Source organism: Lissotriton helveticus, chromosome 5_1 (genome assembly GCF_964261635.1).
Source record: "Lissotriton helveticus chromosome 5_1, aLisHel1.1, whole genome shotgun sequence".
In the NCBI taxonomy this organism is placed as follows: domain Eukaryota; kingdom Metazoa; phylum Chordata; class Amphibia; order Caudata; family Salamandridae; genus Lissotriton; species Lissotriton helveticus.
The window spans coordinates 1,664,108,926-1,664,623,530 of record NC_136065.1 but is presented as its reverse complement, the minus strand read 5'-3'; the positions used below and the strand labels follow the sequence as shown (position 1 = coordinate 1,664,623,530).

At 46.3% G+C, this 514,605-nt stretch overlaps 1 protein-coding gene and 1 non-coding gene across 2 annotated transcripts; one reads left to right on the top strand and one right to left on the bottom strand.

Moving 5' to 3' along the window:
• The first annotated feature begins 32,015 nt into the window (after positions 1-32,015).
• HAUS4 (HAUS augmin like complex subunit 4) lies at positions 32,016-320,221 on the top strand. Its single transcript, XM_078644887.1, has 10 exons — positions 32,016-32,148; positions 46,223-46,298; positions 67,724-67,863; positions 90,567-90,716; positions 91,488-91,628; positions 112,607-112,703; positions 112,820-112,965; positions 149,868-149,998; positions 235,896-235,964; positions 318,509-320,221. The coding sequence occupies exons 2-10, from the start codon at positions 46,256-46,258 to the stop codon at positions 318,690-318,692; spliced, it is 1,101 nt and encodes a 366-aa protein (XP_078501013.1). The 5' UTR covers positions 32,016-32,148; positions 46,223-46,255; the 3' UTR covers positions 318,693-320,221.
• A 157,135-nt stretch (positions 320,222-477,356) lies between these two features.
• On the bottom strand, positions 477,357-477,429 carry TRNAR-ACG (transfer RNA arginine (anticodon ACG)). Its single transcript has one exon. It is a non-coding gene; the product is annotated as a tRNA-Arg (tRNA).
• Positions 477,430-514,605: the final 37,176 nt, after the last annotated feature.

The window sequence follows — 514,605 nt, the reverse complement described above, 5'->3', positions numbered from 1 at the left end:
AGACTCTCGCGGCAGGAGAGATTCCTTAAGACAGATGACAAAACGGAAAAACATCGTCGCTTGATAAACATGAAAGTCCACCAGATAGATAAAAAAATGTGTAACATATATTTTACTCTTTTTCTTCTTGGTGTACCTGACACTATAAACGCGCCAGGTAATGTTTTTGAGATGCACAATAAACAAGGTTTGAGTCACGGCGTTGGCTTACTATCACGTCTTTGATGGGCTAATTGATATGTGTAATCGATAACAGCTGTAGGTATTTAAATAAAAAAATAAACAGAATACTGTTTTACGTGTTTTAGGCAACGCAAATAAATGTTGCATACCCTCCTCCCACAGCAGCATTATGACGCGTCAAGCAGAACATCACAGATACAGAAGCCTTTTTAGGTCAAGCTATTTATAGCTCTGACATATTGTAGGGGAAACAACACTCTTGAACAAGCAGATTCCAAGCGGATTACGTCCAGTTCATGTGGTGCACTCGAGTGAGACGCGCGTGCACAAAACCCATCAGCCTCGCTCCCATTTGCTCCCCGAGCCAGCCATCTGAAGCTTCCTCAGCGCGCGCTCGGCCTCACTTCCCCTCCCACCCTTCCGACTTCAGGCATTCAAGCGTGAAGCTTCCCCAGCGCGCGCTTGGCCAGCTTTAATTACTACAACATTCCTTTCCTCCCTCGTGTTTCTTGTTCCCTTTCTCTCTCATCGACTGTCCTTCATTTACAGCCTCCATCGCACCCCAATTGTTTTTCTCCCGCCTTCATTGAGCTCTATTTTCTGTTTGTCTGTCATTTCTTTACCTATGTCTATCTCCATCTATATTTTTAAAAAATGGTCCTTCTGTGTTTTATGGTTGTATAGTGTGTCGTTTTTCTTGGTTGCTCTTTCCCCGTTTGTCCCTTCAGTCTATTTACAGCTTCTCTGACTGCGTCTCTTCATTCCTTAGCCCTTCTCTCAACACCTCCCCCTTTCATGTTCTCACCCATCCACCTTCTCTCCCGTGCGTCTTGTCACCCTTACTCTCCCCTATTCTTCCCTTCTTGCCTCTCGTCCTTGCACGTGAATTGTCCTTCAACCCCTTTTCCCCTTCTCTTCCCACGTTATTTTCGCGATTTCATACTACTCGACTGTCTACCTGCTTTCCCTCATCTGCAGGCTCACCGCCTTCGAACATCTCTCCTCCCACCACGCTTCTCCCTTACACCCACTTCGACCCCCGACAGTTCCCCTCCCCCTCGCTCATAGCTCCTCCATGATTCTGCTCCTTTGCTTGGGAGCATAAACGGCAAAAGACAAGCAGTATTAGCGTGGAGAGCGCCACAAGCCTGTCTGGAGCTGTACAAGTGGCCTCAATGACCCGGACGGACATCCGGTGGCGCCGGAAGAGACGTCACCCAGGAAGTAACATCACTTGCCTGTGCTGACATTTTTAGGAAGGAACACGGAGGATCGAAGGAGTTTTGGAATTCTATTGAGGTACACTTAAATAAGTACAAATAAAATATTCCACAGAAATCATTATTACAAACAACCATAAAACAAATATACACAAATATCAACAAACTAGCAAAGATTCTTTGGAGTTCATAACATTAAAGTGTATGGATACAATTTACAGTAGCAGACACGAGTACTACACATTTAGGGAATGTAGCTATCTCGTACCATGATCATCTTCTACCACAGCATTACCCCACGGTGTAGCATTTTCTAATAGGTTCTAATAGGTTAACAAACATTTGGCCCCTACATACTTTCCACGGGCCACACATATTCCCTCTAGCACTTATCCCTGCACAAGCAGCCATCTTAAAGCTAGCAGCAGTGATACAATAATAATCCTATAATGGAGCATTACCCCACAAGGTAGCGTACTACCCATTTGCTAATACGTTTCTGCACCTTTAATTTTACCCATAAAAAATATTTTCACCCTACATACTTTCCACGCCCCACACACTTGCCCTAAAGCACTCTTTGCACTATCTCACCTGTTAATTTCTTTTGCTTTAGCACACAGACTTCCGTTCACCCCTCGTTCGCTCCCTCCTTCCCCCTCATCCGGTCCCTCCACCCTCCATTCTGTGCCAGTGCTGGTCAGAGCCCAACGTTGCTATACACGGATGCGGTATGGGTTTCAAGCCGATACCAAAAACCAATACATTAATATACATAGCACGCGTTCAGTTACTGGGACTAGCCACAGTGCTGCCACAATCATCTTGCAACGCAGCATTATCCCATTGGGTAGCATACTACCCATTTACTAATAGGCTTGTGCACCTTGGATTTACCATTAATAAATAATTTTTCCTTACATACTTTTCAGGACCACACACATGCCCTAAAGCACTTTTTTTTTTACTATACCACAGTTTAATATGTAGAGCTTTGAGACACACATTTTCATTCCCCTCGCTTGCTCACTTCCTCCCCCTCTCCTCCCCGTCCAACCCCTCCTCCCTCCATTCTATACCGGTGCTAGTCACACTCTGGCGTGGCTATAAACAGTCGGGCCAGACACATGCCCTCCAGCCCTTTATAGGTCGAAGGCCTAAAAGGCTGCGCTTGCGCAGTCTTAGGCCGGAGATTTAATGACTCTTAGTAGCGCAGAAGGTCCCGCCTCCCTGCCCTGTCTCTCCTTCATTGGCTGGCTTCCTAAAAGGAGGCCAGCCATTGGAGGAGAGATGCGTCACTCCAAACAAGCCCCGTCTTTTTCGGATTCGGGGGCGTAAATTTTGCTGTTCTTTAGACAGTGACGTTGTCTGTCACTCAAATCAGCAAAACCACGCCCCCGAATCCGAAAGAAATCGGAACCTTGAGGCTGCCATTTTTGTTGTTGTCTGCAGTGAGGATCGATCTTTCATTTAGCCCTTCCTCTGCAATCCACAGACACCAGGTTATGCCGCCCTTACTTCTGCCCTCTTACTGCCCTGTGACAAGCCCTCCCCTGCCTGGGCACTCTCGGCTCTTCACTCGTTTGCAGCGCGGAGCGTGCGGCTTTGGGTGGAGCCTGCCGTGTGCGCTGTTCCCTGGGCCGAGTTCGGAGTGTCGTCACTGGCGGGAGGCCCTGCTGCGGCTGCATCCGTTGCTGGATCCCCGCGGTGAGTGTGAGTGGGTGTTGGGGGGGCAGGGGTACCCATTAACTTGCTTGCTTGAGTTATCTTGCATGCGGGTGCGGCAGTGTGCTGTGCCTGCAGCAGCCCGAGGCTGCCAAGCGCTGGGAAGGTGCCCAAGAGCGAGGAAGCGGCCCACCGACCCGCCATAGCCGGTGGCTGACGAGCTGTTTTAGGATGCCTACAGAAACAGCAAAATACATGTCGGACGGGTGGGGGGCTACTCGCAGATGTGTGGAAAAGTAAATTTTGCCATGTTCTGTGTCCCTACGTGTCATCCATCATATGTTATGTGTGCATGATTAATATGCATATGTTATTCCCCATGTTCGATTAAAGACGCAATTACAGTTGTGTCCATCTCTAGTATGGCAGTTTCCAGTTCTCGTGAATACCACGAATATCAGGCCTATGTAAAGCTACGTTGCCACGTTTCTCAGTGTGCACGTTATTCCATTGTAAAGTCCCCGTTTCTAGGCCTCAAAAGGGCCTGGACACCAGATTCAGCTCCTGTCTCCTGAAGCCTCGCTGAGGAGCGACACGGCCCCCACCTGTATCTTCGACCCTTCACTTACTTCCTGCCTCGCAGTGCCCGGTCCAGCCTGGCTCTGCCTCTGAGTCTGCCAAGAGTATGTTATGATTCGAGTTATCAGTACAGCCCTCCTTCCCTGCATTCCTAAGCTACTGAACTGCATCAATAGTTTCCGTCATTGTCTAGCCTTTACGGCCCCATGTTAGAGAAATACTGCATTTAATGGTCATTTAATATTCTTCATCACGCACTACATGTAGAATAATGCATGGTCCAGTCTTAGTGTCTGTTAGCCTTTCCCCTCCTGACTTCTAGTTTATATCAACATGTTCCCTAAACATCAGATACTAGATACTGTTTAGGTACATGTCGCCCTGACTCTCCAGACTTCAGTCTCTGCTCCTAGCACAGAGTTCGAAGCCCCCAGTTTCTCCTAGTGATACGTCATTGCCAGTTTGCGCGCACCATCAGGTTAGAGGTCCCGGCTCCTCAGGTAGCCCACTCCATGGTTTCCGCCCCATTCATGACATATTCTGTTACGTTTGCATCACATGTCTATGTATACGCCCTGTTACACCTCTTTTCACCCTTATCTTTCGCGACTGCTACGCGTCACGCCTATTGCTCCACCCACTGCTACGCCTATTGCAATGTAATGTTATGTGTTTGCGTTATGTATATATGCTCATGTACTGTTATTAAAAGTTATCCTTACGCCGTCATTCCCGATCCTGTCCCCGGCAGCTGCCATCCTATTCCCGTGCAGGTCGTCCTGTTCCTGTCCTTATGCTGTATTAAACCTGCAAAACTCCTACTACCTCGAATCTTGACTCTTATTTATTGAGCTATCTGTTATTCATTTATTCATTCAAAAATAGGGTATTATTTATTTATTTACCACATAATGGCGCCCGAACAGGAACTTGCCCTTTCCCCACGCGTCGGTGAAGCCACGCCGACCCCCTGACCCTCTGCAGTCGTGACGGAACTCTTCTGCGCACCGGCAGATATTTCTGCTTCAAGTATCCCTCAGGCCCACGGAGGAGACGGAGGTGGCGGTCCAGCATCCAGACGAGGCGGTGGAGGAACGCGGCGAGTCCCGACCAGAGCCCAAGCCGAGAGTCCAAGGTCCGAGGTATCCGGAGGTCCACCCGTAACTAAAGTCCGAAGTTCGTCGTCCGTCGTCGTAGCAGTCCAGTCCAGTCCGAGGCCTTCCGTTCTTGCTGCCCGGTGAGTACCGTTACTGGGGTGGTATCTAGACAGGGTCAATCTAATTGACTCTGGTCTGTGGGTTGGTGGTACACAGACTCACAAACGAAGTGTCCACTTCGGTGGATGCGGGTCCTGAACGTGTCTCTTTATGAGACCGGTAAGTTTCGTACTGTTTCAGCAGTGCATCTAGTCTCTGTTCTAGTCAGTTCTGTTCTCGAGAAAATTCATGTGTTCTGTTCTCAGTATTCCAGGTAGTATTCTGTTCGAACTGTTATTTTAAATGTTCTCCATGTATTTTAATGTCGTGGTATGAATGGGGAATAAGTATCGTGTTCATTGTGTATTGTATTGTGTCTAGATTACAGTCCAGTCATGCCCTTGTTTTCCAAGTTACGTCAGTTAAAAACTAGAAAGGGTCTGCTGGAAGCAGCAGTTCCAGTTCCGCCTAGGGACAGTCCAGGTCATTTTATGTATCAGAAGCATGGCATAAGCGCCATATTGTATCTAGATTTATGGGTAGAGTATACCAAACAGTTAGAAGAAAAGTATAGATGGCCCGTATCGGGCACATGGGATGCCGAGTGCATCATGCGAGTAGAAGAAGCATTATGGAAAAAGAAAGCCAGACAGTCACAGAAAGATGCCATCGAGTTATGGCGCAAAGAATCTCATAAAAGAACCGAAAAAGAAATCAGAAAGTCAGAATTAAGTAGAGAATCCTTGGAACGAGCCCAAGAAAGGGAATTAATCGAGATTGGTGAACGAGTTAAAACCGAACAGTCAGACAGACAGAGGCATGCTCTTATTAAGGGTATGTATCCTCTTCTTGCCGAGGGCTTGCCAAAAGCGACCTCAGAGTCATCCAGTAATTTCCCGCCACCATTAGTTCCGACTAAGCTACGTCACAAACCGACCGCAGCTGATATTTTTATTTCGTCCTATTTGGACGACACAGTCCCAGAATATGCAAATCCTGTTCGCGCTCCGCCAGTCCCTGTAAATCAGGCACTTCCCGCTCCTCCAGACACCGGAGTACCTGTTACGGTACCCCCGGTCCAGCCCGCCATACCAGTTCAGCCCGCATTTCAATTTCCTGCCACACTAGTACGAAGAGGATCAGTAGACGACTCTAGTTTAGGGGCCGCAGGAGGAGATCCTCCTCAGACCCCGCCGCCACACAAGCGTTTAACGACAGCCGAATTACATATGCAAGCGTCACAGCGTACGCCCAGACATCAGTCTGTAGCAGAAATAAGAAAAGCCCTTAATGAATGCGGCTATGATCCAGTCCCAGGCGAGGATAATATGGTTTTATATTCATTACGTGTAAGAAGGGTGGCCGAGTATCTAGTCACCCTACCGAATATGAAAGAAGACCTAGACAGAATATATCGTTTCATCCGTACAGGGGATGATCCAGAAAGCATTGGCGAGGCCATGTCTCAAAGGAAAGCTGAGACCCAGCTCATGATATTAAAGTTTCTGATCAATTGCCTAATAAGAGAACAAGATTACCCGTCCAAAGATCAAGCCGAAATGAGAACCCTGACAAAGTGGAGTGATAATATAGCCGAGGGTAAGCACAAGACCGTCGGTGCTATGGAAAGTATGTACAAGAAAATCCGTAAAGAAATAATAATAAAGTTACACGAACAGCGTAAAGCAGTACAAGTAAGCGAGAAAGAAAGTAACTCTGATACTGAAGAGGTAGAGGACGAGAATCCCGACAGAATAGCGTATGTAGGAAAATCTAGATTTCCAGATCGCCATTTACGCCTAGAACACAAGTCAACTTTCCATCATCCAGCACCAGAACAAGGTTCTCTAGAACAAGTATTCCAAGCTACCGATCACATTCTGAAATCACGAATCGGTTACAGTGAGTTGAGTACTATGCATGAACAAGAACTAGCCCGATCAGCAGTCCGATGGGTTACTGATTCTACCACTTTTCCAGACGAAATAGTGGCACAAATGTTTCTGAAACTGCCCCCAGCCGAGCAGCGACTGGTGGGTATGTATATGATCCAGCACCTCATTACATTGTATGAGGGTCAACACTCTGATCCAGGCCCGTTACATGATATCCTGAACGAGCTACTCCAGTATAGATGGAAAGGTTTAGGTACCGATTTAATTAGTGTCGTTCTAGAACAACGCCACAAATATAGAACGTTTCTGAACCCGCATTTTGTTCATGTCTCACCCCCAGAAAGAAAACCCTTTTACATAGAGAGACAGAATCCGTTACGAGAAGTCCACCCAGTTAGAGGAACGGGTGGCGAACTAGAACGAGTGTTTGTTTACACTCCGATTACAAAGATGGAACTCCTAGAGATGAAGAAATTAATTCCCTGTCATGATAAAGATCCAGCAGGGTTCCACCGAGAATTAAAAGACATGCTCCGTATGGGAGAATACACGTATCCAGATATAATTAAAATGTTAAAGGTTCTGCTGCCCGCAGGGGTGTATGAAAAGCTCAAGGAAAAAGAATGGGAGGTGGGAGAGAAAAAGATCGATTGGGCAGTTCTAGAAGCTGAAGATAAGGCACGAGTACCAGGTACCGGTCTTGGAGCGAAATGTAAAGAATTACCAGAATTATTAATACAAGTTTTACCCAGATTATTGACAACTAGAAAAGAAGACTGGGATGCAATCTCAGCCTGTAAACAGAAACAAGATGAAGACATTAGTGATTTTTATTCTAGATTTGAGAAATGTTTTAGCATCAACAGTGGCCTCAAGACAAGTAGTGAGTCATACCCTCATCTTTTTGTTACTAAATTAGTCGAGAATTCAAGTCCACAAATTAAAAATCGAGTTTTGAAAGTCGAAAGTACCTGGCAAGCTAATACCCCGTCCCAGATGTTACAGATGCTCCAATACCACCAGAATAGAATCAGAGAAGAGCAAGAACACGAGAGAAAACGTATGAAAGACACGAAAATGAAAGTACTAGTTGCACAATCTGTTCCTCAAGACAGTCAGAAGAGGGGTCCAAATCAAGCCAGTCATCCTGCAGCTCCCGTTAAAGGGAACTGCAATTATTGTAAACAGCCAGGTCATTTTATAAACGAGTGTGCAGTTCTGAAACATAACATAGCTACCGGTAAGACTAAAGAAAGACCACGTCCGCCTAGACAAGAACAAGTTTCACAGACTCTTCAGCCACAGAATACACCACAGACAGTTACAGCACCGCAGCCCATCGCTGCAACACAGCATGTTACACAGCAGATGTACCAGTATGCACAGTCTGAGTATCCAGAGTACCAGCAGTATTCATGAAACAGCCTAGAGAGGGAGGTAGGCTTGCCTCTCATCGAGATACCTGTAGATCAAGAAGGTCCCTATGTTCACAGTCAAGTACTAGGGAAAGATAGAAAGTTTTTGATTGATACAGGGGCAAGTAGGACCACAATTAGCCACGCCGAAGTTCCAGGGGCTCCGCTCTCAGGCTCTAGAAATGTTTCCCTTGGATTTTCAGGAAAACCTATCGTAAATGAAATTTCAAAGCCAGTTACTCTAGAAGTAGGTCCATTGTTCCGTACTACTGATCTGTTACTTACTAAGTCATGTCCAGAAAACCTATTAGGCATTAAAACACTGAAAGAATTAGGTGCAGTTATATGCTGTTCCCCAGAGGGAATACGTCTGTTCCTACGTGACTTTAAGGGTCACTATGTATTACGAGATTTTGATCCAAGATTGTCTAATGTTCCGCAGCATTTATGGGCGCAAGGTCCAACTGATGTAGGGTACATGCAAATCACACCACATCGTGTGACTCTCAAGCCAGGTGTAGTGTTACCACGAATCAGACAGTACAGATTGCCACCTGAGGCTGTAGCAGCCTTATCCAAAATTATTGACGAGCTCATCGCTCGAGGAGTAGTTGTAGAAACTGACTCCAATGTATGCAATTCTCCGATCATTCCAGTCATGAAACGTACTGATCCAAATGCACCTCCAGTATATCGATTAGTGATTGACCTACGGGAACTTAATAAATGTATTATTCCCCAGTACCCAGTTGTCCCAGATATATCTTCCCTATTGACAGCCATTGATTCCGAAGCCACATTTTTCACTGTCATAGACCTCAAGAATGCATTTTTCAGTGTCCCCATTCATCCAGACAGCCAGTTCCTTTTCGGATTCTGTTTAAATGGAAGGAGCTATATGTTCACACGAGCTCCTCAAGGTTTCACAGAAAGTCCTAGTATTTATAGTCAAGCACTTAAGAGACAACTTGATAATGTTCACATGCCAACTGACACTGCCCTGCTCCAGTATGTCGATGATCTACTGATCACAGCCCGTTCTGAACGTGATTGCGAGCGAGCATCCCTTACAGTCTTGTATTTCCTAGCCGAGATGGGGCACAAGGTGTCCCCTTCTAAGCTTCAATTCTGTGTCCAGCAAGTGGTCTACTTGGGACACTTACTGTCCAAGAGGGGTAGGCAGTTGACACCAGACCGTATCCAGTTAATAGCGAGTCTTCCTCAGCCCAAGACCCAGAAGGAGGTACGTGCTTTTATCGGCCTCACTTCTTATTGTAGACAATGGATTCCTCAGTATGCATTCCTAGCCAAACCACTGATACAGTTAACGACACAGGAGGCAGCCGTATCGTCTGTCCTCCCTTGGACGTCTGAACATACACTCAGTTTCAATGAGTTAAAGAAAGCCCTATGTCAAGCTCCAGTTCTAGCTACACCAAACTACAGTAAGCCTTTTACACTTTTCGTCACAGAACGTGAAGGTACAGCATTATCTGTTCTCACACAAGATCAAGCAGGACAATACAAGCCATGTGCTTATTTTTCGAGCACATTAGATCCAGTAGCCCAGGCTCTGCCTGCGTGCCTCAAGTCAGTTGCAGCCACAGCACTAGCTATCAGACAAAGTGATTCCATAGTATTAGGACATTCTTTGACAGTACAGGTTCCACACTCCGTGGAAGTTCTTTTAAACCGAACACAGACTCAGCACTTGACAATTGCACGTTTAACAGGTTATGAATTGACACTGTTCCAGCCACACATAGAAATCAGACGCTGCAACATCCTGAACCCTGCTACACTGTTACCATCAGTTAATTCAAATTCTGACACACACGACTGTGTGGAAGTAGTTAACATTACGACAAAGCCAAGACAAGATCTGACAGATATTCCGTTACCAGACCCCGACCTGACACTTTATGTGGATGGTTCATGTATGAGAACTAGTACAGGAGAACTAGTCGCCGCATATGCAGTGACTACTGACACCGAAGTCATTGAGACACACCGTATTGATACCCTGTCCGCTCAAGCAGCAGAGCTAGTTGCTCTGACACAAGCCTGCATACACGCCAAGAACCTGAAAGTTAATGTTTACACAGATTCACGCTATGCATTCGGAGTTGTACACGACTTTGGAGTGCTCTGGCAGGAGAGAGGTTTCATGACTTCTCATGGAACCAAGATTCAGCATGGTCTCCTTATTCAAGCTCTGTTAGATGCAATACATTTACCGACATCCATTGCTATCATGAAGTGCAAAGCACATACGAAAGTTACTGACATTATTTCCCAGGGTAACGATCTAGCAGATCGCACAGCCAAGCTTACAGCACAGACTCCAGACATTCCAGTTACCATGACACACACTCCAGATCCGACTACATGCATGACAGTTAAGGACCCTACTCAAGATGTCATAGATATCCAGCTACATGCTACTCCTGAAGAAATTAAGAAATGGTCCGAACAAGGAGGGGTCCAGACAGATCAAGGATGGTTGACGAAGGGTAGAGCCACATGGTTTCTCCCCGACTCTATGGTTCAAGTCATTATCAATACCGCACATAGTCCAGCACATTTAGGAGAAAAAGCTATGTTAGACAGTATCCAGAACATTTGGTTCAACAAGCATTTACGAGCTGCAGCCAAGCAGAAAGTCCGTACCTGTATGATATGTTGTCAGTTTAATCCAGGTAAAAGTGTCCCGGTGGAACAAGGGGGATTCCAGCCTCCTGACCACCCTTTTGAAGTCCTCCAGATGGATTATATTCAGATGGAGCGATGTCGAGGTTTCAAGTATGTCCTTGTAGTTGTATGCGCTTTGTCCAGGTGGACAGAAGCATATCCAGTCCCAGATTACACAGCTGCGACCACTGCCAAGCAGTTGGTTCGTGAGTTCTTCCCCCGTTATGGACTCCCTAGGGTCGTATATTCTGATAACGGCCAGCCATTCTCATCAGAGTTAATGAAACACGTTTCCCTATTGTTAGGGTACCAGTGGAAGTTCCATTGTGTACGCCATCCTGAAGCAGCCGGTCTCGTAGAGAGACATAACCAGACCCTGAAAATTCGCATCGCAAAAATTTGTAAAGAGAAAGGTGTGGACTGGCTAGTAGCTCTGCCAGTCGCCTTATTCTATATGCGCATGGTCGCACATTCCAGATCAGGTCTGTCCCCGTATGAGGTCGTTTTCGGCCGCCCCCCTAACATGTGGGGTACTCCTAGACCCCGAAGTATTACCGATGTTTCAAGTAATATGCTGACAGATTACCTAGCTTCCTTGATGTCTGCCCTCAACTCTTGTCGTTCACAGGTTGCCGCCGCATTTCCAGACAACACCGAGGTGGCACCGCATGAAATCGTTCCAGGATCCATGGTCCTTGTCCGGAATTTTGACCGCTCAAGTCCGCTGGAGCCACGCTGGAAGGAGCCCCGACAGGTCCTCCTCGCCACCCGTACGGCCGTGAAGTTGGAAGGTCGCAAAGGCTGGGTGCACCTTTCGCACGTGAAGAAGTTTTATGGACTGAAACCCGTCTCAAAGAACATTTCCCAGGATTTGAAGGATTGCCAAAATATTGTTCTCAAGGACTGTCCCGCAAAAGACATTGCTACAAACCCTCCCCTGTTAGAGAAAACTCCGCAGCAGGAGTATAAGTTGAAACTACGGTCTAGTAAAATAAGTCAGCCAGTTTGATTGTCTAAGTCCTCCCCTAGGTGAAACGGTTAGACTGTTTCTGACATGTATAAAATAGACCCCCATAGTGAGAGAGTTAGTCAAAACTCAATCCGATGTATCATTTTTCTATGTTTCATATTATTTCTCAGCATTATGATTTCCTGCACCAGTTATGCATTTTACCTGTGTTTCCCAGTTTCTCATGTAAATATGTCTGCTAATGCTACAGTAGAACACACGTTTAGTGATCTGCCTCCTCATGAACTCTCTTGCCACCTCGCTATGCGAAATAATTCTTTTATCCGCATGCTACATTACTCACACCAAACCAGCAATGCCACTAATTGTTGGGTGTGTGGTCGACTCCCCCCTTTCCAGACACCGAAGGGAGTTCTGCCACTCTTTCCTTATCCTTTTTCACATAATGGTTCGTGTGGAGCATGGTCCACGTTAACGTCATCCTCAACAGATATGTCTTTTCTTAACAGTACATGTTTTCCAGACAAGCAAGGTCTCCCCCACAGAATCGGGTTAGATCTAGAAAATGAAGTTTACAATTTAGGTAATTATTCTTCGAATTTCATGGTCCTGAATGTTCAGTCTGATACTACTCCAGATTTACCTGCAATTTCAGTACTACCAGTCAAAGGCGAATTATGTGTCCGAAATAATGGTTCCGTACACGTAGGACATAGTGATTGTACTACTATTGTCAAGTATAGTGACAGTGGGAAATCTATCTTCAAAGCTTCACGTCATTCTTATTTTATTTGTGGTCAAACTGCATATGTTCGTCTGCCCCTCGATTGGGAGGGAACCTGTTACATTGCCTTCCTACTGCCACCAGTTTTCCTAGCCCCATCTGATTATCATAGAAACACACATCTAGTACACATTAGATATAGAAGGGAGATCGAGTCCCCAATTGTCGATTATACTGAAACTGCTCTAGAACAGTATACAGATTTCAATAGAGGTTTCTTTTTCTTTATAGGACCTATCCAGAATAGTAAACTAATCCGCAGGTTAACCAGAACCCTTGAAGCTGTAGTCAATGAGACTGCCTCTGCTCTAGGTAACTTAACCGAAGAGCAATCTGCTATGAGATTTGTAGTTTTGCAGAATCGTCTCGTCCTTGACGTCATATTGGCCGATAGGGGCGGGGCCTGTAGAGTCATCGGATCTAGTTGCTGCATTTTCATTCCAAATAACGCGCCGTCTGTTTATTCAGCTATAACCAGACTCCATAAAATTGCCCATCTGTTACACCAAGATCCAGGCACCTGGACATGGTCCGGTTGGTTCTGGAATATAATTTCCGCCTGGGGATGGAAAGTCTTGTCCTTTCTAGGTATTGCAGTAGCGATTATATTCAGCTGCTGCCTCTGTATACAATGTGGCCCTGCGATTTGCGGCATTTGTGCTACCTCTTGTATTCCCAGTCCCAAGCCCCGTTCTAAATCCCGTTCAAAAAGAATTCGAGACGAGCAAATGATACTGTATGAAATGATAGATGGTATCATGAATATTGATGTTTCCTGATGGAAACGTAGTGACAAGGAGGGAATGTGGAAAAGTAAATTTTGCCATGTTCTGTGTCCCTACGTGTCATCCATCATATGTTATGTGTGCATGATTAATATGCATATGTTATTCCCCATGTTCGATTAAAGACGCAATTACAGTTGTGTCCATCTCTAGTATGGCAGTTTCCAGTTCTCGTGAATACCACGAATATCAGGCCTATGTAAAGCTACGTTGCCACGTTTCTCAGTGTGCACGTTATTCCATTGTAAAGTCCCCGTTTCTAGGCCTCAAAAGGGCCTGGACACCAGATTCAGCTCCTGTCTCCTGAAGCCTCGCTGAGGAGCGACACGGCCCCCACCTGTATCTTCGACCCTTCACTTACTTCCTGCCTCGCAGTGCCCGGTCCAGCCTGGCTCTGCCTCTGAGTCTGCCAAGAGTATGTTATGATTCGAGTTATCAGTACAGCCCTCCTTCCCTGCATTCCTAAGCTACTGAACTGCATCAATAGTTTCCGTCATTGTCTAGCCTTTACGGCCCCATGTTAGAGAAATACTGCATTTAATGGTCATTTAAAATTCTTCATCACGCACTACATGTAGAATAATGCATGGTCCAGTCTTAGTGTCTGTTAGCCTTTCCCCTCCTGACTTCTAGTTTATATCAACATGTTCCCTAAACATCAGATACTAGATACTGTTTAGGTACATGTCGCCCTGACTCTCCAGACTTCAGTCTCTGCTCCTAGCACAGAGTTCGAAGCCCCCAGTTTCTCCTAGTGATACGTCATTGCCAGTTTGCGCGCACCATCAGGTTAGAGGTCCCGGCTCCTCAGGTAGCCCCCTCCATGGTTTCCGCCCCATTCATGACATATTCTGTTACATTTGCATCACATGTCTATGTATACGCCCTGTTACACCTCTTTTCACCCTTATCTTTCGCGACTGCTACGCGTCACGCCTATTGCTCCACCCACTGCTACGCCTATTGCAATGTAATGTTATGTGTTTGCGTTATGTATATATGCTCATGTACTGTTATTAAAAGTTATCCTTACGCCGTCATTCCCGATCCTGTCCCCGGCAGCTGCCATCCTATTCCCGTGCAGGTCGTCCTGTTCCTGTCCTTATGCTGTATTAAACCTGCAAAACTCCTACTACCTCGAATCTTGACTCTTATTTATTGAGCTATCTGTTATTCATTTATTCATTCAAAAATAGGGTATTATTTATTTATTTACCACAGATGCAGTGACAGAAACAGCAAAATACATGTCAGACGGGTGGGGGGCTACTCGCAGATGCAGTGACAGAAACAGCAAAATACATGTCGGACGGCACACTATGCTTAGCACACATTTTTAGCGTTTGTGTTTTTAAGCCACACCCTTAATTAAATTGCCCACGGACGTTTGAGAGACTCACCACCTCCCCCACCCACCCTCTGGATGCAATAACAGAAACAGCAAAATACATGTCGGACGGCACACTATGCTTAGCACAGATTTTTAGCGTTTGTGTTTTTAAGCCACACCCTTAATTAAATTGCCAACGGACGTTTGAGAGACTCACCACCTCCCCCACCCACCCTCTGGATGCAATAACAGAAATAGCAAAATACATGTCAGACGGCACACTATGCTTAGCACAGATTTTGGCTTACTGTGCCTGCAGCAGCCCGAGGCTGCCAGGCACTGGGAAGGTGCCCGAGAGCGAGGAAGCGACCCGCCATAGCCGGGGGCTGGCGAGCTGTTTTAGTAAGCCTACAATGTAGAGTCACTGCTCGGGCTCACCTATGGGCCATGCTTAGAGAGACCCTCTCAACGATGTCCGTGTCTCCTTTCCCCCCCCACCCTCCCTCCCGCTGTCTCCTTTTCCGCCCCCCCCCCGTCCGTGTCTCGAACGAGGAAGCGGCCCACCGACCCGCCATAGCCGGGGGCTGGCGAGCTGTTTTAGTAAGCCTACAGAAACAGCAAAATACATGTCGGACGGGTGGGGGCTACTCGCAGATGCAGTGACAGAAACAACCCTCTACCTTATTTAAAAGTGCGGTGGGCTCATCCAGAATTAAATGTAAATTCACATTTGCGCAGATGGATTGTTTAATGTCCGTGGCTGCCACCCCTGGTGACACAGCTATTGAAATGATAGTGGTCTGGTGTAGGGCTGTAGGACGGCGCCTCAGTTACCTCAGTACCTTTCTTTCCATTCTTGGAAGGTGGATTTGTGGTTCAGGGCTTCTTTCCCTCACAGGTCTCCATGCACCTGGATCACCAGGGCGGGCAGGGATATGGGACTATGAGTGGGAGCTCTGTCGCAAAGCAGGCATCTTAGTCTCTGTCAGCCCACCTGCCAAATGCACTCTTTTAATGCATCAGCCATTTGTGCTAACCGCAGTTGTTACCAATCGGTCCGCATGGCTTGCAAACAGCATGTGGACTGCTGTGGACTAACTGAAGTAAAGGTATTAAGCCCCAGAGATTGAGGACACACGCTCACTAGGATATCATATCTCAGCTTTTACTGAAAAAGCATGTAATCTGGTAGCTCTTTTCCTGTAATACCCACTGTTGCTCCACTTCGCAATCCTGGGAAAGTGTCGGAATAGAAGCATTGTACTACTTTTTTAATTGGCAGGTCAATTATGCAAACCTTAGTTTATTTAATCTTTTTTAAGTTTGCGCAAAAAATCTATATACTTTTTTTTTTAAACCAGTGGTATTTATTTGATGTAATCCCACTTTATTTAAAATTGTGTATGAAAGGTTTCTTAGTCACCAAAACCTTATCCTCGGATAATGCAGGAGGAACAGTAGACTGTCTTATTGTGTCTCCCTCACTACCTCACTCTTTCACTACCTCACTCTCTCTGTCTCTCACTACCTCACTCTCTATCTACCTCACTCTCTCTCTCACTACATAACTCTCTTTAGCTCACTACTCCACTCTATCTATCTCACTACCTCACTATCTCACAACTTCTCTCTCTCAAAACATCACTACCTCACTCTCTCACTACCTCACTCTCTAGCTCACAAGCTCACAACTTCCCTCTCTCTCTAACTCACTACCTCAATCACTCTCTCACTACCTCACTTTCTATTTCACTAACTCACTTTCACTCTCTCTTTCACTACCTCTCTCTCTATCTCACTACATCACAACATCACTCTATGCTTATATCTCACTACCTCACAACATCCCTCTCCCTCACTACCTCACTCTTTCACTACCTCACTCTCTCTATCTCACTACCTCACTCTCTTTCTACCTCACTCTCTCTCTATTTCAATACCTCACTCTCTATTATTTCAAAACCTCACTCTCTCTCTATCTCACTACCTCACTCTCTCTCTGCTAATGCAATAGGTATCGCATATGCAAAAAAAAAAGCTAATGGCCATAGAAATGACAATGCCATTTATTTAGGGATACAAACAAGATAAAAAAATAATGAGCAATACCAATAGCTCTACCTATAATATTGCCGAGACCATTGCATTGTAAATGCTTGTTCTATTGTCTCAGAGGCTAATTTCGTAATCTTATCTATCACACCATCTATTGTGAACCCTCAATTAGCTGCTAAAAGCAACAAGTTGTAGTTTCTGAACCACATGCTGCGACTTTAACCGTGTCCGTGAAATCCTTCATTGAATTGCAACCAAGTAAAAGCATTTGCAATGCAATAGGTCTCGCATTGGGAAAGTTTGAGCTATTGGTCTTGTAAATGACAAATCCTTTATTTATGTGTTGGTTTTGAAAATAGTGAAATTAATAGCGTTGTCATTTACAATGCCAATACTTTTAACTTTTGCAAATGTGACACCTATAGCATTTGTAATGTAACATCTTTTGTATTTACGTGACTTAGATGTATTAATATTACAAATAACAATGGCTTTTATTTTTTTGAAATAATTAATACTGAAATAAAAGTTATTGTAATTTATAATGGCAATAGCTTAAACTTTAGTAAATAACTTTTGTGAAGATTATGTTCAGTGTATATTATTGTGGGGAAAATCCAAGAACAGAAGTGAAATATTAACATATTTTTATGACATTTGTAATAAAGCTTGAAACATTGAGAGAACATATTTGAACCAGTTGTTCACAGAAAGTGCTCTTCAGGACCTGCAGGTGTTTGGGAGGGGAAGAGAGAGGAGGGGTGGGGTGGGGTGGGGGGGCGCGTCCTCCGGGAACCAGCATCATGAGGCAGATCTCTCTGGTCTTTGCAGGCATGTCCGGCTAGCATTGAATGGTTAGTAAGTGGGATGGTACAGCCTGCATCTGTCCCCTCCATTTGGCAGCAAGGTTCCACATGGCCTTTCATACATTAAATGCTTGACTTTTTGGATAGCGAGAGACGGTAGTGAGTTGTTATACATCATATGGTGACAGAGATGCATTCCTTATTGGCACATCCAGGCAATTTGATTTCTTTAAACAGCTATTTTGTAAAATTCAAATCAGCCCTCTATTCTAGACAAGCCACACATGGTGGGTGCAGGCAATTGGCGACATTTTCCCGGCAGCGTTGGTGCTGGATAGAGGTGAATGAATCCACGGAAATGGCTGGAGAGTGTGGATTACCGTGAGGCGATCACTGTGGCAAGAGAGCAGGTGCGACAGGTATACCATAATGGCAGGCTCAAACTCACAGTCCGGCTCCCACTATCTACACAGAACCTACCTGATGCTGGACAAGTAGACACGAATATACCCAGATAGGTCGGTGACTTGCGCAGATGCCGGGTCCTCTGCCGGTTCCCTACACACGGCATGGTCCATGAAATACTGGCAGCTAGTACTGGCAATACTGACGTACTTGGTGGAGGGATCTTTGAAGCTGTGCTGGATGGGGGTGGTGCCTCGCAGGGAAAGCCTTGAGGTGAGAATGTTGGCACTTTGAGTGGTATTGGCAAGGAGACGGGGTGCAACAACCAGGAAGGTGGTCAGGCCCCCCTCTGGCAGCGTGAGGGGCAGCCCTGATGGAGTAGGCACTTACGGATGAACCGCATATTAAGCAGACCCGAAGGGATGATAAAGTGGGGGAAGATCTGGCGACCGGGGTGAAATTATCGGAAAGGTTCTGGACCCATTACCAGGCGGAATATAATGGCGGAGATTACAGACTGAGCCACCAGATGGACTAGCCCTACCTGTTTGAGGGGAGGAAGGGAAAGAATGTTGGGGAGTTCTGGATATAATGCATGTCACTTATATTGCTTGATTATAAAAATTACTAACGTTGTAATGCTGTACTTGTCACTGTTAAAAACCTTAGTAAAAACTTGTTTTTAAAAAAGGAATCTCGACCTCTCAGTCTGACCTGAAGTCTAGAACTCTCAAGTCCAGTTTCGTGCGCGAGTAGCTCATCGCTTGATGAAAAGAGCGCCCATGAACTTGAGTGATGTTGATGTCTAACATAAGTAGTCACCGGTTCACTGATCTCTAGCCAAGATAAGCCCAGTCACAGCTGTAATGTCTTCGACTGCTGCCCAACTAACAGCTCAACGGATAGCATGCGACTAAACAAGCCGTCCCTCTGAAAAGTAAACAGTGGACACGATCTCGTGCTTAGTCAAACCAGGCTCCCAAATAATATCCCTTTCCCGCGGTTTCTTACATTATACTAGTCTCCCAAGCCTGGTGTGTTACATCTTGCTTACGCAGAGCTGCTTTGGCTGGAGCGCCGTCTGGTCACTGGGAAGGCAACTGGTTGCTCGAAGTGCTGGACAGAGCCTTCTAAATCGAAAGCCCCGCGTGACGGATTCTGTAGCCCGGTGAGTGGGGCGGGTGGGGCTTAGTTGTAGGGGTGTGTGTGTGTGTATGTCTCCGATCAAATGAAGTCACACTTCAACCCACGGTACACCCTCCTTATCTTAGCATAGCCGTGATCGTCACTCTCTGCACACATATCCATCTACAATGCGTGCATGATGAACAGGTCACATGCAAAACAGTCAACCCATGTTAGAGCACATCTATATTTCACTCAAATGACATGACTTCTGATAACACCAAAAGGGAAGTGGTCTTACGAGTGGTGGGCTGAATAACAGCACATATATAATAAAACGATCCTTCCCCTCCAGACCATGAATAACTACACGAGGCTGTGGCCCATGATGGTTTTGCATGTTCTCGATTAACTGTGCTAAACGACATTAACAAAAAAAAAATGTTGTAGCATAATAAACAGTAAGGCAAATGGCATGTGTAGCAAAATGTGTGTATATGGGAAAAATGTGTTTCTAGTTTTTGCAATGCAAAAGCATGGAGTAATAATGAAGGTACGCTGCGGGCAAAGTATTTGGCAGGGAATGCGAAGGACTGCAGTAATAGTAATTTGGTGAGTAGGTAAATGAATTCTGGGCACGCGATGCTAGTAGATTGTTGTAAGGCGAAATATGTGGTAAGAATAGGGAAGTGGAAGTGCGAGTGTTTCTGAAAGTTGAGTTTTGGAAATGATGTAGTGATAATGGCATGCTAAAACGTAAGTGGTATATGTAGTATGGAAGGCATGTTTCTGCAAACAAATGTGATTTGATTAGTAGTAAAAGAGGAGCCAACAGGGTAAGGGGAAAGCAAAAAAATAGAGTGTTTTTGCGGTATAATGCGTAGTGGTAACTTCGAATGAAAGGGCTTGATATAGTACAAGAAACTGTATGAGAGCACACGTGCAGATCGAGCAGTACTTAAAGAATAACATCGAGTATGTCCAATTACCAAAAGAAGGCACAGTGAAAATGTCTTTGGATTGGTGCGTTACCTTGCCTAAAAAAAACGAGAAAGATCGAATGGAAAGGGAAAGACTATGAACGGAGTCAGGGAAGAGACAGAGGGAAGGGGAGGAGGGAGAGGGCATAGATTAGAGGGGGATGTATGATGTTACAACGCATACTTTTAGCACGCATACTTTTACAACGCATTTTTTACCACGCAAATACTATTACAACGCAGTATTTTACAACGAATACTATTACAACGCAATATACTGTATTTAATGAAAAAGTACCATTACCACAAAATCTTTTATAACGCGTACTATTACAACGCAATATATATATTTATTTATTTTTTTGTCAAATAAAACCTGGCACGGGATGCAGGGAAAATAGGGGTTTTGGGTGGGGAAGTGTTTTAAAATATAGTGAATAACTAAACGTAATTTAACGAAATATTACCGGTTTTTTAAAATTAATACTCGAGTATTAAAATTAGTACTCGCGTATTAAAATTAGTACTCACGTATTAAAATAAATATTGAAATCAGTAAAAAAGTTATATATTTCATGGAGTTGACGAATCAGTTAAATGATTTTTATAAATAAAACAACATTTTAAAAATATTTTCTGGATAAATTAAACACGATAGCAACACACAGCTGCCATTTTAAACCATTTCTATCTTTTCTGATTTTTTTAGTCCTTCAACTGTTTCCATGAAATCAAACCACAACAATACTCTCAAAATGTTTGCCAAAACGGAACGATATTCACTCAACATTACTAAACTACACTTTTTCACACGAAAAATAATTTTTTAGTTTCCACATTAATAAAATGGTATTTAAAATAGATTACTAACGATTTAATTTTTAATAAAAAACGATGTATCTGAGAAAAACTTATAAATACAAGCCAGAACACCATTTTAAAATCAGTTGCTTGCCAACTGCCAGAGTATTAAGACGTGAAACCCTGACCCTCTGACCTCTTAACTTGATAATAGCAGCAGACTACTTTGGAGCTTTTTTCACATATTTACAAGTAAGTTTGTGACACGAGTAACGCAAATATTAACAGAATTTATTTTTAAAGGTTTGCATTAAAATAAATTACATTTGGAACGAGAAACAAACATATATCAGTAATAATGCGAACGACTTTTCTAATCGATAAATATTTAATTAATTATTTAAAACAGTTAAAATAAAATCTGAACAATCTTTTTATTTTAATGTTCGTTAAAATACCGTAATTTTTTTTTTTTTTAAAGATTAACTCCTACAAAATCTGAGGAAAATACGTTTCCACATAAAAGATTTTGTTACAAGAACCACAGTCTTTTTCAACATTTTTCTACAGGTATTTTTTTAATTTTGTTAAATAATATTATGATATTATTTAAAACATCAAAAAATACATTATTATTACATTAAATTATTATGGCATGTTTTTCCTTCACAAATATTGTAATAAATAATGACATTATACATTTTGAAAAAAAATGTTCAGCCCTTTGTCAAAAAGATAAATTGCAACTGAGCTAACAACAAAGAAAGCCATCTACAAACCAGAAAATCGTCCTGAATCAAAACTAAAAAGAATACATCAACATTAAAAGGTAATTCAAAATAAGCAAAATCCTAAAAAGCATACCTTAGTAATCTGTTGCAAATGTGCATTTGATTTTAAATTATTTGCGAATATAAAGTTTTCTATTAGTTTTCCAAAACCAGAGAAAGCATCATTTTGGTTAAGTATTGGATAGTATGTAACTGTCAATGACTATTCTAACTAATCTCATTAACAAAACAGTAATCATATTCATTTATGTCCTTATCTAGATTTGCAAATTTATCCAGTACTAAACACACAAAGAAGACCAAGCAAAAATTCAAAAGAATCAAACTACAGCTAATTCAAAGGTGTTTTAAACATAAACACATTTTTTAAATCTTTAACAAATACAATTTTTTTTTTTTAAATTAAGCTCCATGGGGTCGATTCCGATCCGGTAAAATCCCCGTCCGTACGAATCGTATCTGGAGCCGTTTCCGTACGACTCGTACGGACGCCGTACGACCGGACGATTCCGATCCCGATCGGCCGACCCGGACGCGATTCGTACGGTACACGTCGATTCGTACGGAAAAGCGCACGATCACCTACACACCGTACGGCGCGTACCCCCCATGATCGCAGGGGTACGCGCCGTACCCCTGTGATCATGCGGGGTACGTGCCGTACACCCAGCGTACATGGGGTACGTGCCGTACACCCACCGTACATGGGGTACGGTGCGTACCCCATGTACGCTGGGTGTACGGCACGTACCGCGCATGATCACAGGGGTATGGCGCGTACCCCTGCGATCATGGGGGGTACGTGCCGTACCCGGGGGTGGCGTTCCGTACCTGTTTCGGCGCGAACTCTGCGTTTACGACTGTTTTCGGCTCCCGTAGGAAAAGGGTCGTACGGCGCGTACCCGACACGAATCGTACTTGCTGGGTCGTAAAAACCAGCCGCGAACCGTAGTGATGTCGCGTACAGCCGGTTCCGAGTGAAACTCGTACGGAGATTTGAGTCGTACGGAGTCCTGTACGACTCGTACGGAGTTTGGCACCTGGTACGGATCGTACTTCGTCGTACGTACGGGACGTCTACGGGTACGATTCGTATGGGGAAAAAACTCTCCGTACGACGATTCGGAGCGCATTTTACCGGATCGGAATCGACCCCCATGTGTCATATAATTTTGGAATACTTGATAGATATCCCTAACTACTCTTAGGGGTCCATTATGATGTCGGGCGGATTTCCACCGCCAGGCTGGCGGTGGCTACCACCAGCCTGGCGGAGGAAATCCGCCCGACATCATCAGCACAATTCCCCTCCGCCATATTAGGATGGCGGAGGGGACCGTGGCGGTGCGAAACACCGTCCGCTTGTTTTCCGCCCCGGTCGCCTAGCGGCCGAGGCGGAAAACCTGTAACATGGTGGTGGTGTCTTGTAGACACCGCCCGCCATATTACAATGTGCATTTCACTATGCATTTCCGTGGCGGCAATGCCGCCACGGAAAGGCATGCGGAGACTCCCTGTGGGGGCCCGTTGTGGGCCCCCTGGGAGTCCGTGGCTTGGGGGGTTGCACATTGGGGGTACCTATGGTACCCCCCCCGCATTTCAAAGTGCAACATGGCAGGCACCTGTCATGTTGCACTTTGAAAAGCGAAACGTGCACTTTTCACATAGCAGCGGGCGGAGATTTCTGCTCCGCCCGCCGCAATTGCAACCATACAGGATGCGCCCGCCTGTGTGGCGGGCGCATCCTAATGCCCTGATCGGGACCCCCGCCCTTATGGTGGGCGGTCCCGGGTCCCGATGTGATGGCGGGCGGACTAAGTCCGCCCGTCATCATAATGGACCCCTTAGTTTTAAAAAAATTGGAGAAATAATTTAAAAGAATCATTTACTATTCTAACTGCTGGTAAGTGCTGTGGAAGGGAAAGTTCTGTAAGTGCTGTATTAGGTAAAGTGCTGAATAGTGTATGGGTATTAATTACTATTCTAACTCCAGTTAAGTGCTGTATTAGTGAAAGTGTTGGATAGTGTAGGGGTATCAATATTTAATCTAACTCCAGATAACTGCTGCATTAGGGAAAGTGCTGGATAGTGTATGGGTATTAATTATTATTCTAACTCCAGGTAAGTGCTGCATTAGTGAAAGTGCTGGATAGTGTATGGGTATTAATTACTATTCTAACTCCAGTTAAGTGCTGCATTAGTAAAAGTGCTGGATAGTGTAGGGGTCTCAATTACTATTCTAACTCCTGGAAAGTGCTGTAGTAGTGAAAATGTGGGTTGGTGTAAATTCACAATTTTTGAAACATTAAACTTTTCAACTGAAATGTAGACATTTTCCACTTTTCACAAAACATTTAAAACCAAAAACATGCAAAATCATATTTTTTTCTGTTTATAGATTATCAAACAACTCCTCAAATACCAAAAGAAAATCAAATCCAAGCCAATCTTACAACCAAACAAGGAAAATACACCAAACTAATAAGGTAATTCAAGTAAAAAGTACAAGTACAGTGCTCACATTTTTTATTTTTACTCCAGGAAAGTGCTGCAGTAGAGAAAGTGCTGGATAGTGTATGGGTATTAATTACTATTCTAACTCCAGGTAAGTGCTGCATTAGTGAAAGTGCTGGATAGTGTAGGGGTATCAATTACTAATCTAACTCCAGGTAAGTACTGCAATAGGGAAAGTGCTGGATAGTGTAGGGGTTTCAATTACTGATCTAACTCCAGGAAAGTGCTGCATTAGGGAAAGTGCTGGATAGTGTAGGGGTTTCAATTACTAATCTAACTCCAGGTAAGTGCTGCATTAGGGAAAGTGCTGGATAGTGTAGAGGTTTCAATTACTAATCTAACTCCAGGTAAGTGCTGCATTAGGGAAAGTGCTGGATAGTGTAGGGGTTTCAATTACTAATCTAACTCCTGGTAAGTGCTGCATTAGGGAAAGTACTGGCTAGTGTAGGGGTATCAATTACTATTCTTACTCCAGGAAAGTGCTGCAGTAGGATAAGTGCTGGATAGTGTAGGCGTATCAGTTACTATTCTAACTCCTGGAAAGTGCTGTGGTAGTGAAAATGTGGGTTGGTGTAAAGGCACATTTTTTGAAACATTAAACTTTTCAACTGAAATGTAGACATTTTCCACTTTTCATAAAACATTTAAAACCAAAAACATGCAAAATCATATTTTTTTCTTTTTATAGATTATCAAACAACTCTTCAAATACCAAAAGAAAGTCAAATACAAGCCAATCGAACAACCAAACAAGGAAAATACACCAAACTAATAAGGTAAATCAAATAAAAAGTACAAGTACAGTGATCAAATTTTTTATTTTTACTCCAGGAAAGTGCTGCAGTATTGAAAGTGCTGGATAGTGTAGGGGTATCAATTACTATTCTTACTCCAGGAAAGTGCTGCCATAGGGAAAGTGCTGGATAGTGTAGGGGTATCAATTACTAATCTAACTCCAGGTAAGTGCTGCAATAGGGAAAGTGCTGGATAGTGTAGGGGTTTCAATTACTAATCTAACTCCAGGAAAGTGCTGCATTAGGGAAAGTGCTGGATACTGTAGGGGTATCAATTACTAATCTAACTTCAGGTAAGTGCTGCATTAGGGAAAGTGCTGGATAGTTTAGGGGTTTCAATTAATATTCTTACTCCAGGAAAGTGCTGCAGTAGGATAAGTGCTGGATAGTGTGTGGGTATTAACCCTTTAAGTGCTGCCGTCGGCCAACGGTCGTCACGGGCACTACCTCCCCAGTGCTGCGTGCGACCGCTGGACGTCCAGTTCAGCACTGGATAATGGACAGCGCAGCACTGGGGAGGTTTATTTACAAGCTCCTAAGGTGTTAATTACTATTTTAACTCCAGGTAAGTGCTGTATTAGGGAAAGTGCTGGATAGTGTAAAGGTATCAATTACTATTCTTACTCCAGGAAAGTGCTGCTGTAGGATAAGTGCTGGATAGTGTAGGATAATGAATTAGTAATATAAATGCAGATAGGTTCAAAATTAGTAAATGTGTTGAATTTTTTGTTAAAACTGAAAGTAAACACAAAACACAAACCTAATAACATTTTTTTTTACAGATAATGTCTACTCAACCCACAGCAAAGTACATTAAATCCAGAAAAGGAAACAATCTTTTAAATCATATGGGATACATATATTGTAAGGAAAGGATACGTTTTCCTAGAAATCATTGGAGGTGCGTGCAATACTTCTCAACCCGTTGCAGCGGCAGAGCGGTTACGGTTGATGATATCATTATAAAAACAACTGACCATAACCACTCTGCCTCTGCAATGGAGGTTGATGTCAGAGAAACTGTGAATGAAATGAAGGTACTAGCAAGCACCTCCAATGATTCCACAGGATCCATTTTACGAGAGGTTGCTCAGCATGTCCCTGATCATATAGCTAGTAATATGCCAACCATACATAATTTGAAAAGAATTATTCAACGTCAAAAGCAGGCAAGTAATACTCAAACAAATACACCTATTACTTTTTCAGATATAGTTATTCCTCACGAACTCACTATTTCTTTTTCTGATGAACCTTTTCTTCTGCATGATAATGAAAACCCTCAGAAACGTATATTAATTTTAAGTACACCGAGAAACCTTGTTAAACTTGAAAGTAGTGAAATTTGGATGATGGATGGGACGTTTAAAAGTACACCCCATCCATTCACCCAAATTTATACTATACATGCAAAAATTAATAATAATGTTATTCCCCTGGTATATAGTTTGCTGCCTGATAAGACTTCTGAAACCTACACTGAACTTTTATCAGTTATAAAATCAACCACAAACCAAAGCCCTAGGAAAATTATCATTGATTTTGAATTGAGCATGATTAATGTAATCACTAAAACGTACACGGATACCCAAATTCAGGGGTGTTTTTTCCATTTTTCCCAGGCATTCTGGCGTAAATTACAAAAAACACCCCTGGTTACAGAATACTCCTCAGACAGCAAACTACAAGTAGAATTAAAAAAACTAACTGCTCTTTGTTTTGTCCCTCCCGAAAGTGTAGATGAGTACTACACTGCCATTACAGAGTCTGATTATTACATTGCAAATGAAGAAAAATTGGCACCCATTCTAAATTATATGGAAGACACATGGATTGGACACCTAAGCAGATCGGGTCGCAGGAGGAAGCCACGTTTCCATGTGGAGTGGTGGAACTGTTATTCGACTTGCTTACAGGGAGAGGCCAAAACAAATAATGCCATAGAGGGATGGCATAACTCCTTCAATCATACAATTGGAAAATCCCCCCCCATATTTCTACTCTTTTTTGGAAACTTTGAAGAAGGAGCAAAGTTTTCAGGAAATGAGAATTTCACAAACTCTTACAGGTAGTCTAAACCCACGAATAACCCATAGAACAAAGGAAATGTCAGAGAGACTATTGGCACTTTTGCTACAGTTTTCGTTGTGTGTGGCTCTAGATTACCTGGAAAATATAGCTAACATTTTAATTTTTTTATTTATTTTTTCACATTACTTTCCTGCTTTGCTCACAAAATTTTTACTCTCTCAATTTAATTGGATTTTTCATTTTTGTAAATTTATACACAAAATTAAAAAATGTCGGGTCTTTTTACCTTTTTTTTAAATATTTTTTTTTAAATTAAATTTTTGTAGTTTCAAAAATCCTTACTACCAAACCAATCTAAAATTTATAAAAAGCTTACTATTTTTTTTCCTTTATATAAAAAATTCTTCAAATCTTCCACTTAAAATTTTTCATTTCGAAAAATATTGAAAAATGCATTATTGAAAATTTTGAAAATTAGATTTTTCTACTCTATTTTTTTAAATTGTGAAAAAAAGCTTCTTGAAAACATTAAAGATTTTATTTTAAAATATTTTCTTTAATGAAAATATATTTACCAAAAGTAAGTGAGCCATCATTTTTCTGATTGGTATCTTTTAAAATCACCCATCTCTTTTTATGTGTTTTAAAAACATACAACATATTTTTTGAATTGATAAATATTTTTTACAATATTTCACATTCTATTTCTATTTTTCAGAAAATAATTTCTTTTAAAAGTAAATGTAAACTGAAGCTGAGAAATAAAGAATCACAAATTGGTTTGAAATATAAATTCAAATACACAATTCCATATGCATCTTTCTTAATTGGACGACAATGTTATGTTGTCACAAATTATTTTTTTAAACACAAAAAACAATATTATTAAATGTCTTGTTCCAAAATCACCAAAGATAACACTCCAAAATATGTTCCGTAAAACTCCAACTCTATTTCTTTCCAAAGCATAACGTGAAGTAACCTACAAATCACTTTAAAACCACGTAATCAATTGGAATGTTTAACTACCAAACATTACTCCTACTAAAAAATTTCCATAACTAACAAACTTGGTAAAACACCTATGTACTTTCATTGAAGCTTTTTTCAACAATTTTCTAACCTCTTTTTCCTCTAAAGTAATGCTAAAACAATCGATATATTAAAAAATGCATTTCTTAAATTTTTTTCGTACCGATACAATAAATACAATTTATACACATCTTATGAGTATTTCATTTTACAAAACAACTTTTATAAAACAATATAAACATATCTATATTTTCCCCCCTCCGACCCGACAAAGGCATATTCTAGCTATACGATCGGCGACATACTTTTTTACATAATTTACATCATTTACGTATTAAGCAACCTCTCCTTATCCCTTCCTTACAATATATCTATACTTATTTTGATTTAAGTACGTTTAATAAAGTTTAAATTGTTTCCTACCTGGACGCAGATCAGCCTCCAGCTGCTTCCTCCTTGGATACTCTTCAAAATGGCCGCTTACGTTCACGTTTACGTCGTTACGTAATTGAAAGCTGCAACAATTAAAAAAGGACTATTTCATTTATTTTGATATAATAAATATATTTTGATTTATTTAAAAATGTTTCGTTTACATTAAAAATTTGTAAAAATATGGATTAAATTAATAAAAATAATATTTTTTGGGATATATTTCTTTTGAAAAATAAAAATATTTTTACAAACTTATATTTGGTTTATTTGAATCATTTTTTCATGCATTACTTCTAAATAATATTATTTATATGTTTAATTATTCTTTTTATTTCCTTACCTGTTTTCTAATTCCTTTTCCTTTTTTTCAATCTTCTTTCATCTTCTTTTTATCATCCTTTTTAAGTACCGCGGGACTCATAGCATATGTCATAAAAATAAAAGAAGGACAATGTTTGCCATTTGATTCAATGTAAAGCCGTGGGAACTAAATATTTTATTATTTTTATCTTATTAAATCATGACTTTAAAAACGTGTATTTAGTAATTTTTTACTTATTTGATCCTAATTCATGTATATCTATATATTTTTATTTTTGCAAACTAATATTTATATGAATTGTATTAAATGCAATATAACCAATTTACATAAAAATAAATCTTATCCTTGAAATATATTATAATAATGAATTACTATAAAAATAAATTATAATATTTAATTACTGTAAAAATAATAAATATAAATTTTAACACTTAATTTTATTTAATTATTATTTATATATTATAAAATGTTATATATTATATATATTTTCTTAACAAATACTTTAATTACATAAATTTCTTAATTCTCTATTTTTAAAAAACTACAAAAAATAAATATAATTTTTTTATAAACATTACTAATATTATTAAAAATATACAAATAATACTTTATTAATAACTTAAATAATTAATTAATATTTTTTCAAAATAATAAAAAAAACATTAATATCAAATACTACTCTGGTAAAAATAAATAGTAATTTTTTATTAAAAAACATTACTAATATTATGAAAAATATACAAATAATACTCTATTAATAATTTAAATAAATAGTTAATATTTTATCAAATTAATTATAAAAACATTATTATCAAATAATATTACAGTAAAAATAAATATTAATGTTTATTAATTAAAATTACTACTATTATTAAAAACTAAAAATAATACTCTAGTAATAATGTAAATAATTAATTATTAATGTAAATAATTATTTAATATTTTACCAAATTAATATAAATAAATATTCTTTTTTTATTAATAAACATTACTATTATTATTAAAAATATACAAATAATACTCTAGTAATTATTTAAATAAATAATTAATATTTTATCAAAATAAAAATAAAATCATTATCAAATAATACTATAGTAAAAATAAATATTACTTTTTTAATAATTAACATTACTACTAGTATTATAAATATACAAATAATACTCTAGTAATAATTTAAATAATTAATAAATAATTTAATTAATTAATTTATATTTTACCAAATTAATATAAATAAATATTAATTTTATATTAATAAACATTACTGTTATTATTAAAAATATACAAATACTACTCTAGTAATTATTTAAATAATTAATTAATATTTTATCAAATTAATAATAAAAAAATTAATATCAAGTAATACTCTAGTAAAAATAAATATTATTTTTTTATTAATTAACAATACTACTATTATTAAAAATATACAAATAATACTCTAGTAATAATTTAAATAATTAATTAATATTTTATCAAATTATTTAAAAAAAACATTAATAAGAAATAATACTCTAATATTATTTTTAAACCTAAAACAAAAGTTATATTAATTCCTTATGTTACATTTAACATACTTACATATATAATGCGTTGTAAAAGTATATGCGTTGTAAAAGTACTTGCGTGGTAAAAGTATGCGTGGTAAAAGTATGCGTGGTTAAAGTATTTACGTTGTAATAGATGCGTGGTAATGGTATTGCGTGGTAAAAAATGCGTGGTAAAGGTTGTATACCATTAGAGGGGCAGGGTGGGATATAGAACCAGGGAAGGGATGGAAAGAGGTGAGAGAAAAGGGGGAAAGGCAGGGGAAAGGAGGGTGACTGGGAACGAGTGAGAAAAAAGAGCAAAGGCAGGGAGTGCGAGGTACGGTGTGAAGAGTGAAGTGTGAGACGAGGTGGAGACAGTGGGGGAAGAGTATTAGGGTAGGGAAACAAGCTCTTGGCATTGCTGTGGCGGGGGGGCAGGGGAGCGGGAGCGCATTGCTTTGAAGTCTGATGCGGGAGGCGGGGGAGTGGCAGCCTTTGAAGTGTGATGCCAGGCACAGGCAAATGGTGGTTTGTGACGTGGCTGGTTTGTGCGCGCGCATTTCTCACATGAACTGTGGCTAATCCGCCCTTGGCAGACTTTTCGGACCGCTTACTAGAAATCTCGACAAAACAAGCATTGCTAAAGCAATGGTTTAAGTCGAGACCTGCAGGGTTGAAGGGAAGTGATATGCCCATTGCAAAGCTTCCTAACAGCCCTTAACTTGTCTTACTCACATCTTCCGCCAGTCCAAGCTTTATAGCCAATGCCACATTGCATTTTGGATTTTTTTGTGTGGCTGATTTACTGTGAGCGCTATTTCTAATATTTATCTCATTACATGGACATAACTGCTTTGTTATGCTCACAATATGTCGCTCAATGTGTCACTTTTAAGGCATTGAAATGTTACAACTGAGCACACCAAAAACATGGAAATGTCAACATAGTCAAACTCAAAACTTGACAGTTGTGCTTCAGAGCACAACTGGAACATGCACACACCACTTTTCCCTTGTAACACACGGTTTGCTACCTCTCACTTTTTGTTTGCCTTTGATACTTGCACAAGTGCCATCATTGCCTACGTAACGTTTGTTCTTGACCCTGAGTGTCTAGCATATATTGCAGTATTATACCTCTAATTGTACTTTGTTTTCTCTTGTAACCTGCACACTTGTCACTTTTTCCTCCTGTGCACTTTTTGCTACCTCATGTATGTTGTTTGCCCACAAATGTCACTTTTACCTCATGTAACTTAAAGTCTGCTTTTGTAATCTGTTCACGTGTAATTTTCTCCTCGTGTATCAGTTCTGTTCCTATTGTGAATCGCTCTGACGCCTTCGGGTAAAGTCCGCGCTATATAAAAACGCATAAATAAATAAATAAATAAAACAGAGAGAGAAACAATGTTGAATGACAAGGTTTTCACGAGCGACCAAAACAGAAACAATTATATGGACGTCATTCAGGACTCATTGCGATTCAAACTGTGAGCAAGAAGCTCGTTGTCAGCAAGCTCAGTGTCAGCAAAAGACGTCTCTTATAAAAAGCTATTATACGAATAATGGTGTTTGGAAGTGCCCTACAGTTTGTCAAAGATTTAGCATTTCCACTCTAAGATGGCCCCCTTGTTTGGCCATCTTTCTACGTAGGACCTGCCTCCGGGCCCCTTTTCTATTTCCACAATCCACAATTGGCCTATGTGCGCCTAGTATTTTGCCTTCCGCGGCAAATTCGGTCCTCTGGAGCTGTTGTGCAGAGACCTCGGCGGCTGGTGGAGCAGCGTTACTTTGCAGCAGTGCTGTGTTCACCGGAGTGAGGTAAGCGGACCCCGGCGGTATCATAGAGGGAGACCCCCCCTCACTACAGAGAACCGGAGGATAGACGCGAGGGGAGGGAGATATGGTTAATAGTATAAACAGTTGATGCATTGGAGCATGCTGTCAGTCAGGAAACAACTTTAGTAATGATAGCTTCGAGATCGGACCCAATCAACAGTGCTATGGAACGATTGACCCCTTGCGTTACAGACTGCCCTTTGCCGGACATGCCAATAGAGCCGATTCAAGCGGGCGGCTACCGATTTTTTTTAATGCCAATATGGCTATTTTATTTTAGATGGCTACGACTAAAATTGCCTCTGCTTCGATATACCTCAATGGGAAAAATACAGTCCTCTCCTAATAAAGGAGAATTGGTGTTCATGTTTCAAATTTAGATCCTAATAGTGCTGGGCTTGCACATTTGTTCATCCCTATGTTGTCAGTAATATAAGTACCACTGAGTTGTTATACCTGTTATCAGGGCACCTCTGGACAATTCCGTTTATTGTAATAATGTTACATACTGTAGACTCTCTGCAGCATATGGTGGCAGGCTAAACATTAAACTACTTCAACAATGCCATTTAGCAGAAGCTAAGGGTTTCGTTGCTCTATAGCTGCAGCATACGAGGCTCACTGAATTAGCTGGAATTTACCTTTAAAAAGGTTTCCATTAGCAGTTGTAACTACTGCCAACTCGCCCTTTCAGTTTAGAAAGATGTTGTGGATATGAAAGCATATAGCCATATAGTTATATTTAGTGTAGACAAAGAAATGCATACTGCTGTAACTAAAGAATTTGTTAGGGCAGTTTTTCCTGTAAAAACCAAGTGAATGACAAATGTGTACGGTGTTCCTTTACTCTCTGAGGGGAACATATGTTCGATATAGTCATTATTTATTGTGTTCATTCGTCAAAACATATCAATTTATGTGATCTGGAACTCTCTCACTGCCTCAAACTATGCCATTGGCTTGCCTTGCTGTGGCAACAGAACAGTTGCAGGAGGGCTTAACACTCAGTGAATGACGTTATACAGATTAACAAAACAAAGAGCTCTCGGAGATCTCAGAGTTTGCTAGGTCTAGGCCATTTTCTTTAAAACCATCTGATGTGCACTTCGGCTGCAATCAAACTTTCATATATAGCATCTCTCGCAACTGTACACATCAAGCTGTGGTTTGTTGGCGGTTTATGCTTGACAATGGGTCCGCCAGAGAGTGAAAATACATGTTTCAAATGCTGCAGCAGCCTCAGGCTGTATGATATTAGTGCGATCTCTCAGGGAGGCTAGTGCCTCAGATATAGGCCCATCAGCAGGTGCCCTCCTGCATGCCATTCCAATCCGATCCTGGGTAACAGGCATCCATGATCTGCTAAATGACTAACTCCAGAATGGTGTATCGACAAATGTGAATAGGCAAATTGGGTTAGCTTCAGACTTTCTGTGCTCCGCGCCATGAGGATGCTGCAAATATTCAGGTAGCCTGATCAAATAGTAGTGTAGTTATTTACTTCTTTCTGTTATGTTATACATATTGATAGAGTGCACGATCATCACATGGGTATCCTGGCGCTGAGTCTAGCCAGACCTTGGGCCTAGTAGAAATACTTGTAAAGCCAGGTCTTCAGCTTCTTGTCGAATTCAAGAAGAGAGAAGGAAGCTCTTATGTGTACCAGCAGGTCGGTCCACACTGTAGGAGCGATGTAGGAGATGGCTCAACTGCTGGATCTGGTTTTCTGTATGTGTGGAATGTGTACAAGTAGGAGTCTGGAAGGTTTGTGAAAGCAGATACAATTTTTGGGGTATGCTGGGCCAGTGTTATGTAGGCCCTTGAAATTGTGGGTCAAGAGTTTGATTTGTGCTTGTTGGTGTAGTGGTGCTCCTTCAGGTGTGGTGTTATGTCATTGCCGTGTGGGAGGTTGAGAGTGATTCTGGCTGCCAAGTTCTGAATATATCCTACAGCCTTCTGGTGAGTTTTTGTTTTTCCCAGCACAAAGGTTGTTCCCGAAGTCCAGCTTGCTTGTGAAGAGTGTCTGCATGATGGTTTTCTGGGTGCTGATTGGGATCCATTTGAAAATCTTCTGCTTTTTCAGGGTATGGAAGCATGAGGCAGTGACAGTGTTGACTTGGGCGGTAATGTCGAGTTTGCTGTCGATGACGAACCCAAGTTTCTTGGTGTGGGTGGATATCAGTCCTAGCTCTGTTGGCCACCAGGTAAAGTCCAACGGTGAAGTGCTGTTCCTGAAGATCACAATTGTGGTCATGTCGGTTTCCAGCTTCAGACGGTTGGTCTTCATCATGTGGACGATTTCTATTATGCAGGCATTGAACTTGATCCGGGTACTGGACGTCTTGTCTTTGAGGGAGAGAATGAGTTGTGTGTTGTTGGCGTAGGAGAGAATGTTGATGTGAGAGTAGATGATGTTGACGAGTGGGATCATGTATGCATTGAAGAGGATTGTGCTCAGGGAGGATCCTTGCGGACTCCGCAGATGAGGTCGAAGGTGTCCAAGGTGTATGGTTCCAAGCTGACTGACTGGGTCCTTCCAGTTATGATGGATCAAATCCATCGGAGTGCATAACTTTGAATTCCAGTGTCGTGTAGGCGGTGGAGGAAGATAGGTGGGAGACCATGTAAAACGCTGCAGGGAGGTCCAGGAGGATGAGGGTCGCTGTGTCTCCTCCATCCAGAGTCATTTGGATGTCCTCCATGGCAGCAATGAAGGCAGTTTCTGTGCTGTGGTTGGGCCTGAAACCGAGATTGAGCGGTTTTGGGGAGTTGGTGATCTGAGATATTCAGTGAAGAGTCTGTTGATGATTTTCTCTAAGACTTTGACCGGGAATGATGTGTAGTTGGCAAACGTTGAAGGATCAACAGTGAGTTTCTTCAGCAATGAGAGGGCAGTTGCGTTTTTCCATGTCTGGAAAGGTTGCGGAAGAGGTGGAGGCATTCAGAATGGATGTGAGCATGGCGCTGATGGGTTGCACTCCACTGGAGAAGTCATGGTGGGAGGACTGGCCCGATGGGGCCCCTGAGTGGATGGACTTCATGGTGGTGGCAACTTGTGTGATGATGACAGGCCATGTGGTTAGCATAGGTTCTGTGGAAAAGATCGGGATGCATTTGGCATGGTCTTTCGGGTTCGGTTGAGGGTGCTGTAAATGGTAGTGATTTTGTTGCTGAACAATTGAGAGAGGTTGTTGCATTGGTCCTGCAAGAGTAGTGATTTGAGTTGGAGGCGGCTGCTGGTAAGGTAGAATCCATCATGTTAGCAAAGATTTCTTTGTTTCTATTGATGCGGTCTGCCAGAGCAGCGCGTTTAGTGGCCCACCTGATTTGATGGTATTGTCTTGGTTGGATTTGAGCATGCTCCTGTGTGGATTGTCTCTCTAGATCATTCTCCATTTGAGCTCCTGTTATTTGCAGTTTCATTTCATCAGTCTGACTTTCTCTGTGTACCAACTGGGCTGGGGTCTAGATCTTGTAGTATTGCTGTATTTGAGGGGGCTAGGACCAGGGACGGACTGGAAACTTAAAACAGCCCTGGTAAAAATTAAAAATTCAGCCCGCAGACGTCCTAATGTGCGCTAGAAGGTAACCAACCTTTACAACGCAACTTTTACCACGCAGTGCCTTTACAACGCAACTTTTACAGCGCAAACCATTACAACGCATTGCGCTGAGGGGCGCTCTAGGATAGGGAATAGGTTTAATGTACTATCCAACACCTTCCCCACTATCCACAGGGACTGGAGTTGGAATAGTAAGTTAAACAATTCACTATCCAGCGCCTAAAAGCATTATGCGTTGTAAAAACCACGTTGTAAAGGCATGCGATGTAAAAGCATGCGTTGTAATATCATACATCCGCGCTAGAATAAAAGCAACTCTTTCAAGTTGCGGCCGGGATCGGTAATGAGCACCACCATTCGTAGAGGCTGAACCCAGCCTCCAAGTGTCAATACCGGCCTCCTGGGGCTCCAGCCTCCCGGTGAATTGCCCGCTTGCCCGGCAGTCCGGCCTTGGCTAGGAAGCTGGTGCAGAAGGTGATCATGTTGTTACAGTTCTTGATGGCTTTGAGGAGCCTGCTGCTGTGTTCGTGGATGTTGAGAGTAGTGTTGTAGTCCTTGGCAGGGATGCTGTTCCAGTTTCGGACGGCGTTCTGGCAGTGGTGCATATGCGTTATAACCAAAAGGGGGATGCTGACCTTGACAAGGAAGAAGTCTGCCCAGGAGACTGGTTTAGACGGGTTTAGACTCGTTGACTCAGATGTTTTTGAAGGTGGTGAATAAAAGGGTCCTGGAGGTGTCCGGCGATGTGGATAGCCCTCGTTCAGTGAGGTCTGTAAAGGGCTGTGTTGGGCCCTAGGCCCTCATGCTGGCAAGCAGACATACACTGACGCAGGACACACTGGAGGTCTGGTGCAACTGGCCCAGAGCACGTGGGCTCGGCCTCTTTTATTACTGCTGTGTCACCTGACCAGTGACATCAGTGGTGGGTGGGTGTTCAGTGTAGTTACAGGCTCAGCACTAGAATGCTGACTTGTGCTGGGCATTACATCCCTTCCCAAATTGGTTAAAAAATTAAACCAAAACAGAAAAAGTCCAAAACCTTTGGGGGAAAGAAAACACAGAAAATAACATTGGACTTGCGCTTTCAAAATGAGTCTCTTTGGCTGCTTGCAAGCCGCAGGCATTATAGTTCTTGTATTCTGGACTAACAGTTCTCGGTGGCACGGTTCGCAGTTGTTCGGCGGGTTCTTTCTTTGTCTGTGCTGTCTGTCCGCTGTTCTCAGCCCTGCCTTTGCTTCGCTCCGTTGGTGATAAGAGATAAATGGATGACACAGGTGTCAACAGTCTTCTGGTTTTGTTCTTTCTTTTGGCTTAGTGATGTTTTCCGGGCAGACCTTAGTGTTGACTCTTGGCAGGTGAATAGAGTAGGTGCACACATCCCTCTCACTAGGATGTCCCTCTCGCCGGTATTTTTCTCTCACCAGATGTCCGGGAGGACCTCTTTACCAGGCTTCCACTGGACTGGTGTTTTCGGTCGTGTTGCTCTACCATAGCCTTTGGGCCGTGAGCAGGGCGCTCCACGAGCCTCACCGTCGTGCCCTAGTTCCACCTGAAGGTTGAGTTGTCGACTCACTTCATTGCTCGCGAGGCTTTCATCCCCTTGGGTCCTGCAGACGCGCTTCTGTAGATCTGTCTCTCGTGCGTGACTTGCTGCCACCAGAGTCCCTTGAGGCCTCTGATTCTGGTTTGCCACGGGCTGGTGCGAGGTGGTCAGGTCCTCAACTTCCGGAGGCCTGAGTAGTCTCGCCATCCAATCTTCCGCTCAAACCCCAGCGGTAGATGTCGCCAACAGACTAGCTTGCTCTCTTCTGCGATCGCCATGTGGATGGATGGCTCGTAGGTGGTTGTCCTTGTTCAGCACTGCCGGTGCTCTTGCCAGGCTTGTCTTCCATTGCACTCAGGTGTTCCAGTGCCTGTCACCTTGCTTCTTTCCGCAGGGGCGGCTTCTTCTTGCAGTGGCAGCGTGCCATTCCGATTTCTCCCTTCTTCTTTTCTTCTTAGTGGCGGTGGCCACTCTGTTCTGTCTTCCTTCTTTTCTCCTCTTCTCGCGACGTACCCTGGTCCCCTTTCCTTCATCTTCTCTGGCCAGGCTTCCCATGCAGCGCGCGCACTCTGCACGTGTCATCCTGGTCTTGTCCTAGTCCTAGGACACTGTCTTCTGGTCACTCACTTCCCAGGGTTAGCGTCGCGACCTTTTCTACTGTTCCTTTTTCCATTTCTTTATGGCGTCACGCCCTTCTTCTTCCTGTTCCTTCTTGCGACGTGATCTGGTCATTGTACTGCCTTGGTCTTCCCAGCCAGTCTTCTCCAGGTAGCGTGCACTCCACCTGTTTCTCTCTGTTCTGGGCATGGCTCTCGGACATTGGTCTTATCTTCTAGTGACTGGACCGGTTGTCGCTATCTTCTCAGTTGCTTCTTTTCTTTCCTTGGCGACCAGACTAGGTGGTCGGCTTTCACCTTCGGCATGAGTCGTCATGCTGTGCTATCTTCTTCGTGGTCGCTATTCACCGTCCCGGTGTCTTGGCGTTGGCGCGTCGCTGTGTGGCGTCACTCTGGCGCGCCTGATTCCTGACTCCTGACTCTCCTGGCACGTTCCGGCGCAGTGCTGCGCGGTCCTGTCGTGCGGGATGTGGAATTCTTGCACTCTTGTCGCGTTCCTGCGCTTTTGTGGTGCAGTTCCGTGCTTCCTGGCGCGTTGCTGCGCTGTCTTCTGGCGTCTTCCTTGCGCTTTCTGGAGAGTACCTGCACTTCTGGCGTAGCAGTGCTGACCTTCGTTCCTCGCTCTCTACTTTGAGCACTTTGGGCACTCCTGGTGCTTTCTTGCGCTTGACCACTGTACTTGCGCAGCTCCTGGCCGTGTCGCACTCTAGATCCTCCTCTTACTCCTTTGGTACTCTAGATCCTCCTCTTACTCCTTTGGTACCGTGTGGCGTTGTGGCGCCAATTTTGCGTTGCTGCGTGGCGTTCCTGTGCCAGTCCTATACGCCCTGTCTTTTCTCTTGTGCAGCTCCTGGGGTGTTCTTTGCCTTTCTGTTTCTTCGGATGCTTGCTGCATACCTTTACTCAGTGTCTTCCTCCGTTCCATGCGCTGACATGTATTTTCCGCGTCCGGCGCGCTCCTGCGCCGTCTATTTTGACTTGCGTGCCTGCTTTCGCTTCAGGATCACAGACTGTGTTCCTTGTGAACTTCTGGCATGTCAGTTCTCTTGTGCACAGTTATTCTTTACTTGGCAGTCTTCACTGTGTCTTAGTGTTTCCCTTCTAAGATAGCCTGGGTCTCCTTTACTGTTGTCTCACATATAGAACTGTTGCTTTTCCTAGGTTGGGCCTCATCTCTGTGCTCTCAGCATTCTTGGCTATGTTCCCAGTTCTGCTGTACCGTGTTTTGCATCGCGGGTGCAGTACTGGTAAATTTCCACGAGGTGGCAGTGTTGCTTTATTCCCCTCAGCTTCGGAGCTTTTCCACCTGCTGCAGGCTTCGTGCACTTTTTCCTTCGGGCAGCCAGTGCAGACCGGGCTCGTTGGGGTCCAGGAAAAATGGAGGGCAACTCGTGGCGGGTGCTGCCCCACTTACAAAGTAATGGCCTCACCTTCCTGCTGGGACAGTGTGATAACCTCCAATCCCTTCAGACCCCTCACGCTCGCTCTCTGCAGGGGTGGGGCACCAACGTTAGAGGCTGCTCTTCGTCGACCCCGCACCTCGTCGGGATCCCTCGCTTATCGGGACGCCGCACCTCCCCAAGCTCACTCAGTAAGTAGGATCTTTATTTATTTAGTCCTGAGAGGGGAGGTGTAGTGAAGAGGTCCACAGGTGAAGTAGTTATATATATATATTTATTATAAGTTAATGTATGATAACAGGTGAGAGCCAGGGAAGCGATGTCTACATTAAACCGCTCTCCGTGGACATACAAACCACACATTTCTTTACGAACTCCTCTATCTCACTGTCCACACCCGGCCACCAAAACATCCCTTTAACAACAGATTTAGTTCTCACAATACCAAAATGTCCCTCATGACAAAGCTGCAAAATTTTCTTCCTCAATGACACAGGTGGAACGACTCTATCACCCCTAAAGAGTATATCATTTTCAGATGACAATTCCGTGCGGATTTGCCAAAAAACATCCAATCCAGGAACATCTCTCTTCTTGGGCCAGCCCTTGCAAATGTATTCTAGAACATTTTTCAAAATAAAATCTTTTTCTTGTTCCGCTAACCACTCAGTCTTACTAATGGCAGGCTCGCCACAATCCTGCACTAATGCCACACAATATTCACTCCAAGGATCATCCTCACATACTTCAAGAGGAGGTGGGAGTCTAGATAAGCAATCAGCAACACAGTTATCCCTCCCAGGTAAGTAAACCATCTTATAAATATACTCTTTCATCCGCATAGATAGTCTTGCTAGTCTTGCTGACGCACCTGAAATGCCTTCACATGATAATATGCGGATCAATGGTTTGTGATCTGTGCGAATGGTCACAGGTTTGCCCCATACAAATGCTCGAAAATGCTCCAATGCCCATGCACACGCAAGGGCCTCCCTCTCAATGATAGGATACCTACTCTCAGCAGGAGAAAGAGCCCTAGACGCAAACAGGATTATCTTTTCTTTACCCTCCCCATCCTGTTGTGACAACACTGCACCCAAACCTTTGTCACTTGCGTCAGTTGTTAATAAGCAGTCAACATTTGGGTCAAAACTGGCAAGTGCATTAACATTTTGTAATTCACGCTTGATCAATTTAAATTCCTTTTCACACAATTCACCCCATATGAACTTAGTGTTTTTTTTCAAGAGCATGCGCATATTGTAAACTTTAGCAGCAAAATTCTTTATAAACTTGGCGCAATACTCGGCCATGCCAAGAAACGCTCTCAACTCAACCTTCGACACTGGTGCAGGAAATTTGACAATATTTTCCACTAACATGGGTTTCGGTTCTACTCCTTCCTCACTTATAACGTGTCCCAAATATGAAACACTCCTTTGGCTGAACTTGCATTTGGACAACTCCACTGTCAGGCCAGCTGACTGTAAGGTTTCCAAAACTTGTTTTAATTTAAAATCATGGTCCTCTTTGTCTTTTGCTGCAACAAGTATATCATCTTGAAAAAAAGAGATATTTTCCATGTCACCAAAAAGCTTGTGCATCAACCGCTGAAAAACCGCAGCGGCCGATGCCAAACCAAAAGGCATACGCCTGAATTGGTAGCAACCAAATGGCGTAATGAACGCCGTGAGGTTCTTAGAGTCAGGATCTAACATCACTTGGTGGTAAGCGGCAGAGAGATCAACTGTCGAGAACCATGTAGCACCATTAAGGGAAGATACCATCTCGTTAATTCTAGGAAGCGGAAATTTGTCCACAACTATATTATTATTCAAATGGCGCAAATCTATGCACAAACGGATTTTTCCATTGGTTTTCCTGGCTACCACGATTGGAGAAATCCATTCAGACGCCTCAATTTCCTCTATAATACCTTTAGCCAGCAATCCCTGAATCTCCTTCTTAACCTCCTCCCTTATCAGTATCGGTATGGGTCTTACCTTGTGGACCTTAGGTTGTGCATCAGCCTTTAAAATAATTTTATGTTCAAATCCCTTTAGGACACCCAGTTCCTTTGTAAACACTCTAGGAAAACTTTCAGCTAATGTCTCCCCCATCCTGCTACAATCATCCAAAATCAGTACTTTTTCCTTAGAATTTGGATCTAAAATGATGTGCAATTTTTTCTGATCAAACCATCCTAACACCGATGGTCCAACATTTGCAACATATAATTTCGCTCTAGTCGACCTACCTTTAAACAAGAAAGTGAGCCACCTATAGCCTATTATCCCAATTCTGTTACCTGTGAAGCTGATTGGGCTAACATCTGATGGGTACAAATGCTCACCAATCTTACTTACAAATTTCCTTCTCCAAACTTCTTCATTTACTATAGTATATGGGGAACCGGAGTCCGCATACACACTTATCACTACTCCTCCGAGAGATACCTCACAAATCGGTTTTCCTTTGAGAGATTCCTCTGAAATGTTAATTACATAGTTCCCCCGAACACTCTTTATGCAACAAACATCCTCCGTTTCTACTTCATCCCTATACTCTTCATCATCCTCATACACATATTTCACATTACTGCGTCTACGACACATTTTGCTGAAGTGACCTAAAAGTCCACATATACCACACTTTTTCTTCAAAGCTGGACATAGTCTACTAAATGCCAGATGTTCTTTACTGTCACATCTATAGCATCTCCTATCTTCAAAATTCCTATTCTGAACCTTAGGTGTTTGACTGTTCCATTTTCCTTGTTGTTGTTGTTGACGAAAATTTTTGTTAGAAGCTTGAATTTTACATATAGTTCCCGAACTTTTGGACACATCTTTCTCAGTCTCTTTCACGACGGTAGCGCACCTTCCAGACATTTCAGATTTCCTCATGATAGCTATTACATCATCAAGAGGAGCATCCCCATTGACCCAAAGACGATCTTGTAATGCAGAGTTGTTGTTGTGCATCACAAGCTGATCACGTATTAGATCATCATGTAAATTATCAAATTTACAGTCAATTGCAAGTTTTTTCAGGTCATCCACCCATTCATCTACCGTTTCTTCTTGGGTTTGTTTTCTTTGAAAAAATTTGTGTCTTATCACCCCCATACATACTTTGGGTGCAAAGTACTTATCCATGTTTTTGATTGTATTTTCAAATTCATCAAGATTGGAATCATCAGATTTGCTCATCCTGGAAAAGGTTTTTAATCCTATTGGCCCTAAAGAATGTAATAAAAGCCTCTTCTTTTGTTCAGGTTTCATTTTCTTTGTTTCATCAACAGCTTCCAAATAATTAACAAAATATTCTTTCCATTCTACCCATTTAATATTAGGTTGGGCACCTTTAACCCAAAATGCCTCCGGAGGACTAATTGAAAAATTTTGTTGCGCCATTCCTTTGTCTTTATCAACAATGTTCGCACTGCTATCACCTTCTTCCATGCACTGTGGAATTTGAATGTACCAACTTTATACAACAAAAAAAAAAAAAACCTTCTCCCGACTTCTCACCTGTTATACTGTCACAATATATATAATATTTATTCACTTCACCTTAAAATGTTGACCGGACTATATACGTTGTCACCGCCTCCTTAGTGCTGTAAAAATACCCAATTTCTGAGTCTTTTTATTTATACGTCGATCTCCTTCGTATTGAGTATTCAATTTGTAAACAATAGTCCATCAAAATGGCCACGTTGGGGTCACGCTGCGTGACCTGCGTCCGACGTCAGTTCCTGAGATGTGCAAGTGTCACGTTGCTTAGTGACGCGCGTAGTCTTCCTCGAGACAGTCGGCGCATGCAGTGGAATGGCGATGCTGTTCAAACCATGCAGGTAACGGTCGCTCAGCGATTAACACGTCTCTTAAGTGAAGATTGATTTAATTTGAACGCGCAATTTGTAGTCGGCAAGGCGGCGATATTTAAACAGTTTTAATTCGCAGGCAAGCGACTTACTGAAATTTTCCTCTCCGGTCTTCTCCTCACAATAAAATGAATTCTCCAGACTTGAATTTTTTCTCGTGAAAGTCTTCTATGTGCTCCAGTTTCCCTCGTCGCCAATTTGTAGTGAAGAGGTCCACAGGTGAAGTAGTTATATATATATATTTATTATAAGTTAATGTATGATAACAGGTGAGAGCCAGGGAAGCGATGTCTACATTAAACCGCTCTCCGTGTACTCTGCTAGTTCCACATGGAACCATCAACACTAACGTTCTATGTTCCAATCACGAGCTATTTAAAGAGAAACATACAACATAATAGGAGGGTTGACCGCGTGGTGGCACCGGTCTACCTCTACTCGCGGCAATTTACATTCGGCTCCTCGGCCTCGCTGCCACATTCCTGCCGCACAGTATGCTTTGGGCAGTTCCCTCGTTCTCTTCTCACTTTGCGGCCGCTGCTCCAGTCAGCCGCAGGTTTCACTCCTCTGCCTGCTGCGCGGTGGGGGAGGGGTGTCCACGCTGGAGTCCGGGCCGCTCCTTTGCCGACTCTTCACCCCGCCGCAGCTTCACAGCACACACGCTGCGCGGCGGGGCTCAACGCAGGGCCCAGACCGGGTGCAGCGAGGTGGGCTCTCGCTGGCCTGGGCTTTCTTTGGGGGCACTTGCTGGCGGCCGCTGCGGCCTCAGTCCATTTTACAGCGGGTGGGCTCCGCTTGCATTTAGTTCTTTTCTCTGGCCGCCCGTCAGCTCCCCTCACGCTGCGGGCGCTTTCTTTTGAGATTCTTCGCCCCGCCGCCGCATTTCACACACGCTGTGCGGCGGGGGATGGGGGACGCCGCAGGCAGGCCGCGGGTGGGCTCCGCGAGCCTTGCTTAGTTAATTGTACACAGCTGGCGAGTTAGCGCTTATAGCCTATGGCGGGTGGGCTCCGCTTTTGGGTGCTTTACAGTCTGGGGCTTGACCTTTGGCCGACGGGCCTGTCCTTCCGCGGGTGGGCACCGCGATGGTTTCTTTGTCCTCTTAGGGCACCGCCACGGCAGGGCGGGCTACGGCTGGCTGGAGAGGTGCGGAGTGGGCTCCTGGTCACCTTCTCCTTTTCCTCCAGGCCCGAGGCTCTTCACACGCCTCATGGGCCTCTCGGCGGCCGGTTTCCTTCTCAGGGGGTGTGCCTTTGCAGCAGGCAGCTCTCTCTTCCCCTTTTTCCTCGACGTTTTCTTTTAGCTGTGGCACGCTGGGCACAGCTCCGCTCTCGTCGCCAGTGTAAAGGGCTGTGTTGGGCCCTAGACCCTCATGCTGGCAAGCAGACATACACTGACGCAGGACACACTGGAGGTCTGGTGCAACTGGCCCAGGGCACGTGGGCTCGGCCTCTTTTATTACTGCTGTGTCACCTGACCAGTGACATCAGTGGTGGGTGGGTGTTCAGTGTAGTTACAGGCTCAGCACTAGAATGCTGACTTGTGCTGGGCATTACAAGGTCCAGGCTTCCACGGTCTTCAATGAGTGCTTTTGCGTCAGGGTCAACATGATCTTCCAGGTGGAAGTTCAGGTCTCTGAGTAGAAAGTAGTTGCTATAATCGAAGGTGTGTGGTGATGGCCAGTTCTGGGATGGTATTTGTGAAGTTGGTGCAGGAAGTCTGTAGATAAGTGCCGCTTATGGCAAAGTTGGCTGTGACATGGAGCTTGAACAACAGGTGTTCCATGTTGGAAAATGAGTTGTCTGTGGAGGAGGTTAGCTGTTGATGCTCATGGGGGTGATAGTGATTCTTCCTCCGGGCTTGGGGAGTCTGTCTTGCCTGGCGATCTTGGAGCCAGGGAGCTATGGCTGTGGCAAAGGCAGGTTCAGATGCAGGGTTCAGCCAAGTTTCCATGAGGAAAAGTAGGGCCAGGGCATTGTTGTGCAGCTGGTCCCTATCTCGGTGATGTTTGCTGAGTGAGCATGTGTTGAAGACTATGCAAGTGTTGTGTAGGTGATTGCAGGACTGCATGAGAAAGTTGGGTGTCGGCTGCTGTTAGTGCGGAGAGTGTTGGGTTTGGGTATGTGCAAACTTTCTGGAAGCGCAGAAGAACAAACAACTTAACATTATTAAACATTTTTTTCTCCATGAAATGTGTGTTTCAGAAACTGGTTATTTGGCGTCTTCTCCAGGACTTCTGTTTTCCTCAGCCCTTATTTTAAATACAATCTATGTCTCTATAAAACATGATATATTTAATAAACTACAATAGACCTTCAATATCTGTTATTGTGCAGTGCCTAGTATCTTTGCTGCCTTCTCAGCTAATAAAAATGTTGGCCTCGATTGTGAGGTCTTCATTAAATTGTGATCACTGTGCAAACTGTTTACGCAGGGATCACAATTTCGAGTTGTATGAGATGTCATACCTTCTCAGTACTGGGTGGAGTACATGCTGCACCCTGAGGTTTCCAACCTCAATGAATTTCAATAGGTCAAACATCTTGGAGTCTAGCAGGTGAATAGGCCCCAGCCTGTTTACATCCAGTCCCCTGGAGTTTGTTCTTTAACAGGCAAGATAAATGGTATATATTACAAGTTATGCCTTCCAGAATGGGACGTAACCCACAAAAGATGGTGCTAGGCTTCCCAAAATGTTCATGTGCTGGTGTTTACCAGATCGTTTCCCCTGTTAAATTCCAGCAGTTTTGACCTGCCTAAAATATGAGGGAAAATCAGAGAATGTAGTCTTTAATGTACACCATATCCTCCAGGAGGCTTTTCAGTGTTTTCTTTCATGTCCCCACATGTCAATACAGCCTTTCGGTTGTAGACTCCGAGGTTTGGAACTCCAGTTGTTGGTACCATGTTGGAGAATAATGGGGGATGGGATTTAGGTGCAAATTTAAGGCCCTAGAGGAGGGCCAGCATGGGGGAAAGACGCCCACTAGTTGTCTGTTTATTTATTTCTCTTTTTTTACTTTCCTTTACGTATTCTACCCTAGATAAAGGCCTTTTGGTACTGAACAGGAGGCAACATGACATCTGCATCTGGGGAGTACTCAAAGATCCTGCAAGAAGGTGAGTACTACAGAACAGTGGGTCTACAGCAAAATGTTAAGCACTGAACAACGTGATTATAGGACTGTCCTTTTTACCTCGAAGTGGATGGCTTGGTTTGTAGCCCTCAGTCTGCTGTCCATAAATCGGTTTGTTTAGGTAGTACTTTTTTCTTTTGGCATTCTTTGTCTCTGTATCTCACTGTCTTTGTCTCGCTCTCCTCTACTGTGCCGATTGCTCATTTGGTGTTCTTTCACTCCCCACCACTTCTACCCCCTACTATGGTTAACTTAGTTTGCTGTATTTACTTGTCTACCTAGGTTTTGGTTTCTTCAGGGTTTGGGTCTCTTTTTCTCTTTCACTGTCATGTACTTTACATGTATTGCCTCATATGGAGAGTCCTTGAATATATCTCAAATTCTACTGGCTTGATCTCTCCTACCCCTAAGAATAATTTACACAACCGAACTCTCTCCTGCCTTATATTTCTTCAAGGGCATTAAGTTGAAAAAACCAGACTTATACATGGCCTCCTCCATTAGTACTTTGTTGGTCTTCCCTTCCTCCTTCTCCCAGTCCTCCTTTTGCACTTGCTTGGTTTTCTCCCCTTCTTTAAGATTTTCTAGCTAACACGTCTAGAATTTTCATTGCTATTGATGTCTCTGAGGCGAAGATTATGCTTCTCTTTCTTCGCTGTTTATTTGCAAACATATTAAACAAAAAAACATAATTTCCCAGTTTATTACAAATTGTATTGGAGCCTCCAAGGGAACCAGACTCCGTTCATTGCAACAACCCATCCATTTTTGCCAAGGTGACGAACATCATTTATGGGTTGACCGGAACCATTACTCTTTAATGAAGGACTCAAATCGCTGCAATAGTCCTGGCAATAGCCAGCGACTCCTGAAATTCGCCAAGCCATGAGACACAGCTGTCCCCGAGTTATCAATGAACATTGAAACCCCTGTGGGTCCAACATTAAGTCTAGAAATATAGGGAGTTCAACTGGAGATACGCAAGACATCCAGAGGGATTCACTAGGATCAACTCTGCACATTGATTCAAAACCTGAGCTGCTACTCAGGGAATCTTAACAAACTGGGGAAACGCATATTGCATTGGGACTATGCCAATCCTGGAGAAAGGGGTTCCATGGCCAGAGCCATTGGCTCTGGTCTCCAACTGAAAAGTTGCTATATTTGCATGTTCAGATAAGAGGCAAAGAGATCCTTATTGCACGGACCCCAACAATCTTGTAGGGTCTGGATTACTGGGTTCAACTTCCAATCGCTGGAATCTTGAAGGTAACTCAAGTTCCAATCAACCACTACATTGTTGAGACCTGTAAGGTATTGTGCTCTCGCCAAACGTTTGTGTCGCTATCTTCACTAGTACTCTGGGTTTGGTGACTCCTGTGTACTGGACTGATGACACGCCCATTTGGAGAATGATGCAGCAGTTCAATTTACGAGGAGACCATGTCTCCCGGCAGCAGTTTCCGATAGTTTATGTGGAGACTCAATTTGTCTGTTGAGCAACAGATACCTGTGGATGCCTCTCCGCAGCTGGCTCCCAAACCCACTGGCTGGCGTCCGTCTGGGAGAAATAATATAGATCTGCTGTTCCAGGGTGACGTGGTCTAGCCACCACTGCACCTATCCTGTGATTTCTGGAGTCAAATGGATTAGTTCTGAGTATGAGACTCCCCCTTTGTAGGTGTCGGATATCAAGTCTCTGAAGGGCTCTTCAGTGCAGAGGCCCAGGAATATGGCTTGACTGGACGAGGCTAGCAGTCCCACAGTTTGGCTAAGACTTGCAAGGACACTTTGTCTTTGCCTAGGGTCGCTTTCATTACTTCCTGCACTGTCTTCATTTTCTGAGCTGGAAGTGAGAATTGTGCTGTCACTGAATTGATCTGGAGCCCCTGGCATTCTATGCACTGTGTTGAGGTCAACGACAATTTCTTGTCATTCACTAAGAAACAGAGTTTCTGAAGGATATAGAAAGTCCAATTCAGATGGGTTGTCAGAAGGACTTTGCCTTGTTCATCAAAGGAATTCTGTTGAGATAAACGATCAGTCTCACTCCTGTGACCTGAGGCTTTTCTACTACAGGCCTGCCTCATCACCTTAGTGAAACACCAAGGAGCGGATCAGAGGCCGTATGGCAGAACTTTGAACTCTTACAAATACCCGTTCCAAGAGAATTGTTAAAATGTTCTGTGGGGCGGAAAAATCGGGATCATGAAATACACGTCTTTTAAATGGAGATGGACCATCTAGTCGTTCTCTCAGAGAAGATCGCTGTAGATCCCTTCCATTTTGAAGTGGCTTTAAAGGATTTGCCCACTGAATTCTCTCAAATTGACCACTGGGCTGGAGCCCCAGTCTCTCTTGGTTGTTGTGAAAATGTTGCTGCAAAACCCGCATGGTGGGATAGAGTCTTGCAAATTGGTCTTTCAATAGAAGTTGATTGATTCCTGTCTCTATAAAGTTCTGATCTTGGCGGGGAAAATGGAGTGGTTGAGGGCGCTTAGTTCAGTCTGGGAGAACCATAGAACTCTATTTTCAAACCTGGTGCTGTTTCCAATACTCATTCATTGTTTATCAACTTTTGCCAGTTGACCAGAAAGACTTTTTTTCCTATCCCCAAGGGTCACAGAAGAAGCTGGTACGGATCTTACCTTTTGAACTTGTCCTTGAGTAGAAGTTTCCTGAAGAGCGGTACCCTCCTCTTTCATATCTGCTTCAACAGCCCCCAAAGCCCCACGTGCTCTGGAGGGACAGACTGTCCCTCTTGCTGAGTCTGACCATCTTCAGCGTCTAAATTGAAAGCTCTGGTAGACCTTGCAATATTAATTAGCCGGGCGATTGCCTTCTGTGTCAGCCGGCCTGGCCAAAAAGCTGTGGTTGAAATACTTAAAAAAAATAAAATTCTTCATTAAATTTTCTCAGAGAAAAACAAACCGTCTAATATGCCCCCAAACCCCTCAACTGTCGAGGTGGTTAAAACACTTTTTATAGCCACATCTGCACCTTGTCTAAGACTATGAATGTGTGGTCAGACTTTCCTAGATCTTTAACAAACTAAACAGGAGAGTATTGGCTATTGGACCCACCCCTGTCGTAGCGAGTTCTAATAATTTTGGATGAATTCTGAGGAGAATAGATCTCCTGTGTTCCACTGAAAGATCACAATTTGCGTTTCCTATTTGGCAAATGGTGTGTAGCGCCTACCCCATTAAGACTTTAGGGTCAATAGCCATACCTGATTCTTTGGCTTGTACTGCCATCTCTAAAATTTTACAAAAGGGGCCTAAGAGAGCTATAACTTTGTCATGACAGATCTCCAATTCCCTTCTAAGAATCTTAGGAGGAACGTTTCAAGACAGTTGCCATGTTCAGATCCAGTTCTGGTGTTTCCGCCACCGTGCCTGAAAGGTCAGGCCTGGGGCACTCTTCATGTAGGCGATTATGGGCATCCCTGTCTTAGCCCTTACAGAGCCTCACATGAGTACAAACTGCCACTGGGGGGATTAGAGGCCAATCAGTGAACCGAGGATGGACTATGTCATCCAGATCAAGATCAACATTTTTATTTTGAGTCTCTAGATTCCTTTGAGGGTTCTGTGCTTTAAGGTAGGGAGGACCCTTGTTTCCAGCCTTTAGGGAGCCTAGGCAGGGCTCGACAAATCTGAAAAATTGTTCTAGTCCTGCAGGTCTAGTATCTTGGAAAATCCCCTCGACCCAACTGCAACCTACTTGACCTCTGTCTCTGAAAACGGAGCAAAAGTTACAAGTTAACAAGATTTAAAGGCATCTTTTTTGCACAGTCCCTTTGTGAGCAATAAAAATGCCTTTAAATCTTGTTATCTTGACACTTTTGCTCCATTTTCAAAGACAGAGGACAAAAGTGAGTTTGTCTTCCTACTCGCCAGAAATGGCGAATAGGACCTAAAAATAGCTCGTCCTCATCCATTCTCCCTCGCAAATGCGAGCGGGCGTGTGGATTTGTCGAGCCCTGCTAGCGTAGTTCTGTGAGTCTTCTGAGTAGGAAGAATGTGTGGAAGTTTTGTGTGAGTTATACTCCACCGTATGCTGTTGGGAGTGAGTCCCACTGGTGGAAGGTTCTAGAGCTGAGTAAGCATGATCAGGAATGAGGTTCCTGGAGAGCCAGTCCAGGGCGGCCGCATTAGCCATTTATTGAATGGTGCCATTGCCTTGCCTCTCCTAGGGTAGGTATCATTGGGAAGTACACTAGTTTCAGTGGAGGGAATACTCAGAGGCATATACATGGCGTACTTACGTAGCTGCCTTGTAAAGGGTTGCAATGCCACTGCAACTGCTCTGTTAAGTGACTGATGGAGAGAGTTGTCAATGTCCTCAGCAAGGCTGTCTTCCAAGAAATATAAATCATCTACATGCTCCTCGTATGTATCTTCAGTGAGCGGGTTAGACTCTGCCATTGTCTTTTGAGTGGAATTTGCAGTTGTGTTCAGGTGGAAAAACACAGGATTTCTCTGCAGTATTTGTACACAAGTTAAAGTACATACCGGTATCCAAGCTACTATGAGGGTGGGCGTCCCCTTGAATTTCAGGCCGCCTAGTCAAGAGGTAAGAACTTTCAGCCTCTTGTTCAAAACCTGTATATTTATTTTACTTGACCCAGATTTTCAGGGCGTAGGAAAGATTTCAGTGCCTCTGTGTGAGTGAAGAGAATTTCTCACCCTGGTGGCAGCAAAATAAGGATATTGTGAGGTGGCTCTATAACCTGCCGAGAGCTTGCAGCGGGATCTCTATGCCAGTGGCGCTCGGCACGCATCGGGGTTGGGCGTTTGTTGGGGGAGAGGGTTGTTAAAATAATGAAGAAAAACAACTTACCTCTTCGCTACGTCTCTTCTGCGTCTTCCCAACCAGGAACAGGAAGCACATCCAGGCTCCCCTCACCAATCACAATGCTGCACTACTGCGCTGTGATTGGTCTGAGCGCCGTGGCTCGGTGCTCAGCCGAGGAATGGGAGGCTGAGAATGTTGTCCACACAGGCTGTACTGCAGCCTGGGTGGAGAACATGCAAAGTACGCATGACTGTTTCGCCAGCCCAAGAGGGCCAGCCAGTCAGTCATTGCGCACTTACTGTGCACACCACTCCTCCCTTCTGCTCTGAGAGCAGAGCAGCCCGCCCTGCAAAGACACCCACTGCAGGAACAAATAAAATGATAACAGCTCGTTATTATCATTTTATTTTTCCTTTATTTCCACTGCTAAAAGCAGTGGGCCGACTTTCCTCGGCCTTAGCAGAGGAGCCGCCACTGCTGGATGCTCGATATAATTGAGCTGCCCTCCAGGCTCTGTTTTCCCTACTGGCTGCGAGACAAAGGACTATGCACCATGGCCGTTTGTAAGGCCGAGCGCGAACACCTTCCCTTGTCTTGACAACCCCCTCTGGGTGCAGGAAATTGGACAGAAGAGAACAATTATTGAAATAAATGTACTTCTCTCTAGATGGAGCAGGAAAAAATAAGACACTAATATGATGTTGAGGATATTTATGGCACTAGGTTCATGGTGATTGGTGTGTGGAATATGACGTCCTATAAAGGTCATGGGAAATGTAGTTTTCTATTGATTAAATATGCTATTGTTTGTTATCAATCTTTTATATAGGCATTTCCTCAGTTGATACATTCACTATGATGAGGTATTCTGTTATGATGTTGTTTACGCCGTGGCTCCGCTCCTTGCGCCATGGTGGAATGTTGGGGTTTGAAGATTCTACAGCGAGAGGCGCACGGCTAACCTGTCAGTGAGGAGTTGCTGGCTGAAGGCGGCGGGTGCGCTGGCGTTGTGTTGCTGTACTATAATAAATGCCTAACCCTACACTGTGTCTCCGCCTCATGTTGTAAGCTACAAAATGTTCTTGGCGACGAGCGTGGTCTTCGGTCAGCAGGCAACACGACGTACAGCGGAGAGTTGGCGTGCGAAGATCTAGGAATTCACGTGAGGCGAGTAAACCTCTCCGATGCGGTCGGGGAAGAAAATCTGTTTAGGATGATCGCAACGTATCGAGGGAGAGAGGTATGCCCACGCAGTCACAAACGATGAGTAAGAAAATAATTTTGTGAATGAGTGCTTGAAGGCTTAATGACAGGAGCGTCAGCTGACGAGCGGAGCCATAAATCTACCGTGAATGAGGTGTGCAACACCGAAGAAGTAGATGTAGGAGACTTGTGGAGGGCAGAGCGCATGCTGGATGTGACAGGACTGTCAACAGTGTTGAGCTGCGAGCGGAAACAAAAATATGCCGGGTATGTGATGAGCCACATCGAAGACTAATTGCAGTCCGGGTGTGAAATTTTGGTGGAGAGAGCAGGATCGCACATATGAAGGTGTCGATGTAGCGAAATAAGAGTAAAAATCGTCATTTGTCAGGATCTGTGGGACAATAGAGGAAAAGAAGGACCTAACAGGAAATTGCGATTCTCCTATTAACATGACCAGAGAATCTGGATTTCATTAAAGACACGGAGGCTGACATTATGCATTTATCCTTTAATAGCAACTCACACAGCCGCACTACATCACAAAGGATAAAGTTCTAGAGTTAACAACAAAGGATGTATCCAGGAGATGATCTGCCTCTTTTAAAAGAATCGCAGCAGGAAAGTACTTCAAAAACTGAGAGATCCGGGTAACAGGAAAGAACTTCATAGGCTGAGAGATCCAGGTGGAGCTTGAAAAACATCATGGAAGAAACTTCAGCAAGTCAAAGGCCAGCCGGTTAAACGGAATTGCCTGAAAGAAAGAAATGAATAAGAACCAAGAGCCTGAAAGAGCTATCTCATCACATAGGCATAATAATAGATTAAAAACAATTGAAGCAATCAATAAGATCATGAACAAATACAATATATCAAAAGATGTAATAAGTTCATAAAAGACATCCCTAAAATTGTAAAAGGGAGGAGGGAGGGATAATGTCAGCCTCCGTGTCTTTAATGAAATCCAGATTCTCTGGTCATGTTAATAGGAGAATCGCAATTTCATTACAAGACCGGAGGCTACATTATGCATGTTCGTAGCCCCGAAGGACCACCTCAGACATATGCTCGATAGGCTTGCAGTAATGACGAGCAAAGGTGTTAGCATTTGACCAGTCAGCAGCTTTCAGGATATCATCCAGCTTACCACCTGACCAGAAGGATTTACTGGCCATAGCTCCTCTAATAGAATGTGCTTGAAACTACCAGCAAGATTCATGGTAGATTTAACCCATCTAGCTATGGAGGTGGAAGAAACAAGTTTGAAAGGTTTCACAAAAGAAACTAAAAGTTGATTTGCATCATTAGGGCGTAGGAGAGACATCCTAGCGTCATATTCTTTCATACAAGCAACCACACAAAGTTTAGGCAAAGTGTCAAAACGAGGATAAAAGATAAAATCTGACATTGTTTTAGTTCTTCTTAGTAATTCAAACTTGACACCAAACATATCATAACATCTATTTGAAATGTCTAAGCTTCTGATGTCAGATACTCTCCTACAGGAGATTAAACATAAGAGTGTGGCGAGTTTAAAGGAGAGAATCTTTCTATTAAGGGAAGAATTATCTGGCCAAGAACAAAAAAAGTCTAAAATACATTTGACATCCCAAAGGGTCTGGTATTTAGGTCTAGGGGGTCTTCTTAGTCTTATACTCTTGACGACCCTACAAATGATAGGATTTTTACCTACCGATTTACCGTTGATAGGAGAATGACCAGCAGAGATTGCGGATCTAAAGCAATTATTAGAGCGATAGGAAAGGCCTCTGTCAAATTGTTCGACCAGAAAATTAACGATATTCACGACAGGAGTCTCCACGGGATCCAGACTCCTTTCCAGGCACCAATGAAACCATTTCTTCCAAATGTTGTTATATCTAAGGTGTGTTCCAGGTGCCCAAGATTCTCCGAGAAGAGATAGAGCTGTCGACGAAAGTCCAGACAGCTCGTTGGATTGCCTGACACTTTCCAGGCAAGAAGGTTCAAATTCCCCTCGAGAATAAGATGATGATCTTCCCCGTCTGCGTTTGAGACCAGGCCTGGAGAGGCTGGGATCAGAAAGGGAACGTCGCATGCTAGTTCCAGGGCTGTCGGGAACCAAGCTTGGGACGGCCAAAAAGGAGTTATTAGGATCAGGGGGCATTGATCCGATCTGACTTTCTGAAGGACCCTCTGAATCATGGCGAAAGGAGGAAAGGCATAACCCAGGAAGTGAGACCAAGGTTGGAGAAACGCGTTCACAGCAAGAGCGCCCGGGTCTGGCATCCAACTGAAGTAGTTGGGAAGTTGGAAGGTAAGTCTGCTGGCAAATAAATCCACGTCTATGGGACCCCAAAAGTGGAAGAGGGAATTGAAGACGTTCACATCGAGTTTCCAGTCCGAGAAGTCTATAAGGAATCTTGAATTCCAGTCTGCAGAAATGTTCGATTTCCCGGGAAGATATTCCGCCCTGAGGGAAATTTTGTGTTCCAGACAGAACATCCAAAGTTTCCTGGCAAGATTGGAGAGATCTGCAGATCTCGTCCCTCCAAGGCGATTGATATAGGCCACAGCGGAAACGTTTTCCATTTTCAGAACAACTGACCTCCCTTGGATGGAGTGTTTGAAGCTCATAAGAGCGTATAAACCAGCCGTCAATTCCAGAAAATTTATGTGTTGAGAGGATTCCGATAGGGTCCAGACCCCACCGGTGTCCTGGTCTTCCAAACGAGCACCCCAGCCATGAAGACTGGCATCTGATTCTAGGACAAAATCCGGGGATGAGCCGAAGATAGCTTTGCCGTTCCAGGCGTCTAAGTTCTCCAGCCACCAAAAGAGCTCTGCTCTCGCATCTGGATCCAGAGACACAAAGTCCCCATACCACAGACCTGAATTGAGGGCTCTTCTTTTTATTCTTTAGTGCGCGGTAGTTCAGAGGCCCCGGAAAAATAGCCTGGATGGAAGAAGAAAGGAGCCCAAGTAGTCTGGCTAGTTCGCAGAGAGTCAAAGACTCTTGTTTCAAGACAGACCTGATCTCCTTCCGGATCTTGGCAATCTTCTTGGCAGGAAGAAGGAGAAGGCATTTCAAGGTGTCTAGGGTGAAGCCGAGGAATTCTATAATTCTGCAGGGAGAGAGGATGGATTTCTCTCTGTTGATGATTAATCCTAGGCTCTCTAATAAGTTCATGGAGGTCTTTAGATCTCTTAGGAGGTCTGAATGGGATTGGGACATGATAAGGATATCGTCCAGGTAAATGATGAGGCGGATACCTCTTTCTCTTAGGATTGTAACGACACACTTCATGATCTTGGTAAAACACCAAGGGGCAGAAGAGAGGCCGAAGGGAAGAGCTTGGAACTGATAAAGACGTTCTTTCCAAGTAAATTGAAGGAAAGGTTGATGTTCCTTGTACATACGGATGGTGAAGTAGGTGTCCTTCAGGTCTAACTTGGCCATCCAGTCTCCTTCGAGAAGGAGATCCCTTAGGAGGTGGATACCCTCCATTTTGAAATGGCGATAAACTAGAAATGTGTTGACTTCTCGAAGGTTTATTACGGGTCTCCAACCCTTGTCCTTTTTCTGAACAAGAAACAGTGTGCTTATGAATCTTGCATCGTACCAGGGAACCTCCACTATTGCGTCTTTTTTGAGCATAGAAACAATTTCTTCCTCCACGATCTTTTCTTGATCTTCTGAGAGGACGAAGGGCTGGGGTAAGTGTGACTGGAGGGGAATCTGTAGGAAGTCTATCTTGAAGCCCATGACGGTTTCTAAAACCCATGGATCTTGGGTAATCGAATCCCAAACATGATAAAACTGTTTTAGCCTGCCCCCTACTATGGGAGGGATAGAAGAAGGAGGAGTAGTACTTACTTGTAGAGTTGGAGGTGTTGGGAGTACCTCGACCTCTTGAACCACGGTTTCTCGGGCCTCTTCCTCTTTGGGGAAAGAAGGGTTGTCTAGGGGGGTAGAAGCCCCTTCCTGTTCCTCTGAAGGATGAATAGGGTCGTTGGTTGCCTCGGCCGGAAGAGCGACCCCTTCTACCGGCCTGGCCAAAAAGGTTGGTGTTGAATACCCGTCTCAGGTTATTTTGAGCTCTATCAAGGGCAGTAAAGGTGGATACGTATTTACCAATCTCCTTGATTATGTCCTCTCCGAAAAGAAGGCCTTGGGGGTTCTGGGAGGGTTCCTTCTCCGCCATATCACCTAATTTGGGGTTGATTTTGTTTAGAATGGACCTCCTCCTTTCAACGATCATACTTGAATTGGTGTTGCCAAGGAGAACGATGGCCCTTTGGCTCCAACCTCGAATGAGATCAACGTTCAAGGGGGTAGAGGAGAGGTGGGATTGTTCAGCCATATCCAGGATTCTAACCAGGGGTCCTAAAACGTCTAAAAGGCGGTCTTGGCAGCCTTTAAGGGCTCTCTCCAATCCTTTTCTGGGATCACATCCTAATTTAAATAAGAATTTGATGAGGTTTGGATCCAGGTTTGGAGTTTGACAGACCATTTCATCAATGGTAGGTCTGGCGGATTCAGACCTCATTGTGTTTCTGGTGTTTCTATCCAGAAGGTTTCTCAACCAGCGTGTGACAAATTTGGAAACATGATCCTGTGGGAACCATTTTGAGCTGTTAGGGTGAGAGATGTTTAGGGGAGAAAACATCTCTTCTCCAATAGGGTTTAAAATAATATTTTTTGGGGTAGGTTCCGGATCAGATTGGGAGTTAAGATCATGTTGGACCTCATCCAGGTCAAAGACGAATTCGTCTGAAGGGTCTTTGGAGGAGTTGTCATCAAAGGAGGAGGAAGAGGAGTCAAGACCAACATTCTTATTTTTTTGGTTAGCACTATTCCAAAGTGTGCCACGAGGGACACTGTACATATTTGTGCCGCCATGGGCACCGGTCAAGGGAGTGTCCCGAGGGACATCCGGTTCAAGTGGGGCGCGGTGGCCTCCCATCCAAAGTGAGGTGCTAGGACCTCCTGTGCTATGAAAGGCGCTAGGGCCTGTAGTGCTTTCGCAATGTTTGGTCTTTTTGGGTCTCTTACAGTGTAAGGGGAGATCCTGGGGGTCACACGGTCTTTTAGAGAGCATGGCTTCTCTGAGAGAGGACATCATGCATGACTTAATTTCTTGTTGCAGAAATTTTTTAAGTGAATCGTCAATGGGGGCAGGTGAGCTAGCAGTGGCGTCATCAGAATCCATGTCAGACATGGTGTAGTAATGAAAGGATATAAACAGGTAAGGTAATAATAAACTTCTCCTCTTTTTTTTTTTTTTTTAAGTTTAAGTCTAAAGCTACCCCCCTTTTTTTTTTTTTTATATAGTAAGGGTGATTATTCTAACCTGAAAGGGTAAAGGGGTATAATTATTATGGTGAGTAATGGGTAATTAAATTATTAGGGTAAGTAATGGGTAATTAATAGGCTCATATAAGTCCTTAACAAAAATATTGGTAAACCTAAGCGGTGCTATTGTCAAAAAGCGTGTTTGAAATAAAAGGGTATGATTCTTAAATAAAGTCGGGAAATGAGCGCAGTAGTCGAGTGTCTCCGGCGGCTGAAGCAGAGCAACTGACAAACTATTTAGTCGTGCTCGAGCTCAGCCGCCGGAGGAAAGGAAAGTCGCTTGGAAGGGGAAGCACGCAACGCGGGTGTTGCGAGCGTGCTTTCCTCTAAGCCAAAAATGAGGAAATGGTGCGAGATCGTAAGCGCACCGCCGCTGATGGAAACGGAGATCCGACGCACGTCTCAAGCGGCGAAAGGCGAGAAAAAAGGGAAAGCCGAAATGACGGTAGAAAGGGGAGTGCGGTTGCGCGCTTTGCAGAAATAAAGGGGGTGGACAACCATAAATTGGAAGTCCATTGGGAAGGAGGGTGGGATGAGGGGGGGGAGCCTGTGCCACCCACGAAGGAAAACTGGTGCTAAAGCACAGAGTTAGGGGGGTGAAGGAAGGGAAAACAACCGCATAAGGTCACTGGATAACGATAAAACAGGCATTAAATCAGCACAGAGGTACAGGCTTATAAAGGCTGCATAATACATTAAAATCAACACGACATAGTGACATGGAATTTAAAAAATATAAGTCTAAGCTTAAAATGAAGGAGCAAGCTGGCGAGCCGCTTTTAAAAGAGGCAGATCATCTCCTGGATACATCCTTTGTTGTTAACTCTAGAACTTTATCCTTTGTGATGTAGTGCGGCTGTGTGAGTTGCTATTAAAGGATAAATGCATAATGTCAGCCTCCGGTCTTGTAATGAAATTGTGAGGTGAAAGAGCTGTCAACTGACTGTAATTGTGCCTGGCATGTATAACCGGAGTCTGCTGTAGTTTTAAGAGAAATACTGCCATCTTGTGGTATTAAGTGGTATATATGTGTTAATTAATATACTGCAAAAAGGCCTGCTGTGAAGTCTGCTGTGGGTATTACAAAAAGAAAAGTGAACTGCTATTCACCCAAGGATTACATCAGCTTATTTACAATTCTGACTTTGTTATGGATGCAATCATTATTTTCTTTTGGTAAAAATATTTCATCTAAATAAATAAAAATAGAGAGGAATAAGGAGACATTCCCTGCATTTTTACTAGTCAAATTAGTTTTGGAGTATACATTTAATTCAAAAATGGATGTAACAGCCCTTGATGTCTCAGCAGTGTCTACTCCTCCTCACTTAATCAACCAGAGAATCCAAGTATAGAATGGGATGAGTAGATTGAGATGTTTGATAATTATTTGGAAGCCTTGGATGCGTAGGACTACAGTAGCAATAGAAAAAAGCGATATTACTTACCAATTTAGGTAAAGGACAACACATTTTCAAGTACTTACCTGTTGCAAACAATGAACGTGGTCAACCCATTGAGAATGTTTTTGAAGAGGCACGAAAAAGATTGGAATTGAGATTTGCGAAAGAAACAAATATAGCGTTGAGAATATACAAATGTTATACCCAGCCACAGAAAGTAGGGGAGTCTATTGATGACTTAGTCACTAGACTTAGCGAACTCTCATTAAAATGTAAATTTGGTCCTATGACTGAGGAAATGATACGGGACCAACTGATTGTTCAATGTAGGAGCAGAAAAACACAGGAACGCTTATGGGTTTAGGGTGGAACATTGGGCCTGCCAGGATCAATACAACCGCAAAATATAATTATTTGGGAGTTTGGGTCAACGAGATGTCTAGACCTGCAGCTCACCTAGCTGCCTTGCAAAAGAGAGCAGGAGCAATCACATACTCCCTGACCCGGTTGAATCTGTCCATGAGCAGTCCCTCTGCAGAAGCCATCCTGAAGGTGATCAAAGCCACTCTTCTTCCTGCCTTAACCTATGGGCCAAAATAATTACAAAAAGGGGGTGGTGATGGACAGAGTATCCGAGTTAATCAGAACCCTCCTACCCAGTCAACAGATCAGGGCTTGATCCATCACCGTTTTTTAGCTCACTGCACCATCCCAGTTCAGTACCTGGCTATATGCAAATTAGTCTGTCCCTGGCCCAGTGCATCATGGGAACAGGGCAGACCAAACTACCAAGCCAATTCTTCACTGGAAAGGAAACAAGCTTCCGGGGACCGGTTTCTGGCATTACAGCCGTCTTCGGCCCGGCTTGCTTGAATCCTGATGGTGCAATGAGCAAGGGACTCATATCTGAGCATACCCTTCCACACTCATGGTGGCCAAAATAATTCCAGTAAAGAATTGGCTTGGTAGTTTGGTCTGCCCTGTTCCCATGATGCACTGGGCCAGGGACAGACTAATTTGGATGTAGCCAGGTTCTGAACTGGGATGGTGCAGTGAGCTAAAAAACTGTGATGGATCAAGCCCTGATCTTGTGACTGGGTAGGAGTGTTCTGCTTAATTCAGATACTCTGTCCATCACCACCCCCCTTTTTGAATCGTTTTGGCCACCACAAGTGTGGAAGGGTATGCTCAGATGTGAGTCCCTTGCTCACTGCACCATCAGGATTCAAGCAAGCCGGGCCGAAGACGGCTGTAATGCCAGAAACCGGTCCCCGGAAGCTTGTTTCCTTTCCAGTAAAGAATTGGCTTGGTAGTTTGGTCTGCCCTGTTCCCATGATGCATTTGCATGTAGCCAGGTTCTGAACTGGGATGGTGCAGTGAGCTAAAAAACGGTGATGGATCAAGCCCTGATCTTTTGACTGGGTAGGAGTGTTCTGCTTAATTCAGATATTCTGTCCATCACCACCACCCCCTTTTTGAATCATTTTAACCTATGGGCATCAGGCCTTTCCCGGCGCATGCTCTACTAGTCTTAATCTCGCCCAAATTTCCACCTATAAAAAAAATCTTCCATCTTCCAAGTTTTATTCAGCGGGCAAGACTATGCTTGGAGCTGGGCCTAGAAAGACAATTAATTTATTGCGAGGCCGATACCTTGAAATATTTTATAAGGACACTAAAAGCAGGCGACAACACTTTAAAATCCCAGCTAAAAGGAATTTTTTCCAGTCCTGGCAACCCTTGGAACACTCAGATGGCAAAGGCCATAAAAGTGCTAGAGATGGACAACGCATCTCTTTTTTCGGACACTATTCCTTACTCAGCCTGGAAAAATGCCATCAACAGGCAGGCCAAATTAATCTCCCATCGTATGGATCTGCACACTGTAAAAACATCTACCATTTTGCTCCCCTTGAACTCTTCGTATCTTCCCGGGAAACCGCAAGCTTATTTCCAGGAAAATTTAAACGCAGTGGCACGGAAGTATATAATGTTCATGCGTCTTCTTGGCCTGCGTTCGACGGCTTTCAATAGATGGGCTCCAACAAGCGAGGGGGGGCCTGCAGATTGTGCAATTACCACTCTGAATCATGGCTGCATCTTCTATGTTGTTGTCCGGCCTTAGCTGGCCCTAGAAAGTTTCTCTTGAAACCCTTGTATTTAAGTTGGGGCATTAGGTCATGCTGGGAGGCTTCGGCCCTCTGTTTTGCATCTACTGACACTCAAGTGCTTGCAAGGTCTGGAAAGTTTGTGAGACTCTTGGACAATCTTCTGTCACCTTCTACGGTCCCTGCTCTCCTACCCCTTCCCTCTCAAAAACTCATTACAGATTTTTTCTCTCCCGTGGTTTAGTATCCTTTGTTTTATTCATCTCTTATCTTTGGTCTAACGCAGCAAAATGTTTACATCGGCAACTATAAGACTGTTTTTATAAGCATAATGGACACTAAGGGGTCCATTATGATGATGGGCGGATTGCCTCCGCCAGGGTGGCGGTGGCATTCCGCCCTACAAGCACTCTCGTTTTCCCCTCCGCCAGATTAGGATGGCGGAGGGGACAGCGGCGGACGGAAAGACCGTCCGCCGCTTTACCGCCGCGGTTGCTTTGCGACCGCGGCGGTAATGGATTAATATGGTGGCGGTGTCCAATGGACACCGCCAGCCATATTACAATGGCACCAAGTAGAGGCCTTTCCGCGGCGGCAATGCCGCCACGGAAAGGCAGGCGGGAATTGCTGCGGGGGCCCCCTGCAGGGCCCCCACGTTGCCAACACTGTCGGGGGGCACATGGGGGGTACCTATGGTACCCCCCCACATTTGCATATGCAAAGCGGCAGGCACCGCGCGGTGCCTGCCGCTTTGCATATGCAAATGCAACAAAGCATTTTTAGCATTGTGGCGGGCGGTGCAGAGTGCACCGCCCGCCACAATGCTAAAACTACAGGATGTGCCCGCCACTGTGGCGGGCACTTCCTAATTCCCCCCACGGGACCCCCGCCCTTATGGCGGGCGGTCCCGTTCCCCACTATGGTGACGGGCGGACAAAGTCCGCCCGTCATCATAATGGACCCCTAAGCCTTGAGAGCCATTTCTCAGCTCTGTCTTTTAACATGACAAAAGTGTTAATGCTGATTTTTATAAAAGTGCTAATATTGTCTTTTTTATAAGCAATGGTTTTAAGTAACTGTGCTAAGTTAATAAAAACAAACAAACGAAAAAGATTGGAATTGAGATTTGCGAAAGAAAGAAATATAGCGTGGAGAAGACACAAATTTTATACCCAGCCACAGAAAGTAGGGGAGTCTATTGATGACTTAGTCACTAGACTTCGCGAACTCTCATTAAAATGTAAATTTGGTCCTATGACTGAGGAAATGATCCGGGACCAACTGATTGTTCAATGTAGGAGCAGAAAAACACAGGAACGCTTATGGGCTGCTAAAGACCCCTCTCTTAAGGATGCAATTGACATTGCTAAAATAATTGAAGAGTCGGATTCTTGCGTGAAAGAAATGGATCGTAGGGATTCCAAAATTAACATGTCTAATGAGAGTGAAACTTCTGTTGTGGATGGTTGGGAAGGGGAGGTAGCTGTATCTACTAGGTTCAAGGGTGTAAAGAATACTTTGGGGGGTAGAATGTATCCCAGCAGGTTTGGAAATAAGACTTGTGGAAAGTGCGGTAGTACTTATCACACGTCTGACTCAAAGCAGTGTTGGGCCATTGGGAAAGAATGTAGAAGGTGTGGCCGCAAGGGTCATTTTGCAAGAATGTGTAGAGATGTAAACAAAGGAAAGGTAGCAATGTTATCGGAAGAGCCTAATGTTTATGAATGTTCTTACAGACCTGATAGAATCCTGTGTGTTGAACCTTCTTTGTATGATGTTGTTGAGAATGGAGAAATCCTTCTCACTGAACCTCATAATTTAAATGACAGAAGGAAACACAGGCCCAAAGCAGAATTTATCATTGAAAAGAAGAGAGTTGATCTTATGGTTGACTCGGGGTCACTATATACAATCATACCTAAAAGAATTTTCAAGCAGGAGTGGCCTAACAAAAAATGACTACCCAAAGATATTAACCCTGGAGGGTATCTAGGTGAGCAGATAGACATACTAGGCTACATGGCAACTGATATTGTTTTTAAAAACAGATCTGTCAAAGGTAAGGTGTATAGCAGAATCGGGCCCCCCTATTTTGGGTTGGTAACACCAATATGACCTCCATATTAGAATTGACCCACACGCTGTTGAACAAGTCATGGTGGTGGACGACCTTTCAGTGGAAGACATCTTGGAGGGAGGTACAAATGTTTTCAGAGTTCAGCTCGGCAACTTAGAGGGATATGTTCACAAGATAAAGCTTAAAAGTAATGCTGTTCCTGTGCAACATAAGCTGAAAAAGGTTCCCATCATGGTAAGAGGGGAAGTAAAGAAAATGTTGGATGAAATGTTATCAAATGGTGTCATCGAGCCGATTGAGTGCTCATCTTGGATTTCTCCGGTTGTAATTTCACAGAAAGCAGATGGAAATTTACGTTTCTGTGTTGACCTTAGAAGTCTGAATCAGAACATCATTCCTGACACTTTTCCTCTACCTAACATAAACAAACTTATGGTGTTGCTTAGAGGGGCGAAATACTTTTAAAAGCTTGACCTTCGTCATGCTTATCAGATACGCTTGCATGAATCTTCAAAGCACTTGACAGCCTTCATCACCAATGAAGGGATATTTCAATTTACCAGAATGCCCTTCGGGTTATGTTCGGCCGCAAGTGTATTTCAGAGGATGGTCACAGAGATTTTCAAAGATCTAAAAAAGTCATCTATTTCCAGGATGATATCTTGGTATTTGGTAAGAGTGTGAGTGATCATAACTCTGCCTTGAAAGATGCTCTAGGCAGAATTCTTGAATCGGGTTTAACTTTACGCAGGTAAAAATGTTCCTTTTATGGCAACTGAGGAGGAATACCTGGGACATTCCATCTCATCTGATGGTGTTAAACCAAAGAGGGACTTACTGGCATCTATAAAATTGGCTCCTGTTCCTACCAATAGAGACCAATTGCGCTCATTCATTGGGTTAATTGAGTATTATTCAAAATTTGTCAGAACTATGCAAGTAAGACAGAACCCCTTAAGATACTCATGAGGTAAGGTGTCAAGTTTTGTTGGGGGGATGATCAGAAAAACTGTTTTGACAACATAAAGGTGGAAATATGCAGCGCAGGCATTTTGGTTCCTTTTGATGTAAATGGGAAAACTATTATCACTGTGGATGCAAGTGACACTGGCATAAGGGCAGTATTATCGCAGAATGATGGCACTAATGACAAAACTGTGGCATTCTCTTCTCGCACTTTGACTTCTACTGAGTGCAGTTACCCTGTTATAGAAAAAGAAACTCTGGCAGCTGCGTGGGGTGTGGAATATTTCAGGATGTATGTGTGGGGGCGCAGATTTAAGCTACGCACTGACCATAAACCTTTGTTGAAAATACTGTCACCAGGTGGAACAGGGAAGGGGTCAGCCAGACTGGCTAAGTTAGCCTCCAGACTACAGGAGTATAATTTTGATGTTGAATTCATTTCGTGCATGCGTAATGTCCAAGCCGATTGTATGTCGCGCCTATCCTTAAACTGGGAGGAAGTAGACAAGACAGGGGTGTCCAAAAGAGAGAGAGAAGGAGCTATCTCTAGTGTTGAGGACGTGGTCCAGTGGAGTTGCGGCGCTGTCAGTAAGAAAGAGTGGGCAGAAGCTATGTCTCAAGATGAAGTTCTAAAAAAATGTCATGAACCTCATCTCGAAGGGAAGACGCAGGGAAAGCACCTTGCCCATCAGCATTAGACCTTTTAATGCAGTCATTGACGAGTTGTCCACTGTTGCAGATCAAGTTATCATGTGCGGCGATAAGATAATTCCCCATTTAGCATTCATAAGAGACTTTGATTTAGCGCATGAACTTGGGCCAAACTATTACAAAGAAACGATTGAGAAATGAATTCTGGTGGCCAGGAATGGATGGGGATGTGGTTGATTGGGTTGAGAGATGCAGTGAGTGTCACAAAAGCGAGAAAAGACTTAAAGTGGGACCCCAATCTGTCCCTAGTTCCATCCATGACCCTGGCGTGGTGTGGCACAGCATATGCCTTGATTTTATCGGACCTATGCAGGGTGTCCACCCGAGTAAAAGATTTGGCTTAGTTGTAATGGATGTCAATACTCGGTGGCTCAATGTTTATCTTCTCCCTGAAATAACCACTAGAGTTACCATTAGAGTACTACGCATGATTTTCATTTTTTTTTTCTTTTTTTATTGATTCAGTTCAAAGCCATATATACCAGAAAATAAACATACGAGGGGATTATATCATAACCAAAACAACATGTTAAGATTTACATTTTCAGGATAAATAATATAGACATATAAGCAGTAAACATGATTTTAACATAAAATAGATAACTGCTATACGAATTATCTCCTTTTGATAGCAGGAATAATAATCACTGATATCCAAATATTCTATCAAAGTCTTCCAGATTTTGTACCCTCTACGCTTTTTCACAATCGATTTGATGCGATATAAATTAAATTCAAAATAAAAGATATTATAAAACTTTGCTCTCCACATTTCATATGTAGGTGCTTCAGGCTTTAGCCACATTGATGATATGCAAAGGCGAGCTACAGCCATGGCCATGAATATGATATATCTATTTTCTTGATAACCTAAAAACACTTCGTTATCATTTGATAAACCAAAAATAATCATCTCTCTTGAGATTCTTACATCGCATTTTGTGATATGTGCTAGTAAGATTTCTATGGATACAAAAAACGGTTTTAATATAGGGCAGTCTGAAAAAATATGCATAATATCTGCTAAATCACATTGGCATCTATAGCATTTCCCATTATTGCGACTACTCCATTTTGACATTTTAAGTGGTGTATGATAAAGATTAAATAAAGTTTTATAATGTTGTGAATATAGATTGGCAGATAAAATAATTTTATCGGCCATGCATATTGATTAGTGAAAAGGTACTACAGATGTGCCTAGGCTCGTACACCATTTTAATTCATGCATGCATGATTTTCAAAGAAGAAGGTTATCCAACAGTCCTTATTACGGACAACGGGACCCAGTTGACTTCCAGTGAAATGAAAGAATTCCTTAGTGAGTGTGGTATCAAACATTCGTTCACCACTTTGTACAACCCACAATCCAATGGAATAGTTGAAAGAGCCAATCGCATGATTAAAGGCGCAATATGTTTGGCTCACCAACAATCTTGAGATAGATGAAACTTTGAGCGAATTGGTGTGGGCTTATCGCACAACTGAGAATTCCACTACAGGAGTAGTTCCCTTCATTGCCATGCGAGTCAGAAAACCAGCTTCTAAACTGGTGCCTCCTTGGATTAGAGAATTGGTTGAAGGAAAGAATGTGAGTGGTAGTGACAAGAGTATTCCTATGCATGCTTCCAGGAAGGTACACACCAAGGGAGAAAACTTGACTAGTATTCTTGTAGGTGACTGGGTCAAAGTCCGTTCAGGACGCTGGGTCAGAGGTTTATGTAAGTTTCAAGGTCCCTTCAAAGTTAGGGAAGTGTACCCTTTCTATGTTGTGTTGGACAATGGAGAAAAATGGAACCTACGTAGAGTAGCAAAGTATTGCTCACAAGACCATCCTCCAAAAACCTTTGTTAGAAAGAATTCATGTTCAGGTTACATGTTGGCTCACGATCTTCAATTGCTTAACAGTGCTCGCACAGTTGCAGAGATGAGGGCACCAGGCCCCGGAGGGGACAACTTGAGCAGTGGTCAAAGGGCAATTACTGTAAATGAAGAGTCTCATGATATTCAAGGAACTCTACCTTACCAGAGACCCTTGCGGGTCAGGAGACGTCCTCAACATTTGCATGATTTCATGGTGGGATGACTCATTGTTTTCTGTTCTATGTCCCTGCCTTCAATCAACCCCACCTTATTCCTTTTCCCTTTTATCTATCTAATTCCCTACCTGCGTGTAGAGGAATGGGGGGTATGTTATGATGTTGTTTACGCCGTGGCTCCGCTCCTCGCGCCACGGTGGAATGTTGGGCTTTGAAGATTATACAGCGAGAGGCGCACCCTGACCTGTCAGTGAGGAGTTGCTAGCTAAAGTTGGTGGGTGCGCTGGCGTTGTGTTGCTGTACTATAATAAATGCCTGAACCTACACTGTGTCTCCGCCTCAAGTTGTAAGCTACAACATATTCTTTCCTAAATATGCACTGGTATTCATATAGCATTTACTGCCATAGATTTTGAGGTTCACTTAATAGATGACTTTCTTTTTATTAATTGAATATTTTCCATATTAATGAAGTGGCCCCTTTGTTGATACAGGTAATGCCTGTATCCACAAAGCATCTCTCTTTTGCCAGTGTCCATGAGCTATTGATTAAGTACTTCAGTGATAAACTATTTTGTCTATTGAAGCACTTCTCTTTTGCTAACAAAATGCCCTTTTTTCTGTTGATATAATTGCTCTGTTGACTTTTTAGCATTCCCTCTCTTTATTGGCTTAGCATGTCCACTCTCAATTGATGCGTATTTTCTCTCACATTCCATCTGTTGATGATGCATTTTCTCTAATGACTCAGTCCTATTTTCACCAGTGTGCAGCCGGATTCCTCTGTGCCATCTAATAGAAGATGACCTGACCCAGTACCCAGAGTTCACCAAACTGCTGCTGGAGGTTTCTCAGCAGTTTGATGAAAGCGGCCTCAGCCTTGACCTCAAGAAGGAGCTGGACTTGGTAAGATGAGTTTTTAAACAAGTGGTGATGGTTAAAGGAAAGTTGAGGAGAGGTAAGGAGAGCATGGAGGGTCAGATCCAGCGATACTGTAAGCTTAGTCTTTGTTGCTCTTGAGATCATTATTTTACTTTGCATGAGCCATTTGAGTATTTTCTATTATATGACCATTATTAATATCCAAAACCCTTAAAGGTGCCTGCCTTTATGCAGAATGCTAGCGCACATTTTTAAGGCATATTTGTTCCGGAAAACACATTTAAACCAACGCCTAACCAAAGGCAACATTTTGTGTTTTATTTGTCATAGGTCTATACTGATCCCAGCCTGTGAGTATCCTGCAGGTAGCAAGGCGATAAACTGCTTTTTTGAGTTAATTCACAACTTTGTTCAGCATGTATCCCTCATATGTCATTTTGTACACACAGCAACATTGCTATAATGGACCGGGCGCATGCCCTTACCCTTTTGTAACCTGTTGGTGTGGACTGGAACTTGGCTCTCTGTTAAATAGACGCACATTGGGAGTGCTTACCCACATTTTCTTACATTTTTAGCAATTGTTTCCTCTCTTACTGTTCATCTTAAGTAGTGTTTGCCTCGCATCTGGTTTCATGCAAAAGCAGTTTGCAGTAGCCCACCCACATACCAGTTGCATACCCTGTCTGGGGCAAACGCCATCCAGTGCCTCCCTGCTCTCTCCGTTTACAACTATCAGATGAGACATCTCTTGAACATTCTGACATTTATGAAAAGTAAATCTTGACCCTTCCACTGGGAGACAATGGGGTAGTTTCTCTCAGGGAAGTCATAGGTGCGTGTTGTTGCTTGGAAACTGGGTGCAATATTGACCACCTTTTCTGTCAAGTTAGGCACCCTGACCCCCTTTCCAGGAATCCTTGCTCTTCCCTGTGATGGTCTGCTTGCATTGGCGGGTTCGTAGTCACCAGTAAGGACATAAATCTCTCTCTCTACTACACAATGAGTTGTTCATTTGGATCCATGGGTTGTATATTTCCAGATTGCCTATGGAATATTTCTTCTCTGCACTAGTGATTGAACGATCGCTTCCACAGTTGCTTTGCCTATTTTAGACATTGGCAGCGTTTGGCTATAATACACTTATTGAACCTGAAGGAAGTGACCCGATTAGGCCACCCGGGTCACTCGCGACCACCTCTCATCCTTTTATATAAATGAAGAGTCGGTCAGCCAGTAGAGAATACAAACCAAGTATATTTAATCAGGTACGCTCGAGCGGAGTCCAGTCTGACCAGCCTCCTGTGATTGCTGCAGAGGTACTAACTTTAGCGAACATAGAGATACATTATCTACGTTTCTGAACCAAGAATGTCCCAACCATAATGGAAATTACTAGCAGGTGCAGCTAGAACAAAGAAGTACAGAAAGATGAGTTTCGACTCTGAGGCCGGGCACACATTATCTTTAAAAGACAGAAGTGAAAGTGCACACCATGTCATCGCCATTTCACAATTTTTTTATCATACTTAGGGCCAGATGTAGGTGGCCAAATACCGGTCGGTAACGGACGATTTCGGCCCTTACCGACCGGTATTTGGAGTTTCAGATGTAGGGGGCCTTAAAATTACAGATTCTGTAAATTTACAGATTCTGTAAATTACCGAATCGGTAAATTTACAGAATCTGTAATTTGTGATGTAGGCTGCACTGAAAACAGTGCCACAGGCCCTTAAGAATTCGTTATTTACCATCAAATATTATTTGATGGTAAATAACAAATTCCTGTGTACATGCACATCTGTGCATGTACACCTGTGCCATGTGGCACACATACATGTCCTAAAGGCATGTATGTGTGTCACATGGCACACAAGCCCGAATCAGGGGTGCAACAGGGTGTCAAAGTGACACCCTGTCCCCCTTGTCAATTCGGTAATTTTACCGAATCGGTATTTACCGATTCGGTAATTGACATTGGTTCCTATGGGCCTCAAGACCCATAGGAATCAATGGCAATTACTGAATCGGTAAATAACGATTCGGTGATTACCGAAAATTACCGATTCGTTAAATTATTCGGTATAAATACTTACATAGCATTTACCGATTTGTAAATACCGAATCAGTAAAATTCGGTATTTACGAATCGGTAAATGCCATTTACCTACATCTGGCCCTTAGTTGTTTAAGCGTGCAGCCCGGATACGCGGTCCGCCCTCGACCACGTGGGTAAGAATCCATCACAAAATTTCGGGAGCGTAACTGCACTCCCCAACCGGACGCACAGCTTGGCGCTACATTGCAATAAAGGTACTGCTATTTAGTCCGTTTGATCATTTTTAGGTTTTGCTTGGCAATGCGTACGAAGTACGCATGCGCTAGCAAAATCTAATGATATCTCTATGTGGGGTCGGGTATCCGCCCCCTCCTCCCATTGGCTAGCTCCATAAATGGAGGCTAGCCATTGGTAGAGGGCTCTGTCTGTCAATCCCAGACCAGATTCGGGGGCGTTCCCGAGAATTTTTCCCTTTTGGCTACGTCACGCTACGTCAGCCAAAAGCCGGGAACGCCCCCGAATCTGGTCCGGCATTGAGCCGGCACCCGCCTTCCTGCTTGTGTGAGTGCTTTGTCGAAATATCACAAACGCCGCCATTATAGCGCCTGCATACACCGTTGATGTCTATGGGGCAAAAATACTAACTACACTTGTGAAAGGGCGGAGGACACCGTTTCATAAAAAGATTGCAAACTCGTACAATACCGTCGGTCGGCGTGACTAGGCGTTTATGAGCGCAGGTGAAAGCGAGACAGGGTCACAACGTGTGACCGGCTGAGTGAACTTTGGAATGAAGGCGCCCCTGGTACACATAGCGTGAAAGTCGACGATTTGAAAGCGCTCGGAAGGCCATCTTGATGCGATCCAAGACCGGCAGGGAAAGATTGCACTTATATTGGGCCTCTCATCCCTCCGAGGTCGATAACACAAGCACCAGTTTCATCTGGTTAATAACGTGTCTATAATCATGTTCTGCCACAACAAAGTCGTGAGTACTGTTAACTCTGCAACCACAATATTTTACATTCTTTTGGGAAGTATTTTAACGGGGGTTGAGGGCGGGTTCGAGTTGCAACAAGATACAAAGGGCCCTATACACCGGAAGACGACGCGATTGGAGAGCGAAGACGGAACAGCAACGGGCAAGTTAGAAACACGCTACTTTTCCATTCCAGTGTCTCCTACGTGTCATAGAACAATTGGCATACACAGGGCACCCGCAACCGTGGTGCTGTGGAGGCGGCCGGAGACCCCTTCACGGTGGGCACAGGGTGGAGTAACCACTCCCCCCAGCTCAACAAGGCTTGCACCAAGTCGTGACCCTGATGCACTGTGTGGGTGGGGGCGGGTGTAAGAGTAGGCAGACAAGACATGCCACACGGTCCCTGGGAAGCTGTTGTGAATGCGCTTTGAAATCAGAGCTGGAGAAGGGGTTGGGAGGGGGGAGGGGGGGACATGGGGGCGGCGCAGCTCCAGCTGCCGATCAGATTTCTATGCAGCCGTGGCAGAGGCAATCCGAGCTCCAGGACAGGCTGAGTGGCCCGACAGGCCTCCCAGCCCCCACTCGCCGCCTCGCCTGCGCATATACCTCCACGCACCCCGTCCTCCATCAGAGAATCATTATGCATTTTAAAGTTAATCATTGAAGTTTTTGTCTGCATGCACCTCTTTATGTATGTCCTCTGCTTTTTGATAGGGAGTTGGGACCTGCTTTCCCTTATTCATATTTATTAGTGGAGGTGGGCGTGTGACACGGTTCAAGCATAACCTCAAGCTGCACTCTTTATTTTACACGCTATACTTACATGAAGTTGAATAAAATGCAAGAATACAAATAAGGATATGTTGCTGCTTTGTTGTGTAGATACATATAGTCGTCATTGTGGTGTAGCGGGCTCCCGTACACCTGGCACATATTGCCACTAATGATAGGTGCGCCCCTGTCGGCGTGCACAGATTTCCGGTGATCTTGGAGTTGGAGCAAGGTATTGCGAGTTCTAGTCATAAGGCATCTGATTAACGGAACTGCCGTAAAAAGGTGAGATCAGTTGAACTTTGACCACTGCAGTACCTGAGCACAGACCATGTGAGACAGGAACTGGGTGGTCTGTTACTGTCTAAATTGAGGTTATTATATTGCTAAAGCTCGACAAGGTTTGTTTGCTTATTCTACTTTTTCTTCATATTAACGGTGGGACAGGCCCTGTTAAAATTCAGGGGATTTCTTTGTTTTTGCCTACAGAAGCGATGTGAATAAATGCATGCGATTAAAAATCGCTATTCAAACTTGTTTAATTTCTCAGCATGTCATTGAAATGTGCTTGTCATCAAAAACAACAAAGCTTTGCTCATAAAACAATCCAAACATACACCAGAAAATGTAGCCTACTTCCGTAGGCCGGTCCTACCGAATTAATATGTGGTGTGTATACATATCTTTTTTGGGGGTGGGGAATTGGCCTGCTATTTACAAGTAAGGGTTCACCAATCCCACATAGACAGGTGTTTGTGCACTCTTTTACATATAGCCGGCGCTTTTACATAGAGCAGTTTGTTATTGAGTGTTTATGTAGATTGTTAGCCGTTGACTGTTTAAAGCGTGACAATATGTGGTGGCTTCTTTGGCGTGTCTGCTTACAGCTAAATAATTGGGATGTTTGAATCTTCCTTCCCTCTCAGTGGCAGTTAAAACAGCAAATGCCAGGGGCAACTTCTTGACTTATTGCATAGAATGCCTCCCAATTACCTATTGTGAATGTTTTGCTAATGTCCAATGGCTGAAAGACAGAGGTATTTTTGTTTTGATTCTTGCTATGGTGAGAAGTGTCACTTGATCTAGTTTTCTCCTCTGCATGGTGTGTGCCTGCTCCCTGGTTCACAGGCCAATTTCGAACGTTGTCATGTTTGCAATTCTTTCAGCCCTAAAGAGTTTCTGGTGTTGCATTTGCCCTTTATCCAGTGAGAAGGCGTTGTTTCCCTTTATTTACCGTACCCTTAGCTGTCCATGGAGTAGGCCCAGAATCAGCATACCCTCATACACCTAATCCAAACACACGATTTGAGGTAACTTCACACCGAACGTTGTTACTTTGCAAGCACACCTTTGGAGACCAAACGACACCTATCCCTCCCTCACCACACACCTTCCTGCTCCATGCATAGCGCATCCCCAAAGCGCAATGCCCGTCCATCCTCTGACACCAAGCAATGAACACACTTACATTCACCTAACATTCAAAATCAATAACATCGGAACACAAAATGTAACCTAGCAACCGACACATAACTCTTTACAGCACACCCTCACACATCCGGTCCTAGCAGACTACTCAGCAGCCGGTACACACATACCTCACTCTACTCAAGGTAGCTTCTTCGCGCGCGCACCCCAAGACATGGTGCACTCCGAGTCCCGTCACACTTTGCCAAACACATCACACAAACTATACCACGATGTGCGTGGCATGCCTCCACGCACACATCAGGATACCACTCCATGCACATCACACACACTCCCTGTTGTCGCCCTCTGCCAGCACGCACCGACTCCTAGAACTATATGTATGTGCGTGTGGGTATACGTAGAGTGTGAAACTACTCGCAGTGTGTGGGGGGGCTCGCAGTGTGTGGGGGGGCTCTGTGTGGGTGTGTGTTGGGGGGCTCTCTGTAGGATTTTGTGGGTGTCATTTGCGAAAGATAAAGCTAGTGGCATTGCAAATGACAATGCCATTTATTTATGTAAAAAAAAAAAACATAAATAAAAATAATGTCAAGAGCATTGCCAATAGCTCAAACTTTAACAAAGGCAAAACCATTGCATTGTAAATGCTTGTTATTCTAGGTATTCCAATGTTACATTAATTCATTCCATTTTTCTCTGTCGCATAAAAGCCAGTATATGTATAACATTTCTGATACTGCAGATATGTCCATCCGGACCTTTTTCTGGAGCAGGAAATATACATAAATCATCCTCTGTAGTATAATTTTCTCAATGCATTTTCGGGCACATTTCTTCGCCTTTCGTCAGGGGTTCACTACAAATGTTAAACATTAACGTTAGATTCTGTATCCAGCTACACATTGTGACACATGTTTAAACAATATGTTACTCAATTCATATTAGATCTTTAGTGCCATGATTGACGTTTTCCCTCTATTTACGTAATCGAATCCTGCGGGGCTTCCCAACTTTCTTCCCCCTCATTAATCGTGAATTCCACACTCCTATGATAATCTGCATACATAACCATTCTCTGCGCTTACTCTACTCATATGCATCCATCCCCATTAACAAAAAGCACTTGCAATGCAATAGGTCTCGCTTTAGGAAAGTTTGAGTTATTTGTCTTGTACATGACAAATTTGTTATTTATGTGTTATTTTTGAAAATTGTGAAATTAATAGCTTTGTCATTTACAATGCTAATACTTTTATTTTTTGACAATGTGACACCTATAGCATTTTTAATGCAACATGTTTTGTATTTACGTGACTTAGAAGTATTGATTTTACAAATAACAATGTTTTAAAAAAATAATTAATACTTAAATAAAAGTTATTGTAATTTATAATGTCAATAGCTTAACCTTTTGTAATTAACTTTTGTGAAGATTATGTTCAGTGTATTTTATTGTGACTAAAATATAAGAACAGAAGGGAAATATCAAAATTTTTTGTGACATTTGTAATAAAGCTTGAAACATTGAGAGAACATATTTGAATCAGTTGAATGTTTGCACAGATTGATACTGTGGTGGCGCTGAGTGATGTTGTGGTGGCGACAAGTGATGCTTTGGCGTTCAGTGATGCTGTGGTAGCGCATAGATAGAGTGAGGGCGATAGATAGAGGGAGGGCGATAGATAGAGGGAGGGCGATAGATAGAGGGAGGGCGATAGATAGAGGGAGGGCGATAGATAGAGGGAGGGCGATAGATAGAGGGAGGGCGATAGATAGAGGGAGGGCGATAGATAGAGGGAGGGCGATAGATAGAGGGAGGGCGATAGATAGAGGGAGGGCGATAGATAGAGGGAGGGCGATGGATAGAGGGCGGGCGATGGATAGAGGGAGGGCGATAGATAGAGGGAGGGCGATAGATAGAGGGAGGGCGATGGATAGAGGGCGGGCGATGGATAGAGGGCGATGGATAGAGGGCGATGGATAGAGGGCGATGGATAGAGGGCGATGGATAGAGGGCGATGGATAGAGGGCGATAGATAGAGGGCGATAGATAGAGGGCGATAGATAGAGGGCGATAGATAGAGGGCGATAGATAGAGGGCGATAGATAGAGGGCGATAGATAGAGGGCGATAGATAGAGGGCGATAGATAGAGGGCGATAGATAGAGGGCGATAGATAGAGGGCGATAGATAGAGGGCGATAGATAGAGGGCGATAAGAGGGAGGGCGATAAGAGGGAGGGCAATAGATAGATCAATAGAGGGAGGGCGACAGATGTATAGAGTGAGGGCGATAGGTGTGTGTGTGGTTGTATGTGTGTGCATGGTTGTGTGTGTGTGCGGTTACAGAAGGATATATGTGGAAGAGAGCAGCAGATCAGCATATTATAAGAGAACATGGAGCTAAAGAAGGATGCGTGTTGAAGAGATCAGCACAGGAGAAGAGAACAGGGAGTTAAAGAAGGAGGCGGGTTTTAGAGATCAGCAGATCAGCACAGGTGAAGAGAACAGGGAGTTCAAGAAGGAGATGGTGTTTGAAAGAGAGCAGCAGATCAGCACAGGAGAAGAGAACAGGGAGTTAAAGAAGGAGACGGGTGGAAGAGAACAGCAGATCGGCACAGGAGAAGAGAACAGGGAGTTACAGAATGAGGAGGTGTAATAGAGCAGTAGATTAGTACGGGAGAATAGAAGAGAACAGGGAATTTGAGGAGGTGGTGGGTGGAAGAGAGCATCAGATCAGCACAGCAAAAGAGAACAGGGAGTTAAAGAAGGAGGAGGGGTGGAAGAGAGCAGCAGATCAGCACAGGAAAAGAGAAGAGAACAGGGAGTTAGAGAAGGAGGTGAGGTGGAAGAGAGCAGCAGATTAGCACAGGAGAAGAGAAGAGAACAGCGAGTTAGAGAAGGTGAGGTGGAAGAGAGCAGCAGATTAGCACATCAGAAGAGAGCAGTGAATTAAAGAAGAAGGCGGGGTGGAATAGAATAGCAGATCAGCACAGGAGAAAAGAGCAGGGACTTACAGAAGGAGGCGGTGTAGAAAAACAGAAGATCAGTAGAGGAGAAGAGAACATGGAGTTAGAGAAGGAGGCGGGGTGAAAGAGAACAGCAGATCAGTACCGGAGAAGAGAAAAGGGAGTTAGAGAAGGAGGTGGATGGAAGAGAGCAAAAAGATTATCACAGGAGAAGGCAACAAGTAGTTAGAGAATGAGGCGGTTGGAAGAGAGCAGCATATCAGCACTTGAGAACAGAACATGGAGTTTAAGAAGGAGGCGGGTGGGAGAGAGCAGCAGATCAGCACAGGAGAAGAGATGAGAACAGGGAGTTTAAAGAAGGAGGTGGTTGGAAGAGAACAGCAGATTAGCACAGGAGAAAAGAACAGAGTTAAAGAAGGAGGCGGGTGTTTGAGAGCAGCAGATCAGCACAGGTGGAGAGAACATGGAGTTAAAGAAGGAGGTGGGGTGGAAGAGAACAGCAGATCAGCACGAGAGAAGAGAAAAGGGAGTTAGAGAAGGAGGCGGGTGAAAGAGAACAACATTAGCACAGGAGAAGAGAACAGTGAGTTAGAGAAGGGGGCGGGGTGAAAAAGAACAGCAGAGTAGCACAGGAGAAGAGAAAATGGAGTTAGAGGAGGAGGCGGGTGGAAGAGAGCAGCAGATCAGCACAGGAGAAGAGAAAAGGGAGTTAAAGAAGGAGGTGGGGTGGAAGAGAGCAGCAGATTAGTACAGGAGAATAGAACAGGGAGCTAGAGAAGAAGGCAGTTGGAAGAGAGCATCAGTTTAGTTCAGCTCGGGAGAAGAGAAGAGACTAGGGAGTTGGAGAAGGAGGTGGGTGGAAGAGAGCAGCATAACAGCACAGCAGAAGAGAAAAGGGAGTTAAAGAAGGAGGCGGGTGGAAGAGAACAGCAGATCAGCACAGGAGAAGAGAATAGAACAGGGAGTTAGAGAAGGAGGTAGCTGGAAGAGAGCAGCAGATCAGCACAGGAGAAGAGAAGAGAACAAGGAGTTAAAAAAGGAGGTGGGTGGAAGAGAGGAGCAGATCAGCACAGCAAAAGAGAACAGGGAGTTAAAGAAGGAGGAGGGGTGGAAGAGAGCAGCAGATCAGCACAGGAAAAGAGAAGAGAACAGGGAGTTAGAGAAGGAGGTGAGGTGGAAGAGAGCAGCAGATTAGCACAGGAGAAGAGAAGAGAACAGCGAGTTAGAGAAGGTGAGGTGGAAGAGAGCAGCAGATTAGCACATCAGAAGAGAGCAGTGAATTAAAGAAGAAGGCGGGGTGGAATAGAATAGCAGATCAGCACAGGAGAAAAGAGCAGGGACTTACAGAAGGAGGCGGTGTAGAAAAACAGAAGATCAGTAGAGGAGAAGAGAACATGGAGTTAGAGAAGGAGGCGGGGTGAAAGAGAACAGCAGATCAGTACCGGAGAAGAGAAAAGGGAGTTAGAGAAGGAGGTGGATGGAAGAGAGCAAAAAGATTATCACAGGAGAAGGCAACAAGTAGTTAGAGAATGAGGCGGTTGGAAGAGAGCAGCATATCAGCACTTGAGAACAGAACATGGAGTTTAAGAAGGAGGCGGGTGGGAGAGAGCAGCAGATCAGCACAGGAGAAGAGATGAGAACAGGGAGTTTAAAGAAGGAGGTGGTTGGAAGAGAACAGCAGATTAGCACAGGAGAAAAGAACAGAGTTAAAGAAGGAGGCGGGTGTTTGAGAGCAGCAGATCAGCACAGGTGGAGAGAACATGGAGTTAAAGAAGGAGGTGGGGTGGAAGAGAACAGCAGATCAGCACGAGAGAAGAGAAAAGGGAGTTAGAGAAGGAGGCGGGCGAAAGAGAACAACATTAGCACAGGAGAAGAGAACAGTGAGTTAGAGAAGGGGGCGGGGTGAAAAAGAACAGCAGAGTAGCACAGGAGAAGAGAAAATGGAGTTAGAGGAGGAGGCGGGTGGAAGAGAGCAGCAGATCAGCACAGGAGAAGAGAAAAGGGAGTTAAAGAAGGAGGTGGGGTGGAAGAGAGCAGCAGATTAGTACAGGAGAATAGAACAGGGAGCTAGAGAAGAAGGCAGTTGGAAGAGAGCATCAGTTTAGTTCAGCTCGGGAGAAGAGAAGAGACTAGGGAGTTGGAGAAGGAGGTGGGTGGAAGAGAGCAGCATAACAGCACAGCAGAAGAGAAAAGGGAGTTAAAGAAGGAGGCGGGTGGAAGAGAACAGCAGATCAGCACAGGAGAAGAGAATAGAACAGGGAGTTAGAGAAGGAGGTAGCTGGAAGAGAGCAGCAGATCAGCACAGGAGAAGAGAAGAGAACAAGGAGTTAAAAAAGGAGGTGGGTGGAAGAGAGGAGCAGATCAGCACAGCAGAAGAGAACAGGGAGTTAAAGAAGAAGGAGGTGGGGTGGAAGAGAGCAGCAGATTAGCACAGGAGAAGAGAACAGTGAGTTAGAGAAGGATGCGATGTGTAAGAGAGCAGCAGATCAGCATAAGAGAACAGGGAGTTAAGGAAGGAGGCGGGGTGGAAGAGAGCAGCAGAGAGAGAGAGAGTGTGTGTGAGAGTGAGTGTGTGTGTGTGTGAGAAAGTGTGAGAGAGAGAGTGTGTGTGTGTGTGTGAGAGAGTGAGTGTGAGGGAGTGTGTGTGTGTGTGTGAGAGAGTGTGTGTGTGTGTGTGAGAGTGTGTGTGTGTGTGTGAGTGTGTGTGTGTGTGTGTGAGAGAGAGTGTGTGTGTGTGTCTGTGAGAGAGAGAGAGTGTGTGTGTGAGAGAGAGAGTGTGTGTCTGTGAGTGCGAGAGTGTGTGTGTGACAGACAGACAGTCCGTCCTTTGAGACCTTATAAGTGTTTAGCCATGCAACAGACAATGTTGTTGCAGTAAGGATATTGTGCTACATAACTAAATACTTATAAGGTCCCAAAGGCGAGACCTTTTGGCTATGCCAATTTCTTTTTCTTGTCTCCTCTTTATTCCCATATGTCACCCGGTGTCCCCTTCGCTCTGGTAGCAGCAGATAGATGACCACAGCAGCTTATTCTTTGTGAGCCAAGAAAGCTTCACGCCTCCCTCTGGCCAGATGGCTGGGTCTGACTACCAAAGTAGCGCCAGGCTCAGCATCACAGGTCATGCCCTTTCCTTCCCTTTTAAATGACAAAACCTGTTAAACACAGTGTTTTTTCTTTGCAACCAATATACAAATCTGCATCTCATTGAAGACCTGTAATCTCTGTCAACGTTTATTGGGTGTCCAAATCCTCTGTTTTGCTAATCTTCTTTACTACAGTCATTGTTATTGCCTAGGCTCCTATTCCTAGGTGCTTTGTACACAACATTTTAGATTCTTTTAAAGTTTTCATGTTGTATGGATTATTTTAAGTTGCACCCCCGCACATTTATTGAATGTCAGTGTATTTGCATCCTTGCTGGACGAGAGGATGTTGGGGAGAGAGTGTGAGGGATGAGAGACAGGAGGAGAGAAAGCGACAGACAAGAGGGTGAAGGGAAGAGAGAGAGGGAGGGGCGACAGGAGGAGAGAAAGTGACAGACGAGAGGATCTAGGGGAGAGATAGTGAGGAGCGACAGACAGGAGGAGAGGAGATAAAAGTGACAGACGAGAGGAGAGAAAGTGACAGACGAAAGGGTGAAGGGAAGAGTGAGAGATGGAGGGGTGGCGAAAACGAGTGAGGTAGGGAGGCTGACCGGCAGGAGGCAGAGGACGGCAAGTCCCAGAGGAGAGGGTGGCCGCGCTGCATGCTGGGAGGACAAGCCCAGGTGAGGAGCCTGTGGTGTGGGCTCTGTGGGGCTGGGGGAACCCAGGGAGGAGGAGGAAATCTCCCGCCTCTGCTCCTCTATTTCCAGACACAATCACAGGGTAATTTGTGAAAACTGGCACGTGCGTGCAGAAGGAAGTACCACATCCGCTCCAGGGGGGGTTGGGGGTGTGTGTGTGTGGGTTGGGGCAGAGTGAGAGTTAAAGGGATAAACTAGGAGAGAACAAAGCGGGCAGACATAAGAAACAGGTATATATTTAAATAAATAAACAAGCATTTGCAATGCAATAGGTCTCGCATTAGGAAAGTTTGAGCTATTGGTATTGTAAATGACAATTTTTTTATTTATGTGTTGGATTTGAAAATAGCGAAATTAATAGCTTTGTCATTTACAATGCCAATAGTTATGTTTGCAAATGTGACGCCTATAGCATTTGTAATGCAATATGTGTTGTATTTACGTGACTTAGATGTATTGATATTACAAATAACAATGGCTTTTAATTTTTTCAAATAATTAATACTTAAATAAAAGTTATTGTAATTTTTAATGGCAATAGCTTAAACGTTTGTAAATAACTTTTGTGAATATTATGTTCAGTGTATTTTATTGTGACGAAAATCCAAGAACAGAAGTGAAATATTAACATCTTTTTGTGACATTTATAATAAAGCTTGAAACATTGAGATAACATATTTAAACCAGTTGTTGTTGAATGGTTGCACAGATTGATGCTGTGGTGGCGCTGAGTGATGTTGTGGTGACGAGTGATGCTGTGGCGTTCAGTGATGATGTGGTAGCGCATAGTGATGCTGTGGTGCCCCTGAGTGATGCTGTGGTGGTGCTGAGTGATGCTGTGGTGATGGGATAGAGTGAGTGCGATAGATAGAGTGAGGGCGATAGATAGAGTGAGGGCGATAGATAGATAGAGGGACGGCAATAGATCGAGTGAGGGCAATAGATCGAGTGAGGGCAATAGATCGAGTGAGGGCAATAGATCGAGTGAGGGCGATAGATCGAGTGAGGGCGATAGATCGAGTGAGGGCGATAGATCGAGTGAGGGCGATAGATCGAGTGAGGGCGATAGATAGAGAGAGGGCGATAGATAAATAGATAGGTAGAGTGAGGGCGATAGAGTGAGGGCGATAGATAGCGTGAGGCGATAGAGTGAGGGCAGTAGACAGATAGATAGATAGATAGATAGAGTGAGGCGATAGAGTGATGGCGATAGATAGAGTGAGGGCAATCGATAGATAGATAGAGTTTTGGCAATAGAATGAATGCGATAGACAGAGTGAGGGCGATAGATGGATAGATAGAACAGCACATGCGTGGTCTCAGACGAGACCTAAAAACTCCTTAACCCATTACTCACATGAATATTTTTGTTCCTTTTGGTAATGCAAATGGTACCTTTAACTTGCATTGTAACCGTCTGTTGGTTTAATGTGTGCGAGTTCACAAAGACACACACTGTACCCATTTGACGTGGTGTGCTATGTGAAATGCAGAAATTACAGCTACAAATGTGTTCCATAAACATAAAATATAGCCTTACAAAAGAGGCCTGTCAGAGTAAGCTACTTTTGGCATGTTTTAGTTCTATCTCGTTGCCAGGTGGCTACTGTTTAAGAAATGTGGCAAGGGTCAGAGCTGCCAAATTTGGAACTGGGGAACTAGGTTCGAGCCTAAGCCTGGGCTCAAAATCCTGTGCAAATCACTGAATCTCCAGTGACTACCAAAAAAAAAAATCCTTGTACAATTGAACTGGTGCTCATGTAAAGTTCCCCAATACGTTCGAGTCGAGTTATAGCTATATAAAAATGCAAACAAAAGAAGAGCAAATTAGGGAGGTTGTAAGCAATAAAAATATGAATAATGATACCACCAACGAATACCGCATCAATCCCAGACCGACAGGGGTCGGAGTTAAAATAATAGACGTTAATCCCTTACATTGGCAGTAGTGTAGGATGAAAGGTTAAATCGGTCTCAGGATTCAAACCTGCAGGAAACTAACACATGTATAACCCACTGAGCTATCTCATTTGCTTTTCTCTAGCTGTGTCCAGAGCTCACTAAGGAATGTTAAGGTAGAAATACCCACAGCAGCTGGACAGGCTGTGAAATGCGAAGGAGTGAATCTTTATTTTGGGAGGGCGGTTAGAGGTTTTTGGCGCCTGGTACATCCAGCTTCACAATGTGAATTGTGCACTTGGCTACACGTGGTTTTGTTTACCGCGTTATCGGTGACCTCTGACCCCATCGTTTTAGAGTATCCACCAGTGCCAGGAGCCCGGGCCAAGAATCTGCCGCACAGCAACAATAAATGTGATTTTTGGTTCACGAATCATGCTATTTTACCACAGTTCTTGGCGGGCTAAAGGCAGCAGCAAGGGCCGGACGGGGCTAGGGTAGGATGTGGCGCTGGAGGCTGATGTTGAAAAGGTCCCTGGAAAAAAATGAAATAAATAAAAGTCCACTGCGATTGCTGCTCGTTGCTGTTTGGGAGGTGGGAGGGGAGCTACGGCGGGCGATCGCTGCTCGAAGCTGTTTGCGAGGTGGGCGGGGTGTTCTTTCCAGGCTAGCATTACAGGCACTCTATTACATAAATAACAAGCTGTACAAATGATAACCCGATCCCGGCCACGGAGTCAGACCCTTAAAGGAAACTTATAAAACAAGTAGTTGTATTTATGGGGTGTATATAGTGTGTAAGAGAAGAATGCACTGGACGGGTACTGCCTGGGGAGGCCTGCATTGTGTTGTGAAAAGCTAGCTCCCCCGCCTCGTTGGATGGTGATGCACAGCACAGGTTAGGGCTGTATGTGTTTTGAAAAGCCTGTGCCCCTGCCACCTTTTGGATGGTGATGCAGTCACCTAGTCAGGGGCGCAAGGTTCGGTTCATGTCTGAGGGAAAACGCAGTCACGGAGGCGGCCAGTCTCTCCAGAGGATGTCGTCACTGGCTTGTAGGCTGCTCTGCAGGGTTGCAATGTTGCTGCAATGCAAATATGGTTCTAAAACCGGTTCTTTACCTTCAGACCCGAAGGCAGCTCCAGCCCGACCTCCGGTTTTAGGACATGACAAGGATGGCTGCTGAGGATGGCAAGGGGCTCCGAGCCTGGGCGGTCATGTTCTCACCTGAGGTGCCAACATGACCAGTATGGGCTCTGGAAGTCCCCGGCAGTGCAGTGTGTTGAAATGATGACCCCCCCCCCCCCGTGGGCCGACAGCCGCCCTCTGCTGAAACTGCATTCCCCAAATGCCTTTCCCAGAACCCAGAAGACAAATAGAGCATTTCTGTGCCTTGACAGACTGCGGAATGGAAGAGGCCGGGAGCTGACGGGAGAGCACAAGCTTGCACCAGCGGGCAGGGGTGCGAGGCTAAGCAGCTGGCAAGAGGCGGGGCTAAAAATACAAATGATGGACGGGGCAGGGAATGCCCAGGAGAGCTGGCAGTGCGGCCTGCAGAAGATAACAAGCTCTTGGCATTTCTGTGGGGACGGGGGAGGAGAAATGCAGGACACGGCCTTGCGGCCGTGAAGTGTGAAGCAGGGGCGGGGAGCTTATCCCTTTGAAGTGAAGCTCTCGGAGGCAGGCGGCTCGGGAGCAAATGGTAAGCTCGTGCATGAGCACATGCACTCGTCGAAATCCGCCACCTGGTTTAGCTTTCCTGATCCAACCATATAATTCTCGACATATTCATTCCTTGCTGAATGGAATAGTCGAGACCTAAAAAATTCCAGGATGTTTTATGGACTAAAAATAAATGTTATTGCTTCAGTAAAAACAGACTCACTTAAAGACCGTGGGAGAAAGGTAGGAAAGAAGAGACAAATGAAGGACAAAGAAAAGGGGGAAGAAAGCGACCTAAAAGGAGGAAAATGTAAAAAGACGAAGACATTTGGGACAGAGGAGTTAGTAGAAGATGGGGGCACGAGGGGTGAATGGAGAGTGGGTAGTGAAAAGCTGGAAAGGTCGAGGGATGGTACAGAGACGGAGGGAAAAAAGCACCGAAAGAGGCCACTAAAAGATACGCCGCAGAGGATCGGCAAGAGCCAAAAAAGGGAGATAAAGGGGCCACACCAGCAAGTTCAAACACACAACAGCTGATGTTTAAATGTAAATAAACGAGGGGCGAAACGAAGATGAAAGGGATAGTTTCAGAATGTGAAATGATTCAGAATGTAAAACGAAGAAAGGAGACTTCAAAAGGAGAGCGGAGGGACAGAGAAAGAAAAGATAGAGATGGAGGGAGAAGAAGGTACGAGGACAGACAACGTTAGCGGAGAGTGGGAGGCAGACACAGAGGGAGGTGGCGTGGGAGAAAGAGGGAGTGAGAAGGACAACCAGGGAGTGAGATAAAACTGCTGGAGTCTCTGCTAGTGATGGAGAAACAAAGACCTCCCCAAAGAAAATAAGCTCTCGGCATTGCTGTGGAGGGGGGGGTGAGTGGACGGGGGAGCTGAGCCTTTGATGTCTGATGCAAGGCACAAATGGTGGAATGGTGGTGTGCGAGCGGCTGTGGCTTGCTTTCAAGTCCGATGGGGTGGCGGGGAGCAGGGGAGCGAGCGAGTGGGAAGGAACGAGCATATGGGGTGTGAGTGAGAAGTGAGGCCAAGCGCGCACTGGCGAAGCTTCGTGCTTGAATGCTTCACATGCATTGGGGAGAATCCGCAATCCAAAACCTCTTGGTAGGATTTGCTTGTGACCCTCTATATGTCTCGACAGCAATGCGCATGCGCATTGGCAGATCGAGACCTAAAAATGTCCCTAGAGTTCTCCCGTACCTGAAATCGCCTCATTGGTAGGTTTAGCTCAGTGAATTGTAGTACTTAAATTATTATTGTCAGGTATATTTTTTGTGACTTGGTAGGCTTTTGTTCAGTCATTGACCCCTGGCTCCACTTTGGTCTACCCTAAAGATGTTACTGGTGTGCAATTCCAGAATCGTGTTCAATTAGACATTTTTTTGAGAGAAGCTTAGTAGCAGATCATTTAGCAGATTTTATGATTTGTCTTGCGGAAAATCCTAATGTACAAGAGGTTGCGGTAGCTTTCCAGAAAATAAGCGCACAAATCTGCAGCAAATTAACAGGAATTGCTCAGGTGGGGGATAGTCTTAAAGTAAAGGGTTGGTTTAACTCTGATTGTAGTAAGGCGCATGCCCTTATTAAAAGAACTTTAAAATCAGTGCCAAGAAACCCCCTAGAAATAAAGTCTGCTAGAGCAATTTATAAACTTGCCCTTCAGAAACGCAAAAAGGAATTGAAAGAGGTGGCGTGGGGAGATCTGCTTAAGGCGTGTGCACTAAGAGATAATACTGCTTTCTGGGAGCAGTAAACGCTCTCTTCTTTGTGGAAAGAACTTGCGATGTGATGGAGATTGCCATCGAGGAGACGGTTTGGGTTAGTTATTTTACCGAGCTCTATAAAATAGATGGCACTGTCCGATCAGGCAGGACTCATACAAATGAGCATGTAACCTTAGAGTCTATTCCCCATGAATCATTCCCTCTGGACATAGTTTTCTCCTTAGCAGAGGTGGAATTGGCTATCGTAGAATGTTCTAATAGCAAGGCCCCAGGACCAGATGGGATCCCCATTGATATTTATAAGGAAAACACCGCCTTATGGGCACCGCTCCTGACAAATGTGTTAAACAGTTATAATAAAGTTGGATTTCCGTCCACTTGGCAGGATGCGATAGTAGTGCCAATCTTCAAAAAAGGCGATCGTAATGATCCTAAATGCTACAGGCCCATTTCATTGCTTGACTCCCTTATGAAAGTAGCAGGTCGAGTTATACTAAACAGACTATAGGAATGGGCCAAGGATAAAGGCATTTTATCTAAATTTCAATATGGGTTCAAGTCTGGTCTGGGTACTGTTGAGCAAGGACTTAACCTGGCATTGCTGATAGGGAAATATAAGACTGCCAAAAAGGGAAACTTATTTATGACATTTGTTGATCTCAGCTCAGCATTTGACTGTCTAAGTGACGATGTTTTATGGGATACTCTGTTACGGCTGGGAGTGGATCCTAATATTCGAAATTTTTTAATGGAACTTTACAGAGGGGCAGGGGCGAAGGTGTGTCACGGCAAGAAAGGCGAATGCACAGAAAAGTTTTCAATAATGAAGGGTGTTCGCCAGGGATGTATCCTGGCGCCCTTTCTTTTTAACCTTTATATTAACAGTGTAGCAGACCACCTAACACAATTGGCTGTGGACTATCCTCAAATTGATGGCACTGCGGTGCCTATTTTACTCTACGCACATGATGCGGTTATTATGTCAAGAACCCAAGTAGGCCTCCAAAAGGCGTTAACTGGATTCTCAGTATATATGGGATCTAGGGGCCTAAAAATAAATACAGGGAAAACCTATACCATGTGCTGCTCATCAAAAAATAAGATTTCTTGCTATACATTTTTAGAACAGTCAAAGATAGAAATAACAAATACTTTCTCTTATTTGGGGGTTGTTTTTAATACAAAAAATGTTCATGGACACCCTGACCAGCGCCGAACACCTGCATTTCCAGATCCACACCAACCCGAACACCACCCTCAGAGGCACCCTGATCTACCGACCCCCGGGACCACGCACGCAATTCAGCGAGGACATCGCCGACTTCGTCAGCCCGCACGCCCTCCCCTCCGCCGACTACATCCTCCTCGGGGACCTCAACTTCCACCTGGAGAACAACAACGACCGCAACACCAGCACCCTGCTCGACAACCTCGCCAACCTGGGACTCAAGCAACTGGTGTCCACCCCCACCCATCTCGCCGGACACACACTCGACGCAGTCTTCTCGTCCAGCACAGACATTGACTTCAGCCACGCCACTGAGCTTCAATGGACGGACCACAGCTGCGTCCACTTCACCTTCAAGAGAACGACGACTCACCACCACCAGCAACAGGCGGCCCGCAGAAGCTGGAACAAGATCACAGCACACCAGCTCGCCACCTCCCTGAGCCAGCACCCTCCTGCCAGCTCAGCGAACCCCAGCCAGGCCGCCGACAACCTCACGACGTGGATCAGCAACTGCGCGGACGAACTCGCCCCACTGAGGACCCCGCCTAGCAGACCCGGCAGCAAGAAGGCCCCATGGTTCACCAATGAACTCAAGAGCTCCAAGAAGAACTGCCGAGCTCTGGAGAAAGTCTGGAAAAGGGAACCGACACCGGACAACAGGACCTCCTTCAAAACTGCCACCCGGAAACACCACCAGCTGATCCGCGCCGCCAAGAAAACAGCATTCAAGGACCGGTTGGACAACAACGCACACAACTGCAAGGAACTCTTCAACATCGTGAAAGAGCTATCCAACCCCAGCGCAGGAAACAACGACATCACCCCATCGCAAGACCTCTGCAACTCCCTCGCGTCATACTTCCACAACAAGATCGCGGACATACACAACAGCTTCAACAACCAACCAACGCACACCAAGACCGATCAACCACCCCCCACCACCACCCTCCACGCCTGGACCCCGATCAGCACCGAAGACACCATCCGCACGATGAACTCTATCCACTCCGGTTCACCGACCGACCCCTGCCCTCACCACGTCTTCAACAAGGCCGACGCCGTCATCGCACCCCACCTGCGAGACATCATCAACACATCCTTCGACACCACCATCTTCCCGGAGAGCTGGAAACACGCCGAACTCAGCGCTCTACTCAAGAAACCAACAGCGGACCCCACCGACCTCAAGAATTACCGCCCCATCTCGCTCCTCCCGTTTCCAGCCAAAGTCATCGAGAAGACCGTCAACAAACAGATGGCCGCCTTCCTCGAGACGAACGGATCCCTCGACCCCTCACAGTCCGGCTTCCGAGCCAACCACAGCACCGAGACCGCCCTCATCGCCGCCACCGATGACATCCGAGCCCTGATGGACAATGGAGAAACAGCGGCCCTCATCCTCCTAGACCTCTCCGCGGCATTCGACACGGTCTGCCACCGCACCCTAGTACGGCGCCTCGGCAACAGCGGAATCCAGGACAAGGCGCTGGAATGGATCATCTCCTTCCTCGACGGCAGAACACAGAGAGTCCGCCTACCACCGTACAAGTCAGAGGCCTCCGACGTCATCTGCGGCGTCCCCCAAGGATCATCTCTGAGCCCCACCCTCTTCAACGTCTACATGAGTCCCCTCGCGGCCATCGTACGCAAACACAACCTCAGCATAATCTCCTACGCCGACGACACCCAGCTGATCCTCTCCCTGACCCACGACCCCGCCGCCGCCAGAGCCAACCTGCACGAAGGGATGAAAGAGGTAGCCGAGTGGATGACGACCAGCCGCCTGAAGCTGAACTCGGACAAGACGGAGGTTCTCATCCTGGGCTCCTCACCCTCCGCCTGGGACGACTCCTGGTGGCCTCCCGCCCTGGGCACCGCACCCAAACCGACAGACCATGCACGAAACCTGGGCTTCATCCTGGACTCCTCCCTCTCCATGACCAGGCAAGTCAACGCCGTCTCCTCGTCGTGCTTCAACATCCTACGCATGCTACGGAAGATCTTCTGGTGGATCCCCACCGAGACCAGGAAGACCGTCACCCAGGCCCTCGTCACCAGCCGACTGGACTACGGCAACGCCCTCTACGCCGGTACCACCGCCAAGCTCCAGAAGAGACTCCAGAGGATCCAGAACGCCTCAGCCAGACTCATCCTCGACATCCCACGAACCAGCCACATCTCCGGACATCTGAGAGACCTTCACTGGCTCCCCGTCAACAAAAGAATCACCTTCCGCCTCCTCACCCACGCACACAAAGCCCTACACGACCAAGGCCCGAGCTACCTCAACAGCCGAGTCAACTTCTACGCTCCCAAACGCCACCTCCGATCAGCCAACCACGCCCTCGCCGCCGTCCCCCGCATCCGAAGAGCGACTACGGGAGGAAGGTCCTTCTCCTACCTGGCCGCCAAGACCTGGAACTCCCTCCCGACCGACCTGCGCCTGACCCAAGACCACCTCTCCTTCAGGAAGAAGCTGAAGACCTGGCTGTTCGAGCAGTAGCGGCACCCCCCCCCCAGCGCCTTGAGACCCTACGGGTATGTAGCGCGCTCTATAAGTGCCACTGATTGATTGATTGGACTACAGCCATTACTACCAGGTGCCTAGCCTTTTCGCGAGCTATTGGGGCATTAATGCAGTTCGCAAACAAGCTGGGTGGCAGGCCTGTTGGCATCTTTCTTGACATCTATAAAGCTAAGTGCGTATCGACTGCCATATACGGGGCCGGCATTTGGGGCATCTCATACTGTCAGGAAATCCAGGTGAAGGAAAATAGCTTTCTTAGATATTTGTTAGCCGTCCCTAGGTCTACCCCAACCTATGCCTGCCATAAGGAACTTGCTTTGGTCTATATCACTGATTTAATTAGGATCAGTCCAGTGCTGCTCTGGCGTAAGATCTGGACCTCCACTGAAACTGATCTTAATAGGGTGACCATCTCAGATTGCATGAGGCTCGAGGGGTCCAAAAATATACAGTGGCTTTCTTATGTTAAGGATTTTCTAACAAATATAGGGCACCTAGAATTTTACGATACGCCTTTACTAATAACTTTCATCTCCAAGAAAACGCTTAAAGAAAAATTTACCTCTTTCCTGGCTGATCAACGTTGGTCTATTGAGGGAAAGAAGGCTTCAGTTCTCCACCACCATTCACTACTGCAGGAGCCTGGTCTGCAGCTTTATTTGGGCCCCGAGCTGGGTAGTTATGATAGAATGTTATTAGCACGGCTGAGAATGGGTATTTTCTTTAGGATGGTTACTTTCCCAGACACAAATGATTGGTGTAAAAACCTAAGTAACTGCCCATGTGATGACCTTTCAGTACAGTCTACTATTCACTGTATTCTTTTTTGTAAATTTTATGGCTGGGGAAGGAGAAGATACTTAACTCCCTTGTTAAAGCGCTGGGGCCTAAGGCAGTGCAGACCGGCTCTTTTTAAGATTTTTCTACTTCAGGATGAAATAACTATTATTACGGTATCAAAGTTTTTAAAATTCATCATTAGATGTAGAACTTCTATGAGATAATGAATTTCTGAACTGTACTAGGCACTTTGTGTATATAGTCTGGAAAAGTATTGATGTAGTTGAAATGTTTTTGTTTGCCTTAAACCAAAATGTAAATTTAAATGTTTTAATGTTTTTATATGTGCTTTTATGGTTTTTTTATTGAATCGAATAAAGCTAACTTTGACTTGACTTGACTTGAGAGAAGAGAGAGCACATACATTTCGTACAGGTAGTAAACTGTCAATTTAATTCAAGCATCCTGGTTTTGATTAATAGGAAAGAGGTTGCAGTTGTTTATATAGCAATCCTTAATGTACTGATCCTGCATTCCTTCGCTCCCCTTCTGTCTATGGTCACCTGATGAACACCCATTTCTCCTGTGAAGGCAGGAGTGTGAAATCTGGAACTGAAAGGACCCCTGGCCCTAGAGCATGACCCCCCCCCCTCTCAGCTTTTCACACCTTGGCTACATGTTTGCAAGTGAACACAAACATTGCCAGGGTATGAAATGACGTGCATCTCTTTATAACCCCTCCCTCGCCAACCTTCAGCCACTCTTCTTTCACGAGAACTGTGACCTCAACCCTCAGTCTCTAGCCCTCTCCACCCCACCTCCATAAGCACCCTCTGTACACATCATTCCATGATTTATCCCTCTTCTCTATAAACACGGTTTCTTGCTTCTCTTAAGGCTCAAAATGAACTGATGGTGCAAAAAAAGGCCTGGCTGCAGTATGAGGTGGTGCACCGCTTGCTGCAGGAGATTCTTCAGGAATATTACTCGAAGAAAGACGAGAAGCATGAGGGTAAAAATATCCCCTACACGGAAGAGAAGATGCAGGTATGGATAAAGGAGGGGCAGGGGGGGCTTCAGAAAGGTGGCATCAGTGGGCTGCATAATGGGTAGCAAGGAGACCTGCAGGATAATGATCAACGAGCTAGAATCTGCAGATTACTAAGAAGGAAGGGTTGCAATCTGCAGGGTAGCTTGGCGGGAGAACGTCAGCGTAAGGAAGGTTGGTCTTGGTAGGAACATCAGTTCAAGTAAGTAAGGAATAAGGGCTGGTGCAGTAGGACAAATGTTTAGGAGGGATGAATATATGAACAGGAAGACCTGGATAAAACTACTGCTGAACAGCTAAGTAAGATGGGAGAAATGTATTGGAAAGAGCAGCCAAGATGAATGACTGCAGCACAATGAGGTCCAAAGGTAAAGATGGATTTGGTGGGGAGGGTGGGCTGCATGAAGTTAACAAGTGGTGGTTGCTGGAAATTAATGAGGAGAGGATGCATGATAACAAGGTAAAGAGATAGAACAGCTGGGCAGTGTGGAGACGACAGTGCAACTTGGTGAGACAGAAGGAACTTAGAGATTGAGGTTGCAGGGAAGGAAGCTAATGCGGGCTACAGGAGAGAAAGGTGAGGCGAGAGGGCTGCAGGACAGTAAAGACGGGAGCTTAGGAGCATTGTGAGGTTTTGAGGAAAGAGGAGGATACTGGAGGCTCCTTTCTACATCCTACTGGAATTTCCTATGTCATTGGGTTTGTTATTGTTCTGTCTCACCAGTATTTGGATGCCACACTAAGTTGATCACCTTTTGTGCTCCCATCAGCTCTATGAGACCCTCTCCCAGGTCCTGCTAGTGATGGAATGCACACGGATCCTGGACCCCAGCACAGATCCAAAACAGGTTATGTCTCCTCTGCTGGACCTTGAAAAGAAGGATCTCTTGGAATTTCTTCCCCCGAAACGGGTAAGTCCTGCCATGCTATTCGTCTCATGAGCACCAAATGTACCACAAAAACACAGACACACACACAATGGCAAATCTTAGTACTTCCAATGCTTCTCCAACATTTATGAGTTATTGCAGAATTTTGTAGGAAGGCATTCTAAAATTGTATGTATCAATGTATTCTTTGCCTATTATGGTAATGTGTGTAAACTGTTGGAGCTGTGTGTATTTTACTTCCTGAGGCAATGTGAATGTAAGCATTCAAGCAATAACTGCAATTTCAAAGATAACTGTACTTTCTGAAGCTTGAGCCTGAAAAATATTGGTCAGTATTTGTAGAGTAAGTGCTATTTTCTTAAGACCCTGATTGACAGCTCTTAACCCTATAGTACATGAGGATTGTTGGTATCTGTAAGCATCCATTATCACTCATGACAATCTGACACACTGAACAGAACTTTGATAAATGTGAGAAGCACCCTTGGCAGGGTGACATTGAGCAAAATATTAGCAACAACCCGGAACACTTGAACAATGCTTTCATACGAGGGACCACACCCTATAATATTTGATCAACACCTTGGTTTATCATTATTTCTCTAGAAATGTGATTTTAAATGGGGAAGATAATTTATTTCTACTCGGGCACGCTGTAGGAGAAAACCACCCCTGCTTTTCAGGCAACAAACAATCGCCTGCTGTGCATCCATTTTCTATACATCCGAGCACAATTTATTTAGAGACTTATCTTTGTTTTTGTGGAGAAAAATGTTGATCCAGTGGCTTGAAGCAAAGAACGGATTATTTCTTTAGTTCCTTTTTTTATTTAAGAAGTGTTGTAAACATTTGACTTTTCAGGAGATACATTTAGAACACTTTCCTCTACATAGCACATTTATCCGCATATTCTGCAGAGCAGTTTTAACTAAATTGCTCCCCTCTCCTTCCCACACACTACCAACCCTCCGGTTTCTAAAGTATTGCCATAATTTACTGCAATTGCTTCATACAATATGTGGTTGGTATAACCATTGTTTATGGACTTTCTAAGTTTACAAGTCCTTACACTGACATTTTCTCCTCACCCCCACTTAATATTAACAAAGCTCACTTCAACTTAACCCTCTTCTTTGTTCTCTATGCCAGAGAAACATACACAGCGTGCGTGTATATAAATTCCTACACTTACTAACAAGCTAGAAGCTGGGGATATTCTGAACCACCATAGTATGCCTCTAAGGTGGAACCTCAGTCTAGTCAATAAGTGCAAGTAGTGGGAGTGCAGGCTTGCTGTGGCAGCAAATTCCTTCACTCTGCTAGATGAGAAGGAGGCCATGAGTAGTGAACATAAATGAGTACAGGATACATGTAGCATCCGTGTTGTGGGAGGGAGAAAAAATATGAATGTTGATCATAAAAATATAGGTGTTTTGCTTTAGCCTTATAGGATTGCATTACATATTGCTGTATATTCAAATACGGCGTGAGGCAGTGGACCAAGCTGAAGACCAATGGGTAGACTGCATGGATGGGTGAAAATGCATTGAATAGATCAAAGAAGGGGTGGGTGCTGAGGCCTTATTTTAACAAAGGCTGTTTACAGACTACCTTAGAGCAATGCTGTGGCCTTCTTTGATCACCCTTAAAGTCTTAAATGTAATCTAGAGCAGGCTCTGTATGTATAGCGAGCTACAGAACCTGGCAACTGAAGAAACATAACTTGCTGTATTCAGTCCCAGCTACAACACCTGTACAATGCAGGAATGTGCAACAGCACAATATTGTAAGACTACAGAAGCAACACATTATTTTCCTCCAACACCAGCTGAAACACTTTGCCACTGAATTAGTATTCCCTGCCCCAAATACATCACCTATGCACTGCGAGAAAATGCACTGCCTTGAGTTGCTGTGTGGTACAAAAGGGGGTGGTGATGGACGGAGCATCTGAATCAATCAAACACTCACACCCAGTCAAAAGATCTGGGTTTAATCCATCACCGTTCTTTAGCCCACTCTGCCACCCCAGTTCAGACATGGCTATATGCAAATCAGTCTGACCCTGTGCCTCATGGGACCAGTCCAGCCCGAACTGCCAAGCCATGTCTTCCCTGGACCGGAAACAAGCTTCCGAGGACCGGTTTCTGGCATTCCAGCCGTCTTCAGCCCGGCTTGCTTGAATCCAGTGGCAAAGTGAGCAAGGGACTCACGTCTGAGCATACCCTGCCACACTTATGGCGGCCAAAAGCGGTACAAAAGGGGTGGTGATGGAAGGAGCATCTGAATCAATCAAACACTCACACCCAGTCAAAAGATCTGGGTTTAATCCATCACCGTTCTTTAGCCCACTCTGCCACCCCAGTTCAGACATGGCTATATGCAAATCAGTCTGACCCTGTGCCTCATGGGAACAGTCCAGCCCGAACTGCCAAGCCATGTCTTCCCTGGACCGGAAACAAGCTTCCGAGGACCGGTTTCTGGCATTCCAGCCGTCTTCAGCCCGGCTTGCTTGAATCCAGTGGCAAAGTGAGCAAGGGACTCACGTCTGAGCATACCCTGCCACACTTATGGCGGCCAAAAGCGGTACAAAAGGGGGTGGTGATGGACAGAGCATCTGAATCAATCAAACACTCACACCCAGTCAAAAGATCTGGGTTTAATCCATCACCGTTCTTTAGCCCACTCTGCCACCCCAGTTCAGACATGGCTATATGCAAATCAGTCTGACCCTGTGCCTCATGGGAACAGTCCAGCCCGAACTGCCAAGCCATGTCTTCCCTGGACTGGAAACAAGCTTCTGAGGACCGGTTTCTGGCATTCCAGCCGTCTTCAGCCCGGCTTGCTTGAATCCAGTGGCAAAGTGAGCAAGGGACTCACGTCTGAGCATACCCTGCCACACTTATGGCGGCCAAAAGCGGTACAAAAGGGGGTGGTGATGGACGGAGCATCTGAATCAATCAAACCCTCACACCCAGTCAAAAGATCTGGGTTTAATCCATCACCGTTGAGTTGCTGTGTAGCATTTAAGCTTTACACAAGCATGCCCTGCCTTTTTCGCAGCTGTAGTGCCTATGCGTTGCAGGATAATTCCCTGCATTCAGCTCCATCTGAGGCACATATGTGCTTCACGGGCTTGCTCTGCAGCAGCGGTGCATTTCATGGACATGCCCGAACAGTTTTCACTCTCCGAAGCTGCAGCACTCACTTTTATCCAAACTGCAACCCTACATGTGCTTCTGTAAGAGATGCATTGCCCTCCTTCCCCAGCTACATCACTTTTGTGTGCAGTGCAGGAGGAGAATTTCACACATTTAACCACATATGCTATAAGCCCTTGGGGTCACCATTTCAGTTATAACTATAGATTTTCTCCATGAGAAACCTGATTGCGCCTGCTCCAGGATGTGCATGCTGAGAAGTGAAAGGATAAGACGTCTAGAACTGCTTTGAGAAGAATCATCATACTTTCTAAAGCCAGTCACTGCATTCCCCACTCACTATTTTACCCTCTGTTTGTCTACCACTTTCTACTGAAGTCTCACCCCACTCTTTTCTCCTCTTGACTCTCTCCCCTCAAGTTTGACATTTTCTTTCTTTTTTTCTCAAGAATAGTTACTAACTTACCTTGTCACTCCCAGGCACTTCTAGACACTGAATCTTGCATCATATATGAATGTATGTAGATTCTTTAACCTGCTGTTAATGTTGGTGGAAACTATTCTGTGAGGGTAGTTGAAACTCCTGACATTCCTCTACTAGGAAGCAAGACCATGCATCAACTTAAACGTCTTTGTTGGTAAATGCTTATAGGAAGACCTCTGATTTAGTAGGAGATACAAAAATATGAACTGGTGAGGCCTCAGTAGGTAAGGATCTAGAGTTTTGAAGTTACCTTAAAATAGCTATCCATGAAAAGCCAAGACAGATATTGGAACTTTTATGTTTTGGAAGTGGAAACCCACTGGGGACGCGCTAACGACAATCTTGCCCGATCGCAATTTGCTCACCTAACTCTTTCCCTTTGGATTGCTTTGTGCCCTTGGACTGCTGTGGGGACTACCGTCTGCCCTGGGTCTGCTGCCCTGAAGCTCAGCCTCCTTCCAGCCCGCGGAACGCACGCTGCCCTGGACTCGACTCCCAGAGGGCAGCGCGGTCTCGCGAGAGGCGTGCAGCAGCTCTCCCGCCCCTGGGGCTTCAATACTGTGCGCGGGCTCCCACGGCGCAGGACGCGCGTGGGCTCACCCAGGCAAAGCCTGGGCTAAGGGCTGACCCGTCCTGACCCGTCCTGACCCGTCCTGACCCGTCCTGACCCGTCCTGACCCGTCCTGACCCGTCCTGACCCGTCCTGACCCGTCCTGACCCGTCCTGACCCGTCCTGACCCGTCCTGACCCGTCCTGACCCATCTGTGACCGGGCTGGGCATACATCCTTCGTTTTGTGTCCCCAAACAAATGTTAACCACTAAATGTTATTTGTAAGAAGTGTGTTAAATAATTACTATTCTGATCTGTAAAGAGACGGCCACCAGCATGGGAAAAAGGAAACTACTGAGTCCCAAACTGACCCGGGGTAACAAGCCAATTGCTGAATCTCAGCAAACTTTATTAAACTATCTTACCGGGGCGGTGGGAGTGTTAGACAAACAGATTTTATCAGTCGATGAGTCAATTGAAGTAACCTCTACTAGGCTAAGCCTTGACTCAGTCCAACAAGATGCAATTGTTCAATTGGATCAAGGGAAGTCAGTCGAAAATGTACCCAACGGTTGCATCCAATCGAGTCCGGACGAGATTTTATCTATCGTCAATGACTCCCCAACGCAACCTCCACCAAAAAAGTCTAAAAACCCACGCCCCACTGATACACAACACACTTCCAAGGACATCGGTGAAATCCACACTGCATGTGAAAAAACGGGCAGGGATGAATACAGGCCAACTTAGGCAAAAGGCTGAGTCAAACAGTAATCCTATAATACAATCGGATATTAGGAATTTGGTATCTTTAGTTGAAAGATTAGATCTCTATTTGAGGGTCAGGATGGATCAGTTATCTTCCAGACTGACCATCAGTGAAGATCTTATTACCAGCAGTCTAATCAAGGGGTAGTGGATACCCAAAGCTCGAATTGTTACGATAACACCAGCACGAATACTAATATTCCTGCAGGGAAACCAAATGTTCCACCAATTGGAGCTACTGTCAATCGGGGGGTGAAACAGGTTGCAAGCGGAAATCCTCTGAGCAACAATAGACCCGCACCAAACATCAGTAAACCGGTACAACATTCATCTACCATAGTGGCCAATGATTGTGATAGAACCCCAAAATGGTCTTTGGGAAAGATATGTCAGTTACAATCAATTCTCCCTCACCAACCACAACAACAAGCTCATTTAAAGCCACTCCCTTCTGGGGATTCCCTTGCCTCAGACACTCATCTCGATCTTCCACCGGATGCTACCCCCTACATTATTGTGTTGGGTAACGTCCCAAAAAAGAAGGTCGCTGAGGAGGAATCGTGGACATCTCTCAAAAGTAAATCATTCCACTGGCTGGGTAGCAGGGTAGGTTTGAACAGACAGTTATTCCATGAGATTAAGATGGCTAGAAGAGTACAGTGTGTGGGACCTTGTGAAAAAATGCTAACAGGCGACTGCATAGTTTTGACATTCGGTTCGCCGTTATTAGTTAACGAAATTCTAAGGAAAGGTGCAAGCCATATTGTAGATGCTGTTGGGATTAATATTTTACCATTAGGGTTATTTTACCCCCCGAATTGAAATCACCATACCATCCCTAATAGGAGAAACCCATTCCTTCATTATTCCCAAATGCAGTCTGTCCCTATCCACAATAGATTTAATATTCTTTCAGGTTTGGAAGACAATGATTGACTGAAAGTTATGGATATTCCAACATCGGGTTCATCACCTGTTGTTTCTAGCACGATCCCCCATCAAGTTGAAATGCAAATGTTATGTAATTGCCCTAGTATTTCTTTAGCAATTAACACGCCAACACTAAATTTGCAATCTCTAATATTGACCATAGTACCTGATGACGTGGGGTCTCGCCTGCATGTTGCGGAATGTGAAGTCCCGTTGACGGCCCCTACATTAAATTCAGAGTCAATTACCCACGATTCGATAGGTCAGACTAAATTAAGAGATTTAAAACTTGATATTAATTTTGGGAACGTGGCGGGTCTGCATTCTAAAATGACAAATGATATCCTGCTAGACTTGGTGAAGAAGCATAACATTGTGTGCTTACAAGAAACATGGTTAAGCACTCCAATCCATCTTGAGGGTTATAAAACCTATTTTTCAAATGCTCTGCCTTCTGCCTCGGGTAGGCCCAAGGGGGGGACTAACAGTGTTTATTTCAAATACCTTGGAACTTAAGGACATAGTCCCGCTGAGATCGGAGAGTAATTACCAGATTCTTATGTTTAGATTAAATAAGTCGTCCAACTATTTTTTGGTAAATTTTTATAATAATCTTAATCAGGCAGAACTTACTCCTGTTTTTTTTTTTTTAAACATTAAGCATTTCCATTTCTCACATTGCAATAGGTCACAGTTAAAACCATCAGTCAATATTACACATTCACAAAAACACACCATTGGTACATGTTTCAAATCGCCTGAGTCCCGATTCTCTTTCCATCTTCCTGAGTTCTCAATCTCCCTCTGAGTCACTTTCTTCTGAATCTGATGGGGGATTACAAATTTCTCCCCTGTACATATTCCACGCACCCCACACTTTTCCCCATTTTTTGGGGCACCTTCTGCTACGGTATACTGCCCTCTCAGCTACCATTGCTGCGTCCATATCCTTACTCCACTGCGCTAGCGTCGGTATCCCCGCGTCACCCCAGTTCTGCGCTATATTTCTCTTTGCTACCATCATACCCAATGTAGCCCAGCTTTGTCTCAGAAGTGTCAGATCATTAGGTTCCCAGATATTGAGGAGGCAGCTCTTGGGCTCTGGCAGTAGCGACACCACCTCTACCTGTGAAATCGTTCTTAACACCTGTGTCCAGTATTCCATGATTACGGGACAGTCCCATATAGTATGGAAAAAAAGTCCCTTCTTCCCCACAACCTCTCAGGCAATAGAGATGCGCAATTTTCCCTATCTTATGTAGTGTTAGCCTGGTATAATAGGAGCGGTGCAAAATACGTAGTTGTACCAGCTGGAGTCGTGAAGGGATAACCACCTCCCTCGGGGACGCCAATGCCTCCTGCCATTCTGAGTCATCGAGGTCTGTAAGGTCATGCACCCATTTTTCCCTCAGTGTTCCCGTTGGATCAGGGAGGTTATTTACAAGCTTACGATAGGTTAGGGAGGTAGCCTTCCTTGGCATATAATCTGTCAGTAACCTATCTTCCATGGGGGAAGCCTCCGGGATTTCAGAGCCAGCCGTCAATGCCCGCACTAGAGCTTGTCGTATCTGCGTGTATCTAAACAATTCCGAAGGGGCCAGTTCATACTGCCTTTGTAAGCTTTCAAAGGAAACCACCTCCCCTTTCTGCCACATATCTCCGACCGTTGATATCCCAATGTCATCCCAATGGTCAAAACCTTTACTGTGTCTGAGGTTCCTGTATGAAATGGGATCCCTGGCTGGCCAGGGCTTCTGCCAAAGTCAGTCAGAGACCACCACTTCCACGTCAGGGCAAGGGAGTTACACGCCAAGATAACCCCTGCTCAGCCCCTTGGTAACGTAGCACGAGCAGTAAGGCTAAACTCGGAGGCAATGTGAGTTAAGTGTTTGCGCATCCACCCCCAGCAACAACACCCAATGCCCACCACAAAGGAAACTCCACACAAGGTTATGTATAAAAATAGCCTTTGTATTACACCAAAACACATTGGATAAAAACACACACTTTACAATGTGCCAACAGGCACGGGCAGAATTTACAGGGGATATGTACAAGACCGGGCCACCTGGACCACTGTCAGGAATCGGCACTTTTAGAACTAGAAATACTGTTAGAAATAGCACTTAGAACATAGAATATAATCCCTTTAGCACACAACCCGTAACTACTGGTACCAGGTAAGTACCACCTACGCAACCCAACCACCTTAGGAGAATATTGCGGAGGGAACCAGGACCTCAGTAGTAACACCTGTACTAGGAGAAAAACAACCACCTAAGTATCACAATACCTGTAGGGGTATAAGCAAGAACACATTACACATGATGCATCACAACATTCAGAGGTGTAGGGAAGGAAAACACATGATGCATAAACATACATTCAGCGGTGTAAGAATAAGGCACATGACGCATCAAAACACATTCAGAGGTGCAGCACAGGAGAACACATGATGTATAACCAACACATTCAGAGGTGTAAGAACAAGGCACATGATGCATAAAAACACATTCAGAGGTGCAGGAAAACACAATAGCGCAGAAATCACCTTAGTCACCACCTGTGACTGCCCCTAGGCCAACAGGCCTTGTTGGGGCTAGGACGCCCGGTGTCACAATGTCAGGGGGGCCTAAACGTAGCAGCTGCCCACTAAGTGCTGGGCAGCTGTAAGAACTGAGCAGGGCACCAACGTGCCTCCTGGCTCTCTTCTGGGGCTCTAGAAACCATTAAGGGGCAAAGAACCACCTGTGAGCCTCGCAGGCTCGGTGGCCAAAAGAACTATTCCCCCGGGAGCCTCGTGGGCTCTCAAGCCATGCTGCCAACGTTGGAGCCTCTCAGGGCTCGAGAACAATGTGGGGCCTTCGTTGGAGTCCCTCCTCTGGGGACTCGACATACACAAACACAAAAGGAGCCAAGAGCCTCTCGTGGGCTCTCAAAACAATTGTGGCGCCTTGAGCCTCTCGGGGCTCTCAGAACAAATGGCCCGAACGTTGGAGTCCCTCCCGGGGGACTCGAGAACAACTGGGGCACTGGGGAGCCTCTCAGGCTCGTAAATCAAGTTAGGTGGTTGGCGGAGTCCCTCTCGTGGGACTCTGCGTCAAGTGAGGCCCCACGAGCCTCTTAGCACAAAGGCACTCGCACTGGAGGGGAGGGGCGGGCACCGGCAATGTGCCCCCCCTCCTTCAAGGAACTCACCGGGTCTCGCAGCGGCTGTCTGGATATCTCCCGCTCCTCGGGACTCTCGGGTGTCGCGGCCTCCTCTCGCTCTCCGGGGCTCTCCCTCGCTCTTGGGAGCCCCGGGGGGGGGTGGGAACGGCGACGGTCATCTTTAGGCAGGGCAGGAGAGCGGAGTAGGCTCCCGCCGCTGGGCCAATCCCAGTGCGGCCGGGTGGGGATGCCGGCGGCTGCCTTCTCTGGGGTCAGGGAGAGCTCGGGGCCGCGGCGGTGATTTCGGGGATATCACGAGGGGTCGGCTCCCTCACAATAGGAACCACAAACCAGCGGCAAGGTCCCTGGCGGGGTGGGCACCTGCCAGGGGACTCAAGTCCGCACATGTGAAAATAAAGCGCTAGGGGCTCGCTCAATGAAGCGCTTCCAGGCGCTAGGGGCTCAAAAGTTGAAGCGCTCCCAGCGCTAATGGCAAGATAATGCGCTCCCAAGCGCTAGGGCAAAGAACAAGCGCTTCCAGGTGCTTAGAGAAGGAATCAAGCGCCCCAGGCGCTAGAGGAACAAAAAGTCCAGCAACAAGAGTCCTTCAGGGGTCCAGGACATCAGCAGTCCAGGGGCTGGGCAGGATGCCCCTGGTAGATTCGAGTTGGAAACAAGAATATTTTGTAAGGAGACACAGCCCCTTTTTTTACAGTGAATTCCTTTGTATAAAGGTGCAGGGTGGGGGAAAAACCAGTCGCAGCTGGTTTTGGAGCACTCTTGATGTGCTCAGCCCCTCTCTCTATTCACTGGCAGGGCTAGGGACATTAGGCTGAGCACATCAAGAGTGCTCCAAAACCAGCTGCGACTGGTTTTTCCCCCACCCTGCACCTTTATACAAAGGAATTCACTGTAAAAAAAGGGGCTGTGTCTCCTTACAAAATATTCTTGTTTCCAACTCGAATCTACCAGGGGCATCCTGCCCAGCCCCTGGACTGCTGATGTCCTGGACCCCTGAAGGACTCTTGTTGCTGGACTTTTTGTTCCTCTAGCGCCTGGGGCGCTTGATTCCTTCTCTAAGCACCTGGAAGCGCTTGTTCTTTGCCCTAGCGCTTGGGAGCGCATTATCTTGCCATTAGCGCCTCTTCCCTTCCCTTTTAAAACGATAACTCCTCTTCCCTTTTAAAACGATGACTCCTGAGGTGCGGGACTCCTTCGCCCGAGGGATGAAGGAGGTGGCACGTTGGATGGCAGCTAACTTTTTGCAGTGCAACGTCTCCAAAACGGAGGTTATGCTTTTCGGAGAGGCCAAACGATTGTGGACCCCGTACTGGTGGCCTCAAGATCTTGGCCCGGTCCCTGTGCCCAAAACCGTGGTAAAAGACCTGGGAGTTAAACTGGACCATGAGCTTACCCTCACACAACAAACTAATCAAGTGGTGGGCTCATGCATCTATGTCATCGGGCTTCTCAGGAGAGTATTCCCCCTGCTACCAGATACCACCAGGAGAACGTTGGTCCAGTCGCTAGTTTTAAGCAGGCTGGACTACTGCAATGGATTAATGCTGGCTGCCAACGAGGGCATTTTTTTCTAGATTGCAGGTTGTGCAAAACACGGCTGCACGTCTAGTTCTGAATGTCCCGCCCCGTACTCCCTCGAAACCATTGTTGGCCAAACTGCACTGGCTTCCAGTTAGGCAGAGGGTGATGTTTAAGATCTGCTGCGTCATCCACAAATGCCTGATCGGAATGGGTCCTGGCTACCTCACTGAGAAATTTATCCCTTATGTGCCATCCAGATTCCTGAGATCAGGAGATCAGGAACTGTTATGTGTCCCCAGGGCCATGAAGGCAAGAAAGGGGGGAAGGGCCCTATCGGTAGCTGGTCCAAAGCTGTGGAACTCACTCCCGATGGAAATTAGAGTATGTAGGGAACATTTCCCTTTTAGGAAAAAACTCAAAACATTCCTCTTCAATCTCTAATTTGATCTCTTGCCTATTTCATTAAAATGATGACGAGTGTCTGTTCTCGGGTTGTGGCCTAAGGCGCGGAGATACTCCTTCGGGAGTCGATTCACAGCGCCATATAAACTTGTAAATAAATAAATAAATAAATAAATAGGCGCACCACAGGGGGCGGAGCCAGCATTGTGTGGGGAAAGCCCAGCCCTATTCAGGACCCAGGTGCACCACTCCCTCACATCACACACGCTAATCTCAACACTCACCACCGGGCAGACCCATCATGACTCATGGAGCCTGGCACCCCAGCCAGCTCCAGCCAATCACATGCCAGCACATTCACTGCACAGACAGGCACACTTCTAGAAGTGGCACTTTCATATTAGACAAAAACATGCTGCACGCATCATTGCGCAGCATTCAATCACACGAGTCCGCACATACCAGACTCAAGCCTGCACACCCCACGCATCAGGAACTACCAGGGACACATACATTCCCCATGCATTCCTATGGGAGGGCAGGTCTATCTCACCACATGCACTCAGTGCGCACGCACTTTCCACTGGGACACAGTGAAAGTGCGCAGAAACCAAGAATCACTAATACCATGTTACAATTAAAAGCAAAAAGTTCATGGGGTGAACCTGCCAGAAGGGCCAAGTCCAACAGTTTCCTAACCATTTCGTGTCCCACAATGGAGTAAGTCGGGTTATCACTCCCTGCCATCCTGATCTCGTCTGAGCCGCATGCCACAATTCCAGAGTATATCGCAGTGGGCCAAATTTAGTATGTGCAAATTTTTTATCATATAGGGGAGTCAGCATTTCTCTCACACCCAGCTGTGCCCTATCTGCCCGTAGCACCGGTTCTGACTGTGGGAGGTGTACCCATTGATTAACCACCTTCAATTGTGCGGCCCAATAGTAAAGGTGAACATCCGGAAGCGCTATCCCACCGTCATACCAACCACGCACCAGCTTGGCCTGTGCAATACGTGCCGGCTTGTTGCCCCATAGTAAATTGGAAACCTGGGCAGCAATGGCCTTAAAGTAGGAGGGTGTCACAAAATATGGCTTATTTCCAGAATATATAGGAATCGCGGTAGGGCCATCATTTTAAAAAGAGCTGCCCTCCCTAATCGGGTGAATGTCAATGCTCCCCAGTGCTGTATGTCCCTTTTGAGATGGTCCAGGGGAGGTTGTAAATTTTTATTGTAAAATTTCCCTGGGTCTGCTGTAATGTGGATTCCTAGATATTTGAACGTGCTGTCTACTACTTTAAGTGGGCAATTATCAGGAAGTCCTGCGGTGGGCCGTGCAGCACGTAGAGAAGAGACTTGGACCAGTTTAGGGTATAGCCAGACGCCCGACCATAAGCTGTGCATATGTCCAATAGACTAATTATAGAACGTCTGGGTTGAGACAAATATAACAAAATATCGTCGGCATAGAGGGAAATACGGTCCTCCCAAGTATCGGTCCGTCTAAGTCCTCTTATCATTGGGTCCCACCTTATCCATACTGCCAAGGGCTCCAGCACCAGCGCGAACAGTAGTGGCGACAGAGGACAACCTTGACGAGTACCTCTCGCCAGGGGGAAGTCCTCAGAGATGTGGCCATTTGCTGTGACGTGCGCTAGTGCTTTGGTATAAAGCAACTGAACCCAAACGCAAAACTTCTGGCCAAAACCAAAGTGACGGAGTACAGCAAAGAGAAATGGCCAATGTATCATGTCGAACGCTATATGCGCATCTAAAGACAATACCACTGCTGGTTCCTGTAAATATGCAGAATGCGCGAGTACCCCGTGCAACCGTCGTAGGTTAAGCGCTGTACTTCTGCCAGGCATGAAGCCCGATTGGTCCGGGTGCACGAGTTTTGTTAGGTGTGGTGTAAGCCTGATCTCTAGTATCTTTGCCAGTATTTTGGCCTCTGCATTTATGAGAGAAATAGGCCTCATCTTCCGGCTTCCCCGGCTTAAGGTTTGCTACTATGGTGGCTGTGCATTGGTCTGGTGGGAGTTCTCCCACCTGCAGACTCTGTGTACATCTGCAGCAGATGTGGCGCTATGGAGTCCGACATCTTTTTATAAAGTTCAACAGGGATGCCGTTGGGGCCCACCGCCTTGCCTGATTGAAGTGCCCTAATGTCCATCTTCACCTCCTCCTCTGAGAGATCATTCTCTAACCCCTGTGCCTCTTCGGGTGTCAGCGTGGGCATGGTCAGGTCTTTAATGTAGGTCAGCGCCTCCTCAACATCTATTGAGGAGTTTGACGTGTATACCGTCTGGAAGTGGTGTGCCAGTTCACTCACTATATCATGCGGGTCAGTCAGGGACTGTCCCTCCCTCGTGGTAATCTGCGCTATCCATCTGTCCTTTCTTTCCTTTTTGTCTAACCATGCCAATAATTTTCCTGCTTTGTCGCCAACATCATATATTTTGTGGCGCGTGTGGGACAATTGCTGTTTAGCGAGTTCTGTCAGGTGGGCTTTATGTCGTTGTTGTGCGATGTGTAACTGGTGCGTGGTTGCAGGGGTTGGGTGTATAGTATGTGTCAAATCCGCAGTCGCCAACTCTGTCTCCAATGTCTGCAATTCCAGCTGCCCGTCATGTTTGTGAGCAGTGATGGAAGCTATGGCCTGCCCCCTAAGAACCGTCTTAAACGCTTCCCAGGGGGTGACTGGCGAAGCAACAGAGCCCCCATTATCTTGAAAGTATTGTTTTGTAGTCCTGCAGAGTTTTCACCCGATCTTCCAGATTTGAAGATAGCCGGGGCGTATCTGGTATATTCTACGCCGCTTCTGCCGATGACAGGCATATCTGAGCAATATAGCAGAGTGGTCTGTGATACCTCTCGGTCTAATGTCTATTGTGTCAATCTGTTGGAGGCTGCCCATAGAACCTATGAAATAATCTATCCTTGTGAGTGTGTTATGCACATTAGACTGATACGTGTATTGACGTTCTACAGGGTGGCACTTCCTCCAGATATCGACCAATCCCATTGCATCCAAAAAACTGGCAAGGCGAGACGGGCCAGTAGTACCCGCCTTGTGCGGGAACCTATCTACAGAATCATGGACAATCGCATTAAAGTCTCCACCCAGGAGTAGTTCCCCCTCTGGGAGTTTAAGTAAAAACACGCTCAGATCTGGAAAGGCCACTGCATGTAGTGCTGGCGGGATATAAACTGAAATTATAAAGGGGTCTTCCCTCCCATTGCGCGTGTATGGCAGCAAATCGCCCTGAGCCGTCAACCTAACCCCTTTATCAGCGGGAATTGTTTCTTCACTAATATACCTACTCCCCTGGAGTTGGATGTAAATTTAGAATGTACTACCATCTTATAACCCCCTCTGTCCAGTGCTTTTGTGGATGTGCCTGTAAGATGTGTTTCCTGCAGTAGCATCACCGCCGGGTTCACCCTCCTTATACTCTGCAAGACTAGTACACGTTTGATTTTATCACCCAGTCCACGCACATTCCAGGTGAGTAGTGAGAGGAATGGTAGCGCAACGTCGAGTCCCCCATAGTCAGCCGTGAGTCGGTCCGCCATCGTCGTCATCTAGCAAGTTACCGATACATGTGGTGTGCTTTGAAATGCCATTGAAGTGTGCCTGCAAGCTTGTGAGTGTTACAGAAACAGCCCTGATTCGAACCATGAAACAATTGTAATACCAAAACCATACATAACAAAAAATTCCCTGGCCCTCATCCCCCCTCCCTGCCTCCCTGCCTAGCGGACCCCAAACTGCCCGCCTCCCCAACTTAGCAGAGTGCTTAGAACCCCAAAACGGTAACATTACTTGCATGCACCGGGGGTGGGAAGTCCGAGGAAGACCTGTCAATCCCCACGTGCCGGAGTCCTGAATTTACAACGATTCTCTTGCAATCAGAAAGTCAAGGTGGCTTTGTTGCTATTAGCATATAGCGTGGCCGTTGCCAGTGTTCGCAGTGGTCCCCCTTCCTGCGTAGCTTCAGATCTCACTCTCCAGCCTCCCTCTGTTGCTGCTCGCTTTCCGTCTCATCCTGTACAGTAATCTCTGGATCTTCAGTTCGCATGTGACGTCTTCTTTCCTTTGGCGCTCTTCCCGGTTTCCCCGTCGTGCGCCAGCCTTCTAGCCAGTCCGTAGCCTCCGTAGGTGGGTCGAAAAACCAGGTTTTTCCTTCTGCAACGACCCGAAGGCGTGCCGGGAAGAGTATGGCAATTCTCGGGCTCTCAATTCCTTCTTGACCTCTAGGATAGTTCTATGGCGCGCCGACACTGCTGCCGTGTAGTCAGGGAAGAAGGAAATAGTGGAGTTTTGTACGCGGACAGGAGGCACTACTCTGGCCGTCTGTGTAGGATGACGTCCCTATCTCGAAAATTAAAAATACGGGCCAACACTGGCCGTGGTGGGGCCCCAGGTTTCGGTCTGCCTCCTGGGACTCTGTGCGCCCTCTCCACTGAAAAGAAAGTTGAAAGTCCCTTTGACTGTAGGCGCGTTTTTATGAGCTCTTCAATATACAGGTCCATGGCGGGACCCCCTTCTGACTCCGGAATTCCCGTGATCCGAACATTGTTCCGTCTGTAGCGCCCTTCCTGATCGTCCAGCTTCTCTGATATACGCTTGTTTTCCGCCTCCAGCCGCGCCACTTTCTTAATCAGGAGTGCAGAGTCCTTGGAGAGGCTGGTCGTCATGTGTTCCACCTCAGTCACTCTGGCCGACATTTTTTGAAAGTCTGCTCTGGGGAATGTTACATCCGTTGAGATGGAACCCACCGTTGTTTGTACGTTATGAAGTGCCTCCATGATATCTTCTAGCGTTACTTTGGGACCACCCTCATATTCTTTGGACCTAGCCGCATGGTCTTTGCGTTCCGGCAATGGAGGGAAGTCTTTGGTGTAAGCAAAGTTGTCCAGCTTACGTTGGTGAGTCGCACAGGTTTCTCTGCCACTCCTAGTGTGTGCTCCTGGGTTCCCCAACCTCGTTGTGAGGAAATTTCAGAAGTGACCCCGGGTCCACTAGCCCACCGCACCGAGGAGATCCTGCACGTGGCCGCAGATCAATGTACTGATTTTCCGTAGTGTTGCACCGTCGCTGGGGATCCAGCTGCACGTTTACCTTCAACGGTGTCGATGCACCGACATCTGTCCAGTCAAGCTGGTGCCGAATATCACCCCATAGTCCCCAATTATCCGGCAGTTGGGCCAAAGTGGAGGCGCCAGTCTGTTGATCTCCGGGCTGCAGTGCCAATGTCTGTATTACGCTACTCCAGTTGGCTTTTGGCCTGAGCGTTGACCAGTATCATCCTCCCATAGTGCGAATCTGCGGTGTCAAGAGTCTCGCCCTGGCCCAGGCCATAGAAACGCTATGTCCAGCATGTAAGGCTTCTGAGGGAGCCCTTTAGTACCTCCACACGCTCTGTGCCCCAATCCCAGTCTCAAGTAGTAAATCAGGGGGACCGCCTCCTTCACTGCTTATTATTCTATCTCCTCTGCCACTGTGCACCTTTGCCCCGTCAGTGGGCCTCCAGACTTGGCCAGCCGGCAGCGCACCCTCGACTTGCCTGTTTTCGTCTCCTCTGCTGCCACACGGCTGTCGGTACTCGATTATCCCCCTCTGATCAAGTAGGCGCTCTTCTCCTGAATTCACCGCCGCCCGTGAGGGACCCCCCAATGCCCGCTTCTCGCTCCCGGGGTCTCCATATCACCGTCCCCTGATACTCTGCCACTGATCTCTGTAGAACCCCAGTCCGAACCTGCGGCCGGGGGGGGGGAAACGTCGCGTCCCGAACCTAAAAGTGCCCGCAGCACGTCAGCTGTTACTCCTGCACCGCCACAATGCTCAAGTCCGCCGGCATCCGAGGTCTTCCTGCGGCATTAACACCCACGGGAGCGAGCACGCAATCAGGCTCCCCCGCGTAGCTCGGGGGGCGGGTGGGATCTTCTGCTCCGTGTCACCACTCCCAGCTGCTCCAAGGATACATCGGCGACAAGGCGGCATACACCGGTATAGTTGCTGCGTCTTTAGGAGGTTTCCGATGGCCGCCTCCGTCACCGGCCGGCACTGCACTCAACACCGTCAGGGAAGGCTGCCAAAATTGAGTCCCCGGCGTCAGTCTGTCGTGTAGGCCGCAATGTTCGCAACAGCATAATATTGCCTGGGGCACTCCGATTTTTATCGTTGCGGGATTGACTTGCACTGCCTTACTACTGTTTTAAACAATATGTTTTCTTTTTTACAAGACCTGCGAGATAAGCATATGAACAAATCGTTCAGACTGATTTGGGGTGGAGATTTTAACCTATCACTTTGTAAAAATAGTAACAGTAAAAACTGTGGAATTCAGGACGAGTGCGAAAATAATAGAACACATTTTTCCCATACCCACATTGGTAATCGCATGAACGAAATTTTGTTTGCCTTGGAACTGGGTTTCGCTAATGAACTGGTGGTTCCTTTAGTCCCCTTTTCTCCTACATTCAGTGGTAGGGGGCTTTCTAGTATAATTGACATCATTTTTGTCTCCCATAATATTGAGCATACTATCCGTAAGTTTACCACTATTAACAACGCTATTAGCGACCATTTCCCCAATACCCTTTCAATATCTTTACTAACCTTCTTGGGGAAGCCGAACGCAATTAGTCTCTTGGAGCAACAATCCTTGAATCTAGATAGATTAAATGGTTTCTCCATAATATGGGCAAAAATCGACCCGGTTCAAACGACAGCCAAAGTAGTTAAGCAAGCACTGCCCTTTCTCGAAAAATGTCTTAACCCTGACAACTCTTATGAATAAATATTGTCCAGCTATACAAGTATCACTAGAATTGTACAAGATATCTTACGTCAAAAACACAAAAAAACAGGGAACTCTATTAAAGGGTGGTTTAACAAAGAGTGTACAAAAGCTTACTCTAGTCTAAAAATTGCACTCCATAAATCGCATTGGGACAAAGACGAAATTATCAAACTTAGAAAGGCCTATAATATGGCCCTAAAAACCCGCAAAATTGAATTAAAAAATGGTTTATGGGATCAACTCGTTAAGAATTGTTCCGTGAACGATAGTTCTAATTTTTGGAGAGTCGTTAAATCCCATTTCCTTTTAGATATGAAAGAGTCCCCCAAGATAGACGTAGCTGTGGACGATATAACATGGGTTAATCATTTTACTCAAATATTCAGATCAGCTTTGCATGAAAATTCTGAGCAATCTGAGAAGGATGGGAGAGAACCATCACCAAATCATTCAGTCTATCCGATTCCACTTATTTTTACTTACTAGGAAGTGGTCAATGCTTTATTGGCCAGTAAGGGTGGGAAAGCACCGGGCCCTGATGGGGTCCCGGTCGATCTTTTTAAATATAATTTGGAGTTATGGTCCCCCATCCTTACAAAAGTACTTGAAGCTGCCAACGCCGAAGGCATACTTGAATCGTGGTCAGCTTCAATTTTAGTACCTATTTTCAAAAAGGGTGACCGACTCAGCCCAATGTGCTACCGACCCATTTCTCTATTAGATTCCCTTGGTAAGGTCGCTGGCCGTATCCTTTTAGATCGTCTTCAGGATTGGGCCGATGATCGCAATATAGTCTCTGACCTACAGTACGGGTTTAGAGAGGGATTGGGTACTGTGGAGCAAGCCCTAAATCTCTCACTTCTATTGGGGAAATACGTCGGAGCCAAAGGGGGGTATCTACATATGGCCTATGTTGATTTGACCGCGGCCTTCGATTGTATCAATCATACTAAACTGTGTTCGATCCTCCTGGGGATGGGTGTAGATTTACCATTAGTAAATTTTCTTCGTGCGCTCTATTCGGGGGCTTCAGAAAGAGTTAGGTACGGACTGAGGGGAGAACTTACTGCTCCATTTGGGGTGGAGAAGGGGGTTAGGCAGGGCTGTGTCCTGGCTCCCTTCCTATTTACTCTTCATACCAACGGGCTAGAAGTAGCTATGTTGGAAGGGAGCCAGGACCTGCCCACCATTGGTCGTCGCCCAATACCGGCACTTTTATATGCCGACGACGCCGTGATTATGTCAAGAACCCCCCTGCAGCTCCAACGTGCCTTAGATAGATACCGCAGTTTTATGGCGAGTTTGGATCTTATAGTTAATATAAAAAAAACATATGTAATGCACGCAGGAACTAGGTCCAAAAAAATAAGACCTTTTTATCAATAACATTAAGTTGGAGTGTACTAACTCCTACCCCTATCTAGGGATTTTAATAGATAATAAGTCTTCATGGAAGCAGGCTATTAAAGCGAGAAAGTTATTATTTCTTAGGGCTACTACTTCCCTTGTAGCGTTTGCACAGAAGTTAGGGATGAGATCTCCGCCAGAAATGATCATGATATATCAAGCCAAATGCACTAACGTAGCCAGTTACGGCGCTGGAGTCTGGGGCCAAGCTAAGGTGGACGCTCTACAGAAGGTCGAGAATAGCTTTTTGAAATATTTACTTGCAGTTCCTCAAAGCTCCTCGACATATTGCTGCCACCTAGAACTAGGGTTGGTATATATATATGATACCATCAAAATTCAACCAATCTTTTTATTGCATCGTATCTGGACATCGGCACAGGGTGAACTGTCTTGATGCCTCATTCGCGATTGCCTTATGCTGGAAAAGATGCAAAAGATTAGTTGGCTTGTTTATGTGAAAACATTTCTTGATGATTTAGGCCTAGAAAGATATTTTCACCATCCTTTAACCATCTCTGAGCTATCTAAGAAAGAATTAAAAAAGTGACGTATTTCACACTTAGAGCAGTTATGACTCTCTAGTGAGATTGGAAAAAGCTCAGTGCAGCACATTTTAGCTATCCAGACTACCTTCACAGTGCAGCCATATTTAACTTCTAATCTGAACACCTACGAGAAATTCTTACTGACTCGTTTCAGGTTTAATATCTTTCACCGTCTGATAACTTTCCCGCAACCGAACGACTGGTCCAAGACCCTCTCTGTGTGTCCGTGTGACGATGTTTCTTTACAGTCTCTGATTCACGTAGTGCTATTCTGTAGATTTTATATAGACCCAAGAAAACGATGGATAGTACCAATACTTAGAATAATGGGTCTACGCTGTTGTCGCCCTGCATTTCTTGCGCGCCAATCTTTGGAACTGAAGCATATGCTAAAAATATAGCCTGTTTTCTGAAGTTTTGTGTCAAACATCGTCCAAATCTTGGCTAATTTTTGACTCCCTGATATTTTTATTTGTAGTATTTTTAGCATTTTAACTGCCCCGTTGTAAATATTTGTTGAATTCGCAATGTATCGAATGTATTTATTGCCTGTATATGTTTTTATGTGTACTTTTATGGTTTTCTATGGCATTTTGGAAACCGAATAAAGGAAATTGAATTGGATACCCAGAAAAATATTCTGAGATTCCCCCATTCCTGCAGTATTGTGTTAACTCAATGAAGTTGTTCATAATGGAGAACTAGGATTATTTTTCACCATTTTCTATTACAGCATGAGGGATTATTTTCTAGGATTCCTCAGTTTAGCTGCATTGTTACAAATACACCCATGAATGAGTTATCGAATGAAAACCTGACTGTGATGCTGTGTCCACCCGGGTACAAAATAAAAGCAACTGGTTAAAGTTTTGCTACTGGTCTATGGTAAAGGGCATCAAATCTCTTTTTTGGTCCTTGAATCTTCTTCCTGCTTTTATTTCTCAGCTAGCTAGGCGAGGATTTTGTTAAGTCTAGCTGTGATAGTTGCCTACAAGGACGGTATGTTTCTCTGCGCATTGCTTTTGAGCCGCCCTCTATCCCTTTCTCTCTCTCTTCATTTCTTTTTTCACCTCGCTAATCCATTTATTGTGTCTGCAATACCTCTCACCCTTTTTTTCCCCACCGTCCATGCGGTTGGTTTTTATTTTGTTGTCGGCCCCAATATTGTACTGTGATGCTTCAACTTCAGTCAGCCTCATATCTAATGCAATACTGTGTGTCCCCTTTGGTTTTTATCTCCCCACAGGATGTACAGCAAATGAGGGAGAAACTTCAGAAGGAACTGGAGGCTAGATTTGAGGAAAAGTGCATCTCTCTGCTGACCTTCCACCAACCAGAGACAGGTGAGTGCTTGTTATGAAGGAGTCTGCAGGCAAGGATAGCAATAATCCTACTCAACCATTCATGCTGAAGCCCAGGCTTGGCTACAGTCTGAACTCTTTCTCTCTCTCCCCATCAGATAAAAACGGTGATCTGCTGAAGTCCATGAAATCCCTACAGTTGGTGGTGAACCTGCAAGATGAGAAAAGAAAGCTGCAGAGCGAGTCTGAGAAGTGCAAAGCAAATGCAGTAACCCTTGAAAAGCACAAGATGGCTTTTCCTCCGGTAAGGGGGGTGGGCCTCCTTGTTCAGGATAATCAAAATGGATTTTATCAGTACCTGATTTGTGAGACGGGGACATCAGAGGTCATCTCTAGGAGTTTATTTCTTCATCCTACTTCTTACTGGAAGCAGTACCATTGGCATTGGTGAACCTATTCTTCCAGCCCTTTTGTGTTATTTCCAATGTAAAGGTCACTCAGGGGGATGAGGAGAGTCATACTGGATATGTTACTCAGATCTTTTTCCCTGTTGCCTTTTAGAGGTAAGTGGGTTGCTTTTGTAGTGTAACTATGATGAGAGGTAGTGAAGAATTTCTTGGCTTGTTGTGTCTTCTATACAGATCTTAAGCCCTATCTCCTTCAGAAAAATTGAGAAATGTGATTGTGTATACTTTACAAGCCCAAAACTTTTATCTTTGTATATTCATGATGCAAGGTTTATAAAAATGATGAGGAGAGTTGCTGGCTTGAATCCACTCGGGTTGTCGCAACCGTATACCAGGGCTACTGGCATTCTTATTGTGCGGCCGCTGTGATTTTCACATAATTATATATTTGCTGCACCTGTCACATAATCCATTAAAGGGCGCATAATTTGCAGATTTTAACAACAAAATTTGTTTCTAGCTCAAATGGTTCAAAAGTTTGTAAAAATGCAGCGACACGTGTTGCCGCACAGTAGCCTTTGGAAAGGTTGACTGATCACCTTTTTGTTGCTTATTCCTATATTTGGGTGTTAAACTGGTCCTAATGAGGTGGAACCAATGCCCAGACTGTAAAAACAAGTGTTATAGTGACAAAATAATGAAGTGATACTATCACAAAATGTGTTGTATTATGCAGCATAATTTGCCTTTTCATGCTGCATAATTTACCCAACCCTGCTGCATAATTTGGCCCTCCCCTGCAGCATAATTCCAGTGGCCCTGCCGTATATCAGTGTTATCATGGTTAGCCGTTCTTTTTAGGTCGCGCCTCTTCGAAACATTTAGTAAGTGGCTTTTAAAAGTGCCACCAGAGGCTTTTGCTGGCCTACAGCTTGCGTTCACGAGCTTGTGCACAGCTGTCATCTTTGTTTTGCCAACAAAGCAACAATGGCGGACTCCAGATGCCGCACTGACCTCAAACTGTTCCACAATAGTAACTTAAATATCAGTGGTTATACAGTGTGCACACAGCTCCTGCATCCGCCGTTGAAGGATGCAACCCTTGGCCGGGAAACAAAAACTGTGAAAACAATGGAGCGGTGCACTCCCAGGGTGCTATTAAGGAAGTAATGAAGCTTGATCAGTTTCTTCATGAAAAAGATCTTTATTTAGGTATATCCAAATGCATAGACACAAACATCAGCCAACGCATTTCGTTCATTAAATGAACTTCGTCAGGGCATGTATGGTGTGCAACGAAAGTGTCAACGTCAAATTTGTTCCAAAAGCAACCGTGAATCCGAGTTGCGTCGCTCAGTAGCGACACCGATATGATGTCAGGGCCTCCTTGATAAGGGCCGCAGTGCATAGTCCTGGACTAGTACCAACAGCGTACCGGAAAGTCAGGAAGTGCCATCTGTCCTTTTATTGCTGTAATCAGACTCCTCTGCTTGCACTACCCCCCTCCCTTTTCCCCCTCCCTCCTGGTCAGCTTCATTTGTGTCTTCTGGCTGTGAATCATGCTCCTCTGCTCGCACTCTCCCTCCCTTCTCCCCCTCCTCTTCGTCAGTTTCATTTCTTTCTTCTATCACTGTGAATGCTTCTGCTTCCACCAGGCACACACACCATCAGTCGTCAGTGCACACTTTCAATAGGCACACACACCACCAGTCGTCACAGACTACCAGCCATCGGTGCACCCTTCCACCAGGCACACACCACCAGCCGTCAGTGCACGCTTTCACCAGGCACACACACCATCAGCCGTCAGTGCACGTTTCCACCAGGCACACACACCACCGGCCGTCAGTGCACGCTTTCACCGGGCACACACACCACCAGCCGTCGGCGCACGCTTTCACCGGGTACACACACCACCAGCAGTCAGTGCACGCTTTCACCGGGCACACACACCACCAGCCGCCAGTGCACGCTTCCACCAGGCACACACACCACCAGCCGTCAGTGCACGCTTCCACTAGGCGCACACACACACCACCAGCCGTCAGTGCACGCTCCCACCAGGCACACACACCACAAGCCACCAGTGCATGTTTCCACCAGACACACACGCCACCAGTGCATGCTTCCACCAGGCACACACACCACCAGAAGTTGGTGCACGCTTCCACCAGGCACACACCACCAGCCGTCAGTGCACGCTTCCACCAGGAACACACACACACCACCAGCCGTCAGTGCACACTTTCACCAGGCACACACACTACCAGCCGTCACACGCTACCTGCCATCAGTGCACGCTTCCACCAGGCACACACCACCAGCCGTCAGTGCACGCTTCCACCAGGAACACACACACACCACCAGCCGTCAGTGCACACTTTCACCAGGCACACACACTACCAGCCGTCACACGCTACCTGCCATCAGTGCACGCTTCCACCAGGCACACACCACCAGCCACCAGTGCACGTTTTCACCAGGCACACACACACCACCAGCCGTCGGTGCACGCTTTCACCGGGCACACTCACCACCAGCCGCCAGTGCACGCTTTCACCAGGCACACACACCACCAACCGTCAGTGCACGCTTCCACCAGGCACACACACCACCAGCCGTCAGTGCATGCTTCCACCAGGCGCACACATCCCCAGCCGCCAATGCACGCTTTCACCAGGCACACACCCCATCAGCTGTCAGTGCTGCTAGGTGAAATCTGTCCTATATAATGGTGTCCTCATTCGTTATTCTTTATCGAAGTTCATGTAACTGGAGACTGTCATTTAAAAAATGAAACTTATGCAGACCTATATGAATATAGTCGAAGAAAAACTGCTTGTAGCTTTAAACATGGAAGCTGAGTTGCTATTAGCTAACGTGAAACTAAGTAGAACTTTAGTAACACAGAACTGTCCATCGATACATTCTATTGCACAGTGTCGGAAATCTGCAGCAAAATGGCACAATTTAAAACAAATTGATCAGCCCCTCAATTGTTTACTTCCTTACCAGTAGATTAAAGCTAAGTCAAGGAAAAGTAAGCTTGTAAGCGATCACCTTGAGCTAAAGAACAAAAAAAGAATTATCAATAACTGGTAATGATCATACCCTCGACCATGTTTGGACAGTGAATCTTTCATTAACAAATTTAACAGTCCTACCTTAAATTTGGTTGACCATTGTCTCATTAAATTTTATTTGGAAGGGATGCAATACAACCATAAATCCAGTTTAAACAAATATTTAGATAACTGGTCTAGAGTGAACATGGACAGTTTTCGTACCACTCTTCTGGCTTCAATGCCTGCTTCTGTCCTTTTAATAGAGCAGTAATTTATCCTTTTGGTTATGCCACATGCCTCTCTGCTTAATTCTAACACCTTCAGCTGTTCCGAGTCTGCCTCGTGGTTCACAAAGGATTTTAAACTCACTAAGTTAAAACTTTGCCAGCTAGAACAGAAATGGTGCAGAGATTATGCCCCGGCAAGATCCTCATTAAAAAGAGCTTGAAGCATTATAAATCCCTACTACTGTAAACAAAGTCTCTTGTTTTTTTCTCCACAAATAAAATATTGCGCTCTGCTAATCTGAGGACATTTAAAATAGTTTCAGAACGTTCTAAACCGAAGGGTCCATATTGATTACTCCTTCCATGGAATTTTGCAATGTGTTGAATGCATATATTATTGAAAAAATAAAAACATTCAAGGATACAATTCAACTAGGGATTAACGAGTAACCAACATGTCCACAGGACAGGAACCCAATTACTCCAACGTCTCGGACATTAGCTTGATAGAGAATTGGCAGGCCTCGACCTCCCAGACATTAGGCTCCAATACTTGGCATGGCTTCTGCAATACACCACCCAGTGGTGTGTGGGAGGCCGGAATATGGAGAAGGAACTGCTAGCTGATCAAAGCAATGGAATAGAACTTCCAAGGTACCTGTTGTGAATGAAGGAAAGTCCGTTCCAAGTGGTATCTTTAAGTAGTTTGTTCAAGTAGATGTAAGATGATAAAAATGAAGAAAGTAACAAACCCCAACAGGAGCAGTCTCCTTGCTGCTCAGCCCAACACAATAATAGGTGACAAATTAATATCAGCGTAAAATGCATGAACCCAAGGAAGTGCAAGTAGGCAATATATTTTGCATGAAAAATTATAGACATTTTAAACTTTGAGCAAGGTTATAAGAAAATAATAAGATAAAACAAATACAGTGTTCACTGTAGTCATGGTAGTATGCAGCTGACGAGTTAAAGCGAAATGAAACAGTACCTTGCGAGGTGACGGATGACGGCAGGAAAGTTCATGCAAGCTAAAACACTGGAGGAAGCATATTTAAAGTGTCTAAAACTTTATTTTCTTGTAGAGGTAGAGTCATGGTGGATGTCCGCTAGGTGACACTGTTAGATAGTCAATACAACTGCAAAAGCTGTACTCAGGGTCTTCGTGCTTTGAGGACAAAAATTGTATATCACCAATCGATTGAACAATAATTGAAATGGCGAAGGAAAACTTCAAAAAACGTGGTTGGCATGTTTGGCGGATGCGTGTTGATAGGAGAGGAGTTCGATCAGTGCAGAGTTCCAGTGGAAGCGCAAAATGACGGCCCGTAAAATGACGTAAGGAAGGGTGGCTCAAGTAGAAGGAAGCTCCAAGGATTGCCGAGCAGCGGCAGTGACGCTGAAGAGAATCGTTACAGAGACATGAAGGCAGGAGTCGCGAGGTAGCAGGAATGACAGACAGTAAGAGCGCGAGCGGACTTTGTGTGTGCTCGAGCGACTATTTGAAAGTGTGTCAGAGGCAGTTAAACTGCCATAGTGAGGCACATCCCAAACAATGTCAGAAGAAATTATTAAGTAAGTAAATAAATAACTCACTGCCAATATATGGAACTACGGAAAAAAAAGTGGTTGATAAATGCAAAAAGCAGAAGAATTGTTAAACAAATAAGTCTTACTGACGCTCTTGATTAAGCAAACGGACGGCAGGTTATAGCATGCACCAACGTAGGGGTCTTTACCATGAGGACCGGAGCAGGGTGAATGAAATTCTGGTGCAGTGGGTAGCGGGAGTTTGAAGCACTGGATACTCGCAGTGTAGACGATGTCCAAAGACAGCAAGGCAGTAGTAACAGGTTCCATGCACGCAAACAGGTGGAACACTCCCAGGCAGTTTACAGCAGGCAGATAAGACGAAGTGAAGCAGAGACTGAGAGGCAGCAAAGCAAGTAGGCAGTGAAGCGGCAAACTGGAGTTGTGGGCGAATACAGCAGGAACTGGCACGTAGGTGTTGTGGGCGACCGATGGTAGGTCACTGTTGGGCTTCACAGGGTTCCAGTAAACTTAAAATCCTTAATTTGTAGTTAGAAGAATCGTACCTTGGAGTTGTTTTAAAACTTTAGTAATCTTTAACAAACGCATGTAGGTTCTTTCTTGATTGTTGCCAGTGTGAATGAGAGAAAGTCCGGTCCAAGTGGTATCTTTAAGTAGTTTATTCAAGTAGGATGTAAGATGATAAGAATGAAGGAAGTAACAAACCCAAACAGGAGCAGCCTCCTTGCTGTTCAGCCCAACACTCAACTGAGACTCACCCAGGCATCCAACACTCTGACATCTTCACTCATACTAACATTCTACACGCATCCACTGGCTGAGCAGCAAGTTAGAAGCAGACACCACAGTACCTCATGATGGGTTGGAGTTGAATAACATCGGCTGCGGGACGTGAGTGGTGTCCGGTCTCCCGAAGTGGAGTATTACTTGTCCGTTTCGGATGGTGGATCGGTGGCAGTTTTATCTCGCAGCTAAGGCGGCGTGACGCATCGGTTGCTGTGGTCGGGGATCCGCTTGACGGGCTTGGTTCCTCACTGGCGGCGACGGTGTTGAGATGTTGAGATCGCGCTTTTGAGAGTGCCCACAGTTGTCATCGGATTTGCCTGTGCCTGGTGCCCCGGAGTAGTCGACCTCCGGGGTTCAGAGACCTGCTTGGTCGCTTTGCGAGGGGCGATGGAGCGGGTGGAATGTATACCGTCGCTGCATACTGTAATGGCCGCCATTGGGGAGCTCCATTCACAGGTCACCGCCATCATCCAGAGGATGGTCGTAGCGGCTGATATCATCTGCCGGAGACCGGACTCCGACCCTTTGTTGGTTCTAGAACACGCTGTTTTACCCGCGGAGCAGGAAGCGTCTGAGACGGAGGGCCCCGCGCTGAAGCCAGACTTTGTATCTTTTGTCGACCCCCGAACGACGGCTAGCAAGCCCCGGACTATCGAATCCACATCATGCTCTATGCCGATGCCGCCCCAGATGGACATGGATGATCTTATATTTCAGAATGAGTTCTCCAGTGACTGTAGGATTGTTACCTCACCCTTTTGCTCCTGGATGGTTCAAATACGCTCTAGCGATTTATCTCTGGTGGACAGCGGACATCGTTTGACTCTTAGACTTTGTGTACTATTATCCTGGCCTCAATCCTTCCATACTGACTTTGAACTTTCTCAACATATTGATATTTTTTATTGGGATGGCGGATCGAGCGGACAGGGCTTGCATGAAAAATCGCAGTGGCCAGGGTTGACTTTGACTGGATGGGTTTGCACAATGACTTCATTTGATACGGGATTTGTAACCTATACTAGCGCAGGAGTTGGGTGGTTCTTACAAGCTCCCCCCGTCTGACTTTTATCGCTGCATTGTATTATTCTGGATACGTGTAGGGGCGGGTTGCTACTGGTGGGGAGTAAGGGAGACCGGGGGCCTGTTTGATATTTCCTCCTCCACTCTTTCTTTTTCCTTCTTTTAGGTCTAGTTCCGGGGTGACAGGCACACTGTTAGTGGGGATGGGCCGTAGCCATTGCAGGGGTGCAGGGTGGGGGGGATCGGGGAGGGGTTTGTTATTTTGCCTTTGTTTAGTTCTATGGCCTTTTTTTTCTTTCCTTTTTTCTTTTACGAGAGACGGGTTGTTTATCCTGTATTGATTTCTTATGTAGTGGGGTGTCTGACTTGATCTTCATTATCCTGAACTATGGGTGGGTGAGCCCTGCTGGCTGCTACTTTGCTAGATTGTTGATCGTACTTCTCTTTATTGATGTACCAAACTTGGTTGACATTGCATACTCCTCTGAATTGAATTTTTCACATTGATTTCTTCGCTCACCTATCGCAAAATTGTAGTCTATGTATGACACCCGATATATGTAAATTTCTCGTTTTCTTTAATAAAACCCTTAAAAATTTTTTTTTTAAAAATGCAGCCATCATCTTATACCCACTGCAAACACAACAATGATGGACAGAATGTGGATCAATGTCACACATTCACCCCAGTCCAAAGATCTGGGCCCAAATCCATCGTTTTTCCACTCCACACCACCCTGGGTTAGACAATGGCGATATGCAAATCAGCGCTGACCCTGTGCCTTGTGGGAACAGTCCAGTCCGAACTACAAAAGCCATGTCCTTCCCAGAACGGAAACAAGCATCCGAGGACCGGCCCGGTTTCGAGGTAACACCTCTCTTCAGCCCGGCTAACTTGATTCCAGTGGTGTGGAGTGCCTGGGACTCACGTCTGAGCATCCCCAGTACACTTAGAGCGGTAACTGCAAACACAACAATGATGGACAGAATGTGGATCAATGTCACACATTCACCCCAGTCCAAAGATCTGGGCCCAAATCCATCGTTTTTCCACTCCACACCACCCTGGGTTAGACAATGGCGATATGCAAATCAGCGCTGACCCTGTGCCTTGTGGGAACAGTCCAGTCCGAACTACAAAAGCCATGTCCTTCCCAGAACGGAAACAAGCATCCGAGGACCGGCCCGGTTTCGAGGTAACACCTCTCTTCTCTCTGGGAAGGACATGGCTTTTGTAGTTCGGACTGGACTGTTCCCATGGGGCACAGGGTCAGCGCTGATTTGCATATCGCCATTGTCTAACCCAGGGTGGTGTGGAGTGGAAAAACGATGGATTTGGGCCCAGATCTTTGGACTGGGGTGAATGTGTGACATTGATCCACATTCTGTCCATCACTGTTGTGTTTGCAATTACCGCTCTAAGTGTACTGGGGATGCTCAGACGTGAGTCCCAGGCACTCCACACCACTGGAGTCAAGCTAGCCGGGCTGATGAGAGGTGTTACCTCGAAACCGGGCCGGTCCTCGGATGCTTGATTCCGTTCTGGGAAGGACATGGCTTTTGTAGTTCGGACTGGACTGTTCCCATGGGGCACAGGGTCAGCGCTGTTTTGCATATCGCCATTGTCTAACCCAGGGTGGTGTGGAGTGGAAAAACGATGGATTTGGGCCCAGATCTTTGGACTGGGGTGAATGTGTGACATTGATCCACATTCTGTCCATCACTGTTGTGTTTGCAATCATCTTATACCCAAGCTTATAATTGTACATCCAAACACCCAGCATCATTTATGCAGGTATCATTCACTATCGTATACAAAAACACACCATCATGCACCTACACAACCATCATTTAGCCTGCAGTGTCTTCAGGAAGTTAGTCATGCCATTATACATCTTTGACAAACTTAAACATGACCACTAATTCTCTCAAGCACATGTTGTTTTAAGCTTTTCCCAGTAATAGCAAGGGTGGGAGCTAACACTGACATGGTACTGCAAGGTTATGACACCAGATGACGGTAGCAACTTAATGTTTCCTGGCTTTTTTTGCAGCCTTTCTAAGCCCCACCTGCTCCTTGTAGCCGAGCTATGTGCTCCCTCAACCTTCTCCTTATATACTCCCTGTACCTGCAGCTTCTGTGTCCTTCTGCCCCCCTCATCAGCCACTGTTTACTGTCCTACACCCATCTCTGCACCTCCAGCTTTGGCAAAGGTACTAGGCCTGGTTGTAAGTAAGCCAGAGACCAAGGATAGGTGACATGATTTCTTTAACTCCCCTCTAATCACCGTACTTCTAATTGTAAAACTCTAATTTACAAGCCTTTAATCCCCTACCTTTCAGTTACAGAGGGGATTGACGTGTCAGAAAAGTTGGGGAAGATAAATGATTGGGCCCAGCTTCAAATAGACATATCCAGCCGTGTGTGTGTGTGTGTGTGTGTGTGTGTGTGTGTGTGTGTGTGTGTGTGTGTGTGTGTGTGTGTGTGTGTGTGTGTGGCGGGGGGTATTCTGGTAATTACATTACGTTTTCATAATTTTTGTGATAAGTAGGATTAGTGAAAGAGAAAAAAGCGAGATGTTAATGTTGTTGCTACAATTGTCATGGAAATATGCTGCATTATATTATGATGTCTCAATAAAAAAACATTTGGGGAAAAAACCAAAAAAAGAGCAGGCCAGCTGCCACCTGTTCCGCCACCATGCTTCCATTTTGGACTAGGGCGCCTGGCCCACTTGCACACAATCGCTTGCGGAATGCAGGGGAGGTTTCCACCCTTGGAATGAGGCCTGGGGACTAGACCAACTAGACTGGCCTATGGGCTCTCCGAGGGTTCAATGATTCCCAATTCCAGCATCTTGCTTACTTCAGCTTTGGTGCTCTCTTTGACTTGGTCAGACTGCCTGTATATTTTATTTTTGACCGGGAAGCTGTCCCCAGTGTGCACATCGTGTATACACCATTTTTTCCGACCAGTAGTCAAAAAAGGAGCTCAGTATGCTGATGCAGGACTTGCCTGCAGTCAACCTGCTGTTGGGCAGAGAGTGTGTCTGATAAGACATATCACTCTACTGACCCATCTTTAGGGTTGTTAGAAAAGAGGTCTGGAAGAAGTTCCCTCTTTTCTTCCTGATCCTCTTCTGTGACCATCAGCTTGCCTACATCAGCCCTGTAATGGTAGGAGTTAAGGAGGTTTACATGGATGACACTTTTGGGATCCCTGCAAGTGCCAAGATCCACCAGATAGGTGACCTCCCCTTTTCTTTCAAGGATGGGTTAGGGCCCACTCCTTTTGTCCTGGAGGTCCCTATGAGCTACAGGCTCCAAAACCCACACCTTCTGCCCTGGTTGAAAATCCACTAGTACAGCCTTTTGGTCATACCACAGCACCTGCAGCTCCTAGCTGGCCTCAAGATTTTTAGATGTTTTATTTTCCAAGTATTCAGCCATCCTATAACTTAGGCCAAGAACTTTGTCCACTATGCCTTGTTTAGGCTCTTTGAGAGGTCTCTCCAAGCTTAAAATAAAAATAAAATAGTGACAAAAGTAAAGCTGTGTTATGGTCACAATCCAATCATGAAAATGAAAGAAATACCTGAGTAAAATGCGTTCAAGCATTAGTAGCTCGCAGCTAAGTTAATATGAGCGAATTAAGACTCAAAAATTGACTTACAATGTGGCGACAGCCCCCTTGTTAGTGTTCATGGAAACCCTACATGAAAAGCAGTTATATAGATGTGTTACATATCAAAAGATGCCAAACTTGCTATGTCATTCTGCGTGTTTAGTTTCACATGTGCAATGAATCAGAAGAAAGATGTGTTACAAAAATACAGTTACATGCCAATATTTTCCTCATAAGAAACAAGTAAATTCAATTTTATCATTCAGTCCACAAGGAGTAAGCGTTTTAAAAGAATGTATCCAATATGTTTCTCTTAGTGCGAGATGTCTATTGGCATCAACATGTGGTGACACTAACACACTCTCTAGTATGGTAAAGGGTAACTGTGGTATGGTATGTTTCCCCCCCCCCGTGTGATGCTAGACATGACTTAATATTAGCCGTTCTAATCATACTTTTGTGTTCGGTTATTCGTACCTTAATCTTTCTAGTGGTACGTCCAACGTACACGAGCCCATATGGCATTTTATAGCATATATTACCATACTTGTATTACGGTCTAATGTGTGTTTTAACTTAATCCTTTGTCCTGTGTGTGGATGTGCAAAGTTATCTATCGCCTACTATTACATTCCCACAGTGACCGCAGTTGTGACACTTGCGCATTCCCTGGTTCCCAGTCTCCAATTATTTTATACTGCTTTTTTTTAGAAGTTCCTTTGTATTTTTTTACCTTGAATATGCGAAGATGGATGTGCCAAACATACTTGTTTGAAATCATTCTCCTGCTCAATAATTTCCCAACGTTTCTGAATGTTATGTTTTATTGCTGGTGCTGCAATATTTTAGAACACAGACTTCCCTTGTGGATGTTGATTTGACCGGTATTTTTAAAAGGTCTTTGCGATCTAGAACAGAGACTTTTTGTTTTCCTGTCTCGAACACCTTGTGTGGATAACCTCTCATACTATATTGATGTGATAAGTCCTCAATATCTGCTAGGCCCTGGTTCTCATCTGAACTTATCCTCTTTATTCTGATGAATTGTGACAATGGTAAATGGTTTTTGAGAGTGGGTGAGTGAAAACTGTTGAAGTGCAGTGCATTATTCTTATCCGTGGTTTTTTGTTTACTTTAGTAACCAGATTACTTCTTTTTCCTCAATCCAAATAATTGATGGTTGTGGTACTCATGGAATGTGTGCAGTTAGTTTGGGAATGACAGATATTCAAAGCTTCTAGATCCTTTTCCAATTGTTTCTGTGGGCCACTCCACAGGACCAAAATGTCATCAATGTACCGAAAGTACATTAGTAAATGGCTCGTCCACAAGTTGTTATGCAAAATATTTGTGTCCTCAAATTTGGCCATAAAGATATTTGCATATGTGGGTGCCCCCGTAAAACCCAGAGAGGTACCTGTCTTTTGCAAGAAGTATCGATCCTTCCATATAAAATAGCTGTGATAAAGGCTAAAATGTAAAAGTTCTAGCAAAAGACTGTTTAATGACTCTTCATAATCATGTTTTAACAGAATACACTCCACCGCGTCTATTCCCTCACTATGTGGGATTGACGAATATAGGGCCGATACACCAATGGTACTCAACCAGATCATATCATCTATTGGTATTTTCACATTTTGCAATTTGTTCGGACAGTCAGTGGTATCTTGAACATATGTTACCCAACTTTGTATCGAAGGTTATAAATCGTAATTTAAAAATGTTTCCCAGTGGCTCATGTATAGACCCACATCCCGTCACAATAGGGCGGAATGGGGGATCATGTGAGTTTTTATGCATTTTAGGTAGCATATATATATGCGGTCGTTCAGGGTAATCTGGCGTTAAAAAAAAGTATTGTCATCTATCCATCCTAGATCTTTAGCTTTGGTCAAAATATGTGATAAAATGGTCTGGGATGCATTTGTTGGAAGTGTTTCTAAGGCTATATAGGTGTTAGTGTCCAAAACATGTTGGTCCACTTTAGATTCATAATATGTTGTGTTCATTACAACCAAGGCTCCGCCCTTGTCGGAGGGTTGGAACGTGAGTTTCTCATTAGTTGCCAATTTTGGTAAAGTCGCCAACTCTTTTTGAGTTAAGTTCTTTCGCCTGTAATGTTTTTGGTGTATCGTTGTCAAATCTTTCGTGATCAGGAGTTAAAATAATTCAATAGACTTATGTGAGATTGGGGACATAAAAGTACTCTCGGGTTTAAAAATCTTTTTGGACTCCCGTGCAGAAGGGTGTGTCTTGAATTACATGGTGAACAAAACCACCGTAACCTCAGTTTACGCATACATTTAAATAGTGCCACCTCAGTTTCTAGTTCATTGGTATTGTATGTTGGGACAAAGGACATACCCTTGTTTAAAACAGCTCTTTCGATTGGTGTCAATTCTATACCTGAAATATTCATAATTAGTTCCTCTTTGGGTTCCGACGTGCACTGTTCTGTTTTTTTTTTTTGCGCCCTGGTCCCCTCCTTGTTCCTTTGAGTTTCCTGCCTGTTGATCTTCTGGTGGATGGTTGGATGTTTGGCCCGTCTCTAAAAATACTGTTTTGATGCACAACTACTACCTGCTGTACTCTCCACCGTCTCAACACCCCTAGGGGTAAACCCTATCGGTGGACGAGTGGGTAATGTGTCCTGCTCAGTAGCTATGCTCTCTTCGGATGTAGATGCATCCGGTTTCCTAAATGTGCGTCTTTGTGCATATGCATCAGCCCAAGTGTACACTTCATCTAGCTTGTAATCTATCATATCCCGTTTAAATTTGCGTAACTTACCCTCATGTACCTCTTTTGCGTGTTCGTCAAGCTTTACATTTAATCATTAAGAGTCTTCTCTAGCTCATCAGCACTCATCATTGTGGATGAGTCCGTTTTTAAATCCTGAATCTCTGTCTCAAGTTCTTTGAGAATGCTTGACAGCTCTTCTATAATCAACAATATAAGATCTAAAGAACACTTGTTGAGTATTGCATACCATCTAGTCATAAAAGGCTTATTGAATTTAAAAAGCATTGGTCGTAATGATATGCTTAGTCCTCTCGGTATGCACTTAACCTTATGGTACTGAATGAGTGTGGTGGCATGTAGCCTTTGGTTGACTTCCTTCCTGAGTGTGTGGTGGGAGCACGGATAGATAGTTAAAGTGAACTGTAAGTACAGATACCCAGCGGGTTCTCATATTGAAACAGACGCACGCATACAATTATGTACGTGGCTCATAACCCAGGTTTCATCTCTTTTTTCAGACTCCTGTTAAACATCTAAGCATTTTAGCTTCGGCGAAGGTGAGCGTTTTTGGTAGCACGGTCGCGTGTTCATAATTTGTCAAATTGGCACACCCTTTTGATCTATATTTCGTTGAGCAGGCACAGCTGCACTTATACTGGGTTATATTAAGTGCATACACTTTTATTTCATTCAACAAGTGATGCAACAATGTGCACAGTACGTGATTCTGATCACTGAGGGCAATGAATAGAATAAACATGTGCACTCATTTCCATGTGTATTTTCACTTTCACTCTTACTTATTACTTTTTTAGATCTCGCGCCTAGCATTGCAGTGCGCTGCACTGAGACCTTATGTAGGGGGTTTTGAAAGCTGACCACACGCTCGTGCATGTGGTCTTGCTTTTGCCGGCAGCCATTGGATTTCGCGTGTTTAAAAAAAAAAAAAGGCATGCAATTGGGCAAAGGCCGCCTTTGCTCTGCCCATTCCCATCCGTGTCTAACACGCGCTGTAGAGCGAGTTCGCCTCGCTGCCGCGCTCCCTCGCCCCGCTCCTCTGTGGTGCACGCGCACCACTGGTTTCCTTTTCGCTTTCGCACCGCGCGCCCGTGTCACTCTCACGGCCGCGCGGCCATTACTTGTTTAAATATGAATAGGACTACGTATTCTTCACAGAAATGATAGTGAATGTGTTAATTTGTTTTTATTATTTTGTTTTTTTTATTTTGTTTTCTAAATTCCAGAAAATTAGCTAGTTATAATAGGAGCCATGGTGGCTACCAAGTTGGGTGTATAGCTAGAGCTCCGCATGTTGAAACTACCTGTCTGTGCAGTACCACCTGCTGAACATGCTAGTGGGTTCTTGACCACCCACAGGCCTGTGTTTTCACACTCTTCTTGCTCAGAGCAAGGCACAAGAATATTTATTTTCCTCCAATAGTCAAGGCCTCAAGGCAAGTGGTGTTTCAAGTATATAAACATTAACAACACAGCCCCCTGGGCCCCAGTAGAGGAGCGCTGAGTGCAGCAGCCACTCACCTACCGACCGTGACTCCTCCCAGCTGTCTGATGCCTCCGGTGCTCTTGTGTCCTCCCCCCACAGACGGGTACACTTGCACAGGGTTGGATTGGCATCAGAAATAGGCTCTGGCACCCTAGAAACAAGAATTTGCAATGCAGTAGGTCTCGCATTTACCCAAGTTTGAGCTATCGACATTGCAAATAATAATGCCTGTTTCTTTTTAAACATAAATAAAAGGCATTGTTATTTACAATGCCAATAGCTGAAACTCTCGTAACTGCGAGACCTATTGCATTGCAAATGCTTGTTTTTTATTGATGTGACCACTGGTGGTGTCCTGAAAGCCTTGTGTTATACCTTATGCATGTATTTAAAGATAGAAGAGAGTTTTGTTTCTTAAAAATTGCACAGTTTCAATTGTAGTATTCCCCTGACGAAGGTGTTGCACCGAAATGCATTGGGAATTGTAAAAATGTTTTGCCTCAAGCAATGAAGATAACGATCAAATGAATAAAACAAGAGAAATAACGATTGTCATTTGAATATTCAAAAATTCTTTGTCTACATTTCAAAATGTTTTATTTATATTGAGAACATGGTGTGAATTTGCAACCATGCATCTGTATAAGGAATGTTATCGGGACTGAACAACAGAGATTGCAGGAGATTATTTTGAAATTATCTTTTTTGTGCCAGATATCTTGTTAATTTTTGTAGTCAATCTCAAACGGGGCTCCTTCTCATGTCTCCCTCCAACTTGCGTCTTCGCAAACCGTCTGAAGTTATCTTTTTTCAGTTTAATTTTGTGCTAATTTTGCACTAATAATGTATATAAGCAATACCGCACCGTAAGGGCATGTAAAAAGTGTGTCCTCATATGCAAGCAGTTTCTGGTTTATTTATTTATTTATTCAAAGTTTTATATAGCGCGAACAGGATCCTTACAGATATCAGAGCGCTTCACAAAGACAGGGTAGGGGCAGTAGGAGTGAACAGAGATAATGGGAGCAATATAGTAGTCACTAACATGGTCGGGTAGTAATAACATACATAAAACATATCAGTATACAATCAGCATACAATCAAGTAAACAAATTATATAAAACGGTACAAGTCATTGATCCCACTACCGAGTTGTTCAGGTACACCTTGGGTGTGTGGATGGCTTATATCAATGTCTTAGTGTAGAGTGAACACTGAGTGTGGGCATCGGGAGAGTGAATCAGAAAACCAACGTGTATCAAATATTGGTCGGTAGTAAGAGAATAGCGTAGTAGTGACACCATCATGTTGGAAGTAATAGTAGTGACACCATCATGTTGGAAGTATAGTGTCAGAGGAAAAGGTGAGCAGTCATACAAAGCAATGCAGAGTCCCTGAACCAGCACCAATACGGTTCAGAAGATCTTAGCCAGAAGGATTGTTTTCACCTCTTTCTTGAAGAGTGCAGTGGAGGAGATCAGCCTGGTTTCAGGAGGGAGCGCATTCCAGATCCTGGGTGCCATTCCTGAGAAGGAGCGCTTGTATGTTTTCTCTTTCCGGAATCTACGAGGTTTCAGGAGTAGATTTTTTGTACTTCTGTTGGATCTCGAACCTCCTGATATAGACAACTTTTGAGAGAGGTAGTTGGGTGCATTATGGTGCACGGCCGCGTGTGTCATAACTGCAATTTTTAGCTGTATTCTGGCTTCAAAAGGCAGCCATTTTAGGGACTTTAAGTCTGGGGATATGTGCGAATGTTTTCTTGAGCCAGTAATGAGTCTCGCTGCAGCGTTCAGGGAGGCTCTTAAGGGTGCAGTTGTGGATAGCGGGAGTCCGCTGAGGGCCACAATTCCGTAGTCTATTCGAGGGATGACTAAAGCTTGTACCGCAGTTTGGAAGTCTTCAGCAGGGAGGAAGGGTTTAATTTTCCTCAATGTGTTGATTTGGAAATTAGCTGCTTTTGTGGCTTTGCTCACGTGCTGCTGCATGTTGAGCTTGGCGTCGAGTGTGATGCCTAGGGATTTCGCCGAATCCACGAAGGTAGGTTGGACATTGAGTGCTGATAGGTTATTGAGCCAGGTTTGGGTGGTGGAGATTTTCGCCGGGGGTGAGATGAGTAGGAACTCGGTTTTCAGAGCATTTAGTTTGAGGTGATTATCGGCCAGCCAAGATTGAGTGTTAATAAGCGTGGAGTTCAGATGTTTGATATCTTCCGGGGATTGTAGCTTTAGGTAGAGTTGTGTGTCGTCGGCGTACATATGGAATTGGACATTGGAAGCTTGGAGCAAGGTGGCGAGCGGTTCCATGACGAGGTTGAACAGTGTGGGGGAGAGGGAGGATCCTTGTGGAACACCTAGATCTGCAGGCACAGGTGTAGATAGCACATTGTCGATCTTGAACTTCTGTGACCGGCTGTGAAGGAAGGACGAAAACCATTTGAGAACAGTTCCCGATAGACCCATTCTAGTGCTAAGCAGCTCCAGCAAGTTCTCATGTTTGACCGTGTCAAATGCTGACGAGAGGTCAAGAAGGATGAGGAGGCAGGACTCATTGCGATCAAGAATTTGGAGGGCGTCATCAATTATGTGTGTCATAGCTGTTTCTGTGCTATGTTTCGCTCGGAAGCCTGATTGATGAGGGTTGAGGAGGTCAAATTGGTCAATGTGTTTAGTTAGTTGTAGTTGGACACATTTTTCCAGCAGTTTGGCCAGGGTGGGGATATTGGTGATAGGACGGTAATTGTTCAGGTCAGACGGATCAGCTGTAGGTTTCTTGAGTATAGGCGTGACTTGCCCCACCTTGAGGGAGTCCGGAATGAGGCCTTGTTGCAAGGAGCTGTTGATGATTTTGGTCCAGAGAGGGAGGAGCAAGGGAATGAAGTCTTTTACAGCATTAGCAGGTAGAGGGTCTGTGAGGTGATTAGAGGGCTTCAAGGTGCAGAGCAGTTTGTGTATTGCTTCTTCCGAGTAGGTATCGAAGTACAGCCAGGATGCCTTGTTTTTGGGTTGAGTGTAAGACATTCTGGTGTGGTTGGGGAATCGACTTACATCCATGATTAGGTCATTTCTTATGTTGTCAGTCTTTAGCTTAAAGAAAGCAGAGAAGGCTTCACAGTGAGGAGTGTCGCTTGTTGTGCTGTTTGATTGCAGGGGTTGTGTCTTTGTTTGGGTCTTGATTAGTTCGAACAGCTTTCTTGGCCTGTTTTTTGCTTGGTCCAGCTGGCGGCTGAAGAAGTCCGCTTTTGTGCGCTTTATTTTCCTGAAGTAGGCATTTCTCTTGTTCTTAAGCCTTTTGAGGTGCAGTGCTGAAGGGTCCGATCTCCAGGTGCGCTCTGCCATTCGCATAGTACGCCTGTCATCATTGAGTCTATCATCATACCAGGGGTTAGAAGTTTTGGTGGAGACTCTCTTCAGTTGCAGTGGGGCGACTTCATTGACTATTGTATTCATAGAATCATGGTAGTGGTCCATCAGTGATTGAACATCCGAGGCACCTGCTGGGGGAAGGAGGAGATTGCCGATGTGGGGAGGGAGGGTAGAGGGGTTAAGATTCTTCATGTCCCTTTTCCATGTTTTGGATTTGATTGGTTGAGCTGGGTTAGGTTTAACTTTTTCATTGATAAAGAAGGTGATAATGTGGTGATCGGACCAGTCGCAGGGTTGAATCGCCTCCAATTGTGTAGAGTTCTCTTTGGCAATGATGAGATCGAGTATCGAGCCTTTGTCGTGTGTTGGTTTATCGCATATTTGGGTGAGGTCAAGCGCATTAAGGAACGTTTTGAGACTATTCACCACTGCGTCTTTCTGATCGTTCCAGTGGAGATTGAAATCACCCAGGTAGACTTGGGTGGTCTGCCGACCAGCACTGGAGTTGATCATGTCCATGAGTTGTTGGGTGAATATCAGATTGTCACCAGGCGGGTGATAGATGAGATGTAAAGCACAAACTTGTTTGCCCTCGCTGGTGATGTCGAGGCAAAGGAGTTCACAGGAGGAGAGGGAGGGGGAGGTGACTTTAGTAACGGAGAGGTTGCTCCTAAAAATGCATGCAATTCCCCCGCCCGTCTTGTCTGAGGACCTGTCTAGCCTAATGATGTGGTTGTTGTATTTTATACCTGACTGGGGCTAGTCAGGCTCTCAGGACTGCACCATTGTTTAACACTACGCACTGCAAATATTTGACACAAAGTGTATACTTTTTAGGAGTGCAGGCTATCACTATCATTAGTGAAATTACATATCCTAGCTCCACCCTAGATAACATCTAAGCAGTTTCTGGTTATTTGTTGAACTTATAGGTCACCCCACATTCAGCCCACATGGCTTTCAGGTAGCCAGATATTAAGTTACTACCTCTGTCTGACACCACCTCCTTAGGAAAATGCACTCTAGTAAAGATACTAATGCGGGCTCTGGCAACTGCAGGGGCAGTGACCGTCCTTAGTGGAATAGCTTCTGGGTACCTGGTGGCATGATCCACTACCACCAGTATAATTCTGTTCCCTGATGCTGTTGGAGGATCTAGGGGTCTGTCAGACGGTTTGCGAAGACGCAAGTTGGAGGGAGACATGAGAAGGAGCCCCGTTTGAGATTGACTCCAAAAATTAACAAGATATCCGGCACAACGCCCAAAACAAGAGATTCGGCACATCGTCCAAAGAAGAGCGACTTTCTAGGCTTTTCCCAGGACTAGCCTAAGGGACAGCTTTAACCTCCATTGCGACCAAACAGAGAACATTCAAAAAATATTTTCTAGTGAATGAATGTCACCATGGAAGTTATCATACACATGAGAATTAGCTAAGAACTATCTGAGGTCCTGAAGAGAGTTCCTTACACAGGGAACTTGAAACGCGTCAACCACCATTGTGTTAGGCCAATCATTGTTAATTCAGATTAAACCATCTGTGAAGTGTACCTAATGGGTCAGATGGCCTAGTGTGTAAAGTTTAAATTTCAAATGTTTCCCGTGATAATATGATTCTAATGACAATTTTTGTTTGAAATTTGCTTGCAGAGTTAAGCTATTGATTCTTTGAAATTTTCTTCCCCCCTTTTTTTCTTCTTTCCCAAAAACTACATCCATGTTGATTGGAATTTGTATACATGACTTTATATATATTTAGGCACCAGTATTCATACGATCAGGTGAGTACGTTTCAGTATAGAAATACTTCTAGTTTTCAAAAGTCGGCACTGTGCAATTTTCAGAGGCAGCAATATTATTAGGTATCAGTGGGCTACCTGGACATGGGCTAGAGACATTGGGTGCAGACTTGGCAGGAATTGTGGTTCTGGACAGCAGCAGATTCCTCTGTGTAGATTTCTTGGGGACAGGACCGCTGTCCTCTGAATTCCTGGTCCTAATCAAAGGTCAAGCTGTCTTCCTCTGATTCTGAAGGCCCCTGGCTGCAGGACAAGCGCAGTATTCTTTGCATGGTCTTTGAAGCTTGAGACAGGCCGGTAGGGCTTTGGCCAAGTCAGTAGGTGTCTTCAGGCTTTTCTGCATGGTGTCTTCTTTGTACTTCTTCTTAGGTCGGCAGGAACTAGTGTCAGCGTCTGAGGGATCCCCGTAAATACTAGATTTAGGGGCGGTATAGGGGAGTAGCAGGTACGGGCCAATGGGGTGACTACACCCAATATTATGCCACCCTACTGTGGGAAGGGGCATAGTCCTAGCTGCAATTGGAGTGGTCCACATCTTCAAGATGGAGGGGACTGAAGAGTATGCTCAACTCCACCTCCCACACCTGAGGGGTAGATTTGCAAAGGGGGGCCCACCTTCTATTCTTTCTTAGTTTCCCGTCGGTTCTCCCTTCCAAAGTAAGGACACTAAATCGGTGGAAGCCAGCTGCTGATAGCAGCAGAGGCTGGGGCTGTCTTACAAAGGCAGCAGGCCTTTGAAGCTTCCCTCTCGAGCAGTGTGCCCATCCTAGGGGAGGAGGTGTGACAACTCCACACAGGATGTGCTTTGTTTCTGGCCTCCTAGAGCAGAGGACTCCGGACCCAAGGGTCCAGAATGATGTGTGGTGGTAGCAGGCTGAATACAGCCAATCAGAGACCAAACGAGGGTTGGTAGGTTTTCAGGGGGCACCTCGAAGGTTCCTGTTAGACCTGGCACCTTGGCGTGAGGTTCCCTCCCACTTTTTGCTGTTGTGCCTCAAATGTTTTGATGGTGTCTGCTACTCAGGGCGCTGCGCCACGGCCAACCCGTGCCGCAGTGCAAGTGCTCCCTACTGTAAAGTGTACATATGATTGATGTCCATGATTGGTTCATTGGATTTACCGTTAGTCCCTAGTAAAGTGCACCAGGAGTGCCAGGGCTTGTGAATGCCAATACTGCTAGTGGGCCTGCAGCGCTGGTTGCGCCACCCACAGAAGCAGCCTTAGAATGTGTCTAGGGTCTGCCATTGCAGAACCTGCGTGCAGTCTGGTACTGTCACCCTGGCTGGGCAAGTGCACACACTTGCCAGCCCCTGAACCTTCCCTTAACTTCATATTAGTCACCCCTATAGTAGGCCTGAGGGCAGGGTGCATTGTAGTGTAAGGTAGAACATGCCCTGATGTGTGTGGCATGTTCTAATAGTGAATTACTACCAAATTCGTTTTTCACTATTGTAAGGCTACCTGTTCCCTTCTAGGCCAGATGAGCTGCTGGAATTATTACACTCTATAATCCCAGCAGGCTCAGGGAACATGGTAGAGATTCGTGTTTAGTATGCCTGAACTCAGAATGATAAAATACTTCTTTTAGTAAAGTTTATTTTAATATCCTGTGTTTGCAAATGCTACTTTTAGAAAGTTAGCATTTGCTTGCCTAACCATTTCAGCCCGCCTCTGCTTGGATGTGGATCTGACTGTCTGGTGTGTGTGAGTGACAGGGCTGGGAGTTGACAGGTAGTGATTAGCAGGAGGACCCCTTAATGGGTGGTGGGAGTTTCCCCTGAATGATGCATCAGGCTGTGCCCCTGCCACCACAATGCTGGCTCCGCCCTCCTGGGGAGCGACTGATGACTCAGCCTGCACCTGGCCCAGGAAGGACCGAAGCTTGTAAACAAAGTGCTCAGGCCACTCCTGCCCTCTCAATGCCGGCTCCGCCCCCCTGGGGAGCGGCTGATGTGCCTGCCCTCACACTGAATGCAGAAGTCATAAGTACCCACAACAAGTACTCAGAGACTGAAGCAGTTATGCAGAGGCCCCCCTGGCCAGTGAGAACAAAAGAAACTGTGTATAAAAGTAGGAGCCCTGCTCCTTGTAAATGAGATCCTGTTTGCGCTACAAGAGAAACTCTGCCCGAAGAGAAGGACCTGGAAGGACTACAAGGAGGAGTGCTGACTCTGGCCTGTGTCTGGTGCCTTGCTGCCAAAGGAGAGGAAGAGAAAAAGACTACAAGAGACTTTTACTTTATTTTGAACTTTGTGCCAAACTCTGCTAAAAGATCTCCAAGGGCTTGCTGCTGAACTTGCCCCCTGACCAGCGCTCCAGGAACAGTGAGCGCTAACCCCTGACCAACGCATCTGCTGTGTGTGCTGCTTATCGCTGCAGCGCTGTCTGAGGAAGACGAGAGCATCAAGCCCCCCTGCACACCGTGACCGTGGGTGAGCAGATCGCCATAGCAACGTGAAGCCCAGCCGCCGCTGGCCTGAACACCGTGACGGCATCTGCGCCTGGCCCCACGAGAGCAAAGTAACGGAGGACCCGTCCGGTCCAAGCACCGGAGTCTACTGGGCACAAGCGCCGTGGATTCCCCCGCAAAGACGGACTGCCGCCCTTGTCATCTCCCTCGCTATCAGCGTCTGGCCTGCTGCCCCGCTGAAGGGACATCACCGCGATCGGCACTTTGGCTGGGTACGTCCCGCACTTGGGGACCGTACTGCCACTGCGCCACACCCAGCCGCCGCCGTCAGGACGGACGAGAAGACTGAGTAAAAGGACCTGAGCCCCATCGAGCACCGCCGCCCTGGGTGACCCGTGACCTGCTGCCTCGAGCCGCAGCTCGCACCGCCCGTCAAGGAAGCAACGCGACGTGGGACAGCTCCCCCTTCAGCCGCCCTCTCCGAGGATCACCACAAGAAGTGAAAGGTACTGTCTTTGCCCCTCCGCGGCGCGAGCGTCCTGCAATCTGAGCTCGCACCGCGCGGTCTGACCTCAGGCACCCCGGGAGCCTCACCGCTGCTGTTTGCTTGGCAGCGCGAGCCGCCCCAGAGTCAGAGGCGCGCTCTGCTCTTGGCCCCCGAGGCCCCGCCTGACGCTCTCCGAGGCCCGCGGCCCCCTCTCCCCGAGTCGAGCCCCGAAGGGTGACTCATTTCGAGAGCGGAGACAGCGGGAAGCGCCTTGAAGCGCTCTAAGACACTGGAACCTTTCTAACGCTGGGCAGAAGGCCCAAAAGACCGCATTTATTCAAGAACTGTGCCTTTTTCATAAAGAGTAACTGGAACCTGCATTTGAAGTAACCAAGACTGTATTTACAAGCCTGCTTGAGATTTATATAAAGAACATATATTTTTACAAATACAGTTTGGTGTCATTGTGTGGTGGGTTGGTTGTGATGGTGTGATATTGCAAATGTTTAACCCTACATGCCCCAGAGATTAGCCTAAGACTGCTTAAGCCACACTACCTAGAGGGTAAGCAGAGGTTGTCTTGAAGGTAACCCTCAGCCCTGACGAGGAAGAGAGAGGCCCTGCTTGTCGCCAGTGTTGCACTGCGCCAACCAGAGACTCCCCCTTCCTACATTGGACGCAGCGGTGAGGATTCGCGAATTTACATTTGCAGTGTTTTACCTTAGCTACTGACCATTGCATAGTGATTACAGTCCAGTAACTTAGCCACAGACTTTTTGATTTTTAATTTTGCTAAAAAAAAAGAAGATCCCTAGTGTTGCAAGCATGCCTGGCACAAACAGCGTTGATGGGGCGGAATCCCTGACCTCTGAGGTGTTGGAGGTAGAATGGGACCCATCAAAGTTGGATGACTACAAGAGGAAAGAACTGTGGAGCTTTATAAAGAAGTTCAAGGTTCCCCATGCAGGGTGCAGGAACAAGGATGATTTCTACAGGGCCCTGAAAGCCTGGAGTGAATCAAGGGATGCGCCTGTGGATCCTGTGATACCTGAGCGACCAGACAGCGTCCACAGCTTTGGCAGAGGCCTGTCGCCAGAGGAGCTGGCAGACAGACAGGCAACCAGGGATCATGAGATCAAGATGGCAGAATTGAATTTGAAGGGCCAAATGGAGCTTGAAAGCAAAAAAATGGCTCTGGAAGAAAGAAAACTCCAGTTTGAGTTTGATGTGAAAATGAGGGAGATGAGTCTAAAAGAGAAAGCCTTGGATCGTCCTCCCTCTGGTGGCAGCACAACGCCGGTGCAGGTAGAGTCAAGAGTGCACATCCCCAAAGATGTAGTTAAAGAGTTCTTTAAGATGACATAGGACAGTGGTTTAGGGCATATGAGGTAGCCATGCTTTCCCACCGGGTCCCTGAGAAGGATTGGGGAGCGGGGTTATGGGGAAGGTTCCTTAGCGAAGGAAGGGACACCCTGCTAGATTTGCCCACTGAAGACCAGAGATCCTATCCCCATATGAAAGAAGCTTTAATGACCAGGTATGGGCTTACCCCTGAAATGTATAGGCAGAAGTTTAGGGGGTGTAATAAGCGGCCTGGGAATACGTATGTGGAGTTTGTGACTTTTTTTTGCAGAGCACTGGATGGTTGGGTGAAGGGTAACAAAGTGAATGATTTTCAAGGTCTCTTTGATTTAATTGCATGGGAGCACTTGTCTGATCAATGTTTTCCTGAGTTACGCCAGCACCTGATTGATAGCAAGTTGTCCAACCCGAGGAAACTTGCTGAGGAGGCGGACCGCTGGCTCAGCACCAGGGTCCACAAGGGTCCAGTGGGAGACTCCGCCAAGGGTGGGCAGGGTCCCCAGCAGAAGAGTGGGGGGGACAAGGGAAAACAGAAAGGGTTCCAAAAAGGCCCCCAAAGTAATCCCCAAGGGGACCAGCAGAAAGGTTCTCAGCCTCCCCCACCCCCTAAGCAGAATGGGGCCCCGACAGGTCGACCTGTTCCAAAGGGGCCCTTCAATTGTTACAAATGTGGTGACCCGGGGCACATAGCCAGTGACCCCAAGTGTCGCCTGTTTGGAAAACCAGCACCCACTGGTGCTCCGCCCCGACAAGTGACCAGTGTTCACTTAGGAGAAGAAGTGATGGTCCCGGGGGGTGGGGATCCTGTTCAGATGACCCTAGTCTCACTAGGAGACAGTGAGATGGTCCCTGCAAGCTACCTGCCCTCTAACACTAAAAAATATGGGCAGGTGGTTACCATCAATGGTAAGAAAGCTGAGGCTCTTAGGGACACAGGAGCCAGTGTGACTGCAGTGAGGCATCACCTGGTGTCTCAAGAGCAGGTTGTACCCCATGCCTACTGTAGGGTTGTCAACGCTGACAATTCAGAGAGTCAGTGTCCGATGGCTCAAGTTCCCTTCGAGTGGGGGGGGGTCTCTGGTACTCTGCAGGTCTGTGTGAGGAAAGCCATGCCTGTTGACTGTTTGCTAGGGAACGACTTGGAGGACTCCCCTTGGGAAAAGGTGGAGAAAACGACTCACCTGAAGATGGTGGGTCTACCTGACTGGGCGTGCGTGACCACCCGGTCAATGGCAGCCAGTAGGGGTGATCAAGAGGTCCTGGGGCCTGACGGAGAGGCCCAGGAACCGGCCTTAGGGAGAAGGCGCAGGGCGCGCGGGAAACCGGCCCCTGAAGTTCCCACGGTCCAGGAGGAAGCAGACCTTGAGGGGGATGCCCTGGAGCCTACTGGGGAACAGATTGCCGAACTGGGGGACCTGCCTGAGCTGACCCATTGGCAGCAAGAAGGAGGCCCCTCCAGGGAGGAATTCCGCAGGGAGCAGAAAGAATGCCCTTCTCTCGTGGGTATGCGGCAGCAGGCTGCAGACCAGGCCAATGGTGTTCAGGCCAAAACACATTATGTGTACTGGGAGAATGACCTCCTGTACTCAGAGCCTAAGGCTGCTGAACCTGGGTCAGCCCGTGTGCTGGTGGTACCCCAGAAGTTCAGAGCCTTCCTACTGGGACTGGCTCATGATGTGCCTTTAGCAGGACATTTGGGGATGGACAAGACCTATGACAGGCTTGTCACCCACTTCTACTGGCCCCAAATGCACAAGAGCTCAGATGCTCATTGTAGGACCTGTCCAACTTGCCAGGCAAGCGGGAAGAGCGGAGGGAAGAACAAGGCTCCCCTCCAACCCTTCCCTGTGGTCAGTACGCCATTCCAACGAGTGGGTATTGATATTGTTGGGCCTCTGGACCCCAAGACAGCCATGGGCAACAGGTTCATCCTGGTCTTGGTGGATCATGCCACCCGGTACCCTGAAGCCATCCCTCTGAGGACAGTGACGGCCCCCGTGGTGGGGCGTGCACTAATGGGAATTTTCTCCAGAGTGGGGTTCCCTCTAGAGGTGGTGAGCGACAGGGGGACCAACTTTATATCCAAGTATATGAAGTCCCTTTGGCAAGAGTGTGGTGTAACCTACAAGTTCACCACACCTTACCATCCCCAAGGAAATGGGTTGGTTGAAAGATTCAACCGAACCCTGAAGGGCATGATCATGGGCCTGGAAGGTCCAATGAGGCGTAAGTGGGACGTCCTCTTACCATGCCTGCTCTTTGCATACCGCGAGGTGCCACAGAAGTCTCTAGGGTTCAGCCCCTTTGAGCTGCTGTATGGCCACCCCGTGAGAGGACCACTGAGTTTGGTAAAGGAAGGCTGGGAGCAATCTCCCAGGAAACCTCCCCAGAATGTATATAGCTACATGCTGGCCTTCAGAAACCAAACCAGGCGCTTCAGACAACTTGCTGAGGCAAATCTGGAAGCAAGCCAGGAGGAGATGAAGCGGTGGTACGACCAGAATGCCACTCTGGTAGAGCTTCAGCCTGGACAGGAGGTGTATGTCTTGGCCCCAGTGGAACCCTGTGCACTTCAGGATAAGTGGACAGGCCCATTTGAGGTTGTGGAGCGCAAGAGCTCAGTGACATACTTGGTGGACATGAAGACGCCCAGGAATCCTTTAAGGGTCTTACATGTCAACCGCCTCAAGCCCCACTTGAAAAGGTCCGAAGTGGGCATGCTGTTGGCCACTGATGATGGAATGGAAGAGGAGTCGGAGCCTCTTCCTGACCTCTTAGTGGCCTGTGAGAAAGATGGGTCAGTGGATGGAGTTAACCTCTCACCCACCCTGACCCCTGAGCAACAGGAAGACTGCCGCCAGTTGCTGGGGCAGTTTCCAGACCTGTTCTCCCTGGTTCCTAGTGTCACAGATTGGTGCGTCCATGATGTGGACACAGGGGACAGCTTACCTGTGAAGCACAAGGCTTACAGGGTAACTGACAGGGTACGGGCCTGCATCAAGGAGGAGGTCTCCAAGATGCTTGCTCTTAGGGTGGTTGAGTCTTCCAGCAGTCCTTGGTCCAGCCCCGTGGTCTTGGTCCCAAAGGCTGCTGCGCCGGGAGCCACACCTGAACTCCGGTTCTGTGTGGACTACAGAGGACTCAATTCAGTCACCAAGACTGACGCGCACCCTATCCCCAGAGCTGATGAGCTCATTGATCGGCTAGGGGCTGCCCGGTACCTCAGCACGTTTGATTTAACGTCTGGGTACTGGCAGATCGCCTTGACCGATGGGGCAAAGGAGAGGTCAGCATTCTCCACACCAGATGGGCATTTCCAGTTCCGGGTTATGCCATTTGGGATGAAGAATGCCCCTGCCACCTTTCAGAGGTTGGTCAACCAGGTGTTGGTCGGGCTGGATGAGTTCAGTGCCGCCTACCTGGATGACATCGCAGTGTTCAGTGGCACCTGGCCAGAACACCTGCGGCACCTCTGGGAAGTGTTGATGGCGCTGCGCAAGGCAGGCCTCACAATCAAGGCAAGCAAGTGCCAGATTGGGCAGGGTTCCGTGGTGTACTTGGGACACCAAGTGGGGAGTGGCAAGGTGGCACCCTTGCAACCCAAAATTGAGACCATCCTGGCTTGGGAACCCCCCAAGACCCAGACTGCAGTGAGAGCCTTCCTGGGGCTCACTGGGTATTACAGGAGGTTTGTCAAGGGCTATGGCACTATTGTGACCCCCTTGACAGAACTGACTTCTAAGAAGCAGCCCAGGAATGTGATTTGGACTGACACCTGTCAGAAGGCTTTTGACACCCTGAAGACTGCCATGTGCACGGCGCCCGTGCTCCTGGCTCCTGATTTCTCCAAGGAATTCATAGTGCAAACAGACGCTTCAGAGCATGGTGTAGGGGCTGTTCTCTCACAGATGACTGAGGAGGGCTGGGACCAACCCGTAGCCTTCATCAGTAGGAGGTTACTTCCACGGGAAAGTAGGTGGAGTGCAATAGAGCGAGAAGCATTTGCTGTGGTCTGGGCGCTGAAGAAGCTAAGACCCTACTTGTTTGGGTCTCACTTCCGGGTTCAGACGGACCACAGGCCCCTCAGATGGTTGATGCAAATGAGGGGTGAGAACCCAAAACTGTTGAGGTGGTCCATCTCCCTACAGGGTATGGACTTCACGGTGGAACACCGCCCTGGCACAGATCACGCCAACGCTGATGGTCTGTCCAGATTTTTCCGCCTTAGTGATGAGGAACTCCCTGGGGAAGGGTAGTTCTCCCCACATTTCAGCTGGAGGGGACACGTGTTAGACCTGGCACCTTGGCGTGAGGTTCCCTCCCACTTTTTGCTGTTGTGCCTCAAATGTTTTGATGGTGTCTGCTACTCAGGGCGCTGCGCCACGGCCAACCCGTGCCGCAGTGCAAGTGCTCCCTACTGTAAAGTGTACATATGATTGATGTCCATGATTGGTTCATTGGATTTACCGTTAGTCCCTAGTAAAGTGCACCAGGAGTGCCAGGGCTTGTGAATGCCAATACTGCTAGTGGGCCTGCAGCGCTGGTTGCGCCACCCACAGAAGCAGCCTTAGAATGTGTCTAGGGTCTGCCATTGCAGAACCTGCGTGCAGTCTGGTACTGTCACCCTGGCTGGGCAAGTGCACACACTTGCCAGCCCCTGAACCTTCCCTTAACTTCATATTAGTCACCCCTATAGTAGGCCTGAGGGCAGGGTGCATTGTAGTGTAAGGTAGAACATGCCCTGATGTGTGTGGCATGTTCTAATAGTGAATTACTACCAAATTCGTTTTTCACTATTGTAAGGCTACCTGTTCCCTTCTAGGCCAGATGAGCTGCTGGAATTATTACACTCTATAATCCCAGCAGGCTCAGGGAACATGGTAGAGATTCGTGTTTAGTATGCCTGAACTCAGAATGATAAAATACTTCTTTTAGTAAAGTTTATTTTAATATCCTGTGTTTGCAAATGCTACTTTTAGAAAGTTAGCATTTGCTTGCCTAACCATTTCAGCCCGCCTCTGCTTGGATGTGGATCTGACTGTCTGGTGTGTGTGAGTGACAGGGCTGGGAGTTGACAGGTAGTGATTAGCAGGAGGACCCCTTAATGGGTGGTGGGAGTTTCCCCTGAATGATGCATCAGGCTGTGCCCCTGCCACCACAATGCTGGCTCCGCCCTCCTGGGGAGCGACTGATGACTCAGCCTGCACCTGGCCCAGGAAGGACCGAAGCTTGTAAACAAAGTGCTCAGGCCACTCCTGCCCTCTCAATGCCGGCTCCGCCCCCCTGGGGAGCGGCTGATGTGCCTGCCCTCACACTGAATGCAGAAGTCATAAGTACCCACAACAAGTACTCAGAGACTGAAGCAGTTATGCAGAGGCCCCCCTGGCCAGTGAGAACAAAAGAAACTGTGTATAAAAGTAGGAGCCCTGCTCCTTGTAAATGAGATCCTGTTTGCGCTACAAGAGAAACTCTGCCCGAAGAGAAGGACCTGGGAGGACTACAAGGAGGAGTGCTGACTCTGGCCTGTGTCTGGTGCCTTGCTGCCAAAGGAGAGGAAGAGAAAAAGACTACAAGAGACTTTTACTTTATTTTGAACTTTGTGCCAAACTCTGCTAAAAGATCTCCAAGGGCTTGCTGCTGAACTTGCCCCCTGACCAGCGCTCCAGGAACAGTGAGCGCTAACCCCTGACCAACGCATCTGCTGTGTGTGCTGCTTATCGCTGCAGCGCTGTCTGAGGAAGACGAGAGCATCAAGCCCCCCTGCACACCGTGACCGTGGGTGAGCAGATCGCCATAGCAACGTGAAGCCCAGCCGCCGCTGGCCTGAACACCGTGACGGCATCTGCGCCTGGCCCCACGAGAGCAAAGTAACGGAGGACCCGTCCGGTCCAAGCACCGGAGTCTACTGGGCACAAGCGCCGTGGATTCCCCCGCAAAGACGGACTGCCGCCCTTGTCATCTCCCTCGCTATCAGCGTCTGGCCTGCTGCCCCGCTGAAGGGACATCACCGCGATCGGCACTTTGGCTGGGTACGTCCCGCACTTGGGGACCGTACTGCCACTGCGCCACACCCAGCCGCCGCCGTCAGGACGGACGAGAAGACTGAGTAAAAGGACCTGAGCCCCATCGAGCACCGCCGCCCTGGGTGACCCGTGACCTGCTGCCTCGAGCCGCAGCTCGCACCGCCCGTCAAGGAAGCAACGCGACGTGGGACAGCTCCCCCTTCAGCCGCCCTCTCCGAGGATCACCACAAGAAGTGAAAGGTACTGTCTTTGCCCCTCCGCGGCGCGAGCGTCCTGCAATCTGAGCTCGCACCGCGCGGTCTGACCTCAGGCACCCCGGGAGCCTCACCGCTGCTGTTTGCTTGGCAGCGCGAGCCGCCCCAGAGTCAGAGGCGCGCTCTGCTCTTGGCCCCCGAGGCCCCGCCTGACGCTCTCCGAGGCCCGCGGCCCCCTCTCCCCGAGTCGAGCCCCGAAGGGTGACTCATTTCGAGAGCGGAGACAGCGGGAAGCGCCTTGAAGCGCTCTAAGACACTGGAACCTTTCTAACGCTGGGCAGAAGGCCCAAAAGACCGCATTTATTCAAGAACTGTGCCTTTTTCATAAAGAGTAACTGGAACCTGCATTTGAAGTAACCAAGACTGTATTTACAAGCCTGCTTGAGATTTATATAAAGAACATATATTTTTACAAATACAGTTTGGTGTCATTGTGTGGTGGGTTGGTTGTGATGGTGTGATATTGCAAATGTTTAACCCTACATGCCCCAGAGATTAGCCTAAGACTGCTTAAGCCACACTACCTAGAGGGTAAGCAGAGGTTGTCTTGAAGGTAACCCTCAGCCCTGACGAGGAAGAGAGAGGCCCTGCTTGTCGCCAGTGTTGCACTGCGCCAACCAGAGACTCCCCCTTCCTACAGTTCCCTCTGAGCACATGGTTTAATAAATCTTACACTTTCATCAGTATGGGTGTGAGAGACGGGCGGAAGAAGAAACGAGGAGGCCGAAGTCTGGGCTTAACGATGTCAAGATTTTATTAGGGATAACAAAAAAAAAACAGAGTCACTATATGCAGAGAATAAGTTCTCCTCTCCTCCCCGTGGCTGTGCCTGATGTCTTCCTCCACTCTAGTTTGCTTTTTTTTCAGTGGGTATCCCAGGAGGCTCACGAAGGAGAGAGAGAAACAAAAGGGGGGTAAGTTATTCCAATCCTTTATATGAATATCAGGATCAAACCCGTCACCATTCCCAATGGTGCGTTAGTTGTGCAGACTCTAAAAAGAAAAGGAAAGAAAAAATAAGGTCCTGGGACCATTCTACAAGATGTCCAAACTCTTGAACACTCTTTCCACGTTTTTGGGGAGGTCTATTCTCCCAATTCCTTAACTTCAGGTGGGGGTTTAACAAAGCGGACAGGTGCCGGGTCCACCCCGTACCTTCAACATTAGGAAGAAATAGAGGTGGGAGAAGGCGTCCGGAGTGCTTCATACGGGCTTTAGTAGAGGTGCTTTAGTGCTGAGGTGGGGTTTGTGACAAGGCGTGAGGGGTCGGGCGCTGTACCGGAACGTGGTGACGATACAGAGTATTTACAGTGAATATGCAGTGAGTCAACTCTTTACAAGGTTCCCTCCCCCCTCCCGAGTCATGTACCGTGACAGCTGCAACTCTGGAGAGTTGCAGCGGCTCTCCAGCGTCCTCCAAGGGTGTCACCCACTCCTTCAAACAGGCTTGTGGACCTCCGTCTTCATCCGGGTCTCGACGGTCGAGGCTTTCTTTGGTCCCTTTCTCATCGGTCGAGGTGCTCTGCTCCCAAACAGGATCCCAAAGCACGGCGTCTTAGTTCTTCTTCTCCGCCAGGCTCAGCGCATCTTCCGGGTTCTCAGGGGCCTCCTTTTGGGGTAGAGGCCCGCCTCTCTTTGTCCCCATTGGCCGGGGCCTCCCAGCTGGGCAAAACCTCGCTGTGCGCAAGACGTAGCAGGCATAATTAACTCTTGCTTTATCCGCCTAATCGAACTATTGTCTGCTTGCACAGCGTTCGGAGGACCAGAAGGTAGGGGTTGTATACTAAAGACCCTGTCGGCCCTCTCACACTGGGTTTAGTAAAAGAAGTCGTTTGGCACCAAGCACTCCTGGTTTCAGTGAAGCCAACATGGTGCTGGGGAACTTGAGGTGTGTAGTTTCCAGCTCAAGAAAATTCTATGGCTTTCTTGGCACTTACAATATTTAAAACTGGATGTAAGTATTGTAGGGGCATAACTGCTCATGCAGATATGCCCGCGCCTGTTAAATAGTGCACCCTGCCTTAGGGCTGTAAGGCCTGTTAGAGAGGTGACTTACCTATATCTTAAGCGGTGCATACCAGCTTTGTTGTTTTTCACTCCACCCAGGCATGCTGAGGAGTGGCATGGCCTTGGTGAGGGGCCCCTAGGGGACCATCTTCAGCTCCTGTTGCCCTGGGTACTCAGGGTACCATTCATTAGGGACTTGTAGGGTGCTGAAGTGTACCAATTGCGGATTAAGCTTTATGGAAGAAGCACTGGCACTGGGGACCAGGTTGGTAGGTGCCCTGTGCACTACAATCCAAACCACATCAATTAGCAGGCAAAAAGTGGGGGGCTAACCATTTCAAAAGAAGCACTTTCTCACAGAGATTTTCTTCAGTCACAGCATGGTTTGAAACCTGTAGAGATAGGAGGTGACATTGTTCCCCAGCACACTAGATTTTTTTGAGCTTCTGGAGTTTCTCCCTACAGAGGTGTCTGGAATTTCCTGCCTCACTGCTCTGGTCCTAGTCTATCTGGGGACCCAATAGGCTAGTGTGAAGTCCTTGTGCAGGAGTTGTCAGAGGCCAAATTAGGGAGCAGTGCTGTGGATCCACATCAGAAGGCACAGAAAGAAAGTGACTTAGCTCAGCACTCGGGGTGGTGCTTGTACGTGGCTTCCAGGGTGGTACAGAACCAGCGCAGAGACTCACAGTGCCACCTAGCGGCGCACTAGAGCATGCTGGTAAACGTTTCCAGATGTAGTCTGGCACCTGGGGAGTATTCTAAGGTAGAGAATCATCTGAGGTTAAAAGTAGCCATCAGAAATTGATGAATGTGACCTGACAATTAAATCTCAGTCTCTTAAAAGCATGGATTTGCTACATACAATTAGTGTTCCACAGCTACGTTGTTCTATTAATCCCTGAAAAGTTAGTCCTTCAACATATTGAAACTAATTGCAAATGCAGACTACATCCGTCGCTAACTTCAGATAAAGATTCAGATGTTGCGGTACTGTGGGTGCGCCTTCACCTCTTTTTCTCTGTATTTGTCTCTCTATTACCACCATCGATGAGTTCAGTTCCCATCTTTCATCAGCATTTTTATGTGGTGGTTGATAGTGTTTTGTAACCTATACAGAGTTGTTACAGAAGTTGGTAAGGTTTGTTCAGGAGTGTATTCTAATGAAGTCAAGCTGCTTGTTTTCTCTAAATATGAATTGCTATCCATGCATAAGGTAGCATATTGAGCGATTGGGGATGTCCCCTACCCACCTTGCAGGCATTCCAACCTATTTGAATGGATTTGGAAGGTAGGGAGGAGGTCAATTGTCAGATTTTGTATTGTACGAGAGCTTCCCATCCCCATTGTTAAAATTTGTATCAAGCACTATCTCCTAAAAGGCGAGTCAACAGGTCTAAGTATGGTGGGAATTGATGTATGGATCTTTATGGTATCTAAGGACTTTTCCATTGATTGCCCCCATACACACCGCAGATTAGCAGTTAGAGACCCAATAGTTATTTCCATCATCCTTCTTGTTCTCGGTTTGCCCTTTACCTCAGCCAATGATATCCGTGAATAGCAGGGTTTTTCACGGATCGGATAGACCATGGATAAAACGTTTTTTGTAAGGTCCTTATTTAATTATTTAGGTGAAATTATAATATTACCTTTGGAATTTAAACATTTCACACAAAATGTTCAACTGGTCCTATATTGACCATTGTAAGGGGTATTTGTAAACTTTCTACTTGTAAAGGCGAACGTTTTCTTGTACAAAAAAATCCAATTAATTTGTTACTCGAGATGGTTGTTCTCCTGGCAGCATAGCTTCAAACGCAACTAGCACCAGATGCATATCGCTCAAACACCGCCCCCACGCCTCCAGTGTTGGGAGAGGTGGAATGCAATCAGATTGCCGACTTCTTCATCTCCAAAGTTGAAACCATTTACAACACTCTGTCTTCTGTTCCCCCCCCCAAGCCTCCTCCCGGCTCCCCCACCATGGACTCTTTATGCCCAGCATCCCAGCAAGCTCAGATCTCAAACTGGCCCATGTTAGATCCCAACTCACTACTGGCTCACATGATGAAGGTCAACTCGGGCTCCCCCTGGACCCAATCCCAATGAATATTCTCCGCCAGCTCTCTCCTGAGGCTCTACTAGTCATCCAAGAGCTCTTGAACTCCTCACTACGGGAATCTATAGTCCCGGAGGAATGGAAAAGAGCACTGGTGGTACCGCTTCTGAAAAAACCTGGGGCTGACCCAAAGATACTCGCTAATTTTCGGCCTATTTCGCTGCTCCCCATGTTCTCTAAAATATTGGAGAGACATATTAACATCCACCTCTCTTCACATGTGGAGAACATAGGTTTTCTACATCCATCCCAGTCTGGATTTCGCCCCCACCACTCCACTGAAACCACCCTTCTGGGGGTGACAGAGAACCTACGAGCCCGCCTTGCCCAGGGTGAGACTGCGGCGCTTGTTCTTTTAGACCTAAGTGCCGCATTTGACACGGTCTCGCACCCCATTCTTCTGCGAGCCCTGAGAATGGCTGGTGTGACCGGCCCTGCACTTGCCTGGCTGGTTTCGTTTTTGAACAAACGCACTTTTCAGGTGGTCTCTTTTGATTCCTCTTCCTCTGTCCGTTCATCTGCGTATGGCGTCCCGCAGGGGTCTTCACTGAGCCCTTTGCTCTTTAATATCTACGTAAGACCCCTAGCTACCATTGTGGAAGATGCAGGGCTATCCCTTTACTCATACGCAGATGATACCCAGATACTTTTCTCCCTCTCCTCATCCGCCGCAAATGCCCCATCCGCTCTTAAACTTGGTCTTAGTAGAGTGGCCGAATGGATGCAGACGAACCTTCTGAAGCTGAACGGAGATAAAACGGAGGTGCTCATTCTGGGCAAGCAGAAACATCTCTGGAGCCCTTTGCACTGGCCTCCAGTAATGGGCCCTCCACCTCTCCCAGCGACTCAGGTTCGCAACCTTGGATTTGTTCTGGATGACTCGCTCTCGATGTGATACCAAGTGGTTAAGGTGGCCGCCACGTGCTTTTCTATTCTGGGCTGGCTTAGAAAAATACTGTGGATGTTACCGGCAGGATCCAGACGATCAGTAGTCCACGCCTTAATCACCTCCCGCCTGGACTACGGCAATGTACTGTACCTCGGAGTCACACTGGAGCTTCAGAGAAAGCTTCAGTTAGTTCAGAATTCAGCGGCCCGACTTCTATGCAAGGTCCAGTGGAGATCTCCAATCTCCCCTGCTCTTAACGACCTGCACTGGCTCCGCATTGCCAATCGCGTCAAATTCAAGGCCCTTTGCTTCATGCACAAAATCGAGCAAGGGTCAGCCCCAGTCTATCTCCAGGCCCTGGTTCAACAATACATTCCTCCCCGCCACCTTAGATCATCTGGCCTAGGTAATTTTCAAACTCCACGCTTCAAACTAATGAGAATGGGTGGGCGTGCCTTTTCCTGCGTTGCCCCAAGGCTCTGGAACTCCCTCCCGGCGTCACTGAAACTTGAACCATCTTTGCTGAAATTCCGCAGAGAACTTAAGACCTGGCTCTTCTCTCAATAACATCTGCGATGCATCAATCACTGCTTCTCTGGCGCCGGGAGACCCCTTGTGGGTAGCTGCGCGCCCTACAAATTCAACTACAACTACAAATACAAATCTATTGCATATTATTTTTTGTGTGAACTTTGTTGCTTTGCGCCTACCAATCAAACCTTTGAGCATAGCTAAAACTGCATCAGTGGCTTTTTGGAGACACATTTGAATCTCTAAAATATATAGGACACCTTGTCGGCTATCCTCTTGCTTTGCAGGCATTACCCTCAGGACGTTTGTTCCAGTAGTTATGCCTCCATTGGCAAGAAGATATTGCATCATCGTATTGCTGAAATCTGGCTCAGCTTATTCAGTTATATTCAACTAATATGATATGTCTCTGAAATCTATTCCGGTCCTGTTTGAAAAGGGGTGTGAACAGCCAGAAAATAAACGATAATAAAAAATCTTCAGTTACATTAGTTCTTGCCCTTCAGTTATCACACCTCACCACTCGCATACCTTCCCTCATTGGTTGTGGGTTAATGCTGATAATTATTTCGGGGAGGGCTGGTTTTGGTTCTTGAAGTACATTCAAGCTTGACAGGCTTCAGAAGCAATATTGTTTTGCCCCACATACTGTGCTGTGTATATAAAATATATCTCGCTGTTGGAACGTAGCAATATTTCAGAGCAACTTTTTTTCGTGGAAAATGTGGCTATTTAATGTTGGATACAGACTTCTAGAAGAAGCAGCTGTGCAGTTAGGACATCTTACTCCTCTTGGTGCATGTATGCTGTTCTGTGTAATCTTCAAGTGACTAGAATAAAGAATTGTTCATACACTGGGCCGCAAACTGACCTATCTAAGCCATGATGTGTGTTTCATTACTAATTTTAATAGCTTTGCTTTCTGCAGAGACGCTATAATCGGTTTCATTTTATAAAGGTGGTACAGGAGCTGATGAATCTCATACATGGATTTTGATCTCTTATTTCGTCCATTATCTTGCTCAGGTTATGCTTCGATGCCTGTCCTTGCTGCAGACGATGGCAACAAAGTTTCGACTCTCAGCCCAAGCTGACACCAACCGCTTTAACGTTGATTATTGGGAGAAGAAATGTGAGGCTTTTTCCATTAAGATCCGGTAAGTTGGTCTGGCAAAGTAACTGCTTTTTTAGTACGGCAGTTTAACCACTCAAAAATGAGATGCTAAGCTGGTAAAAGCAGTGTAAACTGGGCTGTAGCGGTTTCTCCAACTGTGATTGTTTCTCAGAATGGAAGAATATTAAATTTAAACATTGTCTGCAGTTCAGGGAGCCTTAACACTTTTTATAATTTGTGTGTAGTTATTCCACTTTACCAAATGCCGTTAACTAACAGCAACCGGTCATATCAGTTTTCCTCATATACAAATTTCTGAGAAATCTGTGAGTAGTGAACTAAGACTAACTTCATGACGCCATAACTCTTGTGATAACCGCCAGACGCTTGTGGCAGTCTGGCAGCTTGACAGCTTTCAGGAGAGTTCAGTGAATCAATCAGTTTAAAAGTGTTTTACACCACAGATTGCTAGAATACACCCAGCACATACTTCCCTTATACTGTGAATAGAATGACCCAACACAAAGAGCATAATGAATAGAGCTGTACGCTTCTTTAGTGGGTCTACGTAAAGTACTCTTGGAATTGTGCACACATATAGTTCTTGTTGACTGCTACACACCTCCTGTATGCAAAGGTCTACCTACCTGCTCATTAACTCTCAAGCTCAAAACATTCTCAATCACATATGCACCAACACTTACTAAAACTGCCATCAATTTGCACAACATCCGAGTGCCACTGTTGAACTTAACTGCTTCCTTATTGTCAGCTAAACAATCCTCAATGACTTCATCCCTCATGAACAATTTATCTAAAGCCATCAAGATATTGACCAAGTACTCCACCCATGTGGACTTGTCAGATTTTTCTTTCTAGTTCGCACACATTCCTTCTAAATTCCTATGTCACAGACATTCACTTTTTCACCAAACTCGAGCTATTGAGCTTTACATAGTAACCGTATCAAAACTCTTATCTGAAGCATTTTGCTTACTGCCATGAGCCAAATAAATATCATCTGTCCTTCATACATCATCATATTCATGCGGGACCACCAACCCCTTTTTTACATCTGACCAGGTATGTCGTCGGGCATGACACCTGCACTCCTGCAGGTCAACCCTCCCCCCATCAGTGCAAACAGTGGCGCAACTGTAGTGAATGAGGAGTATAATAGCTTTTTTTCATTCAGCTTTTGGTAATCCAGACAACCTCAAGCTATTCCACCAACTGTTGATTAGTGAAGTTCTACAGTGATTGATCGCGCAGCGTTTTAGTAACCGATACAGTGGTTTCCAATGGGTGTTCACCCTGAGCATATGGTTTGAGCCTAAAATTACTCCGGATCTGCTGTAGTTTTCGGTTTCGCCTGCACAATGCTTGTGCTGTAATTGTGAAACCTCTTGTAAAGAAAAAAAATCTTTAGAGGGTCTTAGAACCTGCCCATTACTTACCTTTACTTACCATTGATTGGCTCCCAAGTCACTCTCGTTTCCTTGCTTACTATTGGTCAGCGTCTCCTGCTGGCATTAGGCTTCCTCCTGTGCTTCAGTCTTTTGTCCCTGCTGTGAGCATTGACCAGGTACACAGATATAGATTCCTGGGGCTAGTGGAAGGTAGTGTCCTTTCCCTGGCCCCAGGCATCTGCAGGTACTACAGTATTACTTTTTTGTAATCTTTCGTTGAATCCCATGTTTCCTCTTCCTCTGCTCTGCAAGCTACCTTCAGAAGGGTCGTGAAATACCGACTGATGGCCTTGTTGATTCTCATCCCCCCTCTCGCTCTCTCTCGCTCTCTCTCTCTCGCTCTCTCTCTCTCGCTCTCTCTCTCTCGCTCTCTCTCTCGCTCTCTCTCGCTCTTTCTCTCTCTCTCGCTCTCTCTCGCTCTCTCTCGCTCTCGCTCGCTCTCTCGCTCTCTCTCGCTCTCTCTCGCGCTCTCTCGCAATCTTTAAGAAGGTTTTAGCTGAGGTTCGTAGAGTTCGAGGCATGTGGGCTGCTAAATTCATATCTATTGCATAGATCGCCGCCTAGTGTTGGGTCCGGATGATTGCACATTGTTGTCCTGGAAGAGTCTTCGAAGTATCACGAGATAGGTGGCTCCTCCCCTGGACTACAGTGCGCATGGGCATCGGCTCCATCCCCAGATTGTTTTTTTCCGCCATTGGGTTCGGATGTGATTTCGACGTCTCCTTGTCGGAATCGAAAAACTTACTTCTTTAAGGCCAAAAGGCCTTCTCTATTGGCGTCGGTATTGTATGCGATCGGTCCCGAGCATCGTCCGACTCTTCGTGTCGGAATTCTGCGGAGTACTTTACTCTTCGGACATCAAGGCCCTGTACTCGCAGCAAGACCCCGACGACCTGATCATGGAACGGAGTCCGTTCAAGTGCTGCCCCGTCTGTGGATCCAAATATCCACACATCGACGTGCACCCAGTCTGTAATAAATGCCTCTCGCCGGACCACGACGAGGACAACTGCATGGCCTGTTCGAAATTCAGGTCCAAGAAAACACTCAAGCATCGGCGCGCGGCGCGCCTCGAGGCCCAGCGAGCGGCTCCGGCCCCCGATGACATCTTCTACGACCCCGCAGAGGAAGGCAGAAGCCATCCTCTTGAAATCTCACCGCCGTCGACGGAGGTCGAGCCCGATCCAGGTGAATACATCGAAGAACAGGGCCAAAACCTTCAATACATCGAGGAGGTAGGGGACGACGAAGAAGTCTATGGGGCCGCGGAAGATAGCTCAGAGGAAGAGCTATGCCCCGAACATTACATGCCTCAGGCTCAGGTCACGGGATCGCCACTCGGCCTTACCCACGACCCTGCACCGCTATCCCCAGCCCCGCCTTCTGGCCCGGCCACGGATACACCGGTGGAGCCGCCATTGCGCGTATCGAAAACGAAACCGCAACCGTTGCAGGCGACATCGTCAAACATGGCCGACGTCCCAACGAAACCGAAACCATCGGTCTCGGCAACACCTAAAATGGCCGACGTCCCGGCGAAAACGTAACCGAAACCTACGGCTTCGACTACATCTAAAATGGTCGAAGTCCCAGCCAAATTGACAAAGCCTGCTCCATCTTCGGCTCCGTCGCCCTCAGGCCCTCCGAAGTCGAAGAAGGCTGTCGAGTCACCAGCGCCACAAACGGTGGCCACGGACACGTCCTCCAAGAAGGTAGTCCATCACGTCTCGACGGCGGCAGCGTCGACCACCAAACGCTCGGTCGAAGCAAAGTCCACTACGGCCCACGTCCCAAAGGCCGGAGGCACTGCGCATCGGCACAAAGATGCCGGATCTGTATCAACGGCGTCGGCGCCTCAGTCTACCACAGGGCCGCGAACCGTAGGATTCGAGGATTCATCGGTGGCCCCATCAACCATGCCGAAGTCCTCCGAAGCGGACGACCTTGAAGCATCGGCTGCCAAACCCTCGGCTTCATTTACGAAACAGGTCACCGACTCACTCCAACGTATTCGGGAGAAATCTCTGCCGTCGGCGTCTACCGCGCCTTCGGATCCGAGACCGGTGGACACACCTGCAAAGACGTCCTCCAAGCTACTCTACACTCTACCACCGAAGGTGGCGCCGAAGGCGTTTGCACCCAGACCGGTGCCGAAAAACACAGAAATGTCGGAATATTAGACGGCCAGTGGGCATTTGGCTCGACAACCAGCGTCAGAGGACCAATCAGAGCAGTACATCGATGCCCACACAGGGAAATTGACACTTTACAAAAGAAAGATCACTTCCCAGCCATTGGAGTCATATGTTATTCCACTAAAGAAGAAAAAGGCACCACAGGACATACCTGCCTCTGTTGTACCTCTTCAGCCACCTCCGAGGAGGAGTCCATCACCTTCCCCCAACCAATCAGGGGGTGACGATGATGACCAAGATGACCAATACAACTTCCCTGCTGGCAATGACCCTGATGTACAACAGGACCTATATGACGACGCTGGGGACCAGGGAAGTCATCAAGTGATACAGGACCCACAGGGTTTTGGGACACGTACATCACCTACTGAGGATTCGGCAGCATTCAATGCTTTGATAGAGCGAGCAGCTGCAAATCATAATGTAGACATGCATGCTGACCCGGTGGAGGAAGATTTCCTGTTTGACACTTTCTCTGTCTCCGAAAGAACAGTCAAAACACTTCCTATGTTAAAAGGGGTCCTTAAACATGCACCAGAGATCTTTAAAGAACCTACAAGGGCAAGAGTGGTGAACCCACGTATTGAGAAAAAATACAGGCCAGCACCTGGGGACCCTGCCTATATTCGGGGACAGTTGCCTCTAGACTCCTTGGTGGTCGCAAATGCCCGCAAAAGGGCCAACTCTCAAACGACGGGTGAAGCTCCTCCCCCCGACAAGGAGTCGAAAGTGCTTGAGGTATCCGGCAAGAGGGTGGCTGCGCAGGCTGCCAATGTCTGGCATATAGCAAACATACAGGCACTATTGGCACGTTACGATAGGGCGCATTACGACACCCTAGAACAGCTCCTTCAACACCTACCTGATCAGTTTAAGGAAGGGGCCGAGATGCTCATACAAGAGGGAAAACTCATCTCAAACGCTGCAATAAAGTGTGCGCTTGATGTGGCTGATTGAGCGGCTAGGGGTATTAACACCAGTGTCATGCTGAGAAGACAGGCTTGGCTTCGCATATCTGGATTTAAGCCCGATATTCAGACAACAATACTCAATCAGCCTGTCAATCCTGACAGACTGTTTGGGCCAGATGTTGACACCACCCTAGAAAAAATTAAAAAGGACAATGAGACTGCTAAATCGATGGGGGCACTTCAGTCTCAACAATTCAGGGGAAACACTTTTCGTCGCTCAGGAGCGCGTGGTGTTACCAGAGGACAATTGGGTCAACAAACACAATTCACAAAAGGTGGTGCACAATCCTCGTACCCCAAGCAAGGTAGAGGGGGTTACCGAGGTAACCGTGCCAAAGGCAGGGGCAGGGGGAACAACAACTCCCGTTCCTCTGCCGCAAACAAACAGTGACTCCCTGTCACTGCCCCCCGACCATCCAACACCTGTCGGGGGGAGACTCCAGCAGTTCCTGCCGGTCTGGACGTCCATCACCACAGACAGGTGGGTGAGAAAACTAATCCAGTACGGTTATTGTTTGGAGTTAACATCCACTCCTCCCAACATTCCCCCAAGACAACGTCCTATGTCGGCAGAGCACTTGCACTTATTGCAGCAGGAAGTGCTAGTAATGCTGCAAAAAGGAGCAATCGAACTCGTGCCAGTGGAGGAGGAAGGAACAGGGGTCTATTCTCTGTACTTCCTCATCCCAAAGAAGGACGGATCCCTCAGACCCATTCTGGATCTACGCCCTCTCAACATGTATATACTGTCAGAACACTTTCACATGCTGACACTGCAACAGATCCTTCCCCTTCTAAACCAAGGGGACTTCCTGGCAACATTAGACCTCAAGGATGCTTACTTCCACATCCCACTCCACCCGTCCCACAGAAAATACCTCAGGTTCACCATTCTCAACAAGCACTATCAGTTCAAAGTCCTACCCTTCGGGGTGACTACTGCCCCCAGAGTGTTTACAAAGTGTCTGGCGACAGTGGTGGCGCACCTCAGGAGACAAAACATACATGTCTACCCGTACCTCGACGACTGGCTCGTTCAAGCAAAGTCGGAAAGACAGTGCGCCTCACACATGTCCCACACTATTCAACTCCTTCACAGCCTGGGGTTCTCCCTAAACTACCCAAAGTCGCACCTTCAACCAGCCCATGTGCGGCAGTATCTGGGCGCGACAATAAACACCCTGACTGCTATGGCTCAGCCAAACACAGTCAGAATCAACAGCATTCAGTCGCTGATCCAAAGGTTCAGACCGCAACACTCCCTGCCAGCGAGAGTGTTCATGCAGTTGATAGGCATGATGGCCTCCTGCATCTTCATAGTCCCGCACGCAAGGTTGCACATGCGTCCCCTCCAAGAATGCTTGGCAAATCAATGGACACAGGCTCAGGGACAACTGACAGATCTAGTGTTGGTGACCGGTCGGGCATACAACTCTCTGCATTGGTGGAATCCACACAACCTTTGCAAGGGCCGACCGTTCCAAGAGCCTGTGCCACAGATTGTCCTAACAACGGACGCATCTCTCCAAGGGTGGGGAGCGCATGTGCTCCACTACACGGTGCAGGGACTGTGGTCAACCCAGCAACAACGATTGCACATCAACTACCTGGAATTGATGGCAATCTTCATGGCGCTCAAGTCCTTCAAAGTACATCTGTGCAACAAGGTCGTGTTGATCCGGACGGACAACATGACAGCCATGTACTACATCCAAAAGCAGGGCGGTACTCACTCACCACAGCTGTCTCATCTGGCTCAGAGCATGTGGAAGTGGGCCATTCAGAGGAACATCTTCCTCATGGCAGAACACCTCCCGGGCAAGGACAATCAGATGGCGGATCTGCTCAGCAGATACAGCCATCAAATGCACTAGTGGGAGATACATCCATCAGTACTCCACCCGTACTTCCAGCAGTGGGGTCATCCAGAGATAGACCTGTTTGCCACAAGGGAAAACGCAAAATGCCAAAGCTTTGCCGCCAGGTTCCCTCACCCGGAATCGCAAGGGAATGCGATATGGATGAACTGGTCAGGCAAATTTGCGTACGCTTTTCCCCCAGCGCCTCTCATTCCGCTGGTGGCAAGAAAGCTAAAGCAACACTCGATGACTCTCATCCTGGTTGCTCCAACATGGGCACGCCAACCATGGTACACCACGTTTCTAGAACTTTCCGTGGTACCGCATCAAAGGCTGCATCTCACATCCAGGCTCTTGACGCAGAACCATGGCGACATTCAGCATCCAGATCCGCAACAGCTCAATCTGGCGATCTGGCTCCTGAGGTCTTAGAATTTGGCTACCTCAACCTGCCTCCAGAATGCATGGACATCATCCGAGAGGCAAGAAAGCCCACAACCAGAGCTTGCTATGCAGCGAAATGGAAGCGGTTTGTCATTTACTGTACTGACAACAATATCAACCCGCTAGATGCATCCATTCCTAACATCATCTGCTATTTGTTACATCTTTACAAATGCAATCTAGCGTACGCTTCCATTCGGATACATTTATCCGCCATAGCGGCTTATCTCCAGAATAGGCAGCACCTCTCTGTTTTCAGGGTGCCTGCCATTAAAGCCTTCCTGGAGGGACTAAAGCGAGTCATTCCTCCAAGAACACCACCAGCTCCAGTGTGGAACCTCAATGTAGTCCTCACTAGGCTGATGGGCCCACCTTTCGAGCCACTGCACTCCTGCGAAATTCAATTTCTAACGTGGAAAGTGGATTTTCTCATTGCTATCACATCGCTCAGACGTGTTAGCGAGCTGCAAGCGCTCACAATCCAAGAGCCATTCATCCAAATACATTCTAACAGGGTAGTGCTCCGCACTAACCCCAAATTCCTTCCAAAAGTGGTGTCACAGTTTCATATCAACCAAACTATTGACCTGCCTGCATTCTTCCAAAACCCACAAACGGTAGCAGAAGGAATGCTTCATACATTAGACGTTAGGAGGGCGCTAATGTACTACATTGACAGAACTCAACACTTTAGAAAGACACAACAACTTTTTGTTGCCTTCTCACCACAGCACAAAGGCAACCCCATTTCCAAAGCAGGAATAGCCAGATGGATCGTTAAGTGCATTCAAATCTGTTATCAAAAAGCTAAACGCACTTTAACAATACCCCCAAGGGCGCACTCCACACGCAAATTGGGGGCCTCCATGGCTTTCCTGGGGAACATTCCCTTGGAAGACATTTGTAGAGCAGCCACTTGGGCTACACCACACACGTTTACCAAACATTACTGTGTAGATGTGCATTCCAAACAGCAAGCAGCTGTAGGACAGGCTGTTCTCAAAACACTTTTTCAAGCTTCTGCAGCTGGCACGGGCAACCGCTCTTAATGGAGGGACTGCTGTGTATTCTATGCAATAGATATGAATTTAGCAGCCCACATGCCTCGAACTGAATATGCTACTTACCAGTATGCATCTGTTCTTGGCATGTAGGGCTGCTAACATTCATATCGCCCGCCCTCCTCCCCGGTGCCCGTAGCGGCTGCAGACACTCTCTTGCATTCATCATTAGCATGGACATCATTTACACTATTTCACTCCATCTCTGCCACAATGGCTAAAAACAATCTGGGGATGGAGCCGATGCCCATGCGCACTGTAGTCCAGGGGAGGAGCCACCTATCTCGTGATACTTCGAAGACTCTTCCAGGACAACAATGTGCAATCATCCGGACCCAACACTAGGCGGCGATCTATGCAATAGATATGAATGTTAGCAGCCCTACATGCCAAGAACAGATGCATACTGGTAAGTAGCATATTCATTATTTTTGTAATTGTAAAAACATACATTATTATCGTGCTATACACCCACTGCGCTGCACCTTTAGCTAGCAAAGAAGACCAGATGTGGCCAACCTGTGTGTTCGTGGGAGTTGTCTTCAATTTTCCTGTTAATGCCGGTAGTCATGTCCGTGGCATTCTGACTATATTTACTTGATCATTGGAAGGAGTGTTTATCCAAATCCCCTTAAACACACTTAGGCACTTCTACTAAAGAAAATTCTTAAGCAGGGCAGTCTCCTCTTTGAAACATGCAGTGGTCTTTGTGAATTTCGGCTGTCTCTCCACTATGGAGAGAGGATGGGGCTTAAGTCCAGAGCAGCCCACTTAGGAACCTGGGAAAACAGGTTCCAGTCTTGGCGTCGCCGCAACATCCTGTGATTCTGGGCAAATCACTTAATCTTCCTGTGCCTGGAAAATAAAATGAATGTGAACGTATGTAATGTAACTGCTGCTCGAGTCAAGCGCTCTAATATCTTTGTGTCAAGTTTGCGCTATATAAAACTGCAAAAATAAACTTTGGCATTGCTTGAAGCCTTTTCAATAGGTAAAGTCAATATGCCACTCTAGCGGGCCTGAAATGCCTATCATTTTAAAGTTGAAGTGTTGCAGATGTGTTCCAGGCACACAAGTCATGGGAAGGTTTAATAAATGCCACAACATCGAAGTTGCGGCAGGCTGAACACTAAGACAAGGAGCTTCGCTCCGAAGAGCTCATAAGCCCAAAAGCAGCCACCACTCTTCACCCTGCCTCCACTTTTTCACTAAAAGAGAAGCAACCTGTAACCTGATCAATGCACCATTCACTCTGCCATTTGTCACGTAAAGGAAAGCCCGTCCCTTTGCCTCTCTTCCCTCTGTTGAATCCCTGCTGCCGCTGCTGCCGTACCCACGTCGTCGCCACGTTTTCGCTCATGCACGCTAGTACCCGGTGTTTGGAGCCGCGAAACGCCCGGCTCGCTGCTGGTGTTTGGAAACAAGGGAGAACCAAGGAGAAGAACAGGAACCCGCGGTGCAGTGTTCCTGTAAGGGTGCGAGTTGTTGGGCCGACCCCAGGGGCCTCGAAGTCTCCGACCTCGTCTCAGCGACTCGCGCTGCTGGGCTATCGCTTGAGGAGTCTGGGGGGAGAGACTGACGAGTGCTACAAGGGGCCACAGGTGGAAGATTGGATGCACCCAGCCCTAAGGAAGGAGCGTCCCGGGAAATTGGCTCCTCTGCGATCAGTGCAGCCATTGTAGCCTTTGAAGGACAGTGCAGTCTTGAAGGGCATAATCTAAGAGCACTTAAAGCAAAAGAGGCCATAATAGTTAGTGCTGGCCATTAAAGACATAACGCTTTTAAGCCAACTGTGTTGGAAGAAGTACGGCTCGGCAGTCAGCTAGGCGGTTCAACAGAGGTAAGTGGTCTAATTTTATACATTTTAATGGTTTTATGGTTTGTTAGGTGCTAAGAGTTTGATATTAGGGGCACGTGGCGCTAAAAAAAACGACTATTGGGCTGACTAAAGCGTGGTCTAGCTGCTGATAAGAACAAGCATTTGCAATGCAATAGGTCTCGCATTAGGATAGTTTGAGCTATTGGTATTGTAAATGACAAATTGTTTATTTATGTGTTGGTTTTGAAAATTGCGAAATTAATAGCTTTGTCATTTACAATGCCAATAGTTTTAACTTTCGTAAATGTGACACTTATGGCATTTGTAATGCAATATGTGTTGTATTTACGTGACTTAGATGTACTGATATTACAAATAACAATGGCTTTCAATTTTTTTTAATAATTAATACTTAAATAAAAGTTATTGTTAATTATAATGGCAATAGCTTAAACTTTTGTAAATAACTTTTGTGAAGATTATGTTTAGTGTATTTTATTGTGACGAAAATCCAAGAACAGAAGTGAAATATCAACATTTTTTTGTGACATTTGTAATAAAGCTTGAAATACTGAGAGAGCATATTTGAACCAGTTGTTGTTGAATGGTTGCACAGATTGATGCTGTGGTGGTGCTGAGTTATGTTGTGGTGGCGACGAGTGATGCTGTGGCATTTAGTGATGCTGTGGTAGAGCATAGTGATGTTGTGGTGCCCCTGAGTGATGCTGTGGTGGTGCTGAGTGATGCTGTGGTGATGCGATAGAGTGAGTGCGTTAGATAGATAGAGTGAGTGCGTTAGATAGATAGAGTGAGGGCGATAGATAGATAGAGGGAGGGCGATAGAAAGATAGAGTGAGGGCGATCAATAGATAGTGAGGGCGATAGATAGAGTGAGGGCAATAGATAGAGGCTGATAGATTGATGTATAGATAGATAGATAGATAGAGGGTGATAGAGTGAGGGCAATAGATGGATAGAGTGATGGACTTAGATAGATAGATAGATATTTAGATAAATAGAGTGAGGTCGATAGATAGATAGATAGCTAGATAGCAAGATGTGGTTGTTAGTTTTACTGAAAGAGGAAGTGTTTAGAAGCATGCATGCAGTGGCTCCAGTAATAAAGGTGCATGCTGGGCTGGAAACACGTACAGAGGATGGACAGCTATGACTAGAAGGAAAGGGGGGTCTAGGGCTTTGGGATGAGTCAAATTTAGCAAAGCGATAGATTAATATGGATTTAACCATGTTACAGTCCTTAGTCGTTCCTTGAAGGACTTCCTCACGAAGTACCGACAGGGCTACAAGGAGAATATGTTGTAGTTAGGTGAAAGTTAAGTGGGTGAGACATGGCAGGTGGTGAGGTGGACCTATTGTAAAGTGTGTAGCAAAAACGTGTGGGTAAAGGAAGGGTATGGAGAAAAATGGAGAATTATGGTATATGACTTAGAAAGTAAATATAGAGCTGAGGCAGAAAGTCACTATATGAGAAGGGAATGAGGAGGCAAAGAAGGGAATGAGAAGGAAAAGGAGGTGCAGGCGCGATGACACCTGATGGAGGAGTGTAGAGATGTGGGGGTAGGATGAGGAGTAGAGCTGCCTGATGTTTAGGTACGAATGAACAAAGCAGTAAAAGGAGAGAGTGTGGAAGCAGAAAGTACAGTGAAGTAGGTTAATGTTCAGCTAGGAAGGAAGGACTAGGCACACATTTGTAGGTATATAGGGAGAGGTGTGTATAGATAGAGAGAGGTAGAGATAAAGCGAGTCATCCTGTACAAGCATCTCATTGGGGCACATTATAAGACCGGAGCTGGAAAAAACAAAAGAAAAAAGCATTACAAAACATAACATAACGCTAAAAACAACTTACCTTGCCATCGCTGCCCTCCGCCACCGCCATCCTGTGCAAGCATCTCATTGAGGCACATTATAAGACCGGAACTGGGGAAAAAAGAAAGAAATGAGCATTACAAAACATAACATAGACAAATCTGCACTACCAAACATACCATAGCGCTAAGTACAACTTACCTTGACATCGCTGCGCTCCGCCATTCTGTGCAAGCGTCTCATTGGGGCACATTATAAGACCGGAGCTGGAGAAAAAAGAAAGAAATGAGCATTACAAAACATAACATAGACAAATCTGCACTACCAAACATAACATAGCGCTAAGTACAACTTACCTTGACATCGCTGCGCTCCGCCACCGCCATTCTGTGCAAGCGTCTCATTGGGGCACATTATAAGACCGGAGCTGGAAAAAAACAAAAGAAATAAGCATTACAAAACATAACATAACGCTAAAAACAACTTACCTTGCCATCGCTGCGCTCCGACACCATCATCCTGTGCAAGCATCTCATTGGGGCACATTATAAGACCGGAGCTGGGGAAAAAGGAAAGAAATGAGCATTACAAAACATAACATAGACAAATCTGCACTACCAAACATAACATAGCACTAAGTACAACTTACCTTGACATCGCTGCGCTCCGCCAGCGCCATTCTGTGCAAGCGTCTCATTGGGGCACATTATAAGACTGGAGCTGGAAAAAACTAAAGAAATAAGTATTACAAAACGTAACATAACGCTAAAAACAACTTACCTTGCCATCGCTGCGCTCCGACACCATCATCCTGTGCAAGCATCTCATTGGGGCACATTATAAGACCGGAGCTGGGGAAAAAAGAAAGAAATGAGCATTACAAAACATAACATAGACAAATCTGCACTACCAAACATAACATGGCGCTAAGTACAACTTACCTTGACATCTGCGCTCCGCCAGCGCCATTCTGTGCAAGCATCTCATTGGGGCACATTATAAGACCGGAGCTGGGGAAAAAAGCAAGAAATGAGCATTACAAAACATAACCTAGACAAATCTGCACTACCAAACATAACATAGCGCTAAGTACAACTTACCTTGACATCTGCGCTCCGCTACCGCCATTCTGTGCAAGCGTCTCATTGGGGCACATTATAAGACAGGAGCTGGAAAAAAAACAAAAGAAATAAGTATTACAAAACATAACATAACGCTGGGGAGAAGTGTTGCTCACTGGTTAGAGGAGACTGACCTGAAGCAGAGGTCAGACCCGGGACCAGGGTTCAATTCCCGACGCGGCAGGGTCTTGAGCCCAAATATTCACGGACTCGATAATTCTCGTTTCGGTGCCTACTCGAATCACGGGTTCACACTCTGCAGCTCTGGGCATTAGCCTGCTTAATCTCCACTACGGCCCTCCCGCGGCGGGATGCCTGGCTTTCACCCTGGGGATGCCCAGTACGGGTATCTCACAGGGAAAGGCCAGGACGGGTTCCCAAGGCAAGCGCCGAGATGCCTACGGGTAATCGAGCGCTATATAAGAACGCATAATAATAATAATAATAAAAACAGGGAGTGCAGGGTTGGGGAGAGAAACACGAGAGAAAGAGCAGCGCAGGATGGGTGAGAAGAAAATGGACGAGAGAGCAACACGGGAGGCGAGGGAGGCATGTAAGAGGTCTGGGCGGGAGCGTAAGGGGGTGTAGCGTGACAGGAAGCAAAAAAGGTGACAAGAAAGAGGGAAGAGGAAGGAGGAAGGGGGTGGGGAGGGGGGGGAACGAGAGAATTGGCATTGCTGTGGGGAGGGGGAGGAGAAATGCGACACGGCCTGTCGAAATTAAAGCCTTTGATGCAGCAGGGGGCGGAGCGGATCCCAAGTGAAGCTCCTGGCGGCAGATGGCTGGCTTTCATGTGCACGCGCTTTTAGGTCAATGCGCTTGCGCATTGAGCTTGCTTTTCATGGGCACAGCATGAAATCGCCGATAGTTAAGCTCTAGTTAAGCCCCTATATTCTCTCAAGCTCAATGCGCAAGCGCATTGACAGGCGAGACCTAAAAAGTGCCACTAATAGTTGATTTTGGATTCAGTCTCCAATTAGAAGCCATCAAGGGAGGGGGTTGGCGCCAAAAAGGCTTAAAGCATCCAAGGAACCCCAAGTGTTAGAACAGTTGAGTACTAAATGCCGGAAAGTAAGGGCCAAAAGAATTTTGGCGAGAAGCACGATAAAGAAACCCTTAGGGGAGGACGCGCAAGTTTCGCAAGCTACAAAAGGTGCAGCTGCCTCTAAATCGCTGAAGGACTTTGTTGGTTAACATTTTACAAAAATATGCTCTCCAGGAAAGTTTGCAGACCCCGGTCAACAGTCTATGGATGGATCTTTGGTCTGCAGGGATGATCTACCGGCCCGTCTGGAGCCATCTGAGGTGGGTCAAACCCCATTTGATTTTATAAACCTAGAGCAAAGTGAGTTAAGCCTTCATCCTTGCCTCTCCTCATCGCCACAGATTTTCTCAGAACAGCAGGAGTACGACACCTACAGTGAGGAGCCAAGTATATCTTGGGATGAGGCTCCGGCTATAAATCTAAGTACAAAAACGGATAAGAGCCAAGATAAGAGCCAAGTTAAGAGTCAAGACCTTCCAGACTCCCACTCAACTGAAAAACAAGAGGGACCTGGCCAAAATCTTACATTAGACTTTAATATCTCTGCAACCCCGGCGTCCTCAATGTTGGATATAATGGTGCTCCTCCAGAAAACTCTGCAAGGTTTATTGGAAGTAAATATGCTAAATAACGATATTTTAAAATCTCAAAAAGAAAAACTGCAGAAGGTAGTGGGGAAATTGCAAAGCATTAGGGGTCAAATGCCTGCAATGACAAGAACCATCTGCGAGGACCTCCGGAAGCACGCTGCAGACGCTATGACACCCATGGATTAAAACAAATGTATAGATATCTAAATGGCCGATGCTGATAAAAAAAAGGGGGTGTTATCTGGGTTATAGCGCATGGAATCGCAGGTGCCAAAAAATAAAGAAAGTCCCAGAAAGGAGGAGACAAAAACCTGTAAAATCTGTAATACCTAGGGTTATTGATAATAGTATAGATTCTACTCTCTTGGAGCAGAGACCCCTTAAATTAGTAGCAGGGAAGGGGAATAGATTGGTCTCCAAAAATGTAGGACAGCTTAGTACTGCGACTGGAGTAAGGGGAACAAGAAAACTACTGGGGAAGTTATCCTCCCGTTACGGCCCAAATATGGTCAAAGATTTCAGTCCCCAAGGGTAAACAGGTGGGCTCTAGAATTGCAAGAGGTAGTAGTCAACAAAGGACAGAGCGAGTGGGCCCCGTAACCTCTAAGGTGTTAAAGAGGCAGAGGGCAACAAGTGGTTATTCTTTGAACTTGTTAAGCAATTACAGCGGGGGAAAAGAATAAGAAAGGTAGTGCCCTTGAATAGGTCCCAACTTCTGTTCTCATTCTCGAAATGCCCAAGTTTGAGAGGAATCGGTTCAAAAGATCTGCGCCAAGTGGGTTTTAGAGTTAACCCAAAAGGGAAGGAAATTACCATGGTGTTAGTGTATTCAAAATTGGTAAAAATAACATTAGAAAATGCAGGGGGCGAAATGGTAAAGGAAGGGATAAGACTAATCCCCGAGGGAGACCAAGCAGGGTGCAGTAAATTGGGTGCGGGCTTCCTAAATTGCCATGCAGGGTTGGAGAAGCGTCAGGTAAAATTGGCTGAGGGGTTGGTAGAAGGTAATCTGAAGATAATTGTGAATAATTCAGAAATCTCTGGTATGTGGGGTAATTGGAGTCATGAGAGTAGCCCTACTGGCCCCTTTCGACAACCTAGCGGGGAAATTGATAACCTAAGTGACATGGAGTAGGAAGTTGGGTTGTCGCATAGCCTTAGAACAGTATCTTGGAATATAAATGGTCTTGGAGACGTGATAAAACAAGGGAGTATAAGCATTTTAATTCAGATGTATGATATTATTTGTCTCCAAGAAACATGGCTATGCGACAAAATCCCTACTTTTGATGGTTATATCCACTCCACCACCCGGCGCGGAAAAAAAGCTTTGGACGCCCACCTGGAGGGTTGATGATATTGTTGTCTTCCAGTAAGGTGAAAGATGCAATATATCTAAGCGTCAAATGTAAATGGCTTTTGGCATGGAGGGTACTCCTAAATATTAAAGAAAAAAAACTTGAAAATGTTGTGCTTATAAATGTGTATATGCAATGGGGGTCTCCAGATGAATATGGGGTAGAGCTGAGGCTTTTCAAAGAAGATTTGGATTATCCGACTGAAAAGTATGACTCTGATATTATTCTTATGATGGGTGATTTTAACCACAAATTGAACCCCTCTAAGTCTGACCCAAGGCATATAGAAATCATGGAAGTCTATGATAATAGCATGGCAACCTTCCCAGACAGTGTTTCTTCACAGCAAGATCTAAGTTTAGTAAACCATCTAGCCTCAAAGGGTCTATTTTGTTTAAATGGCAGGTCAGAAATGGACTGCCCTGCGAAGAAATCATTTAAGATAGGTGCGCAGAACTGCCCGATGGATTATGTTTTTACGCATGCCTGGAACTTTGCCTAATGAAGGGTTTTATGGTTTCTCAAATGGATAATCGTGACCATAATCTACTCCAGTTTAAGACACAGGATGTAGTGTTAACTAAGCGACAGACTGTAATTATCCAAAATGTAGAGTAACCGAGACCGGCTACCACCAGATTAACGGACAAGTGTATATAAAGGTGCTAGAATTTCAACAGAGGTTAGTCTTGGAGAGCCCACGAGGGCAAAATCTGGATTGGTTTGAGAGAAAAATTGATCAGGTGGTGCATTGTCTTCAAGTGGAATTAAGAAAAGCTAATGTAGGTGTAATAAACCAACAAAATCCACGGGCTAGGCAAATAAAATGGTTTTCAGCTGTACGCCTAGCAAAGAAGAGGGAAATAAGGAGAGAAGTACGTAACCTTAAAGTTAATTATAATTTGCCTGGATCGTTAAACCTGATGAAACTGAAAAGGGAATACAAAAGGTTAATTACTGATTGAAAAAGAGCATATAAAGAAAAATGTTGGGCAAATCTCCTGGAAGCTATTGAATCAAAGAATAGTCACCAGTTTTGGCAATTAATAAAAGGAGCAGCTGGGCATACGATAGGGGCAATGAACTGTGTAGTGGTAGAGGCTGTATGGGGTGAGTATTTAAGGGAATTATACAGTCCTAGAAGTGACGTGGGGTATAGACGGGCCTATGAATTGGATAGATCTGGTAGGGAATTTAAAAGCAGACTTTTCAGTAACAAATATTAGTAAAACAATAGGAAGTTTAAACCTGACAAGGGCGGCCAGCCCCGATAACCTCCCTGCAATAATATTGAAAACCCAACCTCAATGGTGGGCAGAATTTTTATCTCATATGTTTTTACGGATTTTAGAGCTGGGAAAAATACCAAGCAATTGGAAGGGGGCAGTAATTCGCCCGGTGCACAAGAAGGGTGTTATGGATGACCCTAAAAATTACAGATTGATTAATCTTTTAGATATCGGGGGAAAAGTGTTAAAGAAGATAATATTAGGAAGATTAAAAGAAAGGATTTAGGACTGTGCAATCGTGCCAATAGAGCAAGGGGGGTTCAAAGGCGGCCATTCAACAAATGGTCATTGCCTAGCATTGTGGGCCGTTGCACGGAAGTCAGTCGAGAAAAATGGGAAGCTGTATTGCTGCTTTGTTGACTTCCATGCAGCATTTGACCTAGTGGATCGGAAATGCTTGGGGGAAACCCTTAGAAAGAATAAAATTCCAGAAGTGCTCCATGCTTTAATATAAGAGCTACATACTGAGAACTGGGCTCAGATTATTACGGATAAGGAAGGGTCCTTAACTCCCAAAATACAAATTGGAAATGGTCTTAGACAAGGCTGTGTGCTGGCGCCGCTCTTGTTTGCCATTTTTCTTGCTGACCTTCCAAAGGCCGTAGAGATTGATAGAAGCGCCAGCCCTAAAATGAATGGATTAAAATGATCATGTCTGCTTTACGCAAATGATTTGGTGATTTTTGACCAGACAGCGATGGGCCTTCAAAGGAAATTAAATGTCTTCCAAGAATACTGTGTGTTAAAGTCCCTAACTGTAAACATGGATAAAACTAAAATTTTGTGTTTTGGAAAAAGAAATGTAGGTTTTAGTTGGTATCTAGGCCCCTTAAAATTGGAGGTAGTAAAATAATATAGATACCTTGGGGTCTGGTTTGAAAGCTCCTTAAAGTGGCAAGCACATTTGACAGCCCAAAAAGCAAAAGCTTTCATTTCAGTGTGTGGGCTGAAAAGATTTAATAGTGAGTTTGGTGACATGTCACATAAACCAGTGCTACAGGCGTTTAATGCAATGATCCCTTCTGAAGTACTTTGGCTTGGCGGTAAAGATAATTGGGACGTTGAGGAGGGTAAATGCCTGAAATCCCTACTCTCGCTTCCCAGCTCAGCAATGGTCCAGGCAATTAGATTAGAGCTAGGTACGACTTCATGGAGCGTACAGGCCCAAATAAATGTATTAAGGTTGTGGAGTCGACAGGACCCGGGGGGGGGGGTACAGAAAGTCTCCCTCTGGTGTAGGAAGGAGATCTAATCAAGGGATTTAAAATGGGCCAAGGAGATAAGAAGGAAATTGATTACGGTTGCAGAGAACTTAAAGGTGAGATTCTGCCAACAGGCACTTCAGGCTAAATTTTCCAAGAAGGAGCTCAGGACTCAAGGCCTTGAGCGGTCTAGAACAATTGACCAAGGCCATTTGAGCGGGAAATCATCTGTTCAATTTATGACAACAGCCTGGCAATATGAGTCTTGCTACCCTTATTTGGACACCCTCCCGAATAAGTGTCTTAGATCTGATGTTTTAAGAGTTAGGATAGATATTAATCCTTGGCTGTCAAATCAGAGGGAGAAGGCCATTAGGCTCCACCCGGATGGGAATTGTAAATGTTTGCTAGGCAATAAGGGTGACATGCTGCATATTTCGGTAGATTGTATGGCGTTTATATCTCAGCGTAAATTGCATTTGAGGCCTCTTTTTGTAAAATAGGAAATAAGGTCTTGTGCGCAGGCGATTGACTTACTCACAAAAATGTCTAATCTAGAGATTGCTATCGCTATTGGAATTTATATGAAGTCTGTAAAAAGCTCTTAGCAAATCACTGTAATAGTTTTAGATTTATATTGGAGTTTAGCGATTTTATGATGAATATTTATAAATTTTAAATTAATATGAATTAAATCTTCCTTCTTGGTGCCATACGGGTAGAATTTTAATGAGTAAGTACGTTTTTGTAACTACTTTGTGAGCCCTAGATTGAATTGGACATCAAAAAGCATATCCTGGGACAAGAATGTATTGATGAATATGTTGTTTCTTATCGCGTTACTGAATGTGTATTTATCTCTGTTTTAATGTTTATATCGTGGGTATTGCAGTTTAAAGACTAAGGTATAAATAAACATTGCTTTTGACTGACTGACTGACTCCTAATGTGCCTTGACCTGCTTATCGACCATGCTAGTTGAAGGAAAGATGTAAACATTTCTTCAAGCATGGAGGAGAATAGCAGATTGTTGGGTGGTATACATAATGATTTATGTCCATAAAATAGTTTGCATCATTGTCATCAGTAACTCCTATGAGCAAAGAATGGCATTAGTATTTAGAAGCCTTAAAACAGGAAATAAATTATAGCTAAAAGACGAAATAGAACCTGTGCGCCCAAAAAAAGAAACCTAACGGTTCTACTACCGATTTTTGCTCCTCCTCCAGAAAAAGAACATGGACAGGAGGCCCATTCTTTATCTAAGGGAACTAAACAAATTTATAAGAAAACAAACATTCAGAATGTTAACACTTCGGGATGTGCTGCAATCTATAAACAATGAAGACTTCATGGTATCAATAGATTTAGAGAATGCATATTTACATCTACTTATCCATCCCAAACACCAGAAGTATGCGCGATTTGTGGTGGACATTGAACACTACCAATACAAAGCCCACTCGTTTGGCTTCAAGTAAACACCCAGGTAGTTTATTACATTTAAAAAAATATGTTTAGTATTAGTAGCCTCCTGCCAGGGACAAGGATATATCCATATCTCGACGGCTTTCTCACCAAACTTTGTCAAAACAAACATTTGAAGCAATCAACCAAACAATTAATCTTCTGCAACAATTCAGCCTACCTTCCAATTAAAACAAAACCTACAATTCTTGAGTGCAAACATTAGTTCCGACTGCTTAAATGCTTCTCCATTGAAAGAAAGAGGACTGAAGTTCAGTCTCTTACTACAAGCGAACCTCAAGAAATTGGATACCAGTAAGAAAATACAAAGTCCTTTTAGGCATCCTATCACCCTGTATTTCTCTCATACCGCATTGTCTTCTAAGAATGACACGTCTTCAAGAAGAACTAGACAAACAGTTGAGACAGGTAAATAGCAACTAGACAATTATGCTCAAGCCACAGAAAGGGTGAAATGTCAGGCTTTGGTAGGAAGACACAACATTTTCTATTTAGATCATGTTCTTTACAAAGTCGAGCCTTATCTTCATTTGACAAGAGACACCAGAGTGAATAGTTAGGGAGTGATCTTGAATAAACTCTCGACATGTAGATTATGCTCTGTTCTTCGCAAAAGCTAAACATGAATTTGTTAGATTTGAGAGGGGTGAGAAGGCTTTTCCTACCCCCTTTCAACAAAAAGATGTCAAGATAGAATGGACAGCATGAATACATTGTATTAAAAGTCAAAAACAAGAAGAAACAAAATTCAAACCGTTGTCCAAGGAAGCAATGAAAGTGTGGCATTGGGTCCTGCGAAACCACATCAACTTGACGATAGAGCATGTCACAGGCTTGCAGAATGAGACCGTGAATGAGCTTAGGAGATACGTAGACTGCCGTGATTGGGAGTTAAATTCAAATCAGTTAGATCTCATAATCATACTGGCGCAAACCCCCATTGGGTCTGTTTGCTGCACCAACCAACTCCAAATGCTAAAACATTATAAGCATTTTCTGGTACCCCAACTCGAATGTGTAAGCGTTTTCAGTTTTCTGATTAGGGAGATTTGTTTACATTTTTCACCTCAATAACTCCCATCCCAAGGGTCCTGTGAAAAATAAAGGAAACAGAACGATCTTGGTGTAGCCCTTGCTTGGGCGAGACAGTTCTAGCTCACAGCAGGGACAGACACCTGTTCAGTTCAAAGGGAATCTTTTTCTGTTGTCCAAGAACTTGGATCCTGTACCACCACCCACTGTCCATATACATGACTGCCTGGCTGTGTCTGGCTTGAGTGTGGGCCTTTGAAAATATCACTTTCTTAAAGAAAGATTCTTCAACCAGACAGAGATACTTTCACAATCAAAACTTGCTAAAAAGAAAGAGATTTTGCATTTGTGCTGCAAGGAATATTATAGAACATCTCGCCATGCATCTGCATAGGGGGCTTAATCTGGGATTGTGGTGTTCATCCATCATGGTTCAATTAGCAGTTATTTCAAGATACTTGAGAACTCCAATGATACCGTCTTTATTTTCCACAAGAGTGGTAAAGAAATTCATGTGGGGTCTATCCACCTCTAGCCAAAAGTTCACCATTATGGGAATTAAATGCAGTTTTAGGCAAACTCATCAGCAAACTATTTGAACCAATACCTAAAACATCCCTGCAGATGTTATCAAGGAACAGAAATTGTAGAAAGTTCACCCTTTTCAATTAAACCACCATACATTGAATTTAATAAAAGAAAATAACCTTGTCTACAAATCCAAAGTTTATCCTGAAAGTACAGGCATCTTTTCACATCAACTAACTAATTCATTCACCAACACTTTTCCCACAGTCATCTACAGCAGCTGATGAGTCTTGCATTTTCTTGGTGTAAAGTTTGATATTTGTAAGGGTTCCCAACGCGGGCTAGTTGTTTGACTCACATGGAAATGCAAATAAAGCATGTCATTTGTTGAAGTAAAGCATATCCAGATGGATTACCTCTGGTTCATCTTACTGTTGTGTCAAAGCCGGCAGGCCTTTGATATGTAGAGTTGGAGGGCTGTCTATGAAGGGCATGCCAGCAAGAACTGCACTGCTTGTTGGAGTGCCCTTATTAGACATCTGCAGATGGGAGTCTATAAAAGGTCCAGTGCTGCAGAAGCTATTTGTGAGGCCATTAGTTGTTACAAACTGTGAAGACCTGGTGATTAAAGCCTTTGAAGAGAGTTTGAGCCTGGATAGGCTTCGGGTCACATAATGAAATGGGTGAACTGTTGTCATTTGTTTTTAGTGTCAGTTGCTGTATTGAAAAACTGTTATGTTATGTATAACTCTCATAGAGAGCCTCTATCGTTTATTACCGTGTCTGAATCTCATAATCCACTGTTAATGCATGGCAATAGTTGATAACTAAACTGGTTACTCACTGTTGTAATGTTATAAAGGCCCTCCTGAGAGCATGTCAGGGCAGCGCTGCTTGTCTGCTTCAACTAAAAACTGGAAGCACAGCTGCAAGAGGAAGGCGGGCTTAGGGGGTTGGTCAAGATGGCAGGTAGGTTTAATTTTTTTTTTTTTTATCCTTTGGAACAAGGATACATAATGGAAGCCATGTTATGTATGACTCCTCTGCTACTGCGTAGCAGTTGAAAGCAGGAGCAGAGGATTTTGGGGCCATACATAACCGAAAATTATAGTTGGATAAAAAGTGAATTAAGGGGCAGTTTTTCACCTTATAGACATCTTGAGATTCGCTCTTGTCTATTTGACCTCACCCAGCTCCCCTCAGTGAAAAATATTCCAGTAATTCACTGTTACCCATCTATAATTGTTTATGTTTAACATGGCTATAGGGGGTTCCCAGCCTGAAGTCGGGCAATGATTCAAGCATATGGATCTATGAAAAATACCAATGCAGCACAGCTGTAGTTACAGGAAAGTGCCTTTTTCATCTTGTTTATAGAAATTTAATTTTTCTTATAGGACTGTCTTTTATAAACTTGCATTTCGGCATAAAGGAAATTTACCTCATAAAACATACTATGTTTTCATTGTGCAGTGTCGTGGTGTGAGGTAACTAGGGAGAGGGAGATGGTACACATTACTTCCAGAAAATGACAATCTTGTTCAAAATATCAACTTATGGTGCTTAGAAGGCGCCATATGTTACTCCAGCTGAAGCACAGAATAAGACTTCCCAGAGTTGTAGATTTAAGCTGCAATGACTGTGCATAGACTGTTTTAATTCTATTTATACAAGAGCTTAAAACAAGGCATTTGGAAACTCCATAGGATTCAGAACTAAGTGGCTACTAGTTAAAGCTAAAAATGTTATCACATAACTGCACAACTGAAAAAATCCTAGGGGAATACTCCTTTTTGACATGGTCCCCCCCCTTTGCATTTTGCCTGGTACATAAAGTGATTTCGACTGGAAAAGCATTGGGCTCCTGCTAACCAGATCCCCAGTTCTCTCCCCTAAAACTGTACAATTGTTCTCCAAATTGGCAATGCCTTTAGCACCCTCTTTAAGTCTCTAGTAAATGATACCCTCTGGTACCTAGGGCCTTGGGTACTAAAGAGGTTCCCCCAAAGGCTTCAGCACGAATTGTACCCCCTTAAGGGGCCCCTCACCAAACTCTTGCAGGGCTGCTACCACAGGCTGCATGTTTTGGTGCAAATAAGAGTGAAAACATGACCTGACACATCCCTCTCTGCCAGGACCCCAAACACTGCATGCAGTACTTGTAAGTCCCCACTACAGCAGGCCTTACAGCCATAAAGCAGGGTGCTTAGTATTACATGTGAGAGCATACCTGCATGAGCAGATGTGCCCTTGTGCTGGTCAGTTCCATTGCTGTAGGTACTAGTAACCAGGGAACCCAATTTAGAACGTGCTGCACACTGGAGAAAACGAGTTACCCAGTTACATGATTGCTTCACTAAAAATGGGATGTTTGGTATAAAACATCTCGTATTGATAAATCCACATTGATTCCAGTGTTGGACTGACCCACAGGTGAACAGTTTTAGGGAAAGAACACTGGTACTGGGGACCTGGTTAGCAGGAACCCAGTACACTTTATTCAAAGTTGCATCAAATACAAGGCAAAAGCGGGGTGTACTGCAACAAAACCCAAGTTTCCTACACTGCTATTATATACTGCCTTTTGTTTTATGGGATGTTTTATAAAGTTTCCTTTTGTTTTCTCCATGTGTTGAAAGATCGCATTGTGTGCAGTGCCAGTTCAGTACATATTGCAATGCTGCAGGCTTCAGCGTAATATGAACCCCCATTGGGTAGTTTATTTCGTCCCCCGTACATGTGGTTGGACCAAAAATCGTATTTTTCCCATGTTATCTGGGTCCTGAGAACTTGGCTTGGCGCCCACTGCCGAAGTAGTGTATTTAGCCAATAGGCGGGTTCAGACCCATTGATATCCCTCAGGACCATAGAATGCTATTTTTTAATCTGCCTTTGGTATGGCTTACCTGACCTTTGTGCTTCCCATCTAAGTTTCTCCACAATGGCGCTGTAATTTTATGCAGACTCTTGTTTAGTATGTTTAATTGCTTGATAGTGTTGGCTGTGTACAAGTCTAGTTGAAAGTAAGGCTTGACTGTTTCCTATTTCAGTTCTCGAGAGGGACTGCTGGGGAAGTTGGACCTCCCTAGTCCAGAAAGCCTGAAGAAAATAATGAATTCTTTACTGAAGCAACAGCCAAAGGTGCCAATGTCACTATCGCAGCCACATACTTTCCTGTATCCAGGCAAACCCAAATCCTGGGATCCTAACAGTAAGCCTGTAAAGAATGGACCAATTGGGACATTTAAATCCTGGATTTCATAGCAGTGTGCTTTAGGACATCTTTATGGAGAGATACGTTTATATTTCAAAGATAATTTGAAAAACAAGCCTTGCATCCCCACTATGTATCATTTTATTTCCATTTGTAAAGTGCTACAAAATAAGGTATGATTTCTTGGTGAAGATTGTATCATTGGTAAGGCAGTTGAAGTTATTTATAAAATGGATTTTTAATTTTAACTGTTCGGTTAAAGATGAGGTAGGACTCTGAGATCAAAATATAGTTAGAGACCTGGACTGCAAATTCTCAGTCACCGCCACTACCCTTTTTCACTTGTGGATCAGTTAAGAGAAGGTACCTGGCATAACAGATGCTTATCGGGACAAATGTAACAAAGTAGTTTAATATGGAAGAAAGGATTCCACCTCATAGATTCAACTAGGCAAGCAGATCTTTAAATCAGTCCTTTGGCAAACCTGAAGCTACAGTTAACTTTAGATAGCTGCAGTAATGTTCTGCTGCGTTAAAAGACAAACTACAGAGGTTTTCTTTTTTTCTTTACATAAAGCATCATGTGAAACATAATTTGCGCAATCAAACCGGGTAAAGCAACTGTACAATCATTTGATGTGGTACAGCTAGACAGTGAAGTATCTCTCTAGATATTTTAGAGGACACCGCCTTAGGTGAGGCAGTTGTCACTACAGTATTCTGCCCAGAACAAACTGGTTTAACTCCAATATATAAGGCATGCTTTGTAAAAAGAAAAAAAAACGTTTGGGGCTTGAACAAGCTGCATAAAGTTGACTGTGGCGTAACCATGTGCTTTTGTTGTAACACGTTTGTTGTTAGACTCCTAGTTTGGACTCTATAGCTCCATGGCCTGTGTATTAATGATAGCTGAAGACTTGACTAGTTTTCCCAGTAATTCTCATGTCATAGAAAAATACTTTCTGAAGATGTCCTTGCATCTTTGACCACGCAGGATAAGTTGCTTCTCCTTTACTACTTCTCTACTGTCTCCTGGGGGCATGGACTGGCATCTCTGGGCTTTCACGTCTGTTCATCTGGCCCATTACAGTCTTAAGTGTCACTAAGCCTGTACCCAGTGATTGTCTGTATTTGCTGGTTATTGCTGATACAGATTCCTTAAAGTCTGCCTCACCTCCAACAGTCTAATTCAGCACTTCCCAAACATTTAGAGCCACAACCCAATTTTCTAGAATGGTAAACTTTCGTGACCCACCTGCCTGTAATAGGTAAGAGGTGGGATGATCTTTTAATGTAATACCAGCAATTGTTTCTAAATGTCACAACTGTGTCCCCGCTCTTCGATATCTGGCTGTGGCCAGGATATTGATCTGCCCATGAAAGCGACAAATGGGGAAATGCACTGAAGTCCAGAGCTAGCTGGAATACTTTTCAGAGTGGGGTGCTCGCCTGCGACATCGGTCTCCTAAAATCACAGAGCTTCTGAAGTTATCCCAGCGATTTTTGGAAATTTTGAGAAACCCCTTCTGCAGCAGTATGGGGTAGGGCCATATCTTCATTTTTGTTTTAAACCGAGGCCCAGTGGTGCGTTTTGGACTGTCTGTTTTGTGTAGCACGAACTTGAGCTAAGGGCATTGAAGCATTTTACATGAGCACCAGAGTACACCACACAAGGCCAGATTCATTTTATTATAAGCACTGAAGCTTAAGTGAGTTGTCGAGAATCAAAGGATGTTGCGCCAATGCCAGGATTCGAACCTGGTTCCACAGATCCAAACTCGGCAGCTCTGGCTGAAAGGCCACATTCATATTTCTCAATTTGTGGGAAAGTCGTACATACGCAAGTGGCATGGTTGTGTATAATCACGTATACTGAGCACATTCTCTGTTGAAATAGCTTTACAAAGTAAAAAAAAAAAAAACAGCCACAACAAATACAGCAGGGTTTACCTGGGGTCGTACTTGGTAATGCTTGCAAGGGTTTGTTTTTAAGCTGGACTTAGGGGCATTATTTAGCACCTTTGTACTTGTGCACAAACATGGCTAATCATTTTAAATGTTACTTACATATAAACCAGAACTTTCGCGACCCACCAGTGGACCCTGACCCATAGTTGGGGAAACTGTAGTCTACTGGCTTTATACTGCTAGGATGCTAGTAAAGTTATGATCTTATCTACTTTTGCTTTTCTAGTCTACTGAGTGTTGTCATCCCTCCCACCTCACACACCCCCGTCACCCCCAGTGTATTTGATATCTGATAGCATCACACTCAGTTTCTTCCTCTCCAGTAGAGCACAAGGCTCACATGGAGAGTTGCTACACAGAGAGTATGCAACCACCCAGAGGTTGTGGCTGCAAATGCCACCAACTGATTTTTGGGAAACTGATGGTTCTCCAGTATTTGGGGTGTCTTTCATAGATTCACATGCCTGAATCATTCCCCGTCGTCGGAGTGGGAGTCCCAAGGTATATAAAAAAGCAATAATATGCCTTTAATAACCAAAAAACCTTGGTAATAACCAACCAGGAAGTAAAGTAGCCCTAGCTACAGGAGCAAAAAGCTCCCACACTCATGACTATCCTAGTCATTATGTTAGATCAAACTGCAGCCAATCAGGCGACAGCACCCACCAGAATGTTCTCCCCAGAGGCTCAGGCTCTCAGATTTTTTACCGCACGTCGTGTGAAGGGAGTCTCCCTGAGCTATGCTCAGTTTTCACTTACTTTGGTTGGTTTTTTAACCTTCAAAGAATGTCTACTTCTAAATCCCTTTTTAGGGCTTGTGATTCCTGTGGGAAGTTAAGGCTGTTTAAGGAGGACCCACACAAAAAATGTATATACTGTTTGTATCCGGATCATGAGGCAAAGGAATGTAAAATCTGCAGAACCTTCCCTCAAAAGACCCTCAGAGACAGAGAAGGTTGTCTGCCCCTGTGGCTCCAGAGGATAAAGGACAAGGACGCCCCTCTTTCAGAGGTAGGGAGCATTGCCTCAGGTTCTTCTGTCTCATCAAGGAAGAGAAAGACTGAGGCAGAGTTGGCTTCTCCTAGGGCAAAAACTTTGAAGAAGGCCCCATCCTCTCAGGATTCTGGTTTGCCTACTACCTCCAAGAAGGTGTCTCCTCTTGTGACATCTGCGCCCTCAGGAAAATCTGAAAAATCTTCAGTTTCCAAAGCACCTGCTCCTAAGGTTTCACCTCAGATTACACCTCTGGCCAGGACAGACTCAAGAGCAGCCTCATTGTCGCCGTCTCTTCATGTGGTCACTTCTTCCACTTCTACAGTGACTTTCTCCTCACCAAAATCATGGTGATGTCTTCAGCCTCCTCACCGTCGACATTGGTTCATGTGCAAATTAGACCCATTTCGTCGACGAAGATAGTCCCATCGATCGTCGACGCTCCACCGTCGACGGGAAGCAGGAAGGTACCGTCGACGGGCTCTTCGGCGTCGACTCTATCGTCGACGAATTTATTGCCGACGACGAAGACCCTACCGTCGACGACTTCCCCGTCGACGAAGCTACCGTCGACGTCGTCCTCGACGAAGAAATTACCATCGACGACACCATCGACGACGAAGTTACCGTCGACGACGCCCTCGTCGGCGAAGTTACCGTCGACGACCTCTTCGTCGACGAAGTTACCATCGACGAAGAAAATGATACATCTGTCGACGAACTCCTCATCGACGAAGCCGACATTACCGTCGACGAATTCATCGTCGACGAAGCCATTACCGTCGATGGGCGCACCGTCGACGACGGATCTCGGAACACAAGGGGAAACAGGCTTGTCATCATCATCGGTGATTCCGTCGACGCCCCCACTGTCAACCTGTATGACAATGCAAGTATGGTCTGCGGGAGCATCCTCAATATCTTTGCCATCACCGGCGACCACTGCTTCGCTCCTTCAAAAACGTGGTTCCACCTCCACAACTTTGTCTCCTCTAAAACTTCCAGATAAATTGTTGGATTCTGAGGAGGAAGAATCCTACGAAGATGATAATTTCCATGCCGCCACGAGCCCTTCGGATTTGCTCATAAAGGTACAAGACCTGGATCAAGAGGAGGAAGAAGATTTACAAGAGCACGCTAGTCGGCAGACTGGGTCTACACCTGGCATGCAAATGCCTACAGAATTGTTCCAAAACCTCCAATATATGTTGAGCGATTATTATCGCAGATTTCCACCTTCGGAATCAGGTGAATCTCATGTCTCTACGCTTAGGCCAAGACCATCCACGGCAACTTTAGGACTTCAAGGATCTAATCCTCAAGTGGCAGCTGAAGAAGCTCGGCCCGCACTACCTACTTCACCAGTACCTTCCCATCAGGTAGAGGGGGACAATTCGTCAGAAGACGAACGAGAAGATGGTGAATTAGATGACCAGTCGGTATCATCGGAGTGGGATGAGTATCAGGCTCAAACCCCTTCTCCAGCAGCCCCGCCTACGGCGGAATCTCCACCGGTAGACATTGCCAGCTTCCATAAGATTATGGATAGAGCTACTAAGAGGTTTCTCATCACAATGGAGGCTAAACAAGACGAATGCTTCCTGTATGATTTTAAAGACTTGCCCCAAAGACAAAGTTGGTCGATTCCCATTATTGACTTCATATGGAAGGAAGGTCTAAAAATAATGAAAACGCCAAATTCTCCACCAGCAGTATTACCTAGGGTGGATAAGAAATATAGAGCACCTAGTTCATCACCTGCATGCCTGATTGGTCAGGCTAAGACGGAGTCCGTAGTCACACAGGCGGCACAAAGGAGAGCCAGAAATCCAGCTACAAAGGTCTCTGTTCCCCCTGATAAGGACGGGAAACGTCTTGACTCGATAGGAAAGAAGGTGTCAACTATTGCGGCAACCACAGTCCGAGCGGCAAATTCACTGGCAATACTTGGGAGGTATGATAGGCAGATGTGGTCCGACATATCGCCTTTCATCGAGGAGCTTGCAGAACCGGATAGATCTGAAGCAAAAAAGGTCCTGTTAGAGGGCGAGAGCGTTTCCTCTGAGATAATTGATGCTGCAGTGGACGTGGCAGCCACAGGTTTTCGACAGCTGGCAGGAGCAGCCGTTCTCCGAAGGCAAGGCTGGTTGAAGGCTACATCTTTTCGCTCGGAGGTCCAGACAAAGATCATGGACATGGCCTATGATGGAGAGTTCCTCTTTGGTCAACATGTGGATGAGGCTTTACAGGCCATAAAGAAGGACACAGAGACGGCACGGTCGCTGGGCTCTCTTCAATTTCAGAAATCTTCCTTTCGTGGTGCAAGAGGAAGAGGCAGTTTCTCGAACATAGGAGGTTATTCACAGCAACGCTCCTACAGTAATACCCAAGGCAATCAGAGATACCAGCCATACCGCCAACAAACATATGGCCAAAGGAGAAATAATTACTCTCAACCAAGAGGTAAAACCTCTTATCGAGAAAGAGACAACAAGAGCAAGTGAGAGTCACATCCTGCCACCACTTTGTCCCAGCCTGAAACAAATTGGAGGAAGAATATCCCGTTTTTACTCAAATTGGTCTAAGATTACCACGGACAGATGGGTCCTGGACGTGGTTTCCAGAGGTCACATTCTCGAATTCGTCAAAGCCCCTCCAAATTCTCCCCCAAGAGGACCACCCCCAGCCCACCTCAAGGAACTGTTTTCCCAAATTCACTCTATGATTCGGAAAGGAGCAATAGAAAGGGTACCTCAACATCAGAAGGGAACAGGTTTTTATTCAAGATTTTTCCTGATCCGCGAAGTCGGGGGAATGGCGCCCCATCCTTGACCTGCGTGCCCTCAACAAGTACCTCAAGAAATTATCTTTCAGAATGTTGACGCTTCAAGAAATCCTCCAGTTTCTCTCAGTAGGAGATCACATGGCAACACTCGACCTTCAGGACGCATACTTCCACGTGCCCATCTTTCCCAGGCACCGGAAGTTCTTGCGATTCAGAGTGGCTGGCAGGGACTTCCAGTTCAAGGTACTCCCCTTTGGGCTACGTTCGGCCCCCAGAGTCTTCACAAAAATGTTAGCCCCGGTGGCTGCACGCCTGAGACTAGAGGGAGATCAAATTTATCCATATTTGGACGACTGCCTTATCAAGGCCAGTTCCATCGACCTTGCAAGAACTCACGTTCAGAGATGTCTATCACTATTCCAGCAAGGGGTGGTGATGGACAGAGTCTCTGAATTAAGCAGAGTACTCTCACCCAGTCAAGAGATCAGGGCTAGATCCAACACCGTTTTTTAGCTCATTGCACCATCCCAGTTTCAGAACCTGGCTGTATGCAAATTAGTCTGTCCCTGGCCCAGTGCATCATGGGAACAGGGCAGACCAGACTACAAAAGCCAATTCTTACACTGGGAAGGAAACAAGCTTCCGGGGACCGGTTTCTGGCATTACAGCCGTCTTCGGCCCGGCTTGCTTGAATCCTGATGGTGCAATGAGCAAGGGACTCACATCTGAGTATACCCTTCCACGCTTAGGGTGGACAAAATTATTTACAACAAGGGGTGGTGATGGACAGAGTCTCTGAATTAAGCAGAGTACTCTCACCCAGTCAAGAGATCAGGGCTAGATCCAACACCGAAGAGGCTGAAATGCCAGAAACCGGTCCCCGGTAGCTTGTCTCCTTTCTGGTGAAGAATTGGCTTGGTAGTTTGGTCTGCCCTGTTCCCATGATGCACTGGGCCAGGGACAGACTAATTTGCATATAGCCAGGTTCTGAGCTGGGATGGGGCAGTGAGATAAATAACGGTGATGGATCAAGCCCTGATCTTTGGACTGGGTAAGAGTGGTCTGCTTAATTCAGACACTCTGTTCATCACCACCCCCTTTTCTGAATCGTTTTTGGCCACTACAGGTGTGGCAGGGTATACTCAGACATGAGTCCCTTTCTCACTGCTCCATCAGGATTCAAGCAAGCCGGGCCGAAGAGGCTGAAATGCCAGAAACCGGTCCCCGGTAGCTTGTCTCCTTTCTGGTGAAGAATTGGCTTGGTAGTTTGGTCTGCCCTGTTCCCATGATGCACTGGGCCAGGGACAGACTAATTTGCATATAGCCAGGTTCTGAGCTGGGATGGGGCAGTGAGATAAATAACGGTGATGGATCAAGCCCTGATCTTTGGACTGGGTAAGAGTGGTCTGCTTAATTCAGACACTCTGTTCATCACCACCCCCTTTTCTGAATCGTTTTTGGCCACTACAGGTGTGGCAGGGTATACTCAGACATGAGTCCCTTTCTCACTGCTCCATCAGGATTCAAGCAAGCCGGGCCGAAGAGGCTGAAATGCCAGAAACCGGTCCCCGGTAGCTTGTCTCCTTTCTGGTGAAGAATTGGCTTGGTAGTTTGGTCTGCCCTGTTCCCATGATGCACTGGGCCAGGGACAGACTAATTTGCATATAGCCAGGTTCTGAGCTGGGATGGGGCAGTGAGATAAATAACGGTGATGGATCAAGCCCTGATCTTTGGACTGGGTAAGAGTGGTCTGCTTAATTCAGACACTCTGTTCATCACCACCCCCTTTTCTGAATCGTTTTTGGCCACTACAGGTGTGGCAGGGTATACTCAGACATGAGTCCCTTTCTCACTGCTCCATCAGGATTCAAGCAAGCCGGGCCGAAGAGGCTGAAATGCCAGAAACCGGTCCCCGGTAGCTTGTCTCCTTTCTGGTGAAGAATTGGCTTGGTAGTTTGGTCTGCCCTGTTCCCATGATGCACTGGGCCAGGGACAGACTAATTTGCATATAGCCAGGTTCTGAGCTGGGATGGGGCAGTGAGATAAATAACGGTGATGGATCAAGCCCTGATCTTTGGACTGGGTAAGAGTGGTGTGCTTAATTCAGACACTCTGTTCATCACCACCCCCTTTTCTGAATCGTTTTTGGCCACTACAGGTGTGGCAGGGTATACTCAGACATGAGTCCCTTTCTCACTGCTCCATCAGGATTCAAGCAAGCCGGGCCGAAGAGGCTGAAATGTCAGAAACCGGTCCCCGGTAGCTTGTCTCCTTTCTGGTGAAGAATTGGCTTGGTAGTTTGGTCTGCCCTGTTCCCATGATGCACTGGGCCAGGGACAGACTAATTTGCATATAGCCAGGTTCTGAGCTGGGATGGGGCAGTGAGATAAATAACGGTGATGGATCAAGCCCTGATCTTTGGACTGGGTAAGAGTGGTCTGCTTAATTCAGACACTCTGTTCATCACCACCCCCTTTTCTGAATCGTTTTTGGCCACTACAGGTGTGGCAGGGTATACTCAGACATGAGTCCCTTTCTCACTGCTCCATCAGGATTCAAGCAAGCCGGGCCGAAGAGGCTGAAATGCCAGAAACCGGTCCCCGGTAGCTTGTCTCCTTTCTGGTGAAGAATTGGCTTGGTAGTTTGGTCTGCCCTGTTCCCATGATGCACTGGGCCAGGGACAGACTAATTTGCATATAGCCAGGTTCTGAGCTGGGATGGGGCAGTGAGATAAATAACGGTGATGGATCAAGCCCTGATCTTTGGACTGGGTAAGAGTGGTCTGCTTAATTCAGACACTCTGTTCATCACCACCCCCTTTTCTGAATCGTTTTTGGCCACTACAGGTGTGGCAGGGTATACTCAGACATGAGTCCCTTTCTCACTGCTCCATCAGGATTCAAGCAAGCCGGGCCGAAGAGGCTGAAATGCCAGAAACCGGTCCCCGGTAGCTTGTCTCCTTTCTGGTGAAGAATTGGCTTGGTAGTTTGGTCTGCCCTGTTCCCATGATGCACTGGGCCAGGGACAGACTAATTTGCATATAGCCAGGTTCTGAGCTGGGATGGGGCAGTGAGATAAATAACGGTGATGGATCAAGCCCTGATCTTTGGACTGGGTAAGAGTGGTCTGCTTGATTCAGACACTCTGTTCATCACCACCCCCTTTTCTGAATCGTTTTTGGCCACTACAGGTGTGGCAGGGTATACTCAGACATGAGTCCCTTTCTCACTGCTCCATCAGGATTCAAGCAAGCCGGGCCGAAGAGGCTGAAATGCCAGAAACCGGTCCCCGGTAGCTTGTCTCCTTTCTGGTGAAGAATTGGCTTGGTAGTTTGGTCTGCCCTGTTCCCATGATGCACTGGGCCAGGGACAGACTAATTTGCATATAGCCAGGTTCTGAGCTGGGATGGGGCAGTGAGATAAATAACGGTGATGGATCAAGCCCTGATCTTTGGACTGGGTAAGAGTGGTCTGCTTAATTCAGACACTCTGTTCATCACCACCCCCTTTTCTGAATCGTTTTTGGCCACTACAGGTGTGGCAGGGTATACTCAGACATGAGTCCCTTTCTCACTGCTCCATCAGGATTCAAGCAAGCCGGGCCGAAGAGGCTGAAATGCCAGAAACCGGTCCCCGGTAGCTTGTCTCCTTTCTGGTGAAGAATTGGCTTGGTAGTTTGGTCTGCCCTGTTCCCATGATGCACTGGGCCAGGGACAGACTAATTTGCATATAGCCAGGTTCTGAGCTGGGATGGGGCAGTGAGATAAATAACGGTGATGGATCAAGCCCTGATCTTTGGACTGGGTAAGAGTGGTCTGCTTGATTCAGACACTCTGTTCATCACCACCCCCTTTTCTGAATCGTTTTTGGCCACTACAGGTGTGGCAGGGTATACTCAGACATGAGTCCCTTTCTCACTGCTCCATCAGGATTCAAGCAAGCCGGGCCGAAGAGGCTGAAATGCCAGAAACCGGTCCCCGGTAGCTTGTCTCCTTTCTGGTGAAGAATTGGCTTGGTAGTTTGGTCTGCCCTGTTCCCATGATGCACTGGGCCAGGGACAGACTAATTTGCATATAGCCAGGTTCTGAGCTGGGATGGGGCAGTGAGATAAATAACGGTGATGGATCAAGCCCTGATCTTTGGACTGGGTAAGAGTGGTCTGCTTAATTCAGACACTCTGTTCATCACCACCCCCTTTTCTGAATCGTTTTTGGCCACTACAGGTGTGGCAGGGTATACTCAGACATGAGTCCCTTTCTCACTGCTCCATCAGGATTCAAGCAAGCCGGGCCGAAGAGGCTGAAATGCCAGAAACCGGTCCCCGGTAGCTTGTCTCCTTTCTGGTGAAGAATTGGCTTGGTAGTTTGGTCTGCCCTGTTCCCATGATGCACTGGGCCAGGGACAGACTAATTTGCATATAGCCAGGTTCTGAGCTGGGATGGGGCAGTGAGATAAATAACGGTGATGGATCAAGCCCTGATCTTTGGACTGGGTAAGAGTGGTCTGCTTGATTCAGACACTCTGTTCATCACCACCCCCTTTTCTGAATCGTTTTTGGCCACTACAGGTGTGGCAGGGTATACTCAGACATGAGTCCCTTTCTCACTGCTCCATCAGGATTCAAGCAAGCCGGGCCGAAGAGGCTGAAATGCCAGAAACCGGTCCCCGGTAGCTTGTCTCCTTTCTGGTGAAGAATTGGCTTGGTAGTTTGGTCTGCCCTGTTCCCATGATGCACTGGGCCAGGGACAGACTAATTTGCATATAGCCAGGTTCTGAGCTGGGATGGGGCAGTGAGATAAATAACGGTGATGGATCAAGCCCTGATCTTTGGACTGGGTAAGAGTGGTCTGCTTGATTCAGACACTCTGTTCATCACCACCCCCTTTTCTGAATCGTTTTTGGCCACTACAGGTGTGGCAGGGTATACTCAGACATGAGTCCCTTTCTCACTGCTCCATCAGGATTCAAGCAAGCCGGGCCGAAGAGGCTGAAATGCCAGAAACCGGTCCCCGGTAGCTTGTCTCCTTTCTGGTGAAGAATTGGCTTGGTAGTTTGGTCTGCCCTGTTCCCATGATGCACTGGGCCAGGGACAGACTAATTTGCATATAGCCAGGTTCTGAGCTGGGATGGGGCAGTGAGATAAATAACGGTGATGGATCAAGCCCTGATCTTTGGACTGGGTAAGAGTGGTCTGCTTAATTCAGACACTCTGTTCATCACCACCCCCTTTTCTGAATCGTTTTTGGCCACTACAGGTGTGGCAGGGTATACTCAGACATGAGTTCCTTTCTCACTGCTCCATCAGGATTCAAGCAAGCCGGGCCGAAGAGGCTGAAATGCCAGAAACCGGTCCCCGGTAGCTTGTCTCCTTTCTGGTGAAGAATTGGCTTGGTAGTTTGGTCTGCCCTGTTCCCATGATGCACTGGGCCAGGGACAGACTAATTTGCATATAGCCAGGTTCTGAGCTGGGATGGGGCAGTGAGATAAATAACGGTGATGGATCAAGCCCTGATCTTTGGACTGGGTAAGAGTGGTCTGCTTAATTCAGACACTCTGTTCATCACCACCCCCTTTTCTGAATCGTTATCACTATTCCAGAGCCTGGGGTTTTCGGTGAACTTCAAAAAGTCCCACCTATCTCCATCTCAGAGAAAGTCTTTCCTGGGAGCCACGCTGGACACAAGACTCGCCCAGGTGTTCATATCAAAAGAAAGGCAAGCGAAGATTCGCAAGATGTCCTCATCTCTGCTAGGAAGAAGGTGCGTTTCTGTTAGCAAGTTCAAGTCTTTCCTCGGGATGCTCTCGTCATGTATCCCTCTCACCCCCAACTGTCGCCTGCGAATGAGACCTTTGCAGGAGGAACTCAGTCGTCAGAGGGTGCAAATCACAGGTTCATTCGAGGACGTCGTCAACTTAACTCCTCGGATGAAAAATTCTATCCAGTGGTGGGGGCAAGATCGCAACCTACAAGTGGGTTGCACATTCCTGACAGAAGGGCCCAGATTCATCGTGGCCACGGATGCTTCTCTGGAGGGCTGGGGCGCCCATCTCCAAGGGATGACAGTCAGTGGCAAATGGAACATCCAGCAAAGGAAATGGCACACAAATCTACTGGAACTAAGAGCCATTTTTCTCGCTGTGAAATCCTTTCAGGTGATCTTGGAGGGCTCTACAGTGTTGATACGAACGGACAACACAACCAGCATGCATTACCTGAACAAACAGGGGGGCACAAGATGAGCTTGGTTGTCCCATCAGGCGCAGGAGATTTGGAATTGGGCCCTGGCTCACAACATCAATCTGTCGGCGGTCCATGTCCCAGGGGTTGCCAATGTCCTTGCGGATTCACTCAGCAGGTCCACAGGGCGCAATCACGAATGGGAACTGCATCAACCATCTCTGAATCAGATATTCCAAGAGTGGGGCCATCCCGACCTGGATTTATTTGCAACAGCCCAGAACCGGAAATGCCAACGCTTTGCAAGCTGGATTCCCCACAAGGACTCGTGCGGGGATGCCCTTTCGATGAATTGGTGTCGAATATTTGCATACGCCTTTCCGCCAATTCCGTTGATTCCCAGGATCATCAGGAAGATGAGTAGTCAACCATGTCGTCTAATCCTGATCGCTCCAAGGTGGCCCCGGCAATATTGGTTCACCGAGCTTCTCCTCCTCTCGGAGTGCGAACCAATACAACAGCCTCGAATACCGAATCTCCTCACAGTTCAGGAAGGCAAAGTGTACCATCCAAACCCAGCTTCGCTGAAATTGTCAGCTTGGCTCCTCAGCACAATGAATTCGCCCACTTAGACATTCCTCATAATTGTCAAGAGGTGTTGGCTAACGCCAGAGCACCATCGACCATCAAGACCTACAAACTTAAGTGGAAGCGTTTCTGTGCCTGGTGCCAGACTGTTAATCTACATCCTTTTCATGCTAGGCCAGAGCAAATACTACCTTTCTTCCTGCAACTAGCGAGATCAGGTTTAGCGCATTCAACCCTGAAGGTGTTTCTGGCAGCCATTTCCCGTTTCCGTCAGGACGGATCGAACTCTCTGTTTTCATCAAGAATAATCCAGCAATTTTTCAAGGGTCTGTTTCGCATGTTTCCACCAATTCGACGACCGCCTCCGGCTTGGCATTTGAATGTGGTACTAACCCAGCTCATGCGTCACCCCTTTGAGCCGATACATAAAGTTGACCTGAAGTTTATTACTTGGAAGGTCTCCTTGTTATTGGCTTTGACATCTACAAGAAGGGTTAGTGACATTCAGGCTTTCACGTCTAAATCACCTTTTTTGCAATTTACCTCTGATTCGGTGGTACTGCGTACCAACCCAAAGTACATGCCCAAAGTCCCGTCAGACTTTCATCTAAATGAGCCAATAATCCTCAAGACATTCTTTCCAAATCCACAAACACCGGCTGAATGAGCTTTGCACTCTTTAGACATCAAGAGGTGCCTCAAGTTTTATCTATCAAGGACTTCAACATTACGCAAGACAGATCAGTTGTTTGTGGCCTATGGCAGACTGCGCCAAGGCTGTGCAGTGTCCAAACAGACTATCGCCAGATGGGTCTCGTCAGCAATCGCACTCTGTCATCAACAGGCAGGTAGACCCTTACAGACCTTACCAAGAGCACATTCTACAAGGGCAGTTTCCTCTTCCACTGCTCTGTTTGCTGGGGTGCCTCTTCTGCACATCTGTAGAGCTGCAACGTGGTCCAGCAGGCACACGTTCACGAGACACTACTGTCTGGACTCAGCTAGTGATGCAGATGCTTCAGTGGGAAGAGCAGTTCTTCGCAATCTTTTCCAATAAGGTGAGCCTCTGTTCTCCCGCCTCCTCTATGCTCTTTCTAGACGCTTTACCATGTTTCGTTTGCATTTTATCATTATGCATGTATACTATATACTGTTAGCGTCTATGAGCATTGGGTTTTGTGTACTGCTATCTATTCTGATTCAGGCATGTGAATCTATGAAAGACACCCCAAATACTGGAGAAGAACAATAGTTACTTACCTGTAATCTGTGGTTCTCCAGTATTGGTGTTTTTCATAGATTCACATGCAACCCGGCCACCTCCCCTCTGAGGCTCCCTCAGGCAAAATTAGGTTTGTTTCACTCCTGTGCGAGAAAATCTGAGAGCCTGAGCCTCTGGGGAGAACATTCTGGTGGGTGCTGTCGCCTGATTGGCTGCAGTTTGGTCTAACATAATGACTAGGATAGTCATGAGTGTGGGAGCTTTTTGCTCCTGTAGCTAGGGCTACTTTACTTCCTGGTTGGTTATTACCAAGGTTTTTTGGTTATTACAGGCATATTATTGCTTTTTTATATACCGTGGGACTCCCACTCCGACGACGAGGAATGATTCAGGCATGTGAATCTATGAAAGACACCAATACTGGAGAACCACAGAGTACAGGTAAGTAACTATTGTTCTTGTTTATTCAGGGCATTTCCCTCTACTATGAGAGTGCTTACTTCTGCCTTTGTGAAAAATCTGCTTATTGGTAGGTTGTTGTGTGATGTGTGCTGCATTATTGGTATTCCTTATGACGAGAGAGTTGCATCATTTGGGAGGAAGCTGTGTTACCAGCAAGATGGAAATTCACCTTCTAGTTTTCTTTTGCTTGTGATAGTGTTCTTATTGCCTTTCCCTTCAAGCCCAGGAAATGTCTGTGAGGATACAGGAAATTAATTCACACTTATATTTTTCTTGGATATGTCCAAGGAGAACCTCTGTTTAGGATGTGTACGCTACATTATGCTTCCTCAAACATTAAATACAGATAACCTGTGCACACACATAGAAATCAAACATATGATATGGCAGTCTGTGAAACTGGAAGAAAAAAGCAATTGAAGCTCGTTGATCTCGTAGCTTTAATGTTCGTTCTAGAAAACGCCAGCTGACACATGTTTCGTCGGAGTACAATACACTCTGACTCTTCAGGGCTAGGTCCAAATGGAAGCAAAAAAATCAATCCCCCACAACCGGTGATAATTCCAACCCGGTTAGGGTATCTGCAGATTGTTCAGTGGATGGAGAAAGAGAATCGATTGTTCCGCTGTGGCGGCATGCTCAATAATTTTTGGCCGATAGCAGGGTCAGGACAGACGTGAGTGCGTCTTCAGGTGCAGAATGAGAAAATATATCTTCACTGGGTGAATTCAAGTATCAACGGCTCCTTGGTACAAGCCTGGCGGTCTGTACGACCCCGGTCACGGCATCCTCCTCGTTAATGGTGATGTGTATGTGATACACATCACCATTAACGAGGAGGACGCCGTGACCAAATTATTGAGCATACCGCCAGGAGAATAAGAGGGGGAGGGGTAGCCCTCTTTTTCCGCGATACTTACGGCACAGAGACCATCATTGAGGAAAGCCTTGATGGCGCAGAAATTTTGGGGATTAGACTAGGAGTTGTCTGCCTGTCTAGCCGTGATTATTGTTTATCGCCCTCCACGGCCGACCCCCCTTTTTAATCACCAATTTTATGAAATCATGATCAATATTTGCTCTAAATATCAGCAAATTTTGGTCCTTGGTGATTTTAACTATCACTGGGATCACAACCCGAGAGATTTGTTGGCCAGTAATTTTGATGACCTTATGACTACGATGGGGCTACATCAGATTATAAACCATCCCACTCACAATAAAGGTCATATCTTGGATTTGATTTGGACCTCAAACCCCTCAAATTCTATCCAGCTTCTTAACAGCCCTTGTAGCTGGTCTGATCATTTTTTGATTAACGGTTCACTGGTTCTGGATAAACGCTTGAAATATTGTCCGACCCGCTGGAAAATGAATCGCAAATAGCTAAAACTTGATGAATCCAAATTTAAAGACGCTTTTGTGGAAGTTAAATCTAACGGAGCTCTGATAGATTCTATACATTCACCGGATCTGTCTACCAACTTGGATCTAATGTACAAAGAATTGGTATCTGATATGTTGGTCGCGATTGATCATGCTGTGCCGTTAGTAAGGATTAGACTCTCAGATAATAGTAAGGGAGCACCTTGGTATACCCCAGTATTAAGAACGGAAAAACAAGCTCTCCGTAAAGCTGAGCGTCTTTGGAGGCATCTTAAGGATCCTGCTTCCAAATCTGTATATGATGCTAAATTAGCACTTTATAAATTATCTGTGACCAAAGCTAGGTCTAGCTACTATGAAACTAAGATTAAGGATGCAATTGATATTCAAAAGGAATCCTTTAAAGTCCTCAGAGAACTAAGCTGTTCTAAAGCACCTAGTCGAGACTTCGACCAGGCTGAGTGTGAGAAGATACAAGAGTTTTTCGTGACCAAAGTCGGGGACATTATTCTTAATATAAACAACTCCTGCCTCACCTCCGATCCACCGCTAGAAGAGGAACCGCGAATGCCACGAAATAATTTCTTGCTGGACTTTCCTCCCCTTGAGCCTCATGACTTATCTCATATTGCATCTAAAATTAAATCTGGCTCGCCCGAAGATCCTTGCCCTCCCAAAGTATTTCAATCGGTTATGCCTGTTCTTGAAGTGGATGTACTATCTATATTAAATACATCATTAGCCAGGGGGATAGTTCCATCTAAACTTAAGGAAGCTCTAGTTACCCCCCTGCTTAAGAAGGCGGGAGCAGATGCAAAAAATCCCAAAAACTTTCGACCGATCTCTCAGCTCCCTTTCATGGCTAAAATCTTGGAGCAACATGTGCTCTGCGCCCTTTCATCGTATTTAGGAGACAATAACCTTCTTCATTCCAGACAAGCTGGCTTTCGTGCACACAATAGCACGGAATTGGTGATGCTGTCAGTATTAGATGATCTGCGCTGTGCAGCAGAACGGAAGGTTCCATCGGCCCTTATCCTCCTTGATCTCTCAGCCGCGTTTGACACGGTGGACCATGATAAATTGGTGTCCCGTGTCGGCCGGCTGGGAGTGGCGGGGACTGTTCTCCGCTGGATTTCCTCTTTTTTGGTTGATCGCTCTCAGAGTTTGGATGGGAGAATTCACATCTAAGGCCGGTGGGTTAGGATGGGGGGGTACCTCAGGGCTCAGCTCTATCCCCCCTTCTATTCAATATTTATCTACAGCCACTGATTCAGGCATTATCCAAATTGGACTATCAAGTCTTTAACTATGCGGACGACACACAATTGATCATCCGTATTGACAATACTGCTTCCTCCCAGGTCAATGTCCAGAATATCCTCCGGTTTATCACTAATTGGATGACCTTCAACTCTTTGAAGATAAACCCAGATAAGACTGAGGTCCAGGTTTTGTCTGCAATGACTTCACCCTGGTCTAGTTGTTGCTGGCCTGTAGAGCTAGGCACAGTGCCCTCCCCAGTACCTGTAGTTAAGAGTCTGGGCATTAGGTTGGATACCGACCTTTCATTAAAGCTGCAAGTTTCAGCAGTAGTTGGGAGCTGTGTTGGCTTAATGCGGCAGCTCTGGAAGCTGGTACTTCTGCTGTCTGTATCAACTAGACAGACTGTGGTGACCGCGCTTATTCTCTCCCGGTTAGACTATGGGAACGCAGTATACCTCGGACTACCTGAGGTACTCCTCAAAAAACTTCAGGTTGTCGTGAATGATGCTGCAAGGTTAATTTACATGCTACCTAGAATCGCTCACGCAACACCAATACTGAAGCAGCTTCATTGGCTCCCATTGAAACAACAAATTGATTTCAAGGTTTTATGTATTGTACATAAAGCACAGTATGGTATAGTCCCAGAATATATCCGGGACCGTCTTAAGGTCTATGCACCCAGTCGTTTGCTCCGTTCATCACACTCAAGTCTCTTAGTCTGCCCACGGTTTAAAGGAACTAAACTGGGTGGCCGAACCTTTTACGTAGTTGCTCCCAAACTCTGGAATAAACTACCTGAAACTCTCCGCAAAGAAGCCAGGCTCTTACCGTTTAGGAAGGGCTTGAAAACTGTGCTATTTAGAGAAGCCTATGGTTAGCTCTACCTGAGGCCTCTGTTTGGTTGCCTGGTGAATGAATTTTTTTCCCTCCTGCTGTCAGACTCTGCAGTGCCTTTGTATTTTGAACTGTGTTAACATCCTAGCGCTTAGAGACTGTGGGTGATAGGCACTTTATAAGTATAAATAAATACAAATACCAGTTGTGGGGGATTGATTTTTTTCGCTTCCATTTGGACCAAGCCCTGAAGAGTCAGATTGTATTGTACTCCAAAAAACACATGTCGGCTGGCGTTTTCTAGAACGAACATTAAAGCTACGAGATCAACGAGCTTCAATTGCTTTTTTTCTTCCAGTTTCACAGACTGCCATATCATATGTTTGATTTTTATGTGTGTGCACAGGTTATCTGTATTTAATGTAGATGTATGTCCTGTACAACATCATCCAAGGGGTTGTTAGGGTCGCCCCTTTCCTGGCAACACCACACTATTAGGCCTTTTACAGTGAACTGGCCAATTATCCAGCGGATGACCTGGCTTTCCACCATTGTTTTCAGTTTTCTTTGTATGTTGACCCTCCAGAATCTGCATTTTTTTATATTATTCTGAACTTTGAAAAAATACCTAAAGCCCCAGCTGAGGGGGATGTCTGACCTGAAACTTGGGAGTAATTTTTTTTTTACTTGCAAGTGTTAGACCAAGCCAAAGACTTGGAAGAGGTGCTGCCAGACTATCCAGTAGACTAGATGACGGAGCTACCCTAATTTGGAGTACCAGTATAGGAGCGACTAATGAACATCATTTTGGAAGGCCATTCTAGTAAGCGAGCCTACCTAATAGCCACGAGGACTTGCAGTCCATCTGTTTTTCCTAAAGGTGAGAGTTGTCTGCAGCATCTGACAATAAAGGATTTGTACGTAACCAACAAAGAATTATCTGTTTTGCCTCTTGTCCAGACGGATTATTTACTGTTTCTTAAGGCTAAGGGGATCTCAAAGTTGTACTAAATCACCCTAAGTCTGTGGAGTATGTCACGTGGGGTGAGTCTGGTTGACCTAACTAAGATGGATCAGACATTTCCATTAATGCTGTCTTGTTCCAGAGATTTTGTTCAAATGTGTGGTAGATCCCTGTTTTGTAGGAAGCACAGGATGCCCTTGCCTCTATGGATGAGTCCACTGTAAAGAGACCTCTTTATGGGATTCTTTTTGGTGCCAGGTCTACTTCTGGCATCAGCAGCTCTCCCACTGACTTCTGATAGATACTTCTAAAGGCATATTCCTCACCTTGTGAATACCCACAAGCACCAATCAGGATCAGGAAATTTTTCTCAGCATTGCTCCTGCACACCTGCGGGTGGAGTGCCACTCTTCACCGAGTTAGACCCGCCCTTGAACTGACGACGGAGCCTCATATAAGAACTACACGCATGCTAATGTCAGTCCCTTTTTTTTCCACGCCCTCTTATCCAGAGCTAGCTCATTTTCCTCATCAGTTGACCAGTTTATTTTCTTGAAACTTTTTCTGGTGTGCAAGGTAAATGCCACCTCCTAATAACACAGGCGTTAAACCTTGTTGGGATTGTCCCAAACTAATGTCTGTGATGGATTCCCCACAAGATGTGCTTCTCGTGTCTAGGGTCGGGACATGACTGGTTCGTGCAGGTAGAGTTCTCTGATGAATCTGAAGGCAATCTGGGACAATGAAGCCAAGCTGAATGCTGCCAAACATCATCTGAAATCACTTAAAGTCCACTGTTGCAGCATGAATCTTTTCTGGATTCATATGCTATGCATTATTCCACTATCTAGTATTTGGGTCCAGGTGCGTTTTAACGCATGGGCAAAGTGGGCTCTGGCCCAGGGCCCCAGCATTTTATGTGGCCCCCTGGTGTAGGTAGCTCTGTTCTGCAGAGAGTCTTGCGTTGTTGATCCTAAATAATTTTTAAACAGACTGTTTAAAATACCGTTTTCCTTGAATTTATTTTTAATGCGGGTGATGTGAGTCCGACAGTGAAATGTATTTGTTTTATGCAACCGTCATTATAAAAGTTTCTTTTAGATCAAAAAGTGTCACAGAGATTATCTGCACTAATATTATTGAGCTGCTGCTATGTTACAGTTTTGAAAACACACGTCCCTATTCCTGAATATTTGAAATAAACCCATTTAGAATTTGGACCAGTGTGCTTTTGCACTGTCAGTTACCTTGCCAAAGAGGGCATGAGAAAGCTGAAATTGGATCATAAATTCAAAGCTGTTACGAACAGGGGCCTCCAAAATACTTTTGGCCCACGGACCCCAAAATGCTTCAGATGTCCCTGTTTGGGTCAGGAATTCTCCAGTGTACTAGTAGTCCTTCTTCTCTTAAAACTAGTACTTACTTACATATGTGACCCACTACCCTACTGTGATAACAGGACATCTTTGAGGGTATATGTTTAATGTGTATTTCTTGATGCTTCCTTATAGAGATATTTATGTACTCTGTGATTGACCATCCTTTCAGACCCCTCTGTACAGACTGTCCGACTATGAAGACAACAAGCACTTTAGCCTTTTTGTAATGAAAGCACTTCAAAGGCTGGGCGCAGCACTTCTCTGCCTGAGAAGTGAACCGTATTCTATGAATACCATCTACAGAACCTGACTGGGAGGATATAGTAGAGACTCCCAGTGAGGGGTCAGTGAATCCAGACTGAAATCCTGCCTTTTCAAATCGCTCCAGGACCGGTATCCATGAATCTATGCATACATGTATAGGATGTATATATGCACGTCCAACAACAGAGCAATAGAGACCTGCTGCTTGGGGTTAATCACCTTACACGAGGATGAGACTTTACTGGAAGAGTTTTTGCTTAACAACAGAACAAAGGAGCTTGTACTTCAGACCCTCCAGTCTTCCTCAACTCGGGACATGCACCTCTTTCCACTCTGAGTAGCCGTGAACTCTGTAGAGTATTACATGACTGATTATTCTTTCTAGTATTCACTATTTATTTTGGGGGGAAAGGGTTTGTTCTGTATCTATACTCGTCCCTGTTGTGTTAAACTAGAAGATATTGCGTCTGTTTCTCTCGTAAGTATCTTCAATTTGCCACCAGGTGGCAGAAATGTACTTTCAGATCATAATATACGACATAAAACCACTACCCTGGCAGCAACATCAACAGACCTGCACTGAAGACATGAGATTGCGAGGAAGAGGAGTAATAGTAGACGCAGTGCTTTGAATGGGCAGGTAGTGGCCGGTTCTCAGTACCTGCAGATCTTTAATTTTTAATATGCAGAAATTTCACATAATGCTTTCCAAGGCTCGTTTACTGGCCATCCTCTTCTCTACATGAAGAACTGCAGAATAGGTAAATTAGGGTAAACATTGTTTACCGCAAAAACTTTTCCCCACAAGGAATTGCAACGCGGTTGTTACAACGACCACGTTGTAACCACGCATACTATTACTCCGCAAGTCGGAACAACAACTTGCAGAGGGGCAGAAGGTGTTGGATTTGAAATCCAACACCTTCCCTACTGTTGTACATACAGTAGTTGGAATAGTAAATGATACTATTCCAACATCCACCGCCTCTCCTACGCAAGTCGTTGTTACATCTTACAGTGTAATGGTATGTGTGGTTACAAAGCGTTGTTGTAACGACTGTGTTGTAATTCCCTGCGGGGGAAAAGCATGCGTTAAAAAGCGGTATATTCGTAAATTAGGGGTGCCTGAAGTTTTTTTGCTCTTTTCAGGCATTGACTATCTCATCATTTGGTGTCTAATCCAGCCTCTCCTAATTTCATACTCCCAGGAAGCTTCCACACGTTGTCGCCATCTTCAGATTCTTTTTTTCCACTGTTGGATCTGGAAGCTTAGCCGAAGGATCTCCAATCCATGAAAAGACGTTTTGGACGGTATTTCGTTGACAAAACACTGAGGAATATCATCGGAAATAGGTACTGAATAAGGATTAATTGAATTTGAATGTCTAGGGTGAGCCGGAGTATGTCCCCGGACAGGGGGCCTCCTGTTCTGCGTGATTCCCAAGATGCCCAGTGGTCTTGCCCCTGGGCACCTGCAGAGGATCCAGTTCCGCAGCTGATTCAGATGTACCCCAAGATTCCCGGTCTGTCAACGCCACTACAACAAATTGAGGCATTTAAGGATGCCATTCTTCACACCTTCAGCAGTTTACTGGTTCCCTCTGCGCACCTTTGGGCTCCACGGGTGTGCAGAGGCCTCAGTCTGGCTACCACCTGCTGGTCTGCTCTTGGTACCTGCTTCAGGATCTGCTCTGATCCTGGAGCTCATTTATTTATTTATTTATTTGAACTTATAATGCGCAACAGCTACCCGCAGTGGGTTTCCCGGCGCCAGGGATAGACAAAAGTAGAAAGAAGACACAACAACAGTAAAATGAGCCAACTAGAGCGACAGGATAGATCTATTGGAAGAGCAGGGTCTTAAGTTTTTTTCGAAAGCAAAAAAAGTCAGTCTCTGATTTCAGGGCGATTGGTAATGCGTTCCAGGATTTGGGGCCTAAATGGGAAAAGGACCGACCCCCCCCATCTTTACAAGTTTGAATCTTTGAACAACAAAATCGCCGTTTGCAGAAGATCTTAATGTGCGACTGGGTTTGTAAGGTTGGACAAGACTCTGTAGATATTTTGGGGCCGAGCCCTGCTTAATTTTAAAAAGATAACACAGGGCTTTAAATTTGATACGGCTTGAGACCCTAAGCCAGTGTAGATCACGGAGAGCCTGTGAGGCCGAAGATCTCCTCGGAATGTTACAGAGAAGTCGGGCCGACGAATTTTGTACTACCTGGAGTTTGTTGATGGTAGAAGCGTCGGCACCGAGATAGAGGACATTTCCATAGTCCAGGCGAGAAATTGCTAACGCCTGGACAACGGTTCTCCTGGTAGCATGGGGCAGCATCCATAAGATTTTCTGGAGCCATCTCAAGGTGGCAAAACAGATGGCGGCCACCTTGGTGGCCTGCTGCCTCATAGAGAGTTTGTCGTCTGTCTATAAGAAATCCGAGGTTACGAACTACAGAGGCCGGCTGGGGGAGGGGTCCCATGTCGCTGGGCCAGTGCTGAGGGCCCCAAAGATCTTTATTCTTCCCCAAGATGACGATCTCGGTCTTGTCACCGTTTAACTTGAGGAGATGCCTCTGCATCCACTCAGCTACACTTGACAATCCAACCTTCAAGATCGATACACTGTTGCACTCACTGCTGGAAAGGGAGAAAACAATCTGAGTGTCGTCGGCGTATGAAAATATAGTCATCCCAGCGTCCTCCACGATGGTGGCCAGGGGTCTAACATATATGTTAAATAGTAAGGGGCTGAGTATGGACCCCTGGGGAACGCCATATGCCGATGAACGAGTGGCAGATACGGCTTTCGTTGAAAAAACCTGGAAGGTGCGCTCACTTAGAAAGGAGGCAATCCAGGCTAACGCAGGACCATCTACTCCCAGGGACCGGAGAGAATTCAAAAGGATGGAATGGGACACGGTATCGAACGCCGCACTCAAATCCAAAAGGATGAGTGCAGATGTCTCCCCGCGGTCGATACCGTGCCGCAAACTCTCCGTCACCCCAAGGAGCGCGGTCTCGGTGGAATGATGCGCTCCACATCCAGCGCTCCAAACCAGGCCAGTTCCTGTCATGTTGACGCTAGCCTAGACACCACCGATGTCAGAGGAGGACTTTGAGCCCTAGTTCTGTCCTACTCTGAACCAAATCCATCCTGACCTTTAACTAAGCTGCACATGAGTTAAGTTCCTATGCACCTGGCCCAAATTCCTTCCAACTCAGATTAGACATTGCCTTTGCCTAGAGTTAACCCTCCAGTACTACAAATCCTTAGAGCTAACACATTTGTGGCAGGGATTATTTTTCCCCACAAAAATGATGGCAACTTCTTTATGAACATGCAAGAGGCCAGTGGGCTCGACTTGTCTCCTAACACAGGGCAGGATTCCCATCGTATTCTTCTACAGAAGAGTCTACGTCCTTTGTCATGGTAAGTATAAAGGCAGCCAAATTCCTAGATCTGCAATTGCCTTCAGTTGAAGACTAATGTGCTCACAGAGTCCTAGAGCCTGGACATTTCAGAAACTTTTGTTAACATTTAATAAGGCACTTACATTACTTATATCCTCATGGACACTTGGGAAAAACCTTGTTCACGCTCTTCAGTGAATAGATAAGTGGCTTGTCGCCATAATCCACCTCCTGGTGACCCTGCAATACTTAAGGAGTACTCTACTCCAGAAAGCCTGGCAGTACTGGCCTCCGCCAACAGAGTAAATCCCAATTTCGTCTCTACGGCCCTTGCAAATAGGGATTTGAAAAGGCTTGAGTAGTTCGGCAAGAGAAATGTTTTCTTCAGCCAACCACATGATTACTGGGAGGCTACTCCCATGCCTTTCTGAACTTTTGTGGCAGTATCTCCGACAGTAGTTTTTCCCCTTTCGAAGGCTTCTAACGTGGCGTGACTCAAAGATCATGTCATGGCCCACCTCCATAGCATCGGACCCTCCTTTCAAGGCTAGAGTCGGGCATCCAACCGACAACGCCAGTCCCTCGTTTCTCCTTCCACCAAACTGATTTAGCTTGCCTTTGGTGGCACATGGCCATTCCATTGGAGGCAGGATTATTACCTCCATCGGTGGCAGAGCATAGCAAGGAAATGCCTATGGTATCCAGTTTGCAGTGTTTATTTTTGTGAATTCCAGTGGTTATTCTCAGGTGTTTTCCTAAGTTCTTAAAATCTGTGGCTATTAGTGTTTATAGAATAAATATGCAAACAATTGCCAAATCTGTATTTTCCAGTGCTTACAAAATCCACTCACACGTAACATTGTTTTTGTTGAAGGACCACCTCTAAAGTGAGGCGTACATAGTAGTTTTTACTAGTTTATTTTGTAAAAATGTACCCGGAGACTCGCATGCAATAGCAAAAACATCTTTCCCATTCTAATATATGTATGATAGCCTAGTGAGTTAATTCTTTTCACCTACTGTTACCTCTGTTGCATGTTACAAGCAGTTTTTCATAGAGGAGAAATGCTGTTGGTGGAATGTCATAGAACTTTTTCTTTTGCTTCCCAGTCAATATCCTTTAAATGCTGTTATCCTTATTAATTGACAGCTCAGATAAAACTGCCCCATGGGGCATGTATTTCTTTGATGAACTGGGCTGACATTGGAATCACCAGAATTACTCATAAGCTTCTATCTTTTGTATACTAGCAGAATATCTATAGCATGTTCGATCACATTTGTCATTATGGCTGGAACTCTCCTCCTGCGTGGTTGGGTCCCTGGAGTTTGCTTTAGGGGCTGGGATTGAGCACTTACCACCTCCTTCATCCTCTGATTGCCATTAATATGTTTATATGCTTATATATAGCTCGATTGCCGTGGCGTCTTGGCACTGGGCAGGAGTGGTACACTATGATTGAGAGAGGCCTATGCGGATATAAACAGCCAAGTTTTCAGGGTCTTCCTAAAAAGCTGCAGGTTGGGTTGAAGCTTCATAGGTAGTGGCAGTTTATTCCAAAGCTTTGCCGCGCATTGTGATATTGCCCGGATTCCCCCCCCCCCCCATCTTGCCCGTCTGGTCTTTACGGTCTTAATGAGGCCAAGGCTGGCAGATCTAAGAGCGCGAGGGGGGATGTATGATGGAAACAGTTTTTGAATGTCCTCAGCACCACCACCATATATTGCCTTATGCACAAGCCTGAGGGATTTAAATTCTATACGCTGTTTGATTGGGAGCCAATGAAGTGATTTAATTTCAGCAGAGGTTGGCTGTTCTCTTGATATGCCCAGGAGGAGTCTCGCTGCGGCATTTTGTAAGGGCTGCAGTTTTTTCAGTTGGAATTTGTTGATGCCCAAGAATAGGGCATTACAATAATCCAACTTGGATAAAAAGAGGGCTACCATCAGCGTCTTTTGCAGCTCTTGAGAAATGTATGGGAACATTTTTCTCAGTTTTTAAAAGGAAAAAGCAAGATGAGGTGAGGCTATTTACCTGGGCACCAAAATTCAATTTATCATCAACGATGATCCCCAGGTTCCTGGCCGTGTCCACTGGGCAAGGGCATTCTACGGCCTCGATTGGCCACCAGGACCGGTTCCACAGGGGGTGGCCCATACCGAACTCCATAACCTCTGCCTTATCTGTGTCTATTTTCAGAAATCTCTGACTCATCCAGGTCATAATCATAATCTCGGTGAGACAGACATGGAACCTGGCTGCTGTGGTCTCTGGCTGATTGGTAACAGAAATGACAAGTTGTGAGTCATCTCCGTAAGAGACCAAAATAAAGCCATGCCTCCAGATAAGATTAGCCAGTGTGGGGTGACGTAAAGGTTGAACATTGTCGGAGAAAGAGTGGACCCCTGTGGGACACCGCATGGAAGATGGAAGCTATCCGACTTCAGGCCACCCCAGAACAGCCTCTGCTCTCTTTTCTCCAGGAAGGAGGACAGGAGGGCCAGGGCGGTTCCCCCTATCCCTACGTCCCTCAGCCGCTGCAACCATTACTGGCAGATGGCATGATGTCATGGACGGTGCCAATCCTTAATTTGTGAAAGAATGAGTGTTGATGCCCACATCTCTGCTGAGAAGCCTCTCTGCTTGTGCTATTAAATTTCGACACGCCGAATACCAAGGCTGCATAGTAATTATTTCACCTCCTGCACATTAACCTACAAACTGAGACTCCCTGCCTCTATCACACTCTGACAGGTTCCTGCTTTTTCCCTTTATTATGGTTTTCCTCTGTCTTTCCATTTTGTTTGTTCTTCCCTCTTCCTCTCTTGAAATGTCTGATGCAGAAAAATTAGTGCCGGTCTCCAAAAATGAGTGCCAGTTAGCCCACATCGCCATCCAACCGCTCAAAATAAGCACCGAAGGGTGCTCCATGATCTTGCTATGCCATACAGGACATCCTCCCCCCCCCCCCCCCACACCCAAAATTCTAATGTTTGATGAACGTATTTTGTGTATGACTTGCTCACACCTGCACAGATATGTATTCACTATAAACGTGTTCTTGCCCTGTATGGAGTTTCCATATGAAAATACTGTCAGTACAGTTGCATTTACTCACAGCAGGATGTCTTCATTGGTCATATTACTTTACATAGAGCAGTACATGTTGGTGTTCATGCCTGGCACTAACAAAGGGGCACAGAGCGACTTATCTGATTGTTCGAACCAGCAAAGAAAATGCAGAGAATGAAGTGTTAGGAATATTTTTGATAATTAAGTTTGCTTCATAAGGGTTGCTAACTAAATGTGCACTCAACCCTTGAAATCTGAAGTTATGGAAATTTGCCAAGATGATGTTAAAGAACTGCCACTTTACTCCCACATCTGAGACACTAGCAGCCCAATTCATGCCTCCCTACAAAAGGTGGATGGGTGAGTGAGGTTTTGCTAAAGGCCCTCCTTCCACTGAGCGATTGTAGGAAGCTGGATATTTATGTAGTGTACCATAATGAGATATGCTTTGTACAAAGTCCAGGCAACCATTATTGACCTACAAATCTTAAATTAATAATGCCAAATGCTGTTTTTCGTGGTAGTGTGGGCGAGCAGTTTAGGCTTATCAGAGGGTAGAGTTGAGAATTTTTTGTATACACAGAGTCAATAAATGAGAGACACACTCGAGAAGAAACTCAAAACAAATTTAGAAAAGTAACATATTTTTATAGAATTTTAGACACCAAGAACTTCGTAATCAGGTAACTACTTTAGACGTTATCAAATCCGAGGACGGGCCCCGGCTATTATTTACAAAGACAAAATCAACTGTTGCATCTCAGCTAGTTTGATTCCCGACTGTGAAAGTCTTTTCTTTGCACTTGGTCTCTCTTCTACCTGTACCCTTTGTGGGGTCCTAATATACCGGCCTCCAGGAACCATTGGTCTCTTCAGTAGAGACCTACCAGAGGTGATAGCCAAGTCAGTCAGCTCCCTCCCTAATTTTTCTGCGTTGGGTGACTTAAACATCCACTTTGACGTGACATCTTCACCTGACGCAGAGGAGGTAATCGATTGTCTGGGTGCTCTGTTACTCAATTTGAAAGTGTCCGGCCCCACCCACCAAAAAGGCCATCTTCTTGACCCAGTTTTTTCTAACATTGATAATCTTGTTGGGGAAAAGCCCATCCCCCTACCGTGGTCAGACCATTATATGATCCCTTTCTTTTCGACCCTTCAGGGAGGTAGTCAGCCACTGGAAAAGGTAAAAAAGTGGAGTCTGAGTTGGTCTAAACTCCCTATTGAGTACTGGGCATTAATCATCGATAAGACCAGACCTGTGTTAGAAGACGATCCTGAAACCGCTAACAACAAGTTTAACAACTCGCTTGACTCTTCGTTAGATCTGCTTGTACCCAAAAAATGGATGACCAATAAGAAAGGACCGAACAGTATAGCCTGGTACTCCCCCAAGCTTAGAAAGTTGAAACAAATATGTAAACGTTTGGAGAGAAGCTGGAGGAAAGACTTCTCTACCATCTAGAAAGCCAAATATAGAGAAGCCACTAAAGCCTACAAGGCAGAAATTAGAAATGCCCAATCACTGTACAACGAAAAAAAGATTATTGCAGCTTCCAACTCCCCCTGTGAAATTTTCCACATTGCGAAATCTCTCCTTAAACCCCCTTCTCCCCATCCACCTGATGACATTTTAGGACGTTGCAACAACTTGGCAAACTACTATTTTTGGTTTTTTTAATCGAAGATATCTGTTCTACTTTTCCCCCTACACCAGCTTTTTAAAAAAAAAAAAAACTCTCTCTTGGAGGATTAACCCCGATTGCCAGATCTCCTCCTTGAGACAATTCCCTTACCCCTCCCATGGATATGAAATCCCTAAAACAATATCTCAATCAACTGAAATCTGGCTCCCCTAATGATGTGGCACCCCCCCCCCCCACTGTTCTGGGTCAGGTTTCTGATACAGTTGCTCCAACCATCCTTGACCTTATTAACATTTCATTTTCACCTGGTCTTGTTCCCTTCCCCTGGAAACGGGCCATGGTCAAAGCTCTTCTAAAAAAACAAGTTTAGACTCAGAAGTATTTGCTAACTACCGGCCGATCTCGCTATTGCCAGGGATATAAAAAATAAGTGAAAAGTATGTTAACTTCGTTCTCTCCGCATTCTCGGAGAAGAATGAATGCGTTCACCCCTCCCAAACTGGTTTTAGACCCCAACAGGTCACGGAGACGGCCCTGCTAGCTATAGTTGAAGAAGCCAGAAAAATTCTCGATGTCAGCGGGTCTGTGGCTATTGTCCTGCTCGACCTTAGTGCGGCCTTCGACCCGGTCATCCACTACTGATCTCAAGACTCAAGAAGGGGAGAGGGGTTGGCCTAACGGCTAAGGCGCTCGACTTCGGACCTGGGGATCTGGGTTCGAGTCTCGGTAACGACGCCAAAGACCTCCTGTGATTCTGGGCAAATCACTTAATCTCCCCGTGCCTAAAAATGAAAGTGTGTCCTCATGTAACGTAACTGGTGCTATGTAAAGCGCTCTGATACCTGAGTGGGTTCGGGTCTAGTTTGCGCTATATAAAACTCTACAAAAAAAAAAGAAAAAGACTCGAGAGGTAGGAGTCACAGAAACTGTACTCAAGTGGCTAGAGTCCTTTTTAGCTGACAGATCATTCCAGGTCTTTGAGGACAATTTTATTTCCGAAAGGATGCCTCTGAGATGCAGGGTGCCTCAGGGCTCTTCCCTGAGCCCTACGCTTTTTAATGTCTATAAGAGCCCCCTGGCCGAGGTGATCAAGCCCTTTGGTATTCAGATTGTCGCCTATGCTGATGACACCCAGCTGATTTTGTCTCTTAATCAATCTGACAATGCTGAGACTAACCAGGCCAACAGCTTGGAAAGGGTCTCCGCGTGAATGGACGACTCATTCCTAAAACTCAATGCAGCTAAAACAGAGTTGATGCGGTCAAAAGCCTTGGTGTCTGGCTAGACCACAACCTGAATTTCAAGGAGCAGGCACGCAGGATAGCAGGTACTTCCTATGGTATCCTGAAAATTATTACAAAAATTCTTCCCTTGCTGCCTTTCAATGCTAGGGGACTATTTGTTCAGGTACGACTTCTCATGCAGGCCCATAATCGGGAATCTGCAAAACCTCACATCTCTCTGCATTGGCTTCCGGTTGCCGAAAGAATTCAGTTTAAGGCACTGTGCATTGCCCAGAAGACTTTTTCGGCTAAGGCTCCACCGATCCTTCCATCTATCATCTCTCCATACCACCCCAAAAGATCCCTGCGCTCCGGGAAGAAACATCTTGCAGTTGTTGCCAGGATAAATAGATCTCGGAATGGGGGGCGCCTGTTCTCAGTTACTGCGTCGAAATGCTGGAACCGGGTACCAGATTATATACGGCTTGAGGCCAACTATCTCTCCTTTAGCAAACTCCTGAAAACTTTTCTGTTTCCCTAATTCCCGGCTGTAGCTCGGTGTTAACTCTGCTTCTAGCGCTGGAAGGCCTTCTGGTAGCCATGCGCTCTATAAATGTAAATTCAAATTCAAAATTCAAATTTTACAGTAGAAAATGACAACTATTTTACAGTAGAAAATGACAACTGTCATCTGACAGTTGAGGCACATATGAGGTATGAGCCTTGAACACTTTAATGTTATCTCATGGGAGAAACATTCACTGCATAGGCTCACTTGCAAATGACTTACAGCACTGTTAAGCTGAGATGGGGCACCCGTCCAAGAATGCAATAAGAGCTCAGCTTTACCTGCTCTAGGGTGTCCGGGTGCAGAGGTGCTTTCAGCGGTGGTAGCCTCTGACGCTCACCCTTGGGGTCATTTAACCCGCTATTTGACCTCTTCCTGTAGAAAGTGAGAATAACCCTGTCCCAGAATTTCTAATTCCTCCAAAATCAAGATCATCATGGAGCACATCAGGCAGCCCACTTTAGGGGTGTGACTAACCTGGTGGTGCAACATGCCTATTTGCATAGCTAATTTTCCACGTGCCCTAGTGCTAAATGGGCCTCAGGGCAGGGAATGGCATCTCCCAGGTCTGGGGGAAGCTGGGGTCACTTATCAAAGGCTGCAGGGGTTTGATGCCCTGGCCTTGATATCCTAAATCACTAGCCTTCCGGCTGGAGGGGGTTGTGAACACCTTCCTCCAGAGCAGGCATTGTTTCTGGCCTCCGAGAGCATGTGATCTCACCTGCAGGAGATCAGAAACGTCTGTGGTGGCAAGCTGGATGATTCCAGTCAGCCAGCATGTGAAGAGACTGGTAGGTTTTCAGGGGGGCACCTCTAAGGTGTCCTCTGGGTGCATGTTTTAATAAATCTTGTACTGGCAACAGTACAGATTTATTAAGCCAAGGTGTTTGATTCCAAACACTGCAGGTTTCAGTAAAGCCATCTTGGTAGCAGGGGAACTTGTAGTGCCCAGTGCATATACTTAAGATGGCTTCCCTGTTCACTTGTACCACATAGTAATTGCACTAGACCACACTGGGGCATGTGTGCTCATGCAGACATGTCCTCTCATGTAATGTAAAGTACCCTGCCTCAGGGCTCTAAGGCCTGCTGTAGGGCTGATTTACATATATTGAATGCAGTGTATGGGCATGGCACACAGGGTATGTGCCATATTGAAGTGCAGAATTACAAAGCTCTTCATTACAGTCCATGTAAAGGGTAATCTGTGTGGGAAAGTGCCCCTTTTTAGGTCTCGTCTATTATATTCCGCAAGGAATAAATAGACAAGAGTATTGGGGCCAAACCAAGGGCTAAACCATCGCGAATTTCGTCGAGTGCATGTGCTCATGCACGCGCTTGCCATTTGCTCCCGCCCGCCTCCGAGAGCTTCACTTCAGAGGCATCCACTCCCCCGCCCCCTGCTTCACACTTCACGGCCGCCAGGCCGTGTCTCGCATTTCTCCTCCCCACAGCAATGCCAAGAGCTTGTTTAAGTCTAGTTTTCAGTTTAGCGCACGCACAGTCTCCTGTGCATCTCTGCCTTGTTTCTTTCTCTCCCATGAATCTCTGCTACCCGTGCTACTCTGCTCCATAGGCTTCACTTTCCTTCATCGATCTGTCTTTGTTTCCCGTGTTTCTCTTCCACCCGTCTCCTGTACATCTCTTCCGTGTTGTTTTCTCGCTCATGAATCTCTGCCTTACTGCCACCCGTGCTTCTCTTTCCTTTTTAGGTCTCGCCTGTCGATGCGCATGCGCATCGAGCAAGCGAGACTATAGGGGCTCATCCACACTTTATCTAACTTGCAAGGAATCGTGGCGATTCCTTGCAGTGCCCGTGACTTTTAAGCTCAATGCGCATGTGCATTGAGCTTAAAAGCGCGTGCACAGCCGCCCGCATTCCTCCGACACCTTTGAAGTGAAGCTTAGCTTCACTTCAAAGGCCCGGCTTGTTCACACCCACATGCCGCTCCGCCCCCTCCCCTGAGTCATCCTGCCTGCCCCTTCCCGCCGTGTCGCATTTCTCCTCCCCCCTCCCCTCTCTTCCCTCCGTCTTGGTTCTTTTGTCGATGTTCTTGTTTTCCTTCTTTTTATATACGTGTGTACGTTTTACAGTAATTTGAAAAGTGTTTCTGCACCTATTCCAAGTCCGCCTCTGTGGAAGAAACAACACAAAGTCAAATTTTTTCACAATTAAATGTGCCGTTTCTATTTTTGGAATTGTTGTTCTTACTGCCAGTGTTATTAGTCTGGCAAGTTTTGGTGGTGACATGTTTACTTTTCCTGCTTCTTGTTTTTTTAAAGAGGTTTAGGCTTGCAGGAAAAACATTTTTAAAAATGTAACGATCGCACCAGCTTGTGTCTGCTTTGCCGGTGCTTATTACCTGTTGCCGCCCGTGGTCCGTTTCACAGTACGCGGTGTTTTTCTCTGCCCGGGAAGTGTTTGGATGTTAGACTGATTAACTATTAGTGGACAACTCCTCGTCCAAGCCGAAACTAGCAGTCTCGCACCTCGTTGTTGGAGTCGGAGGAGTGGCACTTAAACACATCCTGTCTTCCCTGTACTTTACTCATCTACGCTCTGCCATCTAGCGGTTACTCACTTGATAGCAGCGTTCTGTGTTCCTGTTAAGAGCATTTTCTGTTGCATTGAATTGCTTAAAAAATACGGGCTTATTGTTAGTATTTATAAAACTAATCAAAACAAAGCAAGCAAAAATAAAAAGTATATTTTTTACTACTTACATTATATTAACCTAAAATGTAATCCCGAAGAGTCCCTAAAATGAGTTACTCCCCATCTTATGAGAGAGAAATTGTGTATTTAACTTGAAGCATTTTACACATCTTCCATAACAGAATTCATAGTGAATGAGTGGATGGATGGATACTCTTAATAGATTTTACTATCATCTTAGAATTTAGTTCTGTGTCATCTTGGGTTTTTACAACTTGATCTCTGGCGAGTCAGTGTTGTAATTACTTTGATGCAACATCTCTTCTAGGATGTACTTAGTGACAGAGCAATTACAAATCTTTGCAAAGCAAATTAAGCTATCATCAGTGGGTTGGAGAGGTTGCTTCAAATGAGACTTCAGATAAAGCTGAACGATGCTCATAATAGCAAGACCCGACTAATAAGCTATAAATCCAACAGTAGACATTCATTACAGGACTGTAACTACTCCGGTTGCATGTACTAATTTCACCAATCAATCTTGCCACCACATCCACCACCACATCCACCACCACATCCACCACCGCATCCACCGCCACATCCACCGCCACATCCACCACCACCACATCCACCACATCCACCACCACATCCACCGCCACCACTACATCCACCACCACTACATCCACCACCGTATCCACCACCACATCCACCGCATCCACCATGACATCCACCGCCACATCCACCACCGCATCCACCACCACATCCACCACCACATCCACCACCACATCCACCACCACCGCATCCACCACCACCGCATCCACCACCACTACATCCACCACCGCATCCACCACCACCACATCCACCGCATCCACCATGACATCCACCGCCACATCCACCGCCACATCCACCGCCACATCCACCGCCACATCCACCGCCACATCCACCACCACATCCACCACCGCATCCACCACATCCACCACCACATCCACCACCGCATCCACCACATCCACCACCGCATCCACCACCACCGCATCCACCACCACTACATCCACCACCGCATCCACTCACCCTCAACACCTCACCCTCACACAGTGCAATAGGTCTCACAGGATTTTTAGTTAAAGCTTTTACAAATGTTTATTGCTTTTTTGATTTGTAATTCTTTAGCATTGGCTACAAAAAATAAAAATGCAAAAGATTTACAACAAAAAACCCATAAACAATTCTAAATGCACTAACTCTAATGCTGCGAGACCTATTGCATTTCCAATGCTTGTTTGATCTGCCTCCCATGCTTCTCTTTCTACCATCTGCCGCTGGTGCATCTCTGCTGTGCTTCCCTTTCTCCCGTGAATATCTGGCTCCCGTGCTCCTCTTTCCTTCATCGATCTGTCTCTGCCCTCCCCACCAGCTACTCCCACACCCATGTCTGTTGCCCCCTCTCTCTCCCACTCCCCCAGCTGTGTTACTCTCGCTTCTGTCATCCACCTAATTCTTTTTTTTTCAGTTTAGCGCACGCACAGTCTCCTGTGCATCTCTGCCTTGTTTCTTTCTCTCCCATGAATCTCTGCTCCCCGTGCTCCTCTGCTCCCTAGGCTTCTCTTTCCTTCATCGATCTGTCTTTGTTTCCCGTGTTTCTCTTCCACCCGTCTCCTGTGCATCTCTTCCGTGTTGTTTTCTCGCTCATGAATCTCTGCCTTACTGCCACCCGTGCTTCTCTTTCCTTTTTAGGTCTCGCCTGTCAATGCGCATGCGCATTGAGCAGAGCGAGACTATGGGGGCTTAAACAAAGCTTACCTACACTGGCGATTCACTGGCGATTTGATGAAGTGCATGTGCACTTTTAACTCAATGCGCAAGCGCAATTAGTTAAAATGCGCGTGCACAGCATCAAATCGTCAGCTTAGTGCCGCCAGCAGCTCTTCCCGCTCCGCCCCCTGCTGCATCAAAGGCTTGGCACTGTGCCTCAGCCCAGCCATTCTCCTCCCCTAATTACCCCCTGCGGCATCAAAGGCTTTTTCACGGCCGGCCGGTCGTGCTTTCAGTTCACGGCCGGCCGGCCGTGTCTCCTTTTCTTTTTTTTTTTTTTTTTCATTAATTGAATGTCTTCCAGCAAGCTCTCCTCATCCGTAGCTTTAGGTGTGATGACAGCATTTCCTTATAAGATTACTGCTCTCTTGGGAATATATGAGGGCAGGAAGCCTTCTGAATTCGGCTGATCATTATCAGAGTGTTTTGGTGAAAATACGGGACTTTTCTTATGCGTGCTGCTACAAAAAGAGCTCAGCTCTCCTTAGCTACGGGAAAGCTGTTTGGCTTACTTCTGCTCGCTCAGCCAGCAGTTGTGCCATGTGGTGTGTTTTTAGCTTTACTAGCTCATTGGTGTGTACTGGCTTGCCACTTTGCTGGAATAAAGTACCAGCCATAACGCTGAATACGACTTTCTTTTAATTAGTTCACCAGTTTGCTGCCAAGTGAATTTGAGAGTAATAGTGGCAATCATGTTTGAAACTGCATAACGTGAGCGGAATAAGCTTGCAAGCCGCAATCACCCCACATCCACCACCACATCCACCACCACCTCCACATCCACCACCACCACCGCATCCACCACCACATCAACCACCACATCCACCCTCACCCTCACTCACCCTCAACCCCTCACCCTCAACCCCTCACCCCCTCACTCACCCTCACTCTCACTCACCCTCAACCCCTCACCCTCACTCACCCTCACTCACCCTCACTCACCCTCACTCACCCTCAACCCCTCACCCTCACCCTCAACCCCTCAACCCCTCACCCTCACTCACCCTCAACCCCTCCCCCTCACTCACCCTCAACCCCTCCCCCTCACTCACCCTCAACCCCTCACCCTCACTCACCCTCACCCTCACTCACCCTCACTCACCCTCACTCACCCTCACTCACCCTCACCCTCACTCACCCTCACCCTCACTCACCCACCCTCACTCACCCTCACCCACCCTCACTCACCCTCACCCTCACTCACCCTCAACCCCTCACTCACCCTCAGTCACCCTCAACCCCTCACCCTCACCCTCACTCACCCTCACCCTCACTCACCCTCAACCCCTCACCCTCACTCACCCTCACTCACCCTCACTCACCCTCAACCCCTCACCCTCACTCACCCTCACCCACCCTCAACCCCTCACCCTCACTCACCCTCACTCACCCTCAACCCCTCACCCTCACTCACCCTCACTCACCCTCAACCCCTCACCCTCACTCACCCTCAACCCCTCACCCTCAACCCCTCACCCTCACTCACCCTCACCCTCACTCACTCACCCTCACCCTCACTCACCCTCACTCACCCTCACTCACCCTCACTCACCCTCACTCACCCTCACTCACCCTCACTCACCCTCACTCACCCTCACTCACCCTCTCACCCTCACTCACCCTCTCACCCTCACTCACCCTCACCCTCACTCACCCTCACCCACCCTCACCCACCCTCACTCACCCTCACTCACCCTCACTCACCCTCACCCTCACTCACCTTCAACCCCTCACCCTCACCCTCCCTCAACCCCTCACCCTCACTCACCCTCACTCACCCTCACTCACCCTCAACCCCTCACCCCCACCCACCCTCACCCTCACTCACCCTCAACCCCTCACTCACCCTCACTCTCACTCACCCTCAACCCCTCCCCCTCACTCACCCTCACTCACCCTCACTCACCCTCAACCCCTCACCCCCACCCTCACCCACCCTCACCCTCACTCACCCTCAACCCCTCACCCTCACTCACCCTCAACCCCTCACCCACCCTCACTCACCCTCACCCTCAACCCCTCACCCTCACTCACCCTCACTCACCCTCACCCACCCTCACCCTCACTCACCCTCAACCCCTCACCCTCACTCACCCTCAACCCCTCACCCTCACTCACCCTCAACCCCTCACTCACCCTCACTCTCACTCACCCTCACTCACCCTCAACCCCTCACCCTCACTCACCCTCACCCTCACTCACCCTCAACCCCTCACCCTCAATCACCCTCACCCTCACCCTCACTCACCCTCACCCTCACTCACCCTCACCCTCACCCTCACTCACCCTCACCCTCACTCACCCTCAACCCCTCACCCTCACTCACCCTCAACCCCTCACCCTCACTCACCCTCAACCCCTCACCCTCAACCCCTCACCCTCAACCCCTCACCCTCACTCACCCTCACTCACCCTCACTCACCCTCACCCTCACTCACCCTCACTCACCCTCACCCTCACTCACCCACACTCACCCTCACTCACCCACACTCACCCTCACTCACCCACACTCACCCTCACCCTCACTCACCCTCAACCCCTCACCCTCACTCACCCTCAACCCCTCACCCTCACCCACCCTCAACCCCTCACCCTCACTCACCCTCAACCCTTCACCCTCAACCCCTCACTCTCACTCACCCTCACTCACCCTCACTCTCACTCACCCTCACTCACCCTCACTCACCCTCACTCACCCTCAACCCCTCAGCCTCACCCTCACTCACCCTCACTCACCCTCAACCCCTCACCCTCACTCACCCTCACTCACCCTCACTCACCCTCAACCCCTCACCCTCACTCACCCTCACTCACCCTCAACCCCTCACCCTCACTCACCCTCAACACCTCACCCTCACCCTCCCTCACCCCCTCACCCTCAACCCCTCACCCTCAACCCCTCACTCACCCTCACTCACCCTCACTCACCCTCACTCACCCTCAACCCCTCACCCTCAACCCCTCACCCTCACTCACCCTCACAACACATATTGTGTTACAATAGGTGTCACATTTGCGAAAGATAAAACTATCTAGAGATGTAGCATAACGACCAGAGCTGCCATATAAGTCACGTAAATACAAAACATGTTGCATTCCAAATGCTATAGGTGTCACATTCGCGAAAGTTATGACTATTGGCATTGTAAATGACAAAGCCATCAATTTAGCAATTTTAACAACGAAAAAATAAATAAATTATGTCATTTACAAGACCAATAACTACAACTTTTCTAATGCGAGACCTATTGCATTCCAACCCCACTCATCCACGCAACGCCACTCACACACGCAACGCCACTCACACACGCAACGCCACTCACACACGCAACGCCACTCACACACGCAACGCCACTCACACACGCAACTCCACTCACACACGCCACTCATCCACGCAACGCCACTCATCCACGCAACGCCACTCATCCACGCAACGCCACTCATCCACGCAACGCCACTCATCCATTTGCAAAACGAAAAATGTCAAACTCTTCTATTGCGAGACCTATTGCATTTTCAATGCTTGTTTGATCTGCCTCCCATGCTTCTCTTTCTACCATCTGCCGCTGGTGCATCTCTGCTGTGCTTCCCTTTCTCCCGTGAATATCTGGCTCCCGTGCTCCTCTTTCCTTCATCGATCTGTCTCTGCCCTCCCCACCAGCTACTCCCACACCCATGTCTGTTGCCCCCTCCCTCTCCCCCAGCTGTGTTACTCTCGCTTCTGTCATCCACCTAATTCTTTTTTTTCAGTTTAGCGCACGCACAGTCTCCTGTGCATCTCTGCCTTGTTTCTTTCTCTCCCATGAATCTCTGCCACCCATGCTCCTCTGCTCCCTAGGCTTCTCTTTCCTTCATCGATCTGTCTTTGTTTCCCGTGTTTCTCTTCCACCCGTCTCCTGTGCATCTGTGCTGTGTCTTTTCTCTCCATTGAATCTCTGCCTCCCGTGCCTCTCTGTTTCCTGTGTTTCTTCCTTCCATCCATCTCCAGTGAATCTCTGCCTTGTTTCTTTCTCTCCCATGAATCTCTGCCACCCGTGCTCCTCTGCTCCCTAGGCTTCTCTTTCCTTCATCGATCTGTCTTTGTCTCCTGTGTTTCTCTTCCACCCGTCTCCTGTGCATCTCTTCCGTGTTGTTTTCTCGCTTATGAATCTCTGCCTTACTGCCGCCCGTGCTTCTCTTTAGTTTTTTTATCTGCCTCCCATGCTTCTCTTTCTACCATCTGCCTCCGGTGCATCTCTGCAGTGCTTCCCTTTCTTCCGTGAATATCTGGCTCCCGTGCTCCTCTGCCCCCTATGCTTCTCTTTCCTTCATCGATCTGTCTCTGTCTCCCGTGTTTCTATTCCATCCGTCTCCTGTGCATCTCTTTCTTCCACCTGTCTCATGTGCATCTATGCTGTCTTTTTTCTCCCATGAACCTCTGCCTCCCGTGCCTCCCTGCCCTAGTTACTACCTTCTAGGTTGTAAAGGCATTTTAGAAATTGTCTTCTATCCGGTGAAGCATAAAAGTTATCACTATACCGTCCTAAATCGATATAGACATACTTTATACTATTTCTCTCCGATTTCCTGATTTTTTTCCCATTCCAGTAGGCAAGCACGCTTAGCGTGTGGAGGAGGGGGAGTGGAAGGGGGTGCAAACTCTGGTAAATTCATTACATCACAGGCTACATGCATTCACAACCACACAGCAAGGCTTTGTTGAAGTTCTCTGCAAACAGAAATTTCACTGAACGCCAAATTGGCCTACTATGAAAGGAAATGTACAAGTGAATGTTCAACATTGTACATAGGTATTATGGACTACACTTAATTTATAATGTCTTCTATGATTATCAACCCTCTGCATGGCACTTAATCAATACATCCTTTTGTACATTTTCAACAACATTTTGTTGGAGGTTTTACTTGATATAATAGAAGTTTCCATCAGCCATGTCCTGCACCTTCACTCGTGTGCGCCGTCTCCATCCTCCGCCACACCCCCCTGCCCGTCGTTCTGTGTATAGTCACACTGTGATTTACATTTCTTTTAAGATATTTACTTAAACTGTTTTGCTCGTAGCGTTCTCGTTTTCAGTCGATCCCCTTTTGTTCCTTCCTCCGTCTCTACTTCTCTTGACATTGTTTCCTCCTCTGTGTTTGTCTCCAACTATTTATATTTCTCGTCACCTGTCTTCATCCATTCTCTCATTCTATTTCGTTCTATGTCAGTTTATCGGTTTGCTTACTACTGTGTTTCTCTTTCCCTTCCTTTATTTTATACCGTTTCACACTTTAAATCCCATTTTCTAGTTCTGTTTCTGGTGCCTCTCCTGTGTCCCCCCTTTCTCATCTGATTCCCTTCTCGTTCACTTATTCCGAGCGCTCACCCTTTACTGCACCCATCTGTAAAGCGTGTCCCTTGCCCCCTCAAACACTTGCTTTTGTCTTTCTTCCTTTGTGAAGCAGAAGCCACAGGGGGCAGGGAGAGATTGGGGAGGGGACATGCAGAATGGGGGAGGGGGTTAATTGCAATCAATAATGTTCCTGTGTTTTCTTCCCTCCCATGGGATGCCACACTGAGTGACCTCAACATGCTCTTCCTCACAAGGGACTTAATTAACACCCCCTGTCTGTCTGGCACTCACTGTGCGCTATCTTCCCCCAGCACACATCTCCGGTCGTCTGCGTGTTTGCCCCCCCCATCCCTTCTTGGTCTGCACCCCCCTCAGCTGCGTTCACTGGCATTCCACCAGCGCCACCCCAGCATCACTCCGCGCCATCACAGCATCATTCTGTGCAACCATTCAACAACAACTGGTTCTAATATGTTCTCTCAATGTTTCAAGCTTTATTACAAATGTCACAAAAAGATGTTAATATTTCACTTCTGTTCTTGGATTTTCGTTACAATAAAATACACTGAACATAATCTTCATAAAAGTTATTTACAAAAGTTTCAGCTATTGCCATTAGAAATTACAATAACTTTTATTTAAGTATTAATTATTTAAAAAAATTAAAAGCCATTGTTATTTGTAATATCAATACATCTAAGTCACGTAAATACAACACATATTGCATTACAAATGCTTTAGATGTCACAATTGCGAAAGTTATAACTATTGGCATTGTAAATGACAAAGCTGGTAATTTCTCTATTTTCAAAACCAACACATAAATTAAAAAAAATTCATTTACAATACCACTACCTCAAACTTTCCTAATGCGAGACCTATTGCATTGCAAATGCTTGTTTGACATTGTCACCCCCACTTTTTGCCTGATACTTGATGCAATTGTGACAGAAGCGTACTGGGTTCCTGCTACCAGTTCGCAGTGGACTCTCCCTAAAACAATTTAACTGTTCAACTGTACACCAGCTGGCAAGACATTTAGCACCTCTGTGGGTCCCTGGTAAATTGCACCCCTGGTACCATAGAGGGTCCCTAAGGGCTGCATTATGTATTGTGCCAACCTAAGGGACCCTCCAACAAATTCATGCAGACTGCCATTGCAGGCTGCATGAAAAGGTGCAAACGAATGTGAAAACACATTCATACTCTCCCTGGCATGATCGCTCTCATTGTTACTGATCTACTGGTTGGAGTAACTACTACAGAATCCAAGCTGTTGAAAAACATGGTGGTAGAATCCTAATAGGGGAATCCAGACTGACAAAAACGAGGACTGCGGGTTAACACCTTTTCCTCACTGGCCTGCCTACAATGAGGTGGGGATCGGGATTGAGAGAATATAAAAAACACTCTGCCAAATTGCTACTCGGAAATATAGTGCTTGGATGTCCCAAGAGGAAATATTCAAATTTCCAACCAAATAATAAAGCCTTCTGTCTCTATAGACGCATATAATCACAATATCCAAGTGTGGAATTTAATAAGCTGTATGATTACAGCCAACACGTGTATTGTGGCACAGTTTTTTCTTCAGGGCTACTGAAATACAGATGAAATGCTTAAGCAAATGATCCCCATCATAATTCTAACCCAGTTAGGAGAGTCATGCAAATGAATCAGAACAATGGTACCCTTCAATCCTCAGCGAATGCTGACTAGTGAATTCAGCAACCTCCTGTGGGGTGTTTGATTCCCACCTCCACCCGCTGGCTCCTGGCTGTGCCTCATCCTTGGGGTACAGTGGGAGAGCCTTGCTCTTCTGCTGCTCCACTGCTGTCTGTCTGCCTTGTGCCCGTTTTGTTTGTGGTGTATTTTCCTGTCTTTCCTGGGTTTTTTTCCTCTGTAATATCTGTGCCTGTTTTTGTCTGTGATTATGTTTTTAATGCCCTTCGTTGTTTTTCGTCCCTGTGCCCTTGTTTTCTCCTCCCTACCTGTTCTTGCTGCCTTTTTTTCCCCCGCTGCCGTTCTCACGCCTGCCTCCCAGCTGTGTTTCCATCCCCCTGCCCTATTTAATGCCGGCCGCTGTGCGGCTGCGCAGCGGACGCGTGCAGTGGGGCACACCGATGGCGCGCTGAAGTCACGCCAATGGCAAGCCTCATGGCAACAGTCCAGCCCGAACTGCCAAGCCAGGCCTTCCCTTGCTCACTTTGCCACTGGATTCAAGCAAGCCTGGCTGAAGACGGCTGTAATGCCAGAAACCGGTCCTAGGAAGCTTGTAGGCATGGCTTGGCAGTTCGGGCTGGACTGTTCCCATGAGGCACAGGGTCAGACTGATTTGCATATGGCCATGTCTGAACTGGGGTGGCAGAGTGGGCTAAAGAACAGTGATGGATTAAACCCATATCTGTTGACTGGGTGTGAGTGTTTGATTGGTTCAGATGCTCCATCCATCGCCACCCCCTTTTGTACCGCTTTGTTCGCCATAAGTTGGCAGGGAATGCTCGGACGTGAGTCCCTTGCTCACTTTACCACTGGATTCAAGCAAGCCTGGCTGAAGACGGATGTAATGCCAGAAACCGGTCCTAGGATGCTTGTTTCCGGTCCAGGGAAGGCATGGCTTGGCAGTTCGGGCTGGACTGTTCCCATGAGGCACAGGGTCAGACTGATTTGCATATGGCCATGTCTGAACTAGGGTGGCAGAGTGGGCTAAAGAACGGTAATGGATTAAACCCAGATCTGTTGCCTGGGTGTGAGTGTTTGATTGGTTCAGATGCTCCGTCCATCGCCACCCCCTTTTGTACCGCAGCTGAAAAGATTCATCATAGAAAACTCCATCCTCGATCCCTCTTATTCCGGATTACGCAGCAACCACAGCACCAAGACCACTCTGCTCTCCGCCACAGACGACATCTGCACCCTCCTCGAACAAGGACACACCGCGGCCCTCCACCCTGCAGCATTCAACACAGTCTCCCACCTCACACTCACCGCCAGAGTCTGCAATGCCGGAATACAGTGTAGTGTAGTTCCTATATTCCCATTAAGCTCTGCGCATTGGAATAATATACACTATAGATTTTACATTGGACTGAGGTCAGTATGTCTCTATCCAGTATATTAAACTTAATTGTGTGTGTGACAGCTAACTTCGAGATCACTAGAAACTTTCTCAAATAAACAAGAAGGGATAAGTCTCTTACAACCGCATAAACATGACAACTTTGTTTCCCCCAGAATCGGAACAATGTCTTCAGAGTTGTGGAAACATTAGATAACTAGTTCACCTAGTCAATCATGCATGCTTCGTTTCTACAGAGTTGCATAGAACTAGAGAGACAGGCGTTTCAATAAGAGGGTTTATCAAACAGTCTTATTTCTCATGTAAGAGATATGAACTGCTCAAATCGTTAGACAGAATGCAAAGTATAATGCGTACAGCGTAAACAGTAATATAAAATACTGTAGTAGCATTGTCTGTTACTATGGCATATATAAAAATGCATACATAAATAACACAGGCTAAAATACTACCCCAGTGTACCTAACCTAGGTCTAGTACGAGGGAAGAAGTAGGTGCTATTTAGCTTAAGTTTAGTTTACCAAGAATCTGCCAAAGGTTTCTCTAGGTTCTAATCGGTTCCATACCTTTAGAATGAGAGCGGTTGGTATCTCTTTCTCGGGACTCGATTTCCCAACACCCCGCAAGGGGAGTCCGAAACAATGGAGCTGGATTTCCCGGCAGCAGGAGGACAGCTTCTAGTCAGTGCGTCAGCTGGAGAGTTGGCTTCCTTCGGGACTTGCTGTGGCGAGCTTCGTCGTGCAAGTAGGTAGTCGAACCACACCATGCTTTGCCATAGCAAGTGAAGGTATATTTATACCTTGAAGGTGTTTAGGAATGCCAGCATGGATGTAAAGTCGGGCATATGAACGTCATGAATGAACCCCTAAGGAATAGATGTTCATGCATAATAAATGAGTTCTTGGAGAAATCAATATCCAAGCAAGGGGAAGTCCCTAACCGCTTAAGAGTCTGGTTTTCCTAGAAATCGTTGTGACGTAGATGAACGGATGGAAGTAGCCATACCTGTATTTGGGTAGCATGGACTATGCCTAAATAAGGACTGGATATCAATGCCTCTATAAGGGCAATGTGAAATCTACCTATATAATGGCACGAGTCAGGAAATGCATACAGAATCTAACTCGACATACAACACCCACTCCACTTTCTTAAGTACGACATTACTAAGTGCTAAAAGCATGTTTCTATTGCATTGGTGCTGTACACATTAAAGCAATGTTTCATTCTAAGCATATATTGCCATTTGAATGCTAAATGAATGAATCATGAAAATATACATTTATGAAATGGTTCGTAAATACAGAAGAAAAAGTGCTGAAACCATTTCATGTCAGATTACATAAAACTGTTTGCGGACAAGGTCATATATTGTCTCTGGACGTTTTCAAAGAAGTCTTGTTCTCTATGAATAGTTCTACTATAAGCAGATTTACTTGTGCCAAAAATCAAAAAATACAATTTTGGAGAAAAAAAATGTATCCTAGGAAAAAGGAGAATTCCAAGGTTAGTACCTTGTTTTGAAAAATGACGGTCAAATTCATAGTCTCTCAGAACATTGTGTGCCACAATCAAGTCAGTGTTCGGGCTTGGAGAAAACATGAAATCTTTTATATCTGTTGACAAAAAAGTCATCTACCATTGTAGACAAAAGTTGGATTACCTCGTTTAGAAGATTAACTGCACATAGATGTGAAGCATCACCGTCAGCATTGGTCGCATTAGCAATGGATGATACCTGCGCGCCTGTTTTCTCTCGTACCTCAGCAGTTGCAATTTGCGTCTGTGAGATCTCAATGAATGCCGTCATCAGAATTGGTAGCTGCTGGGGACAAGACAAAGCATGGGCCGTTACCGGTTCAAACAACGTATCAACATCCGTTGGCATGACTGATGGGATTGTGAGACGTGTCTCATACGCATTCTTCTCCGCATAGCAGGCAGCGTAGAACAGGTAAGCTGCAATCTTGCCAGATTGGCCTGAATGACAGAAACCATGTCAGATGGGGCAGGAAGACCAAATTATATCTAGACATGACCATCCCCCCATGTTATATCTGTCGGAGCACTGTACCAATCAGTGCCTTGCCAGAGACAAGTCACAGAGCCTATTGGAAGTTGGTCCTAATGAACCAACTCAATCACCACATAATAATGAAGGGGTATTTGTGCGGTACTCTGAACCTAAGACACCCAGAGACTCCTGTAAGTTGATAAGTTGGAATATAGCAGGGCTAAACGGCAAGCAACAGGATAAGGCATGGTCAAACTTTGTCTTAGGCCACCATATCATCGCCCTTCAGGAAACCTGGGATATCTCTGACAACCTTTGGTGGGATGGGTTTAGTAGTTTTACTAAAGCAGCTGTTCCCAGTCGTATGGGGAGGGCAAAGGGAAGCCTACTAATGTTGTTCTCATTAGACCTAAAGGGAAGCTGCAGGCAGATTAGTACCAACTCGCCCAATATTTTGATGGTAGAAAGAGTGACTAATAACACCAGCAGGACTATTTTTATAAATTTCTACAATTCAGGGAATAGCGACCATAGAGGTCGAAACATCACCGATTTAGATAATATTTTAAATTTGGTCAGTCAGAATACTAAGTCTGATATTGAATACATTTTATTAGGCGATTTTAATATCCATCCGTGTAACTTAATTTGCATGAAAAGTAGCACTGAAGGGGATGATGGCCTAGAGGGACCTCACTTTGAACATACCGTAGAGGGTGAGGAGTTGGAAGATCTTCTTGCCAACTTTGATTTGCATGAACCAGACGGTGGCACTAGATTGCCAACCTTCACTGGCATCCCTCAAGGTACAATTATAGATTACATTTTCATATCCCTCGGTATCTTAAGCCGGGCTATCTCTTATCGCACAGTACAATCACACTTTAGCGACCACAATCCGGTAGAATTAGAAGTAGCGTGGGGAGGCCATATGGGACCATCGCCACTGATAGTAAGGCCTGCCCATCCCTTGAGGACTTCTGACCAAGGTAGACGCATGAAATGGGCAAAGGTGGTACCGGAAAAATTCTATGCAGAAAATTTTGTAAAAATCAAGGACCAGGTTGAGACATGCAAGAATCCTTGTGCCCAGGGCCAAGAAATTGTTGAGGCATTTGAGGGAATATGTGGGCAGGTATCACAGGATCTCCTAGCAAAGACACAAAAAGGAACCCCAGGAAATAAGCGCTGGTTTGATTCAGCATGCTCAAAAGCACATAGATCATTGCTGACAGCCCTAAAAAACACTCCTAGGGTAAAAAGTGAGATCACCAGACTTAGGAAGATCTATAAGCTAGCTGTTAAAAAACGAAAGGATATTATCAAACAAGATGCTTGGGATAGCCTCCTTTCGGTGGCAGTCCTGAAAGATAGTAAAGAATTCTGGGAGATCATCAAACAGCCTTTTTTTTCAGATGACAGCAACGAATCTATGGATTGTGTTGTCTCCGACGAAAAATGGCTGTCACACTTTAAAAATGTCTACGGGGATACTGTCGATGCGACCAATAATGTCCCGTTGAAAACCTCAGTTATCCGCCCCATTTTTTTTCACCGAACTGAGGTGGAGAAAGCCATCTTGGCCACTACAAAGCATAAGGCACCCGGCCCTGACGGTGTTCCCGCCGACTTTTTCATGTACTCACCAAAATTGTGGGCTGAAGTTTTGGCAAATGTGTTCAACGCTGTTAATGGTAATTCCGCACCTGCCTCATGGGACACCTCTACCATTGTCCCTATTTTTAAAAAAGGCCGGCGGGATGATCCAGGCTGCTATAGGCCCATATCCCTTTTGGACTCATCAGTAAAAAATTTAGGTAGAGTTCTTTTAACTAGGTTGAGGGAGAATGTTGAGAATTGTGGGGGGTTGTCTGAAATCCAATACGGCTTTAGGGAAAGAAAGGGGACTATTGAACAATGCGCTAATTTACATCTGCTCATCTCCAAATATACTGTGGCCAAGGACGGGTCAGTGTATCTCGCATTCATGGACCTCTCCTCGGCTTTTGACCTAGTCAACCGGACAAAGTTGTGGTCCATCTGGTTGGAAATGGGTATTGATGAGGCATTGGTTACCTTTATAGCTACCCTGCATCAACAACTCTTTTCAAGTGTACGCGTAATGAACGAGGGTAGGTGCACCACTCCCTTTAGATCATTAAGGGGGGTGCGTCAGGGCTGCATTTTAGCCCCCTTGCTCTTCACCATCTATATTAATGGCCTGGGCGCACATCTGGGGGGGCAGGAAGCCGACGTCCCGCGTGTAGGAGCGACCAAGATTCCGCCGCTCCTATATGCGGATGACGCCGTGCTGATTGCCCGCACAGGTGTTGGCCTCCAGTGCCTTTTGAATGCCTTTGGTTCGTTTATGGAGCAACTGGATCTTAAGATAAACGTAACCAAGTCACACACAATGGTGGTGGGTCGAGAGTGTCGCAAGAAGAGAAATAAAACATTCACATGCAGGGGAGACACGGTCTCTAGGGTATCTACATTCCCTTATTTAGGCGTATTGTTCGACCAGAAAGGGTCCTGGGGCCCGCAGGTAAGAGCCAAGAGGTTGGCTGTTATTAGATCATCATCAGCGCTCCTGGGCTTTGCCGGCAGGTTAGGGGCTAGGCCTATGGAAGCCATACTAAAAATCTATAACAGTAAATCTGTGGCTATTGCCCTATATGGTTCTGCATTGTGGGGATATGTAAATGTAGAACCAATACAGAGAGCGGAGAACAGATTTATCAGAACCCTACTTTCTGTACCCCAGTCGACTCCAACTTATTCTATTCATAAAGAAGTGGGCCTACAGTTTCTTTCTGATAAGCTGAGTATGGCCCCCTTGATCCTTTGGCTGAAAATGTGGATGAATGAAGAGCTCCCACTGAATCACAAGATCATGTCTGACGTGCTGTCCCTGGATAAATCCAACAAGATTCCTTGGTTGGCTTATTTGACCAGAGCATTTTCAGATCTAGGCCGTCCGGAGCTTTTTACCTCCCCTGAGAATATTAAGATCCAAGACATTGATTTTGTGAAAAAGTCCTTTATGGAAAGGAAGGAAGCATGCCGCGAAGAACGCGAATTGGTAAAACCGGCAGTGAGGGACCATTGTTTACTGGCTAATTCGTTATCACTTGCACCCTATCTTGGCTTTGTAACAATTCCCTTCCATAGGTTCCTTTTAATCAAATTTAGATTTAATTTGTTACATTTTTATTTAGGCTCTTTTAAAAATTGGCAGAAGCCAGAATTAGCTCTGCCCTGTAGCTGCGACCAGTTTTCAGTGCAAGATACAATGCATTTTGTCATGTTCTGTGGGTTGTACTTAGAGCCAAGGAAAAAATATTTGTTGCCTATACTCAAAACGGCCGGCTTCACTCAAGTGAGACCGGCTTTGCTCTATCTACAATTATTACCTAATCCCCACGTTACTTTCTGCATTGCTAACTTCCTGGTAGCCGCCTCAAGGGTGAAAGCTGTCTGTCAAGATTAGTTTTAGTGTAAATGTTTTTTATCATTTATACCTATGTGCATATGTTACACTTTTTAACTGCTTGTTATATTGTTATTCATTTAATGTCTTTTGTGCAAATAGGAAAATTTTATCTTATATGAAATGTACTTTATTTTTCTCTCTTTGTATGGCTTTTGAGTAAGCCGAATAAAGTTATTCTGACTCTTTCTGACAGAAACCATGTGGTATTTAATCCTCATAGACGAGGTAGTTCTAGAATTCTGACGATGCGCTCACGACACTTCATCGCCAGTATAGTTGTGTCCATGGAGAACTGGGTGTCGCTGGTGATTTGGCTTGCCATTTTGCAGCTGTAGGAGCAAAAATAGTATCCCTGCAAAAATTCCCAAAGGAGGGGCAGTCCGCCAAACACAGAGTGCACGAAGTTTGGAACTATTCCTAGGACTGCTTGAAAAGGTGCTTACAGTCCAGAAAATACGGTCTTAAATACATGTAGAATACCGCTCGTATCAGACATGTTTAAGATACAACTTAACATTTCTGAGAAATGTATAGGGCAGTTTGTAGCTAAAAGGGCATGTATCTCGGCAGAAGTCCTTGCGACTTGTAGATCATAGGTTTCTTTGGCCGAGATCAGTGGCACCGTTTTTTGCAGAAGAATGACTTTCATTCTGCTTGAAGTATCAATTCGTATAGAAGAGATGTTCAGTGAAGGCCAAAGTTGTGACTTCCTAACTGATTTGGTCTTTGGAAACAATACTTGCATACAGCAAGTGACCCTGGATGACACAGTTACTAGATATGGTATACCTGGCAACATGCCACAGCAGCTGTGATCGTTCAACATGAGGTAACTCTCATTCGAAAGTTGTCCAAAAATTGGATCAATCACTGCAGCTGGTGAACCTTGCAGGTTAAATTGTTAGAGGAACCATCGCAGGCCCGTGTAAGTTTATACTCTGACAAAGGACAGGACCATTTAGTGCGTTTTCACAGTTAGAACCACTAAGAAACACTACACGTCTGCCACTCCAACATCTGTGTGTGTATGGTAAGTCCCAGGATGTCTTGATGTATTTTTGACCCAACCTTTCATATGTGCCTGCTGGTATGCGTTTTAGGCAATACTGAAAATGGAAAATTGTAATAGGCAGAGTGATTGTTCCATGTATAATCCATTCAGTAGCTGATTTATCTGCTACCGTAAATGGCAATCTTTCCAGTTTTTCATTGCTCAGCACCGTATAGTCTGCTTCCCTTTGTGCCAATTTGATCTGTTTATTAGTGAGATTGAATTCTGAAAACAGTGACGTAGTATTGATTAAACGCCAAGGCACATAGCCTGAATGAAGGTTTTGCAACGTCCAACCTAATAGCATGATAGAACGTAATTGCAACTGACCATTTTGCAACATGACCAAATCCTGTTCCATGTTGTCTATGGCAGAAGACACTATTCTGTCCAATGAGTATATCCTGGATGACCGTCATTAACCCATTGTCAACCAGAGAGAGAGCTTTCTCTAAATTAATACGATCAATTTCTCGTATTCTTTCTGCAGTCTCTGCTTGCGTAATCTTCCATGCTTCATTATAAGCAGCATATATACCAGCATATATAAAACGTTTTTGACGCGGTTTCCTTGGTCCTAGCAAGAATTCCCTACGGTCAGCGTCATCTTTAAGTAAAGATAAGTGTTGTTTTACATCCTTAAGTGTAGATTTCTGTTGCCAATCAAGGCAGTGTTCCCCCACACTGTATGTTGCTACTATTCCAGGATGCTGTCTTTGAACATATCTTGGGTCTGGCCTATTGAATGTGAAACCCTGCGTCTGGTGCAGGAATCTATCTTGACAGTTGTTTGTGTCTGTGGGCCAGATCAACCATTTATTCAAATTTGGATCTGTTCTGTTGTGATGCACAATAGTACGTACGTCGACCTCCCCCGCTAAAGTGTTATCAATATCAGGTGCAAGTGTAGGTATGGACGGATTGTTCATGTCTTTGATCTTGACTAACCCAAGGCAAGACGTCTGTTGGACAGTGTCATTCAAAAACATAATTTGCTCAGGGATGATACATGCTCTAAACATAGCTTCTACACCCTGTACCTGCCAATCTTTTGTACCCCAGACAGTTTTTGTCTCAATGTTGTCTTTCCAAAAGTCGAAACCTATTTTAGACAGTTGGGCATAATAGGCTGCAGAATAAATCTGTTTGGTATTCATTAACATACTTTTCATTCCTGTTTTGTTTACATTTTTAAAGTAAAACGATTCGGCATTGGATACATTAAAAAGTATGGAAATTTCATAGCAAAAGTGTTTGAGCTACCCTTTGGTGGCGTAGGACAATGTTCCCATTGGTTATACATTAATACATTTCTAGGATTTGCAGATTTGTGCAAGAAATGATGACCATAATGATTATAACAATACATTTGTTCATAGTCTGATGAACCTTCTAAATATTCATGATTTGTAAATATCGCAGACATTTCTAGGGCTGAAATCATATTATTAACTGTCTCGAAGTTCCAATCATCTGAAATTGTACCTGATGAAACAGTCACTTAATGAAATCTTGAATAAGTGTGGAATCTTCAACAGCTCCGACGGGCCAAAAATGTCATAATCCGTTTTGACCCATGCTTTACCATCTGGTATAGGAACGGCTGTGATGTTTACTGACGACAAGTCTCTTTTTCACAATGGGATGATTTGTGTGGCTTGAGGTTGAAGTTGAAGTTCTTACTTGCTGTGTCCATTTTGACATATCTTCCATTTATCAGCATACCCAGAGTTATTACCAGAGTCAACCAAAGTAGAAGGAAAAATATAACCCAACACAATCCATAGCTCAATCCATGGTGAAATCAGATAAGTCATTTCCAGGTGATGAAAAAGGTCATTTGCTTGTTCTTTGAAAGTTCTTTTTGCTGGCAGGGTTTCAGGTTCGCTGGGATCCTCAGAAAACCTATCAAAGTTAATGAAATAGCCAGAGGCAGTTTTGTCAATTGTTGTCAGGATTCGTTGAAATCGCTGGAACCACTTGATCACTTGGTACTTCATTGTAGACATATGCTACTTCGTTGTAGACAGGTGTTACTTGACAAACTATTATTTGGGTCTCAAGAGGTACAAGTTCCATAATTTGTTGCTTAGTCCTTCTTTTCGCACTGCAGATTCCTCAAAGGTGATGAGTCTCTCAGTTTGAACCTCTTGGATTTTAGCTAGAGGAGTGCGTCTGCTACATTGGCGGAGTCCACTTGGCCTACTCCTTAGTATAGGCCACATAATGGGGTTTAATCAGATCGATAGACACAAACCTGTTCTCCTTTTTACCAGCAAGGGGCAGCAGTAAAACTGTTCTTGTTCCGTGGATTGCTAAGACAGGTACTGGTTGTCTGTAAGAAGGCCCAAATTCCTTCTTGTCCACAATCTTTTCTCCGACTAGATCACCAAGCTTTGGGATCCAGACAGGCCTTGCTGGGACGGTTGGTTTTTCCCCAGTATTGGTTGGCTTCAGGAACACGTTGCTTTGTTTTGTTCTTAGTTCATTTAAGGTCCTGTAAAACAGCCAAACGATCTTTTATATCAAATGTTTTTTGTTCCACCACTGATGTCTGACAATCAAGGTCCGAGACCAACATTCTTGTCCCAAAAAGGACCTCATATGGAGTGCTACCCCCTAGAGAACTTCTTGGCAAGTTATTAAGACTACATTGGACACTTATTAGATGTTTGACCCACTCGTCACCCGAACCTAATACCCTAGCTGTTATAGATTGCTTTATGTCCCGGTTTTTTCTTTCCACAACCGAACTTCCCTCGGGATGGAATTGAGAAGGGTATCGCACTGCAACGCCCACATTGGCCATGGCCTCCTTGTAAGCTCGAGAGCTAACCGCAGGACCCTGGTCAGAATGTACGTGCCGACTGCGTATATGCCGATAAAGACTCGCAAATCTTTTATAACAGTTCGAGCGTCAACCGAGCGCTGAAGCCACATCCAAAGGAACCTTGAACACGAACCCACAGCGACCATCATATATTTATATTCACCATCCCTCTGTAGGGGACCGCAGTGATCCAGGTAAACGCAAGCTAATTATTTATCTGAAATTAACAAGGGTGTCTGCGCAGGACGTTTCATGGTAGAGACTTTCATCTTCTGGCATATTTCACATTCCAAAACATAGTTTCTGGTTTGTTTCTTCATGCGTGGCCACCAGTATCTCTGTTTTAACAATGACACAATGGTAGAAACTGCTGCATGAGCAGACGCTAGCCCTTCATGTGCTGCTAGGATTAGTCCTAATCTATGTTCCATGTTTGGAAGTACCCTATCCCCCACTCCAGAGATTCGAGCAAAAGGAACATTGTTTGCATAAGTTATATACAAGTATTTCAGTGGAAACCCTTTCTGTAACGTTTTACCAATGTCTTTGCTTGAAACATTGACAGCCAGCATTATTTCACTGTCTATTTTCGTTTTTGAACGAATGGTTGCTGCCACAGAAGCCATTTGCAGAGCTGCCTTTGCTGCTTTATCAGCCAATGAATTCCCTTCAACGTGAACACCATCACATTGATGACTCAGCGTGTGTATCACATGCGTGTTTTGTAGTCCTTCTCGTAACTGACCTACTTGTTCTCGAAGCTTTTCATGCTTGATTGTGCCTTCTTGTGCATCTTTGAAACCGTTTTGAATCCAATTCTGTAAATATTCATTGTAGGATTGGACACAATAGAAAGAATCGCACTCTATGAGTGTGGGGAATTCGCGATCCGTATTTTCAAGTGCCATGATGAAGGCTTGTAGTTCAGCTCGCTGAGCTGTACAATCTCCTAGAGATTGCGTTTTTGTGACCATGGGTCTGAATTTGCCATTGCGCATACGACCTTTAACAATCGCGCATGCAGCACTGAAGCTTGTTTACCCCCCTCCCCCATTGCGGGTTGTGCTGATCCCTCAGTATAAATCATACATTTATAGTGTTCTAGAGGCAGAATTTCAGTAGTCAGAGGACATTCTTGTTCGTATTGTAGAAATGCTTGTGTTTACAAATATGGATCAAAAACGTATTGAACTTCAGTTGCAGCAAGTGAATTAACCCATTGTATCCATCTCGGATGTAAAGCTTTTGCATTTGGAATGCTCGCTTTTGTTCCTGCGAAGTCATGACCATAATTTGTTTTCCCTGTGCGAGCGCTCTTTCTTTTGCTACAGCAGTTTGAACAGCTGTCAGAATTTTTTCTGTACAAGTGAATTTCATTTCTGCTTGTGTGTACAAATGTGGTTTGTATGCTTTTGATACTTTTTCTCCTTCATTAAAGGTTAAGTACGTGAATCCGCACTGACCAGGAATTATTCGGATCACTAAGTTGCGTACGTTTACGCTTGTTTGCAAATGTTTTGTTGCCAACGTCTGTTTGGAGTGAACGCAAAATTTGTGTATGTGTTTGTGTCCAGTTTACTGTTTTAAAATCAGGATTGATTAATTCGTAGAGAGGTTTTACCCTTTCTGCGTAATTTAAAAAGTAAGTTCTTCCGAAATTCACGAATCCTAGAATTGACTGTTAGTTTTTCAGCGTTTTTGGTGGTTGAAGCAGCGCACACTTTTCTAAAAAGTTGGCTGCCATGCTTTTGCCTTCACTTGATAACTCCTATCCTAGAAAAAAGACGTTGAGGTGGGCAGTTCGGGATTTCTTAAAATTGAATTTATACCCTTCAGAGGCGGTGCCCAATATTATGGTGTTCACCCTGTTCAAGTGCCTATTCAAGTCATCGTCTGTCAGATAGATGTCATCGACATATGACAATGCCTCATCATAAATTTGTAGTAACTCTGCTACCCTTGCTGAGAATAAGCCAGACTATTCTTGAATCCTTGCGGGGGACGACAGAAGTGACGCAGTGTCCCCATAATTGAGAAAGCAGTTAAATACCTGCTTTCATTTGCAATGTTTCGACAAAAGAAACCGTTAGAAATATCTAATGTGGTTTTATATTTTTTACACACAATGTTATTCATTAATGCCATACTGTGTGCATTTTGCACTGCAAATGTTTTGCAACAAGAGTTTAGATGTCTGTAATCCAATAATAGACAATATGTATTGTCTTGGTTGGATACAGGAAACAAAGGATTGTTCATTGATGAGGTGCATGATGCAATCACCCCTTGGTATTCAAGTTGATCTAAGATCTCCCGGACCTGTTTTTTAGCTTCTTGCTTAACTGGGTACTGCCGTTGTGCAGTTGGTTGATTTTTTAATTGGAGTTTGTTGTGAGGTGAGTCCTCATCCCCCCCTTCAAGATTTTTGTATAATGCTAGAGCTTGGGCGGCTACTGCTCATTTCCTGGCATAAGTATATTTTAAATGTATTGGAATATGATTAGAGAAGGCTGGCATAATGATGTCTTCGCCATGTGGGCACTCCCTGACAAATTCTGGTGGCCAGTCTTGTTCAGCTAGAAGAATGTCATAACCCTTAGAAAGTCGCTCCCAAAAGAGTGCTTTCACTTTTCTTGGTATGTCTCTCTCCATCTGGAGTGTTATTTCAAATAACTTCTGTGGAGAACTAACCCTGGTATCTGCAGTTTCAACTTGAATGAATTCATTCAAGTCCACTGTCTCCAGAAGACTCTTCAGGTTCTGGCGAGCTATTGCGACTTCTGCTCCGCTGTCCAACATTGTCTGAGCCCATTCTCCGATCTTGAGTTGTGTCCTCAAGATCCTCGGCATGTCTGATTTTTAAACCTGCTACCTTCTTTTTGGTGAATTGAGGTTTCTTGTTTTTCTGAACGTGTTAATCGTCTTTGGACTTCACGCTTTCTTCTTTATCTGACCGTCCTCTTCTTTCGGATTTCTGTGACGAAGTCTGAAAGGTACCAGTGTCTTGATAGCTATCAGGTTTTCTCAAATTATCCTCGTTCCTGTAGTTATACCTCCTTTCAGATGGCTCCTTTTAAGGAGACCTACCTCTGGAATGAGAATGCTTCTCTTTAGAAGTTTGTTTGCTATTTTACCACTTCTTTTAGGAAGGAGTAGGAATGTTTTTAGTAAATCATTTTCAGGATTTTCAGACATTTGGGGTTTAACTGTATAATTCTACTAATCTTTGTATATTACTAAGTAATTAATTTTCCGACATTGCTTCAATGTCAGGTGTATAGCCAGCTAAAACAGGCCATTTTGCACCTGGTCTACCTAGTGGACCGAGCCTGGTAATGTGATTGAAATGTTTTAACGCACCTTTAAACCAGAGCTCATGCTCCTGGTATGCAAGTGGAATTTCAATATCCTCGAAAGGAATGTATTCCTCTGGTGGATCATCTTCTTTGTAGAAGTGAAACGTGTGTTACTGGATTTGCTTCTGGGAAGACTATCCATGAATAGAATACCTCTGTCTGGTGAGATTTATAGGCCTCGATCACAAAAACTGCCCTACCACCTCTTGATGTTAAGCCATGTTTTATAAGTTTTATAGTGATAGCTTTCCTTAAATTTTGAGGAATGACTTCAGCATTCTCATTGGTTTCTTGGAAACCTGTAAAGTTAAAAGTTGCCTCGGCTGGATCAGCCGTATCTCCACCGGTTTCAGTGTTGTTATCCCCGTTTAGGGACATTTTGTTTAATGGAAATTGCAGAGCAAGTTTCAAGGGAACATTGATAAGGTGCACAATATTTTGGAACCCTGTATCCTTCAACGTTGAACAAACCAAAAAGCTAATACATAGGAGTTTTAGTGCTACCTAGCTATAGCGGAAATTAACCCTTACCCACTCCAGACGTCTATTGGAGTATTACGGGAAAAGGGGTCTCTGAGAAAAGCACGACTGAGTTACTTTAGTATCTAGCATTAAATTAGTGCCTTACCAAACCGTTGGTCGCCATGTAGTGTAGTTCCAATATTCCCAATAGGCTTTGCGCATTGGAATAATATACACTATAGATTTGACATAGGACTGAGGTCAGTATGTCTCTATCGAGTATATTAACCTCATCGTTGCGGCGCGAATTCTGCCGCAGTGCTGAGCATTCCAATCGCGGGCGTGGTCATGACTGCTCCCGGCCGTCATCAGCACAAGCCCACCGTGACTCATGACGGCCGGGAGCCGTCATGAGCATGGAAGAGGTTCAACTTAATTGTGTGTGTGCCAGCTAACTCGGAGGTCACTTGAAACTTTCTCGAATAAACAAGAAGGGATTAGTCGCTGACAACCGCATAGACATGACAACTTTGTTTCCCCTAGAATCTGAACAATATCTTTAGTCGTGGAAACAATAGATAATTAGTTCACTTGGTCAATCGTGCATGCTTCGTTTCTACAGAGTTGCATAGAAATAGAGAGACGGGAGTTTCAATAAAAGGGTTAATTGAACAGTCTTATTTCTCATGCAAGAGATATGAACTGCTACAATCGTTAGAATGGGAAGTATAATGCGTACAGCGCAAACAGTAATATAAAATAATACTGTAATAGCATTGTCTGTTGCTATGACATATATAAAAATACATACATAAATAACATAGGCTAAAATACTCAACAAGTGCTTCTAAAATACGCCTACCCCAGTGTACCTAACCTAGGTCTAGTACGAGGGAAGAAGTAGGTGCTGTTAAGCTTAAGTTTAGTTTTGCCAAGAATCAGCCAAAGGTTACTCTAGGTTCTAATCAGCTCCATACCTTTAGAATGAGAGAGGTTGGTATCTCTTTCTCTGGACTCGATTTCCCAACACCCCGCAAGGGGAGTCAGAAACACTGGAGCTGGATTTCTCGGCAGGAGGAGTACAGCTTCTAGTCAGTGCGTCAGCTGGAGAGTTGGCTTCCTTCGGGACTTGCTGTGGCGAGCTGCGTCGTGCAAGTAGGTAGTCGAACTGCACCGAACCACACCGTGCTTTGCCATAGCAAGTGAAGGTATATTTATACCTTGAAGGTGTTTAGGAATGCCAGCATTGACGTAAAGTCGAGTATATGAACGTCATGAATGAACCCCTAAGGAATAGATGTTCATGCATAATAAATGAGTTCTTGGAGAAATCAATATCCAAGCAAGGGGAAGTCCCTAACGGCTTAAGAGTCTGGTTTTCCTAGAAATTGTTGTGACGTAGATGAACAGATGGAAGTAGCGCCATGCCTGTATTTGCGTAGCATGAACTATGCCTAAATAAGGACTGGATATCTATGCCTAGTTAAGGGCAATGTGAAATGTACCTATATAAGGGCATGAATCGGGAAATGGATACGGAATCTAAATCGACATACAACTACAGGGCCCTTGACTGGATCCACTCCTTCCTCACCGGCAGAACCCAAAGAATCAGACTGCCACCCTTCCTCTCCAAACCAACGGAAATCAACTGTGGAGTACCCAAAGAATCGTCACTCAGCCCCACGCTCTTCAACATCTACATGACCCCCATCGTCAGACAGCACGGACTCAGCATAGTAGCCTACGCTGACGACAACCAGCTCATCCTCTCCCTCACCGAGGACCCCCTAACCACCTGGCTCAACTTCCAGGAAGGAATGCAGGATATTGCATCCTGGATGAGCAGCAGCTGCCTGTAGCTCAACTCTGGAAAGACAGATGTTCCCGTGCTCGAACCCTCCCCCTCTACATGGGACAACACCTGGTGGCCCACTGCCCTCGGCAGACCTCCCACCCCCTGGACCAAGCCCATAACCTCGGCATCGTACTCTACTCCACCCTCTCCATGACCCGACAGGTCAACGCCATCGCCCCCAGCTGCAACAACACCCTCAGGACCCTCCAAAAGAGCTGCAAATGGATCCCCCCCGACTCAAGGAAGGCCGTCACCCACGCACTCATAAACAGCACACAGAACACCACACCCAAACTCGTCCTCTGCATCCCTCGACACGATCGCATCACCCAACACCTGCGGACTCTCCACTGGCTCCCCATTAATAAGAGAATCACCTTCTAGGTACTCCCCCCGCCTACAAATGCCTTCCTAACACAGGACCCCAATACCTCCATGAGAGAATCTCCTTCCACGCACCCAAGCGAAACCTCCTATCCGCCACCCTCGCCGAAATCCTGCGAATCCGCAGAGCCTGAACGGGGTAAGAGCTTTCTCCTACATCGCGGCCAAGACCTGGAATAAGCTCCCGATCAACGTGCCCCCTCCCTGAACATCTTCAAGAAGACACTCAAGACCTGGCTCTTCGACTGAATGGAGCTGCTTCCTGCTGCCGGCCTGAAGACGGAAAGAAGAGGATGATGGAGAGGAAGTGGCTGGCTGTTTTCAAGCAAGTGTTTTTTTCTTGTTTTTTTTGCCCCCACATCCCCTCCCATCCCCCACCCGGGTCTGGTAGCAGACGCTACTGCAATGCAAAGCGGTCCTTTGTGTCTACGGACTCTCAAAACAGTCTTTCTCACAGCAATAATTGCTGCTTGTCACTTGAGTGACCTACAAGCCCTGTCTGTTCATCAATCATACACCATTTTTCCCCAGAAAAACTGGGGTTGCGGACTAGGGCCGCTTTCTTGCCGAAGGTTGTAACACCTTTCATGTTGGACAACCCACCATCCTTCTAGTGTTCTTTTCTCTGCCTCACCTCATGAAATAGGAGGGAAGGTTCCATCCCTTGGACCCCAAAAGAATTTTGATCTTTGTGAGGTTCTCCAGGGCTAAGAAGGGTAAAACAGTGCAGTAAATGATCACATTTAGATGGATTCTCTGTATTAAGATCTGATATGCATTGACCAAGAAACCACCCCGAAAGGTCTGTGGGCCCATTTAAACAGAACTAAGGCTGGTACCACTGCATTGGCATGGGGAGTGCATGTTCTTGACATCTGTCAGGCTGTGATGTGACGTCAATCCACATGATAAAACACTGCTGCCTTGATAGCCATGTCTGGCAGGAGGGACAAGTCACCGGATTTTTTGGTCTGCGCCATTCGATAGACTCACTACCTTTGGAGGTGCTATTTTGGTATCTATTCCCATGGTGAGGAAACTGCGGATAAAAGGATCATCTTGAAAACAATTTAGTTACCTTCAGTAAAACTCTTTCTAAAGGGCACACTAACTGCAGATTCCTAACTGCCTTGCCACCTCCTTTTAACTTGTGTTTTATAATTTTCAGTTTTGTGCATAGCTGGTCTCCCCGGAACTGTCTGGTGCCCAAACAATCTTGAAAACCCCATTAATTGGAATGAATTTTGGAAATTGGCCAAACAGAAATAATTTTTTATGTGTTGAGAATCCAGTGAGAAGTGGAGTTTTTGGGTCTCCCGGTTCATTTATTGCGACTCGCTCCTCAGAGTTCTAAACTCCTCTGATGAGAGGACATACAATTTCTTCTCAAACTGAATGTCAAATCCTGGGGCATGAAACACCACGGTGGTCTGGAGCAACTTTATATTAAAGAGGCCATGGTATCAGTTTATTTTGATGTATGCTGTTCAACAGCCTCAGATTTCAAGGGGCCGTAGGAGATGGATTTAGAGTGTGAGTGTGTTGTCCACGGCTCCTGCACAGTGATAAGGGGTGTTCTACACAGTGCCTGTTGGGTATAATACTGCAAGAGAATATTGGAAGAAAATGTGTCTCCTTCGGCCAGAGCACAGTTATGATTTTCTGTTACTTGTGGAATGTGGTTAGAGTACTCCTTTGCAGGACTTGTCTGGACCAAGCTCTTTGAGACAGCTTGTTTTGGGCTCTGTGGGCACATCAGCACCATTCTATGTGTTAAGGTTTGACTGCACATCAAGATGTTTCCTAGTAAGTGTGCTGCCTTAGTAGGCTACATTGCTGGTGCACCAAGCCCCTTCCTTTCATGTACTGTAGTAAAAGGTGTCTCGGTCCGGGGGTCTGAAAACAAGTGTTTTACTGGCATGCTGTTTTCTTACAGTACAGTCCCCGAGCTCCAAGGAAACATGACTACCAAAGTCATCCTGCCAACAAAGATTAATTTTCAATGCCCTTTTCAAAAATAATTTTAACTTAGTATGTTTGTGTCTGTGTGTGATGGTGTTGTGAGTTGTAAGTCGTGTCATCCAGGGGGAAGAGGCTAAGTCAGTGCACGTAAGGGTATGTATGCCTTGTAAGAATTGCATTCTTTAATCCAAGCAACATGAGCCACAAAAGAATTTCAAATGAAGGAGTTGAAAAGTGCATGTCTGCAGCCCAGGAGCAGTGCACCACAAGCATTGGCCCTCTGAACTAAGAGAAGAGGCTCAAGGGGAATATGACCAAGTTGAGTGGGTGCTGAGTACGAGGCGTGGGCATGTCCACACGTAGTAATGTGGAAGATTTAGGACATACGTGTATATAGATTAATTTATGATCTTCTGAAGTACTCTACGAGAATGGTTGAGGAGTTACTATTTATACAAGCTTTCATATGACCTAAAAATTCCACAGAAGCAGTGTCATTTTCTAGCCTACAGTCATTAATATAAGGATGACCAGAGAATGAAAAGACTCAAATAAAAATATTCAGCAGCCATCACTAGGCTAGAGAAGAATTTCTTTTAAAAGAAAAAGCATATGCTCCATGAACAATGCCGGTGCTGGAGAACGAATACTGAAGAGAAATGATTTTTCTTTGATGAAAATCTTTAATGCTTTTGCTGAGTCTTTCTGTGAAATTTTCTCCTCTACACCAGTCAATAGTGGGACGATTTTATTCCCTTGTTGATGTAATTTTCTCTTCAGTTTAAGTGACAATTGTGTTTGTCTAGAAATGAGTGCAATTTTCTTGATAAGGTATTCAACAGTCGCAATTCTAAATTCTGAATATGGATGCAAGATGTGGATCACTCTTAGTTCGCCATTATTGACATCCATTTTTTTCTCAGGCTCGAAAAGCTGAAGGTCTTGATTGACACATACACACCAGAGAAGTTGGAGGTCCACAGAATTATACGGTAAGGCCTATGTGCGAAGGTTGTTGTTTAAGCTTCCTATTTATGCCTCTTCCTGTCCGGCTGCATGCCTTTCTCTGTATGCCCCTAGGCTAGCGATCCAAGAATGATCATGCTTTTACAATTCTCACCTTGTGACTTGATCTCTGTACCTTATCTCAAAGTTTATCTAAGCATGGACCAGCATACTTATGCATCCCTTTCTCTTCTGCACTTGTGTTTCAAGGTCTTGCTCACTCTGCATGACTGCTACTACTGGTGTCTGATCCCTACTCATGGAACATCCAATAACATTTTCAACTACTCTAGTGCTTTAAGTTAAAGGAGACCAGAACATAGACCAGGTGGACCCAGCCCTATTACGATCACCCATTCATATTCATCACTAACCTGAAGCCCACAAAGCACTGACTCGAACTTCACCTCGTTATTGTCTTCCAATGTATGATCTGGCGGTCCTCAGGAGTAATGCAAAGAATACTTAGGGGACTTTCATCAAAGAGTAAAGAAAATCTTCATCTGGACATTGCCACTCGGTGTAACAAAAATAGTCACCTTGGTTCTATGTGTTTCTTTTGTTACAAGAATGACTTTGCAGTGGGGATGGGATGGTAGTTCGAAAATATGAGACACCCCATGCCCCAGGTGCAAAACCCCTTATTGCAAGAAACCTTTGCAACCTTTGTTTGGTCAGTGACCATAACAACTTAGTGCTGCACATTTCAGAACTTTATAAACTGTTACATTGTGGTATCAACTGCTCTGTACCTGATTTGGCTTTGATACGATGAAAAAACATGGGAATTATTCTGTTCTGGAGTCAGAGGAGGGAATCCTCAACTATGTTCAAAGCACAATACCTCTAACACCATAAATATAAATCTTCTTTTTGCACCAGGTGGATTTTTTATTTATCCCTGGTTAGTAACTAGATGCAAATAACATTTTTGTTATATTTTGAACTAAGACATGTTGTCCCTGTGCAGGACTCACTAACAAAATAATCTATTGCCTTATTTCACATGTAAAATATATAAACAAACTTGAAACCATAATCACATTAAACTCATACCTATACATTAGACATAAGACTGTGCAGAGTACAAACATAAATACAATGATGCTGACAAGCACCAACAACTATACAGTGTCCAGGCAAATGATAGTCCTACTCCTTTAGGTAGCAATACGGGGACTCTTCTCATTAAGGTCCTCACGTTACAATATTGTTTTTATTTCGTTGGGAGGTCGCTGCAATGTATGGCACCCGGTATAGGGCCGTGCACCGTAAGCTCTATAGTGCCCAAATGCTGGGCAAGGGTTTATACTGTGTTTTATCAGCTGGCTTCTCTGAAAAATGTATCCAACACGTTTCGACCTTCTAGTTGGCGTTTCTTAAGACAAAGGTCTTCATCAGGGAGAAGTCTTTCTCAAGGAGGACTTCTAGTGCCTGTGTAGGTTAAAAAATAAAGACTAGTGAGAATGTATTTCTACATGTGATGTTTACATCTGAGGGTGAATCGTCAGCGCGAGTGTTACATACCAGTTCCGATTTTAAGGAAACAAGAGGCTTCTTTGTTCTGTGTTCTGCAAATTGCCTGGGTTGGAAGAAATCCGGTTTAAACATGGCGACTACTGTGTGGAGCATCACACCGGCATGATTTACTTTTACGCTGTTCTGCTCCCAGGGTGCCTTCTACTAAACTCTATTGGGCCTGACCCCGGGAAGGTGGTAGGGAAAAGTATTGGTTCTGCGGTATTGGGAGCAAGGAGTCTTAACCTGGTGCAATGGCTCAAGTGGTATTAAACTTTCCTAGCTGCTGTTATTCTGTTCACGGTGAGGGCGCATATTGTTATCTCATGGTTGGCGTATACATGCAGCTTAGTAGATTTACGTGCAACACCGCCCCAGAATTTAGCAAAGTGAGAAAAAATTGCATGTACCTGGGCGTCCTGTTTTGGGGAACATGCAGGTCTCACGGAGGTCGTCTCAGGCGCGTGCCAGCACTCAAGTGCCTCTGGACGCGGTGCCCTCAGGGATGTCCTAATGCTATCACGCGGCAATGCTATGGGGGAAATACGGGGAAACTGGAACAAATCGCTGGTTTTATCCCCGCTTGGGCACTGGCTCCCTTCTCCACTTCAAAGGATCCGCTGCGTTCAGAAAGTATTTCCCACCGCTGAAGCAGATCTACTAGTGCCTGCCGTTGACGTAGTTCTGCCTTCTTGCCAAAAGGCTGAGCGTTCTTACAGGGAAACTACTGTTTGTTGTGTACAATAGTGTCGCGCTCGATTGCAGTGTGTATTTAAATATACCGTACACCCATTAGCCCATGCATCTCGGACTTGCCGATGTACCTACTTCTCGAGTGCATGGGGTTGCCTAGCTTGGAGTGGTTGATGCATTATGGTAGCTACGGCACTAGACACACTCGGGGAGGAGCTGCTACCTTGTGGAAATATATTGCTCAAGAGGGGATCGTAGATTGGCAGGTTAAGACTAGGGACACTTAGTGCTCCTGGGACCACTTCATATATTGCTCAAGAGGGGATCGTAGATTGGCAGGTTAAGACTAGGGACACTTAGTGCTCCTGGGACCACTTCTCTTGGTAATGCTCATTCCTTATAGTCAGCATGGAGCTTCACGCACAGGAGCTGAGCCTGCTGCCTAATCCGTATATTATCTGTTAAATTGGGATATTATTGTTAAGTGGGGTAAAGGGCTAATTAGAGACCCCAAAGCACACCACGGGGACAACCCTGCTCTGCTTCCTTACATGTATAGGGACCATGTTTCTTATTATTCCATAAACTATTGAAAACTACTCGAAGTTATTTAATCAGACTTAAGAAGTGGGAGGAAAGAAGGGCTACGTGAGAAGCTACACACAGTGGTTTATCTCACTCATTCCGTTGTCCATGGTGTTAAGGTACATAATTGTTTTGGCTTCGAATCTGGACAATAGGTTGTCCATGTTCTTTCCGGACACATGTTTTAATACAATGCATTTGATGTCCTTGGGGCCATGCTGGTATTCCATGCAGTCTGTAACCATTGGCGCACTGATGATTTTGCAGCGGATTCTTGATTGGTGTTGGGTAATACGCTTCTTGATGGCTTGCGTAGTTTTTCCGACGTAGGCTTTAGGGCATGGGCACGTCATGCAGTATATTACATTGTGAGTGTTGCAGTTGGTGAATGTTTCATGTTTTACAAATTTGTTGCCATAGGTAAAGATGGAACCTTCTATTGTGCTTTCTCAAGAGGAACAGTTGCTACACCTCCGATGGCCTTTGATGGGCGGTAATGAGAGCAAAGTTCGGATTGACTGTGTTTTTACTCCTGGACGTGTCGGCGTGTACCAATTTGTCCTTTAAACTTTTATTTATAGCCTCCATCTCTACCTCCATCTCCCATTACTCAAGCCATTCAAGATGGCAGTACTGCAGGAACATTTCCTGTGGTTCGATAGTTCAGATTGCCTTAGTCGGATAATTGGCACCAGTGTGACACTGGAGACATGCCTGGATGAGATCTAGGAGCCTCTCCAGGGAAGTCCAATCTTCCCTGATGGACAGGCCCTGCGATTGGTTTTTCCTCTACGGTGAGAAGGTGTCTCAGCCCTCGAGGACTTAAACAGCAGGGTCACAGCATGCTCCTTGGGTTTGTCAGCTCCAATGTGTCAATAGGGCTTTTGATTCCGCCAGCACCCTTGAATGCAGCCAGGCCAGTTGACCCTACGCGCCTCCCACAAACCATGTGGACAACCAGGGGCAGCAAGCAGCCCACTCTAAGCTCCTCCCATAAGCTACAGCCACAAAACCTCTTTAGTGTGCCCTTCCAGATACACAGGCACCCTGTCGGAGAGAGGATCCTTCATTTTCTCCCAGGGTGCCAAAGACTCCTTCGACTTTCAAAACCTTGGTCTCGAGGTGTTTCTTGTTTTCGCCTTTCCTCGTCAGACCGAAGCAGGGCCCCGTGTTCGCCACAACCACCACTTCAACTCTCCAGCAGACGCAAACGCCAGCTCGATCCAGTTCCTCCGTCTTCCGCTTCCTAGCGTAATACCGCTCGCGCATTCCCCCTGGGGTCCTAGCGCCCGAGAGCGCTCACCGCAAACCTCCGAAGAAAGCACAAACACGGAGAGAAAACTCAGAAATGCCTTCAATACTACTCCCAGAACATTCCCCTCCACTCCTCACCGCATATTTCAGAAAAATCTGCTCCTTAATAGGGAAAATTCATATGAAAAACTGCCTGTGGTGCCTCCAGAGCGAGGAGCCCACAGCAGCCTTCAGCCTGCCGCCACCATGTTCCTCGAAGATGGAAGCATATGTGGAGGACATGCTGCGCGACATTTTTGGCGCCAATAACTTCTCGACGGTACTAATTGTAGAGCATGCACACAGGTCACTGACCCTGAGGCCTCCGCCGGGTGCTCCTCCACGGCCCATCATTGCCAGGGTCCATAACTATAGGGACCGGGGCGCAGTTCTAAGGATGGCCAGGGAAAAGCAGCAAATCACCTACCAGGGCAATACGCTGGCCTTTTGCCTGGACTTTACGATGGCGGTACAGATAGCACGTAAAGACTTCAATCCTGTTAAAAAGAAACTGCGTGAGCTGGGTGTAGAATATGCGATGCTCTACCCGGCTAGGCTGAGGGTGACATATGATGGGCGCCCCACGATCCTTCAGACGCCAAAAGCAGCACAAGACTTCATTAAAAAGGTAATGAACAAGCATAAAGAGCAAAAACGCACTGAACATGGCCAGGATTCCGAATAACCCATAAATGGCTGGTATACTCTCCCTGGACTAATGTCGCAGCGGATGGCTGGAGAGACTGGACTTAACTACAGGAGCTGTCATCTTGCACGGGACAACTGATATCGCGTACTATATGGAATACAATGAGGTACCACTAGGCCGATTACATGTTATCGCTGCTCCCTCAGAGAGATAGATGTCTTTCCTGTGCATAGTATCCTGCGGCTAGGGCGTCCTACGAAACTCAGCCTAACTGTTGAAAGGGCACAATGCGCTGATCTCTACTGGTGGTAATGTATGGACTATGCATATATTGATATAATCTAGGCAGAGGACATGGACGCTGAGCATGTGGACAGCCTTGTCTGCTCACTGTAGCTACTGCCCTATGGTTGCGCTAGACACATGTATGTTAAATTACAATGCAGTAGACATTAGGGCGCTTGACATGTTTACATATGTAAAGCAATAACACTACTACAGATTTGATATGCGTACCACAATTACTGTAGCTGAGACTACTTTTTGCGGATTGTTATATCGTATTTGTTGATTCCCTAATGTATGTACCTACGTAAGTTCAGAAGGAATGTAGGAGCTGTACAACTGCCAGGACCGAATAATAACTGTACAGCCTGCGATAGATGGCATATTTAGGGTAATATTATATCTGCACTAGTAACAAAACACCTGACCACATCACTAAGATGGCTGGAGTTGTGTGCACTTGGCTGAACGCCCCAGGTGGGTGCTCCCCAACATGAGTTTTGTTCTGTTGTTATTTCACTTAGGGGTCTGTCTTTGACATAGTTGGGATGCCAAAGTGGGAGGGGGTTGGGCGGGATGGGATTGGTAAATGTTACGAAGACTGCGGTATTTGAGATGCATTGCGGATATCCAGGTTGATTCCACTTTGTATCCAGGTTGATTCCACTTTGTTTATTGTTGCCAGGCTTCTAATAGCAACACTAGATGCACAAATTACGAGAACTGTACAGCATTACATTATAAGATAACTTATGACATCGCCTAAAGATCGATTATAACCAGCGCACCTAAATCTGGTGACTTTGAATGTTAGAGGGCTTAATAACCCGAAAAAGATTTGCCAGATATTTGCATATTTCGATAGACTTCATGTTGATATTGCCCTCTTCCAAGAAACCCATCTTGCCCCTACACACAGGAGTAATATTGGGAACAAGTGGGCGGAAACAACACACAGCTCCTCATACTCTACAAATTCTAGGCGCGTCATGATCTATATAAAAAAAGGGACACAATTTAGTGAAGATAACACTATCATAGATGACCTGGGTCGATATGTTATTATCACGGGACGACTCAGGGGCAGCGACTGGCTTTGATCAATACGCATGGCTCAAATGTGGATGACCCCCACATCTATAAAATGATTTGGTGTCAAATTAATGAGTTACCTGACTTGACTCTACTCTGGGGAGGAGACTTAAATATTGCTTTGAATGACAACTTGGACAGATCAGGCGCCTCAAAGAACCACCACAGACGGGCGGTGGGAGTCTTGCAAGATATTATGTCTGAAACACGCCTGATCGATCTTTGGAGAGCCCGATACCCTGGGTGTATGGAGGCCACTCATACCTCAGTGATACATAACAGCTGGTCTTGTATTGTTTACTGGCTAGGTACAGAGGAAATAGCGTCCTGGACACGTAACATACATCACCTGCCTAAAACCCTATCTGATCATAATCCGGTGCTATTGACTATAAATCTTCCAGGGGCATGCCTTGCAACCCAATCTGGGACAACCTTTGTCATTAGAAGACCCCTCACTCACCAACCTAGTTGGTGACATGCTTCATCATCGGGGTCCCACCCGGACAGCCGAGTGCCATCCTGGTGTGCTTCGACACCTGACTACAGTGGAGCTGGTTTCTTGTTTTTATATGTGCTAGGAGATTTAAGAGAGTGGTTAAAAGTTGTCACAATACTACTCACTCGTAGAATGTATCCTGGAGTGATTGGACAACAGGTAAAATAATGTGAGACACCTTTGCCTAATTAGGTAGGCTGTGGTGTCGAAAAGAGTAGTGTAGTGATTATAAAAATATACATATAAGTCTACATGTTTCAACCTTCGTGTAGTTTGTGAGGTTTTCTTCAGGACCAGTGTAGTGTAGGCTGGGTGGTAAACACACGCTAAGGTGTACCCTGCCCACGCCTACTTCAAATTCCAAAATCACAAATTGGTGATTTTTTCAAAATGTGGTGTTCTCCACGATGTTGGAAAAAAACCTGTGAAAATAAAGATAAAAGAAGGAGGGATGGGGTTGGGACGACATACTATTGTACATACAGACATGACAAATAATATTTGCGGTGCACCTTGTGAATAGAAACCACGTTGTCGAGGTTGTCAATATAAGAGTCATAGAAGACGCAGACATACGTGCTGTTGTGTAACAGACATATACTGCCATCAGAATTGTTGCCACTCATAACTGTGCAGCTTGTGAACTGGTACACATGCGACGCCATCTATGTCACCAACTAGGTTAGTGAGTGAGGGGTCTTCTAAGGACAAAGGTTGTCCCAGATTGGGTTGCAAGGCATGCACCTGGATACCTTACTGATTAGAGGTATCAGATACACTCAGGGGGTACTCCTCCATTTGTTTGGAACATTGAACTAAGGGGACCAGGAGTTCACTCCCGACCTTCTTGGTCTACTACCCTTTCTCTCGCTTTTGGTTTACTAGCAAGCCTTTAAAGCCACCATAAGGGGTGTGTCTATTAGCACTAATGGAGGAATATTAAAAGATATACGCAGCCAACTTAGCAAGCGGTAGGCCACACTGGGCGCACTGGAATTGAATGTGAATTTGAACGCACGCACGACGCAAAGACATTAAGTGAAATTAGAAATGTCATGACGGAATATCAGCTCTTTCCTCATCTCCGCAGCAAATGTGTCCAAAGCTCCCACTAGCAATAGAAATCCCATGGACAAGCCTCTAGCCTCCTCCTTCTTGAAATCCATTCCCCTGCCTAACGACCCCTCTCGCCCTAGAAGATATTAGACAAACCTTGAGTCCATAGAGCTACAGGACCTGCTCAATTCTTACCCTATTTGGTTCAACCCCAACTTGAGCCTGCCGAGACAAATACAATCCATCTTTTCTAATCCAAATAGAGAACCTCCTTGCAATCTTAGAGGCCGCAATAAGGTCAATCTCACGCATGTGAACGTCACACAGAATCCCTCCACCCCAAATCCCCTACGACTTAAATGTGTACTTCTAAACTGTAGGTCAGCCAGCAAACACCCCACTGATATCTTCGACCTCATCCAACTCGAGGAATTAGACATTATCATCCTCACTGAAACCTGGCTAAATCACGCTTCCACGCCTATTTTAGACCTCCTAGTACCACCTACTCATGAGATTATTAGGCTAGACAGAGCTCTGAAATTGGGTGGGGGCTTAGCATGTATTCATAGGAACACACTTTCAATTTCTCTGGTTGAGTCCTCTGCGCCCTCCTCATGTGAATATCTTTGTCTCAGCATCTCTAGTAAGAACCTGCTGGTCTGCAGACTTCACACCTTCTACCACTCCCCGGGATACAATCTCCCCTTCATTGAGCAATTAATGGAAATAATTTCTAGCAATGTTGTCTCAACTGTGTCCCAAATCTTCCTTGGCGACTTTAATCTTCACTGGGCAAACCCCAAAGACCTTGCGGTATCCAGCCTTAACGTTTTTTTAAAGGATCATGAGCTGACTCAGCACTGTGACCAACCAACTCATAATAAAGGAGAAACTCTAGACCTCATTATCTCAAAAGGGCAGACAGTCACCCTGGACTCCATTACTCCATGTGACTGGTCAGACCACCACTGCATCCTTTTTTATATCAACAAGGAGGTACTGCTGAGGAAGGTTCATCAAACGAAAAGTAAGATATGGAAAAGGGACCTGCGATCAATAAACTCTGTTGAGTTAGCTGCTCAGTGTACATCTGCCCTCTCTTCCCAAGCTGACTTGACTGAGGTGCAGTTACTCACTGACTCTTACAATTCGACCATCTCCAACATCATGGATGACATTGCGCCAATCCAACTTAAAAATGCTTCAACAAAAATCCAAACCCTGGTATAATGAAAACTTAAACACGGAACGTCGCAACCTTAGGGCAGTTGAACGTTCCTGGAGATCAAATCCCTCCTCGGACCAACTTTAACTCTTAAGAGATGTTAGGAGCCTCTATTACAAACAAATCAAGAGCGCCAAGGCTAACTACTTCAGACATAAATTGGATCAAGCAGCAAACCGCCCCAAGCAACTTTTCGAAGTGGTCAAACAACAATCAGTTGCTGGTCCAAACCTCTCGGAACCCGGAGTCAGCCCACCCTCTTGTGACGAATTCACTGCTTTCTTCATTGAGAAATCAAAACTCATCTCCAATGACCTCGCCTCTAAGAAGTCTTAACTGCTCGCCTCCAGGGCAGCATCACCCCTCGTCCTCTTAGATAAGCTCAACTCTACCCACCAGAACGCCAAGAACAATGCGTCTTGGTGTACATTTACACCATTTAGTGAACAAGACATCAAAAAGATCCTCCTGAATATAAACCCATCCAACCACTTCAGTGACCCATTACCCCCGTCCATCTTCAAGGAAATCAAGAATGCATTCATCCCCACCTGGACAAGGATTGTAAACACTTCTCTATCACAAGGCACAATCCCCGACTGCGTAAAAGCAGCACAGGTATCTCCTATACTAAAAAAACCTAACGCTGAGAAGACTAACCTCAATAATTTCCGACCTTTCTCCAACATCCCCACCCTTGCGAAACTCCTTGAAAAATGCGTTCAATCCCAACTCTGTGCACACATTTAGAACTACCAACTCCTAGATCAGCATCAATCCAGTTTTCGGAAACTGCACAGCACCGAATCGGCCCTCATTCATGTTATGGATGACATTCTAAAAAAGCTCGATCAAAACTAATCCTGCCTCTTGCTCCTCCTTGACCTTTCCTCTGCCTTCGACACAGTTAATCATGACAACCTCCTATCCATTCTGCAAAACAGGATGGGTTTCTGTGATCAGGTGCTACAATGGTTCTCGTCCTTCCTCTACCACAGATCTCAAAGAGTCAAGGCAAATCACTCTCTCTCCCAGCCCTCCCCAGTTATCATGGGAGTCCCCTAAGGTTCTGCATTCTCTCCTATCCTCTTCAACCTTTTCCTGGAACCATTAGCAAACGCTCTAAACTCCACGGGTGTTCTTTTCCACATGTATGCCGACAACACACAACTCTATTTGAAAATCTCATCCCCAGAAGACCTCATCTCACTCAACACTACCCTAACGTTTACTCAAAACTGGTTAACTGAGAACAAACTTTGCTCTGGCTACATGCCGCAAACGGTCCTGGCAGTAAATGATACTAACGGTGAGCTCCAAAACGATACACAGAAGATACTGAGCACGTTCATGGGAATGTATGGTGAACTGTATGCCTCACAAAACACTGCTCCACCGTCTGAAATCATGACATAGTTGGAGGATGTGGCGATAGCATGGCTATCGGACACGCAAAGAGAATATCTATCCCTGCCAGTAACAGTAGACGAGGTAATTAATCACTCCCAAATGGTAAAGCGCCAGGCCCAGATGGCTTCACCTGTGAATTTTATAAGGCATTTGTTGAGCAGCTGGCTCCTTACCTTGTAGAAATGTACGGAGAAGCCCATGACAAACAGATTTTACCTCCTACACTGAGAGAACCCATGCCCATTGCCCTCTTAAAACCGAATAAAGACCCAGAACAATGTGACTCATATAGGCAACTGTCCTTAATCAACGCTGATACAAAAATCCTGTCCAAACTTCTTGCAAAAATGCTACAGTCGCTAAGGACTAATCTCATACTACCAGACCAGTCGGGATTTATACCCACTAGATCAACAGCCCATAACACCAGAACACTATTTGCACTATAGTCTACTTGACCCCAAACACGAAGGCTGCTGCAGTCCTTTTAGATGCTACAAAAGCATTTGATTCAATTGAATGGCCCTATCTTCTGTGAGAAAGTGGCTCTATATATACTGGACCAGAATAAAGTACAGTGTGTATAGAGTCCACAACCCCCAGAGGTATAACAGAGGTTAAAGCTAGGTGTGACCTTACTCTCTAAAGTGGTAGCTTGGTCGAGCAGTAAGGCAGTACCAGATGACAGTGTAAAGCATTTGTTTTACACACTCAGCAAAAGGTTTCACACACTCAAAGACTGAACTCCAGGCCAGTTGTTTTTATATACATGTTTTATTTCTAGAACCAACAGGTATCAAAATATTTTGCTCTCAATATGAGGCCTCAGATAAGTACTTTGCAGCAAGGCAATAAACTTTGTGAACACAATAGAATTGTGTTGCCTACTGCAACCCCTGTATCTAAACCCACTTTAGCATTGAACTCAATGGGTACTCATCATATAAGTTCAGTTGATTACTTTGTAGATTACTTTGGTAGTTCCAGGACTTGATCCTAGATTCAATCCTGGGGTCTAAGCTGAAAACAATTTAGTATAAACGTTTTAGTTATTGTAGTGATTTTTCAGGAATATAATGCTGTTTTAAAAGTTCACACCTAGAAACTTTTCAATAAAAATCTGACAATGTTATCCAATGGGAGAAAATTCAGGTTGCTGGTAAATCTCATTACTTTTGTAATCCAGTACAGGGCTCCTAAATCCAGCACTGGGGTCTCAACTTAAGACAGGTAAGTAATTACGTTTCAGTATTTCGTAGGATTTTTAAAGAATATTTCAAGTTTTCAAATGCAGACACAAGAAATTTCATAGAAAAGTCGACAATGGATTCCTATGGAGAAAATACAGATTACTGGTAAACCCGGTTCGGATTACTTTTGTGGTTCAATAGTGGGCTACAAGGTACAGTACTGGCTTCTCTCCTGATCACAGATGAGTACTTCAGAATTTGTTACTCGGTTGATTTTATAGGAATATTTGAAGTTTTCAAAAGTAGGCACTTGGAAGATTTTTCGAGTCAAACCAGTCAATGTTATCCAATGGCAGGTAAGTGAGTTACCGGTTTCCTCGTGAGTACTCGGCTGGTGAAGTTAAGGTTCTGGGCATAGATGCAGGGGTCCCCCAGCGTTAGATAGGTACAGTTGGTTCGCCCTCAGCGGCCGGGTGCAGAGGTAGTTAGGCACAGTGTTTTCCAATAAGGGGCAGGGGGCCTCCGGTTGGTGGCTGCTGGCTAGCAGGCCACGCGGCTGTGGGAGCTCGGCTCCTGGTCACTTGCTCAGGGCAAATATGGAAGTAGGATAGGGCACAGGTTGCGCTGCCAGGGGCACTCGGGCGGCTGGGTGCAGGGTGCCTTTGAGCCGTCGTGCGCTCATTGTTATTCAATGGGAAATATAAAAAGGGAACAAAGGCTGCAGACTCGGGGACGGTGATTCTTCAGGTGCGACCACCATTCGAGACGTAAGTTGGGATCCTTGACGAGAGGTATGTACCCCAAAGGGAGCCATAGGAGGTCGCAGGGCGCTGGGTGCAGGGGTGTCTTTGGGTGTCGGGAAATCTTAGCTGTTGGAGGGGGCCCTGGTTCTGAGGCTGCAGGCGTCGTCTGGTTCGTCAAGGAGGGTCTTTGGGCACTGGACTTCGGGTCCCAGTCGCCGGGGGGGGGGGGGGGACGTCCTCGTGGTCTTGGATCACTCGGGCACTGGCCGGGCTCGGCGGGTGCAGAGTGGGCAAGTCTTGAGCTTCCTGGCTGGCACCTGGGGTTGGTTGTTGGAGCAGAGCCTCTGCTTATGGGAGTCCCAGTCTTCAAGAGGGTCTAGGCAGGCAGGTCCTCCGGGTGTTCCAAGGTTGCTGTCCGCAGGAGTCGCCGGGATTAAGCAGGAGCAGGTTCCAGGATCGACTGGCCGGAAGGGCTGGGGCCAAGTCAGTGGGTGTCGTCCTGTTGTTAGCAGCTGCACGGCGGGTCTTCTTCTTCTTGATCTTCTTTCTTCTTTTCTTATCGGGATCTGAGGAAGGAAGGTTTAGGGACCCCTAAATACAGGATTTAGGGGCGTTACAGATAGAGCAAGGCAGGGACCAATCGGTTCCTGCCCTGGGGTGGGTACACCTCCAAGCCTGCTCCTCTCCTGTGGGAGGGGGGCAGGAGCCTAGCTGTGATTGGGCAGGGCTCCCCATCTTCAAGATAGCCGGAGCCCGGGGTCGTGCTTCACCTCGTTTCCCCTACCTGAGGGGTGGGGTTGGCACAGGCTGGCACACCCCACTTCGTGACTTCCTGACGTAGTTTTTCCCGCCAGTCTTCCCGGGGTCAAGACTGGTGGGGGCCAGTCATTGGGTACAGCAAATTGTCTGGAGAAGCTCACAGAGGCGGCAGGCCTTTGAAGCTTCCCCTTGCCCATCCTGTAGGAGGAGACCTAGCACCTCGCCCAGGATGTCCATTTTTGCATGCCCATGAGAGCGGGGGGGCTCTCCACCCAGGGGTCCAGCTACATGTCTTATGGGGGGCATTCTAGGCAGCCTCTCAGTCCAGACGTGGATTGTGGTTAGGTTTCAGAAGGCATCTCCAAGAATCCCTCTGTGGTGCATTTTTCATTAAATCCCACACTAGCATCAGTGGGGATTTAATGTGCTGAGAAGTTTGATACCAAACTTGTCAGTCTTCAGTGTAGCCATTATGGTGTTGTGGAGTTCGTAATGTCGACCTCACAGCACCATATACTCTTAATGGCATCACTGCACTTACAGTGCCCAGGAATGGCCCTGGGTACTGTTGGGGCACAGGGCTCATGCACATGTGCCCACACCACTGGCATAGGGCACCCAGCTAGAGGGGTGACTGACATATGCCAGGGCATGGCACACAAGGATGGGTGCCATGTCGACTCTTTGTTTAGGTCTGTACTTAGGCACTCAGCCTGCAGAGGCAGTGTGTGGGTGCCAGGGTACAGGGCCCCTAAGGGTGGCACAATAAGTGCTGCAGCCCTTGGGGGTCTTCTATGGTCACCATGCCCTGGGTACCTAGGGTACCATTTACTACGGGCTGACATGTGGCCAGAGATGCCAATTGGGTTTTAGCTTTAACACAGTTTTAGGGAAGGAACACAGGCCCTGGGTGACTGGTTGGCAGGAGCCCAGGGCACACTCAGTCAAAGCACATCAGCAGTCAGAAAAAAGTGGGGGCATACCAGTGCAAGAAAGATGGCACTTTCTCACATCTTCACACTGTATTACAAAGAATGGGGTTTCTGCCCATCTTCCTTCAGTGGGTTAAAATACTTTACACAGCGCCTTCAGCGTGAATCAAAGTTAATAAATATATAACAGATGCCATACCGATTGCGAGGGGAACAAGGCAAGGATGTCCATTATCCCCCTTGCTCTTTGCAATAGCCCTTGAGCCATTGCCGTGCAAAATACGGCAAGGTCACCACTATTCAGCGCTTCAATTCCCACTGAGACTTTTACATATCTCACTATATGCAGACGATATGGTGTTATATGTATGTGACCCCGATACACATCCTTTGCTGAGAGAATATGTCAAATTCGACCGACACTCCACACCATGCGACCGCACCTCACAGAGTTCCCTCTTGAGTGGCAGTCAGACCCAGTCAAATACTTAGGCGCCTGGTACCACCGGGATCCAGAAGTAGTAATTCGTACTAACTATGGTAGAGCGATTAGTGCAATGGAGGACAAAATAGGGCGCTGGATTCAACTTCCATTAACATTACCGGATCGCCTGGCCATTGTTAAGATGGTCATTTTACCTAAATTTCTATATCTTTTTAATAATATCCCGAACACACCTCCAGCAGCTGTATTTAACAGATTGAATGCTATGGTAACACGACTGATATGGGCGGGTAAGCAAGCCCGAATTGAGATGCGTTCACTTGTCCTGCCCTACTCCAGAGGGGGTTTCAAGGTTCCAGATTTTCTTCTCTATTATTTATGTACGCAAGCGCAATATGCGCATTACTGGTATCATCCTGTCCCCTACCTAACACACGTGGCAATAGAGGAAGGTGATGCACATCCAACACCGCTGAATGCTATCCTAACACATCGCCGGCCCCTGCTTCATTCCAGAGATATAAAAACTGTAGATACCACTAATGCAGCCTGGTGAAAGATGGGTAGATTGGCACGTATGCTCCCACTCTATGCCCCTGCGATGCCTTTGCATCATCATCCAGAACTATGTCACTCGAGAAGAAGTAGGAACAGGTCTACTAAAACAAGTGGGTATTGATACAATGGGGGAACTGTACAAAAATGGCACCTTTATAGAACCAAAAGACCTCACATATATTAGTAATCAGACGTTACTCTTTAGATTCACGTATTAGAGGTTACAGGGAACCATCAAGAAACTATACCCCTGTTATCCTGCTGAACCGTCACAACTATCCGCGTTACAGTTGATTCTCACTGAACATCGTAACTCACATATGGTATCGAAACTATACATGAAATTACAGGAGGACATAGCTGACACTACGCACAAAGCACTAACGAAGTGGAATGATAACTTGACGATCACCTCATGGAGGAAGAATGGGCAATATGCTGCACTCTAACTAGCATGCTAACACCAAATGTCAACCTGCATATATTACACTATAAATACTTACACCAAACATATCACTCTCCCGCCAGACTCTGTAAATATGGACTACGTTCGGATGCTAGATGTCAACGATGTGGTGCAGAAGAAGCCAATTTCATACACCTTGCCTGGCATTGTGAATCAATGACTATTGGGTAAAAGTTGTAAAGAAGCTGAGTGACATGGCGGGTGTTACTTTTGAATGCACAATCTGTACATGTCTGCTGGGACTCATCCCTGGTGTGCGAGCTATTAGCCGTAAATTTTGCATAATAGCCCTACTCATAGCCAAACCCAGAATCTAACTATGCTGGGGCACTAGGGAGGTCACAAAAATTAAAAGTGGATTAGGGAAATGGCCTAATGTAAAGACACTCTACAAACATATGAGGAGGAACTGCCCACGGGTACCAAGCCAAGAGACTATTGGAAATACCTGGTTGAATATGTTATGTTAATAGGAATTTGTCAAGCGCACGGTCACCAAAGGTTTCATGGCGCTAATTGTATGAATGTTAATGCGAGAAGCCAGGTTAGCAGGGTTGCCCTTCTAAAGCCCAGTAAGTTATCACAATTCCTGATTGAGAGTGGTAATGAGTTCCAAAGCCTAGGTGCCAGGTAGGAGAACCGGCGTCCACCCTGCCTTTTCAGGTTGATGGTGGGAGTAGTAAGGAGATGAAGGTGGGCAGATCGAAGTTTGCGCATAGGGACATGCTTGGTGATCGGGTTATTAAGAAATTTAGGACTATTACAGTGCAACGCTTTAAATACTATACTGCCTGTCTTAAAGGCGGTGCGTTGCGCTATGGGCAGCCAATAAAGTTTTGACAGTAGGGGCCTGGCCGCTTGCTACCTCGGCTGTTTGTGAATCAGTCTCGCCGCCTGATTCTGGATCATTTGGAGGCGGTTAAGCAAGCCCTGGGAAAGGCCAGTGAAAAGAGAGAGAAATCTAGGCGTTCGAGCACCAGGGCTATTACCACCTGGACCAGAGCTGAGTGGGACAGCAGATGCGCAATTTTCCTGATTCTACGCAACTGGAAAAGACTGCAGGAGACCACAGCTCCCACGTGTCCTTTAAGTGAGAGATCGGAGTCTATAGTCACCCCGAGACTTTTCACTGATAGAGAAGGGGTGGGAGGTGGGCCTAATTCGCCTGGCCAGAAATGAGATCCCAGCAAGTGGAGCTCTTCCCAGGCAGCACCAGTTCAGTCTTGCCTGGGTTGAGTTTCAGTTGATTAAGATCCATCCAGCGCTGATATGATTGGAATTCGGCGACAGCATTGGGGGTATCCAGAGAAAAATCAAGCTGGAGGTCGTCGGCATAATTGAAAACGGTAGTTCTCATGGCTTTGAGTGAGTAAATCAGAGGCCTAGTGTAGAGATTGTACAACAGAGGAGAAAGGGACGAACCCTGTGGGACCCCACAGGAAGTGGACAGATTAGGGGCAGTGTGATTCCCAAGGCGAACTGCTAAGGTTCTGCCAGTGAGGAAGGACTTTATCCACTTAAAAGCGGTGCCCCGAATACCTGCTTGTTCGACACGGTACTGCAAGATGTTGTGGTCGACCGTGTCGAACGCGACAGACAAGTCCAGAAGCACAAGTGCCTGTGGGGTCACCATATCAGCATTAGCCCTCAAGGTGTCCATTACCGCCAGGATAACTGACTCCGTAGAGTGAGCTGGCCGAAATCCGGCTTGATTAGGCTCGAGGTAATCCGATTTTTCAATGAAGTTGGAATGACACGTGGCTAGGTGTCATTCCAACTTCATTGAAAAAGCCTCCAAGATTTTTGCCAGAAAGGGGAGGAGGGAAATAAGACGATAATTGGAGGAATTCAAGGAATCTGCTCCTGGTTTCTTTAGAAGAGGAACTAACATAGCATTTTTGAAGGCTCTGGGTACTTCTCCCTTGCCGAGAGATTCGTTAAGGAAAGGGAGAATACTGTGAGGTAGGGCCAAGAAAATATCCCTCAGGACAGAGGGGCAGTAGTCCTTGGGAGAGCCCGACTTGGCTCGGGACATTAACTCAGGTAAAATGTTAGGGCATATAGCTATGAATTGATTCAAGAGGATGAGTTATTAGGAGTGTCATCCCGAGACTTCACATGGGCAGTGGGGGGGATGCTGGCCCTGATGATTTCGATTTTTTCCACAAAGAAAATGTTAAATGAATTGCACAGCTTTTGGGTGGGTGCTTGACAAGGAGAGATTCTATCATCGCTGCTAAGGTCATTTACAATCCTAAAGATTTCTCTAGGTTTGTTAAGGGCGGTGAGGATCCTTGTAGAGAAATACGAAGCCTTAGCGGTCAGTAAGGCTTTCTTATAGTCCCTGCGGGCTGACAAATAGAGCTGTCTATCTTCACTGGCATAACAGTGCCTCCATTTCCTCTCTGACTGACGGAACATAGGTTTTAGAGTTTTTAGTTCACTAGTGAACCATTTGTGGGCATCAGAATGTCTGGCTCGTGAAAATTTAATAAGCGGGTCGTGAGTATCGCTGGCCGCCAATAGCCAGTTAGCGATATCTCTCTCCATGGAGTCAACATTAGAGTTTGAATTAACGGTGGGGAGGGAACTGGCTAGTGAATTAATAAATTCCTGGGTGTCCAGTGTTCTCCACTTTCTGGTCAGGCCTCCCGCCACCTTGGGAGTCCTTGCCCTGCCGTTAAAGGTGGCTGTAAATTCAATTAGATGGTGGTCAGACCATATGCAGGGAGAGATAAGAGGTAGCGAGAGTTCTATGTTGTGAGACCAAATTTGGTCCAGGGTATGGCCCTTGATGTGGGTGGGGGCAGTGAGATGTTGGACCAAATTGATGTTAGAGAGCAATTCGGAAAGTTCAGCCGACTGAGGCCCCCGCATACATCATTGAACCAATAGTTTAGGTCCCCAATAAGTAGGACTTTGGCATGATTCATGGTGAGGTTCGCTATCTGTTCACTGAGGGGAAGGGGGAAGGAAGGCATGGGCTGGGGAGGCCGGTAAATAAGCACCAAAGCCAGTGATTCCCGAATTAGTATCAAGATTAATAACGATGTTCTCAACTTCTGGTAGAACCAGGGAGGTCAGCATGGTGAACTTATGGCTCTTGTGTATGATGGCAGCAACTCCCCCTCCCATCTTCCCTGAAGGCCGGTTAGCCGATAGGATGTAATAGTCAGAGGGGAGTGCTGCTAAGATATCCGGTGTAGAGTCCAGCGTAAGCCAAGTCTCAGAGAGCAGTAAAACATCTGGTTTGTCTGATAGTAGCAACATGAATATGTCCAATTGGTGCTTCACCAGGGAGCGGGTGTTAAGATACAGAACCCGTAGAGAAGTTGAGTTGCCTGTGGTTGGGTAAGCAGTAAGGGAAACAGAGGGCGTCACAGACGAAGGGATAAGATGGCCCACTTGTTCACGGAGGATGCCATGAGCTTTGATGCGGTCAAAGACTTCATGCGCTAGCAAAGCTTGTGATTGCTCTAGCAATCTAAGTCCCATCAGGGAATAAGTGATAATTTGACCAGGGTTCGATATCTGCAAACCAATCGAGTTGATTAATTGTGCATCAATTGTAATATGAAATATATTATTTAAAAGGTGACATTGTATAATTGCAATATACGGGATGATGGATGTTGTAGTACGGCGCTCTGTATGTTGTCCAATTGTTAGGGACATTGTAAGTCTTGAAAAATGCTAATAGAAAAATTAAAAAATAGTGAGTTCACTTTGCTATGATCTCACAATTCAGAATATGTTGGGCACTTCTTCATTTTTAGGTTTCGCCTGCCGAAGGCTGCGCTCTGCGCAGCTTTTCGGCGCAGGCGAAATCTATTGTTTACAATATGGGCTTCAGGAACGTCCCCCGGCTCCCATTGGCTAGCTCCATAAATGGAGGCTAGCCATTGGGAGCCGGATCTGTCCGTCAAGGCCGGACCAGATTTGGGGGTGTTCCCGCGATTTTTTCGCTCTCCGCCTCTGCGATGTCGTCATCGCGGCGGTGGGCGGAGTTTCGTTTTTTTTTTTTAAATTCGTTTGTATTCGTCATTTCATGCCGACCACGGCCGGCGGAAGAAGTCCAGGTGAGTGTTTTTTTTTTAATTCTTTTCTTCCCGCCCCCCCTCCCGCTGTCAGTGTGTCCGTTCCGCCCCCCTCCCCGTGTGCCCGTTCCCCCCCCCCCCTCGATATTCGTTCACGGAGAGCAGTCTAGCACTGGTTTAAAAAGAGATCGCTTTCGGTTTTGCGATGGCTGTACAGGCTCATTGTATTCCACACGCATGCACATACCACAGCCTCTGACGACAGCTGTGCTCCCCAAAATGCAGCCCGTACACCTTCCTTCGACTGCCGCTCGTCCTGCGCCAGACGCTGCACTGGGCGACAAAAGGCACGTTTTTGGCAGCGCAGCTTGAAAGCCGGCCGGCCCGCACCACTATGCCACACCCGCCGCCTTTTGAATAAGTCAGAGCAGAGCATGAAATTGAGGTGAAGGCACTCCCGGGTGTGTTTCCTACTCCCCGGCTCTTTTCGTTCCTTCTCAGCCCGTTCCCTTTGTAGTCGGGATTCCTCTCCCTTCCCTCTGCCTTCCCGGCACTCTCTGCCGTTCCTTTGCCCCCGTGCCCACACTTACCATCTGCGAGAAGAGCGCCAGCTTGGTGGTGTAAGGCAGGAAGGCGCTGTAGTTGAGGGCGGCCCTGTAGGGCACGTGAGCGTTGTACATGCCCAGCACCGAGGCGGTGAGGGCAGCCGGGCTGCTGGCTCCCAGCTCGCTGCCTCCACCCGCCCGGGCTCCCGATGCTGCAGTGGCGGCTGCAGCCAGGAGTCCCTGGCACTCCCCTGTCGCGTTGACTGCTCCTGGGCGGGCGCTCAGGTACTGCGGGTAGCCCAACTGCGAGAAGGATATGCTGCCCTCATTCCCTGGTGGGGCGGCAGGCAGGCTGCACCCCTCTCCTCCTAAGACCTCTAGCCCGAGAGCGTGATCTGTGGGAGGGGTGCGCAGAGCACAAGGTGCGCAACTGACACTGCTGGAGCGTGTGTGTCTGAAGGAACAGAGGCTGGCCATGTGCGTGAGAGATAGATTGTGAGAGAGACAGAAAAAGAGACAGCAAGAATGTGAGAGTGACCAGCAGTCTATTCTTGATAGAGAGAGTGGAAGAAGCAATGTGTCTGTCTGACAGAAAAACAAAGTTATAACTGTGTGTGTAAGGGAGGGATTTACTGTGTGGAATAGTTTGTAAAATGTGAAGTGTGTGTGAAACCGATAGTTTCTTTGAGAGAGAAATGGTGGCTTGGGGTTGGGAGAGCATGTGTGTGTTAAACAGAGAGGGTGTCTGCTTGTGATAGTGTCTATATGCCAGAATGGAAGTGTGTGGTGAAGAGAGGTAATGAGAGTGGGTGAGAGACAGCTGTGGATTGTCTGTGGAAAGAGACGGAGAGCGAGTTGCCTAGTAAGTGCTCATTCTACACATGAATAATCTACCTAACACGACCATGTCCTGTGTAGACGTCCAAATCTTCCCTACGTTCTGTCTGTTTACCTCACCCCCAACCCTGTGGGAGTGTAGCCCTGTCCCCTCCACGCACCACTCCCGCCTGAGTGGTCGCCTTCGCTGCTCTGTGTATTTAATACGGACGCCTCAACCCCTCCCCCTCCTCTCCCAGAAGTTCTATGACTCAACCCTGGCCAAGTAGAGGCCCCAGCGCCTCGCCACCTCCACAGGCCCCTCAAGGAGCTAAAGGCACCAGTGAAGGATGGGCACGCTTCTCTGTTGGGTTTGGATGGAGATCCGAGGAGGTGCTGGTTTCTCAGCCTGTAATTAGCGATCATCTCTTCATTAACGTCGCCATCAGTAGCACTAATGCATGGGTCAAGGAACACGGCGACCCCCGCCTGAGAGAGCGTGTTTGAATGGCCACATTTGCATATGAGCGTGTTAACAGGGTCTGTCTCCAACCGCACAAACCACATGAGTGGGGGTTGCATGATTTTTTAAATACAATTATGTGCATTTTCTTTTTTTATGCATTTTATTTCGGTATTATTGCAGATGCGATACTTAGGAAAAAATCAAGCCAGATTTAGAAATAGGTGGGTGAGTGGGTGCATATAGATGAATACATAGCGACACAGATAGCTGAGAAAAATAAAGATCGCTGAGGTCCGGGGGGGACCTAAAAGTGAGAATGCCTGGAGTGATGGGGTTGGGGCGGCACACCTGCGTGGTTGCCTCTGCTGCACTCTCTGCCCCCTCCACCATCGGCCCAACCCCTCTTGTAGCAGCCGCTTCTCACTTCCCACAGGCGAGGTGCTAAATGCCTGAGGGGCAATTAGCCCTAGCTAATCCCGAGGAAACAAGCTCTGCCGGGGGTGGGTGGGGGTCACGAGGTATGAGAGTCTAAACTGATATGGACTGGGAGGCTGGTGCGAGCTTTAGCCGCAGCTGTCTCTGCCCATTTCTCTTCTGATCCAGTCCAGGGCAGGTGAAAGATAGATTTTTTCATTCTCTGCAGTTCTCGTTCAATCCATCAGAAACTGCTTGGAAAAGAAGACATGATATTGGGAAAGTGCAAAATAGATAAATGCTGCGCTTTCCTCTTTCCGAATATCACACAGGTCCCTGTTGCGGCTGAAGAGCTCCTGAGGCGAGTGCAGGCAGGCAGGAAGGAGGCAGTGGGTCAAAATGAAGGCAGGTTGCCTAACTCTTGCCCCAAATTCCCCAGAAAGCCACCTTTTAGTTGGGCTCTACCCTCTTGAATAAAAGGAGGAGCTTTTACCCCTACGCCCGCCATTACTATTCTGCCCCGCCGTTGCCACGTGGCCCGCTCCTACCAGATGTGTCTCCATGTGGGGTGAACCATAACGCACAAGAGGGGACCCTGAGGGGGCGTGGCTTGAGCGCCGATGGCGGAGGTCGCCTAGTGGCTCGGCTCCGCGACCGAGCCATCTGTTAACCTGATCCTGGGGCACCCTGGGAGTCCCGAACCCCGCAAAGGAGACCCCTGTGACCCGTGCACCGATCGACGGCGGTTAGGATCCGTGGCGGGCTCTATATCCGAGAGCCGAAGGATCCGAAGGTCCGCGGTGCGTAAGGCAAGATGGCGCCCGCTCCGTCCTGGGAGCCGTAGAGACAGCCGGGAATCCTGGTGCGGCCGGCGCTCCGGGCGCCCTTTGCCGAGGCGGCCGCTCCCTTCCCCAATAGGGAGCCACCAAGCAGTTTGCCCAGTATCAGCCCCTGGGAGCCCGAAGACGCCTGGAGGCGGACCGCGAAGTGCCCAGGGCCGCTGCCGCCGAACACTGCCGAAGAGCCGTGTGGGGGAGGGGAGGGGAGGGAAGAGACGGTCCTCGCCGCGCGGCGGAGATTGCCGCGGCCGCCCATCACCCGACCTCCTAGCTGGCCGAGTGAGTGGACCGGATCCGTGGCGCTGGGGGGAGACTTGAGGTGCCCCCTTTCCCCAGCCCCCCCACCCCCCTCCCCCCGCTGGAAGAACGGAGTGCGTGGCACCGCGGTGCTGGACTGGGCGCCGGCCATTGATAAGGAGACCGGGGGCTCCTTGGAATCACACTGCTCCCCGAGCTCTAGTCTGGCCCCCCCCTGCCCCTGAAACTAGGGCTGGAAGATTGCAACTACTCTCTGCGCTGAGGGTGAGGGGGCAACTGGACCGACTACGCCGCGTTGCACCGGCGGAGCCCGCCGTCACACTCTGCCCTGAAGGCCTGAGCTGGCCTGTCGTTGGATGCTCCTCTTGACCGTCGTCCGGGGGCCCGCTCTACTCGGAGGCCTGCTGGTGACCGCAGAGTGGAAGAACGGGTGGTGCCGCCATTTCCTGCGGCCGTGCCGCATTGACCGGATTCCCCGGCTTGACCATCCCCCGCTCCCGCTGGGACCCCCTACCGAAGACCCTGAACACTATGGGTAAGCCAAGAGGACCTAAAAGCGGTGCCCAGACTGCCTCTGATGTGGAGCCGCCTGATAGCGAGGAGCGCCTACACCCGGAAGGATTAGGGGGCCCGCACCTTCAACAGCAGCTGGACAAAATCCTGCTGGCGATCACTGAGACTAGATCGGCCCTCCGAGAGGACATAGCTCAAGTTGCGACGGGCTTGGGATTGCTTAGAGCGGACCATGGTAAGCTCTCTGACAGGGTGAAAGAGGTAGAGAGTTCGGTGAGACACCCGGAACCGGCACAGAAAAACTTAGACGCCACAGTGAAGGATGCCCTGTCCCGAATAGAGGCCCTAGAGAAGCGGGCGGAAGACGCGGAAGGGCGCAATCGGAGAAATAACATTCGTATAGTAGGCCTTCCAGAAAAAATTGAAGGCGAGGACATGGTGGCGTTTCTAGAGGATTGGCTACGAGCGGCGGTGGCGCCGGAGGGGCTGTCCCCCTTCTATACCCTGGAACGAGCTCACAGAGTACCGGCCAAACCGCCGTTACAGGGCCAGCCGCCCCCCCCCTCCCCGACCGGTGGTGGCGCGACTGCTTCACTTCCGCGACAGGGACTTCCTACTACAGGCCGCCAGGCAGAAGGGTCCTTATCAGGTGGAGAACAGCCGAGTGAACATTTTTCCGGACTATACATATGAGACGCAAAGGCGTCGGTCCTCCTTCCTGGCTATCAAACGAGAACTACGCGCCGAGGGCATCCAATACTCCCTACTTTTTCCGGCACGACTCCGCATCATCCTGGACGATTCAACTAAGTTCTTTGACACCCCGGACGAGGCGTGTGGTTGGCTTGAATTGTACAGGGCTGGCAAGGATGGTTTTGGGACCTCTTCCCAATCCACGATGGAGAGCAATCAACAGCGGAAAACTAAGAGGTTCCGACATCGCAGAGGTAGAACTACTCGACCCTCGACGGTGGAAACTGAGGCGGAGAGACGAGGCGCGCTGGAGATGGTCTCTACTATCTCTGGCCCCCAGAGGGACCAGGGGACTACACACTCGGAGCCTGGAGAGATTGGAGGCCACTCGGACACAGAGGGATCTGAATCAGACAGCGTGACCCTCCCGGTGGTTACCCCGGAGACGGCAGAGGGCCTGTTCGATGAACAATGAAGCTTTCGGGTGAGCCGGCTCTGATCGGAGAGCGGGGGTGGACGGGTGAATGAGGGGGGTAGGGTTTCTTAAGGGGAACTGTTAGAAACCTGGCTATATGGAGGGTTGCGGTGATTCCCTGTTTAGGCCCTGATGACCTAGGGCTCGGTCGCATAGCGGCCTTGCAGTGCGGGGACCCCCCATCGACGTTCGGCCCCCATATTGCCCTTAAGGCACACCTGCGGTGACTACCGTCAGGTTGGTACAAAGGGGGTTTCTGAGGATACAGTTTGGATGGGAACTAGATGGTACTATTTAGAACCTGTTCTGGGGGGGGTGGGAGGAGATTCATGTTTGAAGGTTGTTTTATTATGGTTGTGGGGGGGACTCGTCATCGGTATGGATTTATCTGGGTACTTGCCTATGCTTGAGGTGTGTTTGGAGAGACAGGAGAACACAACATGGGACAATGGCTGATCTCTCAACTCTGAAATGCATCACCTGGAATGTACGGGGTCTGCACTCCATGTCCAGACGACATAAGGTCCACGCTTACCTAGTGCGCAGAGGCATACAGATTGCACTACTGCAGGAAACGCACCTCACCAAGTCTGAGGGATTGGCGCTACAGCGTAGATGGAGAGGGCAGGTCTACAACACCACGTACTCAGCTTATGCTAGGGGCGCGCTAATTTGGATAAGAGCTGGGGTACCCTTGCAGGTAGATAGTCACACAGTGGATCCGGAGGGGAGGTGCGTGGCACTTGCAGGAAAACTGGGGGGAAGAGATGTGAACATTTGCTGCATTTACGCGCCTAACACGGACTAGCTCGCCTTTCTGACTGCGCTGTCGGGCTCTCTGGCCCGCTACCTATCGGGACCCATCCTATTAGGGGGTGACTTCAATTCGGTGGTAGACGTTAGCCTAGATAGGTCCCATCCTCCCCTCCTGGACTCACCGACCCATCGGGTGGCCAAGGGCAGGGCGAACTGGCAGACTAAGTGGGGACTGACAGATATCTGGCGAGCACAGCACCCGCACACCCGGGACTACTCCCATTTTTCAGGCATGCACAAGTTGCATGTGCGGTTAGACGGCCTGCTGGGGTCGAGAGAATGGACTTCCTCAGCTGTGCGATCTGAATATCTGACGAGAACTATCTCCGACCACAACCCGCTATTGGTTGATTTCCGGTGGCTTCAGAGCACCCCTTGTGTGCCGACCTGGAAACTACGTCCCGAGCTGCTAGAAGACCAGATGTTCCGTAGCGACCTGGAAGATAAGATCACGGAATATTTTGAGGTGAATGAGGGCACGACAGATGAGAGGGCTACGGAATGGGACGCCTTTAAGGTTGTGGTTAGGGGCTATTGCATAACGCAGAGAGTTGGGGTGCGTCGGGTCATCCTGGAAGATCTGGCTAAAGCGGACCGAGCACTCCGCGAACTAGAAGTGGCCCGCCCTGGCCGCCCGGAGCTCCAACAACAGACCTTGGCGGCAAGGGAGGCGGTGGCCGTGGAGGTCGAACGGCTGCGAAGCTATGACCACAAGGCTTACCTGACTAGATCGATGGCTGAGGGTGATAAATCGGGAGCGCTGCTGGCTTGGCTTGCCAACCCGACGAGACGTGCCTCACCCACTGTGGCCATGCACACTGCGGAGGGCAGGGAGGTTTATACGCAGTCCGAGATCCTTGACTGCTTCTGGCGCTACTGTACGCTGCTATATCGCAGTCGACTACCACCAGAGACCACTCCGACTGACGTTTTCCTGAGTGATCTACCGATCCCTACTCTGGAACCTGCACAGGCGAGGGACTTAGGACTCGATGTGGAGCTGGGAGAGATCAGAAGCGCCATAAAAAGGATGGCGCGAAATAATACGCCGGGCCTTGATGGGCTCCCAGTAGAGTTTTACTCCACCTATGTAGAACTCCTGGCCCCCAAGCTTCTGAGGGTTTACAAGGAAGCGAAGTCCCTAGGGCGCTTACCGGGCTCGATGCGTGAGGCCCTGGTGATACCCCTGCTCAAACCCGATCGGGAAGGCGTAGAGCCAGCGTCCTACAGGCCGCTATCAATGCTCACCGTTGATTACAAGATCCTGAGCAGCATATTAGCCGCACGACTGCTGGATCACATGAGCTCTCTAGTGCATGTCGACCAAGCGGGCTTCATTCCCAAGCGTAATACGACAATGAACATCCGCCGTTTGTTTCGCCTGCTGGAGGGAGATCACGCAGGTGCTCCCGATCCCATGATTCTCTCGATTGACCTGGAGAAGGCCTTCGACAGCCTAGAGTGGGTCTACCTCCGAAAGGTCCTTGAGCGATTTGGCCTGGGAGAGGGATTCCTGCGATGGACCACGGTATTATATACCTCGGCGGTGGCTAGGGTTAAGTCGGGCCCGTTGATTTCTCAACGATACCCCGTACAACGGGGCACTAGACCAGACTGCTCGCTATCCCCATTGTTATTCGCCCTTGCAGTAGAGCCACTGGCCATATCGATCCGCACAGGGGCCCACTACAGGGGATTGCAGTCTTTGACGGGACACCAATACATTTCCCTATATGCTGACGATCTACTGCTTTTCCTCAAAGACGCTGGGACAGCCCTGACAGGAGCTGATGCAGTGCTTACAGCTTTCGGTGAGGTGTCGGGGCTCCGGGTAAACTGGACGAAAACTTGCTTGTTTCCGGTCCACAGCGATAAACCTCAGCCGGACACTCACAGGGAGATCAGATGGGAGCCTGTTTGTTTTAAGTACCTAGGGGTGTATGTTTACCATCACCCTGCTGATACCCTAGAGGGCAACATCTCCAGAAGCATCCGGGCGTTAAAGGGTAACATGTCCTTTTGGTCCACCCTACCCCTATCGGTGGCGGGACGGATAGCGCTGCGAAAATGGTGGCACTCCCCCGACTGTTATATTACTTCCGGACACTTCCGATCTGGATCCCTAGATCTAGCTTTCAGAGCCTAGACTCTATGATCGTGGCGTTCCTGTGGGGCTCGGCCCGCCGCAGAGTAGTGCTCAAGACCCTGCTGAGACCAAAAATGGAAGGGGGGTTGGCGGTGCCCGACTTTGAAACGTACTATTTGGCTGCCCAATTGCAGACCTATACTCAAGAGATAGCGCGGGAATTCCGTGGCCCGGAAGAGACGCAGGGCAATGGTATACCCAGACATGTCTTATCATATATCGCACTGCAACAGCGGCTTGATTTGAAGGACCTCACCCAGGAGGAACGCACTATACGGTTGTGCTGGAACCGAGTGCATTGAAGACTGGGAATGCCGCGGCCTTATGCCCCGGAGATCCCGCTGGGGATGCTCACTGCATTGCCCCATGGCGGTGACTGGTCGAGACTAGGAGTATGGGAAGAGATGGGTGTGCAGTCCCTGGGAGACCTCTATGAGGACGGGGCGTTACTGCCATTTCAGGCACTTCTGGACCGCTACGACGTCCCCCGAGGCGATTTTTTGCTGCACGCGGCGGACACAAGGGCACTCCAGGCGCACTGGCAGACTGGTCTTGAGGAACCGCAGTTGTCCGCGACGTGCCAATACGTCATGATGTCTGCGGGAACGGTTAAAGCTGTGTCATGCCTGTATTTCAGGATGATCAATGAGAGATTGACTCCCATGGTGGAGCTCAAGACCCGCTGGGAAACTGACATAGGGAAGGAAATCCCAGAGACCACATGGGCCCAGCTGCTACGTCGAGCCTGGAAGGGCACACGCAGTGCTCGATTCCAATTGGTCCACTTCTATATATTGCACAGAGCCTATCTGACTCCGGAGAAAATACAGAAATATTTCGCCTCGGAGACGGCAGCCTGCCCTAGATGCAGGACATTTGGAGCGGACCTCATTCACATGTTATGGTCCTGCTCCGTGCTGACCCCCTACTGGTTGTTTATAGGAGACACGCTGTCCGAAGTAACTGGAAGATGCTTGCGGATGGATGCGGCGTTGGGAATTCTACACTGGTTCCCGCATACCCCCAAAACTAAGATTTCTAGCAAGTTTATAGACTTGGGGTTGCTCCTGGCTAAGCGGGAAATCACCAGACATTGGAAGGCGCGAGTTGGTCCAACGGGCGCTAAGTGGCGCAATGAACTTCTCAAGTGGGCAGGGAGCGAGAGCACGTTGAGATACCAGCAGGTATCATTAACTCTGAAGATTGTAAAGATGCTTTCAGCATACCATCTAACAAGTGGCAAGGATCTCCTACAGGGAATCCCTTCAGCTCGGGTATCAATTTTGACAGGTCATCACAGAAATTTTTTATATACGTAGCTGAATCACTGCAAATACAAACAATATCACTCCAATCTTTGTTGAACATGGAAAGAACCTTGTTTGCAGAGTGACACTGCGTTCCATGTTTTCCAAAAGTCTGGTGTCACGTTTTCACCACTATCCCAGATGCTTGGTGATATATATACTTGCCACTATACCTTGCATTTAATGTTTAAAGCCTGAGGTGTTGGCAATTCACCTACTATCAATACTGACCCACTAGAAACTATGGTCTGATGTATTAAGGGTTTTTACCCATTCTCTGTGTGTAAATGTGATGACACATATTAGGAAAGATTGTTATGAAACTAGCCATTTTACCTATCAGTGAAAGAATCAAATGCTGCCAAAATATCAAATATGAGTTTGATATGTCCTGATTCTCTACAGTTTATAAAATAATTAAACTAGACCTAAAACATGAAACTAACTCCTGCATCTTTAGACCAAAGGCCATAATACTGAAAAAAGTAAAAGGAAGAAGAAACAATATTTTAGTGGCATCCCTAAAAAACAAAACTCAAGCAGAATAATGTTAGCCAGTCTTTCTTACTGCTAGCTTGTATAACAAAGTTAAATTTTATTGACCCCTTCAGTAAGAACAAAATGACTCTTTCACTTTCTTTTTCCTTTCTTTGAATGGCATTTAGTTTGTGGTTGTGCAGGTGTTTTTTTCAGTGTTTATATGTTTTCACCGGTGAGGGCTATTTTTCTTTCAGTGGGGTTTTATCAGTTATTATAGGTTTAAACCTAAAACCCCACAGCCTAGATATCCCCAATTGGAAGGACTAAGTCTCTTATCACACGCTCTTTGGCTGTATACTAAACTACCGATGACGGGTTGGGAGGGGGGAGGGGGGATGTTGACTGAGGAAATGGGAGTGCCATTCGCTTCCACCAAGCATGGGGGAACTAAACTATCAGGACTTGAGACCCACTCCTCGGGGAGTGGGACTGTTTGGGGAGGGAGGGATGCTTATATGGTTGTTTGGAAAAGCAGTGGAGACCAATTCATTTTCGCCTGTTTTACTCTGCTAGAACGTGGTGCTCTCTACTGAACATCGGATGCAAATGCCGCCCGACCCCCGGGTTGTGGGCTAAATGGCCGTGTATAGATATTCTACCACTACTGCCGACTGTGATATGCACCTTCTAACGGGCGACTATTGTATGTTACTATTTGATTCCTGCAATAAAAATATATAAAAAAAAAAAAAAAAAAGAGGGTACCCTGAGCAAGGACAATCAACAGAAGGAGCTGAGACCACAACTTTGAGGTTAAATATCTGATGCCATATTATTTTGCACATTATACAGTGGAATAAAACGCACTCATAAATAACTTCACAACGTATTTATTAATGACACCATTTTGGAATGTTCCTTACAGAGACAGCTAGGCGTGTGCAGTTCCTGACTAGCGTCAATACCTAATACGATTGAAATCTCATTGTCTGGCTCCTCTTCAGATGCTCCTTGCACCTCTCATCCATTTCAGGGCCTGCACGTGATTGTGAAGGCCTCCCAAAATCTTGCCTAACCAACTCCCTCGAGGGAGGAGCAAGGCCGCTCAGATGTAAATCTAAATAAGCATGCCAGAGGTATCTCCTGAAGGACCCCTTGCACCCTTCAGAGAGATGAGCCTTGGCAGCAGGGCTATAGCTTGGTTCCCTGGTGCAGACCGCACCACTCTCACCCCCAGGGGCCACAAGATGGTGCTACCAGCTACTTAGAGGGTCAGAAACAGCCGCTATGCGCCTATCCTCTGGCCCCTGCCAAGAATCAAATCTCAAACATCCCCACAATGTTCAAATATATAGTCAATAGTAAGATGCCAAGTTAACCTGTAGTATTGCTGCTAACCACAGGCCCACTCCACCACAGGATTGCCATGAATCTCCTACCATTAGGCCTCCCACAAACTAATGCCAGGTATTGAGATGCAAAAACAACAAGCATTTGCAATGCAATAGGTCTCGCATTTACCGGAGTTTGAGCTATTGATCCCTGGCTAACGTTACCATATGACCCCATATCACAAGCCCTTTATTTTCCAGTCCTGGAGTTTTCTTTTAGAAATTATTGTTTTGGAGTGTTTTAATTACTGTAGATCATTTGATGTTAAACGAGGACTACAACTCCCAGAATGTGTCTTATTGTAACATGGGAGGCCCACTGAAGCACAGAGCCACTCGTGAGATTGCATCGTTGTGTAAATTTGTGCCTCCAAACTCAGTGTTTGCAGTTGCTATGATCGGTGACGTCACGTGGGAACCCTGCCTTTGATTGACTTGCATAAGAGTGCACAAACCTGCTTGGGCGCCGGGACTCGGGCGGAAGGAGAGGCAGAGACTGCAGAATGCTAGGGAGTGCAGAGTGACTGCAGAGTGCTAAGGAATGCAGAGTGACTAGGGAGTGAAGAGTGACTGCAGAATGCTAGGGAGTGCAGAGTGACTAGGGAGTGCTAGGGAGTACAGAGTGACTGCAGAGTGACTGCAGAGATTAAGCTAATGGCAATGTAAATGACAATGCCATTTATTTATCTGTTTTCAAAACCAACACATAAATACAAATTTTGTCATTTACAATGCCAATAGCTCTAACTTCTCCAAAGGCGAAACCATTGCATTGTAAATGCTTGTTTTTCCCCCTGCTAATCCTCTTTGAAATCAGATTTGTGACTGGGGGTGAGTTTCTGAAAGGTTTCGGCGATCTGTCCATCTCCTTGTGTTTGCTTTGTTCGCCCTCAGTTGACAGGGTATGCCCAGACATGGGTCCCTTGCTTACTTTGCCACTGAATTCAAGCTAACCTGGCTGAGGAGGGGCGCAACCCCGAAACCGGTCCCAGGATGCTTGTTTCCGGTCCAGGGAAGACATGGCTTGGCAGTTCGGGCTGCAATTGGACAACATACAGAGCGCCGTACTACAACAACATCCATCATCCCGTATATTGCAATTATACAATGTCACCTTTTAAATAATATATTTCATATTACAATCGATGCACAATTAATCAACTTGATTTGTTTGCAGATATCGAACCCTGGTCAAATTATCACTTATTCCCTGATGGGACTTAGATCGCTAGAGCAATCGCAAGCTTTGCTAGCGCATGAAGTCTTTGACCGCATCAAAGCTCGTGGCATCCTCCGTGAACAAGTGGGCCATCTTATCCCTTCGTCTGTGACGCCCTCTGTTTCCCCCACTGCTTACCCAACCACAGGCAACTCGACTTCTCTCCGGGTTCTGTATCTTAGCCACTGACAGCTCCTGAGGCGGAAGCCGGGAGACACTAGCATTTAAAAAACTTAAGCACTGTGATTTTAAAACTGCTTTTACCTGTGTGATTCACCTTTCCCAGAGCACTCCCCCTCCTATTTTCGCCGTCTCAGCACCGCGCAGCCAATATTAACGCTGCAGCGAGGCTCTGAAAAGTTTCTGCCGCCATTGCCGAGGGAAGTGAGGCCACGCCCACATTCCTGAGGCCATGCCCCCTTCGATCGCTATTTAAGCCGCGCTACAGTCCCAGCACGCATTAGCCACTGACAGCTCCTGAGGCGGAAGCCGGGAGACACTAGCATTTAAAAAACTTAAGCACTGTGATTTTAAAACTGCTTTTACCTGTGTGATTCACCTTTCCCAGAGCTCTCCCCCTCCTATTTTCGCCGGCTCAGCACCGCGCAGCCGATATTAACGCTGCCGCGGGGCTCTGAAAAGTTTCTGCCGCCATTGTCGAGGGAAGTGAGGCCACGCCCACATTCCTGAGGCCACGCCCTCTTTTCTACCCCTTTAAAATGTGCCTCAACCGGACGCGCACAGCGGGCGCGCCTAAGGTAAGCCCCAGGCCCAGAACCTATGCCCTATCCCGTAGGGGATCGCTACAGTTATACTCAGAGACCTTCTGTCCCTTAAACCCACGAAAAACGCTAATTGCCACTACATTCATAATGGAGAAAATGCCATCAACTGCAACCTTTGCAACCCATACCACACCGTGGGACACTATGCCCTTCAATTGGGCCTCCTGAACTGCAGATCCCTCCCGAAGCACTCCTTAGAGATAAATGTCCTAACACACGACCACAAGATAGATATACTGTTCCTCACGGAAACGTGGCTGACACCCAATTCAGAAGCCGACATCGTAAGTTCCCTCCCCCAAGGATTTTCAATCCTTTTCCAGAATAGACCCCTCGGTAGAGGAGGTGGCCTTGCCATAATTTACAGGGAAGAATTTGTATGCAGAGTAAAAGACAGTGGCATCGAAGACTGTGAGAGCTGCCATTTCGCTATACAATTATCACCCACAGTTTCCCTCTCCGGCTTACTTATATACCGCCCACCGGGGAGCCCGAATCGGTTCTCTAGTGCCCTAATAGAAACCGTTACTATACTAGCAGCCTCCACCCCCAACTTCATGATTCTAGGAGATCTCAAACTCCACTTCAATGACCCACAGGACTTGGTAGCGTCTGATCTCCTCCTTGACCTCACTGCATATGAACTGAAACTAATCAATGTTGAGGCGACGCACAACAAAGGTCATCTACTTGACCCTATTTTCACCGACATCCTCGAGCTAAAAACATCACCTCCCTTCCCTCTCCCGTGGACGGACCACTTTCTGGTCCCTCTATCCTGGCAAACCAATGCTCCGCCATCCCAACCCCCTAAGACGCGTGTCATGGATAGAGCCTGGCACAAACTCTCGGCTGATAATTGGACCTCCATACTAGAACAGTCCTAACACCTCCCCCCCCATCCCCCCCCCCGGCCCTCGACCCAGTGATTGCAGATACGAAATTTAAAAAATGGCTCACTCACTCACTCGACTCCATTCTTCCCATTAGAAGCACCCAGAAAAAGGAGAAAAGATCTAACCACGCCCCCTGGTACACACCCGAGCTAAAATTACTACGAATAGAATGCAAAAAACTGGAGCGTTCCTGGAGGAAAGACGGGACTAGATCTAAAAAAAAATGAATATCGCACTGCTATGAGAACATACAAAACGGCCCTGCGCAATACCAAGAGGCAGTTCTTCGACGACAGAATCAAAAAGTCCTCCAACTCTGCCAGGGAAACCTTCATCATCATGAAGGAACTGCTCAAAGTGCCAGACCCTCCTCTAGCTCATGACACCTTTGAGGACAAATGTAACAAATTGGCAAACTATTTTGATGAAAAAATTCAAAATATTTTAACCTCCCTGCCCCGAGCCAATCAAAGAGCAGATTTAAACTATCAACCAGCTAAACCAGCCATCCACCTGGATACCTTTGGCCCGGTATCACTGTATGAAGTACTTAAAACTCTGGCCATTATTAAAAGTGGCTCACCTAGCGACCCGGTCCCCATGCGTATCCTAAAAATGATTGCACCCACCATCGCCACACCCGTCACTGACCTCATTAACTCCTCACTGCTTCATGGAGTGGTTCCCCCTGGATGGAAGAGAGCCATTGTTAAGGCCCTTCTTGAAAAGCTGCTCCTAGATCCCGCGGATTTGGCCAATTATAGGCCAATTTCCCTTCTCCCCGGAATTAGCAAGGTCACGGAAAGGCTAGTCAATAAAAAACTCTCCAACTTCCTGGAATCTAACAGCCTTCTCCAGAACTCACAGACTGGCTTCCGCCCTGGACAGGGCACGGACACCGCCCTTTTGGCAGTAGTGGAGGAGGCCAGATGCATTCTGGACTCAGGAGCATCAGTGGCAGTGATCCTCCTGGACCTTAGTGCGGCCTTCGACACTGTTAACCACCAGATCCTCATCCAGCGACTGACCGACATAGGGGTGGTAGGAACGGCCCTGGCCTGACTCACGTCATTCTTGAGCAATCGCACTTTCGAAGTCTGGGAAAGTAACACCCGACCAGCGGCAATCCCCCTCTAGTGTGGGGTACCTCAGGGCTCCTCCCTCAGCCCAACATCATTCAATCTGTACATGTCCCCACTGGAGGAGGTTGTCGCCCCGTTCGGAGTCAAAATCGTGAACTACGCCGACGACACCCAACTTGTCGTCTCCCTTTCCTATCCTGACCAAGGGCCGGGTCCCCTCCACGCCTGCCTATCAAAAATATTCACTTGGATGGGTGAGTCTTCCCTAAAACTGAATGGGTCCAAGACAGAGATCATGCTACTAGGGAACAAAGGATCCACCCTCCCCCCGAACATCTGGCCCACCTGTTTGGGGGAGCCCCCATCTCCAGAAAAGGAGATCAAGAGTCTGGGGGTCTGGATGGAACAGGACCTATCCTTTAAGACCCAAGCCAAAAAAGTAGCGGGAACCTGCTTCGGCCTCCTTCGATCGGCTCGGAAGGTCCTGCCCCTCCTCCCGCAGACCTCCTGTAAGCTGCTCATCCAAGGGCTGATCCTGTCAAGACTGGATCACAGTAACGCCATCTTCCTTGGAGTGCCGGAATCCACCCTCAACAAGCTCCAACAAATCCAGAACGCCGCAGCACGGCTTCTCACGGACACCCCAGCCAGATCATCAGCCAGACCAGCACTGAAACTGCTGCACTGGCTCCCAATACGAGAAAGGATAAAATTTAAATCCCTCTGTCTGGCACACAAACTACTACAGGACAAAGGCCCCCCCATCCTTAAAAACCTAGTCAGGCCCTATAAAGCCAATAGATCACTCCGCTCAGACCACGAATGCCTAGTCTCAGTGCCCAGAGTAAAAAAGGCACGGACAGGGGGACGGCGTTTCTCGGTCAACACAGCCAAACTGTGGAACTCCCTTCCCCTCAAACTTAGGAGCGAACCCTGTCATCCCCGATTTCGGAAACTCCTGAAAACCCACCTTTTCCCCTGATCCCCCCTCTTTTCTCCCTGTCATCACCTCTGATTTCGCTGTCTTGGTCTTTAGCGCTGGGATGCTTCCGGGTTACTACACGCTCTATAAACCCACATTCATTCATTCATTCACTGTTCCCATGAGGCGCAGGGTCAAGATTGATTTGCATATAGCTGTGTCTGAACTAGGGTGGCGAAGTGAGCTGAAGAACAATGATGGATTCAACCTAGATCTGTGACTGGGGGCGAGTATCTGACAAGTTTCAGCTCTCTGTCCGTCATCTCCTTGTGTTTGGTCATGTGTTCCCCCCCAATCGTGTGTTTTCTCAACTTGACTGCAGGGCGCCTGAGCACGTGGAATTTACAAGCTTCATCATACTGCAGAACTGGAAAGATGTTTTTGGCAACGCCCATGCTTCAGGTACAATTAAAATGAAATAGAAGACACGATTCTGTTGCTTTCAGCAAGGTTTGCGTCTGTTGTCCATGTAGCCTGACGAGCTATTGCTGTCCACAGTCAGTCCTTTGCAACGATCTCACAATTCAGAATATGATGGGCACTTCTTCACTTTTTTCCTGCTAATCATCTTGGAATTCCCCTTGAATACACCGACCACCATTAGCACGGGGGCTCAACACTATACTGTCCTACCTGATAAAGCCTCTCTTCAAACGTATTCATTGGGCTAACATCAGATTTTGACTTATGCATTCTTTATCCTCGTATCACTAACATTCAGTGAATCCAACTTCTACATTTCCACCTGAGGTAGAAGTTGAGCTCTTGATTGTGTGAAATGGCCTGAAGTGAAGCTCAGGACCCAAACAGAGGTCATACATCGTGCAAAGAGGCTGTGGAACTGACATTTTTGTCACTGCTAAAAAATTCAAATCTTCAGTCATTTAGAAACTACTGAAAATTGAAGCCACTTTAATGAAAGTCATTGAACTCAAACCATAGAGTCCTGCTTAAACACATCACCCCCTTCACTTCTCACAATAAAGCTATCATAGAATACGGTCTATCTACAGTTGGTCATGAAAAGCATGAGGATAATGTAAGCCTGGTGCTAAGGAAACCTATTTCATTTTAAGGCAAACTTAACAAATAAGTTGTACTGGAGTAAGTAAGGTACACAACTAATCTACCACTTGCCATGCTGTATCATGAAGTGCCAAGAAAACCAGTAAAATGGGGGAAATTGAGCTGGGGCTCTCAGCTAGCGTATATTTCCACTGGGGCACTCAACAGTGCTGCAAAGCCATTCTCATGGTAAGTAGTGCTCTGCAAATATGTTGCAATATGCAATATAACACTGTCCTGCTGACCCCCCAACAAAGATCAGAAGAATGTGACAGGAGAGGATGCAGGAATTAATCCATATTCAAGAAGTACACTGTGGCACTCACTGCAGATACTATTGGAGAAGGTATTGGCACTAGTGATAACATTTTCTCCACGAGACTCGTGTGTAGGCAGGTGGCGTTTTTGACATGGTCACCCCCACATTTTGACTGGTATTCAATGCAATTTTGACTGCAAATGCACTGGTTTCCTGCTAACCGGGTCCCCTGTGCCAGATCTCTTTCCCAAAATTGTTCAGTTTTCCCAATTGGCAATACCTTTAGTCCCTAGTAAGTGGTACCTCTGGGATCTTGCGCAAGAAGGCTTAAGAGGGTCTCTAAGGGCTGCAGCATGTATTGTGCCATCCTAAGGGACCCCTCACCAAACACATACAGACTTCCACTGCAGGCTGCGTGTCTTGGTGCAGACAAAAGTAAAAACACGACATGGCACACTGCCCTGTGCACCATGACAGCAGACACTGCATGTTGTATAGGTAAATCACCCCCACAGCAGACAATACAGCCCTAAGGCAGGGTGCACTATATTACATGTGTGGGCATATAAGCACAAGAAGTTATGTCCCAGTCAGTTCAATTGCTGCCAGTGCAAGTGGTTAGGGAAGCCTTTTCAAGTACATGTCCTGGGTACTGATGCAAAACGAGTTCCACTGCTAAATAATGGCTTTACTGACACCAAAGAAAATTTATTGTACATGCATTAAGAGGGCACCTTGAAGGTGGCCACTGAAAACCTACCAACTTACGGTCTGCTAACTGACTGGTTTTAGCCAGCCTACCACCACAGACTATTTTACGACCCTCAGGGGTGAGGGCCTTTGCTCTCAAGAAGTCAGGAACAAAATCTGCTACGGCAGAGCATGTTTACACCTCCTCCCACAGGATGACCTGCAAATTTGCATTCCAAGGCAATGAGCTTCAAAGAACCAACTGCATTTGTTATGCGAATGTGGCTTCCCTCACAGGAGAGGATGCCGACCCCACCCCCTCTCAGTCTAAGGCCCATTTGGTAACTGGACAGGCAGAAAAATTAGTAGTCAGAGAGGCGTGTTCACCTTCAGGCTAGTTCCACCCCTAAGGTGGGCTACCTAAAGTGAAGACGAAATTTCATAGTCTGCCATCTTTGTAATGGCAAACTTAGCAACTCTGGGGCAGGGTTCTGCCCATTACCCAAATGAAGTGTTCATATAGGGGGCGTAGGTTGTAAGTAGCCCATTGGCTGCTATCCTACACTCCCCTAACCCGCTTAAATCTGTATTTAGGGGAGTCCCAGGAACCAGGAAATCAGATTCTGCTGACCTGAAAGAAGATGGGCATGAAGTCACAAGAAACGAGAGCAGAGAAACAGCAACTGACTTGGCGCCAACTTGCCAGCTGGTCTGTCGACTTTGACAGTGGAGCTAAAGGCAACATGTCCTATAGCTGCTGTGTCTCCCAAGCCTGGGAGACCTGCCTGTACTTAATCCACGAACCAGGAACTCCCGTGGAGTAGCAGAGCTGCTTCACTTCACTCTGCAGGCACCCCAAGAGGCCTGCGGGGACTCTGACACCTGTAGGCACCACTGCACCCGAGCCCCCTAGTTCAAACTGAAGTGCGCCAACGATTCCAGCGTGGTCCCACAACTCTCCAGAGCCAAAGGCATCCTCGGACTAGCCCACTGTGGACCTTCTGATGCCACTTGCAGCCTCTGTTATACCCGCCTCAACCACGAGTGTCTTCAGTGACAAAAATCTGACCCCTTGAAGTACCTATGCACCCATCACCCCTGGCCCATGGAGAAGGGAGCCAAAGGTGTAGCCGAGCATGGTGAGACCTGAGCTCTGCCTGTGGTTCAGACCAACTAGCTTCCAAGTCCAAACCTGCAGCCTTTATGTGACTGGACCGATCCCCATTGACTAAAATAGGGCACCCAACACTGTACTGATTGTTTACTGATTATTTCAAGTTTATTATTTTAGCACAGTTACTTAAAACCATTGCTATACAAAGTCTACTTTAGCACGAGTATAAAATTGAGCTTTTAGCACATTTATCAAATAAAAACAAGGCTAAAGAACAATTTTCAAGGCTTACAGACCAATATGCTTATTGAGGAGCAGCATTATAGTGGCCTATGTGAGCGTTTTGCTATGCTTGGCCGGATAAAATAGTTAAGACAGAGAGTACTGGGCCAAAGGACGGAAAAAGTCTGTAAGGAGTCTTTGAGGGGGAGGGGGAGGAAGCATGGCAACCAAGGGAGGTGATAGAAGATTGTCCAAAAGTCTCACAAACTTTCCAAACCTAGCGAGGACTTGAATGTCAGTAGATGTAAAACACAAGGCCGAGGCCTCCCAGCACTACCTGGCGCCCCATTTTAAGAACAAGGGTTTCAAAAGGGACCTTCTGGGGGCTGCTAGTGCCGGGCAGCAGCACAGGAGATGCAGCCATGATTCGGAGTGGTATTTACACAGCCTGCAAGCCCCCCCCTCGCTTGTTGGGGCCCATTTGTTGAAGGCCGTCGAGCGCAGGCCTAGAAGTCGCATAAACATTATGTTCTTCTGAGCCACTTTGCTTAAGTTTTCCTGCCAGTATGCTTGTGGACGCCCAAGAAGATACGAAGAGTTCAAAGGGAGCAGAATGGTTGATGTCTTTAGAGCCTGCAGATCCATGGACTGAGAAATAAGTTTGACTTGCTTATTGATGGTGCTTTTCCAGGCCGAGTATGGGATAGTGACTGAGGGAAGAGATGACTCGTCAATCTCTAACACTCTTATGGCCTTTATAATCTGGGTATTCCAGGGATTGCCAGGGCTAGACAGAATTCCTTTTAGCTGGAATTTAAGAGTGTTATCACCTGCTTTTAGTGTCCTAATAAAATATTTCAGGATGTCGGCCTCGCAGTGAAGAGATTGTCTTTGTAGGCCCAGCTCCAATCGTAGTCTTGCCCGCTGAATAAAACTTGGCAGATGGAAAAGTTTTTTGTAGGTGGAGATTTGGGCGAGCTCAAGACTGGAGGAGCATGCTCCAGGAAAGGCCTGGTGTCCGTAAGTTAATGCAGGAAGTAAAGTAGCTTTAGCCACCTTCAGGTTCAGCCGGGTCAGGGAGTATGTGATTGCGCCTGCTCTCTTTTGCAAAGCGGCTAGGTGAGCTGTAGGCCTGGACGTCTCGTTGAACCAGACTCCCAAGTAATTATATTTTACTGTTGTGTTAATCCTGGCGGGCCCGATGTTCCATGCCAGCCTTTTCTTGTTCTTACATCTGCCAAATACCAGTACCTTCGTCTTTGCCTGGTTGATTTTCAGGGCATTGGCGGAGTTATATGTATGAAGCTTACTTAATGCCCGTTGGGGACCCGATTTTGCTTGGTCCATTATTACAATATCGTCTGTATATTGTAATATGTGAAGAGGCTTTTTTAGCGGGTCCCAGTTTTGGCGGTAGAAGATTACTATTCTCCAAGAATGTACCGAGGTCGGTTGTGTAGAGATTGAACAACAGCGGGGCAAGAACACAGCCTTGCTTTAGCCCATCTTCGACGGCAAAGTGTCTTTGGGCTGGTTTTAATTCGCACCCACGTGTTCTTATGCAGGGAAATTAGTGCACCTAGTAGGTCATGCGGAATCCCCCATTTGTTCAGCTTCCTCCACAAGATGTTCCGGGACACTTTATCAAAAGCCGCGCTGTAGTCTATAAAGCAGCAATATAATGGAAGATGGTTTTTTTGTGCTGCTTTTTGACTCAGAGCGGCTAGAGTAATGATGTTGTCTATTGTGGAGGCCGATGCCCAGAACCCAGTTTGGTAGTATGGTATTATGTTATTTTCTTCTACCCATTTTTCAAGCAACCGAAGAAGACATCGAGCGTATGCCTTTGCCTCCAGGTCTAATAGGGCAATGAGGCGGTAGTTAGCCGGTGACGCAGGGTCACCTTTCTTGAATATGGGGCATAGAGTCGAACCTAACCGAGAGTCTGGGAGCTGGCCTGTCGCGAAAACGTTGTTAAATAGGGGAGTCAGAAGGTCCGCCCACTCTTCCGGGGCGCATTTAAATAACCCGGCTGGGATACCGTTTGGCCCTGGAGCTCCGTCTTTTTTCATGGCTCGCAGATACTTGGTGACCTCGGCTGCAGTGGTCGAAACACTGTACTGCATCCAGCCGCCATAGGGCTGCTGCAGGTAACCTGCTGGTGCTACCTTGGACCCTGCCCTGTACTCACCTTAAGCCGTAAGGATTAGTCCTGTAAATTGCTGCAGTAAACTGTTATGCATATTTGTTTTTCCTTCCATAGGATAACATTTCAGCCTCTAAAAATTGCACTAAATGTCGACTTTTTAAAATAAAAAGTATTTCTATCTCAAAACGTACTTACCGGATTGTATTGATTCTGGTGCCTATATATACATGGTATACTATATAGATAGCCAGTTTCCTCCACTGGGTACATTGCACCTGTGTGAGAAAGTGCCATCTTTCTTGCCTGGTATGCCCCCACTTTTTGCTGAATTGCTAATGTGCTTTGACTGTGTTTGCCCAGGGTTCCTGCCAATCAGGTGCCATGGGCCTGTGTTCCTTCCCTAAAACTGTATTGAAGCTAAAACCCAATTGGCATCCCTGGCCACCTGTCAGTCCCTGGTAAATGGTACCCTAGGTACCCAGGGCATTGTGACCAGGGAAGGCCCCTAAGGGCTGCAGCACTTATGGTGCCACCCTTAGGGGCCCTGCACCCTGACACACACGCACTGCCTTTGCAGGCTGAGTGTCCTGGTGCAGAACTAAACAAGGAGTCGACATGGCATACATCCTTGTGTGCCATGCCCACAAACCCACTGCCCTGGCATACATTGGTCACCCCTCTAGCTGGGTGCTCTGTGGCAGTGGTGTGAGAACAGGTGCATGGACCCTGTGCTCCTACAGGACCCGGGCCATTCCTGGGCCCTGTAAGTGCAGTGATTCTATTAAGAGTATATGGTGCTTGGAGGTTGTCATTACGAACTACACAGCACCATAATGGCTACACTGAAGACTGACAAGTATGATATCAAACTTCTCAGCACATTAAACCCACACTGTTGCCAGTGTGAGATTTAATGTAAAATGCTCTACAGAGGGCATCTTGGAGATGTCCCCTGAACCCTAACCTACAATCCATGTCTTGTCTGAGAGGCTGCCACATAGCAGACATGTTGCTGGATCCCGGGGTGGAGAGCTCCCCGCTCTCCTGGGCCTGCAACAATGCACATCCTGGGCGAGGTGCTATGTCTCCTCCCCCAGGATGGGCAGGGGGAAGCTTCAAAGGCATGCCGCCTTTGTGAGCTTCCCCAGACCACTTGCTGTACTCCGCAACTGGCCCCCACCGGTTCTGACCCCCACTCTGGCAGGAAGACTGACGGGAAACCCTTTGTGAGGAAAGGGGTTGTGCCAGCCGGTGCCAACTCCACCCCTCAGGTGGGAGAGGCATGGTGAAGCACAACTCCGGGCTCCGGCCTTCTTGGGGATGGGGAGCCCTGCCCAATCAGAGATAGGCTCCTGCCCCCTTCCCACAGGAGAGGAGCAGGATAGGGGGTGTACTCATCCCAGGACAGGGACCTCTTGGTCCCTGCCCTTCCCGTACCTGTAACGCCCCTAATTTTAGTATTTAGGGGCACCCTGAAACTTCTTTCCTCAGATCCCGATTTCGAAACAAGAAAGAAGACCAAGAAAATGTCCAAAATTAGGGGGTTATTGGGAGGAAGTGGGAGACCTGTTGACCACAGTCACGGATCGACAGCTAGAGTTTGAAATAGCCACGTGCTTGCTGCATTGGTTTCCCCACACATCCAAGACAAAGGTGACCAGTGCATTTTTGGACATGGGGTTATTATTAGCGAAAAGAGAAATAACAATGCACTGGAAGTCGAAGGAGGGCCCCAGCAGTAAGAGATGGCAGGTGGAGCTCAGTAAATGGGCCAGTAGTGAGAGTGCTATTAGATTCCAACATTATTTACAACAAGGGGTGGTGATGGACAGAGTCTCTGAATTAAGCAGAGTACTCTCACCCAGTCAAGAGATCAGGGCTAGATCCAACACCGTTTTTTAGCTCATTGCACCATCCCAGTTTCAGAACCTGGCTGTATGCAAATTAGTCTGTCCCTGGCCCAGTGCATCATGGGAACAGGGCAGACCAGACTACAAAAGCCAATTCTTACACTGGGAAGGAAACAAGCTTCCGGGGACCGGTTTCTGGCATTACAGCCGTCTTCGGCCCGGCTTGCTTGAATCCTGATGGTGCAATGAGCAAGGGACTCACATCTGAGTATACCCTTCCACGCTTAGGGTGGACAAAATTATTTACAACAAGGGGTGGTGATGGACAGAGTCTCTGAATTAAGCAGAGTACTCTCACCCAGTCAAGAGATCAGGGCTAGATCCAACACCGTTTTTTAGCTCATTGCACCATCCCAGTTTCAGAACCTGGCTGTATGCAAATTAGTCTGTCCCTGGCCCAGTGCATCATGGGAACAGGGCAGACCAGACTACAAAAGCCAATTCTTACACTGGGAAGGAAACAAGCTTCCGGGGACCGGTTTCTGGCATTACAGCCGTCTTCGGCCCGGCTTGCTTGAATCCTGATGGTGCAATGAGCAAGGGACTCACATCTGAGTATACCCTTCCACGCTTAGGGTGGACAAAATTATTTACAACAAGGGGTGGTGATGGACAGAGTCTCTGAATTAAGCAGAGTACTCTCACCCAGTCAAGAGATCAGGGCTAGATCCAACACCGTTTTTTAGCTCATTGCACCATCCCAGTTTCAGAACCTGGCTGTATGCAAATTAGTCTGTCCCTGGCCCAGTGCATCATGGGAACAGGGCAGACCAGACTACAAAAGCCAATTCTTACACTGGGAAGGAAACAAGCTTCCGGGGACCGGTTTCTGGCATTACAGCCGTCTTCGGCCCGGCTTGCTTGAATCCTGATGGTGCAATGAGCAAGGGACTCACATCTGAGTATACCCTTCCACGCTTAGGGTGGACAAAATTATTTACAACAAGGGGTGGTGATGGACAGAGTCTCTGAATTAAGCAGAGTACTCTCACCCAGTCAAGAGATCAGGGCTAGATCCAACACCGTTTTTTAGCTCATTGCACCATCCCAGTTTCAGAACCTGGCTGTATGCAAATTAGTCTGTCCCTGGCCCAGTGCATCATGGGAACAGGGCAGACCAGACTACAAAAGCCAATTCTTACACTGGGAAGGAAACAAGCTTCCGGGGACCGGTTTCTGGCATTACAGCCGTCTTCGGCCCGGCTTGCTTGAATCCTGATGGTGCAATGAGCAAGGGACTCACATCCCTTCCACGCTTAGGGTGGACAACATTATTTACAACAAGGGGTGGTGATGGACAGAGTCTCTGAATTAAGCAGAGTACTCTCACCCAGTCAGATTCCAACAGGCACGGCGCTCGAACAATGAGAAAGCACTAGAAACAGCGACGGCATTGGAGATGCTGGTACAAGCGCTGCTAGCACAGTAGATGGAGGAAGGTGAATAGAGAGCGTTGTTAATAAGGGAGACCCTGTACATGACAGACCTGGTAGCGCTTGAGCTGCAGGTGGGCTTTGAGAAGTGGCTTGTATTCCGCACATCATGTCACACACACCAGTGGCGGGGGGAAGGAGGGTGGGAATTAGGCGGGGTTAGGAGTTGTTACTACGTGGTTAGATTTCCACAGTGAGAAGAGTGAGAAGTATGAGGAGTTGACAGTGCCAATATTGAGTTGCAGAACTGATGCAATAGCGAAGTACGTATATGATGATGTACAGTAAAGTTCTGGATATTGACTTGCGATATAATGGCGACGTTTTGCACTGTTTGTGTACCATGTTACAACGCAACCAATGAAATGTTTAAAAAAAAAAAAAGAAAGAAGACCAAGAAGAAGACGACTTGCCGTGCAGCTGCTAACAAGAGGACGACACCAACTGACTTGGCCCCAGCCCTACCGGCCTGTTGATCCTTGAACCTGCTCCTGCTAAATCCCGGAGTCTCCTGCGGACAGCAACCTCGAGAACCCCGGAGGTCCTGCCTGCCTAGACCCTCTTAGAGACTGGGACTCTCAGGAGCAGTGGTTCTGCTCAACCAGCAATACCCCTGGTGCCAGCCAGGAACCACGAATCAAGCCCACTCTGCACCCGCCGAGACCGGCCTGTGCCCGAGTGGATCAAGACCCTGAGGACGTCCCCCCGGCGATTATGACATAGAATCCAGTGCCCAAGGACCCTCCTCAACGACCCCGACGACGCCAGCAGCCTCAGAACCAGGGACCCCTCCAACCGCAACCAGCAGAGGGTTACATTTTCCGACGTCAAAAGACACCTTTGCACCCGGCGCTGATGAAGGGTGAATTGAAGCCCTCTGGGGTGTGGTCACGAGTCACAAACCATATACCACCCTGCCCTGTGGTTTTGAGCCGTGGGCACATGTCACCGACGCAATACTTCACTGAGGAATAAGGAACAAGCAACAAAGATTACAGTTGGGTGACATTTTATTGCACAAAACACATGTATTTCAATAAAACGCATTTCTAGTGAATATTCTTTAAGACAATCTGGCTTCACTCTGCCAGGAGTATATGCTAAATAGAACTTGCTTCTAAAGTGCTGCGAGGCAAGCTGGAATGATCCATTGAAATCACATTTAAATCAGTTAGAGCTAGAATTTAAGAAGGACACAGAATACATTCTATGAACATATAGAGAACTTGAAACCAGCCTTCATGAAGAGAATAATTCCTGCAAATTGAATAGTTTAATGTGAGGGGCCAGCATTATTACGGCGGCACAATTTAAATTACTTAGGGGATGAAACCTACTCTTGACTGCAAAGCTCTTAATGTACCTGTCAAGTGTGGGTGGAACAACGTTATTGCTTTGCAATTGCAATAATGTTTTTTAGAATAAAGGCAGAGCAGAGGAGAGAGAAAAATACAATTTTAAAGTGTCAGAAAGAATTAGAGCTTCAGCCAAAGGTGCATAGATAGGCTGAAGGAAACCACACAGGCGTCAGTGACCCAACGGGTCACTGTCACGAGGTCGTCTGTTGAATGGTCTGAGGAACAGATTTTTATACTCTTTCACTGATGAACTATTGATATGAGGATGACGACATTATCAGGTGTCTGTACAGGACATGACACATTTTGGTCTTGTCTGGAACATTTTTAAGAACACAGAAGTTTCACCCACGCTATGTTTCTCAAAAGGTCACAGGAAGTTTGACCGTGAATCATAATGAAATTGCACACCGATTGACCAGGATTTGCGTCACTTCAGGGAAATTTTTATAAGAAAGTGGACTCTTTTTAGGAAGATATTGGTCGCATGTCTTAGTTACATTAAGGCTAGCAACAGATATAATAATATGATGGATGACAGACGGCAAGTGGATCATCAGGTATTGCGTGATGTCTCTCTTAGCTTAGGAAGATCCCTGTTCTTGTGGTATTGCTATTCTTACAGCATCTTCGTGTGTGTAAGAGACGACGTGCAGATCGAGAGAGTGGGGGCCCAGGGGGAACTGGGCCTCACTGAGACGATTTGTATGAGAGAGACACTTTGGGGCCTATTCATAGAAAAAGAGCAGCTGGGACAAAATGGGTCAATTTATCAGATTCCTTTTTATGCTGGCTGGTGGGGGTCTCATGCTTCAAGGGTGGGCAGAATTGGCCTGGGGTAAAAACTAGACCCTGCGTCATCTCCCCCCTTTTCGTTCATCTCAAAAAGAACGAAATTATACGTGCTACGTGTCAATTCTGCCATTCTCAGGAGGTGCAGGAAGTGCTACGGACATGTGGTGCTGGCTGAAGAGCATAATGAATGCTCATTAGGACACAGCCCATATCTTTTTAGAAACAAGTATGACACATGCGCTTTTCTGTGTCTGTCGGCCAGTGTGCAAGCATAACATACTGTCCTGTCAACTGTCCCCTTGTCCCATCCTTATCAATGGCTATCTACTATATTCGGTACAATATCTCTCTAACATTTAAGCAGTATCTTCGGTATGGCACTGTGATCATAATACATTTAAGTCATTATATTTGCAGTAAATAGTATCAATACTGCTAGTAGCACTCATTGTCATTTTTATTCATTGTTCTGGAAGTCTTGAGGCATTGTTCCAATCGTTGGTACGTGTGGTTGGTGTGACTAGTTGGAAGAATGTCTTATTTTCTGCTGTACTTTAAGTCTTTTTCAAAACTAAGCTGAAAAATTAAACAGATCTTCAGTGATCATTTCTGTAAACAGAAAAAAGTAACCGTTGGTGCCTGTCTTCATGTAATTGGAGAGGTTTGCAAGCACTTCTATTACCTAGGCACTTTCAAATATGAAAAAAGTAGGGTGATGAAGAAGGGAAAGATATCTCGTTACAACTTGCATATTGAGGCGTTGGGGCATTTGAAGTTCCAGACGTCTTTAGGTGATGTATCGTTGGGGTCTGCTTACACTCTTTCTTTCTCTGCTGTGTAGCACATGCAACCCATCAGGATGATCTTGGCATACCATCCCCACTTGGTACATTTCATGGGCGGAGTCGCTGCTTTCTTTGTATGAAAACCATGGATCAAGAAAGTCAGTCACTAGCACTGGAAAGAACGTAGGAATCCTTGGATGATAGTATCAAGAGGCCTGGCCTGCTCTGGTTTAGCAGGGAGCTGCCTCCGTTGAGTTGTGCTTTCCTGGAGGAAGCCTGGCCTGCAGCAAGCAGGGATCTGCCTCTCCTCTAATCCATCTTGTCGTTGCTGGTCTGCTGGAGTGCATATTGTACCTGAGGGGTACCTTAGATGACACTCTTGATGCAAGTTGAGCTTGCCCTCCTTTGTCTAGCCAGACTTCTGGTGTCCCTTCTTCAGAAAGGCCTTTCAGAACTTAACAATGTTAGTCGTTGTAGTGCCACTCATGGACAACAGAGCAAGTGGAAGTGCATCAATCCAGTCTGTGTAGCTCCTCGCCCCTTGCACACCCCTTCAATCACGTGTGAGATGAACGGTGGTCAATTGTCAGAACACAAAAGCATAGGCATTTTGAAGGTGTGGAATGAACTCCTTCAGGAGGCATTTTGGAAAAAAGTTTATACATTGCAGTGCTTGGATAGTTGTACCAACACGTACTTGCAGTCTCAAATAGGGGGCTATGATGAGTCCCGGCACCAAGGCGAGATGAAGCAGTTAATCTTAGTACCAGCATTTTAGAAAAACACAGTAACCATCTGATCACATCCTACAAGTCATAGACAATGAAAAAGACTTTAGGGAAATAGTACATCTCATTATCTTCTATCTTCATATCGTGATATCATGTGGAGAAGAAGCAATTTGAACCATTGTGTACATACAACCAGTTACTGAAGGTATTCCCCCCCTTTTTTTTTTTTTTTTTTTTTACATCTGCATCAATACATTCTTTACCTCGTGATATATAGTCCTTGGAGGAGGTGTGTGCAGCACATTCTACAATTGAAACTCTTTTTAAATCAACATACCTTTCAATAAATGTGCTATTATTGATGCATGCTGTATGTTTGCCAGCTGACGTAAGAAGGGTGCTCCAAATGAAGAAAACAGCCTAAAAATTATATTGGCATCCCTGTGTTACATTGTATTCTTTTTGTTCACTAATGCAAAGGCTTTATTATCAGGGTGAGCGCTCTAGGTAAATCTTTGAAGCCCAGACTGCAATTTTGATACTTGTTAGGGTATAAAAATGTGTACACTTATTTTCAATATTTAGCAATGTGACGCTATGCATATTGCTCACAGGATGTTCCCCAATTAGATGCAAATATTTGCAGAAGCTTCAACGCAAGACCGATAATTCTTTGCTTTCAAAATAAAATGTTCCCAAAACAGATGGCAAAAATATTTCACCCAACTACTGGAATAAGGTAGGTACCATTCTTTGCAACATAAAAATAAACAAGCATTGGTAAATTCAGTAGGTCTCAAAATTATTTGTTACCCTCTTGGCTTTGTCAATGCACACCCATTATTGTAGTCCCTGGCTTATGTACTGCTTAAAAGCATTTTAGTACACTCACCTTCCAGTATAGGTACACAATATTTCCTGCAACTTTGAAGAACCTAGACTATTACTATACTAGTAAGTACTATTAGGGTGTAATAGGGTGTAATAGGGTGTAATAGCAACCAGAAAACATAAAAAACGTTGCTGTGTGATGTGGTCAATTAATGCCTGCAAAATACTTCCTCCCCCTACAGCCAGAGGGGGTATCCAGGGCATGTTATTAACATAACATTTAAATGTACCTTGGGCCTGCTCATTTTTCTTCGCTCTTTCCTCGTCCGACCTAAGGAGTATTTTGACATATTCAGCATCTCGGTCGTAAGTAGACACTCATACTGGGCCGCCGTACCAATACATTGGTAGCGGTATTGTGCTTTAATTCAGGTAACCGTGAGAGAACTAATTAGTGCAATGAAGGATATGTGGGGGGGGGGGTGCTGGACATTACGAAAATAAGGAGAGGTGGAGCATGACCGGTGTGGGGGGTAGCAAAAGGGAGTCAAGTGCCAGGATGGAATACAGTTCTCAACCCTCCTCTTTTGGCAATCAGTTTGCAGGCGCAAAATGAGAGGCAAAAGAATTTACTGGAAGTGGGCGAAGGGCAAGGCACGTGTAGTCAGTTTGTAGATAAGAGGGCGACACTACCTAGCAAGAGTGTACTACGGGGAGTGTCAGTGAGGATGCACCCCAGGCCTCGAGAGGGCTTGGTGAGAAGGGCGGGGCAAGGAGGGCACTGGGGCCGATATCACGAGCACAGCTGCAGAGCCTATTGACATAAAGAACTGCACAGAAACAGCAACGGTACTTTGAGCACAAGCAGTGATATTGATGACCAGGAAGCATCAGACATAAACAGGAGACCGAAATCAAAAACAATGAAAAGGGTATTTTTTAGATGGAGGAAAAAATGGTAATTTAAACGAACAAAAACATGATGCAGTCAGTAAATGTCGTAGGTGACAATGTAGCAGTGAAAAATGTGTGCGTGCGTCATTATGTCAAAGCAGGAAATGGAGCCCCGGGTGAACCTTTGATCACAGAAGCCAGAAAAGGGAAGTATGACGTGTGCTGCTGCACAGCACAGAGGAGAGGGGGCGTCTGGGGGACGAGCTGGAGAGAGAGAGAGAACTGTTAGAGATGTACGGACAAGTAGTGAAGGAGAGAGAAAGAGGGGTGTGTTGTTCAGCAGATGTGAAGGAGAGAGAGAGAGAGACTGTGGAAGACCGGTCTTTAATATCGTGTTGGGTGAAGTGCCATGCGGCGAAGTGAACCACTGTGGCAGGAAATTGTTGACACAGAGCACAGAGCACTTCCTCTTTTTGTGCGCGCAAATTGCAAGCTGACAAAGGCAGTAAGTCTTGCCTTGCCGTCCTTCCGACAATGGAAAGTGTCAGAGATACAACCATGCCTAGTCCGTGAACTAGAAGACCCAATCCTTGCAGAAACAAATCAGGAGAAGAAGGAAGAAGAGAAATGAATTTGGGAGAGGCCAGGTGCCTAAAGGACATGGTTTAATTTTGAAAGCATGAGAAATAAAAAAACCCTAAATGATGTCTATATATAGGACAGCACAATGAAGATGAAATGACATTGTTATGAAATGAAAAAATGGAAACGAAACCGGAGTGTAAGGCAGTTATTATACAAGGAAATTACACTAAGGAAATCACACTGAGTATAGGCACATCAAATCATTTGTCCAGGAATTAAACCCCTGGACCCCATACAATCCTTGAGCTGCTGAGGGAGTCTAAATATACAGGAGTACACCACAGAAGTGTAACGCCACAAAGTAACGGAGTTGAAAGGCAAATTTTTGAAACCACAGGAACCACTGAAACGGGTACTGTAAATTATAACTGGTATTTGCGAGAAAAAAACTACAAAGTGTGACCACACAAAGATAGAGATAGGGGGGGTCGAGGGTATTAATCCATTTAAATGCTCATTTCTGGAGTGCAAATCAACCTCATTCAAGTGTAAAGAATAATATTTTAAATCTATGGAAATACTTCAAAATGTGACCCATAATGAAAAACACACTACATGCTCATGTCAACCACCACTGCTTAGCAATTGCAACAAGCTTCTCCAACCAGTAGCTCTTGAGCCACTGGTAGCTCTCCAGTATGTAGCTCAATTTACTAAATGAAAACCTCTTTTGTCCTTTGTTGAATTAATGTATGTATATCAATTGAAAAGCATATATTTGATAGAAAATATAGATATTTTCTGAACACGTAATGTTATTTTTGAAGAAACAATTTTCGAATTTGCCAATATATGTAAAGCTTATTTTTGAGTAAATAAATCATGCAGCATTGGTAAGCTTATTCCTCATATTATTTCTTTGGTGTTAGTCATTGAATCTTCAGCCACTATTCATTGCCCATCTTGAAGCATTCCATGTTAAACCCCCCCTTAAATGTACAAATGCAAGATCAATGGTGTGTTTCTGGTGTGAACCACATTCTGCCTGGGCCACTCTCTTAGCTGCTATAATTGAGATCTGGTACAGGTCCCTCTACTATACCCTTAAGGATACAGGGGTATATACTGTCTTGTAATTCTTCATTCTGTGCAGCAACCAGGGTGGTACTGGCCGATACAACTGGCATAGGAAATTTTAGACCGAAGTGAGTATTATGTTCAACAGCTTGACAGAATTAGCAGTCTTTCCCAACTTTCAATTTTTAAGATAAAGTATATGTGAAAGGCAGTATGTATTCTTATATATAGTAGAACTCAGTATCATATTCATAGGGACACTAGTATCTATGTTGATCACTGTGAGCCTGGGAGGAGAGATGCTATTTTATTGCTTGGGTGTGCCCTGCTTATGTATCTTTACCCTAGATGTTGGGAAAGTTGGGGAATCGATCTAGTGTTCCTTTCTCAAACACTGCCTGAATATTCTGCATAGGGCTTTTTGTTTTGGTAGTGCCGAATGAGTGGACTTACAACAGACTGCGTAGAATCCGATTATTCTGCGTCTTCTTCATCAGAGATGACAAAAAAATTGAGTACCTGTCCCTCCCCTTTTGGCTATCAGTTGCACGGCGAATGATAGACAAACAACACTGGGGAGATGGTGCAAACAGTAAATAGGCGCTATATCCCTGGACGCACAGAGAAGCAACTCCAAAGCACATCTACTTACACAGAGCAAGGCAATGGACAAATGACATTTCACCATTACAACAAACTCACATATAAATCAAAGACACATGCAAAAGACGCACCACAAAAACTGAAAGTATAGTAAAACAGACCCATATATTAGCTCCCACCGAACACAGTGGACCCCTCAGCTTGAGCAAGAATGGGCTAGAAAGGAGGGTGAATCCGAAAATACCACAAGCCACTTCCTCTTTCTGTGCCCTCGCGGAGCGAGAGAACAAGGCAGCACCTGACAAAGCCAGTCAGTAAAGCAGACTAAAAGTGGAACCGAACAAAAGATATGGACACCCAAACCTTGCTAAACTAAATCGTGAGGAGAAGAAAGTAAACAATGGAAGGGCGTGAAGGCAGCCCTCATGGAAGAGAACGTAGGGGCACAAGTGGCAGAGGAAGGGCGCGGGAGAGAAGAATGGGCAACAAGGAATTGCGAAGATGAGGAATGAACAGACCGGAACTGAGGAAGAACACAATAGGCAATGTAAATAGGCAATAAACAGTTTGGAGAGAAAAAAAATACAATGTGCAACGTAGTAATGTGTTATCAACCTAGAATATGGCAAAGAACAAAATGCAATCGTACGTCAAACCATAATGCGAAAATGGAGAACTAGGGGAGACTCTAACTCCGACCCCGGACACAGAGGCTCCGGGGGACACCCTGCACACAGACTCGAACTGGAGAGGGATCATAAACCTGCCCACAGACTTGAACTGTAGAAGGGGAGACTCTAACTCCGCCCCCGGACACAGAGGCTCCGGGGGACACCCTGCGCACAGACTTTAACTGTCGAGGGATCAAAAACCTAGAACCATTGACGCTATAACCATCCCCTCCGGACCGGAACCGGCAGGGCAAACAAGAGTGCAAAACAGGAAAACCCCCAACCTCGAAGGCACAACTGTTATGAACCAATAAGCAGCAGAAAAGCCGATACTGGCCTCTGACAAGAAAGTGACAAATCGTGACCACACAAAGGGACAGACATTTTGGGTTCAAATCATGACCAGAGATAGCGCCGCAGGGACAGGTGACAGCCAGAGACAGTCCACAAAAGAGTCAGTCGCACCCCCAGGCAGCAGAGACCCAGGAAATCCAAGGAAAAACAAAAACCCTTGTCTTACCCGTGGTCTCTGCCACAAAGGAGCGGTGGCGGTGCTCTCAGGAACCTGTCGGGGGTGTACGCCAAATCCACTGCAGACGTATGTAGTATGATTTATATGTTGGGCGCCAGCTGATGAAGGGTGAATTGAAGCCCTCTGGGGTGTGGTCACGAGTCACAAACCATAAACCACCCTGCCCTGTGGTTTTGAGCCGTGGGCACATGTCACCGACGCAATACTTCACTGAGGAATAAGGAACAAGCAACAAAGATTACAGTTGGGTGACATTTTATTGCACAAAACACATGTATTTCAATAAAACGCATTTCTAGTGAATATTCTTTAAGACAATCTGGCTTCACTCTGCCAGGAGTATATGCTAAATAGAACTTGCTTCTAAAGTGCTGCGAGGCAAGCTGGAATGATCCATTGAAATCACATTTAAATCAGTTAGAGCTAGAATTTAAGAAGGACACAGAATACATTCTATGAACATATAGAGAACTTGAAACCAGCCTTCATGAAGAGAATAATTCCTGCAGATTGAATAGTTTAATGTGAGGGGCCAGCATTATTACGGCGGCACAATTTAAATTACTTAGGGGATGAAACCTACTCTTGACTGCAAAGCTCTTAATGTACCTGTCAAGTGTGGGTGGAACAACGTTATTGCTTTGCAATTGCAATAATGTTTTTTAGAATAAAGGCAGAGCAGAGGAGAGAGAAAAATACAATTTTAAAGTGTCAGAAAGAATTAGAGCTTCAGCCAAAGGTGCATAGATAGGCTGAAGGAAACCACACAGGCGTCAGTGACCCAACGGGTCACTGCCACGAGGTCGTCTGTTGAATGGTCTGAGGAACAGATTTTTATACTCTTTCACTGATGAACTATTGATATGAGGATGACGACATTATCAGGTGTCTGTACAGGACATGACACATTTTGGTCTTGTCTGGAACATTTTTAAGAACACAGAAGTTTCACCCACGCTATGTTTCTCAAAAGGTCACAGGAAGTTTGACCGTGAATCATAATGAAATTGCACACCGATTGACCAGGATTTGCGTCACTTCAGGGAAATTTTTATAGGAAAGTGGACTCTTTTTAGGAAGATATTGGTCGCATGTCTTAGTTACATTAAGGCTAGCAACAGATATAATAATATGATGGATGACAGACGGCAAGTGGATCATCAGGTATTGCGTGATGTCTCTCTTAGCTTAGGAAGATCCCTGTTCTTGTGGTATTGCTATTCTTACAGCATCTTCGTGTGTGTAAGAGACGACGTGCAGATCGAGAGAGTGGGGGCCCAGGGGGAACTGGGCCTCACTGAGACGATTTGTATGAGAGAGACACTTTGGGGCCTATTCATAGAAAAAGAGCAGCTGGGACAAAATGGGTAAATTTAACAGATTCCTTTTTATGCTGGCTGGTGGGGTTCTCATGCTTCAAGGGTGGGCAGAATTGGCCTGGGGTAAAAACTAGACCCTGCGTCAGCGCCCCACGGCCCCCTGTCCCCTACTTCGGGGTTCCTACCTATCCTCCGATATCCCAACTTACCCCTCTAAGTGTTGGCCGCTCCTGAAGATCCTCCGCCCCCGAGCTTGCAGCCTTTGTCCACTTTCCAAGATCTCCATTGAATAACATTGAGCGCCCGACGGCTCAAAAGCACCCTTCACCTAGCCGCCTGAGTGCCTCTGGCAGTGCAACCTTTGTCCTAACCTACTTCCCCATTTGCCCTGAGCAAGTGACCAGGAGACGAGCTCCCACAGCCGAGTGGCCTGCTAGCCAGCAGCAACCAACCGAAGGACCCCTGCCTCTCATTGGATGACATTGGGCCTAACTACCTCTGCACCCGGCTGCCCCTGTGCCACTGAGGGTGTACCAACTGTACCTACCTGACCCTGGGAGACCCCTGAGTCTATGCCCAGAACCTTAACTCTGCCAGTCGAGTACTTACCTAAAAGCAGATAACTCACTTTTCTTCCATAGGCTAACATTGACTGGTTTCACTTGGAAATTCTTCTAAGCGTGAAGTTTTGGAACTTTAAAATATTCATCTAAAATCAGCTGGACAACCAATTCAGATTTACTCACCTGTTATCAGGTTATACCTCGGTGCTGCATCTTGTAGCTCTGTACTGACCCTGAAAAGTAATTTTAAACGTACTTACCAGAAACTTGAATTTCCTTCCATAGGATATCATTGCCTGCTTTTTGCTGAAAAAGTTTATAAGTATGGATTTTTTAAACTTACAAATATTCTTTAAAAATCGTGCCAACGATAAAAACGTAATTACTTGCCTATTTTAGATAGATGTCCCAGTTCTGAGCCTAGGAGCCAAGCTGTGGTAAATAAGAATAAGAATAGCTCAATAAATGAGAGGCAGAGTCCGTGGTATCTGAGTCATACGGGCTTTAATTAAGTGGCTCGAGCCAATGGACATCGGGTTCCATCACCTACTAAGGTTCAGGAAGGGATATTCAACATTTCATTAACATCATACAATATATATAGTAGAACTGTACAGTTGCATTGAATACAGTAGGCGTAACAAGTGGAGAAAGGAAAGATAAGAACATATGGGCGTGAAAGAAGGCGTGCACAGGGGTGTGTGATGTAGACGTCACAGAAGTGTCATAAGTGGGTGGACATATGGAGGGGGTTTCATGGGCAGCTGAAACCTTTAACCTACTGGTGCGCGCAAAACGAGTCATGACGTGTAACTGGGGAGGGCTGGGGGGCGCTGACTTCTAGCACTAGTAGAGGAGACTGAAGTCTGGGATGTCAGAACGACCTGTACCTATAGCGTATCTGATATCTTGTGTTTGGAGTACATGTTGCTTGATTCTAAAAGTCATCAGGGCAAAGGCTGCTTGTCACTAAAAACTAGTGTATGCATATATTTCTTTATGTATTGCGTGAGCTATGAATCTTCTAGGGATACTAATTCAGTAAATCACTTGCATGGAGACAGAAGGACTGGACTATAGACGGATATGTTTATCCTGGTCGTTAGCTAGGAATGTGACTCCGGGGAGCTGAACAGATAACTGTAGGCATAATATATTCTTGGCAGGCAGGCCAGGCCGAGCCGGGCACCGCGTTGCTTGGCAGGAAGTAAGTGAAGGGTCAGGGATGCGGGCGGGGCTGCATCTCTCGGAGGCTTCAGGAGGCTTGAGGCCTGGATCTTGTGTCCGGGCCCTGTGGAATCTTAGAAACGGGTGCATCTCGATGATTTAACGTGCACCATGTAAAGACGTTGGCAACATAGGCCTAAAAGCCTAATTCACGTTGCTTTCACGGAGGACTGGATAACTAACATATTAACGTTGGACGCAACTGCAAATGCGTCTTTATTTTCGGCCATGGAGGGAAAATGCATGGAGATCATGTATATATACTACATGATGGGGAACACGTAGGGGACACATAGCAGGGCAAAATTCAATTTTCCTCATTCCTTCCTTGTTCCCTACGTTCCCTTCAGGAAACATCAATATTCATGAGACCATCTATCTGTTCAGACAGCATCATTTGCTCGTCTTTTCTCATTTGGGTATGGGATTGTGGACGTGGAATACAAGCTGTAGCGCACAAGCCGCAAATCGCTGGGCCACATTGTAAACAGAGACAACAACTGAATATGATCATTACTACTACACCCAGGAATGACAGTACTTTCCATCCCCATGCAGATACTACACTCCAGAGCCAGCCGGACCAAGTCCAGGTGCCTGGATTCTGGTGTAGCTGATGAGCTATTTTATGAAGTCTAGTTATTGCTGAATACACAGACGGTGCGTTATTAGGAATGAAAACGCAACAACTAGATCCGATGACTCTACAAGCTCCGCCCCTATCGGCCAGGATGACGTCAAGAACAAGGCGGTTCTGAAGAACAACAAATCTCATAGCAGACTGCTCTTCTGTTAAGTTACCTAGGGCGGAAGTAGTCTCATTCACTACTGCTTCAAGGGTTCTGGTTAACCTGCGTATTAATTTACTATTCTGGACGGGACCTATGAAAAAAAAGAAACCTTTATTGAAATCCGTATACTGTTCCAATGCAGTTTCAGTTTGATCGACAATTGGGGACTCAATCTCCCTTCTATGTCTGACGTGTACTAGATGGGTATTTCGGTGATAATCGGATGGGGCTAGAAAGACTGGTGCCAGTAGGAATGCAATGTAACATGTTCCATCCCAATCTAGGGGCAAACGTACATAAGCGGTCTGACCACATATAAAATAAGAATGACGTGAAGCTTTGAAAGTAGACTTTCCTTTGTCACTGTATTCGACCACAGTAGTACAATCACTGTGTCCTAGGTGTACTGAACCATTCTTTCTAACACATAATTCACCTTTCACTGGTAGAACTGTTATAGAAGGCAAGTCTGAATTAGTCTCGGACTGCACATTCAAAACCATGAGGTTAGAGGAAAAATTACCTAGATCATATACTTCATTTTCTAGATCTATCCCTGTTCTATGGGGAAGACCGTCCTGGTCTGGGAAACAGGTTTCATTCATAACTGTATTCAGAAGGGAAACTGTGGACTTGTCGTCTAAAGATAACGTCAATGTAAACCATGCTCCACACGAACCATTGTGTGAAAACGGATAGGGAAAGAGTGGCAGAGCTCCCTTCATGGTCTGGTAAGGGGGGAGTCGACCACATACCCAGCAGTTAGTGGCATTGCTGGTCTGGTGCGAATAGTGTAACATACGAATAAAAGTATTGTTGCGCATTGCAAGTCGATAGGATAACTCGTGAGGGGGTAGTTCACTAAATGTGTGCTCTACGGTATCATTAGAGGAAAGGTGTAAATGTGAACCGAGAGGAGGAAATAATACATGTAGCATACAACTTATACATGTGATCGTAAGACTCAGAATAAACATAAACAATAATGTAATGATGCATCTGCTTCGGAGATTTTTTACAATACTTCGTTTTCTTGAAGTTTCGTCTATCTCTCTCACTATGTGGGTCTATCTCATACATGCCAGAAACCTGTCTAACCGCTTCACCCGAGGGGGACTTAAACAATTAAACGCTGTCTGACTTACTAGACCTCAATTTGATTTTATACTCCTGCTGCGGATTTTCTCTAACAGGGGAAGTTTAAAGTCAGTATCGGGGCAGTCCTTGAAAAAAGTCTTTGGACACGGTCCATGGAAACGCTTGATATGACTGGAATGGAGCCAGCCTTTTCTTCCTTCTAGTTTTACGGCGGTCCTTGTGGTCATCAGAACGAGTTTTGGCTCCTTCCAGCGGGGCTCCAGAGGGCTTGAGCGATCGAAATTTCGAACCAGAACTAGATCTCCAGGAACGACCTCGTGCGGTTTCACCTGGGTGTTGTCCGGGAAGGCAGCCGCGACCTGTGAACGACAAGAGAGTACTGCAGACATCAAGGAAGCTAGGTAATCTGTCAGCATGTTACTGTCAACATCGGTGATTTTACGAGGCATAGGTGTACCCCACATTTTTGGGGGACGACCAAAAACAACTTCATACGGTGACAAACCAGACCTAGAGTGGGCGACCATTCGCATATAGAAGAGGGCAACCGGCAGGGCTACCATCCAATCTACACCTTTTTCTGCACAAACCTTCGCTAATAGTGTTTTCAGAGTTTGATTGTGTCGCTCGACGAGGCCAGCTGCCTCGGGGTGTCGTACGCAGTGGAATTTCCACTGGTACCCTAACAGAAGTGATACCTGTTTCATGAGTTCGGACGAGAATGGCTGTCCATTATCTGAATACACGACACGGGGCAAACCATATCGAGGGAAAAACTCACGTACCAGCTGCTTGGCAGTGGTCACGGCAGTATAATCTGAGACTGGATATGCTTCTGTCCATCTGGACAGAGCGCATACAACTACAAGGACATACTTGAATCCTCGACATCGATCCATCTGTATATAATCCATCTGGAGGACTTCAAAAGGATGGTCAGGAGGATGAAATCCACCTTGTTCCACGGGAACACCTTTACCTGGATTGAACTGACAACAGATCATGCAGGTACGCACTTTCTGCTTCGCTGCTGCTCGTAAATGCTTATTAAACCAGAGATTCTGGATGCTGTCTAACATAGCTTTTTCTCCTAAGTGTGCTGGACTATGTGCTGTATTAATGATGACTTGAACCATAGAGTCGGGGAGAAACCATGTGGCTTTTCCCTTCGTCAACCATCCCTGATCTGTCTGGACCCCTCCTTGTTCAGTCCATTTCTTGATTTCGTCTGAGGTAGCATGTGTCTGTATGTCTAGTACATCTTGTGTAGGATCCTTGACTGTCATGCAAGTTGTCAGGACTGAAACGTCTGTCTTTGTCGTGTCAGCTGGAATGTCTGGAGTCTGAGCTGTAAGCTTGGCTGTTCGATCTGCCAGGTCGTTACCCTGGGAAATGGTGTCAGTGATTCTCGTATGTGCTTTGCACTTCATGATGGCTATAGCTGTAGGTAAATGTATTGCTTCTAACAGAGCTTGAATGAGGGGGCCATGCTGAATCTTGGCTCCATGAGAGGTCATAAAACCTCTTTCTTGCCAGAGGACTCCAAAGTCGTGAACGACTCCGAATGCATAACGTGAATCTGTATATATGTTTACTTTCAGGTTCTTGGCTCGTAGGCAGGCTTGGGTCAGAGCGATGAGCTCTGCTGCTTGAGCAGACAGGGTGTCAATACGATGTGTTTCTATAACGTCAGTTTCAGTAGTCACTGCATATGCTGCTACTAACTCTCCTGTACTTGTTCTCATACATGAACCATCCACATAAAGTGTCAGGTCTGGGTCAGGTAATGCAATGTCCGTCAAGTCTTGTCTTGGCTTCGTCATGGTGTTAATAACTTCCACACAATCATGTGTTGCAGGGTTTGAGGTAATCGAGGGTAACAGTGTAGCGGGGTTTAATATGTTGCATCGTCTGATCTCTATGTGTGGCTGAAACAGTGTCAGTTCATATCCTGTCAATCGTGCTATAGTCAAGTGCGGAGTCTGTGTTAGGTTTAAAAGAACCTCCACGGAGTGTGGAACCTGTACTGTCAGGGGGTGGCCTAACACTATGGGATCACTTTGTCTGATAGCTAAAGCTGTGGCTGCAACTGATTTGAGGCACGCAGGCAAAGCCTGGGCTACTGGATCCAATGTGCTAGAAAAATAAGCACAAGGCTTGTGTTGTCCTGCTTGATCTTGTGTGAGAACAGATAATGCTGTACCATCGCGTTCATTGACAAAGTGTAAAAGGTTTGCTGTAGCATGGCGTCGCTAAAACAGGTGCTTGACATAAAGCTTTCTTTAATTCGTTGAAAACAAGTGTATGTTCCTGGGTCCAAGGGAGGACAGTCGATGTCGCTGCCTCCTGTGTTGTCAACTGTATCAGTGGCTTGGCTAGATATGCGTACTGAGGGATCCATTGTCTGCAGTAAGAAGTGAGGCCGATAAAAGCTCGTACCTCCTTCTGTGTCTTGGGCTGTGGAAGATGTGCAATTAACTGGATACGGTCAGGTGTCAGCTGTCTACCCCTCTTGGACAGCAAGTGTCCAAGGTACACCACTTGCTGGACACAGAATTGCAGTTTCGAAGGGGATACCTTGTGCCCCATTTCTGCCAGAAAATACAAGACTGTCAGCGACGCACGTTCGCAGTCACTTTCTGTACGGGCTGTAATCAATAGGTCATCAACGTACTGGAGCAGGGCAGTGTCAGTTGGCATGTGAATACTATCTAGTTGTCGTTTCAGTGCCTGACTGTAAATACTAGTAAATTTATAGCTTCTTCCATTTAAACAGAATCCGAAAAGGAACTGGCTGTCCGGATGGATGGGGACACTAAAGAAGGCGTTCTTGAGATCGATAACAGTAAAGAACGCAGCTTCGGAATCAATGGCTGTCAATAGGGAAGAGATATCTGGAACCACTGGGTACTGGGGTATGATACATTTATTAAGTTCTCGAAGGTCAATCACTAGTCTGTAGACTGGAGGTGCATTAGGGTCAGTACGTTTAAGAATCGGAATGATAGGAGAATTACATACATTGGAGTCAGTTTCTACAACCACTCCTTGAGCAATGAGCTCGTCAATGATTTTTGATAAGGCTGCTACAGCCTCAGGTGGCAACTTGTATTGTCGGATTCGTGGTAGTACAATTCCTGGTTTCAGAGTGACACGGTATGGTGTAATGTGCATATAACCTACATCAGTGGGGCCTTGCGCCCATAAATGCTGTGGTACATTCAGTAATCTTGGATCAAAATCTCTTAACACATAATGTCCTTTAAAATCGCGTAAAAACAATCTCACTCCTTCCTGAGAACAACAAATCACTGCTCCCAGTTCTTTTAATGTTTTCATACCAAGCAAGTTTTCTGGACATGCTTTCGTGAGTAACAAGTCTGTGGTTCGGGACAATGGACCAACTTCTAGGGAAACTGGTTTCGATACTTTATTAACAATAGGCTTTCCTGAAAATCCCAGGCAAACATTTCTTGAGCCTGAGAGAGGAGCCCCTGGAACCTCGTCATGACTGATGGTAGTCCTACTTGCCCCTGTATCAATCAGAAATTTTCTGTCTTTCCCTAATACCTGGCTGTGTACATAGGGACCCTCTTGATCTACAGGAACCTCGATGAGAGGCAAGCCAACCTCCCTCTCTAGGCTGTTTCATGAATACTGCTGATAATCTGGATAATCTGACTGTGCGTACTGGTACATCTGCTGTGTAACTTGTTGTGTGGCAGCGATAGGCTGCGGTACTGCTACTGTCTGTTGTGCGTTCTGCGGTGATTGCGTGTTTTGTGGAACATGTTCCTGTCTAGGAGGACGCGGTCTCTCTTTCGTCTTACCAGTAGCTATGTTGTGTTTCAGAACGGCACATTCGTTTATATAGTGACCTGGCTGTTTACAGTAATTGCATGTTCCTTTTACAGGAGCCGCAGAATGACTGGTCTGAGTCGTACCCCTCTTCTGACTATCCACTGGAACAGACTGTGCAACTAGTACTTTCATTTTCGTGTCTTTCATACGTCTCTTTTCGTGTTCTTGCTCTTCTCTGATTCGGTTCTGGTGGTACTGTAACATTTGTAACATTTGGGACGGGGTATTAGCTTGCCAGGTACTCTCAACTTTCAGTACTCGATTTTTAACTTGTGATAAAGAATTCTCTACTAATTTGGTAACAAAAAGATGTGGATACGATTCACTACTTGTTTTCAGGCCGCTATTAATAATGAAACATTTCTCAAATCTGGAATAAAAATCACTAGTGTCTTCGTCTTGTTTCTGTTTACAGGCTGAGATGGCATCCCAGTCTTCCTTTTTCGTGGCTAGTAATCTTGGCAAGACCTGTATTAACAACTCGGGCAATGCTTTGGCTTTTTCCCCGAGACCAGTACCAGGAACTCGTGTTTTATCTTCGTCCTCTAATTCTGCCCAGTCAATCTTTTTCTCTCCCACCTCCCATTCTTTTTCTTTAAGTTTTTCATATATGCCCGCAGGCAACAGGACCTTTAACATTTTAATGATATCGGGATACGTGTATTCTCCCATGCGGAGCATGTCTTTTAATTCACGGTGAAATCCTGCTGGATCTTTATCGTGACAGGGCACTAACTTTTTCATTTCCAGTAGTTCTATTTTCGTTAAAGGGGTGTAAACAAATACTCGTTCGAGCGCACCTCCCCCTGTCCGAACAGGATGGACTTCTCGCAAGGGATTCTGTCTGTCTATGTAAAATGTCTTCCTTACTGGGCGTGGAACAGGAACGAAATGTGGAGTCAAGAACGTTCTGTATTTGTGGCGTTGTTCTAAAATGACATTAATCAAATCGGTACCTAGGCCTTTCCATCTGTTTAGGAGTAACTCGTCCAATACATTATATAGGGGACCTGGGTCAGAATGCTGACTTTCGTACAGTGTAATGAGGTGTTGGATCATGTACATACCCACCAGTCGCTGTTCGTCTGGAGAAAGATTCAGAAACGTTTGGGCCACTACTTCGTCTTTAAATGTGCTAGAATCACTAGTCCATTGAACTGCTGATCGGGCTAGTTCCTGTTCATGCATGGTACTAAGCTCACTGTAACCTATTCGTTGTTTCAGAACTCTATCGGTAGCTTGGAATAAATGCTCAAGAGAACACTGTTCTGGTACGGGAGGAAGAAAAGTTTTCTTACATTCTAGGCGTGTGGACCTGTCAAAAGGTCTCGCCCTTCCTACGTACGCTATTCTATCTGGGTTCTCTGTGTCTACATCTTCGTCTGAGGTCTCATTCTCTTTCTCGGTTTCCTTCGTTGCTTTCTCCCTTTCGTGTATGCCTAGAATTTCTTTACGAATCTTTCTATACATGGATTCTATATAACCTTGTTTACTGTGTTTTCCTTCTGCTATGTTGTCACTCCATTTTGTCAGGACTTTCATCTCGTCTTTGTTTTTACCTGGCTGGTCTTGTTCTCTGCAAGATCATATTTTGAGTCTCGACCTTCCTGTGTACCATAGCTTCGTGAATGCTTTCTGGTCTTTCCCCTGTCCTGATGAAATGATATATGTTGTCTAAATGTCCCCTCATTTCTGTTAAGATAGTCAAATAGTTTGTAACTCGTCGTAGACGTATGGAATATAATATCATCTGATCTTCGCCTGGCACTGGGTCATATCTACAATCAGTAAGGTATTGTTTGAGGGCTGCGTATGTAGTTACTTTTGGCGTGCGTTGTAATGCTGCGTCTCTCAGCGTTAATAGTTTTACTTGAGGCGGGGTGATAGGGATACCTCCCCCTGCTCCTCCTGAAATAGAATCATCAACTAATACTGGATGTGCCGTCGCTGTTGGTGGTGTGACTGGTAAAGTAGTCATACGTAATGTATGTTGGTCCTGGGTTACTGGCGGATTAAAAGGATTTCCAGGACCAGTGGCTGGAGGAACAGTAATCGCGTTATTAACAGGGTTGTGAGGTTGAGCAGGCGGAGGAGGACGCGGATTTGTATATTCTGGGACAGTGTCGTCTAAATAGGAAGAAAGGAAAATGTCAGCTGCGGTCGGTTTATGACGTAACGTAGTCGGGACCAATGGTGGCGGTAAATTACAGGGTGCTTCCGGGGTCGCCTTAGGCAGACCCTCGGCGAGAAGGGGATACATGCCCTTAATAAGGGCATTTCTTTGTCTGTCTGACTGTTCTGCTCTAACTCGTTCACCCTCTTCTAGTAGTTCCCTTTCTTGGGCTTTTTCTGATGCTTCCCTACTTAGTTCTGTTTTCCTGATTTCTTTTTCTGTTCTTTTATGGGATTCTTTACGCCACAATTCTATGGCATCTTTCTGGGATTGTCTGGCTTTCTTTTTCCATAATGCTTCCTCTACTCTCATGATGCACTCAGCATCCCAAGTTCCTGAAACAGGCCATCTATATTTCTCTTCCAGATTTTTGGTATAGTCTACCCATAAGTCTAAGTACAGTATGGCATCTAGGCCATGTTTATGATACATGAAATGTCCGGGACTGTCCCTAGGTGGGACAGGAACTGATTCTTCAAGTATCCCTTTTCTGGTTCCTATCTGACGTAATTTGGAAAACAGAGGCATATTTGAACGTACTTGAACTTGAACACAATGAACACAGTAGTGAATAGCAAAACAAATCAGTCATACCACGACATCAAAAACACATTAAAAACAGTTCGAACAGATACTACCTAGTACATTGAAAACATAATACTGGAAATCTCGAGAGACTATACTAGAAAACAGAATTACTGGATGCACTGCTAAAACAGTACAGAACATACCGGTCTCATAAAGAGACACGTCATACCGTCTCCACCTAGGTGAACACGTCAGGACCGGATCTGTGTACCCAGACCCGTCTGGACCGGGCACAAACTAATGTACCCGTCTAGATGCGTTCCCAGCAATGGTACTCACCGGGAAGCAAAGCTGAAGGCCTCGGACTGGACTGCTACGACGTCTGGTTACTGCTACGCACTACGCATGCGCTTCGGGCTTCGGAAACAGGTGGGCCTCTGGATACCTCGGACCTTGCTCTCTCGGCTTGGGCTCTGGTCGGGACTCCCCGCATTCCTCACCGCCTCGTCTGGATGCTGGACCGCAGTCTCCGTCTCCTCCGTGGGCCTGAGGGAGTTTAGCAGGAAAACCTGCAGGTGCGCAGAAGGGGTCCGTCACGGCTGTAGAAGGGGTCAGGGGGCCTGCGTTACATCGCCGGCGCGTGGGGAAGGGGACGTACCTGTTCGGGCGCCATTATGTGGTAAATAAGAATAAGAATAGCCCGACCCTCTTTAACATCTTTATGACCCCTTTGGCGGCGGTGGCGGAGTCATTTGGTGCCCGGATCGTGTCGTATGCCGACGACACCCAGCTCCTCTTCTCTTGTGAGAGAGGGGCTGACTGTGACGGGGAGAGTATCCGGAATTGCCTTGGGGCGGTGTTCACATGGTTCCAACTGAACAGCCTCAAGTGCAATTCCGATAAGTCCGAGGTACTCTTCTTCGGGTGCGATACGGAGCCTAGCTGGCAGGCCTGGTGGCCCATCGACATGTTCCCTCCGTCCTGCTCCTCCCCTATGGCTAAAAACTTGGGGGTTAAGATGGACAAGGGGCTGACGATGAAAGCCCAGATCCTTGGGGTGACTGGCACCTGCTTCGGTCTACTAAAAATGCTGCGGAGGTTTTTGCCTCTTTTGTCGGAGGAGCACAGGAGGCTGACTGTGCAGGCTCTGATAGGCTCCAGGTTGGATTATGCCAACATTCTTTACCTGGGCCTACCAGAGTACCTGCTGCAGCGGCTTCAAGTTGCGCAGAATGCGGCGGCCAGGGCCATTTTTGGTCTTAACAGACGTACCAGCGTCTCCGGGCTTTTGCTGACGCTGCACTGGCTACCTATCCGCAAACGGATCGCCTTCAAGGCTATGACTTTGGCCTACAAGGCACTCCACGCTGTGGGAGCAAAGCATCTCCAAAAGAGACTGGCCTTCTACCATCCGGCTCGCTCTCTGAGGTCTGAATCTCTACTTCTGGCGGCTGTCCCTCGTGTTAAGAGAGCTCGCCTGGGCGGCCGCTCCTTCAGTCTGCTGGCTCCACAGATGTGGAATTCGCTTCCGCTCCCACTTCGGGGGGCTACTACTCTTCTTGACTTTAGGAGAGGTCTTAAAACCTGGTTGTTTACCCAGTAGGCCTCCCAGCAGTCCCTTTACATTTTCTGTTTGTTGTGTACTCTTTTTAACTGTGTTATGTTATTCTGAATTAGCTCTCCTTACCTAAAGCGCCGGGACACTCTTTTTGAGTAACCGCTGCGCTATACAAAAGAATAAATAACATAACATAACATAACAATAGCTCAATAAATGAGAGGCAGAGTCCGTGGTATCTGAGTCATACGGGCTTTAATTAAGTGGCTCGAGCCAATGGACATCGGGTTCCATCACCTACTAAGGTTCAGGAAGGGATATTCAACATTTCATTAACATCATACAATATATATAGTAGAACTGTACAGTTGCATTGAATACAGTAGGCGTAACAAGTGGAGAAAGGAAAGATAAGAATATATGGGCGTGAAAGAAGGCGTGCACAGGGGTGTGTGATGTAGACGTCACAGAAGTGTCATAAGTGGGTGGACATATGGAGGGGGTTTCATGGGCAGCTGGAACCTTTAACCTACTGGTGCGCGCAAAACGAGTCATGACGTGTAACTGGGGAGGGCTGGGGGGCGCTGACTTCTAGCACTAGTAGAGGAGACTGAAGCCTGGGATGTCAGAACGACCTGTACCTATAGCGTATCTGATATCTTGTGTTTGGAGTACATGTTGCTTGATTCTAAAAGTCATCAGGGCAAAGGCTGCTTGTCACTAAAAACTAGTGTATGCATATATTTCTTTATGTATTGCGTGAGCTATGAATCTTCTAGGGATACTAATTCAGTAAATCACTTGCATGGAGACAGAAGGACTGGACTATAGACGGATATGTTTATCCTGGTCGTTAGCTAGGAATGTGACTCCGGGGAGCTGAACAGATAACTGTAGGCATAATATATTCTTGGCAGGCAGGCCAGGCCGAGCCGGGCACCGCGTTGCTTGGCAGGAAGTAAGTGAAGGGTCAGGGATGCGGGCGGGGCTGCATCTCTCGGAGGCTTCAGGAGGCTTGAGGCCTGTATCTTGTGTCCGGGCCCTGTGGAATCTTAGAAACGGGTGCATCTCGATGATTTAACGTGCACCATGTAAAGACGTTGGCAACATAGGCCTAAAAGCCTAATTCACGTTGCTTTCACGGAGGACTGGATAACTAACATATTAACGTTGGACGCAACTGCAAATGCGTCTTTATTTTCGGCCATGGAGGGAAAATGCATGGAGATCATGTGTATATATACTACATGATGGGGAACACGTAGGGGACACATAGCAGGGCAAAATTCAATTTTCCTCAAAGCACTGGATTACAAGAGAAGCGTAAACATACTTTACCTACAAACTGAATTTCCTTCCATAGGATAACATTGGTAATTTCATCTAGAAAAGTTTGTGATAACTTTTAAAATACAATAGCATTCCTTAAAAATCCCTTCTGTAACCAAAACGCTTTTACTTAACTGTTTACAGCACATGTCCTGGTACGGAAGCTAGGATCCAGTCCTGTGGTTAGAAAAGTAATCTACAAAGTAATTAATTTCATTTAACTAGAAATTCCCATTGAGCTCAATGTTGCATTGTGTTTGAAATTGTGTTGCCTATTGCAGCAAACTGTAACTATTGTATTCAAAGAGTCTATTGCCAATCTGAAAACTATTTAACTAAAGTAATCCATTCTGAGAAAGTATATTTTGATAACTTGTTGTTTCTAAAATAAAAGAACTATATCTTTTGATACAAAACAATTGGCCTAGAGTTCAGTTCTTGAGTGTGTGAGACCATGTGCTGACTGAGTATGTACAACAAATGCTTTACACTGTCCTCTGATACCGCCTTACTGCTCGACCAAGCTACCACTTTAGAGAGTAAGGTTATATCTAACTTTAGCCTCTGTCAAACCTCTGGAGACAGTGGTCTCGGTACACACTGTACCTTACTTTGGTCCGGTATATACAGAGTCACTTTCTTACAACCAGTGATAATACAAGAGATGAATTACAGTCACTAAAATACCAGGCTTAATAAAACTCTTAAGCTTTTCCTAGTAAAAGAATGATCAGAAGTTTTTGGAGCTATAAACATTAGGCAGAAAGTACCCAGAACGTTTGTGCACATTCGACAGGACACCTAGAAAGCCTTGGGAGACCATCTGCACTACAGCCACACTATCCACTTACAATCTTGACTGAGCTGCTCCAAATGTCCAGGTATGCAGAAAAGAGTGGTTATTTTTTACTTTCCTCAGACAAATGTGCGTGCTTATTGCAGATACTGGAAGTTTGTCTTAGAAATGCCAACAAATGCTTCATCCAAATGTCTATATTAATTCAGCCTAGATTGGCTCACATATCAAAAAGCTGAATCATATTCAAAGTGTACAGGTCTGCACATAGTGCAATACTTATCTAGAAACAAAATCAATAATTGGTGTTGGGTAGATGAGTCATACCATTGCCCCTGTGCCTTCTGCACTAATGCCCTAACGTAAAAAGATGCACTGCACTTGAGGCATTGCACTCCAGGCATTGCACTCCTTTACAAATTTTCTCATTCTAAAATAAAAAAATACTTGGGTATTGTCTATTCTGCTATATACTTTTAACTGCAGATTCCTCACCATGTGAATACCCCTCAGGCGCCAGACTGGATCCTGAGATTTTTCAGAGTATTGCTCCCATTCACAAGCAGGTAGCGTCCTACGACTCCTCGTCTGCCTCTTCCCGTTTCGGAAGTGGCATCGGAGAAGCATTCAAGTGCCACCTCTGCACGTTTATTTGTTACTTTCTTTCCATGCCTTTAGATGCGGATTGCAGAGCTTGCTCCCAAACATTAACTCATATTTGACAAACTTTCTTCAAATTCTTTTGACAGTATGCAAGGGAACATGCCCCTACCTAAGCCTTGTAGGGACTGTCACAAACCGATGTCTGATTCAGATCCTCATGAGATGTGTCTTTGGTGTCTACGGTCTTCGCACAACTCTAAGTCTTACAAGGACTTTGCCCTGATGAACGCCAAGGCGATCAGGGATCACTAGGGCAAACTCTGCTGCAGAACACCAATGAAAGTCTCGTAAGCCCTGCTCCTGGTCCAAGTTAAATGCATGGACCCACTACCTTGGGCGTTCCTGCAAAAGATCTTCTTTCCATTCGAAATTCTCAGGTAAGCAAAAAAAAAAAAGAAAAACAAGAAAATGAAGCAAGATTTCTCCCTGTCTCACCAGACCTGTGAGTGATGCATAATGTGTTGACACTTGCCCTATTACCTAACAGAAGGATGTGATGCGACACTTATGTGTTCTGTTTGTGTGCACTTCTCTAAGGCCATTGATATGGTCTACCGATTGCTGCTCTGAAGTCTTGTGGATGTCCAAGTGCCTCTCTGTCTCCTACTGTGGAGTATATTCCCCAATTTATACTGATGAACCCTGAATTCCCAGGTCTATCGGTGATAATGCAGTAGATAGAGGCTTTCAAAGAAGCCATGTTGAGAATATTCAGCACCCTTTCTGATCCCTCTGTTCGTGCCTTTGGGCCCCTCTGATCGGAGGAGGTCTCCAATCAGATTATCATTGCCAGATCTATCCTGCACCTCTTAACCTCATGGCAGGGTACACCCTGACTCCAGGACCAAATACCAACCTGACTTTGATTCTGGCGACAAAATCCACACTGGTTTCTGCCATGTCCACTCCAGCCCTGACGTCAGAGGAGGACCCAATTGTTTTGTCAAATTCTGAAACCAAGTCAATATGACCACAATCAGTGTCGCGTTCTGCGCAACTTCGTACAAGACGTTGCCCTTACTTAGGAGCCGCTCACAAGCACTCCATAATCTTTTTAGTTTGGATTCTGAGTATAGCCAACCTGGCTTAGGCAATGACCATGGCGGTGATTAGGATGATGCATCCAGCTATTATTTACATAACCTTCTTATGGACTTACAAGAGGCCAGTGATTTGGGCACTTCCACTGTCACTGTGTTGCATTCCTCTAGTCCCTCGACAGAAGAATCTGCTGTAGTTATCAGGTGTGCCGCTGGAGGTTTATACTTACAGCTTCCATTGAATAGGTAAAAACTATGTAGACGATGGTTCTGCAGCCTGCTTAGCCTTCAACTGAGCCACTTTTACCTTTTAATGAGGCCCTCACGCAGCCATTATTGAGCACTTGGGGAAATCCTTGCTCTTCCCCGACTGTAAATAGGCAGGTGGCCAGACACCACAGACCTGCCCCTGGTGCCTTTGCTTTCCTTACTCCGCATCCACGCCTGAACCTAGTGGTCAAGACAGGGCATCTTCAGCACTGTAGAGAACCCTGGCTTGATCTTTTTGACACCTCCGAGAACGTCAGTACTTTTGCACGCTGTAGTTCTCTAAAAGATTCTCTCTCAGAGATGCATTCCTGCTAGAGTGGACCACCGGACGTCTATATGTCTTCCTGCTTTTGCCCCTTTACTAGAGTTCCAAAGATCAGGAAAACCAGGCCCAAGTCTTCTTCAAAGCTTTATTTCGATATAAAAAAGTATCTTAAAAGCACATAACAATTAATATACAATACATTTTTGATGAAAAAAAACGCTTCATAAATAGTTAAAAGACAAAAATAAAAAAACATTAAATCATTTACAGCTTTGAGTATGACTTTAAAAGTAAAAGATCACCTAGTGAAATTTGTCATGGGCCTTTAAGTCTAATCACCCATGCCCAACTGAGGAATTTTGCTACCCCACAGACCAATGAAGTATTAGGATCTGTCCGTAGGATTCTTAGGGCAGAGACATGGCTCCTAGCCTCAAGCTGCAGACAAACAGGTTTTAGCCATCTCGATCGGGGTTTGTTATAGGCGCTGCAAGCAAAAAAAAGGTGTGAAATAGTTTCTAGTGCAGCGTTACAGAATGGACAAGTGTCAGGTGTTTGGTGAGGGGGTTTCCACTTGGAGGTGCGTTCTCGTACCGGTAGGGTTCCCAATCTAAACTGGATGTATAAGGCCCTATCTTTAGGCTTTCTGATGAAATCCATGTAAGGTTCAAGAGAGTGTACTGTCTTGTGCAGACGAAACTCGTCTGTGAGTCTACCCAGGTTTTCAGCTCTAGCATCTTGGGCATCGACCCACAACCAATATGCTCGCTTGACCTCCAGTTTGGAAACCGATGCACCGGTCTCCCATGCGGCACTAAAACCAACAGCTCTTAACAGCTCCTTAACCTTTGATAGCCAAACAATTGTATGAGACCCCGGCATATTCATAACTTCTCTAAGGCCGTCTGCGTAGCTAGCTAGCTCAGGTGTACGCCACAGACGAGCTCAATAGAGAAGCGGTCGGAGGGTTATGATCTCTTTAATAGATCTGCGGCCAAGGTCATGTTGGAGAGGTTTATTGGGCGTGCCCCTGGGTAGGGACAAAAGCTCCCTAAAAAAATTATTTTCAGCCACGACAAGGGAGTCGACATTATTAAAGCCCCAGAGCTCCGCTCCGTACAGTGCACTGCCTATAGCTTTAGCAGAATAGATCTCCAGTGCAGGAGCTATGGGTCTGGATAATGAAGATCTATGCTCCCTACCGATGGCGCCCACGACACGTTTATGGTTTAGGGTCATTTTTTCAATATGTGGGTTCCATTCAAGTTGATCGGATATCCTAATCCCTAAGTAGTCAAACAATTTAACACGCTCAAGTGGCTCCTCATTTAATGTGAGCGTACGGTTTGCTTTCCTACTGGGGTTAATGTAGAGGAGCTTTGTTTTAGAGGTGTTAATAACCAAGCCCCTTAAGCTACAAAAGACACAAAACCGATCCAAAAGCTTTTGGAGCCCAATGGGCGTTTTAGAGGCCAGTAGCGTGTCGTCGGCAAAAAGCATCGCAGGGACTTTAACACCAGCCAAGCTGGGGGCGTCCGCATCGATGTCAAATAGAAAGGAGACAACCCCGTTTACGAACAAAGAAAAGAGGGTCGGTGCCAGGACGCATCCTTGGCGGACACCTCTGTTAACCGGGATTTTAGCCATTTTCTGCTCCTGCGTGCCCCACCGGATGCATGCATACGTTCCGTCGTGCATGCGGGCCAACAAGTTCAGAATGGGCAATGGAAACCCCATCTCCTGCAGAACCCTCCACAAACGCTCTCGGGGGACCAGATCAAACGCCGTCTTCAGGTCAATAAAGGCCAGGTACAGGCCGCCTTTACCATTGGATACTGTCTTCCAATGGAGTAATACCAGCCTAAATGCCTGTCGACGGTGCCTGTACAAGCCCTAAAGCCTGCCTGGAATTGGGAGATGATGTTATTCTCCTCCGCCCAGGAGAGGATCCTTTCCAAAAGAACCCTGCCAACCACCTTCTGACCAGCATCGATCAAGCTGATTGGACGATAGTTGGCAGGGTCACCCCTTGGCCCCTTCTTATAAATAGGAATCACATCAGCCCCCTTCCAGGAGCTTGGGACTGGGGACCCAAGGAGAAGGGCGTTAATCAAAAGGGAGAAAAACTTGGCCCACTGCTTGGGGCTGGCGCAGAACAGGTCGCCGGGGATGCCATCCTGGCCTGGAGTCTTGCCTTGAACAATTTTGTTAATAGCTGACTCAACCTCTATTTGTCCTACAAGATCAGTGGGGATCGCGGTGGCGATTAAAGGTGGTGTACAATATACAGAGGGCTCGCTACTATCGGGTACCCCTGGCCCTTCATACAATCTCCTGAAATGTTCAAACCAGTCCCTATCCGTTATATGATTGGGTAATGGTTCGGTATCACCATCATTTGCTCTTCGAACTGAAGCCCAAAACCGCTCGCCATTTTTGGATTGGCTAGCTGCTTCAACTCTTCCCAATGGGAATCATCCCAAGCCCTCTTTGCCGCCAATAGTGTTCGCCTGTAGACTGCTCGAGATAAGCGAACCTCGGCTGTATCACGGGTTTTGATGGCCCTTATCAATTTAGATTTGACCCCTCTACATTCTTGATTGTACCACTTGGCTGTGGATTTCCTACTCTTCAATTGACTAGACCCGCGAGAGTCAAGGAAGAGAGCAGCCATCTTGTCAATTGTCTCCGCAAAGACCACATCAACCTGGGCAAGACCTAGATCGTTAGTACAAATTGCAGAGAGCTTCTCCGTTTGAGCTCTTGCGATCTCCCCCAGGGCGCTGGTCTTTTGTTCATTAATGGCAAATTTTTGCCATTTACAGAATCTTTTGCAGTTTGAAGGTGCGATTTCTCTGGTCGCCAGCGTTGGTCTATTAGTGGGCATGGGCTTCCCCTCAGTGATGAAATTCCGCAAGCTAAGAGATAGGGGATTATGGTCACTATGGATGGATGGAATAACTATCATGTCTGACACATATCTCCACAGCCTCCTGTCGACCAAGATATAGTCTATTCTGCTGGGGCAAGTAACCCTGTTATAAGTGCAAGCGCCCGCAAAATCAGATGGCGTGCGCCCATTCACAGCAACCGATGCGTGCTCCATTACCAAGGCATTTAGTTGAATTACGACTGGTGTCCATTTTTTAATTGGCACAGTCGTCAATTGTGGAATTCCCCATCTCGCGTCCTCATCTGAAAAACCTACCGCGCCGTCAACTGCCAGCGGTTCAAAGGTGCAATTGAAATCGCCGGCAATTATGGGTAGAGAGTCTGGGGGGCTAGAATGGAGTGAGTCTGCTAGCAAGGAGATGGTTGGCGATTTACCCCCTCCTTTCTGGCCTCTGGCATATATATTAAAGAGCTCCAGAATCACTGCGGCTTGAGGAACCCGGATCGTTAGCCTCATCATATCAGGAGAGGTCCTATAATGGTGGATTATTTTGCAATTTGAAGAAATACTGACCCAAATTAACAGGCCACCAGACGGGCGACCCCTTCCAGAAGAGATGGCTGGAACGTAAAAAGTGGAATAACCAGACTTGTACACAGGTTCAAGGCACCAAGTTTCTTGAAAAATGCACAGGTCATACTTTCCAATTAAATCGTTCCAGTCAGGAAGTAATAGTTTTTTCCCCAGGCCCGCTATGTTCCAAGTGATGATATTGGGATAACCATTTTGGCCATTGGTGTGTATTAAAACAGGGTCTTTGCCACTATCATCAGTTAGATCCGGATGGGATGTGTTGTCAGGTACTATGGGATTCTTTTGTCCGCATTTGCCAATACCTGTCGGGGCAGAGTGGTCCTCATCCATCATTGAACACATAGTGGAGTTAGAGCACTGGGCATTAAAATTATTAACCCCGCATGACGAGGGAGGCAATATAAGAGGTAGGTTGTCAAGACGTACTGGAGACCTAAAACGACTTCTGACCGTTTTGCCTAATACAGGAGATGGAACAGGGAAGACCAGAGATTCCTTTTCCTGTGCCGGGAGTCAGTCGACAGCTTCCAATTTGCTGTACCGGTTATGACAGGGGATAATGGGGGTAATGAACTGAGGGCCAAACCATTCTCCACTGTACTGATTGCCGCCTTGGTGGATCCTCCCAGCTCTTCGTTGTATCAAATTCCAACCCTCTTCATCACAACGTCCCCAGCTATGGAGATTCAAGTCCCTGTGTACCTCACGCCTCCTCCCTCCGCTAGCCTGGTTAATATCCTCATCCAGCTCCAACCTTTATCTGACTGCTCCACAGGCATGTAGAAGTAGGACAGAGGTCTGGCCACAATCGTAGTACCGTTGTTTCGGGAGACCCCCAAGCAGATATGCTCCACAGTTCGAGGGTCCTCGAAGGTTACTACTACACAATCTCCCTGTATTCTTTTCCTGTTATGTCCCACCCAAGGGACTCTCTCAACCATTAAGATATTGCTATAGATATTTTGTGGTAGGGGATGATTGTTGTCTAGCCAGTGGCATACCTTGTTTTTAAGTGCCCAAAAGGGTTCTGTAGTTGAGGTGGCCAATTCCGGAACCCCTGTCAAAACTATATCATAAGGACAGGCATCTGGCGGTAAGTTAGTATTGCGACGCTTCTGGGTTTTTTCATGGTGGACTAGGTCAGGAATTAAAGCGGGTGTAATAGGACCATCTGAATTTATTCGGTTGGTGGACTCATTTGCTACTGGGGGTTTGGCACATGATTTGTTGCACTCAGGGTTAGGGAGATTTGGCAGGGGGGTTTTAGGTGTTATGTCTTTCGCTACTGATGGACATTTGTTCATTGATTGGGTATTACTGGCTGGGACAGTTGTATGGATTGCCCTTTTAGCATGGTTAGTGTTCTGGGATTTTATGATCTTGTGTAATTCCTCAAGTTGTTTTTCTATACCGTGGAGCCTTACTTCTAGAGGAATGAGTAGGGTTTTAATGAGTTTTGTTAGGGTACAAACTAGGGAATCATCCTTTGCTTCTATGGCTCCTGTACTATCGGTTATGATGCTATCTGCAAGAATGTCAGCCAAGGTATTATCCAAAATGGTATCATCAAGGATGCTCAGGGGTAGTTGTAGAGTTACAGATCGATCCTCTTCCGTGCCAGTTGTTATTCGCCCAGTTGATTCCCTCCCCTCCTCTATGCTACCCCTAACACTGGTGTTATCACTAGAGCTCCCTCCCTTTGCTAGGTTATCTTTCCTGGCTCCAGAGGTAACAGTATTAGTGCGCTTAGATTTGGGAATGGCCCCCTCCCGTTTCCCCCTCTTTTGAGTAATACTGCTCTCAACTTGAGTGTCTACTTGAGTGTCTACTAATGAAACTACCAAACTAGTTTCTGAAGGGGTCGAGGCCTGGGGATCGAGGGACAGTAAGTCTTGAAAAGCTGGCTGTTTACAGATAGTATTATGGACCTCAGCATGGGTCTGCAAAAGATTAATTGTACTTAGGGTGTTATCAGGGGTGCGTGCAGAGGCAATATGGCCCATGGACGACCTTTTAGCTAGTGCAAGGTCTTGAGAGACCCTTCTTTCCATTAATACAATTCCTTGATCGATTAGGGAATTAGTGCGTATAATGAAATCGCCCAAAGTGCCCGTCAGCTTTTTGCCTCCCGCTGCAGCCATGCTTCTTGTTTCACGAGTAGTCATTACCCTTATCAGAAATAACAAGGGAAACAAGAGAAATAACAAACAAATATCCCTTATAGAATAATTTGCAGAATAGCAAATGGTCGACAGTAAAAGTCCCAAACGTAGATTAGCAAAAGGGGCAGGTAAATTTGGGCGTGCTTACAGTTCTGATGTCCTTGGCTTGGGTTTGAGATCCAGGGTCTATGGCCCAGTCCAGTCTCCTCAGGCCTCTGAGGGCCACAGAGGGCCCGCCCTTTGCCCGGGCTTAGCCCCGGCGCGACCCGCGCGCGATCCCGTGAAGTGGGGGCTGAGCGTTGATTTATACGCCTCCTGGCGTGAATGCGGGTGTAGGTGGCTTCCGGCCGCAGGGTCTTGTGGCTGTTGTAGCCCCTTTGGTCCCCCCCCCCCCACTGCGGCCGCGCTCTGATGATGTGGAGCACCGGATGCAGGAGGAGACCGTGTGCGGCGGTGCAAAATATACAAAATATCGCTAGCTGGCTCCCAACTGTCCTCTGGGCAAGTGCAGGCGTCCGAGTGAATGGTGATGGCAAAGGCAGCAATCTTTCAGCAACAAGGTAAGACCCCCAGCAACAAGGTAAGACCCCGCACCAGATAGCTGTTAGGGGCTCCAGGTAGTAGTTAACGGCCCCCGCCTCACCAGATAGCAGTTCGCGGCTCCTGCCGCCCAAGGAAAAAATCTGTGGCTACCGCGGACAGGAGCCCTACACTGCCTGCAGCACTGGCTGCCTTGGAGGAGGATTTGCAGCTCCCGCCGCACCATATGGCAGATTAGGGGCTCCGGACTGCTCCTGTTAGCAGTTCGCGGCTCCTGCCGCTTAAGGAGAAATGTTTGCAGGCTCCCGCCACACTAGAACATTACTAGCGGCTGCTGCCGCACTAGAAAAGCATTTGCGCGGGCGGCTTGCGGCTCTCCTCTCTCCTCACAAGAGTTCCCAATACGGCCGCGTTAGGAGAGGGTTTGCCGCGATTGAGGAGCCTGGCTCGGGGCTCGCAGGGGGTCACAGAAGAGCCCAAGTCATCTAAGTGGCTTTGGGTTGTACCAGGAGAGTGTGTTACGCAAAATATCTGCCCATGAGCATCTGTCCTTCAGTTCGGCTGCCACTTCAGGATAACCTTCATCACCACCCACAATCATCCTCAAAAACAATATGATTTAAACCCCTCGAGGATTGTCACAAACAGGTGTTGATGATGGAAGCCCATGAGGTGTGTCTCTGGGCTCTGGCTTAACTCTAAATTGTGCGATCATTGAGCTCAGACGAACCTAAAGGCCATCCAAGACCGAAGGCCAACCTATGTTGCAGAACACCGCAGAAAAAGTCAAAGTCTCTGTCAAAGTCGAGGGCACGGACAAGTTCTTGCTACTGAGACAGGTCTTGTGAAAGGTTGTCACCCGATTTCAAATCCTCAGGCAAGTCAAACTCAAAAAGGAAACCTAAGTAGTCAAAGCGTTACTTCCTTCTCCGGCCACAATCATCAAGAGAAGTAACTCAGACTTTAGGGTACGCCATGGTCTCGCTCCCAGTCTCCTGCTGCAGGAACCTATTCCTAGTTCTGCCTGAATTCTCAGGGCTGTCTGTCACACTGCAACAGACACAGGCCTTTAAAAAGCCTATGTTGCACATTTTTTGCACCCCTCAGATCCCTCTGTCATGCCTCTGGGCCCCAAGCAACCAATGAGGTCATTAGCTCCACTAAGGGCCTCACTGCGGCTAGACTGGTTACAGGCACCATACGAAATGAGCACATATCCCCAGTTGTAAAATCTCTCACATGGCTACCCTACGAAGCACAAATTCAGCTAAAGATTGCCGTTCTGGTGCTCAAAGCTCTTCACTTCAATACTCCCAGGTACCTGGCACAAAAACTTGAACTATTTTGTGGGGAGAGAGCATAAAGAAGCGTCACTACTTTCCTCTTGAAACCACCCATCTTTAATAAAAAGAGAACTTATCACCGAACCTCCTCCGGTGCTGCCCTAAAGATATGGAACTCTCTTCCACCGGAAGTACGCAGACTCTCCTCGACGACTGCGTTCAAATTGCAAGATAAAAGATTTCTAATGAGCAAATTCTATCCTTAAGGGGGCCCACTTGCTTGGTGTCATTGTTCCTGCTACCATGGAACCTCTATGTGATATGGCTCCTCTTTACTGCTTATTATTACCCCCTTCATTGCCCGCTTACACCTGTTTATTGTATTACTTTCCTTTTCCCACTCGATGTTCGATATTGCATTTATGTCCTCCCTTCCACCCTGTTGTAAAGCGCTCTGTAATCCTTTGGGATCATGTTCGCGCTATATAAAACTTTATAAATAAAGAAATTAGCCAGATTAGCACATGTTACCAAAGTCCGATCTGTCTCCAATCATGACTGTGCCTCTTGATACAGTACCTGTGTCCAGCTGACACCCAATTCTTCAGGTGCCAAGATCTGCGCTTAATTGCTGTGAATTGACGTTGGCACCGATGCCACCAAATCTCTGCGACCTCTGCTGATGACCCACCCATCTCAACCCAGTCAGACTCTGAAGACACGCTTCTGTTTGCACAATGTTTTCTAAACACTAAACCACTCAAGGATGTCCATCGAGATGAGAGCTTATTTTTGAACCTCCAGAAGGCCATTGGCCTTGATACAATCCCTGATACTGGTCTTCACTCTCCACCTGGCACATTATTGAAGAATTTGCATCCTTTGCCATAGTGAACAATAGAGCGGCAGATGTCCTCCACCTCCAGCTACCTTCAGTAGAGATAAAAACAAATGTCCTCACAGAGGGGGCAGACCTCATCAGAGCCTCTACTCCCCTTTAACGAGGACCTCACAGAAGGCCTTGGGCAAAACCGGGGTCTTACACCCACCCCTTCTGCCCACGCCCCTACCCGTCAACAGGCAGATTGATAAGTCATAGACTGGCACCGGGGAACCCATCTTTCCTCATCCAGCATCCACACCCGAAACTTTTGTGATACAAGCTTACTCTAGCATATTGATCCATAATCCTTTCCCAATAACACCTGCAGGCTGAGTCCCGAGGGTTGGAAACCTTTGAGAAAAGGATTTTCTCCTCCACCAGCCTCTTCCTCAGATCTGTGAACTCAAGTTGCCCCTTGGGCGTTAGTAGCACGTGTTGTGGGACATGTTGAGTGACATCTGGCCCCCAAACACTGATTACTTCCGAGCCAATCTGCAGCATGTAATATATGATGGCCAAGATACTTCAAAGTACATGATTAGGTCTGGCCTGGACCCTACCAACTGTTTGAATAGGGTAGTTATCACCAGTGTTGTGCTTCGATTAGTTCCACTTGCTTTTCCAGTGACGACCAAGCATCAATTATTGATATGCCATTTGATGGCACCAGTCTTCAGAAACAAGGTGGACTCTACCCTGGAGAGCTTAAAACAGAATTTGGTTACAGTGCTCTCCCATGTCCTTTCAGTGCCGGTGCAGCAGTTTCCCCAATAATAGCAACTTTTTCAAGACTTAAGAAGTGGCTTCCAGCAAAGGCAATGCCAATAGTTGCCTCAACAACATATCTACCAACCCTTTTGTGGTAGAAGTTGTGATCTGGCTGATAACATCCAAGACCTCAGGAGCGACGCGCTACTAAATCCTCTGCCCCTGCAAAACCCCTTTAGATTGCCCTCAGTGGTACATTATCACCCAGTTGGAGGCAGGATGAGTTATTTCCTCCATGGGTGGCAAAGCGTCACATTGGACGGATGGGTGTGACATATCATCCAGGATGGCGAAGCCCTACTCTTCCTATCCATCCCTCCAACCATGCCAACTACATCACAATAACTTCAGAGGACCACTTGGGCATTCTAATGAAGATGTTCAGGCTCTCTTGGACAAGGAAGCCATAAAAAGGGTGCCAGCATTAGAAATCGGAACTGCTTGCTACTCCTGGTACTTTGTGGTGCTGAAAAAGACAGAAGACTACAGCATATTTTAGATCTCCCCCATTGAATAACTTCCTCAAAAAGGACACGTTCAAGATGCTCACTCTGGCACAATTTCTGGCATGCATCCAGGCAAATTGGTTGGTCGCGTTGGATTTGCAGAATGACATTTTTCACGTCCCCGTTCTGCAGTCCCACAGGTGTTACCTGTGGTATCAAGGAGGTCACAAGCACTTCCAGTTTTCGGTGCTCCGTTTTGGTATCGCCAGCACCTTGTGGGTGCTCAAGAAAATGATGGTGGTGGACGCTGCACATCTTCGGAGGTTGGAAATACCAACCATCCCATACCTAGACGACTGATTGCTGAAGACGATCTCGCCTCAATCAGTCATGAACCACCTCCAGACCACTGCCAGCCTCTTAACATCCTTATATTTCTCCATCAATGTGCTTAAGTCACATCTGACTCCTTCACAGAGGCTCCAGTTCATTGGAGCCATCCGAATATGGTGCTATTCCGGGCGTTCCCTCCGCCTTGAGTCGACGACATCTTGTCTAGGTTCTAGATGTTTCAATCTTTGACCTGAGTCTCAGTTAGGGCAGCTCTGAAACTTCTTCGGCTCTTTGTCTCCTGCATCCCGCTGCTGGAAAAAGCCAGGCACATTCGCAGGCACTGTAATTAAGCTGACTGGTCTGCAGATCCTGAGCTCCTAAGGACTCCGAAAGGTTCTGCAACACATGTGGTGGTTCTCCACAGCTTTCGAGGCCTGCCCTGCCCTCTCACCAGGTTTGAGGCCAGTATCCCTCGTGGGTGCCGCAGGAACCAAACCCTTGTGCACCACATCAACTTGCAGATGTAAAGGCTTGTTGGCTTCCTTCCAAGATGATTTTCAGGCTCCAAGTAGCCCCAACCTCGAGCATCTCCAGTGAACAGAACCTTCGGCCACACCGCATCGTGGCTTGCATCTTTTGGTGAGCTGTTTGAGGTCCTCTCATGACTCCAGTGCCTCCGGCCTGTGGGTCCATTTGAGGGTCACCTTTGCTTCGTTTGGGCTCCCCTGATTGCTCAGGCCTGCCTTGAGTCCCCTGCTTGTGGTGAGTCCCCGGCACCTTGCTGGTCCCAACACTGCACCTTCTTCGACTTCTCAATGCATTGTATTTGCCAAAGCTTGTTGGTGCTCCCGCCAGACACGACCCCTCCGCACTCAATGTGGGACAGCTCATACATGGTTCCTGGTCTTCCTCATCGTTGCCTGGTCCTCACAGCTGCAGAGTGTAGGTCCTAGTCCACTCCCCTGCAACTTCCGACATTGGTGGGCATTCTCTTCCAAATCTCCTGGTCACTCCTGAGTGACATAGACTCTGTCCCTTCTGCTTGAAAGTACCTCTCAGCTAGAATCCACCTTCTGATTCCATCGGACACTTTCTCCTTCTTCAGCAGCGGCACTTTCCTGAAGTCCTCCGTTGGTTTTGGCGGTTACCGACACCACTTCACAGCTATGCACCTGGCTTCCCTGGTGCAAGTAACGTGGCTACTAGGGTACCCACGGGTGGGGTGGCTCTCCAACCTTCTGTCTTACACACGGTTTCTACAGGGTCCACTAGGAAGGGTCCTTAATGTTTTTAAAAATCCAACCACGACTTACACGTTGACTTGTACAGAGAACGCAGTTGTGTTCCCACACTGCACACGATCTCCGTGGGTTTCCTTGTTATGCACCTTGGGTGGTTACTTGGGGGCCCAGCACTTCCACGTCTGCTAGACCTTGTCTTGACCCGAGTTGTGTTTCTTATACCACTTTCTTAGTATATGGTTTGGTCCCCACTGGGGTTCGCTGTGTATTTCGTGCTATTTACTTGATTTATTTGCAAAGTATTGTGTACATTGTGCATATCTCTGGGAAAGAGATATCTGAATGTGTTAGAGCGTATTATATAATAAATGCATCTTTTTATAAATACCTTTTGTGGTTCTTTATCACTTAATCTTTACATATAAGATTGTGTTCTGGTATAACAAGCTGCTTTACACTCCTTCTGCACTAAGGCTGCTCTCCACAGCTACCACCTAGAGAGCTTTCTATGGTTGTCTAAGACATCCTACATCACAATAAGGGTTGTCTGGACTGATGCAGGGTGTCTACTTACATAAGTGTACATCAAATACCAGGCCAGCTTCTCACAGTGCCCCTCTCATTTTCACTTTTGTGTTTCAGGTCTAGTCTGGAAAAGGCAATCCTTACCCAAGAGCAAGAGGTGATGACTTCTCGCATGCTGCTGCACCCTTATGAGAGCATGGGCCCCGAGTTTGAGTTGATAGTGAAGGAGTACGCACAACTGAAGGGGGAGATTGCCAAGAGCAAGTGGGCCCTTGAGTTACTTTGCAAGCCTTGTCAATGAGGAAATTGGCACAGTAATATGGACCACCTTCTAAGGAACAAAGATCTAGAGACGGTCTCTCTCTCCCCACTTCAGTGGGCAGCGATGAGGATCCGGACACATGGGAAATTAGAGGTGGGCCTCATGGACACGAGAGCCTCAGCTATCTTTGTCTTCTTAATGTGCATACTCCTAATTTACATAGGTATGAGGAGGCCTTCAAACTGCAAATGAGCGGCAAACCTCTGCAAGTGCACTCAGTGAGAAAATGTACAATGTGTTGCGTTTTTGTAGTACTAGTTCTTCAATGCCAGATGACTTCAGTCCAAATGTGCATTTTAGAAAAAAATAGTAACATTGTGTAAGATCCATTATATGTTGTCAATTCTATCATACATTATGGTTTTTTTATTTATGTCACCAGATTTACGGATTTATGAATCCTAATATTGAAGTTCATGTTGTTCCCATTATGTTTGCTAAACATAAATATTCCAAAATACACATGTCCTGCCTTTTGCAGCACCTGGGGTGACCCTATAGAACTTTCTCAAGCCTTTTATCGTTGACTGGGTTAGCAATACTGTGGAAGAAAGCACAAATAAGTAATCTGTTATTTGGTGTGTGGATATTTAGGGAGAGTATAAAATAATAGTGAGGCAGGTGAATATACAACAGGATGTTGATGAGCAGGTAACTGAAAGCTGTGTCTCTTAAAGTGTACTCTTAATCTGTATGGCATTACTTAAATTACATTTACATTCATTCAACATCTTGTCTGGTCACAAATTCCTCTTGGATTCTTTAGCTCGGTATTATTTACTCTGAACTACTTAGTCTCTGACCCACTACTACATGAAGGTGTGTGTCCCTCTTTTCCACACTGTAGCTCTAGTTTTTTGCATTAAACACTATGCGTTTTATATTGCGCCATAAATTACTTGGTACTTAAGTGTTTCAGGAGTCCAAATGAACATTAAAGGTGCCTTTTTTTGTTTACATGCAGGTACGTCTTTTTATAACCATACATTGTTCAACTACACTACTTCAATGCCGTGTACAAGCATTTTGTTTTTGCACATACTCATGACAGCTTTATGGTATGTTCATCTGACTGTTACCCTATATGCTCCCTTCAGTATCGAGGACTAAATTAGAACCCGCCCTATAGTTTTCCTTGTTTTGAATATTCACTTTTTTTTCTTCACCCGTCACTGGTAACTGCCTTTAAAGAAGCAATAAAAGAGCATTCTGCCTAGAGCATTTATGCTGTACCTCTGAATATTTGTACTGAGAAAATGCAATGAAATCAGCAATAAAAGGCCATACATGAGAACGCATGATTTGTTGTCAAATCTGGTTATAATCTGAAAAACAATACATCCAAGAATGGACTTACAACATAAACATTGAATATATATATATTGCAAAAACATTTTCTTAACGGATTGCATTGATGGCATGGCATGATTTGCATTGTAAAGTAAGACCATATATGATACTGAAAAATATAACCGTATATTTTTTCAAAATAAAGACCTGCCTTTAAATTTGGTTTTATACTGACCTTTAAATCTGGTTACCCAAATTCACACATACTATTGCATGTAATCTACTTTTCCTTTTAGGAGAAATAACAACTCCTGTAAAGTATTCCATCTTTGAGCGCTCTAATTCTTGAGGAACAGAAATTACCCAATTACCAAAATCTCTCAAAGGCTGACTGACACTAACTATACGGGATGCAGTTGCCTTGCTGTTAAAATTTCTAAGAGCACACCTGGAAGGTGTCTTAAGCATGACTTATCCATGGTTTGAAAGTTGACATTTACTGGATTGAGAAAAGGAATCCACAAATTGATTCTTCACCTGAAATGTAATTTTAAATTGGTTGCTCATAACTTGATCAGGAAAAGGGAGCTGTTACAGATAATGTGGACATTGTGAGAAGGAATTGTTTCTGACACATCCAGCTCTGAAAAGTAGTTTTAACAACTATTTAAACAAGCATTTGCAATTCAATAGGTCTCGCATTAGGAAAGTGTGAGCTATTGGTATTGTAAATGACACATTTTTTTAATATGTGTTGGCTTTGAAAATATATAAATTAATAGCATTGTTATTCACAAAGCCAATAGCTTACACTTTCCTAATGCGAGTCCTATTGGCTATGGCAATGCTTGTTGGTAGCAAGCAAGGACAGTGCTGTTGTGGTGCTGAGTGATGCTGTTGTGGTGCTGAGTGATGCTGTTGTGGTGCTGAGTGATGATGTGGTGGTGTCCCAGAGTGATGTGGTGGTGTCCCAGAGTGATGTGGTGGTGTCCCAGAGGGATGTGGTGGTGTCCCAGAGGGATGTGGTGGTGTCCCAGAGGGATGTGGTGGTGTCCCAGAGGGATGTGGTGGTGTCCCAGAGGGATGTGGTGGTGTCCCAGAGTGATGTGGTGGTGTCCCAGAGTGATGTGGTGGTGTCCCGGAGTGATGTGGTGGTGTCCCGGAGTGATGTGGTGGTGTCCCGGAGTGATGTTGTGGTGTCCCGGAGTGATGTTGTGGTGTCCCGGAGTGATGTGGTGGTGTCCGTGAGTGATGTGGTGGTGTCTGTGAGTGATGTGGTGGTGCCCCCGAGTGATACCCCTGAGTGATGTGGTGGTGTCCCAGAGTGATGTGGTGGTGTCCCAGAGTGATGTGGTGGTGTCCCGGAGTGATGTGGTGGTGTCCCGGAGTGATGTGGTGGTGTCCCGGAGTGATGTGGTGGTGTCCCGGAGTGATGTTGTGGTGTCCCGGAGTGATGTTGTGGTGTCCCGGAGTGATGTTGTGGTGTCCTGGAGTGATGTTGTGGTGTCCCGGAGTGATGTGGTGGTGTCCGTGAGTGATGTGGTGGTGTCTGTGAGTGATGTGGTGGTGCCCCCGAGTGATACCCCTGAGTGATGTGGTGGTGTCCCAGAGTGATGTGGTGGTGTCCCGGAGTGATGTGGTGGTGTCCCGGAGTGATGTGGTGGTGTCCCGGAGTGATGTGGTGGCGTCCCAGAGTGATGTGGTGGCGTCCCAGAGTGATGTGGTGGCGTCCCAGAGTGATGTGATTGTGTCCCAGAGTGATGTGGTTGTGTCCCAGAGTGATGTGGTTGTGTCCCAGAGTGATGTGGTTGTGTCCCAGAGTGATGTGGTTGTGTCCCAGAGTGATGTGGTGGTGTCCCAGAGTGATGTGGTGGTGTCCCAGAGTGATGTGGTGGTGTCCCAGAGTGATGTGGTGGTGTCCCAGAGTGATGTGGTTGTGTCCCAGAGTGATGTGGTTGTGTCCCAGAGTGATGTGGTTGTGTCCCAGAGTGATGTGGTGGTGTCCTAGTGTGGCATGCGGCAGTGTGTGGCGTGCGGCAGTGTGTGGCGTGCGGCAGTGTGTGGCGTGCGGCAGTGTGAGGCGTGCGGCAGTGTGAGGCGTGCGGCAGTGTGAGGCGTGCGGCAGTGTGAGGCGTGCGGCAGTGTGAGGCGTGCGGCAGTGTGAGGCGTGCAGCAGTGTGAGGCGTGCAGCAGTGAGTAATGCAGCCGCGTGCAGCAGTGTGAGGCATGCAGCAGTATGCAGCATGCAGCAGAGTGAGTAATGCAGCAGTGTGAGGCGTGCAGCAGTGTGAGGCGTGTAGCAGTGTGAGGCGTGTAGCAGTGTGAGGCGTGTAGCAGTGTGAGGCGTGCAGCAGTGTGAGGCGTGCAGCAGTGTGAGGCGTGCAGCAGTGTGAGGCGTGGCGTGCAGCAGTGTGAGGCGTGCGGCAGTGTGAGGCGTGCGGCAGTGTGAGGTGAGGCATGCGGCAGTGTGAGGCGTGAGGCAGTGTGAGTAATGCAGCAGCGTGCAGCAGTGTGAGGCATGCTGCAGTATGCAGCAGTGTGCAGCATGCAGCAGTGTGCAGCATGCAGCAGTGTGCAGCATGCAGCAGTGTGAGTAATGCAGCAGTGTGAGGCGTGCAGCAGTGTGAGGCGTGCAGCAGTGTGTGGCGTGCAGCAGTGAGTAATTCAGCAGCAGTGTGCAGCATGCAGCAGTGTGCAGCATGCAGCAGTGTGAGGCGTGCAGCAGTGTGAGGCGTGCAGCAGTGTGAGGCGTGCAGCAGTGTGAGGCGTGCAGCAGTGTGAGGCGTGCAGCAGTGTGAGGCGTGCAGCAGTGTGAGGCGTGCAGCAGTGTGAGGCGTGCAGCAGTGTGAGGCGTGCAGCAGTGTGAGGCTTGCAGCAGTGTGAGGCGTGCAGCAGTGTGAGGCGTGCAGCAGTGTGAGGCGTGCGGCGGTGTGAGGCGTGCGGCGGTGTGAGGCGTGCGGAGGTGTGAGGCGTGCGGCGGTGTGAGGTGTGCAGCAGTGTGCAGCATGCAGCAGTGTGCGGCGTGCAGCAGTGTGCGGCGTGCAGCAGTGTGCGGCGTGCAGCATGCAGCAGTGTGAGTAATGCAGCCGTGTGCAGCAGTGTGAGGCATGCAGCAGTATGCAGCAGTGTGCAGCATGCAGCAGAGTGAGTAATGCAGCAGTGTGAGGCGTGCAGCATTGTGTGGCGTGCAGCAGTGTGTGGAGTGCAGCAGTGAGGCGTGCAGCTGTGTGTGGCGTGCAGCTGTGTGTGGCGTGCAGCTGTGTGTGGCGTGCAGCTGTGTGTGGCGTGCAGCTGTGTGTGGCGTGCAGCTGTGTGTGGCGTGCAGCTGTGTGTGGCGTGCAGCTGTGTGTGGCGTGCAGCTGTGTGAGGCGTGCAGCAGTGTGAGGCGTGCAGCGTTGTGAGGCGTGCAGCGTTGTGAGGCGTGCAGCGTTGAGGCGTGCAGCGTTGTGAGGCGTGCAGCGTTGTGAGGCGTGCAGCGTTGTGAGGCATGCGGCAGTGTGAGGCATGCGGCAGTGTGAGGCATGCGGCAGTGTGAGGCGTGCGGCATTGTGAGGCGTGAGGCGTGAGGCAGTGTGAGTAATGCGGCAGTGTGAGGCTTGCAGCAGTATGCGGCGTGAGGCAGTGAGTAATGCGGCAGTGTGAGGCTTGCAGCAGTATGCGGCGTGCTGCATTCTGAGGCGTGCAGCATTCTGAATTCTGAAGCATGCAGCAGTGTGAGGCGTGCGGCAGTGTAAGGCGTGCAGCAGTGTGAGGTGTGCAGCAGTGTGCAGCATGCAGCAGTGTGCGGTGTGCAGCAGTGTGCGGTGTGCAGCAGTGTGCGGTGTGCAGCAGTGTGCGGTGTGCAGCAGTGTGCGGCGTGCAGCATGCAGCAGTGTGAGTAATGAAGCAGTGTGAGGCGTGCAGCATTGTGTGGCGTGCAGCAGTGTGTGGAGTGCAGCAGTGAGGCGTGCAGCAGTGAAGCGTGCAGCTGTGTGTGGCGTGCAGCTGTGTGTGGCGTGCAGCTGTGTGTGGCGTGCAGCTGTGTGTGGCGTGCAGCTGTGTGTGGCGTGCAGCTGTGTGTGGCGTGCAGCTATGTGTGGCGTGCGGCTGTGTGTGGCGTGCGGCTGTGTGTGGCGTGCAGCTGTGTGTGGTGTGCGGCACTGTGTGGTGTGCGGCACTGTGTGGTGTGCGGCAGTGTGAGGCGTGCGGCAGTGTGAGGCGTGCGGCAGTGTGAGGCGTGCGGCAGTGTGAGGCGTGCGTCAGTGTGAGTAGTGCGGCAGTGTGCGGCGCGCGGCAGTGTGAGGCATGCAGCAGTGTGAGTAATGTAGCAGTGTGAGTAATGCAGCAGTGTGAGGCATGCAGCAGTGTGAGTAATGTAGCAGTGTGCGGCGTGCAGCAGTGTGCGGCATGCGGTAGTGTGCAGCATGCATCAATGTGAGTATTGCAGCAGTGTGCGGCGTGTAGCAGTGTGCGGCGTGTAGCCGTGTGCGGCATGCAGCAGTGTGTGGAGTGCAGCAGTGTGCGTCCCTCCCTACTACTGTATAAGGTGTATAGCGAATTTGAGAATTATGGTCTTGATCAAAGTAACGCACTATGCATTGATGGCAACTTGCACTTTATGTCAAATTCAATAAAGTTTGTTTAAAAATAAAATAAACTGTCTCAACATGTCTAATAAGAGGATGTGGGAGATCTGGAGCTTTCAGTTTCTGAGCAACTGTTTAGGACAAGCAGCAACAGATCCATTTATTCACCATAAAGTGGATTCAGATTGGGGCGTGAAGCAAAAAGACTTCCAAACAGACATCCTTTCCTTCACCTCGAGTGTCCTCATACTGGTTCAAAATGCAATGCTGAAAACAACACTAAGGAAGAATAGATGTGGAAAACAAAGCTGTTCATACTCTGGGAGGTCAATAGCAAATGAAACCTAGACCTCCACTTACCTCCACTGCTACAATTAGCAATAATACACAAGGTGGACTGACTGTGAGGTATGAATAGAAAGTGCCGCCACAAAAACCTCATACCATTGTGCAAGATGCTCTGTGTCTGCTTGCACTGCACAGTGAGGCTAAGTGTTGCCAAGTGTGCTCCAGAGCGAGATTTACAGAGAGGCTGGATTAGTCGGTCCGCTTGATGAGTGGAGGTGAGAAACTTGTGAAGCAAAGGAAAGAAAGGAGGTATGTGCATATGAAGGAGAGTGATAGCAATGCACGGCGGAGGACAGAAAGGTGGAAAATCTAGTTGAGGTCACCTGAGATCTCCTCTAACTTGGCCTGAAAGTGCATGGCACTTTTGAAGCAAATGCACTGTGTGTAGCACCAAGGGCTGGAAGACCATGTTAAGCCCGGCATGAAATTGTTAACTGTAAGGAGGAGGTGAGCCGGATGATGAAGCTGAATGTGATAAAAGAGTGGTGTACAAGTTGTGAAGAAGGGCTGCATTGTGAAACTGACCGAGGGGCCTAAAGACTTGCTTAAGAAGAGTAAGAGACACCAATGAGAGTACACAATAGCGTGAGAGGTAACGTGACAAGGAAAACGTAAGTAATGTACTGTCAATTGCAATAAAAAGCAGCAGATGCAGGCCTAGACCTGGTTGCACTACGGCATAGGAGTGACACAGAAGTCTGCAATTACTGAAGTCAGCTCAAAAGATTTGTAGAAAAACAGTAAATGTGAGAAGCAGGCAAGAGTCAATTGTAGCCGGACAAACAAAAGTTGATGGGACAAACAAAAGTTTATGGCGAAGAGGAGAGAAAACCCCTTGAATTCCCAGGCTAGAGGTGCCTTAAATAACCAGCTCTCGGCATTGCTGTGGCGGGGCGGGAGCGCATACCTTTGAAGTCTGGTGGGGGGGGGTGTCAGCCTTTGAAGGTCTGATGCGAGGCACAGACAAATGGTGGTTTGTGACATGGCTGGTTTGTGCACGCGCATAGTTCACATGAACTGTGTCTAATCCGCCGTTTTGGCAGACTTTTCGACTGCTTACTAGAATCTCGACAAACAAGCAGTGCTAAAGCAATGCTTTAGGTCGAGACCTAAAAACCAGTCTGCTTTTTATAGGTGTGGAGGGAAACCTCACTGGTTACCACCACATTAGGCTTTCTTTTTTGGAAGCAGGGATGGAAGGTTTACACTAGAGGGGCAACATAAGACACCAAACACAAAATTAAGACGTTGAAGCCCTCTAACCTTAAATTAGGAACTTCTTCAGTATCCCATACAAGGGAATTGTAGGGAAATTTCCAGTGCAGAGTGACACATCCGTATATGTTCTTAATACTGAGACATGGGCTTAAACAAAAAGAAGAGTTAGTTGAATTTGTACATTGACAAGGAAAGTGGCATTATAATTCCTAATAAAAGAGAGGATTCTGCTTCCAACAAGTCTTCATCCTATGTGTCTTGTGCTTAGATTCGTGCTAGCACTAGCTTTCCTCACCACAGGCACCTCTAGTGGGTAACAGGGCAGTGTTGGGATGTCTCTAGATTCATGGCCAGTGGTGTGCGGTGGACTTCCTATGTACTTGAATTGTAAGTTGTTGTCATTCTTCTCTCCTTCCTTCTGTTTGTGTTCTCAATCTATGACCATTCAGTGGTCTCCGAAGCTTATGTGAACAATTGAGGGACATGACATCCAGGTTCCTGTTCTCAGCGGTATTGCACATTGTACCTGATTTGCGCAACTCCTGTACTTGACGGCACTCCACATCAGAGGGGGCGAAAGTATTCAGGACTGTTTAAGAAGGGTTTTCACTTGTCACTGGCATTCTGTCATAGTAAGTAATGATTGCTATGATGAATATGATAACGGCAATGCCTCCCTTACTGATATTCCCATTACATGTTGACCATCCCTTTGAAATCCATCCTACTTACAGATGTGAACTCATAACGTGATCTTCTTGGAGCTTAGATATTCTACAGAGAAGTTGTGGCAAGATGAATACTCCGCTCACTTTGAGTTGTGTGAGTAGTCTGGTGCCTGTCAGAGGGGTGCGGATTCGGTGTGCTAAGATAGGACTGGGACAAGGAATTTAGATGTTTCTTACAAAGAATAGTACTCGATCATGTGTAACTCTGTTGTCAACAAATTATTTCCTGGTGTTAGAAAGGCGTTCCCAGGGGAGGCAGAAGATGTCTGACTGACCACCCCGAGACCTACCTCTCCTTCTGGAGTTGGCCGAGCGCCGTCGAGGGGCCTCTTTGGCGAGGCTCCTCTCTTAGAATCGTAACAGTTGAGCAATCACACCACTACAAAGGGACACCACACAAGAGGGTAGATTCTTAGAGTATTTATCAGAAATAAAGGTAGGTTCTCTCAGCAATATGTACAAACGGATGGAGGGATCCTTAATGTCTCGGTAACTGTGGGAAGGGGGGTAGCGGGACAGTCTTAGTACCAGCCTGGCACGGGGATACCCTACGCACAGCTCTCAATCCTCGAGCTGGGGGGTTCCGCAAGGTCGAGCCGCGACGTCGTCAGCAGGGCTCCGAAGATGGTTCAGCGAGGTCGGGCCGCGACAGCGTCAGCAGGGCTCCGAGGATGGTTCAGCGAGGTCGGGCCGGCGACAGCAGGGCTCCGAGGATGGTTCAGCGAGGTCGGGCCGCGACAGCGTCAGCAGGGCTCCGAGGATGGTTCAGCGAGGTCAGGCCGCGACAGCGTCAGCAGGGCTCCGATGTTCCGTGAGGATCTTCTTCTCAGCAAGTATGGGGGCCGCGACCAGGTCAGCAGGGCTCCGAGGTCCTAGGGTTCCAAGTAGCGATTTCTTCTCAGGGTCAGCCGCGATTCAATCAGCCGGGCTCTCGACTGCAGGATACAACTGCTGACCCATTCCAGAGCTGCCCCAGATATAGGTCTGGAGTCCTTTGATGTCCGGACCGTCGCGCCTGGGGGTCAGAGGGGCCGGGATGAGAGTGTCCAGACACCCAGTAGGGGGGTGGAGCCAGCGCCCAGGGAGGCCAGAGGGCGATCGAAACCAGGCATCCGGGGACGGCTGGAGGGCCATTGAAACTCCCCTCCTCCTTGATCCGTCAAGTGGCCGCTTTACCACCTGGTCGGATCTTGGTGCCTCGATGTCGGGGCTTCGCTGGGGCTGAGGCCACGGGGTCCGGACGTGGAGGGCCCAAGATGAAGTCGGGCCTGAGATGGCGGCCCGGGGTAGGGGCCGGACCCGCAGAGTGGGGCGAGTAGGGGTCGCCGTGTTCCTGAGGGGGGGAGCCGGGGGTCGCCAGAAGTGGCGGCTCTCGTTGAAGTTTGGAGAGGGTAGCTTCAGGGGGGAGGTTAGGGGTCGATGCCGTCCAGGGCCCGCCATGCGGGAGGAGTGGGACCACACCACGAGGCCGGGTCCAACACACGTCCCCCCCAGCTGAAGGCAGGGAGAGTCACCCATCTTCTTGGGGGTTCTCCTCGCCGAGGCGGAAGAAGCAGGACAGGCAGTCGGCGTTGGCATCGTCGTGCCCGGGGCGATGTTCCACAGTGAAGTCCATCCCTTGTAGGGAGATGGACCATCGCAGCAACTTTGGGTTCTCTCCTCGCATCTGAATCAACCACCGCAAAGGCAGGTGGTCAGTTTGCACCCGGAAGTGGGTGCCGAAGACATAGGGTTGGAGTTTCTTGAGGGCCCACACCACGGCGAAGGCCTCTCGTTCAATGGTGCTCCAGCGTTGCTCCCTGGCCAGCAGACGTCGGCTGATGAAGGCCACAGGTTGATCGACTCCTTCGGGGTTGATTTGGGAAAGGACCGCCCCGACACCGTGCTCCGAGGCATCGGTTTGGACTACGAATTCCCGGCTGTAGTCGGGGGCTTGGAGCACGAGGGCGGTACACATCGCTGTCTTCAGAGTCTCAAAGGCGGTCTGACACTCGGGTGTCCAGTGCACCTTCTGTGGCTGCTTCTTGGAAGCGAGTTCAGTGAGGGGGCCCACAATGCTCCCATAATTCTTCACGAAGCGCCGGTAATACCCAGTGAGCCCTAGGAAGGCTCTGACTGCTGTCTGGGTGACCGGGGGCTCCCAGGCCATGATGTCGTCGATCTTGGGTTGAAGGGGAGCCACATGGCCGCTCCCCACTTGGTGTCCCAGATAGGTCACGGACCCTTGGCCGATCTGGCAATTGCTTGCTTTTATGGTCAGTCCGGCCCGTCGGAGGGCCGTCAGGACCTCCCAGAGGTGCTTGAGGTGCTCGGCCCAGTGGAGGCTGTACACCGCAATATTGTCCAGATATGCGGCGCTGAACTCTTCTAGCCCTGCCAGTACCTTATTCACCAGCCTCTGGAAGGTTGCGGGGGCGTTTTTCATCCCGAAGGGCATCACCCTGAAGTGGTAGTGGCCATCGGGGGTTGAGAAAGCGGAGCGCTCTTGGGCGCCCAGGGTGAGTCCGATCTGCCAGTAGCCGGAGGTTAGGTCGAATGTGCTCAGGTAGCGGGCCGCCCCCAGGCGGTCGATCAGTTCATCGGCCCGGGGAATGGGGTGGGCATCGGTCCGGGTGACGGCGTTCAGCCCCCAGTAGTCTACACAAAATCGCAGTTCGGGAGTGGCGCCAGGGGCGGGGGCTTTTGGGACCAGGACGACGGGACTGGCCCATGGACTGTCAGAGGGTTCGACCACCCCCAGGGCCAGCATCTTGGAGACCTCCGATTGAATGCAGGTCCGAACTCGGTCGGGAACTCGGTAGGCCCGGTGCCGCACAGGCGGGCTGTCCCCGGTGTCGACATCGTGGACGCACCACTGGGTGACTCCGGGGGTGAGAGAAAACAAGTCTGTGAATTGACCCAACAGCTTTTGGCAGTCCTGGCGCTGTTCTGGGGTCAGGGCGGAGGAGAGGTTGACCCCCTCTACAGAGCCGTCCTTCTCGAAGGTGCTCAGGAGGTCCGATAGGGGCTCGGAGTCGTCTTCGGCCCCGCCATCAGTAGCCATCAGCAGGCTAAGTTCCGTTCGGACAAAGTGAGGCTTGAGCCTGTTGGTGTGGAGGACCCAGAGGGGGTTCTTAGGGGACTCCATGTCTACCAGGTAGGTGACAGGGCTCTTGCGCTCCACCACTTTGAAGGGCCCAGTCCACTTGTCCTGGAGGGCACAGGGTTCGACCGGGGAAATGACCCAGACCTGTTGGCCCGGCTCAAACTCAATGGAAGAGGCGCTCTGGTCATACCAGCGTTTCATCTCCTCTTGGCTGGCCTCGAGGTTGGCCTCGGCAAGTTCCCGGAACTTCTGAGTCTGGTTTCGGAGGGTCAGGAGGTACCGGTAGACGTCGGGGGAGCATCTCGGACTGCACCCTCCCAGCCGTCTTTGACCAGGCTGAGGGGACCCGGACGGGGTGTCCGTACAATAGTTCGAAGGGGCTGAACCCCAGGGACTTCTGAGGGACCTCCCGATAGGCGAAGAGGAGGCAGGGCAGCAACACGTCCCATTGGCGTCGCAAGGGCTCTTCCAGGCCCATGATCATCCCCTTGAGGGTTCGATTGAAACGTTCCACCAGTCCATTACCCTGGGGGTGGTAGGGGGTCGTAAACTTGTACGTGACCCCGCACTGTTGCCACAGGGACTTCATGTATCGGGAAATGAAGTTCGTACCCCGGTCACTGACGACCTCTCGGGGGAAGCCCACCCGGGAGAAGATCCCCATCAGCGCCCGGCCCACCACGGGGGCCGTCACGGTCCGGAGAGGGATGGCCTCGGGATAGCGGGTGGCATGGTCCACCAGGACAAGAATAAAACGGTGACCTTGAGAGGTTCGGGGCTCCAGAGGCCCTACAATGTCGATCCCCACCCGCTCGAATGGGGTGTTGACGACTGGGAAGGGTTGAAGGGGGGCCTTGTGCTTCCCTCCGCTCTTCCCGCTGACTTGGCAAGTTGGGCAAGTCCGGCAGTGATTGTTCACATCATTTCTCATTTTTGGCCAGTAGAAATGGGTCACCAGGTGGCTGTAGGTTTTGCCCTGCCCCAGGTGCCCGGCGAGGGGCACATCGTGTGCCAGGTTCAGGAGGAAGTCTCTGAATCGCAGGGGGACCACCAGCACCCGGCTGGCCCCCAGTTCGGCAATCTTCTGTTCGCTGTAGAGGAGATCGTTGTCCCAATAGACCCAGTGGGACCCCGATGGGTCTCCGGCGGCTTGAGCGGCGGCTTGCTATCGGGTTCCCTCGAGAGAGGGACACGCTTTCTGTTCTTGACGGAACTGCTCTCGTGTGGGGCCACCTTCTTGGCGCCATTGGGCTAGTTCCAGGAGGTCGCCGAGCTCGGCAATTTCTTCACGGGTTGGCCCCAGTGGGCCGGGCTCAGGGTCGGCGTCTTTGGGGACCGAGGGCGGTGGAGGCGCGTGCCACTCCGGTTCTCCGGTTGGGGTGGATTCAGTCGGGGCGGTGGCCCGGGCGGCCATGGATCGGGTGGTCGCACAGACCCACTCGGTAAGGCCTAGCATCCCCAGATGCTCTCTCCGCTCGACGTGGGCCAGGGGGAACTTTCCAGGTCGTTCCTGAGGAGGCAGTCCACGGGGGCATCGTCCCGAACGGTCACTTTCAGCATGCCCAACACCCCCCCCCCAACACCGCCCCCCCACTCGAAGGGGATTTGGGCCATCTGGCACAGGCTCTCTGAATTGTCCGCCGACCGCACTGGGCACAGCACATTGGGCAGGATCTGGTCGGGGGTCACCAAGTGGCAACGGACGGCCGTCATGCTGGCTCCGGTGTCGCGGAGGGCTTCGGCCCGGTGCCCATTAATGGTGACCCACTGGCGGTACTTCTGAGTGTTGCCCGGGATCGGGGCCCGGGGATCATGTCTCTTTCGCCTAGACATACCAGGGACATGGCGGCGGGCTCCCACTCGGTCTGGTCTTCGTCATAGTTCTCTTCTTTGCCCCTTTCTTCTCCCAGGGCGGCGGCAGCGATCTGGCGGTTTGGGGGACCGGTGGTGCCGGGTGGTTGGTTCATCGGGCAGTGGGGGTCACTGGCATAGTGACCGGGCCGCTGGCATTTGTAGCAGGTAGCGTTCGAGCGGGGCCCCGGTCGTGCTGGGGGGGCCCCTCTTCTAGCCAGGGATGGTGAAGTGGGGGTCGGGGCGGCCCCCGGGGTGGACTCCGGGGCGGCACTACGGGGGAGTCTTGGTTCCTGTTCTGGCCTCCTCCGCTGCCTCGCTGGCGGGGGGGCCCCTGGGGGTTTCGGCCGTAATCTCCCATTGAGTTCCGGGGGACCCGGGTGCTCACCCATCGATCGGCCTCGACGGCGAGTTTACGTGGCTCGGTCAGCTTGCTGTCGAGGAGATGCTGTCTGAGTTCGACAAAACAGTTGTTGGAGAGGTGCTCCCATACAATGAGGTTGAACAGCTGCTCGTAGGTGGTGACCTGGCTGCCTTTGATCCACCCCTCTAGGGCTCTGCTATAGAAGTTCATGTAGTACCGTGGATTTTCTTACAGTCTCGGAATCGCTGCCGGTACATCTCGGGGGTGAGTCCATAGCGAGTAAGTAGGGCGTCTTTCATATGTTTGTAAGAGGTCATCTCGGCGTCTGGGAGCTCTAGCAGGGTGTCTCTCCCTTCGCTGACGAACTTCCCCCATAAGCCGGCACCCCAGTCTTTTTGGGGTATTCGATGAGAGGCCATGGCTACCTCGTAGGCCTTAAAACATTGTTGGATGTCGTCGTTTTTATAGTATTCTTTGACGACATCTTTGGGGATGTGGACCTTCGTGTCCGCAGGAGGAGGTGGGCTTCGGTTCCCGGAGGCGCTGGCCTCCCCATGTTGGCCTTAATCTCAAGTTCTTTTAAGCCACGCTCGTGCTCGAACGTGAGCTTCTTCTCCTCTAAGTCCCTCTCCCTTCGTTTCTCCTCCAGGTCTCCTTGCAGCCGTAGTTGCTCAAGGGCTATCTTTTTCTCTGCCAGCTGTAGTTCCCCGTCCAGACGGAGTCGGGCGAGCTCCAATTCATGGAGCCAGCTCCTTTCTCGCTCTCGGGCGTCTTCGTGGGAGAGGCCCGTGTCTACGTTGGCATTTCTTTCCTCCGCTGGGGTTGCGAGGGTTTCCGGGTGCATGTCTGGGACCCTGTCATCTTCGATCTGGGGTGGCGTGGCTCCTGCCTCCACCCATGTTTGTAGGGCCTGCTGGAAATCGTCCTTGGTGCTTAGTCCGGTGGTAGCGATGCCCAGGTCCTTGCAGAATTGTCTCAATTCTTTGTGGGTATATTCTTCCAACCGTTCCTTCTGGAACTCCGCGGTCGGTCTGGTTTCTTTGGTACTCATGGTTGTGGTGTGTTTCTGTCAGTAGTGGGTGAGTTACTCTCTGTACGATTTGCGTAGGCTCGGATCGCACCGCCTGCCACCAATGTTAGAAAGGCGTTCCCAGGGGAGGCAGAAGATGTCTGACTGACCACCCCGAGACCTACCTCTCCTTCTGGAGTTTGCCGAGCGCCGTCGAGGGGCCTCTTTGGCGAGGCTCCTCTCTTAGAATCGTAACAGTTGAGCAATCACACCACTACAAAGGGACACAACACAAGAGGGTAGATTCTTAGAGTCTTTATCAGAAATAAAGGTAGGTTCTCTCAGCAATATGTACAAACGGATGGAGGGATCCTTAATGTCTCGGTAACTGTGGGAAGGGGGGTAGCGGGACAGTCTTAGTACCAGCCTGGCACGGGGATACCCTACGCACAGCTCTCAATCCTCGAGCTGGGGGCTTCCGCAAGGTCGAGCCGCGACGTCGTCAGCAGGGCTCCGAAGATGGTTCAGCGAGGTCGGGCCGCGACAGCGTCAGTAGGGCTCCGAGGATGGTTCAGCGAGGTCGGGCCGCGACAGCGTCAGCAGGGCTCCGAGGATGGTTCAGCGAGGTCGGTCCGTGACAGCGTCAGCAGGGCTCCGATGTTCCGTGAGGATCTACTTCTCAGCAAGTATGGGGGCCGCGACCAGGTCAGCAGGGCTCCGAGGTTCTAGGGTTCCAAGTAGCGAGTTCTTCTCAGGGTCAGCCGCGATTCAATCAGCCGGGCTCTCGACTCCAGGATACAACTGCTGACCCATTCCAGAGCTGCCCCAGATATAGGTCGGGAGTCCTTTGATGTCCGGACCCTCGCGCCTGGGGGTCAGAGGGGCTGGGATGAGAGTGTCCAGACACCCAGCAGGGGGGTGGAGCCAGCGCCCAGGGAGGCCGAGGGCGATCGAAACCAGGCGTCCGGGGACGGCTGGAGGGCCATCAAAACTCCCCTCCTCCTTGATCCGTCAAGTGGCCGCTTTACCACCTGGTCGGATCTTGGTGCCTCGATGTCGGGGCTTCGCTGGGGCTGCGGCCGAGGCCACAGGGTCCGGACGTGGAGGGCCCAAGATGAAGTCGGGCCTGAGATGGCGGCCCGGGGTAGGGGCCGGACCCGCAGAGTGGGGCGAGTAGGGGTCGCCGTGTTCCTGAGGGGGGGAGCCGGGGGTCGCCAGAAGTGGCGGCTCTCGTTGAAGTTTGGAGAGGGTAGCTTCAGGGGGGAGGTCAGGGGTCGATGCCGTCCAGGGCCCGCCATGCGGGAGGAGTGGGACCACGCCACGAGGCCGGGTCCAACACCTGGTATATGTATATAAAAGTCACATGCTTAAAATGCAACTTCTCGCTGTTGAGTTGCAGTGGTATTCTGAAACTGACTTATATGCACATGTGTTTTATCTTGGATTTACCAGAGCCTGTCCCTTTGCAACTTTTGCACATAATAGGATCTGCATAGCACAGTAATCTTTGTGTGGGGTGTAAATGCAGCATAGAGGTGACCCTGACAGTCTAGCCAAACGTCCTATACTACTCCTTTCCCCTCCCTCAGACAGTCTCAAAGAGATGAGTTAGGGAGCAGTCTGCCCCTCATAGTTTGCACCACTAATCTGACCTTGCAAGGATAAATCCCCATCCTCAATTGTGTGTACCAACCAACACACCCATCAATATTCTAAATGATCTGTTCCAGTGCCAAATCAAGATGAACTCTGCACAATTCAAACAGCAGCACTACAACACAATAACATTGACCGATGTGTTAGGAATGCTATTGACTTACGTTTATACGCACCTATACTGCGTTTCTTGTCAGAGTTGCCCTTTCATATAAAATGCTGACCATTATCACATTAGCAATAACCTGCTTTTAAATAGAACTTCCGGCATCTATGCTTAGACTGGGTAATCTAGATAAAAGTGAAGAGGTATGTTCTCATTGCAATTATGTATTAAAGGGGCATGCACGACTGGGCAAGACAACACAAGCCACACAAACGAACTCTGGAAGAAGGGTTTAATTAATAGTAGATCACTTCCAGGTCATAAAATAGACATCAGTTTACTGTTAGAAGAGGAACATCTGGATGTCCTGTTACTTACGGAAAGTTCCGCCCCTGATATACTTCTGGATTCCAAATATGCAGACCGGATCGAGTAGGCAAAATACGGGGTGGTATTGCCATTATACTAAAAAAGAACTTTAGATATGTTGCCACACCCCTCCCAATTTCGGATTCAGGGGCGGCTCCTCCGCTAATGCTGTGAAGCGTCACCCCACTGCTCTAGGAGCAGTGGAAAAGTGAAGAATACAAAGATAATAACAAGGTTATTGTATTTTTCATTTCTGCTGGGTTGGGTTAGGGCGGGGCTGGGCTGGGCTGATGGGTCAGGTAGGAAAAGTGGACTGTGCACACTAAGTGTGCAGGACTTATTGGCCGGCCAAACAGTCCTGCGGACTTTACATGTTTCCCACCAGGCTACAGCCTGGGTGCGGGACATGCACCGGCTACCTGTCCCAGTCTGAGCGCCGAAGCACCGCGCTCAGACCAATCACAACGCTGCATTGCAGCATTGTTATTGGCTCAGGGAAGCCTGTGTGCTTCCTGGCTCTTCAGCAACGAGGGAGAAGAGACGGAGGCGGTTGTGGCGCAAGGAGGTAAGTGTGGTTTTTGTTTTGAAATATTTTGTCCCCTTGACCCTGCCAGCCACCACTGATCGGAATCCGGATTTTTCCAATTTGTTATAACATTTTCCCCAATGTGCACTTTTTCGGGAGCCCTAATCTACAGTCCTTCAGGCTAGAGTATGAAATTCACTGATGTCCTACTAGACATTTTAGCTAGTCTAGTTGTGAGGTAAGGTATTATTGCTATCCTAGGTGATTTAGATATACACCTAGACGAAGTGAATAACACTTCCGCTAAGATACTGTCACAGGGCTTGGAGGCGGTGCAGCTAATCCAATAAGTAGGTGCACCCACTCATTGGAAAGGACACATCCTTGACCTCATTTTTTCTAATTATCCAAAGATTCAGGTCAACTCACCGATCCTTGTACCAGGGTCAAATCAACATTTTATACCATTCATGTTGACAAAGCCATCAACATAAATACAATCTAATTTCTCCTCTAACCCTGCGCAGAGCTGGTCTAAACTTGTACCCAAAGCTTGGGTTAAGACCTTCGAGGCCTCCATTCCAAATTTAAAGGGTAATTTGGCAGTGGCTTATACTCAATTGGAACAATGAATTGCCCATACGTTAGATGAATGTATGGCAAAGTCCAGAATAAAGACTAAATGTAATACTAAAAGAGCCCCCTGGTTTAATACCCAGTAGTCACTCCGAGGAAAAATTGTAATAAACTTGAACGGAAATGGAGGAATTCCTATGATCCATTTCTAAAAATGTAATATAAAACAACTATCAGACTTTATCATAACGAAATTAAAAAAGCCCAGGCTAAGTACTATGAGCAGATCATCCAGGCTTCCAATTCCCCTAGGGGACTATTTAAGGTTGTTAAAGCACTTACAACAATTATTTATTTATTTATTTATTATATTTCTAAAGCGCACTGTCACCTTGCAGGCATCCTGGCGCTAAACACTTTCAGAGATACGCAATTGTATGGCCACACAACAGCAATTAACTAACTCTTCGGAAAGAGCCAGGTTTTTAGCCATTTTCCGAAAGGCAGAAGTTCACTAACTGATCTAAGTTCCAGGGGCAGGGCATTCCAGAGCTTTGCAGCTGCCACCTCAAAGGATCTGTCACCTGACCTCACCTTCCTAAATTTAGGGACCTTCACTAACTTTGCCCCTGATGAACGCAAGGTTCTCATGGGAACATACCAAGAAAATTTATTTTGAAAAGAAACAGACCCCAACCCATTCAGGGCTTTAAACTCTAGGCAAAGAGATTTAAACTGAACTCTTTGTCTCACTGGCAGCCAATGTAATTCCGCTAACGCCCGAGAGGAGGAGGACCTTCTAGGCCAGCCAAGGACTAATTTGGCTGCCATGGATTGGATCCTCTGCAGCCTATCAAATAAGAAGTTAGGAGACTCCAGTAGCAGGGCATTGCAGTAGTCGAATCTACTGAGAATAGTGCTGCGTGCTATCAATGTACGAGCCAAAGGGGGAAGCAGAGGAAAAATCTACCTGAATGATCTAATGATAACAAGACAGCAGCCCCCTGTTTTTGTCACCTGCGCTTCCAAAGTTAGTTGACTATCAAAGATCACACCCAGGTGTAGGACTGTCTTTACATGCTGCACTGGGGTCGGGGTGTCCAAGGGCCAGAAGTTGCTGGGCAGCCTGGGGGGAAGCCTTTCCGTGGTACAGTACTGCTCCTCCGTTTTGTCAGCATTAAATTGCAGCGGGTTTTCCCTAAGCCACAATGCTGTGTCACGCAAACAGCTATTAAACCCTTCCAATGAAGTTAACTGGTCCCACTCCAGAGAGATGATCAACTGAGTGTCATCAGCATAATTTATGATGTTAATCTTATGTTTTCTGATGACCGTCATTAGCGGTTTTATGTAGATATTAAATAGTATAGGACTGATGGCCGAACCCTGCGGTACACCATGCATAATATTGGTGAATGAAGATTGAAAAGGGGAAAGAGACACAGCTTCCTGTCTGTCCAGTAAAAAAGACTGGAACCATTTCATGGCACTACCTGTTACCCCCACCTCTCTCAGCCTTCTCAACAAAATACTATGGTTGACCGTGTCGAAGGCGGCCGACAGGTCAAGCAGAATAAGTACTGCTGACTGACCCCTGTCTGACCGCCTTCTAAGTTCGTCCATCACGGTCACCAAGGCCGTCTCGGTGCCATGAGACGGCCGAAAGCCAAATTGGACCTCCTCCAAAAGGTCATGTTGTTCTAGCAATTTGGAGAGAGTGCTGCTAACTACCCGTTCCACAATTTTTGCAGGAAAGGGCAGGAGAGATATGGGCCTGTAATTTTTAGGGCAATTCAGATCCAGAGACGGCTTTTTTTTAGCAAGGTTGTCCATTGAGGTGGGACAGTTCCAGCAGTAAGTGACTGATTGCAGATCTGGTGTAGTATAGGAAATAGCTCAACCTTAAACTCCTTCCAGATTTTGTAAAGCAGCGGGTCTAAGTGAGAACCAGAAGGAATCCTCTCCGCAATTCCATAAAAATCCACTGCTTCAAGGGGCGGAAATTCAGATAGATAGTGAACCAGGCCCCCCTCTAAAGCGGCCCCTGCCACCTCTAAAGCAGTTCCGAGCGTGTCCCCCCTCAAAACATCTCCCGTCCCAGGTTGAGGAGAATCCCCACCAAGGTCGTCAATAATCTTTTTGATTTTATTATGGAAATAGAACAGGGTAACACTCTTTCGCAGTCTACTAAGAAAAGATGCAATGAGCTACCGCTTTGTTTTCTCCAGAAAAAGTTGTAGATATTTATGACTCAATTCGGTATAAGATAGTTTTAGACCATAGTCAAACAGAGGGCATCACTGGGTTTCCGACCTCTCCAGCCTTAACACTTTCCCCAGTATTGAATGAGAACACCTATGTACTTATAAGTAAAATCAAATCCGGATCCCCTTTAGACCCAGCACCACCTCAGATTTTATCTAAGAGTATGGAGGTTGTTCTCCCATCGATAGTTGAGCTGCTCAGTCGATCACTGGATGTAGGGATAGTTCCAAAGAATTAGAAACATACAATCATCAGGCCTCTGTTGAGCAAATTCCATTTAGAGCCTGTGATGCTGGGCAAGTACTGTCCTATCTCTTTGTTACCTTTCTAAGCAAAATTGCTAGAGAAACAGGTCAACTATGTGTTGTCATGTTTTTGGGAAGACAACCATTCTCTAAATCCTACACAGATAGGCTTTCGCGCACAGCGTAGCCTCTGGGTCTGTTTTTCCGATGGTCACTGAGGAGCTTAAAACCATACTTGGTTCTGCTGCAATTTTGCTTCTAGACTTAAGTGCGGCGTTCAATACCATAGACCACACAATTCTGATAGAAAGACTCAGGGAAGTTTGGATCCATGACAAAGCTTGAGATTGGCTTACTTCCTTTCTAAAGGATAGATAGTTTCAGATTATGGAAACCACAAGCTTCTCTGATATTATGCCATCTATATGTGGGCTGCCTCAGGACTCGTCACTCAGCCCTACTTTGTTTAATGCCTGTATGCGTTCGCTGTTGGAAATCGTACAGGAGTTTGGTATTTCAATAGTATCCTATTCAGATGACACACAGCTGGTGGTTTCCTTTTCAGATGGTTCGAATTTGGAACATCAACAACTAGTACCCTGTTGGGAAAAAGTGTACAAATGGATGGCAACTTGCTGTCTGAAACTAAATGGCGACAAGACAGAGCTGATGATTCTGGGGGAAAATCCCAGTCCTAGGCAAGTGATCAGTTGGCCGAGCTGTATGGGAAATCCTCCTGTCACCAACTCCCTCATAAAGAATTTAGGAATGTGGATGGACAAAGCGTTAATGAAAATCAAGCAAAAACGTTTGCTGCCACATGCTTAGGGCTACTCAGAATGATCCAGGATATTCTGGAGCTTATCCCGGAACATCTGAGAAGAATTGTGATTCAATCCCCGGTGGTGCCTGCCTGGATTATGGCAACTCCCTCTTTCTAGGATCACAAAAAGATGTGTAAATGGATTGAGAGGAGCACTCCCCGTATTTTAAATTTGCTAACGCGATTATATTTCTGTAGCTTACTGCTGGTTTTTATCATAGCGTGCTACAGGGGTGGCACGTATGTCCTGACCGTGCCTGAACTTAAATCCCTTATCTTAAGTGTATAAAACACTTAACCTCTGTGCACTGTAGCTGGTGCAGTTCTAGCTAGGAGAACATCGCTTGCGCTTATTAACTATACACTTTTATGAAACATTTCAAAAAAATAATACATTCAATGTTTATAGTCAGTTTTCAAACGATATTTTATATATGAATGCAGACTAAACCATAAATCCAAACATTATTGTTGTCATTCACAATAAATTTCACTTTCAATGCATTTTTAACATGTTCAACAATGGTCCAAAAATTAAATCCATAAAAACATCATGGACGACTTTTCTTTTGCCCAATGCATTTCAAGCTCTACGAGCTCTTCATCAGGGGCTCGTCCTGAAGTTCGGAAATAACTTCAATCCTTGAAAAAAGCTTGCTGCACGATGTACCACTCCTCGAAGGACTGCCAGCTAGCTCACTCGCCTTTCTCTTGCCACAGCCTCTATTCAATAGATTCCGACTCGCGTCCACCGCTAACTGCTCGTTTGACAAGCTTCTCGGTGTATCTGTCACTCTTTGCTTGCGCTGCTGCACTCGACCCTGCCCTTCATGCCGTTTTTTTAACCCGCCGTTGCTCCCAGCCTCACCAACAGCCCCTCTGCCTCCCAGGACTACTTATGCAGTCCACTTTGCACCCAGTGGGCGTACCAAAGGCAAGCCCGAACTGCTCCCAGCGCCAGGAACCTTGGCTCCCCGGCCATCCATCGCTACAATGCTGCAGAGCTCCTCTCCCTGGTCCCCAGTGACTGCAATGAAAACTGCTACATTGCCTTCCCCAGACACACGGAACGACCCTTTGCTTGCCACCCCTGTCGGTTCACCTGCGACACCAGCCAGACAGCACCTACACAGCCAATCGCAATCCCAGCGGAACAGCTACACTGCATGCTGCTCAACGCTGATGTTCATCACCGAGACCTGGCTCACACTGTCCTCAGTCCTCAGTCTCTCCTCAACCTCTCAACGGACTTTGACCCCGTATCCCACCACACCCTTATCGCCAGACTCCACCACATCGGCATCAGAGGAAACGCCCTCAAGTAGATCTCCTCCTTCCTCACAGGATGTACACAAAGAATACACCTCCCCCCTTTCTCCACCAAACCCAAAGACAACATCTGTGGATTCCCCCAGGAATCGTTCTTTACCCCCACTCTCTTCAATGCCTGCATGCCCACCCCCCCCCCGCCCGTCATCGTCCGCACTTATGAAATCAACATCATCTCATATGCAGACGACACCCAACTCATCCTCTTCCTCACTGAAGACATTGGCACCTCCAAACGTAACTTCCAGAATGCCATAGCCAACGTCGCCAAATGGATGAAATCCAACTACCTGAAACTGAACACCGACAAAACCAATGTGCTCATCTTCGGACTGAGCTCCTCCCCATTGACTGACACATGGTGGCCCTAGGCACTCGGGCCCCCACAGACCTCCACAAACCATGCCCAGAACCTCTGGTCATACTGGACAGCAACCTTTCCATGAAACGCCAGATCAATGAGCAAGCTGGACACTTTTAAATCAGTGTTACAAGTGTTTTGCCAGAGTAGTTCATACAGAAATTGGTACGTCAAGTTAATGGACCAACATCCTCAAAGGGAGTGGATCGAACAGGGTAGCTTTTAGGAAAGCAAAAGTTGCATTGGAGCCAGCGGTCCTGGAAATGGCGGATCCCATTCATTTCCAGGACCGCTGGCTCCAATGCAACTTTTGCTTTCCTAAAAGCTACCCTGTTCGATCCACTCCCTTTGAGGATGTTGGTCCATTAACTGGACGAACTGAGTCCCTGGAGTCCCGTCTCAATTTGGACGGTTAACCGATTCTATTAAGAATATACCGTTTGTACCTTAGAGGTTACACCAACTGGTTGAACGAGGAGCATAAAGTGTCACGGACACGCCGCCCCGCAATATTGAGGCGCATCATTGTTTTTACCAGGCATAGTAATTTTGTACAGTCCTGATGATGATCTCATTGTACCCTTGAGCGCGGGATCGAAACGTCGTCGACCTTTTATAGTAGTTATACAGTGAAACCATTGTGTACCAATTTCTGTATGAACTACTCTGGCAAAACACTTGTAACACTGATTTAAAAGTGTCCAGCTTGCTCATTTCTCTTTTGCCTGCGATATCTCCTTCTCTCACAACTATTCCTTATTCTTCACTCTTCTCTCTGTTCTGAGGTTAGGCACAGGATTGTGCTCTCTATTTTTGAAATGTTGCTTATGCACTAAGATCTCACCAAATTCAATTATCGTTATGAAAATAAATTCCTTGTCCGGCTCAACTGGGATAAATATATAGCAGCCCATCACGGCTTGTCTTGCTGTTATTATTGTATATCTTTGTAACTGCTCATTGGAACTGTCCAGCCTGAACTGCCAAGCCACGTATTCCCTGGACCGGAAGCAAGCATCATTAGCCTGGTTAGCTTGAATCTAGTGGCAAAGCGAGCAAGGGACCCACGTCTGGGCAATCTCTGCCAATTTAGGGCGAACAAAGTAAACACAAGGAGATGATGGACGGAGCGCTGAAACATTTAAGACACTCACCCCCAGTCACAGATCTGAATTTAATCCATCATCGTTATTTAACTCACTTCGCCACCTCAGTTCAGACCCAGCTATATTCAAATCAGTCTTGACTTTGTGCCTCATGGGAACTGTCCAGCCGAACTGCCAAGCCACATATTCCCTGGACCGGAAGCAAGCATCCAGAGACCGGTTTTGGGGTTACACCCCCTCATCAGCCTGGTTAGCTTGAATCCAGTAGCAAAGCGAGCAAGGGACCCACGCCTGGGCATACCCTGCCAACTTAAGGCGAACAAAGCAAACAAGGAGATGATGAACGGAGCCAGGTCAAGACCCCATCCTCGCCCCTGCTTAATTTTGTGCATTCAGTATTAAGCGTGTTGTAGTCAAGTGAACAATTAACCAATCTTCCTAATACAGTAATGTGCAATATTTGTTTTTGGTGTTTAGACAAATGTTATTCAAAAGCGTATTCTTTAAGCTAGAAGGCTCTCTATTCCATCCAATGACACTGAAACTGTGATTGTCTGGAACATCTGCCAATGTTTTGACTTTCAGAACATGTACAGAACTAAGAGCTTTAGAATGAAGATCTAATTCTGCATGTGATCCATTTGTGCTATGTCATTAAAGTGCAATGTGCTACTAAAGTTCAGTTCATTAGAAAGGCAAAGTAATAAACCATCCTGTCTAGTTTGAACTGGCCTTTGACCAAAAGTCAAACTTAGATCTCTGCTTTCAGCGAAGGAAGAGATATATATGGCAGGCTGTGTAATTGCTGTGCTTAGACTTGATCAGAACTGAATTTGATTAGATTTGTGGCAAATGTGTGAGTATGTGTTATCAATCAGGGAGAATGGGCTGTTCATGGCATGTGTGGGTGTAGATACATATGCTCTGGATCCATCTGCCATCTAGTGTTTGGCGTGGATGCTTGCTACTTGTTTTTTAGGTCTCGCTGTGATAACGCGCATGCGTTCTCAGCGAGACTTTTGTAAAAGGGCATTCAAAAATTCTACCAAGCAGGCGGATTGCCTACAGTGCATGTGTGTAGGCGCGTGCACATTGAACGGCAGCCTGTGAGCCTTGCTCCACACTCACACTTCAAAGGAATCCTCACACTTCAAAGAAATTCGCTCACCCGCCCCCTCTGCGCAATGCCGAGAGCTTGTTGTTACACTCACACTTCAAAGGAATTCTCACACTTCAAAGAAATTCGCTCACCCGCCCCCATCCGTGCAATGCCGAGAGCTTGTTGTTTACACACAACACCCCAGCTGCTTTTGATCCGGAATAAACGTAAAATCTGTAGTGTGAGCAAACAGGCCACTGATCTGTTTACACTTTGTTGCAAGCACATACTGTAAGACGTTTTCAATGTATGGTAATGTGAAGACATATTCTCGCCTTTTCTTGGTAAATTAAGGACGTGTAATGAATAAGTCATCTTAGATAAAGGACCTCCTTAACTCTCTCTACACTCCTCTCTCTACTCCCCTCTCTCTACACCCCCTCTCTTTACACCCCTCTCTACACCCCTCTCTCTCTACACCCCCCTCTCTACACCCCTCTCTCTCTGCACCCCCTCTCTACACCCCTCTATCTCTCTACACCCCCCTCGTGCTCTAGACCCCTCTCTCTACACCCCTCTCTCTCTACACCCCCTCTCTCTACACCCCCCTCTGTCTACACCCCCCTCTGTCTCTACACCCCCACTGTCTCTACACCCCCTCTCTACACCCCTCTCTCTCTCTCTACACCCCCTCTCTCTCTACACCCACTCTCCCTCTCTACACCCACTCTCCCTCTCTACACCCACTCTCTCTCAACACCCCCCTCGCTCTACACCCCCTCGCTCTCTAGCCCACTCTCTCTACACCGCCCTCGCTCTCTACACCCCTCTCTCCACACCCCTCTCTCTACACCCCTCTCCCTACACCCCTCTCCCTACACCCCTCTCCCTACACCCCTCTCCCTACACCCCTCTCTCTACACCCCTCTCTCTACACCCCCCTCTCTATACCCCCCTCTCTCTACACCCCACTCTCTACACCCCCTCTCTACACCCCCTCTCTACGCCCCCTCTCTACACCCCTCTCCCTACACCCCTCTCCCTACACCCCTCTCTCTACACCCCTCTCTCTACACCCCCCTCTCTATACCCCCCTCTCTATACCCCCCTCTCTCTACACCCCACTCTCTACACCCCCTCTCTACACCCCCTCTCTACACCCCCTCTCTACAACCCCATCTCTACACCCCTCTCTCTACACCAGTCTCTCCTGTCTTTCTACACCAGTCTCTCTACACCCCCTCTCTCTACACCCCTCTCTACATCACTCTCTCTCTACACCCCTCTCTCTCTACACCCCTCTCTCTCTACACCCCTCTCTCTCTACACCCCTCTCTCTCTACACCCCTCTCTCTCTACACCCCTCTCTCTCTACACCCCCTCGCTCTACACCCCCTCGCTCTACACCCCTCTCTCTACACCCCTCTCTCTACACCCCTCTCTCTACACCCCCTCTCTATACGCCCCTCTCTCTATGCCCCTCTCTCTACACCCCTCTCTCTACGCCCCCCTCTCTACACCCCCTATCTCTACACCCACTCTCTCTACACCTCTCTATACTCCCCCTCTCTATATAACCCCTCTCTATACAACCCCTCTCTATACACCCCCTCTCACTACACCCCCCTCTCACTACACCCCCCTCTCTCTACACCCCCTCTCTCTATACCCCCTCTCTCTCTACACCCCCCTCTCTCTCTACACCCCCCTCTCTCTCTACATCCCCCTCTCTCTCTACATCCCCCTCTCTCTCTCTACACCCCCCTCTCTCTCTACACCCCCCTCGCTCTCTATACCCCCTCGCTCTCTATACCCCCTCGCTCTCTACACCCCCCTCGCTCTCTACACCCCCCTCGCTCTCTACACCCCCTCGCTCTCTACACCCCCTTGCTCTCTACACCCCCCTTGCTCTCTACACCCCCCTTGCTCCCTACACCCCTCTCTCTCCCCACTCCTCTCTCTCTCCCCACCCCTCTCTCTCCCCACTCCTCTCTTTCTCCCCACCCCTCTCTCTCTCCACCCCTCTCTCTCCCTCCACCCCTTTCTCTAAATTCCTCTCTCTACACCCCTCTCTCTACACCCCTCTCTCTACACCTCTCTCTCTACACTCCCCTCTCTCTCTACACCCCCTCTCTCTCTACACCCCCTCTCTCTACACCCCCTCTCTCTCTACACCCCCCTTGTTCTCTACAACCCTCTCTCTACACCCCTTTCTCTACACCTCTATCTATCGCCCTCACTCTATCACCCTCACTCCTTCGCCCTCACTCTATCTATCGCCCTCACTCTATCTATCGCCCTCACTCTATCTATCGCCCTCACTCTATCTATCGCCCTCACTCTATCTATCGCCCTCACTCTATCTAACGCCCTCACTCCATCGCCCTCACTCCATCTATCGCCCTCACTCCATCTATCGCCCTCACTCCATCTATCGCCCTCACTCCACCTATCGCCCTCACTCCATCTATCGCCCTCACTCCATCTATCGCCCTCACTCCATCTATCGCCCTCACTCCATCTATCGCCCTCACTCTATCTATCTATCGCCCTCACTCTATCTATCTATCGCCCTCACTCTATCTCTCGCCCTCACTCTATCTATTGCCCTCACTCTATCTATCTATCGCACTCCCTCACTCTATCTATCGCACTCCCTCTATCTATCTATCGCACTCCCTCTATCTATCACATCACCACAGCATCACTCAGGGGCACCACAGCATCACTCAGGGGCACCACATCATCACTCAGGGGCACCATAACATCAATATGCACTACCACAGGATCACTGAACGCCACAGCATCACTCGTCGCCACCACAACATCAATCTGTGCAACCATTCAACAACAACTGGTTCAAATATGTTCTCTCAATGTTTCAAGCTTTATTACAAATGTCACAAAAAGATGTTAATATTTCACTTCTGTTCTTGGATTTTCATCACAATAAAATACACTGAACATAATCTTCACAAAAGTTATTTACAAAAGTTTAAGCTATTGCCATTATAAATTACAATAACTTTTATTTAATTATTAAAAAATAATAAAATCCATTGCTATTTGTAATATCAATACAACTAAGTCACGTAAATACAACACATATTGGATTACAAATGCTATAGGTGTCACATTTGCCAAAGTTAAAACTATTGGAATTGTAAATGACAAAGCTATTAATTTAGCTATTTTCAAAAACAACACATAAATACAAAATGTGTTGTTTACAATACCAATAGCTCAAACGTTCTTAATGCGAGACCTATTACATTGCAAAGGCTTGTTTTCGAAGAAATCTTTCAAGTCATGAGGTAGAGTGACTCCTTTTTATGGTTGGTAATGTGCATGGGCATCTGCTCCATTATTAGGTTGTTTTTTTTTCCCCACCGTCTGGTTCAGATGTTTACAGATCAAGCTTTGGATCGATTCGCACCTCTTAGTGCTGGTCGTCCGACTTCTTCGGTCTAGCGTTCCCATTGGTTTGGAAAAGCCTTTGCCCTATGTGTTTCTCCTGGTCTTCGTAATCACCGGACATCCACGACCTGAACTGTATTGGCGCCTTCTGTCATGGGCCTTGCCCCTCGTGGTTTCTCGGGCCCTGATCTTTTGTCCTTCAAAGATGAAAATGCAATACTGCTCTCAGTTTAAACCCAATTACCCTTAGACGGACCACCACCATGTGAGTATCGCCTTCTGCTCCAAGAAAAGTTTGTGTTTCCAGTGTGAATAAAGGATAACCTGCAGGGGAATGCAACAACAGGAAGGTGAAAGGCACCCCGACATCTTCCGCGAATGAGACGTCAAGGAAGAGTTGGAGGCTGGCCTTTCCGGAGTCCAGCCCCTCCAGTTTTGTTTCAAGGCAAGCACTCTGTGTTAGAGGTGGAGGAGCAACAGTAGGCAGAGGCCCAGCAGCGAGCAGCCCCAATACTCCAACCGTAAGAACAGTCACACGCCCCAGAGAACGACACTGTGCACAGGTCGGGCGTCCAGCCCAGTGTAGCGCTCTAGTGGTCAGAGGGTCTCAGCTGAGCCCCGGAACCAGTAGCACACATTGTATCACCTTCTGGCCAGGCGTGGCCAGAAGGCTATAAATAAATGGTCGGAAGTCGCTCGGGACTTCCGTTCCGACGAACAATCACTGCGTGGTGTACAGTTATTCCCTCTCCCATAGTGATCCCCTTTAATGCCCTTCCACAAGCCCCCTCTTGATTATTCATTAGTTCATCACCCTGACACTGGCGATGAGGGTGGGATATCCCCAGCGATACCCCCGAGAAAGAGGAACCTCACCGGAGCAATTCACCGCGTGACAGCCGGCACCAGAACGGCCGGTGACGCAGCTGCTAAAGAGCCGGAACTGACGGAGGTCCCTGGAAGAGCCCGTGGTCTCGAAGGCCCAAGCCGGTAAGCAGCGTGAGCAGGAGCTGCATGGGGGACCGGCAAGCGCGGAGTCAAGAGACGCAGAAGGTAGCAGGCCCAGCGCCGGAGAAGCCCAATCGGCAATAGAGGGAGTGCGCGCATGCACAGTACACGCGAGGCCAGCCCAGCAGCACAGACGCGTGCAAAGGCCCCACCGAGGCAGAATCATGGACAGGGCTGAGAAAAGGCCCAGGAACACGTGCGCGAGAGCCGCGCGCAGAAAGGCAACTAAAAGGAAAGATATAAATACACAAAATATGAGCAACAAAGCAAACAAGCATTGGCACAGAAAGTAACAAAACAAACAAGCACTGGCACAGAGGACAATAAAGCAAACAAGCAGTGGCACGGAGGGCAATAAAGCAAACAAGCACTGGCACAGAAGACAAACCCAAACAGACATCAGCACAAACAAGCACAGTAATAAACAAGCACTGCCACAACCAAGCGCTCACACAGAGCCAAGCAGAGGGAACAAACAAACACGAGCACCAACAAGCAAAGCTAACAAAGAGACTCAACCACCACCATTTCAAACCCACCAAATGCAGGCGCGGGTGGCAACAAGCAGGAAACCCACCAGCTGCAGCAGCAGGAGGACAACAACAAGCCCTGCCCCCAGCAGGACCAACCCCGGTGCAGCAAGCAGGACCTCAAGCACAGCTGTCAGTGCACTCGCAGATACAAGCATTACCACCTTTTAGTGTACTCGTTGATCCAGCAACAGCGGCCCCGAGATGGGCAGTATGGCTGGGGCGGTTGAATAACTACTTCGTAGCCACCAAAGAAAAAGACAACGAAGTCAAACGGTCACTACTGCTACATTTTGGAGGCGAAGAAATCTACAAGCTCACTGCCCATCTCCCGAACAAAGGAGGAGCAGATGATTATGATGCCGCGGTAAGGAGCACTAAATGCACACTTCGACCCACAGCTCAACCCACATTACGAGCGATTCAAATTCAGGCAATCAAGACAGAGAGAAGGAGAGACAATGGATGCCTTCCACGCACGATTGAGAGAGTTGATAAGCACGTGCCCAGAAGATGATCAAACGAATGAAGTCACCGCGCAGCTAATACAAGGGTTTCGCAACAAACCTTTGAGGACACTAATATTGCATCAGCCTCGCATCACGCTAGACGAAATACTACTTCTGGTGCGGTCGCACGAATTATCGTTTGTCAGGTCCTCAGCAATGGAGGCTGCTCTAAACCCCAACGCAGACACAGGAGCAACAGTAAAGACCGAAAGAGTCGACGCCGTCCACAACCCTGGCCGCAGTGGGCGTGGGCGATGGCCGACAAGAACCCCGCGACGATCACTGTGTGGCTATTGCGGACGTGAAGAACATGGCGAAGAGGGCTGCCCCGCTCGCGGAAAGACATGCTCAAAGTGTGGAGTACCGAACCACTTCGCCAGCATCTGCAGAGGAGGTTTCCGTGGAAGGACCCAGTCCGGGAAAAAGACGCTACCAGGAACCATAAGGCAGCTAGCGTTAGACGATACCCAGCCACCCCGGTCAGCGAAATCCCAGCATCGGCGATACGACCGCCTAGACGATTCCTCGACTGAAGAGGATGATGAGTGCTACTTTGTATCCTTCACAAATGACCTGAAGAGGAGGAGAAGGCCGCAACCCAAATGCCAAATCCAGATCGACGGGTCACTAGTAACGGGAGTAATAGACACAGGCGCCACCGTGAATGTGATGGGGATACAACACTACCAAGCACTAAACCCGAGACCACAACTAACACCATCAAAAGTCCGGATATTGACGTATGGAAGCCAAGAACCACTCCCCCTGCGTGGAAAGATGGTAGTCCAAGTCAAGTCCGAAGAGAGAGAAGTAACGACGACCTTCCACGTCGTGGACAAAGAAGCCGATCTCCTGGTCGGGAGTCACACAGCGGAAGACTTAAACCTCATTGCATTTGCAAACGCAGTAAAGAGCCTACAAACTGAAGACATCTTGAAACTCTTCCCTTCACTCTTTCAAGGCCTAGGAACGATCAAGAGGCCACCCGTGAAGCTTCATATCGACAAAGCTATCCAGCCAATCGCGTTAAGACACAGGAGAATTCCATTCCACCTGCGGGCAGCAGTAGAGCAAGAACTCACCCAGTTGGAGAAACAAGGGGTCATTGAAAAAGTGACTGGCCCAATACCGTGGGTGTCACCTATGGTGATCGCAGAAAAGCCTCGACAGCCCGGGAAGATAAGGATTTGCATTGACATGCGGATGCCCAACAAAGCGATCAAAAGGGAAAGACACATTACACCGACAGTAGATGACATATTAACGGACCTTAACGGAGCCCAGTGGTTTTCAAAACTAGATCTGAACGCTGGCTACCATCAACTGAGGTTGGCAGAAGAGAGTAGGTACATCACCACGTACTCGACCCACCTAGGCCTCAGACGCTACAAGCGATTAAACTTCGGGATATCGTCAGCCGCTGAAATATTCCAGAACACTGTCAAGGAGATATTATCAGGCCTACAAGGAGTGCTCAACGTCAGCGATGACATCTTAATACATTAAAAAACAAGCGAAGAACATCACCACAGGTTGAGAGCGACCCTCAAAAGGTTGGCAGAACACGGGGTGACCCTGCACAAGGACAAATGCCAGTTTTTCCAGAAGTCCATAGAATTCTTTGGATACGTGTTTGATGCTGAAAGAGTCAGAGTGGACCCCCGAAAGTCCCAGGCAATCAAGCAGGCACCTGCCCCGGTAACAGCATCGGAAGTGAGAAGCTTCCTGGGTATGACCCAATACTGTGCAAGATTTATTCCCAACCTCGCAACAATCGCAGAACCCCTCCGCAACCTGACCAAAAAGGATAGCCCCTGGAAGTGGGCCCGAGAAGAAGAAGAGGCATTCAATAAAATCAAAGACGCTCTACTAGATGGAACCACCATGGCGTACTTTAATACCTCGAAGCGGACGGAAATACTAGTAGATGCCAGTCCAGTCGGCTTGGGTGCACTACTGACCCAGGAGACAGAGACAGGAGTCTGGGCCCCTCTAGCTTTTGCCAGCAAGGCACTCACTGCGACTGAAACAAGATATTCCCAGATAGAAAGGGAAGCCTTAGCTTTCAAGTGGGTGTGCAGCCACTTCCATTTATATATCACTGGAAGCCCGTTCCGAATGGTCACAGACCACCAACCACTAATTCCTCTGTTCGAAGACACCGCACCTCATCCACCGCCTCGAATTGAATGATGGGCAATCCAAATACAACAATATCAGATGGACCTCGTATATAGACCCGGAGCGAAAAATCCGGCATACTTCTTATCTCGACACCCTGCTACTGGAGCCGTGTCGGAAGATGAGCAAGATACACAAATGGAAGAGTCAGTAAACATGATAGCTCAAGGGTCATGCCCTCGGGCACTCTCAGCCTCCGTAATAGTGGATCAATATCCCAATGACATAGTGATTCGAAGTGTCGTCGACGCCATTCAAGCAGGATCCTGGGATGGGTTTCTACGAAACACCTAAGACTGGAGCGAGGTAGATCGATCCCGGCTGGGAAAATTCTGGAAGATACACAATGAACTCAGCATGGCAGAGAATGGACTGATACTGAGAGGGCGTCGGATTGTGATACCTCGGACTCTCCAAGAGCAAGCAACGGTGCTGTCCAACTCAGGACATCAAGGCACCCGGCGCATGAAAGCCAGAATGTGCGAAAAAGTGTGGTTTCCTGACTTGGAAAGCAATGTCGACAAAGTGGTACAGAATTGCAGGGCATGCCAGCTGACCAGTACTCCCGCAGCGCCAGCACCCATAATCACCGAAGACACGGCACCAGCTCCATGGTCATGGGTCAGCCTAGACTTTGGCAGTTTTCCCGATGGGAGAGTAACGGTAGTACTTATAGATAGCTACACGAATTACCCCATTATGGAGGTGGCTGCATCCACTAGCTTTGTGAACATTCAACCGATCCTCGCCAAGGTTTTTGCCATGTTTAAAATCCCGCAGATTCTCAAGACCGATAATGGACCCCGTTTCAAGGGAGTGAATTCAAAGAGTTCCTGCGAGGATTAGGAGTGAAGCATCATCGCATCACACCACAGTGGCCACAGGCCAATGGCGAGGTTGAACGGTTCATGCGAACCCTTAACAAGATCCTGAGAATCGCCGCCGTGGAAGGCACCGGTCCTGAGAATGCGATCCAACATTTTCTCGGAGAATATCGAAGTACGCCTCACAGCACCACTCTGAGATCACCATGGTCACTCATGCTTGCAGGGTCCCGAAAGGACATACTTCCAATGGCTGAAAACTACAGGCCGGAACCATACTCTCCTGAGGACACCCAAGAAAGAAGAAGGCAGAGCAATTACAGAGCAAGTAGGAAGCGGAGAGCTCATGAACGATCGCTCACGCCCGGAGACACCGTACTGATCCGAGCAAGGCGACCCGGCAGGAAATTCCGCACTCCCTATGAGGCAGAACCATGGACAATTAAAAATACAAAAGGAACTGCAATAACCGTGCAGAGGAACGGGGAGGAGGTAACACGCGATGTCTCATTGTTCAAACTCATTCCACCTGACTCTGGCTGTGAAGAGCGAGTTGATGAACCCGGGGCAGGTGAACCCACTGAAAGAGAAGAAAGGCATGCCCACACCGAGTCACTCCCGAACGCGACCATGCCACCGTCGCACTCTCCTCCCCGACCAGTTGTTGCGCGAACACCAGCAAGAGGAAAACTGCGATATGATCTCCGGCCTAATCCAAGGCCCAACCAGAGGCTGGCGGACTTTGTATGTTGATGGTCATCAACCTGGCTGTAATTAAAAGACTAACTTGGGAAGGGATGTAGCGCTCTAGTGGTCCGAGGGTCTCGGCTGAGCCCCGGAACCACTAGCACACATTGTATAACCTTCTGGCCAGGCGTGGCCAGAAGGCTATAAATAATGGTCGAAGATCGCTCGGGATTTCCGCTCCGACGAACAATCACTGCGTGGTGTACAGTTATTCCCTTTCCCATAGTGATCCTCTTTAATGCCCTTCCACAAGCCCCCTCTTGATTATTCATTAGTTCATCACCCTGACACCCAGAGACTTATGAGCAGGCGGCTGGCCTCCAGTCCACCGCTGCCTTCAAGTCATGGTCAGAACTGACAGAAGGCATCAGAGCAGACACCGCGCCCTCCGCCGGCACTGAAGGCTCACCACAAGGCACGTCATCATTGATGCCGGCAGCCCTGTCGACTCGATCATCAAAACCGGCGCTGAAACCCGGCTTGGCCCCGAAGCTTCAGTCTGATTCGAGGGCTTTCTCGATACTGAGATACTGAAAACTCATCCGGCTCATAAGAGCCCCTCAATGTAGGCTCGAAGCACTCTTCAACGGTAGGTTCTGAGAACTCGGAACAGCTGATTCTTCAGCATCAACCTGAGGAACTCACCAAAAGACAGACTGCCAAGATTTCGGCAAAGCTGCTACCCAGGGTGCGGAACACGGCACCGGACACTCCCCCGCAGAAGAGGGGACTGACTTTCGAGGAGCAGATTGCCCTTGAGCCCATAACTCTGACTAAGCACAGAAAGCACTTGGATAGAGCCTCCGGTTCACTTCCTTCACATCATCCTCCTCCTCCCTTCTTTCCCACCAGAGGCTCCACCACATTCTTTAGGGGGCTCACAGTACTCTTCTTATGACAGGCGGAGAGTCTGCCGCTCTTCTTAGTTAGTGGACTCTTATGTGGCTCCTTATAACACTGAACCCCGAGAAGTCCTGTGGGTTGACTGATGTCAGTACCCGGGGGCACGGATCTGTGCTCAGCCAAACACCCCAGATGACGCTACCTAGTATCACAATGTCATTCATAGGGCTTCTACTTTCCATTTAGTAGACATGCTCATCGTCCAGGAAGATGATAACTTCCTGGTCAAAACACTATCCAAGATACAATGCAAATTGCAGTTTCTCCCAATGCTCAAAGGGTTGCTCAAGACTGCGCCTGAGACATTTAAAGAGTCTGCGGTTGATCGAGTCATCAAGCCCCCGCCTAAGGACCCTTCCTATATTTGTGGTCACATCCTTCCGGACTCCTTTGTGATCCACATGGTGTGAAAGTGCGACAATGTTCATGGAAATGGTGAGTCCCCACCTCCTGAAAAGGAGAGCAAAAAGATTGATGTACCTAGCAAGAGGGTGCTTGTGCAATCATCCACACACTGGAGAATTACAAGCACTTTTGGCTTGCTCTCCTGCTACGACAGAGCATATTGGGACGAAATGGAGGAACTTCACCACCACCTCCCAGATCAATACAGGCAGCGTGCGCAGTAGCTCATCACAGGTGGCAAGAACATCTCTAGCAGTGCCATCTACTGCACACTTGATGCAGCTGATACTGCAGCTAGTTGGATAAATTTGAGTGTCCTTATATGACTCAATGCTTGGCTTTCTATCTGTGGCTTAAGCCAAAAGCGAAAAGATCTCCTAAACCTGCTATTTGATGGTTCACAACTCTTTGGGCAACAGGTGTATCAGATGCTGGGGAAGATTAAAAAAAGATTGACACAGGTAAGGTGATGGGTGCTCTCCAGACACCCTATCCCCTGAGACTGGCCCCAATACAGTAGGGGTAGCAATACCACTTACCCAGCCTTGCCCGCGTCTTACCAACAGCAGCAGCAGACAACTCGGGGTTACTATACAGAGGGTTACAGAGGTAACAGTAGTAAAGGAGGTTCGGCCAAGGGAGCCACCTCTGCAAAACAGTGACTCACACATCAACTCCCCAATCATAATACACCTTTCGGGGGCCGATTACAGGAGTTACTGACACAGTGAGAGGGAACACCTCCTTCTAGTGGGTCCTCTGCAAAGATGCAGTACAGTTACTGTTTAAAGCTCACTGCACCGCCACCAAACGTCACACCCCGCAAATGCACTCTCTGCAGAACATCAGCTCCTTCTTCAAGTAGAGGTGCAGGTGCTTATTCGCTAAGGCCCAATAGAACGTGTGCCGCCGGAGCAGCTCTGCCCTGAATTATACTCCCTGTACTTTGATACCCAAAAACGACAAGGCCCTAAGGCCTATACTCGACCATAGCCCCCTCAACAAATACATCTTTTATATACCTGCGCTGCGAGGCCTCCGGGTAGTTACGCGCTATACAAGTGCAATTTTCATTTCATTTCATTTCATACCACTTTTATATGGACACATATGTTCGCGACTATCATTTTACAAGTTGATCCTATGGCAGTCTCCCCCTTCTGGGCTCAGGTGCTACAATTCCCTTATAGAGCTATTGTGCATGACTTGTCTCTTCCCTATAATTTTTGTTACCATTACATCCGTTCCCCTACCCAGCTTGCCATTGATTATGTGTAATGCTCAAGGGTTTCTCCTCTCATTTTCTCCATAGTACTAAACATAGAATTTTGCACTTAGTGTGCTTGTGTTAAGAATTAACATGTCATTTTGCTTAAGTATATTTATTTACATTGCATTTCATGTTACCACCTTTTGATGTCACCTCAACACCAATATTCACCACTTGTTAGTATTGTTTCTCATTATCATTCCGCAATGGTTCTTTTGCTCTCTCCCTTGTGCAGTCACGATGATTTTTACCCCACGGAGCCGGTCTCCATACTAAATCACATTTACATTTGTCTGTCCACTTTTCTTTTCACTTTTCCCCATTGTAGTGTTTATCTTGGTTCTGCAACAACTAATTCTATGATTTTCTATTATTTTACTTGATGTTTTGTATCTTCCCAAGCCCTGAAGAAGTCATGGGTTACTTCCCTTATGTGACAAAACATGTGTTGGCTGGTTGTTTTCTTTGTTGCATTATGAAATACATTTTCATATTATACTGGTGTTGACAACAGATATTCGTCCAATACGAGATATTTCAACCATTGTTATAACCTTATTACGTGTGCCCAGGACTGTGCTTTCATTATTAGTGTGGGTTTTCAACTCCCACATTTACGGGGGTTACAGGGTATTTCCCCTGACCTGGCAGCACCGTGCACACTCTGAGCATAGTCAACACCACACGAACTAGTCTGAGCGCCAATCTTCCTGTCATTACTAAAAACACTACACCGATATAGCACTTTTATGTGGTCTCACTACAACATATCATCCCTCTACTGCAACAGGATGACTTTATGACTGCTCTCAATCTGAAGGACACATGCTCCCACATATCAATTTATCCTGCTCAAGGCCACTATCCGTGGTTGGTGTTAAGTTGTCAGCATTATCAGTTAAAAGTGCTACCCTTTGGGGTCACTTCAACCCCCAGGGTATTTACAAAATGTCTCGATGTGGTAGCGGCTTATCTCAGAAAGACCTGAATACACATGTTCCTATACTTGAATGATTGACTGATCAAGAGTGCAAACAGTCTACAGTGTCGTTCACACTCTCAAACCATGCTAAACCTTCTACACAATCTGGCCTTCACAACAAATATAGTCAAGCTTATGTTCAACCCCTCCAGGTCAAGGCCTTCCTGGGTGCATTGCTTGATACAGTCTGCGCGAAAGCTTACCCCAGCCAAGCACGGGTGCAAACTTTCAAACTGTTCCTGACACTTTTTCAGCTACATCACCACCTGACAGAACAGTAACGCGCTACCTAGGCACGATGGCCTCTTCTATAGCCATAGTTCCCCCTACAAGATTACACTTGTCCTGTACAGTAGTGCCTAGCAGCACAGTGGTCATAAGTGGAAGGTCAGTGGGACGATCCTAGTGTTGATACATACAGATCAGCAACCATCGGTCTCTGCAGTAGTGGAACAGCAACTACTTGTTGCAGGGCCAGCCCTTTCCAGACCCAAGGATGCAGGTGAACCTCACAATGGACACCTTACTATCAGGATGGAGGGCGCATCTGCAGCAAATTATCGTGAAGGGTATTTGGACACAGCCACAACAGGGTTTCCACACAAACTACCTAGAACTACTGGCCCTTCAGCAAGCATTCAAACTTTCTACCACCAGGGTCAGCATAAAGTAGTCCTTATAAAGACGGACAACATGACATCAACGTATTACCTTCAAAAGCAGGGAGGCACACACTCTCCACAGCTGTCAACACTGGTGCAGCACATTTGGTGTTTCCCACTTCACCCCAAGATACATTTTCTAGAGCAGTACCTCTCAGGAGTGGACAACGACTTTCCAGACCTGCTAAGCTAGATGCAGTAACAAGTCCATGAGTGGAAACTCCACTCGCAAGTACTTCTCCAGTACTTCCGTCATTGGGGGTTTCCCCAACATCGACCTCTCCTCCACTGTCCAAAATCCAAAATGTCGAAACTTCTCCTCCAGGTTCCCACACCCACAGTTCATGGGAAATGCTCTATAGATGAACTGGTACAAAAAGATTAAGTTCCATTGGAAATCAAATGAAACAAAATATCGATAAAGCGTATTGATCAATAGCATCTGATCAAAGTCAAACATCACCATTTATTCCTTCCAATAATGGTCTGCTTTAATTGAATCATAATATTTGAATAAATCAATACTTACAATGGAAAACAAATCCTATATGGATATATTCTTTCAAAACAGGTGCACAGATGAGTGAGGTGATAGGTGTATAGGAAGGATTGTGAAAAAGGACAGTGGTGCATACATATATACATCACGCCCACAATGTGTGAAATTGGCTGTTCTGTTTAGGGGTCAAAACGTCGACACTTTTATATTTTTATGTCAGACATATGTGACAGAGAATGTTTATCTGTAAATGTGTTATGACTGACATTTAATGATTGGACAGTAACACTGTCGGGATAGTTTACAATTATCTTATTGATGTACATATGTATGCACCACTGTCCTTTTTCACAATCCTTCCTATACACCTATCCCCTCACTCCTCTAAGCACCTGTTTTTAAACAATATAAACATTTAGGATTTGTTTTCCATTGTATGTATTGATTTATTCAAATATTATGATTTAATTAAAGCAGACCCATTGTTGGAAGTAATAAATGGGGGTGTTTGACTTTGATCAGGTGCTATTGATTAATAAGCTATATCGATCTGTTGTTTCATTTGATTTCCCCTGGGACATAATCATTTTGTACCATTATCTACCCAGGCCCAGTGGCTTTTGGGTCTCTCCATTGTTATAACGTTTTAGATGAACTGGTTAGGGATATTTGCCTTTGCTTTTCCATCTCCAACTTTATCCAAACATTGTTCGGAAGATTCAGCAAATGTCTCTCTCTCTCGTCCTGCTGGCTCCAATATGGGCTAGACAACCCTGGTTCACAACCCTTCTAGAGCTCTCTGTGTCTCCCTGGGAGAAGCCTCCCAACAGGTCGAACCTTCTCAAACAGAACCACAATGCAATCGGACATCCAAACCCTAGACAACTCAATCTAGCGATCTGGCTCCTGAGGTCCTAGCATTCAGTTACCTTAATCTACCTCAAGAATGTATGTCTATCCTTAAAAAAGCATGTAGACCCACCATGGAAGCCTGTTATGTGGCTGAGTGAAAAGGGTTTACCCACTATTGCCTTACCAAGCACATGGACCCACTTCAACCCTCAGTCAAGGATATAATTTGCTACCTGCTTTATCTTCAGAAATCAGCTTAGATCACGCTAAGGACTTTCATGGAAGGACTCTCCATGGGTACCTCTTACCTGTTTGGAACCTTAGCAATCTCATGAGCCCTCCTTTTGAAACCTTACACTTGTGCCCACTGCGGTTCCTGTTTTGTAAGGTCGCCTTCCTTGTTGCTATTATGACATGACTATAAAGCGCATTCGCTTACTGCAGGCTCTTACCCTCAAGGAACCTTTCTTAACTAGATCATGGCAACAGGATTGTCCTGAGGATCAACCCAAAGTTCCTCCCATTGATGGTATCCTCAAACCATGTCAAACCATTGAGCTGCCGGTTTTCTTCCCACGGCTAAACTATGTGGCAAAGAGGGCTCTGCATATCCTGGACGTCCAGTGTGCCCTCGTACTACATTGATAGGACCAAACCCTTTCCTATGATGTAGCAACTCGTTGTTGCTTTCACCAAACCAGATAAAGAACATGCTCTGTCCAAGGTGAAAATAGCCTGGTGGTTTATCAAATGTATCCAAACATGCTATATTAAGGCTAAAAGAGAGTTGCCCGCTACACCCAGACCACACTCCACCCACAAGAAGAGAGCCTCTATGGCTTTCCTTGACAGTATTCTCATAGCTGACATTTGTACGGCACCTATTTGGTCCACTCCACACACATTCATCAAACACTACTCTGTGGATGTCCAAGCATGCCAACAAGCAAATGTTGGCCCAACTGGTCTACAAACTCCGTTTCAATCCTCTGCAACATTCTCCGGCTAGCCACTGCTTAGGGGTGTACTGTTCCACAGTCTATTCAGAGCATGTGTATCTACAGCAACACATGCAATATGTTCCTTACTCTGTAAGCTTCTGTTTGTGGTGTGTAGTGCTGTAGATTCAGATGCACTTGCCCACCTCCCTTGAAGCCTTTGATAGTTGCAGATGTATTTTCTCTTTTTTCCTTTTGTATGGTCATCAAACCTTCCTTTCTTATGCTCCATACTCATCCTCAACTGCCAGGCAGAAAATAGTCTGACAATGGAGCCAATGCCCATGCGCATTACCATGCGCACTATACATCGTGACTTGAAGGACTTCTTCAGTGAAAACAAGTTGCAAATGTCCAAGCCCAACACTGGATGGCAGGAGTATACAGAGCATATGAATCTACAACACTACATTCCACAAGCAGATAACATGTTTCTTGTCTTCTTTAAAAGCTCCTGTTTTTCAAGCCAGCAGAGAGATGCTTGTGAGAGGAAAGAGTGCCGACCCCATGCTGCTTGGAATGATGCCACATGGTAGCTGGAGAAACCTGCTTCATTTACTGGTGCATCTTTTTCTGAATTTGAATGAAGCATCTCAAACCAAGGCCCTGAGAGATTGAAGGCTTCTTATGACAGCGGTTAAGCCTTTTATGAGATGTGAAGGACCTTACATGAAAACATTTTAGTCATACCTGTATTCCTGCTATTTCCAAGGCATGGAGGTGTGTGTATTGGTTGATTAGTGCTTGTTGCTTTGGGTTGTTAATCATACGAAATAACATTGCTAACATCTGATTAAGAACTAGAACAGAGACTAGTTGGATTAGGGATTTCGTTTCTTGAGATAATCTCAACCAATGAAAAGTTTTCTATTTTCAATGACAAATTAAATGCCATCATTTTTGCTCTTTATTTTATTCTGTTTATTGTGTATAATTTGTATCATGTGTCATGCCATAATTATTTTAAAGCTAATATCTAGAACTCCATTGAGACTTGCATAATAAACATATATAACATATTGGCGTGTGGGCTTATTTATTTTTCTTTAATTTTCAGATTTTAATGAGAACAAAGAAGATAATACAATACAGAAAAAAAAGAAAATATCATACAATATGAAGGCACAAAACCGAAATCAAGTCATTATTCAAAAAGCAGATAATCAGATGACTAGTCTAGCTCTTGATATACAATAATCACGAATAAGGAATTGATTATGAATAACGATAACCATGCATGGGAAAAATATGAAAGGAGGGGTGGGGTGGGGGTAAGGTTCCTTCATGCTAGATATAGAGCTCTGCGGTCGCGGTAGCCTACGGGGAGGAGTCGTGGCCTAGTAGTGCTTTTTCAACGGGCATGGGAGTGCGAATCAGCGTGGCGGATATGAGACAGGGGATACATAAAAGATGTAGGTTAGGCAGTGCTGGGGGTCACAGCAGTTGCGGCGGAGCCGCTGGAGTCGGTTGTGCAGTATCTGAAGGGGCCTGAGAGGCCTGCAGTGTGTGCTGTAGGTGTGTGAGGTAAATGCACCGTATGTCCTTGGGCCTGGAGGTTGCAGGCTGGAGCTGGGCTTAGATCTCTGTTTGCAGACTACAGTAAGCCAAACTACGCATCCATGCGGCCCTCTAAGGCCTAGTTTTCGCCCCCCAATGAATTGCTACCTCTCTCTTGGCAAGCAATAGAGCAATCGCTACAAATCGCCGGTAGCAAAGTTTGACACGATTGACCAGGCCTAACAGGCCTAGCTTTGGGGAAAGCATGAGGGGAGTGCCTATCACAACCTCTATGGCCTGGAACACTTCCGTCCAATATGAGAGAATGTGAGGACAGGATCATGCCATATGAGCAAAGTCTGCGTCCAACGCATTGCATTTAGGACAGTTAGAAGTTGTGGAGTGGTCAAACTTGGCATGCTGCTGTGGGGTTATGTAGATACGATGAATACATTTAAAGTGAAGGAGTTTGTGTCTGTGGTTAGGGGATATTTTATTGGTTTAGTCAAGGCAATAAGCCCATTCCTTATCTGTCATAGGTTGCCCTAAGTCTTCCTCCCAACGCAGTCGGGTCCCTCCGTCTCGCACCGTTTTAAGTGCATTACAGGCTTTGTACAGTTTAGTGATCAGATGTGCACTGCTGTCGTCCTTGATGAGGAGAGTGAGCGGGCCGAAATCCGCATATGGCTCGGGAAAGGAGGAAAAAACAGTTTGTAGAGTTCTGAGCAGACAGGCCATTGTAAATTTGTCCATATAGGTCATGCCGGGCAGCTAGGTCAAGTCCAATTGTTTACGCGCCCTTCCATCAGGAAGGAGAGAGATGAAATTGTCTAGCCCCAACTTAGTAAGGGAAGTTTGGACCCCTTGTTCCATGGTAAGGGGAAGAAATGGGTTTCCGGATAGGGGAATTACTGGTGAGTAAAGAGGGCCCAACCCAAGCATGAGATCGAGCTTTTGCCAAGCCCAGCATGTGGTAGATAAAGGTTGGATGTCTTGAGGATCAAGTGAGACTCCCTTGGGAAGAAGGGACGCAAGGGGTGTCGGGGCCGCGAGCTCCTTATCGGGTTTCCTGTAGGGTATTCGGGCATCCGGATGATACCAGTGTTGTGAGTACTGAGCTTGCGCCACTAGGAAATAGAGTTGGGGGTCAGGGACCGCAAACCCACCACAAGCGTAGGGCAGTGTCAGAGTATCCCACGCAACCCGGTGTCGCCAACCAGCCTATATTTGGCAAATAAGGAGGCTATGCAGTTGGGTGAAGAACATGTTAGTGAGAGGGGTAGGTATCATGCGGAATAAATAAAGGAACCGGGGTAGCACTTTCATCTTAATAAGTGCTATGCGGCCGGCCATCGAGAGGGGCAGTTGTATCAATTGTTCTACCTGCATGGTGTGTTGCTCAATGGCCGGTCCATAATTCAACTGTATAACCTGATCTTTGGCCCTGTGCAGGTGTATTCCTAGATATTTAGTTGTCTTTTGCAACCTGCAAGGAATATTCTGTCCTGTCCGCCACGGCCGCCTCAGTAATAGGAAAGAGGTCTGATTTCCCCCAATTAATCTTAAGGCCAGACATGGTGCCAAAGCAACTAATCTCTTCCACCAGATGCTGTAAATTATCCTTGGGGTGTCGGACAAAGAGTAGGATGTCGTCCACATAAAAAAAACATTAATAGTGGGCCATCGGGGAATTGCAAACCGCAAAATAAATGCTTTTCCTGAAGGTGATGGACCAGTGGGTCCATTGTTATAATAAGCAATAACGGGGACAAAGGGCATCCCTGCCACGTTCTGCGTGAAATTGGAATGGGAGATGACAAAGCACCGTTCACCCGGAGGCGAGCCGTGGGAGAGGAAAAGAGCAGGGCAATAAAGTTAAAAGGCAGGCCCAGTTTGCAGAGTGTGGCCATGAGAAAAGGCCACTCGAGAGAATGGAAGGCCTTTCCTGCTTCTAAGAGCACTACGGCAGTGAAGGTGGTAGGTTCTATTCGGTTAATGATTGAGAAGACCACCCTAAGGTTAAGGGCTGTGGAGCGATGCGGTATAAAACCCGGCTGCACTGGGGTTAATATTTGGTCTAATAAAAGGGAGAGCCGTGTAGATAACATTTTGGCAAGAATTTTTGTGTCAAAGTTAAGAAGGGAGATTGGACGATAGGAAGAGCAAGAGGTGGGGTTCTTGCCCGGTTAAAGCAAGGTAAAATTGGCCTACACCTGGTATATTTAATTAACTTAAGTCTCTAGTATATGGTACAAGTTTGTACCGACCTGAGCGTGGAGTGGACCGGAGTGCGGTAGAAACTGTCATGGTTTCTCGCCCACTTAAGAGTGTAGCGGCGGGGGCGTGGCTTGGATGGCAACGAGGGCGGTCGCCTAGGTTCGAGAGCTCCGCGACCCCGGGGAGTAGAACAGCGAAACAACCAGCGATAGCCCTCGGTCCCGCACACAAAACGGAGGGCAGTGTGGGGGAATGTGCTGAGCAGCGGAGGTGTAGAGCCGAAGTGAGTGGCACAAAGACAAAGGCATCAAAAGCCCACTTTTAAGGGAAGCGAGGGAGGCGAAGGCAAGCCCAAGATGGCGGGGCAATAAAAAAAAGGACAAGGCGAAGTCAAGACGCTGCGAAGACCGTAAGGGGCTCCGGAGACACACGTGGTGGCTTCGGTGAGGAACAGGGTGAGGCGGAGACGAGTACGGCGGCACCGGAGATCGAGGTGGCTGTACACGCGCTTAAGAGACAGAAGCAGAATCACAGGAGGCCATCTTGACCACATCTGGAGGCGCAACAAGAAGGCAACAACTACGGAGGCCAGGCAAGCTGCCCAGCAGGCCCCCCCTGCCGGCTCACCAGGAAGCCAGCCGCCGCATGGAAAAGTGTGAGAGCGGGCTAGCAGGGCAAGCGATCACCGCGAGGGCGGTGCGGCAGAGCGGCAGCAAGGCGGGGCAGAATCGTATGGCGAACACTGACCTGTAAAAAGAGGCACGAGTGCAACCCCCAAGTGGCAGAAGCAAAGCCTTTTCTACCCTACGCGGCGCCGGGGAAGCAGAAGACAATTTTTGTGCAGCGCCCACCGGGTAACGGGGACCAACGGTGGCGGCCATCTTGAGAGGGGCGATCCACGTCGCAACACGGCGGTCTGAGGCGCGTATGTGCATGTAAGCCAACGCAAGGAAAACCGCTGCAAGGCCCAAGAGGCAGAAGCGAAGCCTGTTCCACCCTACGCGGCGCCGGTGAGGCAGAAGATATTTTGTGCAGCGCCCACCGGGTAACGGGGACCAACGGGGCGGCCATCTTGGGAAGGGCAAGAATCACAGCACCGCAGGCAGAACCAAGCCGGCGCTGGCAGGGGGGGAGCGCAGCATCGCTGTGCCTCAGACAAAGGCCTCTCAAAAGCGCCGTCCACCGAAGCCAAGGAATACCAGAGAGGCAGTCGGCGAACGAAGTGTCCCGGATAAGAGGTGAGCAAAGACGGCAGCCATCTTTGAGAGGGGCGATCCACGTCGCAGCACGGCGGTCTGAGGCGCAGATGTGCAAGTAAGCCAACGCAAGGACACCGCTGCAAGGCGCCTTCCATCCGCGCGACCACCGTCCACCAAAATAGAGAGGAACTAAGGCGCGACCCATACAGGGAGGCGAACAAAGGTGGCGGCCATCTTGGAAGGGGGAACAGCGCACTAGACCACACCACAGCGGGAAAAAAAACAGCCTGTGCCACGCAAACACACCGCAATATGAGGCAGTCCTAGCACACACAAGCCTGGAACACGAAGGGGTACAAGCCGAACGCAAGGACAGGAACGAAGCGTGGCTCAAGGTGCGAGTGGTCTATGGTGGCCAGGGCGGAAGGGAAGGTGTTTCCAGCAAGACATCACAGGGAAGCACAACAACGGGCAGTGACAGCAAACAGCGGTACGATCTGCCTCGGTGCCTTTCAGCCACGGCGCAAAAGCCAGCTAGATAGCAGCCCAGTACCAGACCGCGTCAGTGAAGCTACCTAGCCAGAGTGGGTCACACCCTGCCGCCTGCCTAGGTGTGGCATAGTTTAGGTACAGCGAAGTGTGCGGTGGTACAGTCAAACGAGCAGCGACCGAGAGGAGGGAGCACTAAGACCAAACACCAGGGATCAGCACCTGGCTCTGGGCGGTAGCCCTGGCGTCCGGGAAAACCAGGACAAGGTCGATAAGGTGGCCAAGCAGGTTCACCTTCGGTAGCACTGCAAAGGCAGACACAGGCGCGACTGCCAAAAACTCCCCACCAAAGGAAGCACAATACAACCTGCAGAAGAAGGAGAGACTGTCCATACATCAAGGAAGAAGAGGCCTAGAGACAATGAACGGTGATAACAAAAAAATTAGGAAAGATCTGGAATCACCGATCAAAATGAAAAACCTGCAAAGCACAGAGTCCGCGATGGACCAGCTCGTCAAAAAAATAACTGAAGCCAACGACCTAGCCAAAGCCACAAAGATCTCAATGGACAACGTCCAGCTAGAACTCACAGCCATACGAGCAGATCAGAACAAAACGGCAAGCAGAGTAGCGGAGACAGAGAGAAGGATCAGCAACATAGAGGATAAATCAGGCATCATGGATAAAGACATTTGCTACATCTCCAAAGTCTCCAGTGAGCTGCAGAAAAGGCTCGCAGAACAAGAAGACAAAAACCGGAGGGGGAGCGAAAAGTAACAACCAAGGCACTTGAAGGACACATTGATAATGTTGATAAGGGATTATAAGAATGAGGAAGGAATGTGGGTAGGTCTAAATTCAAATTTTATTACTAATTCGATTAAAACAGATCACAAACATTAGTACAAATCATATATATAAAGAAGACTTTAAAAAATGGAAGACATTTAAAAATACAAAAAATTGACAGCAAAGGAAACAGTCAAAACATATTTATGAAGTCTCAAACAATTTAATTCTCAAACATAAAATGGGACAATTTATAAAACTGTGGCATTAACAAATAAATTCTCTACGCGCGTTTCGGCGACCAGCGCCTTCTTCTGGAGTTGCCACGTGTATCCTGGTTGATGGAAATAAAAAAGGGGAGGGGAAAAAATAACTAGATTTAAAAATAATAATGACCTATAACATATTCATGAAAAACTATCATCTCTAAACAATTTATAAAATCATTATCTGAATCGACCTACATATTACATCACATTCATATTCTCAAACACATATACATTTTATTTCTTCGTTGAAGACGTTCATTTCCTTGTGCATTTCACGCCTAACATACCCAAGAGCTGGGGGACTTATATTAGACTGTAGCCTTCATAATGATAGTTTTTCATGAATATGTTATAGGTCATTATTATTTTTAAATCTAGTTATTTTTTCCCCTCCCCTTTTTTATTTCCATCAACCAGGATACACGTGGCAACTCCAGAAGAAGGCGCTGGTCGCCGAAACGCGCGTAGAGAATTTATTTGTTAATGCCACAGTTTTATAAATTGGTCCATTTTATGTTTGAGAATTAAATTGTTTGAGACTTCATAAATATGTTTTGACTGTTTCCTTTGCTGTCAATTTTTTGTATTTTTAAATGTCTTCCATTTTTTAAAGTCTTCTTTATATATATGATTTGTACTAATGTTTGTGATCTGTTTTAATCGAATTAGTAATAAAATTTGAATTTAGACCTACCCACATTCCTTCCTCATTCTTATAATCCCTTATCAACATTATCAATGTGTCCTTCAAGTGCCTTGGTTGTTACTTTTCGCTCTGCTTATCCCTGACCTAGGACTTACAGTATCAATTTGTTCAGGGGGTCCTTGATACCTTTACGCAAAAAACCGGAGGGGGAACATCAGGATTCTGGGCATACCAGAAGATGAGGAAGAGGGGTTGGGATCATGTGCAGCACTACTCGAGACACTCATACCCAAGCTGACGGGCATAAAATTCGACAGAGCCTTGGAGATCGACAAGGCCTACAGGATCCCTGCCATAAAACAAGCGCACATGAAAGGGCCTAGGACGATCATCTGCAAACCCCTAAGATCGAGCCACACCGATGCGATCTTCGCCTTCGCCCGCAGAGGCCAAACCCCCATCTGGAAAGGCAAGAAAATAATCTTTACCCAAGACCTTTCAAGGGGCACAGTGGAAGCAAGGAAAGGTTTCCTCGCGCTGAGAGACACTATGAAGAGAGCAAAAATAATGTTCAGCTTTGTGGGTCCAGCAAGAATGAGGGTAACAGACGGGCAAGACACACGTATGTTCGATGACCCAGCGGAACTACGCAAGTACCTCAGGAAGCCAGAGCTGGAGGAGATGGAACAAACAACGCCCGGGACAGCAAAAAGAAGAGCCTCATCAGACAGCTCAGGGACGGAAGAGAAGGGAGCAGCAGGCGGCAAATAACACTCCACATCGGAAGGCGAACAACAAACTACCTCAATGGATAAAAGGGTCCTACCGGAAGAAGGGAATACCTCAACAAGGGGATTGTGATCCTTGGACATGTGTAGGAACACTGAACTCTCCTACCCTGTTAAGCAAAACAAAGCCCAGCGGAATATGGACTACCACACATAGAGAATAACAGGTCCTTGGACACTTGACAACCAATATCCTTTGCCTAAATGCGCAGCACGGGAACAGGGAGGGGGTGAGAGGGCTTTTGTTGAGTTGTTGAGTTTTAATGAACCGGGGAAGCGGAGGGCGGGGGAACCGTTGCTGTCGCACGTTTACAGTACGTTGACAGGGGGGAGGGGGGAGGGGGGAGGAGGGGGGGGGAGGGCTGGGGGGGAGGCCCGGTAGCATGGACAATCGGTGCCTGGCGGAGGTACACTTCTTTCTTTCTCTTCTTTCTCCTCTTTCCTATACCCACATACAACACCTCATCCCATCCATCACCCCAGGGGGGGACCTATGAGCGGTGGCTGTTAGCTAGCAAACATAGAGCAAAGACGCACTACACAACCGTCACGCTCTTGCATAGCGACACAAATACCACACCATGATGCTACCCGACACTAGGGGCCAGGCACAGATAGCCTCGGACATAAAAATAGTGTCACTTAACGTCAAGGGACTCAACCACCCCGTCAAGCGACGGAAAACACTAGAATACCTAAACAGACTGAAGGCGGACATATATGTCCTTCAAGAGACTAGAGTGTCCTTAGAGGACGCGAACAGGTTGAAAGCCAGCTGGATAAGCGAGGTACTATGCTCACCGGCAGTCAACAAAAAGGGAGGAGTCATCACCTTGATCAGTAAGAAAGGGAAGTTCCAGGCTCACAACAATGCCGCAGACACTATGGGAAGGAGGCTGATTACATCAATCAATAGAGGTGACGAGAAAGTACACGTAGCCAACATATACGGGCCAAACACGGGAGACAAAAAATTCTGGGAGGATCTAGAAACTGAACTCAGCAAGATCCCACTGGGCGAGCTACTAATCATGGCAGGAGACATGAACCAGGCGATGGACAATGCCACAGACAGACACCCACACAGACCTAGCCACACCTCACAAGAACAGCACATACTCAAAAACCTATGCGCCAAACTCTCACTAGTGGACCCATGGAGGCTACAAAACCCAAGTGCCAGAGAATACACTTTCTACTCGCACCCCCACAACTCATACAGCAGGATAGACTACATACTCATGTCCAACACACACACACACCTGATAGACACAACGGAAATAGGACCCATTACAATTTCGGACCACGCACACATATCCCTTTCCCTGAGTGGCAAGCATAACGAAACGCCCAGCAAGAGGTGGCGCCTTAACAGCGACATACTAGAAAACCCCGCCAACATCACCGAAATTGAGGAAGCGATTAAAGAATATCTCCAATATAACGACACAGCAGACACAGGGGCGGCAACACTATGGGACGCGCTCAAAGCAACAATAAGGGGGAGACTCATAAATATCAAAGCACGCATGAACAGGGGCAGGAACAAGAAAATTAAGGAACTGGAGGAGCAGATCAAGGGGTTAGAAAGGAACCACACTGCCAACTTAACAGACAGGAATACACTCACAACGCTAACAAAAAAAAAATATGAGCTAAACAGAATCCTAAGCGAGAGAGCATCCACATGGATCAACAAATATAAATCCATAAACCTATGCTCGGCCAATAAAGCAGGGAAAGCCTTGGCGGGCTACCTGAAAGCCAAGCAAAGGCAGCACTGCGTCGCCACAATAACGGACGCAGATAACAAGACACACACAGCTAATAAACATATCCTCGAAACATTCAGGAAGTTCTACAAAGACCTATACACTGCGGACACATCGCTAGATGCGGACGGTGGGGCAAGCCTGCTGGAGAGGCTTGACCTACCCAGAATAAGCGACGAACAAAGAGAGGCCCTAGACCAAAACATAACTAAAGCGGAAGTTGGGATGGCCATAGACTCACTAAAACCTAACAAGGCCCCAGGACCGGATGGCTTCACAGCCACCTTCTATAAACAATTCCAACCGTTACTCAAAGACACGCTTGTCAGAGTATTCCAAGCATGTGCGGAAAAAGGCAATATGACAGACTCAATGGCCGAGGCAAACATTATTGTCATCCCCAAAGAAGGGAAAGACCCCCAATTCCCACACAACTACAGGCCAATCTCCCTAATTAACGTGGACTGCAAAATCTATGCGAAAATCATGGCAGCCAGACTAAATGCACTCCTCCCCGCCCTCATACACAAATCTCAGGTGGGCTACCTGGAAAACAGACTCTCGCAAGACAACACCAGACTGCTATGCCATTTAATCAACCGCACGGCCAACAGCGCGGAGAAGGCGGTCATGATCGCGTTAGATGCGGAAAAAGCTTTCGACAGAGTCTCATGGCCCTTCCTGAACCAATGCATGCTTAAGTTTGGACTAGGCGAAAGGTACAGGGGCATGGTCATGTCCCTGTACAAGAACCCCCGGGCACGAGTGGTAGTTAACGCAGCCACATCGGACACACTCACACTAGGGAGAGGGACAAGGCAAGGCTGCCCCCTGTCACCGGGGCTATTCCTGCTTGCCTTAGAACCACTCCTCCACATGATCAGGTCAAACCCCCGGATCACGGGGGTGCAGATAGAGGGTCAAGCTTTCAAGCTAGCGGCATACGCGGACGATATTCTGATCACCACAAACAACCCACAAGAGTCGATTAAGGCACTCGTGCAGACAATAGAGGAATATGCACAGGTCTCAGGCTACAAGCTCAACAGGGAGAAATCCGAATGCAAACCCATGAACTGCCACACCACCAAGACTGTCCTGGGCACATCCGGCCTAGCATGGCAAACGAAACCCCTAAAATACCTAGGCCTCCTCTTCGGAAGGGACTTAAGATCGACACTGGACCATAATGAGGAAGCAATGCTAAAAAAAATTAAGTCCAAGCTAGACGCGTGGGGCCCCAAATTCATAAGCTGGTGGGGGAGAATCGAGACAATAAAGATGATGGTCACCCCCATGCTAAACTACCTGCTCTCCATGCTGCCTCTCACACTTACATCCGATTTCCACAAACGCCTAGACAAAAGCATCAACATGTTCCTCTGGGGAGGGAAAAAACCAAGAATGAGCTTAGCGAAACTCAGACTCAAAAAAGAGCAAGGCGGACTGAACCTCACAAACTACAAAGCCTTCCAGACGGCTTCCCTGGCCAAACAGGGACTACACTGGATAGCCCCCACGCCAGACTACATGCCGGTATGGCTAGACCTGGAAAGGAGTATTCTGGGGGGCGCAGACCCAATTATGGCCCTCACGGCACACAAGCACCCAGAAGCCAAAAACGCAATAATCCACAACACAAAAACAGCGCTGCTGAGAGTAGACAGGGAAATGGCAGTAAGTATCAAAGGCACCAAATGGGAATCTCTGTGGCATAACACCAAAGTCACATACAAAGGGAAAACACTAGACAGCAAGGAATGGCGTAGCAGAGGAATCACAACGCCTTCACAACTAGAGGCAGGGAGCAACCCACTCTCCTACAAGGCACTACAACAGTTAACCTCCCTCCCGAACAAGGAGTTCTACGAATTCCTCAAAATCAAAGCAGCTGTCACCAGAGCAGGACTCACGAAACAGACACCCACCATTATCCAATACGCGCAAAACTTAAACAAGACAGGCCACCAAATAGCACAAATCTACAAGCTAATTACACCACGCACCACAACCCTAAACAATAAGACACTGGCATTCTGGGAGGAGACCATACAGAGACAGCTGAACGAAGTAGAAAGAGCCAAACTATGGACGGCAGCGTCCAAAAACAAAATAACGCCACAGCTAGCACAAACCAAATATTGGTTACTCCACAGGTTGCACTGGACACCAGCGAAACTAGGGAGGGTTGGAGCCAGTGAAAGCAGCACATGTTGGAACTGCCAGAGGGCCACGGGAGATCTATCCCACATGTTATACGAATGCACCAGAGTCAAAACCTTCTGGAGCAAGGTCTATAACGTCATAGACACAATAACGGGAAGTAAGATACAAAGAGGACTAGCGGGGATAGCCACTGCCTTCCTAGCAACAGAACTCCAGTCCAAAGAAGTACGAGACCTGGTCGATGTACTTCTGACGGCTGCAGTGAAAACGATTTTGGGTAACTGGAAGGACACCAGCAAAGCCACCTTCAAGCGATGGTTCAACTGGGTAACCTTCCTCCGGGGGGCAGACAATATCACTGCCAAGCAAAAGGCGGCAAATCATACTGCCAAAGAGAACATGTGGGAAGCTCTCGACGCATACTTGGAACAGTGAACACCCCCCCCCTCCTTTTTCTTTCTTTTTCTCTTCCTTTCCTCTCTCTCTCAGGCCCCGCCAGGCCGCAATCTTGCAAGAACAGTACAAGTATTACGAATGTGTTTGCTCTGTATATGAAACATTTATTTTCAATAAAAATATTTTGAAATAAAAAAAAGAGTGTAGCGGCGATTTGTTTGTAGACACGACTGCGGATGTGTTGACACGACCGGCCTTGGAATATCGAGAGGCTGTTCTTGGGGGCCGCATGTGCGCTATATGCAGCGTCCAGAGATAATTGTTCTCTGCTGGTTTTTCTGCCCTGATGGAGTTCGTCACTGCAGCCGCCACTGATTACGGCTTGTTGCTGGAGGTCGAGGAGGAGTTCTGTGAGCATGGGAGACGAATGATCAGAATCCTCTGCGCATCATACCAGGGGCGGCCTTAGGCATGTGCAAGCTGTGCACCTGCACAGGGCCGCCAAGCCCCATGGGCCGCCACGCCAATATATATCCTTAATATAATAATCCTCTGAGATGGATACATATTTGCGTAGTGGCCCCTGGCAGGGATTTTGGGGCCTCCGGCTCTGTTCCACTTCCAAACAACCTGACCCCCCCACCCTCCCCCCTTCACTGGCCTCCACGCCTGCGTTCCTCCAGGGCCCCATAGCTACGCTCCCTGCCTAGAGCCGCCCCTGATCGTACATCATGTTTATGAGGCTGACACGAAATAGAGTAAAGTTCAGAGTATTACACTTGGCGAGTTATTGTTATATATGTGATGTGTGGAGATGACGCTTAGAGAACACTCACTGAGGGCTGGACAGACTACCGGGCCCAGCGGCACTCGTGGCAGGAGGGGCCGCCAATGCCGTTTTCACTGCGCCTGGAGGCGCTTAAAAGGGCAGCAGCACTCCCGCAGCACTCCCGCAGCCAGTGGCGTAACGAAAAGTGAGGGGGCCTCCCTGCACGATACTTAGAGGGGCCCCCTCCGGGCTCAATCAGGAGCTCTCTGGCCACAGTGCAGTGCAGAGGGGGCCTATTGGAGCTAGAGGCCCCCCGCACCGCGGGGGCTACGTGGGCCTGTGTTACGCCACTGCCCGCAGCGCGGGACACTTAGGGGCAGATTTATGAAGGCCTTGCGCCGCCGGTGCGTCACTTTTTCCCATGTTAAAAATGACGCACCGGCGGCGCAAGGCCTTCATAAATCTGCCCCTTAGAGAGCACTCACTGTGGGCCGGACGGACTACCTGGCCTAGCAGCACTCTTAAATATATTGTATTTGGATAATTTTTAACTATTAATAAACTGTTAATACCAAGAATTATTGTTGTACCTTAGTTTCCTTCTTAATATTAATATTGATTTACTTCTTTATGACTTCCAACTTAATGCCACCCGTTATTGCTCCTGTTTTGATGGTGCAGCCTTCCCCCTCTTCTCCCGCTTACTCCTACTATTATCATCTCGAGCCAAGGAGTCTCAGATGGAGACTCAAAAGGTTCGAAGGCACCAACATGCACATCCACGGGGGAGCATACATCCTCGGATTGGTAACGCGGGCATTCGGGCAATGCCCGAGGGGCCGGTGTCTGAGTTCCTGCTGTGGGCTGCTTTTTTGAGCAGTCTGGGGCCGATTTGGCAGGTGTCTCTATTTTCGGAATACAGCCAGCGGCCCAGTGGGTGGTTGAGTGGCCTTTCTGCAGGAAGATGGGCGCTCATTACCACCCTCCTCCGCCACCAACACCGCCGATCCCCCACCCCCGGTTTAGCAACAGGTAGAGGTATCACTCCCTTTGTCTCGCTGGCCGGCCCATTAATGTGTGCACATACTGAGCGGGGTAGGGGGCCACAGTAGAAGTGGCCTCACTTGTTTTCAGGTGTGTTTCACTAGTGTAAACTAATGCGTGTATTTTTTTAAGCCCCCCCACCTCCTTATTTTTAATGCAATTACGCTGAAGCAGTGATTTGAGGAAAGGCATTATGCAAATGGGGGCCGATTTTTTTGTGTGTGCCCGGGCCGATTTTCAATCCCAATCCGACCCTGGGAGCATTCCATGGTAGGAGGTCAAAGGAAACACAGGAACTGATCAGAGTGCCACTGGTGAGTTGTGTGGAAAAGACACAAAAGAACATAGAAGGGGACTGTGTGATATTAAATTTCAACCATAGGAGGTGCGTTGATCTGGCTTTGGGTCATCTTCGAAAATCCCCTTTCGAGCAGATACAGGCGCGTCCTTTGTTTTTTTTTAAACGCATCACCAAGGGCCTTTCTTGGGCCCACAAATTTGCCAATGACCCTTGATTAGATATCCCCTACCCAAGCCCCCTATGTGGTTTCATCCTAATCACTATGAGGCACTTTCTGGCCTAGAAGACAACAATTGACTACTGTATCATTCTTGTAGAGCAGACAGGATAGTAACAATAGGAAGGCGATTAAGGAGAGGTCCTTGTGTTGCGAATAGAATAACACGGAATGGGTCGGTCGGAAATGGTATCAACCTTCCCCCCCATAAAACATCTAGTAATCACACTAACATACAGGAGTATGAGCCTTGCCCTGATCTGGTTATTCTTTCTACTATACCTAATTCAGTAGTAGAGGGGCATGATTTAAATTCTGCGCTTGATGAGCCTCCTTTTAATGATAACTGGGAGGTTCCAGTCACAAGGATCCATAAACCACAACGTCTTAGAATTCTATCCTGAATATTGCAGGACTCTGCCCAAAACTAGAAAATGAAAGGTGGTTAGACTATGTCAAGACCTTTGACATTGTCTGTGTGCAAGAAACATGGTACAGGCAAAATATTGAGTTAGATGGTTATTATAGCTTTATTATTTATGCAATGGCTTCTCCAGCAGGGAGGGCAAGGGGGGCTGTGGACATTGATCTTGGTTAGTTATGGATCTATTGAGGTGGAGGTCATTATTGATTCGCCTTGGTATCAATTTATTCTCATCACAAAGTTGTTTCAGGCCAAGCTGCTATTGATTAACTGGTATTATAACATATTTGATCATAATATGTGTGACGTTATTGTTGCTCTCAGGGAGGAAATTGATAATGTTACTGGGTTGTGGCAGCCTTTATGTATTTACTGGTTGGGGGATTTGAACTGTACCTTAAGTTGGTACAGCTCAGATCGGGTGTGTGGGCTTTTGGATGCAGAGGGCCAATCAATGACACACTTTACACACACCCCGCAGGGTGATGCCCTACACGCTATCATTACTATAAATAACTTAGTTTTTGTGGATACTCTGGTTAGTAACCCCTTAATACAGTACCCAACTTATTTAGGTAGAGGCAGTGCCTCCCTACAGGTGATCGCCCAGAAACCGGCCGGTGATGGTAGGCCTCTCCAATGCAATCCAAATCAAGGGGTGAGACTAAAATGGAGCAAAATAATTCCCTCCCAATTCGAGAAAAGAATTGTTAAAGATAACAAGAGTTCCATTTTACAATGCCTGGAGCAAGAATCTCCCCCAGATAGGATTATACAGGGTTTCTAATCAATTTACAGGGATGTGTCTGAAAAACTGACCACCTCAATTGGAAAAAGGGAACCCTGGGAGACAAAATGGTTTGATGCCGAATGTACTAGAGCCCAGAGGGATCTTAGGAAGGCACTTCAGATACTACAGCGAGACAAAACCCTAATAAAAACGTGAGGCAGGCATACAAAAACACAATCAATCAATGGAAGGAAGATTTAAGAAGAGTAGTATGGGTAGATCTAGAGCGAGCCAGTGAGCTGGAAGATTCTAAGAGCTTTTGAGAGGTAATAAACCGCCCATTGTTCTCGAAGGATGTTAGGGGTATGGATTCAGTGATAGCTGGGGATGTATGGGTTTCTCACTTTTCAAACATTTTTAACCCAATGGGAATTACCCACCAGGAGGTAAGTCTAGATGTCCTATTTGACCTAAGTTCAGCACATCAACTGAGTCCTTCCCTGACAGAAGCTGAGGTAGAGGAAGCTCTGGAAAAGGGGTTACATTTGAAAGCCCCAGGTCCCCCTTGATTTGTTTAAGGCTAATCCTCCCTTCTGAGCCCCCTTCCTAACAAATGTTTTTAGAGTAGCAATAATTGGACACATTCCATCATCTTGGAAAGAGGTCATAGTGGTGCTGGTGTTTAAAAAGGGAAACAAGGATGACCCGGCCTGCTATTGGCCTATCTCTCTAATAGACGCAACAGTTAATGTTTTGCGGAGGATTATTTTGGCGCGTCTTGAGGCTTGGGCGGATTCCACGGGGCTTATGTCCCAAACACAATATGGGTTTCGGAGGGGCAGGGGGAGGAACGAACAGTGCTTAAATTTGGCATTGATCATGGGCAAGTACACAAAGACAAGGAGGGGGTCACTCCACCTTGCGTTCATGGACTTGTCCAGCGCTTTTGATATGGTCGATAGGGAGAAATTGTGGGCCCAGATCGGGGAAATGGGCTTTGAAGAGCCTCTTGCGTAGCCTACACAGGTCCATTACGGTCACCATACGATTTGGCCCTGAAGGAGAGAGGACTAAGGCTATTGCTTCTACTGAAGGAGTTTGCCAATAATACGTGGGCGGGAATAGAAAGTAGCAGTTTAAGTTAAGTTTGTTTTGCCAAGTGACTGACTCAAGAATTCTCTGCAAGGGGTTATTCAGTTCTGTACCTGGAATCTAGGATGGTTGAGGGATGGTATCTCTCGTCTTTGGTCTCGATATTCCAGGCTGCCTGCAAGGGCTGCCCGGAAGCGCCGGAGCTGGATTTCTCGGCAGGAGAAAGCAGCGTCTCGTTCTCAGCGCGTCAGGAAGGCGGGGCTGCGCCAGCGGGGTCTGCTCTGCTCTGGGCTTCGGCAAGTCTGGCTGCTCCGATCTCGTCACCACCGCGTGTGTTTGCTTAAGGCAATACCGGTAATATTTATACCTGTAAGGTGCCGAGATTGACGTAAGGATGGACATAGATACGTCAATAAGGATGTCATACGAACTGGTCGTTAGCACATTCTTTTGCTGAAGTTCTCGGTGAAATCAAAACAATGGCCGCAGGGTTTTTCCCAGGTTGTCATAGGTTTGATTTGTTTTGAGAACTCCATATGCCTTATCAGGAGCTGGAGGAATATTGCTTGTCTAATTAGATGGCAAGCGTTATGACCTAATCAGATAACGCGTTCCTGTGCCGTGGTGTGGCTTAATCAGATAACGGTTTCTGCATCATGGGATGGCTGCTAGTTAACTTGTTAACCAGAACAGGGTCAGGAATAGGGGGATCGATACAGAACCTATAGGAATACATCACACCCACTCCACGCTAACTATGGCCATATTTACGAATCTAGGCATAGTAAAACATACTGTAGAGTATCGTGTATACCTTACCACCCCAAAATACATATAATGCATTTCGAAATTATGTAATATACGGAAAAAACAGTCATATATACTATATGCACTCAAGCTGTAGAATAATGCTAAAGTAATCACGCATATGTATACATTATTACTATTTGAATATGAGAATTACACATGAAATGGCTCTTAATACAGAAGAAAAAGTTCGAGACCATTTCATCACAGAATAAAAATAATTATGAACATACCAGCGGGCAGCTAATGTCTATAAAGTTTCTAAAAATAGAAATTTTAGTTCTCTAAGAATAGTTCTTACTTTAAGCAGAAGATAAATGTCCCGAAAAATCGTAAAAATATTTTGCGGCTGCTGAAAAAATTGCTGTCCGTGACTGGAGGGAAAATTGTTCATGCTACTTTATTATTAAAGTCGAAGGCCAAATTCAGGGTGTTGGGAACGCCGTGTGCTAGCTTGCTCAAAAGTCATTATTTCTGCTCTGGTGAGAACATCATATCATTGAGACTGTCGAAAAAGCTGTCAACAGCTTCCTGTGAAAGTTCCACTAACTCGGAAAAAGGTGTAACCATGCATTCGTGTGCATGATTGTCTCCATTGACGTTTTGATTAGTATTGCTGACAGAAGGTCGTACCTGATCGATGCTGCTTTCATCTTGAACTTCACTACCCCTTAATCGTAGTGGTGAAGTTTCCACGAATGCCGTCATCAGGATTGGCAGCCGTTGAGGGCAGCACAATGCATGAGCCGTTACCGGACCCAACAATGTTTCTGCATCCATATGCGCATCCGATTGTAGCGTCAGACAGGTGTCCAACACGCATTCTTCTCCGCACAGCAAGCACCTTAATACAGGTAAAACACATCGATGCCACTTTGGTCGAAATGAAAGAAACCAAGTCATGTTCAGGTCTCTAAGCCGGGATAGTCCCAGGATTTTTGATATCCGGTCCCGGTATCCAATGGCTCGGATTGTTTCTTCCCTTGTCGCAGGTGTTTTGTCTGTGACATGGTTTGCCATAACGAAATATAAGGACCAAGAATAGGATTCCTGCAATTAGTCCCAAAATGAGGGGAAGTCCGCCAAAAATCGAATGGACGAAATCTGGAAAAATACCCAGTATGGCTTTGAATGGTGTTAATGCCATCGAAAAGCCTGTCTTAAATACTTTTGAGACTCCACTGGTATCAGAAATATTTAAGATTTCATTCAGGATTTCTGCGAAATGTATGGGGGAATTAGTTGATAACAATGAGTGAATCTCTGCAGTCGTCCTTGCGACCAGGAGATCATACGTTTCTTTTGATGACGTGAGTCTGGTCGGCGTCTGAAGAAGCACTGTTTTCATTCTGCTTAAAGTATCTATTTGAATAGAAGTAATTTTCAAGTTAGGCCATGCCCTTGCCTCCCTGTCTGGAAAGGAGCTGGGGAACAATAAGCGTCCACAGCACATGACCTTCGCAGTCGTAGTTATGAGATAAGGAATCCCGGGCAGTAAACTACAACATCTGCGATCCACAATTAGAATGTAACTCCCGTTATAGAGTCTTTTAAAGAATGGTTCTATCTCTGTTGCAGGTGCGCCTAGCTGGTGACATGAAAGGTTATTTGAGTTCCCTTCACAGGCTCCATGCAAACTAATTCCATTACACAGAAGTGTACCGCTTAGTGACATCGCACAATTATTGCCACTAAGAAACACTTTCTGTCCTTTATTACTGACACATGCATGTGAATAGGGCAAGTTCCATGTTGACTTAATGTACCCTTTTCCCAATTTTTCGTACATGCCAGCCTGTATATATTTTTGGCAGTATTGAAACCTGAAGGTTGATATTGGAATATTAATTATCCCATGTATTATCCATTCACTGACAGGTCGTTCTGACATTGTCACTGGTAATCTCTTGAGTTTCTCAATGCTCAGGATTGTATAATCAGCACCCTTCTGTGCCATACTGATTTGTTTATCAGTAAGGTTAAAGATATTGAATAGTGACGTTGTGTTGATTAAACGCCAAGGCACATAGCCTGAACGCAGATTTTGTAACGTCCAGCCAAGCTGTACAATAGAACGCAATTGAGACTGACCGTGTTGTAACAACAGTAAGTCTTGCGATATTATGTCAATTGCTGAAGACACAATGCTGTCCAAAGAAAAAATTCTGGAGGACAGAGTCATTAACCCATTGTCCACTACAGAAAGTGATTTTTCCAAAATAATACGGTCAATTTCCCGTATACTTTCTGCTGTCTCAATTTGAGTTACCTTCCAGGCCTCGTTGTAAGCTGCATATACAGAGGCTGCTATGAAGCGTTTTTGACGCTGTTTGCGCGGTCCCATAATGAAATCACGCAAGTCAGCACCATCAGTAAGTAAAGTTAGGTGTTGCTTAATTTCTGTTAGTGTGGACGTTTGTAGCCATTGAAGGCAGAGTTTGCCCACACTGTAGGTGGTGATTATCCCTGGGTGTTGTCTTTGGGAATATCTAGGGTCTGGCCTGGTCAATGTGAACCCCTGTGTTTTGTTCAGGAATCTGTCTTGACAGTTATTAGTATCTGTGGGCCAGATCAACCACTGTTTCCAATCAGGATGTGTTCTGTTTTGGTTTAATACATAGTTTACGTCTATCTCTTCATCTGTAGAGCTATTGCTGTTTATTGTTGGCTTTGGAATAGACGGTTTATTTAAGTCTTTGATTTTGGCTAGGCCAAGACAGGTAGTTTGTTGAACAGTGTCATTCAAAAATATAATTTGTTCTGGGATCATGCAGGCTCTAAACAATGATTCTATCCCCTGTACTTGCCATTCTTTTGTACCCCAAACACTTTTTACTTCAACATTTTTGTCCCAATACTCAAAACCAAAAGTATTCATTTGTTCAAAAAATGAGTCTGAATATATCAATTTCGTATTTGTAAGCATGGTCTTTGTCCCTGTCTTATTTGACAATTTGAAATAAAATGTTTCAGCATTACTTGTGTTGAACCCTGAAAAGTATGAATATTTGTCATAAAAGGTTCTTGAGCTTCCTTTTGGAGGGGTTGCACAATGTTCCCATTGATTATAATTTAAAACATTTCTAGGTTGTGCCGATTTATGTAGAAAATGGTTACCATAGTGGTTGTAACAGTACATACTATCATAATTAGTCGAACCCTGCAAATAATCATGTTTGGTAAATTTAGCAGACATCACTAGGTCAGACATCATATCATTAACGCTTTCAAAGTCCCAATCATCAGCAAATGAGCTTGGTTTTACAAAGTCACTCAACGAGATCTTGATTTGGTGTGGATATTTCAGGATTTCTACCGGACCATAAATTTCCTAGTCAGTGTTGTCCCATGCTACCCCACCCGGTATAGGATTGGCTGTGAAGTTGACTGAAGAAAGTTCTCTTTTCTCGACGTGTGAAGATGTGTGTGGCTTGAGGATCAAGTTGATTTTCTGGCTTGCTGTGTCCATTTTAGCATATTTTCCCTCAATGAAGCGTCCCAAAGTTAGTACCATGATGAGCCAAAGTATGAGGATAAATGCACCAAAGGCCACCCATAATTCAATCCATGGAGAAATCAGATAGGTTTCTTTCAGTTGTTTCAAAAGTTCTTTAGCTTTATCTTTAAAGGTTTTTGTTGATGGCTGTGTCTTTGATTCACTGAGGTCTTCAGAGGAATCATCGAAGTTTATGAAGTAGCCGGATGCCGTTCTGTCAATTGTTCCAATTGCTTCAGGATTACTGTTTCTTGCATATTCGTTTGTTACTTCACTGTAGGTTGGTGTGTCTCTACTAAATGTTTTTATTTGGGTTTTTAGAGGTGTGAGTTCCAATGCATTGTTGCATAGTCCTTGTTGTTGTTGTTCTGTAGGCGTTTCGAATGTGATTAGCGTCTTAGTTAGGACCTCTGTATTGGTAGCAAACCTTGGTGTTCTGCTACTTATCGGGAGTCCACTTGGCCTACTGTTTGTTATCGGCCACATGATTGTGGTTTTACCAGGTCGATGGATACAACTCGGTTCTCCTTTTTACCAGCAAGCGGCGGTAGTACAACTGATCTTGTCCCGTTGATAGACAAGACAGGAACTGCTTTTCTGTAAGAAGGCCCAAATTCCTTCTTTACCGCGATCTTTTCTCTGACTAGATCCCCGACTTTTGGAATCCAGACAGGTCTTGCTGGGACCGGTGGTGGTTCTTCAGTGGTTGTTGGCTGCTGTTTCAACTTTATGTTGCTCAGGTCTTTTCTTGTTTCGTTTAAGTCCTGCAAAATAGCCAAACGATCTTTGATATCAAAGCTTTTTTCCTTCACCACTGAAGTCTGACTGTCAAGATCTAAGACTAACATCCTCTTTCTTGGCAGGTTGTTTAGACTACGTTGGACACTTATTAGATGTTTGACCCACCCAGCTCCCGAACCTAATATCCTTTCTGTTATAGATTGCTTTATGTCTTGGTTTTTTCTTTACACCATCCCGTATCCCTCAGGAAGGAAGTGAGAAGAATCCCGCTGTGCCATGCTCATTTGGCCATGCTTCCCCACAGGCTTGAGGGCTAAAGTGAGAACATTGGTCAAACGTAGCATGCTCCTAGCGTATATGCCATTTAGACTCGCAAATCTTTGTATAACAGTCCCGACGTCAGCCGAGTGCTGGGGTCTACATTATAAGTGGAAACTAGTCTTTGTTTGTTAATAGGACGCCTTATTCACACTGGTCTTATTGATTATTGCTTAGCCCTTCTTGAGTGAAACGCCATGGTATTACACCGTTTCTCTCGCCGCTGAAATCTCTGTTGCAGTCCGGGCATTTTTTTACAAAAATGTGATGCTGCAGGCTCATGCCTGGCCACCAGTACACTGATTGTAGTTCTTCTAGAGAATCTTTTAGTTTGAGATGACTAAGACCCTCACCTATATGTGTGTCTACAATTAACAAAGTTCTCCTGTCCATGTTTGGAATTACTCTATCCCCCACTCCAGGGATTCGAGCAAAAGGAACGGAGTTTGCATCGATTATGTATGTATAATTGAGTGGATAGTTGATCGGTAGCGCTGAGCAGTCGCCTTTTGATGACGTTCTCACCGCCAGCACTGTTTCACCGTCAATGTATTTCACTGTACGCTTTTTTCTAGCTACGGAAGCCGATTTAGTTGCTACCGTTGTGGCTGTCTCAGCCAATGAATTCCCTGCAACGTGAACGCCATCACGCTGATGACTCAGTGAGTGTATCACGTGAGTCTTTGGTAGTTCTTTCTGTAACAGAACTATTTGTTTCCAAAGCAGTTTTTGCTGTATTGTTGCACCTGTGTCATCTTTGTAACCGTTTTGAATCCATTTCTGCAAATCGTTGTTATATGATTTGACACAGTAATATGAATCGGACACTATAAGTGTCGGGAATTCGCGATCTGCATTATCTAGCGCCATTTTCAATGCTATTATTTCAGTCTGTTGTTCTGAATTAGTTTCTACTGAGTGTGTTTTTGTTAATAGAGGTCTTAGTTTACCTCCGCGCCACACTTCTTTTGTAATCTCACATGTGGGGTTGTATGCTTGTTCTCCCCAAACGGAGGGTTGAGCATGTCCGTCTGTATAGATTACACAAGCGTACTGTCGTAATGGCAGAATGTCGATTGGCAGAGGGAATATTCTTTCATATTCTAGATTTTTCAATTCTTTTAATTTTGGATCAAAGTAGTACTTTACTCTGACCGTTGTAATTGAATTCACCCATTGTACCCATTCCGGATTCAATGCTGTTGTTGGTAAATTACACGGTGTTGTTAATGCCTCAAAGGCTGATTCTGCTGTTCTGACTGTGATACGTCTACCGTCAGCTTTATCTTTTTCTCTAGCTATTGCGGTTTGAACTGCATGAACAATGTTTTCTTTAATGCTGAACTTCTTTTCAGCTTCTGTGTACAAGTGTGATTTGAATGCAATTGGTACCTTTTCTCCCTCATTAGAGGTCAGGTATGTGAATCCGCATCTTCCTGGGATGATTCGAATCACAAGATTGCGTGTGTTATCACGTGTTTCTAATTTTGTTTTAATTAACATGTCTGTTTGTAAGGATCTCAGAATTTCTGTGTGTATTTGAGTCCAATTGGTTCTTTTAAAATCTGGTTTTATTAGATCATAAAGGGGTTTGACCTTTTCTGCGTAATTTGCAATGTATGTTCTTCCGAAATTTAGGAAGCCTAGAATTGACTGTAGGTTTTTTAGTGTTCTAGGTGCTTGGAGTACGGCACATTTCTCTAGGAAATTGTCAGCCAGGCTTTTGCCTTCACTTGATAATTCATATCCTAAGAACAGGACTGTTAGATGGGCAATTCTAGATTTTTTAAAGTTGAATTTGTAACCCTCTGCTGCGAACCCAAGTATTATGGTGTTCACTCTCTTCAAGTGAGTATCCAAGTCATCATCTGTCAAGTATATGTCGTCGACATAAGATAATACTTCGTCATCATATGTTTGTAGTAACTCTGTTACTCTCGCTGAGAATAATCTTGGGCTGTTCTTGTACCCCTGGGGTAACCGACAGAATTGTTTTTGAGCGCCATTTATTGAGAACGCGGACAAATATCTGCTCTCTGGTGCTATATTTTGACAAAAGAATCCATTAGAGATGTCTAATGTTGTTTTGTATTTTTTGCGCACTATGTTATTCATTAGTGCAGCACTATGCGAGTTTTGCACTGCAAAAGTTTTGCAACATGAGTTAAGGTGTCTGTAATCTAAAACTAGACGATATGAATTGTCTGGTTTGGAGACCGGAAACAAAGGGTTGTTCATTTGTGAGGTGCAAGTTTCAATCACCCCCTGGTATTCTAGTTGATCTAGGATTTCTTTTACCTGTTTTTTAGCTTCTTGCTTAATTGGGTACTGTCTTTGTGCAGTAGGTTGTGATTTTAACTGGATTTTGTGAGGAGGAGAGTCCTCATCCCATCCTACATGATTTTTATATAAAGCAGGAACTTGAGCTACTGCCCACTTTCTAGCAAGTGTGTATTTTTTATGAATTGGGATATGATTTGAGAAGGCAGGCATAATTATTTCTTCGCCATGAGGGCAGTCCCTGACAAACTCTGGTGGCCAGTCTTTTTCAGCTAGAAGGATGTCATAGCCCTTGGAGAGATTATCCCAAAATAGTCCCCTTATTTTTCTAGTCTTATCCCCTTCTATACGTAAAGTTATTTCATATATTTTGTGAGGTTTGCTAACTCTGGTGTCTGCAGTTTCCACTTGAAGGTATTCATTTGTGTCCACTGTCTCCAGATGATTCATAAGGACTTTGCGAGCTATGCTCACTTCTGCTGCGCTGTCTAGCATTGTCTGAGCCCATTCTCCGTTTTTCAGTTGTGTCCTCAGAATTCTCGGCATTGTTAATTACTTTAATACTGGCTACCTTCTTTTTTGGAAATTGTAATTTCTTTTTTAGATGAGCAGGTTCCTTGTCTTTGGACTTGACGTGCTCTTCTCTTTGTTCTGATCGTCCTCTTCTTTCCGATTTCTGCGAGGAAGTCTGAAAAGATTGAGAGGGGCGTGTATCAATTTCTTGATATCTATCAGGCTTCTTTATATTATCCCTATTTCTAAGGTTGTATTTTTTCCCAGAGGGCTCACTTTGGGGAGACCTGTGTCCTTGGTTCGGAGATCTTGCTCTCCGCCGAGGAGACCTTCCTCTGGACTGGAATTTCTTTTCTTTAGGATTGGATTGTTTGTTTCCATCCCAGCTCTTTTTTTGTGATGTTAAATTATTATTAAAAAATACTTTTTCTGGACTTTCAATCAGTCGGGGTTTTACTGGTATTCCACCTAAACTATCTCTACCTAGTTCCTCATAGGATTTTTCAATAATTCTGGCAATTTCAGCTGGTTGGTCTGCTAAATCTGTCTCTTTCAACCTTTGGCGGATCGCCACGTTTGCTGCTTCTCCCTTTATGTTGGCTAGTAGTATTGCAGAGACCTGCTTGAAGTCTTTTAGTAATTTCATACCAAGAGTTAAAGCGGGTTCTGGACCGTATTCATCTTGAATTTGTTTTAGCACATCTGGTATTACCGAGATGGATGGAACACCATGCGTTTTTGTGTAAATGGAAGCAAAGACTGTACCCCAAGTGTCACAGTCCTCCACGTGTGGTGCGATTCCCATTGGAAGACAGATAGTCAGAATCCTGTGTTTTTCTAACGGGGTGGTGTCTGGAAACACCGCCTCTATTTGGGTGATTTTTTGTGCTAACCAGAATGGTATTTGTTCCCGTTTAGCTGGCACTTTACCTAGGCAGGACTGTATGTTCTGTGGTGTAATTTTATTTGTGTTCCCCTGATGAGGGGTCAGCTGTGGAATTTTAATTGCTGGTTGGATTGTTGAAGTCCGCATTATATATTGGACTAATTGTCTATGTACTTTTATTAATTGTTTTAGTTGTATTAAAAGATCTGCTGCAGACATTCTTTCGATGTCTGGATGTGGTGTGTATCCGGCTAGGACCGGCCACGTTGCTCCTGGTCTACCTAATGGACCGAGCCTGGTGATGTGATTATTATGTTTTAGGGCGCCATTAAACAAGAGCAGGTGCTCTTGAAATTTAAGTGGTACTTCCACCTCCTCGAAAGGAGTGTACTCATTAGGAGGTTCCTCTGTTTTGTAATAGTGGAAGTGCTTTGTTACAGCATTTGCTGCTGGAAAGTTTATCCATGAATAGAATACCTCTGTCTGCCGATATTCGTGTGCCTCAATTACGAATATGACTGTGCCACCTCTCGGTGTCAGTCCATTTTCTATAAGTTTTAAAGTTATAGATTTTCTTATGTTGACCGGGATGAGTATTATCTCCGGGTCTGCTGCTTGCATAGTAGTATCAGCTGCTACGAGTTCAGCTGCTATTCTAACTGCCTCTCTTTCATCATCACTTTCTGACATTGTACTGTTCAGAAGGTTATTCCGTTTGTTTGCAGATCAGGTTTCTTATGGAAACAAAGATTAGATGCACAATATTTTGGAACTGTGTATCCTTCAACGTTGACTAAACCAAGAACCATACATAGGAGTTTCCTCCTGCGAGGTTTGGCGGATATGACCTTTCACCCACTCCAGACGTCTTTGGAGTATTATGGGAAAAAAGGGGTCTGAGTGAAAAAGCACGACTGAGTTACTCTAATGTCTTGCGTTAGTTTTATCGCCTTTCCAAACGTTTGGGCGCCATGTAGTGTAGTTCCTATTATCCCAATAGGCTCTGCGCATTGGAATAATACCTTCAATAGTATAGGCCTAGACCAGACATTAACTAGGTCTTCTATTGTCGATATTAGACTTAAAGTTTTGGGTTTGCCAGCTAGCTCAGAGTTCACTAGAAACTTTCTCGAATAGGCAAGGAGGAGTTGAACCTCCCTGGATAGACAAGAAGGGATTTAGTTTCTGACAACCATAGAACATGACAACTTTGCTCTCCCCTAATCAAGAGTGTATCTCTAGAGTCGTGTGAAAACAAAAGACAACTTATTTTACTCAGTCAGTACGTGCATTCTTAGTCTCACCAGATTGTAGAGAAAAGGAAGAGACGGGCGTGTTCAATAAAAGATGGTATTAATTGATCAGTCTCTTTTCTCATACAAGAGAAATGGATCGATATTATCGCAATACTTATGGTTAAGTAAAGTGCATACAATAAAAGCAGAAGTATAAAATAATACTGTAAAAACATTTATATGGTTTCTAAGCCATAAGGTGGTTTAAAATGGATAAAATAGATACATACACATATACATTTGACTAATCGTACTCAACTGGTGTTTCTAACTACGCCTACCCCAGTGTACCTGACCTAAGCCTAATACGTGGGCGGGAATAGAAAGTAGCAGTTTAAGTTAAGTTTGTTTTGCCAAGTGACTGACTCAAGAATTATCTGCAAGGGGTTATTCAGTTCTGTACCTGGAATCTAGGATGGTTGAGGGATGGTATCTCTCGTCTTTGGTCTCGATATTCCAGGCTGCCTGCAAGGGCTGCCCGGAAGCGCCGGAGCTGGATTTCTCGGCAGGAGAAAGCAGCGTCTCGTTCTCAGCGCGTCAGGAAGGCGGGGCTGCGCCAGCGGGGTCTGCTCTGCTCTGGGCTTCGGCAAGTCTGGCTGCTCCGATCTCGTCACCACCGCGTGTGTTTGCTTAAGGCAATACCGGTAATATTTATACCTGTAAGGTGCCGAGATTGACGTAAGGATGGACATAGATACGTCAATAAGGATGTCATACGAACTGGTCGTTAGCACATTCTTTTGCTGAAGTTCTCGGTGAAATCAAAACAATGGCCGCAGGGTTTTTCCCAGGTTGTCATAGGTTTGATTTGTTTTGAGAACTCCGTATGCCTTATCAGGGGCTGGAGGAATATTGCTTGTCTAATTAGATGGCAAGCGTTATGACCTAATCAGATAACACGTTCCTGTGCCGTGGTGTGGCTTAATCAGATAACGGTTTCTGCATCATGGGATGGCTGCTAGTTAACTTGTTAACCAGAACAGGGTCAGGAATAGGGGGATCGATACAGAACCTATAGGAATACATCACAGTATACTGGCCCCTTTTCTTTTTCTTTCATATACAAATGGGTTAGAGTCATCTCTGGTAGAGCAGGCCCTTGATTTTCCCAAGATTGGAGGCAAGCCGGTTCCTTTGTTATCGTATGCCGACGATACAGTCCTAATGGCTTTAACAGCCAACAGCCTGCAGACATCTTTGAATGTTTTTAATGATTATATGACAGCACTTGACCTAAAAGTAAATTTTACCAAATCCTATGTAATGGAGTGTGGCCTGAGTCAAACCAAAACTAGAAAATTCATGGTCATGAGCAAGATCATTGACAAAGTGTTAAATTTTACATATTTGGGGAATCTTTTTAACAATAAATTGAATTGGGTCCATCTCATCACGACCAGGGTACAGCGCACTAGCCGGGCAGCTGAAGGCTTATTTCGTTTCGCCTGCAAGTTGGGTCATAAGCCGGTTGCAGAACTAGTTACCCTATATAAGGCAAAATGTTTGTCTGCCGCAACCTATGGGGCAGGTGTGTGGGGGCATCAGAAAAGCACCCAGCTTCAAATCTTAGAAAACAAGTTCATAAAAAGATTGCTGATGACTCCAAAAAGTGCTCCCACGGCCTTTTGCCACCCTGAGATAAGGTTTGGTTTTATTGAAGACTGCATTAACATTGCTCCACTGGTCCTTTGGGTCAAGATTTGGTGGTTGTCAGAGGATCTACAGTTCTCAAGGGATATTATCAGGGACTGCATGGCTATGGATAATGCCTTGGCCATTCCATGGCTTCAATTATTTAAATTTAAAGAAATAGGGCTAGTGTATTATTATAACAACCCTGCCAGTATCCATGCAAACTCGAAATTGATTGTAAAAGATGCATATTTTGCAGTCAACTAAATATCGTCAGCAACCAGGTTTGCTTGGTTAGTACCATTTATGCCAACAATTTTATCTGTTTTTCACTATAAACGCACAGTATCGATTTCTTTTGACTAGGTTTCGCCTTGGCATGTTGCACTTTCTTGTGGCCTTCCCCAAACCGGCTGGCTGGTGTGAGAATCTCATTCGCTGCCCTTGTAATAATTTGGCCCATCAAAGCACCTTGCAGTTCGTGCTATTTGGCACATTCTACAAAAAGGTAAGGGCAAGGTTTCTCATCCCAATTTTAAGAGAAATGCGCCCTATTAACTATCAGGAGGGTTTTTATATCCTACGCTCTCTGTCTATTGTGGCGATTTTCAGTGCTGTATTAAACTTCATTAGATCCGCACTTGCTATAAGGAAATGGTGTGGATTGTAAATGTAAATTGTGTTTTATTGGTTTTAAAACAAATTGCTTTTAAATCTGCCTTTTAATCTCCTAGATTTTAAGTTGCTATGGTATGAGCAATATTATTGTATAAATTGGACATGAAAGTGAAAGATATTTATTTGTAAATTACTTTTATTGTCCATTTCTTTGAACCGAATAAAGTTATTTTTGATTTGGTATATGGAGTTCCCAGGGTCTGTAAATCAAATGCTACTAGTGAGCAGCACTCATTGTACCAACACTAAAGTTGCCTTTTTTAAACATGTCTCAGGTCTGCCACTTCAGCCAATAGTGCAGTTTAAAACTGCCATTTCAATGTGACAAAATAAACCTTTATCTTGGCCCGATCCTTCCTTTTTAATGCCTATAAATCACCCCTCAGGTAGGCTCTTAACAGCCCATTGGGTAAGGTGCATTGTATTTTTTTTTGTTTCGTAATTTTTTATTAAGAAAAATTTATTATAAATGCAAAAACATGAATACATAGGAATATCATTTACATTTTAAGCTCATAAAAGATTATTATCATAAAAGTTACCATAAGAAGAAGAGAGAAGAACAAATACATAAAGGATCTAATATGAAATAGAAAATGGATTATGAAAGAAAATAATATATTATATAATAAATTAGTAAATACACATATTTCATTACAAAGTTAATAGTAAAATAATTATAAATATGACATTTAAAATGTAGAAATTGAAGCAAGGTGAATATTGAAAGACATGAGGATAGCTGTTGGGAAATCCTAGATACATAAGTAGATAGATAAATTAGGAAACATATATATACATTTAAACAAATAAATAGAGAAATAAAAGCGAGAGGAAAAATAAATAAAGGCATATATAGATACATACAAATATAAACATAAATATAAATACAAAGATAAATATAGATAAACATTAAGATAAATATAGATACCTATAGATATATCTAGATAAATATAGATATATATAGATAAAGACTCCTTGTCCAGATAACAGAGCGTAAAGGGTCAAGAAAAGATATGAGGAGGGGAAGGAAATACTTGAGGATCTCGACGAAAGGGAGTTCAAACTTGTTGGAAAATTTCCTCTAGATCCTGAAGTCGATATATAACTCGTGGGATGCTGTTTAAATCATCGCTACCAGCCATTCTTCATTCGAAGGAGGATTCAGCGATTGCCAATGTCTTAGAATGCATATTTTAGCTGTAGAAAGTGCAGTATGTAAAAGAAGACATTGCGGATGTGTAATAGTAGGAAGAGTTCTAAATCATGCAATAAAGTAATAGAGAGGGGAAGGGGAAGACGGAGGAAGGGGATAGTTCTCTGTAACGTGATCCCTATGTAAATCCATAAACACAGCATGGCCGGGCAATCACAAAGTAAACGGGGAAGATAACAATTTACTTTAGAGCACCACCAACATTTAGAATGCGACAATAATCCTGCTTTTTGCTATTTCAGAGGTGTCCAATACCAATCATGCAGAATTTTAAATTGACAGAATTTCAAGCGAGCTTCCCGAGTGCCTTTGCCAAGGGCTTCCAATATATCCGACCACCCATTATTTTCAATAGTAACGTGTAGACGTTCCTGCCATTTCATTTGAAGAGCCTTAGCAAGTGGTTGCGAAAATAAATGATGAGTTAAAACACCATGAAAGCCTGACATCACTCCTTTGTGCCGCCCCATGTAAGGAGATAATATTGGTGAGGAGAACCTAAACATTGTCTTAGACAGTGCTGCAGCTGTGAGATTTGGTGTGATGGGAGATCAAGCTGTTCTCCATGCTGGTCAAAAGATTTTAGCTCTCCATTTGATATGATCAAGTGTTTGAATGCCACATGATATCCAACTAGACCACTGAAGTGCTTTACTATTTATTCGGATACTTTCATTACTCCAGTGTGGAGCTTTATAGTGTAAACGGTAAGAAATTTGTACGAGGCGATGTGCTCGATGCCATGCTTGATATGTAGCTTGCATCACCAGATGTGAAGAGGAAGAACGTGGAAGTCTACTATCATAAAGAAAATTAAGGCCATCATTTCTCTTCAGAAGAGAATGTTCTATTTGAACCCACTGTGGAGGGTCAGTTGTACCTGGGAGTAAATAAGTTAATTGCGAAAGGTGCATGGCTAAAGAGTAATGTTCCAGAGATGGTAATCCCAAACGGCTATTGGAGCCGTGAGACTGTATTTTAGCAACAGCTAAGTGAGGGTGTATAGAACCCCAAACAAAAGACCGAATACCAGCATCCGCTCGACGTAATGTAGATAAGGGGATAACTATCAGACGCATTCCCAGTATATAAGTAAAGGGAGGTAAGGTGACCATCCCAACAGCCTGTACCCTTCCCCACATGGATAAACCTAAGAGAGACCATTTAGCAAAATCAGTTTCTATTTGTGTTATAAGGGGAGTTAGATTGTCTGAAAACATACTTAACCGCTACCGCGTTTTCCTGCTGTGCGCTGAAAAAAATGGCTTGTTTATGACAAAGCCAGCTCGTCATCCGCGTAGCGCAGGTAACGCCCATGACGAGCTGGCTTTGTCATCAGCGCCGAAGGGGTTAATAGACCTCTATTAACTAGGACTACCAGATATTTTAATTGTGATGATCTCCAGCAGAAGGAATAACCATCAATTGATGCTTTTGTGGTACCGGGAGAAAGTCGAAGAGCCTCGCTTTTATCCCAGTTCACTATGTAACGAGAATGGATTGCAAAACTGTCAATAATTTCAAGTAAAGCGGGTCAAGAGTGCGGAAGATCTTTTAGCGTAAGGAGAATGTCATCAGCATACAAATATAGTTTAGAATTGCCACCAGCTATAGGTATGCATTGTATTTGTGGTGAGTGTCGAATAAGTGAGGCAAGAGGTTCTATTGCTAATAGGAATAAGATAGGAGAAAGGGTACAACCTTGATGAGTACCTCTACGAATTGGGAAAGGGTCTGAAAGAAAACCACCATAGTTAACCTGAGCTATTGGGTTATCATATAAAAGGCGAACTTGAGAAATAAATGAATCACCTAGGCCAAAGCGCTTCATGGTTGCAAAAAGGTATCTCCAGTCAATTCGGTCGAATGCTTTTTCGCCATCTAATGAGAGGGCAACAGCGTCTTCCGTCAACTCGTTTGCAGTCCATAAAGTTTGAGCCAAAGTTTGAAGGTGATTTCTAGATGAGCGACCTGGATGAAAACCCACTTGTGAATGGTGTGTAAGAGAAGAAATAACTTTGCACTTTTATGTTTTACATGTCCTGGTAGTGAAAAATTCCTAAATTCGTTTTTCAGTATTGTGAGGCCTACCTCTCCCATAGGATGACTTTAGGTTACCTTATTATCTTTAAGAAGTGCTAACTTGTGATTGGGAGCATGTAGACAGGTCAATGTTTGGACTCAAATTAATTTTAATTTAAAGAACTCTTTAATGATCAGGTGGAATTTTGGATTACAATTTTGAAAATGCGACTGTTTTGAAAGTTTGCATGTTCCTGCCCAAAAGTTTCTACGGCCTTCGCGGCCAGGGCGACTGACGCTGGAATCTGGGGACCACGGTTCGATCCCCGGCTCCGGCGGCAGGGTAGCCCAGCACCATGTGACTCTGGGCAATAGCTCGCTTAATCTTTCCGACGGCCCCCAGCGCCTAGAGACCCTTACGGGTGATTGTGCGCTTTACAAATGTGGACTTTACTTTACTTTACTTTCTACGAGTTTCCAGCTGCCTGGGCCTGTTAATGACTCAGCCATTAGGAATGCATATTGGTCCTAGACTGTGAACGATAGGACCTGCGTGTAGGCCAGATGGGCCAACCTGCCAGGATGGCTGGGGGCAGAGCTGTTCCCTGCTCTACTTACACTTCAAATGGCTTGCCTCCAGCACACACAGGGTGAAGAGAGCAGTCCAGTCTTCCTTCTTAGAGAGCTGGGCATGCCTCAAGCAGCAGGGTAGGTTTCAGCGGAGGGGGCAAGGCAGTCCTGAAGAAGCAGGGCAGTCCTCTTGAGAGCAGAGCAGGCCCCAAGCAGCGAGTGAGTCCCTGATCCCCAAGAGGTGCCTCCCCAGGTCCTGGACCCTTGGCTGGCATCAGCGTGCACTTTTAAAAAAATTGAGAAATCCTGAAGTTCTGACTTCTTTGCGCTGGACTTTGAGAAATTGATTTTTTCCACAAGACTAACCTGATCCCTGTATTCGGCTCACATTCCATTGTGATCTGCCTAAACTTGTCACTTTCCAGTGGTCTAGCATGACCAGATGACCACGAGTGGCACTTTGTGCTTTTGGAAGCCATGTTTATCTAAAACTTTAAAATTGCATATCTCCGGTTCTACTGGTTGGATTTTTTTGGCGTTTTAGTATCATTTTATATATTTATTTATTTATTTATTTAATTTCTATTTTTCTAAGTTTGTGTATGATTTTTCTTGTATTATGTTTTCACTTTACTACTGTTAGAGGAACTGTGTAAAGTATGTATGCAGCATTCAAAGTTAAACCTGACTGCTTCTGTACCAAGCTATCAGAGGGTTAAGCACAGGTTAATTTAGTGACTTTTGTCCTGACAAGATTTGTCCTGAGAAGGGTTGTGGTTGCTGCTTATTAGAGTTTTCAACCCCCTAAATCAATAAGCCAATTTCCTACAACTATCCACCTGTTGCAAAGACTGCACCAACTCAAATTGGAAATCTATTTGCATTGCGACCCATACCCAACCCACTAAGCAATACTGTGCAGGTGGAGTGTTCTTGTCATGATCAGTCTCTAGGTCAGTTCAGGGATACAGTGGAATGCCAAACCTTATTCCAAAATGAATAAACTACTCAAAATAGCACTAAGAGAGGGGGATAAACTTTAAAAGGTTTATTTCTAAAGCCCACGTCTAGTGCATAAGATTTGAATGCTAACCACACAGGATGAGAAAATAAATGTAGCAATGCATGGCCTGGCCAGCGAAAACAATATGAACATCCTAATATGGTTAGCAAGTTCCTAGTATCCGAACACTCAATTGCTACTTTTAGGTGTTATGCTAAAATGTTGCAGAAGTAGGAATAGCAAGCCTATAAATTGAGTTTCGTAAGATGGATCGCAGAGCATACCATATCTCAGTAAAAATAATTGCTGTATAGATATTCTCTATCACAGCCCTTGCTTGGGTACGATAAGCAATGCTGTGCTGCAGGTCACTTCTCTGCATCCCCAGAGCAACCCCCGACTGGGACTGGTTTGTTCCAGCAAACTGTAATAACCTCTCTCGATAGTTCAGTCATGACGCCTCTTCCTCTAATGGTCAGACAGTTGAGTTTCTATAGTATGTGATCTTCTGATACAGACGTCTGGCAGCAGATTACTCACCCTTAAAATGTTTCCCACTGATGATGCTCCGTTCCGGAAACGATGTGCGGAGTCAATATAGGTGTCACTCCCACACGCAGACTTCGGTTCCTTTCCAGTAGTCGCTTTAGCAGCACACAAGGCCAGTCTTCGTTGTGACCCAAATGGTCCGGTAAGTCCAAAACGAAACATAAGAAATTTAAGGGGGACTCAGCCCCCTCGTGCCACTTATTTTCCTAAACAGGTGAGGTTCCATGAATCTAGAACAAGCTCACAAAGTCATCTGACTTCAGAGCTGATCCCACAACTGTTTCTGGCACAACCCAAGTTTCTGGGGCAGTCTGCTACCCTGCAACAGTTTTGAAAAGTTCTTTTCAGCCATGCTCTGGCTCCTCTCAGACTCCCTCTCACTTGCCTTCACGCCCCTAGGAGCCGTGATGCCCTCCACCTGGAATACCACCTACTGGTTTGCCCTCCGCACCAGCTGTACCCTCCGAGTCCATCCTGACACCTCTGGCCCCAGTCTGGACTGTGCCTCCAGTGCTGAGGTTAATGCCAATCAATGGGACAAGGAGATTCCAGTAGTCCTGTCAGACTAGGAGACTGCAAGTCTGACCTCAACCAGTGGCAGTTGAGGCGCTGCTTCATCTGCTTGCTCCGCCACCTTTACACGAATGACAACATACTTGACATTCTCTTTTTGGTACTGACCTGAACAATAAATATGATGTGGGTGAAGAGTTTGCTCAGCCCTTTCACAACTCCAATTGGCATGATGACTTGCAAGAGGTTAGTGGTCTTGATACCTCCCCTGAAACGGGCCTTCTCTCATCCTCTTGACACGCCACTAAGGAATCTGCTTTCTACTTCATGGTTATGCATAGGGTGGCTGAAGTCCTTGAACTTGAAGGTCAAAACAAACATATTGACCGAAGTTCTCCAGCAATGGCAAACATCTTTTGAGCCCCTCCTGCTATTTAATGAGGCCCTAACAGCAAAACACCTTACTAGGGGTGTGAACCAAACCTTGCTCTGGTCCACCAGTAAACCACCAGATTGTGAGATGCCATTGCCATGTCATGGGCAATTCCACCTTCCTATCTCAGCACCCCTCCACTGAGAGTTTGGTGGTGCAAGTGTCCACAAGTAAGACCAATCCTAACACATTCCATTCAGGCCCTTGAACACCAGATGCCTGCTGTGTCATTATACCCATGCCCTTTGGAACTTGGTGGCTAAAGTCCTCCCAGGTTTCCCTGAAGATCACTAACCTGTCTTTACCCAAGCCATTCTGGCCAGCCAGGAGGCTGCCAACTAAACAATTCATCGTGGCTTGGACACAACAGATTCTATTGGGCCCACTGGTTTTTCAGGTGATATCCAGTCGTCCCTCATTGTTACAAAATATATATGAATATTCATATAAATTCATGTGCATGCACTTCAAAAGATATCATGCTTATATAAGATCACATTAACATGAGGCCTGGAGCTCAAAAGGGCTTCCTATCTGACCTTGACTGACAAGCTTCAACAAGCTATTCTGTACCCCCTTACAGGTCACCTTGCAGAGCCTGCCTTTCTGGTCTGCCCATATCTGGCTGTTTTGCATGGTGCAGACATTGCACATCCATGTCAGCCAAATTTGGCTTGGTGCCTTATTCTAGTTCTGCTGACATGGCATTACTTTAGGTATATAGCACCTAGAAATCTGTCACTCTGGGAAGAAGCGGTTTGAGAGCCCCTAATGTGGCAGATCTGACTTCTTCCTTGCTAATTAGCAATGATGCATTCTTTTGGTACCCATAAAATAAATCTCACTCTGTTTCTAAGCAAACCTGCTATGTCTGGTGAGTTTCATGCATTTGCTTCTGGGAGGGTGCCAGTATTTCTCCATCAAAATGGTGTCAGAAGTGGGATCATTAGAGGACTGTGATGTCACCAGTTGGTAAGTGAGCTGTAAGCTAAATAACTAACTTGCCTTGCTGCAAGTGACTTTTCAGTCTTTCAAATGTGTATTTAACACTGATCCAGCGCTCTGATTGAAAAACTGTCTCACCAACACCATCTAACACCACAATACTCACCATTAATCATGAATCATTAACATAGGCCCATAAACCAATGAGACAATTTTTGAGCGACTGAATCATGTGACCTAATTAATCAAAACTATTCACAAACTATTTACATATTTATATACAACTGCAGTTTATCTTTTCTCACCATGGTATTAAACATTTATCATTTTAATTAGGCCACTAAGGCGAATGGATCAACTGATGGAAACTAGACCATGAATAAACAAGACCAGCTTGTCTTTTCAAATCTAATTTTTATTAACTTTATTATTCAAGAAAGAGCATTTACGATAATAAATCTTTATTTATAAGCAAATAAGAAAGCAGCATTTTAATAAGGAAATGATTTATTAGACTGACTTTCTCAAGGCAAACTCAGAAAGCATGAATATTAGTAAAATAACAGTTTCCATTCCCTAAATCTATTTCCCTGACTATTCTCACTTCACTTAGAAAGGAAAATCAATTAAAGTCTGCTGTCCTTACGTGAGCCAAAAGTCCGACAGCATGTCACGTCAATCAGGAATCGGAAAGTGAGAAGGAGCGCCCTCCTGGCCATGAGGTCAGGTTTTATACCTTTCTATCTAGCTAAACTTTCTACAAATTACATCTTTTCTTAGAAATCCGAGCTTTCTATTGGCTGTCTTATGTCAGTCCACGTTAGGTCATCTCCGTTTCTAGACCAAGTTCAGGCTTTTACATAAGCCCTATTGTCCTTTGCTGTCGCGTCATTCAGCTTCCTCAAAAGAGATACTTTTCTCTCGAGTTACAGTCTATGACTTCCTAGCTTTGGCAGTCACGTTGATTTCCTGTCCTTGAGCCTTTTTCTCCAAGAGCACGTTTAGCACAACTAATAAGCTGCTTTTTCAGTCAAAGATGTCAACGTGGTAAAACTCTCCACTTCTGCGCATGTGCAAGGCTCCACTCTGGACAAGTTTTCGCAACTGCATCTCTGTCAGCCATTTCTTTGCATGAATCTTAGGCCTCACTTGGAAACTATTATTCAAACAAACACAAGACATCAATTAATTAAAGAATTGAGACCCATTCTGTTACCTACCCCCTTTGCTAATTAAAAACCCGTTAATTTATGTTACCTAGCTAAGCACACAAAAGCAGCGTTCATATTTACCTTTCTTCTTTTAAACTGCGAGAATTCTCCACGAGCTTTTGTCACAGAACAGACATAACATAAGCACACAAGTAAGCACATGCCATTAATTAAACAACCGCATTTAATACTGACAAAGACAATAGACAAGGTTAGTTTATTATTTTCTTCGCGTTTGCAACATAGAGCACATTAGTTAATCCCACGTGTTCTCTGATAAATGCATTTTTAAACTAAGTTGATTAATAATTTCACCACATGCTTGTTAATTCAGTTACATTTATTATGGAAGTTTAACTTTGCAAGTTTGAACAAAATCTTGTTCATCACCTTGCTCCATCAACACATAGTATTAATAAAAGGGGCATTGACCTGCAGTTAAAATAGACAGGGGACTGTAGAGAATGTTTTCAAAAATATTCTCTGTATCAATACATCAATTGATATGCGACATACACTGCAGGAGAGCCTGGGTTAGAAAATACTTTGTGTACCTACACATATAAGAAGTAGTGAAGCAGGTGACTGATAAGTAACTAACTTACTTTATGTCAATAAATATTGACAAATGGCTAGACCCTTTGCGGGGTTTATAAAATCCATTTTCAGGAGACCCTATGCTAGGAGGGGGTAATGCTTTTACCCACAAAAATAAACCCTCCCAGAATATAGTGAGTAGAGCTTCTGATTTGCTGGTTGCACCGGAACACAGGGAATAATTTTGAAATATGCGTAGTTATATCATGGATGAATCACTGCATTTGAATAGGGTATTGATCATCAGTACTGAACCTCTATGTTTCCTTGATTTATATAAAAAATGAAGCGCATTAGTGCATGAGAGAAGGAAATTGGCCTAACAACTTTTCCCTTGCAGGAGACCTTTTGAATTTATATTTCAGGGTGTAAGCGCACATTGTGAGTACAAAACAAAAATCACAAGACAGAATCTCAGATGAAAATCATGGTAAGCTCACTAGAAAGCTGTTTAAAAAACCGTCAGGAGAGAAAAATTCAAATGAAGGTAAGAATACGAAATATAGAAAATATGTTAAGTGGCTGTACTCTACTATGGACAGTGAACCAGTTACAAAGTATAGCATATAAAAGGAGACTGGTTTTGAATACAATGTCCTGTATTCAACTTGTCCCTTTTGTGCCATGCAATGCTGCAACAAATTATGGCAGCAATCTCATTATATAAAAGTTTTGTTATAGTATCGCTGATTATGCCTGGGCTCATACCATAGTAGGGTTTGAATACTAGCAATTCCCTTATGTTGCCACGTTTTTGCAGGTCTACATACTGGGGCTGAAGTTAGTGGTAAGCAATAGTTCCAGGGTTGGATTGCCCTTTTGAGTCTGTGCAAACCTACTGACTTGCAAGTTTAAGGGTTTTCAGCAATTCTTCTCAAATATTCTCATAGCGAGAAAGGTTTGAAATTTACTCTTGACAGTGGCAGACGTAAAACTTCCTCCAGGGTTAGAAAAAAAAGTGGTTGGAGTAAAAGTGAACTTGGAAACATTCAGATTTTCACATGAGCAAATCCACTCATGCAAATTTGCTCATGAAAAAAATGCAGTTCACATATTTTCTAGGAGTACTATTTCTTGGCCTACTTCTGTGAATTCTTGTGAACTCAAGGAAACAGTATATATGCAAGGATATATACCATGCATGCACTTTTGAGACTTTCTTTAATAAGTGGGCTTCTAATTAGGCTTGGCGTTAGCCATGACCTTTTGTGTATATTAAAATTATACCCCAATAAGCCACATGGGGTAACGTCGCTCAGACAAGGGATAACAGTTTAAAGTGTCAAAGGCCATGTTCTTTATTTAGAACAGTTCCAGCCTTACTGCATAAAAAAAATATCCGCACAGGGAGCCACTGTGACAGAATGTGATTCCTACCTTACATTATGAAAGTTTGTAATGTTGACGAGTAGTTTAAACAACTCAAATTCCTTTGTGTTAATTAAATATCCTGATTCTACCAATGTAGTGTACAACACTACAGGTAAATGTAAATTTTGCTCTAATGATGTCTGAGACCAAAATGTGCCTGGGAAACGTAGGGTCAAATTAATGCTCAATTCATGTTAATAATATTCAGGATATCGGCATTAGTAATTTAACTACATTTAATGAATGAAAGATTTTGCAAAGTTGTTTCAATAAAATGATGGCCTTGATTAAGCCTTCCTGGAACTAGATTGGACACCACAGATCTGTTTAGGATATCACTGTTTTTACTTGAGAAATAATACCTTTGTAGGAGATATGCAGAGTGGGTTTATTCCACTGAATAACATTATCAAGGGGTGCAGCGTAGTTACCAGAGAGTAGATAAGAGTATGGTATCAGTTTTATTGTTGCACAGTGTTTCAGGATGAAGACATCAGACATGCCCAAGGAGAATATCATGTTTCCACTAAGGTGGAAGATGTTTCCACTGATGTGGGAGATGAAGGGATACATTTCACAATTTTAATATAAATAAATATGGTTTTTGCAGCAGTATATATATATATATATATATATATATATATATATATATATATATATATATATATATATGTATATATATATATACACACATATATACACACACACATATATATATATATATATATATATATATATATATATATATATATATATATATATATATATATATATATATATATATATATATATATATATATATATATATATATATATTACCTACTGGCAGTCGCCAGTAGGTATATATAGTTAGGATTTTTTCTCTATGGGATTTTTGAAAATTCTATGTCTAATAACTTTGGCGTTTGTGGACGGAATTGGCTGAAATTTTCAGGAAAATGGCACATTTTGTTTCTGAGCAGCCCTTGAAAATTTGTGGGGGGTTCGTCAAGGGGGGGCCGAGAAAAAAGGGGGGTCCCAAAACGTGTTTTTAACATTGAGTTTTCCATAGGGCGGTTGGCCTCACTTTTAGCCCGAACGGCTGAATGGATTTGCACGAAACTTGGCAAAATTGTAGGGACTGGTAGCCCGATGTGCCTTTGCTAGGTCTCAATATATGTGCTCCAGTGGATTTTGAGAAATTAACGTTAAAAAAAAGATATATATCTGTAACAGCGGACCGGGCAGCACTCCGGTTCGCGGACTTTTCGCGGTACGGAGCTTTGTGAAGCGAAGCTGATTGGTTCTCCGGCGTCTGTGAACATTCCAAACAGTCCGTAGCGGCCGCCATCTTGTCTCTCGGTAGGATCGAGAGACAAGAGGAGGCCAAAGCGAAGGGGCAAATGACCATAAGGGGGCATAGTAGATCCTCGCTGACCCCCTAGGTTTGATGTGGAGGTTTTAAAAGGGCCCCGCGGGGCAAAAAAAATAAATAATAATAATAATCGAACGGCTGAATGGATTTGCACGAAACTTGGTAAAATATTAGGGACTGGTAGCCCGATGTGCCTTTGCAAGGTCTCAATATATGTGCTCCAGTGGATTTTGAGAAATTAACGTTCAAAAAAAGATATATATCTGTAACAGCGCTCCGCTTCGCGTAACGGAGGTTTGCGAAGCTGATTGGTTCTCCGGCGTCTGTAAACATTGCAAACAGTCCGTAGCGGCCGCCATCTTGTCTCTCGGTAGGATCGAGAGACAAGAGGAGGCCAAAGCGAAGGGGCAAATGACCATAAGGGGGCATAGTAGATCCTCCTTGACCTCTTAGGTTTGATGTGGAGGTTTTAAAAGGGCCCCGCGGGGCAAAAAAAAAAATAATAATAATAATCGAACGGCTGAATGGATTTGCACGAAACTTGGCAAAATTGTAGGGACTGGTAGCTCGATGTGCCTTTGCTAGGTCTCAATATATTTGCTTCAGTGGATTTTGAGAAATTAACGTTCAAAAACAAGATATATATCTGTAACAGCGCTCCGCTTCGCGGAGATAAAATTATATCTGTATTACCTAGCTGTTGCTAACACCAGTTAGCGACGGCTAGTAGGAGATAGCGACCATCTTGGGCCCCACTTTGCATGTGAGTGATATTTATCACTAATGACATGCAAAGTGGGCATGCCAAGATGTTAGCGACTGGAAACAGTCGCTAACATCGCTATCTCCTATTATCAACTTTTGGAAATATTCGCGATAAGCGCGAATATCTCCAAAAGCTAGCACCTGCCCTGAGCAGTTCTTAGGCATGTTATCCAATGGGAGGTGGATAACATGGCTAAGAGCATTAGCTCGGTAATGCATGAATATCGCTGAGTTTTCAGCGATATTAATGCATTGCGGTCGTTTTTTATCGTATTTGCGATAAACCTTGATAATAGCAAGGTTTATCTGCGATAATTTCTGACGATGCTTAGCACTAACGATAGGACTCCTGAGGCGGAAAGCCGGGAGCGAGAAAAACGCTGTCTTTTTAAAACTTTTAAAATTGTTGTGATATTATGCTCTGATCCCCCCCCCACCTACCTGCACTTGGTGACCTTTTGAACAGCGCTTCACGCTGCAACGACTCTCTTCCTGGGTAGCCATTCTCGAGGGCGCGGCGCCTGATTGAAACACGCCCCCTCGGTTGGCCACGCCCCCCGCTGATTATATAAATAGAGCGCGCCAACACTAGGCGTCGCACTAACGATAGGACTCCTGAGGCGGAAAGCCGGGAGCGAGAAAAACGCTGTCTTTTTAAAACTTTTAAAATTGTTGTGATATTATGCTCTGATCCCCCCCCCACCTACCTGCACTTGGTGACCTTTTGAACAGCGCTTCACGCTGCAACGACTCTCTTCCTGGGTAGCCATTCTCGAGGGCGCGGCGCCTGATTGAAACACGCCCCCTCGGTTGGCCACGCCCCCCGCTGATTATATAAATAGAGCGCGCCAACACTAGGCGTCGCACTAACGATAGGACTCCTGAGGCGGAAAGCCGGGAGCGAGAAAAACGCTGTCTTTTTAAAACTTTTAAAATTGTTGTGATATTATGCTCTGATCCCCCCCCACCTACCTGCACTTGGTGACCTTTTGAACAGCGCTTCACGCTGCAACGACTCTCTTCCTGGGTAGCCATTCTCGAGGGCGCGGCGCCTGATTGAAACACGCCCCCTCGGTTGGCCACACCCCCCTACTTCCCGTCCAGCAGCTATAAATCATGTGTCTTGGTAGGAAGCGCAGCGGACGAGTGCAGCGGGCGCGTCGATGGCGCGCCGAAGGCGCGCCTAAGGCAAGCCCGTCTGCGCTCGTCCGCGACCGGCCGGGACTAGGGGCGCCTCACTCTACCCCACTTATCACCTTCACCCCGGACCTACTACGCACCTACCAGGGCTCTTGGCCCATCTCGGCTACAACAAGCTCTCGCATTACTGCTCTTGGCATAGCTCCCCTTACTCCCCCTTCCCTTCTTACTCCCACTGCTGATATTCCCCCCACGAGGTGTGGGTCTGTTTCTCCGCAAATCCCTAATAATCTTACTGCCTTTTACCTTAACACTAGATCTGCTGTTGCCCATGCGCACGAACTTTCGGTCCTGCTGGACCTCCATGCTCCCGATCTTCTCTTTTTAACTGAGACTTGGTTCTGCGACGACTCCCTCCCGGCTCTCCTGTCCACCTTACCGGCCTCCTACTATGCCCTCAGGGCTGATCGTTCTTCTGGTAGAGCCGGGGGTGGCGTGGCGGTCATCGCACGTACCACTCTCCCTTTTCAAATTTTACCCTTACCGACCATCGCTACTACGGAATTCCTGGTGATTCGCACAGTCTCCACTTCTCCCCCTCTTACCTGCTTCCTCACTTACCGTCCCCCTCAGTCCCCTTCACAGTTTCTCCCCGACTTTTTGGAGGTCCTGGCCACCATTACAGTCAACAATTCTTCCATCTTGCTTCTTGGCGATTTTAATTTCTGGCCCTCTGATCCCGCCGAATGCTCATCATCTAGGGAATTCTCCGATACCCTTCACTCCCTCAACTTCACCTCTCATGTTCACTCCCCCACCCACATTAAAGGTCATCGGCTCGACCAGATCTGGTCTCTGAACTGCCCTGTGGAATCACTCTCTATTTCTCCCTGCTCATGGTCTGACCACCACCTGATTTCTTTTCATCTTTCCATTTTCCCCCCAGCTAAGCCCCCCCGGCCCAAGAATACCTGGGTCCGATCATGGAGCCGTGTCAACCTCGAGCATCTCTCCTCTCTCCTTACTGGCTCTCTTCCTTCTCTTCAGGGCCTCACCACTACCTCCCAGGTTGATGCCGTAAATCAGTGGCTTTCTCATAGCTGCAACTCCGTTGCCCCGCTCAAGCGCATTACCTCCAAACGTGACAAAGACGCTAATCGGTGGTTTAACAACGACCTTAAAACCACCAAACTAATAGTCCGCCGCGCGGAGCGGGCCTGGAGGAGAAATTACTGCCCCACTTTGAAACTGGAATACATCAACATCCTGAGCCAGTACAAAAAAGCCATCTTGGAGGCTAAAACATCTTACTTCTCCTCCAAAATCTTACCAGCAGAGAACCAGTCCAAAGAGATCTTTACCATCGTCCATAACTTGGCTTTCTCGGACAGAACTACTCTAAAACCAGCCCCGTCCGAAGATCTCTGCTCCTCTCTTAATAACTATTTCATTCAAAAAATTGCCACTATCAAGGCTAACATCCCCCCATCGTCCCCATCTTTTGTTGATCCCCAATGTCCTCCCGCCAAGGGCACACTGACCTCCTTCCCCCCTTTTACTAGGGAAAGTCTGACTTCTTTGGTGCCTTTGGTCAAATCTGGTTCCCCACTCGACCCCTGCCCTGCCCACATCCTCCGTCACGTCTTTACTTCTTGTCCAGATCCTCCCCTCCACCTTCTCAACAGCTCCCTCTCACAAGGCATAGTTCCGAACTCCTTGAAATCCGCGGTCATTGTCCCTATCTTAAAGAAACCTGGGGCAGATCCCTCTGTCCCGGCCAATTTCCGCCCCATCTCCCTTCTGCCATTTCTGGCTAAGGTGCTCGAGCGCCATGTAACCTGCGCTCTGAGCTCCTTTGTGGAGAAGCACGGAGCTCTTGCCCCCCGCCAAGCTGGTTTCCGCCCCGCACACTCTACGGAGTCCGTTGTCATGTCGGTCTTAGACACCCTCAGGGAGGGTATGGACACTGATCAGCACCAGGCCCTCGTGCTCCTCGATCTCTCAGCCGCCTTTGATACGGTAGATCACAACATCTTACTCTCCCGTGTCGGGGCGGCGGGGATCGGGGGGAGTGCCCTGGTCTGGTTATCCTCCTTCCTGAGCGACCGCACCCAGGCTGTTCGCCTGGGTGACTTCACAGCGGACACCCGGAAAGTTCAGTGCGGGGTCCCCCAAGGTTCCTCTCTCTCTCCCCTCCTGTTTAATCTGTACATTGCCCCCTTGATTTTTTCTCTTCAACAGATGGAGGTCGCCGTATTTAATTATGCGGATGACCTCCAGTTGGTCTTCAATCTTTCCTCCCCTTTGGCTGTCCTCAACTTTCAAACTGTCATGCTTCACATCAGGGACTGGATGAACCACAACCACCTTAAACTCAACCCTGATAAAACAGAGTTGGTGTTGACGGGTGGCTCGTCCAGTCCCTGGTCCCCTCTTTTTTGGCCCCCTTCTCTTGGTTCTTCTCCTGTTCCCTCCTCTTCAGTTAAAACCTTGGGTATAAAACTTAATTCTCAACTCACCCTACACTCCCAGGTTAGTTCTGTGGTGTCTTCCTCTTTCCTTTCATTGCGTACTATACGTAGGGTGTCCCGCTTCTTCACTTTTTCTGCCCTCAAACTTATTATCCTGGCCATGGTGGTGTCCCGCCTGGACTACGGGAACGCCCTATATGCTGGGATCCCTGCCTATAGCCTACACCGCCTACAGCAAATACAAAACCAAGCGGCCCGCCTGGCCTTCAATCTCCCCAAGTTCCACCACTCTACCCCACTCCTGAAATCTCTTCATTGGCTCCCCGTGCGAGCTAGAATTCAATTCAAGCTCGCATCCATCACTTTCCTGGCCCGATCAGGTTTGGCGCCGGCCTTCATCTCCTCTGAGATTGTCTCTTATGCCCCCACCAGGGCCCTACGCTCCTCCTCCCAGTCCCTCCTTTCTATCCCACGTTTCCGGAGAAAGAAGTGGGGCGGTTCCAAATTTGCTTTTCTTGCCCCCACGCTCTGGAACTCTCTTCCCCTTGACCTTCGCTCTATCCCCCTCTACTCACAATTCCGTAAATGCCTTAAAACCCATTTATTCACCAAATCCTTTGAATAACTGTTCCCTTCTCCTTCCTTCCCTTTAAACCTCAGTCCCCGTTAGCTATAGCGCCAAGAAACCGCTGGTATACGTCGCGCTTTACAAGAACTTTTAAACTCTAAACTCAAACTTAGCGGTAAAAATATCGTTGCTAAGCATCGTTAGGGATAAATATCGCTTAACTTTGGTAATATGCCCCAACGTCTGTTAACGTTCGATTCGAAGGAAATCAGGAAGTGTTGAAAAACATTGTCTGCGCCATCTTGCCTTTTTTCAAATGCCACACTTTTGTCGTGCACGGCAGTCATTTTAGATGCCTTGACCAGACCCACTCTGTGCACGCTGTCGATCCTTAGCATGGCTCCCCACCCTCGCAAGCATCTCCCCCAGGCAGTGGTCACCCCCGCTCTCTGTCTTATGCATGGGTAATAAACCACCCCCCATCTGCGCTGCTCTTCCCTGAGAATCACACCCTGTGCCCGCCCGACACCTCCCTTTCGCCCTATTCACTACCGCACCCTCTGACACTCCTTTTCCTCTGTGTCCGATTGTCCAGGCCGGTCCTAGGGTATCAGCTATCCCTGCAGATGTAGTTTATGGCCCCAGCTGTAAAGAATCACCCCTCTTCAAAGGAGTTATAGTAGATCAAGGCCCACACTCGATGAGATCCATCACAGCAGACGCGTTCCTATTATCTGAAAACCATCCTGTATTGTGATTGGGGAGGGGACCGAGCCTGAAGCGGAAGATTCCAGGGATGACTCTTTGTACATCAAAGTTTTTACAATTATGTGTCACATTAAAAATATATAGCACTCCAACAAAGTAGTAAGATTATAAAACTTTAATAACTTATAAATATATACAAGAAAACAAAAACAGTAATAACATATAAACATTTTTAGGGAAAAACAACGAAGTAGCGGTCGGCTGTGCGAATAGTCCCAACGCAGCACAACGTCCAGATTTCTGGCGTGGGGCGTCGCGGGGGTGGGTCATCAGCAGCAAACTGTTGTGCGAATAGTTCCAAGGCAGCAGAACGGTGGCACCAAGGTGATGTCCAGTAAGTTGCCGCACTGGTTTTGGTATCCTACAATGCTGCTCCGAATAACGGCGTGGGGCGCCCCGGGGGAGGCGGCGTGAACGGGCCTCTCCAGGTGGAGTCTCATCTGTTGTAGTGGGGCGCCCCTTTACCGTTTCAGTTGCCATTCCGTCCGCTTTTGGTCCACTGTGTCAAAAGCCGCAATTCAGCTGAGTTGCGCCCACTCTTGCGGTGCAGCGACAGGCGGCTGTCACAGGACTCTCAAAATGGCGGCAGGCTGTTTCCTTTTTGGGCCTGGTCCACTGAAATGGCCCTGGGACACCTTGGAAATCGGACGCTTGTCTGCTAGGTCTTGGACCCCATTCTCAAAAGCGTCCCCTCCGCCTTGAGGATTCATCAAAAGTTTTGGGGGCCCCCGACTCCTGTAGGCTTCTGGTGGGGAGCGGCTGCCATGATTGCTCGCGGAATGACCACGACGGAGCTACGAGATGGTGGTGCTCTCATGCTGACGCCAGCTTCAGTCTGAAACATCCAGAAACAAGGTGGGGCTTTCATCGTTTGGGAAAAAAAAAAAGTTTTCATCCAATGAAAAGTGTTGTTTTTAGGTCATATGATCAAGCCTTCCATCATTAGGAAACCAAAAGTAAAATGAACCAATGAAAAGTTTTATAAACAAGTCACATGACCTGTTATGCGGCATAGGGTATAAAATGCGGAGAAAATACGTTGGCACGTGAGGCGGCGTCAGTAGCGGACCGATGTGCGAATAGGCCGAAGGCAACACAACGCGCCAAGATCCGGATGGCACCGAGGTGGTGTCCAGCAAGTTGCAGCACTGGTGTGGCCATCCTACAATGCTGAAAGTCAGCGTGGGGCGCCCCGTTGGCCTGTGAGTTTGCGTCAGTAGCGGACCGATGTGCGAATAGGCCGAAGGCAGCACAACGCGCCAAGATCCGGATGGCACCGAGGTGGTGTCTAGTAAGTTGCCGCACTGGTGTGGCCATCGTACAATGTTGAAAGTCGGCGTGGGGCGCCCCGTTGGCCTGTGAGATGGCGTCAGTAGCGGACCGATGTGCGAATGGGGCCAAAGGCAGCGCAACAATATTTTCTGAATAGAAGACACCACAAGGCGCTGAGATGCCAAGATTCGGATGGCACCGAGGTGGTGTCTAGCAAGTTGTGGTACTGGTGTGGCCATCCTACAATGGTAAAAGTCGGCGTGGGGCGCCCTGTTGGCCTGTGAGATGGTGTCAGTAGCGGACCGATGTGCGAATGGGGCCAAAGGCAGCGCAACAATATTTTCTGACTGACACCACAAGGCGCTGAGATGCCAAGATCCGGATGGCACCGAGGTGATGTCTAGCAAGTTGCTGTACTGGTGTGGTCATCCTACAATGCTGAAACTCGGCGTGGGGCGCCCCATTAGCCTGTGAGATGGCGTCAGTAGCGGACCGATGTGTGAATAGGCCGGAACCAGCACAAGGCGCCAAGATCCGGATGTCACCGTGGTGGTTTCATAGTTGAGAGGCACTTCATCTGCAGTGGGGCGCCGAGATCCGGATGGCACCGAGGTGATGTCTAGCAAGTTGCTGTACTGGTGTGGTCATCCTACAATGCTGAAACTCGGCGTGGGGCGCCCCATTAGCCTGTGAGATGGCGTCAGTAGCGGACCGATGTGTGAATGGGGCAAAGGTAGCGCAAGAATATTTTCTGAAGAGGAGACACCACAAGGCGCTGAGATTCGGTTACCACCGAGGTGATGTCTAGCAAGTTGCCGCACTGGTGTGGCCATCCTACAATACTGCTCCGAATAACGGCGTGGGGTGCCCGAAGGGGTGGGGGGAGGCGGCATGAACGGGCCTTCCTAGGTGGAGGCTCGTCTGCTGTAGTGGGGCGCCCCTTTACCGTTTCAGTTGCCATTCAGCTGAGTTTCGGCTGCTCTTGATGCTACAGCGACAGGCGGCTGCAACAGGACTCTCAAAATGGCGGCCTGTTCTTTGGATTTGGGCCTGGTCCACTAAAATGGCCCTGGGACACCTTAGAACTCGGACGCTCGATTTTTTTTTCCTTTCCTGTACATGCAAAAAAAGGTAAATGCCCGGTACGTTACACGCTTCATCTGCCACGATGAACTCTCCAGAGGAACCGAAAAAATATATAGTTATGGTAACTATACCATGCATCGTCATATGGAGAGGTGGCACCAATTAATTATAGTGCTGCATAAAAGAGAGATTTGGAGGAGAACCCCTGACCTGCTAGTACATTCATCAAAGAAGTGGCACTGACAGCATCAGAGGCAAGGGAAACGGTCCCAAATATTTAGAAGAACTTTGGAAAGATTAAAATGACATGTTTAGATTGTGGCAAATTAATTTCATGTGGACAGATGAGTGTTACTCTAATAAATACAGCATATGAACATCATCATAGTCGATGGTTGGTAGAGACATTTTGACTATATCCTGGACCTGCCCGTCCTCGCCCAAAATGGCGCCGGAATAAATGGGACTCGTAACTCCTTGTTGTGTACTGGTTGCAGAACCTTGAAATCACGAGATACGTATGCAGTTTTGAAGCACATGGCGGGCGGGGACGAGAATTGAATGAATATTTCGACATCCCTATTGATATTAAGTTCTGATGTGTTATTGATTACTGTACTATTGAAAGTTCGAATTAACGTCACCCATGGTACTTGCCCGCAAATGTATATCTAGATAATTTTATTGTAACTGGCCCTGTCGTATTTTAATTATAAAATGTACGTCCACTGATTCCGCAACTGTTAGACACCTTAGTTCTTGCAACCTAATGGCCCGCCCGTTACGTTCCTCTACAGTGTAAATGTCTACTCATCATATACGATTACAGTTTGCTCCGTGGCCGGCCCACGTGGTTATAGGCTCGTATTTGTATAATGAAATTTTCACAATAAAGGTTTTTAAAAGAAAACATGGTAGTAGTATATACATTGGTAAAGTTTTTAATAATAGTCACTGTTTTAGAATCATTAAAAGGCAAGTGAAATAAAGCAGACCAATTACATGAAGGGTAAAAGGTATAATACGAAGGAACGCAGTAAAGATAAATGGTCAAGGGCTGTTGTGTTTTCTATTCCTGCAACATAAAGTGATCGATAAGAATCTCATATTCAGGCGTATCGGCGACTAAGACAGCAGGTCGACCCTCTTTTGCTCAACGGCTCCGTCATGGGACGAAGAAACGCTCTTTTTCTCGAAAAAATAATATATTTTACTTGCAGGACAGTTGTAAATTTTCCGGGAAAGTACATTAGCTTGGAACATTATAACATATATTTAAGAAAAAATAATGTTCGGAAGTAATAAAAAGCGTAATTTTTAGGTCATATGACCAAGCCTTTCATCATTAGAATAAGAAAAGTAAAATGAACCAATAAAAAGTTTTATTAACAAGTCACATGACCTGTTATGCTTACGTTACGCGCTGCGCATCGCGCCCCGGATGACTTCCGGATGCGCTAACGCGGCGAGTCATATGACGCATTACGCGACAACGCAGGTCCAGAATATAGTCAAAATGTCTCCACCAACCAGCGGTCGGAACACAACCCCTTTCAGCAGGCTAAATAGTTCTGTTAAATGACAACAGAAGGGACAGGCAACAAGAACCATTAGTCAAAGAGGGGAGGGCTAGTTCTTCTCTACCGGGTTACATTGGGGCGCTACCGGAACTGATCGAATTGATAGTCTACAGTGTTTCTGGATGTTTCAGACTGAAGCTGGGGTTAGCATGAGAGCAGCACCATTTCGTAGCTCCGTCGTGGCCATTCCGCAACCAATCATGGCAGCCGCTCTTTATCGTTATTTTGGGCGGGGTGGGTGGCGGAGCCGAGCTGTTTTGCAGCCATCATTGTGTGGAGTTCAGTTCATTTCACTAGTTTTTTATTTGTCATGAGGGGTTGTTCCTAATGTTTCTATTTTAGCGAGGTCAAAAAGAGATCCCATTAGTGGCCTACTGATTTTGCTCGATTCCTTTTCTTTTTTTTTTTACACGATTTTTCGTTATCTGCAAAGACTAAACAGAGTATTGCGACTCTGTGTTTGTTTGTAAATAGAGAATGAACCAAAGAGAACCAATTCTAAAACAGTAAATACTTGGATAACAATCAATCAAATGGAGAGAGAAGCAGGCACGACGTATTACAACGGGGGCAAAGGCCTGCGTTAACTACCCTTCACTATGTGCAAAGAGAGAGTACTCCTAATAGAAATGAGGGGGGGGGGCCCATTCAAAGCAGATCAGTGTGCATAAACACGAAAATGTTTTCACTTACCACGTACTTGACATTCGACAGCTTATGATATTTGCTATTAAAAAACCATTGAAATTCACTGAAAAAACCATAGGTTATAGACCATATATAGTTAGGAATTAGCATTTACAAAACCTTGAAAATTCACTGAAAAAACCATAGGTTATAGACCATATATAGTTAGGAATTAGCATTTAAAAAACCTTATTTTACTCACACAAAACCATTGAAATTCCATATATAGTTAGTTGCACTAACTATATATCGCGCACCCGCAATCCACTGCTGATGATGTCACATATTACATCATTCATGACATGGTCAGTGACATCATTGATGACATCACTGATGACATCTCAAATGACATCACTGATGACATCACTGATGACATCTCATTTGACATCAATGACCACATCACTGATGATATCATTCATGTGACAATACAATGCATCTCCTCACATTTTAATATAACCTCTGTTTCACCCAGTGTTAAATACAGAGTATAATTTTTGAAACCATTGACACACCAATACTAGTTACTACATACGTACTCACTGATTCCTACGTCTACACACACATTCACTCATTCACCCATACAATCATTCATACATACAATCACTCATCTTTACAACACTATCATATGCACTCATACACCTATACAGACACTCACACTCTGCCACTCATCCATGGAGTTACTCACACACCTAGTCAGTCCTGTAAAGAATCAATCACACTTCCATTTTCTTGTCTATACAGTTAAACATAGAGCACCTTACATTTTCAAACATATACTAACACATACTTACTTTCTTATACAATCATTGATACAAGTACACATTGATCTGCACAGAGTCACACACCTCCCAGCCAGCCACACACACACTCAGTCTCCCATACAAATACTTGGACAATCAATCAATAACCCATATAGTTAATCATATAGCTACTGATCAACACATGCAGCAGTTTACAGAACAACAGACATAATGATGCACAAATTAAGACAGTTTAGTCACTAACCCATGCACTCAGTGAGACACATTTAATCACTCACTCATACATTCAGTCATGCACCTACTAAATCCTTCGTCCAGACAGTTATACATCTACTCATTCTTCAATATGTAAAACATATTTAAACTTTACAGAAACACACAGTCACTGGATGATGTCATCAGTGATGTCATTTGAGATGTCATCAGTGATGTCATCAGTGATGTCACTGACCATGTCATGAATGATGTAATATGTGACATCATCAGCAGTGGATTGCGGGTGCGCGATATATAGTTAGTGCAACTAACTATATATGGAATTTCAATGGTTTTGTGTGAGTAAAATAAGGTTTTTTAAATGCTAATTCCTAACTATATATGGTCTATAACCTATGGTTTTTTCAGTGAATTTTCAAGGTTTTGTAAATGCTAATTCCTAACTATATATGGTCTATAACCTATGGTTTTTTCAGTGAATATATATATATATATATATATATATTTTTTTTTTAAATAAATGGAATATACTCGCAAATACCTAAGGATAGGTGAGAACCGGAAAAGTACTGCGTATAGCAGTGGTTCCCAAACTTTTTTAACCCGTGGCTCCCTTGACCTAATAGGCAGTTGGCCGTGGCTCCCCACCATTTTTTCACCGGCGGGTGGGGGGGAATGTAAGCAAGACCTCGGGAATACTTCCTGTTGCCTGCTCTCCTGCCCCCTCGCTGTGCCTGCTCTCCTGCCCCCTCGCTGTGCTTGCTCTCCTTGCTCTCCTGCCCCTTGCTCTCCTGCCCCCTCGCTGTGCCTGATCTCCTGCCCCCTCTCTGTGCCTGCTCTCCTGCCCCCTCGCTGTGCTTGCTCTCCTTGCTCTTCTGCCCCTTGCTCTCCTGCCCCCTCTCTGTGCCTGCTCTCCTGCCCCCTCGCTGTGCCTGCTCTCCTGCCCCCTCGCTGTGCCTGCTCTCCTGCCCCCTCGCTGTGCCTGCTCTCCTGCCTCCTCGCTGTGCTTGCTCTCCTTGCTCTCCTGCCCCTTGCTCTCCTGCCCCCTCGCTGTGCCTGCTCTCCTGCCCCCTCGCTGTGCTTGCTCTCCTGCCCCTTGCTCTCCTGCCCCCTCGCTGTGCCTGCTCTCCTGCCCCCTCGCTGTGCCTGCTCTCCTGCCCCCTCGCTGTGCCTGCTCTCCTGCCCCCTCACTGTGCTTGCTCTCCTTGCTCTCCTGCTCCTTGCTCTCCTGCCCCCTCTCTGTGCTTGCTCTCCTGCCCCCTCGCTGTGCCTGCTCTCCTGCCCCCTCGCTGTGCCTGCTCTCCTGCCCCCTCGCTGGGCCTGCTCTCCTGCCCCCTCGCTGTGCTTGTTTCTTTTACTCATTAAGGATTTTCCTTTTTAGCCGAGTTCCATTCCTCTGCTTCTTCTTTATGGTAGACCCGTCAAACCTCAGGTGATAGGTTGACAGATATTGTCCGATTGCCTTGTGGCTTGAAATAATCTTTGCTGATCTCTTTCGGTGTGGTGGTAGCCTTAGGTCAACATCCGCGTTCACCAGGTTCGAAGTAAATGGTGCCAGTGTACTTAATATATTTCTTCTGAAATTCAGGATGGTTTGCCTTGTATTTCACCGACGTTTATGGGCTAAGCATGAAGTAGTTGTGTCGACTTCAATAATAGCACCGAGGCAATTCATACATTTTTTGGCACCTGATTGATTGCGGTCTCCCCATGTAGGAAAAGAAAGAAAATGGGGCTTGGCTTGTTAGAAATGAAGCCTGTGCGCAGCTTTTGTGTGTTTATTCATGCATGAGTATGATCGTGTCTTTGTTTGTTTTAATCGCACATAATTACTCTGCACTCTGCACCTCTGACATCCTGCACAGGGGGCCTAACACGACCAGATGCTATCTTTCCCGCATAGTGCGGCGGCGCCCCTGGCTACTGATAACGGCGCACCAGGGCGCCGCGGCGCACAGTTTGGGAACCACAGGCTTATAGCTTCAGTAAGGATTCTCTGTTGTATACAACCTCTGTAGCGCACTTAGGGATGTGTTGAGAGATGATGAATGATGCTGTTAGACTGCGGGTTGTTACAGATGAAAAGGAAATGGATGGATGTACACATAACTAACAATAAGGTTATAGATCTAGAGAATGGAGAAGTTTGTAAAAATGCACTCACCATAAAGTGATATTTAAAATAAATACCATTTTAAAAAGAGAGGCTGGTGAAAACATGCTGTCCTTACCTTATGAACTTGTGGTTCCCTTAGAGCCTGTTGTGCCTAACACCAGTACTATGTTATTATTTATACCTGTAGAGGCAGAGTATTTTTCTCTCCTCAGTGGGTTTTAGCATTAAAGTCCATCCACTGGGTGGAAACCTCTGTGCCATCATACTGGGATACCAAGTCCACTTCGTTCACTGTGAGTCCCAATGTCAATTCGCAGGCAGTAAAGAGAGACTTGGACCACATATGCTGATAATCTCCTTGTGACATCTCCATCACTTGAGGCCTGTGACAAAAGACACTGTAGCTCTGCTGAACTACCTCCAGGAGATAAGAGAAGCCTCATTGTCAAAATGCCAGTTCTGCCATAGAGAGGTGACTTACCTGGGTTTTGTGATATTCCAAGATACACGCCGCATATGACAGAATTAAATTGTTTCAGGGCATTCAGCTCCTGCCCACCAAGAAAGGAATGATGTCCTTCCTGGGGATAATTAACTGCTGCCACCAATGGGTCCATGAATGCAGATGCTATGACTGTTACAAAATGAACTTGCAAACTGTTTCAAGAAATTGAAAGAGACATTGTGAGTGTACTGCACCTTCATGGGGACTACTGGACTACAAACTGCCTTTCCATCTCTGTTTCAGAGCAAAATAACATTGCAAATGAAGTGATGCTGCCAATGGTGTGCTGACACTGCTGGAAACGAAAGGCCTGTGGGACACAACTATGTGACTTTGCTTTCTGCAGTGATTAGGGGTCAGCAGCTGTGATGGTGGAGAGGACGGCTCTCATTGTGTGGACTATACCTGTATTGTGTAGGTGCCACATTTGGTATGATTGTTGTTGTCTGGATCAACACAACATTTTCTGCTGACAGGCACACAGGTTATTAATGTTGTCCCACCTGTTAATTTGGCAAAATTATTACCTGCAATAGGTTATTCAGATGAGATCCATTCAAACAGATATGACCCCTAAGTAAGTTGGTGTTGAGATTGTAGAAAACGGCACCACGACAAGATTAGACACCATTAAAAAAGGCAGACTATAGGAGAGGTACACTGATGGTTCCTCCAGCAGACTGATAGACACTGATTACAGAGCAGGGTATGCTATAGCAATAGCTGAAGTGCAGCTCTGCCACTTGGAACATCTACCCAATAGGATGAGCTGTATGCTGTAACAAACCATGAATACTAGTCAAGGGTAAAACTGATAACATTTGTACTGACTCACATTATGCTTTGCAGTTCTTATTTGTGACTAGCTGTGGAAGTATCACGGATTCATAACAGAAGGAGAGCGCCTTATTAAAAATGGTCCTTGAGTAAAGATCTTGTTAAAGGCAATACTATTATACAACAGGATGTCTGTAATAAAATGTGAAGCCTACGGAGGAGCTAATACTAAGTTAGCCAAAGTTGATGCCATTGCTGACACAGTATTAAATGAAAGCATGTTACAGCCAGTGCAGATGGGACTACTGAACAAAGCATTCCAAAAAATACAGCTCATTCAGAGACAATTATTGCAAGCTAATGTAAAGGAAGCACAATGGTCTGCAACACCAGAAGAACATAGAGGGAGGATAAATGATGGATGTGAGCCGAATAATGAATAGAGTATGGGCTTACCAAGATGAGATGCCTGTGTCCCCACGCAGTATGTTCCTTTCCCGTACAACAGTGGAGCAGGGACCCTCTTATATTGCACAAGGGAGGATGAATGTGCAGATGCATGTTGCTTCCCAGTGAATGGATTTAAATATTTGCTGGTGTGGGTGGATATGTTTTCAAAATGAATGCAGGTGTATCCAACAGGGAAGAATAATGCAGCAACTGGGGCGCAGTACTTCAGTAAAGCCATCTCTCCACGGTTAGGGCCTACCAGGGCATAAATAGCGATAAAAGGAGATCACTTTGTGACTACATTTATGTTGAAGAGGTTGTTTTGGGGAATAAAGTATAACATGCATACCCCATGCCACCCTCCAATTTGAGGCCAGGAGGTGTAAATGAACTCAAAAATAAAAAATAGATTATTAATAAAAGCAACTGATTGAACAGGCCTGAAATGGCCTGATGCTCTGACTTTAGTACTGCCTGCAATGTGGCAAAGACTTCTCTCACCTTTCAAGCCTCTGCGGGTCTTATGAAGCCGCCTTCGTGATCTATCGCCCCTACGGCTTACCGCACTCGCTTAGGTCGTCCGACCAGTCCCTTTGTTTTATAAGGGACCATGGTGTAATCATAAGACCAATGATGTTTACAATATTCTTAGATTCTTACCCCAGCTCACGAGGGGGTGCCAAATATTCGATATCTTGTCCTCCACGCCCTCGTACTCTAATCGATACGATATCAAATATAATAATAAACCCCTATCCTTCTGAGAGAGGTTCTGGCTGGGGCGACCATTGTCTCAAAAGAACACCAGTGGCATATTAATCTATATGATGGTATTAAAAATGTCTCGTAAATTGTCACCCACCTCAGTCCAGAATCTTGCAAGTGTTGGACACTCGTAAAAGATATGCAAGTCATTGGCGAGAGGTGTTGCACACCAGGGGCGAACTTTGCAATTTTTGCGGAGGTGTAGTAGAGCCTATTGATGACAAAAAAATGATTTTTTTTTTTAGACAAGCAGGCTTGACAGATCTGTACAAGGTCTTTAATGAAGATTCATACAGGGAGTCTGTTAAAGGCCCAAGTGGGGATTCCATCCACACTGCAGCAAGGGGGGGTGTCTCATGGTCCTCGGCCTCCAACAAGCTGTTGTACCACATAGATATTTTCTTGTTTAGTTGGCAAATACCTCGCAACAGGTCTTCAATCTCTCTATTTCCACTGGTCTCCCACTTTTCTTTCTCATATCATGATGTTAACTGTATGTATTTAAATCTTGAGAGCCCCGGGCCGATCTTTGCCCTCAGGTACTCCCAAGGAAATATCCCCCCAGAGTCCAACAGTTCGGACCAAATTGTAATGCCTGCCCTTTTTATTGGCAATGCCAAACTGTCCTGCAGGCAGTCCGGTGTTCCTGGTGCGTCCCACACAGGGGCATTTTCAGAGTAGTATCCAATGCCCCAGCTGCGCCTGAGCCTGTACCATAACTCTAAAGTTGCCCTCAGAACTTTCAGACGTACCCTCTTGAAGAACCTAGGTGACCCAAACTTATACAGAAACGCCTCGACATCACCTCCCCCTTCCACCCACGCCATTTCGCCCAGCAGCCTCCCCCAGGCTGATTCCCCAGGTTTCACTAGTAGCATTCGTATGCTTTTAAACTGGAATGCTGCTGCGTACAACCTTACATCTGGGAGGACTAACCCACCTTTTTTTAATCTGCGTCTGAGTTTTTTCGACACCAGACGAACCCCTTTATTGCCCCAGATGAAACTACTGATCTTACTCTGTACTTTCATCAGGCTTTTACTAGGAAATGTTAATGGAATTGATGAGAAGAGGTAGGACAGCTTAGGTAGGATAATCATCTTTACTAAGTTAGTTTTCCCATAAATAGTCAGGGGGAGATTTCTCCATCTGCTAAAGAGACTATCACTTTCCTTTGTCACCCTCTTGAGGTTCAACTCGGGTATCTTTTCGACTTCCTTTAATACATAGATCCCCAAGTATCTCATCTCTTCACTTACTGTCCCTGACTACTCCAGATTCCAACACATCACTTCTGTCTTTGTTTTATTAACAAGAAACCCGGAGAACGATCCAAACTCACAGATACACTCTTCCACCCTCGTGATAGCTGTCTCTGGGTCACTTGTGTACAGTATTAAATCGTCGGCATATAGGGCTATTTTTGATCTATATTGTTCTGATCTAAATGGATAGAATGAATCATCCAGTCTAATCATCTGAGCTAATGGTTCCACGTACAAATTAAACAAAAGAGGTGATATCGGGCACCCCTGCCTAGTTCCTCTCTGGATGTTAAAACTCGCCGTAAGGAAACCATTTAGGAATATTCGAGCAGAGGCACCCTGATAGCAGTTCTGCAGGGTTTGTATAAAAATAGGGCCAAACCCCATGGCCTTCAGGACCTCCCATAAATAAACCCAGCAAACTCTATCAAAGGCCTTGGCCACGTCGACAGCGACAACGGCCAAGGGTTCTGTCCTCTGGATGGCCAGATCGATGTTGCCAATTAGGAGCTGGGTTTGTTCCTGGATATATCTCCCCACGACGAACCCTCTCTGATCTGGGTGTATCAACTTTGGTATCAGTTTGGCCAATCTCCCTGCTAAAATGCCCATAAAGATCTTATAATCGGCATTCTGCAGGGAGATTGGACGATAAGAGTCTGCCTTTTTTGGATCCTTGCCAGGTTTTAATATTAAAACTATTATTGCCTCTTTCCAAGTATTGGGAACCTTTCCAGTTAAACTGTAAATTGAATTAAAGGTATCTCCCAATGCTTCTAAAAGCTCCACTTTAAGATGTTTGTATATTTCGCTCGGAAGTGCATCTGAACCAGCAGCTTTTTTGTTTTTAGATTTATTTATCTGAGCCGCTATCTCCTCCCACGTGAAGGGGGCATCTAAGTTGTTTTTGCTTTCTTCTGAAAGTACGGGGAGCTGTTTATTGCTAAGAAATGACTGAGTCGAACTTGGCAGGGGAGCCAGATCTTCTCTATACAGCTCTGAGAACATAGAAAGACAGGACTGTATATCCTCGATCTTATTTGAAATGTCCCCACTGGCGTTAATTTTAAGTTCTTTTATATCATTCCTAGCTCGGTCATTCCTGGCTTTCCATGCCAATAAGGCGCCAGCCTTTTCCCCATATTCGTAATTCTGCATCCTTCTGGTGTCCCACTGCACCCTACACTTAGCTTCTAGCTTCCCTCTGTATTCTAATCTTGCCTCTTCTAACTTCCTCAGGGTCTGAGTGAGTTGCTCCCGGTCCCCGTTACTAACACCATCTATTTCTCTTTCCAAACCACTTATCTTCCCTTCGATACCCTTTAATGCCTCAGCTTCGATCTTATTCTTATAACAGATAATTCCGTGGAGGTTCCCCCTAAGCCAGGCCTTATAGGCGTCCCAAACTACATCAGGTGTTGTAGAGCCTGAGTTCAGCAAGAAAAACTCCAAGGATGGGGCCTGGACAGCGGCAATCACCTCGGGCTCCAGCAACTTGGCCCATCTTGATGCATGCCGCTGTACCTCCTTAATCTGGTATACAAATTGCAGAGGGGCGTGGTCAGACAAGTGACTCGGGAGAACTGAAACCACCCCTAGATTGGCTGTTGAGCCTCTATCTAAAAATATATAGTCAATCCTAGAGGAATGACAGTGCTTTTTGCTATAAAAGGTAAAACCCTTTTCGTCTCCTTTTATTTCCCTCCATAGATCGACTAAATCCATATCGTGGATCATGTTGACTAATGCCTGAAGTACCTTCACTGCACCTTTGTAGTGACTTAAATTGGATCTATCCTTAAGGGGATCTATCAAGACATTAAATTCTCTCCCTATCACGTATGGTGGAGGTTTCAGCATCAGCTCAGATTGTAATTTGTGAATATAGGCTGGATCGTCCGTATTTGGACCATAAAAAGAGGCACAGACCATATCATAGTTTTCTAATGCTAATAGAACAGTCAACCACCTTCCAGAGGAGTCTGACTGCGCTTTTTTTATATTACAGGGCGTCCCACGTTTAATTAATATGGCGACCCCTCTATTTTGAGCTGTTTGTTTTGAGGCACCAAAGCACTTTACCCAGGTAACCTTAGAAAAAATTGTGGTGCTTTCTTCATAGCTCAGGTGTGTCTCCTGTAACAGACATATTTGTGCAGTTGATAGTTCTAAATGTTTAAGGATTAGCCTCTGCCTCCGGGGGCACCTTAACCCATTGACATTCCACGAGACAAATATGATCCCTCTATTCTTTAAAGTCGCACTTGCCATCATCCTCTTTTCCTACGTGAAAACATCTCCCCTTTTTGAAGCAAGGATTAATATGAATATACAAAAGGTTTAGATGAGGTCGAATTTTATTTTCCTTTTTTCCCGCTGCTCCCCCACCACGTGCCCCCCTTCCTACCCGGACACCCCCCTCCCGCCTCCCGTAACCCCGTGCCCTCTCTACCCGTGAGGAACCCTCCCTACTAATAGGCAAAAGCCTATTTAGCCATCTCCCCCCCCCCCCACGGAGCAACTTTGCAATCCCCATTATTTGTTTTACAAAATGTCCTACTAGTTACACATCGTATTTAATTGAAGACCCACTTGATCTATTTCACCCCGTGCCCCCCTTTTCTGTCTCTGATCTTAGCTATAAGAGCGTCAGCTTCTTCCCCTGACCTGATCTGGTGCATGTGATTGTTCCACATCACTCTTAACGGTGCTGGAAATTTCAGCTGCGCCTTGGCTCCTAAGCTGTTCAACTCCTCCAGCCTTTTTCCCAACTCCCACTGCCTTGCTGCGGTAATGTGTGATATATCGGATCTTATATAGAAGGTGAAGGGGTTAGAGCTGTTGAAGTGTATGGAGCCTTCTTTTAATGCGGTGGAGAGAATCTGTTCTTTTATGGAGTAAGTCAAAAAGTTCACCAGAATCTTCCTGGGTTTCTCTTTTGTAGGGTTTCTCCTGAAAGGGTCTCGATGTACCCTCTGTATGTCATGCAAAAGATCCACCTCTGATGTATCTTTTAATACTGTCCCCTTCAGTAAGGATATGACAAACCCCTTAATGTCCCCTCCCTCCATAGATTTCGGCACATTCAGAATTCTTAGATTATTCCGACGCGAATAATTTTCCAGACGCTCAATGTCCTCCTTGAGTTCCTTATTCTATGCTGACAACTTAGTGACCTCTGCTTCGGTGGTACTCATCGACTCCTTGATCTTGGGAAGTTCTAACTCCATTGCCTCAGTCCTGAGAGTAACCTTGTCTACCCTCTTGGTCAGCTCCTCACATGAAGCCTTTATTGCTGCTTGGTTGGCCTCGGATACTGAGAATCTGTTGGCCATTTCGGGTTGGTTGGTTTCCGATACTATGAACCTACTCATGATTTCTTCCTTCATGGCCAATAGTATAGCGGCCAGTGTACCTGCAGTTGCATCAGGTTTATCTATATGGAACTCAGCATCTGTACCTGTACTATCAGAGGGGTCAAAAGGGACAGATTGATACATTTGAGCAACTTGCACTGTATTCGATATATCTGAACTTCTAGCCAATGTTATGGTATCTTGCGTGACGCTTGGACCATCCTCCTCTAGCGCTGAATATCGGTTGGTCAAACCGATGTCCGGATGTATTGTTACCTCTACTGAGACAGTACAATTGTCCGTGCTGTTTCCTTCTGCACCTCCCTGTGTCAGTGCCTCTATGGTACTTGCTTCCGGGTTAGCTGAGGTAGGCTGGGTATGCTCAGAGGGCTGGATACCATTGTTGTGCTGAGCAGACTGAGTAAGAGATGTATGCTGGGCAGGCTGAGCTCCTAAGGGGAAGCAGCCAGTAGCAGAGGTTGTGGTAATGGTGTTAGACATTACCTTATAATACGTTTTGAGTGAAGGGGTAACTTTTATGCTTGCCTCTGCCACTTTGACTCCTTTATTTTTCCCCCTGCTTTTGATGTTCTTAGGACTTAAATACTCTTTGGAGGTATTCAGCATGGTTTTTCCCCTTCTTGCACGCTCCTTTACTTCCAAAATGGGGGGTGAGATGCGCGATGGATATACAGGTTTTTCCTTGGATGAATCGTACACTGTCCTGGCTCTTAATGTGTACCTGTTTCTTTTCTCAGGGAACTGGCTTTCCTCTATGTTACTGGCACCGTTTGTACTTTCTTCACCGCCGGCGCCTTTGCCTTTGTCACAGCCACCCTCTACATCCATACACCTTGCCGATATACTTGTGAAGTTTAGTTGGGGGGGTTAAATCTGCTAAGAACGCTGGCTCGTGTACTGCTCTCATCCCCTCCGCCCTCCCGACGACTCTCTGCCTCGAAGTTTGCACCACTGCGCTGCCAGGACAAAATGCTACTTGCGGTTTCTGGTGCTGCTGCTTCTCTCGCCGCTTCTACTCCAAAGTAACTGCCGCTGGCTCTGCCACCGCTGACCCGGAACACCAACAGAGCGGAGTCGCGCCTCCTCCGCAACCTGGCCGCCTCCTCCCACAGCCAGCGCCAGTTCCCAGAGACGCCATCGCCATCTCCCTCACGCTGCTCGCGCTGGTTCCTTCTCCATCCACACTTGTCCTCGCTGGTCTCTCACCGTGGGACAACAGACGCACACCAAAATCCAGGGGCATACTTGATAACCGTCCAGCTACAGTACAGTACGATAAAGTAAAATGCGTACAAGGTAAAATAGGGGGGAAATATATAAATTTTGCAGAAAATAGTACGATGTGGGTCTACAAGCAATTCATCTGGATGCAGGAAAACTAGCTACTCCATGGGGGAAAGAAGGTGACTGCGGCCGTTCAGCTAGCGGCCGCCATGTTCCTCCTAGCTCCTCCCCCCAGCTGTGGCAAAGACTTCTAAAGTGATTATGGATACATGGTCATTGCGAGAAAAATAAAAGCTATTTCTTTTAGTTCTAGGTGGACTGGACCACAGACAGTGAACCAACGCCATGAATGGATTGAGCGGAGAAGATGCAAAGCAGCGCCCCAACGCCTGAGAGGACGGTACCAGAAAGTGATGAGTGATGCCCATCTGTCACCAGAGGACCTGAGCAACACAGCATTCAAGAAGAGGACAGACCAGACCATTTCTGCGATCCATAAAGTGTCAGAGGGATACGACATCTACATCTACTGATGCTGTTGAGTGAAGTACACATGATGGTCTGCACCTGCACCTGCAGAAAAATAGACTGAAGAGGACAACGCAGGGTAGGTCTGTGACACAGCCCCTGAACAAGACGACTGCGGACCAGGAGGAGAAGCAGATGACCGCTCACTGTGTGCCTTTAAATTACTGACACTTGCAGAGAGTGCCCAGGAACTGAGTGACTAAAGTGACACTGTAGCACTATGCATTGCACAGAGAAAAAAATTTATTGGACACTTACTGCCGGTAACACAACAGCCTGCTGATATAATATTGATCTCATCAAGATGTTTCAATGTGACAATACATGCATTGTATGCAACCACTGTGTAATGCCAACCCAAGATATGTAACTAATGTTTCCTTCATATATACATATATATATATATTTTGGTTTTACACTAATGTTGGATAGGTGTATCCAAAATGGGGGATTGTTACAAAATATATATGAATATTCATATAAATTCATGTGCATGCACTTCAAAAGATATCATGCTTATATACGATCACATTAACATGAGGCCTGGAGCTCAAAAGCGCTTCCTATCTGACCTTGACTGGACAAGCTTCAACAAGCTATTCTATACCCCCTTACAGGTCAACTTGCTTGTCTTGACTGCAGAGCCTGCCTTTCTGGTCTGCCCATATCTGGCTGTTTTGCATGGTGCAGACATTGCTCATCCATGTCAGCCATATTTGGCTTGGTGCCTTATTCTAGTTCCGCTGACATGGCATTACTTTAGGTATATAGCACATAGAAGTCTGTCACTCTGGGAAGACGCAGTCTGAGAGCCCCTAAGGTGGCAGATCTGACTTCTTCCTTGCTAATTAGCAAAGATGCATGCTTTTGGTACCAATAAACAAATTTCACTCTGTTTCTGAGCAAACCTGCTATGTCTGGTGAGTTTCATTAATTTGCTTCTGGGAGGGTGCCAGTATTTCCCCATCACTCATGAACATGCCGTTTGAAGGGACTCACCTTTTTAGGGATAAGGCAGAGTCTGCTCTCAAGTGTGCCAAGGAGAGTAAGGCTACAGTACGCATCTGGGGATTATCTACCACAACTCTCCAGCCTTATCAGCGCTATCACACCTTTCTTGCTTTAAGCAGAGATGCTCCATATTATCATGCAATACATTACCACCATGGCCCTAGCAGGTTTATAGTCACAGTTGTGATACCCACCGCCCCCACAGTCAAGGTCAGTGGGCTTCACTCCCTCCCCGCTACCCCAACCGCATAACCCCTTTAGAGTGCCCTGAGTGGAACACGGCCGCCAGGTGGGAGGCAGGATCCAACTATGATTGCCGGATTGGCAACCATAACATCAGGCAGGAAGTACAGGCTCTTTTAGCCAAAGAGGCTATTAAGAAGGTGCCTATGCCATAATTGGGATGTAGTTGTTATTCTTGCTACTTCCATGTGCCCAAAAAGACAGGTGGCCTCTGGCCTATTTGAAACCTGCGCCCTCAACGCTTTCCTCCAGGAGGAAAAATTCAAAATGCTCACATTGACCCAGGTCTTGTCTACCCTAGACCCTGCAGACAGGATGGTAGCTTTGGAAGTGCAGGACGCCTATTCACATATACGCGTCCTGCCTGGCCACTGACATTTTTGCTTTGTTGTTGGACAGAATCATTTTCAGTTTGCTGTGTTCCACTTTGGTCTCAGTATTGCCCATCGGGTGTTCATGAAAGCGATGGTAGCATACTTTTGGAGGTCAGGGGTGCAGTCTTCTCCTACCTCAACCACTGGCTGTTGAAGGCAAGCTCGATCCAGGCAGTCATCAGCCACTTCCAATATATGGCAACCTCCTGGCATCTTTGGGGTTCACTATCAACATGTTGAAGTCACACCTGACTCCTCAGACACTACCCTTCAACAGAGCCATCGTGGACACAGTTTGGTTTTGTGCCTTTCCCCTGGAAAGATAGTCCAGGACATCAGGATATTACTCTGAGACTACTTGGACTGAAGGCTTCCTGCATCCTGCTGGTCGAGCATGCCAGGGGGAATATGTGGCCTTTGCAGTGAGACCTGAAGTCTTAGTCGGCCCAACATCAAGAAGACCTCTCCAACCACGTCCATATTTTGGCAAAGACTGCAAAAGACCTGCAGTGGTTCTACTGGACCGTAATTGGGTCAGCCTCAGACCCCTCTACTTTTCCAACCCAGAGCTGATCATGGTGACGGACGCATTGCTGTTGGGATGGGGCAGCCATGTGGAAGAGGTGGTGATCAGAGGCCTCTGGTTTCCAACGGAGTCTCCGCTCCATATCAACCTTCTGGGGCTGAGGACCTTCCACTTGGTGCTGAAAGCCTTCAATGTCTGGAGCCGGGTGTATTATTATGGTTTCTTTATTAGAGATAGTTGCAAGTCAAGTCTTCAAGATGGTAATAAGAAAAGACCCACCGGGAGTGACCTCCTAGTCACTTAGCCTGCCTGGTGCCAACTGCCAGTAGAGACCAGGGCAAGCCCCCAACACTCCATGATGTCACCAAAGATTCTAGTGGTGACATCATGTGGGTGACAATGAAAACCCACAGACAGAAAAGAGACAGGCTAAATATAACACATCTCCTTTCTTTAGGGAAATCAAAAAGATGAAATTAGAATAAGTAAGATTAGCTTCAGTGTACACATCCATATAAAAGTACACGGTACATTCTAAAAATAGACCATTGAAAATAACGTACACATGGATATAAAAGTACACAACACATTCCAAAGATAGAGCATTAAGATAACATTCACACTACCTTACATCTTCAGGTAATCAGTAACAAGTCCCAAAGGTAATAACTAACAAATCCCAAACACAACTAGTCCCAAGTCCCATCCCTTTTCCTTGGGAAACACAAACACAAATTGATTTTGTTATGTTATGTTATGTTAGTGCTATTTGTATTTCGCACGGCTGCTCCAGCGAAGGAGCGTCCCGGAGCACCGAAAGGTGGCGAACACAACACAACAGGAAACAGAAAATATTATTAAAAATGGGGAGTTTAGATTTTAACATAACTGGGAAAACAGAAGAGTTTTAGCGGCCTTGCGGAAAGAAAGCAAGTCGCCAAGAGTCCGGAGTTTCAAGGGGAGAGCGTTCCAAAGTGCGGCTGCCCGCACCCTAAAAGAGCGACCCCCCGCCCGACTGAGTTTGAACCGAGGGGCTACCGCTAATTCTTGGTCCAGTGACCGCAAAGTGCGGCCCGGGATGTAAAGGCACAAAAGTTGGCACAATAAGGGAGGCGACAGGCCCTTCAGAATCTTGAAAGATATGCACAGCACCTTAAAGTGGATCCGCTGCCTAACGGGTAACCAGTGCAAAGCTCGCAAAGTTGGACCGGCCGAGCAAAACCTAGGAAGACCTACGATTGCTCTGGCCGCTGCGTTCTGCACTCTTTGAAGTCGGGTCAGCTCGGCCTGGTTTAACCCTATAAAAAGGGAGCTGGCATAGTCCAGCCGAGCCAGAACCGTTGCTTGTACCACAAGTTGACGAGTTGCGGCATCGAAATACTTAAGGGCAGGTCTCAGATTGTGCAAGATGCCGAAGCAGCACGCCGCCGTCCTTTTGGTGTGGCCAACAAAATTGAGGGAAGGGTCCAGCCAAACCCCCAGATTTTTGATCTCCGCAACCGGAGTGGGGGTGGGACCCAGCTCAGGAGGCCACCAAGTGTCTCCCCATAGGTCCGTCCGCTTCCCGAAGACCATCACCTCCGTTTTTTTGGCGTTTAGTTGGAGACAGTTGGACGTCATCCAACCAGCCACCGCCCTAAGTCCTTCTCTGAATCTTGGGGCATCCACCCCGTAGTCCCCGCTGATCGTGACCGCTAGCTGGGTATCATCTGCGTACGACACCATGGTCATACCACAGAGCTTCACAACCTCAGCCAGCGGCCTCACGTAGATGTTAAACAACGTGGGACTCAGCGAGGAACCCTGCGGGACCCCAAGAGACAGAGGATGACATTTGGACTGATAGGGCGGGGACGCCACACAGAAGGAACGATCCCTGAGAAACGAACGAAACCACTGGTGTGCAGTAACGGTCACCCCTATCTCCTCAAGACGCTGCAGGAGAATTTCATGGGAGACCGTGTCAAAGGCGGCGCTTAGATCTAACAAAACAAGCGCCGCCATTTGACCTGCATCCAGAACTGCCCGCAGGTGCTCGACCATAAATAACAATGCTGTCTCCGTACTGTGGCCAGCCCGAAAGCCATTCTGGGTATCGTCCAGAATGTTGGCACGCGACAGATGGTCAGTGAGGGCGGTGTTAACATGCACCTCCGCGAGTTTGGCTGGCCACGGGAGAAGCGAAATCGGGCGGTAGTTCTCCGATTTTGTGGGGTCGAGGGATGGTTTTTTCAAAATGGGCATTACCACCGCATGCTTCCATTTCAAAGGCACCTGGCCAGATGATAGCGACATGTTGATTAAGTCACAGACCGGGCGAGCAAAAGTCTGGTCTCTGAACATTAGTGGCTTGAGCGCGTCAGCCGGCGACCCAGACTTGACTCGAAGAGCCAAGGCCGTGTAAGACTCCAAAGAGAGACAGGGGAGAGAGTCTAACACCACCTGATCCGGCAGGATGGGTGGCCCCGCGCTGGTTTGTGCAGCAGTGGGAAAGGCCCTATAGATGGTCTGGACCTTCTCCAGGAAGAAAGCCGCCAGCGCTTCACAATGGGTATTGGAGCTGATGGAATTACCGGCAGGCTTCCTTGCCACAAGGTCTTTAAGAGCCTTAAAGATGGTTTTGACAGGATTCCCACTGCTGCGAAACTCCAGAGCGTAATATGCTGCCCGGGTTCTACAAACCGCGCGGTGATAAGACTTGACAGCAGCCATATACAAGGTTTTTTTGCTGCTGTCATACCTCTTCCTCCAGTCTCTCTCTGCACGTCTGCAGACACTTTTTAAAGCCCTCAGATTGCCATCATACCAGGGGCTGGGGGTGCGGAGGCCACACTTACTTGAAACCATCGGGATAAGGGAGTCGAGGGCTCTGGTTACCCATCCGCAAAAATGGTCATAACCAGATTCCACGTTCTCCACTGCACCCAGTGGATCGTCAGTGAGAAGGCGATAGAGATCTTCCGCCTTTAGTTTGCTCCAACGCCGTCTGGGCATGGCTCGCAGTGAGGCCTTAGTTGGGGCCTCTATGAGAGGACAGTAAATAGTCACGAGCGAGTGGTCTGACCAGGTTAGGGGGAGGGGGGAGGCCACTGTAACCCCCTCCAAGTTGGAAAAAAAGGGGTCCAAAATGTGACCACCACTATGAGTGGGGTCCGAGACCAGCTGGAACAGTTGAAGGGCCTCGAGATCCGCCACCATCCCTCCCACTGAAGTAAGAGACAAAGTGTCAAAATGGAGATTCAAGTCTCCGATGATAGAAAAATTGGCAGACCCTACTGCTAGTGAACTAACTGCCTCAGGAAGAGCCTCCCGAAATGCCACGGAGGTACCAGGTGGGCGATAAATAAGCAAACCTGACAAGGTAAAATGCGATGTAACTGCAACCTTGAACAGGGCGCTTTCGCATCCCGTGATGTTCTGCACTCTCCAGGCGCAGGGATAACAAGATTTGACTGCAAGAGCGACGCCGCCCCCTCTAGAAGAGCGGTTGAGCGTGTAGATGGAATACTCAGCGGGAAACGCCAAATTCAATACAGTAGAATCAGTATCCTGCAGCCATGTCTCTGTCAGACAAAAGATGTCGGGGGGTCATTGTCCATAAGATCAGCAATATCCTAATAGTGCTTGACCGCCGATCTTACGTTCAAATTCCAGATGGTAAGATGTCGCGAAGAGACATTACTGCTTATATCAGGCTGCACTATACTGGGCCCCACGCAAGATGGTGCTTCGAGTAGCCAGCCACCACAAGCACAACGGTGAGGGCCACACAGAGGATAAACACGGGCTCCAGCACAGGGGAGCAGACAATTGTTAATCGCCAAGAGGGTTTCCCTGGTATACGTAAGCATAGTTAAAGCTGTACCTGATGTTAAAGCCACCGCGAAACCAGCGCAACCGAGCGCGGACGGGCGCAGACGGGCAGGACTCTGGCACGACTCCGGCCACGCGAGGACACGCCCGCTGCGCGATCCCGCTGCGCTAGGGGAGGAGCATTAAGTAGGTGTTCCCAGGCGGCTCATGCGCACTCAAGCGCTGGCAGGTGGAAACGCCTCACTCCACTCACCCCACTCCAAGATGGCAGCCAAAAACGAGCAGGGCACCCACCCCAGGACCAGACCCGCCCAAACGGCGGTGAGGGGCTCAAATTATTGTGCAGGTAAGGGGGGATGTTAAAAAACAGGGTCAAAATGACCAAAGCTAACAGAAATAATAAAAGAACGTTTAAAACAGCAGTTTACTGCAAAAACGCGCGAAGCGCTCTCGCAGCAGCAGCTACCTTGTCAGGGGCTGAAAACAGGAGGGACTCGCCTTAAATAGGTGTTCCCAGGCGGCTCATGCGCACTCAAGCGCTGGCAGGTGGAAACGCCTCACTCCACTCACCCCACTCCAAGATGGCAGCCAAAAACGAGCAGGGCACCCACCCCAGGACCAGACCCGCCCAAACGGCGGTGAGGGGCTCAAATTATTGTGCAGGTAAGGGGGGATGTTAAAAAACAGGGTCAAAATGACCAAAGCTAACAGAAATAATAAAAGAACGTTTAAAACAGCAGTTTACTGCAAAAACGCGCGAAGCGCTCTCGCAGCAGCAGCTACCTTGTCAGGGGCTGAAAACAGGAGGGACTCGCCTTAAATAGGTGTTCCCAGGCGGCTCATGCGCACTCAAGCGCTGGCAGGTGTTATGTTATTTGTTATGTTATTTAAAATTTATAAAGCGCGCATACGCCCAAGGGCTTCTTGGCGCTGGAAAGAGATTAAAAAACAACATAACAGGGGGTAAATCAACAGAAGTCTCTATTTCAAGTATGCCTGTTTGAAGAGGTGAGTCTTAAATGCCTTTCGAAAGTCCAAAAGGTCCTTGCTCTGTCTAAGAGCTAGCGGCAGGGAGTTCCACAAGGTGGCTGCTAAAAAGTGAAAACTACTGCCTCCCTGTCGTTTTTTCTTAAAGCGTGGTACCTCAAGTAGACCTTTATGTGCTGATCTTAGGCTGCGTGAGGGAACATACCTTCCAATCAACTGCCTGATAAATAGGGGGCCCTTGCCTTGCAGTGCCTTGAAAATAATACACCCTGATTTAAATTCGGCTCTTTGAGCCACAGGCAACCAATGCAAGGTCTCTAAGCCTAATTTGATCGATTCCCATTTAGGTACGTTGCAGATCAATCTGGCGGCCTGATTCTGCAGGTACTGCAGTCTTCTAAGTTGGCCTACAGGTAGGCCAAGGTAGAGACTGTTTGAGAAGTCGATATGAGACAAGACTAGGGCCATGACTACCTGAATCAAAGCGGTGTGGGTGAGGAAATGTGAGATTTTCCTCATCTTCCTCAGTTGGAAAAATCCAGAAGAAACCACAGTTCCAATCTGGGATTTTAAAGAAAGGTCCTCATTGATGGTGACCCCCAGGCTTTTTACTGATTGGGATTTCTTTGGGGGAAGACCCATATCAGCAGGCCAAAAATTAGGGCTCCAGCTGATTTCGCTCTTACCGGGCAAAATCAACTCAGTTTTCCCCGGGTTTAACTTGAGATGATTTAAGGACATCCAACTCTGGATAAGGGTCATGGTAGCCTGAAACTCCTCCACAGCGTTTAAAGAGTTGAGTACAAAGACTAGCTGCAAGTCATCTGCATAATTGTATGCAGTGACTTTATGTTTTCTTAAAACAAAAAGAAGGGGCCGCATATACAAATTAAACAATAAAGGGGACAACGAAGAGCCTTAGGGGACCCCACAAAAGGAATTGGTTTTAGCAGCAGAAAAAGAGCCTAGGCAGACAGCTTGGGTGCGTTCGGATATGAACGATTTTAGCCAGGCCAAGGCAGAGTCTCTAAGACCTGCCTGTTCGACACGGTTGAAACGCCTCACTCCACTCACCCCACTCCAAGATGGCAGCCAAAAACGAGCAGGGCACCCACCCCAGGACCAGACCCGCCCAAACGGCGGTGAGGGGCTCAAATTATTGTGCAGGTAAGGGGGGATGTTAAAAAACAGGGTCAAAATGACCAAAGCTAACAGAAATAATAAAAGAACGTTTAAAACAGCAGTTTACTGCAAAAACGCGTGAAGCGCTCTCGCAGCAGCAGCTACCTTGTCAGGGGCTGAAAACAGGAGGGACTCGCCTTAAATAGGTGTTCCCAGGCGGCTCATGCGCACTCAAGCGCTGGCAGGTGGAAACGCCTCACTCCACTCACCCCACTCCAAGATGGCAGCCAAAAACGAGCAGGGCACCCACCCCAGGACCAGACCCGCCCAAACGGCGGTGAGGGGCTCAAATTATTGTGCAGGTAAGGGGGGATGTTAAAAAACAGGGTCAAAATGACCAAAGCTAACAGAAATAATAAAAGAACGTTTAAAACAGCAGTTTACTGCAAAAACGCGCGAAGCGCTCTTGCAGCAGCAGCTACCTTGTCCTTTGTGACAAAATATGGAGCCCACTGTGCTCCATAACGGGGTACAACTCTCCTCGTGAACCACACCTTGGAGTAGCCATTGCTCCGCCCCCAATCTTCTAATGGGGTACTCACCACCCTTAAAACTAAAAAACCGGAGTAGCACACTCTGCACCGTAACGGGTACAACTCTCCCCGTGAACCATACCTTAGAGTGGCCATTGCTGCACCCCCAATTTTCTAATGGGGTACTCACTACCATTAAAACTAAAAACCGGAACAGCACACTGTGCACCGTAACGGGGTACAACTCTCCCCATGAACCACACCTTGGAGTAGCCATTGCTCCGTCCGCCTCCAAAGAAATGATGGGATACTCACCACCCCTGAACTAATTTTCAAATACCAGGGCACACAACACCCTAAGAACCACAACTCCATAACTAGGACACATATAGTCCCATGCACCTCACCCCGTGAACTCCAAACAATTTGAGCATATAGCCTCCATCTAAAAATAAAGTAAAAAAAACAACAGGGTAACACTCTGAATTGTAACCAGCTACGCCTCCCCAAAGACACAAAATTTCGTCACTCACCGCACACTTGCCATTCACCACACGTGAAAAATACTGCATGGGCACTCACAACCCCAAAACCATGACCTTAAAACAAATTGTGCAAGCACACCATCCCAAAGTAGGCAGGTAAAACAACCACTACAGATTCTCCATCAACCCCACACGAACCACGATACAAACATCACAATGACCAGCATAGTAATGCAAGAGAAAGTCTCGTGCTCCGGTGAGCGATCTCTCACCCGAGGCTATCTTCTATTTTGAATGTAAAACTGCTCTCCAAATGATCGCTACATTATCCCATGTAGCATTAGTGTTAAAAAGTACCTTTTCAGTGAACCCCCTACAGCCTCCACTCTTCACGACATGGCCCAAAAAACTGCTTTTATGTCGCTAAGGGGCACCATCTGCCACTTCCCTCAGCAGCAACTCCACCAAAAGTTTCGTACATCCCACAAATTCATGTTTCTCTGGTGATGCTCCCGCAAAGGCTCCTCTGTAGTGTGACAACAACTCAAGATGGCGGTATGCATCCAACGTCGCACCGGATGTCTCTGGGCACGCCGCAGCTCTCAAAGGTGCAAGTGCTGCACAAGGAGGCATCACGTCACAAAGAGGTGAAACGCGAAGGTAGGCTTCACGCGCTCCTCGCGCACTTCTCTTTTTAAAATCAAGGTGACGGTTAAGCATTTCTCGCACTTCAGATTGCGCAGTGAAATTCATGTTGGTTTAAACAATGACGATGTATGTACCGTCATTTTCTGCCCACATTTCTTTCCGCTTGCAAACACAGCCACTAATTACTGTACCAATGTGACCCACGGTCTTTACTGCGTCTGAAACAAATGCGCTGTGAAACCGAATGCCCCCACAGCATACTCTCACACAACCGTTAAGTGCTGATAATGGTGCCTTTTCCAATTAAAAACCTTTTCCCAGACGTGAGGGCTGCGCTAGCATTAGACCGTGATCTTTAACAGGCAGTAGCAGTCTCGTACACCAGTTAAAACTTTTCTTTTTTTTTTAAACGGACATCTGCTTTTCATCTGTTTGAAAACACAAAGCTTTGAAAGCGATGTCACAATGCAGTAAATCTCTTCCTTAACAGCAGTATCAATTCTCCTTTTACATTCTTTGTGTCTTGCACACATTAAACTTCGCCAGCTTTGACAAGAGATTAATAACATAAACTAAAACACCCTGGGGTTTGCAGGCCGTCCTGATTACTATGGACACTGGTGGGACTTACCAGGGTGCTTCATTTCTCTCTTTCCGTTTCTGTAGTTGATCTTCTTTCTTTTAAATACCTTGACTCTTCACTTTCTGTTTCCTGCACGCTGTAGGCTCTTTATCTTTACTTTGTCTTCCAAGATTGTCCAAACGTCGCCAAATATGTTGTAAATCGATGTCTGGAGCCGGGTGTATTATTATGGTTTCTTTATTAGAGATAGTTGCAAGACAAGTCTTCAAGATGGTATTAAGAAAAGACCCACCAGGAGTGACCTCCTAGTCACTCAGCCTGCCTGGTGCCAACTGCCAGTAGAGACCAGGGCAAGCCTCCAACACTCCATGATGACACCAAAGATTCTAGTGGTGACATCATGTGGGTGACAATGAAAACCCACAGACAGAAAAGAGACAGGCTAAATATAACACCTTCCTTCCATCCATCAAATGAAGACTTGTACAGGTGCTCACGGACAACACCACCATCATGTGGTACTGAAAAAATCAGGGCAGAGTGGGGTCACAGACCGAGTACCAGGAGGCGTTGTGCTTCTGAATGTGGCTGGACATCCGCAGAATTTGTCTGGTGGTGAACCACCTGGCAGGTTCATTAAATGCCGGGGCAAACAAACTCCTCCATCTGCACCTTGTGGATCACAAGTGGCAGTTACAAACAGACGTGGCCCAATGTCTCTTTCGTGAATGTGGAGAACCATGGCTCAATCTGTTTGCCACTGCTGTGAACGCTCAATGTCAGCACTTTTGCGTGTTCGTTTCCAAGGTGTCTCTCGCTTGGAGAGATGTTCTGCCTCTAGTGCAATTTGGGACTCATGTATGCCTTTCCACCAATACCACTCCTGACCCGAATTCTCAAGAATATCAGGACCAATTGGGCCCAAGTCATCCTAGTGGCTCTGGATTGGTCATAGAGAGTATGGTATCCAGAATTCCTAGGCTTGAGCATCTGTCCTCTGAACAGGCTGCCCCTCTGTGAGGACTGGCTGTCGCAGCAACAGGGCAGGGTTCTGCACCTGGGCCTGCGCAATCTTAACCTTCTTGCATGGAGATTGAACGGCAACAGCCCTACACCTTCGACCTTCCCATTGAGATGGTTGATGTCATCATGGCAGCCAGACATCCCTTGACTACAACTGTATATGCCTGTTGTGATCAATTTGTGGTTTGGTGCTGTTCTCAGCAGATTGACCACTTACAGGACAAAATCTTGTTTGTTTTGTTCTTAGCCCAGCAAAGCCTTGCCCTGGACACCATTAAAGGCTCCTTTTCAGCCTTTCTGCGGTTGCTGGATCAGCCCTCTCTGTTATGTGATTTTTGAAAGGGTTACAACAATTGTTTCTTCCCTCTCCCCTCATCGTGCCTTAGTGGGACCGTTACTTGGTCCTCACATTTCTAATGCTCAGCCTATTTGAGCTGCTTCACAGCCGTTCCTTGCAGCTTCTTATCGTAAAGACCGCGTACTACATCGCCATAACATCAGCGTGTGAGTGAGCTTCAAGCTCTTAGTGTCAACCCACAGTTCGTCACCTTCTTCCCAGATAAGCTAGTACTGTGGACTCGGGCACCCTTTCTGCGAAAAGCTGTGACTCAGCTCCACGTCTGTCAATCCATCACCCTGCTAGTGTTCTATGCTCCGCCTCACCGCTCTGAGGAAATGGAGAAACTTCATTGCTTGGACCCAAGACAACATTGAGCTTCTACATAGATCGTACCAAAGACTGTCGCATGAACGGTCAGCTCTTGGTGGGGTTCTCAGTAGCAGAAAAAGCAAGGCCATGCGGGTGAGAACCGTCTCCCTCTTCAGCACGCCCTACCTTAAGATCTGCTACACATTAGCTAAAAACAGCTTCCGGAAGGGGAATCCATGCTCGTTCTACCAGGGCCAAAGATGCTACCACTACATTAGCAAGTGGAGTTCCTGTCCTAGACATATGTTCACGAAGCACTACATAATGGATAGTGAGGTTCACCAAGAGGGCACATTGCCCACACAGTCATGCAGGACCTTCTGGTTTGAGTCCATCGACAAACCCATATCCAAATAGGTAATGCTTTGGTATATATTGAAAATGTGAGTAATCTGCGGCTAGAAGTCTCTATCAGAAGAACCTGACACTTACCTTCAGTAATACTTGTTCTGGTAGAGACTAATTAGCCGCAGGTTCTTCACCGACCTTGCCATCCCCCCTGTTCTGTGGTTGGACTGTAGCCATTAATAAGATTCCCAAGTCTAGTAATCTGGTCACACCAATTTACTTCTGGGCAGGGGTGTAATGCAGGCCACTGCTGTGCAGGGGGGACAACACTTCAGGAGGCCCCCAAAGCTTCATTGGGGTCCCCTTTAAGCACAAAGTCAATTAATACTGGTGAGATGTGGGAGACTCTGGAGCACCTCATCACATTTTTCAGTGGGGGGGCATCATTTTGAATTAGACCACTGCTTTTGGGGCTGTGCATCTGGTGGCATGTACTCTCTTGAAAGTAACAGATGTCAGCGCGCGGAAGTGGTGCCTCTATAGACTCTGCACATCATTTTGGAGCGGAATGCTGTCTGTACAGAGCCACATGGTGCCACCTAATGGTGTGTAGAGGTAATGCTGATCTGTTTTCAGATGAAGTCTGACCCCTGGAAATATTCAAAAGGTGAGGAGTCTGCAGAAAGATAGATTTTATGGCAAGACTGGAGGCTCTTATTATGCTTTCCATTCTTACATTTATTAGCACAGCAGCAAAATAAGCGCTAAACTACAGTTCCCAGGGGGCCAAAGGAACACAGGCCACTGGGAACTAGAGAAAACAACAACATCACAACCAATAGGCACTACACTAAGTAGATAACGTCAAACCTGACCGCGAGCAGTCCTCTTTTCTTGCTGCTCGCGGTCGGATAAGTGCTTTATCTTACTCGCTCTGGTTAAATGTCATTTTATTACTGTTAAAACATTGTATTGCAGTTTTTATTGTGCCACCTTTAGTTTATTGATATCCCCGAGCTTACCGCTCGTCTTAGTCTGGGACTGTCCCACTCCTTTGTTTCGCCATAGTTTTCCACTCCTGCTTCAGTGCAGCTCCTTTCCCCCCCATTCCCCAGCGCCCGTTGACGGTTCGTTTTCAACGCGTCACGCAGCAGCTGCTGTTTCCTCAGAGGCTTCTGGTGTGCACCTCACGTCTTCTCCTCTGTCTGCCTAATGGCTTTGGTTTGTTCTCTGAGTTTCTTTTCCCCACCCCACGGGGAGTGGTTTAGTCTGAGCCTCCCTCCCCTTGCCTTCACTTCAGGACTTTCTGATTTAACCCTTGCCTGCCCCTTTGTCAGCAGCATTTCCACTATGGAACTGGACAGCTCGCCTAGTTCCGAGCACCAAATGGATGAAAGCGAGGCCTTCAAGAGTGACCTTAACACATTTAATAATGTTTCTGTGGAGACAGCTGTGGAGGCGTCTATGAAACGCCTGTCCAAGGGCATGGAGAATTCCATGGTCAGTATGGTGTCCAAAGCCTTGGCCCATTCTGCGGGGATAGCAGAAAACGAAAGGTGGTGTCCTCTGCCTCTTTACCTATGCCAAAATCTGCTTCACGTTTGGTTAGCGAGATGTCCTCGCACTTGACTGAGGACCCTGTTCCTCCCAGGCCTCCTACCAAGGAGGGGTTACTTTATTCTGAAGGCAAGCGTAAAGGCACGACAAAACATGCTGAAGTTCCTCAAAGACTTGTCATTTCCACCATTTATGACACAGATGATGACATGAATGATATTAATGACCTTTGTGACATTTTTGATGTCCCTTACCCTTCTTCTCCTCCAGCCAAAAAACTTAAGTCAGATTCTTTTGACATTTCTCCTGTTCTGGATTCGGAAGGGGTTCTTATGTTTGACCCCAATACCATTCGACATCTCAATTCTACTGAATGGTTTCCTGCCCAACACATTGGAGAATATATTTCGGCTAGACTTCGCCTGCCCCTAGACAAGTCTGCCTGAGACAAATTGAGTTCGGAGTTCCCTAAACCTTCCTTAGCGGCCAACATTACCATGGTGCCTGTCATTGATCAGCCCCTCCTGACTTTTTTCTCTAAATTTGGTAAAGACCCTCGCAAGGGGGTAGACATGGCCTGGACTACTTGCCAGGATAAATTACTGGCTGTCGTGGGTCCTTTGGCTTGCATTTTTGATCAGGCGGAGTCAGCCCGTATTGAGAACTCCGAGCTTAATGCAGAAGACATTTCTTTGTGGGTTCAACGTGCATTCTGCTTACTGGGCAATGCCAATGCTGGTATGATCCACGTACGCCTTAAAGGACTGTTAATTAAACTTGACCCCAAACTTACCAAATTAGTGAGGTTCCGTAAAAATTATTACAACGTGCTGGACATTACCGAATATGGACGAGTTTAGTATCTATGAACCGTAAATAGCGAGTTCGATAAGTGTATGCATTTTCGCTACACTACCTGTAAGGGTTCGCCTAATATTACGGGTTCTTCATCTAAACCCTCGGGTTCCATTTTAGATACGGCATCCATTTTGTTTCTTGCCCTCACGTAGTCAGCGAGCAGGTAACTGTTCGCTCCCTGACCCTCTAGTTCCCAAGCCTTGCGGAAGACGCATATTCCTTTTATGCGTCTTTATGGCCGGAGGAATGACACAGCAGAGGCAGATGGCTCAGCTTGAGGGTAATCTGGCCGTGCCGGCCTATTGTGACAGCCGTGCAGGGGATGGGATCCAACTCTTTGATCCTACGATCATGCTTCCGATATTACCCCCACACTCTTTCCTCTACACGTGTCTGACTTCCTTGCAGCTGCCCTTGTCTCTTCTTCTTTGTCATTTACAACTCTAATGGGTATGCCTAATGGTGGGAAGATGTACTTTTACAGTTGGGAACCGGCATTGCTACTGTAATTATGTTCCGGGATTCTGAACACATGAAAGCGACCCTTTTGAAGTTTACTGTGGGAACTGAATTGTAATCTTTTTTTGCATGTTGTGCAATGGCAACATTTTTGTATAAAAGAGAGCGACCTACATATGCAATTCGAAGCAGACTCGCAGAACCTACATGCCTATGTACTTCTAATGACTCTTGTTTCCCTGCAGTAATAAACGCTGGTCTTTGACGCCGAAGGAAGTGTCCCGTGTCTCTGTAGTTGTGCGCCGAAACAGGTATCCCATGAAGGTTATAGGTGTTGTTCCCTGGCACCGCTGGTTCTGTTAAAAGTCCAGTCCTTCAGTTGGCGCCCAACGTGGGGCGACTTCAGCGGTACCGGTCCAAAGCCTGATGATCGTGAGGAACTTCGTGTGAAATCTCCGAGGGAAGGTGCACCCCGCTACATCGATCCTGTTGTCGAAATAAGTGGCCCGAAGATTTGCCCTGCGAAGATTCCCGCCTCCTGACGGCTGCGACGGACCGATGCCCTGACTGTCGACCTGTCTTCGTCGCCCGGCGCAGACCTTACGTACAAGCGAGACGATAGACGGGCCTTCCTGGTGACGCCATTGAAGTTCTGAGTTAAGTATTTGTGGGTCGCTCCCAAGTCCTTAGTGGTTGTTCTAGCTTCTCGAAAGCTTTGTTGTAGCCTTTTAAGGTTTCGTTGTAATAGCTCACTGAGCTTTGTTGTAGCCTCCTCAGGCTTTGTTGTTAGCTCTCCGAGCTTTGTGGTAGCCTTAAGGCTTTGTTGTATTGCATGGTTCCATTGCATTTGTGGTTCTTAGTATTGGTTCTTAGTATTATTTGACAGTTGCAATTGCCAAAAACCAAGGGTTTTGACTTACACGAGGTTTAACTACTTCGGTAATCCTTGAAGTTTGATACTAGGTTAGTGTGCACGATGCCTAGCCATAGTGGTTTGTTTCGTATTTTCAAATGTTGCGCAATGGATTCCCGGTTGGAGGACTCGTGTCCGATACCTCCAGTTGGAACTCCGATACATGATCTTTATAGTCGACATGGGGTGGGTCTTATAATATATAATGATTACTGGGTCCGCTATACAAAGAAAGACGGTGACCTTAGATGGCCACCACATGGAACTTTTGAACTTTCGATTTTAGACAATCTTGAGGCTAAATTATTTTTAAAGAAAGCTAGGCCAGCTATGTTTGATTCCTTTCGGATATGGCGTAAAGAGGCCAAGCAGAAAGAAATCAAACAACTTAAAAAGGATCAAAAACAAGGGTTCGTTCCGATAATGCAAACTATACGAGAATGTAAACAGGAAAAAGAAGAAAAGGAAATGGAAATTTCTACTAGATTGCATCACATGAAAATAGATAAATGTTATCCGGTTTTACCGACTAGTCTGGATAAGAAAGGAGAAGATTCGAAGGAGGATTCCTTGTTATCGTATTTAATGAAATCACCACCTCCTTATGTACAGGGTGCTACTGCTCCTGTAGCTCCTCCTGTAGCTCCTCCTGTAGCTCCTCTTGTTGCTCCAGCGGCTGCGGGTCAGCCCGTTGTTAACCCTACGTTTGTTCCACCACCTGTCCTTGTTCCTACTGCTCCTGTACCTGTACCTTCGCAAACTGTTGTTTCTGCTACTCCGACTACCTTGTCCGTTCCTACTATGCCTTCCTTCACCTCCAGTGTTGTTGCCCCTGGTTTTCTTTCTCCTTCTGTTCGTAAGCGTGTTCCTAACTCTGTTGCTACCCTTTATTCACCACTTTCTGGTCCGTTATTCCCGTCTGATTTATCTGAAACTCCTCAGAGACGGAGTCAGATCCCTAGTGGTAGGGAGAAAGAGACGTTAGTAACCATGGCACATAGGTGGATAAGACATCCTGCTAACTACACTCCTCGTGTGGTCTTTGACACGTTTTCTCAGTTTAATGAGCCTACGCAGAGATTCGTGTTTGAAGAGATGTGTAACTTTTTGAGGGAAGAATGGTATAACGATGATGTAGATAATGTACCGCCCGATATAATTGAACTCCAGAGTCACTTTTCGAATGGTATGATTGTAGGTGGAGATGTACGACGTGCCTTGGAACGTTTGTTAGCAGTCAGATCCACAGCGCATTCTCGGGTGTCATTAGATGATACCACTGAGAATTGGAAAGCGGCTCCTGGTCAGTATCCTATGAGAGAGGTCCCGCCACTTTGGGTGCCTGGTGATCCTAATGCAAACCCTGTGGTTCTACCGCATTTTCGAAGGGTGTGGATACACCTACCATGGAAACGATCGGAAGTTTTGCAAGTGAAGCAATCCTTGCCTGATCCGCGTAAGAATCCGGCCGGTTATTATAAGGAACTGTCCCAATTGGTGGAAGCTTCCGTTATGAACATGGCCGATATCGACATGTTGTTCGGTAATGTTGTACCGCAACCAGTTTGGGCGAAAATTCGTCAAGCCAACCACGCAAATGAGTTAGGTGGTGATTGGGCTGCACTGATAGCGGCTGATGCATTACAAGTTGGAGGGGCTAAGCCTGAACAGCTGATCTTGGATTTGCCTCAGAAAATCATTACGCTCATGAAAACTCTCATGCCAGCGATGAAGGTGAACTGGGATAAGTTATCAGCTTGTAAGCAAAAGAAAGACGAGAGTGTCTCGGATTTCTTCACAAGGTTTGAGGAAGCGTTTGTCGACCACAGCGGCCAGGACATGGGCGCTGAGGGAGGCCAGCGGTTATTTGTTGACAAGTTCGTGTCGAATTTGTTGCCTGAGCTAAGCAACAAATTGAAGTATTCAGAAAGTGCGTGGGCGGTTTCAACCACTGCACAGATATTAGCAACGGCCCAATACTATGAGAATAGGGAAAAGGAAGAAAGTGATCGTGTAGAAAAGAAAACGAAGGAGCTCAAAACAAAGGTTTTGTTGCAGCAAGCATATCCTCCACGATCAAACCAAAATGATTCACAACAGCAGTATCGACCACGGGCACAGCCCGATAGGATGCAGCCGCGCTCTGATAACTTTGATTATAGACCTTCACTTGGGTATAATCAGTGCGCATATTGTAGGAGAGAGGGACACATAAAATATGATTGTCCTGCCTTACGGGACCGTTTGAATGGTGTGTCAACACGAGGAAACCGTGGTGGTGGTCCTCAACAGGCATCACGAGGTAGAGGTCGTGGTTCATCCCAAAATCAGATTGATCTCCATCAAAATCAATCGGATGCGAATAATTGCTTTGACCAGCGAAATGCGGGGTCAGTTCGATCTGCACAATATAATGTGGACGATTATTACATAGAACATGAGACTGATGCAAACGACCATTACTAGGACAGCCAACGGCAAAGAGAGGGAGTAGTATCAGTTCCGGTTGATCAGAGTGGGCCTTACGTTGCAGTGGCTACATCGGGCGTAGTTGAGCCTTTTCTGTTAGACACTGGTGCGACGAAAAGTTCCATCATGCATTCGAAACTCCCTGGCGCACCTTTGTCTGGCTTAACAAACGTTTCCGTTGGATTCTCCGGCGCCCCTGTTAGCAACCCAGTCTCTAGTCCTTTGCCCCTTATAATTGGACCTCGTGAGCTAACGGCTCCACTGATTCTATCTACAGGTTGTGGTGAGAATCTTTTGGGCCTGGATTTGTTGAAACGACTATATGCAACTTTGTATTGTTCCCCCGAAGGAGTAGAGCTTACCTTAGGGCGGAGAGTAATCTCTCCCATGTATTTATCGGTCGATAAATTCCCACCGGAATTAAGTTCCCTCCCTGCGTCCCTATGGGCCACAGGTCCCAATGATGTGGGCCTGTTAGACATTCCACCTTATGTGATTCAATTGAAACCGAACGTGCGATTACCACGTTTACCTCAATATCGTATCTCTCTTGATGGCGAACGAGCGCTGTTAGCGATTGTTCATGATCTAATTGGAAAGGGTGTTGTTGAAGAAACTCGTGCAAACGTGTGTAATAGCCCTGTATTGCCTATTCTGAAGCGAACTGACCCAACTAAACCTCCTGTGTATCGTTTCGTAATAGATTTGAGAGAGGTAAATAAAATAGTGGTTCCACAATTTCCTGTGGTTCCCGATATCACGGCCTTACTAACAATGATTCCGGCATCTGCCTCCTGGTTCACGGTGATCGATCTAAAGAATGCTTTCTTTAGCATCCCGATTGCAGAGGAAAGCAGAGACCTATTCGGATTCTCATTAGGTGGTCGCAGTTTTAGGCTAAAACGCGCTCCACAGGGCTACTGTGAGAGTCCGTCAATCTACAGCCAAGCACTTAAAGGTCAGCTTGATGCCTTTGTTTTACCGACGGGGGCGGCTTTGATTCAATATGTTGACGATCTTTTAGTGGCAGCTGATACAGATGCTATTTGCAAAACGGCTACGGTATCATTATTGCACTATCTACATGACTTACACCACAAGGTATCGCCTTCCAAGCTACAGTATTGTTGTCAAGAAGTTACCTATCTAGGTCACTTATTGTCAAAAGAAGGGAGAAGGTTGACCCCAGAGAGAATCGCAGCGATTTCCCGAATGACTGTGCCAAAAACCCAAAGAGATGTTCGCGCCTTTTTAGGTATTACGTCCTATTGTAGACAATGGATTCCAAATTTTTCATTGTTGGCGAAACCATTGATAGCCCTTACGCGCAAGGATGTTTCATCCCCATTGCCTTGGACTGAAGAGTGTCAGAAAGGTTTTGCTGAATTGCGTGATGCGTTGTGTTCGGCTCCTGTGTTGGGTACTCCTGACTACAGTAAGCCGTTTACACTATACGTTCACGAGAGGGATGGTTGTGCGTTCAGTGTGCTGGCACAACCTTTTGGAGGCAAGCAACGCCCATGCGCCTATTTTTCTTCGACTTTAGACCCAGTAGCTAGAGCCTTGCCGAGTTGTTTGAGGGCAACAGCGGCAGCTGCGGCGTCCATTCGACAGTCCGCAGGTCTAGTCATGGATAATATGCTTACGGTAATGGTTCCGCATGCAGTTGACACTCAATTAAATCGAACGAAAACTCAACATTTGACGAGCGCAAGATTGTCTGGATATGAGTTGACGTTACTGGCCAGTCATATACGGATAAAACGATGTAATGTGTTGAATCCAGCAACATTGCTGCCGATCGACACGGAGTCAAGTGGTGAAGCACTACATGATTGTTATCTCAGAACTGAAGAGGAAACTAAGGGTCGTATTGACCTAAAAGATACTCCATTGGCAGATCCCGATGGTACTTTATATGTGGATGGTTCCTGTTTTAAGTTACCGAATGGTGATGTGACGACTGCGTATGCTGTAGTAACGTTGAGTACGATTGTGGAAAGTGCAAGATTGAGTCAGAATTCGGCTCAGGCTGCTGAGCTGATCGCATTGACGAGAGCGTGTGTATTGTCCAAAGATAAACGGGTGAATGTGTTTACAGATAGCCAGTATGCTTTTGGTGTGGCACATAGTTTTGGGCGACTGTGGAGAGAGAGAGGATTCCTCACGTCGCATGGCACGAAGATTCAGCATGGTCAGCTTGTAAATGACCTTTTGGATGCACTCACATTGCCTAAACAGGTGGCTGTAGTTAAATGTAGTGCACATCAGAAAGTAACGGATGATGTGGGTCGTGGTAATGCGTTTGCGGATGAGACGGCTAAAGAGACAGCTAAAGATTTGATGAACAGAATGTATGTTACGAGCTCAGTGAGATGGCCAACAGAGACTGGTATGTGTGAAGACACGATTGAGAGTGTCAAGGGAATACAGAATGAAGCCACAGAGACGGAAAGGACTAAATGGAAAGAGAGCACGGGAAGATTGGATGAGAATGGATGTTGGGTTGATTTGTCAGAAAAGCAGAGATGGATGTTACCGGATGCGTATGTGTTCGCTGTCGTTACAATGGCTCATGGTACGGCACACATCAACACGAAAGGTATATGCAAGTTGTTGTCTCACGTATGGAAGAATGATGGGATCACTAAGTGTGCAGAGAGAGTGGTTAAGAATTGTATGGTGTGTTTAATGCACAATCCTGGTAAGGGCACCCCCACTCCACCTGGCCATTTTGCCCCTCCTACGTACCCTTTCGAAGTTATTCAGTTGGACTTTATCCACATGGAGAGATGTAATAATTTGAAGTTCGTTTTGGTGGTGGTGTGTGCATTCTCTAGATGGATTGAGGCCTACCCCCTTAAGGATAATACGGCCTTATCCACGGCAAAAATTTTGCTCAAAGAGTATTTTCCCCGCTACGGAATGCCTCGGGTCGTATGGTCGGACAACGGAAGTGAGTTTGTTGGGAGTGTGATGAAGAGTGTGTGTCGTGGCTTAGGGATAATACAAAAATTCCATAGTGCAAACCATCCACAATCAGCAGGCTTGGTGGAAGGATATAATGGCACCCTAAAACTAAAATTGGCCAAAATTCAGGCGACAACTGGTCTATCATGGCCCGACGCGCTGCCTCTAGCTCTCCTGTCGACCAGGGCAACTGTACACTCTCGAGTAGGGCTCAGCCCATACGAGATTGTGTTCGGCCGTCCTGCCAATGTATGGGGAGTCCCAAGGCCTAAGGAGTTTGATAGAGTCGAATATCCTATGTTGATTGATTATCTCTATGATCTGACTACTAAATTGAGTTTGATTCATCAACAGGTCTTTGAGGCTTTGCCATCACAAACAGAGGGTCCTGGTCATCGGCTCCAACCCGGAGATTGGCTTCTCGTCCGAAACTTCGGACGAAAACGGAATCTTGAACCGAGATTCGTGGGACCGTTCCAAGTGCAGCTAGCTACGAGGACGGCGGTTCGACTGCAGGGACGCAAAAATTGGGTACACGCTACCCACACCAAAAAAGTCCCGCTTCCTTTGCCGTCGGACACCTGGATAAGAAGAGGTTTTTCCTCATGTGAAACAGACACTCCACAACACTTTGTTCCATTCAGCGAAGCTCAGTCCATAACTGACACCCCTCGAACAATTTCTTTGCCATCGCCATTGGAGAACTCTGAAAAATTGCCTGAACAATTGAACACTCATTTGCCGTCCAATCCACTGTTTGAAGATCAGACTCGCCCTGGAAGTAGCCGGTACTTTCTTCGTCCGCGAACAAGCCACAAATAAAAAGATTTTTTTTTGTTTTTAGGTTCTACATTTGCCCTGAACGTAGTGGACATTGTATATTGTGTATTTTTTTCCCTTTTTCGTACAGCCAAGAACATTATTTAGCTAGAACCTACCATCCAGGTGGGCCGTAGGGCCGTGCGGGTACTTCCTTCTGTTTAGCAGCTATCGACACAAGGTCGGTTTCTTTTATCGATTTCTGGGAACTCCTGGGAATTGGTAACCGCTACTCAGAACGAAGTGCGTCAAGAACGTCGCGGACGGTCGTTAGGGGATGGAATCATCATTATCTGAACTGTCGAAAAGAGAGGAAATGTTGGCGCAAAGATCTGCATTGCATAAAATATTTCATACGAAATGGTTTTTCTTACAGGTGGTCATACTGTTCCTGACTATATCTATGTTACTGGTGGGGGGAGTATATTATGGGTCCCAATTCTTATTGTCTTCTGCTACGCCTACTCTCCCATCTCGTGATCTGTATTTCGTTTCAACTGTCTCTCCACATTCCTTTTATCTTCTGCCACAACACGAACAAGTCAGACGTGCGGAATTCAGAAACAACTCCTTTATTCAACTCTTGCATCAGCATCAGTTAGTGGTAAACACTACCAATTGTTGGGTGTGTGGGTTAATGCCACATACCATGGATAAGGGTATTCCGTACTTAGTTCTGCCTTATAGTGCCCAAGGGTCAGCTCGAGCATTGCAAATCATGTTCCGTAGCGCACTAGATTCCTACCCCCATCGAGAACCACGCTCAGCAAACTTTGGTCCTGGCCCGTACCACAAGACTCTGGCGAGAGCTATTGCAGACTTAGATAGAGATATTTTTGATGCATCGCTCATCCCAGAGGAAGAGGTGCGAGCATATAAAGAACTAAGTGAGGCTGAGTACAGCTTATCAGTGGGTGAGAGGCAGCTTAAAAGCTCGTCACAGATATGGATTGTACCTCACCTAGGTAATTTCTGCTTGAAAGGTCTTGGTCGAAATCCGAGAGCTCAGTTTGGGGAGAGCGCGTGTACTGAGACATATGTCTTACCAACACTCTCCTCCCCTGTCTTCCTGCCTGCCAAGGGTACTTACTTTGTATGTTATGATCGAGCCTATACATGGTTACCTCATGATTTCTCGGGTACCTGCTATATTGCGAATCTTTTGCCCCCGACTTTCACTGTGGCCTCTGATTATCACAAAACTAGAATTGTGAGAGGTGTGGTTAGCAAAGAAGATACTGCCGGACAAGAAGCGGGAGACTTCTTTAAGGGTTTCCTACCGTTCTGGGGACCGATGGTTAATAGCAGGAACCTGAGGCAGTTAACTCGTGTAGTAGAATCAACTGCCAACATAACTGCAAGTGCCCTTGGTAATTTGACAGCCGAACTTCAGGCGGATAGACTAATGACGTTGCAGAACCGTATGGTTCTAGATATCGTTCTAGCAGATAGAGGTGGGGTTTGTAAAGTCATCCATTCGAGCTGCTGCGTATTCATACCTGATAACGCCCCAACGGTTTATCAAGCCATCTCTAAGTTGCACAAAATTTCGGAGTCCATACACGTGGACGAAGGGAATTGGACGCTTCTGGGATGGTTTTGGGGTCTGATATCGACTTGGGGTTGGAAGTTTCTGATGATCATGGGGGTTGTTGTGACGTTTCTGTTCACATGTTGTCTTTGTGTGCAATGTGGTCCTGCCTTATGTAGCCTTTGTGCTACGACGTGTATAAGACAGCCCGTTGCCACCAAAGAGGCATTGAAGGATAGAATAATGTATCAGCAACATCTCAATGATCTGATGAGTATCGAAATCGATTATGATTCAGACTAGTGCTTGCCTACATGAGGGCAAAAGGACCGTCTGAGGTTCCGTAAAAATTATTACAACGTGCTGGACATTACCGAATATGGACGAGTTTAGTATCTATGAACCGTAAATAGCGAGTTCGATAAGTGTATGCATTTTCGCTACACTACCTGTAAGGGTTCGCCTAATATTACGGGTTCTTCATCTAAACCCTCGGGTTCCATTTTAGATACGGCATCCATTTTGTTTCTTGCCCTCACGTAGTCAGCGAGCAGGTAACTGTTCGCTCCCTGACCCTCTAGTTCCCAAGCCTTGCGGAAGACGCATATTCCTTTCATGCGTCTTTATGGCCGGAGGAATGACACAGCAGAGGCAGATGGCTCAGCTTGAGGGTAATCTGGCCGTGCCGGCCTATTGTGACAGCCGTGCAGGGGATGGGATCCAACTCTTTGATCCTACGATCATGCTTCCGATATTACCCCCACACTCTTTCCTCTACACGTGTCTGACTTCCTTGCAGCTGCCCTTGTTTCTTCTTCTTTGTCATTTACAACTCTAATGGGTATGCCTAATGGTGGGAAGATGTACTTTTACAGTTGGGAACCGGCATTGCTACTGTAATTATGTTCCGGGATTCTGAACACATGAAAGCAACCCTTTTGAAGTTTACTGTGGGAACTGAATTGTAATCTTTTTTTGCATGTTGTGCAATGGCAACATTTTTGTATAAAAGAGAGCGACCTACATATGCAATTCGAAGCAGACTCGCAGAACCTACATGCCTATGTACTTCTAATGACTCTTGTTTCCCTGCAGTAATAAACGCTGGTCTTTGACGCCGAAGGAAGAGTCCCGTGTCTCTGTAGTTGTGCGTCGAAACAGGTATCCCATGAAGGTTATAGGTGTTGTTCCCTGGCACCGCTGGTTCTGTTAAAAGTCCAGTCCTTCATTAGCGTCTCAGGATCCGGGACCTGAGGCTGAGGGCCATCTTTTTGGTGATTCTTTAGTCAAAGATCTTAGTAAATTCGTCACCACGTTTGCCTCCTTAGACAACAGTCCATCAAAAAAAGTGTTTTCCCCTCTGGTTTTTGGACGGGCCGGCAGAGGCAGGGGTCGCTCTTCTCGCCGCACGTACGCAAATCAAGGCTCCAGAGGCTCTTTCACCTCCAACACCTAAGACTACAAGCCACAGTTCTACCCTCAAAGAGGTCGTGGGTACAGAGGCCGAGGTCAAAAGAATTTACGCAACTACAACAACCAACAAGGTAGGACTCCCGTCTTCTTTCCCTGTTGGGGGGCATCTAAGGTATTTCCTGCCATAATGGCGCTCTCTCAGCGCAGACCCTTGGGTCCTAGAAACTGTCCAAGGTTATCTTATAGAGCTCTATGCTCAGCCTTCCCAACATGGGTTCCCCCTCCTATGGTTTTTTCAACAGAAATATCTTGTCTTGTTACTTTGGAAATCCAATCCCTTCTTTAAAACGGGTCATTCTGGTAGCTCCCTTGGATACCTCTATTTCAATAGGAGCCCAGAGTGAAAAAGAGACACAGGGTTGCCCTCTACTCATTAATCATCAATACAACAAAAACCCTGTCTCTCAGGAAATATATCCCATCTATTTCCAATAGCAATGTAAGGGTCCTGTAGTAAACAATTAAATAGATGGGAGATATTTCCTGTTGAAATAAATAGAAAATATTTTTAAAAACTTGCCTGAGAGACAGGGTTTTTGTTGTATTGATGAGCTCCCTTGGATACAACATGGTTTCTTAGATCTCTTTTCCTCGTCCAGAAAAAGAACAAAAAGAGGCGCTCAGTCATAAATCTAAAGTGGTTCAATCAGTTTGTGCTTGATCGCTACTTCAAAATGGAAACGATCATTCACTTACGGGATACTCTCTGTCTAACCGATTGGATGGTGCGATTAGACTTGCAAGACGTGTATCTCACCGTTTCCATCCATCCATCCACTTAAAGTTTCTTCAGTTTCAATGGTTATGAGTAACTTACCGTTTCACTTCCCTCCCTTTCGACCTCTTCTGAGCACCTTGGTTCTTTACGAAACTTATGAAACCTGTGGTGTCTTACCTGCGCTCGCTGGGAATCAGACTGATAATTTACTTGGATGACATTCTGCTCATGAACTCGGTCAAACAGGACCTTCTAACAGATCTGAGCATCACGCAATCCCTTCTCTTGGATCTGGGTTTTCTGATCAACTCTGAAAAGTCAATGCTTCTTCCTTCTCAACACATCGAGTTCTTGGGCTTTCTCATGGACTCCTCCATGGCGTCTCTTCTTCTGCCACAATCTAAGGTTTTGGCCATAAAATCGGAGATTTCCCAAGTTCTTCGAACATCTCTTATTTCTCTCCGCTCCTTGGCAAGGATCGTAGGTCTGTTGTCCGCCTCCATTCAAGCCATCTTTCTGGGACCCCTTCATTATCACGCTCTGCAACGTTGAAAAATTCGGCACCTCCATCAAGGTCTAGCTTATTCCGATCTTATCGCTCTTGATCAAGAGTCCCGCATCGAACTTCAGTGTTGAATTGGCCATTTAGATGCTTGGAACGGGTGAACCGTCTTCTCTTCAGCCACAGACCTTGTGTTAGAATCCGATGCAAGCCTGTCGGGTTGGGGGCGCCCGTTGTGGTCCAATTTCAACTGGCGGTACATGGTCTCCCAAGGAGTCGAAATTGCACATCAACTGTTTAGAGATGCTTGCAGGCTCCTTTGTGATCAAAAGCCTCACAAAAGACAGGGTTCAATGTTCTATTCTCCTTCTTATGGACAATGTTTCTGCGGTTCATTACGTGAACCATCTAGGTGGCACCAAATCGAAACCTGTAGCAGAGTTAGCAAAAAGTCTTTGGGAATACTGCCTCACCAACAAGCTATCGCTCACGGCGGAGTATCTCCAGGGAGATATCAACTCAGCTGCAGATTGGCACTCCCGCTATCTTCGGGATTCCAGCGACTGGAAGCTGCTTCCATCCGTCTTCCTATCCCTCTCTCAAAAATGGGGCCCTTTTCATACCGACCTCTTTGCCTCTCGCCTCAACACTCAATTACCTTGTTTCTTAAGCTGACGTCCAGATCCTTCCGCCCTGGCCACGGATGCCTTCCTACAGGATTGGTCCCTCCATCTCAATTACGCCTTTCCTCATGATCAACTGAGTGTTGTCCCTGGTCCGACGCCAGTTGACTTCTATTGTCCTAGTGATCCCCTTTTGGCAATCTCAGGTTTGGTTCCCGTCACTTCTGGAAATGGCGGTAGACTTTCTACTGAATCCTTTAGGCCAGGCGCACAGCCTAATTCTGGACAATACTCTGGTTCTGTCGGCTCGGAAGATTTCCAGCCTCTCCCTCCTGACTTCCTCATTTCGCAGGAGGCTTCTTTCTTTATCAGCAAACCTGGGCCCCAGGTACTTCCTACGCTTACAAATTCGCTTGGTCTCTAAGGGCAAGCTGGTGTCTTGAGAGACATCTCGATCCCTTTTCAGCCCCTGTGAATCTCGTAATTAATTTTTTGGCCTTGGAGGACAGCGCAGGTAAGTCCTATAGGACAGTTAACTTGTATCGATCAGCCATTTCTCTGAACCATGCCCTGATTGATGGCAAGCCCATTGGCGCACATTCTTTGGTTTGCAGACTTCTACAAGGAGTTCGATTTTCCAAACCACCATTGGCTAAGTATTCAACTTTATGGGATGTTAATGTAGTGCTTAAATTGTTTTCCAATTGGCCAGATGATTCTGCTCTTTCTCTAAAAATGTTGTCTGCCAAACTTACCATGTTATTGTGTTTGGTCTCCCTCAAACGTGTTTCGAATGTTAAAGCCTTAGACATATCCTCTCGTCAGTTTTCCCCTACAGGTGTTTTGTTTCACATAAGTAGAAGAACGAAGACTAATTTGAATTCTGTGTTTTACCCTTATTTTCCTGTCCATCCTAAATTGTGTGTAGGTCAATGCTTAAGGTTTACGAACAAAGAACCTAGGATCTCAGAAAGTCCTCTACTTCCCAACTCCTCTTTTCCTTCTGCAAACCCCATCTTCCTGTTTCTTCTTCTACCTTGGCCGGTTGGGTCCGTTGGGTTATTTCCCTTGCTGGCATCGATACCTCCATTTGCAGAGCCCATTCCCAATGTTCCCTCTAATTTTTTTCTTCTGTGTGCGGGAGTGGAGGGTCTCTGTGCGCTGCAACCATGGCTACGTGCGCCAGGAACTAAACCGCGCGTGTCTGCGGCGCCAAATGGCACTCAAAACGTATACTTTAAAAAGTGAAAAGATAGTGCATTTTCACACATACAGCGAAACAATAAGGGTCTTAAAAGGCAGTTTGCAAATTTATTGTATTGCCTGTATTTTCATTGTTGTGCCTGTGACTGCTGTTGTCTGTCTTCCCTGCTGCCTGTACGTGGTCCTTGCCCCTTTTTCTTCCCTCTGTTCCCCTCGCTGTCCCTGTGCTCTCTCTGCCCGGTCTTTCCTTCTGTACCCCTCGCTGCCCGTGTCTCTGCCCAGTTTTCCCTTCTGTTCCCCTCTGTTCCCCTCGCTGCCCCCGTGCCTCTCTGCCCGTTCTGCCTTTTGTTCTTAGCTGTCCCTATATTTCTGTATTTTGCCTCTGTGCCATTAGTTTTTTTTGCCTGCTGCCCTCTGTGCCACTCGTTTTTGTGCCCCTTTTGCCTTCTGTTCCACTCGTTATTTGTGCCTTTATGCCCTCTGTCTCTGTCCCACTCGTGTTTTGTCCCTTTTGCTCTCGGTCCCAGGCCCCCCGCCTCCTTACCTGCAATCCTCAGCACCTGTATTGTTGTTATGTTGTGCTGTGCCTTACCTTGGAATACATCGCCTCATTAAATTGAGGATTAACACTGGTTCCAATCTGGGCCCATGGTTAAGGTGTCTTTAATGGTGCCCACACCACTAATACACAATGTCCTGTATTCAGAATAGAAATAAGCGCAGGGTCACACAAATGACCATCCACAAGAGCAAATGTAGTGCATTCCTAGTTTTTTTTTTTATCTATGGATCATTACACAGCAAATTGTTGACACTGAAGGGCTGAGCAACCATACTCCCCGGATGAGAAGTACCCCAATTTAGATATCAGGTCATCAAGAAAAGTAAATAGGATTATGGTTCACTCTTTCCCTGACTACATATGGGCCTGATTGTTGGTCCACGAACATCCAAAACGTTTGAAATGTAGGAATTTGCGCAGTGAATGGTAAAGGGAAACTATTTTTGCTGCTACTGCTTTTGTTTAAATGGAATGGATGCATCACGTGCCACGTGCCACAATGGATGCAATTGGTCTCTTCTGAAATATTTCCACGAATAAGACACAAAGGGTGCACTTTTGGAACATAGAAACGGTGGATATGCTTTCACAGTGCTGATAACTATTGTGTATGATGACTCTGGCTTTTGCTCGTAAACACTGCACTGAACATGTCACAGTGCGGGACTCCCTCCACATCAAGTACGCGAGCTGGCCGTTCCCTCCACTTCCGACTTTATAGAGGGTCTAGACTAGAAATAATCAGACTGCCACTTTACATTATTAAAATGATTACCAGCACCTTTACTGTGATTGTGGGAAACCTCGCCTCAATTAAAAGATTGCGCGCGTCTGGAAAAATAGCCTAAATTCAAAAGCACTCAGCTGAGAAATTAATTGGGCTCCTTTAAAAAGGCGAGTGTTACTTTCTAGGCATCGTCCCTCTTCCAAAAGAGTACATTGGTGCCTCGGTGGGCTGAATAAATCTGCAGCGCATTGTGAAGCATCGGCCGCATAAATAAAAGTTATCTGCACTGCTGCGCTGCTCTGTGGAACCGAGGTCAGCGAGCACAGCTCGCCAAACTCCAAAATAAACACTGAAAGCAGCCGGCTGAAGCCGTCCCTGCACGGGGAGAGTGGGGAATGTGTGGGTTGACAGGTTAGAGAACAGCACTGATATGTCTGTTTAAATTTTTATTCGTATAATAATCTTAAGGCCACAAGCCCCACCAGCCCCCTCCCCCCGCCCGCCTCCTTACCTGCAATCCTCAGCGCACACACTGGACGGCGCGGGAGAGAGTCGCGCTTTAAAGAAGCGAGCCTGCCGACTCTCTCCCGCGACGTCCTGTGTGCGCGCTCCATGCGAGGCAGTGCGCGGGGATATCAGGGCAGGTGCGCGCGCGCGCGCCCTAGAGGGAACGTAGCCCATTCCTCCAGAGGAGCCATGGCCTCCAAGGCCTTTTGGGCTGGCTCCCGTTTAGAGGACATTCTGAGATCCGCAGACTGGTCTAATAACAATGTTTTTCGCATCTCTTACTGTAAACCTGTTGTTACTGCTTCTTCTTTAGTGATTGATAGGCTTTGAACAAGCATAATAAGAGCCTCCGGTCTTGCCATAAAATGTAGATTTTCCTAGTAAGTTAATTTTATTAAAGACACAGAGGCGAGTATTATCCCACCGCTACACTTCTAACATGTGTTTCTCCCTCCCTACAGCGGCTCAAGTGTTGCCTCCCGCGTCTTCGTGATGACAGAAGTTCTCTGGATTTCTCTCCGCCTCCTGGTATTTTGGACTCCTCCAGTTCTACTTCCACTGGATCCCCTGCGATTCTAGAGACTTGGCTGAATTTTGGTCAATATGTTTTTTCCTGGATTTTGGCTGTTTCTATTATTTTCTCCATTGTTCCGTTGTTCATGGGCTCTATCTGATCTGCTCACAAGTGAAAAGAGGACTGCTCGCGGTCAGGTGTGACGTTATCTACTTAGTGCAGTGCCTATTAGTTGTGATGTTGTTGTTTTCTCTAGTTCCCATTGGCCTGTGTTCCTTTGGCCCCCTGGGTACTGTAGTTTAGCGCTTATCTTGCTGCTGTGCTAATAAATGCAGGAATGGAAAGCATGATACTCGCCTCCCTGTCTTTAATAAAATTATGACTTTCCGTCATAACTTACATTCTCTACCAGAAAGTGCATTATCAAAGGTAAGTAACTTGTTCTTTTTGAATTTTGAAGACACTCTACTGTTTTGTTATGGTAATAAGTATTTTTTAGCATGCTAATGACCTGGCAGAAGTGTGAGGCCTGCCCTGAAGGGCTTATTCAAATTGCTAGGTCTTAATTTCTTACGGGATAAAAGAAGAATCGAGGCGGCTATGATGTGTTGAGGGATGTCATTCCAAGCTTTAGGAGCCAAGTTTGTGACCCCACCATGATCTGCTTTGTGCATACCTGGGGCATGTGCTAGTGAGAATCTGGTAGAGCAGAGGTGTCTATAAGATTGTTGAAAATTAATGTGGGTGTGCTGGTAGGCAGGGCCTGTGTTGTGTAGTGCTTTGTATGTGTGAGTGAGGAGTTTGAAGTCTGCACACTTGTGTATTGGGAGCTACTAGAGCTCCCTAAAGCGAAATGTGATATGGGCTCAGCATGGGAGTTTGGGGAGAACACTTGCTGCTGCGTTGTGGATGGTCTGAATTCTTCTTGTGAGCTGGTTGGTTATTCCTGGGTATAGGGTATTTACATAGTTCAGTTTGCTGCTGAGGGCTTTGATGATCGGTGCTGTCCAGTTGCCACTTGAAAATCTTCTTCAGCATCCTACGGGTGGGTGTTGAAGCAGGATGAGTCAACTCTGTCATAGCCATGTCCAGTTTATCTACAATGATTCGGGGATGTCTTGCTTGTGAGCTGGTTCAGAGATCCATAGGCCACCAGGTGGAGTTCTATCAGGGCTGGACACATTCACTCGCATTGTCGAGCAAGGACAAGCCTTTTTTTAGGGACTACTCGCCCTTTCTGGCCAATCGAAAATCCTCTAACTTCAGAGAAGACAAACTGACTTTTGACCTCCATCTCTAAAAGCAGAGCAAAAGTGACAAGATAACAATTTAAAGGCATCTTGTGAAAGAGCAATAAAAATGACATTAAATCACATTATCTTATCACATGTGTTGGCTTTCAGAGAAACAGAGGTCAAAAGTCAGCTTATCTTATTACATTTATTTTTCTTTCGGTGATTTTAGTTAGAGGATTTTGTAAAGTGAACTTCGTTACAATTGAACTGTGCAAAGCATGTTTATGAAAGGCTGTGAGATGTCAGGCTTTTTCTAACAACATTGAAATAGCTAAGTCAACTATTCAAACATTTCAAATATATTTCACTAGTTATAAAGACCCATTTTAGTAATTCTATGGTGAAAAAATATTTTTAAAGGATCTAAACAAATTAGAACACTTTACAAATTTTAAATATTTTTGCTGAAACCCAATTGCCAAAAATTGTTTATACGCTATTATCAGTAAAACTACATGTTAGTGGGACGTTTTGAGGCCATTGCAATGGAAACTATGCTATCTGTAAATGACAATGCACTACCACATCATGCTTTGGTAATATATTTATGAAAAATTCGTTTTTAAACATGAACTGGTAATTATTATGCTCCTGCCCAGAAGACAATGCTATTAGTGAACGAAGAGGCAAGCCAGGAATCATGTGTACCCTATATATGGGCTTGATTCTTGTTATACATGGAGAAACATAAAAAAGTTTTTTGTACAGCAGAAATAGTGAATTTGCATATTTGAAGGTGCTCTCTTATTTGATAAAAAATAAAAAGGCGGCTCCACAAGACAAAGTATTTGCCTATGATCACACAATTTGAGACCAGTTCACAGGTCAAGTACATTACAGTTAGGTTGAGTAGATTATTAAAGTTACTAGACCTGCAGGTCTAGTAACATTTGTATGATTTTTCGAGCCCTGGACTATGTTGAAACATCTTTATCGAATACCAGCACTTTGGTTTTGTCCGTGTTCAGCTTGAAGCAGTTGGACTTCATCCAGGTAGCCACTACGGTCATGCATGTGGTGAACTTGTTCCTAGTGTTTGATGTTTGTCCGAGAGGGACAGTATCCGTTACGTGTCGTCTGAGTGTGTGAGGATATTTTTGTTGCAAGTCTGGACGATGTGGTCCACTGAACTCATGAATATTTTTAAAAGTGTTGGGCTGAGCAAGGAGCCCTGCGGTACTCTGCAAATGAGTTTCTCTGGGCAAGGAGCCCTGTGGTACTCTGCAAATGAATTTATCTGCTTTAGAGGAATAGAGTGGCTTTCCAACATGATAGTTGTTTGCATAATTTAGATGCCAGATGTTTTCATGGCTCTTCTCAAACACAGGCTCTTTAAACTACTTCCACTGAACTATTTTCTATTCTTGGCTGGGCTCTTCCTGTTGTTAATTTGTTGTTGGGGGAAGGCGCAAAGAGAGTGTTCGGAATAGATGGTCATTCAATCTGCTAACTCCCTGCAAAGTCCACAGCTCAGTTGTCACTGAGGTACTGGGTTTTTCAGAACCAGTACCGAACCGGTAACCCAGCGGTGTCAGGGTACACCCAAAGACCTCGAGTACTTTCCTGATTCAGACCACAGAAACTCAGAGTCTTCTAGGTGAAGTCAAGGATCGATTTTATTGGCTGCAACCAAGTAACAGGTCCTAGAAGTACAACAACACGGGATGTATATTCTCAGGAGACTGCTCAAATTTACAAAGTCAGGCTTCTCTTTTTATATGAAATATTGTGCTTTAGGCAAACATTCTTCGAATTTTAGTATACCATAGACATGTTCCCATTACAAAGAAAAAGCAGAGTCATGATGACAAGCCCACATTACAGTTCATCCAGCCCACAACAAATTACCCGGCAAGGCCCAACATTCTCATCAGATATCGGTGGACCCCCAATAAAAATGGGCACCTCCCCATCATAAAGCAAGTGAGAGAGAAAAGAGCAGGGACAGGTGTGAGCAAGATTCGGCAGGGTGTGTGTGTGATGAAAAGGGTTTATGGCATGTTGTGCCTTGATGCTATCTCGTTCGGCCACTGGGAGAGGAACTGACCAACCAGGTTCGGCCTGGGGCAATGGTTCCAACTTGCCCAGGTCACAGGAAAGTCAATTAAGGTGTACGTGTCCTTTGGAATCGAATTTGGCTTAATTCGCTTGCCTATGTGAGGGCAACTCACAAAATGGCTGCCGTACACAAAATGGATGCCAAGGGTTCAGGACGCAAATGACGATTTCGAGGTGAAATCGTCACTCGAATATGACGAAAATGCTTGTACATAGTGTACTAGCCATTCTCGGTCTTTTGATATAAAAATCGTCATGCTATGATGAAGTTTAATTCTCGAGTCCAGAATTACTTCACGAGTCCAGAATTTTTCAGAACTACAAACCCTCCTTTTGCCCTTACATAGGCAATTTAACCTAATCTCATGCTAATCTGAGTCCAGGTCTATATTCCTAAAGTCATTGAGATGTTGCTGTAACATCATTCTATTACTTAGTTCGTCTCTTGATACAGGCTTCCTTACACATGATGTAGCACAGAGGCCACATATTGCAGGAGCACACTGCACGCACAGACAGAACAGGAAAAGAATGGCTAAGACCATCCCAATGACCATCAGAATTTTCCATCCCCAGCCGGATATCAGTTCCCAGAACCACCCCATTAATGACCAATCTCCTTTACCCACATGAATAGATTCGGAAATCTTATGCAGTTTGGAGATGGCCTGGTACACTGTTGAAGCGTTATCTGGAATGAAAACACAGCAACTCGATTGGATCAATTTACATACCCCACCTCGGTCTGCAAGTATGACATCTAAAGCGACCCTGTTCTGAAGGGTCATAAGACGATCCGACTGGAGCTCAGCAGTCAAGTTACTAAGGGCACCAGCAGTTTCAATTACAGTGGACTCAACCACCCTTGTCAATTGCCTTATGTCCCTGCTGTTAACCATGGGTCCCCAGAACGGCAGAAAACCCTTTGCGAAGTCCCCAAATTCTTGACCTGCAGTGTCTTCTTTACTCAAGACACCTCTAACTACCCTTGTCTTGTGGTAATCTGCCACTGCTGTGTAGGTGGGAGGCAACAGGAACGAAACAAAACATGAACCCGAAAAGTCAGGGGGCAACCATGTATAGGCTCTATCATGGCAGATGAAGTAGGTACCCTTAGCTGCTAAAAACGCTGGGGAAGTCTGAGACCCAAAAACATACGTTTCAGTACAGACACTCTTCCCTAACTGAGCTCTAGGATTCTTGCCAGTACCTTGCAGACATAGGTGACCCTGATGGGGTACAATCCAAATCGGGGACGATCTCTTAGCTTGCTGTTTCTCACTTAGAGTAGCTCCATATCCGGTCACGTTCCATCCTATATGTGCAAGTGTCTCATCTTCGGGGGTAGTTTCATAAGAAATATCTTCCTTAATCATGTCGACTATACCCTTAACCAGAGCACTATTCTTAGGATTGTCTTTTACAGAACGTAGGGGGTGGACTTCATGAGCATAGATGAACATTGTTCTGTATGCCCACACAGAACCATTATGGCTGAAAGGCAGGACCAGATAAGGGATACCTTTATCAGTAGTATGAGGCATAAGACCACACACCCAACAGTTAGTTGTGTTCATTACTAGTTGGTGTTGGTGCAAGAGCTGAACAAAGGAGTTATTAATAAACTCTAATCTCCTAGCGGATTCATGTTCAGGAAGGGGTTGAAAAGAGTGTGAGGAAACAGTAGGAGGAGGTATGGGCGATGTAGTGGGTGCAAATGTTACTCGAAAAGAGAATAAAACATAACTTATTAAAAATATCATCACACTGAATAACATGAAAATGCACAATATCAAAAAGCTTTTCCTTGTCATTATTTTACATATCCTGTGTTTAAAGTTCATTTCCTGAGGGGCGTGGCCAAGATGGTGAGGTGAGCGGTCGCACTCTCTGCGAGCTCCCCCGAACCTAGACCCCTAAGCCCTGTTTTTAGCGCCGATCTCCCCCCGATCAGCCAGAAACGTAGCGGGGACGACGGTGCTCCTTGTGGCCCGCCAATATTCAGTCTTTTCCCCGAGAGCGGCGTCGCCGGGGCCCTGGTGCACGGACCCGTGCGGACGCGAGTGACGCGAGAGGCCGCAAGGAGCTGGCTACTGAAGCGCCGGCGCACCCTGAACTCGACCGTACAGAGGGTCTAACCGCGGCGGATTGCTCAGTGGAGCCTCCGAGACCCCCCGAGTCTGCGATCGGCAGCTCAGAACTTGCAGTCCGACGGGAGGTGGCTAGTGGACCAGAGGGGGCTCATACGCCGCCGGAGAACCTCTACGCAAGGCCGGGGACGCGGCCTAGGTGCGGAGCGACCCAACTTCCTGGACCGAGTGGAGAAGGAGTGGCTGAGGGAGAGCGGACCGCCCGCGACGCTGAGAACCGGCAGCCACGTGGAAACAGGCCACCGGTGGATATCGCCAAGGGAGAGCGGCCTGGCAGCAGAGCTGACGGCGACGGGCCGCCCGGCAGGGAGTGGAGGGCTTCCCCGAGCCCACAGACAAAGGCTCAGAGACTGTGTATCATCTGGAGGTGACCGGCACTGCAGGCGACGCCTTCATGCCGCCGGGGAGCTTCTACGCAAGGCCGGGGACGCGGCCTAGGATTAGGGCGGCCGCCCCTCTGCGCCGGACTGACCGATCAGAGCACCGGCCCTCAGCGGTCTTGACGTGATCACGGAGCCGAATAGAGCCCGTCGCAGGGTCGCAGGCCCAGCACCTTGGGGCTGAACCGGGCCTCGCGCAAACGTGGCCCCTGAAGAGAAAGCGGAGATCGGACGGTCCATATCTGTTGCCAGGCCCGGAGCAGGGGACTCTCGCTAGGAGGAGGGCCTGCCTATCGACGGAGGAAGATGCGGACCCACCGGAACCCCCAACGGCCTTGGTGCGCTGTATCCGACAGGCCTCACCCCGGCAGCCCCCGAAATCAAGATGGCCGGCAACAGGGGCGGCAAGAAGGGTGAACGGACATTACCGGAGATGATGAACAGAGGAACGTTGAAGCAGGATAAAGGCCAAAACTCACCGGGCCCCTCACGGAACCTACCGGATGCGGGAGGAGGAGAACCGCCGGTCACCAGGTCCTTCCTAAAATCTCTCTTCAGTTCCCTGCGGGACGACTTTCAGACTTTAAAGCAGGAGGTGGCCGGAGAAGTACGAGAGGTACGGAGAGAGGTTGATAACCTTGGAGAGAGAGTGGCGTCCATGGAAGAAACCGGACACTCAAGGGACGAGGAGATTGGACACCTGCAACAGGAGGTGCTGCGCCTGAGAGAGCAACACCTGGACCTTCAGTTCCATAATGAAGACCTCGAGAACCGGTCCCGCCGGAACAACATTCGAGTCCGGGGAGTGCCATCTAAAGAGGAGGGAGAGGACACAGCAGGGTACCTGCAGATCATGTTCCGGGAAATATTGGGCGAACTGGAGGACTTTCCTATCAGGATTGACCGAGCGCACAGAGTGGGCATGGCGCTCCGGTCCTCGGCACCCCCGCCAGATATCCTAGCCTTCCTGCCAGACTTTCCCCTAAAGGAACGAATCCTCCGGGAAGCGAGAAAACAACAATCGTTGCAATTCCAAGGACACCGAATCGCCCTTTTCCAAGACTTATCGGCGACCACGCTTCAGAAACGCAAATCGTTCAAAATAGCGACTGACTTTTTGTGAGCCAATGAAACACAGTACTCCTGGGGCCACCCTTTCCGTCTTATCTTCTGATGGAATGGTGTCCTGCACCAGCTTCGGTCGCTCCAGGACACCTGTGAAGTGCTGGGAATTACCGCGACTGACGAAGAGTCGACCACGCCACGCCGGCGACGCATCACCAGAGACGGCTGGCAGAGGGTTTCGTAGCGCCGGTCCTCTGCTTCGTCTGCCCGACCAGACTCGCCGGCCATTCGGGCTGGAATGGACAGTGCGCTCCAGGAGACAGCCGATCACACTGCCTCGAGTGATGTGGCGCTGACAGCCTAAGATGACTCCGGGGGGAGATCGACTCAGCAGTTTCCAAGATGCAGGTTCGGGGTTCTGGGGGGGGGGGGTGAGCGGGAGTGTAGTGGCTGGACGTCCACATCAGTGACTTACCACAGACTCGTCCTTTGAGGACCGGCCTGGGACTATGAAGTTTTTGAACAAGTTGAGGGAAGGGGGGGGGAAAGGGGGGCGTGCGGGTCGTTTTGCGGGGTCGGGAGTTGGGGTGGGGGGAGAGAATTGGGGAAGGGGGAAAGGGAAAGAGACCGTCCAGTGCTTCATACCAGACTTAGCAGCTTTACTGCCAATCCGTCATCTAGTCCTACTTCGGCAAGAGGATACCGCTTTAATTTTATACACTCCTCATGCCTCCTACGTCACTTAAAATAGTGACCTTGAATGTCCGAGGCCTCAATAACCCCGTGAAAAGAAGGGTAGTGCTGTCTCTATTGGAAAACACGCAAGCAGATATTTATCTTCTCCAGGAGACCCACTTACTGCCCAGTGACACCCACAGGCTACGCTCCCACAAGTTCCCAACACAATTTTTCTCCTCCAACAACACTAAGACCGCGGGGTGGCAATCCTGCTAGCTCGACACTTCAAGGGAGAGGTACTCCATAAACATGCAGAACACAAAGGCAGGCTGCTCGCGTACAGGTTTAGGATTGGTGGGATTCCATTCACAGTAGGCTCACTGTATAGCCCCAATGAACAACAAGAGCACTTTTTACAGTCCGCGCTGGTGGACATCACTGCATCACAAGACAGACATATAGTCATTGGGGGTGACTTCAATATGGTATTCGACTCGAGCATTGATAGGTCAGCATAGCGCACACCGCAGGTAGGAGAATTTTCTGCCGCTTGCAAAACACAGCTGTCGGAAGTGAATCTACACGACCTCTGCCGCTGCACACACCCTACTGATAGGGAATACTCCTACTACTCTCACGCACACAAAACGTATGCGAGACTGGACCACCTCCTGGTAACAACCCAGGTGAGGATGCTGGCCACGGCAACAGAGATGGGGGTGATCTCCTTATCGGACCACGTGCCGGTCTTCACTACGTTATGCTTGCCGCCGGGGACCAGTCCCGCCAGGGTCTGGCGCCTTAGGGACACGCTGCTGCACAGAAAGGAGGTGGTCCAACGCATCACGAAGGCTACTCAGGAATATTTGTCCCACAATGATAACCCTGACACGTCACTGGCGACACGATGGGCGGCCATGAAAGCGGTTCTTAGGGGAGAGTTTATTGCGATCGCGTCGGCTGAGAATCGCGAAAGGCAGAGTAAAAGGGAGGAACTCACCCAACGAGTCCGGGAACTCGAGTGAATGCACCGTCGAACGGGGGCCCCTCGGGTGTGGAAACAGCTCAAAGGCGCGAGGAAACTCCTGACGGCCCTAGATATGGACCGAGCCGAATACGCGGCACTACGTATGAGACATGCCTACTACACAGGGGGTGATAGGTGTGGCCGCCTACTGACAAATAGGCTTCGGGTGCAACAACAGCGGCATATGGTGCGGGAAATCGGTGACTCCACCGGGACACTGGTCACGGACGATGCACTGATCGCAGAAACCTTCCGAAGGTTTTACACGGATCTCTATGCAGGGGAACCCCCGAATGAACAAGAGTCAATGGCGTATCTAGACTCAGTCACTCTTCCATCCCTGACACACTCACAGGCTGAACACTTGGACAGGGAGATCCGGATCGAGGAGGTGGTGTTGGCTATAGCCAGACTTAAGCACGGCAAGGCCCCGGGCCCGGACGGCTATACGTCCCTGTTTTACAAAACCTTCTGTGCGTTATTAGCCCCGTTCCTCACTCGCCTGTTTAACTCGTTTGCGACGCCAGGGGCTGTTCCATCCGACCTCCTGCAGGCCTCCATCACCGTCATCCCCAAACCAGGGAAAGACCGGAAGCAGTGTGGCTCCTACAGGCCGATTTCCCTCTAAATGTAGACCTTAAATTGTATACCGGGATACTAGCAGCCCGACTTGGCCCCCTTCTGCCGGATCTTATTGACCCGGACCAGGCGGGATTTGTTCCGGGGTGGCAGACAGTGGACAACACCAAGAGGTTCACCCGCCTCCTTGAGAAGGCCTCTCGTATACCCGGAGAGAGGATGATGCTAGCGGTGGACGCCGAGAAGGCATTCGACCGGGTCCACTGGCCCTACTTGGAGCGGGTCCTGTTGAAGGCGGGTATAGGTGATAAATTCCGCTCTATGGTCCTTAATTGCTATACACTCCCGTCAGCGGTTGTGCGAGTAAATGGCTACAACTCGCGAAGCTTCGCCATTGAGAGGGGCACTAGACAGGGGTGTCCGCTCTCGCCCCTGCTCTTTGCCCTCTACATGGAGCCATTCGCCCAGCGGATACGTGATAATCCATTAGCGACGGGGATAAGGTTTGGAGGCTTCACCCACACCATTAGCCTCTATGCCGACGATATCATACTGTCCCTGGACGAGCCCCGGACTGCCCTTCCGGCCTGCATCAGTGAACTCGACGCCTTCGCGGCAGTCGCTGGGTTCAAGATGAACATGGAGACGTCAGTGGCGCTGGATATCTCCCTCGACCCGAACACTAGAACACACTTGCAGAACAGGTTCCCGATGCTCTGGTCATCGGATCTGGTGCACTACTTTGGGATACAGCTGACTCCTACATTGCCAACCATGGTGTCAGCAAACTATGACGCCTTGAACAGGAAAATCGGGGAGGAACTTGGACGATGGAATCACAGCACCATCTCCTGGCTAGGACGCATAGCTGCGGTTAAAATGACGGTCTTGCCCCAGATTCTATACCTTTTCTGAGCGTTGCCGCTCCAACCTCCCGTTGGGTGGATTCAGCAGACGCAGACTGATCTCACACGTTTCATTTGGCAGGGTAGGAAACCCAGAATGAGGAGAGCTCTCTCCATGCTAGCACCTGAGGCTGGAGGTCTCGGGATTCCAGATCTCCGCAAATACTTCCAAGCTACACAACTGCGCTACCTGGTAGAATGGAGCAGGTGGGAATCAGACAAGCACTGGCTCTTTCAGGACCAGGCAGTGGCATGCCGGCCTTTACAGGAAGTGCCGTTTCTGCGTCGAGCTCACCGACCCGCGAATCTTTATGCATCCTTCGTCACCAGAGTACCCCTACGGGTATGGGATGCCACGAACATTACTTGCAATCTCACCTCGTTCCCATCACCCCTCACACCCCTGGTAGATAACCCAGACTTTACACCGGGCACCGAGAGGGGGGCCTTTGCACACTGGAGAACGGCTGGTTGCAGGACTCTGTGTCATATATACGACTCAGAGGGTGTCATTCCCTTTCACAGCTTCCGACAGGAATACTCCTTCCGAGAGACTGAGCGGCTCCGCTACCTGCAGGTGCGTCACTGGGCTCTGCACCCGCAGGTGCGGGAAGCGGCGGATCGGCAGCTCCTCTCTTATGAGCGGTGGCTCATGACCCGCTCATCAGATAAGAAACTGATAACCGACCTTTATAAAATGTTACAACCGCCTACATCACACCTTTATAATCCAGGTAGGGAGCGTTGGGAACGGGAACTGGGCAGGACACTGCGACATAAAGAATGGGAGCAGATTTCATACAGAGCGAGGCACTCAGCATACCACATGGGGCTCACTGAAACGATGACTAAAGTCTCCACTTATTGGTATTATACCCCAGAACGCTTACACGAAATGGATCACAGCAAAGATAGCGCTTGTTGGAGGGGATGCGGTAGAGTAGGCACATTGACACACATTTTATGGGACTGTCCACTCCTAGACTCTTACTGGAAAGAAGTGATAGATGAGATTGACTCCCACTTCGACCACGAGCTGCCGCGCTTCCCGGCATACATCTTGCTGGGATTGCCGAACAGGTTGATGTACCCCCTCAAATCTCGCAGGGGCAGGCAGATAGCTATAGCGTTGGGCTCTGCAGTGCAGAACGTCTTACTACACTGGCGCACTCCCACACTCCCCTCCATCACTGGCTGGCTCCACAGACTATGGCATGTGCTGGGGATGGAGAAACTTTCGCTCACAGTGGCAGGGGACATAGACCAATTTGATGACCTGTGGCAACCCTTCCGATCCCTACTACTCACTGAATTTAGGGAAATCACCTGCCCGAGATACCTACGCCTCTTGAGACTCACAACACCCGAGGCGCCAAGCTCCTGAACGCCTCTGGGTCCAACCTCATCGCCCGAGCGAGATCGGAGTAGAAGGCAAAGACGGCCCTATGCACTGGATGGGGGGGAGGGGAGGAGGGGGGGAGTTGGGGGTTTGAGGGGAGGGTGAAGGGAGTGTTCAGGGGGGGACTGTTCCGTTGTCACGATACTGTATATCATTTCAGGCGGTCGTGGGGGTTTGCACCAATGATGCTTATCTTGATTGATCAACGTGCGGCTCTGCACGTACTGCCTAACCTCACGAGATATGAATGTCCTGTCTCCTTGTATTGTTCAATAATAAAAATATCTTAAACCTAAAGTTCATTTCCTCGGCAGGTCTCTCCATCTCGAAAAACTCCATCCTCTCTAAAGTGCTGCCCGCGATGGGAGGTTGTTTCTGCTAAGGAATGCTTCTGTCAGTCTAGGGCAACTCCCTTGGACCAACCAGAACTGCCGACCTAACGTCGTCAGCTGCACTCCAAAGACTTTGGGCAATCGCGGCCCTAGCAGCGAAACCCGGATGGCGGTTCGAAAAACAAAAATAAGCAAGTTTCTCAGATGGGAGAGCTGCACTTTCGAAAATAGTACTTGGAGGGGAAAAAAAAGATTTTTATTTGTCCATAGGTCTTGGCCTCAAATTATAGCGCTTTTTTCCAAGTACTGTCTGATCCTGAAACAGGAGTTCAGGCTCTGTAGTGTTCAATCGCTTTGATGGTGATACTGCTGGTTGCAAAATTTCATCACTCTCTTGTTCAGTCAGTGTTCCTTTTACACGTGCATCACTGAAAGGCAGGAAACGAGGCACAGTTTCAGTCTCTGAGTCAGCGATACCCTCCTGGACCCACCGGTCGTACGGATAAGGTAAAGGTACCCTCTTGCAGTGGATCCCGTGGATCCAGTTTTTCTTCCCTTCCACTCCAACAGCTGATCTTGTGGAAAGAAGGACGAGGTGTGGGCCGGTCCACCTGGGCTGGTCGTTCTTGGTTCGCTGGAAATTCTTGACCAGCACCCAGGATCCAGGGTCGATCTGATGTCCTGGAGCTTCAGAGACTTGAGGCAGTGTATCATGCACCTGTTGGTGTAAAACATGCAATTTAGCCGTCAATTCGTACAGGTAATCAAGCAAAACAGGGTGTTCGATTTCACTGAACTTGGTGGGCCTTGGCACTCCCCATACGTTGGCCGGGCGGCCAAAAACAATCTCATAGGGACTAAGTTTCACTCGTGAATGCACAGTCATTCTGGTTGATAGGAGTGCTAAGGGTAGAGCATCAGGCCATTTAAGACCAGTGCTTGCTTGAATTTTGGCTAGTTTTAACTTAAGCGTGCCATTGTAACATTCTACTAGTCCAGCTGATTGGGGGTGATTTGCAGCGTGGAACTTCTGCTGAATGCCTAGCCCTTCACATACTTTGTTCATCACACGACCCACAAATTCACTCCCATTGTCACTCCAGACCATTCTAGGCATTCCAAATCTGGGGAAGAATTCTTTCACAAGGGCTTTCTCTGTGGACAAGGCAGTATTGTCCTTTAGGGGGTATGCTTCTACCCATCTTGAGAAGGCACAAACAACAACGAGTACGTATTTTAAATTGTTGCACCTCTCCATGTGGATGAAATCTAGCTGCAAAACCTCGAACGGATACGTGGGAGGCGCAAAATGACCAGCTGGAGTTGGGGTTCCCCTACCAGGATTGTGTTTCAGACACACCATGCAATTCTTGACCACATTCTCTGCACACTTAGGAATTCCTGAATTTTGCCATACTGGAGCCAACAACTTGCAAATCCCTTTCACACTGATGTGAGCCATTCCATGAGCCATTGTAACCACTGCAAGCACGTACGCATCGGGTAACAACCATCTCTGATGCTCTGACAATTCAATCCAACAACCATTTGCATCCATTCTACCCGTACTTTCTCTCCACATGTTCAACTCTTTCTCTGTAGCCTCAGCTTGAATAGACTTCACACTCTCTATCGTGTCTTCACACATTCCAACATCACCAACCCATCTTGCAGGGCCTGCAACATACATTCGGCTCATCACATTCCTTGCAGTTTCTTTCGCGATTTCGTCAGCAAATGCATTTCCACGACCAACATCATCAGTCACTTTCTTGTGAGCACTACATTTCACAATCGCCACTTGCAGAGGCAAGGTCAGTGATTCAAGAAGCTCATTCACCAACTGACCATGCTGAATCTTAGCTCCATGCGAAGTCAGGAACCCACGTTCTTTCCACAATCGTCCAAAACTGTGAGCCACACCAAAAGCATACTGGCTGTCGGTGTAGATGGTCACTTTCATTCCTTTCGACAACACACATGCTCTCGTGAGTGCAATCAATTCTGCTGCTTGAGCTGAATTATGTGGGATACGTGCAGCTTCAACAATTGTATGCAAAGTCGTGACAGCATATGCTGCAGTTGTATCACCATTCGGGAGCTTGAAGCATGAACCATCCACCCATAATGTACCATCACATTCAGCAAGAGGAGTGTCCTGGAGGTCTATTCTCCCTTTCGTTTCTTCTTCTGTTCTAAGAAAACAATCATGCTGTTCTGAAGCATCTAATTCCTCTACACTTGGCAACAACGTGGCTGGGTTTAGAGTGTTGCATCTTTTTATATGCACATGACTCGCTAACAATGTTAATTCGTAACCTGACAATCGAGCACTAGTTAAGTGCTGTGTCTTGGTTCTGTTTAACAACGTGTCTACTGCATGTGGGACCATCACGACTAGCGTATTATTCATTACTAGACCAGCAGACTGTCGAATAGAAACAGCTGCTGCCGCTGTTGCTCTTAAACAACTTGGCAATGCTTTAGCTACCGGATCCAAAGTCGACGAAAAATATGCACATGGACGTTGTTTGTCTCCAAACAACTGAGTCAACACTGATAATGCACAACCCTCTTTCTCATGGACATACAATGTAACAGGCTTACTGTAGTTGGGAGTACCCAACACAGTAGCCGAACATAATGCTGTGCGCAATTCAGAAAAACTTTTCTGACACTCTTCAGACCAAGAAACGGGATTGGGTGTATCTTTACACGTTAATGCCACCAAAGGTTTGGCTAATAACGAAAAATTCGGTATCCACTGTCTGCAATATGATGTAATACCCAAGAAAGCACGCACTTCTCTCTGTGTTCTTGGCACACTCAATTTCGCTATTGCCTGAATTCTTTCTGGGGTCAGTTTCCTTCCCTCCTTCGATAAGAGATGACCTAAGTAGGTCACTTCTTGTCGACAATATTGCAATTTGGAAAGTGACACCTTGTGATGCAAATCACACAGATGACGCAACAATGACAACGTGTTTTTTTTACAGATCTCAGTATCTGCAGCAATAAGCAAATCATCAACGTACTGTACAAGAGTAGCACCTTCAGGTAAAACAATCGTATCAAGCTGTGTTTTTAAAGCTTGACTATATATTGATGGACTTTCACAGTAGCCCTGTGGAGCTCTTTTAAAGCGGAAGCTTCGTCCTCCTAAACTGAAGCCAAAAATATCCCTGCTTTCCTCAGCAATCGGGATGCTGAAGAAAGCATTCTTCAAGTCAATCACCGAAAACTAGGTTGCAGAAGCTGGAATCATAGTCAATAGGGCAGTAATGTCAGGGACAACTGGAAATTGTGGCACAACTATTTTATTGACCTCTCTAAGATCAATCACAAATCTGTAAACAGGTGGCTGGGAAGGATCAGTTTGTTTCAAAACAGGCAGAACAGGACTATTGCAAACGTTGCCTCTTGTCTCTTCAATGACATCTTTTTCAATTAGATCGTAAACGATCGCTAGCAAAGCTTTTTCACCTTCACTAGAAATTCTATATTGGGGAATTCGTGGCATTTTAACATTGGCTTTCAATGTTACAACATATGGTTGTATTTCTAAAAGACCCACATCATTAGGACCAGTAGCCCAAAGAATATCAGGAAGAAACGACAATTCTGTTGGAAGTTTATCCCTTGACAAATACATTGGAGAAACCACTTTCTTACCTAAAGTAAGTTGTACTCCTGAAGGAGAACAGTACAAAGTCGCATACAATCTTTTTAACAGATCCAATCCCAACAACTTTTCACCACAACCTGTTGTCAGAATAAGGGGTGCTTTGAATTCACAAGGACCAACAGAAAGAGACAAAGGGTCAGAAATCGGGTTCCTAACCGGGGCGCCAGAAAAACCTACAGAAACATTCATTTCGCCAGACAAAGGTGCGCCAGGGAGTTTGGAGTGCATAATAGAACTCTTTGTAGCACCAGTATCCAACAGAAAAGGCTCTGACACACCTGATGTAATCACCTCGACGTATGGTCCACTCTGATCTACTGGAACTGAAACAACTCCCTCTCTTTGTCTATGTCTGTCCTAGCAATCATTACCTTCCCAATGCTCATCTTCTGTATAGTAATCATCAGCATAGTACTGAGCTGTCCTACCAGATGCGTTATTCTGCTGATCGAACCTATTCATCGAATTTTGAGGTGGAAGGGGACGTGCGTTCTGGGGGACGTTTCCACGTCCTCTACCTCTAGGCGCTTGCTGAACACCTTTACCTCTTGTGTTTGACACACCATTTGCATGCTGTAACAGAATAGGGAAACTATACTTAAAATGACCCTCTTCCTTGCAATATGAACACTGGTTGGGACCTACAGGAACACGTGGCTGAGTATACTCTACTCTTTGCGAGTTCCTCTGATACTGTTGAGGCTGCTGATAATTATTCTGATAGTTATTCTGACCACCATTATTCTGGCCACCACCACCACGTGGCGGATACGCTTAAAAACCTTAGTTTTCAACTCTTTAGTTTTCTTGTCTGCTCTATCTTTCTCGTCTTTGTCTCGGTTTTCATAATATTGTGCAGTAGCCAATATTTGTGCTGAAGAGGAAACTGCCCAAGAACTTTCTGAATCCTTCAACTTTTTGCACAACTCTGGAAGCAGATTGTGCACAAATTTATCAACGAACAAACGCTGACCACCTTCTGTGCTCATATCTTGACCACTGTGGTCGACAAACGTTTCTTCAAACCCGGTGAAGAAATCATACACCGTTTCTTCTTTCTTCTGCTTACATGCAGACAACTTATCCCAGTTTACACGCATCGCAGGCATTATAGTTTTCATATAATCAATGATCTTACCAGGAAGTTCTGCTACTAAAAGCTCAGGTTTAGAACCACCAATTTGTAGGGCATCTGCAGCAGCAATATTAGCCCATGAGTCACCCAACTCCTGATCATGAACTGTATGACGAATCTTTCCCCATAAAGGCTGTGGAACAACATTCCCAAATAACATATCGATATCGGCTAAATTCATGATACATGACCCAGCAGTCTGTGACAACTCTTTGTAATACCCTGCAGGATTTTTACGGGGATCAGGCAATGTCTGTTTAAGGGCCAAAACCTCAGCTCGCTTCCATGGAACATGTACCCACACACGCTGAAAATGAGGCTGAATAGGTGGGTTAGCTTGTAGGTCCCCTTCCCTCCACTGTGGGGGAACTTCTCTCATGGGATATTGTCTCGCCTTCTTTTTAGCAGAAGAATCATACTCAAACAACGACATAGTAACACCTTCAGTCCTAAGTGACAACAACGTCGCAACTGCTTTCCTAACATTTGAACCCACAATTGTGCCTTTTGAAAATTCGAACCGTACATGGCTCAACTCGGGCGGATTAGAGTCCAAATCATTTTCCTCTAAATCCTCACACAGAAAAACACACATTTTCTCAAAAACGTATCTCTGCTTTGATGCTTCCCACTGATGGAAGACATCCATAACAGATTCTAGATCATATATTGTCGGGTCAGTCATCCATCTATGTGCCAAATGATTTAACGTTTCTTTCTCCCTAGAATCAGGCTGTTGACTACGCAACTGTTTATGCTCAGAGACAGGAGCCGGACTTGCCGCTCCAAAGAAAGGATATAAAATACTAGTAACAGTGCTAGTCACTCTCTGACGAACAGAAGGAGAAGTCGAGGAAAAGACAAGAGGGAAGGCAGAGTGAGACGAGGCAGATGCAGACGAGGCAGATGCAGACGAGGCAGATGCAGAGGCAGTGTCAGGAGAAGTACTAGGAGTGGTAGTCGATATGGTAGTCAAAATTGTAGGGAGTATAGGAAGAGCAGATGTAAAAGCCGGTGGCCCTTGAGGAGGCTGCACCGGAGGAGCAGGAGCCAGCTGAAGAGTAGCTGGTGGGTGCTGTGGAGGAACAGGAGGCATAACAACCACAGGTTGCGCAACTAACGGTTGCGGGGGTGCTGTAGCATTCTGCGCATAAGGCGGTGGCGAACTTAACAAATGTGACATTAGGGGATCTTTTACAAGTTCTTTTGCTGCATCTTGCTGAAGAGGAGGCAAAACTGGGTAACATTTATCTATTACCATTTTACGTTGCCTGTGCAACTGCTCACTCATCTGTTCTTCTTCATTGTCTTTAAACTGCATAGCAGCTTGCATTATCGAAATACCCCTTTCTCTCTTATTTTTCTTCGCTAATTTAATTTCCTTCTGTTTGGCCTCCTTACGCCATAGGCGGAAAGAGTCCAACATCGCCGGCCGGGCTTTCTTCTTAAAAAGTTTAACTTCAAGATTATCTAGGATTTCGGTATCAAAGCTACCGTATTGGGGCCATTTTAAAACACCATCTTTTCTGGTGTATTTGATCCACACTTCGTTATATGTGATGGGGCCTACTCCATGTTTCACATATAATTCATAAGTTGGAGTTCCAATCGGAGGAACCGGACACGAGTCCTCCAATCGGGAATCCCTTTTACTACAGCCAAGACAAAACAAATTTCCAAGTCTGCTAAGACCAGGCATCTTCGCTCTCTAGTCTAGCTCCAAACTTCAAAGGTTTATCGATTATGATATTTCTCGTGAATACACAAGTCCTTCGGCTTTGGCACTTGCAAGTTCCAAATAAAGTGATCCCAAAGGATACCCAAGACTAAGAACCAACTAAGGACTGGGAGACGCTCCACTTATACTTAACTGAGATATCGATGACGTCACCAGAAGACTCGTCTTAGCGTTTCGCTCTACCAAACTTCAAGGGTCCAAATCAGGGCGATAGCCAGGGCAGCAGTCCTTTGTAGCCGTCGGGAAGCGGGGAACCTCGCAGCAAAGACTTTCGGACCACGTCGACATGCAGGGGTCGATGAAGTGGCGGCCTTCCTCCAGAATTTTCACACGAAGCTCCTCACGAACCTCTGGCTGGACCGGTACCGCTGGTATCGCCCCACGTTGGGCACCAACTGAGGTACTGGGTTTTTCAGAACCGGTACCGAACCGGTAACCCAGCGGTGTCAGAGTACACCCAAAGACCTCGAGTACTTTCCTGATTCAGACCACAGAAACTCAGAGTCTTCTAGGTGAAGTCAAGGATCGATTTTATTGGCTGCAACCAAGTAACAGGTCCTAGAAGTACAACAACACTTGATGTATATTCTCAGGAGACTGCTCAAATTTACAAAGTCAGGCTTCTCTTTTTATACGAAATATTGTGCTTTAGGCAAACATTCGTCGAATTTTAGTATACCATAGACATGTTCCCATTACAAAGAAAAAACAGAGTCATGATGACAAGCCCACATTACAGTTCGTCCAGCCCACAACAAATTACCCGGCAAGGCCCAACATTCTCATCAGATATCGGTGGACCCCCAATAAAAACGGGCACCTCCCCATCATAAAGCAAGTGAGAGAGAAAAGAGCAGGGACAGGTGTGAGCAAGATTCGGCAGGGTGTGTGTGTGATGAAAAGGGTTTATGGCATGTTGTGCCTTGATGCTATCTCGTTCGGCCACTGGGAGAGGAACTGACCAAACAGGTTCGGCCTGGGGCAATGGTTCCAACTTGCCCAGGTCACAGGAAAGTCAATTAAGGTGTACGTGTCCTTTGGAATCGAATTTGGCTTAATTCGCTTGCCTATGTGAGGGCAACTCACAAAATGGCTGCCGTACACAAAATGGATGCCAAGGGTTCAGGACGCAAATGACGATTTCGAGGTGAAATCGTCACTCGAATATGACGAAAATGCTTGTACATAGTGTACTAGCCATTCTCGGTCTTTTGATATAAAAATCGTCATGCTATGATGAAGTTTAATTCGCGAGTCCAGAATTACTTCACGAGTCCAAAATTTTCAGAACTACATCACCTATGCCAACTGCAATTCTATGCAAAGGGTGGCACTCTAAAGGAATTTTAGTTTACATGTTAAAGCAGAGTGGGGGCGTGCATCCTCCCTAAGATTTTATTTTTATCTTTTTCCTCTACTGTCCCACGTCGCAAGTCGATTTGCTGCTGCTCCGGCTTTCCTATCAGCACATAGGAACGTCAACAGTGACGTTCCACCAATGAGGAGGACAGCAGCTAGCTGGCATGTTTTTTTTTCCACCATCTGCGTGTTTGTGGTGAGTGCCCATTGTTCGAGAACAAAGTAACTTGAGCAAACGTGTAAGCCCTGTTAAGAAACAGCCGAGAAGGTGTTAACTGCTGCTGAACGCGCCTCTTAGCGTGCCCAGGTGTCAATGTTCTCGTTATTTTTTAACTGTGAAATGCCTGATCCTGTTGAAAAGCAGTGTTAACTCCCTTTTTCCCTTCCCAGTGAGGGTTTGTAAGTATGTTTCATTGTATTTTCATAGTTTCCAGCGCCACAAACACGGGCAGTAGAGCAACACGAAATACATGTTGACATTCTCTTAAATCCCATGCATGTCCAGTGCTTTGTAAAACAGGAACGAGGCACCCCAATATGAAGCAACACGGAAGCGGCAGGCACAGATCACACATGTTTAAGCAAGAACCAAAGACAGCAGCTCCAATATTATAAGCATGAACTGTTTAAACCCTCCGCACCCATCCACGGTCAAAAACAATGAGAACTGAAGAAAGAGCGAAAATAGGAACAGAAAGATCAACAACAGTTAAAGGCGAACCCATCTGAGTGGGATGTGGAGGCTGTGATCACAAAATAAGAAGGGGCTTCATTTTAAGAACCTTTACTAGCCCCAAAACTGCAAGTTTGGCAATAATCACAGGGGCCTGGGTTTGTTACGTTTTACTAACTATGGCGCCGTTTTGCACTTATGTAAAGTTCAACAAGTGACAATTTATTTTCTAGTGGTCAGACAGCGTAAATGCCGGGAGCTGTAAATATGGATGCAAAATATCCCCTGCACCACTGTAATCTACATAACATGGACATAAAAGAAAGTGAAAATATTAATAAGTCTGTAATCCTTCCAATTACAGGACCTGTACCAACAGCGCCCCAGCGAGATTTCCTCAGGTGTCCCTCTTCCTCACATCCGATACCTGCTTATTCTCTTTCTGCATTGGTCCCACACCAGCACCTGCCCTAATACCCCATACCTTCGGAATTGTTATCCCTCCAGCTGCAAAGTGCACAGTTGCTTTCTATGTATTTAAGTTTGCTAGTGACATATAATCCGTACACGGAGAATGTCTTCAAAGCCTCATGCATCTCAAACCTACATCCCACACATAAGACATGCTGCATCCAGGGCTGTATTAACAGCATTCTAAGGCCAAGCAGTGCACGGGGCCCTGCCTACACAAGGACTCACAGGAATAACAAGCATTTGCAATGCAATAGGTCTGGCATTGTTAATTTTTGAGCTATTGGTGTTGCATTATTTAGCAATGCCAGTAGCTCAAACTTAAATAATGAGAGACCTATTGCATTGCAAATGCTTGCTTGCTTACTGTGAGGGCTGCAGTACTTTTGGGGTTTATGAGATACTCCCGGGGGTAGATTTACAAGTCCTTTGCGCCACATTTGCGTCCTTTTTAACATGGAAAAAATGATGCAAAAGTGGCGCAAGGGGCTTGTAAATCTGCCCCCTTGTCTTCTGTCTTCAGAGGTAACTTTAGGGCAGTAGCTCCTTGTCTGCACAGAGAAGCCAAATTACACCATTTCAAACCTGTTTGTAAATATTTGGAACATTTGAACATTCTCTAAAATATTCCCAGACTGGAGTTCAACTATCACATTAGCCTCCCAGGCAATTGTGTGGAATGTTGCACTTGGGCTATATTAGAAGAGCACAGCAGCCAAGCTGGAAAGGTAGTAGTTTATTTTAGAATTATATAGGCAGGTGGGAACCTCCACAGGGCTAACAGGTCTTCAAGTTGCCAAAAGAAAAATGCCAGCCATGTGTTTCATAAACAGCCTGCTAATTTCTTGTTTTGGCACTAAATGTGGTTTATAAATAAAGTAGTAGTATTTGTAGTGTGACTTTTCAGTCTGTTCCTTTTAATTATCAGTCATGGATCTTTCAGGCAGCCCTAGAACACAATTTAAAGTGCTTTCTATTCATATTTGCTGTTCAAAGTATGCACAGATAAATTCTGTAAATACAGCTTTAGTGAGTACTTAATTTTGTACCGCCTGGAACATCAAAATAATGAGCTGACAACCCTAATCAAAACTGTAAGTTTGTTGCAGGATCAGCACATTATTTATTTCCTCCACCCTCGATTCCTGGTTAATTCCATAATAGAAACAGTTTAACTTATATGTGAAACGCTACGCACCCGTCAATAACAAGCTGACATACTTCAAGTGTCTGGAAATGCACCCTGCATTCAGACAACACTCTCCTCATTTTCATCCTTAACTTTTACACTCACCCTGCACTCACAGCAATCACAATGCCCTCACACTGTTCCTCATGCACTCAAACCATTCACCCCCCACCCTGCACTCACAGTGATCACTTTGCACTCACAATGCACTTCAATTAATGGCTGGTTTCTTTAACTTTCTGCACTACCACCTCACCCTACGCTTTCAGGCAATGACTCCTCAAATATAGTTATAACCATTCAGGGGCAGTTTTTGTGAAAGCGGAGTCCATGGGGTGGCTGGTAGAAGCCCAGCAGGGTTGCATTCAGATGCAGAACCCTAATGTCTTGATACCTGGGGCCTCACAGCAATGGTCTAGGAGACAAGAAAGGAGCGAGATTCATAGATATTGTCAAAGAGAAGGCCCAGAATAGGGAGCACTGTATGAGGACTCATTTGTATGTTTACAAATGGCCAGAGACGACATCTTCAGAGAGATATCACAAAGAAGGGGACAATAGAAGTGTTTTTATTTTTTAAGGGACATTCATTAGTGAAGCTGATGCTGCTGACAAATGTGTAAGTGGCCATTGCTGATTATCATTAAGGAAGCAGATGCAGCAGGACTGGGGCCCAGGGATTTGAGGGGCCCACTGCATCACAGATATGACTGTCTACTTTTAAAAAGGGGGCATCGGAGCTTATTTTTCTTTAAAGCATTAGGACCGAGGTGATGATCTGTCATGGTGGGGAAGAGGTAAAAGATACAGAGGAGATAGCCTGCTACTCAGGACTGCAGATATCATTAGTGCAGCAGGTGTAGTTGCATGGGGGTCAAAGCGTGTGATGGGCTCACAACCTCCCAATTATGGGGAGCAGTTTGTTCGGGATAAAATCGTTTTTTGTTTGATGCATTTGCTGTTTTATAAGTCTCATATTTAGTGCAGTTCATAAGCTATAGAAAAAGTATTTCTGATACCATCTCATAAGCCCCACTCCCTGCACGCAGCCATGTCCCTTCCGCTCCCCAATACTTGCCATAAAGATTTGGAGGGGGGCCCGACCTCCAAACATTTTGCTTAGGGGGGGGCTCAGAGTAAAAAAGTTTGAAGACCTCTGTGTTAAAGCCATGCCCTAATTATATAGGCCGCGCCCCTTTCAGGGACCCCACATTTTTTCATCCCACTTAAAACTCTGCCTCTCTGTAACTAGGTAGTCAGATCGCAGACAACTATTTCTGCATTGTGGTATGTAGTTCTTTTAAATGTAATGAGAGCCTGGGCGCATTGGATTATTTCCCGATTAAAGCGATGGTCTTTCTGTGGAAGCAAATTACGGTACCTCATGATTATTGGTATATTTACAGGAAATTGTGTTATTAGTTTAATCTTCCATAAACGCCCACTAGGTATATGGCTTCATTTTACTATTAACTGTGACTTCTTTTAAAGATGTTAAAAGGAGCCTTCAGTCGAGCCAGCCAGGAGTCGAACCTTGAATCTTCTGCTCCGTAGGCAGACGCGTTATCCATTGCGCCACTGGCCCGCCAATAAGTGTTTCATAGGGGTATAGAGCTGCAAATCCCAGGGTATCGGTGGAGATTGATACTGAAAAGTTTGGGGGGTTAGCAAAGTTTGGGGGGTTAGCATGAGCATGTCATTGAAAGTCAAACGGGGAACGCTACAGTAGCACAGGGTGAACTCCCCGAATTTAGAAGTCATGGGGAGAGTGGAGAGCGTTAACAACCTTCTGCACTCATGGAAGACCGATCAGCGAGGAGACTGGTAGAATTTGGACAGAGCTCAAGTCGACTGCTCTGATTGAATCAGAGTTTCTTAGATTAGGCTAAACAGCCGATCAGCACTGTGCTCTCAACTGGCACTTTTCCCGTTAAAAGTCCACATGCAAAAGACGGAGTGAAGTGTTGCAATTACACACCACATGATGTACTTCATCAAGGAGCAGCAGTCGGGCATGCGTTGACACACAGCTTTCTTAGTCATGTTTCGAGAAAAACAAGCATTTGCAGTGCAATAGATCTCGCATTAGGAAAGTTTGAGCTATTGATATTGTAAATGACAAATTTTTTATTTATGTGTTGGTTGTGAAAATGGCGAAATTAATAGCTTTGTCATTTACAATGCCAATAGTTATAACTTTCGCAAATGTGACACCTATAGCATTTGTAATGCAATATGTGTTGTAATTACGTGACTTAGATGTATTGATATTACAAATAACAATGGCTTTACATTTTTTTTAATAATTAATACTTAAATAAAAGTTATTGTCATTTATAATGGCAATAGCCTAAACATTTGTAAATAACCTTTGTGAAGATTATGTTCAGTGTATTTTATTGTGATGAAAATCCAAGAACAGAAGTGAAATATTAACATCTTTTTTGTGACATTTGTAATTAAGCTTGAAACATATAGAGAACATATTTGAACCAGTTGTTGTTGAATGGAAATGTACACTTCTCAATCCACCGGCCCCCCTCCACCACCCTCTCAGGGCTACTAGTGTATCGCCCACCAGGTCCGCAACGACGTTTCTGTGACTCTTTAATAGACACCCTGTCCTCCCTTGCATGTTTATCCCCAAATTTCACGGTATTAAAGTCCACATTTGTAAAGCGCACAATCACCCGTAAGGGTCTCTAGGCGCTGGGGGCCGTCGGGAAGATTAAGCGAGCTATTGCCCAGAGTCACATGGTGCTGGGCTGACCTGCCGCCGGAGCCGGGGATCGAACCATGGTCCCCAGTTTCCAGCGTCAGTCGCCCTGGCCACTTCGACGACCTTTCTAACAAGACAGCCACGGATCTAAAAGCAGACTTAACCTCCATAAGTCTCCAGTTACAAAGCAACTTACCCACCCATATTAAGGGCCACCTACTGGACCCCATATTCACCAATCTCACAAGTCTGGTAGTAAATTCCCCTATCCCGCTCCCATGGTCAGACCACTTCCTAGTTCCGTTTAAACTAAAACTCTCGGTTGAGGCCCCTGGGAGGCCCCCTCCTCAACCACCATCTCGGCCTTGGAAAAACTTGGACATAAACGCCTGGTCAAATATACTGTCCTCCACCATACCTGCACTGGACCCAGATCCCTCTAGAGCTGATATCCAACTACACGGGTGGATTAACCAATCACTAGACGTTATCCTGCCAATCAAATCCCTCCCCAGCACAAAGAAAACTGCTAAATCCCCGTGGTTTACTCAGGAATTAAGAAATCTCAAAAAGAGTTGCAAAAAACTTGAGCGCCTCTGGAGAAAAAACTGGACGTCAGAAAGCAAAAATGAGTACAGGCATGCCATCAGGCTTTACAAAAACTCTATAAAAAAACACAGGCTGCCTTCTTCGAGGAAAAGATATTAGCCGCAGCCAATTCCGCGAAAGAAACCTATCGTATAGTACGCCTGCTCACCAAAATTCCTGACCCCTTACCCAGACCTGATCCATCGGGCACCAGATGTAACCAGCTGGCCGAGTTCTTTTCATCAAAAATTGACAAAATCCTCACCTCTCTCCCTGGTCGCACTTTCTTTCAAATTCCGGCTACCCCTCCCCTGGGTCCAGAGGCGCCATGCCTTAGAACCTTTCCCCAGATCACCACTGAAACCTTTCTGTCTACCCTACATACTGTAAAAAGTGGATCCCCTTCAGACCCAGCTCCCTTGAGCAAATTGAAACTGGTCGCCTCCACGGTGGCTCTGCCTCTCACCCACCTCATCAACGCCTCCTTTAGTCTGGGCTCTGTCCCGGCTAATTGGATGAAAGCTACAGTCAAGGCTCTTCTAAAGAAACCCCACCTTGACCCAACCGACCCAGCCAACTTCAGACCTATATCACTTCAATAAGAGGATCACTTTCCGACTGCTTACCCACGCACACAAATCACTCTACGACATCGGACCAGATTGCCTCAACTCTCGACTGTCCTTCTACACCCCCTCCCGCCAACTTCGCTCTTCCAGCCAAGCCTTCGCCACTGTACCTCGCATCAACAAGACCACCATGGGAGGCAGATCCTTTTCATACCTGGCTGCCAAAACATGGAACTCACTCCCCGCTTACCTTCGCCTCACCCAGAATCACCTAGCGTTCAGAAAGCAGCTTAAAACGTGGATATTTGACAAATAATCCTCCTCCCCTTCCTAAGCGCCTGGAAACCCTCTGGGTATGTAGTGCGCTATACAAATTTTATGACTTGACTTGACTTGACTTCTCCCCGCTATCAGCAAAATTGCCGAACGGATTGTAAATCACCACCTCTCTAATTTTCTCGAAGCCAATAACCTCCTCCGCCAATCTCAGACCGGGTTTAGACCGGGACAGGGAACTGACACCGCCCTGCTAGCCGTGGTCGAGGAGGCAAGAACCATCATAGACGCAGGAGGATCAGTGGCAGTGATTCTCCTCGATCTGAGTGCCGCCTTCGACACGGTGGACCACGCCACCCTCATCAACCGGCTAAGTGTGATAGGAGTCGCTGACTCCGCCCTGTCTTGGATCAAATCCTTTCTGGAAGAAAGGACCTTCCAAGTGTCAGATGGCACCGCCACGTCCAAAGCCCGGCCACTTCAGTGTGGGGTCCCCCAGGGCTCCTCCTTGAGCCCCACACTTTTTAACGTTTACATGTCCCCACTAGAGGACATTATCGCCCCTTTCGGTATAAAAACAGTCATGTATGCCGACGACACCCAGATGGTGGTCTCTATCAACCAAATGAACAAGAGCTTAGACAATCTGTCCACATGCCTAGAAAGCGTGTTTCAATGGATGTGTGAATCTCGATTAAAATTGAACGGAGATAAATCCGAGATTCTCCTCCTGGGAAATTGTCATAAACTCCCCTCATCCCTCTCATGGCCCGCATGCATGGGAACATCTCCTACCCCCAAACCCGAGGTCAAAAGTCTGGGCATCTGGCTGGATCAAGATCTTAATTTTAAGACTCAGGCCAGAAAAACCTCAGGCACCTGTTTTGGCCTAATCCGAATGGCGCGAAAAATCCTCCACATGCTCCCCCTCCCATCAAGGAAACTACTGATGCAGGGGCTGGTGAACTCCAGACTGGACTATACCTGGGGGCCCCAGCATCAGTCATTCACAGGCTGCAGTGCGCCCAGAACGCTGCGGCCAGAATCTTAACTGGAACCAAGTCAAGATGTTCGGCCACACCTGCCCTCAAAAGCCTACATTGGCTTCCAGTCAAACAAAGGATTACCTTTAAGGCCCTATGCATTTCACATAAAATAATGCACGACAGAGGCCCCCCGATTCTGAGACCCCTGATCAAATCCCATCAGTCCAACAAACAACTAAGATCAGACTCCCTGTCCCTCGCTAGTGTTCCAAGAATAAAAAAGGCCCGTTCCGGTGGGCGGTTGTTCTCCTACAACGCCCCTAAACTGTGGAACACCCTCCCACTCGCTTTACGGAGAGAACATAACCTCCTGGCCTTTCGGAAGCAATTAAAAACATGGCTCTTCCCTTAAACCTCCCAGCTTTCTCTCTTCCTCACTTACCCTCTGGAAATTGGTCATGTCAGCGCTGGGACGCCCTAGGGTAGCTACGCGCTCTACAAATCCCAACTCAAACTCAAACTCAATGGTTGCACAGATTGATGCTGTGGTGGCGCTGAGTGATGTTGTGGTGGCGACGAGTGATGCTGTGGCGTTCAGTGATGCTGTGGTAGCCATAGTGATGTTGTGGTGCCCCTGAGTGATGCTGTGGTGGTGTGAGTGATGATGTGGTGATGCGATTGATAGATAGAGTGAGTGCGATAGATAGAGTGAGGGCGATAGATAGAGGGAGGGCTAGAGAGTGAGTTTGATAGATAGAGTGAGGGCGATAGATAGACAGATAGAGTAAGGGTGATCGATAGATAGATAGAGTGATGGCAATAGATAGTGAGTGCGATAGATAGACAGATAGAGTGAGGGCGATAGATAGACAGATAGAGTGAGCGCGATAGAGAGATAGAGGGCGATAGATAGAGAGATAGAGGGCTTTAGATAGATAGAGTGAGGGCAATAGATAGAGAGATAGAGGGCAATAGATAGATAGAGTGAGAGCAATAGATAGAGAGATAGAGGGCGATAGAGTGAGGGCAATAGACAGAGAGATAGAGGGCATTAGATAGAGTGAGGGCGATAGATAGATAGATAGATAGATAGATAGATAGATAGATAGATAGATAGATAGATAGATAGATAGATAGATAGATAGATAGATACATAGATAGATAGATAGAGTGAGGACGATAGATCGAGTGAGGGCGATAGATCGAGTGAGGGCGATAGATCAAGTGAGGGCGATAGATCGAGTGAGGGCGATAGAGTGAGGGCAATAGATAGAGAGATAGAGGGCATTAGATAGAGTGAGAGCGATAGATAGATAGATAGTGTGAGGGCGATAGATCGAGTGAGGGCGATAGATCAAGTGAGGGCGATAGATCGAGTGAGGGCGATAGATCGAGTGAGGGCGATAGATAGATAGATAGAGGGCGATACCACATCATCCACAAGACCATCATGTACTGTACTCATGTCTATTTGCTGACAAATGTAACCATTTCTAGCAGGTCTCAACTCACAACCAGGACATTGCCAGACAAGAGACAAAATCCAGGAATAAACTCTAAACACGTTAAAAGCACCTTTCCTCTCGACTCATCCAACAACTCCCCTTCTTTGTGGCAAACGATCTATGACTAATCTAGGACACCGGCGAGGTACATTGCGCCACTACCTTCGGCTATGTTCTTGCTGTGCTGACACCTAAATACACACAGAGCATCATCCTTAACAGAAGGAACAGTTCTGAGTCCGAAGCAATTGGATGCAGAAGTGGCACAGAATAGGTCATCGACATTTCAGGTTTTCCTTTATGTGAACATCACAAAGTAGTATGAAATTCACCACACCCATGAAAAAACATCACAATTCAGTCTTTTAATTCCAACATTTCATCCTCCATGAACTTGCAGGCATGATCTCAAACAAGTCTGTAAGCTATTTGGAAGTGTTTTTGGACAAAAGTGCAGGTTTAAAAAACAGTACTGCAATTTAAAAGTTCAATATATAACCCTTCCTACCCGCTACAGTTTTCATATTTATTGGACATGTTTTTTTAGATACTAAATTCCCCCGTTAGCTAACTGTAAACAAGGAAACGTGCACCTTACCCTTTATTGATTCTATTAGGCAACAATACAACCATTCCTTGTTTGATAGTTGTGCTATTGTGCCACAAATTCACATGTGAAGGTGTTCTCCCTTCCTAAATGCCAGGAAATCTCTACACAAATGAGTTGAAAGCTTACAAAATGATCATTAGACATTTGTGTACTGCCCATAACAAATTCTGACCAGACATAGTGTAGTAGGGAGTGTAAACCATTATTTGATAGTTAGCGACAATTCTGTTAAGTTATAGTTTGATGTTTCTAGCCATTGCTTGAATGGCAAGTCCATGGGTAAGTGAGGCTGTGAATTACTTTTATGTTAATTGTAAAATGTGATAAAGTGTGGGTGAACACAGTCATGTTGGTGATATGATCTTTTTTTGCTTTTTTAATAAAAGGATTATCCAAGAACAGAAGTGAAATATTAACATCTTTTTGTCACATTTGTAATAAAGCTTGAAACATTGAGAGAACATATTTGAACCAGTTGTTGTTGAATGGTTGCACAGATTGATGATGTGGTGGTGCTGAGTGATGCTGTGGCGTTCAGTGATGCTGTGGTAGCGCATAGTGATGTTGTGGTGATACAGCGCTTCTCTGGAAATAATTTCTAAATCCATGTCACCTTTCCCTGAAGTATAACTTCTAACATTTTCTCATCAGTGGGGCCCATAACACTGCAAATCACTCTTAAACACTTATGGGCATATTTACAATAACTGGCGCATCAGTGGGGCCCATAACATTACAAATCACTCTTAAACACTTATGGGCATATTTACAATAACTGGCGCATCCCTACAAATCAGCAGGGATGCGCCAGTTATTGTGCGCCACAGCTCCACCATCATGGATGCGCTGCATTTACAATGCGGCGCACCATAGGGCAAAAACGGCACAGATGCGTGACGCATCTGTGCTGTAAAAGTGCTGCATTGCTGGAGTTGCGTCGCAAGCGCAACGCAGCTCCAGCAATGCTCTGGGGGCCCTATCTAGTTAATGCTGCGTCAATCCTTACGCCTGCTTCAGGCAGGCGCAGGGTTTTGACGCAGCATGAGCCTAAAAGGGACTGAGTGAAATCTTGTAGATTTCACTCATCCACTTTTAGGAGGCGTTTCCTGCGTCGGAACGCCCCCCACTACACAGAAACGCCTGCATGTGGCGCAGGGTTTTACAACGTGATGCATCTCCCAGATGGGTCACGTTGTGGGCACCCCCACACCATGGAGCAGGATTTGCGCCGCCGCTGTATCACAAAAGTAATGCAACGGTAGCGTAAATGAGGCGCAAGGGGCTTGTAAATCTGCCCTTTCACTCTACTTCATGGATCTGTGAAATTCAAAGGAAAAGCTGCTGTATCAAATTGGAGTATCTAAAAACTAAAATTGAATATTTATAATATTTACACCTGCAGTTTAGATGCGTTTACCATGGTTTTCATTAAATACGACATTTTATTCAGACACACCACGATTGAGATCAATGGATCTGCTAGTAAAAAATTAGGCGTAGGAAAACTCAAGAGCAACTTAATTCTCCATTTATCTAATTATTATTACGAGCAAATTCAGCATGTCTAAGATTATTCACTTTGTTTATTTCTTTATTTCAAAAAGACGACATTTAAAGAATAAGGGTTTAAATTCAAGATAGCTAGATTCATGTATTTAAGAAAAGTCGAAATTAGACAATTTCATTTTATTTTATAAAGCAAGAATTAGCAAAAGACAGATAGTTCCCAAATAATCACTTATTCTCCTAACATCCCTAGCTAAGCTCTCAGCTAAAGTGCATCTCCCTGTGAAAGGAAATTGAAAAAATATTCAGAGTCTTACGTCTCAGGAAAATCAGCATTCCAGCAGCATCTCTGGTAGAAATCGAAGAGAAGTTTTTTCTTCAATAAAATCAGCACTTTTTATACCTTTTTCACTAGCTCTATCTATCTAAAAGTGTAACTTTCAGCCTAAATTCCAGTTCTGATTGGACAATTTTGGGGTGGATGAACATCATCTCGTCATCATAATATTACATTTTCCTTCCGTGCGCAATTTTCTAATGGGTCCTTTTTTTGGCCCAAGTCCGGCCTAGTCCTGTTCTCTACTCGCAACTTTAGCATGTATTCCCACGTTCTGTACCATTGTGCTCATCATTTTGGCAGCCATCTATACTTCCAGGCCATCATGTCCTTAAACCGTAGTCACTCCAGGCACAAGCAGCTCGCATTCAGACTTTGCTGCTCGCGCATGCGTATTTCTTTTGTGACCACAATAATCCAGTGGCTCCATTTTCTTTTAGGCCTCACGAGTCAAAATGGGAACTATTATAGAAACAAACACAAACGAACATTAATTTTAAGTAATTTGACCCTTCTGTTTACCGCCCCTCTTTCTAAAGTTTTCCCTATTAGTAATTACCTAGCAAATAGCCACATTTAAGCGTGATATACTCACTTATCCTCGCATTTTGCCACGATAATACATAAACAAAAGCACATTTATGCTGCTTTCCATTATCTTAAAGGTGCTAATTAGTTTATGACATGACAAAATCACATAATTAGTTAATTATGATTGCAACATAAGCAAAATTAGTTCCCACGTGTATTCGTGTAGGTGCATTTCTTATTCTAAGTTGATTAGTCACAAACATCATTCCATTAGTACACATTATGGTTATGGAAGTGTGACTTTGCAAGGGGTACGCAAAATTTTGCTTCTCCACCTCGCTCCATCAACTCCCCCCTTTGGTGATTTATCACCAAATATCTCCCAAAATTTTGCAAAATTTGTATTCAGAACATGTTTCAAATTCTTCAGATTAGTATGTCTATACTTTAGTATCCTTTTCTCTTGTCTCCTTAAAAATCTTTTCTTGAAACTCTTCCATTTCTATATCACCTTTTTCTCTTTCTTTTTCTCGTCTCTCTTGGATCACTTTCTTTAATGATTTTCTAACATTCCTTCTTTTTCTGTATATGCAACATAACCTTATCATTAAAATGACTAATACTATTACTGTTACTGGAATTAGTATTTTACCTATAATTGAACTACCTATTTCTTGAAACCAATGCTTAACTGCTGTAAAACTTCTACCAAGTCGTTCAAGAATACCACCAACCTCCAGTGGTTTAATTTCTCTATGCAACTCTGTAATATTTGTGATGTACTTTTCAATGTTTTGACTTTTATCTGGAATATAGGTGCAGCAGTGCTGTACCTTCAAAATTCCACAAACTGCTCCTTCTTTTGCTAATATAATGTCAGGTGCAAGACGATTTTGCATTACCATAGTTCTCATGGCAATCATTTCGGTGTTTACCATTAGGAATCCACCTGCTGTATCTGTTGACAAACGATCTACTATTGTTGCAATCTTCGAATTCGATTTGCATTGAAAGGTATTTCCACTGCTGGTATCAGTGCTCCAAAAACATCACCTATTATTTCTATGACACTTTCTCTCTTTCTACAACTTAAAGGTTTACCTATCTCATGAATTCCATTAGTACCTCTATCTACATGAAAATGTTTAGGAAAGACCAAACCCACATAACATGTCCCATACCAGTGGTCAGGTTGTCTATAATAAGCCATGTTTCCACAAATAAAGTAAACACCTGGAAAAACAGGATCATTTCCCCCTTTAACTCCCCAACCCCCTTAAATTCGATAAGTATCTTTACATTGACTTGCTCCCACAAAATAATTATCATACTTGGTGTTGTCTCTCCTAATACAGAATTTCCCTAACAATGGAGTGTCTATATTTATTGCTACATTCACATTTCTTTCGTCAATATTTTCATCATTAAATGTCCAATATTTTGATTTTTCATGCTTCACTTTTTCTTATAGGAAATTCGCCTTTCTTCAACCATATCTAAAAATGCATTCTCTTCTACTCTTATTTTACATGTTAAATTGTTTTTAAATGCATAATCATGACTTAACTGATCTACTTCTAAAAAATATTCTCCCATAACTGTAGCAGGCTTTTTCTTATTGAGTGCATTATTTATTTTCAGCTTCGCAAACACTTCGTCCGAATTAGAATAATGATACTCTAACTTGCCTGTTTGATAGAACAAGCTTGCAATCACACTACACGTAACTCCATATGTAAGCGGAAGGCGATGATAGGTCACCCCCTCAGAAACATATGCTGGTAACTTTACACACACATAGTAGTCATTAGCATCCATTGTCCTGACATACTCAGACAATAATCTTGAAAATGTGTTATCGGTGAAGTCACTAATAGAACTATCCTGATGTATTTCCGGCCTATATACATGCTGCTTGTTAGACTTTGATTCCACATTCTGTTCACCTGAACTTACATTATGTTTTAACTTTACTAAGTTCCCCTGGAAAGGAATGACAATAGCTAAAATTATCCATATCAATATTAATAATCCAGTACATATTAAACACATCCTACACCATTTTCTAAAATCCTCTCCCCTTCGAACAAGTTTTCTTCGACCTAATGTCACTTACAAGTTTTAGTTTTCTAACAGAATTTTCTTCAACCTTGTGTCACTTACAAGTTTTTCTTTCCACTTACAATGCACCTTTCCTTTTTCTTCTTCTGAATCTCAGATTTACTTTCCACCTTGTCTTCTGATCAATTACCACTTTTCTTTGTGGCTCAGTTCTTTACTCACTTTTCCCATCTGTCTTTGGGCAACTTAAATGTTCTTGACTGCTGTTTACTTCTTCAATTGGAGTTAATACAATGTACGTCCACTCAGGTGATTTGTACTTCTGATTTGGTCTTCTAACTCTTTTTGGCCTTTATACAACTTCTATTTTCTTTCCCAATGCCTCTCTCTGGCTTTTTATTTCGTTGACCTATTCTCCTTGTTGTCTTTCTTTGTTAACCAGTTTAAATCTCAGTCCATCATTTCCTTTAGGCCAATTATCTCCTTTACAAAACCTTTTAAGTTAGGCTCCGTGGTGTTATGTTCCACTCTCCAAGCCCTTTTCCTCTGACTCTTCCTCAATGGAGTTTCATCTGCACTGTCATCAGTCTCACTTGCAGTGTCTTCGACAGTTTAGTTTATAATGATTTTTACAGCGTCTTTCTCTTTTTCAGAGTCAGTTTTCTCTTTAGACAGTTCTTTCACTCTGTTAGGAACATCTCCATAGCTGGTACTTGGAATCTCATCCTCTTCGTGAGCTGTTTCCGCTTTTCCAGTGTCAGGAATTTCGTTCCTGCTTTCAGAGCTTCCAGTCTGTCCTTCAGAATTCTCTTCTTCACCTGTTTTACCTTCACTTTGTTCAGTATCTTTACTGGTGTCAGTCTTTACCAATTCTCGATCTTCAGATTGATCTTCAGAATTCGTTACTTCAAGACTTTCTCCTCCCTCAGATGCAGAGCTAGTATCTGACACTTCCAGATATCGACGTTCCTGTCGATCTTCAGTATCTGGATCTCTCTCTGGTTCACCTTCAGAGTCTGAATCAGTTGTGCTTTCACTTTCTTCGTTTAGATTTTCAGGTTCGGGCACACACACGGATAGTGTGGCTCGCATGTACCCATCTCTTTACTCCAGCACATTTGACTGCAGTAGTGTTAACCAAAACAACTTGTCTTGGTCTCTGCCAACGAGGCACCAAACAGTTTCTTCTGCGGTGTACTTTTATTCGCACCCAGTCTCCAGGGACTAGATCATGTGCTGGACTTTTCTCTTTGGTGTTTGATTTAGTTCCCACCTGATGGAACACAGAAGTTACCACGTCAGACAGGTTTTTGCAGTAATCCAGTATGTTGTCATCATTAATTGTCAACAATTTACCAACTGGTACATATGCTTGTCTCATCACCCTTCCCATTAAAATCTCATGTGGACTCAATCCAGTTTTCCTGTCAGGTATGCTTCTTAAGGTCATCAAAACAAGTGGCAAGGCATCAGGCCACTTTAGTCCTGTCGCTAAGCACATTTTTGCAATCCTGTTTTTAATTGTTCCAATAACTTGCTCTACCACTCCTGAAGCCTCAGGTCGGTAAGCACAATGCAGTCTCTGACGAATGTCTAGTGCTTCACATACCATTTGCATGAGTTAATTTTGGAAATGTGGGCCACAATCAGTTTCAATTGTCATTGGGAAACCGAATCTCGCTATTATTTCCCTTACAAGTAATTTTGCAACAGTTAGCCCATCATTCCTTCTTGTGGGGATAGCTTCTACCCATCGGGAGAACAAACAAATGATCACCAAAACATATCTGAGTCTGGCGGAAGCTCAATGAAATCCAACTGCATTCGTGTAAATGGACCTCCCTCCCATCCTATGGTTCCCAAACTCACAATAGTTCTTCTGTTTGGATTAAACTGCTGACAAACTAGGCATCTCTGACACAAGCTCTCTGTCAAATACTGTGTTTTTGTCCTAGTGAGGAGAATCTCCACGGAGTGAGGTACATACATTCTTACAGGAAATCCCATCACTATTCCTTCACTCTGTTCCAGACTAACGCTTGTGGCTGCTACTGCTTTCAGACAATCTGGCAATGCTTTTGCAATAGGGTCCAAAACAGCTGAGAAATACGCAATAGGTTTTCTCAGTTTTCCATGTCTCTGAATCAGTACTGACAATGCACATCCTTCTCGTTCACTGCAATATAGTTCAAATTCCTTTTCATAGTCAGGCATCCCTAAAGCTGGTGCTTCACATAAACTCGTTTTCAGTTGTTCAAATGCTTCCATTTCAGTTTTAGTCAGAACTATAGAGTCTCTGATATCTGCTCTTGTTAATCTCTGCAGTGGCTTTGCAATCAATGAAAATCAACTAATCCATTGTCTACAATAACCCACCATTACCAGGAACATTCTCACTTGTCTTTTAGTTTTTGGTGGCTGCATTCCCTGTATCATTTTAATTCTTTCTGTAGTAACTTGTCTAATTCCTTTGGCAATCTTATGGCCTAAGTATTGCACTTTATTTTGACAAAATTGTAAATTAGATGGAGACACTTTATGTCCCTCTTCTGCCAAATGATTCAATAATGCAATGGTATCTGTTACACATGCATCTTTTGTTTTTGATCCCACAAGGAGATCATCGATATATTGAACCAATACAGACTCTCCAGGTATGCTCAAACGTTCTTTTTTTTTTTAACCTTTTTTTATTGATAACACAAGCAGCTGATAGTTAATAAAAAAGAAAAACAAAAGGAGACGTATAAACAAGAATGCATTTGATCAGTACATACTATGTCTTGAACTTCTTTGTAATAATTACAGAGAGTAATACATAAAAAGAAAAGAGATAAATAAAAAAAATAAAAAAAGACATCGAGTGATCAGAGCAAATTCATATATTAGCTAAGAGACAGATAATAAAATATCAAGGTAGACAAGACCCTTAATTAAATCAATTCATATTTGAACAAGTGAAAAGACATCCCCATATTCTGTCTATTTTCTTAAGTGCTTTATCACCCCTTTTCCTAGCTAAAGATAATTCCATATCATATATCTCCTTCACCAGAAACCACCATTCGTTCACATGAAGTGGTTGGTCCGAAATCCATGCCCTTGCAATAACCAATCTTGCGCATGATAACAAAATAAAAACAACATCTCGAAATGGGGAAATAGTAGGTTGAATACCAAGAAGAATCATTTCAGGTCGTAATGATGTGTCAATTAATAGTTTCTGTTTCAGAATGTTTTCTAAACTATCCCAAAATGAAAACAAAACCGGACATGAAACAATCATATGTTCTAAATCAGCAGCCTGTAGTTGACATTTTGGGCATTTCATACGATCATTGTGAACATTATTAGAAGACCATTTACAAAATTGTTGCGGGGTGTAATAAAGCTGGCAAATAGTCTTATAGGCTTGGAGTTTTAAACTAGATGAATGAACTAAAGTATCAATATTATTTAAAAATGTGAAAATAATGTTTGATGAAATACCGGTCGTAAATTTTAAGGTCTATTTCTGAGCCAATTTAGGGCAATCATCTATCTTATATTGACTAAAACATTTATACCCTACGCTGATCGTAGCTTTGTTCTTCCCGCCTCCTCCATGCATACAATTCCAACAATCTGAATCTGAGATCTTTTTAAGCTTTAGTTTTCCAATAAGGAAATCTCGGATTTGTATGTATTTAAAGTACGCGTGCCCAGGTAGTTTATATAGTATCCTAAGTGTTTCAAACTCTAACAAACCTGAGGAGCCGTATAAATCGCCCAGTTTGATTATGCCTAAGTTGGACCAGATCCTGCACCCCAAGTCACTAAAAATACCTGGTAAACCCGGATTATTCTAGAGAGTTAAATCAGGGTGAAAGATTGACGTTTTGTTGAGTACCAGTATTATATTCCATATATTTATTATATCTTTGGCGGTCTTAAACCTGACTCTTTTAAAATAGTTTGGGTCATTGGTTCTAGCAAGGAATTGAATAGAGTCGGTACCAAGCATAAATTGGTGAAAGTAATAAGGATTATTGGAATTAAAAAGGCTCTGTAGACGTCCCAAAAAGGATGCAAAAAAATAAGTTCTAATGTCTGGAAAGTTAAGGCCACCCTTACTGAATGGTAACTTTAAAGTAGATAATGATCTGCGGTTTTTTTAAACCCCCATATAAAGCTGCCTAGAATGCCATCAAGTTTTCTAAAGAATAATTTGGTAATTTTTAAAGGAATACACCTAAATAAATACTAAAAAACTTTGGCAGAATGTTCATTTTGATGAGATTTGTTCGACCAATAAGGTTTAGGGGAACCTTATGCCATTTTTTAAGAAGAATGCTAGTATCTTTTAATAAAACATCATAGTTCAGTGCAATAATACACTTGATGTTGGATGTAATTTTAATACCTAAGTAGGTAGCTGTGTGGCATATGCCGGCGACTGGGATCCGTGGTTTATAATTAACTTTGATTTGTGTTTTATTTAGATTTAATTTGTAGCCCGATACTGCACCAAAGGCGTCAGCTTCTTTAATAATTCCCTCCATGGCTTCTGCGACATCTGTCGTATAAATCGCCAAGTCGTCAGCGTATGCTGTAATTTTAAGTGAATTAATGCCAAAGTTAAATGATTTTATACGTTCCTGGGATTGTATAGCATTAATAAAGGGCTCCATAGCAAGAGCAAATAAAAGAGGTGATAGCGGGCACCCCTGGCGTGTCCCTCTTAAAATTGGAAATCTAGAGGACAGCAGATTATCGCCCCTCTTTTTAAAGTTTTCCCTATTAGTAATTACCTAGCAAATACCCACATTTAAGTGTGAAATACTCACTTATCCTCACGTTTTGCCACGATAATACATAAACAAAAGCACATTTATGCTGCATTATCTTAAAGCTGCTCATTAGTTTATGACATGACAAAATCACATAATTAGTTAATTATGATTGCAACATAAGCAAAAGTAGTTCCCACGTGTATTCGTGTTGGTGCATTTCTTATTCTAAGTTGATTAGTCACGTATATCATTCCTTATGGAAGTTTGACTTTGCAAGGGGTAAGCAAAATTTTGCTTCTCCACCTCGCTCCATCATTGGTGCCCCTGAGTGATGCTGTGGTGGTGCTGAGTGGTGCTGTGGTGATGCGATAGAGTAAGTGTGATAGATAGATAGAGTGAGGGCGATAGATAGATAGAGGGAGGGAGGGCGATAGATAGAGGGAGGGAGGGCGATAGATAGAGGGAGGGCGATAGATAGATAGAGGGAGGGCGATACATAGTGGGAAGGCGATAGATAGAGGGAGGGCGATAGACAGAGGGAGGGCGATAGATAGCTAGAGTGAGGGCGATAGATAGATCGATAGATAGATAGAGTGAGGGCGTTAGATAGATACAGATAGAGTGAGGGCGATCGATAGATAGATAGAGTGATGGCGATAGATAGAGTAGGTGCGATAGATAGAGTGAGGGCGATAGATCAAGTGAGGGCGATAGAGTGAGGGACTATAGATAGATTGATAGAGTGAGGGCGATAGATAGAGTGAGGGCGATAGAGTGAGGGTGATAGATAGAGTAAAGGCGATAGATAGATCGAGTGAGGGCGATAGATAGATCGAGTGAGGGCGATAGATCGAGTGAGGGCGATAGATCGAGTGAAGGCAATAGATCGAGTGAGGGCGATAGATCGAGTGAGGGCGATAGATAGATAGATAGATAGATAGATAGATAGATAGATAGATAGATAGATAGATAGATAGATAGATAGATAGATAGATAGCGTTAGATAGATACAGATAGAGTGAGGGTGATCGATAGATAGATAGAGTGATGGCGATAGATAGAGTGGGTGCGATAGATAGAGTGAGGGCAATAGATAGAGTGAGGACGATACATAGAGTGAGGGCGATAGATAGAGTGAGGGTGATAGATAGATAGAGTGATGGCGATAGAGTGGGTGTGATAGATAGAGTGAGGGCGATAGATAGAGTGAGGGCAATAGATAGATAGATAGATAGATAGAGTGAGGGTGATAGATAGAGTGAGGGCGATAGATAGAGTGAGGGCGATAGATAGATAGAGTGAGGGCGATAGATAGATAGATAGATAGATAGATAGATAGATAGATAGATAGATAGATAGATAGATAGATAGATAGATAGATAGATAGATAGATAGATAGATAGATAGATGGATAGATAGAGTGAGGGCGATAGATAGAGTGAGGTCGATCAATAGATAGAGTGAGGGCGATAGATAGATAGATAGATAGATAGATAGATAGATAGATAGATAGAGAGATAGATAGATAGGGAGATCGATAGATAGATAGAGTGAATGAATGAAAGAATGAATGAAATTGGATCTTATTACACGCGCACTTAGCCAAGGGCATCGAGGCGCTAAAGTGGACTATAAATGATGGAGGCAGAAGGGGTTAAGCTACATACTTAGTGAAGAACCAAGTCTTCAGGGCCTTACGAAAAAGTACATGAGAAGAAAGGCTGGAAAGATCATGAGGAAGGGAGTTCCAAAGTTTGGCGGCAACCAAAGAAAAGGCGCGACATCCCCATCTAACCTTGCTAAACCTTAGCACCATAATCAAGTTCTTATCCGCCGACCTGAGATTCCTAGAGGGATTATAGCGAGGTAAGAGTGCTTTAATACACTCTGGACCAGTGCCAAAAAGTGCCTTGTGAACTAGGCATAAGGTTTTAAAGAGGATCCTGCGATCAACGGGCAGCCAGTGTAATGCCCTTAGAGAGGCGGAGATGGAATAAACTTTGGGAAGGTTCATCACAAACCTGGCCCCAGCGTTCTGCACCAGTTGCAGCCGCTGCCCAAATAAAGGGCATTACAGTAATCCAGTCTGGATGTCACAAGTGCGGCCACAGCCTGTTTACGGGAATCCAATGAGAGATAAGGTGAACTTTTCTTTAAAGTTCTAATGATCCCGAAACAGGTGGAAACTGTCCTGCTCACCTGCCTGCTCATGGTGAGAGAGTTATCCACCAAAATACCAAGATTTGTTCCAAGTGAGACAGGGCAGGGACAAGCGCCCAAAGAATAAGGCCACCAATCGCAGGACCAGATATCCAGACTACTGCCAAAAATCAACACCTCAGTCTTCTCCCCATTTAGTTTAAGGAAGTTTCAGCTCATCTAAGATGCAACTGCTTCCATGCAGAGCCTAAAGTTGGAAGACGCATCTCTGATATTATGGGTAATAGATACCATAATTTGCGTATAATCTGCATAGGATAAAACCTCCAAACCAAATGATCTAACAACTTTGGCGAGCGGGGCCACATAAATGTTAAGCGCTGAGCCCCCGATCCCTATCTCCCTGAGGCGCTCTACTAGCCTCACAGGGGACAGGGTATCTAAGGCTGCTGTGAGGTCGAGAAGGATAAGCAAAGTGGTGTGGCCTGCATCCACCTGCATCTGGATGTTATTAAACACCACAGTGAGGGCCGTTTCCGTACTATGCAGGGTTCGAAAGCGGTGTTGTGAACATTCCAGAAATTGATGGTCACTTAAATAAGAAGAGAGATGAAAGTCAAGATGCCTTTCAAGGATCTTGGCTGGAACCGGGAGCAATGATATCGGATGATAATTCTTAAGCTTCACCGGATCGAGAGAGGGCTTCTTCAACAATGGCTTTACCACTGCCGTCTTCCAGGACAAAGGAAACTGTCCGTTCGAGATAGCCAGATTCAGAACTGCAGTAAAATGTGGTATGATAACATCTCGCCACCGTTTTAATATCTTGAGAGGGCATGAGTCTAAGGGAGAGACCGACTTAACACCTTCCAGCAATCTGTTTGTGTCTTCAAGCGATAATAAAGGGAAAGTTAGGAACGCGGAGAGAGTCTCAGAGGACGCCCGTTCCTCCATAAGTGTAAGTGAAGACAAAGACATGGACTGTCCTATATTGGCAACTTCAAGAGCCAAATAAATATCTCTGATCTTGCTAATAAAGAAATCTGAGATTTTGTCACAGAAAGACTGTGAGACGTCCACGGTATGAGATGTTGTCGGGACAGTAAGGGAGTTAATAACCTTAAACCGTTCCCTCTGGGATTTAGACAAGTCCATCATCTTAGAATAATAAAACCTTTTTTCTTCCATAATAGCTTCCTTGTAATGTTTCAAAGAAATCTTATGGAGTTCCCTGTCAGCAGGATCTAATTTTGAACGCCACAACCTTTCATGTCTACGGCAGATTAGTCTCAGTTTCCTGAGTTTCTCCGAGAACCAAGGAGCAGAAGGTTTTAGTCTAGCAGAATAGTGCTTCTTAACTGGAGCCAGATTATCCAAAGCATCTGACAATTTCTGCGATAGTTCCATACCAGACTGATTAGCATCATGGTGCCTAGGGGGAGGGTGATTGTCTAACAAACTAGTAAGGGCCTCATTCGTTATCCGGCTAAGGTCTCTTCTTTCCACCCAATATTTGTGCTCTGGGATAGTTTTACTGGATGAACCACTGCGTAAATAAAAAGGTACCGCCAAATGATCCGACCATGGCAAAGGAACAGGGTCTCCCACACTAACTCGAGGGTCACTAGAAAAAATTCCATCCAGGGTGTGACTCACCATGTGCGTGGGACTCCTGACCAGTTGAGGGCAATTTTTTAATAAGAGATTGAGTGTCCCTACAAAAAGAGTTGTCTAGGGTGGGCGTGGCCAGGCGCGGATGAAGATGGCCGCCTAGGACCCGAGCTCCGTCGGGACCGCTGCCGTCCCCTTGCAATCCAACAGCTAATCCTGGCCAGGGCTCTTTCCCATCGGCGCCCCGGCTCCCTTTGGTGTGGCGCTACCGATCCGCGCTTGGAGCGGAGTCTGGGGACCCAGCGGGGGCTGATCACTGCTTTCTCCTGTGCTGCGGCGGGCCCTGAGGCGCGGCCTGGAGCCCGGAGGCCAGGAGTGGCCGAAATAGAGGCCCCGGCTTGCGGCCTACAGCCGGGGACTAGGCTCTCCTGTGGGCGGGGCCCGTATTGGCGCCGGACCGTGCCGCTGCCTGAAGCCAGGTGGGCCTCTGAGGAGCGATCCGGAGGGGGGGCATGAGAGCCCCTGAGGCGCTGCCTAAGATCCGGCTGGCATCAATCAACGGCTAAATGTGAGTGGCAACCCTAATGGTGGGAGATAGTGATCGGCGACACTCAGCCACGCAGACACCCCTGACACAGGGGGGGGGGGCCCAGAGAACAGTATTTGGCGGTGCGACTGGTGTTGGTGGCGAAGTGGCCGGAGCGGCAGAATGAGAAGCAGTAAGCCTGGTCAAGCTGGGGCGCCCCGGATGGGCGCGTCCCTGAGACGTGGGCAGGAAGTGGTGGGCCCCGGGACTGGAGGCGGCGGCGCCAAAGGAAACACAAGAGCCCGCGTAGCTTGTGGAATTGGTGGAGGCGCTACTAGTACCCGGGCGCGGCGGAGTGCATTGGTGCCCCTGGGGGCCCGCCCCCGGGAGGGGGACGCTCTGGTCATCTTGCCGGCTTTGGCGGGCCGGGCCAGTTGGTGACGAAGTGGAGACGCACCGGGCTGCTGCTGGCAGGCGGAGGCCTAGAGCTGTGGTGCACACATAGACGTGCTGTGGCTGAGTGGGCCTACCACGCGGAGTGGACACACTGAACCGGCATAGGGGTGACGACAGAGCAGACACCGCAACTAACGTCCCACAGGCCGGCGGCCCGGAGGTTTGGCGGCGGGGCCGCCGATATCCGCCATGCGACCCAAGGGGGGAGCATCAACCCAGACTAACAAACTCGATAAATATGCGGTGCCGCTGGGTCAGGTATAATTCGGAGCTACAGCGGGAGACACAACGGACCAAGCGGAGCCATCCTTAACTTCCATAATTGCCGCGATCCAGACGCTGGGCACCAACCTCGCTACAAAAATGGATAAGATCTCCATTGAGGTGAACCTACTACGCACAGACCTAGGCAAGACCACGGAGAGGTCCAAGACTAACGCAACGGACATCAAAGCATGGCAGACCTCGGAAAAATGGCTCGAAGGTCGGATCAACGAGCTTGTCCACCAGCACCGCCAAATGGCCCTGCGGCTTGAGGACCAGGAAGGGAGGGCACGAAGGAGTAACATCCGCGTGGTAGGTGTGCCGGAGGGAATGGAGGGGCAAAGTGTGGAGCTGTTTCTGGAGGACTTAATCCTCCACCACCTGAAGCCAAAAAGACTCTCCAAGATCTTTACAATTGAACGAGCACACCGCGCTTCGGTCCCTAAACCCAAGCCAGGGGCTCCACCCAGAACGATAACCCCAAAATATTGAACTATAGGGATCGCGATGCCATCCTACTGGTGGCAAGACAACAGGGCGACCTGCAATACAAGGGGACCACCATCTGATTCTTTCCCGACTTCACGCTGCAGGTCCAGCAAGAACGGCACTCCTTCCTGGCAGTAAAGGCGGTGCGGGAACTGTTTGATTGGCTGCACTTGAGGTACTTTGAGAAGGTTGCTTGGCGAGCAGGGGTCCCGGGGTCTGAGCCAACTGTGAAACAGGGATATGGCTAAAAAGAGGGGGAAAAGCCTCAAGATATTGAGCTGGAACGTCAATAGGCTGGGGGACAAACTCAAACGCACCATGGTATCGCAGTTCATTAAGCGTCACCTTCCTGATGTTGTTATGCTACAAGAGACCCATTTGTTAGGCAATACTTGTCACGCCTTAAACAGGTATGGGTATACTTTGTCTGTCCACTCGGGCTTCACCACGGGGTCCCGAGGAGTGGGAGTCCTTCTCCGACGCACATGTCCTTTCCTTCCGAAACACACGACCACGGACCCACAGGGCCGATTTGCCACAGTCTCAGGAAAATGGGAGGGTCGCAGACATACGTCCCGCCGGGCCTTCAGTCACAGGCATACTCGGACCTCGGCAAACTCCTCCTCTCCCTCTCGGAGGGTCAACTTTTAGTAGGTGGGGACTTTAACGCAGTAGTTTCAGGGATGCTGGATAGACAGCCGCCCAGGGAGACACCCCGGGGACAGAGATGGTTGGGGGACTTCCTGGAGACATTTGGCCTCACAGATGTCTGGCGCCTGGTGTACCCTACTGACTCACAATACACTTTCTTTTCGGGGCCCCACGACTCTTTCTCCCGCCTTGATCATGTTCTCACTCCCCTGCACCCAGACACGATCGTACACACGGCAATACACTTGGCACGAGGTATTTCAGACCATTCGCCGGTGCTCGCTCACATTATCGTCGGAAATCAGAGAATGGGGTGCATTGCGCCTATCCATGCTTGGCACCTCCGTAATGACGACCTCCGTGAGGCACTGTCCCTCTCCATCGCCCGGTATTTTGATAGCAACGAGGGATCAGTGGACTCAGCCATTACTCTATGGGAGGCCTTCAAGACGGTCCTCAGAGGGGAGGCCCTGTCGGCGATCGCGGGTCGGTGGAGGGAAAGAGAGAAACAGCTGGTTGCCATGGAGGCCGACCTAGAGACTCTGGAGGAGACAGCACGTACAGAGAACACTCCAGCGGCTCGCCACCGGCTGTCTCTAAAAACTGCGGCGTACCAGGCAACGGTCACCGAGGCAGCGAAAAAGATGGTGGCCACTAGGGAGGGCAAAATATATGACCAGAGAGACAAGGCGGGCAGACTCCTGTCGTGGCTTGATAAAAAGCAACAGGCAAATAGAGTGGTGGCAGAGATTCAAACGGTGGATGGCATAGTAGTCACCGAACCACAAGACATAGTTACTGAATTTGCACGCCATTTCCGGACAGTCTACAGCAGTGGGTCTGACCGCCCAGAGGAAGACTCGTCGCACTTTTGGTGGACTTGCAAATGCCGGTCCTGTCTGATACGGAGCGCGACCTCCTAGAGGCGCCACTAACCACGGCAGAAGTGGAGCGAGCAATAGAAGAACTCCGTCCCGGTAAGGCACTTGGCCCGAATGGCCTTCCGATTGAGCTGTACAAAATCAGCTGGATGGAGTCAGCCCTTACCTTAAGCGTATGTTCGAAGAGAGCAGGTCCAGGGGAGTGTTACCCCGGGACCAACGACTAGCAACCATAGTAGCAATCCCTAAGGAAGGGAAGCCACGGGAGAGGTGTGCCTCCTATCAACCCATCTCCCTGCTAAACGCAGAACCAAAGATATTGGCGAAGGTTTTGGCCAATAGGCTCCAGCCGGTCCTCACCACTTTGGTCCATCCGGACCAATCGGGGTTCATGCCCCACCGTAACACGGCGCTCAATCTCCGTCGGCTGAACAGTGTACTAGGGAGATGCCATACGATCAACGAAGACGCTGTGGTGGTGTCGCTCGACGCCACAATGGCCTTCGATACTCTTGAATGGCCATACATGATGGCGGTCCTCCGTAAGCTGGGCTTTGGCCCTGGCTTTATCTCCTGGGTGCGCCTCCTTTACACAGAACCGCTTGCCCAGGAGGTCGTCAACAATAAGGTCTCAGAGGCATTCAACCTGGGGAGAGGGACACACCGGGGTGTCCGCTCTCGCCTCTTTTATTTGCCCTTTCCCTTGAGCCGCTGGCCACCTGGATCAGACAGGACGTCTCCCTGAAGGGGCTCCGATGGGCGGATGGATGGGAGGACAGGATCTCATACGCCGATGACATCCTTCTTTATCTCTCGCGGCCCAGGCTATCGCTGATAGTAGCCCTTGATATCTTCACCAATTTCGGTAAGAACGCCGGGTATAGTATCAACTAGAGCAAGTCTCTCCTATATGTCCTCCACGGCCCCAATCCTATACTTACACGGGACTGTCCAATGAAAGTAGTCACCGAGGGCTTTACGTATTTGGGCATTTCCATGTCCAAGGATAGAGCTGCCATGTATGACAGGAATTTACTCCCGCCACTCCAAAGACTCAAACGAGACTCCGCCGCATGGCAGAAGCTCCCGGTCTCCCTCCTGGGCCGGGCAGCCCTGTTTAAAATGATGGCGTTGCCCCGGTTCCTTTACGCCCTCCAAAATGACCCCGATTTAGTTCCCTCGTCGTACGTCACGGCAGTTGAGGCGGCGCAGAGAGACCTCCTGTGGTCGGGGGCACCTCGAATAGCTCTGCAGAAATTGACTCTGGGGTGGTGTGACGGAGGGATTGCCCTACCGGACATTCGCAGATATTATTGGGCGGCGCACCTATCCGCTATCAATCAAGGCACTTACGGTGATGGCAACAACCCAGGATATGGCATGGATAGGTGGCTCTACCGGAAGGAAACTACAAAGCAGCACTTTACTCACGACCTGCCAGGTTTGCGCTCACAGGGCCGACCCTCCACTCTGTGCAGATGTGGCACATAGTCCAGCGGAAGATGGGCTGGCACAAGAAGCTCACCTTGGCCACCCCGCTTTGGGTGTCGGAACGACTTGGACTTCTGGGTCGTACAAAGGGGTTCCGTAACTGGGACCTCATTGGCATTTCCCGGGTCGGGGATCTCTGGGACTCCAGCGGGGTCAAGTCCTTTCAAGCCTTACAAACTTCTTATGAGCTCGCAGACACCGAATACTTCAGATACCTCCAGGTCCGCCACTCACTGCAGAAGAACATCCCTCAGGGTACGCTGCCCCCTCAGGCTTCCCCACTGGAAGATAGGATCTTGGACGGCCCCATACAGGAACATGTAATCTCACTCCTATACAAGAAATTGATGAATAACCTCCCTGACCTGCTCCAAGGGCTCAAAGAACGGTGGGAAGCTGATGGATTGGTAATTGATGAGGAGGAATGGAGGAGCGCGCTGATCTCCCCTAAGGAGGTAGCTATTTCATCTAGGTTGCGGCTGGTACAACTAAAAATCCTGCACAGGGTTTACATCTCCATCACTAGATTGAAAGGGATGGGCAGGAGCGAAGAGGACAGTTGCAGAAGGGGATGCGGGATGGTTGGCTCATTCTTTCACATGTTGTGGGAGTGCCCGCTACTGCAGGCCTATTGGGTGAAAGTGACGCGTTGTATGCAGGACGTTTGGGGAGTTGAGTTACGCCCTGAGGCTAAAAGATGTATCTTGAACATATGGGAGCCGACGGACCTATCAGCCAGAGGTAGGCTCTGGGTGACACTTGGCCAGATGGTACCTAAGCGCAACATAGCAAGACTCTGGGGGGCGATCACGCAACTGAAACTTGCGGACTGGAAACGTGATATGGACTGGTGCATGTTACAGGAACGAACTGTCTAAATGAAAATTAAAATCATCAAGAAAATTTAAATTAAATCTGTCTAGAAAAGGTTCCACAAGGTTGCTAAATTTCTGGCCAAAGGTCTTCCTGGACCCCGGGGGCCTATAGCAAAGAACTGCAGAGAAACTTTCCGTAGGAAGAGAATTAATAGAAAAATAAAAAGCTTCAAAGGGGTCCAAAGGAGCGGGAAGCTGCTGTGTCCGGCAGACCAGGCCATCCTTATAAAGGACAGCAAGGCCTCCGCCCCGTCGGCCAGTCCTGTCACACCTGGCAAGCTGATAGCAAGTCGGAATAGCCTCAACAAGATCTGGCCCTGAGGAGTCCAAGGCCCAAGTTTCGGTGATAAAAACCCAATCTGGGTTCCTGAGGGACACAAAGTCTTCAAATGCAAACCTGTTCCTAATCAAAGATTTAGTGTTAATGAGATAGCCCAGCATTGTGCAATGCTGGATTTGAGAATGCATGGGCGGCGCCAAGACTGGATTATTAACCAGCACGCTGCACTGAGAGCAAATTAAACATTTTCTATCTACTAACAACTCGGGGTCAATAGTATGGAGGCAGAGCGGACTTACCGGGCGTAAGTCCATATGTTCTACTCTAGAGTAGCTTAACGAACCCTGATGGAGTATAAAAGGGACAGCATCTCTGGCCCCTGGCGCGAACTTGACGTGGACGGGCGCAGACGGACTTACCTTAGGCACGCCCTCTGCGTGCGTCTGCTGCGCGCGTCCGCTGCGAGCTCGGTTCTGCATCCGTTTTTAAAGGGATAGAGAGGCGACTCGAGCGCCAACCTCCACTAGACCGGAAGTTGTCTCCCTCCACAACAATTGGGACCAAGGAACCCGCGGTGGAACGGGGAGAGCAACCGGCACAATTAAGAAGCAAACAGGCAAGAGATACAAAAAACAGTAGGAGAAATGTTTTAAAAGAATATTTTAAAAAATTCAGTGCAAGTATTCAGTGCAAGTATCTTAAAGCAGGAATAGCACGTATCAGCAGCTAGGCAACATTTAAATAATAGCCCCAGAACGTACACCTCTTCACGCGCGTCTGCTGCGTGCTCGGTTCTGCATCCGTTTTTAAAGGGGTTTTAAAGAGTGAGGGGGGCCATTAACGCTGCGAGGGACAAGCGAATCTGACCTACCTGACCTCGGGAGAGTGCTGCACCTGGGTCCCTGACGCTGTTTGTCTCCCCTGCCGCCGCTGCCACTTTCATCCCGCGGCCGCAGAGGGGGGAGACTACAGCTCCCAGGCTGCTTTGCGGTTGCATCGCCCATTTCCGCCGCTAATCGCGCCCGGAGGCGCTTAAAGAACTGAGGCTCCCTCCGCGTCGCAGACGCGCACGGGCGGCGCCGGGCAAAGCCCGGGACAAGGGCGGGACAGTCTGTGGCAGTTTGTGGCTGAACGAGGCTGGGCTGGGCCACATACTTCGGTCGTCACAGAGGCTGCACACACCCCTTAAGTGAGACTCTCGTTTCCCCACACTGTGACCGTGTATCATCTTTTAATTCAACTACTTTGTAAAGCTATTAGAGTATGAGCTGATTTTATCCTTACAGTACCTAGCAATTCATGAAAGTCTTTGTTCTTTATTTTGTCTTTTAATATTGTGTTTGTTGCCAGGATTTATAATGTCCAAACAGAAAGTTGTAAATACCCCACCAGTGTTAGCAACGCTGGATAATTATTTAGAGGAAAGTGGTTAGTAAAATTAATAATGCACGGAGAGCATCCTTTGGTAAGGGGGTTCCTTTGGCTATACCCCCTGTAATGCAAACCGTATTGACCACTTCTTCTTTGGATGATAGCTGTGAACCTGGTAACTTTGCAGCTGCAATTATTACAGAGCCCGCCCAACTAGATCCAAATCAGGATATATCGGATGCCTCTAATGATGCTCCAGAACAGAGCCCTCCGGCCTCTAGAGCAGTGAGGGCATGTAGGAAATTACAAATTAAACGTGGGGGAAATCGTAACAAGAAAAGAGCAGAAACACCCCCTAAAAGTACCCCAGGCAACACGGAGTTAAGGGATAAGAATGGCACAGTTAAAATAAATAACAAACAACTTGATCTCCTAGTGAGCATAATAGACGCTAAGATTGAAAAACTCATTAAACCCTTAGTGCTTAAACTTGATATCATTTCTGCTGAAGTATTAAGACTTGGAGGTCTCTTGGATTCCCACATTGACCTGGCTGGAAGCTCTCGGCCTGTCAAGAATGACTCTGCCGAGCAGGGCCCTAAAGCCAGGAAAGACGTACCAAACTCACCTAATGGGGGACCTAATGTAACTGAAACAGCTATGCTTAAGCCCATGTTATTACCAAGCCAGAAAATACAGGTTGCATTAGTACCAGAGAGCGAAACGGGACCAATAGAAGTAAAGAAAAGCCGTTTTTATTAACCTTCCTCCTGACTGTGCCCCATACGTGGTTGTCCTAACTAACGTGCCACCTATTGAAAAACACTCTATCCAGCAACAGCAGGAACCTCATGATTCCCGTAAAAACAAAACAGTCTCATGGCTGCATAGGCAATGTGGGTTTCCAATCGCTTATTCTGAGCAAATATTATCCACTAGAAGGGTAAATTGGATAGGCAATTCTAGAAAAACCTGCATGGGCGACAGCGTCATTGTAAATTTTAAACACCCCCAACACTTTGCTACTGTATTGTTAAGAGCAGCTTCCCTATCATATAATGAGAATAGTGTATGTGTGCGTTCACTGGGCTACTTTTATAGTCACCTAATTATACCGCCTTTTGATATTAATAGAAATAGATCACTCACACCTATCCATCATTCAGTATTTGAAGTTCCAACGCAAAACAGGTACCAAGCCCTAAGCTCCCTGGATTCAAATGACTGGCTTACCGAGGTCTCTGGGTCCTCTGTGTATGTACCCACAAATAACCAGGTGTTTACAAGCAGACAGGTGATCGAATCTAGTGAAAAGCATATACACTCTGAGCAAAGTTTGATGGTCGATCAGAATGTGATTAATACCCGTGCGGATGTACTAATTGATAATCTGAAGGTGGGAGATGGCCCCAAAGCAACCGATATATTGCATGATGCTAGAAAAACTGATATTATTGGTATTACAATTGTCAGCTGGAATATCGCTGGACTGAAGTCTAAGGGGAATGTCCTAGGCTGGAACAACTTTTTTAATAGCCATGATATTCTTTGCTTCCAGGAAACGTGGTCCAGGGTAGATGTAAATTATGAGGGGTTCGTCTCTTATAACCTGTTGGCGGAAGGATCCTCATCAGGGAGAGCTAAAGGCGGCCTATTGATTTTGGTTTCTATTAAACGTCAATTTACATAAAAAGGTACCTGACTGTGGGTACGCATGCACAGATTCTATGGCTCACGGAGGACCAAGGGCGCAGCATATTACTTGTGAACTATTATAATAATGTCTTCGATAATACTAGGATGACAGTAGTTAATGACCTGGCAAGTGTAGTTGATAATCTTAATGTAGAAAGTTGTGTTTCTTTTGATATTATTTGGGTGGGTGATTTTAATATTCCGTTATGTGAACTGTCAACCCAAAAAGTCTGCGGGGTCACTAACCATGATGGCTTGGATGACCTGCACTTTAGACATAACAGCTATGGAGAAGCAATACATAAATTTATGGGTTGCTATGATCTGGAAATCCTGGATTTTGCCAAAGATAAAAAGGGCCAGATTATCCCCACTTTTAAGAACAAGCTGAGCAGCTCAGTCATTGACCATGTGATTGTTTCTTCTAGTATTACCTCATATTGTGATCCCCCTAGGATTGAAGTCACCTCTTTAAGTGACCATAATTGTATAATTTTAGCAGGTACCCTCTGGGGAAGAAGCTCTGTAGGTGGTGGAATCTCAATCACTAATGTGGAGGCCCATAGACCGAATGGGGTCAGACTAAGATGGATAGGGGAGAAAGCTAATGAAATAATAAGCTTTATTGTCAAAGAAAACCTGACTGATGTTACCCTGATTCTTGATAACAATACGGATTTTGAACAGGTTTTATTTGTTTTTAACTGTATTAATAAATCTATAGATGCCAGGTTCACCAGACCTAAAAGAGTTCAGTGTAGAAATGGACCGGGTTGGTTTGATCATACGTGTACCAGCTTATTAACCGAGTTAAAATACGCATTAGCCATAAAGCCTAGGGACCCTGGCCCAATAATTAAACTAAGACCAGAATACAAGCAAGCTCTGAAACGGAGGAAGAGGGAGCTATAGCAGGAGGCCTGGGACTCTCTTAACCAAGCCGCTGAGCTATCTAACAACACATTATTCTGGGCCACAATAAACTCGCCTTTTCTTAAGGAAGAATATATATCGGAGTTAACTTCTAATGTACCTAGTGACGGATCACATTTTTCAAATATTTTTGGATTTGATAGCCCTGTAGATACCAGCCCTAGTAGGTGGCCCATCATACCTCTGGGAATCACTGTCAATGAGGTTGAGCTTGGCATACGTGCAAGCAAGGGGAAAAGCTCAGGGACCCGATGGGGTTCCTATAGATGTTTACAAAGCAGCCCGGAGATGTGGAGCCCTCTTTTGGCTATTGTATTTAATGCAGCAGTCTGTACTGAGGCACCAAAAACCTGGAAGGAATCCATTATCATTCCAATATATAAGAAGGGTAGTAGGGCAGATGTTAAGAACTACCGTCCTATCTCTTTTTTAGACTCCTCAATAAAGATCATGAGTAGAGTTATGCTGGCTAGACTAGAAGAATGGGGAGGACATCCTGGCCGATAGCCAGTATGGATTCAGGAAGGGTCGGGGTACAGTGGACCAGTGTATAAACCTTGATCTACTGATCAGCAAATACACTGAAGCCAAACATGGCTCATTATATCTCTGCATGCAGACTTAAGCAGTGCCTTCGATATGGTTGACCATACTATATTATGTAACACATAGAGAGCAGACCAGGTCATGAAAAAGGTGTGTGGCCATACCGGAGACCGCGAAGCAGTTAGGTGTGTGTGTGAACAAATGTTGTTGTGTGTCAAAAACTAGAACACTGGCTAGGACAAGTCCCATCAGACCACCCTCGTGGTGGAATGTCATCATATGGGGAGTGGTGGTCACTCTTGCCCCGACCATATAGTGTCGGGAATCAAAGCCAAAACTTTAGCCATGATACTCAAAAAATAGTGATGATGAAATGAAAATGAAAATAATAATAGTAATCATAGACATAAAGTGCAGTGCTTGAGTAATTGTGATGGTTAAAATTAACTACCAAGACTCAGGAGACTTTCTAGCTGAAGTCTGGGTGTCAAGAATTAAAAATACGCTGAGTAGTTATGAGCTGGAACTACTCAAAAGCGCTGTGTAGAGTGGTCGACATGTTTCAGCCATTCAGGGGGAATTTCCCCGGCTTTCTTCAGGACCTATAGTATGTGACGCTACTGCAGCTAACAGAAAGTAGTGAACACAGAAATAACATAAAGTGTACATATCTACCAGGAACTTGACAATCCAATGTTCACTGGAGAAAAGGACATGAATTCTTCCTGTCAAGAGACACAAAGACAAATAATAATAATGACTCAACACTCCAAGGTTACACACACACATCTGCATGAATACACAGTCGCCGTGCATATAAACACACCTGTGTGAATAATTTACATTCCGCATAACACAAAAAACATAATAGCTTGATCACATAGAGGCATTTCCTCACAGTGATACTCACCCAGCTTTGTGTGGGTGAAGACCTCACCTCACCCGGCAACCGCTCGGGAGAATGAGGCCCCGCTCTACAGTGTAGAAAAAGGACATAGTTAGCACACAAACTATACTGTGCCCGGCCAAATAGCTCTACACATAAACCCAACAAACGTGTGATAGACACCTGTCTCTCCGACCAAGAAACTGCACATACAGAGAAATATCCCCTGTGCTAAAACGTCGTATAGACACTAATAAGCATCTCTGACTACCTATCTTAGACATCATAAGAAAGGGGGACACTCAATTCAACAACATAATTATGGTGTATGTGGAATCTTACCAGCAAATTGCTGTTTTGTGAAAGTATGGAGGAAAAACTTCATTCAAAAACCTAAATAGGACTCCAAATAAAAATGCTTGAATGGCTGTTTTAGGCTACCTTCTACAAAAAAATTCATTTCATGTCAATAGCATGTGAGCAAGGTCTCAATAATACCGGACCTGTCTAAGCTACCTCGATACCAAATGGACGCAGCAAACACGTCTCCCGGCTCACCTGTTCGTCGGTACCCCTCATTATATCCAAGCCCAAGTGGAGGTATAGACGGTACCACCCTCCTTCTATTTATAACCGCCGAAGAAATTAACACGCCACATGGGGCTCCAAGTCAAGCCTAATCGGCTGCCGAAATAATCACGTGGGTCAAAGGCAGTTTAGCAAGATTCCCACGAGAAGCTGAAAAATGATGTTGTTTGTCCGTATCAGTGAACCCAAATGTGGGCACGGTATTGCGCAGGCGCATCGCGAGAGTCACTGTTCCCTCGCGCATGCGCGGCAGCGATGCAGTCAGCATATATATAAAAACATCGCCACCGCCATGGATGTACCTATATGAACTGGTTACCAAAGGAGAATTCTTGTTGATAATAAAGATAGGACAAACTGATATAAAAAGAAAAATTTCAGTTAATCCAGGACATGTCTATTGACCAAAAAGTTATTATTCGTCTGATGTCCACCTTTGCTTGGCAACACATGGCGAGGATTGATACAACTAGGCAAAATGCTGACAAAAAAGTTTGTTGACAAAAAAATGAGGGAATAGGCAGGGATTATGCCTAAGGTAACATGAATAGTTAATTGAAAATGGGTGCGCCAAAAAGAGTTTATCAGTGGAGGAGCGTGACTATGCCTAAAAAATGGACATTAACTAATCGTAAGAATCTAGCCATCACAAATTCCATAGAGGTCCTCCAGTGTTGAAATGGGTTGGATGTAATTGTCATTTAGGTGTCAAAGAACAGGGATAACGTTGGATGGGGTCGGCAGAAACGGCGGCACACACAAATAAGTTGAGTGAGCCAAAAGGTGTAAACAAGGTTACGTTTACATCTATAACAAGACCCGCAACTGAAAAGTTGCTCTCAATACTAAAAACAAGAATGTGTGGGGGGGTCAAGGGGAATATCTTTAACGACCTATCCGCTCGAACCCCTACTCTCAATATATAACACATAGAGAGCAGACCAGGTCATGAAAAAGGTGTGTGGCCATACCGGAGACCGCGAAGCAGTTAGGTGTGTGTGTGAACAAATGTTGTTGTGTGTCAAAAACTAGAACACTGGCTAGGACAAGTCCCATCAGACCACCCTCGTGGTGGAATGTCATCATATGGGGAGTGGTGGTCACTCTTGCCCCGACCATATAGTGTCGGGAATCAAAGCCAAAACTTTAGCCATGATACTCAAAAAATAGTGATGATGAAATGAAAATGAAAATAATATTAGTAATCATAGACATAAAGTGCAGTGCTTGAGTAATTGTGATGGTTAAAATTAACTACCAAGACTCAGGAGACTTTCTAGCTGAAGTCTGGGTGTCAAGAATTAAAAATACGCTGAGTAGTTATGAGCTGGAACTACTCAAAAGCGCTGTGTAGAGTGGTCGACATGTTTCAGCCATTCAGGGGGAATTTCCCCGGCTTTCTTCAGGACCTATAGTATGTGACGCTACTGCAGCTAACAGAAAGTAGTGAACACAGAAATAACATAAAGTGTACATATCTACCAGGAACTTGACAATCCAATGTTCACTGGAGAAAAGGACATGAATTCTTCCTGTCAAGAGACACAAAGACAAATAATAATAATGACTCAACACTCCAAGGTTACACACACACATCTGCATGAATACACAGTCGCCGTGCATATAAACACACCTGCGTGAATAATTTACATTCCGCATAACACAAAAAACATAATAGCTTGATCACATAGAGGCATTTCCTCACAGTGATACTCACCCAGCTTTGTGTGGGTGAAGACCTCACCTCACCCGGCAACCGCTCGGGAGAATGAGGCCCAGCTCTACAGTGTAGAAAAAGGACATAGTTAGCACACAAACTATACTGTGCCCGGCCAAATAGCTCTACACATAAACCCAGTAAACGTGTGATAGACACCTGTCTGTCCGACCAAGAAACTGCACATACAGAGAAATATCCCCTGTGCTAAAACGTCGTATAGACACTAATAAGCATCTCTGACTACCTATCTTAGACATCATAAGAAAGGGGGACACTCAATTCAACAACATAATTATGGTGTATGTGGAATCTTACCAGCAAATTGCTGTTTTGTGAAAGTATGGAGGAAAAACGTCATTCAAAAACCTAAATAGGACTCCAAATAAAAATGCTTGAATGGCTGTTTTAGGCTACCTTCTACAAAAAAATTCATTTCATGTCAATAGCATGTGAGCAAGGTCTCAATAATACCGGACCTGTCTAAGCTACCTCGATACCAAATGGACGCAGCAAACACGTCTCCCGGCTCACCTGTCCGTCGGTACCCCTCATTATATCCAAGCGGAAGTGGAGGTATAGACGGTACCACCCTCCTTCTATTTATAACCGCCGAAGAAATTAACACGCCACATGGGGCTCCAAGTCAAGCCTAATCGGCTGCCGAAATAATCACGTGGGTCAAAGGCAGTTTAGCAAGAGTCCCACGAGAAGCTGAAAAATGATGTTGTTTGTCCGTATCAGTGAACCCAAATGTGGGCACGGTATTGCGCAGGCGCATCGCGAGAGTCACTGTTCCCTTGCGCATGCGCGGCAGCGATGCAGTCAGCATATATATAAAAACATCGCCACCGCCATGGATGTACCTATATGAACTGTTTACCAAAGGAGAATTCTTGTTGATAATAAAGATAGGACAAACTGATATAAAAAGAAAAATTTCAGTTAATCCAGGACATGTCTATTGACCAAAAAGTTATTATTCGTCTGATGTCCACCTTTGCTTGGCAACACATGGCCAGGATTGATACAACTAGGCAAAATGCTGACAAAAAAGTTTGTTGACAAAAAAATGAGGGAATAGGCAGGGATTATGCCTAAGGTAACATGAATAGTTAATTGAAAATGGTGTGCGCCAAAAAGAGTTTATCAGTGGAGGAGCGTGACTATGCCTAAAAAATGGACATTAACTAATCGTAAGAATCTAGCCATCACAAATTCGATAGAGGTCCTCCAGTGTTGAAATGGGTTGGATGTAATTGTCATTTAGGTGTCAAAGAACAGGGATAACGTTGGATGGGTTTGGCAGAAACGGCGGCACACACAAATAAGTTGAGTGAGCCAAAAGGTGTAAACAAGGTTACGTTTACATCTATAACAAGACCCGCAACTGAAAAGTTGCTCTCAATACTAAAAACAAGAACGTGTGGGGGGTCAAGGAGAATATCTTTAACGACCTATCTGCTCGAACCCCTACTCTCAATATATAACACATAGAGAGCAGACCAGGTCATGAAAAAGGTGTGTGGCCATACCGGAGACCGCGAAGCAGTTAGGTGTGTGTGTGAACAAATGTTGTTGTGTGTCAAAAACTAGAACACTGGCTAGGACAAGTCCCATCAGGCCACCCACTGTGAGGAAATGCCTCTATGTGATCAAGCTATTATGTTTTTTGTGTTATGCGGAATGTAAATTATTCACGCAGGTGTGTTTATATGCACGGCGACTGTGTATTCATGCAGATGTGTGTGTGTAACCTTGGAGTGTTGAGTCATTATTATTATTTGTCTTTGTGTCTCTTGACAGGAAGAATTCATGTCCTTTTCTCCAGTGAACATTGGATTGTCAAGTTCCTGGTAGATATGTACACTTTATGTTATTTCTATGTTCACTACTTTCTGTTAGCTGCAGTAGCGTCACATACTATAGGTCCTGAAGAAAGCCGGGGAAATTCCCCCTGAATGGCTGAAACATGTCGACCACTCTACACAGCGCTTTTGAGTAGTTCCAGCTCATAACTACTCAGCGTATTTTTAATTCTTGACACCCAGACTTCAGCTAGAAAGTCTCCCGAGTCTTGGTAGTTAATTTTAACCATCACAATTACTCAAGCACTGCACTTTATGTCTATGATTACTATTATTATTTTCATTTTCATTTCATCATCACTATTTTTTGAGTATCATGGCTAAAGTTTTGGCTTTGATTCCCGACACTTTATGGTCGGGGCAAGAGTGACCACCACTCCCCATATGATGACATTCCACCACGAGGGTGGTCTGATGGGACTTGTCCTAGCCAGGGTTCTAGTTTTTGACACACAACAACATGTGTTCACACACACACCTAACTGCTTCGCGGTCTCCGGTATGGCCACACACCTTTTTCATGACCTGGTCTGCTCTCTATGTGTTATATATTGAGAGTAGGGGTTCGAGCGGATAGGTCGTTAAAGATATTCCCCTTGACCCCCCCACACATTCTTGTTTTTAGTATTGAGAGCAACTTTTCAGTTGCGGGTCTTGTTATAGATTTAAACATAACCTTGTTTACACCTTTTGGCTCACTCAACTTATTTGTGTGTGCCGCCGTTTCTGCTGACCCCATCCAACGTTATCCCTGTTCTTTGACACCTAAATGACAATTACATCCAACCCATTTCAACACTGGAGGACCTCTATGGAATTTGTGATGGCTAGATTCTTACGATTAGTTAATGTCCATTTTTTAGGCATAGTCACGCTCCTCCACTGATAAACTCTTTTTGGCGCACGCCATTTTCAATTAACTATTCATGTTACCTTAGGCATAATCCCTGCCTATTCCCTCATTTTTTTGTCAACAAACTTTTTTGTCAGCATTTTGCCTAGTTGTATCAATCCTGGCCATGTGTTGCCAAGCAAAGGTGGACATCAGACGAATAATAACTTTTTGGTCAATAGACATGTCCTGGATTAACTGAAATTTTTCTTTTTATATCAGTTTGTCCTATCTTTATTATCAACAAGAATTCTCCTTTGGTAACCAGTTCATATAGGTACATCCATGGCGGTGGCGATGTTTTTATATATATGCTGACTGCATCGCTGCCGCGCATGCGCGAGGGAACAGTGACTCTCGCGATGCGCCTGCGCAATACCGTGCCCACATTTGGGTTCACTGATACGGACAAACAACATCATTTTTCAGCTTCTCGTGGGACTCTTGCTAAACTGCCTTTGACCCACGTGATTATTTCGGCAGCCGATTAGGCTTGACTTGGAGCCCCATGTGGCGTGTTAATTTCTTCGGCGGTTATAAATAGAAGGAGGGTGGTACCGTCTATACCTCCACTTCCGCTTGGATATAATGAGGGGTACCGACGGACAGGTGAGCCGGGAGACGTGTTTGCTGCGTCCATTTGGTATCGAGGTAGCTTAGACAGGTCCGGTATTATTGAGACCTTGCTCACATGCTATTGACATGAAATGAATTTTTTTGTAGAAGGTAGCCTAAAACAGCCATTCAAGCATTTTTATTTGGAATCCTATTTAGGTTTTTGAATGAAGTTTTTCCTCCATACTTTCACAAAACAGCAATTTGCTGGTAAGATTCCACATACACCATAATTATGTTGTTGAATTGAGTGTCCCCCTTTCTTATGATGTCTAAGATAGGTAGTCAGAGATGCTTATTAGTGTCTAAACGACGTTTTAGCACAGGGGATATTTCTCTGTATGTGCAGTTTCTTGGTCGGACAGACAGGTGTCTATCACACGTTTGTTGGGTTTATGTGTAGAGCTATTTGGCCGGGCACAGTATAGTTTGTGTGCTAACTATGTCCTTTTTCTACACTGTAGAGCGGGGCCTCATTCTCCCGAGCGGTTGCCGGGTGAGGTGAGGTCTTCACCCACACAAAGCTGGGTGAGTATCACTGTGAGGAAATGCCTCTATGTGATCAAGCTATTATGTTTTTTGTGTTATGCGGAATGTAAATTATTCACGCAGGTGTGTTTATATGCACGGCGACTGTGTATTCATGCAGATGTGTGTGTGTAACCTTGGAGTGTTGAGTCATTATTATTATTTGTCTTTGTGTCTCTTGACAGGAAGAATTCATGTCCTTTTCTCCAGTGAACATTGGATTGTCAAGTTCCTGGTAGATATGTACACTTTATGTTATTTCTGTGTTCACTACTTTCTGTTAGCTGCAGTAGCGTCACATACTATAGGTCCTGAAGAAAGCCGGGGAAATTCCCCCTGAATGGCTGAAACATGTCGACCACTCTACACAGCGCTTTTGAGTAGTTCCAGCTCATAACTACTCAGCGTATTTTTAATTCTTGACACCCAGACTTCAGCTAGAAAGTCTCCTGAGTCTTGGTAGTTAATTTTAACCATCACAATTACTCAAGCACTGCACTTTATGTCTATGATTACTATTATTATTTTCATTTTCATTTCATCATCACTATTTTTTGAGTATCATGGCTAAAGTTTTGGCTTTGATTCCCGACACTATATGGTCGGGGCAAGAGTGACCACCACTCCCCATATGATGACATTCCACCACGAGGGTGGTCTGATGGGACTTGTCCTAGCCAGTGCTCTAGTTTTTGACACACAACAACATTTGTTCACACACACACCTAACTGCTTCGCGGTCTCCGGTATGGCCACACACCTTTTTCATGACCTGGTCTGCTCTCTATGTGTTATATATTGAGAGTAGGGGTTCGAGCAGATAGGTCGTTAAAGATATTCCCCTTGACCCCCCACACATTCTTGTTTTTAGTATCATACTATATTATGGCCAACCCTGTTACAGCTTGGAGCACCAGAGGGTATTATTTTTTTCCTTGCCAGGCTGTACGAAAAGTTACAAACCAGTGTGCGCTACGG

Coding starts and splice junctions, on each gene's coding strand:
- HAUS4 (XM_078644887.1), top strand. CDS start 46,256: ATGACATCTGCATCTGGGGAGTACTCAAAGATCCTGCAAGAAG. Junction 67,864..90,566: donor TCAAGAAGGAGCTGGACTTG/GTAAGATGAGTT, acceptor GCTTCTCTTAAG/GCTCAAAATGAACTGATGGT. Junction 149,999..235,895: donor GCTTTTTCCATTAAGATCCG/GTAAGTTGGTCT, acceptor TTTTTTTCTCAG/GCTCGAAAAGCTGAAGGTCT.